The sequence below is a fragment of the Arvicanthis niloticus genome, chromosome 12 (genome assembly GCF_011762505.2).
Source record: "Arvicanthis niloticus isolate mArvNil1 chromosome 12, mArvNil1.pat.X, whole genome shotgun sequence".
In the NCBI taxonomy this organism is placed as follows: domain Eukaryota; kingdom Metazoa; phylum Chordata; class Mammalia; order Rodentia; family Muridae; genus Arvicanthis; species Arvicanthis niloticus.
In genome coordinates, this window is record NC_047669.1 from 53,326,648 (window position 1) to 53,903,363 (window position 576,716).

The window sequence follows — 576,716 nt, forward strand, 5'->3', positions numbered from 1 at the left end:
AAGTTCAGTAAACTCAATGCAAGTCACCACTCCCTGTTAGCTCACCTGTCATTCTCTACAAGCTCCCTGGTGTTTTCTTCACAGCCCTTATTATAGTCTGAAATCAGGCTCCTTAAACTTGCTAATTAACCCTCTCTACCCCCCAAGAAAAAGTAGATTGCAAGAGACAAGAAACAGCATGTTTCATATTTTTCTCAGAACTCAAGCACCCTCTCCAACAATGGAGATCATTAAGAATTTTTTAAATATTTGTTGAACAACAAGAACAAAAATCAACAAGTGGACAAATGTCGGCTTAGAAATATGCAACTTCTTAAAACACTAGCTGCTAAGTTTAGAGAACATTAATCACAGTTAGGTATCATCCTATAATTGGTATAATATCTTGGTTTCAATTATTTGCAAGTGTTTTTAAATAGAGGGAGGGAAAAGATGTCAGCTCATTCTTCATTCCCTTCAATAAAAACTGGTTGCCAGACCTGGCCTTTTTACCTAACTGGCTGAGTGAATTCACACCTTCTTTCAAACAATTCTACAACCTTAAGTATAAAACTGCTATTTGAATTCCCTTGCATGTTTTGTCTTCCCTAGTCTAAGCTTCATTTGTGTTTGTTGTCTATTTATTTGCTCTGTGGTACAGAGTGTCACTATGTTGCCAAGCCTGAATTTAAACTCAATAGCCTCTTGCCCCAGCCTCCTAAGTGCTGGTATTACAAGGCCACACCTACAAGCCTGTTAAGATGCTTGTCTGTCTCAACTATCGCTACTTGGCAGGTCACCTCACCCTCTCCAAGTTTCATCCAATTAAGTTTCTAATGCACCAATTATATGACCACATTTTGTACCATTTTAATCTATTTCAATTACTTTAAATACTATTTATAACCCCTAAATAAATTGTGTATTTTTCAAAAGGTTGCTGCCCTTTGCTGCTGTGTCAGCAGCTATAATACCTTACATCATTCCAGAGATAAAAATGGTTTCTGCTTTTACACGGCTGCTTACATCAGGAAGTCTGGCAAAAAAGAAAGAAAGAAAGAAAGAAAGAAAGAAAGAAAGAAAGAAAGAAAGAAAGAAAGAAAGAAAGGAAGGAAGGAGAAAAGAAAAGAAAAGAAAAGAAAAGAAAAGAAAAGAAAAGAAAAGAAAAGAAAAGAAAAGAAAAGAAAAGAAAAGGAGCATCATCATAGCAGCCTGGCAGTTGTCACAAGGTACTGAGAATTTGTAAAAAGAATGACAATGCTCTCCTTGATGGCATCACTGGAAGGCTGAATTTCTGCCACAGGTAAATAATTACATTGTCATCTCCACAGACCTCAAAAGATGGGTAACATCTTCCACTTGGAGCCTAGGCTCAACACCATATACCAGCTTTCTATTCAACCTGCTCCACTCCCTACTCTACTTTGTAGCACACATTTGTTCCACTCTGTCATCCTTGGCAATCCGCCCTGGACTCTGCAATAGCAAGTGGATTTTGAAAGCATTTTTAAATAACCATGCCATGTTGTTTGAATGAAATTCAGACGATAGTAAATTGAGATCTCAGAATACACTTGATTTCTAAATTTCACCCCTTTCCAATGGATAAGAGGATACTTGTAAAATATCTAGATTCATTTTAGGGATCATTTTGTATAAATTATTTTCAACACTGTAGAAATTATTCAACAATATTTCTGTCTTGCACACAATAATGTAGAAAGTACCTTAGATTTATAAGACCGCCTCCCTCCCCCACCACACACAGATGCTTGTGCTTCTTACAGACCCGTCCAACTTTCTTGCACTGTCACAAGACACTGCCATACGCAAAGTTCAGGCTTGATGAGTGTAGGTACCCAGAGGAAAAGAAAACTCATAAATGTTATCTCCAAAGTTTGTTTTCCTTGGGAGCATTAATGGCTATCATGGGGTACATGTGACCCACAGATCACGGCTTGAACTCTCTAGCAACTATGATGTGATTTTCTTTAATTCGGAAGTGTATGTGAATATGCGTGTGCACATCCGTGTGTGTGGTGTGTGCCCCCACCCACATATGCATGTGGAAATCAGAGGACAATTTGCAAGAGTTCTCTTCTTCCATAATGTGGAGTCATAGGGATTTAACAATTTCTATCTCACTCCCATTGGTAGGCTTTCTATTCACTAAGCCATCTTGCCTACCTAGGGAGCTTTAATATTGTTTTCATTATTATTTTATATCCTACTGGTATTTGTTCATTGAGAATTTCACTCATTACAGTGTTTTTTTCAATCATATTCACACACGACATATACCCATCACCCCTGATCCCCTTCAAATTTTATGATTATCTCTGTCTCTCTGTCTCTCTGTCTCTCTGTCTCTCTGTTCTCTCTCTCTATCTCTCTCTCTCTCACCTAATTAGTGCCACCCATAAATGCACAGAAGCATAATCAACCTACTATGTAACAAACACTTAAACAAAATGACTCTGCCCTTAGTAGTCATGACCCAACAGTTTTACCTCTAACCTTTAACGCATTTACTTTTAAATAAGCACTGATACCTAAGCATCATCTCCTACCACTATCTCCACCCGTGTCACTCACCACCTTAAGCCTTCCCACAGTGATCCCATAAAACCAACATTTCTAGCATTTTTTAAGGAGCTGAGTTTGGACCTCCACAGGCTTAAATGAATTCATAAGGGCCTGAGTGGAGACCTGGGAGACCGGACTTTATTCTGGCAGTGTCACAGAGCCTCTCATTCTCTTCAGCTCTCCTGTCATCCTCGTCTGCTTTCTCTGCCGCTTTCTGTACAGACTGTAAATCTGCAACTATTCTAATGAAAGGCTTCATTAAAGAAGGTGCTGACAAATTTAAAAAAAAAAAGAAAAAACACAAAAACTGTGCCAAGGAAAGACACAGAACATAAGAGGGAAGACCTGTAGGTGCGAGCAGTCCTCACTGCCCTTTTGCCAAGTTCGTTGCTCTCTGTTCAGTTTTGCCAAGCAATGCTCAATTCTCTGCTCTTCCAAAAGCCAAACTACATATGTTGTGTTTTAAATAATTTTCCCACAAAACAACAAAATGCCAATAAAATCAGGGGTTGTTGTTGGTGGTTTTTTTTTTCCTCATTAACTCGGTGCCTAATTGAGTCCCTTTTCATCCATTTAAATGTTTTACGTAAGGCTTGTCTGTCTAAAGCATATTTTGTGCTCTCTCAGACCGACTTGTCTTTACAACCACAAATGCCATTTTTGCTCCACTGAAGATTGCGTTTTGCTTGTGCATAAAGAGAAGACCAACAAACGAAACAACTGGTTCTAAAAACTAAATTGACCATCACATGTTGGAATGCAATGATATTATTTTCATGAGAAAAGGAAAGAAAAAAAGGAAAATATTTAACATGTAATGAACTATTTGGGGTTATAGAAAAGTCAATATACTACAGAAAAGAATATAATTTTCTATTTTTCTTTTCAATATTCAAAATGTGCTCTTCCTTATTTCATTTTTAATGTGGTTGCACAGACTAGAACTGACATTTCCCTTAAAGTTTATATTCATTTCACCTGAAAAGACTCTTGAACTTTAAAGTTGACGTCCAAATTCTGCAATATATAGCAATACTTTCCAATGTAAAAGCACAAGTAAAATTTTAAAACAGAAGTAAATGATATATGGCACAATCACATTGTATTTTTTTTTTTAATTTAACATACATAATATGGCCAGGTAGAGAGAAACACTGCTTGAAACATTAATTTATTACAAGTCATTAATTATCACAAGAGTGTTGCTGGCTATTGTCAAAAATCATCAGTATGGCAAAATTTTTCTCCCAGTAAAATTCAAGTAAATTTTCTAGTTTTTACTCTAAATAGTTATTAATATATTTCACGAGAGAATGGTGAACACACCAGTATGTATAAGAACAGGGACAGAGTGAACATCAAGCTCTCTCACGCTGATAAACAAATTGAAGCTTTGTTACCTGCAGAAAAGAATAGCCAGAAACAATTAAAAATTATTCTTCTCTGTGTGTGTTTTCATTCAGAAAGGAGACAGCTTATTTAAAGATCTAGACTCTGTTGCTAGCCATTATGGATAGCAATAAATGAAACTACCCAAGTTTCTACAGTATCAGAACCTTGTGTCTGGCAATGTACAGAAGAAAGCCAATGTCAGCTATTGCATTATGCACTAATCTCACAATCCTGGGTAAGGTTAGGTTTATACAAAATTAGATTTTCAATTGAACTGTAAACTGCACAATTCTTCTACTTACTACTTGGTCATTTGTGCCTCTGGTGTAGGCCAGTGGAATTTAGGCACAGTTCATGATTTTCAAAGCAGAGTGAAATTACCCAACATTAGCCTCTAGGGTGATAGGCGTTAGCTCTAGCTACCTTAAATGATAGAATTGAAAACAGGATTTACATATGAGGCTTAAGTACTTAAACATAGGAAAGAAAATACACAATGACCTTCTTCTCATCAGCATGAATGTATAGAAAACAGAGAACTAACAAACCGGATCATGAAGCTTCACTTACAGTTAAGTCTTTGATAGAACCCAACAAAGACAATATTTAAGTAATGGACTAAAAAGTATAGCATTAAAATAAGAGTAAAAAAACTGTAACTAATTACACTTTCAAAATAATGTCATGAACATAAAAATAATTAAATGTTATGATTTGATTTTTAGGACACAAATAGTAACATCACATTCACTGTTATGATTTATTATACTTGTAGTTAACAAAACATGCAAATAGGGCAGAGATTACTCATTCAGACAAAGGCTAATTATTTTCACCAATTAAAATATATAAAAGTAGACAGCAACTGTAATCTATTTCCAGCCATTATGACCAAAATGTGTTAGCTTCTCCTGAATGAGAAATCATCGTTCCACAATAGTCCACCTAGAGCCTCACTGGCTGAGCTGGTGACTACCGCACTGCTTTCTGGCTATGTGAGTTTGATCAAAGTTAATGGTGGGGCCAGGGATCCACAGGACCAGGAGAATCAAGCTTCAAGCAATAGCGGGGTCAGGATATGATAAAACTCTGGAAATATCCTCCTGAGATCATCAAGAGTGGAAGTGCTCCCCCACACGCTACAGCATCCCCTCCCCCAATCCCCATTTCTCCGCCCTGCCCCGGTCCTGTACTTCCTTGCTACTGTAGCCCTATACTCCCTGGTCTTGTACTTCCTGACTACCATAGCCCTAAGCTCCCCACGTTTGCCTCCTCGGAAGAGGACAAAATCAACCAACCAACCAAACAACCAACAAATGAAACCAAAAAAAAAAATCAAACAAAAAACACCCTAATTGGTAGTGCAATTGCCTCTGTGTGTGTGTGTGTGTGTGTGTGTGTGTAAATGCTCATTGTGGAGGGTACACATGTGCAACTGTATTGACTTGTGTGCCTCTGCGTGTGTGGATACTGGAGGACAAACTTGTGCCATTCTTCAGAAGCCATGCACTACGTCTTTGAGGCAGGGTCTCCCTAGCTGACTAAACAGTGAGTTCCAGCCATCCAGCTGTCTCCACCTCCCCAGTGCTTTGCTTACAAGCACACTGCATTTTGCACTAGATATGTGGACTCTGGAAGTCAAACTCAGATGCTTCCTGCTTGAAAGGGGCACTTTATCAACAGAACTGCTTATCCATCTTCAAAGAAAGAGTTTTAAACAGTGTACTTTTCTTCTACTGTTTAATATTTTTAAAGTCTGGGTTGAAAAACTAGCATACTGAGCTGCAGAGATGGATGGCTCCATGGATAAAATGTTTTCTGTGCAGGCACAAGAACCAGAATGAGATTCCCCAGAACTCATGCAACAACTGGAGCTGCAATCCCAGTACACCTATGGTGAGAGGAGAAAGAGAAATAGAGAAATCTCGAGAAGCTGATGGGCCAGTTAGTGTGGCATAGGAAGAGGTGATGAAAAAGTGACCCTACCTCAAACAAAGTAAAAAGTGAGGACTGAAAACTGAAATTGCTCTCTGTTCACCACTCATTCACAGTGGCATGTGCTTACACCTACACAGACACAGGTATACATGCACAAACACACATGTATCTTACACTAACATAAATGAAAATATTTATTTAAAAACAATATACTTTTGTAACTGTCCAGCTAAAGATACAGCTCTTTCTTTGGGGTTAATAGCATTTAACCTATCAACTTCTGAGGCATTAGATTGGAGAGGATACAAAGGCAGAAGACAAGTTCTAGACATCCCTTGCATCTTCTTGCAGATTACTAGATCTGGGGAAGCATTTTCTCTGTTTCAAACACAAACCTTACTACCAAAATTACACTCGGATTCCTTATACCCTAATGACTCAAGCCTCAATCCACCGTTGCAGTGTCATATTCCCAGTGCTTACTCTCCATTAGCGAACTGGATTTGATTGTACCCCAGGTTCTCCTCCCATTTTTCCCCCACTCATTTTCTGTTCATTTCAAGTGTGATCCTTTGCTGAACTCTGAACACAAAAGGTTTGACCACCCACTGTTTGAGGCCCACATCAAGGGTATGTGTTCCCTAATGGCTGCCCATATCTACTCAGCTCCTTGTTGCCATGATGTGGAGTATTTGCCCAACAATCAAGTCCTTGTTGCTAAGTTTCCTATTGTCTGTCATGCATTGAGAGTCACTGCACGTTGAATGCTATTGATATTGTTCAGAAGAATCAGAGGTTATGATGCTTTAAATGCAAGATATAGGAATAACTTGTGGGGAAAAGGCAGAAAACCCTCTAGGTCATGACAGAAAACCTGGAAAGAGTCCTGAGACAAGAGCATGTCAAAGTCACTGGGCATGCTCTGTAAGAACTTTGCAGAGGACTTCATGAGGACAGGGGCCATTTATGAGGGCATGAGGTATAACAGCCAGCTACCCTGAATGGGAGTAGTGGTTTTGTACCAGGGGAAGAAGAAGTCATGTGTTTAAATGAGAAAATGTGAACTTAACCAAATATCAAAATTGACAAATTCTTGATCTTGAGCTTTAAGCTTCAAGACCCCTGAGAAACAAGTTTCTCATTTTGTTTTTGTTTTGTTTAAAATAAGCCATGTAATTTTTCAGATTGTAAGAACATTGACTGTTGACCCTGCCACATGAAATCACCACACCCTTGAGAGATGTTCTTATCAAGCAGAAATAGAAGCTAGCCCAATTAATAATCCATGCTGCATACCTCTTACCGAACACTGCACTGGTTTTTTACCTCCTGAAAAAAAAAAGCTTGTGAAATTAAGATTGGACAGATGTAATCATTAAGATTCCAAAAATCCACTGTCCTTCATCAGAATCCATTTAACTTTGTATGATGAGTAGACAAGACTGATATAGCTTTCAAGTTTTTGATGCAGACACCAATACACAGAATCTTAATTAGGACAAGTGACTTATTTTGCTTGCTACCTTAGTAAAAATGCAAAGCCTGGGGTTTGGCACTACTCACGTCCTATTCGATACAATCGCCTTCATTGCAATTTGTTTCAGAGAATAACTGTGGTTATTTCACCAACACGTAGCAACTGAGCAAGGTTTAATATTGAAATCTCTTTTTCCTGTGTAGCCAAGAGCACTGAAGCACTAGCAGCTATGATGATTTTCATTCTCTCTCTGTTTGTGTATCTAGTTCTGCTGTGTAACAAACGTCCATATCCTAAACCATTCTCTTTCCAATTGTTATCCTAGCTGGGGATAATGACACAAGTCTGCAATCCTAGAATTTCGGAAGCTGAGGCCGAAGGATTATGAGTTTGAGGCCAGCCTGCACTATATATAATGACAAGACGTTGTTTTAAGTTACAATAAAATACAAATAAACCTGTCCACTAAAGACATGACATGTTTCTCTCTTTAAGTTGATGAAGAGTTGCCTGACTATATCATTCCTTATCCATCTGCGCATAAGTGTTTTGTTTGTTCTGACATAATTTGGTTTTTACTTTCTCAAAATATAGTATAGCTATCTTGAAATGGTGAGGGTGATTATTAATATTTTGACTGGTCCCAATAATATGAAGCATGCATTCTTCTAAGAATCTTATATACATTATCTTTTGATATGAGGCTACTAATAATAGTAACTAATACTTGCATAACATGTTTATATGCCAGGCAGTGTTGTGTATATCAACACACTTAATTTTCACAATAAATCTTTGAAGTACATGTGCACTATGGTTATTACATTTATAGATAAACAAAAAGTACACAATAAATACCTAATAAAAATATACAAGCAATTTGCCTAACCCACTAAATTACTGAATGGCTATGCTAAGATGCTGAGATCAAACAAATGCAGTATGAGCAGAGCAGCAGTACTCAAAGCCAATGCATTGAATTGACTCCCAACCCCACATCCAGTATTTTATATTCCTATTTATATGATCCTTTATTTACTTACCACAAATTTCCTTGCATAGTAGTTACGCTAAAAATGTACTTTAAAAGACAAGTTGTTGGAAATATGAAATATAATTTACCTTTAGATTTTTGTGATTAACAAAAAGACAAGTTGTTGGAAATATGAAATATAATTTACCTTTAGATTTTTGTGATTAACATGATATCACCATCATATTGAAAGCACTTGATTGCACTTGTTACTCTGATAAAACAATTATGTTCATGGGAAAGGCAGTGGGAATCATAGGGACTGTGTTGGGGCTGGTATTCTTGGCAGAAACGAACACATTAGGATAAAAGCAGCTCTGAAAGGTCCAGGGCTGTTAATGATCAACAAGAAAATCACAGCCTGCCATGCAGAGATTCCCACTTTCATAGTTTACAGGGTTACACGATGTGATGGCAACCACTCTTAAACCAGCAAATAAAAATATCTGTCTCTCTCATGATAACTGAGTCAGACTATTTGAGGATTCAAGGAAGTTTATTTATTACTGATACCACATAAAGAAGAAACCCTTATTTTAAGTGTATCTACCAAAAAGTATATTATATAATGAAGCGAAAGAAGAATGGATACAGATGAGATAGATGACATGGGGAAAAAAGCAAAAATGTAAATATAAGTTTGTTAAAACACAGTATAACACTCACATCCACATGTTTTCTATTTATTTAACCAATCATGAACCAAACATTTGGGAAAATGGGAGACATTAAAACAAACAAACAAACAAACAAACAAACAGCTGGGCAGTGGTGGCTCACGCCTTTAATCCCAGCACTTGAGAGGCAGAGGCAGGAGGATTTCTGAGTTCGAGGCCAGCCTGGTCTACAGAGTGAGTTCCAGGACAGCCAAGGCTACACAGAGAAACCCTGTCTTGAAAAACCAAAAACCAAAACAAAACCAACAACAACAACAACAAAAAACACCCAACACAATGAATTTGTTGAATGCTGATCACAAAGCTGAGTCCACAGGATGGAAGATCACATGGACAACACCTCTCTGCATCACAGCGTCGAGTGCATCCTAAGGTTCCTTTCATCTTACACATTGTCCACCTTGAGAATCCTTCTTGTCCTATGTGCTTAGGGCTCTGATCCATACTGAATGTATACAGCCTCCTTTCCTTTCCATCAGACCCTCAAATAGTACTGTATATCTACTATTTATACAGCACTGACATTATATTAGATCTTACATGTATTCCAAAGATTATGCAAAGCACACACAAGGATATATGCAGAGACGATCTGCAAATGCCACACCATTTTGCAAGAGGAATTTGCACAATTTTTTTCTATCTGTGGAGGTCATAGAAGCGGTCCTTTGAAAATATTTATGATGAACTTTATATTGCAAAATATGTTTAACCCCAAAGTTTCAAGAATATAACTCTTCATAAGTTTAGTTATAGTTTTTATTTCTTATCAGGTTGTTTATTACCAATGTTACAGTACACATTTGTTTCCAGATCTATTATATGAAGAGTCTCGAGTTCAATGATAAACTATTCAAAACAACTAAATTAAAGAATCATGTAGCATGCACAGAATGCCTTATAAAGATGACATATTCTGGTTACTATAAGGCTAAGAAATAAGTACTATACATCAGCATTTGCACTGATCCAAATGATATCTTGAATGGTAATACTTAACTTACAAACTGTCCTGCTTTTCAAAGTTCAAACTAAAGAACATACCCTTAGCACTGACATTAGCAATTCGTGACACCCAAAAAAATTAGACAGATTTCTACTTTAAGAGTCATTTAAGTGTAGGTTGCAGTCTGTGCTGAATGAAACTCCTACATACATTTTTAAATATCATCTCCAAGCAGAGGTGATGCCTTTTTAAGACATACAAATTTACTTCACAACTTTTCTAGATACTAATAGGTTAGCATAGCCAGTATCATTTTGATGAACATAAGAGAAAGAGAATTTATCAATGGACTACTTAATGAATTGGACAAAATCCTGAAGGTATAGGAGCTTTATGTGACTGTAGACAGAATTAGCAAAGCACAACATAGGTTGAAAGAACACACATGGCTGCTATTACTCATGATTTCCCATGCTAGTGTACTTATTACCACAGTCAAATGGTGTGACGTTGATCAGAGCATCAGTAAGCATGTGCCCCCTGTTGGGTTCCCATCTCATGAAATCAAGTAATTAATCATTGATCTTCTTACAATTACTGCTATTTAACTTTTCAAAAATTCCCTGAGTTTCTCCTTCTTTTCTTTCTGACACTTTGTCCCCAAGAAACCCTCAGTTGAAAATGAATAGTTTTGTAAAGTCACATTTTAAAAGTTCTACAATGTTAAAAAATTATATAAATTATCATTCACTTCCTAACATTTCACATTAACACCTACTACAGTTGTTGCTTCTTTTTCTGAGCTTGTCCCACAGTGTATCATAACCACTCATTTTAAACCTTTTATAAATAATTCTTTCAAATCTCTATATATCTGTAAATAGATTATAAATCCTTCAGGTATAAGCATAGCAAGGCTTTCATATCTAGGATTGTGCCTGCCACCAAACATCTGTAGGAATATTGAGTTACTTGAAGAAAGAAAGAGAGAGAGAGAGAGAGAGAGAGAGAGAGAGAGAGAGAGAGAGAGAGTTAGTTCATGAATTCCCTTCTCAAAACTAGTTTCCTTGAAACTAAATTTGCCTAAGTATTCACAAACCAATGTGCTATATACTAAGGAGAAGGAACAATGGGGTAAAAATGTCTTCCTAAAAGAGAAATGCAAAGCAAAATAACAACAAAAACACAATTCAGTTAGAAATACAGGAAGCTTTTAAGTAATTATTTTATTTATTTACATATCAAATGTTGCCCCCATCCCCCATCCCCCATCCCCATCTCTTCTTGAAGAGTTCTTCCCCCATGGCACCCCTTTTCTCCTCCAAGAGGGCGGCCCCTGTGGGCATTCCCGCTACCTGGGGCATCAAATCTCTACAGGAGTAGGCACATCCCCTCCCACTAAGACCAGACAAGATAGTCCTCTGCTACATATGTGCCAGGGCCTCCATGTATGCTCTTCAGTTGGTGGCTTAGACTCTGGGAGTTCTGAAAGGTATGGGTTAGTTGACACTGTTGGTCTTCCTATGTGATTATATCTTCTTCAGCTCCTTCAATCCTTCCCCTACCTCTTCCATAGGGGTTTCTGATCTCAGTCTAATGCTTGGTTTTAAGTTTATGAGTCTGTCTCAGTCAGCTACTAGTAGAGCCTCTCAGAGAATAACCACACTAGGCTCCAGTCTGCAAGCACAACATGGCATCAGTAATAACATCAGGATTTGGTACCTGCCCATGGGATGAATCCCAAGTTGGGCCAGTCTCTCCAGGTTCCATATCCCTACGTTTGGGCATTTTGGCTAAGGTCACCCACATTGAGTCCTGGGAGCCTCCACCATGCCAGTCTGTGGGACTTTTTAGAGGTCCCCCTTCCTCCTGCACCTTCATATTTCCATTCATTCTCTTGGCCCTCTAGGCTTCTCTCCTGTCTCCTCCCCCATACCTGATCCTGTGCCCCCATTTCCCCGTCCCATCTCCTCTCCCACTCATGTACCTCATTCCCTTGGCTTCCCATGATTATTTTGCTCCCGCTTCTAAGTGGGATTGAAAAATCCTCACTTGGGCCTTTCTTCTTGTTAAGCTTCTTAGGATCTTGAGGTACATCATGGGTATTCTGTACTTTTTGGATTATATTTACTTATCAGCAAGTATATACCATACCATGCATATCATTTTGGGTCTGGGTTACCTCACTTAGGATGATATTTCTAATTTCATGCATTTTGGACAGAAAACTTCTATAGAAAATCTATACTCTATACTCAAAATGAAGTCTAACTGTCAAACCCTAACCCTAACCCTAACCCTAACCCTAACCATAACCATAACCATAACCATAACCATAACCATAACCCTAGTTTCGGAAAGAATATTAAATTTAGAAAGGAAACTCTGTATCAAAAAGTTTATGTGGGATATAAGAATGGAGCCTTCTTTTATTGTAGCTTAGAATTTGCACATAGGAAATTCTATTTTTACAGAGAAAAACACTTTGCTATCGAAATGAGTAAAAATTCCTCTTCAGTATAGAACAGAGTGTTCAGATCCAATGTACTACTGTATATACAAATACAGTAACAAATTCTATGTAGAGCTCTTAATATTTATTAAAATTAATACATTAATACATTGCTCTAACGTAACTGAAATCATGTCATGTCACGTAATATCACATTAGCATAAAATGTACAAAGTTATAATATTTAAACTGAAATGGTCTGATCCTCTGAATTATTAACAAATTACGTCAATGATTGTATAATAGTTTCTAAAAGGTAAATCTTTTCTTTTATCAGAGTTTTAGATTGAAGGGCTGTAATTGGCAACAGTGACCAGTTACCTCATATTTGAATGTTCATGACATGTTCCATGGGTCCTGGTTGGCCTTAGGTTTTAAACATGATGATTAAAAGTCTAACTATGTGTTTGTATTTTTGACCTTTTATAGAAATTTCCACATCCAGTGTGATTTGTGTTACTGCTTTTGAGTGGAGAATATGAACAAGGAAAGAGCAAATATTGTTATTAGAGCTGTAGATATTAAATCAAGCCCAGAGACTTACTAAAAATAATGTCTTAATATAGTAGTATAGCAATAGGTTCCTTTCTAAAAAAAAAAAAAAAAAATACCAAAAACTGTTTAAGCAGCCTGTTTTATTGGTGTTCTATTACTACTAGCCAGAATTAAACAAAATTTAACACAATAATGTTAGTAATAATGCAAAAATTTCATAATTATAATAGTTAACTTACATGTTGTAGTTTTTTTTAAATAAAAGACTTCTTGTGTTCCTATCATTTCAAGTAGCCAATGCCACCAATATTACATGTATCCGTGTGGATTTGTCTTTCATGTGAACCTTATTTTCTGTGCTATCGCAGGGTGGAAAATACGGTAAAACTCTCCTTTGGAAAATAGGTCTGGATGTAGACTATTCAATTCAAACAGCAGATTTTACTTCAATATAATCTTTTAAGTGTAAGGTACAATAGAAGAGAATACCATGGTTGGAATATAGGTAACATTTGTTCCCCAATGATTCATGTGGTGAAACCTTGGTGTCCAGCATGGCAATGTAAATAGGTAGGAGAAAATTTAAAAAGTAAATTTATCTCCTGATCTCCTGCAAGCGTCAAATTACCTGCCATCAACAACCTCAGGCTTAGCATCTCCCTAGCTTCCCCTGCATTACCAACCAGGTAACACACAGAGCTTCCCTTACCAAGAAAGCACCAGGGCACAGCACAGTAGACTATGGTTAAGTCCCAAACTGATGATAAGATCATTTAAAAAAAAACCTCCATTCCAGTTTCCAGTATTGGGGATGTTGGTACCAGTGAACACCTGACAGCATCACAACTTAGTGACTTAGCAAAAAATAACAACAACAACAACAACAAAAAGAAAAGCAGGAAAATTATCCATGTGCATTGGTGGAAATCTCTCTATAAGTATTGGTAGACATTTGTTCATATGTGTTGTCATTGCTGGACCTACAGCATTAGAACAATGATGTGCAAGATGAACAAGATGCTTACAGCCTTTTGAATAAATAGGATGGGAGGATGAAAAACATGAGTCACAATTACCACCCATGTTTTGAGAAAATGCCACAAACAGACACTAGGCACCTGGTTGTGTTTGACATAGACAAGATGGGGTATGACGAACTTTCACTGTATCTAAACACTGAAAGTCTACACTTAAAGCATTTGGAAACATTGGCTTTCTTAGTGGTGAACTTAATTTTAGTGACTTTGCCTATACTTGGTGATCTCAGACATTTCCAAAAATTATACTAAAAAGGTACTGATTTTAAGAAGGGGATATGAAAAAAATAGTTTGAAGGTAGTAGACTAACAGAAACCCAAACTAGGCACTATGGTAGAAACTGACCAGATGATGGCTCATGGATGTGAAAAAAATACAAACTCTCCTGGCACGTCTCATAGACGAGTATATTCCAGTACTGAAGAAGTATGCTAAAGAAGAGATATAGTTTGATTACGTGATCAGTGGTTTGACAGCTGTCCCACTCATCACATCTCCAGAAGAAGATTCCATGGAGGAGTTTTCTCCCACTGATTCTAGACCTTTCGGTGAACACATTGAAACAGTATGGGAAATATTTTTGTACAGAAAATCTGTGTCACTTTGACAGAAGTCCTGTTACTCTACAAAAAGCTTTGATGCCTTCATTGTCCTGTGGCATTTTCAAAGGATATTGTCTATGTCCCTTCATACTTGGAATTGTGGGTATTTTGTACTGTTTCAAAGAAAGAAAGTTACATGTCAAAGATGAGCATCCCCCAGTCACTTAGGCTTCAGAAAGCCTACCTGAGTTTCATATGCTGTGCAGGAGATCAAACAAGTCAGGCAATTATGAATGCCTTCAAGTGTTTTTTGTTTTCTGTTTTTTAGCTTTTCTTCTCTTTTTTTTTTTTTTTTTTTTTGTCTTATTTTTAATTTAATGAAGTCAAGGGATTTTGTTGAGCATGGTTGTTAGTATGTATTTTGTTGAACATGGTTGTTAGCTAGTTTTTTTTTTTTAAGTCAACCTAAAAACAATTGGCACAGCAAAAGTTATGAAATGCACTGACCCCCTAAAACAAAATTTGCATTATTTTGTATTTCTTAGGGAGTTGTTTTGTGGGTTTTTGTGTCTTGGTTTATTTGAGTAGAATTTCAATTTAGACGAAGAACACACAGCTCTGCTTCGTTTTGGGGGAATGATCTGGTTGCCTTTCCCTTACTCCACCCCTCCCAAATTGACTTAGATAGTATAGTTTTGTGTTTATAAGAGAGTTTTAAAGCATGAGTTAACAATGCTTTGATTAAAAGAAAAGAATAAAGATAAACTCTTAGGAAATAGGGCCCTCTGGCACTGTACTTCTCTTGGGAAGAACCCAGGTAGATCCTGAAAGGTCTTATAACACACTAAATCTAATTAAGGAAGTATAATTCTTTAGTAACAAAACTTTGTGATTCTGAAGAAGGAAACAGGAGAAGACCCTTGAAGACAGGAAAACCTCTAGTGGTCATAGACTGATGATTAATATTCAGAAAATGAACATTTACTAAAACTAATCTATAGATTCAGATCATTTCTTATCAAAACTCCAACACAATTCTTCAAAAATATTGAAACAGTCTTAAATTTTAGGTTGAAACAGACACACACACAAAAACAGACAAACAAACAAATGAATAATAGCAAAGAAAACAGGACAACCAAAGCCATCCTGAATAAAAATATTTTTGGAGATATCACCACCCCTGATTTTAAGTCATATTACAGAGCTATAGTCTTTAACACAGAACAGTATTGAAATCAAAACAGATGTGTTGAATAATGGAATATAATTGAAGATATGAACATAATGTTTTACCTATAGCTACTTGAGTTTTGAGAAAGAGGAGGGGGAAGTACACTGGAGGAAAGATACCCTTTTCAACAAATGGTGCTGGTCACACTGGATAGCTATATGTAGAAGAATGAAATTAGATTAGAATGAAATTATCTCTTACTCTGCACAAAATTGAATTCCAAATAGATCCAGGGTCTCCATATAAGACCTGGTACCCTAAACCTGTCAGAGGACAAAATAGAAAAAAAAAAGAGGAAAAAGGTTTATACTTATGGACATAGGTAAAGGTTTTTACCTGGTGGCACACTTTGAGATTTAGTCTTAATGGTTAAGATAAAAGACAACAAACGAGGGTGTGGATGCAGGTTAAAGGGACTCATTCACTGCTGGCAGGAGTACAGACTGGTGTATACACTATGCAAATTAAATTGGAGGTTCCTCAAACTGATAGAAATAGGCTTGTCATAAAATTAAGTTGTAATACTCCAGAGGACATTCTCAAAGGGCTGTATACACTACTACAAAATTCCTTGCTCATCCATGTTAATTGCTGCTATATTCACAATAGCCAGAAGATGAAAACATCCTAGATGTCCATCAACTGATGACGAAATAATGGAAACCTGGTACATATAACAACAAACTATTCTGTGGCTGTAAATAAAAAAATAATTGTGAAATTCACAGGGAGAGAGAGAGAGAGATGCTTTCTAAGTAAGATAAGTGAGTCTAGGAACTATAAATATCACAAGTTGTATCTTGTACGTAAATGCTAACATACATGCATTTAAACTGAAGAGCCCAAATAAATCAAAAAACTAGTAAGAGGGCATGAAGAGTCTAACAAGAAAGGGAGGAGTGAATAAAAGTGGTGTAATGAAGAATAGGTAATAATGAAACAAGAAGTGTTAAGTTGGGTGGGAGATAGAAGGCAGGGTAGAAGTATGGAGAATAGTAATTAACACCAAAGACCTTGAACAAGCCATATTGGAACCTACTATAAGAGAAGCTTTCTACACTATATCTATATATTTTTAAAAGTTTAAATAGAATATCTATAATTAAGGGTACTATAGTGCCTATCACAAATGCAATAAGCTATAAATCAAAACATAGAACACACAGTACCTGGTCCTATAGATCTCTACAGATTATATGCTATTTCCACTGTTCTTAATTACCCTTCAAAATGTGTTTGGTAAGGTCCTATCTTTCAAGACAACAGACTCTTGCATCATGGAGCATAGAGAAATCTTTATTTCTACTGGCGAGATTTCATGGTTCTGAAAAGTGCTATGACTGCTAACCAACAGTCTTACCAAGCTGTGAAACCTACCAGTTATAGTGTTGAGTGTTCTGACAACATGTACCCACTGGTGCAATATTGATGTAAACATTATGCTAGTGATGAACCAGTTGCGTTTTATTCTAGGCAAGTTCCTTAAGACAGAACTTGTGTTTGATACCATTATTGAGAACAAGAACCCATGGCTGGGTACGTCATAGGCCTTGGGGCGAGCATATTACTATTACTCTGCTAGACGAATATAGTATTATGCCAACTCGTAAGTAATTTTCTCTGTCCCTAATGATTTAAGAGTTCCTCAACTCTCATCAGACAAGCTTCTTTTTGCAGTGGATGAAAGATTAACCCAGAGACCCAATCTGCTCAACGTGTAGAGAATAAGAGACTAAGTAGTGAATGTCAGGCAAGTGCTTTATCAGTGAGCTATATCAGAAGCCCTAATTCTTTCTATTAGAGATAGTTTAATGCTGATATTAGATAGATTTGAAGGTCTTGTGTTCTTTTTATCACTTTTAGATAACTGAGTCTTCTTTAGTGAGTTTATTTTACAAGTATGTTCTCATTTCAAAAATCATACTGTGGAATGCTAGGAAGATTTCTCCAAAAGGGGATTAAAAAGAAAGGCTAACATATGGTACATCAATCTCAATTTGAATATATATTCGAAGAAGTGAAATGAAGATGCCAAAAAGATATGTGAACACTAATGTTCATGAAAACATCATTCACAGTAACCAAAATGTGAAAACAACATATCTGTCTAAGATAGTTAATTTTGATTGTGAATTCATTGGACTAGAAAACCCTTAGGAGCTTAGTAATTTCACCTGTGGGAGTGTCTTTGAGGGTTTATCAATGCAGAGTAAGGCCTCTGAACTAATAAATAAATTACTTTTCTGATGGACTAATAATGTGATGACATTATCAGGAGGCAGTGGGAGGTAGTTGGTAGAATTTAGGTAGAGGAAGTAAGTCATTAGAAGAATGTCCTGGGTACTGTACTTTGCAATGGCCTTTTCCTGTATCACCTCTTCTGTGTCTCTTGATAACTGTGATATAAACTTCTCTATATCACCATTCTTTGTGATGGACTGTTTGTTGGCTTTGAAACTAAAAATAAATTGTTGCCTTCGTGTATTAAGTATTTGGTCAGAGCAGTGGGAAACATATGTAATCTGGTATCCACTAGCAAAGAAATAAATTTATAAACTATGTCATATATCTATCATAGGCATTTGTCATATTGCTCAAAAAAGAAGTTTCAAATAGATAAAAAGTATAGGTATTGAGATTTACTATGCAGCAAGATGATTACCATCAACCAGATTGTATTGCATATTTTGAAATCATAAAAAGTGAAAGTTAAGTAAGGTGATGAATATGTCAGTAGCTTGATTTATCGTGCCATGTATGGCTTTGCATGTCTTAAAAATCATCACCCCATGAATGCACACAATTACAATTTGTCAATCAAAACTAATATTAAAGGCTTGTGTGTGTTAGTTTGAGATAGCATCCCTCTCTGTTGGCCTTGAATGAATATCCTTCTGCCACAGACTCCAAAGCTTACCATTTAGGAGTCTGTCACCATGCCTAGATAGAGTTCTGTTTTTCTGTTGCCTGCTTGGTTTTTTGGAAGAAAAATTACAATGTTCTGTCTCCAATAGTCAAAAGTCAACCCTGGAACTTCATCATCTAATCCAAAGCCTGGCTGTAGATTGGCTATTTGGTAGTCGAACCATGGAGGGGCTGTATCTTTCTATTTCATGCTTATCTTTCCAAAATAACTTGTTCCTGATACTGTTCCCAAGTTAAGAGAGTGGAGGCCAAAGGCAATTAGAGAAGTTCTTATTCTGATAGGTACTATCACAAGACAAACTGAGAGAGAACTGGCCTAGGAGATAGTTAAACTTTTGTGATTCTTTGTAGATTAGCTTTCCCTAGGGATATTTGTTGTGTGTGTTCATCCAATAACTTAATTTCAGATGCTGCTTTCACCTCAGCAATGTCATCAGGGTCCACTCAGTTCATAGGCTCTAGACTTTCCGTTTACCTCTTCTGGAGTCCTGCCAACCAGAATGTAAAATGTCTCTGAAATCTCCCTCCTACCCTCATTATCTTTTCTTGCTCAGGAAAGTGTTTACTACATTTCCCCTACCGGGAATGCCATTTTTTATAAGCAAATTCCCTTCTTTCTCAGTCACTCCACTTCAGAGAATCCTGGATTTGTTGTGAAGAATGTCAGGGCATTTTTCAAATAGCAGACTATTGTGTTCCCCAAATTGCACCCCAAAGCTCTGTATATACTTTCAGTGAAGCCCTTCGTTTGTATCTGGGGAAAGAAGAATTCTCATGCCTTGCTTTTGGATGGATAATAAGCCCGAGAGTCCAACACAGCTCACTGCAAAACAAAACAAAACAAGACAAAAAAATCCCCCACATAGATTACCTCTTTCCATGGCTTTCATTCTCAATCCTTTCATTATGGGCATTAAAGACTTCCAACCAGTTGTTTTTGTAGATGATTTGTATTTCTGTCTGGCATCACACTTTGGGATTTTATATCTGTGGAATCATGGTGCCTCAGTCTAAACTTCCAATTTTCACATGCTGTTACATTAAAATTGGTCATTTCACTACTAATACCCACCATTGAAAGTTCCAAGTAGCAAATGAAAATAAAAACCTCTTGCCACATAGTTAATCTCTTTGCCACCAATTTTTGTGTGTTTTATAACACCTTTGTAGAGGAACGTGCTTACATTTATAAGCACACACATCGTACTTTTATTCAGATTTAAGAAAGATATATCTTTTACTTTCCCTTTCCTCTTCTTCCAAACCAACTAGGAATCAATATGCAGATGCTAGATTTACTGACTCTCTCAGAATGACAGATCAATAAAGAAACCTATTGAAAAAAAAATGCTTGCCTGGAGGAGAAGAATATAAACTGTTCCCTTAATCTCTGTAAGGCTTTGCTCCCAGGACCAAGAGCTTCTCATCCAGTGTCAATAGTACTGAATTTTCTTACTGCTTTTTCTTATGTCAAAGGCACTCTTCAAATATGTACTTAATTAAGCCTCTCTTTTAACAGAGGTGGCCCCATTCTCATCCCCTAGCCTCCCTTTCCTGTGTGGAAAGTTCTCTTTGAAGTCATGCAGGAGAGATGTGCAGGGATGAAGGAGATGAGAACAGAGCCAAGGGCACTTGTAACGAACTTTTGATGGGAAAGAAGTTTAGATTAATTCCAGTATTCTAGCTACCCTCTGTTCAGAATTTTTATAAGAGGAAATACAGGAAGATAATGAGTTAGATTTTATGTTAGCTCTGGAAACCCTGCCCTCTAAATATATTTGTGAACACCCTGTGGATTCCTGAAGATTTAGAACCCTGCACATTTCCAGTTTTGTAGGAGTTATTTATTGTATATTTTGCCTGGACTCTTTATCTCTTATGATTGCCTTCAAGTTCTCAGCAGGAACTTGACTTATTAAAAGGTGCCTATTTGTTTGAAGATTTCTCCTTGGATTGATTCCTGGAAGGAAAGTCCGTGATCATTTGTAACTCTGCGTATTATCCATACATGCAATTTTAGAAATAGATGTTGATCATTTGAGAAAGTGTTTTCTAGCTGCTTACAATACAGAGGCAATTTCATTTGCAGAACTGAATCCAATGTTACCATCCAGTTGCTGCCAAATAATTCATTTTAATTTCTTATCTCTGGTTATCTCAGTCATTTCCCAGAAAATTATTTTCTAAGATTGCTTATTTAAGAGTTTATAAAAAGAGGCAGCAAACATACACAACATAAATAACTTAATGGCTGTAAGTTTTATAATTACAGTAACTTTTTCTTCAGTGTATTCTTGTTCAGGCATGCTGAATCTTATTTGGGACATTAAATTTCATAGATTTGTTCATGTTGTGTTATTGCAAGCATCATTTTGACTTTCCATGCATTGAAAACAGGAAATAGAGGTAAAATCAGAGCCGTATTACATACTCGATTTCCAATTTACCTAAACTTACTAAAAGAACCACTGAGAGTCATTTCACTTCAAACACTTACATTGTTTCTCAGGTCACATATACACAAGTTATCAATAAAATTATTATCAGCTTCTATAAGATTATTGAATACTTTTCTTATATTAATAAACGTATGCTTAAAATATTAAGGTTTAGGTTTTCAGAGATTTTTACCAAAAAATCAGCTTCTGTTTTTTTCAGTACATTTCCAAGAATTCCTAATAATCATAGACTGAAAAGGATAGTCTTTTTAGTCTAGCTATCTAAAAAGATAGTCTTTTTAGTTTTGCTTTCTATGACAATTATATTTATATCTGCTAGGATATTCATCTATTTAACTTCACCAACATTTTATTATACAACATTTTGGTCCTTCTTTGTATGCATAATTAAATGTAAAGTCATAATTCATGAGCTTTTATTAACGGTTCTTAATGGTTCTTAAAAACCCACAGAAATGTTTATTTAACATCATGTGCATTTTTAATTTCATTGACTGTAACTTTTTGAAACTGTCATGTTAAACAGCACTCCTTATTTGAGTCCATTTTAGCTGAAAACATTGTTAGTAGCTATGGCATTTTTTTCCTTATTCACAGAGCATCTAAGTATAAGTCTGACTATTTTGATTTAGGCTCTTGAAGAAAATACCAGTTATTTTATATTTTCTTTACATCTAGTATGTTATTTATTATTAGATAATAATTATATATCTAGATACATGTGACATTCGAGATTAAATGGGAAGACTGTTCAGGATTTGGTTACTGTCTCTTTTACCTGAAACATTCTTCTTCCAAGTCTCCTAGGTCATATGCCTTAAAGTTACCACCCAAATCTCAGTTTCACATGACCTGGTCATGTAGAATTTGAGCTTGCATGGTGCATGCACCTCTTTTGTGTCCCCTTCGCCCGTGAAGAAGGACACGGAGGCAGTAATCGGGTATCACTACAGACGAGGCTTTACTTCTTGTAACAGCAAAAGCAGAAAAGACTCCAAGCCCAGGAAAGGCACTGCTATATATACCCTAGAGTGGCGTGTTCACTTCTGATTGGCTGTTCACTCATCACCCCATATTACGCCCCGGGATGGGCAGTGACTTTGGCGCGCTTTTGCCTTTTGCAACTGCGCAGTCAGTTGTTTACAAGTGGGAGGACAGTATGTCCATGCCATCTTGGAATGGCGAATCACTGCGGCTCCCAACACTTGCAAAGTTCAAGAATTCCTTCTTGATGCTCACTCGTTTTGTATCATTGGTTTTAACTTTTTATTCCCTTTATAGTACTTATCAATACCTTAATATTTCATAGCTGTTTCCTCCTCTATGCCCTTTGAGATTCAAGCACTACGAGACAATCTACTTATCTCTTTGATTCCTTGCATAACTTCTAGGAAACGAAACAGATACCTCTTCAGTCGCTTACCCACCACACAGTCACTGAATGAATGCATGGTAGCAAATGAACTGCACCCCTTCCATTTAAAGTCAGGAATATTATAAGCCATATTGTTGTTGAAAGTTTAATAAAATTAGTAGGTAAAGTCAAGAGTGTAATGACTGGCAGTTATCTAGAACTTCTAGGTTGATGGAGTAAAGACCCTTTAAAGCCTCAAGTCTTCTGGGCTTTTGCTTTCTAGTATCAGTACTAAAAAGCAACATTTTATAACATTTGAGCCCTCCATGGAATACAAGGTAGATTTTTTTTAATTTATAGGAATAAGCCATTATTAATTATCCTAAAGACCAAGTCTGAAATTCTATATAATAATTATTATCTACTCAATAATTGTTATAAACTAGGATATTTAAGAAATATTTTCAGTGCTTAAGTAAAAGCAACACTTGTGGTAGGGGTTTTAATCAAACATTTTTTTAAAAAACCTGAAAAATTTCTTTGAAAGCAAGTATTGCTGATGCCAGCTCTATATTTGGCATGTACTAATATTGAAATTGTAACTTATAAAGTGGAAAAGCCTTTTCTATAAATACATCTGAGAATTAAATGAGAATCCCTGTCACAATGTCATGTACAAAAGCATTTTTGTTTGTTCTATATAAAGGAGGTGTGAAGCAAAGCACAGAGAGCAAAAAGTCATGTCCCGTATGTGAAGTGTGTTCCTTAATAAATACCATGTCACGAACCATCATGTTTTAAGTCTACTTCTAAATATAACATTTAGTTCCTTTGTGAGTTCAGTGGCTTGTGATCTTTTCAAAGTGTAACTGTCTCACATCTTTTGAGGTTTGTAACCCTCTCTTTATTTCTATAAAATTTATTTACATAAAATTTTAAGAAAAACAAATTAGTGATTTGATTTTGATTTGATTGTGTATATTTAATTTGGTGTCATCATTGGATTGTAATTAGAGACCCATTGGGGAGGAGTAAATTGTGGTGCATGTGGTTTTTCCCACAAATATTTGTTCATCTGCCATCTGTAACACTGTGCTGCACACAGCAGGTGAGAAAGTGAATGGCAGGAGCCCTATTTTTAGTAAAGTTAGAATCACATCTTTTACTTATTTTATAAGGAAGGAAATTTTACATGTGACTGCTTGCCAACTAGAAAGAAAAAATTATTTAAGTGTAGTAAACAAACTTTATTTTGAAATAAACAATCTCTATGTAGAAAGTCTAAATATGTGTGACTTTAAAGATTGTAGAATAAAGTTCCTTGTTATCATGCCTTTTCGTTGTTTACTAGACAAAAATACATTTTGCAATAACTGTATGCCTCAGTTTCTACACAAGTAGTAAGTTTTAACAGTATACTAAGATATTTCTGTGAGGCAGATGGATGAGACATAAAGCAAAGAATCAAACTCCAGTAAAAGTTCATGGTATCATTGTGAAATCTAACAGCTCTCCACACTGAAAGTTATAGTCTGCCTTACACAGAAAGTTCACTTTGAAGCTTAAAAAGCCAATTTACTTATTCTTTTAATTTGAAGAACTAGAGGCAGTTCAAAACCTACCAAGAAGAATTAAATTAATATTTAGAAGTACTACAGAGATGTTCATTTTTAATCTTTAGACTCAAGACAACATTTATGTCTCATTTTGTCTACTATTAATTATACTTTTGGTTTTCTGGAGAGCTTGTTACATAAACCTTAATTTAAAGCTTATTCAGATTTAAGTCTGCATTTTCAAATGCATCTCTGTATCTTCCTTCAACTTCAGTGGACTAATTTTACATATTTCTGATAGGATCATTTTAAAGCCAGTCCAGAATCAACATATAAAAGAACCCTATGTATACCTAAGCTATTTCCAAAACATAATCAACATACCTAATATGAAAAACACTGATCTCTAAAGATGAGAGGAAAAGATGTCTCTAATTCTTTCAGTATGCTAAGTGAGGGTAAAAGAACTTTTAAAATGTGACTGTCATTCAGAAAGGACTGAAGAAAGAATAATAAATTTGTTGTGTCTAAATAAACCATAAAATCTGGGACAAAGACACCCAATGAGATATTTCTGAAAATACATGAAAATGACACTTTGAATGTTATGAACTTATGTTACTAGGGAAATTAAGGTTTCCTCTTTGGGGTCTCAGGCTCATAAATGAAAGAATTTAACAGTAGTCTCTGAAGGAAGCCTGAAGATACTTTTATTAAAGTTTAGGAGATAAACTTTAGGTAAGGCAAGCTGTAAATCTTAACAGTTGTCTGAAGAAAAGAGAGGAAGAAGAGACAGAGATTGAGAGTGACATAAGTACAGAGAGATAGAGATAGAGAGAGGGGCAGAGACAGAGAAAAAAATCTGACCATATGGCAAACGGTGTTAACATCAGAGAAGAAAAAGACCAAAATGACAGAGAAAGAATGGCCAGCATCGCCCCTTGCTTGGTCCTTGTGACTCAGGCAGACACCTAGCTGGTCTGCTCCCATGAAGGCACCATATCCTGAGACATCCTAGAGGAGCAAATGCACTCAGAACAATGGGTAAGAACCCTCTCCCACTACCCTACATCCTAGAAACTACAGCTGGGAGCAGGGGATGCTCAGAACCCATAGGCCACCCAAACCCCACCACTACGGAATATCATGCCTCTTCCAGCCCTCACTTGATCTTTTGGCCTAGGCAGACACCTAGCTTGTCTGCTGCTGTGAAGACACCATATCCTGAGCCATTCTAGATGAGCCACTGCACTCAGAGCAGCATAATTTCAGGATCCCAGAGGTGGCCTCAGTCTCAGGAGTTCTTCTAGCCAGGAGCTCAGGATCACAGAAACGTCTGATCTCTGCGGATTTCTGACACAAGCAAGATAACTAGAATGACAAGCTCCAGTCAGAGACAGTGAGTGCAGGTAGCACTAGAGTTAACCAAATGGCAAAAGGCAAGCGAAAGAACATAGGCAACAATAAACAAAGATACTTGGCATCATCAGAACCCAGTTCTTCCACCATAATAAGCCCTGGACAGCCCATCACACTGGCAAAGAAGGATTCAGAATAAAAATAACTTCTCATGATGATGATAGAAGACTTCAAGGACATAAATAACTCCCTTAAAGAAATACAGGAGAACACAGGTAAACTGGTTGAAGCCCTTAAAGAGGAAACACAAAAATTCCTTAAAGAACTACAAAAAAAAACCACAACCAAACAGGTGAAGGAATTAAATAAAACCATCCAGGAACTAAAAATGGAAGTAGAAACAATAAAGAAATCTCAAAGGGAGACTACCCAGTAGATAGAAAACCTAGGAAAGAGGTCAGAAATCATACATGCAAGCATCACCAACAGAATACAAGACATAAAAGAGAGAATCTCATGTGCAGAAGATACCATAGAAAACATTGACACAACTGTCAAAGAAAATGAAAAATGCAAAAAGCTCCTAACCCAAAACATTCAGGAAATTCAGGACACAATGAGAAGACAAAATTTAAGGGTAATAGGTATAGATGAGAGTGAATATTCCCAACCCTTAGGGCCAGTAAATATCTTCAACAAAATTATAGAGGAAAACTTGCCTAACATAAAGAAAGAGATGTCCATGAACATACAAGAAGCTTAAAGAACTCCAAATAGAGTAGACCAGAAAAGAAATACCTCTCATCACATAATAATCAAAATATCAAATGCACAAAACAAAGAAGAAATACTAAAATCAGTAAGGGAAAAAGGTAAAGTAACATATAAAAGAAGACCTATAAGAATTATACCACACTTCTGACCAGAGACTATAAAAGCCAGAAGATCCTGGACTAATATCATACAGACCCTAAATGAACACAAATGCCAGCCCAGACTACTATACCCAGCAAAACTCTCAATCACTATAGATGGAGAAACCAAGATATTCCATGACAAAACCAATTGACACAACATCTTACCACAAATCCAGCACATCAAAGGATAACTGATAGAAAACTCCAACACAAACAGGAAAACTACAACCTAGAAAAAGAAGAAAGCAATCTTCCAAAAACCTTAGAAGAAGATAGCTACACAAACATAATTGCACCTCTAATAATAAAAATAACAAGAAGCAGCAATCATTTTTCCTTAAAATCTCTTAACATAAATGGACTCAATTCTCCAATAAAAAGATGTAGACTATCAGACTGGCTACATAAACAGGACCCAGAATTTTGCTGCATACAGGAAACACATGTCAGTGACAAAGACAGACACTACCTCAGAGTAAAAGGATGGAAAACAATTTTCCAAACAAATAATTTTTTCCAAGCAAATTAATTTTATTAATATCAAATAAAATTGACTTTCAACCAAAAGTAATCAAAAAAGATAAGGAAGGATACTTCATACTCATCAAAGGAAAAAAATCTACCAAGATGAACTCTCAATTCTGAACATTTATGCTCCAAATGCAAGGGCACCTACATACATTTAAAAAAAAACTTAACTAAAGCTCAAAGCACACATTGCACCTCACACAATAATAGTGGGGCATTTCAACACCCCACTATCAGCAATGGACATATCATGGAAACAGAACGTAAACAGAGACACAAAGAGATTAACAGAAGTCATTAACCAAATGGATTTAACAGATATCTATAGAACATTTCATCCTAACACAAAAGAACATACATTTTCTCAGCACCTCATGGTACCTTCTCCAAAATAGACCACATAATTGGTCACAAAACAGTGCTCAACAGATACAAAAAGATTGAAATAATCCCTTGCATCCTATCAGATCACTATGGATTAAGGCTGGTCTTTAATAATGAAACAAACAATGGAAACCCACAGACAGAAGGAAACTGAACAATGTTCTACTCAATGATGACTTGGTCAAGAAAGAAATAAAGAAAGAAATTAAAGACTTTTTAGAATTTAATGAAAATGAGGACACATCATACCAAAACTTGTGGGACTCCATGAACACAATGCTAAGAGAAAAACTTATAGCTCTAAGTGCCTACAAAAGGTAACTGGAGAGAGCACACACTAACAACTTGACAGTACACATGAAAGACCTAGAAGAAAAAGAAGCAAATACACCCAAGAGGAGTAGACTGCAGGAAATAATTAAACTCCTGGCTGAAATTAACTAAGTAGAAACAGAAAGCACTATACAAATATCAACAAAACTAGGAGCTGGTTCTTTGAGAAAATCAACAAGATAGATAATTCCTTAGCCAGAATAACCAGAGGCCACAGAGACAGTATCCAAATTAATAAAATCAGAACTGAAAAAGGAGACATAATAACAGAAACTGAGGAAATTCAAAATATCATCAGATCCTACTACAAAGGCCTATACTCAACAAAACTGAAAAATCTGGAAATGGATAGTTTTCTAGACAGATATCAGGTACCACAGTTAAATCAGGAGCAAATAAACCATCTAAGTGGTCCTATAACCCCCAAAGAAATAGCAGCAGTATTTAAAAGTCTTCCCACCAAAAAAAGCCCAGGACCAGTTTTAGTGCAGAATTCTATCAGACTTTCAAGGAAGACCTAATACCAATTCTCTTCAAACTATTCCACAAAATAGAAACAGAAGGAACACTACCCAATTTGTTCTATGAAGCTACAATCACACTCATACCTAAACCTCACAAAGACCCAACAAAGAAAGAAAGCTTCAGACCAATCTCCCTTATGAATATCGACATAAAAATACTTAATAAAATTCTCGCAAAGCAAATCCAAGAACACATCAAAGCAATCATCCATCATGATCACGTAGGCTTTATTTCAGGAATGCAGGGATGGTTCAATATTTGGAAATCCATCAATGTAATCCACTATATAAACAAACTCGAAGAAAAAAAAATATGATCTTCTCACTAGATGCTGGGAAAGCATTTGACATAATTCAACATCCCTTCATGGTAAAAGTCTTAGAAAGATCAGGAACTCAAGGCCCATACCTAAACATAGTAAAAGCAATATACAGCAATCCAGTAGCTAACATCAAACTGAATGGAGAGAAACTTCAAGCAGTCTCACTAAGATCAGGGACTAGACAAGACTGCCTACTCTCACCCTACCTATTCAATATAGTACTGGAAGTCCTAGCCAGAGCAATTAGACAGCAAAAGGAAGTCAAAGGGATACAAATAGGGAAAGGAAGAAGTCAAAATATCACTAATTCCAGATGATTTGATAGTATACTTAAGTGACCCTAAAACTTCCACCAAAGAACTCCTAAACCTGATAAACAACTTCAGCAAAATGGCTGGATATAAAGTCAACTCAAACAAATCAGTAGCCTTCCTCTAATCAAAGGATAAACAGTCTGAGAAAGAAATTAGGGAAATGACACCCTTCACAATAGTCACAAATAATATAAAATACCTTGGTGTGACTCTACCCAAACAAGTGAAAGATCTGTATGACAAGAACTTCAAGTCTCTGAAGAAAGAAATTGAAAAATGTCTCAGAAGATGGAAAGATCTCCCATGCTCGTGGATTGAAAGGATAAATATAGTAAAAATGGCCATCTTGCCAAAAGCAATCTACAGATTCCAATCAATCCCCATCAAAATTCCAAATCAATTCTTCATAGAGATAGAAAGAGCAATTTGCAAATTCATTTGGAGTAGAAAAAAACCAGGATAGCAAGAACTCTTCTCAACAATAAAAGAACTTCTGGGGAAATCACCATCCCTGACCTCAAACTGTACTACAGAGCAATAGTAATAAAAACAGCATGGTATTTGTACAGAGACAGGCAAGATCAGTGGAATAGAATTGAAGATCCAGAAATGAACCCACACACCTATGGTCACTTGATCTTTGACAAAGGAGCTAAAACCGTCCAGTTGAAAAAGGACAGCATTTTCAACAAATGGTGCTGGCTCAACTGGAGGTCAACATGTAGAAGAATGCAAATTAATCCATTCCTATCTCCTTGTACAAAGTTCAAGTCCAAGTAGATAAAGAACCTTCACATTAAAGTAGAGACAGTGAAACTAATAGAAGAGAAAGTGGAGAAGACCCTCAAATACCTAGGCACAAGGGAAAATTGCCTGAACAGAACACCAATGGCTTATTCTCTAAGAGCAAGAATTGACAAATGGGACGTCATAAAATGGTAAAGCTTCTGTAATGCAAAGAGCACTGTCAGTAGGATCAAACAGCAACTAACAGATTGGGAAAAGATCTTTACCAATCCTACATCTGATAGAGGGCTAAATCCAATATATATACAAAGAACTCAAGAAATTAGAATCCAGACAAACAAATAACCCTATTAAAAAATGGGGTACAGAGTTAAACAAAGGATTCTCAACTGAGGAAACTCTAATGGCAGAAAAGCACCTAAAGAAATGTTCAACATCCTTAGTCATCAGGGAAATGCAAATCAAAACAACCCTGAGATTCCACCTCACACCAGTCAGAATGGCTATGAACAAAAACTCTGGTGATAGTAGATACTGGCTAGAATGTGGTGAAAGAGGAACACTCCTCCATTGTTGGTGGGATTGCAAGCTTGTACAACCACTCTGGAAATCAGTCTGGCAGTTCCTCAGAAAACTGGACATAGCATTAACTGATGACCACTCCTGAGCATATATCAGAAGATGCTCCAACATAACAGAGACATATGCTTCACTATGTTCATAGCAGCCTTATTTATAACAGCCAAAAGCTGGAAACAACCCAGATATCCTTCAACAGAGGAATGGATACAAAAAAAAAAATATGGTACATTTACACAATGGAGTATTACTCAGCTATTAAAAACAATGAATTTGAAAAATTCTTAGGTAAATGGATGGAACTAGAAAATATCCTGAGTGAGGTAACCCAAACACAAAAGAACACACATGGTATTCACTCACTGATAATTGGATATTAGCCCAGAAGCTTGAAATACCCAAGATTCATATCACAGACCACATGAAGCTCATGAAGAAGGAAGACTAAGTGTGGGTGCTTCGGTCCTTTTTAGAAGGAGTAACAAAATACTCAAGGGAGCAAATATGGCAACAAAGTATGGGACAAAAACTGAAGGTGGGACTGTCTGGAGACCATTCCACCTGGGTATCCATCCCAATGTCAGGAAGTGCATGCTGACAGGAACCTGATATAGCTGTCTCCTTAGAGGTTTGCCAAAGTCTAACATATTCAGAGGTGGATGCTCACAGCTAACCATTGAACTGATAATGGGGTCTCCAATGGAGGAGTTAGAGAGAAGGAGCTGAAGGAGCTGATAGGGCTTATGGCCCCATGAGGAGAGCAACAATCTCAATCAACCAGAGCTCCCAGGGTCTAAACCACCAGCCTGAAATCACATAGGGAGGGAACCATCCTCCATCTGTATATGTACGGGAGGATGGCCGTGTTGAGCATAGGTGAGAGATGAGATCCTTGGTCCCATGAAGGCTGGACACCAAGTGTAGGGAAATTCGAGGGTGGGGAGGTGGGAGTGTAGGGGTAAGTGGGGGCACATTTTCACAGAAGCAGGAAGAGAAGTGATGAGATAGGGGGTTCCTTGGTAGGGGGGAATGTGGTAAGGGGATAAAATCTGAAATGTAAATATAATATTCAATAAAAAATTAATTAAAATTAAAAAAAAGAATGGCCACCATCTGAAAGAGACATAAGAAGAAAAGTTATGCCTTCCTGAGTTAGAACACCAAAAAGTGACTAACCTCACAGGGTTAGAGGTAGAACCACAGTGACTACACAGAGGGCAGGGTCCTGTAGTGGTGGGGAATGCATTGTCTCACAAAAGGAGTAAGTATTGTTCCTATCCCTTTACTGTGGTTTTCAGTGAATCAAGAGCAGAAGTAAGTTCCATTCCTCTGATCAGGGGGAAATAATTTTTCTTTAACATGCTTCAATAGAGCCCTTATGAAAGCAACTGATACTTCCTCTCCACTTCTAATGTAGTAACCCTAATTTCATTTATGAGATGGGCAAGTGGACTAAATATAATTCAATTCTAAAGGAAAAATCCAGAGATCGAGTCCCAAAGCTTTTTAGAAGAAGGGAGTGGTGCCCACACTGGATTGTGGGGACAACTTCCTGTCTAGCCTATAAGCAAAGAGACTTTTTTCAAAAACGATGAGGAAGTATAGTTTCCTTCTAATATTCTCAGCAGAGAACCAAGTACATTCCTAGAACTGCTATTTTCCAAGTCCCACTCTTAGCTGCTTAGTTTCTATATTCTCTTCTTATCACTTACTCTATGAAAGATAACTAATATAAAATAAATATTTGCATAGGTATAAATCCACATGTCAAAAGATGTCTACGTTCATTGTTCCAGCCCAAATTAGCCATATACACGTAAGTATATAGTATAAACTTCTCATGGTTTACAGAACAGTGGTTCTCAACCTTCCTAATGCTGCAAGCCTTTAATACAGTTCCTGGACTTGTGATGACCATTCACCATAAAATTAATTTTGTTGCTACTTTACACCTGTAATTTTGCTGCTGTTATGAATAGTAATATCAATAGTTTTGGAGATATGGATTTATCAAAAAGGTGGCAACTTCACAAGTTGGAAACCACTGTTCTAAGTATATAATATTTTCAATGGAGAGAAGTTCTCCTCACAATTTGAGACACCTTTATTTTTATATAAGATATTAAAATGTATCCCACTCAATGAATTAACACATTGATTTTTTTGTTACCCAGACCAACACACTGAAATTGTGGAGAAAACATCAATGGTGGATTTGGTTTTTGGGTCATGGTCTCAGAGGTTTCTGTCCTTGGTGACTTGGTTTTGTATTTCTGAGATATACTGAATGTGAACTCCATGTGTAGAAGAGATGGTTTACAGAAATGAAAACCTCAGGGCAGATAAGTAGCAAAGAAGGGAAGGAGCGCACTATAAGAGCCTTCTTTCTGTCACCTAGTAGTACCTTCAAATAAGTCCCTTCTTCTAAAATTTCCAGAGCATTCCCAAACCAAAGACAGTGGGGACATGTTTTATTCACACTATAACATACACTTATAGTAATGTTTCATCTCATAGGGAAATTGAATCTCCTGCTGTCATGACTGAGGATCTCATATTCCATGAAGTATATATTTTATGTTTTCTCAGTATTTTTGGTATTCTTTTGTCTTATTTTCCTCCCCCTTCAAAACAAGAATGAATTCTTGAAATGTTTCTTTATTTTGGTCTTTATCTAAAAAGATTGTTTCTTTGAACTAAGCTGATACTTTAAAGTTTCCAAATATTTCCTGGCTAGCATGCTGGGTGATTGGTCCATTGAAATGAGTTTCTACCGCCTTCTCTTGAAGTTCTCCATTGCTTCACATCATTTTAAATGTTTGTCTGAATTGAACTATATTTGCCATCTGTTGTTCCAGGCTTTCAAATGATCTGAAACCTTTGAATTTTGTTAAATCATTCCTCATTATTGCTTTTTTAGTAGTTTCTATAAAGTCTATCCTTCTCCCTTCTCCCCATTTCCTTCTGTCTGCCATTTACATATGTTCTTGTCCCCGAGGAAGGAAGTTAACAAGCAATCAGCTTCAAATGCACACTCCCTAGCCAAACAGTAGCTGATCTATTTTGAAATCAACTTTATTACTTTGCATCTATTTCATGGCCGTTGTTTTCTTAAGTGTATTCATTTAGTGCTGACGTACAACCAATCGATGACATCTCAGGACCTTTCGTGTATTTAGATCTTTTGATGTTGTTGTGTAAGTCCTTTCTTCCACAGTACTAAAGATTTATTTTCCACCTCACTTGTTTTATTACTTTAAGTTTTTCTACTTAGTTTCAAAAAGATACTTCAATATTTAGAGTATGTACAGTGATCAAAAGAAACAAACAGAGGCTGGAGAGGTGGCTAAGCAGTTAAGGGTGCATTCTGCTTTTGGAAAGGACCTAGGTTCGGTTCCTACCACACATGTCAGGTAGATAATATCACTCTAAATGTAAAACAATAAAAATAAAATCTTTTCTTACTTAAACATTGGAGGGGGATCCAAGAATTATTTAATCATCCCTCACTTTTCATATGTAGTACCGATGCCTTTTCATAACTCTTAGCATCTGTAGGTGGGAACACATTTAAAGTCTCACATAGGTGGGAGCAGTTTAAGGAAAGAAAGGGCAGCATACCAGTCATGTCCTATATAATATAATATTCTTGCTTTTATGCTAAATTTTATATTGATTAGTTGTTTGATTCTACATTCATGTATTTATTTCTATGTCAGTTATCAGTTATGTATAATGAAGAAGCACAGGGTTATTGGCTTAAACAAAACCAATTTGTTTCATCTTGTAATTCTATAGGTTGGATGAGAACAGACAAGTTGCTTTGCTCTTTCAAGGCAGCATTAATTGGAATCACTCATGAAGTTGCATTCCTCCACAGGGCTGGAGCCACACTCTACAAGGAGATCCCATTCATAGATCTTACTGGGTTGAGAAAATTGATAGGAGTGATGAGTTTATTCTCCAGAAAAGTAGTTGTTAAAGAGAAAATTATGCCAGTGGTCTAACAAAGTGAAAAGAAAACCTTCCTGGTCCATCAGGATATAGGTCAGAAACTGGAACAATATAGTTTGTTCTACATCTAAAGATTAAAGGAAGGTTCACAAAAGATCATAGCTGTATCCCATCCCTCCATGAAAGGTACATGCATGTCTAGACTTGGGAAGAATTAATTGCTTGATAACTATATATAATTAATATCCCCTCCATATGTTAAGTGTATTAATTTCTCCATGAGACCCCTCAAAAATGTTTTCACTCATAGAAGGATTTAGCTCTAAATCAGAATGCAAGCTCTCATTTAAATTAGGTTTTCTGTCAGGGTGGCTCATCAGATTCTACATGCTTTACCCTAAAGGCTTTTGAATTTAAACACACAAGGTATATGTCCCACTACTAACCAACACTGATCAACATTAAAGAAATATATTGACAATAGATAAGCACAAATAATGGGAATGAGATTCAATAAGAGATAGTAGTAATTTTATAACTGTAGCCATGAAACAAAATGTTTTTTAAATAAAGAGGAAAGGAAAGGTAAATATAAAACAAAATATAGCTAACAACATGTGTTTATATTTCCCAACATCTCTTGTAATGTAGAATGTTTCCAATTTAATAATCCTTGGTCGTCTCTGGCAGTGTTTCCGTAGTCCATGGTTTTCAACACTATGTATTGTCTAGGCTCTTGGTACCACTCTTTGATAAATATTCCATGTCCTGAGAGCATGCTCTGCATTTTTATTTTATTCAACATATCATCTTAGTTTATTCCTATAGAAAGCTGAGACTCAGTGTCTCCTCTTCAGTCTGAACTATCTCTCTCTCTCTCTCTCTCTCTCTCTCTCTCTCTCTCTCTCTCTCTCTCTCTCTTGGATTCAAATGCATGATACATCTTCTAATAAAGTTCTCTTTAAAACTTTATGGGCTTTCTACAAACATTATGAGGCTCATTCCTTGATTCTGATTCTTGATTCCTTGATACTGTAGCATCCTTCTCCAAGCACTGATGTCTGTATCAGTTAGAATTCACTAACCAAAACAGAACCATTGTAAACATAAGATAAAGGCTTTATTTTAGGTATTGAACTTTTCATAATTGTAAGATAATAAAGACCAAAAAAAAAAAAAGAGAGAAGAAAAGATGGAAAATTAGAAGACCAACTAGTCAACCTGAATGGCTAGACACAGGAATCTGACACAATGAGAAACAGAACTGTGAGAAAGTAGCTAGTAAAGACATTTACCAGAAACTTGATTCACTGCATATTCATCCAAAACCAGGAGGTGAAATGTTGGCTACTGATGTTCAGGTGTCAACACTCAGGAAGAAATCTCAAGATACAGTGTGGAGGAGAGAAAGGTAGGACCTAAATTCCTCTATGACTAACTTGGATTTATTATCACAATCTACAGAGAATAATGGTTACCATATCACTTCTAGCTCACAAATTTCACACATTTTTAGCCAACTTCATCCCAGTAAAGGAAAGAATTCTAAGCAATAGTGGTTCCAGTTTTGAGAAGTTGATTGAAGATATTAAAGCTCCATCTAACATAGCCAAAAACAAGAAGCGTTTGTGGTAGACAATCTTAACTGTAAACCTGATGAGAGAGAGAGATGCTTTGGAGATTAGTGTGTTGAGTTTCTGCATATATTGGTCATTGCATTTATATAGACCATTAGATCATTATGGCTCAGTATCATAAATGAATTAACTCCTTGGTGAAAGAAACTATGATAGCAACACTGAGAATCTGTGAAAATTACAAGGTAGAATCTAGTTGGAGAAAATCAGTCACTGGAGGCTTGTCCTGGAAGGCTGTTTTTGCCCTAATACTTTCTTAGACACATCCTTTCTTTGTTCGCTAGCCCATGCAATATGAAAAGTTCATTTCTACCCTCCTATCCTGAATGGACTGGAACCTAGTAAAGGAAACTAACCTTTCCTTTTACTTGTTTCTGACAGGTTTTGGTCACAATCAAACTAAAGGAACACTGTTTCCAAAAGCTATAGTGACTTTAAAACAACATAATGGATGTTTCCGTAATCAATTATGAGATAATTATAGTCCTCTAATTTGTATGTTTCAGAAAGATCGTTCAATCATGGCTCAAGCTTTTGGGTAATAATAGAGCCTCTATTTAAAGTCTAAATATGTTATTCTGGGAACATGGTCTTGGAAATGTTGTTTAAATAATTTTCCAAGAGTATAAGAGTAATAATAGCAAATAGGTGTCCATTTTTTAACTATCAAAAATAAATAACAAAATAGTTGGCAAATGTTATGGAGACAAATCTTCTCAGCAACGTTATTATTGTTGTTAAATCCTAAATGTCTTGAGTATGTTGGGTTTTTTTATATGTCTAACATCAGATACAAAACTACATAGAGGCCTGAATGAATGTTTTTCCAAGATGTAACTAGGTTCTCACAAGTGAACACTTGCCTAAATATTGATTGTTGATTTTTGCTTAGTCATATATTCAGTCTAGATTTTATACCTGCCTTCAATCCAAATCATTCTTCCAAAAGGTGTAAGAAATATGGGCCAGCAATTGTACAAAAAAAGAAAGTTTGCCTGTAAACCTGCTATATTAACATTGATTTCTAAAAAGCACTTAATTGATATTGACTGATATATAGATCTTTACTCTAGAGATGTTCTGGGTTCTTATGGCCCTGAAAAAAGATGAGCAGAGAGAGGTACACATGAAGCAGAAACAATTTATCAGCCTGGTGTCAGGTCAGGGGGTGGGTTTGAGCAGATGAGAATTAAACTGTTCAACCACCTACAGCACAGAGAGTAAGGGTCTTTACATTACTTAGCCCAGGCACAGGTTTTGTAGCTCATTTGCATAATACCAACTTTTCTGGACGTGCTCTGTTGCATGTAGTTTTACACACAGCTTTGTGATGAAGCCTATATGCTTCATCAGCATCTTAAATATCTATCTAAGGTGTGTGCTGTAGCATTAGGAGCCATAAGTTTAAATGGAGACACTCTGGATTACTTCTGCACCTATCTAACCCTGTGCCAAGTCCAGGGAAAGGGAGCACCTTTTTCTATGTCGACTTTTATATAATTTTGTAAGGCTTTGTGAAATGCCTTCCAGACATCCTCCTCTGTTCCATGCTGCTTCAAGATGGCATTTCTATAGTGCATATGTAAATGGCCTTGCTGCCCATCACAGAAAAACAAAAGACAGAAACTGAATTTTTAAACTGAGTTTCACTCAGAGAGCCAGCAATCTGAGAAAACTATGAATTAGCATCCTAATATTCTGTTTTAGGTCACATCATCAGCCAATAGATTTTATAGAGAGGGAACATAAAGGTCGTCATCATTCCAAAGCTTGATCTTGCCCTTCTAGGCAGTTCAGTCCTGTCTCTGAGAGTTATTGTGCCCCTGTCTTTCTCTGTGTCATCTCAAATCACAAACGTGACATCATATTCCAGCTTCTATTTCAATGACCACAGAAACCTAAACACTAAATCCTCAGGTTCCAAAGCAAAACAATGATTAGTCTCCCATTTCCTAGTACAACAGGGCTTAAATGGAATCCCAATCTCATGGCTTCCATAAATTCTGAGATGTCATTTTCTGCCCAATCTTGCTTTATTCACCCCCAACACCCATTTATCTAGAAAACATTCTCAGAATGTTCTTTACAGAATTCTCTGATAACAGCCTGTTCCCCCAGAAAAACATGGTTTGGCGCTGTTACTTTATAAAAGAAGGGGATGAGGAGAAGAAGAAATGGGGAAACATTTATGGTCAAATATTTTAAACAGGTTTCTATCGAAATTCTAAGAATATACTCAAAAATGTAGTATACAGCACTTTCAGCAGATGCATTTTGATACACTATTTAGATGTGATTACCCTACTACATAAGTAGATGCTATTAATAAAAGACTGAGGAGCAGATTGATATGTTCAACAATGGCTTCTTTTCTACCGCTATGCATAAGTATGGATGACTGCAGTTGTCTTTCATTTCTGCTTCATTTGGTACAAGATTCATAACTGGCAATGATATGTTAAGGTAGTAATACCAGCCTTAAGCATGTGATTACATTGACAGTAGTTCCAAATGGTGCTCACTTTTAGCCTCACTCCAACAGAAAATAAGATTTCAAATACTTTTTTTTTAATGTACAACAGACTATTTAAAAGCAAAGAGAGCCTGCTAGTGTAGTGATGTGAGTGCCTAGCCAAGAACAAAGGCTTTTGAGCTGTATTTCTCTTTACAGAAAGAGAATAGTATTAGTTTCTGAAACTATCTTCCCAGGTGTTTCATTATTAGGGTCTTTAAACAGCAACCCTATAATACTATTGAAAGCATAGTCAGAAGAGATTGAAGGCGTTTCTATTTGAACTGAGGGCCAGTGCTGTTATTACTGCAGAATATCTAAAAAAAAAAAATAAATAAATAAAAAAAAATAAAAGAGGAAAATATTTTTGCTATCTCAAGAGGTATCACTACCCTTGGCTCATTCTTGTTTTGTTATTTATTTCATGTTGAGAAGTGGTGTGACTCAAATATTAGGGAGTTACTGCTGTGACTCACATAGGAATATCCTAAAAAAGTCACAGGCAGAAATACATATTTAAGCAATTTTTAAAACTAGTATGTTTATATTTTTCAAATGACTCATCATATTCTATTGTGTAAATACATATTTAGACTACTAAATGGCTTTATAAAGCTATGAATTAAAGCCAAATGTAAGTATTGGAGTTAATCTCTCCTGCCTGCTTTAAGCGCCATTTTGAATGAGTGGGGTGAAATTAGACATTGTGAGTGTATAATGATAAAAAATGAAGGGCTACAATAAGAAATAATTCTTTTGATTTCCAGAGCAGAATGGCCTATGAATTATGTTTTAAATTAATGAATGAGAAGATAGAGAATGATTTGAATCTCATCAGTAGCTATTTTTCTCTTTCTAGGAGACAGCAATGAGCCATTTTCTAAGGGATTTGAACTTCTCTGAGCAAGTCCCTCTAAGCTTCTAAAAGGTCTTAATTTGAAGCTGAACCTTTTAATGATGATTTGTTTCACTTGAAAGAACAAACAAATAAGCACTTGGACTTCCTGGGAGGTTTTCATTGTGTGAAGACAATTTCTTTCTAAAACTAAATGAGTTTTTAGCATTTGGAAGGAGATGCACATTATTGTGCATCCTCTTGCCATGAATGATCCCTCTTCCTTCAACTTCACAAGGAGCCATGAAATGAGAGGTTATGTTCCACAGAAAGCAACTTGGATTTATAAAGAGAGATATGTTGATTTGAGGAAATGTCCTTCTCTGACTATACTCTCGAATACTACATAAAGAAAACAAATGTCAGGATAATTCTGTTCAATCTCGGACTACAGCTTGATGGAATAGATTTACTTGTTCCATCTTCTACTGAAACACTCTTTTTGCTATTGTGCATATAAATGTATTCTGCAGAGAGATAAAATTTCCAGTGTTGGAAGAATCATACTCTAAGACCTATAATATATGGGCATTAATGTTCCTTTAGCTTGAAAATGAAAAAGTATAATATTTTAGGTGTCTACTGCTGTGCTATGGACCATGACCAAAAGCTATGTGAGAAAGAAAGGGTTTATTTTCTCTTATTCTTCCAGATAACCATCTATCATGGAGGGAAGTTAAGTCAGGAACTCAAGGCAGAAATCTAAAATAAAGAACTAAGACAGAGACCATGGAGAAATGCTGTTCAGTTGCTTGCTTCTCATGGATTGTTCAGCCTGTTTGCTTACACAACTCAGGACATCCTGTTTATGGTGGCACTATTTGCAGTGATCGAGTCTGACTATATTAATCAAGAAGTGCCCCCATAGACTTGCTGATAGAACTGTCTCTTGAATGCATTGTTAAAATTTAATTTCCTTCTTTCCAAAAGACTCTAGTCTGTGTCATGTTGATGACAAAACAAAAACAGACAAAAAGAAAACATGGCATATGCTGACTCAATAGCACAGCTTTCATCTCCAAAGGGGATAAGTGATTGTTTACTCTTCAGCCAAATATTAATAATCATGTCACATGAACACAGGTTAAGGCTACCTAACATTCATTGTTCAAATGAGGCAACAATTTCATGGAATTCTTATAGTAAAAGAAAAGAGAAAGTAATAAAATTAAGGCATTCCAAAAGAGCCAGAGCATAAGAAGGAACCAGAAGATTAGAACATATTGCCAAGTTTAGTAGGCATCTAAGCAAAGCAATCTAGTTGACGGTTGAGAGAAAACTCAGTTGGAATCAGTTTGAAGGGGAGTTTGGGCTAGAAAAACTTATTTGTACCAACCAACCAGAGTTCAGAAAGAACAAGAAAGGATGAGCTTCTTTAGGGGCCAGTCTCAGAGGCTGAAAATCTTCTATATCTAGATTCGACTGTACAGAGGTTAGAAGCTACCAGGAGTAGGCCTGGGTTAGCAGATTGAGACAGTAAAATGAAGACAAGAATTACTATAGGAGAATAGAAATTACATTTACACATCCATTTTTGCTTGTCTCAGGCCTACAATGTTGTTCAAAGTGAAGACAATACAGTTAGCCATCTCATAACTAATTTGTTCCCATCCCATAAAAAAATCCTGTAGGTTTTTCATGCACCAAACGTAACTCTTCCCACTCTTACGTTTCCCAGACTGCAGTGCCTGCATTACACATAGTTACACACAGGGTCAATCTTCAGTGACATGTCAATTTTGGAATCAGAATTTTATTTAAACCATTGCTAGCTCCTGTTTCCAATCGCTCTACCCCACGTTTGGGGGCCAAAATGGCGGGGACCTCTCTGTCAAGGTTTGAATCCGCACTGCCAAAAGCCTTGGGGGCTAAATTGTTAGAGCCTGCACTGCCCCAAGCTGCTCTGGTCTGCGGGTAAGGGTTCAGCAAGAAGGAGAGTGAGGATGGACACAAGGAATGGAGACCAGACAGAGTGTGATTCAATCTGTTTATTCTTCAGTCTCTCTTCCTAGTTCAAGTCCCAAGTCTTGAGTTCCTAGTCCCTAGTTCCTAGTCCCTAGTGCCTCCAAGTTCCAAGTTACTTCTTCCAAGTGCTAAGTGCCTAATACCTAATAATCTGCTGCAAGTTGTACTGTAAATTGTACAACTAATTCCTAGTTCCAAGTTGTACTGAACTCTTCTGTCTGCCTCTTGCCTTTTATATGTCTCACTTCTAAGCCACGCCTCCAAGTCACACCTTTAATCATGGGTCTTGTCTCTAAATCTGATCTCTAAGTCACGCCCTTAAGTCACACACCTTTAAGTCTCACACACCCAAGGGAAAATCCTGAGTATCTAAAGCAAGATGTTATCAGAGTGTGCTCAGCTGTTGTAGGCTGATGTAATCAAGTCTCTTATCAGGGTATATGGCTCAAGATGGCAAGGATGATAGCCACCTTCTGTCGGCTCCCCACAAGCTCCTATGATTTTTTTTATTCACATGCGTGCTTTAAGTAAAATTTAAGAAAATGGTAAATTAAAAAATAAAATTAAAAATTATGTTGATTAAGATGTTCAGAACACTATTCAAATTATACGTACACAGTAGGGCAGTGGGCTGTGAGAAGCAACTGGGTGTTTGGTTGAGCATGAGTTTCGAACCCCAGAACCTTTATCGGACAGCAGGAGTTCAGCTCTGCTCCCAGGCCCTGGTTCTTTTCACTTAGCTTCAGCCCTCCAACAAGCCTTCCCACAGAGAGGTTTATGACCATCAGTCATGAGGAACGGTCCCTCAGGCTCTTCTGCATGCAGATGAGGTATCTCCAAGCTCTCAGGTCAAGCCAATAAACATTATCTGCTGTCAGACCCTAACCCACCCCAAAACTGTATATAAGGGTTCTACTTAGGGGAAGGCTCATGTATCATGAGGTCAATGCTCTACAAGCCCTTATTGAAAGATTGTATGAACTAAATGTGAATGATGCTGATGAAATAATTTGGGAAGATTTTCCTGGTGCCATAGGAGATGTCTCTCCACCTTTTGTTCAGGCAAAATTGTGTAAGCTGATAGCTGCCTGTGTTCCCTTTTGGCAGAAAAAGACTTTTCTGGAAATCATTGACTAAATATATGAGAACATATTTTATATGAGAACTTTTGCTGAAGGAAAAATTACATAAAAAAAATGGAGGAAAAAATTCAGTCATATTCAAAAGACCTCAGCTCCCAAACAAGATTTCCTGTTCAAAGGCATCTTCCATTGTGATGATGACAGCGATGAAAGGGGCTCAGAGGAGCCCAGTGCCTATGATGTGCAGTGACTGGGTCTCCTCTTCCCTCAAACTGGTCTCTGTTCCCTTGGACCTCTGTTGTGCACTGGTCACAGATCCTGCTTGCATATGATGCCTCTCTCACGCTGGGCACCGAATTCACATGGTGTTTTGCTGGAGCACTTGTGTTCTTCCTAGAAGCCCAGCTGTTAGTCGTGGAAGAGTCCATTAGCTGGAGCACAACCCCCACTGGATTCTCAGGACTCGGTGAAAGGGGAGCTCTTTGGTCAGTCAGGAGAGTTAAACCAACTGTAGGTGTTTCAAATAGCTTTGGGTTTAGAAAACAAAAAGTTTTCCACCAGATCTATACATGGCAGTGCACACTATACACTGTGGGGATAGGCAGAGGGATTACAGGATTAAGGCCAACCTGTGCTACATAGTTCCTCAAGCATACACGCATAAAATGGGATGCTGGAGCATCTCCAAAAGGAGAAGTGCATTGTCCAGAGAGTGGGCAAGCACCACAGAAAAGCTCTAGCTCTGCAGCCCACAACTTCCCTGTGTTCTTTCCAGCTGTATCCTATACCCAGCCTGACTGCTGTTGTCCTGCAGAGAAATGTGTCCATGTGCAGAACTCTGCTGCAAGGGAGTCTGGGATGCCAAGTGTTCAGACTTCTGTCCCATCTGTGCTGGGAAGACAGGGAAAGGAAAGTGTGACTAATGATACAGTATACTACTATCCCCATTGGTGCCATGTGGTAATCCACTGTCCGTCCCCCAAGAACTCTCAGACGTAATTTCTGTGGCACCATTAAAAGGTGGGCTAAACCAGCCACTGTGAGAAGGAAGCACTCTAACAAGGGCTTCTGCTTGCCATGCACCAAGATGTGCATATAATGGAGTTATCAGGTGGAGCACACTAATGCACCCAGTATTCACATGTGGCAGTGTTAAGACTCTAGCAAGCAGAGCCTTAGTTTACTGGAGAGCCACTGAGTGAACCACACAGAGATGAGAGATTGTTGCAAAATGCAAGAGGAATTTTTAATGTTCCAGAATACTGGGGCTATCCTGCATCCCAAAAGGAGAGGTGAGGTGACCCAGGGCTGCTCGTTCAGTGAGCTTTTATATAGTCCTTAGGGCAGCAGTCATTAGGCACAATGTGATGGGCTGAACACTGTGACTTTTTAAACTGATTGGTCTCTAGGGAAATGAGGTGGCAAAGACCTCCCCTGTTTATAGTTAGCAAGGGTTGGTCCCTCCTGTGGAATGTGTCTACCTAATCTGGGCCTTCCCCACCTACAAGTGGGTTCCTTTCCCTGTGGTCTGAGGAATGTTAATTAACCTCTCCTTTCCTCCTTTGACTGTTAATCCAGCAAAGAATGTTAATTAACTTCTCCCATCCAGTGGGACAAGTGTTCCAAAGTTCCTCTTTAGCAGGAGGATTAGGAGTTCAGAGTGGTCCTTTCAAATAACAGATTCTAGGCCAGCCTGGGCTATAGATGACTGTGTCTCAAACAAACACAGGAATAAAACATTGTGTGAATGATGGTATTTTAGTACTGTGAAAATAAGTCCAAACAAGCCCAAGTGAGTAATGGGCTCTCTGGTGTTTACTTCTCTCTCCCTCCCTTTTCTGGGAGGTCCGAGGTTCTGCAAGTTCTGCCAGTTTTGCAAGTTGCTGATGTTTGAAATATCCAATCATGTGTAGCCACTCGAAAGTGCAACCAATCATATGTAACCATGCCAAATTTTCCCGATCTCCCCAACCCCTACCGATAAATATCCCAAGTTTCCTGGGTCCTGGGTCGGAATCTCTATCTCCTGCATGAGATATGTTCTGGCCCGAGGGCCCTCGTCATTAAACCTCCTCTGCAATTGCATCAAGATGGTTTCTTGTGTATCCTTGGGTTCGTGCAGGTCCAGACTTGGGTGAGGGTCCCCTTTTGGGGTCTTTCAGTACATGGTTTTCTACCCAGCCCCTTCTGTTCTCCAGGCATTCTAGTCTCTGTGCTGACAAGACTAACCTACTCCTACAAAAATAATAGTACTAATGTTTGTAATGTTTGTAATAGAGGAAAAAATGAGAAAAAAGTATTCTTTAACAGAAATTGAGGTCCTAGAATGGAATATTATATGATAAATTAAAGTAAAGACAATAGATCTGGTTGACATGAAAGTATATTTTTGTGAAGTATTTCAAAAGAATATATTGTAAGACTCTGATGAGCCTTAGCTTACTGGGGATCCCCTGAGTGAACAATGGAGGGCCAGAGATCAATGCAAAAGCAAGAAGAATTTTATTGTTCCAGCATACTGGGGTCATCCTGCATCCAAAAGGAGAAGCCACCCAGACAGCTCATTCGTTGAACCTCTATACAGTTTCTAGGGGCCAGAATAGAGAAACAACAACTAGGCACAATATGATTGGCAGAACAGTGTGACTTTAAACCGCTTGGTCCTTAGGGAATGAAGTGGCAAGGACTTTCTTTGTCTGTGGGTAGCCAATGGTCCTTCCTGTGGAATATGTCCCCACCCACAGGTAGGTTCTCTTCCCTGTGGTCTGAGGAATGTTAATTAGCCTCTCCTTTTAGGAAGGGCAAGTGTCCCATGACTGAGGAATGTTAATTAGCCACTCCATTTTACTTTTTTTTTTTTTCATTTTTTATTGGATATTTTATTTACATTTCAGATGCCATTCCCTTTCCCCATTACCCCCCACCCAGAAAACCCCTATCCCATGCCCCCTTTTCCTTTTTGCTATTATACACTTAGTTAAAATGTTTAAAGGCTTTATAAGTTTGGTAATGCTCAATCAGAAGTGTAACCCAATACCCAACCTAGATATATCAACTATCTTTGACTGGTGGAGACACGTGAACATCTGCCTCCATGTCCCCCACAACTCTCTCTCTCTCTCTCTCTCTCTCTCTCTCTCTCTCTCTCTCTCTCTCTCTCTCTCATCACCTAGCTTCTCCTCTCCTTCTCCTCCTCTCCTTACTCCTTCTCTTCCTCTCAGTACTCCTCCCACCTTAGCTCCTCCTACATATCACCCTTCCTGTTAAAATAAAACTTTTCTCTCAAAATACAATTAGAGCATAATTATGCCAATTTGTACCAATGAGGTACAAATACTTAGGTACAATGAGTCCTAATACTCAGTCCATCATTTTGTTGACTAACCAGAACCTCTGTCATCTCTCCTAACTAAAACACTTAGTTCTGGACCTTAGCCACTCCATTCTGGAAGGGCAAGTGCCCTATGACCTTTCCAAAGTTCCTAAGCTGACCTCTTCAATATATTTTATGTTTTATAAAAATGAAAAATAAAAGAAATTGGTTGTTTAAAAAATATAATAAAACAATAAATTTATATCCATTCATTAATAAAAACACATCACAGTTTTGTCTAATACTGAAAGGGTTTTCTCTTATTTTAAAATATGTATGAGTATTTGTGGCCTCGTCTTCCACCTCCTTTGCTCTGAATTTTATTTCTCCTGAGAGTCTGTGTCTTTATTTTGTCTTCTGATGACTTTGTTCATCTTAATTACTTATGATTGCATCCATTTAATGCTGAGTCCTGCTTGGCCATGTGAAAGGGACAGTGTGACATGGTTTCCTGTCCCTGGAATGAGCCAGCAAGGCATAGGCCCCTATGATGGTTGCTAGGCAGAAGGCTTGTTTGTATATTCTACTTTATGTTCCTCCTTCAAGGGAATGTTCTCTCTGCCAACGTTAATGACTCCATGATAATCAGAGATAGCAGGAATTCAGAAGGTGAGGGTATGTCCATGTCCTTAGCAAAAATGACCTTCAGAACAATGTTTAAGGCTATGAGAAAGAACTCTGAAAACATGAGTTTAAAAATATGTAATTTCTCAATTATGTAAAATATAAACATGCAATATAAATTGTATAAGAAGTTTCATGGATTTAAAAGAGCACAGGCAGCTGCACTGTGAACCACCTTGTCAGAAAAAAAAAAAAATACAAAGGCAGGCAGATACAAAGGCAGACAGATACAAAGGCAGGCAGATTTCTGAGTTCAAAGTTAGCCTGGGACTGAGCTAGGTTGAGCCCAGGTGTGACAGAAATGGTAATCTCAGGGTGGGGCTCCACCTGCTAGTTTAGTTTGTGCTTAACAAAGGCAGGTAGATCTCTGAAGTCCTTTGTGATTTTTTTTTTTTTTAAATGTGTGCTTGCTGTCTCTTTCTAAAAATCAAGAGGTTAGGGTCATGGGATGCTGATTCCATGAGATAATCAAAAGGAAACTTGGGATAATACCTGAGATCTTATGTAAATAAAAGACTGGACTTTTGATCTGCAAGAAATGAGCTATCCATAGAGGCTTTGGAATACCAAGAGAAAGCTATCTCAAGCAGAGAGCTGTTTGGAAAGCTGTCTCCAGCAGTCTTCAACGGAATATAGTTCATTGGCTTGTAACCTACTATTTCACTTTGACTCATTAGTTTTGCTGCTCCCTGACACCCTTTCCTCAGAAACCCTCTTCAAGTCAAGGCTGATCCTTAGCACATTAAATATATTAATACATTAAAGAATAGTGCTTGGTTTGTTTGTGTGTGTGTGCGTGATGCCTATGAATATGTGTGTGCATGATATGTGAGTGTGCCAGTGTGCCCACTAAAACTCAGGATGGCCTCAAGTGTCTAAGTTTGAAAAAAAAAATAGTCAAGTAAATAAAGAGAATAGAATCTCAGGTCTTGGTGCATACAAAACATTCCAGTTGTGCCATTCACTTCAACAAAAGATCACCTCTAAAAAGACAGACTTATCTTGAGCCATGCTAAAGAAATAGGAAAAATAATTCATTCTCTTCTATCCTGTAATCACACCTTAGATTCAATGGCTTGTAGATTCATAGGTCTGGAATGGGCAAGCCATGTATTGCTGTAAATATGCCGGTTTTTTGTTTGTTTGTTTGTTTGTTTGAATTATATAGAAAAGCATAATCTATCCCTTTCTCTTTTTTCTTGTTTCTAAACATGCTTTCCTTAATACTTTGAACATACTTCCCCAACATACACACACAAATGCACACATAACATTTTGTCATGTGCCACTGGCCATGCCCCAGCTGTTTTTCATGTTTCTCTCTTGGTGGTAAACAGGGAACGTCATCACTGAGGACAAGATATTAAGGGCTGCTGTTTGGTAATAAAATTTTACCTATCATAAGTATAAGTCACTATACTATGGTAGCTGACCTACCTGAGTTCCTTTTGGGACAGAAACTGCATTCTCTGGATTTTAGCACCTCATAGTAAAACATCAGAGAATTAAGTAAAGGATTAATTTCTAGACCTTTTTCCTCTAGTTCTCTTTAGTAAGACTAAGCCTGCCTTGCTATTAAGAAAAGACCTTTTAGGGCTGCTTGGCAGGAATCTGACATTGGCCAAGGATAAGGAAATGGGCTTCAGGCAGAAATCTAACATTAGGCTAGAACAAAGAAGTAATTTCAGGCAGGAATCTAAATCTTAAGCTAGAACAAAGAAGTAGGCTTCAGGCATGAAAATGACTTTGGGCTAGGACAGGGAAGTAGGCTCAGATATTTTGGTCATCCTGATAAGCCCTTAGATACAATGATCACAGGAGTGATCACAGGACTTTGTTTTTTGTCTTGCTTGTTCCTTGACTATTTGCATATATCTTATAGCTAGTTCCTCAACCTAGAACTGACCTTAATACTTGCATGTAATTAAAATGGTATAAAAGCAAAAGGGGAGGAGGGGGAAGAGGAGAGGGGGTTTCTGGGGAGGGATGGGAAAAGAGGATAACATCTAAAATGTAAATAAATAAAATATCCAAAATAAGAAAGTGTAAGACCCCCCCCCCCCAATGAAGGGAGGACCTCCCTCAGGCCTCAGAAATTCTTGGCCACCCCAATAACTCACAAGACATCATTCTTGATGTAACCAAGGTATATTTCAGGATCAGTTGACTGATGGTCAATTCATAACCCACGCAGGGGCACAGGAACTGACAAAGAATGGCTGGAAGTGGAGGGCTTATATAGGAGAAAACCACAAACCAAGTGGGGTGAGGGGGTTACCAAGAAAACATAACATAAAAACAGTAGAAAGTCTTAAAAAGTCACAACCCAAATTGAGTCAGGGTCATGTGGAAAACATCTTATACACTTAATCTTTTGTAAGGATGTAACTTTGCCCAACCATTCATCTTGTGGTCAGCCAGTTCCTGGAACCACCCAGATGACTTGCATCTTTCTTTGTAGTCAGGAATGTATCTTCCTGCTTTGGACCTTCCCCACCCACAGGTGGGTTCTCTTCCCTGAGGCTTGAGGAATGTTAACCCAGCAAGTGTCCTCTGACTCAGGGATAATGTGCTCCTCCCGGAATGTATCTCGGGGCAGTGAAGGCCTGAAATCTTACATTCAGTTCTGCTTTCTTGGAACTAGTGAACCTGCATTCTTTTGCTCAGGTCTAGGGGTCATAAAAACTTTCTATATTTTTCATAAGTTTTCTATATCTTTCAAAAGAAAATTAAAAAAAAAAAGATTTATTCTGTCCCATAGTAAGAAGCCTGCCTGCTCCTTCAGCTTCTTTTTTCCTCTTTCCCTCTGCATTCTGCATATTGCTCTTTTAACAACAACAACAAAAAAATGTTTTCTTATAATTTCTAAGTTATTCTACTCATCATTCTCCTTCTAATCTTGTTCTCTCCTCTCACTCTGATTTAACAATGCCTTTGTCCTCAGGACTTACACATCTTTCAAAATACATGATCACATTATAAAAAGTTTATACAGAAAATCATAAATTAAATAAGAAGTTTAGAACAGAGAATGTTTAATGCATATCCATTAAAAGTAATTATATGGTTAAACATCACCTCGACAGCTCTACAGGTTCAAGGAGAGTTAAAAACCATATCTTTGTGACTAAGTTTTGTATAGATAAGCCCAGTCAATATTTTATCTTCTGAAGTTTTGTATAGATAAACCCAGTCAATATTTTATCTTCTGTCCTTGTGCCTCTAGTAAGTCATTAGTTCCCTTTTTATAAATTTTAGATAATAATTTTACAACTTCTTGGAATGTACTCTAAGTTGCAGATACTTTCTTGCTATCTCAGCAGCAATTAACTCTGACACTTGAAGACTGGCAAAGTTCTCAGTGCAGTTTTGATTATCAGAGAGGACTTAATGGAAGTCCTACTATGAAAGAGCTTAAAAATTATTTGTATACTTTAGAAATTTGTGTAGGATCATCATTAAGAATTAAGAAATCATCTATTTGTCTATATAGCATCAGTATAAGATAGTGCATCTTCATTGGTCTGTAGAGATCTGCTCAAAAGGGTGATTTGTTTTATATATATTTAATAACAACAGAAAAAGCATATTAATGCAGGAATCTTTTCTAAAATGAAATTCTCATCAGCCTTGCCTAAAGGAGCAAATCTGTTGCAGATTTTGATCCATGGAAGAACCATCTCGGAAAGATCACCTGCTAGCTTTTAGCTTCTCCTTGATGGCTCCTGGCAGTCATGTGGATGTTTGTCTGTCTTGTGTCTGATCTTTATGTCAGTTTAAAATATCACAACTTTTATTTTCTTTTCTCCAGAAAGCTGAGGGTTTTGAGGTTTTGCAGCTTTCCTAGACTAGAATTTTTCTCTTGAAATCTAATTTAATGCATCCCTAAGCTTTAGTTTGAGTCTCATCTTCAATTTCTGCTGTATCACTTGCATTTCACCTTAGATAAGACAAAGTCTCTTTGTACTTCGACACTGTGTGTGGCAGGTTAGCTGGCCAATGAGTTTCCAGGATTCTCCTGTTTCTGCCCCCCATTTCTCCTTAGGAGCTCTGGGATTACAGAAGTACACCGAGGAGCCTACTTTTAAGTGTACTCTAAGAATTTGGACTCAAGTTCTCACAGTTGTACATCAAGGTCTTTATCCACTGAGCCAGTAAGCCATTTCAGTTTTGTTTTATTCTGCAGAACTCAGTACGTAAGTTTCTTGCAATTTTGGGGTGTTTGTTGTTGTTTTGTTTTCTAGAGATAGAACTTTTTCCATATACCCTTAGAACTGTACCCTGTAGATGAGTCTGGCCTCCATCTCACAGAGATCAACCTGCCTCTGCCTCTGAGTCTCTACATTATAAAAGCTTGAAAATACTTGTCTAGTTTCAGACCCTGGGATAAAGAGACTGGGGTGCATATTTTACATATCAAAGACAACCTGGCCTCCAGCAATCTTCAGTCCCTACCTAGAATGCCCTGACCCCAACCTCTGCTCTTCCTAGATCTGGGGGCTGCCATTCCCTAGAGGTTCCGAGGTTCCTCCCTTTATAATCTTTGCATGCTCTCTCTCTCTCTCTCTCTCTCTCTCTCTCTCTCTCTCTCTCTCTCTCTTTCTCTCTCTCTTTCTCTTTCTCTTTCTCTTTCTCTCCTTCCCTTAACACTCCCTCTTCCCTATGGGAACTTCCCTGGACACAGTCTTTGGGACAGTCTTGTCCACCTGATGGCAGCTTCTCAATAAACCTGCCTTTAATATAATCTAACATGGCTTGAATTGGCTCTTTTCATCAATGAAAAAATAGCCTATCAATAGTTTTTATCTTGAAAACCTGAAGAATTATTTTAATGTATGAAAACACAAATTAACCTATTTTCTATAATGTTTTTCCTACCTATTATTTTTTAACAACTGGAAAAATAGATGCACTAGAGACTGTGCCTACAATTATTAATGTGTATTATCTAATTATACAATAATCTATAATAATTTTTGTGAATAACTTGTAAATAGAAGCAAATGTTTTCAATTTTACCAGAAATCTACGCCTGTTACAAAATAACGAATATCAAAGTCAATCACTGTACCATTCTTAGACTCTTTAAGACTTGCTCAAATTTATCCAGGCTATTATTAAAATGAGGAAGTCAGGCTGAGAGCATTATTAGGCATTTGCTTTGACCACCGATGAACATAATGAGAGTAAGACTTTTTAAATCTTCAGTTCTTGTTATAATAAAATCTGATAATTATATATATTTAAAGTAACATATTTCTATTTGCCATTATTTGTTGCAGTCCTGGAGAATGAGAGAAGTAGGCTTTATGTGTGCCAGACAAATGCTACCTATGGCCCACATTTTATGATTTTATGGTGCATTTTAAACTGATAATATTGTCCACTTTCAAAAGTACTGATGATAGTTTAGGTAAATAGGTAGTTTCTTTATTGTTAAATTTTTATGAAATTGTTATGTATACCAAAACAAGTATTTAAAACAGTAACTATCTCTGTATGCAACAACAACAAAACAATGTATAAGTCATCAACTGAAATTCTCCATTGAGCATTAAAACCTTTGTGTTAAGTTCTAAATAGAATTGTGTAGGAACATGCAGTTGTTTGAAAAAAAAACAATCATGTGTTAAAGGTGCTATGAACGAAGAAATGGAAAGACAGGTCTTTGCAAAAGAAACTGATTCTAATTACTCTTGGAAATGTAAATTATTAAGAAAGAGAATTTGATGTCTATGAAAGGTCATGACTAGGCCTTGAGGTAGAAGAACATTATCAATATTATAAGAATTTTAGGAGAGACATTTTAAGTAAGAGTGTATAAAAATGACCATCATATATCTCAGGATGCAGAGATTGAAGAAAAAATAATATTCAGAAAATGTCTGACCAAAATATATAGTTTATAAATATAATAACCGGATTGTGCGTTTTTATATAGGCTTATTGGGATTGGAAATTACTACAACATATACATTTTAGGGTGTGCTCAGGAAACATCATTCCACATGATTTATGTGTGAAGAATGGCGAAGATCTTTGATTTACCTGTAAGGAAAAATGGGGCTAGGCTTGCATTCTGTACCTTCAGATCAGAGGCTTGTTCGTTGTGGGAAAACAAGGCTTGATATTGGAGAGACAGAGGTAGCAGCTCAAGGGTGTATTCTAACAACAGAGTCAAATGAACTACTTGAGTGATCTTAAGCTCTCTTTTGAGAAATTCATCCTGGTTATCTAGCGGCCAATGACCTACCTCCAAATCTGGTTATATTGATTAGTTCTTCTGTAATTCATGAACTTTGGGAGGGGGTACAAGCCTCAGTCTATAAGTATATAATAACACATAATTATTTACACAATGCATATGGTATAAATAATGTTAATTATGGATAATAGTAATGTGTACTAAAATAATAAAGAAGGAAAAAACTCTCTACTGCTTTTTTATATACTTTTAACTGAAATTTGTATTATTTTATTTTTAATAATGGCTAGTTTAATAACCAACTTGGAGATTTCTTGAACTTTTGAAAACTAGCTTTTGTGATCTGATGTAAACTAAGTTCAGCAAATTATTGGATAAGTGTAAGATATCATTTCTTCAAGTATTTGAAGATACGCCATGGGAAAGAAAAGTTTGGTCTTTAATACCTGAAACTATAAGCATTAGATTGAAACATAATATGACAGATTTTAGATCAATTTAAGAGAAGACTTCTTGTGTTCTTATGTATTCATGTAAGTACAAATATGCCTATATAAGGTGCTAAAGATTGAATCCAGGTCTTAAGTGTCCTAAAACAGGCTCCACCACTGAGTCTCACCCCAAGCCACATCCTGTACTACAGACTTTTTAATGGTGAGCTTTTCTAATATGAACACAAAATTTTTGTTGCTATCCAAAGGAACACTTTTTTACTGAAATGCCCAATATTCTGAATGAGCTTAGACTCAGAAACAGGGAAAGGATTATATTTGTACTTTGCTTTCCAACTTCAAGTACTGAATCATAGTATTGATTATTTAATATCTTCTTTGATAGATCTTAGCTTCATGATTTCAAGTCAAATATTATATAACACACTTTTAAAAGTATTTTTTGTTGGGTCTAATGGATATAACACTGCTTAAAAACAAACTGGGTAGAAAGTACATATCTTAGAATTTTTGCTATTGGCAAAAAGCTTACAGATAGAAAGACAAGCATAGATCTTAGCAAAAATCCTCAGAGGAACGGAAAGGACGCCAGTAGAAATGTCAACATTTCATAAACTATCAATCTTTTGAGAAAGTGAAAAAAAGAGAAGAGAAAAAAAAGCAAGAAAAACAGTGTGTCCACATTTTCTCTCAAAATCTGCTGCCTTGGCTCCTGACTAACTATGTTTGGTAGGGGGAAACGTGTGAAGTTAACAAAGTAAGCCATGTTTATAGAACAAGGGAAACCATGTTTAGAGATTTGTCTCCATGCAAGCATCTTTGCAATAAATGCCCAAAGTAGAAAAATCTCACCAGAATTCATTGTCCCATCTGTCTATGTAAGGTAGAAAATTGAGAGGCCTCCATAAATATAAGCTAGCTAAAAATAAAGCTGTCATTTCAGAAATTTGAATATGCAAGTATTTTTTGTCTGAAATTTCATTACAACTTTCAGAATACTTTAGTTCCTTGTAGAGATTCAGCTTAAAGAATGTGGAGATCAGAAACTGAAGAGTACATAGACAGTCACAGTAAGAGTAGAAAGAGAGTCTTAGCAATGGGATAAAGGCAACTCTTCATAAAGGTGCGAGACCATTTCCCATGACTGAAGTCCTGACTGTTAAGCTTCTTCAAGCAGCTATCCATATGTAATTAGTCAAATGAGTTAGCAATGTAGCCCTGAGGCTGGCTGACATTTCCACTCCATCTAACTTTTGAAACATCAAGTTTTAATATGCTTAATGTCAAAGTAAAACCTTTCTTTGGATAATCTGATAAACTAACCAATAACATTAAAACTTGGTGTCACAGAAGCTGTGTTGATCGTATAGGTAGTTAAATCTGTACTTTAAGACCATGAAATTTCATCTATAGAGGAGTCTGGCAACCATTTCCACCACTATGTAGTAAGTATAGCAACACAGAGTGCTCCTGGGGAGCTACTTTGAAATTGTAGTTTAAAGTGGTCCAAATTACTTAAAGTCAGATGTCTAGATGTCTTTCCTTATTACTGCAAAATGCTCATGGTTTTTATAGCATACATATTTTTATAACAAAAGTTAAAATTAAAAAATGGGGTTTTTTTGTTTATTTAGATTATTGACATGGTTAAAAAAAAAATCCATGCATACAACTTCCTACGTACCCACTCTGCCTATCTCTGAGCTTATTGATGTTCTTGTAATAAGCATCATGCTAGTAGAGTGTCATATGCTGTTTAAGGTAGTTCAAGAGGACTCTGCTAGTAAGAGTGCCCTCATTGTTTTTTCTAAAACTCCTTCTCTTGGGTCAGGATGGCCTTCTGGATCTGTAATGAGGATAGAGAAAAACAGCAAGGAGCTTGGGGTATTAAAAGCACTGTATCCTTCATACAGGCTAGAAGGTAAACCATTTCAAAAGACCTTGCTCTTGTTGTGTACGTCATGCTCTAAAACTGCAGTAAGAATAGGAAGCTAGAAAGTTACTGGTTTAAAGACTGCTCTACTCTTTTCTTTCATCGGGAACTGGAGTGTCATCGTTGCTTCCCCAGTGGATTGCTGCTGAAAGGTTTAAGCCCTGGCTTGATGATGTTACCTTTGTTTCCTCTTTCAATCAAGGTACCTCAGTCCTTTCTGTTGAATGCTGGTAAGTGCTTTAATGGTGAATTTTGCCATCTGGTAATCTATCTGTATTCTCTCTCTCTCTCTCTCTCTCTCTCTCTCTCTCTCTCTCTCTCTCTCTCTCTCTCTTTCTCTCTCTCTCTCTCTCCTTTACTTTTGCTTGCTATGCTCTTATGAAACTCACTTATTAATAACTGGAAGCATGACTTTTCTAGATCGTTCTCCAGATCCTGCAGAGCAGTTTTGCTTTGAAAAGGACAGAGTGGATCTAATAAAAGTACTCGGGAAATGTGTGCATCCTTGACATTCTTTGACAGTCATCTTTCAATCAGTCATTAATGTTTAATTGCTCAAAACAAATTAACAATGTGTAAGAATGAGACAAGTGCTATTCATTTATTTCTCAAATATCTAGTCTTGAAAAGCCATCTCAGAGCCTATGCCATGTGGCCAGTTATGTGCATGTTCAGAAATTTTCATAAGAACTCACTTACTGGAAATGACTATATTGAATTACCTATTGGACAGAGAATTAAAAGGTATCCTTTAGAAGTTCTCTGATTCGGTCACTACCTTTCAAGAATAGTCATATTTAAATTCCTATAGACATATAAGACTGCAACTTGGTCCATAATACTACAGAACTGGAGTACCAGAAATTATCTTGAAATGCCATTCTTCTTTAATATGAAGGAATTCCTTCTTTAAAACAACAAAATGCATTTTAACACTGGTTATCATAGAAGACTGGTGAAAAGCAAATCCAGAGAATTTAATCTAGCAACAAGTATCAATAAAAGCTACTGGTTCTGTCCTAATTAATGAAAACATTTTTGACAATCTGTTTCTAGAACATACATGATAGGACAGTGAAATTAAAATGATGATTTCATTTTAATCTTCTTCTTGTTAACAAATTAAAAAAAAAATTGTATCTTCAAAGCTTTAAGCAGTTTTTGACAAGAAGCAACCATAGGCTGTGCTAGTAAATTGAATTAGCAAAGAGAACAAAGCAATCTACTCCAATTCTGGGAAAGTATAAAGAAAGGCTGAATTCATTTGCTTATCTGTTGATAGTAACTCATTTCTTAACAGAAGAAAATATAGCTTTGTGCCAGCAAGATTGTCTCTGTTCCTCCTTAATTTGGTATCTGAGAGGGTTGGGTTTTTTTTTTTTTTTTTTAAAGAAATACTTTTAAAAGGGATGAATGAGTGAATGGGTAATACATTATCATTTCTGAAGACAAATTCATTCTGCTGAGGAACTACAGAAACTCAGTACCTGAAAAATAAGTGTTTAGTGGCTGCTGTAGTCAAATACTGAGGTACGCATCGGTTACTTTTCTCATTGTTAGTACAAAATACTTGACAAAAGCAAGGTAAAGGAGGAAGGGTTTAATTTGGAGCAGAGTTTGAGATTACCGTCTGTTGTGGAAGACAGGGTAGTGAATCCAGATCTAGCCATGGGGGCAGACGTGTCAGGCAGTTGGCCACACTGCATCCACAGACAGGAAGTGGAGAGGGGTGAATCCTGGTATTCAGTAAACATTCTTGTCTCCCTTTTTATGGAGCTCAGAACCCAGTGAATAGAATGATGCTCCCATACAAGGTAAGTCTTTCTTCCCTAGTATGAGTTATCTGCAAATGGAGCTGGAGAGATGAATCAGTGATAAGAAGTATCAGTGGTCCAGAGGTCCTGGTTCAATTCACAGTACTCACATAGTGTCTCGAAACCATCTGAAGATCCAGTCCCAGGTGATGTACCAACTTCAAGCATACATAGGCACATAGGCATACATGCAGGCAAAACACCCATACACCAAAAAAAATGTAAATAAAAATATGTGATGAGCAACACAAACTCACATAGTTTATCTCAGGACTTGGAATGAAACTTTTACAACCAAGACTTGTTGGGGGCCGACTTTTAGGAGAAAGCGGCTATCAGTTTTGCAGCCATCTTGAGCCATGTACCCTGACATGTGATTTGGATTACAATAGCCTACAACAGTTGAGCACACTCCGATAATCTTTGTTTAGATACCTTTTGAGATTTAAGGTGTGTGAGATTAAAGGTGTGTGACTTAAGAGTATGACTTAGAAGTATAGAGATCAGATTTAGAGACAAGACCTAAGGGCATGATTAAAGGTGTAACTTAGAGGCGTGGCTTAGAAGTAAGACACATAAAAGGCAGAGGCAGACAGTAGACACAGCAGACATTAGGGAGACACAGAGGAGAGAACCAGACACAGCAGGGAGAAGACAGGTAGCAAGCACTTGGAAGAGAACTTGGAAGAAGTAACTTGGAACTTGGAGGGACTAGGAGCTAGGGACTAGGCACTAGGAACTCAAGACTTAGGACTTAGACTGAAGAATAAACGGGATTGAATTACACTTTGTCTGGTCTGCATTCTTCGAGTCCATCCTCACTCTCGCTCTTGCTGAACCCCGACCCGCTGACCCCCTGGCAGCTTGGGCCAGGATACAGTGGCTGCCCAAACGTGGGTCGGCCCGGGCCTCAACATTTTGCTTGGGCCACGACATTTTTTGGCTGCCCCAACATGGGGCTAGCTTGGACTCCAACATTTTTTGGCCGCCCCAACATGGGGCTAGCTTGGACCCCAACATTTTTTTGGTGCCCGAACGTGGGGCTAGTGCGGTTCTCAACAAAGACTCACACCACATCATCCATGACAAAAGACATGCTTCATGACTACCCCAGTAAGTCTTAACAACAACTAATCCCTAAGACTGTATTTGGATCTTGGTCTTCGAAGGTACTATGTAGGAAACATTTCTAACATTAGGCACCTCAAGTCCAAGAAGACATCTATTTTCCCTATCAATAGAAGTGTTAATTTATAATGTTCAAATGCTCATACAAAACCTAAGACATTAAAATAGTTGTTATTACTAAGTTCACCACAAATATCAAATACAAAGTGCAATATGAGAGTCTGGAATTTGTTTTTTAATATTTATTTTATTGGATATTTTCTTTATTTACATTTCAAATGGTATCCTTTTTCCAGGTCCCTCCTCCACTGGAAACTCCCTATCCCATCCTCCCTTCCCCGCTTCTATGAAGATGTTCCCCCACCCTCCCATACACTCCCACCTCCCCACCCTTGAATTCTCCTACATTGGGGCATCGAGCCTTCAGAGAACCGAGGGTCTCTCCTCCCACTGATACCTGACAAGGCCATCCTCAGCTACATATGTTGTTGGAGCCATGGGTTTCTCCATGTTTACTCCTTGGTTGGTGGTTCGGTTCCTGGGAGCTCTGGGGGATCTGGTTGGTTGATATTATTGTTCTCCCTATGGGGTTGCAAACCCCTTCAGCTCCTTCAGGCCTTTCTCTAACTCCTCCATTGGGGACCTCACTAGGGACCCTTTGCACAGTCCAAAGGTTGGCCTCAAGCATCCATGGCTGTATTTGTCAGGCTCTGACAGTCTCTCAGGAGATAGCTATATAAGGCTCCTGTCAGCATGCACTTCTTGGAATCCACAATAGTGTCTCAACTTGGTGACTGTATATGGGATGATTCCCAGGTGGGGCAGTCTTTGGATGTCCTTTGCTTCAGTCTCTGCTCCACACTTTGTCTATGTATTTGATCCCTTAAGTATTTTGTTCCCCTTTCTAAGGACAGAAGCACCCACACTTTGGTCTTCCTTCTTGAACTTCATGTGGTCTATACATTGTATCCTAGGTATTGTGAGCTTTTGGAATTATTAGTGAGTGCATACCATGTGTGCTCTTTTGTGATTGGGTTACCTCACTTAGGATGATATTTTCTAGCTCCATTCATGTGCCTAAGAATTTCATGAATTCATTGTTTTCAATAGCTGAGTAATACTCCATTGTGTAAGTGTACTGCATTTTCTGTATCCATTCCTCTGTTGAAGGACATTGGGTTCTTTCCAGCTTCTGGCTATTATAAATAAGGTTGCTATGAACATAGTGGAGCTTGTGTCCTTGTAATATGTTGGAGAATCTTTTGGGTATATGACGAGTAGTGGTATAGCTGGGTCCTCAGGTAATACTATGTTCAATTTTCTGAGGAACTTCCAGATGAATTTTTAGAGTGGTTTTACCAGCTTGCAGTCTCACCAACAATAAAGGAATGTTCCTCTTTCTCCACATCCTCACCAGCATCTGCTGTCATCTGAGTGTTTGATCTTAGCCATTCTGACTGGTGTGAGGTGGAATCTCAGGGTTGTTTTGATTTGCATTTCCCTGATGACTAGGAATGCTGAATATTTCTTTAGGTGCTTTTCAGCCATTTGATATTTCTAAGTTGGAAAATTTTTGTTGGGCTCTGTACCCCATTTTTAATAGGGTTACATGATTGTCTGGAGTCTAATTTCTTGAGTTCTTTTTATATTTTGGATATTAGCCCTTTATTGGATGATTGGTAAAGATCTTTTCCCAATTTGTTGGTTGCTGTTTTGTCCTATTGACAGTGTCCTTTCCCTTACAGAAGCTTTGCAATTTGATGAGGTCCCATTTGTCAATTCTTGATCTTAGAGCATGAGCCATTGGTTTTCTGTTCAGGAATTTTTCACCTGTGCCCATGTGTTCGAGGCTCTTCCTCAATTTCTCCTCTATTAGTTTCAGCGTATCTGGTTTTATGTGGAGGCCCTTTATCTGCTTAGACTTGAGCTTTTTACAAGGAGATAAGAATACTCCTTGATTGATTTGCATTCTTATACATGCTGACCTCCAGTTAAACCATTTGTTAAAAATGCTGTCCTTTTTTTCCACTGGATGGTTTCAGCACCTTTGTGAAAGCACAAGTGACCATACACGTGTGGGTTCATTTCTGGGTCTTCAATTCTATTCCATTGATCTTCCTGCCTGTCTCTGCAACCAATACCATGCAGTTTTTATCACTGTTGCTCTGTAATAGAGCATGAGGTCAGAGATGGTGATTCCCCCCAGAAGTTCTTGTATTGTTGAGAATAATTTTCACTATCCTAGGTTTTTTTGTTATTCCAAATGTATTTTCAAATTGTGTAATTCATCTCTGTGAAGAATTGAGTTGGAATTTTGATAGGGATTACGTTGAATCTGTAGATTGCTTTTGACAAGATGGCCATTTTTACATTAATCCTGTCACTCCATGATCATAAGGGATCTTTCCATCTTTTGAGATCATCTTTGATTTCTTCCTTCAGATACTTGAAGTTCTTATCATACAGATCTTACACTTACTTGGTTAGAGTCACACCAAGGTATTTTATATTATTTGTGACTCTGGTGAATGGTGTCATTTCCTTAATTTCTTTCTCAGCCTGTTTATCCTTCGAGTAGAGAAAGGCTACCCATTTATTTGAGTTAATTTTATATCCAGCCATTTTGCTGAAGTTGTTTGTCAGGTTTAGTAGTTCTCTGGTGGAATTTTTGGGGTCACTTAAGTATACTATCATATTATCTGCAAATAGAGATATTTTGACTTTCTCCTTTCCAAATTGTATCCCTTTGACTTCCTTTTGTTGTCTAATTGCTATAGCTAGAAGTTCAAGCACTATAGCGGATAGGCAGAGAGTGGGCAGCCTTGTCTAGTCCTTGATTTTAATGGGATTGCTTCAACCAGCCTTAGTCCGTTGTGATATGATAGGGTATATTGGGTTATTTCAATCTTCTTATATCTATTAAAGCCGTTTTATGACCAGTATATGGTCAGTTTTGGAGAAAGTACCATGAGGTGCCGAGAAAAAGGTATGTTCTTTTGTTTTAGAATGGAGTGTTTGTTCTATAGATATCTGTTAAATACATTTGATTCATAACTTTTGTTAGTTTTATTGTGTCTCTGTTTCCAAGGTCTGTCCATTGCTGAGAGTGGGCTGTTGAAGTCTCCCACTATTATTAAGGTGCAATGTGTGCTTTGAGCTTTAGTAAAGTTTTTTTTTTTTTATGAATGTGGGTGCCCTTGCATTTTGGAGCATAGTTGTTCAGAATTGAGAGTTCATCTTGGAAGATTTTTCCTTTGACAAGTATGAAGTATCCTTTTTTATCTTTTTTGATAACTTTTAGTTGAAAGTCAATTTTATTCGATATTAAAGAAAATGAAGATTACTTTCTTGCTTTTTCTAGGATGTAGTTTCCCTTCTTGTGTTGGAGTTTTCCATCTATTACCCTTTGTAGAACTGGATTTGTGTAAAAGTATTGTGTAAATTTGTTTGTGTCATGGAATATCTGGGTTTCTCCATCTATAGTTATTGAGAGTTTTGCTGTGTATAGTAGCCTGGGTGGGTCTTTGTGTTCTCTTAGGGTCTGTATGACATCTGCCCAGGATCTTCTGGCTTTTATAGTCTCTGGTGAGAAGTCTGGTATAATTCTGATAGGTCTGCATTTGTATGTTATTTGACCTTTTCCCCTTATTTCATTTAATATTTCTTTGTTTTGTGTCTTGTTCAATTATTTCTCTGGTTTGGTTGTGTTTCCCTGTAATTCTGTAAGGGATTTTTGTGTTTCCTCTTTAAGGGCTTCTACCTGTTTACCTGTGTTCTCCTGTATTTTTTTAAGGGAGTTATTTATATCTTTCTTAAAGTCCTCTATCATCATCATGAGAAGTTATTTTAAATCTGATTCTTGCTTTTCCCATGGTATGGGAACAACTTGCTATGGTAAGAGAACTGGGTTCACATGATGCCAAATAGCTTGGTTTTGGGTGCTTATGTTCTTACACTTGCCTCTCATTATCTGGTTATCTGTATTGTTACCTGCCCTTGTTGTCTCTGACTGGAGCCTGTCCATCCTTGACCCTGGTTGTGTCAGAACTCCTCAGAGTCTAGCTGTCTCTGTGATCATGTGTTTCTGGGATCCTGTAATCCTAAGATCCTGGGTGTGTCAGAGCTCCTGGGAGTCAAGCTACCTCTGGTATCCAGAAATCCTGGTGTGACCAAGTTCTTGAGATTCTATGATCCTGGAAGTGTTAGAGTGCCTGGGAGTTTAGCTTCTTCTGGATATTGTGGACTTGGTGTGGAGCTACAGTCAAGCTTCTTCTGGATGTTGTGGGACTGGGTGCTAAGGTAGTGTCCAAGGTCAGCTCAGGGTATTGGCTCAGATTGGAAGGATTTTTTTTTTAATATTTTTAATGTTTTTATTCACTTTGCATCCCAATCACAATTCCCTTTCCCTGCTTTCCACTTGCTAGTCCCTGTTTCCATTTAGCCTACTAATTTACATTCAAATACAAAAATAAGAGCTACGTGATAACAAATATGTGAAAGAATTCAAAGGAGGAAACAGAAAAGAATTATTAGAGGAAAGATTTTTTAAGGCACACACAGCTTAAGTTAGCGATTTTGTATTCTCTGCAATATGAATTGGAGTACACATCATTACCATTTGCCTTAGCATTGTTTCCATAAACTGAGTCTGTTCCTAGTTTTTAAAAATTAAAAAATTTGTGGCCATATACTAATTTTCAATCTTATACTTATTTTCATCAAAATAGAGAGGTTCATGTATATGACTTTTGATTATGCTTCTAAACATAAGAAGATGCATGCTAATACCTTTTATTTAAAGGTTTCCATCTTTATATTTTTCAAGTATTGAAAAAAGATGCTATTAGTGTTCTCCCTTGATATATTAAAAAAAAAAAAAAAAAACAGAAGCCATGTAAAATGTCAAGGTCTTATAGCAGGTCAGAGGCTCATTGAATTGGAGTCAAGGATTTATCTAGCACTTCAGCTGTGTCTCTTTTTTATTTTAATGACATGTCTGGATGTCATTAAAATAATGCAGAAATAGTATTAAAATTACATATACTTCAGCTTAAACTGGGTTAATAAATGCTATAGTATAAGTCCCATCAAAGAGATAGGGCACTAGTATCCTCCATGCTTTTGAAATGGACACTTTTTAAAATTTTTTGTTTTGCTTTTCTTCACCAATGTACTAAATACTAATGAATTTATTTTGGAGCCTCTTCAAAATGAATTAATCTCCAAAAGTAAAATTAAATAGAATCTAGATACCCCTACCATTAACACTTAAAAAAAAAAAAGATATAACAGCAAAATTTAATTTTGGCTAGAATGCAAGGAATACAAATGCAGTTTTGAGGAAAAAATGTTGGAAAAACAAATTAAGATACATCTCTTAAAAGCCTTGAGTACCATGTGTATGAGATAGAGCTCTTTAGAAAAACAGAACAAATAAAATGTACACACACGTGCATGCATACATACATAAACATACATGCACACATACATACATGCACACATACATACACTGAGGAATCGGTTCACATGGCTGGATATAGGAGTCCCTTCATCTAGTGTTTACAACTGGGAAACCAAAGAACTCAGGTGATGGAGTTCAATATGATTAGCTTGATAGAATTTAGAGTAATAGTTCCCAATATATGCTCCATGTTCCATTTCCCAACAAGAATGAGTTTAGAATGTCAGTTGAGGTGACATCATGGAAGCTCACAAATGATAAAAACTGATTTCCTGGTTTCACTTAATGGGCTTATTGTTTTTGGGTGTGAGCCTAGCCTTTAACAGCTGAGCAATCTCTTAGACCCACACTTAATGTGCTTTAAGTAAATCCAGATACAGAAAGCTTTTTTTTTTTTTTTTTTTTTTTTTCTGGTAGTATATACTCACAGCAGAAATAGTGTTAGAGTATATTAATTATTTAGTCCTGAAGAAAATCCTGTGAAAAGGATGGTGATTTCTGTTTCCATTGTTTTGATTTGGTGTGTGTGTGTGTGTGTGTGTGTGTGTGTGTGTGTGTCTGTGTGTCTGTGTGTCTGTGTGTCTTGCTAGGATCACAAACTATCAACTAGTCAGCAAATAGTCAACAAGGACTGGCAGTCAGCCCTCCATTGACATCTGAGAAGCTTTTTCCCCCTTCGACTGAGATTCCTTTTATTCTTGTGTATTGTCAGGCTCCATTTACTTTTAACCCGAGTGTCCCATGCTGAAGGAAATTGTGTTGCCACTTCATGCAGCACTTCGGGATTTTGTTCAATTTTGAGAACGAATTCTTGATAACAGAATTGCTGTGTTAAGTATTTGTTTAAAACGAAAGCAGAAAACCACTCATGAGTAACTCAGGCAGCTAAATGGTACCATCTGGAGCAAGAGGCATCTGTAAGTGTCCTTATTTAAGAACCAGTTTACAAATAATAACAGACCCCTGGAATTTAGCAGTTAGCTTCTTTGTCATGGATAACAGCATTCAAGGGAAATAGCTTTCTCCCTTGCTTTTGAATCTTCATAAACAGAGCTACCCTGGTACACTGGCTCCTTCCTTAGACTCACAGACATGGGGATCTCTTACATCAATAATATAGAGTAACAGGTAACTCACTTGTGTACCAATTTCACTAGACAGGGGACAAAAATAAAATTCCATATTTAGAGGAGGAAGCAAATTAAGGTGAATGAGATTACAGCTCAAAGAACAAAGGGTAAGTTTGAGAGAAAAAAAATGAAAACAAACCTCACATTATAATAAATGGAAAAGTCGTAAAAACAGGGCAACTTTTCTAGCCATTACCCACCATAAATTACATAATCAGTTTGTTTGGTTTATTTGGCTAGAAGTCAACCAAACATTTTTTAAATTAGTTTGTATATACATGACATATTTTATGTGTTTAAGAAGTACTTCTACACTAGGTATAGATAAGAATAGAGACAGAAATGTAGTAATAGATACAACAAGAAAAAAATCAGTCAATGACTGTTCTTCAGCAACTTAATTCTGAGACCCAGGATGCCAGGGCTCCTCACTGCAATGTTTTTCTTTCTTGAGATGGCATTTGTAGGCCACTGCTCCAAGCAAAACACACAGATGTCGATCACAGTGAAAACTGTCATGGCTTCTAGCTAGCCAAGGATTTACAAAACTGAATCCAGGTCTGTGGGGGTTAACATCTCTGCACGCTCTGCCAACAATGATTAAAATATTCTTTCCCTTGCTTTTCCCTGTCAATTCAGTCTGCCCCTACCTCTGTGTTGGCCTCACCAAAAGTAGCTTTTTTGGTGTGAGTTTTCTCTTCATCCTCCCTTAACATACTACTGAAGATAAATATTAGTATAATGGATATCGAGTCCACTTTCAGAACACTCAAGCAGTACAACTGCTATGGTTTCATTTAAGATGGTTGATGCTTTTCTGTGAACAGAAATGGCCTTTATGCCAAATAGATTAAAATATTCATAAAATACCATTATACTCTACCAAAGTATCTTTCATAAACACACACATAAGTGAAGTCAGTACATTAAAAACCTGTGCAGACACTAGAGTTAGCTCTAATAATTTGATGTGGATTTATATATTTGACTGTCTTGATGTCCTCATGTGGAATATAATCTCCATATTCTGGGCTTAAGCATTAACCCCCTCATGGAGTTCTTAAAAGAGGCCTCGCAAGTGTCTCTTAAGAATTCTCAGTGAAGTAATGAATTCTAACTGGTGTATGAACTCCAAGAGAGTATGCAGATGTAATTGCCAGATAGCAAATAATCAGACCACTCAGGAAAATCAATTTTATATGCATGTGTACACTGGACAAGTGAGGGCTAAATTGTTTAGCAGTAATTTCACCAAATATCTTTTTTTAAAAACATATGTATATTACTTCAACCTAAAAGTGTTATGAAAACTATTTATCTACATGCAATATTATAATTCATATTACTTAGATATTAAATATTATAATACATAAACCAAGATAGAGATCCCACACCTAGATTAGGCCATGTGACTTGCTAAAATATTTTGTTTGTCCTAGATAACCTCTGTCAATATGAAATTCCTCCAGTTGCTTTTGAAAGCCATTGCTGGGACAATTACCCAAATCTTTGTTCCATCAGACAATATATTCAGTCCAACAGTTGTGTTTCAATGTTGAGTTTCCCTGGGTAGTTTTTCCATCACTTAATAGCTTCTTCAGAAAAGAATTTTTCTTTGTTTTCTCCCATTTCTATATATCCTTGCACACCTGAAGTAACTGTATCATCTATTGTGCCTTTGTAGCTGACACAAAGCTTTCTATTTTGGTAACATTTAAGATGTTCTTTGTGTGTTATGACACAGTTTGGCAATTTTGGCAATGCAAAAGAAAGCATTCACTAATATATTATCTTTGCAAATAGGTACAATATGCTAGCTTTGCATAATGCTACCCAGAATCAAAAGGCTTAATTTACAGAATGAATGACTACATAATGCAGTCTTTAAATATAGAGAAAGAAAAAGCCTTCTAAAAATGAAAAGCAACTTAGGCGTTATTTTTTCTTTTCTTTTCTTTTTTTTTTTGCATAAATTTCTTAGACACTTTCTTAGACTCATCCTTCTTCCTCAGTATAATTGTGTCTGTAGACTGCCGCTTGCATTTCTTGTGCCCTGAGCACCAACCTCTCCTGATCTGAGAGAATGATTGGGAGTGGAGGCTGGAATGCTAGTCTATATTGAAGATAAGAGAAAGTATGGCGGGACCCCAAAGGTCTCAGGAAGGGAGCTGGACACTGCTAGCTCACTCTGCAAACTAAACTGGTACCAGGACATGGACATCTGTTGTAGTCCTTGGGGTGGCTTCTTCTGCTGTTGAACAGTTTCTGTGCTGGGAACACAAGAATCTCTTTGGTCAGGCCATCTCTGCTCTCCACTTTTGCAAAATAATTAATACTTGTTCATCAAGGTGTGGGGGTACAATAAATACATAAATATGATTGAAGCAGTTGGTAAAAAGTGGAAGGTTGCTGTTAATGAGGAAACTTCATGATGTTCATGAGATTTCATTTGTGGAACAATATGAGTGAAATTATTCAATATTTGATTGTTGGGGTTAATTTTGATTTAACATTTTTAGTTCTACCAGCTCAAAGTTTACTGTTAAAGTACAAAATGAGACCCTACACACACACGCACGCACACACACACTCAAACATGTTTTAGGAATATTTATAAAGACTTTAAGTAGGAAAGGGGAAAGTCATAATATTTAATTTTAAAATTATGTTTGACCTCAAAACAGGTATAGTTAAAGCAATAAGTAAAATTTATTTGAAATTTATTAGAATAAGATGAGTTCTTCCTCATTATGTGAAAAAAAAGGTATATTTGTGTTGACTAGTTGTAATTATTTTATATTTATTATATGTCTGACTGAATGATAAAATTTTTTATGTAATGACTCAGTTATTTCAAGAATTAAATGAAATGTGTTCTGAACTATCCACATTTTATAGGTGACAAAACCAATGATTGAATAGTCTGAAATATTAGAACGTTGTTGGGCTTAAGAACATACTATGAACATCACACTATACCAATGGCTAGGGTTATATAGGATGGTAGACACCTTTTATTAAACTGATTTTAGAAAGCATGTCAGGTCATCTACATAGTAAATGCAATGTGAAGTAGGCAGAAGTACTAAAATCCTGTATACTTTATTCACTCATCATATTTCTTTCATACTGTCAATACCTTCAAGAGTACATTAAGCAATGTAGATACTTGGGCAAGCAAGATATTCAATAGGCAAATGTGCTTGCCACCAAGCTTTGTGACCTGATTTTGATTCACAAGATGCGCATGACAGAAGCAGAAAAGAAACACCTACCAGTGGTCCTCTGGTCGTCCTCTGTGCACTAACTTTCCTGCCCTCACATCCCTGCGTACACAAAATAAATAAAAGCAATAAAAAAATAAAGCAGCACACCCAAAGTACGCTATCCCTTGAGTGGATCGATGGTGGTGAGCAAGGACCCCAGCAGAGCCTCCTCCTCAGCGCCTCCTGTTGGAGAGATAGTCTTACTCTTCAGGCCCCACCTCTTAGTTCCACAGATGATTAAAAACAAAATAAATGAGTGCATTCTACAAACATGAATCCCTGTACCAAACAGCAGCAGCACCAACAGCAGCAAAGGATACAAAGGACATACAAAATCCGCAAAGAGTTTGTTTCTGTCTAAATGTACTGATCTCTCCAAGTCTAAAATACTAGGTCTCTAGGGGGAAAAAAATAAGATCAGTTTCTCCGTGGTTCACCCTCTTCACCCTTTGATCCTCCCTTGCTGCCAGCCAGGGTTTTGTATTTTCCTTTTCTTTTTATTTATTTATTTACTTTTGTGCTAAATACTTCATATCAACTTGGTTTTCTCTTTGTGCTGGTGTTTGTTTTCCCTAGAGAAGAAAACAACAGAAATTCCAACTGAGCGTTCAATTTTTTTTTCAGGCATGCAACAAATAGCTATTTCATTTTTTTTCCTCGAGCCTCCTACATCTTCACCTTAGATCATAATCGAACTGAACATTTCATTGAGAGAACAGAAGCAACTAGACAAAGTTGCCCTGTTTGTGCAGGTCGGACAGTTGGCAGGTCAGTGTTCGAAAGTGCTTGGTGTCTTGTCTGTCTTTGCTGCTACTACAGAACAGCTGCTATGGAGATAAAAATTCACCCTCTTGCATAGTTAAAGACAGTCTTCATTATCTCTCTGATTTCTGGAACCATTTATTTCTCCCGCATTCAGACTCTTCCTTTCAGTCCATCTCTAAACAAAGCGGCACTAGATATACAATTTCAAAATGAGGGCAAGAAGGAGGGGGGAGGGAGAGAAAGAAGAAGTAAGGAGAAAAGAAAAGGAAGGCAAGACACATGACCCTCTGGTTCTGTTCTCTTGGAAGAAAAAAAAAAGAATGTGCCACTCCTAGTTCTTCATATACTTTTGCCACACTCCCTGATATTCTTTCAATTAATATTTCAAAATCCCCACTGCTGCCTCAGCATCCATTGATACCCATGCTGAACACTTGACTTCTGAAATGTCAAAAGCCGGTTTGCTCTTATTCTGTTCACATCAGCTTGTCATCTCCTTGAAGAAGCTTTTAAGACTTCTTTAGATGAGACCTTGTAGTGATCATCTTACAAGTTATCATACCACTGAATGAAGTGGTTCAGAATATCAACTGGCATGCATTTTCTTTGAGAGATTCAGGAAGAGTTTGGTTGTACATTATAGGTTGGAATCTTTCTGTCCTCGCTGTAGTCATAAGAGTCTCTACTGCAGCCAATGAATCAATTCCAAGATGAATAACTCATGAGGCTGTCTCTTAATGGATGTGTACAACAGACTGTGTATCTTCAGCAAATGGAGGACAGTCTCCCCCGGAGCAAACAATATAAACAATCAAAACAGAGACACAATTCAGGAAGTCAACTAACTGTTCTCCATATTTTACCAAAGAGTCGTTAAGAATGGAAGAAGTACACAAAAGGAAGAGAATATTGGGAGGAGATGGGACTTGGCCATCACTAGCTCTGACACCAGCCTCAGCCTCTCTCTATCTCCAGTGTTTATATTAATAATATAACATATTATTAATGTTAAATTAATTATTAATGTTAAATACTATATTAATGTTAAATTAATTAACATTTTGTAATATTCATTTCTCACATTTTATTTATGTCTTTGTTATTTCATTGTTTGTCATCTCACATAAATGTAACCCATTTTACTTCATACTCTACCAAGTACTGAGATAACACGTGGAATAAAACAGGACTGTCTCCAAAGAGGACATAGCATGTATATTAGAGAAAATGATAAATTAAAATCACAATAAAATCACAATATTATAAATACTATTTTAAAAGATATTCTCCAGACATGAGGAAATAGTGTGTTATTTGCACAGAATATTAAGAAAGACTTCTGGGAAAAGGGTATGTGTTTAACAAAGTTCAGGAGCAAACTCAGTTACAACAGCTAATTATTGTACCCTTCCAAGCATGGAGCACATATGGAGGGATTGTTGAGAAATAAGGCTGGGGATAGCCTGGAAAAGATTCCAGATGAGTTTGCATCCATGCCAACATGATTGCTGTGCTTAGATTACAGGGGACAGAATAAGAACAGCAAGCCTGACACAAAGACTATCAGTGAAGAATGTTGTCTTAGTTAGGATCATGCTAGGTATTATAACAGGTAATTTTAGAATTCACTGGCCCACCAAATAGGAATTGTTTTTTTTTTTTCTCATATAAAGTAAAATATGTGTTTATGTTTTGGTGAATTAGTTTTCATAATGACTCAGCAATTCAAGATAAGACCAAATATTCTCTCTCTCTCTCTCTCTCTCTCTTACACACACACACACACACACATGCATACACACACACAAATAACACATGTCTGTGTGTGTTTTGTGTCTGTATGAATGTGTGGTGTACAGATGTCTGCACACTTACGTATGTGCATGTGGAAGCTAGAGGTTTGTTTTAGTGTAACATAGTTGATTTTTATTTAAACATCATGACCCAGAACAGCCTGGGGAAGAAAGGTTTTATATGGTTTACACTTTGCAACAGGGCCCAATAGGGATGTAGCAGCATTCACTGAGTCCAAGACCAAGAAGTCTCACTTTTTATGTCTTGCTCCCATGGCTTGCTCTGCTACTTTTTCTACAACCCAGAACAAGTTGCTTTGGGATGGCATCACCTTCAATGGGCTGGACATTTTCAAATCAATCACTAGCCAAGAAAATGTCCCACAGAAATGCCTGCAGGCCAAGAGGACACAAGTGGTTTCTCAATTCAAGTTCTCTTTCCTCAGAGGACTCCAATTTCTGTCGAGTTGACAGAAACCTTACCAACAAAGATGTTTTCTACGATCCTTAATGTTTTCTTATTTGTGTTTCTTCCTTTTTTTGAGAGGAAATATCTCACTGAAACTGGACCTCAAATGACTGGGTAGATGGGCTAGCTTATAAACTTCAGGGATATTCCTGTCTTGGCCTCCCAAGTGCCAGAATTGCAAGCACAGGCTACCTTTCCCAGTTTTTATTCAGGAAATGAGAATTCAAATGAAGGTCTTCATGTTTGCCAGCAAGCACTTTACCCATCGAGCCAATTCTCCAGCCTACTCCCTGGGGCGTGTTTCATTTATTGCATGTTAAGTTTTGTTAAAATTTTCTCCATTTTGAAATGTTTTGGGGGAAGTCTGCTTCATTTAGCAGTGTAGTACAACAGAGTAATGAGTCTTGATTGACAGTTATTCCAACTCTTGGTGGGATTAAAAACTTGTGGAATAAGGGGGAGGGGGGGAATTCCTAGATTCCCTTGAAGCCCCAATCAGTTACAATTTAGTTTTCCTATTCAGGCATGCTAATATAAGGATATAATTTGCAACTTCATCAAATGGCAAACATAAAATACAAAATTTATTTTACTAATAAATCATTTTACTGATATGTTGCTGGCAGAAGTGGCTGTTGTGAACCAAACAGTTTTCTTATTTTAGTAGAGGAAATAACTTCTGGGTGCTGCAATTTTATTATGTGGTTTGGATGTTGTTTTAAGATCTAGTCATTATTGTCTTTTCTCAGGTCTCTCAGTGGCTGATGATCTCTGATATGTTTTCAAAGATTAAGCGTTCTTAACTTTTTCTGCTTCCAACATTTTTCACTACTGAAATAGTTTATCGATTTATTTTTATATATGTATCTGGGTGTATATACACCATTTGTATGTAGAGGCCATAAAGACTAGAAGAGTGTGTTGGCGTCTCAGAGCTATAGTGACAGACAATTTTGAACCACCCAAAATAAGTGTTGGGAAAAGAACTTGGGATTCTTTGGAAGAGCATCAAGTGTTCTTTAATGCTGAGCCATGTCTTCAGGTCCCCATTCAAAGAATTTGATGTGATTGAAGGTGTTCAGGTATATAAAAAAATGTATAAAAGTTTACTGATCAAAAGTCATAAAGAAAACTGTTTTAGACCAATTTTTGATGTACATATAATTTATTGTATGTTAAAGGTGAAGGAAAATCAACATGTTACTGAGTTGGATATGCTTGTTTACTTATATACAAAGAATTGAATCTTGACTGATTATTTGATACTGTAGCACACAGTGCATCTTCAGTAATTTTTAGAGTTGATTGATATTTTTATTTTAAAAACAGTCAATGCTATGAGCACTACTTTATATAAATACCCAGTGTCAAAGAGGTAAATGTGTAGGGCTGTTTCAGAAATTATTTTTAATTTTGCCTAGTGCTCAAAGTCAAAATCCATTGAGTACTTTCTTTTCATTCTCTTGCTCTCCTTACTTAATGATTTCTTTAATGAAACCCATTAGTAACTCAAGGAACAATTTCTTAAAATCAAGCATTCTAAAACAGTACAGTCAAAAGCTACAATAGTATGCACTTACAAGCTAAGAAATAAGCAGAAAAATTCTCAGTGTCCTTTTCTATAATTCAACCACAAAGTTTCTGTAAGAGCAGACACATTTACATATGATAAAACGTTGTAATTCATAACACACAATCATGTGGCATATGAGTTGCGATCCTTCAGCTGCACCATGGTGATGTATGCGCTGTGATAACACATATTGTGGACAGCATGCATGTCGTATACTGAGAAGCAAGGGTGGAAGGAAGATAGAAAGAGTAACATAAACCAACACTGTCAGACATGTGTTAGAGTCAGTCCAAGTTTAATTTTCAATTGTGGTCATTGAGCATTCAGAAACCATTTACTGTTCCCCTATTTTGGAGCTCCTGCACTCAGTTATCAGACCTCCTGTGGGGTCCCAGCTCACACGTTAAGAACATGCCTAATAGATCTCCTTCTGCCATCCTTAGCTAGAGTAAACATTGTTGGTTGTGTCTTTAAATGTGTATTAGTTAAAACAGCCAAAACAATACCCCAGAGGCCTTGAGTGAATTAATATTTGCACCTTGTTAATAAATTGCTCTAGACAAATGTCTCCCTTAAGTTTGATAATCGTGTCAACACCAGACAAGAGCTTTCATCTCCTTCATTCTCTGTGATGTGAAATTTTGAGATTTCCTGGAACTCATTTATTCCTGATATTCTTCACTCTAGCAGGGTCAACATCAGCAGGGAAGGACATGACTGACGAAGGCAATCCTTCCAGCTCTGCTCAATAGTCCCTATTAGGGCAAGGTGATCTCAAATGCTAACCCTTTTGCCATTCTTTCTTGTTGCTGGTCTTTCTCTTCCTCACCTCAAGGTACTAAGTCTTTTTTTTTTTTTTTTTTTAATGCATTAATAAAATCTAAAGGAAAGTTGCAGTAAAGTTTTGTTCTGAAATCTCAGGACATCTAACCTCAGTGACTCCAAGCCATCAGGAGAATCTATATGGTCACAGAGTAATCAAAATGGGGAACGACCATCTGAATTTTAGATGTTATTGCATTTTCAAGGGGACAGATGGGATTGAAATGCTCTGAAAAGCTATATATACCTTGAAGATTCTTCAGACTGATTGACTGACTGGGGCTTCCTGAATGTGGACAGTGTGTTATAGACCAAGAGACAAAATCACATTGGGCTATATTTTCAGTCCTTTTATTAGGAATTCACCACAGACCTTTGTATCTTACCTAACATCTCTGAGAGTATTGAGAAGATTTCTTTATTACTGTATTATTGAGCAGATCGCTGACTTCTATTGACTCTAAATCCAAAAGTGTTATATTGTACCATGGTACCTGAAACCCATAAAAGAGATTTCTCTCTGCTGTAACCCAATATACGCACCGACATATTTGGTGCACGCACTGATATTTGGCTTTCTTTTTTTCTATGACAATAAACATTCTTGTAACAGTCAATCATGTCATTCGAAGTAACATGGATGTGTGTTGCTTGGCAAGCCCTGAGTAGAGAGTAAAATACAAGAAACAAAGCAGTGCTATTTTTAAATCCAATTTTCAATCCCTACGTCTTTCTCTTTCCTATTCGTTAACGAAGTGCTCTAGAAATATCTGAGAAGTCCCACGTGCGCATGTGCCTGCAGGAGACCAGGCTATGTGAAAGAGTTAAGCAGTAACACCTGGCGCACTGCTTCCCCGAATGACTGTTTAATGTACCATGCAGAAAAGGACATGCCTCCTTGTTTCTGCCCAGTGGGATAGCTGTTTCTAGTTTGGGTTCCGTCTACCAAAGAGACCTTAAACCCCTGCTCCCATAGCCACAGCATGCATGAGGAAGGCAGACAAAGACTTTCAGAGATGAAATGACAGAGAATAGTAGCATCACGCAGCTCTAGCCAGCATTTGGTAGAGCATGAGAGAGGAGAGTAAAATCACGCACAGAATGCAATTGATAAAGACCCTGCACTTAAAGACTGCTTTGAAGCTGCACATCATAAAACACCAGTGCAATGAGGGAGGGGGTAAAATGACTGGCGAGGCAGGGCTTTAATTCCTTTTACTGAGCAGAATACCAGCTGCTTGCCTGTTTAGGCAGAGGTAAAAAAGCCATCTTTGAGGTGATCTTCTCTACTCTGCAGTCACACAGTTATGCAAATGTTGGGAAGAAAGTCTCTCTTAACTGAACAGGTCTCTAGTTAGACTTACAGGCTGGACCTAACTCTTAGTAACTAGAGTTCTAGAAATAGGTGCCCTGATTTGCATAAGGAACTCTTGGCAAATGAAGGAAGCAAAACCTCTGTAGGTAACTGTGGCTAGAAAACCACAGGGTTCCTCACACCAGGCTGTGGGTAGTTGGCTACAAACAATCTGGGTTCCTCCAGGCTGGAAGTTAGGGCCCGATGCTGTGGCTCCACTGTTCCTCACGGTGCTGCCCCTAACACGAGAAAGTCCAAAAGCGGTTTATTGACATGACGGATGGTGGCTGGATCTGGATGCACACTTCCAGCCCCCCCCCCACCCCGAGGGGGGAGGGCCTGGGGAGAAATATTTAATTGACTCCACACTCTGGCCTTCAGGTACTTCATTAGTATGTAAATCTCTCTAGGGCCTTATGGCCTATTAATCACGCCCTCTACTTGTGCCTTACTGAAGGGTGTAGGTTGAATGGAGATTAGACCTCATGTCCACCGCCCCCGACAAACCTCTGCAACTTTTCCTTTAGATTAGAAATTAACAGAAGCCATTTAGTGGAAAGTAGCAGCCCTGACTGAATTCTGCTGACATTCAAGACTGCTAAGAAGACTTCATGGGGAATGAAGAAAGTAAATGAGTGAACTGTACTGAATGGTATTTACTAAAGAGGGAAGGTATACATAAGTATAGCTTATGGCTCTAGGAAAGGGACAGTAAGCTATAATCTTGAGTTCATTCAGAGAATGACAGTACAGTAGATATAAAGATTGAACCATTTAACGTACAATCACTACAGAACCAATACTACTCAACAAAAGCTCCTTTGGTAGAGAAGATTTGTGGTTCACCCTTCTTCCTTGGGACTGTTGGCCACTGGCCCATGAGGATACGCAAGCAGAGTCAAAAGACAGGGTTGGTTCGAAGATTGGCAGACTTCCCGGACCAATTTCAGAGAGGAAACTCAATTTCATCTGGGGTGAATCAAGGGCTATACATATTTTTGGAAAGGAGACAGAGATTTCCAGGGTGGGTAAATATCATTGACTAGAGTTTAGGGTATGGAAGAATGCCTCATTTGCATGGGGAGCCATTTCTGGAATTCCAGGTGCTTGCTTGGCAGGTTTCTATTGGGAGAAAGGAAGCTGAACCTGTGATCTCACCAAGGCTACAGGTCATCTTTCAGATAGAGGGCACGGGGGATCAGGCTCCCCAGATAAGGTCAGAAAGGAGAAGCCCTGCTGGTAAAGACTCTTCCATTTTATGACAGCTCAGGGGAGCTGATGTAAAGTGAAAAATTATAGAGATCATTTTATAAAATATATATAGGCTTTTTCTTTACCCCTAGACCTGAGGGGGAAAAAAAAATGCAGGTTCACTAGTTCTAGAATGTAAGATTTCAGGTCTTTACTGCCCCAGGATACATTCCAGGAAGAGTACATTATCCCTGAGTCAGAGGACACTTGCTGGATTAACATTCCTCAAGCCTCAGGGAAGAGAACCCACCTGTGGGTGGGGATGGCCCAAAGCAGGAAGACACATTCCTGACCACAAAGAAAAATGAAAGTCATCTAGGTGAGACTGAGAAATAGTTGGGCAAGTGACAGGGCACCAACTGAGAAATAGTTGAGCAAATGACATGACAAGACCACATTTTTGAGAGGAATGGGTATACAAAGTGTTTTCCACATGACCCTGATTCACTTAGATTGCGTTCTTCTGGAATTCACCACTATTTTTATTGTTATATTTCCTTAGCAGCCTTTCACCCCCTCCTCACTCTCCAGGTTTGTGGTTTCCCCCTTTAAAAACCCTTCTCAGACTGACTTGCTTTGTCAATTCAGCTTCTTCGTGGGCAAACGAATTGACCTTGGTTGGCCAACTCTCCCTAATAAACCTCTGCTGATTGCATCCAGGTATGGCGTCTTCCAATTTTTGGGTGGTTGTGACTTCCCGAGACTTGAGTAAGGGTCTCCCAAGTGTGGGGGTCTTCACTATTGGGACATGATAAACTGTGACCTTAATTAGCAGGGTTTCCCCAAAAAGATTCAGTGATGGGGAAATAACTCACTGAATAAATTGCTTCCTATGGAAGAGTGAGGACTCGAGTTTAAATTCCTGAAAACAATGTTACAAAGGCAGACACAGTAGTATGTATCTGTAATCCCAAAATTCCCACTGTAAGATGGAAGGATGAGACAAAGGAATCTTAAGAGCCAGCCATTGTGGCATAAAGCACAAAACAAACAAACAAACAAAAACAACAGAGAGATCCTGCCTCCAAAACCTTGGGAGTGAGGACTGATACCTAGTGTTGTCCTTAGAACTTTATATACACAGGGCAGCAAGCACACACACATCATACACAGAAAACATGTTTAAACAAATAAACCCTTTAAAGGATAAAGAAAAAAATTAAATCAAATAACTATATTCCTCTGATAATCTTTCCCTACTTGTCTCTCAGAAGCAACACTGAGCTGTGGTGACCCCAGCTGAGCCATGCTTGTTCAATGTCTTCTCAGCATAGTGTGTACTTGTATATAGACTCCTCAGGCTTATGTTATTAAAATGCAATAGGGAAAGAAGATACTGATGAAGAAGTAATAATTATAATCTAGATTCCAGACCCAGAGGAAATACTAAAGCTATTTGTTATAGTCACTAGTCACCTGTCCATCATTTTGTATTTTAATAATGTGGTCAGAGTTTAGGACACATGCTATGATGCCCAGCTATGATGATGACATAGCTCCTAATGGCTCTTTTAAACCATGCTTTTATGTAACCCCTCTCTATTGTCTCAGTGTGAGACCTTGATTTCTTTAAACCATGGGACATAGCAAAGGTTTTAAAATGTCACTCCTATGATGATACTATGTTACATAAGACTTGGTCTTCACAGATAAGAGAGTTTTTCCTTGCTAGCTGATGAAGGAAGCAGTCCGTTGTTGAAGTCTACATTGTAAGGAACTGAAGGTTTCCACAATGACAGTGAGTGTCCTCTCAGATTTGAAAGCATTTTCCAGACAACAGCCAGAGAAGATCATATATGGCCTACAGCACAAGAAATCCTGCATATGTGTTCAATTATCTGCCAAGTGAATCCTTCCCCACTCATGCCTCAACATGAAAGCACTGTCAAGCAGATGTCTTGACTGTAATATCCTGAAATCCAGTACACAGACCTCAGTTACGCCTTGTCCAGACACTTGACTTACAGAAAACTATAAAGATATTACCACAAGATATTAAAGCCTTGATTTACAAGTATGATCGTGCACATAAGTAAATCGAAAAGACGGAGGCAATTCTTGATGGAATCAAAAAATGTAGCTCTATAACATGTGATGTGTTTAAGTATTCTTCCTTTAGTGGCAGAGAAAACACAGCTCCATGAGTTATAAAGGACAGAATGAATGTCTACATAAAGGAATAGCAGTATAGGATCTGGTTAAGTAATTTTCAGAAGAAAAAAAAAAATACAATAAACCTGAAGTGGGTGCTATGCCTACATACCTACACATGAGTTGGGCATGATAGACTATTATATGAATAACATTAGCTGATTAATGTGAAATAATCAGCCTATCACTGAGGAAACCTACAAGGTACATGACTGGAGCTAAACTCTAGGGACTTTAAGTATTCTCTAGGACCTATGAGTAGTTTACAGACAATATCCAGAAATGTCATCATTGTCCATAGAACTTCAAGGAAGGAAAAATTAGCCTGACATACTAGACACACACATTTATATGCACTTTCTCTGTGGCCAAGCATATATAGTTTCATTATATTGTTTTAGTAATCTGTCACTGTCTGTTACAATAATTTACTTTGTGCTCCACATTCCTAAACTTGCCATTCCATCTTCCAAGGTCATCTCCAGGACTGTTTGAGAACAAGCTTGAGATTTCTGTCACTACGAACACCCTCATTCTTAGTTACTTCTGAGATTTAACAAATCCCTAGCAAAATGACTTCTCCCCAACTGTTTTTTTTTCCCTCCTACAGGTTTTTCCTTTAAAGAACAAACAAACTAGTGTTCTGAGGAACACTAGAATGGGAAGCAGAAGGAGTGGGCTTGCACACTTTAGCGTTTGTCCCTATTAATGTAGGCAAGAATCTCACAGCACAAGGCAAACTAAGAACATAAAATGCTGAGGCCTTGTACAGTGTAGAGGGGAAATGAGCGAATAACGTTCATCCAAGTAGACTGTCTTCCCACTTGATTTCTGAAGTTATTATATCATTTTATAATCTGAAACTTCATGCAATGGCTAAGATCTTACCACTAACACCCAGAGTCTTGTTCTCACAATGACAAAAGCAGGTATGAAGCAACATTCACACAAATTATAGTAGTTCTGTCTAAATGTACTACAGGTTGATGCTGTGGGGAGAGCAAGAAAGGGGGGCGTTACATTAACAAAAGCAGCAGTGCTAAAGATAGAGAGAGGAGATGGAAAGTTGTGGAACTGAAGAGTGGAGGACAAAGTCAGCAGCTAACCTCCCTCCTCCCCCTCCCCCCAAATGTCTACCTTGTTGCCAGGTTTCTACCTAGCCTTTGACCTCTTAGGCTGACTCTCATAAACAGATGCTGCATATCGTTGGTGGAAAAGAAGATGTCTTTCATTTTATGGCTTTTAGGTTGATTTCGTTTTAAGTTTTATCAAGCTAGATCTTTGATAATTTTTTTTTCTGAATTTATTTTCTCCCCCAAGGAAACATTGTCTTTCAAGGCAATTCGGTTCTACTAGGCTGTACAGATTTTGTAGCATTATTGGCTTAAATGGGTTTTATGGGCTTACCCTGGGAACCTGGACACCATTTGTAACATTTCTGTAGGGAAAATGCAGTTCAGATTCTAAGCTACCAGATGTAGAAAAGCTCATTAGTAAACCAGTAATGCTCTTGGTTTTCTTTGCCTCTTCCCTGTCTGTGAAAGAAGCAACCACACTGGTATGAACTGCATTTTTAAACTACCTTCTTTTATCAGTTGGACTGCTTTTGTCTGTAAGATACAGAAGACTCTGCTAAATGCATCTTAAACAATAAGGACATTTATTATGACATTCAAGAAGTCCAGAGAGAAGCAGATCTAAGAACTGTCTCGGCTGCTTAATAATGGTTTAAAGTACCTGAGCTCTTGCTAACCTTAGGCTTCGCCGTGCTCGAATGTCACCGGTCCTCCTCATCCTGAGCCCCTCAGCAGCAGCACCTGGATGCATAAAATCTTCATAACATCCAAAGACAGAAAGGGACTGAGGTGTTTTCTCCTCGAGCATATTTCTTTTATAAGAAAGAGACTTTTCCCAGAGGTCCTTGGCCAGAACTCAGTCAAATCCAGACTCTGTAGGAATCCCTAATGACAGCAGGATGAGGTTATAACTGAAACATTTCATGTTTAATTCCTCAGGCTAGGAGGGACTCATCTATGCAGAGCACACTTTCCCCAGACATGAAGAAAATTAGGTTTCAATTAGGAAGCAAGAAGAAGAGAAGCCTGTTTGCTGGGATGTAACCAATAGCATATGTCACACTGTAATTTTACCTGGTTTTTATTTCCTCTTGCTTGGGAGGTGTGCTCTAGCCCGGTAACATATGGCACTGGGAGACAAAGATGAGAATCTAATGGGACTCAAAATACATAAACCAAGCATGCACTGTATTACAAAGCTACAGTTGTGCTGCAAGTGTGAGTCTGTGACATTATATTCCTGACTAGACAGGATAAATAGTGTGATGCCCATTTGGATGGTAGACTGATTTATTGAGCTTAAAGAAGTAAGCACAGAAAGCTCCCTGAAAGCTGCCTTGTGCTAACGATACTCACTTTTCATTGACTTATGTCCAATGAGTCAACAGATATATCATCCATGTGTGTCCAATGAGTCAACAGATAACCCATGTGGAGTTCTCATAAAAACACGAATGTTACTTAATACGCATTCACTATACATTAAAATTTTAGAAACTGTTAAAAAATTAGTGACTCAGAAAATCTTTGTCCAGAGACTGCTAACGATAGTTTCCTCAAAGCAATATCCTCTGAGTTAAAGCCAAGCATGATGGGAAAAAAAAAATCCCACTAAGGGTACCTTTTATTTTTCAGTAATATTCTCAGATGTTATTTTAAAAAGAAATCATTATTCCTTTTGTGTAACTCATACTTTATCATAAGATTGTGTAAAATTAGCTTACAACCTTGGAAACATAACTTAAATCACCTTCTTTGTCTCAACAGAATATAACAACCCCTGCTAAAGACCCATTAAAGGAAACTTGTGTTCCAGAACCAATTCAACTGGAGTCATCAGACTTAAGCAGGGCCACAGCTAAACTCAATTATCCATCTCTAAAACAAAGCCATGCCATTTAAATGCATAGAACTAACAGCTGAACGGATTTCTAGAATGGGACTGAGGCAAAGGACCAGTTAGGGAAGCACTTGTCATGCAAACATTAGTACTTGAGTTCGGAGCCTTAGTCCTCACATAAAAACCAGGTAGGTCAATACATGCCTGGAATCTCTGTACTGGGAAGGTGGACACAAGAAGATCTTGGGCCTCGCTAGCCAACCAATCTGTTCAGACTGTTTAGCTGCAAATCCAATGAGATAGACTGTCTCAAAAAGTAAGGTGGTAAATATCCATTGTCAGCTGACAGGGGAGAGACACCCAGGAAACGAGCCTCTATGACTAGATTAGGTTAGCCTCAGGACATGCCTGTGAGGTGTTGTCTAGATTACATGTGCCTCAGGATAGTCCTAAGTGAGGTTAATTGAGAAGGAAGATACACTTTCTCTGAAGGCATCACTATTCTATGGGCTGAATAGAAATGAGGAAGCCAGCTGCGCACTAGCACCCAAGGGTTTTTGCTTCTGGTTGGTAGACACCATGACCAGCTGCCTCAAGTCTCTGTAGCCTCAGATTCTCTACCATCACGGACAGGACCCTGGGAATGTGAGCCAGACAAACCTTATTGTTCCTTCCTTTTCTTCCTCTTCTTCTTTTTCTTCCCTTCCCTCCCTTACCCTCCCCTCTCTTTCTTTCCTTTTCTTTTATTTTTTTCTTCTTTTCTTTTCTTTTCTTTTCTTTTCTTTTCTTTTCTTTTCTTTTCTTTTCTTTTCCTTTCTGTTCTTTTCTAGGCAGGGTCTCTGGCTGTCCTGGAACTCACTATGAAGACCAGACTAGCATCAAACTCTCAGAGATCTGCTTGCCTCAGTGGGTGACAACATGTCTCGCTCTTTCCTTTTGTGTCTGTCTGTCTGTCTGTCTGTCTGTCTGTCTGACTTTCATCCTACTTTTCTTAAGTTGTTTTGGTCAGAGCTGTTTTTGTTTTTAATTTTTTTTTTCAACAATGACAAAACTAACTAATGTAATACCCAATATTTGATCTGTACACACAAGTGGACACAATGACCCGTGTATTCTAGAATGCATGAACACACACACCAATCTTCTAGAAAGTTTCCTGGGATGTGTTCCTATCTATAGGAAAAAGGACAGGCATTCTGTAGCTACTCTCTGCTTAGAATTTAGCAACAAGATCCTTGTCTAAGGCAGATTGCATCCCTGGTATCACTTTCCTTTCCTCTGAATGCAATGGAGACATGTTTACTGTGTGTTATTCTGTCTTTTTTTGACTTAGCCATCTTCCTGTACAAAGTCAGGACAACGAGGGGTATCACAATACTGTGTTTTCCCAAAACATCAGTAGAGTGGATGGAAAAATATTGTTGGAGAATGGGTATTCACACTTGACCGGCTAGACATGTGTTTCTGAAAATGAAGGACACAGCTACAAAATGTATACAATATTTCATTTTCTTTTTTACAACGCCAAAGGGGGAAAAAAAGCAATAAAGAGCAGAAAACAGATCACACTTGCACTGGAAAGAAACATTTTTAACTACATTTAATGTTGACCTATTAATTTGCCTTGCTTTGTTACAGAGAGTAAAGTAACCTTAAAATTAGAAATTAATAATGTTGACCTATACATATTTATGTCGTATCAGTTGGGACCCCTAATCACTGTATTCTTTAATGGAATACTATTACATTGCATTGGCCTAAAAACTTAAATTATGACTAAAGAATCAATAATTACTTAATAAGTGTTCAGCTCTAGGCTTGGATCTGTTTGTGAAATGAAGTTCTTGAAAAAATACAAGGCTTGTTTCAAGGAGTTTGTAACAGAGTTGAGGAGATGATTATTATCTTTGAACAGTAGGGCACAGTATAGATGGCATGCAAATTAAATGCTAAACTCACATGCAACCTTAAGTGTCTACAATGCATACATTTTTAATATGTTATTTCTCATCTGCTTTCCTCTTATGACACTCTGTATGTGCAGTTTCTCTCCATTACCTTGGCAATTGATCTTTTTAATGTGGGGCAAAGCACCAGGCCTAATGCAGTGTAGATTTTGTCTAAAGCTGGTATTTGTGACAGGTCCTGCCTGTCATTACAAAGCCCCAAATAAAATTACACTAAAGCCCTCCTAAGCTTTCTATAATGTGGAGAACATTCTGCTTGGTGCAATATTGCTTAGAATTACTTCTCAAAAAAGAATAGGCACCGGTAAAGTTGACGAGCTAATTGGGCTTTCCACAGGTCTGTGACTATGTTGGAAAGCTTGTGCATACCCAGAGGCTTCCCGGGAAATAATAAAAGGTTTTCCATAATGTGCAACGCAAGAGTTGAAGCAAGTTTATGGCATGCTTTGTACATTAATTGAATTTATCTTTATTGTCTCGAATTGTCTTGTTTTATGTGAAACTTTACTTTCAAAATTGTATCTGTTTAATTATAAATTAAATAAATACTTGTGCTTAATTGGAGAATAGTTAAGGTAGAAGTGACTTATAATCTTATAAAAAGAAAAAGTAAACCATAACATTTAGAATCTGAGAAAACAAGTATATTTCAATCTATATATTTTTATCATGATTTCATTTTTTAGTCATGAATTAGAGTTATCGAAAAATACACATTATTGACTCACTTTTCTGTCAGATGTAAACTGTAATGCAAAACCTTAACAAGTGTTCTACAAAACCGAAATTGAAAATATTTTCAAAAAAAGTTTCTCACCCCCCCCAAAACCCAGGAAATTATAGATGCATAACACACACGCTGACTTAACCGCTCTTTTATGCCATTGATTGACTTAGGGATGTGGGAAATGTTTTGAGTTTCAGTTTTCTTAGTTACTAACCTTAGTAGATTGTTGGTTTTCTTTTTGTTGTTTTGCTTTTGTTTAGTTTACTTTTATTTTTTGGTATCTAATTGGGAAATAACATTGTATTGTTTAGTAATTGCTATATAACCTATAAAAAGAAATTGCTGTTTTGGAAAAGTAGGCCAAATAAAATAGGGCACCTTGTTTATGAACAAAAGTATTTTCATCCACTTACTCATAGTTCCTGGCTTTTGACAAGATGTGTCTGACATCTGAAGTGGAAATATTCACCACATAATTATACAACAAATATATATATATATATGCTAAAAAATCATATGAGCCTATTTAAATAGTATAGGGCATCATTAAATTGGGAACTTCATTCTATTGACTCCAATCCCAAAGCATATCTCTGTATGACATTAGAACTTTCCCCTGAGAAACTTTTGTACTCAGTATTAAAGTTATGAGACTTATGCAGATACTTATCTCTTTGGGCCATTTAAGCTAAGCAAGTCCTCAGTAGAATAAAGTTAATTTGTACACTGCTCCACAGGCCTTAACAACTAAATTATAAAGTGATTACAATGGACAGAGTGATGAATTAGCTAAATAGGGAAGCCATTTTTAAATTCTGTCCTAAAAAATAACAAAAAGAAAATTTTAAAAGTGTTATTTTAAGAAGTAGAAACTGATGTAAAACTTTCCTGTAATTAAAAAAAAAAAAAAAAAAAAAAAACCCAAAACCTGTGTGTCCTAATGCTTTTTCATTTGAGCTTGGTTATAGTTCTTGCAGGATTTCCGAGTTTCCAGAGAATGTTGTACATTTGCTCATCAAAATGTAATCATTGCTAATGAGATGTTCTTTTGATAAAGAATCTTATTAACTAGCTTATCCCTTGAACTCATGATCTTTCCACACCACCACACCAAACTCGCTTAGACATCTTTATATCAAAATATTTAATTAATTGATTTTTTAATAAAAACCCCTTAAATATGTCATCCTTTTGTTACTATTATTTCAGAAACATAAACTAATGTATCTTTTATTAGTCCAGGGCACTCTGAAATGTGATCGATAATAGGCAACACCAAAAGAAGTAAATGGTTTACAGAAATTAGCATCCTTCCCACTCACCAGGTCAGCTTCTAGGCTATAGAATCTCAGTGGGTCTCACCTGAGCTTAAACTGTGCTCAACTGTGCTTAGGCATGGGAGTTGTCTTACTCTTTCCATGTGTGTTCATCACCCTACTTCCACATGTTCTTCTCATGGTAGATGCTAAAACAAGTGTTCAACTGTACATTTAGAGCCATGAATGCGTTCTGGCTGCATGTATACCATGACTGATGTGGGTACAGTGGCCAAGTTCAACATAAATGCAGTAGGAAAATACAGTCCACTTACCCTGCAGGAAAGCAAATGTACAAAGGACCTTGTCGGAGAGCCCTGGTGTACAATTTACAGCCAAGAAGGAACAAAGAATCAGTAATGTTCTGAATTTCCTCAATAGTTTATAATAGATACTATTTTCAAGTTACAAGTATATTTTCGTAACAAATAATTCTCACCTGATCATTATGATACAATCAATGATCTATATGTAATAATAGCTAAAACCTTAAAATATAGATAAAATTTGCATCCTTTAATATTAGGAGTATATGTTAAGCAAACATTTAGCATTTACTTCTATTACTAACATAGGTGAGCACTTGCACTGTATCTCCCAGAACAAGCAAATGAAGAGAATGCCAGGTAAAATATTAAGTAGTTTAATGATTATATTGTTTGAAAAAGGACATTATATTCATGCTGATTAGAAGTATTTTTTTTTCTGGCATGACTTTAGTGAAAGTCATAGCCAGTAGCAGAAATGTAACATTTTTCTTACATGTCAAGGAAAAATACTTTCCTAATGTGATTTAGATAATGCTCTGCCGAAAACTGTGGTACATCACCTCCTGTTTTGTAATGATAGTAAATCTAATACCAAGAAGATGTCAAGTATACTAAAATGTGAGGTCTACTCTTTCAGCACCATCACCAACTCCTTCCTTGGGTACCCCCTCCAAAGTTGACTGAGTATTTCAATAATCAATCCATTTGACTCTTGACATCACTATCCAAGGTGATGGGAAATGAAAGCCTGCTATATTGGTTTTTTTTAATGTGGATTTTTAGTGCATGACTGTCTAAGCATTGATGAATAATACAATCTCTAAGTCATATAAAGTAAAATGACTAAAATGAAAAGCATATATATATATATATATATATATATACATACATATTATAATATGTATATTACAATAGTTTCTACTTAAAGCCCTTAGTGAAGCTGGGTATGGTGCCATATGCCAATAGCTTCTGTAAACTTAGGAGCCTGAGGCAAAAGTAATGCAACAAGTTTAAGGAGTGTCTTATCTAAAATAGAGATACTAGAATAGCCAAGAATAAATTTAACAAGACTGGACACAACTGAACAAAACAATATATTCAATAATTCCTAGTTTATCTACGTAATAAAACCGGGTTTTAGACATTCATTTACCTGTCTACCTTTCTCTATTAGTCCTTAACTTTCTGGCAAATTAGTCTTTTCCTCATGTCAAGTGTGCCTGGGTTTGCTCAGCTTTTAAAATCTGTAGTTTCTTTGCAAGGCACCTTATCTTCTGTTATTCATAACTCAGACGATCTCCCAGCATTTTCTCCAATTATTAACTTAATTTTACTGCCTAAACACAATTTCCTTCACAGACTTTTCCTGAAAACCCTAAGATAATATGTATCCTGTCCTCTGTCATTAATTTTTGAGTTCCCATCATACCTCAGGTTCTGTTCTGAAGATCATTTTTGGCTTCAGCTATAGACCAGTAGTAGAGTTCTTACTAACTATGGGTAAGACATTGGGTTTGCTCTACAGTAGCTCCAAATAAACTTGGTTTATTTTAGATATTTTTTTTTTTGGTAAACTCTCTGAGATTCAAGGATATCTTATTCATCTCTGTGTATCTTCCTTATTATATTTTTCACAGTATAAACTACAGAATACTAGAAAGTGTATTGCGACAGAAAGTCTACTAATTTTTTTTTTCATTTGCCAATGAGTTCTCACAAAATGCTATAAAATCCAAGATTAGACTTAAGCAAATGCACCTGCATCACAGATATTCAATAAAATGTAACAGGGTCATTAGAGGTAATTGGATCTATTTGAGCCAGGAAAAGACTGTGCTATTTGCCTTGAGGTATTTAAAAATCAAAGATACAACCTCATTTGTATGGGTTGGTTTGAGTGTGGGTCTGCATAACACTCCTGACCTCCTCAATGACAATGATGGCACTTTAGTAGTAATTTTAACGTTCATACAGCAAATGATTGACTGATGAAAATCAATACTACTGTTTTATTGATATGATTACAGATCTCTTTTAAAATTAACTATTTTCAATTATATAAAATAGTAAAGCTTCTAAAGTTTTATATTTTCAGTAATTTTTTTCAATCTTTTGATTTCTTCTTTATCGTCCCTAAGTACAGGGATTTTTTTTTTTTTTTTTAATGGCACTAATTGCTCAAAACCAGAGAGGAACCCATTATTTCTTTATAGGCACAGAATTTTAATGCTAGAAAAGACTAGCAGTCAATGAGTCTTAAGTGCTAATTGTGTGTAATATCAACAGAAGCCCATAAAAAATCATTATAAAAACCTCAACCTATGAGAGGTTAAGACAAGGCTAGCAGGTAGGTCTCCTGACCTGCAACAGAATCCTACATCCTTCATTTCTCTATACTTTCTTAAGCTCCCATTTTTCTAGATCTCTGCAGTGCAACTTCTTTATAATCACTTGGACTTTTTTCCTGTCAAAGAAAACCTTCACTCAGGGAAATTGCCTTCTATAATGCATGATATTTCATGATTTTTTTAAAAAGCCCTCCTATCCATATGCAAGATCTGATTCTCTTGTCTGAAATCTATTCTGCTGTGACATCATGTAATGTTTTGTGTTTACCAAGAATTATTACACATGTATCAGCTTCTATAGGAGTGGTTTTTGATGGTGGTCCAAAGGAGGTCTAGAATACATTTGAGGAGCGTAAACATGCCCATGTATACAGAGCAAAGGAAGTGTGGTAATGTGGATACAATGTGACACAATGAAGATACAATGAAGACACAATGAAGAGAGAGATGAATTTTAGCTAAGAATATCAAAGAATATCTCAGTGCATGGGTGTCATGAAATTTGTGTATTTTAAGGAAAATTCTAGAAAACAGTAAGTTCAGTCAAAGACAAAATTTGTACATCATACAACGACAAGAATTGACAAATAAACAGGAGCAGTAAATAGTGTCCAGTGCCACAGGGCCTTGGTTTCCTTAAATGCAGTAATAAGGTGTAAGACTAAGAACGTTGGGATGACTCTTAGTCATAGACAATATTAATTCTCTAAAAAGATGCCTAAGCTTCATCTTCTGAGAATTGAGACTGTCCGAGAGAGAGGTAATTTCCTGATCAGAGCTCTGCTTAGGAAGATTAAGCCAGAGAGTCTATGGTATGAAGATGGATACAACCCATGACAGTTCCTAGGGAGCGTAGCATTATATTGCAAAGAACAACTAATGTACTTTAACCAGCACAGAAAATGGACGCGAAATTAGAGAATCCAGAGTGCTACAACACCAAGCCAGCTTCAGAAGGAGCTGCTGGATGTGAAGGAGAGTGGGGAGTAGAGACTGTTGGGTTTAGGGAAGATGGGAGCATGCTTGTAAGTATGAGTGGACTTAGAGCCAGAAGTTCATTAACTGTGTGGTAGGATCAAAAGCAAAACATTAAGCACACCTAAGGAGAGCACAGTGAGTTATTTAAAGTATCTTGTGAGTAGGAAGAGTGAGGTAGTGACAGGAGAAACCTGATTAGAGATTGGTTGACAATATCACATTAGAATAAGAGACACTGAACATTTTTAGCTTGTGATGAAGTAGGCCTTTCAAAGGTCTCAACGACATTTCTGGATAAGTAACACCTGGAAGAAAAATGGGCTCAGTTAATACTGGGCTTGTATGATGGTTGCTAAGCCTCTTTCTTGTTCATGGGCTGGGTAGATGCAATATTCCCCCTTTGCCACCAGCCTTCTCCATTTTAGGGCTTCGCTACCTTGAATCTGTTTTTAAGGGAGAAATATACTTTCTGTTTTTGTGACATGACAGATAACAAGAAAAGACACACACACACACACACACACACACACACACACGGGGGGGGGGAACAGAGAGACAAAAACAGAGAGACACAGAGAGACACAAATAGAGAGACAGAGGGCCATGGAAATATTGCACCGGAAATTACTGCAATGTTATGTCCTGTTTGGAGATGTGGATAGTGCTATGTAGCCCATGCCGAGCTCCAGTACTGATGCTTCAACCCAAGCTACACAAGGAGCAGGGATCACAAGTGTATAACATAGCATCCAAATACAGTAGTTTGCTTTGTTTTTGATTTTTACTGATCTCTTTATTTTTATGTGCATGGGTATTTTTCCTCCAAGGATATCTGTGCAGTACCATAGATCCCCCAGGACTGGAGTTACAGAACACTGTGAAATCTCATGTAAGTGCTTGGAATCTAACCTGTGCCCTCTCAAAGAGCAGCCGTGGCTTTTAACTTCTGAGCAATCTCTCCAGGCCCAGGTACTCAGCTTTTAAAATATGTTTAAAATAAAATTGTAGTGCATATCATGTACTAAAAGTAGTGTGTGCATATATGTGTGTGTGTATCCTAGATGCAGTAGAGATTTAATGTTTAGTTAATAATTAATATTTTTATTAATTTTTAAGTTAATACCATTGTATCCTTTCAATAAGATCAGATAATTATCAGCAGATGAACATTTTAAAAAGGGAGACAAGGAAATGAATTAACGTGTACAAAACTTACAGTGCACAGTGAGTCACAAAACAATTGTATTTTTCAGTTCTACAGAAAAGAAAAATAAAACTATTGAATAATAGTTTTTAATGGTTCATGCAAATAATCTAAGCATTTGAAAGGCTGAGGTAAAAAGGTATTGAGTTTGAGGGCAGCTCAGGAAATATACTGAGAATGATCAATTTCAACTTAACGAGAACTAATTTCAAAATAAAAGGAAATGGAAAAAAGAAAGAAAAGAAAACTCTTAAATAGCTTGTCTACATTTGTGGAGATGACACATTTTGCCAACTCCTAAACTTGGGAAGTTTCTTCTCATTTGTCTTTCTTCCTTTTATATCACTAGGTGAAAATTGAAAGAAGCAGATCTTAGCTTTGAAAAAGACTTCAACAGTTACATATGTGGGTGAGTAAGAAAACTGATGGCTACAGGAAAGGTCGAATATGTTTATGAAGGCATGGGAGGAAAAGAAATCACCAGTTCCCCCTCCAACTGTCTCAAGACAACAACTCTTACACAAGGTAACAGAAATAAACAAAATATAACCTATTTGCTTTGTACTAGGCTACAGAATTTTAAAACAACTTTCTTAAAGAAAGATATTTTTTTTCATCTAACTGGTAGATATTTTTCCTTTTATTTTGATAGGTTTAAATTACATTTGTGAAAGTATCTGTTTGTAGTTAAACTATGTTTTTACTTAAACCTTAAAGGCAATAATCAAGTTCAAAAAAAAGAGTTCTAATTAAGATTTTTAAAAAATATTTTTGGATGAAAATAATATTTTGATACATTTACATTGTATGTATATAAAACATCAACACTTTGAACTACTAAGAGAATGGATACATGTCACTATAACCCATTAACAAAATATGAAAAGCAGAAGTTTTTTGATATTAGGGGGCCAATCATCATTCAATTGTCACAGATAAATTGTACTTAATCAAGTTACAACACTTTTAACAACGATTTAACTTTAAAACTGAATTACAAACCCAACCTTTGTCTCTTTAAATAACAGATTCTGCTTATGAGGAATCCTATCTCACAAGCAGATAGAACAACTGGGTCCACATAGTGAATTGAATAATCTTAATAAAATGTGGACATAACTACAAAACAAAGGGGGGAAAAAGATCACAGTAGATTGCCAAAAAAAAAACTTATTATCCTCTATCCTCTCATGATTATATAGAATAATTTTATATGAACATTCATTAAGGAAAAAAAGAATGTTTTCTAAAGGTTAATGCACATTACCATTAATGTTACATTTATTATTCTCTGGGGAAACATATTATGTTAACTATATATGCCATTTCACATGGAACCTGTGTGCACTAGATCAGGTCCAAGTTGTTATATGATGATGCATGTAGAAGCAGCTTAGTCTAATATAGAAATAGTATCTAGTATAAAATGTAGGAAAACATCTTTGTTAATATCTTGGTGTATTTCAATAGATAACTCTTTGCCCAAATCTCACAACAAAGTAGAATGATATAGTAGAAATTTAAGGATGCAAAGAAAAGAAGAAGAAGATGAGGAGGAGGAGGAGGAGGAGGAGGAGGAGGAGGAGGAGGAGGAGGAGGAGGAGGGAGAGGAGGAGGAAAAGGAGAGAGAGAGAGAGATCTCCATAGGAGAAATAGTGAGAATATTCCATTCAAGATTTAGTCAAGGGGTATATCTATGGGCTGGAGATGCAGGTCAGTGGTAGAACACTCAATTAACATGATAATATACTAACCTCTATTGCCAGCACTACAAACACACACACACACAACACACGCAATATCAATTAAAACCCTATTAAGATTGATTGTATTGATTTTTTTTTCCAGAAATGTTTTTTTTTCTAAAATAGAAGTTCTGTGGCTCCTGAAATTCATCACTACAAAAACTTAACCTGGACAGACTGGAGACAGAGAGGTCTGGATCCTGTATCTTCACATGTTCTCACACCTCATATCAGCATTCCTGAAAAATGGAGTAAAAGCTGAAAGCTTTTGCAGACTGAATCTGCTGTTGACAGATGGGAGGAAATAGGAATCCAGGCAGTGATTTTCCATGCAGGCTTGTTAGAGTCCTGCATCAGTAAACACTGATATGTCTATGGGTGTGATTAATTTTGTCAAGAACATAGTCTAAACTTTGCAGAGGTGGAAAACTGAATTAGATGAAACCATTCCCACTGTTAACATGGAGTGTGGCACTGAACTTGAGAACACTGTCTTACTGTCAACATAGCCTAATTGGGTCAAAGTTTAAAAGCAAAAGAAAACAGTATACCGCTTTCACATTTGTATTTATCTCTCCTCTTTCAATTCAGTACACTATTTACATAATTTGTTTGGGACAATCTGGTCATATTTTTAAGACCCTGTCTATTATATTATGACTTAACAATGACCTTTCTTTGCTTCCGCTTTGAATTAGTTCCTCATGTAAAATATTCTCTAACTGCAACATGCAGCTTTCACCTGACTGATTATTTTTCATTACATCTCAGAAATAGTTCAGCTCATACATGTTCTAGCCCTTGACAAAATTATCAACTAAAAATGAAGAAATCAGTCATTTTAGGAATGCCAATTACCAATAGAAACACACAAAGAAACAGATATACTATAGCAAAAAAGAAAGAATCCTTTCTTATTTAGTGAAAAAAAACCCTACATATTAAAGAGATCAAAATAACAAAAGCATTTTTAAACTGCTTTTCAAAAAACAAAGGTTGAATGTTGCAAGATAAGCAAACAACCATCTGTAAAGGAGATTGGATCTGGACAGCTTTCTTCTGATTATTTCAAAATACACAGCATTCGGAGGGTTCCTTTGCACTGAGACAGTCTAGTCAAGTGTAGTTCCAGTATGCTGTCTAGAAAAGCCCTGCTTGTGCCCTTACACATACACAGATACCTACTAATCCACCCATAAACGTCAATGATGAGTTATCTTCTTAACATGAAAAGAGCTGCCCAGACTGATCTGGGTATGTGATTGAACACATTTCTCTGACTTATAGACCACCGTGCCAGTAATGGACAGACAATCTCAGCTGGAGTTTACTGTTTATTTCCAGGTGACTGGAAATTTCATAATGTCTCTATATGTCATTTTTTTTTAAATCTGGGAAATGAGGAGTTGGGCTGGATTATTTCTAAACTCATTTTCAGCTGTATGACTCTAGACAAGTGGAATGATGAAAAAAAATCCATGTGGTTTTATTGAGTTGCCTTTGTCCTTGGTCCTTAACAGCTTTGGACCTTAGGGTTGATTCATTATGACCAGAAAAGAACATTTCCATTTCAATTTCCAAGATAATCATGGCAAACTTTAACCCTTTCAGATTAAATGTTAATTTTCTTATTTTTCTTAGACCTCTATATTTGTTAGCCCAGGACTTCCCTGTAATTAGATGTCATTCTTTTGATTAATTCTGTATTTGCTTCAGGAAAGTGCCTATTTTTAGCCCTGAGATTATTTCTAATGTGTGCACTTCCTGCCCTGTCTATGCTTGCTCTTGTGTTTTTATGCCCTTTTCCTTGTACCTAAGTAGTACTTTACTTTAGATGATAATTCTCTTTAAGGTTCTGATTTTGCCCTTTAATAAAAATTCACCAATTCTATCCTAATAATATACATAGTGACGTATGTACCTTTTCCTGTTTCTACTTTAACTTGAAACATTTTATGTTAAGTATAGCAAATCATCTTGCTTTTCCTCAAACATCTATAATTTTTCTTAAAATAATGTGGATTGTATTTCTTATCATAAAATATATTCCAAAGTTTGAATTGTTTTATGGGTAAAAATAGATATGTTCTACTAGGTAACTTAAAAAAAATTGTGGTGTTTGCTACAAGTAAAAATGTTTTTAAAGTATAGTCAACAAACTGATACCCTCATAGAAAATATTTGGACAAGATATAAATTCAGTTGTAGGGTAATTAAATTCAAAGCCTCAAATGGCTATCTGAGATTATAAATTACAATGTGTTTTTATCATTCAAGAAGCTATATTATATTGCTTTAATGATCAAAATATACAAATGAAAAAGAATATTTTATGTCTGCTTTTTGTTCTTTTAACATATCATCTATAGGTTTTCTTCCACTCTAAAGGAAGAAGAAAGAACAGTGAATCCTTAAAACATAAAAACTCAGGTAGGAAATAATTATGCTAACTAAAGGTCTGTGAATTTCTCCATTGATTCATTCTAAGTGGCCCAAATAGCACTGTCATTAATTTACTCCATAATAGTTAAAGCAAAGTCTCAAGCTGCTGACAATAGGCAAGGAGTCAGGTGGCTAACGAGGATAAGAAACTGGCTCTTTCAGCCAATGTACACAAAACCATACAACAAGCATATAAACACCAATTATTGTAAGGACGGAAGAATATGACTGTGTCATTATATTTCTGCTTCCTCCACACACCTCAGAAGAGGTAGCCTTGGTTTTTTTTCTGAGTCTTTTACCCTTCAAAGCTTTTTATAGGAACTCTTCAAGCACAGACAAAAACAATATTAACATTGTCAAAAAAAAAAATGTCTCAAGCTTCTTGCTTGGAGACTTTGATTAAAATTCTAAATGTTAAGCTCCTCAAATGGCAATTCATTAAAAAGTTGTCCAGTATTTCAATGTTTCTATAGCATTCAATGAGTATTTAAATGTTTTCAACTGTTATAGAAGAAAGTGAAGGCATATGATATACGGGAAGTTTCTTAAAGTAAGTAAACTATTCAAATCTATTTTCATACCCGTAATAATTTATACATATTGTTGAATGCATTTTTAATTGCTGTTCACTAATACTTAGTTTGCAATATATTAAGTGTAAAGAATTCTGGTTTTGTTGGGTGCATTCAATTTATTTCACATTGTATATTCTTTAATAATTACTGTGTTTATTAGTATATTTATACTCATTTTAGACATTATTTTATTATTTGGTGTTTATGAGCGCTTTGCTACTTGTATATCTGTGCACCATAAGCATGCAGTACCATCAAAGGCTAGACAAGGGCCTGAGATCCCCTGGGACTGGAGTTACAAACACTTGGGAGTCATTATGTGGGTGCTGGGGTGGAGGTTGAATCCAGGTGCTCTGAAAGAGCAGTCAGTGCTTTTAACTTACAAGCCATTCTATTGTGCTCTTCAGAAAGAAGATAATACTTTGAAACTTTCTAGAGTTTCAAAGCATGTTATGTGTGATTTGTTTTTTTCATTAAAAATTATTTACTGAGTAGGAGCTGGAGAGATGTCTCAACTCTTTTATAGGACCTGCGTTTAAGTTCTAGGACCTACGTGGTAGCCCACAACTCTCTGTAAATTCAGTCTCAGGGAATATGATTCCTCTCTGCTTGTCTCTGTCACTCCTGCACACACATGTAGCATAGACATACATGCAGGCCAAACACGTACACACACACATACATAAATAATTTTTACAAAGCAATTTCTGAGACTGGTGTGTGTCAATGCTAGTGATTGAGCCATGAATACATTCTAATTCTGATGCTATTGTTAGGAAGAAATACCCTACTCTATTTCAAATGGTTATGTTTTCCTTAATACGACACACAGTAATGTGCTGTAATAAAACAATGATTTTCCGTAATTTAATTATGGCAAAGCATTTTTTAAAAATAGACAATGAACTGCTAATGCTATACATTCTCATGACCAATTACCTTCAGATCATCTCAGCAATTAGTTGCATTGAAAATCCAGTTTCCTCATTACTAATAATGCTTTGACTTTATTGCTCTAATTTTATGCATGATGGCAATGGAAAATTCTACACATGTTATCGAATCTTACATTTTATATTTCTACTCTACTCTCGTGCAAAATTTTTCCATATGCAATATGCTTGATCTTTTAGCTCATCTTTGTTTTACTGTCCTTTCCTCCTTACTATCTACCCCATGGCAATTTGTTTCCTGTACAGTCTCATTTCAGAATCTTTTGTGTCATCCTGAAGTAAGAACAAGAAGAAAACCACTAGTTTTCTAACATTTTTAATAGTTTTCTAGCGTTTTAAAATGCTTTACTAACATGTTCTTGCTATTTGTATCAACATTGTGTGTGAATTAACAGTCAATTTTCTGTGTCATATTGTTCCACTGTTAACATTTTTCTGTGGCATATTGATGTATTGTTATCAATTACCAAATGTTGCTATTTTGTTACATTATACAGTGTTTCCCATATAGAACACCTACTCATAATTGTTCTATAATACTATTAATCGAAAATATTATTATTTTTGATGAATTACAAAGTCCCAAGAGTCATAGGATCAAGTACATCTTTGTCTTGACTCTCAAGAAACAGACAATGAAGGCAATCCAAGCCTACTGCATCTCAGCTTCATAAAGTTTTTTTTTACTCTTTGTTTTAGAAAATATAATTTAAAATTTTGATTACCAAATTACGTTGATATGGAATAGCACGATCCAGTGTTCAAAATCTGAAACTTAAGCTTAATTAGGTACTTCTACTGGGTACTGAATTTAATGCTCAGGTATTAACATATTCCTCCTCCATTATTTTGTCAAGCATTAGATAAATTCTTTTCTCACAATTTGGATCTGTGAGTAATTTAGATTTCAAAGAATAATAAAGAATAATTTAGATTTCTAGAAAATATTATATACACATAAACCAGCATTGCCATCCAGCTAATCACCTGTGATTTTGTTTTTATTGATACTGACATTTTTTCCCTTTATTCGATGATTAGGTAGAAAGTAATTTAATTTTTCCTTTAAGACTTTTTTAGCTAACATAATAGTAATATATAGTATATATAGCATAGTGTCTGTATACATGAGAGGATAGTAGAGTGTGATGGTTTTATGTCTGCATATTCTAAAAAAATCAAGCTAGCCCTTTAAGTATAGTCACTACCTCATATGCTACCATTTCTTCCTTGTGAGAACATTTAAACTGCTCCCTTCTAACTATTTTGAAAACTCACTATGAAATTAACCACCATAATCCTACAGTGACATAGAACATCTGAACTTATTCTTCTTATCTTAACATAAATCTTAATAGCTCTTTAAATGTAACTTTTAAAGGGTAATTGATTAGTTTGGCTGTTCTTATCTTTTATAATTTAATTTTTACTTCTTTGCTTTGGATTAATTAATGCTTTTGCATTTTCCACACTGATAATTTCATTATAAACTATTTAAAACTTGTTCCAATGTCAGCAAATTGAAGTTATTACTTATAATCAGATTCTCAACTTTGTAGATCATATAAGAGTAACACATGGCTAAAAGCCTTGGTCCTTTCTCATTGCTTTATTTTGTCATAGTTGATATATTGCAAAAAAAAATAAAAATTAGGCTATATTTTACTGAAATTAGGCTATATTTTACTGAAAACAGTAAAGTTTTTATTTTCCATATATTTTATTATCTCTATTTATTAGTATATTTCCACAATCCTAGATAATTGATAACAATATATTAAAGTATCATATAAGCTACAGATTAAACTTAACATATGTTTTTAAATTTTCATAGAAACAAATTACAGAAATAGTACTACTGCAATTTTGTTTTGTCTGTTCAGCTAGGTATGGTATTTTAATTTGACTTTGTGGTGTAGAGTTTTAAGAGCCTGCCTTAAGGTTAGATAAAGAGAGTTCAGTGGGCCACAAAGAACTTGGCATGCAAGCTGAAACCCCGAGTTCAGCTCATCAGAGCCAACATCAAAGCAGACAAGGTATCATAAAGCACCTATAATCCTGGTATACTAGAAGAAAAACTGACCCAGAGACTAAAGCAGCTCTTCAGCTGGCTGACTTTGTTTATGCTGTGGGGAATAGGCCTTGTCTTACACAAGGTGGTAAGGGAAGAACTGATAATTGAAAGTTGTCTTCTAACCTCTACATATGTGTCGTGGCATGGGACTTGCATGTCATCACTCATACACATATTACTCCTACACACGTATACACACACACACACACACACACACACACACACACACACACACAGGAACTTACATTAGAAAATAGTTGATTGACCGCCTTTTGTTGTCTAATTGCTCTCGCTAGAATTTCAAGTACTGTATTGAATAGAAAGGGAGAAAGGGGGCAACCTTGTCTATTCCCTGATTTTAATGGGATTGCTTCAAGTTTTTCTTTATTTAGTTTGATGTTGGCTACTGGTTTGCTGTATATTGCTTTTACTATGTTTAGGTATAGGCCTTGAACTCCTGATCTTTCCAAGACTTTTAACATGAAGAGATGTTGAATTTTGTCAAATTCTTTCTCAGTATCTAATGAAATGATCATGTGTTTTCTTTCTTTCAGTTTGTTTATATAGTGGATTACATTGATGGATTTCCATAGGAGTACACATGGAGGGACCCATGCCTCCAGCTTCATATGTAGCAGAGAATGGGCTTGTTGGACATCAATGGAGGAGAAGCCCTTGGTCCTGTGAAGGCTAGATGCTCCAGTGTAGGGAATTGGAGGGTAGGGAGGTGGGAGTGGTTGGGGGGGGATGCCCTCATAGAAGCAGGGGAGGGAAGATGGGATAGGGAGTTTCTAGGGGTTCGGAACCAGGAAAGGGGATAACATTTAAAATGTAAATAAGGAAAATATTCAATAAAAAAGAAACTAGTTGAATAGCATCTTTAGATATTTGCAACCAATTTTCTAGCTTTCAGTTTATAATTCAAAGTTACTGTTTGAAAAGAATAGTTTTCACTCTGGAAATCAGTCTGTGGGTTTCGCACAAAAATGGGAATAGTTCAACCTGAAGATCTAGCTATACCACTCCTGGATATATACCCAGAAGCTATTCCACCATACCACAAGGACACATGCACTACTATGTTCATAGCTTTATTCATAATAGCCAGAAACTGGAAACAACCCAGATGTTTCTCAACTGAAGAATGTATAAAGAAAATGTATAAAGAAAATAGAATACTAGTCAGCTATTAAAAACAAGGACATCATGAACTTTGCAGGCAAGTGGATGCAACTAGAGTGAGGTAACCCAGACTCAAAAGGACTTGCATGGTATGTATTCACTGGTAGGTGGATATTAGCCATCAGGTACAGAATGTCTATGATACACCCAACAAACCCAAAGAAGTTAAATAAGAAGGAAGGCCCAAGCAAGGATGCTTGAATCTGACTTAGAAGAAAAAAAAATTTCATAAGAGGCAAAGGGAGAGAAGTAATGGGAAGAAGATAGGGAGGGGGATGGGGAAGCAGGAATAGGTAGAGACAGGGGAGAGGACCAGTGAGCCAGGAGAATAAACAGAAATCTGCAGCTGTTTAGGGTGAAGAAGAGGGGCAAATCTCTAGGAAGACGCAGAAACCTGGGATGGGGTAGGCTCCCAGGAATCAATGCAAGTGACACTAGCTGAGATGCCTAACAATAAAGACAGGAAACCTGTAGAGGCCACCTCCTGTAGTCAGGCAGGACCCTTCATCCCCAAATTTGTCCCATTTAATAGAAATGGATAGAACAAACATGGAAAAAAAGGCCACTCACCTGGGCAATCAAATTGCCCAATTTGAAAGCAATCCCATGGGCAAACACCAATCCTCGACATCCTTAATGATACAGTTATGCTTGCAGACAGGAGCCTAGCATAACTGTTTTCTGAGTGACTATACCCAGGAGTGGATGGAAACAGAAGCAGGTCCTCACAGCCAAACATTAGACCCAAAGGTCGCAGGTACCCATGGAAGAGTTGGAAAGATGGAAGGCCCAGAAGTAGATGGAAAACTCCACAGGAAGACCAACAGAATCAACAAACCTAGACCCCTGGGAGCTCTCAGAATCTGAGCCACCAATCAAAGAACATAAAAAGGCTGGAACAGACGCCTCAGCACATCTGTAGCAGAGGGGCTGCTCAGTCTTCAAGGCTGCCCTCTCTGGCCTCAGTGGGAGAGGATTCACAGATGCTGGCAGAGAATTGATGTGCCAGGGTTAGGGGATACTCTGAGGGGGAGTAGTGTAACAAATAATTAATTATAAATAAATAAATAGGCAAATAAAAACCACCAAAAATAATTTTTCTTTAATCAGTATATCAAAGCATCAGACTAAAGCAAAGTTGGGTGCATATTCTGAAATAAATCACTATCCATCCATTTTATCCAATAACCTTTGGTACCTTATTTTGAATTTCATGAAGTTCACGTTGACCTAGGCCTAATTACTCAAGATGGAATAAACTCATTTCCTCACAGCTGAAGAAACGTTTGTTTCATCGTATATTCTCTTATGATTTAGTATAATTCATGAAACCCATTACAGTGTAGTGATGGAATGAGAAATGTCCTCTATAGGCTCAGACAGTTGAGCACTTGGTCTCAAGTCAGTGCACTGTTTAGGAAAGGTATGGAACTTGTAGGAGGCTTGCTGGTGGAATTATGTCTGGAGTGGGGTGGGCTTTGAGAGTGTATAGCATTGACCCACTTCCGGTTCAATCTTTCCTGTTTCCCAGAGACAGCATGATCAGCCAGCTTTCTAATCGGGCCAACTGCTGCCATCCTGTTTGAACATTCTGTATTACAGATTTTGAATTAGTCACTATTCTGTTGCTATAATAACCATGCTGTTACCAGAAACAACTTATAGAGGATATAATGAATTTTTGCTTCCAGTTGCAGAGGTATAAAAGTCCATTATGGTGGGTTCTCAATGGAGCTTTGTGTTTTATTTTTTTTTAATTATAATCTCTTTTTTTAATTTTATATTTTATTTACATTTCAGTTGCCATCCCCTTTCCCCATTTCCCCTCCCTAGAAAACTCCTATCCCATGCCCCCTTTTCCTTTTTGCTTTTTACAATTTTTTTTTTAATGTTAGTCAAAGGCTTTATAAGTTTGGTAAGGCTCAATCAGAAGTGTAACCCAATACCCAACCTAGAAATATTAACTATCTTTGACTGGTGGAGTTACATGAACATCTGCCTCCATGCCACCCCCCTCTTTCTCTCTCTTTCTCTCTCTCATCACCTTGCTTCTCCTCTCCTTCATTTTCTCCTCTCCTTACTCCATCTCTTCCTCTCGGTACTCCTTCCCCCTTAGTTCCTCCTACATATCACCCTTCCTATTAAAATAACACTTTTCTCTCAACATAAAATTAGAGCATAATTACTCCTATTTGTACCAGTGAGGTACAAGAGAGTCCTAATACCCAGTCCATCATTTTGTTGACTAACCAGAACCTCTGTCGTCTCTCCTTACTAAAACACTTAGTTTTGAACCTGGCTTTTTTCTTGGCTTAGAATGAATGTCAGCTGAAAACCAGCCACTCAGATCTTTTCTCTCAAAGTAAATAGCTAGGATTGGCTATGAGACTATAGGTCTTCAACCCCATCAGAAATCCAGAATGACTGAGTTAACTGAAATTATGGAAAGCACAAAGCATAGCTTCTAAAACTTAGCCAATTTATAGAGACCGCTGTATACCTGGACATCCCCTATATTACAGAACGTTGGAGCATCACATCTTCAGCCTTCTGGCCCAGAATCATCTGACAGACCTTAGTGATGCAGAGTTATTAAGGGCTGATTACTCTGTCTAGGCAGATATAATCGGTCGACTATTCTGCAAGTGTGTCCTTTTCTCGACAGTAATTTGTCTGTAGATGGAAAGAGGCAATTCTTGCCTTGTGGCTGTCTCTGACTGGAGTAACTCCAAGGATGCTCAATTTCTTCTTAGAATCCACGACAGGAAGCTATCAGGAGCAGACAGGTCTCTAATCAAAATGAACCTTAATATAGAAATGTTAGTAATGTCAATTCTGTGGACTTCTGACATTTTGAAAACTAACTATCCATGTAAGGTAACCTGGACTGTTGTCTGTTAACTCCTCTCAGCTATTTCTAAATAAAACATAGAAAACACCCAAACAATAAACTCTAAGCCATGAATTTGCTATAGTCCCTTAACTCATAGGCTAACTGTCCCAAATCAGTTAAAAAAGTTAAAGAAGGACTGGGTCTAAACCTTGTATTCCTAAATGTGTTATACAGGCACAATGCCCATGAGAGTATCAATATTCATCTCATTTTTACATCAATAAGAAGCTCGTACCAATGAAAACCTTAAATTTGAAATCAAAGTAAATTTTGTACCATTTAAGAAATTATAACTTCATCTTGATACTAATTATACAGATTTCTATCAATAGGTTATGGCTATGCAATAAATCCTAGCTAATCCTCCCTGTTCCAACAAAACCACTACTTTTCCCTAGAAAGACAGCCCAATATTAACCACCTTAGTCCCCAAGCCCAGGGAATAGGGGCGTTGACTCTTCATTAGATATTAGAAGAGGGGTGGGGGGAAGAGTAAATTGATAGGCCTCTGACACTGGGTCTTCACTGCATCCGGATGGAATTCCAGGGCATCGGAGGTTTGAGCAGGTCTGCTCAGTTTGCTTGATGAGTAGATACACCAAGGCTGTGTATTCTGCAATATACAATTCTCAGAACAAGTTTTAGTATCAAGAAAAAAAAAAACTTTTTTTTTCCTAGAGGTCTGATATTTTTTTTTTAAAAGATGTTGGTTCTGACAACTTTTCTTTTTTTTCCCATTTTAAAATTGGTTATAATATTTACATTTCAAATTCTATCCCCTTATCCCATTCCCCCCACCACCCAGGAACCCCTTATCCCATCCCCGCTCCTTGTGCTTCTATGGGGGTGTGATTTTCCAGTTTCTATGATGCTGTTTCCATTAGCATAAACTGCCTCCTAAATTTCTAAATCCTTCCATTTGTGTTATTAAATTTCCTATTTTTCTTTTTTCTCTTTTTTCTACTTTTTTTCCTTTTTTTTCATCTCTTTTTTTAAAAATTGGGCATTATATTTACCTTTCAGATTTTATCTCCTTACCCTACTTCCTCCCACCATCCAGAAACCTCCTATCCCATTCCCCCTCCTCATGCTTCTATGAGGCAGTGCCTGCATCTACACCCCCACTACCCACTCCTCACCCTCACATTCCCCCCCAACACTCTGTGTTCTTTTTTATGGGACAAAAAAACCCCTGTCCCACCTATTCCTGACAAGTCCATCCTCCCCTATATATACCGCTGGAGACATGGGTCCCTCCCTATGTGCTCCCAGGCTGGTGGTTTAGACCCTGGGGGGTTCTGGTTGTTTGGTATTGTTGCTTTCCTCCTGGGGTCACAAACCCTTTCTGCTCCTTCAGTCTTCTCTCTAACTTCTCCATTGGGAAACCCTTGATCATATCAGTGGTTAACTGTGAGCATTGTCCTCTGAATGTGTTAGTATTTGGCAGACCTCTAAGGAGACAGCTATATCATGTTCTTGACAGCATATACTTCCAGCTATCCACATCAGTGTCTAGCTTAGGTGACTGTACATGGGATAGATACCCAGGTGGAATGGTCTCCTGATGGCCCCTCCTTCAGATTCTGTCCCATGTTTTGTTTCCATATTTGCTCCCTTGAGTATTATTGTTACTAGTTCTAAGTAGAACTGAGGCATCCCCTCTTGGTCTTCCTTCTTCATGTGCTTCATGTGGTCTGTGGGTTGAGTCTTCACTATTCCAAGCTTTTGGGCTAACATGTGCTTAACAGTGAGTAAATACCATGTGTGTTCTTTTGTGATTGGGTTAACTCACTCAGGATGATATTTTCTAGATCCATCCATTTGCCTAAAAATTTCTTGAATTCATTATTTTTTAATAGCTGAGTAATACTCCATTGTGTAGATGTACCACATTTTTTGCATCCATTCCTCTGTTGAGGGACATCTTGGTTCTTTCCAGCTTCTGGCTATTATAAATAAGGCTACTATGAACATAGTGGAGCATATGTCCTTATTATATGTTGGAGCATCTTCTGGGTATAAGCCCAGGAGTGGTATAGCTGCATCCTCAGGAAATGCTATGTCCAGTTTTCTGAGGAACCACCAGACTAATTTCAAGAGTGGATGTACCAGCTTACAATCCCACTAACAATGGAGGAGTGTTCCTCTATCTCCACATCCTCGCCAGCATCTATTATCACCTGAGTTTTTGATCTTAGCCATTCTGATTGGTGTGAGATGGTATCTCAGGGATGTTTTCATTTGCATTTCCCTGATGACTAAGGATGTTGAGCATTTCTTAAAGTGCTTCTCAGCCATTCGAGTTTCCTCTGTTGAGAATTCTTTGTTTAGCTCTGTTCCCCATTTTTAATAGGGTTATATGGTTGTCTAGAGTATAATTTCTTAAGTTCTTTGTATATCTTGGATATTCGCCCTCTATTGGATGTAGGATTGGTTAAGATCTTTTCCCAATCTGTTGGTTGCTGTTTTGTCTTATTGACAATGTCCTTTGCCTTACAGAAGCTTTGCAATTTTATGAGGTCTCATTTGTCAATTCTTGATCTTAAAGCATAAGCCATTGGTGTTCTGTTCAGGAACTTTTCCCCTGTGCCTAGGTATTCGAGGGTCTTCCCCAGCTTCTCTTCTATTAGTTTCAGTGTATCTGGTTTTAAGTGAAGGTCCTTTATCCACTTGGATTTGAGCTTTGTACAAGGAGATATAAATGGATTGATTTGCATCCTTCTACATGTTGACCTCCAGTTGAACCAGCACCATTTGCTGAAAATGCTGTCCTTCTTCCACTGGATGGTTTTAGCTCCTTTGTCAAAGATCAAGTAACCATAGGTATGTGGGCTCATTCTGGATCTTCAATTCTATTCCATTGATCTTCCTGCCTGTTTCTGTACAAATACCATGCAGTTTTTATTACTATTGCCCTGTAGTATAGTTTGAGGTCAGGGATGGTGATTCCCCCAGAAGTCCTTTTGTTGTTGAGAATAGTTCTCACTATCCTGGGTTTTTTGTTGTTCCAAATAAATTTGCAAATTGCTCTTTCTCTTTCTATGAAGAATTGATTTGGAATTTTGATGGGGATTGCATTGAATCTGTAGATTGCTTTTGGCAAGATGGCCATTTTTACTATATTAATCCTGCAAATCCATGAGCATGGGAGATCTTTCCATCTTCTGAGATCTTCTTCTATTTCTTTCTTCAGAGACTTGAAGTTCTTGTCATACAGATCTTTCACTTGCTTGGTTAGATTCACTCCAAGATATTTTACATTATTTGTAACTATTGTGAAGGGTGTCATTTCCCTAATTTCTTTCTCAGCTTGTTTATCTGCCAGTTTTGCTTGTAAGGCCTAGGGCAGTGTGCAGGTTCTCCTACCTGCTGCTCTGCAATCTGTGACCTCCCCAGGGTGCCTCTGGACTCAGTTTCTAGAGGGGAGCAGATTGTCTGGGAGACTCCAGCTTTGTGTTTTAGAAAGTATGTTTTTTTTTTTTTTGTTTTGTTTTGTTTTGTTTTGTTTTGTTTTGTTTTTTTCCAGAGTCTCTTGGCTATGCTCATCTTTCTTTTCAGGCCCCAAATTGCTTCCTATAGTTTCTTTACATGTAGTTGGTTTGATATCATATTTTAAAGCCTTTTTTTCTCCTTCAACTACGGTGGATAGTTTTCCTAAGTTTATAAATCTAGGTGGGACTTCATGGTTTTGAAAGAATCGGAATGCTCTAGGCTCTTCTGACTTTCAAAGTTTACACTGAGAAATAATCTGTTATTCTGGTGGGTTTTTCTTATTATGACTTGTATTTTTTTTTTTTTTGCAGTATTCAATATACTTTCTTTGATAAATGTAACATGCCGTGAGGATTTTCTTTTCTGGTCTTATCTATTTGGTGTTCTGTGTGCTTACTCTCTGGATGGATGTGTATTTCTTTACACTGGGTAAGTTTTCTTCTATAATTTTATTAAAGATCTGGTCTACTCCAGTAAACATGGTTCTTCTCCCTCATCTATGCATATAAGTTGAAGGCTTGGTTTTTTTTTTTTTTTTTCATGGTATCTCACATTTCCATTATGTTCCTTTTCTATATATTTTTATATTTCTTGTTTATTCAATCTAGATACTTCATCTTTGAGTCCTATAATCTGTCTTCTTCCCTCTTCACTCTACCTGTTGAGCTTCTCTTTGATTTCCTAGTTGGGTTATTTGTTGCTTTTATATTTTTATATTTTTCAATTTCATCTTCATTTCAGATTAAGTTGTTTTTCATGTTTCCATTCCTTTGTTAAGTTCCATTTCCAAGTCCTGCCTTATCTTTGTCATTTGTTTATGTTTTTATTCTCCCTAATTTTTTCCTTAATTTTATTGAGCTGTTTTATGTCCTTGAATTCTGTGATGAAGATGATAATTATTCTCTAAAATTCTATATCCTGGGGTTTGTCTAAGTCAGTGGTTCTCAACTTTCCTACTGCCATGACCATTCCTGATGTTTTGGTGAACCCCAACCATAAAATTATTTTGTTTTTACTTCATAAATGTTTTCTTACTATTATGAATTGTAATATAAATATCTGATATGCAGGACATCTGATATGTGACCACCTAAGTGGATACAACTCCCAGCTTGAACACTATTGAACGAATTCTCATTAGCAGCCAGAAAGATTTTTTTTGTTTTGTTTTGTTTTTTGGGTTTTTTTTTTTTTTTTTTTTTTTGCTTGTTTGTTTTTTGAGACAGAGTTTCTCTGTGTAGCCCTGGCTGTCCTGGAACTCACTCTGTAGACCAGGCTGGCCTCAAACTCAGAACTCTGCCTCCCTCTGCCTCCCTCTGCCTCCCTCTGCCTCCCTCTACCTCCCTCTGCCTTCCTCTGCCTCCCTCTGCCTCCCTCTGCCTCCCTCTGCCTCCCTCTGCCTCCCAAGTGCTGGAATTAAAGGTGTGTGCCACCACTGCCAAGCCCCACTTGTTTTCATAGTCTTCAGTAAGATACAGCAGGACTTCTAATGATTAACCTAGGTTCTTGGATTCTTAGCTTCCTAAACTCATTTGCATATTATTTCTTTCTATAAACTTAGTTAGACTGATACTATCATTACAAAATAAGCAGGAAATGTCCCCAATTTTATTTATGAGTTTCTTACAAGTCTACAGCCTTGGCCTCTGTTCCATCCTCCAAGGGCAAGGTAAAGACATCCTGCATGATGAATTTGAGTTTATTTTTGATACAGGTAATGCTTCCTTTTCTATTTATCTCCCCCAGACTATCTCAAAACACAAATGCTTTTATTATTAACATAGGGAAAATGCAAATAGGGAACACCAGAAACAGCTGCATAGATGATTTTATCCAAAACCAGGACAGGCCAGACATCTCTCTGCTGAGAGCTGGAACTTTGTCACACAGCCTCATGGAATTGGCACTTTGTGTCATTAACATGTTGGTCAATGGCTCTGCCATTGAAGTAGCAACAAGAATAATTTTATGGTTAGAGGTTACCACAACATGAGGAACTGTGTTAAAGGGTTACAGTATTAGGAAGGTTGAGAACCACTGCTCTAATTAGAAAAATTGTATTAGTTACAATCATATCATAAAATTTAAGACATTAGACATTCATTATAAGTACTGGCTTCATAGTGGCCAAATACTAAATTCATAAGCATGATCCAATTCAATATCCAAATTTCTATGAAACAGTGTCTCACTTAACTACACGTGTAAGTTTCAGAGTTTGATCTTCAGCACTGGGATTCCAGCAAACAATTTTTGGAAATGTCATCTAACCCTTACCTGTTTTCTCGTTGAAAATCAGCCATTTTCATGTGTAATTCTATTTTTTTGTTTATTCATGTTACTGCCTGTGTGAGGTCTGGAGACAGCTTGCTAGAGTTTGTTCTTGTCTTTTACCGAATGGTTGCTATGAATAACTGGAGGTATCCACGAGTTGACATAGGATTGTTTGTGTTCCGGTAATAAGCAAGCCTGGCACTATTAAGTCTAACATAATGTTTGCTATTTTGCTTGTTCTGTATGTTCAGGTCAGACCAGTGGAGGATTTTGCTTTTATCTGACTTTCAGACAGGAGTCTGGTAAGACAGTGCAGCCACATCCTGGAAAACTGTCAATCACTGTGGCATCAGGAAAGACAGTTCATAAAGGTCTAACTCTGACAGTTATATGCTCTGGCCCCACAGGGACTCGTGTTACTTTTATTCACAATCTCATAGACCAAAGCCAGTCATATGGACTTCACAAAAGGAAAAAGAAACCAGACAATAAAATTTGAATAGGTAGCCAGAGTTTAGATGCATTTCTATGAATAGCACTAGAGAGTTCTACAGTACAATTATGCATAGCACCAACTACATTTTGAAAGTAAATATTACTGACTGAACAGATCATTTAATGTTGTCTTATATGACAATCATCACTAAAATGTAATTCTAGCAGGTCACAGTTTCTTGCAGTTCAGAGTGAAAGAAGCTGACTTAAGAGCCACCTCCCGACAGAATGCTTTGGTGACCTTTCTTTCCATTTTCAAAGCCTTCTTCTAATAGTAAGGTGGTGTTGGAAATGGCATTTCAAAAGACTAGGTGATGTCCTTACAAATACGTTCTGCAAATTGGTCAGATACTGGCAAGTGGCATAGGCAGCTGAGGGACAGAGGCTGAACAAAGGAAAAGTACACAAAGGTATAAGTATCTCAAAATGAGAAGAAGGTCAGCCTTAAAAAGATATTTTCTAAAGAGTTGTTGGAGCCCAGCCATTTGAACTCAGGCCTTTTAAAGACAGAGAGGTATCCTGATAAAGTATGTTTTGTATGGTTTCTACGAAACATTTATCAAGTAAGATGTTTTTATCAAATCCCTTCCTCAAGACTCTGAGACATATGAAGAAGAGAGGCAAAGGAGACTAAAAGACTGGAAAAGCCAGATGTGGTGGTTGCCTTCAAAAAACCAACATCTGAGAGACACAACTGGGCTGAACATGTATGAACTCACAGATACTGTGACCACACACACAAGACCTGGGTCAGTTCAAGAATAAGACCAAATTCAGGCACAGAGAAGAGGAAGTGAATACAAAGTCACACCCCTGACTAAGAAGTTATTTTTAATTGTTACTTGCTTATAAAGGAAAAAAATCTGTTTTGTTTTGTTTACAATTATTTCCATTGTAGTGAAACTAGCTATTTCAGTCACATTGCAAGGCAAGTCTTATGGCCAAAAACAGTTGACCCACATAAATAAAATCTGTGATTTTTGAGGGTGTTTTGTTTCATTTTAGTATCTTGTATCTTATTGGTGTTTTGTTTGTTTGTTTTGATTTTTCTGTTTTTGTTTTGTTTTGTTTTGGGGAAAAGAGAGAGAACAAGATCTGAAGTTGAGTAGATAAGGAGATGGATAGGATGTGGTAGGAGTTGAGGCATGGAAATAATATGACCAAAGTATGTTATATGAAAACAATTTTAATAAAAATAAAAATTTAAAATGCTAAATATAAACAATAAACTTAGGAAGCATGCCCTGCCTGCTGGGTCCCCCCAGGGGATGCCCAGCCATGGTGAACTGAGCCCTGTCCTCTGCATCCTATTTTTGAGCCAGAATTCTACCTGCTTTCTTTGCAGACCTGTGGGCACCAGTGGCAATCAAATGTCAAAAGGCTAGCATGAAAACACAATCAACAAGAGCCAGTGTGGTACCACCATGGCTCAGCTATCCTATCAAAGCAATCCCTGGAAACCCTAACACAGCTGGATCACAAGAAGATGACTTTAAATCTAGCCTTATGAGGAAAGAATATTAAAGTCTAAGGGGAAAGGCTAAGCAAAATAAAGAGCAAACCTATTAGAATGACAAGACTTTAAAAGCCACAGGGGTCTGGGCAGATGATTTGGAGGTCTAAGAGACCAGAGATGCAAGCCCAGACTACTAGTGCCAGCAAAACTTTCAATCATTGAAGTGAACAAGATATTTCATGTTAAAATGTAAGCAGTTATTTATCTTCAAATTTAGCCCCACCCAAGATACTACAAGGAAACTCCAATTCAAGGAGGTTAACTACACCCAAAACACCACAGCAAATAAAGTCACACCAGTAAATCCAAAAGAAAGGAAACACACACACACACACACACACACACACACACACACACACACTCATACACACACACACACACACAGTACTACCACCGATATTCATAACAGGAATTAACAATTATTAGTCTTTAATATATCTCAGTATCAATGAACTTAATTCCTCAATAAAAAGACACATACTATTAGAATGGATGTAAAAACAGGATCGATTATTGTGCTGCATATAAGAAACACATCTCTGTGGCATGCCTGTTAGGGTCTGAGTGTGACTCTGCATCCTTCATTTCCTCCATCTCAGGGTGTCCAGGTGCCACTTCACACACAGCTGGAAAAATGAAACCGAGTCTAGAAGAATGAAGCAGAATCCAGGATCCATAATAGTCAGAGGAAAAAAATCCCCTGAGAGGACATCTCAATCCTGAACAGCTATGCTCCAAATGCAAGGGCACCCACATTTGTAAAAGAAACATTACTAAAGCTTAAGTTATACGTTGAATCCCACACATCAATTGTGAGAGACTTTAACACCCCACTCTCACCAATGCACAGGTCATCCATACAGAAACTAAACAAAAAAATAATGAAACTAACAGATGGTATGACTCTAAGAGACCTGCCAGGATATTTCACTCAAATACAAAATAATATACCTTCTTTTTAGTACCTCACAGTAAGTCCCAACAGCTACAAGTCCCAACAGATAGATACAAGAAAATTGAAGTGACCTCCTGTAATTTATCAAACAACCATGGAATAAAACTGGACTTCAACAAGAGGAACAACAGAAATCCTACAAACTCAGGGAAAGTGAACAACTCTCTACTCATTGACCACTTTGTCAGGGAAAAATCAAAGAAAGAAATTAAAGACTTTCTAGAATTCAATGAAAATGAATATACAATATACCCAAACTTATGGGACACAATGAAAGCAATGCTAAGAGGAAAGTTCATAGCACTAAAATCCTTCATAAAAAAATTGAAGAGATCTCATATTAACAACTTAACAGCATATCTCAAAGCTCTAGAACAAAAAGAAGCAATCACACCCAAGAGGAATAGATGGCAGGAAATAATTAAATTTAGGGCTGAAATCAATAAAATAGAAACAAAGAGAATGTTATAACAAATCAATGAAACTAAGAGCTGGTTCTCTGAGAAAATTAACAAAATAAACAAACCCTTAGCCAAACTAACTAAAAAAGAAAGAAAGAGTATCCAAACTAATAAAATTAGAAATTAAAAGGGGGCATATAACAACAGACACTGAGGAAATCCATAGAATCATTCATTCTTACTTCAAAATTTGTATGCCACAAAATTGGAAAATCTAAACAAAATGCATCATTTTCTTGAAAGACATCACTTACCAAGATAAATCAAGATCAGGCAGACAATCTAAATAGACCCATTGCCCCCTAATGAAATAGAAGCAGTAATTTAAAGTCTCCCAACCACAAGAGGTCCAGGGTCAAAATGTTTTAGTGCAGAATTCTATAAGACATTTAAAGAAGAGCTCATGTCAATAATTCTCAAATTATTACACAAAATGGAAACAGAAGGAATATTTCTAAATTTATTTTATAAAGCCATATTCAACTTGATATCTAAATCACACAACAGTCACCTTCATAATTTCTTTGTTGAGTCTTTGTGTGGTTAAGATATGAAGGTGACTATTGTGTCTTATACTGTAAAAGAACTTCTGAAGGTATCACCATCCCTGATTTCAAATTGTGCTACAGAGCAATAATAACAAAAAACCACATGGTACCGGCATAAAAACAGACATGTTGACCAAGTGAATCAAATTGAAAAACAGATATAAACCTACACACTGATGGACAATTGACTTTTGACAAAGAAGCCAAAACTATATAATAGGAAAAAGCATCTTCCTCAAATGATATTGGTCTAACTTCAGGTCTGTATATAGAAGAATTCAAATAGATTTATATCTATCACCCTGCACTCAAGTCCAAGTGGATCAAAGACCTCGACATAAAACTGACTACACTAAATGTGACAGAAGAGAAGTTTCCACAAGGACACTTACACACCTATATCCATAGCAGCAGAAACTAGAAACAACACAGATGTCTCTCAGTCTAAGAATGGATAAAGAAAATGTGGTACATTTACACAATAGAGTATTACTCAGCCACTAAAAAAATGACATCACATGATCAGATTGATCTAAGATGGTGACTGGTACCTGGAACCGGAACCACCCCTACCACTAATACCCTGCAGAAGAGGAAAAAACAGAGTCTAATCAGGAGGTTGCTATCCCAGAGCACTATATTAAAACCCTCTACAGAGCAGGAGGGCACTCTGGTTTTTTTTTTTTTTTAAATAAAAAAAATCAAAACTTGGCAAATAAACTTTCAAATGATTTCTAAGTTTGATACTGTTGAAGACTTTTGGACTTTACACAACCATATCCAGTTGTCTAGTAATTTAATGCCTGGCTGTGACTACTCACTTCTTAATGATGGTATTGAGCCTATGTAGGAAGATGAGAAAAACAAACAGGGAGGACAATGGCTAAAATTACATTGAACAAGCAGCAGAGAGGAAGTGACCTAGATCGCATTTGACTAGAGACACCGCTATGCCTTATTGCAGAATCTTTTGATGACTACAGGGATGATGTGTGTGGAGCTGTTGTTAATGTTAGAGCTAAAGATGAAAAGATAGTAATATGGACTACAGAATGTGAAGGCAGAGATGCAGTTACACACATAGGGTGGGTATATAAGAAAAGGTTGGGACTTCCTCTGAAGATAGCGATTGGTTATCAGTCCCACGCAGACACAGGTACAAAGAGCGATCCACCACTAAAACTAGGTTTGTTGTCTAAGAAGACACCACCTGAATATTCTCACAGGAGACTGTGTCATACAATTGAGACTGGGAGCTGAGCCAAAGCCTCATCAAAGAGTGGACTGCACTGAAGTTGATTCCACCCAGGTGTTGCTAAGATATAAGAGAAGTCTTGTTCGCCTTTGTCTTGTACTTCTGTGTTCATTCTCCTCCACAGACCCCCCAATTTTTGCTAGCGTGCCCATGATCCCCATCAGAGATTTACAGTATACATCACCTCAGAACCCGCAGATGTGTTCCTGGCCCACTCTGTAACAGCTGGTTAGAATTACCATGCCACACACTTTTGCCTTTCCACAGTATTCAAAAACAAACTTGCATTTCTATTACCTTAGCAGGAAAAGATCTAGTTTTGTTCCACTCTTCGCAGGAGCAGACTTGGCTGGTATGAGAGTCTACAGCTTCCTAGCAACCTTCTGTTTCCTGTCACAGCGTTGTCCTCATTGTCTACTTGCTGATGGCTGCTAGATTTTAATTTATTTGCTTTCCTCCTTGATAACATTAGTGATTCTGATTTCTGTTATTCATTCGTTTTGCTTTTGATTTTTTTCTTCATGTAACCCTGGTGAAGGATCCAGGAATATGACAGAAAGGTGGAATAAACATTACATTTACACATGCTTTGGTAGCTTTTTTTTTTTGTAAATTTCCTACAAATTTATGCATTTCATTCAAATCAGTGATCTATGTGTATGAACAAAACTGTAAATAAAATGTGTACAGTAAATTGTCGTTAAACACAAAATAATGACATCACAAAATTTTCAGACAAATAGATGGAACTAGAAAACATCATCCTTAGTGAGATTACCCACACTCAGAAAGACAAACATGGTATTTACTCACTTATAAGTGGATATTAGTCATAAAGTACAGGATAGCCATGCTACAATCCACAGACCCAAAGAGGCTAAGTAACAAGGGAGTGTGAAAAAAAATAGATTAGACACGGGTGGGGGTGTTGAAGGGAGGATATTGGGGGGAGGGGAAACAAGAGGAATGAGGTGGGCCAGCAGATGGAGGAAGAGAGTATTGGAAGAGACAACTAGGCTTGCATGTGGGCATCTCTGGGATTAGCTAGAAATCTAGGACAATGAAAACTCCTAGGAATATATTAGGGTAACCTCAGCCAAGACTCCTATCACTGGAGGATATGGAGCCTCATACAGCTATCTCCTCATGTAAGACTTCCATTCAAGGGATCGGGATACCAATCCAGCCACACAACCTTAGACCCAAAATTTGTCTCAGCTATAAGATGCACAGAGGTAAAGATGGAGCAGAATTTGAAGGAAGGACTAATCAATGACTGGCCTGACTTGAGACCATTGCCATGAGAGGGAGCCCACCCCTGACACTATTAATGACATTCTACTATACTTGCAGACATTCTACTATATACTTTTTTCTTTTTCTTCTTTTTTTTAATTGGATATTTTATTTACATTTCAGATGCCATCTCCTTTCCCTATTTCCCCTCCCTAGGAAACCCCTATCTCATACCCCCTTCTCCTTTTTGCTTTTATACAATTTTTTTTTAATGTCAACCAAAGGCTTTATAAGTTTGGTAATGCTCAATATCAATCAGAAGTGTAACCTAATACCCAATATAGATATATTAACTATCTTTGACTGGCAGAGACATGTGAGCATCCGCCTCCATGTCTGGCCCCCCTCTCTTTCTCTCTCATCACCTAACTTCTCCTCTCCTTCTCCTCCTCCTCTCCTTACTCCTCCTCTCTGTACTTCTCCCACCTTAGCTCCTCCTACATATTACTCTTCCTGTTAAAATAAAACTTTTCTCTCAAAATACAGTTAGAGCATAACTATACTATTTTATGTCCGTAAGGTGCAAGATAGACCTAATACCCAGTCCATCATTTTGTTGACTAAGCAGAACCTCTGTCATCTCTCCTAAATAAAAGACTTAGTTCTGAACCTGGCTTTTTTTTTTTTTTTTTTTTTTTTTTTTTTTTTTTTTTTTTTTTTTTTTTTTTTTTTGCTTTAGAATGAATGTCAGCTGAAAACCATCCTCTCAAATCTTTTCTCTGACAGTAAATAGCAAGGATTGGCTATGGGACTATAAATTTTCAACCCCATCAGAAATCCAGAATGACTGAGTTAACTGAGATTATGGGAAGCATACAGCATAGGTTCTAAAACATAGCCAATTTATAGAGACCGCTGAACACCTGGACAGTCCCTATACTACAGAATGTTGGAGCATCCGATTTTCAGCCTTCTGGCCCAGGATCATCTGATAGACCTAGTGATGCAGTGATAACTATTAAGGGCTAATTACTCTGTCTTGGCAGATATAATCAGTCGACTATTCTGCAAGTGTGTCCTTTTCTGGACAGTATTTTGTAGATGGAAAGAGGCAATTCTTGCTTAGTGGCTGTCTCAACACAATTGGAGTAACTCCAAAGATGCTCAATTTCCTCTTAGAATCCAAGACAGGAAGCTATCAGGAACAGACAGGTCTCTAATCAAAATGAACATTACTACAGAAATGTTTGTAACATCAATTCTGTGGACTTCTGATCTTTTGAAAACCAACTATCCATGTAAGTCTATCTGGACTGTTGTCTGTTAACTCCTCTAAGCTATTTTTAAAGAAAATATAGAAAACTCCCTAACAATAGACTCAAAGCCATGAATTTGCTATAGGCCCTTAACTCACAGTCTAACCATCTCAGATAAGTTAAAAAAGTTAAAGAAGGACTGGGTCTAAGCCTTGTATTCCTAAATGTGTTATACAGGTGCAATGCCTATAGTAGTAACACTATTCATCTCACTTTTATATTAATAAGAAGCTCATACCAATAAAAACCTTAAATTTGAAATCAAAGTAAATTTTGTACCATTTAAGAAACTATAACTTCATCTTAATAACAATTATACATAATTCTACCACTAAGTTATGGCTATGCAATAAATCCTTGCTAATCCTCCCTGATCCACCAAAATCACTACTTTTCCCTAGAAAGACAGCCCAATATTAACCACCTCAGTCCCCAAGTCCAGGGAATAGGGGCACTGACTCTTCATTAACTTCTTCAAGCTGATTATGGGTGTTGAGATATTAGAAGAGGGGTTGGAGGAAGAGTAAATTGATAAGCCTGTGACACTGTATCTTCACTGCATCTGGCTGGAATTCCAGGACATCAGAGGTTTGAGCAGGTGTGCTCAGCTTGCCTGATGAGTAGATACACCAAGGCTATGTATTCTGCAAAATACAATTCTCAAAACAAATTTTAGTATCAAGATAATTGTTTGTTTCAATTCTGGAATCTAGTCTTCTGGCTGCCTGCCTCTATCATGTCTAATACACATCTGGGAATTTCTATGAAGGTGTGGTCCCACCATCCTCCCATTTTCGCCTTTCCGCTCTCAAATTCCTCAACACTAGGGAATCCAAACGTTCAGGCACCAAGGCCCTCCACTTCCACTGATGCCTAACCCCTTACCCCCCTCCAATTACTACGAGGGTGTGCTCCCACCATCCTCTCATTCCCGCCTCCCTGCTCTCGAAATTCCCTAACACTTGGGAATCCACACTTTCAGGCACCAAGGTCCTCTACTTCCACTGATGCCTAACCCCTTACCCCATCTTTCCTGCTCCAATTACTATGAGGGTGTGCTCCCACCATCCTCTCATTCCCACCTCCTTGCTCTTACAATTCCTAAACACTAGGGAATCCAAAGTTTCAGGTACCAAGGCGGTCCACTTCCACTGATGCCTGGCAAGGCCACCCTCAACTACCTATACAGGTGGAGCCATGAGTCCCTCCTTTTGTATTCTCGGGCTGGAGATTTCAGAATGGCTACTCCAGCTTGTTTCTTAGGACCATTTGCTTGAAAAATTGTTTTCCAGCCTTTTACTCTAAGGTAGAGTCTGTCTTTGTACTGAGGTGGGTTTCCTGTATGCAGCAAAATAAGGAACAGTGATTGTTGTCGCCTGTTATTTTTGTTATTAGAGGTGAAGTTATCTTTGTGTGGCTATCTTCTTTTGGATTTGTTGAAAGAGGATTACTTTCTTGCTCTTTCTAGGGTATCATTTGCCTCCTTGTATTGGAGCTTTCCTGCTATTATCCTTTGTAATGATAGGTTTCTGGAAAGATATTGTGTAAATTTGGTTTTGTCGTGGAATATCTTGGTTTCTCCATCTATGGTAATTGAGAGTTTTGTTGGGTATAGTAGCCTAGGCTGTCATTTGTGTTCTCTTAGGGTTTGTATGACAGCTGTCCAGCATCTTCTAGCTTTTATAGTATCTGGTGAGAAGTCTGGTGTAATTCTGATAGGTCTGCCTTTATATGTTACTTGGCCTTTCTCCCTTACTGCATTTAATATTCTTTCTTTGTTTTGTGCACTTGGTGTTTTGATTATTATGTGACAGGAGGTATTTCTTTCTGGTCTAGTCTATTTGGCCTTCTATAGGCTTCTTGTATGTTTATGAGCATCTTATTCTTTAGATTAGGGAAGTTTTCTTCTATAATTTTGTTGAAGATATTTATTGGCCCTTTAAGTTGTGAATCTTCACTCTCATCTATACCTATTATCCTTAGGTTTGTTCTTCTCATTGTGTCCTGAATTTCCTGGATGTTTTGTGTTAAGAACTTTTTGCATTTTGCATTTTCTTTGACAGTTGTGTCAAGATTTTCTATGATATCGTCTGCACCTGAGATTCTCTTTTCTATCTCTTGTATTCTGTTGGTGATGCTTGTGTCTATGACACCTGATTTCTTTCCTAGGTTTTCTATCTCCAGGGTAGTCTCCCTTTGTGATTTCTTGATTGTCTCTACTTCCATTTTTATGTCCTGGATGGTTTTGTTCAATTCCTTCACTGGTTTGGTTGTGTTCTCTTGTAATTCTTTAAGAGATTTTTGTGTTTCCTCTTTAAGGGCTTCTACCTGTTTACACCTGTGTTCTCAAATTCTTTGAGAGTGTTATTTATGTCCTTCTTGAAGTCCTCTATCATCATCATTAGAAGTGATTTTAAATCTGAATCTTGCTTTCCTAGTGATATGGGAAATTCAGGACTTTCTTGGGTGGGTGAACTAGGTTCTAATGATGCCAAGTACCCTGGGTTACTGATGCTTATGTTCTTGTGCTTGCCTTTTGCCATCTGTATCGCTTTAGTGCTATCTGCCCTGTCTCTGACTGGAACCTGTCTTTCCTATTATCTTGGTTGTATCAGAACTTTGTGGGGTGGGTGTAAATACTGGGGCAAGTGCTGGGGCCCAAAATCTGCTCAGTGCTCAAGCTAAGACAGGATACTGCCCGAGTTAGAGCACCTGGGATCCCCACTTCCTCTGGGTTCTTAGAGATTGGGGGCAGAGCTGCCACCCAAGATCTGCTCAGTGCTCTGGCCCAGACTAGAAGGAACCAGTGTTCTGGGCAGGGAGTGACTTCCTGGGTCCTTGTGGGTCCCAGTTACTCCTTGTTTGGGGCGGGCCTTGCTGTCTGCTTACCTAAGATACTGCCTGAGTTAGAGCACCTGGGATCCCCGCTTCCTCTGGGTTCTTTGAGATTGGGGGCAGAGCTGCCACCCAAGATCTGCTCAGTGCTCTGGCCCAGACGGGAAAGCAACATTCTACTATACTAACCTAGCATATCTGTCATCAGAGAGAGGCATCAGACAGACACAAATGCAGAGACCCACAGCCAAACCTTAAGAGGAACCTGGGGGATCCTGTGGAAGATGGTGAGCAAGAATTGGAGTCAGAGTGGCCAAAGACACCAAAAGTAAATCTACAGAATCAACTATCCTGGGCCCATAGGGGTTCGTATAAACTGAACTGCCACCCAGAGGGAGTGCATGGGATGGACCTAGACCCTCTGCACATATGTAACAGTTGTACAGTTGGCTCTTCAAGTAGAAATGCTAAAGCAGGAGCAAGGATTGTCTCTGACTAATTTACTTGATTTTGGATTCCTTTCCCCTAAGTGCCTTGTCTATCCACGATAGATGTGTCTAGTCTTACTGTAACTTGGTCTGCCAAGGCTGGATGATATTCATGGGAGGCCTCCTCTCTTCAGAGAAGAGGAGAAGAAGGGGAGGGGAGAAGGAAAAACTGGAAGGAGAGGAAGGAGGGGAAGAAGCAACTGGGATATAAAGCAAATAAATAACTTGATCAAAATCAAAATAAAAGAAAAAAGACTACAGTCTCAAGCACTGGAACATCTTTCCCAGCACATTACAAATGTAAAATAGAGGAACAGATTTTAGTGATAGTGGGTCAGTACTTCTGAATATCCCCAGTGAGTGGAACCAGGAGCAAAATGGCTTCTCATGTAACTTCTTACATTCACTGGAATGATGAACATCCTGAAATCAGACTAAACTCCAAAGTGCATCACATGGGTGCTGCTTGATATATATATATATATATATATATATATATATATATATATACATATATATATATATTTGTGTGTGTGTGTGTATATATATGTATATATATATGTGTGTACACTAAAGATGTGGAATTCAGCAATATTTTGCATTAATATTTCAAATTTTCCCTATTTTGAACTATTTAATAGGGAGGGGAAAGTAATATAGTTGTAGTAATTTTTAAATGTTGAGGAAACTAAAAATAAAATTATGATGTAAAGAAATGATCCTTATATTTATTCTGTAATGCAGAATCCTATATATTTGTTAAGATAGGCTCTTGCTACATAGTCCAGTCTATGTTTGAATATAGGATACTCCTGATCCTAGTTATGGAACTTCTCTAGTTCTGGAATTACAAGTGTGTCCCATCACACCAGCCTTAAAATTTGCTGTAATTATACAATAATATAGCTAATTTTTCTTGATTGTGTGTCAGATGCTTGCGCACCAAAATTATCACTATAAAAATTTATTTTATACACATTATCATATTTTATTCTTATGTTGGAACTGATGCTGGCACTGTCATTATCTGAATTTACAAACAAGGCCACTGATACAAGGTCTGAGAGCGAGTGAGATGGCACAATAATTAAAAGCAATTGTTTCTCTTACTGAGGACAGATTTCAATATCCTGCACCCACATAGAGGTTCACAAACATCCGTAACTCCAGTTGTATGAAATCTGAAGACTTCTTCCAACTTCCAAGAGAGCAGGCATTTACACGGTGCAAACATTCATACGCATTAAATAAATCTAAAAAAATTTAAAAGCAAAGCTTGGTTCCAAAACTTTTGTACATACTACTTTAAGAATATTGTCTTTGGAAAAACCAACAAGCCAAGCAAAGAAAACCCTGAACTAGGAATCTCATCCTTCCATTTAGTAAGGGAGCAGCTAAGTTTGATGAGTTGCTGAAGTTCTGTAAGCACTGGTTTCTTCGTTGCTAAACTCAAAAGCAAACCAAGGAATTGAGATTGCTTAGCACACCAGTTTCCCTGGTACCTATCTGAGTATTAACCAACATTATAATTTATGATGTCATTGTTTTCACCAGATACAGAGGAAAGCATCTAGCACAATTTCAAAAATATAGAAAGTACTTAATAAAAGGTCTCTTGTATATCTTCAAAAGTCTTCATAAGCTAAATTGATTAGGGATTACTTCATATGTAAATAGCGTATCACTGGAATGGAATCCCATGGGAGTTTGAGCATGTGTCTGTGAATGACCTTGGAATGAAAAGCTGGGCACTCCTTTTAATCCCATTTCTAAATTTAACTGTGTCATAGTCTCATATTATTCTTCTTATGCCAGAGAGTCTGGTGTTCACTTAACATACACTGGGAACATTTTTCAGTGGATCAGCTTTCAAATCCTGGCAGAGAAACCATTTCAATGACTATTCATATTTCCTCTGGAGTGGAATTTAATAAAAGATCTGTGGATTGAGAGGGGGGATAGGGTGCCAGGGTATGAAAGATTTGTGACAGCTCTGATATATTTCTTTCCTCATTTCAATAGCAAAAATCACAAAGCTCTTTTAAATTACTGAGAAAATTGCAACTGAATTGTTAGCAGTCTTTAAATCCAAGCACCATCAATGTATGTTAAAATGAATATAGTACTAAAATGTGTTTGAAATTCAGTCCTTGAAGCAAGAGTTATGTGAGCACCAAAGGAACTTTTTGTACTGTCCAGTTATGGACATTTGTCTATAAAACTCATCCCAAGTAAACACTGCAAGCTGAGGTCAGTTTAATTGACATATATATGTATATATACACACATATATGTGTATATATGTATATATAATTATTCTGTTATGCTTTTGTTTTCCCTTGGAAAAGGCAGAATTTTCCAATTAAAAGCTGTGCCACAGACAGAGAAATCAGTGATGAGTCATTAGTCTTATCATCTAGTGCTGTTCAAAGACAACGTTCTTCCAAACTCCAAAGTCACAAGTTAAGGAAAAGATCTGTTGACAAATTAGCTCAACAAATCCAAGAGGCTTGGATAAAGATGCTGCAATACTCATATTTCTAATTGGATTTTAGAAATGTCAAGCATAAGTTACAAAAATTGACCAAAGGTAAACCTGTTTCATTTCAGTTATCCCACCAAGTCAAGAAGGAACTTGCTCCAAATATCACTGTGCACTCAGGAAGAATTTGGGGTAACAATTGTCATAAGCACCAGTTCGAAAATAATTTGAAAGTATGTGAGTGCTTGATTAGTTTTAACAATAATTAGCAATGCATATTAAATTTGTTTGTTTTAATATTCATAACGTGTTTTGTTATATTAAAACAGACTGTAACATTTGCTAATCATATTTAATACATTTCGGATGATAACTTACCTGGAGTTGAAAGTTTCCTTTTGTATTTGGGGACTTTAGAATGTCCCATTTAGTGTTATGTCATTGATAAAGACAGGGAAAGGCAAAGCATAAATCAAACAATTATTGATAACAAGCACTTTGGTTTTACAAATCTTACACTGGCTGGTCAAAACAATGCTTTTTCTTAGTATTCCTAGAAAACTGAAACTTTGTTTTTCTGTGCAGGAGAAACTGGTTGAGGCAATAAATAAAATGAAAAGCTTCATCTTCTCCAAATGCTACTTAGGAATGAGAAAAACAAATTGAAATCCCCTTCTCTAGTTTCTACTTCCAATATAAAACTTTCTAGATCAATAGAGAAACTAGGTTTACCACCATATGCAAAATCCCAACTAAGTGACTTGATAATGAAGTGATATCTGTACACACTGAGTCTCTTCTTTTATAAACTAGAAAATGAACTGTGGCCAGGGATCTGATTCATCATCTCTGAGGAATCGTGGCTAACAGACCAACTGCCAGTTACTTGCACCCTGAGATTAAGCACTGTATCTTGGTACAGTTATGCACTAGACCCAACGAGGGGATGTTTGAATGAACAAAGTGTCCTACTATACTCTTCTTGATAAGGCCTTGCAACCTAAACAGAGTTTTTTTGTAAGATATATAATCGATCAGTGATGAATCTCATAAATTGCAGTTGCTCTGAATAGCTTTGAAGTTTTCTGCATCATCCAAGAAGAAATGTTAATAATCTTGCTAATTGGGGCTGTGGAAATATAAACAAGTAATCAAGGGCTTGTTGTGGTAAATCATTTCTCAGTTATAGCATAACGTACTAAAAGTGACTTTTCATTAATAGTGATTTATAAAATAATGTGCTGCATTCTAAAAATCATTTGTGAAAAGATGAAGTAGAGGTGTCTTTATGATTAGTTCTTGGTTTCTGCTCATTAAAAGATTAGGGGCTTTGTGTGTCATAGTTAAATTAATATAAGGCTCTTCTGTCTTCCTCTTCAATTCATGAGCACCAAACATCATTTTTTTCTTTTTGGTTGTTCCAGGTTGATGGTCTTCTTTATTCAGGAGGAAATACTCTGACATATGCTCTTTGACAGGAAGAATCCAGAAGAATTCCCTGAGAAGACATTCATATCCAGCATGTGTTAGGTTTTTCATTTTTATTTGGCATCTTCTGACTCAACTAGTTATGTTATCAGTCAATGTAAACTTTAAAAAAGAAAGTGCTAAGTTAAGAAAGAAACAAAAATTCCCTAAATCCTTAAGGTTTTTTAGCCTGAATTCATAGATATTCTTGCCATCTTTACACAGAACAAATTATGTTCGTATTTTTATACATTGGCATCATTTTCACCCCCTCTCTCTTTTTCCTCTATCTCCTTTTTTTGAATTCTTTCTAACTTACCAACACACATTACTATGTGTGTGTATGTATGTATGTATGTATGTATACATGTATGCACATAAATATGTATGTGAAATGATCACATAAAGATAAAACTGTATTTGTATTTTTCATAGTGTTTTATCTCCTCTACCTCTCTTCTTCCCAGACTTTCATCATTTATGTGTCTATTACTCTGGAATGACTTTCTTTCCCCTCTGGAACACATAGTCTTTATTAATCTAAGCAGAATTTGTTGTCCCTTTCTCAATTGCTACTGTGCCTAGAGACTTGTTATAAACCTTCCATCAAATATATCTTTTTCATCTGTTTCTCAGGCTGTAAGTTACACTGAAATTTTACCAAATGTAAAAATTAAGTGGTCAAATTTAACATGCATTGAAAAATGTGGCAGTGAGCACAGCTTCAAGGACCTATTTATAATCTCTATAGTACAACCTAATATAAGAAGTGCCACTATAAGTGTGGGGGCTATTCTTTGTTGTTAACTTGACTACAACTGGAATTTACTAAAAGTCCCAAAATGGCTGGGCACGCCTGTGAGGGAGTTTTTGCTTAATTGGATCATTAGAAGTAGGAAGACACACTTTTAATCCAGATCTTTTAAGGTGAGGGAAGAGAGTCACCTCCAATTTGGGCCACACCTTCTGCTAGAAGCCTATAAAAAGGACATGGAAGAGGGAAACATTTTTGCCTGCTTCCTCCCTCCCTAACTTGAATGCAAGTGTTTTCCTTCACTGGCCTTAGAGCCTACTTCTTTGGGATTCTAATGTATACTGAAAATAATCTAAGACATCTAGCCTCATAGACTGAACCATTATTGAATTATTGGGCCTTCTATATATAGGTAGCCATTTTTGGATTATTGGGACCACAACTTGTAAGTTATTATAATAAATCCCATATATTAATTTATATATAGAACATATTCATAATGAATATATATGCATTCTTTAAGTTCTGTTACTCTAGACAATTCTAATATGAATCAACAAAAAAACTAATTGCCCTTAAACTAAGATGTAAAATATATTCCTTGTTTATAGATCAAGAATATGTATAAAGAGGGCAGCATAGTCCTAGTGAAGTGTGGTGGATTTATGATGTTGACACACTTTCCCCCTTCATATAATTTGTAGTTTTTAAAATATCTAAGGTATCAGAGGATGGCTGAAGAGGATATTGGATACCCTGGCACTGTAATTATGAGTCACTAGGTGTGTGCTGAGAATCAAACTTGGGTCCTCAGCAAGAGCAATGTTGCTCTTAATCATTGGGCCTTCTCCCAATCTCCCACTCCTACTTCCTGTGTAGGGGATTATTTTAACTTCCCTCTATCTTCCTCTTCATTGGAAACGAATCTATCTGGAAGTATTTCCTGATTCTGTGATTTTAGGATACAGTTTTTCCCTGTATTTGAGCTCCTTCTAATCTATGTCAACGAATTTGGCCTCTCTCACTATTGTGGAGTTTATTTCATTTATTCGGCCTTCAGTTACTCAGGGACAATCAATCACAGATATATGAAAGCTGGCACAGAATTCTCATGACCTAGTACTATTATATTATCCCAGACTAAATGAGCTATTTCAAAGGTACATAACAATCTTAAAGACATTTGATAACTTCTTTTTTAAAATGTGAGAGAGAAGTTAGTTTCCTGTGCTATTCATCCTTCCTAATACTAATTTACTTAGTTTTCCAAAATATAAAGGAAAGAGGGTATCCAATTATTCTGGTTTAAGCTCACAGTCCTTATTAGTGCTGTGGATTCTCTCTCACCTCCTAAGGGAAAGTGGTTTAATAATTAAAAAGTTGGTACCATAATCCACCCAGCTGGTCAAAGAATGAAAATTGGGATTCTTCCTCATGAGATAAATGATCTACATTCACCACTGGTTTTTAAAGAGAAATTAATACTTTCATCATGTTTTTGTGGGAAAATTCAAGTGAGTATAAATAGAAAAGAAGCAGGTGTGAAAAATGAGAATTATGAGAGATGCTATTTAGATGGTTGATTTTCTACATATTCACAGTGTATTAGAACTCTAGTATTAAAATCAAGAATAAGCTTGGGTTTAGGGAAACATTTGCTTAACCTCAGAGAGAATTTTTTATAGCCACATAGCAAATGATAGGAAGTTATTCTCCTTCTTTCCTACTTTCTTCCCTTTCTTTCTTCCCTCCTTCCTCTGTTTCCTTTTCTTCCTTTCCATCCTTCTTTTTTGTTTATTTGCTTGTTTGTTTCTTCTTCTTTTCTCTTGCCTCCCTTTTCTTCTGCAGTTTTCGAAAACCTGAGCCTGGCCAAGCATTAGGAATAAAACAATGAAAGTGACTTCATCTCACCCTTTGTGGCATTTATAATGTATCAGAGAAAATAGACATATAAAACAAATATTATAAAAGGCAATTATAGTGGATGTGATCTACTCTGGTGTTTGGCAGATCTGTCTTTTTATTAGAATATTAAAATATGCTTATATATTAATTTAGAAATGATTTTGAATTTCTAGCTAAGGAAAAATTTAGTCTCCTTGAGGCTTCACAGGTCAGACAACTAACAACATTCTACTATAACAAAGTAAAAAATAAGAATCAAAAGAGTGTGAAGTAGGTGAAAAATTATGTTGATGATAAAGATAGAATCACTCATACCCAGGGAAGACATTTATTTTTAAGTCATTTAAAAAAAAATCTTAGACTTTAGTCTAAGAAAAATGGGACAATACTAGAGGGTCTTAAGAAATTATTGTATCGATTTTATTTTTCTATTTTTAACATCACTGGGAGTTAAAATGAAACCAAGACAGGATAGATTGAATGAATGATGGAATTAATAGAAAGCTATTGCAGTATTCTGGATAAAGCCACAGTGGTGGAAATGAGAGCTGGATAATTGGCAGCACAGTTGGAGAAAAGTGGATAAACTGAAGAGCAGTTGAGAGATAAAACTGTTAGTCACTTCTTGTTATTATGACAAAATGCCTAAAGCAAATGGCTTGAAATACAGCGTAGGTCTAAATAAAGTGGGACTAAAGATCACATCTGAGGGCCCTTCCAAGAGCAAAAGTGGTCATCTCCTAAGGGAAAGCAGTTTAATAATTAAAAGGTTGATACCATAATCCACCCAGCTGCTCAGACAATGAAAATTGTGATTCTTCCTCATGAGATAAATGATCTACACTCACCACTGGTTCTTAAAGAGGAATTAATACTTTCATCCTTTTGTGAGAAAATTCCACGTGATTTTTTTTTTTTCCGTAGGCAGGGAGCAGAATGAGAAAGAGGTAGTGGCCTGTGATAAGATACGTATCCAAGGGCTTGGAATAACATTCAGTAGAAGACTACTTGGTTACTCTGCACACAACATCCTGGACTTGAATCCTTTGCACCATATGTGCAAACCTGTTTGACATGACCTCAAAGATACATACAGAGTTTTGTATTAGAGGTGATGTTTGTTGATAGTCAATATTAACCATAACAATGCAGAATAAAATATCAAACCATGGTCCCAAACTATTTCCTCCTTTTATTTGTTTATGTCAGATATCTTGCTATTGTAACCTATACCATATGAATTTAAAACTACAATCTGGTTTCTCTATTTCATTATTCTTTAATATTCTGTAGTATAGAAGTAGAGTAAGCCCAGAACTATGGAATTTTGACAGTTTTTTTAAATTTATAAATGGTAGGTATATTAATGTTTCTACAACTATGATAAAATATCACCAAAATGAACTTGAGGATGAAGGGGTTTACTTTATCCTACAGTTTGTATTCCATCAAGGGAAGTCAGGGAAGAAAATCAAAATAGGAACTTGGAGTCAGGAACTGATGCAGAGGCTATGTAAGAGGGATGCTTACTGGCTTACTATTACTGGCTTGCTCACGCTTCTTTCTCATAAAACCCCAGGACACCCAGGCAGTATCATCACCACCCACCATGATCTTCCCATAGCAATCATCAATTAAGAAATGTCTAACAGGCTTGCCCACAGGCTGATTTGGCTGGATGTTTTCATGGTTGAGGTTTCTTCTTCCCAAATGTCCCTAGTTTGTGGTAAATCGACAGAAATCTAGGTCTAGTCCTGAATATCTGACACACACACACACACACACACACACACACACACACTGTATATATATATAGTGTGTGTATGTATATATATGTATATGGATATATATGTATATGTATATATATATAATGTAATAATATGGATGTGTGTGTGTGTGTGTGTATACTGAAATTGCTCCCAGCCCTTCTTACCATTTTATTCTTTTAAAAGTATCTTTCAAATAACACAAACCCTTATGAAGTTACATGTAGTAGTCTGCTTAAATTTATTCATTGCGCTTTGGGTTTATTTTTCTTAAGTTTCGGATATTTGTGTTGTTTTGTCCATACCCTAATTTTTCATTTCAGACACTATTGCAGCTTTCACCTCTATAAATATGACATGTTTTTTTTTCTTCTTCAGTATTTCTACTTAACTCTTGAGACATATGGAATTCAGGTATACTAACTGCCTTGCTGTCCTTGAGTCTCCTAATTCTTACACCTGTGTCAGTTTTAAGTCAATTTTGATTGATAGCCTCTTCGATTGTGTCTTCTTGCTTCAGAGCATGATTGAGTAGTAGACCTCATGTATTTTCCTGGTTGAGTAACTATTTTCATATTTCCATAAATACTTCTAACTTGTATGCACTTAACTTACAAAGAGAAAGATAGTTTTGGGTCTTCAAGTTGTAACTTTTTATGTAGTTCCAGGAAAATAGCTATTCTAAGCCTAACTATTCCTGGGTGTAGAGAAAAGACTTTTCTGAAATTGACACCCTATGGTATTACTATGGCTTTTCCTATCTAGCCATAAAGAACAGGTCCTTTTTACTGGTTCTGTATAAATATTAAAAAAAAAAAATCCCTTTAATTTTTTAGGATGGTTCTTTCAAAGGTTGTGGCAGTTTTTCCAATGCACACATTGAACAGTATTACAATGAATGCTCAGTAGGGTACTTAGGCATACATGAGAGTCTTTCTCTGTGTAGTTATCTTCTTTGTGGTATTGTGTTATGAACTCTAGGCTGTCTGTTCTGCACTCAAGCTTCCGTCTGATGAAGCATCTTTCAGATCCTCTTCACTGAGCTGTGACCAGAATGTTGACAGGGCTTCCTTAATTTCCTTTCCATCTATTTGTAATAACCATCTTTGCACAATGCCCAGTGTCTACTTTTTCACACTGGACATTAAGTCCTCCCATTGTCCTCCCATCTCAGCTGGAAACTAACTCTTAGTGGTTGTTCATAATCAAGAGAGCCTTTAGAAAGATTTAAAAACTAAACACAATTATATAGAAAATTCACCTATAAGTCTGGTATCATGCTACATGCCTATAATCCAATATTTAGAAGATTGGGGACACAGGATCACTTCAAGTTCAAAACCAGCCTCAGTTATAGAAATCCTATTGCAAAACAAAACAAAATTCACAGTTTGAATATTAAATCGATTTCTTACTACTGACACACCTATATATATGCCCACATATATGTGTATATATTAAAATTAAGTAATTAAAATATATCCTTCTATGTTGGTCAAGTGTTTATTTTAATGAATAAGAAATGTATTTCCAATTATGTGGACAAACAAAAGTAAGGAAAAATATAAACTTGAACACTGCAGAAGTGTCTGCCATTTAATAAGTACTGATAACTTCACAGCAGTGTGTACCTCAGTTCCATCCCCCAGAATCCCTTTATATTAGAACTATTCTTAGATCTTAAAGACTCTTTTTTTTTCTACCTCATTCCACTGAGGAGAAATTTTGAGCTGTGTCTGTCAAATAACTTTTTTTTTTATTTTAGATCAAAAGCACAATGAAACTAATAGAATATTGAGCTATGTGGAATGATAAACCTTGTGAAATAATTCATTTTTTTTAAAGGAAATGCTACCTTCCCAAACGAGTGTTAATTTATTGCAAATTTGTGAATGGAGGTATGCAGAAATACTTGGCAAGATTACTTATCTTTGACAAGTTTTCAACAGAAGTTTTGATATGGGTAAGCTTACAGTCACATTATTAATTTTATGTAGAAGAAATAACCTTCCAGAAAAAGAAAACCTTTAGCATTCAATACGAAGAGCAGCATCCTAGATTTCACTACATGCTCTTTAAATTATAAACTACTAAAAAAAATAAATAGTAAACTATTTAGTGGCTTACATGTTCTAATACAAATAATGAAAATAAGCAGCATCTAGCTAGAATAAAGATTATGTAGAAGGCTTTATTCTTATATTTTAAAAAAATCAGTTTTAAGTTGTTCATTGGCTTAAACAATTCACTGTTATAGAACCCTGTATTCCATTGCAAAACCTCAGTGTTACATAGATAAAATGGGGAGCTCTTATTGAAACTCTTTTCAGAATCAGTAATCTTGGAAATATGATCTCAAATGTCAAAAAGTAATTCTTACAGTCTAGGACATTTATCTGTTATTCTCTATATTTCATTTAAGTCTCTGTTTTAAAGTTTTCGGCATGTAGCCTAGAGACAGTCACTTTTCTTCCATGTTTTTCCCCCACTGAAGATCAAGTTATCGGTAAAGTACAAAATGGTAATTAAAAATTTCTAGTTCAGTGCCAGGCACACATTGTTCTTTTAATGAATCAGATTATCTCAACTTTGTAAGGATTAATTAGGTACTTGTAGCAGTTCTTTTAAATTTCTCTGAACACTCTGCCACCAGATAACTAAGTGGCAGCCTCATAAACTCAAAGAGTTAATAGAAGCTCAGAAAATCCATTACACTTAATTCCACAAGAAGAGACAGGAAGTTTTGATTAACTACAGCATTAAAATATTATTATAGTTTTTCATTTAAACATTAACTACCTATGGAGTAAGGGCTGAATGAATATTATTGGGGGAAATAGATAGCACATACTATCCTTTTTTTCTTCTAGAAAAAAAAAGAAAGACAAATACAATATTTGTAATACATGATTATAATTTCTCTTCAAAAATCAGTAAACAGTAAGATTTTAACAGAGATGAAAGTAAAATTAAAAGGCATTTTGCAGTAATTTTTCATAGAGAAAGGTTTTCATTAGAATACAGAGTTCTCGTATGCCTTTTATCCAACTTCTTATGCTAGCAATTGCTACATGCATATTTAAAAAAATAAAGAACCTAACATTTGTATATACCACTGATATTCTTCTGTCTTCTGAACTACATCCCAGGATATTGTTTCATAGTCTTCCTCTGTGCCTAGTGTTTGGTCAATGGCATCCTCCCAATCTCTCTTTGCTTTCTGTGCATATTCTTGGTTGGTTTTTAGCATAGTGTATGGGGATTTCACAGAATCTTCCTTAATTACCTTTGTATATTATCACATGATTAGAAACTCCGTTTAATAATGAGTATCTTAAAGGAAAAATGCATGTCTTCATCATATCATATGAAGGGTGTATAAACTCCAAGCATGATGGTGTTATAACTGTGATTGGCTAATGTATATTCTGAAAGATTTCTCTACAGTTTCTCTTTTCACATTCTATAATTTGAAAGTATGTAACTAAGTCTAGCCCACATTCAAGCAGAAGAAGTTAATCACTATTTCCTAGAGAAAAGGAGAATATAAGTTATCTGGAAAATTTTAAGAAAGCAAGATTTTCCCCTTATCTCCTGTTTTATTTAACAGTCATTTCTATAAGTATGTGTATGTGGGGAATGATTAGCTCACTCGTGGGTGTGGGTTCTTGAATCCTGTTGGGCTAAATTGTGGGTCCTGGGTATCTTTCACGCTGGCTGGGCAGCTCAGGGAGGCAGGCCTCTGGAGAGAAGCAGAAGCTCAGGATTATTGACTGGTCCCCTTCCACGCAGTGCCTGGAAGGAGCTGGGCTGTGAGAAGCTGCTGTGGTGCCCCAGGGCGGGGAGAGAACTCAGTTTGAAGTTCTGTGGTGGTGGTGGTAGTGGTGGTGGTGGTGGGGGGGGGGGGGGGGCAGAGGCTCTTGAGCTAGGGATCCCCGGGCCAGGAGGCAGCTTGACTGCTCTCAAGTCAGAAGTGTATTTAAATAGCTTAACCTCCCTTCTAGCCCACCACCCACCAGAGGTTGTGGAAAGGAAATGTTAATAGGGTAAAGAAGGGTGTGAACCTGTTTAGAAAGAGTTCTTTAGGGTGGATCAAATCTGTGTTGTTAGGATATCAACAGTTTGGTTCACATGTATCAGCAGCAGTAGCTTGATCTAGTTGCAAACAGCATTCATGAATCAGCAAGGGCAATTTGAAGAAACTGTAAGGCTTTGTTAATCAGCCTGAGTCCGTAGAAGCCACAAGAAATTGCTGGAACACCCCATCAGAAATTCTTTGGTGTGTTTCTCATGACAAATGATGACCAGCAAAGAATGGCAAGGTGAACCAATGTCACACAGCCAATGTCATTCACTGTCTGTTGTGCTTTATTTATAATCTTTTCAAACATCTAGTGTTCTCTCAAGCAACTGCTTTAACAAAAACATCGCATACCCCTTTTCCAGGCAGCTTCCAGAAGAATACCGTGTCTGTTCTCAACAAAACATCCTCCCATATGTCTGCTTCAGCAAAACCATCCTTTCATAAGACAGTTTTCAGAAAAGTATTACATGATACAACTGAGTCTCCAAAGAAACCACCAATTTCTACTTCAAGGATGTGCTTACAAATGTTTTATCAGTGTTGCCTACTTGGTTACTTTTATCATAGAGGTCATGTATTCATTAGCATATGTCCCAATATACTTGTTAAAAAAATTAAAGGCTGTACAGGTGGTTCAGCAGTTAAGATTGCATATTAGTCTTCCAGAGGACTCAAGTTAGGGTCCTAGTACCCATGTCCAGCAGCTCATGATGGTCTACATCTTCAGTGCCAGGGAATCATGCTCTCTTTTGGCCTGGTGAGTACCTGGATACATGTTCTCATGCATTCATGCAGAAACACACACATATACATAAGTTTTAAAACTTAGACCCTCAAGGAGAAACTTCTACTGTCATTTTCTTAAACTAGTTTAATTTCTAACTTCATTCTAAAAAATGTAACCTTATACCCATGGACAAATGGATTTTCATCCCTCATCAAAGAAACTTATTTCTTGCAGTAGATGGAAACCTAAAACTGGTCAAAATGCAGAAAATAATGAACTGTGGCATGCCCAAACCCAACTGATGCATATATAATAGAACTCCTGCAATCAATACTATAAGAACATCACAGATAGGTGGACAGAAAAGTTGAAAGAGCCAGAGGTCCAGAACATGCTGTGAGATAGATAGTATTTTCTATATATGATGGGGAAGCTATACCTAAAAAGCTTAAAAAATATATGGTCACTTAAAGAAGACCCAAATGACAATATCAATGAAGATAGAATAAATCCCACAGGAACCACCCTTAGGTACATAATTACAAGCAATTAATAACTTCTAAGAGCGGGATAATCAGCTTTTTCTAGGGTTACATCCTCTGATGGTTATTCAAATGGTCTACCCTTAATGCATATACATACAAGCAACAACAAATGGACTCAGCAGGTTGTGTGTGTGTGTGTGTGTGTTTATCGTACAATAATAAAAAAAGCTATAAATTTGAGAGGAAGTTGAGGCATGGGGAGGGGTTTGATGGTAGAAGGGTTCAGAATGACTTAAATATAATATCATATATGAAATTCACTATAAATTAAGTTAAAAATAAAAACATTTTGTTTCTTAAAAAACAAAACCAAATCAACTAGCCAAAATGTACACACACACACACACACACACACACACACACACACACACACACAGAGAGAGAGAGAGAGAGAGAGAGAGAGAGAGAGAGAGAGAAACCTAAACCTAGGTTTATCTTATAACTATTTTTACCTAACCTCAGAATCAGCTATTTTTTGACTAAAAAATTATGTTTAGAAACAAAGATGAGTATATTTCCTATTGTCTTATTTCCTTTTCTATTGATGTAAAGAGACAGCATGACCAGGGCAACTTATAAAAGGCATTTAATTAGGGACTTGCTTGGAGTCTTAGAGGCTGAGTCCATGACTATCATAGCAGGGAACATCTCAGAAGGCAGGCAAGCCTGGTACTGGAGCAGTAGCTGAGACTGATATCTGTTCCATAGGCATGTGATGGGGCAAGGGGAGGGAGGAGTATCTGAGTGGCATCAGAGATGCCAGAAATGTATGGGCCGTTGACACCCAAAGCCCACCCCGAGTTACATAGCTTCTCCAATAAGGTCACACTTCCTAATTCCTCTCAAATAACTTCATCAATTGGGGACTAAATATTCAAATATATGAGCTTAAGGAAGTCATTCTCCTTCAGAACTTGCCACTGGGATACTAGGAATATCTCTGATTCTCTCTCTCTCTCTCTCTCTCTCTCTCTCTCTCTCTCTCTCTCTCTCTCTTTCCACTGGGATACTAGCTAGGAGTATCTCTGGTCCTTCCTTCCCTTCCTTCCTTCCTTCCTTCCTTCCTTCCTTCCTTCCTTCCTTCCTTCCTTCCTTCCTTCCTTTTTTTTTTTTTTTAACTTTTTGGAAGACTGATCAAGGATCTATGCATTATGCAAACTGACATTTGCACACACAAACACATATGCACCTGGTTTTCAGTATTTGTGTTTCACATGCACACATTTGTAGTTCATTGATTGTTATAGTTATGTCTGTTTAATTCAGCATACATTGCTACCCTCCTCCTACTGTGCATTTGTTACTTCTGCCTTCGTTGAAGAAACCTGGTGTTGATTGTTTACAATTTATTCACTTATTTGTTCAACCATGATATACCAGCAAAGTGGCTTCAGTGCTCCCAGCCAACTTGGGAAAGAATAAATTTTGGTAAATTCAGTCAGCCCAGAACAGTTTTCTCTATAGTTCTTTCTGTTTTTTTATCTAGTATCCAGTCAAAACGTTGCTTTCTAAAGTTAATTCAGGCCTTCTTCTTTTTCTTGTATTAAATAATGTAGTATGAAATACAATTTTTTGCCAAAGTATGGCTTAGTGAGCGACTCTTTGCCTAGCATATGTGAGGCTTGGATTGATTCTTTTTTTTTATTGGATATTATATTTACATTTCAGATTTTATCCCCTTATTCCATTCCCCCCACCACCCAGGAACCCCCTATCCCATCCCTCCTTCTCCTGCTTCTATGAGGATGTGCCCCCACATACCCCCCACTCCCACCTCCCCACCCTCAACCCCCCACCCACACCCCCACTCGGTGTTCAGCCTTCATGGGACCAAGGATCTCCTTTTCCACCTATGCCTGACAAGGCCATCTTCCCCTAGATATACAGATGGAGTCATGGGTCCTCCCTATGTGCTCCCACGGTGGTGGTTTAGACCCTGGGGAGCTCTGGTTGGTTGGTATTGTTACTCTCCTTATGGGGCCACAAACCATTTCAGCTCCTTCAGTCTTCTCTCTAACTCCTCCATTGGGAACCCCTTGATCAGCAATTGTTAGCTGTGAGCATCTGCCTCTGAATATGTCAGAATCTGGTAGACCTCTAAGGAGAAACCTCTATCAGGCTCCTATCAGCATGTTCTTCCTGACATCCACATCAGCATCTACCTTTGGTGACTGCACACGGGATGGATACCCAGGTGGAATGGTCTCCAGATGGTCCCTCCTTCAGTTTCTGTCCCACACTTTGTCTCCATATTTGCTCTCTTGAGTATTTTGTTACTCCTTCTAAGTAGGACCAAGACATCCACACTTGGTCTTCCTTTTTCAGGAGCTTCATGTGGTCAACCAATTCAAAAAACAGAAAAGAACTTGATAGTTCTTTTGTATAAAATACACCCACGTTTGACATCTCTGGCTCTCCTAAATTAGTGAGTTATTTTGGGTTAGTTCTCTCCCAGTGATGATCTTACAAACATCATAAACTCATTTGAAAGTCTAATGTAAAAAGATGTGTTAGTTTGCAGTTTACCAAAACAAATTGCCATAACTTAGGTGGCTTAAAACAAACAAACAAACAAACAAACAAACAACCCAGAAAGTTATTCATTCACAGTTCTGGTCCAAAGTTTGAAGTCAAAATGTTGACAATGCTGTTCTTCCTCTGAAAGCTTCAGAGGAGAAGTTACTTTGCTTCATTGGCCTTATGACCTTTCAATCACTAGTTTCAGTCACTGTTCTCTATGCTGTTCTATATGGGTAAGTAATACTTCTTGTCATCATTATCTGGGATACTATCTCCTTAATGACACACACACACACACACACACACACACACACACACACACACACACACACTATATATATATATATATATATATATATATATATATATATATATATATATATATATATTTGCCACAGGCTCTGAGAATTAGGATATGTTTGGACCTCTTGGAGAATGATCAAGGTCAAGTTGATTTTTGTCAAATTGTTACAAATTCAGGTGTAATTAGGGAGAAGGAATATCAATTGAGAAAATGCTTTTAGCACAGCAGTTTTCAACCTGTGGGTTGTAACCCCTCTGGCAAACATCTATATCCAAAAGTACAATTATGAAATGAAATAATTGTATGGTTGTGGATCACCAGACCATGAGGAGCTACATTAAAGGGCTGCAGCATTAGAAAGCTTGAGAACCATTTTCTAGGAGATTACCTTCAGGTAAGTCTGTAGGGCATTTTCTTGATTAATTACTGATGCAGGAGGACCCAGCCTACTGTGAGAAGTACCATTATGGAGCAGGTGGTCTTGGGGTTTAAAAGAAAGCAAAATGAGAAGCCTATGGAGAACAATCCAGTAAGCAATATTCCCCTATGATCTCTGCTTCAGCTTGTGCCTCCAGATTCCTTCCTTGAGTTCCAGCTTCAACTTTCCTTCTTGAGAGACTACAACTGTATGAAGATATAAACCCTTTCCCTCTCAAGTTGCTTTTAGGCAGTGTTTTATGACACAAAACTAAACTAACAAAGAAAATCATTTGAGCTGCCATAGTGGAAGTCAACAGTTGCAGGGTGTATTTTTATACTTTGTGCCAAGTTCCCTACACGAGGCTTTCATCTTTTTTGCTCTGTGCCTTAACTTTTACCTGATAAATTCTCTTCATTGACCTGAGCCCATTTTTTTTTTAGGTGTCTGATGTCTTCTAAATTGATTTTCCAGAAATCTGAGCTTCACCTAAATGTTACTAGTTACTAGTACTATTTAAAATTTATGCATAAATCCAAACTGTGCTCTGTCTACAAGATGTTCAGGGACAAAGATAGAGCAGAGATGAAGGGAATGGCCAACTAATGGTTGCCTGACACTATTAATGATGCCCTGTTAGGATTGCCTAGCTAAAGTTCCTTTGCGAGGCTCCATCCAGCAGTCAACACAAAGAGCTGCGGAAATCCACAGCCACACATTAGAATGAGCTCATGGAGTCTTATGGAAGAGTTGGGGGAAAAGATTTGGGGACCTGAAGAGGATAGGGACTCTGCAGAAAGATCAATAGAGGCAACAAATCTGGACTTTTGGGGTCTCCCAGATACTGAACCACCAAAGTGCAAGCATGCTCTGGACCTAGGCCCCCTGCACATACGTAGCATATGAGCCTCCTGGTCTTCATGTGGGTCCCCCAACAACAGAAATAACAGGAGTGGGGCCTGTCCCTGAATCTGTTGTCTGCTCTCCTGTGGGTTCCATTCCCCTAACTGGGCTGCCTTGTCTTGCCTCAGTGAGAGAGGATACTCCTAGTCATGCAGTGACTTGGTGTGCAGTGTGTGTGTGTGTGTGTGTGTGTGGGATACCTAGAGGGTGGGCTCCCCCTTCTCAAAGGAGAATGGGAGAGATGAATGGGCAGAGGAGCTGCATGAGCAGGTGGTACTTGAAGGAGAGGGGGCCTGATATTTAGATGTAAAGAGAATACATAAATAATTTTAATATAAATATATAAAATACATAAAATAAAAATTATGCGTAATATTTTTACTTTTAAATGATTATAAAATACTCCATTTTGCCATTCAAATTTCTTTATTTTTTTTTTCTTAAAAGCCATTATAAAACAGTTCTGAAGACTAGCAGCTCTGCTTGCATTCAAACACTTAGACCTTTCTTGAGCACACTGTCATATTCGGTGCTTTCTATACCTGAGCTTTTCCCATACGCTCACTGAAGACCTTGCACAACCACAAGAAGACACTGGCTGGAGCAGTGTCTACAATGGAGGAGGACTGCATTAACAGCTAGCAGTCTGAGCAATCAATGCGCTCCTCTCTCAGGATAACACCTTAGTGATAAGCTCAACCATCCATCCATTCTCATATTAGCCTGTGCCTGAAATGTTTGCAGAAATTTCAAGGGAAAATCTAGAAGTACTGAAAATTTCAGGTACAAAACACTCACCACAGATAATATACAGGCATAAGGAAAAGTGTAACATAGTGAACTAAAAATTGCCATTTTAGAATCAGGAAAATTGGTTCAGTTCTAAGGGAGAAACCCTGCTGTTCAGAGGATTTGTTCACCTTTAGGTCACTGCTTCTCATTCAACTTGTGACAAAAGTAATTGAAAATCACTGTCGTTTAAAAACTCTTCCAGGCCAACTTAGGAAAAAGTTGTTTGCCTCAGTCTCCTTTCAGGTGGCAAAATTCACATCACAGTGAACATTCATTACATGGCATTTAAATATTTTAAGCATTAACTTTCTTCCCAGTTTTCTGAGAGGCATGGAAGCTGATAGAGGAGGGAGTGTGTAGTAAACTTGCCTCTGTTAAATTTAATATGGATATAAGCAATCATACCTCATAAGTCCCACTAAAAAGTTGATACAGTGAAAGACTGGGCAACCACATTTAAGTGTCAACGTAAAATTATTTTATACCCTAAATACCTTTAATGGATCATATCCAAGGACCATACACTATCATAAAACTTTGATAAGTTTTATGCATAAGTTATATGCATAGTAGGCACTTCAAAATTTAAATTTCATATTAAATTCTTAATAATAAATATAATTGTCATCTAATTTCTTTTGTGTGTGTGTGCGTCTGCTAACTAGAAGAACTATAAGTATTAACATTTTATTTTATGGATATAGTGCTGAAAATTATGGATTTTTAAAAACAGGCATTATTTACCACTAAAAGCGTAGTTAAGCCCCATATAGCGTCTACTGTGTGCTAGATATTATCCTACTAATGTATTAAGTTACTAAATAACCTTATATAAGAAACACATTTTGGAAAGCCAAGGGACACAGAGATAGAGCGATTTTCTAATGTTTTAAGTGGCAGAAATGATAAATAAGGCAGTTGGATCACAGTTTTTTTTTTTTTAACTACCAATTTTTCTTATCCTCTTGAAGTCCGTGTTCAGTTTTAACACAGATAAAAACCAAACAATCAAATAAAAAAATGGGGTGTGGAACTAAACAGAGAGTTCACAACAGAGAAATCTTGAATGGTTAAGAAGCACTGAAAGAAATGTTTAAGGTCCTTAGTCATCAGGGAAATGCAAAGCAAAACAACCCTAAGATTCCATCTTACACCAATCAGAATGGCTAAGATCAAAAACTCAGGTGACAACATATGTTGTCAAGGAAGTGGAGAACGAGGAACACTCCTTCATTGCTGGTGGGATTGCAAACTGACACAACCATTCTGGAAATGAATCTGGAGGTTCCTCAGAAAATTAGAAATAGATCTACCTGAAGACCCAGCTATACCACTCTTGGGTATATACCCAAAAGATATCCCATTATGCCACATGGGTATGTGTTCCACTATGCTTATAGTAGCCTTGTTTGTGATATCCAGAAGCTGGAAACAGCCCAAATGTCTCACAACAGAAGAATGGATACAGAAAATGTGGTTCATTTACACAATGGAATACAGCTATTAAGAACAAGGACATCATGAGTTCTCCAGGCAAAAATGGATGCAACTAGATCTCAAACTTCCTAACCATCTCACTAACCAAATTCCACAGGTAAGAATCTGTGTGGTATCCTCAGCAACATGTTTCTCAGTATTGCTGACCTTTTGTTTTATTTACACTGTGAATATAAAATTTTAGCTTAATTCAAATATTTAGACTCAGCATAGACAATTAGGAGACAGCAAACAAAAACTAGTGACAAGGACACCAAGGCAGTATCTCATGGTTTTTATGCCCTGCTTCTGTGATGCTCCACTACTCATCTTTTCTTTGCTTACTTTGTCTTACCCAGAATGGAGACACACCTACAATACATTAAGCAGTGGTAAGTCTCTGCCTAGTAGAATAACACTTGACTTCTCAATGGAGATTTTAAAACTCAGAAGGATTTGGACAGATCTATAATTACCAACTCTAAGAGACCACATATGCCAACTTCGAACATTATAGGCAGCAAAATGACCTATCATAATAGATGGAAAAAATAAGATGTTCCATGATAAAACCAAATTTAAGCACTATCTATCTATAAATCCAGGTGTACAAAAGGTGCTAGAAGGAAAACTCAGGTATAAAGAGGTTAACAGTACACTATTGGGTGCAATTATTTCATTCAGCTTGTCATCAGTTTGCCTCCTTGGGTAAAGAGACATTTCTCCAATCTCCCTAAATCAAGTCAAGAAAAACAACTGTTGCACAAACAGGCTAGGACAGAACCAAAGATGAGTTCTGTAGTTTCTGGTAAGTCGTGCCACTAAGGTTGATCTGTTTGACTGTAGATAATCCACAAAGGAAACACATGAGGCCCCTTGCCCCATGTTGTATGTATTGGTGTGTCTACTTGCTGTAATGGGAGTTGCATGCTTTCTGTGAGTGGTAAGATGTGTAAATCATCCCTGTGGTGAAATCCTGAGGTCATCATATTCCACTACACCATGTTGGGTAGCACTTTTATTTTATGCATTGGATCGGCTACATGATTGAGTAGCTGTCCCCTTCTCCCAAATGGCCAATGGCCTAGAGGAGATATTACAAATTTTGAAGGTATTACCTTTGCCATAAGAATATAAACAGGCTGTGTTGTCAGTTGTATGCATTGCTGTAGGTCACATACGCACAGAAGGATCTTGCCTATACAAAGAAATAATTACAATGGGAAAAAGACAGACAGCTGTTCCCTCTCATATTAACCTCTGGTTTGATTGGGAAAATGGAGGTCGGGGAGAGAAAGGAGGGGATGAAGGTGTTACTACAAATTATATCTGTACTAGACTCTTTCTGGAGATCCAAAAATTTGCAACCCATGGGAATAACAGAATAAGGAGGAGGAAGAGAGAAGGTGGAAATGATAGAAGATATTCTTCAGGTCCAATTTCTAATACAGTAGAGGAAAAAAATCCCCAATACTGCATGCAGATGGTGTTCTCAAGAAAATCTAACAACCAGGGAATTTTGTACATCTGAATTGCTCGAATTGGGGCTTCTCTATGAGTGCATATGTGTGGTTGTGTAGGCACATGTGAAGGACAGACATTGATACAGTGTCTTTTTCAATTGCTTTTCTACTTTATTCAAGTTATGTGTATGGGTACTTTTTTTTTCATGTATAAGTGTGCTCACATGTGTGCAGAAATCAGAAGAGAGCATCAGATCCCCTGGAACTGGATGGTTATGAGATACTGTGTTGGTGCAGGGAAGTGACTCATGGCCTCTGTAAAAGAAACAAGTACCCTTAATTACTGGCCATCCCTCTAGCCTACTTTGTCTTAAAAAAGATTTACTTTTATCTCTTAAAAATATGTTTATGTGCATGTGTATGTGTGTTTGTGGGCATGATGTGCTTGTAAATGCAGGCACCTAGAGTCCAGAGGTGCTACCTCCCCCTAACAGCTGGAGATAGGAGGTTGTGTGCAGCCAGATGTGGGTGTTTGGAACTGAACTCAGGTCCTAGGTAAGAACAGTATTTGCTTTTAACTGCTGAGACATCTTTCTAGCCCCTCTACTTTATTTTCAGAGACAGGAGCTTTCACTGAAAATGGAGCTCTGCATATCTGTAAGGCAGGCTGGACAGTAGGCCCGGGATTCCTTCTTTCCACCCACCTAGTGCTGGGTTTACAGGCACATGTATGCCATCACACCTGGCTTTTATGTCTGCTGGAGATCTATCTCCCCACTCTGAGTTTTAAACAAAGCTTAAATTACTTCTTGCAATGTGACCACCTGTCACCGTGGGACACAGGAACACGTGATTGGTGTAGATGCCCTGGAAGCAGAGAAATCTGAGCAATGCCACTAGCAGTCCTCCTTGAAATGAAGACTGTATAAACCAAGGCAGTACAAAGTCAGCCATTCTCTGATGAACTGGGTCGTGGGAGCGATTACAGACAGGAGCTATTGCTGACAGCTGAGCTTCCCATGAATGCCAAGTACTGGGAGATTACTGGGGATGGGCAAGGATTACTCGGAGAAATGGGCAGTGAGAGGAAAGTTTGCTGCTTACTTCTCAAGGTCTGATAGGGCTTTGCTTACAGGACAGTTAAGGAGTTATCTGAGTAGGGATTTTAGGACTGAGATGAGGCTTTAGTGGCTTTGCTGAACCCTCATGATGGAAACGATCTTTAAGGGGCAAGAGAGGTTAGGACAGATAAGAATGATTTAGACTAGCAAGTAAATCAGGTTCTTAAACTGCTAACGAATCAAGAAGAAAGAAAAGAAGGGGAAAGCAGACAAAAAAGGGTCTACTTAGGTCACCCAATGACAAACAAGATGTTTTTCTAGCTGCAGTACTTAAGGGGGAAAACTAGTAGAAGTTTAAACAATAAGAAAACAGTGCAGGAGAAAGTACTTTTTGTCCTATGGTGTACAATCATTTCCCAAGCATATTCTGTACACAGTTTTATTTTGCAAGGAAGTTTATTGGGAGTAAAGCCTTTTCACCCACACCTGAACCTTTTTCAGCAGCCAAACATGGCTGACGGAGAGGTAAAGGCCATGGTTTTGCCCAGAGCCTGCTCGATCTAGGAATCTGGCTTGAACTGCAGGTCTAGCAGGTAAGAACACAACCCTGCTTCCCCCTTTCCCTCCAGGCAGTTTCACAGAATGCAAACCTGCCCTATCTGGCTTTCCTGGGGTGGAGAAGTATATACATCAGCACTAAGGCAGTGCCCTAGGATGAGAAAGCAAGGCAGCTCCTGGAGCATGATTGTAGATTATAGTATTAAATAAGGTAGAACTATCCAAGCTGCTGTCTCCAACATAGCTTTATGTATTTATATATTGTCTTTTTTTTTTTCAGGAATGAATTAATATGTGTTGTCATGCTGTATTGGACATGCCTCATGCTTTATTTTAGTTGTTAAATTCTAAGGCCAATTTTCATTTTCTAGAAATGGATGGAACGTCGGAGATAAAGTTCACCCTTTGTGAAAACATTCTATTATATAATGCTAGCCTTTGGGTGTCATACAGATTTGGAGAAGCATCTGGGAGGATAATAAAAGGTGAAGAGCACGAACAATGGCAACGTGTGCAAGCGGAAAAAGAACCTCCCAGCCATAAAGTTATTAAGTAAAATCAGAGTGCCAGAGATTGGCTATCTCTTGGCCCGCTGTTGGCTAGAGACATCTCAGGATTGGCAAATCATAAGGGTCATTGCCACAGCGGTTGGCTGCATGTTGGAACTAGACACGAAGTTCTTATTGCTGAAGACACCACATACTTGTTGTATGACATGGAGAAATCAGCTTGAGGCTAAGCTATAGTCCCTCCCATCCCCCAGTCATTTGTAGTGCCAGAAGGCAGGAGGTAGTTACTGGGGAAAAAAAGCTGTCATTAATATTCTTCTTAGGCTGGACCTTGCATGCCATGCTACCAGCATACAAGTTACACACACTGGTGTCATAAGGGCGGGATTAATGGATGCAAGTGCCTGCTTTCCTATTGCATTTAAGACTTACTTCCCAGGAAGGGAATGATCTGGTAATATAAGCAAGGGAAAAGCCAATGGCTGGAAGGTTACAAAGCTTAGGTTGGGTAGTAAACGAAATGGTATCTGTTGAACTATGTCATCAAGTTTATAGTACTCTACCGTAGGACCCCTTGGAAGCTTAAAAAAAAAACTAAATTACTTCTGCATTCCTCGGGCATTTATCATAAATTCCTCATCTTCATTCCATCATCCTCTTAATCTTAGTCCATTATCTTTTCCCCTCGTATCATTGTTGTCTTCTAATTCTCTACTTTCTGTTCTGATGAACCATTTGCCGGAGAGGATATTTTATTTTTTTTATTAAAAGTAGTTTAAATGTTTTCTATTTATTTGCTTTATATCTCAGCCCCCATTTCTCTCAGTACCCCCTCATAAAGAGCCTACTCTCTTTCCCTCTCCTTCTCTTCCTGGGTATTACCCTCCACCCTGGCTCATCAAGTCACTGCATGATCAGGTGCATCCTCAGGGAGGGTATTTTCAATATAAATTCGACCCTCAGTTTTCTCCTCAAATCCTTCTAACTGCAAGACCAAACAAGTACCCAGCACTAGCTCACTTCCTGGCACTCCCTGGATACCACTGAGGCTCCTTTCCTCTCCTTTCTTTTCCTCCTGTCCTGAATACCTCAATTCCCCAATTCCTCCATTGCTGTCTCTTATTGCAGTACAAACTAAATGTCAACAGCAAATGGTATTCCTTGGACACCAGAACTAAAAGAGCTGTATTTGAACAATATTAACTCTGGTGCTCCAGCTCCACCAGAAAGGGACTTAGCACAGTAGAACTTAAAACGCCACTTAGCTGTGCTATGTGGGCAAGAGGCTGGTGTATGAAACTTGAGGTAAACGAGGTTCTTGCTCTTATAAAGCTTGCCTTTTAAAGATTAACCCAGAGCTTACATTGTGTTTACTGTAGCATAGAAGAGAATGGGCTTAAGTAGTCTATTAAAAAAGAATCATGGGCTTCTAAGTCCGGCTATCTTAATGATGGCTGGAAAGAAAGTAGCTAAGGAAGAGAATTCCCAAGAAAGTAGCAATCTCAGTGATCACAGAATTCTGTCGGGTCCTGGAAGGTCCATGCCACTACAGTACAAGGAAAGTAGATAATAAAGGTAGTGACTAGAGGTCATGTAAATGATTTAAGGAAAGCCAAGTTTATATTTCACTGTAAGTGAAATGGCACACCATTTAAATTGTTAAGGACACTATTTGATGTATACTGTAGAGATTAGCCATCCTAATTATGTAAAACTGGCAGTATCAGTATCCCCTGAAAGTAGTTAAAAATACATTCTGGTACATGGATCCCAAACTCAGAATGCACATTTTCACCAAGATACATAGGTGACTCATATCAAGGTCACATTGAGAAATACTGGTACAGAGAGTGGGTAAAAATGGGAATATATGAGTGGTATCAGTCTGTATAAAAGTGATAAAAGCTGATTTTTGGCAGTGTTTCCTCAAGAAAGCTTTAATTTTCCTTTCTTACCCCTCCTTCCCCTTGCCCCTGCAATCAAGTGCTTTGGTTTTACACTAACAGGTGAATGCTTACACTATGGAAAAGATAGTTGGTTTAGGTCTTTTAGCTAAATGAGAATTTCAGTGTGAAGTGGTGAGAATTTGGCTTTATGAAAGAAAAAATGGTTTGGAGTTACAGACTTGGGTGTCTCTAGGTACTTTATTTCTCGGTTCAAGTCCTCCCCCATTTGCAGGTACTTTGTTTTATCCCTTTATCTAAGAACTTTAGCTAATCTACTGAAGTCACTTAATATTCCTCATTTCTTAAATTCATCACGAAACCCTGTTTTAAATGTTTAAATCCCAAGGCCCATCAATACTGTTCCTTCTTCAAAGATTCTATGATTTTACATTTCCAGATTTCAAATGAGAAAGTTATACTCAAACCCGTCCAGTTTTGAGGTGCAAAGTAACTTGCAACCTCCTGAGTAGCAGGGTCCATTTCTCCTGGTGTCTAAATCTGTATTTTTTTTTTTTTAAAATTATTGTATAAAAAATAAAGGGTTTATTGTCATGGCAAAACATTACTGTATGTATGTGTGCCTGTGAATCAGTATACATGTAGCAGGGTGGAAAATATTCGAAAGTTGATTCCCTTCTTCCACAACGTGGGTTCTGGGGCTATAATTCCGGTTGTAGGCTGTGTCAAGCACCTCTTAACTAGTGAGCCATTATATCACCAGGCCCCCATTCTTAAAAAGGAACCCCTGCACTGAAAGGACACAGGGTCGTTATACTTGGGAGCTTGGCCAGAAGTTTTCTTGCTTTATCACTGTGATTAAGCAGGAGAGTGCAGTACAGCTTAATGACGTTCTCTCGTGTTATCAAAGACAGTTTTGTTGGTGAGGAGCATGTGGAAACACAAATGCCTGATTTCTGCATAGGGAACCAGGAAAGTTCTCGTTCTTGCCATGACTTCAGGGACCTGGCTATCCATACATATCTATGCAAACTCTTTTAAAGACTCTTTTGGTTAAACTCCTGAGACACATTGATTCTAAATAGTTTCATGTTATCTACATTTTGCCGTTGTCCTGGCGAATGCTTTTTGAAAATCATCACCCCTAGAAAAGACTCAGAAATGAGTGCAGGTGTTTGAGGAGAGGTGACCACCAGGCAGGAAGGGGAAGGGAGAGGGAATGGTGAGACCCGCCTCCCGGTGGCCAGCCAGCACTGTTCAGCGCTCCAGGGGCCGGCCCCGTGAGTGGGCGGGGGCCTGCGATGAGGACGTGTGGCCCGGGCTCACCCTGGCCCGTTGTGCCTCTATAAAGGGCAAGTTCCCGGCGGCTCGCCTAGGCTCGCCCGGCTCCGCCCTGCCGCTCGCACTCCACTAGGGCCACTCGACCCTCTCGGGCCTCGGCTACTCGGGCTGCGGCGAAGATGGCGGCGCCGGCGGCTCCTGCGGCAGCGGAAATCGGCAACGAAGCTCAACTGGAGGCCGCCTTGGCCGACGTGCCCGAGCTGGCCCGACTCCTCGAGATTGACCCGTACCTGAAGCCCTACGCCACGGACTTCCAGCGCAGGTACCAGGGGGGGACCCCTCCGCTGCCCTCTGCCTGCGGCCCGCCTTCCCGCGCGCGCGTCACCCTTGCCCCCCCACCACCTCCGCGCGGTCCCGCCCCCTCGCGCGCCAATCATGCGGTGGGCGTGGCTCCGGCTTCCCGGCGGGCTCCTGTTGCCTTGAGTGTATGTAAACTTCTTGCTGCACGTCCTTCCCGTTCGCGCGCAGTCCCCGGCCGCGCGCCCTCCGCTACGTGCTGGGACAGGCAGAGCTGGAGCCACGCAGCCTCTTCCGGGACTCACAGGCCACTCTCTGGTCCTGGGAGTTGCAGTGGACGTGACTCAAGGCCGTGTGTCATTGTGCCATTCAAACTTTGTAGTCTACTTCCGAGCAGCGTTTGGGCAGTCTTTCAACACCTTGCACCCTAGTGTTTGCTCTTGTGAGTGCATTAATCTTCCGGTTCACTTTAATAGTGGATCAGATCTCTGGTCTCGCTTAAACCAACATCGAAGAGCAACCTTGCGACTGTTTGACCTTACCTCCCAGGAGAGGGAAGAGGGCATGGTTAGCTAACTTGTAGACCCTTTAAGTTTAGCTCCTCTCCCACTAGGCTTCCCACTCATTAGACTTTTATAATTACAGTCTGCTCAGGTTTAGTTTGAAGATTGAAAATAGCTAGTTTATATATCAGAGTAGTTATGAGTCTATTTCAAGTGTTTTGTTGTGGTCACATTTGTGATACTAGTTTCTTCTTTAAACCCGAGATACTGCAAAAAAAAAAAAAAAAAAAAAAAAAATCAAAGCTACCTTGGCTACAGAGTATAGACTGTTTTTTAATCATAGAAAAAAAATCGAACTAGTTAGTGGGATAGGTGATTATGAACATGGGGCGATGTGATTTGAAAACACAAAGACCCTTAAGGCTCACATCCTAGCTTTGTCATGTTAAACGTATTCGCTTAAGTAACTTTCTAGAAAACCAATATTCTTGAGCTTCTCAAACGGTAGGCATCATATACAGTTCATTCCAGAGTTTACATATTTTAATACCTGAGCCCTCCTTAAGGCTGGGCTGCTGCTCACTTGCAGCACGTGGTTATGACCTTTGATTAATTAAGTATTGGGGAGGGGTCTGGCAACATTTCCTTCAGAATATGCACATAATTAGCATGCACTCCTTAAAGTTAAAAGACTTGATCAGACTTTGAAATAAGTGATTTTTAGAACAAAAGCAAATATTTTATCCTTTCTTTTCTATTTTTGTACGAAATGTATTTACATGGACCGAAACGAAAACAATATAAAAAAAAGGAATGTGGTAAAGACTTTCTCGCACCTCTGTCCCCGTGTGCCTTATACCTTCATCTATTTTCACCATAGATTTTTAAAATATAAATATCACTTTGTTATAATGAGCATACAAATTAAAACAGGAGGTGATTAAAGTTAATGTCCAGCTTTGTTGGAGGTGCTTATTTTTATTATGACTCTACTTGAGTGATTTGTAAAATGGCCTGTAAGAAATTTCTAAAGCGAGAGTTGTGGAAATATTTTGCCTGTGTTCTGTTTTCAATATCCACTGGCCACAAGCAGACAAACACCATTAATTCACTTCTTTTGTCTGTGTGTGTGTACTTCATATTCAACTCCACTGGGATTGAAGCAATTATAGTCATCTTTCATGGTTTGTCAAAATTAATGAGAGGAACAAAGGCCAGAATAAAGGAGTGAGAGAATCCAGTGTTCTTGGTGAAAAGTCTGGCCCAGTGGGTCCTTATGTGTTTCTCTGTGACCTGGATTCTACTTATGTCCTTGGTTCTGGGTAATTGCCATTTTCCAGCACACATGTTCCATTTAGGCATGTCAGACAGTAATTTGGCATTTGATAGTGGTGACTTGTATTGTTAACGGGTGGAGAATGAAAACTTTTTCATAGTGTCATCATGGTCATTCATTGCTGTGGTTTGAATGTGTCCTTTGCGAATTTTAGGTGCTACATACAGAGCTGTGCTGTGTACGGAGCCAGGGCCTTTAAGACATGACTAGGCCATGAGGGTTCCTCCCTCATGAATGAGTTAGAGCCCTTATTCCCATAGACAGTTTGAAGCCTTGGTCAAGGGAGCATTTTTTTTGGCAGTGGACAATGGTCTAATCAAAATACAGGGACTTTTGGGGACACCCATGACACCCATTCCAATGCCCAGGGACCATTACAGAAGAGGGGGATAGGGCTGTCAGAGTGAGAAGATGGGGAGCCATACTGTAAAAAGTCTGTCTTTGGAAATGACTTTTCTCTGGCTACCATGAACACACAGCATCTGGGACCACTTGCACAGGATAGGTATATATTCACTCACCCCAAAGGACATTAAAGTAAGAGGGAGGTAAGTTGGGAATAGTAAGGGGAAAGAGGTCACCGGGGACGGCAGGAGGATGGAGAAGGCCATGGAAAGGAAATGTCCTAGCCATACACTATATTCAAGTAAGAAACTTTCAGACAATTAAAAACCTATTAAAAATTGAACAATAAAAATTTGCAGTTTAGGCTGCTTTCCCCTTTTGCCCTTCTGCTCTGTGAGAATGTTGTTCCATTTGGAATTCTGTTGTCAGGGTTCTTTTTGTCTTCTGTGAGAATTCCAAATCTAGAATTTTATTCTTTGCGAATTGTAGGTGCCACAAGTGTGCTGTGTAGAGAGCCAGGGAGGCAGATATTCATGTATCTCCACCAGTCAAAGATAGTTGTTATATCTAGGTTGGTCAGTGTGTTACACCTCTGATTGAACAATTCCAAACTTATAAAGCCTATGATTAACATTATTTTAATAAAATGTATAAATGCAAAAAGGAAAAGGGGGCATGGGATAGGGGTTTTCTAAGGGGGGGGAATGGGGAAAGGGGATGGCATCTGTAGTGTAAATAAAATATCTAATAAAAAAAAAAAGCAAAAAAAAAAAAAAAAAAGACATGACTAGTCCTTGAGGGTTCCTCCCTCACGATTGAGTTAAAGCCTTATACCCATAGACATCTTGAAGCCTTGGCCAAGGGAGCATCTTTTGGCAACTCAGCTACAGAGAGTGAGTTACTTTGCATCATAAAAGTAAAAAGTAAGTACGTTATTGTGTGATCACAGTCTTATTGATTAGCTCTCATAGTGATAGGTCTCCTACTTGGCTCTTTCTAATTTCCTTAAAGCTGTTGATGTTCTCCAGGTAGGTCCCCCTGATGATCACATTTGTTTGCGCACATCTTACATGATCTTGTGAGTTGGCCACAGGGGCTGTCCTCACAGCCATCTTTCACTGATGAAGGATAAGGAAGAATTTGTTTTGAATTTTTTTTTTTTTCAGTTCTTGGAACCTGGAAAGGAGAAAGTGAAATTATGATTTTATTTTATTTTATTTTTTTCCTAGCAGTGAGCACTTCCTGTTGAGATGTTGGTCCAAGCAAGAGGTTATCCTTGTGGTCACAACCCTCAGAAAACACATATTTCTGATGGTCTTAGGAGACCCCAATCATACATTTATTTTCATTGCTACTTCATAACTTTTATTTTGTTACTGAGTGGTATCTCAGTTCCTAAGACACTGAGAACCACTGGTTTGGCTTATCTCCTTATCGAAACAGACGGCTAACATTTTGCACACTGCTCAGAGATATACAGTGTTCTGTCACTAGTGAGTATCCTTTGTTTAAACCTTGCATACTATTTAAGAGTTTACTATAGTATTTCATCTTCTGAACATCATCTACTTAAACAGGATACGTATTTTTTCTGGCTTGCCTATGTAAATAGGCATAGTGCTGGGCAGAGCACTCTGCAGTGCCAGCCCAAGATTAATCTTTCTTTACTAAAACTGTACTTTATTCAGTTCTTACTCTCTCTCTCTCTCTCTCTCTCTGTATGTGGTGTGTCTTTGTGAGTGAATGCTGTGTGTGTGGGAATCTGTGGAGGCCAGATTTTTGAAGATGAAGCTATAGACAGTTGTTTCCCTGTGTGGGATGTTGTGAACTGAACCTGGACCCCCTGCTGGTGCTAGTAAATTTTCTCATCCACTTAGCCATTTCTTTAACTCCTACTAAAACTGTTCTTAAGAAGTTCATAAACATTGAGGGGAAACTGTAGTCACAATGTATCTAAATCAAAAAAATACTTAAAAAAGGAATTCAGAAACATTGTCTTGATAGTTTATTTGTGTATGTTTCTTCTTGTTGGCGTTGCATGTTACTGACTCTTTCTTAGCTCCTCCGAGCCATGGTCTGGCTTTTTCTCCATTACTATTGTAGGTTTTACTTCAGTATCCTTCAGACCATATAGTATAAGAGATTCCAGACTGCTTCCCTAGTTCCCGTGTATCTTTATCTTCCTTCATGTGCCGTTCCATTTCTGCATAATATTCTTTCCTTAGACATTTATATCTTTCTTTTAGTTTCCACCTCTTGAAGATACTAAAAATCTATCTTCATTTCAGATTTCTGTGCTGGTCTACAACATTGTTCGAATGGTCAAGGGTCAAAGGCATATGAAGCCTACCATACATAATCTGAATATATAGATTTTCATCTCAAAGCTTTTTTTCTTTTCGTACCCCATCCATCTTGTAGCAACTTCATTTATGAGTGACTCAGAATTGAAACCTAGCATTTTTTTCATGCATGTGTGTTCATGTGTTGGGGTGAATGGGTGTGTATTTACCAACTTTTAGTTTGGTAAATGAATCTCTCATTCCTGGAATTCACCAAATAGGCTAGCCTGGCTAGTCAGGGAGCTCCTGGGATTTGCCTGTCTGTGATTCCAGGCTAGCATAACAAGTACAATGGATGCCATACTATCTGGCTTTTTACGCCTGGATTCTGGGTATTGAACTTAGACCCCATGCTTACAAGGAAAGCACCCTAACAACTCAGCCATCTTCTATCCCTGATAAGTTCTCAAGTGTTCTTTCCTTCATCTCTCAGATTAGGCAGTTACATCATTTGACTCTTAGAATATGCACTAGTCTGCATGGCTATTGTTACCTTATTTCAAGCTGCTGGTGCATCTAGACAGGTGTGCGAACAGGTTCAGAGCTGTTACTTCTTTTTCAGATGTTCGCCCCACTCCATCTGTTCTTGCCTCTTCATTCCCAAATGACGTGAGGACATTGAAATAGGTGTATGTGATTGTTTTAGTGGTTTAAATGAGAATGTCATTATAAGCACCAGCATCTGAATACTTGGTCCCTAGCTGATGGTGCCATTTGAGGAGGTGCAGTAGATACAACCCAGCAATCATGATTCCATCATGAACTCGTAGCCCTCTGGAACTATAAGCTCAAGTAAACTTTTGTTTATAAGTTGCCTTGGTTATAATATTCTCTTACAGTGGCAGAAAAGTAACTAAGACAATTATGATGCTACTTTACTTGCATCCTTTCAATAATTCCCCATTTCTGTTGAGATAAAGTACAAGCTCTTTCTCTTAGCGTATGTCAATCTTCACTAACTGGTTCCTGTTCTTCTTTCTAATCTAATCTCTATGTGTATCTCATACTATATCTTTCATCAAATTCCAGTTTGTTCCCTCTAACAAGACATGGTGAGGCGGGGGAAGGGTGAGGGGTGTTCTGTAAGGGATAATGAAAAATCTTTAAAATAATTGGAAATCTGGTCTGTTTTTTTTTTTTCTATGTTGCTTTACCATTGAATATTGAATATTTCCTTTTTAAAAACCTGTATATACAGAAGAAGCTGGGCTGGATGTTTAGGAATGTCATTGGATGAAAAGCAAGATGTCAAGAACAGAGATGAATTATGTTAATTATTGTAAGAGTGAGTCCTTTAATTTAGTACAAGAAAATTATTATGCAGACCTTTTCTTGTATCTTTGATAAAATAACAGATAATAAATTATATCAGGTAGACATTTAATACACTTATGGATACTAGCTTGAAGGTGTGCCAACACATCCTGCTTTACTGCGTAGTGTGTGTTTGATGGAGTCCCAGATCAGGCTGTGGTTTTACATGTGCTGTGACTTCTGCTTTGTGCATTTTTTGCTTCTGGCTTCTGTCTCATGACAAAATCCTGTACATGTGTTGGGACGCAGCTTAGAATGTTTGGATTTGAAGTGTCAGGGATATCATACCCCTGGTTGTTTCTCACAGCACAAGAATTTTAAATGTGATTTACTGATGTACTTTTTCCCCTCACCCCCAGCCCTCACCCCCAGCCACTCTGTGGATTCTGAGGAAAATCAAATGTCAGTGGTTTTATTTATTTATTTATTTATTTACTTTTTTTGTTTTGTTTTGTTTTGTTTTGAGACAGGGTTTCTCTGTGTAGCCCTGGCTGTCCTGGAACTCACTCTGTAGACCAGGCTGGCCTCGAACTCAGAAATCTGCCTGCCTCTGCCTCCCAAGTGCTGGGATCAAAGGCGTGCGCCACCACCGCCCTGTGAGTGGTTTTAGAAGCAAGGGAAAAGCCAGAGTTCTGAGATGCAGGTGACCCGCTTGCTTTCCTGTACTAAGACACTCATTTGCAACAGAGATCTGTCCTAATTCCAGAGTCACTCTTGGATTATCTGTAGCAGTGGCCAAGAGTCCCTGACCTCTTCTCATTTTCAAAGTGTCTTGAAATGACATGATAGGACATTCGCTCCTGTGCCAGCTGCACCACCTTGGAATAAATCTCACTTTACATGATAGCTTCTTGGTTTCCTTTCAACTAGCACTATGCTGGGCCGTAAGTATGTGATTACACAGGCCTTATGAAGCTTAGGCTAGAGTTAGAATAATTGTGCTCACTTTATTTATTTATTTATTTATTTATTTATCTATTTTTAAATTGGATATTTTTTAAATTTACATTTCAAATGTTATCCCCTTTCCCGGTTGCCCCCACCTTGGAAATCCCCTATTACATCCACCTTCCCCGTGATTCTATGAAGGTGCTCCCCCCTACTCCTGCCTCAAATTCCCTACACTGGGGCATCTAGTCTTCTCAGGAAGGCTCCCATTGATGCCCCACAAGGTCATCCTTTGCTATATATGTAGTTTGAGCCATAGGAAGAACAACAATATCAACTAACCAGATCCCCCAGAGCTCCCAGGGACTAAACCACCAACCAAGGAATACACATGCAATTTTGCTCTTATCTGGAAGCATAGAATAGGCTTCTCTTAATAGATATTAAATGGATGGAAGCCTGTTTATCTGAAGGAATTGGGGCTACTGGGTACCCTTCACCTAAAGTTAGGATGTGTGTGCTCACGAGTGAACACACACACACACACACACACACACACACACACACACACACGAACAGAATTCTTTTCTCATGGTGATACCTGTTCACCAGTATTTGTTCACTGCTGTTGTGAATCCAGGCTGCTTTTATATTTAATAAATAAAGCCCAACTCCATTTTGTGTTGAGGGTAATAGGAACCGGGAACTTCAACAAAAAGAAAACATGAAACATGTAGTTTTATAATTTACATTTATTGATTTACTTAATAAGTTCATTGTATATTCTCTGTAACTGTGTAGCTATGGCAACTAACTTGTAAAACTTGATTTTATTTTTATGTGAGTGATTAATGGTTTCATCTAAACCTTATTTTTTTCCCTAGGTAAAAAATTAATTAAACTATATTGCTCTCTCCCTCTCCCTCTTCTACCCTCCCCTGTCCTTCATTCCTTCTTGAATTCATGGCCTCTCATATTAAAATTATCATTGTTTTGCGCGCGCGCGCGCACACACACACACACACACACACACACACACACACACACATATAAATACAACCCACTGAGTTCATTACGTGTACTTGTTTGTATATGTTTTTCGTACAAATTATTTAGTATTGTATAACCAGTTAAAGGCTCATCCCTGGGGAAGACTAGTTATCTGTCCCTTAGTAGTCCCCAGTTGCCTGTAGCTCTTCATCTATGACTGGAGTATTGTGAGATTTCCCTCGTCTTTGGTGCCATGCCAGTTGGTGGTGTTATACTTCAGGTCCTGTTTAGGCATTGATACTATTGAGTGTGGTTTCCTCATGTGTTTATAAGTTACACTCTTTTAGTAGGCTTTCTGGACCTTTCACTGTTGGACTCTTTCTGCCCCTGTTGGACTCTTTCTGCCCCTCTTCTCTAATGTTCCCTTAGCCTGAGGTATAGGATCTGTGCTACAGACATACCTAGTGGATTTGGACACTCCCTGTTCAGTGGTTCAACATTTTAGTGGTTGAGGCTTTTTATATACAAATAATCCAGATAATTTTGGCTCTAACCTTAGATCCATTACATGCTGTGATGATTTGTGTATGCTTGGATCAGGGAGTGGCACTATTAGGAGGCGTGGCCTTGTTGGAGTAGGTGTGTCATAGTGGGTGAGGCCTATAATACCTTAGTCCTAGCTGCCTGGAAGTCAGTATTCTGCTAGCAGCCTTCAAATGAAGACATAGAACTCTCAACTCTGACTGTACCATGTCTGCCTGAATGTTGCCATGCTCCCCCCACCTTGATGATAATGGACCAACCCTCTCAACCTGTAAGTCAGCCCCAACTAAAAGTTGTTTTTATAAGAGTTGTCTTGGTCATGGTGTCTGTTCACAGCAATAAAACCCTAACTAAGACACATGCTAAATATAAAAATACTGGGAAGTGGTTGTGTTACCAACTTTAGGAATAACACAAGACTCACAGCTTTTATACTTGTCAAATAGATTTGAGTTCAAGGATGCCACTTCCTGTCTCAGTGGATGAAACACAGAAAGGTGCTTTTTGGAGTCTCTTGAGGATAAACGATATACACAAAGATGCTTAGTATGCCATGATTTGATGATATTACATAACTGCCCAGCTTAAATATTATTTTCACTGCATTTTATTTTGTTACATTCTTTAGTGCAATTTTTAAAAACTTAAGCTCAGACCCTCAATTCACCACTACTCTTTGTTTTTCTAATTAACTGTGTTGCTCTTTCTGGAGGGACTCCTTCTTTGTCCTGGAGAGGTGATGGATGAATGATGTGAGGCAGGTGGCGGTTTTAATCACAAATCTAGTAGAGAAGGAAGAGAGCGTGTTTAAACTTTGATCCTTAATTTGGAGTGGAAATGAGGAGGTAATTGCCAGTTCACTGTGAGATGAAGGCAACATGAGTCCCGGGACATAAGAAGCATAAAGCTGCTTTCGCTGAAAGAGGTAAATGCTAGCCCGCAGAAACTCAAACTCCCGTTCTCTTGATCTCCCCTCCTGTCTTCTCTCTTCTCTCCTCTTTCATCTGACTGGTAAGTGTTCATATTCTTGAGCATCAAACAGCTGCAGGGATTTTCTTCCCCCCTGAACTCGAGATGCTTCAACGGATGATCACACTGAGTTTACTAATAGCCGGGATAACTGAAAATAAGACTGATGTGCAAGAAGAAAGAAAGAAAGAAAAAGTCACTTAAACGTTCAAAGCTGAAAGTGTGGTCTGAGCATGTTATTCATGACTGTAAGAAGAAAGTTAAAAGTTGGTGGCCTTGGCTTTTCTTTGTTTTTTGATATTTGGTGATGCCAAGGTAGTTTTTAATAAATCTGATTTTTTTTTAACATAAAGGAAAGAAAAGAATGTAATAGTCATATGTATTTAGTGAAGCCACTGAACAGTTAGCTTCATTAGACACAATCTCTGGGCAGATAGATATTCTAGTACTGTAATGAAGTTTCTAAGTTTATATTTTACATGGGTACAATTGAGGTTTCCTCAATATTCAGCAACTATTTGCTTTACCAATGCTATGTATTACTTATATCATTTAATTAATTTTCTTTAGTAAGCTCCTATCCACAGGTTACATTTAGGTGTGTGGATCTGCACAGTGTAGACAGGCACACTGTTAAGGAAACATGGGAATAACACGTAGTTCCACTTAATAGAAAAGCCAATGTTATAGCAGCAGGGGGTTAAATTTCTCCCTGAAATTAAAGGTGAAGAAGTTCTGGCTTCCACAAGGATCAGTTTATAGCTTTTTGCTCCCTGGCATTTAACTTTAGGATTTGATTTCTATCTTCCTAAGATTAACAGGCAAATCCACATCCATGGTCTTCCTGTGTAGACATGTAGATTTACTTTGTTTATTTAGTCAGACATAGGCTAGCTCTCTCGATGATCTTTCTGAGTATCAGTTGCCAGTCAGGAGTGTGCTGTGGTCATCAGGACCTGGAAGTGAGCCAGAGCCATCAAGGCTTTAAGTTGCATGGCATCTTCCTGAGAGATGCCCCTTTCCAACTCACATCCCTTTCCAGAGCCTTTTCCCTTTTGCAAAGAGGAGGAATCAGGCTAAAGCAGAAGAGCCCAGCAAGGAGACCATGGTCCGTCACCTCCGTGGTAGATAAATACTCCTGAGCAACATCCAGCCCCAAACCCCTCTTTGCCCCCACTTCTTGAGAAGGCTGTAGCCATCTACTTTAATGTCACTGCCCTCTGGCCCATCACTGTGAGACCTGATCTGGGTTTATTTTAGATTCCTTTCTTGGAGAACTATAGAGTCATTTGGCTGCCTGGCCTCAACTATGCTGAACTCATTTGTTAGCTTAATTGACACCATGTCTTGGGGAGCTCTATTGTTTTTCCTTTTGAATTTCCTAGACAGTGTATTCTTTAGAAATATGAAAACATTTAAAGATTGCTTCACTCATTATTAATTTTTAGTTTGGCTTATCTTTCAGTTATTTGGAAAACATAATATTTGTGAGAGAAAAAGAATAGATTTAAAATGTCAGTGGTTTATGCTCTCTGCTTTTAGTTGTGTGTTTGTACGTGATGTACGTGTGTGAGTGCACACATGCACATTTGTGCATGTTCTTGTGTGTAAATAGGGGTATAAATATATGCCACACTGTTCATGTGGAGGTCAGAGGACACCTCACTTTTGAATCAGGATCTTTTTGTTGTTGTCTACTGTGTATGCTACATGATTCGACCTGTTAAACTTCTGGGGATCCTCCTGTCTCAGCTTCTAATCAGCACAGAAGCTCAGAGGTAACAGGCACCTGTGCTACTGTGACTGGCTTTATGTAGGTCTTTGGATTCAGACCGAGGTCCTCATGTTTGGATGATGAACACTTTACCCCTTGGGTGATCTCAGCTGCTGGGCTCAATCTTTAAGGAATTGTTTTGTTATCTAACCATGGGTGTACAGCCTTAGGGGACTTTGCTGGTCTGTCATTCTGTTTTGCTTTTATAGAACTCCTAGTGTATAATTAGAACTGTCTTGTCAGAATGTACATTTCAAATAGATATAGGCTTATGTCATCATAGGCAAGTGCAGTGATTTTCATCTTTGATGAAAAGAATAAAGGACAGTTTGTGCAAGAATGAGATTCCCTTTTGGTGTCAGAGGAGTAGGGATTTCTGGAATCATACCAGTGTTTTCTTCCTAAGAGCCAGGGGTCTGTTTTCCATGATCCTTCTATATTGTTAGAGACTATAGATTAATTAGTCAGTATTACCTGAGATGCCATTGCTTTAATTAATTCGTTTTTGCAATTTGTTGCTCAAGTGGACTCATTATTCCAGGATTCTGAAGGTTTAAAAATTAGTTCATGGCTGACATTTCTGTAGTCCCTTTCCCCAGCCGTTGTCATCCCATATCAAGAACAAGCAAGCTCTCCACATTTTGATCTGTCTGCTACTTCTGTTCTTTTGTGTTTTTTTTTTTTTTTACCTGTGAGAGCTGTCCATCCTCTGGACCATTTCCGGTGGCAGGCTTGGTTTTGGTTTTGAAACTTTGTTCCCCACTGCTAGAAATGTAGCCATTGGAGGCCTCTTTTTGTTTTACTTCCTCCTTGTGGCTTTCAGGAAAAGCTGTACTGTTTCTGCTGTTTGTAGCAAAAGACACTGGACAACACATCACAGAAGTAGAAAGACATGGCTAGAAATAACTGTTAGCAAAATACAGTATTGAATGTAGCAGGTTAGCAGGGCTTTTAAACACCTAAGACATTTAATGGAAGAATTGCAAATTGTGTTTAAAACCATTGCATTTTGAAGCAAATAAAGACTCACAGGAAGTTTCAGAAACTGCACAAAGGAGGCTTCCTTACTCTTCACCAGGCTTGCACCCGTGGTATGGTATTCTGTTGAATAACTACGGTGTGGTACCAATGGCAGGAAGTTGAGGTCGGTGCAATCCACAGCCCTTATTCACGTTTCTTCAGTTTTACAAATGCATATTCTTGTGTGTGTCTACTTCCTCATGGTTTTATTGATGTATATATTAATGAAACTGGCACCGCAGTGGAGATAGAGAATTGCTCTGTGACCACAAAGAAATCCCTCATGCGTAAAATTCACATTACTACTGTTCCACCATTCCAAAATTTGACAATCACTGACCTAGTTTCTAGCTCCATAACTTTTTTCATTTTGAGAATACTATATATATTATATTATATGCAATCTTTTGAGACTGACATTTCTTCCACCCTCCTCAGCACAGTGCCTTTGAGGTATAGCCTAATGGCATTTAACAATGGCTTGTTTCTTCTTGTTACTGAGTACTATTTCATTGTGTGGCTGTACCCATCGTCCTTGTTTGTTTATCACTTACCTGTTGAAGGTCATTTGGTCATTTGAATTATTTCCACGTTTTTGAACTATTTCACTAAAATGCTGTGAACCTTCATGTATAGATGTGATTTTTCTGAGATGAATCAAGGCTGGTTATGTGGTAAACATATGTTTATATGCTTAGTATCATAAGAAGTTGTCAAGCCACTTTCTAGAGTGTCTGTTTTTCTGTCTTACATCTATGAGCAGCCCAATTTGTCTGCATCCTTTTCTGTATTGACACTAAATTTTATTCCCCCCCCCATTAGTTATGGGTAGAAAGTATGTATAGAGTTCTAAATTGGCGTTTTTCTCATAGCTCATTAAAATTATCATGAGTTATTTGCTATCTGTATGCTTTGTTTGCTGAATTGCCTGTTTGTGTATTTTGTTTAGTTTTTAAACTACTTTAATTTTCCTTCCTTTAAACAAGTCCTTAAAATTGAGAATTTTTTTATATATCTCATATTGTCATTAAGAAATTTTTTTCTCTCAGCATATAGCTTGTCGTTTCACACAGAAAACTAACAACAACAACAAAAATCCAACAACAACAATAACAACAATTTCTAGAACCCATTTTTTTTTAATTTTGAAGCACAGTTTCTTGATCTCTCTCTCTCTCACTCTCTCTCTCTCTCTGGGTTATATCTATTTTTGTTCTTATGAAAACACTTTCTAGCTTTAAAGATCTGAAGTTATTTTCTAAAGGTACTGTTGTTTTACATAGTCCATTTAAGTTTGTTTTTCAGTTTGAGTTATTTTTGTTGTAAGGGTTGGGTTAAGCTTATTTTATTGGTTGTGAATCTTGGATTCTCATTTTATGTTATAATATGCGGTCTTTATTCAACTCTTTAATTGAAGTATATAAGCAAGTATAATTGTTATATATATTACAGTTTATTTAGTGTAGGGATGAAGTAGTCTATCAATTTTTGTATTTGTAATGACATCTTAAGAAATTTTTGATTGGTATCTTAACACAGCTAAAAACTTTAGGATGTAGGGGAAAATCTGAGAAATACATAATTTAATCTCAAATAGGTAATTTTATTGTTTTCAATGTTTAATTTTCTTTTCTGTCATTTCAGAAATTGATTTATATTCTAGTTGTTAAGATTTTATGTAGACTTCAGTTTATTTAGACTTCAATTTATAGTCTTCATTTGTTTTAAAATGTTATTAGATTTTAAGTGATATGCTTAGAATGGTTTTATTTCGCTTTATTATGTACTCATTGGATAAATATTATAAGAAATACAAATTTTTAAAATCTTTTACTCAGTTTAGTTTTTCACTAGATCAATGACAGGTTAATCCTTTAAAACTTTTTCTGATGTTTGAAATTGTAGGAGTGAATTTGTTAATTCTTAACTAATGTAATATCAATATTTTCCAAAATTAGCTTCTTTTTATCTAACTGAAATTGGCCTTTGGTTTATTTCAGTTTTACTATTTACTTTGATGTTTATCAGGGTTGATTGTTCTAGAAATACTGCTAGCAATCAGAGCACATCCATTTCCAAAGAACTTGGTTCGATGTTGAAATATAACTGTTGTTAGTACATTTATTTGACAAAGGTTGCAAAACATTATGTACCTTTACATATGGTGGAAGAGGGTGACTTTTGAAAAGTTCTACAATTATAACTCATTATAATGTAGATAGGCAGTCCATGTATTAACTCAGTTTACTAAATTACCAGATTGGTTCAAAAGGCATAGTGATTTTTTTAAATCCCGACTGAAAGGAAAGGGGATTCCATCATTGGCATGATCCAAGTTGCTTTTTCTTGCCTCTGCACTATGACTTTCCTGGTTGTACTTGGAGTTTTAGGGTGACATATAAAAGGTGACTTGCATAGAAGACATATTCCCCAGACATTGTGTTCCAGGCATCTGAGTTGTGGTCTGCTCATTAATTTGGTTTAGAAACCTATTCCCAGCATTCTCTTTGTCTCGGGCATTTTTCTACAGGACATAACAAGTGCAAGTAGAACAGGCTCCCTGCCTGACAGCAGCTCAATTAGAGAAGAGAACTTAGGCGGTAGAATAAACCCAGCAGTGTAATACTGACGAAAGCATAGCCTTCCTGTTAAAAAAGGGGGCAAGTACCGCCAAGAACTGAAGTTTAAATTTTTAAAATAATTTTTCTCTAAAAGGAAGGATGGATCTTACAGGAAGTGGACAATTCAATGAGACTTGAGATTCAAAGCAGTAGATAAGTCATTAATCTTCATTAAAATAATTAGTCAGGGTATCATGTGATCTTATGCAGGATTTCGTTAATTTGAAAGATTCCTTGCAAAAAAGGGGTTCAGTTGCAAAATGTGCTTGTCTAAGAGCTGCCACATTGTGTAAGCACTGAAGCTTGTAAAATACATTGTAAATCATATCTGATGACAAACCTGCATGCTTCTAGCAGACAAGCACATTTGGAAGTAAGGGTGGACTATTTTTAGAGGCAGTGAGCAATTTATAAGTAAGCTAAGGTACTCCATTTTTGAATGAGTCAAGGGGATATTAAGACTAGTGTCACTTGGCTAGGTGGATTTCAGGGACACAAACAAGTGTCCAGTGCTTTGTCCTTAGCTTCCCTTAAGTTTCTTGCTTACACCAGACTTGTCTAATGGTAATATAATATGAATCATGTGTATAATTCAGAATTTTCTAGTAGTCACATACAAAGACAAAATAGATGAAGTCTTTTAAATGTCTATAATTTAATTCACTGGATTCAAAATGTCACCCCAACATGTCACTAAAAAGCTCCTGGTCATATACTTCATATTTTACAAACAAGGTCTTCAGAAATCTGTTTGTTTTCTCCATAAAGCACTTTCGGGCTCTGTAGCAGTGTGTTGCTAGTGACTACTGTGTTCCACAGGGAAGGTTTAGATTATGTGTTCAAAGAAGGAGCTTTTAGAGAGAGTGAGCATGACCCCCCATAAGGAAAATAAAGATGAAGATTAAGTAAGTAGCAAGATTCAGTCAGCTTTGTGTTTGCAATAGAGGTAATTAGACCCACAGAGATTACAGTTTTACCTAAGAGACTCCTCAGTTATTGAACCCTGGTTTTTTAATACTCAAAAACTTAAAGGAATGGTATCGGAAATATAAACATGGAACTATTCCAAACAATTAGCTGGAGGTAAGTAGGTAGCCATGTTTCCCCTCCATCCTTTGAGCCAACTAATCTGCACTGGCTCTTAATTAATTAAGGTGATTTTTATGCCAGATTCTTTCCATATTAAATGCATTATATCTGTCCCATAAAGCAAAAATCACAAACAATATACTGCAAAAATACGGCCAAAGTAAATCTGGTAAGGATTTACTTCTTGATGAGGTTACTAAGAATGTGCCCCAGCCGATGAACTGAAGACCTTTCTGGACATGCCAGGTTCACTTAGCCTTAGCCCAAATAACAGCTGTTCATAATTCTGCCGGCCCAAGAATTTTGCTTCGGAGCAGTGGTGACTCATTATGACTTGCATTATTCCAGAGCAGATCTCTTTAAAGGACAGGAAGGTTGGAAAGATTGTTTCCCTGTCACTCTTAAAATAGTGACCACGTTGTAGTAGGTTCATGCATGCTGGACACGTGGGTGTCATGTATTTTATGACCTTGTCTTCATGATGTGTGTTTGTTTCCTATAGATCAAAAATTTATCAGTGTTCAAACTTGTACTTTATTCTGAATACCTGATCATTCCCTATGTAATGTTATGGGAAACATTGCTGTTAATGGGTGTTTGACCTGTAGCTGTCATTCTGGCTCTTCCTGGAAGACTTTTTTGCCTCTTCAATGTTATGTTTGCCTTAGTCAGCGTGGCAGTATGTGCTGATTCACCTAGCATCCCGGGATGCTACATGTGTGTCTTGAGGTTAAGGATAGAAGAATATGGTTAGAGAACACATTATTGTCTTTTGGTGTTTTCTTTGGAACTTAGAATAGAGGTTTAAACTCTAGGGGTCTTTTGTAAATATCCATTGACTAGAGGTCTGGTCCAGCTTGTTCTGTAATATTAAAAACCTAGAAATAGTTATTACTGTAGTTGTTTGCATGTCCCTAGGAACATTTGAGAATAAATTCTTCAATCACGTTGTGTCCTGTAGTGGGCAAAACCGTGCACACACACAGCTTAACCTTTCTCCTGTCTAATACAACTGCGAAGATTGTAATTTGTGCATTGTGCTTTTATCGGGTTGCTATTCCCAATGCAGTTAGTGTAATTTTTCATTTCCTACAGTCCTCGGGCAATTCTGTTTAACATGCTTTCTATTTCAGAACATTCTTCTATTTAAAAAACTTTTTTTTTTCTCCCTTGCCTCAGGGCCAACATGGTTTTCTAGCTAGGCCAGTAATTTCTTCCCTTGCTGGCTTTACTCACCTTCACTGTTAAAATTCTAAGTAGATCTACTTTGGATGCCTTTCCTGATTGTTTTATGACAAAGTTAATGCTGGGATGGGGCTGACTTGCTCACATTATGTCTTTTGGCAATAATGTTATTTATTACTAAAGGGAAGAGATGCTTAATTTTTATTTTTATTCTTGTGGTGGTATATGCCATATTTATTTTAGTTAATAAATGGAATTTGGACTTTCTATTTATTGAAAAATAGAATTTTCCAAAACAACACTAGCTACACTAGAAAAGGAAACTGATTCATTGATAGTTACCCTACCCCACCTCATTTATTTTTTCAGTTTCATTCACTAGGTAGTCAGTTGTCTTCTTAAGGCTACAAGTTAATCAAACAAGTTGTTTGCGTTACTATCTCTGAGTTCATGGATTAGGTTTGATTTCTGTTTAAGATGAGATAAAATTCTAAGAGAGATTTTAAAGCCATTCTTTGAGATTGACTCTGGCAATAAATAATCTAGAGAGAATTAAATTTTCAGTAGACAATAAGGAAGAGGATCCCCAACCAAACCTGTGTTCTTATACAGTAAGCCCTGCTGAGGGAGATGTTGAAGCAGCTGTTGATGTAATCAAGGGACTTTAGGAAATGCTTATATAGAGAACTGAGGTTATACTAAAATCAGAGTATGGTATAAATCCATGATTCTGCGTATCTTAAATGTGTATTGTCTGAGTAGCTTTGATATCACGCTTTGTTGGTTGGAATCTGTGCCCTTATCCACTGTGCTTATTTCTGTGTGTAGACATGGGAGGAAAAGGATAACGATCCTAGGGAGGAAAGGGATTTTCTCATTTAGGATAGTGATCCTAGTGTTAAGGAGGAGCAAGGAAGAGCCCTTCTCGTGTCCATGTAGTTTCCTTTGAAATTTAATGGCTGTTCCTCTCAGCTTTCATCTGGGTTGACATGTAGGAATATTGTCATAGGAATATTGATCTACCTCAGATAGAATATGCAGCTTGTTTTGTCCAGTGGAATGCCATTGGACATACCAACCACACTTCATGGCAGGCCCCATGCCTAGGTGGATTTGGCCAGTACAAAACAGATTCCATTTCTTTTGGTAAACTTTTATTTTGTATTGATATTTTTGCATTATTATTATTATTTATTATTATTATTATTGATTTGCTTTCTTTTGAGAGAGTTGGTGAGAAGGAACATGGAGTTCTTAAGTATGTGGGTAGGAAGGTGGGGAAGAGCTCAGAAGAAAGGAAAAAATATGATAAATATATTATGATTTGGGAGGGGAAATAATATGGTAAGTATATTGTATTATATAGGAGGGGAAAGAATATGATAGATATATTTAATTATATGGGAGGGGAAGAGTATGATATATTATATGAAAAATTTAAGATACAAAATAAATTAACAAGCAATTTACACTTATTATTTTTCTTAAAAATATGGTGTCACTATGTAGCCCCGAGTAGCCTGGAGTTCATTTTGTAGACTAAGCTGGCCCCAAACTTACCACTCTACCTCTTCGTCCTTGAATGCTTGGGTTCAAGGTGTATGCCATTATGTTTTGTTCAAATTTACACTTTTAACTGTGGCTGAGGCTCTATATTTTATGGCAATGCAAGGTCTGAATAGGTTTTTCTTTGGCTTTAAAAATCATCAAACATCTTGTTGAAGTAAATATTTCTCAAGCTTTTAGTGCTTCTAACTATTATTTATTATTAACCATTTTCGAAGTAGTGGAAAACTTTTGACATAAATTCAGAGACAGTTTTAAAATTTGAAACAATATTTTATAATCTCAAAGAGATATTTGTAGAAAGATGTTATTGGTTATTGGTATTTTCTGGTATTGTGGATTTATCTTATTTTTTTTTTTTTTTTTTTTTTTTGGAAATTTAAGTATAATTATTTACCTGTTAAATATATCTGAGTAAACAGAAACCAGGTTTGGGGTTATGTGACCTGTGTGTTTCTCTCTCTCTCTCTCTCTCTCTCTCTCTCTCTCTCTCTCTCTCTCTCTCTCTTATAAATAATTTGTGTCTTGACCTTTGTTTAGTAACTAAGCAGCCCAGCCACTTGACTACCTTATGGTATTCTGGAATTCTTCAGTAATAGTTGTGATGGACTTTCTTTTTCAATAAAACAAAGTTTTATGTTTTAAACAATTTGTGTGCATGTGTGTGCACACGTGCATGTGTGTGTTGAGTTTTATGATACGTTTAAGCAACTTAGAAGTTTGTTCTAATTTCCTGATGTATTTTCAAGACTAGTGATTACTTGATGGAATAGTCACCTTTACTACTAAAGGCTGTGTAACAGAAATTAGGGAGTTGGGTTATTCAGGGACAATGAATTTGAGTAGTGTAAAAGGATAAAAAACCAAGTGGTATAAACCTCAAACTTAGTCACTTTCAGAATGAAAAGCCCAGGACCAAGGGATGTTTTTGTGTTGCTAGGCAACAAGGCTAAGCAGTACTTATATTATACCAGGAGGATATACTTCATTCATTGGGAAGCTTGGGGAGGAATAATGAAGCTATTTGTTTCTTTAAGTGGAAGGAATTACAATGAAATTCTTTTGAAGGAGGGGAATGTATGTGATGTTTAATTAAGAACTAAGGAAAAAGAAAAAGATATTTTAAGAGCATGTTAGGTTTTTTACATAACATGATAATAAACACAAGGCTTTCTAAACTGAACAGACACAAAGGGTGTTAATAATTAAGTAGTCATTTCAATAATGTTAAGGATAAGACTGTTTTTAAGTTTCTTCTCATGGAGTCACCAGAAATAGCTGGGGCTTTTATTAGGTTTCATTGGGATTATTCTGGTGTTTCTGTTCCATGCGCTGTCAGGATTGGTGTAGGCTACTGTGGGGCCTTGAAAGGTTGTCTTGGTTCTTGGCTGGGCACGGGCCTGCCTCGAACCTCAACCAGAATGGGGCAATGGCAGGTGTTCGGCCACGCCCCAGAACCCAGAATACTGAAACATGGTGTAGATCTCCATTGACCCACGCTTTTCAGACACGTAGGACAATGCAGCCCCTCCCAGAGACGTTTTCACCACCATTCACAGGTAGAGGGCGTGACTACAGGCATTGAGAGAATTCCATATTAATGAGTTACCTAAAGGCCAGAGGTGTAGCTAATTAAGTGACCCTCCTTCCTTCTCCCTCCCTATTTAAGTCAAGTTGCCCCTGAGTTTGGGGGGGGGGGGGAGGGATGCACATCCAGATTCCACTACCATCCGCCATGCCAATAAAACTCTTGGAACCGGACTTTCTTGTGTTATTGGGGCCTGCCGTAGTGTTGCCCGTTGTGGAGGACGTCCCTACACTCCAGCAACAGGGACCCCCAGGCTATGGAATGTATTAGCTCAGTTAATAATTCTTTCCATCCTTACAGTGTATTTCTGTATAACATTGTAGAAGCAAACTGGTAATTTCTTAGCCAAATATATATCATTGTATCTTACCAATTATTTTGTGGTCACTGGCTGTGTGTCAGGGCCTTTCCTTCTGTTGACTTTCTTCTGGTTTCATTTCTGTCCTCTGACCCTTAAGGTTGATTTTTCTGCTAGCTAACCAATGGGAGATTAAGACGATATAACTGGAGATGACTTAATAAGTGTGTATTTGAGTGCTGGTGTATGCTGATGGTCCTGTTCAGAGTCTATGAGAGCTTCAGCTGCATCTGCTCTCCACTCATTTGGACAAGAAAAACAAAACAAAGCGATTAAAAACAAAGCAATAAAAAAGAAAGCAAAAACCCACAAACAACTAGTCATACCCTATTTGGTTTCATGTTTCTTTTAAATGCCTGTTTTTATTTGTTTGTTTGGTTTTGATTTTTTCCTTTTCTGTAAATGCACTAGGCAGAAGAAGATTGAAATGGAAAGAAATTGCTGTAATAACCAGCCAAAGCCTCCTAATCAGTCCTGACCTCAAACTGAGACTTGTAAGCTAACTAAAGTTATGACAAGTTTCAGTCTATTCTGTTTACTTCCAAGTAGTTACCAAATCACCTGCTGTACATGGCTCATGAAGCCAGGGTCTGTGCCTGTGAATTTGCACTCTTAGTCAGTAGTTCCTGCTGCTGCTAGACCTGTTTAAGTTGTAAAGGCAAAAATTTGTGTAGTTGATTATATGGAATGCACACATTTCTCCTCAGATTATCTTTTTCTTTGCTTGCCAGGGAAGGCTGGGCCTTAGTTACTACATTTACCTATGCTTTTGTGAATGTGTGTGCGTGTGAGTGCATGTGTGTGTGTGTGTGTGTGTGTGTGTGTGTGTGTATAGGCCAGATGTTGATCTCTGGTATTGTGTTCTATTGCTTTCTACCTTATTTGTTGAGAAAGAGTCTCTCAATGAATCTGGCAATCAACTGTGTGTCAGCTAGACTGGCTGACCAGCAAGCCTGTGGGATCTGGCTGTCTCTGTCTGGATAGCACTGGGGTTACAGAAAAGCACTGCCCTGCTCAGCTTTTACCCGGGTGCTGGGTATCCAAACTCAGTCATGCTTGTGAAGCAAGCAGTTAACTCGTTGAGCCATCTTCCCACACCATATCTTTGCTTTTATATTTTCTTTAATAAAACCCTGGAATGGTAGGCCCATTTGTATTTCCAACACTTGAGAAGTTGTGGTTGTTTGAATATGCTTGGTCTAGGGAAGGGCACTATTAAGAGGTGTGGCTTTGATGGAGGAGGTATGGCTTTGTTGGAAGAAGTGTGTTACTGTGGGGGTGGGCTCTGAAACCTTCCTCCTAGCTGCCTGAGGACAGTCTTTACCTGTCTGTCTTTGGATCAAGATGAAGAAATTTTAGCTCCTACAGCCCAATGTCTGCCTGGATGCTGCCCAAACTCCCACCTTGATGATAATGGACTGAACCTCTAAGCCAGCCCCAATTAAATGTTGTCCTTTGTAAGAGTAGCCTTGGTTATGGTTTCTCTTCAAAGCAATGGAAACCCTAACTAAGACAGAGGTAGAGATACCAGCAGATTCATGGTTTTGAGGCCAGACTGAACAATATAGTTAGACTGTCAGCAAAGAAACAAAGCAAAATCTCATAAGCAAACAAACCACAACACTATGTCTTTAAAAATGAGATCCCTAAAACTTATTAGGTAATGTTAATTTCTTAGCTTTATCCTAATTTTAAAACTAAGGAGACTTTGCTTCTTCTGCTTTGAGAGGCTGTCAAAGATGGAGGGCTTCTATAAAAGGGTAACTCATTCTGCTTATCTTCATGATGGGCTGAAAATAAAACAGCCCATCTTCAAATGTAGTCTAGTGATCGCGTAATCTTTCCTCCTGCATTGCCCTGCTTGCCTCTGTGTCTCAGCATTTGTATTTTGATTGTGGAATATAGTTTTCAAGTCCATATTTCAGCTCCAGTAAATCATAGATTTGTATATCAGCTAAGATCATTTTACGCTTGATTATGATGGTTAGTCTTCCTTGTTGAACTTAGTGGATTGATACTGGGGATTAATACAAACAACTCACCTATGAGTTTGTCTGTTTGCACATTGCCAGCATAGGTGAACTGAGGGTGGAAGTCTGACCCTGAATGCAGGGAACACCATCCAGTGAGCTGTGAATTTGGATGAATTTAAGTGGGAATGTGGAAGAAAGGCAGATGGTGTAATGATTATCTGTTTTGTTACCTGGTCTTTTATTTGTTTTCCATTCTCAGGGTTCAGGGCCCCGAAGTGGAAGTCAGGCACCCAGTTAGCTGTAGGCTGAGACCTGGAAACGGTGAGGTAAATTACATCTTTCCCCGCTTAAATTGTTTAGATAGTAGTTTTCACAGTGGTGAAAAGTCTAACTACCATGCTTCTGATCCTTGAACTGTGTGAAATTGTGCAACATCTAATATTTTAATGCCCACAAATCCAGAGAAGGGTATCTGGAGAAAATTAATCAAGAAAATTTTAATACACTATTCTGAGGAAGTGATTTCTGCAAAAGGAGTCGAATGCACAGATGATAGCTCATACCTTTTATACCTCAGAGCTGAGGTAAATGATTAATGAAGTCTTTTAGTTAGCTTGGGCTCTACAATGAGAGACCCTATCAAAAAATAGTTTTGTATAAAGTGGAAAAAGTACCAAAAATTGTATTTAATGATTAAACTGTGGAGCTTGGCTTTGGGACAAGGTTTGAATTTTGGCTTTGCCTTGGGAAGGTTTTGTTTAAAAATGCTACAGTTTTTCATATCTGACAAAGGTACAAAACGTCATTTGGTGTTAGGACTGTTCTGAAAACTAACTTTAGTGTAACATGTATTTAAGCAATTCACTGTGTTTCCTGGCAGGCACTAAACACTGAAACGAGGAGTATACATTGTTGATTTTATTGCTTTTAAATTTTCTTGGTGCTGAGACAAACTTAAGGTATGAATTATACAAGATGGAAAAGTATACTTGAAATAAAAAAAACTATAATATAATATATAGTATGCTTAATATAAACTGAGACAGAAATGTCTGAGTGTTCTATACATTAAACTCAGACTCCATAAGGACACTATGGAGTCTGAGTTTAATGTATTTTAGTATGCTGAAGTGGCATATATGGTTTGCTGTATTACTTGAGCCTTGATTCAACAATGCTATTGTTTAATCTCTTTGAGACTCCCAAGTGTCGCTAGTTATAAAGGAAGGAAGGTGACATGGGTAGACTGGTAGCGTGTGTCTTGCATGTTCTGGGCTCTCTTCTACCACACTCCAAACCTTGTAAGCTACTAGGAGACCCATCATTGATTATGAATTGAGAAATACGTTAGTGAGAGGGAGACAGACCTTGGTGGCAGCTGTAGTCTGGGGAATGTCACTAGGATACTCTGCCATCAAACTCATATGCTCCTTGATTTCAGTGGCCACCATGGCTTTTCTGGAGTGTAAAGGCTTTGGCAGTGCTTAGGTTTCAATAGTAAAATAGCTATGCTTTTCATGATGTGCTCCCAGTGTGGAGTAGCAGTTTACGGATGCAAATGGAGCCTTCTGTGCTGGTAGCTGATGAGTCACAATGTCTCTAAAGACACTAAGAATTCCTAAAGAATTCCTAAAGAATTCTAAATTCCTAAGAATGCAATAGATTGGCAGCATTACTGGGACTTTACTTACTTTTTATGGTGGAAATTCTAGATAGGTTCGACAAAAACTTGTATTACTGATATAGGAGCTCTGTAATAATGGAAGACTGATTTTTTATTTTTCATGAGATAAGACATGGAATACCTACCATAAATAAATACTTTAAATCCTGTTGTTTAACTGGGAAAATGCCCATGCATATAAAAATGAATAAAATATGTCCTCAGTTAGTTCTTGGGATCAACTGTGATGAGTAAGTGAAATTGGACCTTGACTTATTTATTTATTTAGAGTTGTTTGAGTCAGGGTTTTGCTTATGGATATGGAGCTGATCTCAACTTCACAGTCTTCTACCTCAGCCTCCTGAGTCCTGGAATCACTGATATGTGTTCCTATGGGCTGACCATTTAAATTTAACTCTTGGTTGAGTTTGTGTCACTGTGAGCCCAGTGGATCAATTATCAAATCCCCAATCTTTCTTTTGATGGCTACAAAATGTGTATAATTTTTAGATGTTTTCCATAATGATTTATTATGGAATGTGAACTATTTAGGGGGAATCAAATGGGAGACCTAAACTGCCATTCACTAACAGAAGACTAAAACGATAGCTAGTACTACATGCCTGGCTAATTCAGAATATCAGATTCCTTTTCAAGGAAGCAACAATAGAGGTTACCAAAACAACCCCTTGATTTATTAATTTTTGAATTTTTACTTCGTGAGAATTTTATTATGTGCATAGATTGAATACGATTATATACAGTTCTCTTCCCCTTGTCTCCTTCCAACTTATTCTAACTCCTCCCAATAGCTTCCCTCATAAGTTCATTTCCTTCTCCTTCTCTTCTATGACCTCCACTTCCTACTTCTCTTCTTCCTTCTCCTCTTTCTTTTTCTTCTTTGATAGCTCACTCTTATTGGTCCTGTTTATATGTAGGTAGGCATGGGACCAACCATTAGAACACTGGAAAACTACTACTGACCACATCTTTAAGGGAAAGTAATTCTCTCTCCTGTAGTTATATAAACTGTCATTAGTTCCTAAGTGAGGCATGAGGTGTGGGGGTAACCTTCCCCATGTATATGAGAATTTGGGCTGTCTTATCTGTTGTAGTTTTTGTGCAGGTGGCCATAGCTAGTGACAGAGCTACTTCTTTTTGTGCAGTGCTCAATGGCCACTGCCATGATGCTGCTTTGGTGAAAGCACAGAAGAGGCTAAGTTGTCATTCTTAAATAGTATATCTATCTCCCTACTCCACCACAGTGTAGGGGTTATAGGACAGGGGAGAGCTATGAATTCCCGTCATATAGACTTGACACAGTTGTTGCACTCATGGCTTGCTCGTTTTATGGATAGATCTTAGAGGGCAATCATAGTAGGCCCATCAGTGTAGTCCTTTGTATGGCATATAGCAATTAACTGAAAAATTAAAAATACAAATGAGTAAGAGCCCTGAGAACTTTCATGATTTAATGGCAACTTGACTATTTTCTTTATCTCAATCAAGACATGGTACATTGGGATGGTAATCATCTGAATATCTTGAACTTGTCATTCAGGGCCAGCATCTTCATAGACATAATGATACCTTTGGACCTGCTGGACCACATGCAGTAGTGAGTAGCCTAGACAGAGGTCCTAGCCAGACTCACAAATGCGAGATGGTGGTTGCTAAGCTCTGAGCTAGGAAGCTGCTGGTTATTTTGCAAGCCATGATTTAGAAACATAACAAAGTACTGGTTCAACATCTTAGGGTCTGTAGGTTTTATTTTCCTCTATTGTCTGGTCTGTATGTAAGAAAAAAAACATACACCCACTTTAAACAAGTCAGTATTAAACTTCTGTTATATGAATTTCTTTATTGCTCTTTGACTTGAGTTTTATGTTTAAATTGTGATTTCTCTTGATAGAAGATCTTTAATGAGACAGTAGATGTATGAAAGTAAATATATATTGTATACATGTATACTCACAAAAATTAAGATAGCACTTAAAATACATGTCTAGCTTAATCAATTTTATGTAAAACCAAAAAAAAAAAAATTAAGAAAAAATGTGACACTGCCAATCTTCAGTTGTTTCTCATTAATTGTATATAATGACATTGCACATGTAGAATCAGGTTTGTAAAATAATAGATAATGCTAGATAATGAGTTTTATAGGAAAATTCCCAATATTCATTTATTCTTTGTTCCAGAGAAGAAACCAGCCATGGTTGAGATCTGGAAAATTCCTGAGATTCCATCAAGGAATTTTTGTTCCTGTCTGGGAAAACCTTTGGCTTCCATTTAATGTTCCTCTTCTCTTCAGCATCCAGAACTTCATTGGCCCCAACTTAAAAGTCTCTTTTCAGTGCAAACTACCTTTTTAAAAGATCTTTTGTTTCCAAGTCTCACAGTTTGTGTTTTAAAAAATAGCTAACAATACTCAAGAGAAAGTCTGAATGTCATGCTGCCTTGGAATTCCCTCTGCTAGGCTGTCACCTTTGAACTTATTTTTGCACAGACCTCAGGGTCACTGGCTAACTGCAGAAGTGTTTATTTCCAAAACTTAACATGATGGCTTCTAATCCTGTTTCTAACAGTGTTCATGCTTAGCACATTTTTTTCTGTTTGCATTCTGAGCTCCAACTAGAACCACCCTTTAAGCTTGGCTGATTTAAGCATTCTAAGCTTTTTCTAGCTTGCTTCAAATGTCCCCAAATTCCTCCCACACATCACCTTTAAAGGTTTTCTGAAGTGCTTGGTCAGGTATGGCAACAGAGACAGCTGCACTGCTCAGTACCAGTTTTGTATATTAAGCACATTTCATCACTGCAATAAAATATCTGGATTATACCACCTAAAGGAAGGAAGGTTCTTTTTGTCCATTGCTTCAACCAATCCTGCTTTGGTCTGTTACTTTCAGGCCTGTGATTAATGAGTTTAACAATTATGGTGAGGTGTATGTGGTGAACCAAACCACTTTCCCTTTTGACAAACGACAATAGACATAATGAGAAGAGATTGAGGGAAAGATCTACTTTTCCAAGGCACAGCCCAAGTGACTTACATGCTATAGCAAGGTCTTACCTATTGATGAAGTTTTTTGGGGATACTGCGTAGCCAACAGTCCTAGGGGCTGCTTCTCCAGTTGTGTTACTTGTTTTTGTTCTCACAGGCATTTCTACAGAAATTAGGAACACAAAAACATCTTTAAGGATAAAGGATCTTAGACTTCAGGATATTAATAGGAAACAGATGACACATCGAAACAGTATTTAGAAAATTTACTTAGGAGAATAATCTTAGAGTGGTACAGTAGGTCATTTCAAATGCTTAGCTTTTGAGCTATCATTTCAGTGCTGAAAGATTGGAGGAAGAGTTGTCCATATAATTCTGGAAGTCAACTGCAGGAAGAGTGTGTGGAGAACAAATGTTCCTCTCCCTTCCCAGGCCCTAGGAAAGCTGGAAATCTGTTGATGTTATCTGTTCAGGCTTGTGTTCCTAGGGCAGAGGGACATGTGAAAGATGCCTGCCACAGTCTGCTCACTTTGCCTCTATTTATTTTCCAAGTTAAACATGTATAATCTCAACTTTGATGATAGATAAGAGTCCCATAAGTCACCTTGTAATTGAGTGTTGTCAGAGACCTGGAATCCTACCCAAAACATAACGCTAGCTACCCCAGTCTTTATACAAGGTAGCCCGAGACAAAAAAGAGAGAGAGATGGATTGAACAGCACACAGTTGGAACAGGCCCATCACTGTGGATGAGCCTGAGACTCTGTTTATAATTACTAGTGTTTCTATATTGGCTTTCTGAGGTGTTCTGAGGCTGTTTGTGAAGAGATCTTTAATGAGGGAACTGCATGGCTTGATCTCTGTTTTGTTTTTGTCATGTTTCTATGTATTTCTTAGGGATAACGGACCCCCACATTTCTCTTTGAGGAGTTAGAATGTATGTATGTATGCTTCATGTTCCTTTCCTATATGTTGGTAGTTTTAACACTACACTAGACTGCTTACTTAGAGTTTGCCACATTGTCTCTGTCTAGTTTCTTTGGTTATTTCTTTGCCTGTTTTTATATTTAGGAGAAATTTGGATGACACGATTTTGTGTTATCCCATTATCCATCTTTGTTAGGATCGATGTATGGCCAGGATAATTAGGATGCTTATGAATATAATTAGAATAAATCAGTTTTTCTTGTATTGTTGTAGTTCTGCTGCGTGCCTACCCATACAGTTCCTACAGCAGAAATTACTATTTTTTTTTACAAACTTTAAATTACTTTTGATACATTTAATTATGTTTAAGATGACAGTTGCTTTTGTTTCTATAATATGCATGTCGACCAGATTATTGTTCGAAGAGACATTTTAAAATTCAGACAGTTTGACATTGTCTTTCCTCTTTAGTATTGCTGAGTCCCTTGGTTCATTTGCAATGCTTTATACTACTTATGATGCTAAATATATATACAAGTAAAGTAGATACCATCAGGAAATGATTATTTATTATAAAGGCAGTAATTGGGAGAGTAATTGCTAATTGGACAGAACTGGATGATAAGATTCTAAACAGTGACTATGTCAGCATCTTTGAAAATCATCTTCTTCCTGGCTGGGTGTCAGAGTTAGTGAAAGAAGGCTACATAAGAATTTGTTACTTTGGAGGCCATCAGGATAGGCTGGAGTTATGAGAAACCAAATGTCACTTCAATTTATTTAGCATGAATTCATCATCCAAAAAGAGCTTTGAAGTACACTGTCTACATTTTTCTTATTTTTTCTGCAAGTTTAATTTTATGTTGACAGTCATACTCTTCTTTGTACTTTAGCTTGAAATTTGTTAAAAGTCTCCCCCCCCCCCCCCCCCAAATGAGACAGATTCTATTGAAGACCTTTGTCTTCATGTTACTTGTTGCTTGCTGCCTGGTAGCCAGTTAAAATTCTTTATCTGTAAACATTCCAATGTAAACATTTAAGTTAAGCATTTACATTTAGCAAGACTTCATTGATACTACTGAAGCAGTTTGTCACTTGGTAAATCACCATCTGTTGGCTTACAGATCCTCCAGCATTCATCTGATAATGAGGGATCACCTCATGATACATCAGTCTACTTTAACTGTTTAGTTTGTTCTCAAATAATGGTTCAGACCTGTGGTCATTTTAGGGTGCTTTGGCATGCATTGTTTGAAGGGTTTGAGCATGTGCTGCTTGTAAAACTTCTATGAGGATGTTTTGCCTAGGAATTAATTGTGTTTGCATTTTTGTTACAGGAATCAAACATCCTGACCATTAATTTCCTCAGTCATGTTAAATGCTACTGTAGCCATATTTCTTATTTATGGAAGAGAAGACAATTTGCAGCCCTCCCCATCATAGCTATAAATTTATTTCTCCATTCTTCATTATTACAGGGCCTAGCTAGGCAGGACTATTTAGGTGCTCAATAGCTAAGTAAGAATCTTCAGCTATGAACAGTGAAGACTGTGACATTTGGAATAATGGCTTTGTTGGTACAGGCTGGCAACACAGCTTGTAAGCTTGTACAGTGTGTTCCAGTGTTGCCTAGTACTTTCCTTATATAGCTCTTCTATGTATAACCTCTTGAATGGTCTCTCATTCTGCTTGTTCTGATAAAAACATCTTGAAAAGAAAACAAAGGCTTAATCTAGAGATGGGACACTTTCATATATAATCTGAATGTGTCTCAGAGTGTCCTGAGGTCACTTTTAGTAAAGCAAGAAAGCAAGCAAGCACTGAGTCGAAATAACATCAGTGGCATAACTGGGTCCTCAGGCGTAACTATGTCCAATTTTCTGAGGAACCGCCAGACTGATTTCCAGAGAGGTTGTACCAGCTTGCAATCCTACCAGCAATGGAGGAGTGTTCCTTTTTCTCCACATCCTTGCCAGCATCTGCTATCCCTTGAGTTTTTTATCTTAGCCATTCTGATTGGTGTGAGGTCGAATCTCAGGGTTGTTTTAATTTGCAGTTTTCTGCTGATCAAGGATGTTGAATATTTCTTTAGGTGCTTTTTGAACATTCGAGTTTCCTCAGATGAGAATTCTTTGTTTAGCTCTGTACCCCATTTTTAAATAGGGTTATTTGATTGTTTGGAGTCTAATCTCTTGAGTTCTTTTTATATGTTGGATATTAGCCCTCTATCAGATCAAAAAGATGCTCCAACATATAACAAGGACATATGCTCCACTATGTTCATAGTAGCCTTATTTATAATAGCCAGAAGCTGGAAAGAACCCAGATGTCCTTCAGGGTATATCTCAGAGGAATGGATACAGAAAATGTGGTACATTTACACAATGGAGTATTACTCAGCTATTAAAAACAATGACTTTATGACATTCTAAGGCAAGTAGATGGAACTAGAAAATATCATCCTGAGTGAGGTAACCAGATCACAAAAGAACACACATGGTTTGTATTCCCTGATAAATGGATATTAGCCCAAAAGCTTGCAGTATCCTATATACAACTCACAGACCACATGAAGCTCAAGAAGAAGGAAGACCAAAGTATAAGTGCTTCTGTCCTTCTTAGAAGGAGTAAGAAAATACTTAATGGAGCAAATACAGAGAAAGTGTAGAGCAGAGACTGGAGGAGAGACTGTCTGGAGACTGCCCTACCTGGGGATCCATCCCATGTGCAGTCACCAAAGGCAGACACTGTTGTGGATGCCAGGAAGTACATGCTGACAGGAGCCTGATATACCGGTCTCCTGAGAGGCTCTGCCAGAATCTGACATATACAGAGGTGGATACTCGAAGCTAACCATTGAACTGGTAATGGGGTCCCCAATGGAGGAGGTAGAGAGAAGACTGAAGGAGCTGAAGGTGCTTGAGGCCCCATGGAAAGAGCAACAATACCAACCAACCAGAGCTCCCAGGGTCTAAACCACCAGCCTGGGAACACGCATGGAGAGATCCATGGCTACAGCTGTAGCCATGTAGGGGAGGATGGCCTTGTCAGACATTGGTGGGGGAGGAGGTCCTTGGTATCTTGAAGGCAGGATGCACCAGTGTGGGGCAATTTGAAGGTGGGTAGGTGGGAGTGTGCAGATGGGTGGGGGCACGCCCTCATAGAAGCAGCAGGGTGGGGGATGGAATAAGGGGCTCCTGGGGGGGATGGGGAAAGGGGATCACATCTGAAATGTAAATAAATAAAACGTCTAATAAAGCAAAAAAAAAAAAAAAAAAAAAAAAAAAAAAAAAAAAGGAATAACATCAATGTTAATACAATAGCCCTCACCAAACAAAAACAAAAACTCTAGAGGAGATGTATTGACAGAGGTTGTAACCGTGAAAGGAGGACTATGATTGTATTAGAAATAAACACACTTAAAATTTACCAAATGTAGAATATGAGATAAAATTGAGCTTTTGATGCAATTCATTGTATTTCCTGAAAAAGACCAAATAAATAAAAAGGAAAGAAAAAAAAAAGAAGAAGAACAAATTCCTCTTGATAAGTTTAAGTAATGTCCATTAAGAAGGAATATATCCAGGGGCAAACATTTAAACCAGTTTGGGGTATGTATAGGAAAATGTATGTATTTATATGCCTGTTCATGACCACTGTCAACAGAAACTGACCCCAGTAACATATATTTTAGCATCTCACATGCTATGATCTTGGCTAACATTCCTGTCGAGTCAAATGCAGAGAGGGTCTTTGGAGGGTAGTTTTAAATGGTGATCCTTGCACATGAGGATGTACACGACATTTGTCTAGGGTTAGTGGCAGCATTTGGCTTTTGAACATTTATGCGTGAAGACATATTTTCCCCCAGAACTTAGATTTGCTTTATTTTAAGAAATTTAATTTTTGCTGTCAGTGTAAACTGAATATTTTTATGTATTCAATGAAGTCATTAAATAAGTGTTTGCTCCCTTTCGGTATTATGGTTCCACAGGGATTTTGGAACTGTTACAGGGACCAAGGATGCCAAACAAGGAAAATTTGCAATTTTTTTTTCTGGAGAAAAGTTTATTTATTTATTTATTTATTTATTATTCTGATAAAACTCATGGCTCTCTTTTTTGTTTACAAGGGTGTTAGGTGGGGGACTGTCAAAATAATCTATTTGTAATATACATCCTGATACCACAGAGCTGTGGGAAATAAGTGGGAAAGAGTATGTTAATGAATGTAATGTAGCTGAGAGCATTTTCATCTTCCAGGTTAAGAAAATTAATAAGGAAATGGTGGTAAGCACCCTTTACTGTGGTTTTAGATCTATTTCTTCCTGAAATGCCCTGTATAACATATTCTAAGGGAATGCATTTATATTTCCTGCAGAATAAATCTTTTGTTGCGTTCAGGCCTCTCTCAATTACAGCCATGCTCACTGAACCAGTGCAGCAACTTAGGATGGAGTCTGTTGGAGAAAAATATCAAGCATCCTTTTTTTTCTGCAGTCCTTAAACTGCCCAGTTCTTGATGGATACAATTATTACTCAAGGGTTGACTCTGGTAACAAGTTAAAAAGGAGGGAGGCTGAACTCCAGTGTTTCCCAAGGATTAGAAATACAAACAACAACACAGGAAGGAGAAATGGGGGAGCACACAACTATATCTCCAGCTTTGATGCTGAAGTTGATTTGTGAGGCAGGGAATGTCAAATGCCTTTCCTAGCAGGTGAGCAAGAGGTGAGCAGATAGATTGGCTGCCCTATGCATAATTACACAGCTGCCTCCCTTTTCTCTGGGAATTTTTACAGAGAAATAATGTTACTCTTGAGGGTGCAGAGCCTGCCTGTGTGCTCTGGTGGGAGCCAGCCTTGGAGGAGAATGAGCTCACCATGCTTCAGTGCCCCTGATCTCTTAGTATTTATTGTTTGTAAGGATGTTTTCGAGAATGTTGCTGAAGTCAGAAGAAGAAGGGGAAAGTAGGCATTGAAGCAAACAATAATAAAATAGATCTGTCACGGGGATTTTATGTGCAACAGGCGGTGAAGTCATTTAAGATACACTTCACTCTTTGTTTGTTTGTTCAAAGAAAACCTGGAAGGTGGATAAAACAGTCTGTTCACTTGTCCTGTCGCCATTGCAGCCTCGTTTCCGTTGTTTTCCCTGATTCAGAGCTGAGACTATGCATGTCTGTGGTGAAGTGGAGTTCACATTTTGAGAGTAGCTCAGGAAATCCATGGGGGTTTTTTACAACACGTTATATACTGGAGGGAAGGATGATGCAAGAGAAAAGTTCAAGGGATATTTTACTCCTGGTTTTCTATTAATATTCAGGTACCACATTAGATTTAAGTTTTAAGTAGAGTATGCATATTTAACATTAGGAATATATACACACCTAGGTGGTATGTGTGTACATCAGCTTATACTCAGGTGCTGGAAATAAAGCTTTGAGCGAAAATAAATGGGTGAAAAGCTTGGGGAAAGTGAACACCAGCAGAATCAGGCAGAGTTCAGTTTTCACAGGCCTTCTTTCATTGGTGTGATCCATGCTAGTGAGTCATACTCCTAAACTAGGACTTTAAAAAATTACTGCATTTTATTTGTATCTTTGTGAGTTAAGGTCCCAGTCTACCACGGCCAGATAACTCTCCTGAGCTTGGCTCAAAATGGAGGACTCCCTTTACCATCAGTGCTTCCCTTTCTTTGACCTTGTCTGAGGATCCCGACCCCAAAATCGACCCCTTCTACCTGGGAGAGGTCAAGTAGTCCTTAGACAAGACTTACAAGTTCAACTTCTTTCCAGATAAGAATCCTCCTTTTAAATACCTGGGATTCCTGGAATGGCTATCCATACAAATGAGGTATTCTCAGAATTTTAAACTCTAGCTAATGATTTTCATTTACTCTGAAAACTCCTTCCAACTCTCCAAAGTTCATATGTGAGCCTTTTTCACCCGAATCATGTGTATGCTTACAAGCCCATCCCAATAAAGATACGTGCACAAGTTAAGATGGTCTAAGAGAGCTGTTTCACTGAAGATGGTAAGAGAAGACTATCTCTGCCTTCCCCCTCCCAGCCAGACTGAGATACTCACCAGTTGCGGACTCCGGACTCTACTTCATCCTTCGAGCCCGGTGTTCAGAGTGTGCAGCCATGTCTGCACATCCCGAGACTGAGGAAGCCAAGAGTCCAGAACCGAAGCTGGTCCCCAGACCCATCCCACGTGTGTGGCTGAGCACATGGATGGGCATCATGTGCATGCCTAATAAACTCTTAGACATCAGAAAAGGGCATTGAATTTTCTGGAACTTGAGTTGTAGGGGGTTGGGAGCTTTCATGTGGGTGCTATGACCTGAACCAGGATCCTTTTCGAGAATAGTTAAGTGTTCTTAACGTCTGAGCCATCTCTTCACTCCACAATCAGGATTCTATTACAATTCTTTGAACAGCTACTTGTTCAAGTAGCCAATGGAAAGAAAATACGCTCAGCCTAGACACTTTAAAAATTTTAAAATAAACATTACAAGTAATATGAATATTTTAAAATTTATTTCATGCTCCTATTTTTGCATGCTTATGCCAGAAAAATAGGGAATAGAGATAAAAGTAAAGAAAAACTTGCTGTTATATTCTGTCATAAAATATTCAGCTAACTTTGTTTCCATAGGACGTATCGATATCTAAATACACAACAGCCTTTGAATTTAATTCACCTTTCATGTTACAGTATAGATGAACCTTGTATGTTACTAAATATAGATCTAACACTTCCTGATATTTCATGTATGAATGTCACATACATATTCAATAAAATCATATCTGTGCTATGCATGGACAGTGCTCAGTAACTAGAACTTATTATGCAGAAGTATTAATTTTAGCTGCTAAATTTTCCCATAAGAACTTGGAGAATTATTAAAATTGATTTGAAGTTGAGATGAATTAATCACTGTTACAAGTCATTTTTATGAGAACTACTATTTTTAAAGATTCTTTAACATAAAGTTCAAGAGATTCTTTTAAAGTTCCGTTGCTGCCAATGATTTTCTGAGGGATCTTGGTCAAGTAAGTTAACTTTTTTTGATCCCTGGCTTTCTCTCTAATTTCAGTAAGGCAGAATTTATTCCCATATAACAGTAAGAGAATTAAGTAACATATTGCCTACAGAGTACTTAGCATCTTGTTGGATACATAGTAAATGCTCAATAATAGTTAGCAACTCTCAGCATGTTGACTTTTAAGACAATTTCTCCTCTTTCCAGCAATCCATGATCAAACTTGCTGTCAGGACCTTTTGTTTGTACTCACTACCTTAATGAATTTTGTACAAAAGAGTGAAAATATAAAATTGAAAACAAATAAGAAAACAAAATCCTGTTGGCTTTAGTACACATATAGCTGTTTGTGCTGGTTAGCTTTTGTCATCTTGACAACGAACCTCCATGTTTTGGGGAAGGAGACTCTCAACTGTGGAATCAGCTCTTAAAAGTTGGTCTGTGGCATGTCAATGGGGTATTTTTTTTTTTTTTTTTGATTGCCAATGATTGTAGGAGGACCCAGCCCACTGTTCAGTGCCACCCCTGAGCATGTGGTCTGGGTTGTAGCAGAAAGTAATATTAACATGTCATGGAGAAGAAGGCAGTACCTGGCACTCCTCCAGTCTTTAGTTCCTGCTTCTAGCTTCCTGTCTTGTGCTGTTGTCACGGCTTCCCTGGATGATGATTTGTAACTTCTCAGATGACTGAACCTTTTACTCCTCCAATTGGTTTTTGGTCACAGTGTTTATCTCTACCACAGAAAACATTAAGAAATTCATAATATTGAGTGATTGTACTGTTTTGGAAGATTGGCCTTAGCATTTTGTGAACCTAACTTGGGGAAAGTTGACATTGATCTATGTATGGGTAGGCTATAGGAATTCTAGTTTTGTTATTAATAGGGCATAGTGTGAATTATCAGTATTACTCTGTTTTGTCAGTATACTTTGGAAACACAATGGTAGGAAATTGTTGCCCACGAGTAACAACTATTCTTGGTGGATTTCTAATTCTATCTTACTGATGTTGAAAAGACTATTGAATTATTAATCATGGTTTTGCTAAGAAGCAAATTTGGTACTACATGAATGGAATTTAATTCTGAGTTTTTACCAAATCTGTTTCTAGCATATGGTTTTTGTTATAGTTGTTAATTTACTATAGGTACTCTTGGCGATATGGTAAATCAAATTTATAAACATTATTCTCTATTCACGTTGTGTTGTTCAACTGTATAAGAATGTTTCCTGTCAGCATTGCAGTATGTATTCTTAATCCCAACTTGAGTATAAATTAGAAATGCAGTATGTATTTTGGGAGACATACAGGCCACTGTGCCTGCCACCCTGTATCTATGCTTTCAAGGCTATTATGTATTAGGTCATTAGTTGTATAATGAAATTTATGGAGGTGTATATTTAAGACATATGAATTGGTGATACAATGTGATTTTCATAAATATATGTGTAAAGCTTGAAATTTTATCTCTTGAAAAAATTCTTGGTGTATATAGTGAGTGAATGAATATAAAAGCTGTTCAATATATGTATAGTTTTGCAGCTAACAGCATTTCAAAACATTCATCTCCCATTGCAAAGGTAAAAAAATAGATTTTTTGATAGAACTTTGATATTTCACAGTATTTTCTAAAAGATGTGTTTTCCCATTGGATGCCAATGCATCTGTATTAAAATATATCTTCTTGATATTTTTGATGTATATTATAATAATAAGGTATATCCGGGCCATTATCAAAGTGAAAATTGGCACACTGATATTATTTCTAATAGAAAAATATCCCCAAAGTTCAATGGCTGACTGACTATAGCTTAGTAAATTCTTGAGCATGGTTGGATAAGTACCAATATGTACTAATGATCCAATGAGACGTGAAAAAGTTAGAATTTGTTGGTTTTAATCTTCTGAACAATAGGCTGAAAAACTATCAGAGTGCTGCATAGTGTTAAGTATAGCTCTGGGTTTGTTGACTGTTAAAGCAGTATTCTAGCTGTATGCCAAATGGTTACAAAAGTAGTGTCCCTCTTTTACAGGGTTATTCGGACTTATTATATTATATTATATTATATTATATTATATTATATTAGAAAGAATAGACATTCTTGAGGTAAAAATCCCATATTTATTCCAGTTTCACCAACCTACTGACTACTTCAGGAGCTTGGCTCAAACTGCTTACTTTCCTTCTTTTCCCCAGTATCCCTTCCCTATCCTGATTCATCCTGAAGCTTAATCAATGGACATGGGTGGTTCCTGCCAACGATGCCTGAATTACAGTAAAGGGTCTGAACAATGCCCATTCATAAAACATTGTGCTGATTAATTTTCCATTCATAGAATATTTTTATTGTTTTATTTACTATTACTTTTATATTCTCTGGATGCTTGATGTGCTACATTTTATTTTAAGGGAAACAGTATTTATAAAATTTTGCACACGTGCATGCCTCTCTCTCTCTCTCTCTCTCTCTCTCTCTCTGTGTGTGTGTGTGTGTTATACTCCAGGTGCCTTGGAATGCATGTTTTCTTTACTTTCTTGGTTGGATCAATGTACTATACAACTACTATTCAACTAAGAATTAAAGAAGCTTGGACTGCAGATTATGCGTTGTTACACATGCATGTGGCATTTCAAGTTTAAGAAAGAGAAGCTCCAACCTCCATGCTCATTTTCCTTAAGGTCGTGTGGCTGGTGTTAGGTCTAGGCTATATGTTGTTTAACTCATTAAAATCTCTCTGCTTTTGTCTTCTATGATGAGCATAAAGTTTTTTGACAGCATTTAAGAAATGTATCATTCCTGTCAAAAGACAGAAAAGTATGCACAATAGTTTATAATCTGTTATTGGTCCAGTTACATTCAATACAAGACCAAGATTTGAGCAAGGTTACCGGTGCTTGGAATTGCTTCTCACCAAGTTGGATGGCCACTAACGCTCAGGCGCACCACAGACTGTGGTCTACTGGATAGAAGACCCAGGGCTTCTTCAGTCTCCAGTGCATACAAGCTGGTGTTCCTTTAGGATTTCCAAACAAGGAAACCCGAACACAGGCGAGCAGACTGCTGTTTGAGCAGAGACTGTTGAAACATGAAGTCAGAATTCTTTGTAGAAATCAGTAGCCTCAGACTGTGTTAGCTCGTGTTTCAGATTACACAAGAGAAAATAAACTGAAAGGTCAGTCGGACAGTTACAGCTCTGCCCTTTTCCGTGGTAATCAGCTGAGCATGTAGCAGAGACGTGAACAGGAGCGTGACTCGAAAGAGGGGCTGGGAAAGCGGCTGGCAGCTTCTGCTTGTGACAATTCCTGGTGCTCCCAGGACTGACCAGATGGGCCATCTCCTAGGGTTTACCTTCAGTAATTCTGATTTATTGCAGTAGAGGACTTTTTTTTCTAGCTAGGCAATCATGTTTTCACTTTGCCAGAAGACCCCAAGAATTTTAATACTGACCATTAATCATACCTTAGTAAACTGCAAGGACAATACATTATTAATTTGCTCACGACCAGGAGACAAAGCACAGTGATTAAAATTAATTTCTACCAACCTTTTGTTAATTTATTATAATTAATTAATCTGTTTAGAAGTCAAAATATGTTTACATTAATGGCTATATAGTAGGTGTTTCCCTGTGTTTCCTCAACCATATAGCATTTACATTCAATAAGTAGAATTCTAACAATAAATATTTGATAGTGAAAAGAAGTGAGTTCTGTACGACTTTTTAAGTAATATGAAGTGGACCTTATTTAGTAATTATGAATTGACTATGAATATTTCACTAAAAAGTGGAGGTTTTAGACCTGGAAGGATTTCTGCAGTAGCCTTTCCTCATGGATGGCTCTGTGCCAGAATTAGGAGAGAACGTTTAACCAACAGCAGCCACTATTTACTCTCAGGACACTAAGTACAACCAGTTCTACCTGTTAAAGGACAACAGTTTTCAATGGACTTCCCTTTTCTTCCTCCTAAAACTTTTAAATAGTTTTGGTATAAGCAAGAGACCATTTTAAAAATTTAAGTTTGACTGTATGGTAACTATCAAAAACTTGCTATTTAAATAGCATTTGTTTCATAATATCAGAAAATAGGAAGTTAACTCTTTGTTGTGTTCTTGTGCCTTTTATTCATTTGTGTGTGTGTGTTTGTGTGTGTGAGCATGTGTGAGACAGACAGAGAGAGAGAGAGAGAGAGAGAGAGAGAGAGAGAGAGAGAGAGAGAAGAAGGAAAAGGAAGAAGAGGAGGAGGAAGAGGAGAAAGAGGACGGCCGGACACAGAGAGGGACAGAGACAGGGAGAGAACTCACGTGCCACAGGAGTGTGCATCTGTGTCAGCATACAGAACATGAGGTCAGAGGCCAACCCTTAGGAACCTGTTCTCTCCTGCCACCCCGTGGGATCCTGAAATCAAACATAGCTCAAGGTTGGCCAGTGACTGTTATCACTGACTCAGCCATATCACTGCCCTGAATAGGAGTTTTTAGAAGTTATATTTTGGAATATAACATTGTTCTGTAATTGAATTAATGTTTAGACTAAGCTAAAATCAATATCATTGAATTGTTGCAGTTTTATAATTTCACGTTTTCTGCTGCTTTTTAATTTTTTAAAAAAATATTTTATATTGGTTTTTAATGCAGGGTCTCTCTACATATCTACATAGCCTCTTGAATGCTGGGATTAAGGGATGCACTGTCACACCTGGCTTTCTGCTTCTTTTAAGTCAATCTCTCTCTCTCTCTCTCTCTCTCTCTCTCTCTCTCTCTCTCTTTCTTTCTCTCTCTCCCTTTCTCCCTCCCTTTCTCCCTCCCTTTCTCTCTCTCTCTCTCTCTTTCTTTCTTTCTTTCTTTCTTTCTTTCTTTCTCTCTTTTTGCCTTTTTTTTTTTTTTTGAAAGAAAATAGAAAATACCATAGAGGAATCTGCAGGTGATCTTGTATAGTCAGTAAATTTTATCTTAAATCTTAATAGAGTATTGGTTTTTCTATGTTAACCTCAAATGTAGCAATCATCTTGAATACAATTATCACTGTGCTTATTAGTTATTTCATGGAAAAGGTTATTTAGGTATATTACCATTGTGTATTTAATAAATAGGTTTTCATACCACCGTTTCAAATTATTTATGATGTGAAACTGTTTACATTAGAATTTGGGCACATTCCTAGTCTAGATTCTAATGTTATTCTATCAACATTGCTTATACACATCCTGGCAAAGAATAGGTACTCACTAAAAGCTCCAAATTGAGTCTTTACTATGTCTCAATATTTTAGGTGTTTGTAATACATTAGATTTTAGAACAGATATTTGTTTCCTGTCTTTGTAAAATTTACGTTCTGACCACTTTTCTTCCTTTTTTTTAAAAAGAATTTTTTCAAATATGTATATGTATGCTATATTTAAGTATATGTATTTGTGTACCTGTGATTGTGACACATACATGTCGCAGTTCACATGTGAGCATAACTTAGGGAATCTTTTTTTACCTTGCTTTTGTTTGAAATAGGATCTCTCACTTGTCCCTAAGTATTTGAGGCTCACTGTCAAGTGAGCTGCCTGGAATTACTCTGTCATCATTTTTCATTTCTCCTTCTGACCTCGTTGGTTTACATAAACACACTATGTGACTAGCCCTTATGTTTGCTATAGAGATGCAAACGCAGGCCCTTAAATGTGAACTGCAATCCCTTCCCCCACCCCTGCCTCTGTTAGCTCCTTACCTAGCGCATTCCTATGCCTTGCTTTCTCCTTCACTGTCTTTACACATCCATAGTCTTTTCTCTGCCCAGAGTGGCTGTTGCATGCCTGACATAAAAAAGATGCTCACCAAGTGTGTGAGCAGTGGGTGACTCTACTTGCTTGTCACCTCTGCTGACATGGTTCCAATTCTGCCATTTCTGGGTATCAGTCAAGAGTGTATCATATGGCTGAAGATTGGAAACATCTCTGACATGAAAATAGAATTAAAAATTCATGCATTTATCTCGATGAGAGACACTTAAAAATAATGAATCCCATTTAAAAATAAGGAACCACATTGGTCAGGTTTGGATGTTGAAGGTCCTTATAAAGGTAATATGGACAGATAGAGTGTAGAGCCCTGTGAGCAATGTTCTTGTCCTTGTGAGCACGACTTTGTAATTGTGGGACTCTGTTATCTCCCGCCATTTGAAATATTCCCATTTTGTACATATACTCTATGACAATATGCCAGTTTTACCAGAGGATGAACTAACAGGACTTTCTAGCTTAAACTCTAAAACTGTGAGCTGCATACATTTTCCCTTTGCTGACATTTTGATTTAATTTAGTTAAAAGTAATTTTTGTTTACATGTATCAACATGTAAAGAATGTTTTATGATCATATTTATCCCCCTTCCCCCAACTCCCCCTTATTCTCCTTCTCCTTCTGGTGACTTCTTTTCTTCACAGCTATTCCCCTTCCTATTTTTACTTTGATTTTTGTCTGTGCAAGTGATGCATAGATCTAAACCTTGCTATGTGCTCATGGTTGCAATAGGAAGTCACATCCAGAAGGCAGTGTTTTATAGTCCTCTTCTCAGTCATCTGACTTTTACAGTCTTTTCACCTGCTCTGTTTCGATACCGCCTGGCTTTGTAGGGTATAGTATAGATATCCCAACTATATTCAGTCAAAGACATGCACTTATAGCTCTCTCTTTATAAAGTTAGTTGCCCCAGGTCTTTTGTTATAGTAACATGAAGCTAATTCATGCCAACATGCACTATGAAGTCAAAGTTTAAATTATTTTCAATGATCACTTTTATAAAATAGAATTCCAGTGCTTTCAACAATTTTTGTTTCATAAAGATTTCATTAATTTATAGAGCCATAGTAACAAAAATCACCCTTCTAATTATTACCCTTAAACATTTCTCTGCTAATTGTGGTGGCGTATCCCTATAATTTCAGCGCTGTAGAAGCTGAAGTATTGGGGCTTTATTATTGATAAATATTTGCATCTGCTTGAGGAACATAAAATACTCATTCTAAGGTCTTAAGTGCCTAACCATCATTTGGTAAGCTCAGCATGTGGAGACATCTGTGTATTGTGGATATTTTCCCCATAAAAAGAAAAATTCTGCTAAACATCTATATTATTTTTTTTTAACATTGCTGTGAGAAGACACTATGACCAAGGCAATTTATAAAAGAGTTATTTTGTGCTTACAGTTTTAGAGGGGTAGAGCACATGACAGCAGAACTGACATAGTACATGTCAGGCAGCTGGAGCAGCAGCAGACAGAGGGAGCCCTAGGATGTTCCAGAGGCCTTAGAAGCCTCACAGCCTGCTCCCAAGACACATCTCCAACAAGGCCACACCTCCTAGTCCTTCCCAAACAGTTCTGCCAACTGAGGTCATTCAAACATAAGAGTTTGTGGAGGCCATTTTCATTCAAATCAACACAACACCTGAATCAATTTAATGGTTGACTCAATGCTCTTTTGTCTTCTAAGCAGATTCTACTGGACTTCTCTTCAGTCTGTTCCCTTTACCTTTTAGAAACCCTCCTTGAGCTTCTTACCTGGAGAGATAATTTCCTCATGGAAGCAGGAAACAAAATAAAATCTCATAATCTGAGCTACTGAGCAAGGAACTTCCCCTAAGACTTTCTTTTATTTTTATGCTCATTCAGAAGGACTTGAGCATGGGTTCTACATTTTCAGTTAGGTCATGAACTCCTCTATAAGATATATCTGTGGTATTCAGAACTCTCTTTGAAACTGGGGCATCAATACCTAGCATCACTACATATGATCTGGTATAAGTCATCTTCCAGGAGAACAAATTTTAGCCTGTTCCTCCCCCGGCCCCGTTTCTTTTGATTTCCTTAGAGTAGCCTCTCTATGCATTTAATTCATTCAATCAATTTTGTTTTTTAACTCCGATTTTACCCCAAACCTGTGTATTACAGTCAGTATAGAATACTGAGAACATGTTATATGCTCCTGTGTCTATATTTTTATGGCATGGATTCTCAGAGACTGTTGGAAATGGGAGCAAACCATAAATGTTCCCTAATTAACATGGGCATTAAAGTTTAAACACGTGTTACAAATGAAAGGAAACTGTAATGTTTCAGAGAGGAGTGATGCACCACCATTTCCATTCAGAGGAGAGCTACAGCCAGGACCTCCTGAGTACATGCTGTCTGCTGTGGGAAGGACCCCACTGTGCCTTCATTGATCCCCCATGACCTATGAGGTTTCTTTGTATTGAACAGGGGCAGGGAGAGAAGAGAAGAGAACTTTAAGTGACTTATTCAAGGTCACATACAGAGCCTAACATAATAAACCTGGACTGATTATTTCTAAAGACAAAGCTGCTATTATCCTGTGCTGTTACTTCTAATTGTAAGATGAATAACCATAGGAGTAAAACATAGCCACTGCCTTCTTAAGGACAGATGATTTTAGTTTGAGATGTTATTGAAGATACCTTTTGGGACCAGTAGTGATACATCTTATTGGCTTTATTTCCCTGACCTTGAAGAATGCATGCTTATGTGCCTCTTATTTTTTTCCTTTTTTTTTTTTTAAAGTTAATTGATACAAGTAGCATCTGATAGTATTTACAATAATTTTTCATGCCTGTTCAAAATGTTTGGTCCTGTATTAACATCATAAGATAGGTTTGGTTACCAAAATTTGACCTAGTTTTTAAGTATCCTATAAATTCATAGAAAAGATATTAAGGGAGCCGACTGTAGCCTGAGAGGGCATAGGCGTGATGAGCTTGCTGTACCTCCAGGCACTTCCTTTTCTGAGCCATAGTGATTTCAAAGTGGAATGTGCATTCCTGTATCTGAAGCTAAGGGGCTGACCTTGAGGGGAGGCAAACTATCTGGTGAAAGTAATAGAGTGCTATAATCCTGTTTCCATTGAAACTTCACCAAATGAAGCACTGGAACGGAATTTTAGCAAATTTATAAGAATGATTAAACAAAGCAAACAAACAACTCCTTAAAACTAAGACTGTTTTTAATCATTCATATGTAGATTGACAATAAAATAATTATATGTACTTAACATCTGGAAGTGTGTGTCTTTAAAAAATAAGTTAGTATTTTTCTTTATATTATGATAATTGTTTTTTTCTAAATTCTGATTTCTTTTGTTAGTGGTTTCATATCATTTAGTCAGTTTATTGTCTGATAATTCCTTAATGGTATTTGCTCTGAATTAGAGCTTCCTTAAAAACAAATTGTATCTAAAAAGGGTCCCCATGAAATAAAATACATATGAAGAAGTGGATCTTAGTAGTATATGAATCTAGTTTTTAAAAAGAAACTTTTTCAGTTTTTAAACGGGGTTTGTTTTTGTTTGTTCTGTTTTTTTCTTGTATCCTGTCAGATCTGTAACCTGGTTTGTTTGCCTAGATCATCACTTTAACTATCTGGAAACCTTTGCCACTGATTAAATTCTCAGGAAACTGAGATTATGCTTCGGTCTTGAATAAAGTTCTTGAAGTAGAGGCCATGGCTGTCAGTGGAGCCTGTGCTGTCCTTCTCCGTGAAGCTTCCATGTGCTTGTGGCTTCCAACACTGTAGGGAAAGCTCAGTAGCAATCTTTGTCATCTTGTGTTTCTTAAGTGTGTTCAGTGCCTCATCCTTATTCACAGAACCCACACAACTTAACTAAGGGGCCCGTCGTGTGTCATGGGGTAAGGACTGCAGTGGATCTTTGATTCTCTTTACATTGTCCCTTGTTTGATTTTATTCTTCCTAGAGATGAATTGTATTTTTTTCCCCCAAATCCAGATTTCTTTTGCTAGTTGTTTCATATCATTTAGTCATTTTATTATCTGATTATTACATAATGGGACTCCCTCTGAATTAGAGCAATTCTTGCAATTTACTGTGTGAATATTTTGTAAGTTTATTCAACTAGTTTCCCATTGTAAACTAGATACATCATTCCCCATCGTTTGGTGATAAAACAGTGCCTTAATTGATACTTAGGTGGAACATATCTAAAGAATACATTTCTAAAATGGGAGTTACTTGAACAAAGCAGTTTTGAAATTGTAGTAAAGGTTACAAGATTATTCTTTTTTATTCTAGTAAAGAACTTTGAGAATCGTTGTTCCCACTCCAGCTACATCCTGTCCATACTCCCTGGTCTTGTAGTAGGGAATGGAACTCAAGGTTTATATTTTGACCTACTTGGTTTTATTTATTTTCATTTTCTGTAATTTATATTTTAATGTTTATATTTTTGATCTTAGTAGAAATAACTGGTGTTAAAGATGACATTTTAATGGCAGGCTTACAGGTTACAATGTGTTATTAGACATGCAATTTTTTTCTTGCTAATTTGCAATGCTGTCTTATCACTCTATCACTCGTTAGTGTGATCTCAGCCCATGATTATGTCAGAAACCCAGGTTTGTTCCAAAGCTAACAGTTCTAGTTCCATAAATCTAGCTTTATAAACATAGTTTTACATACCCAGTGAAATTCCTATGAATGTTATAGAAGAATGTTTAGCTCACTTATTAATATAAAAATCATCAGCAGTATGGAAAACTGATATTTTAGGAAAGCACTACTCACGTTTTATAAAAGAAAAAGAGAGCAGAGTAAGAGAGAGTGAGTAGACTGAGTAAAGGAACTGCTAAGGACTAGCCTCAGCTTAGAGCGGGGGGGCCTTGAGGAAGGGGTGTTTGGGAGTGGCAAAAGAACAACTAGGAATTAATATCCAAGCTGACAGCTTTGTGTTCTGCTTGACCTGGCTCTCCAGACAACTGTGTAGATGGCTTAGCTCTTGCAGGCCAGTCTTTTATTTATATATCAATTCAATCATTACCCCAGGTTCCCCTTTGATTATCCCTTGAATTGGCATTTTATAACCTTAGCCCCTTGATTTTTAGAAAAAAAAAACATTGAGTACATTTTTTTTTTTAATGTAGAAAATGAATTCAGAGATCTGCCTACCTTTGTAAGTGTAGACCATAACCTAGGTTGGTAGCATCTGGCTTTGAGATCACCATTCCCACCACCCCTGAACCTAAATTAGTTGTATCACTGGCTGACCTTGAACTCAGAATTCTGCCTGCCTTTGTATCTTTCTGACAAGCTGGCTCATTAGTGCAGCTGCCTTTGTTATTTCTGGTCCATGAAGCCCTTCATACAATTCATATTGTATCCTTATATTTCGTATAGTTGAGAAACTATACATTTTTGAACTCAGGTTTTCAGAGTTCTTTCGCACAGCCTTAATGGCTGTTCTGAAGGTCACATTGTTCACCACCTTGCTAAGGAATACCAGGCACACCCTTGCCTCCCAGACATTTGCTGTTTCTAATTATCATGGTTTTATTAACCTTGGCTGGAGGGAATATTTCCAAAGGAGGAACATAAAGCCAAATATATATATTGTACAAACAAGGCTTACACTTAGCAACTGTCAACACTTGTAGAGGTCCATGCCTTGATAACTCTTCTCCAGGGGCAGGAATGTGTCATGCTGTCATTTTTGCATGGCAAGATTTGACATGGAACCTTACAATGGAAAACCAACCACTCCCCTAAAAACACACAGAAATCCAGTGTTTCTCTTTTTAAAATTTTAATTTTTGGCTATTGTGATACATCAGTTATTTTAAAATTACATTTCTCTTGCCTCTTTTTCTTTTAGTTTTCTACATTTATTTAGTCTGCATACGTGTACAGGCCTTAAACATTTGACAATAGTTGAATCTCTTTTTTCTTCACATAAGTTCCAGGCATCAAACTTAGGGCAGTTGGTTTGGTAGCAAGCACATTTTTCTCACTGAGCCATTTATCTGTCCCCATTTCATTCTTTAGGTCTTTAGTTATATTTGAATTCTGTTATTGTTATATAGTATTGGGCTCGGTTTTAAATTCACGTGAACATGAAATTTGTACAGATTCTGTCTGTTAAACTATGTTCACTTTTTGTTTGTTCATTGTTAGTCAGCTCAGATTTTGTATATTCCCTGTGTATTTCCATGTAGTTTCATACTATCTTTCTGGGAATTATTATCTCTTTATGCCCTATATTTAAAGGAGATACTGAGGAGAAATTCATCTTGTAGTTCTGGCACCTGTACTTTTAAAATGAAAGACGAGTGTGCTGGCTAGGTTTATGTCAACTGGAAGGAGCCATAGTTGAGTCAATGACTTTGTAGGATGAGCTGTAGGCAAGTCTACAGGACATTTTCTTAGTGATTGATGTGGGGAAGAATCAGCCCATTGTGGGTAGGGTCTTCCTGGGATGGCGTTCTTGGTTTCTGTGAGGCTGAGCAAGCTCTTCCATGGCTTCTGCATCAGCTCCTGTATCCAGGTTCCTGCTGTTTGAGTGGCTGACTGACTTCTCTCAGTGATGAACAGTGATTTGGAAGTCAAATAAACCCTTCTCTTCCTGTGTTGCTTTTGGTCATGGGTTTCATGCCAACATTTGCAACCCTAACATAAGACAGTCTACTTCCTGGTTTGTTCCTTTGTTTTTACTGGTTTCTTTTTTTCAAGTTTGCATCAGATGTAAAGATGAATTAGTGAAAAGAAGTTGAGTTTTGTTACTGTTGTTGTTGTTTTTATCTATTTTTAAATGCATCAGGAATGATCCTGGAATCCTGAGGAACTAGAGGAGGGTCAGGAGCAGCCATATGCTTGCTGTGCCTATCTTAGTTTGGGGATCATCAGTTTCACTTTATGCCAACTGGCTTCTGTAATTTGACATGGTATTGTTCTCTCAGTGGTCAGAAGATTTAGAGTAAGGATAGACAAACTACAGCCCACAGGTCAAATTCAACCTGCCATCTCCCATATTTGTAAGTACACAGTTATTGGAAACAGACAAGCATTTCATTAACATTTTATTTGTGGACTCTTTCATGCTTCAGAGACACAGTTGAGTAGCTGTGATAAAGAGACCAGATGTCTGCCAAAGCTTCTGCCCTATTGCAGGAAAATTTTGTGAAGCTCTGCTGGAGAGTAATTTTGTTTTATTGCTGATTTGACTATGTTACTTTCTTTTGTTTGGAAGGCAAAATTTCTAACTTTTTTTCTTTCTTTTCTACTTTTTCAAAGGTATAAGAAATTTAACCAGGTTTTGAGTGACATTGGAAAGAATGAAGGTGGTATCGATAAGTTCTCCAGAGGCTATGAATCATTTGGCATACACAGATGTTCTGATGGTGGCATATACTGCAAAGAATGGGCCCCAGGAGCAGAAGGAGTTTTTCTTACTGGAGAATTCAGTAAGTATTTTTGAAAGCATTGAGGATATTAATATTTTATTTTTCTGTCATGAAGACTTAATTTGCATGTTTAATTATATTAATATTAATGATTCAAATAGTTATCTGACTTTCCAGCTAATGTCATAGTATTCACTAAATATTTTACTTCATGTGGTCTAATTGCTTCTGCTATCTTATAATTCGTGTATTCATGAATCTTCCCTTTCTAGAATACAGTGCACAAAAAAAAAATAACAGGATGTGAGAAAAATAGTGTTAGAAAGAGGACTGCAAATTACTCAATATTGCTGCCATGTTTTGAAAAAAAGGACACAATATTGCTAAAAATATTGGCATAGATAACTCATGAGCTTTTGCAGTCACCAGCTGGTATCAGAGTTCTTGGATCCTTTGTAGTCTTATATTGCTTTGAGTCTTCAGTAAAAGTAAACTAGACATTCAGCCTACTACATAGGGACCTCGACCACTCAGATGCTGTTTGTCTTTGTCTGCTTCATCTTTCCTTTCTTTAGTCATCTGTATTATTACCTACACTGGACAGAGTTAAGTCTACAAACAAGTACAATATCAAGAAAAAGACTTCTTAGCTTGTAGTCTAGTGGTTGAAAGGAGAAGCCCACCCCCCAAAAAAAAAACCTCAAGAAAAAAGCTCCCCCAACAAAACACATACCAAGAAAAGCCACCTCCCCATCCCCCCAAAAAGCACCCTGTAAGACAGCCTGCCATGTCTTATGCTTAGAGAATAAGGAAATACTATAATAAAACAAGGAAGAAAGCTGTCTTTTGAAAGTGAAATAACTGCATAAAACAGACATTGTCAAAAAGTCTTTGATATCAGCAAAAGAAACATGAAAATGATTATAATCTTTAGTACCATAGAGGAGTATAATACTTCAGGTTTGATATTGTCAGACTAAAATGTTTTGCATGATGTATTAATCTATTTCTAGACATTCTGGAAATGCCAAATGTATAGGGATAGAAAATAGACTATTGTTGTCAGGGGAATGAGGGCATGAGGGTATATCTGGAATGAGAAAAGTGATTTAAACCACAGTCACTATGCTGGTTAGTATTAGTTACTTTTTGTTGCTGTGTTAAAGACCGTCATCAAACATGACTTACAGCATAAAGAGTTTATTTGGTGGTTTGTAGTGGTCTTGAGTAGGTTTGCTCTCCATAGACTCATGTGTTTGAATGCTTAGTCCACAGGAAATAGAACTATTAAGGTGTGGGCTTGTTGGAGTATTGTGTGGTCTTGTTGGAGGAAATATGTCACTGTGGAGGGTGGGCTTTGAAGTCTCCTATGCCTAAGCTTCACCAGCCAGTGTGGAATCAGTCTCCTCCTGGCTGCCTTTAAATGAAGATGTAGAACTCTCAGCTTCCTCTCCAGCATCATATCTGCCTGGACACTGCCATGCTTCCCATCAGGATGATAATGGACTGAACCTCTGAAACTGTAAGCCAGCACCAATTACATGTTTCTCTTTATAACAGTTGCCTTGGTCAAGGTGTTTCTTCACAGCAGTGGAACCCTAACTAAGATACAATTCTAGATGGAGAGTCCATATTGTAGGGGAAGTGCTGCATCAGATGTCTAGAATAGGAAGGTGGGAGATTGCATCTTCAGCCACAGGCAGAGAGCAGAGCAGAGCAAAAAATAAGATCAAGAGCCAGAGGGGGAGGAGAATGAATTAGAATGTGCTTCCTATGTCCTTAATGCATGATAATTCCTCAGATAGCACTGCTAACTGTGGTCCCATGTGTTCAAATATGTGAGCCTATTGGGGACATTTCTCATTCAAACTACCATTGATGATTATGTGACTGTATGTATTAATCAAAGTATATAGAACTATAAATAGAAAGTAGGTTTTTTTTTTTAACAAACATTATAGCTTAAAACATGAACAAAGCCAAATGTGGTCATCCAGGCTGCCTGGATCTAGGGATGCTTGCATCTGAAAATCTGACTGGAGTGGGGTGGCAAGGGATGAAGGAAAGATAGACACATAGATCCATGCACAGAAAGGCTGGGGTCAGGTGTGTTATATCTCTGATGGAGTGGTGTCACCTACAGCAGCAGCTTGGAACTTCAGCGTGTTTGTGCTGTATAACCCAAGGTCAGGCTGCTCTCATGCAGCAGGAGGAAGCTGCAGTTGCTAGGTTTTCCACACATTGGTCTATTGCTGGATAGCATCTATACTAGCCTTCAACATTTACACTCAGACCAGAGGAAGTCTGTGCCAGTTGCTCTGAGCCTTGCCCAAATGGGGAAGACCTGGCCAGTTTCACAGGGATCTGAGGCATTCATTTTTGACATGACTGGCTCATTCCATACAACACACAGTCACTCAAGACTTCACTAGCTCAAGACTTTACTCATTCCCTCCAGCATGCCTTTAATTCCAGCATTTAGGAGACAGAGGTTGCAGTTCTTTATGAATTTGAGGCCAATCTGGGCTATATAGTAAGCTCCTGATCAGGGATATAGAATGAGACCTTGTATTGAAAATTAAAAAGAAAAAAAGACTTTTAAACTAAAAGTGATTAAAAATTCATTGCCCTTACATAACTCAAGATTTTTAGTAGTAGTGTGAAGCACAAGAACACTTTAATGAGTTTTTATAATATTTTATTTAGCCTAATCTATTAAGGTATTATCAAATTAAGATATATTAGATTTAAAATTCATTAACAGATATTTTTTATTCTCTTTTTGTACTATGTCTTTGAAACCTGATTATGGAAAATTTGATCTCAGATGCTGACAGTTCATGAGAAATCCTTAGCACCTATTTTGATTTAACGAAATCGCCAGTTTAACAGTAGATTCACAAACCTGGAAATTTTTTTTTTCCACTTAGTTAAAATTTTCACAGTAAATGACTTGAATAACAGTTTAAAATATTAAATTTAATAAAACAATAAAATTAATAGAAATGAAATTAGTGTAAAATTCAGTGTCTCCGTAGTATTAACTGACCTCATTTCTAATTCTCAATAGCCATATTTGGTACTGGATCTCTTATTAACATTTACTTTTTTTTTTTTTAATTCAGTGCTGATTCTTAAGCTCTAGGTCTCATCCATGCTGGGCTCAAAAGCTATCCTTCCCAGCTGCTCTGCTTACCATGCACTCAATTGTATGTGTTCTTTCTGTTTCCGTTTATTACATTGTGAGGATTCATTGAGAGTATTCAAAGTTTCGAGCCCACTCCACCAGTTTTTATTTTGCATGTGTGTTGGTCTGTGTGTGCATGCTTGTGAAGGTTAGGTGTCTTGCAGGAATCCAATATCTCCTTCTACCATTGGGTCCTGGGACTTCTACCACGTAGGTCCAAGGCTTGGAGGCAAGCTCCCTTACCTACTGTTCCATTTTACTGGCCCTCAAGTTAAATTTTATATAACATTCCTACTCCCAAAAGTAAGGTAAACATTTCAACTAAAATTTCAACTAGTATTTTATTCTCTGTTATATTTACAAATAGAATAGTTTTAAAATAAATCTCAATATATAAATAAGAGTCTGAGCGATATATTCTGAAATTATAGTTATTACAAATGTTGATTTATTAAAACTACCAGAGGTGTTTGAATAATTAAATTAAAGATGTTTAAGTACTGTGTTTAAGTTAAGTACATTTAACTATTAAAAGTATAATGGTTGCCTGGCAGTGGTGGTACACGCCTTTAATCCCAGCACTTGGGAGGCAGAGGCAGGCGGATTTCTGAGTTGGAGACCAGCCTGGTCTACAGAGTGAGTTCCAGGACACCAGGACTACACAGAGAAACCCTGTCTCGAAAAAACAAACAAACAAAAAAAGTACAATGATTTAAAAGTTTTTTTGTAAAGTGAAATTAAAATTATGTGATTCATATTTCAAAAAATACTTTTTTTTGTTAATGTGTGTGTGTGTGTGTGTGTGTGTGTGTGTGTGTGTGTGTAGTGTATGTATGTTTCTCAGAGGACAAGTTGTAGGAGTCTGTTCTTTTCATCCACTATGTAAGTTCTAGGGATCTAACTCAGGTTGTCAGGTTTGGTGACAGGAACCTTTACTGGCTGAGCCATGTTGTTCTGTAGGCATCTGTATTTTAATGTGAAGAAGTCCTGTGTTAACGTTTTCCTTTTGTGTTGAATTGAGTTTTAAAATTCTACCTTTCTTGAAGTTGTATTGTCTAATTTTAATGCTGTCCATATCCTGGAGACAGCATTTATCCAAATGATTTTTGATCAACCAGAATTTACTTATCAGTTAAGGTAGCGAAGACCACTGCATTTAATAATAAACCTCATTTTTTTAAACTGTAGTAGGATATCAATACAAATGAAACTGTGATTAAAAGCTGTTAAGACTAGACACTATTTTAGAGGTATTCAGAACTCTAAAATTTCTATACTTAAGAAAAAACAAGTAAGGAAGGGCTACGCTACTCAGGATAGTATAGCCTAGAATCCTAGGGAAGCAAGGCCTACGCAGGGGCATCACAAATTCAACCATCAAAATAAATTAATGAATAGCTAAATAAATAAAGGCTGGAATCTGACTTAGGGGTAGAGTGCCAGCCAAGGATATATAAGACTCAACTTCAGAGCTCAGAATTGCAAGTAAAGAGTATGCCATCTTTAGTTCTGTTTTGTGGAACATTATTCCTGTTTTGTTTTATTGGATATTTTCTCTATTTAGATTTCAAATGTTATCCCCTTTCTTGGTTTCTCACCCGGAAACCCCCTATCCCATTCCCCCACCCTCTGCTTCTATGAGGGTGTTCCTCCACTCATTCACTCACTCACTCACTCACTCACTCACTCACTCACTCACTCACTCACTCATGCCTATCATCCTGGTTTTTAAAATACTTTAATACAGTGCTTTCTAATCACTGTCTTGTCTTTTAATCTATGTAGAAACCAACAACTCTAGACTTTTGTTTTTTTCAGGGCATATATATATATATATATATATATATGACTAAGCCCATATATATATGTATGTATATATACATACATATATATGTGTATATATATATATGTATATATATATATATATATATATATATATATATATATATATATATATATATATATTGTCTGACCTGAGAGTATTTTAGGTAGAACTGCTTTGAGAAAATGAACATAAATGCTTTTTAAGAAAGAAGTTGTAATGAGTTGGTGTTTAAAAGGTAGGACTTGGGTTTGAAAATACTGCTGAGTTCCATAACCTGGTCCCTTCACATGGTTCAGTGAGAGAAAAAGATGCTATGTTGATGTTTCCTGTCTGGTTTGCTTTGGGTCCTTCTTTACAAATGTGAAGCGTCTATCTCATGTTCATTGCTACATTCATGAAGAGAAGATGCATTTTCAAATGCTAAGAAATTACTGTATTCATTTCAGAAGGAATTAGCTCTCATAAAAAATAATATAGTTGATTTTGTCCAAACTGAAGGAGACCTAACTATTTTCATTTATTATTTTTAAAAACAATTTATTATTTCTGTGTGTATTTTTGTTTTAATGTATAAGGAGTATGTGGTGTGCATGTGTGTGTGTGTGCATGTGTGTGTGTGTGTGTGTGTGTGTGTGTGTGTGTGAAGCTGGACTACAGTCATCTGGAATCTGTTTTTTCCTTCTACTCTAGGATCTGGGGAATCAAATTTAGGTACTCAGACTTGTATAATACTCATTTCTACCTGTAGATCCATCCTGCTGGCCTGCCATCTGTGTTTTAAAAACTTCTTGACAAAAGAAGTTCACATTTTACAAAGTACATTTATTTTCTTTATTTGAGGGAAAGTGAGACAAGTTTTTCATTTTCTTTCAGTCACTTTAAAGGGGCACCCGTGCAGGGAGCTAGAGGGTGTGGGACCAACTTGAAATGGTACCTGCAATGCTATTTAGCACTGGAGCATTGCCAAGGAATTGAAATCCCCTTCAACTTTGAAAGTGTTTTGTTTGGATTTCACATTATCTTCCTAGTTTATGTGAGATCTAAAATAGATTTCTAATTCTGCAGAAGTATAATTGATTTACCATCACAGTTTGAGAGGCACTGACCTGAAATGTAGTGATTATGTTGATTGGTTTATAAGTATTTTATAAATCGAACACTGCAATTCTGATATCACTTGTTTTTGTATTACCTTCCATCCTCTAATCTAAGATGGTGACAGTCAGCTTTCACTGCAGTGTCTTACAAACAGCTCCAACATTTGAACAGCTTGTAAAGACAAAAGTCTTCTTTATCCACTCACGTTGGCTTCAGTAGTCAGCTGTGGCTCTGCCCAGTGTGTTTTATTCCATGTAGAATTCAGGATAATGGAAAAACATTTCCTTGGGACACTGCTAATCTCCTGAAAGATGGGTGGTGGGGGAGAGGAAGATCAGTGGAAACATCCTGGGGTGTTTTTAAAGGCTTTGACTTAGGAGTCACATGTGACTTGTACTTTTCCTTCATTACATAATCCAGACCAGCCTTATGCCAGTGAGGCATGCTTAGAGGATGCATGCTGTTTCATGGAGATGTTCAATAGATTAGGGTCAGTAATACAGTCACCTGTCCCTTAAGGATAAGGATACAGCCTACACTTTGTTAGAATCATTTCTTGTTTCTTGTTATCTTGTTTCCATGGGAATACCATAGAATGTACCTATCCAGATGGAGACTATGAAATCACTATACTGTATTATCTCAAGGAACACAGGTGCATGTATATTTTAGCTGCTGACCAAAATGTCATTGTATAGCACATACGATGTATATGGTCCAAGAAAATAATCACACTTTTGTATATCATACATAAATTTTGCAGACTTCATTATGCTCTCTGATTTTAATTTTTTTTCTGAGGGAAAAGAGTCAGATGGGCAGAAGAATGCTCTACTTAGATTGTTTAGAAGTTTCTTGGTTTCTGACTTCTGGAATCCAAAGGAGCTTCAAAGCAATTCTTTGCCTGTTAGATACTGTCAATTCCCCATGAGTTTTCTGTGCATTGTCGCATGGCTTACCTTCAGTTTGCTTACTGGAGTTTTGATGTTTCTGTAAAGCGAGGTTTTAGGACTATTCTGGGAACTGCTTGGCAAAGGGGTGGCAAATTGCAAGCTAGGTCAGGAAAGGTTTAGAGTGCTGCTTACCAAAACAGTGTCCCTGCTGAGAAATGTCCTCTGTAATGAGTCTGACTCTAAAAGAAGCAATCAGCAAAAAGACATTCTGTAGAAAGTTTCGGTGCCTCCTCTTACTTTCCAACTTAATACTGGTTGGTTCTTCAGCCCCTCTTCTGTTTATTGGATCTAGTGTGTTTGCATCTGTTTATAGACACACTGTAAGTAGTGTCCAGAGCCTCCCACAGAACACTGAGCACTAGGGTGAGTTTCTTTTTTTCCTGTTACATGCATGCAGTCTGCGTCCACCTCTTGCATCTCGTGCATATTGTAAAGTGAACATTTCCTCCCACCCACCATCCTGTGAATGATAATTCTTCTCATTACAATTCTGTGCCACAATATTATATGAAATGATGAACTGTGAGTATGGCAGAGAATAAACTCGCATGGTATTAGCAAAGTCTGAACAAGGATAACTTGGAGGAAATAAATTATGTGCAGGTGAGATGAGAGAAGATATACATTTAAATGAATTTTAAGTGCTTTCCCCCCACCCCGAACCCCCGCCATACATCTTATACCTTTCATTCCACTGTAATTGAAATGGAGCTGGAAGCTGTGGAATTTGTACTGTCTTTATTGTTTCTGTAAAGCAAGGCACCTCACAATCCTTATAGAAGATCCAACTGAAAAACATGGTTTGAACGTTCCATCAGAAGATAGGTGGATATATGCTTATGCTTACATTTTCCCTTAAAAAGGTTTATTTGGATAATTCGTACATGTATAGATATATGTCTGTGTATTTTCCTTGTCCTGTTTTAACTAATATTTTCCTTGCATGGACAGATTCAGACTCCAGTTGTGTGAGATCACAGAGTCTTGTTGGAATGCTTAATAGGATTATATTTGTGGAGATGCATCCTTCCTAGGATTTTAGAAGATTGCTGTTAGAGACCTTAATGCTTGGAGGGGGATTTTGAACTGCATGACATAAGTAGTAATTTTCTATCACCATATTGCTTTTTCTTTTTTTTATATATATATATATAAATCCTCTTAAAATTTTATGCTCTGTGGATAAGATGGCAGTTCCTGTTAGTTTTAAAGTTTTGATATTTCACTTGTATGTAAAGTCTGTAAACTTTTAAAATGAACTTTTAGCAGTTGCTTTGTGAAATTTTAACAATTTTTGTCTATCAGAATAGTTTTATTAAACTTACCATTTACTTACACAAAGATATATCATTCTTCTATTATATCAGAAGCTTTCTTAGAGGAGCAATGTTCCATGTGATAACAGTCACATCGAGCCAGGACTGTGACAGATTTTAACATAGATCAACAGTCTATTGATCACAATGCAGCTATTCATTTCACTTTGAACAAAGAAACTGTCATTTATGATAGACACTTAAGAAGACTATTTTAGCTTAATTTGTTGGTATTTTGCTTCTTATGCCACAGATACCAAATGTTTTAATATCATTTTGCATTGTGGAAGGGTTTGTAGAAATGTGGCTTACCTATCAAAGGTGGACAGCATTCACCTCCCGCCCTCCACCCCCAAACCTTCAGATCACATGCCTGTCATTTTCTGTGGAGCCTTGAGGATTGCTGCTGTAGCTGGCTTCTCATCTCATTCTTGTCTCAAATCTACCTTCTTTTTCTCTATCAGTTTGAATTCTTTACTTTTTAATTTTTTATTGAAAATAGATTTTTAATACAATATGTTTTGATTATGATTTCCTTTCCCCTAATCCCTTCCAATTCTTCCTTACCTCCACACCCACCCAAATCCACAAAAACAAACAAACCTAGGTTTCTAACTAGGGTCTAAATCTGTACAAAACCAAACAAACAGAAAAAATGCCCCCCCCAACCCCCAAACATACAAAACACACACACATGCTGAGCCTTGCACATTAGCACACATAGAAAATGCATAAAAACAAATCAGAAACCATACTATATTAGCAAATGATCTGTGAGCAAAGAAAAATGCCCAGGAAAAGAACTGTGAAACAAAGTCTTCCCAAAAATCCCATTGAGTTGCTTTTGTGTTGGCCATTTCCTGTTGAGCATGGGGCTGTCATTAAGTGTGGTTTGTACACTAGCCTGCACAATGTATACTATTATGTGAATGTTATTACAGTCTGATGACAGAGCACTTGATTATTTCCTCCAGAGACCCCATAGCTCTTCTCCATGTGACTTCTTGTGGTACTTTTATGTTTGGCTACTACTTTCTCTTAGCCTTAAGTGTTACAATCCATTTTTGTGGTATGTACTAATCCCCTGACATCCTGTTTCCTTCCTTCCTTCCTTCCTTCCTTCCTTCCTTCCTTCCTTCCTTCCTTCCTTCCTTCCTTTGGTCAGTTGATGTGTTTATGTATTTACTTGACTGAATCAACATTTGGATGGTTTCTACTTTTATCTATTGTGAATACTACTGCATTAAAATTAGCTACTGTGTGTGCACTCTGGAGCCAATTCTAATTTCCTATGCCCCCCTACTTTTTTCCTTTTCAAAGCATATGTTTGAAATTCTCTTGTATTGTCTTGGATATTGTCATTTCCTCACCTTTCTCTGCTCTAATTTTTTTTGCCAGCTCCCTTGGTCTCTACATATATGGAGCTCCTTTTGTGGGGACACTAGTGGCAGAATGCAACACCAGAGAAGTGCTGGCTCACTGTAGATTTTGTACAAAGCATTCTCCTTCCTTGGCAGCAGTAGACAATAGATCTCACTTTTCCTCTGTAAGCAGGTACATTTTGTCTCAAACCGCCTTGAGTAGGGGTTTCAATCAGACAGAACATGACTCAATAAATATATCAAATAATTTATTTTGTTCCTGAAGTAGATGCCAAGATAATGACTTTATGAAACAGTAACATGCATGCTCCAGGGTTCTGAGTTAGTCTAAAAAACTTAGATGACTTTCTAAGTTGTTCATTGCATGGGGAGTTTGAGATTAGCCGGATTTTACTGAGATTTCCCTGAATGTGATTTAAAGGGACAGACCATAAAGACATTATTTTAAAAGATTTTATAAGTGACCTCACAGTTAAATAGTATTACATTGTATATTTAGAGGAAGAAAGATTCTGTTTTTGTGGGTTGATTCCTTTGTAACCAGACAGTTTGGTAGGATAGAGTATAGTCTGATGAGACACTTCTGCTTCTCCCTGTAGATATCACAACATTTGAAAAATGGCCACAGGAAGTTAGAATTTCCTCCAGAGTACCTGCTGAGAAGGAAGGGCTGAAGCCCGGGGCATCCATGGCAGTAGCTTGCTTTCTGTAGAAAGATTTTACAGCTTATTTGATGACCTTGCCTGACTTGGAGAAAGATGTGGAGTTAAGACATTGTTTTCTAAGTAAAGTCTCCTTCCTGTCAGGATCACCGGGTAGATAGAGCTGGACAGCGGGACAGGGAGTGGAATCACTGGACCTCTTTGTCCCTCTTGCTAATGTGATCATATCCTGTAAACCTGTCTTTTCTGTCTTTCACTATTAACTTGTCCCATTTAATTGGCTTATTGGAGACAGATTCCAAACCCTGCTTCTTGAGGTGGAGGCTGTGTGTTTGATGTGTTACACCCTTCTTTCTTTCTTCCTCACTTTCCTCTTACTTCTTCCTCATTTCCTGTATGTTATTACTACAGCTAAGCTAGTGTCTGATACTGACGAGTGAATCAGTTTTCGGCTTCCACAAAAGCAAACTGCTAGCTTTGTAATAATCTATCAGAGGCTTCTAGAATATCATCAGGCAATTGACATAAGATTATTTATGCATCTAAACACTATATAAATTCTATAAATTCATTTTGTCTTACATTTTCCTTAGCTTAGAAACATATGAAAAAATTTTTAAGTTTCATAAAGTTATTGTGTCAGTTAAATGCTTGTCGCAAGCAGATAGCTGTGAGGTTGTAGTATCCTTGTGGGGAGAGGAGCGACAGATCCTTTTCCGCTCAGGGATCGTATGTTGGATTGACCTTGAGATTACCAGCTCCACGAGAGGGAAGAGAGGACACCAGAGACGGAGGGCTTGACATTCAATTGCTCTTTAATGAAGCTATTGCCAAAACAAGGTATTGCCACATTTCTTATTCATTCCACGTATTGTCTCTATCAAACACAAATAATAAATTGCTAGTTGCCAAAGAAATAAGCATAGCAACAAGTACATCATTCATTCATGGGTTATACAACCTGAGTTCTTATGATGGTTTTGGGTTCAAGTCCCGAGTCTGAGAAGGTGGTTGTGGGCTGCAGCTTCCAGCTATTTTGACCTCACAGGATGCTTGACTTTGAAGCAGGGGGCGTGGTTGATGCTGTTGGTCTCTTGGTTGTCTTAGAATCTCAATGAGGAGGTATGGTTGGGGATCACATCAGGCAGGCATGGCTACCAGTGTGTGATGTTGTGTGTGATGCTCCTGCCGGGCTCCTCTTCCTATGCATGATTTGACTTCACTGCTGATAGCCATTTGCATCTGGTTATCGCAAAACAACTTGGTTTTGTGCACAAATATTTTGATTCATAAGGTTTCAAAACAACTTCTGGTTATCACAGCACTTCAAAACAACTTCATTTCAAACTTGTTTTTTTTTTTTTTCCTATTATAATATGGAGTTGGTCTTGTTAAGGGCTTGCTCCTTACAATGCTTTAACTACTCTCTATCTAAAAATACCGTAGCATGTGTATGGTATTTTTATTGGAATATTTATTGGAAATTCTATAAGGTAAATGAGAATAAAAATGTTCTTATCTAGTAAGTGTGCGAATGAATGGTGACCACATAAAATAATAACATTATATTGAACATCTGTTCCTATTCTAACTATTTGTTGGCATTTGTATGTGATGTTTTAGTTAAAAATACATTTGTAAAAGCAATCTTCATTAAGATATTTTAGTAAATAATTTAGAAAGTGTGGAGGTTTAAATTAGAATGGCTCCTTTTGATTTCTATATTTGAATGCTTGGGCTGCAGTTAGTGGAATTGTTTGGGAAGGATTAGGAGGTCTGACCTTATTGAAGGAGGTGTGTTACTGGGCTTTGTGATTTCAAAAGCCTAGTTTGTTTTGTTTTCAGTTGGCTCTTTGTCCTCCCTCTGGTTCTCTCTCACACCCCCCCCCACACTTTCTCCCCTTTCTCTTTCTTTCTCTGCACACACACACCTCTTCTGTCTTCCCACCTCTCTTTCTTTCCCTTCCTCCCATCTTCCCTCCCTTCTCTCTGGGTTACTGTCTCATCATATAAGCTATCAGCTGTTGCTTCAGTGCTCTGCTTGCCTGCTGTTGCTGTGCTCCCCACCATTGTGCCATTGTGTTCATGGACTCATCTTCTGAGACTGTAAGCAAGTCCCCAATTCAACACGTTCTTTTATAAGTTGCTTTGGTCATGGTGCCTCTTCACAGCAATAGAAAAGTAACTGAAACTGGAAGACATTTTCAAAACCATGCTCTAAATTAAGAACAAATGCTAAGATTAATTTTCTGACATGTGTAAATAGTATATTCTTCATATTACCTTTTAAGTGTTTTGATTATTTAGTTTGCTGGTAAGTTGCACATTTATTATTGAGCCAAAAGATTTGGAAATAAGCTTTTGTGGTATATTTCTAGGGAATCTATAATTGATTTAAATGATACATGAGACTTTTTTTTTTCCAAACTGAACTGAGCTAGAAAAAAGAATCTCTTAGTATAGCTGTATTTAGATTTTAATGAAACTAGGCAGACAGGAGACTAAAGTGAATTTCCTTTTTAGTCTTTCAAATGAAAAAGTGCATCATTTGTCCTATATATCTTATTCTTATTCATCATCCGTCACAGCAATGTATTCATGCCCAGAAGAGAGATAATGGATTCAGCAAACCTAAGGAATGCAAGAGTGCCATTCAATGCAGATGAGTTTCAGTAATATTCTTCTCACACACACACACGCAAAAATGGGTTCCAAAACCCTAAGATTTAGAATTAAGTTGCTATAGATGTATTTAATTAAAAGTAGATTGTGTTAACATTTCTTAAGTTAGAAATAGGTTTAAAATCTTAAATTAAATTTATCATTAGTTTGTATTTAACTGGTACTCAGGACTTGTCTTTAATATGAATTCTTTATAAAATTTAGTCACCAAAAGGTATATTTTAATTGAAATACTATAGTGATCAGACGAAGAAAGTTTTTGAGAGAATTTTATTACGTACGTATTGTATAGATATAATTTATATTTCTCTTCTGGAGAAAGTTACCAGACTTGCCAATTCTGAATAAAAAAGTAAAGAGGGACTTTCTTACTTCCCTTCACGTTTCCGCGGCACAGCTGCTGATCTTTACTAATATTTTAATATTTAACTGGTAGACTAGCTTCTTGTTTTAGCACTCTCCAGTGAATATTATTCTTCTTAAGTTATAGTGAGTGACAGAGTAAGTTATTAAAGCATAAAAACACATATATGAGACTGTATATTGTTCAGATATATTGGCCAGATTACAAACTGTCCCTTACCAACTTGGTTTAAGGCTTCCCAGAAAAAAGTCAGAACACCTGACACATACTCTATGGTTCAGTCTCAGTGTTACTTCTAGAACAAGTAGAAAAGGAGCTATGGTGCCTAAAGAAGTGGATATAGGGAAGCACTGTTCCTCCTCATGCCTTCCTCCATCCTGGGTCTGCTTCTTCTCATTTCAGGATACAGAGCTGTTTTCTTTGTTCTGACCAGGTGTTGAGACCATACCAATTTGCCTGCCAGAGAGAGCAGGAGGAATAGAGATGGGATAAGCCACCATCTGATCATACTTGTGGTTCCTGCCAATCAACTCATACCTGAGTATTACCCCTGCAGTCTGAGATTCTGAAGTCAGAAGATGTCATTTTATCCGTTACTCCTTTCCTGTTTTGCCTACTTTTCCTTTCGGTGCTTTATCAAACATGAGTTAAAACTTTATTATTATTATTATTATTATTATTATTATTATTATTATTATTATTATTATTTATGGTTAGGCCATGCTGAATAGCACAAAAGTATCTCAGATTAATTGTACATATTAAATCAAAACAAACTCTGTCAAAAGCTAAGCCTATTCGCCACAATTTTCATTTCATTTTGAAAGGAGTGACTTCTATAGAAAATAGTCTGTATTTGTTCTCCTTTTTCCTCATCTCCACAGGATGAGGAATCACAAGCTGAAATCTCCTGTAAATATACCATCATTACCTTGAAGGTAATTGCAACATTATAGAGTTGTTAATCTTTTCTCAATGAAGATTGAGATTCATTCACTCTTGGAGGCTTAGTAAGAAAGCACGCTCATGTGAGGCATACAGAAAATTGGAAATCATTGTTGTAAGCAGATGGATTATCCTCATCTGCACTATATTTTGTTGCAGACTTCCATCATTAGCCTTGCAGGAAGAACTTGCTTTGTACAGATTGCTGGTAAGATCAAACGGAAGTTTGCTTCTGAGTGCTTTTAGCTTGGTGCCTTCCAAGAAGCACCTTCAGAGTAAAAATTTTTTTTTTTATGCCTTAAATTTGAATTGCTTTATGGAATCTTCAAAAAGTTTAAATGAATTCTATGAATAGTACAGTCTATATTGCAAAGAATATTCCTTTTGAATTCCTTGAATGAAAAGGTAAGGTTTCCAGTTGAAATTGTATCAGTGTTACTAACTTTTTCCTGTTGTAATCCGGGGATTGAACATGGTTCTTTTAATTAGTTTTCCACAGCTGTAGTTATACGTCCCGAGGGAGGAATTTGAAGGGAAGAAGTACTTATTTTGGATCATGGTTTCAGGGGTTTTTATTTATCAGAGCAAAGCATGTCAGGTATGGCAGAACAACTGCTTTTGATGTGGCAACAAGACAAGGGAGCCATTGCACCTGCAGGTTTCCTCTCCTTCCTCTCTCACTCAGATGTGTTCCAGTCTATGAATTGGTTACACTGGCTATTAGTGTGGACGTTTCCACACTTGTTATTATTCCTGCTTATTACCCTAACAGGGATATAGTGTGAGTCACTGTTCTACTGCTGTGAAGAGACACAATGACCATGGCAGCTCTCATAAAAGAAAACATTTCATTGGGGCTGGTTTACAGTTTCATAGGTATAGTTAGTCCATGGCAGGTAGCATGGTGACAGCAGGCAGACATGGTATTGGAGAAGAAGCTGAGAGTTCTACAGATGAATCTGTATTTCAGAGGGCAGAGTCCACGATCATCATGTCAGCAAACATGCAGGGATGGCATATATATATATATATATATATATATATATATATATATATATTCAAATGAATAAAGGCAGGAGGCAAGAGGCAGGGGGCAGGTGGCAGAGGAACAGAGGGAGGATGCAGGAGTAAGGAGTTGGGGCAGAGGCAGAGGCAGAGACAGAGTCAGAGGCAGACTGGATTTGGCACAGGCACTTGAAACCTCAAAGCCCATCTCCAGTGACATTCTTTCTCCCATAAGGTCACACTTCCTATTCCCTCCAAACAGTTTCACCATTTGGGGGCCATGTATGGAAATATCTAAGCTTGTGGGAACCATTCTCATTCAAACCACTATGGTTATTCTGTAGCTTCAGAGCTCTCAAGTCTACAGAGTTCTAGAGAGAATGTCATCCTATTGGTCTAGAGGTTCCACTGTGCTCTGTAGACAGGGGTTGGCCCAGGGAGAAGTGATGTTAATGGTTCTATCACTAGAGTATTAAAGTTCTGGAATGCAGACTCCTAATCCCCAAACCTGTAGTATGAAGTACTCTATTATTGAAAATTTCAGCACCAACGTCTATAAGTAGAAAATTTCACACCAGGAAACCTTCAACCATGAAATTACTAAAATTTGTATTAAGTGAATAAAACACTTGTAAAAGCTAAATGAATTTTATATTTAGTCTTCAGTCCCATTACCAACATTATTTCTTCTTCTTCTTTTCTTCTTCTTCTTCTTCTTCTTCTTCTTCTTCTTCTTCTTCTTCTTCTTCTTCTTCTTCTTCTTCTTCTTCTTCTTCTTCTTCTTCTTCTCCTTCTCCTTCTCCTTCTCCTTCTCCTTCTCCTTCTCCTCCTCCTCCTCCTCCTCCTCCTCCTCCTCCTCCTCCTCCTCCTCCTCCTCCTCCTTCTCCTTTTCTTCTCCTCCTCCTTCCTTCTCCTTCTCCTCCTCCTCCTCCTCCTCCTCCTCCTCCTCCTCCTCCTCCTCCTCCTCCTTCCTTCTCCTCCTCCTCCTCCTTCTTCTTTTTTTAATGTATGTACTTCACAATATAAAACGAATAGAAATATAATACTCAAGCATTTTAGGGATAATGAATACAACGTGATTATGTCTGTATGGTAGTCTTCAGTGCTCCAGAAAAGCTGAAAAGCTAAAGGAAGCTTAGTTTTACAGTCTGGTCAAAGAGTCGTGGTGTAGTAAAACCGAGCCCTCAGTCCTGGGAAATTAATAGTATGGTGATGAGACAACAGAGCCAGGCAGCATTAGCACGTAGCTGTAATTAGAACAAGAGGTTAATGATTTTGTTTCAAATTTGAAAGTTTTATGAATTTGATCTGTAGTTCAGTTTACATGACTATTTGCCTCATTGTATATTAAATGTAGTTTTCTTAAATTTAAAACTAAAAAAAGTCATAATTGTAAATAGTTGAAATGTTTCTTTAATGGAATTACCTTTAATGGCAGTTGGCTTTATTCTTGAACACGTTAAGCCTCCACATAACTTTACAGTATTTTCCTGAAATTGAGTCTCTGATTTCTGAAATGGGAGTGGGAAAAGATGTGAAAAATGATGGCCTCGAGCTTTTTAAAATCCAAATTGAAACTTGTACTACAAAGAGAGGAGTTTAACCTGAGAGTTTCTGCCTCTATCAGCATGACACAGAGCAGCAATTGAAGTTTTCTTACACCCCACGGTTCTAATAAACACATTGGTTCATTTAAAAGGGATTCATCTTTTTCTTGGATTTTTGGAATTCAGAAAAGAAGGAACATAGTCTAATGCATTACATACTATACATGCTGTAGATGTACCAATCACGTTTAGAAGTCTGTGTTAGATGCCAGTAGTGTTTATATATAGACAATTAAGCATTTTATAAATGTCTGAACAGGTTGTTGAACATTATAGAAGATTGTTTTGTTGAGTAGAACTAATCTACTGAAAGGTAACTTATGTGCATACATAATATATATCTAATATTTCAAATTATATAACTTCTATATATTATGCATGTTATTTTGGAATTTATAACATAAAGCATATTAAGAATCTATCTTAGACGATGAATAAATACACTTGAGCCATGTAGTTTTTAATTTATTATGCTCTTGCTACTTTTAGCTATAGATTTGATATGGATCCTGATTACTTGGAAAAATTAACAGAATTAACCACCTACATTTTATGTTTGTAAATAATTCATCACATTTGATAAAACACAAATAATTTATACATTATTAAGGTATAAGAAGAATACCAATATCAAACAAAGTTGAGGTTTTTATTAGTTCTGCTTTTTATTAAATTTTCAACTACCCAATTAGGTTATATTGTCATGATTTGGCATAAAAAGTTGAAATATTATTTCAGTTATTACTTAGTAACTTCTTAATTATTTATGAAGTTCTGTGTTAGGTTATTGAATATTGAATAATTATAATTTATGTACATACATGATATATGCTTAATTTATGCAGATTTTAGAAGTTATATTTATTAATGATGTTATTTTGGAATTTATAACAAAGAATATTAAGAATCTATCTTAAAAGAGAAACTTTGTCTAAAATCTAGACCATATTAACCTAATTGGATAGTTGGAAATTTAATAAAATATATAATAAACAAATTCCTCTGCTTTGTTTTATGGGTTATTATAACTTATGGATCTCAGAATGCATATACCTAGATCTCTGAATTTAGATACCTTACAGTAAGAAGAGCTAAAAATATTTTCTCTGATCACTTAGGCTGTGTGTGGGGAGTTCAGCTGGTCACTCCTAATGATGCACAAGTTGTCTATAGCCATAGTTTTACAGCAGTGCATTGTATGACACAATTTTATAACATTCAGCCTATAGCAGTGATGGCATTCACTTGTCACACATGAATCTGTGGATCAGTGAGAGTGATTGTGTTTTAAACATCTAATAAAAGGACAGTACGGAAAGAGAATAGCACTGGAGAGACATTGACAAGAGACAAGGCTGCTAGTGAACAACTGAAGAAAATGGTTGGAAATCCTTTTCTCTTTTAAAAGTTGTTATTTTCTTCTCTAGAGTTCATACATCTTACACAATGAAATATGATCACATTTAGCCCCCATTTTCCTTCCAGAACTCCATCATCATCCCCAATAAGTTTTCTTCCCAACTTCATCTTTGTTATTTTGTTTTCTTTCTCTTTCCTTTTTTACAAAGACATCTACTAACATCAGTTAGTGCTTTCCGAGTCTGGGAACCATCTGCAGGAGCATGAGAAACTGACCAGTGTGAGTATTATCATAGAAAGAATGGTCTTCCTGTCCCTCAGTATCTATCAGTGCCACTAGCCCTCAGTAAGGAGCAGGGCTTCACTTCTTCTCCAAGTTATGGTAAAATTTTGGCCAGTTTGACATTATGCAGGTCTAGTGTAGGCAACCCCAGCTACTATTAGTTAATGGAAATCACCATCCAAATTTATTTTGTAAACTAGAACTATCATTAGGCAGGCATTTTTTTAAGTGCTCTAATTCCATTTAATCCCATCTTCTGAGATCTCTAGGTCCATGACATTCTGAGCCGTGACTACTGACTCCTTTCCTTTGATCCTATATAGACTTCTTACTTTGCTCTCGAGCATTTCATGTCTTTTCAACCTTGACTTTCTACCATGCCTGCTCTATAGATCTGTAGCTTTGCAGACATCAAACTGTCTAATTTTTCTTCTGGGACTATGGGGAAAAAATCATATGGCTTTCTGCGGTACTGCTTGTCTAGTATAGATTCACGGTTGCCAACTGCACAGAAATCGATTGCACTCTTCTGACTCCACTCTCTCCACTCTCTCCCTATCTATTTATTTTTCTCACACTCTCTGGAAGCATTCTCTTATTTTACCATGCCACCATTCTCTTTTTTCATAGCACTTTGTCTGACTTGTCTGAGAGAACAAAAACCAGGCAAAAGGCAACATTCTGGCTACCAAGTGTCCTCCCTCAGTGCTATTTGTATTTATATGTGTTTATAAAAGTTAGTATAAAAAATGATGTTACAGATCAGTGCCTTCACTTATTCTTCCCCTTGCCTCTTCAACAGTGTAAACCTGTGTTCATTTTCTCTTTCTGTGCGGCTACCACTTCTGTATACAGAATCGCCACATCTCTACTGCCCGAAGTATATTTATAAAGAACAGGCTTCATTCACTTCTGTCATAATTTTATTTCATTACTTATTCATGTGTATCTCTGTGTGTCCAAGTACATGTGAGGAACTGTCTGCCAGGCGACAACAGGGTATCTCCTGTCAATAGCTTTACCAGCTAACACTGCTTCTTATCCATACTAACTGAACTAGCTTTCAAATACCTGTAATCTTTCTTACTCCTGACACCACTGTGGTTTCAGAGTGGTGACAGGAGCGGGTTACTGGAGCCTAAGGAGGCTTGGCCAAGTGCTTCACTGAAAACTTGTGTAAGATGACATCTGAGAATAACAACCGGGGTTGGGAATTTGGAAATCACTATGAATTCAGCCAGGAACATTTTAGACACTGGCCTGATCTGAAGAAACGGAGGAAGAATTCAAGAAACTGGGCTGTCAGTGCCGAAGACCTGGATGTGAAGAAAAGGTTGCTTTACTCTACCAATTTATTGTGTTTGAATGTTGGAAACAAAAAGACCAAGATGGGATGTTCAGAATCCTCAGAACATCAAAAGATAATTGAAGTAACATTTTGAAAGAGCTATGAGGAACAAATTCAGGCAGAAATTATTCTGAAGGAAAAGACAGAAGGAAATAAAATCAAAATCAGAGGCTAGGGAGATGGCTGAGTGGGCAAAGTGCTTTCTGGGCCAGCATGAGAACCCGGGTTCAGATCCCCAGTACCCACATCAAATGTCAGGCATCATGTATACCTGTCACCCCAACCTGGGAAGTAAAGACCAGTAGGTTATGGGGCTTCCCTGTCCAGTCTTTCAAAAAAGGTATCTTCAATAATCAGTGTGAACTTCTGTTTCAAAGTCAAGACAGAAATAACTGCAAAAGCAAACAATCAAATAGAGATGTGGCGGAAGTGAGTGAAGAACACAGTCACCCGTGTCCTCTGCAGTAAACAGAAGCAGGAAGTCATGTGTGTAGAGGTCTGTCCAACTGAGGGGCCTTTTCTCTTACAGCCCCAGTTTTCTCTGAAATAATGAACTCCTGTCGTCTGCAGGCATTTGTACTTATTACTGAGATAGACAGAAATCTGCCCAACAGGATCAAATGAGCTATTTCTGTGTGCTTCTCTCCTCTGTCTGTCTTTGAATCTATTTCTGTCTATCTCTACATCAGTCCTCCTGTCCTTTCTCCCATTTTCCTCCTCTTCTTTCTTATCCTGCTCTTTTTTTATTTTATTGATACCTCCCATAAGTCCATATGCTAAGATTGCTGCTAGGTTCATTGTAAATAACAAAACTTGTTGAAACTTGTTTCAACAAAAATGTTGAAAATGGGCATGATGACTCGGGCAGGCCTGTATTCTTAGCACTCACAAAATAGTTGTTGGAAGAAAAGGAGTTCAAATCCACCCTCTGCAACATAGACCTCAATGTTGGCCTGGGTGAGATCATCTCATACAAAATAAATCATCCCAGGAAGAATTCAAGTTGGACATTACAGGGAGAAGCCTAAATAACCAATGTGTCACTTACTTAGAAGCCAGGAGTGGTGACTCATCCTGGAAGTATGACCCCTCATCTGGGATTTGAACTTGAACTCTTCTTCTTGTGGTGCAGAAGTCATGGACTGACTGACAGCAAACAGACATATAGGATTAGGCCTTCCTACTAAAGCAAAAACAAACAGAAGACAAAGCCAAAACAAAACAAAACAGACAAACCAACAAAGAAAACAAACAAACAAACAAACAACACATATGCAAAAAACCAAAAAAAAAAAAAACTACATGCAAAATGTGTTTCCTAGAGTGTAAGTTTCTAAGACAAGAAACTGCAAAAGCAAAATGCAGGTATGAGCCTGCCATGAGTTGCGTTATGAGTGTTGCAGTATTGCTACCCTGCCTATGTTTATATATGTCCAAAGCGAGAGCATTGGGAGGTGGAATCTTTGGAATGTAATTAGACCTTGAGGGGAGAGCTTCTAGGAATGGAAGGAGTATCTTCTAAATCATAGACTTACAAGAGAAGACTTCCCACTCCCTAAACAGACTGAAACATAAAGATAGCACTCCTCTGCAGGAAGCAGGAAATCCTTATTAACAACCTGGCATGCTAGCTCCCTGATCTACTTGCCTGGCTTCTAGGACCCCTGATCTAATTGCCTGGCTTCTAGGAGTATGAGGGGAAACAGTTTAAGTATCTGTTGTTACAGCCCAAGCTGACTAAGACAGATGTTTTCTGTGTTTCTACTAGAGACAGATGCTGCCTGGATCTAGATAGTTTATGTATGTCAGAGAGTAAGAAGAGGGACTGAAACAAGAGTCAGGCTAACATGAGTCTGAACCCGGCCTTGTCAGAAGCTCCGAAACTTGTGCCTTGCCACCCTCGCTCTTTGATCTTGCTTCATTATTCATCAAGTGAAAAGTCTAATGCTGTATAGGATTCTTGGGATAATCAGATCAGATATTGCAAGTCCAGCAAAAGGAGAATCCATAACTATTGCTGCTTTCACCAAGCTACCTACTTACTGCTATTGTAATAGTTTCTATTTTCATTATTATTTTAATCATAATAAAACTCTATTCCAGTATTGTTAGGTATAAGACAGACTCTGGGCCTCTGCTTTTGTCATTATAAAGAAAGAAAGTGTATAGTATTTTTTATATTTGCCAATTCCACTCCCCTGACCTGGTCAGTAATCTTTATTCGCATGGGAGACATCAGCATACAACGTCTTCTCTTACTGGACCATCCTGAATTGACAGCTTTAGGTGTTACCTCTTTTTTGGATAGTTAACTTTGTTTCTTCGCTTCCAGTGCATTTTTGAAGGTTTCGACTTTCTAGGATGCAAGATTTTTGTTGTTTTGTTGGTTTTATTGTCTTTTTGCTTTTTCTTTTCTCCCCTTCCCCTTTTAATTTTGAGATAAGGCTTATTTATTTATTTATTTATTTATTTATTTATTTTATTTTATTTTTTTAATGTGTCTGTGTATACTGTCTCTTTAGATACACCAGAAGAAGGCATCAGATCCTGTTACAGATGGTTGTGAGCCACCAGATGGTTGCTGGGAATTGAACTCAGGATCTTTGGAAGAATAGTCAGTGCTCTTAAGCCCTGAGCCATCTCTCCAGTCGCCCCCCCCCCTTTTTTTTTTCCTTGATAGTGTAGGTTGGCTGGCTTAAACCTCATCTGTAGCCCAGTCTTTCCTCAAATTCTCACCATTTCTCTCTTATGTGTGGGTCTCCAGGTTTTACCTCCATACCAGCTCAAGATAAATTGTTAGGTCATTGTCAATAGCTTTGTATGCATTTGTTGGTAACCATCTGTATAGATGTAGCTAGCTTGGCCTCTAGATGGAAAGATGTTTATATATATATTTATTTTCGATTCAAACTGTTTTGTCTGTTCCCTCCAGCCCTAAATCCTCAAATTGCTCTACCTAGGCAAGCCTTTAAACTTTTAGTCATTTTCTCTTCAAAGACATCTTTGTCCATCAAACTTGGCTTTTCATTCTACCTATTGACCAGGCTATCTTCTTAGTGTTAAATTTTTATATGTCTCCCTGTGTGGCCTTTTCCTTGACAATATCTCTGACAGAACTTGATTTGAGTCCAAGGCAAAGATCAATGAACACAAACAAATAAAGGAAGGCTACCTGAGCTTTGTTTCTGAGTCATTTTTAACAGTTTCATTCAGATATTCCTCAATATGAGATAATTCTTACAGCATGCGTTTTACCCATCTAAAGTATACAATTTCCATACTTTTTGTAGAATTAAAAACTAGCTTGTGTAACACCATTCTCAGTTTTAAAATATTTTTTTAAATTCAAAAGAATCCTGGTATGTATTCTAAGTGGCCTTTTATAATTGTCACAGTACCTAGGCAACAATATACATTTTGCCTATAAATTTGCCTATTGTCAATATTTTGTACACTGTATAACACTCCTTTCAAACTTTACCCACATACCCTGCCCACCCCTCCACTCCCAGCTTTCAAATTCAACACCTCTTCTTTATCATGAATTGATGTTACATCCAACATATTCTGCTAAATACAGAAGTACAACCTGCTCAGTCGTGCTACCTGTATGTTTTCTGAACTGACCATTTGGTATTAGATAACCAATTGGGTTGCTGTTCCTTGGGCCATTTCTTAGTTACCCATAGTTGTCTGAGGGTCAGGGAGTTTGCTGTGACATTGTGACTTTTGGGACTATGAGAAGCTGTACCCACAATGCCTCACCAGCATGGATTGGGGAAGCCCTGGAGTTCTTATTCCTACACAAGCAGCTCTCGGCTTTTAAGAACTGAATTCTGGGCTGTGGAGATGGCTTAGTGACTAAGAGACCTTCCTGTGTAAGCATGAGGATTACAGTTCAAATCCTCAGTACCCACATCAAACTCAGGCACCACCAAACATGCCTATCACCTCAGTGTTGAGGGTGGACACAGGAAGAACCCAAAAGCTTCCTTGGAATTCAGATTAGCAGAAGAGCTCAACTTCTTTTGCAATGAGAGGCCATGGCTTAAGCAACCAAGGCAAAAGACAATAGAGGCATATACTTGATGTCCTACTCTGGCTTGTGCTTATGTGTGTAGGTATCCACACACATCTGCAGACATAGGCACACACCACACACTTACGTCATACTCCAGAGCTGAGTCCTGTCTGCTCAGATAGGAAGGAGGAAGGTTAAAGGGGCACAGGCATGTCGGGATATGGTGAGCAGAACACTTCTGCTTTGATTTGTTTTATATAGTTTCCATGTTGGAATCCTCTACAAAATTTATTGTAAAAAAAAATTGAATGGCTTCAGCTGCTAAAAGTAAATAGGGTGGTAAATAAATAAATGCTTTGATTGCCACTGTATTAAACCTCAAAGCAAGCCACGTTATTATCTTCATTTCAGTGAAAGTAGAAATTAATGAAAGAAATTTAAGAGGCAATGTACTACAACTCAATTTATCCCAAATAACAATAAGGTTAAAGAGAACAATCAGTGTCCCAATTACAGCCTGTTTTTGAAAAGAAATGAAAACAGTGTATATCAAATGTTATTGTTACAGCCAGAAAAATAATGAGAGAAAACTTCTCTCATGCTGGTTGTGCATCTGATCCACAGAACACAGAAAATGATGTGTCTGTTTTCTCATCCCTCTCAAAGATGGTACAAGTTCTCTTCTTGAGGCATTGAAGAGGAGTTTGTTTATTGCATGCTGGGAATCCTTAGGGTACTAGAGCTTAATTCTTTCCGTGAACCCTGGCTGAGCAACACAGGCATGGCTTGTTATTAAAATGATAACCCCTGGTACTGCAGGGGATACCGGTAGTTGAACATTCCCCTGTGCAGCTGGTAGGAGTGTGAATTGAAACTACCAACTCAGAAAGTAGTTCGCTAATCTGTATTTGCAATCATCAGTATGTTAAGATCTGATGTCCTTTGCCTGATAGCATCACTTTATAATTGATAGAAAAGAAAGCTATTTAGTCTGGTGTTTCTGCACAGAGACCTGACATCATGAGTGTTCATTATAGCACTTTAGGAAAGGTAGAGAAGTCCTATATTTGTTCAGTTGGTTTCAGTGGGATAAATATTTTGCTTGTCTTATTTCATTTGTTTCTCTGCCCAGTGTCTATATAATTTTTTTCCGATCTTAGAGAAAAATCACTGTAGATGTTATTTTACATTCTCATTTCAGTCTTAATAGTTTTACAAGATGCACATTTCTATCCATTACTTTCTGTATATTTCTTGAGGTTGGCATAAGAGGTATTTTTCACCTACAAAATGAGCTTTGTAGTTTCATATTTGTCAGCTCTGATGCATCCCTGTAACTTCTTTGAATGACACCCTATTGTTTGTCTTGCCTATCTACATAGGTTTTACACATTCTGTAGATTATTTAAAAATTGCTTGCTTATTATTTCTTTGCTTTTGCAATTAATTCTTTAATGAACAGTTCTAAATAGACTCTCAGTTTTACTTCGGGGAATTTGTCTAGGGTATTGCCTGGGAAGAGACTTGTTGGGTTATTGAGTTAGTATCACTTGAGTGCCAAGTTGTTACCAGTCATTTATACCATCTGTAGTACTGTTGTTTATGTCCTTTAAACTTCTTCCTATGGATATTTTCTTTGCCTGCTTCTTTTCTGTTGGGTTGGTTCCTTTGCTCCCACTGTTATGGTTTTCAAAGGGTTCTCTCCTGTTCCCTAAATGATTCAATATAGGTGTTAGATGGCATTGTTAGTCTCTCTGTTAGGGAGATAAACTTATGTTTTAGTGATCCGATTTAGCAGTCTTTTCTTTAAGATTTTAACTAATTAATCAATTAATTATGTTTTTGTATATGCTTCTTTTGAGAAACAGAAATCTTTTCTATCCTTTCTAAGGTTGTCAACACCTTTTTCAGTTAGTTTTCTTCTTGCATATTCTACAGTTTTGTCAGATTTGGCATACTGGTGTGAATGAATTAGGGGTGTGTGAGAAGGTCTTGATCCGTTTCTCTTATTGTAGTAAGCATAACCAGTTGTTTTTGTGCTGTCTTAAGCCTTGTAACTATGTTCCTTCTCTGTGTGCAAGGGTTGACTGTTGTTTACAGGGGATTTTCTCCCTCATATGAAGCAGAGTGGCCCATTACTCCATGTTTGAGGTTAACATTCTACCTTTTTGATTGAGGCATTTCTCTATATTTTATTTGAGCTAATTCATCTTCTTATGAATTTGTGTACACAAAAATATTTCAATAAACTTTTATGAACATGCATTCATCTTATCTAATAGCCTAGAATGTTCCTTCCTTTTCATATAATTTTTCTTTATTGGTATTTATTTAAAATGACATTTTTTTTTACTTTATATTTACTAATAAATGGATTAAAATTTGAAAGTGCATTTGAAAATGGTAAAATTTATGTTTAATTTGAGTAAACTGAAAGCAAATTTTTAGAAGCATTTTAATATTATTTTTACTTACATTTAAAATTTATATTTAGGTGTGTGTATGCAGGCATGCCTCTGTGTATGTCTACATCTTTATTAAGGCATGTGTAATGAAGTCCTGGAACAAGCTGTGGGAATTGGTTTGTTCTTTCTACTGTGCATGCCCCAGGGATTGAGGTCATGTCATTAAACTTGGAGGCAAACACCTTTACCCTCAAACCATTTTGCTACCTCAGAAAAGCATTTCTTACGAATTTCGAACTATCCTATGTTTTTCTAAGTGGCTCATAGAATACTTTAATTATTATTAGAAAACATTTTTTTTTTTTTTTTTTAAAAAAAACAACTTTAGACAACAGGTCAGCACTGTGTTATGTTTTACTTTAAATTCATAGTCCTTGCAAATCATTGGTTACATGATCTTTATGTTTGTAGGTGGTTGGAATCCGTTTTCTCACCCCTATAAAAGGCTGGAGTACGGAAAATGGGAGCTGTATATACCACCCAAGCAGAATAAATCTCCCCCGATACCTCATGGGTCCAAACTGAAGGTACGTTCCCTTCTCTCTTTTTGTTTGCTTGTTTCTTTCTTTTTCTTGATGAAGTATTTGCATATAGCCAAACCTGCCCCAAACTCAATCTTAAGTGTGCACCACAGTACCACAGAGGCCCATTTAAGGCCAGTTTTGAAGGTCTGTATTGAGTAGCTGGGCTCTTTCTTTGTTCCATAGGGTTTCCTGTTTTGAGCACTGTGTGGATTTACTATCTTTCAGAAATATTATATTATTTTTTCCTTTATTTATTTAGACAATTTTATGAGCCCAGATAGTTCCCTGACTATTAAAATTAAGTGTTAAGTAAATGAATTTCAAAATGTGGTTTCTATGTAAGTGGTACAATAATTAAATCTATTTGGGAGCTTTCCAAATCCAAACTTTTAAATCTGAAATCTTCAGAATCAGAAGTCTTTTGAGAGCTGACATGATGACACAGTGGAAAAATTCCATAGCATGAAATTTTGTTTCTTACATAAATTGTCAAGAATCTCTAATGCTTATCTTCAGGCTATGTGTGTAAAGCAGAGTTGAAATATGCATGAATTTTGTATTTAGATTTAGATTTTCTCTCCAAGATGCCTCATCTTATATGCAAGTATTAAAAAGCTGTTGCTATGTATTTTGATAAGGATTACTTAGCCTGTCCCAGGGATGAATGATTTATGGTAATGCTACCTTGGGTATCCCCCTCTTTACTCTAATTTAAGTCCTTTATAAAGTTCTGTCTGTTCTTTTTCAAAAGTGGTCTACCTTAATCACATTAAGTAATGTTTTAAATTATTTTAACAGATACTATTTAATGGTTAAAAATACTTTTACATTCTCATCCGGGTTCTTAAAAATTATTGCTTTAGTGTCAGAAAGATGGTTCAGAGGTTAAGAGCACTGGCTGGTCTTACAGAGGGTCTGAGTTTAATTCCCAGTATCCTCATGGTGGCTCATAACTATTTATAATGAGCTCTGGCGCCCTCTTCTGGCATGCAGGCATATATACGGGCAGAACACTACATACATAATAAATAAATCTTTTAAAAAACAAAGCCAATTACTGGTTTACAGCCGGGAGAGATTAAATAAATATTAGGTAAATTGTTCTTTGTTCAGTACAAAACTCTAAAATTTATGGTGAGGGTAATTGACTAGAAACTCTGATACAAGATATTATTACTAGTGTTTAGACATTTCAAACGATAAGGGTGCACTTAGCTGCTACTATAATACTAAACCGTGACATATTTATTTATTCATGTGTGGAAACTGATGTACCTTTTGGGGGAAGCTATTAAAATCTCTGTAAAAGACAACTGATAGGAACTTTTTGGCACCTTACCCTGATGTTATCCCTGGGTATGCTCTCTTGGTAATTAAGAGATGTAGTTCAAGCAGGACATGAAAATTTATTTCAGTCCACAAAGGGATTGGCCTTTTTTTATTGTGGAAATCTCATATGGATTATCCTGTAACCAGTAACAAAATAAGCATTCTCTACTGCTGACGTGGTTCTCTGCAAAACATTTTCAGCTGAACTATTGAAAAAAGACTTTAACTATTTATACCATGTTATAAATAAAACTTTAATTTTTTAATTCAATAATAAAGATGAAATGGTGTTAAATAAATTAAACATTCATGCCCTTACAGATACAAGGAAGACCACTTACCTGAAGGATAATTAAACTCACATTATTCATGCTCTTTATACTTCAATGTACATTATTTAAAACACTTTATTCACTACTTAGAAATGTATACTGATAGTATCATTATTAAACCTAAATAAAGGAAATTAGCAATTTTCATAGTTACTAAGTATTCTTTTTTGTTTATGTACTATTCTTACCTGTCTCTTCTTGAAGTGTATGTGAACACACACACACACACACACACACACACACACACACTTACACACACACACACACCAACACACACACATACACATACCCCAACACTTACATATAGCATTCATGTATTTAAAATAGAAAGTACGATTGGATTAAAAAATTAATAAACAATATATTCATGATGTGTAGGACAGCCACAGAAACTTACAAGGGGTAGTGACACTCAAGCATTTAGAAGTAGATCAGAGAGCTCTCAGGAAGAAAGTCATTCTAACCCAAGTGTGAAGAATGAATAAAGGTGTGTACTTATCCAGCTCCCAAGGGGGAAGCAAGTAGCACACTCAAACAGTACACTTGAAATTGGTATTCTTTTCAAGAAAGCTATTTTCATATATGAGCATGCAAGGAAAAAACTGGGCATTCACAAGACTGCTGGGTTAGAAGTCTTAAGAATGTAACCCCCTCTTTGCCACTAGAAAAAGTCCTCCCACTGGAAACCCTGTGGGAGGACTACCCGTCTTGATAGGAGCACTGGACTTCAGTAGAGAACTAAAGGAAGTTTGTAACAGCCTTCCAGTGAAGGAGCCAGAGGAACCAAGGAGACACTGACTGATCTGTTCCCTCATTCCCCAGAGCCTGACACTGGCCAAAGCTCTTAGAAATCGGTATCCCAGGACAGAGGGTTCACGCACACAGGCCAGTGTGTGATGCACAGCCTGTGCATCAGAGACATAGGTAAAGAGATCAGGAAGGTAAACTGAACAGATTCACTGAGGCGCAAACTGAAAATTGTCATCCCATATACTACCCCTCCCCTGGCCTTGCCTTGCCCAGCCTTGTCTCCTGCCTCCACTCCCACCTCACCTACCCCTCCCTTCTTCTCTCTCTCCCCTCCCCACCCTTCTCCCTCCTCTACCCTCTCCTTGCCTTCCATGCTCTTCTCCTTTCCATTTCCTCCCTTCCCCTCTCCTCCCCTTCCTTCCCCCTCCTCCTCTCCTTTCATCTCCCCTCCCCTCTTTTCCGTCTCGATTTTTACTATTCTAATTAAAACTAAAAGACTAGCAATGACATTTAGATTTAACTTATTTTCAATGTCTATTATATTTATGCACCTGAACTATTACTTACCAATCAGGAAAAGAAAATGCACTAGAGGCTTCTTGGCACCAGGCCTTTAACATTTACAAAGGCTTATCTGTTTTATTAGTAAAAGCTGCTATAACCAAACGCCATGGAATGGATAGCTTAAGCAACAGAGATGTACTTGCTCCTAGTTTGAGATGCTGGAAGTCCTAGAGGCCATGATGATTATGTTCTAACCCATCCCTCCCTGCTAATCTCAGAAGGTGAGCTTCTTTGTTTTGTTACATGGCAGAGAGAAAGAAGGGTAGGGTATCAGAGAGTACTTGTATGTAAACTCTACTGAGTCTTACAAGGGCACTGAACCCATAATAACTTTGTTTCTCCAAATAGACTTAATTATTTCCCATGGTCCCATCTCTAAGTAACATCATCTTAGGAGTTCGTTTGCTTATAAATTTTATAAATTTGGACAGATGTTGTCTCATAGCAGGATGATCCTGCTTTTCAGTTGCAAAATGTATTTAGATGTTACAGAATTGATTGTTAGAAAAGAAGCATGAAACCTAATAGCTGCATTTGCAATTTTGACAGTTGAAAAAAAAAATTAGCAGTTACATTCACTTGTTTTCATCCTCCATTGTATTACTAGGAAAAAAAAAGAGTGTTCTTTTTAAAGGTAAATTTACAAGACTACAAAGTTAATGCGTTAATGCTCGTATCTTCATTGGCGCCTAACTTCATGGGTCATGTTCTGTAATGTGCTACACTGCAGGTCCGATAAGGGTTCAGAAGGAAAACGAGAGTGGAGAGACTGGCCCAAATGAAGTAGAATGGGAAACATGTCGGGGATCTCAAATCTCATGTTGTACCATGTTCTATAGATCATTGTCTGGAAACTGGCCTCCATTTTTTTTTTTTTTTTTTTTTTTTTTTTGGAAGACGGAATATTAACTCTTTCCTGACAGCCAGCAGGAGAAATAAAATAGTTTGTGGAAAGAGTCTGGGAGATAAGATGAAGTAGATTAAAAGCAGTGACTGAGACTGGAATGAGCTTAATACGCTTAAAGATGCAATGAAGAGGTCTGTGCTAGGGTTGTAGCACAGAAGAATTTCCTGTCACAGTCATTGCCTAAGAAGATTGATCTGATAAGTTGTGATCCTTCATCTCTAGAACATTTTCTGTACTCTGTCATTGTCAATTTTCCTCTCTTTCTGCCGTTTCGTGCTTTTAAGGATACCTAATATTTGTATATCGAATCGCCGAGACTTTGTCTTTTTCTCTTAACCTATGCATCATTTTGACTTTCTGCTACACTTGAAAGATGATCTTGTCTTTCAGCTGCTTTGATTTACTGGGTATCTTTTCAAAGTCTCTAAGGATTTGCTTTTGGCATCTACTTTTAAGTTAGGTTATATTATTAAGTGCTTCTCTTTCTGGTCTTATTTTCCTGTGTTTGTTTTTAACTTTTATATGTCCTATCACAGGTTGTACTCACTACACGATGATTCGTGATTATGGAGTTATATTTTAAATTTAGTTTGGAAAGGCCTTTAATTTCTACCTAGTGAGTTTCATTGTTAAATAGTCTAAGAACAGCCTGGTTATGAACTGATGGGAGGGAGTGAAGGTTCTATTTCATTTGGTTGTGTTTTTTTCTCCCCTCTGGTAATGTTTTCCTTTTCTTGAGCTGAAATTTGCAGTGTATTATAATGAGGGGGCAGAGCGGGCCCGGAACAGAGAGAGGGCTGTATACTTGTTTATTGGTGGGGAGCTAAGAGCATGAAATATTGAGGAATGGTCTACTTACTTTGATTCAAATTATTCTCAGCCATCTTCTGGGCTCACCGTTCAAGAGTCTGGAGATTCCTCATGCAGTAGTTTTCAAAGAAAAAACTGGGGATTTCTGGTTTGAGGGGTGCAGAGGGCTATATAGAGACCTGATTGGCTACCAGGAAGGCAACACCCAGCATCCGTGTGTTCTTATTTAAACCCAATCTTCTTTCTTGTTCCAAGGGCTCCTGGATGCTGAGTCCTTCAGAGGGCCTCTGCTGGTGTGGTTGGAGAACTGGTCCTTTAGGCTTCTTCCTCTGTAAAGTCATATTATAGATTTGCCTTTCTTTCTCACATTATTTTTCTTCTTTTTTTTTAACTGTATGTTTATGACTGTTTGCCTTCAAGTGTATGTAGGTACCATATCATATGCTTGCCTGGCACCCGTGGAGGTCAGAGGATGACAAAGCATTTGTTGGCTGTAAACTATCATGTGGTTTCTGGGAATCAAACCCAGGTCCTCTGCAGGATCAACAAGTGCTATAAACCACTGAGCCATTTCTCCAGCCCATTTTTGCCTTTCTGTTTAGTTTCTTATCCTTTTAACTGCTTTTCATTTTTATAAAATTTCATTGCAATTTATGATTTTTTTTTATCTTTCTCTGTTACTTTTTATTTTCGCTATTACTTATTTATTTGGGTGAGAAAAGAAACCGTGGTGAATTTGTCCTTTTTAATTCCAACTTCAAAATCACCCCTTTAAGGTGTGAGAAGCTGACAGCACATCTGCTTAGTAGAATGCTTAATGATTTGAGGCTTCCACTGGTTCATTGCATTCCAGTAGTGTATGGTGATCACAAGATTCTGGTCATTATTATTATTTGTCGCATGCAATGTCCTTTCTTATTATTATATGTGATATTTTTTCTTCTGTGACCCACAGAAAATCCTCATTCACTTCATTTCTTACCCAGTTCAACTTAATCAACCTTAAGACCCTCAAACATCTAATCTTTGAGAGAGTGCACAGGTAGAATTAGATGCTTTCCTTTACTGCAGAGATGATGATTCTTTGTGTTTGCAAATACAATGAATGTTAATGAACCTAAATAAAGGAGCAGAGAAGGGCCTGTTTCCTGTAGATGAGAGTAAAGCCCTGTTAAGGACTGACTCTTTCTTGTTTTCTTTCATATGTGTGTGTGCACGTGCTTGTGCATACGTATGTGTGCGTGTGCACGCATGCCCATATAAATTCCTTAGCATATTGATATGAAACAAAAATTTATAAATATATAAAGTAATATTTTTATCTGTTTTATATGTTTATCTTTGTGGCTGCAAAGAAAAGTGGGAAAGTAGATGTATCCCTTTTTGTATTTTATACTTATACCTATAACTTAAAAGCAATCTTATTTTGATTTTTCTTTCCTAACAAGGATTGAATTTTATGTTTTTTTATACTGGGGATATCACACTGTTAGTTCTGGACAAGGAAGGGATGGACAATGGTAGTGCTTCGCCTGAATTTGTAGTGCAATACAAGAACAAACAAAACAAAACAAAACAAAACATTTATTACTATGTGCTCTAAACACAGTTTCTATTTCATATATTTTTTTTTTCTAAAAAATGGCTTTATCTTTATAAAACTTCACACTTCCTGTCTTAATTTTCATACACTATTCAGAGTGGCTATCATATTAAGACATGGGATTCTCTTCATGTCGTTCTCTTGCTTTGAACTCGTTATGATGAAATTCCCTGACCTATTTGCTTCGGTGTGAGATTTTTGAATTAGTTAAGAAGCTTATGGGTCAGTTTTCATATTCCCTGGTATATTTCCCTTTGATAGTCACAATCCCATGTGTGACTCTAAGTGAGCACTTACATATCTTCATGTCATTGTGCTTTTCACTTCCATTGTGAATGCCACACCTCTTGGCTTTGTCCAGGCTCCCCTTCCTGTCTTGTGCTTTTCACTTCAGTTTTATCTTTATTCTTTTATGGACCATACTTGTCTACTTGTTTGTTTGTTTATTTATTTTTTATCTAGTTTTGATTAGTTTGGGTCTTGTCTCAGAGAAGTTCAGACAATATTCATTTTATGCAGAATGGCTTTTCCCCAGTTTTATAGCCTTAGAAAGAAACAGTATTTATGTGGAGATGCTTTCTGTATTCTCAAACTCCAGGTTCCCATCACTGAGTGTCCCTTTCCCTTCTAACCTTGAGTCTGTTCCTTCTCATGCTGTGACCAATATCTACTTGAGTCATAGACTAATCCATAATCCTGTCTGTAATTGATCAGGAAACTTCACTTTTTACACAGTGAAGTTTTGGAGGCTTGGTAATGTCTGATTTGTAGGAACTACCCTATGATTACTGTATTCATAAATGGATAGAATATTCACCATTAATAAATGGACTTCACATTGGGAAATGCTTATGTATTTTTATTTTTTATTTTATTTTTATTTATTTATTTTTTTATTAGATATTTTATTTACACTTCAGATGGCATCCCCTATCCCCATTCCCCCCCCACCCCCCTTAGGAAACCCCTATCCCATGCCCCCTTTTCCTTTTTGCATTTATACATTTTTTTTAAATAATGTTAATCATAGGCTTTATAAGTTTGGAATTGTTCAATCAGAGGTGTAACCCACTGACCAACCTAGATATAACAACTATCTTTGACTGGTGGAGATACATGAATATCTGCCTCCCTGTCTCCCCCCTCTTTCTCTCTTTCATCACCTAGCTTCTCCTCTCCTTCTTCTTCTCCTCTTCTTACTCCTTTTCTTCCTCTCAGTACTCTTCCTACCTTAGCTCCTCCTACACATCACCCTTTGTGTTAAAATGAAACTTTTCTCTCAAAATACAATTAGAGCATAATTATGCCAATTTGTACCAGTGAGGTACAAGATAGTCCTAATACCCAGTCCATCCTTTTGTTGACGAACCAGCTCCTCTGTCATCTATCCTAACTAAAACATTTAGTTCTGAACCTGGCTTTGGGATGAATGTCAGCTGACAACCATCCACTCAAATCTTTTCTCTTAAGGTAAATAGCTATAAGTTTCAACCCCGTCAGAAATCCAGAATGACTGAGTTAACTATAATTGTGGGAAGCACAAAGCATAGCTTCTAAAACTTAGCCAATTTATAGAGACTTCTGAACACCTGGACACTCGCTCTACTTCAAAACGTTGGAGCATCTGTTCTTCTGCCTTCTGGCCCAGAATCATCTGACAGACCTTAGTGCTGCAGAATTATTAAGGGCTGTTTACTCTGTCTAGGCAGATATAATCAGTCGACTATTCTGCAAGTGTGTCCTTTTCTGGACATTAATTTGAATGTAAAAGGAAAGTGGCAATTCTTGCCTAGTGGCTGTCTCACCACAACTGGAGTAACTCCAAGGATGCTCAATTTCTTCTTAGAATTCAATATAGGAAGCTGTCCGGAGCAGACAGGTCTCTAATGAAAATGAACATTAATACTGAAATGTTTGTCATGTCAATTCTAAGGATTTCTGATGTTTTGAAAACCAGCTATCCATGTAAGGTAATCTGGACTGTTGCCTGTTAACTCCACTCAGCTATTTCTAAATAAAACATAGAGAACACCCTTATAATAAACTCCAAGTCATGAATTTGCTATAGTCCCTTAACTCACAGGCTGACCATCTCAAGTCAGTTAAAAAAAAGTTAAAGAAGCACTGGGTCTAAGCTTTGTATTCCTAAATGTGTTATACTGGTACAATGCCTATGAGAGTAACAATATTCATTTCACTCTTATATCACTAAGAAGCTCATGCCAATGAAAACCTTAAAATTTGTAAACAAAGTAAATTGGTGCCATTTAAGAATTTATATCTTCATCTTGATATTAATTATACAGATTTCTACTAATAGGTTATGGCTATGCAATAAACCCTAGCTAATCCTCTCTATTCTAACAAAACCACTACTTTTCCCTAGAGAGACAACCCAACATTTACCACCTTAGTTCCCAAGCCCAGGGACTAGGGGCGCTGACTCATCATTAGCTTCTTCAAGCTGATTATGGGCGTTGAGATATTAGAAGAGGAGTGGGGGGGAGGGGGAGCAAATTGACAATCCTCTGATGCTGTGTCTTCTCTGCCTCCAGATGGAATTCCTGGACCTTAGAGGTTTGAGCAGGTCTGCCCAGCTTGCTTGTTGAGTAGATACACCAAGGCTGATCATTCTGCAATATACAATTCTCAAAACAAATTTTAGTATCAAGATAGTTTTTTTTTTTTTTAAAGAGGGCTGACATTTTATTATCAATCTAAAAGTGAAAGAAATGTATATATTTCTTAGGGAAATGTTAATATCCCAGGAACAATGCATTTACTAGTATAATATCCTAAACAATATTTTATAAGTAGCATTTCTGTGTATTAGAAGAGTCCTGTTCACACCAGTTAGAAAAAGAAAAATCCTCAAATAAATATTAGTTTAAGTTTGTTTTAATGAAGCTTAACCATCTCTGTGGTTCTTATTATTTAAAAAAATCATTGGTTTTATTTAGGTAGTTAGTGTTTTGATGTAGATTATGTGTATGCATATGTGTGTGTGTGTGTGTGTGTGTGTGTGTGTCTGAGATTAAATGCAAGTTGTCATGCACATTGGTTAAGAGTTTAACCACTGAGTTGTATCCTCAGCCTCAGTTTGTCTTCTTAATTCTGGAAAAGTCTTTATTTCTACTAGGCTGCCTTGCTTGAATGGGAAATGTCCCCTCTAGGCTTGGCATTGGAATTCTGGTCCTCAGTTGGTGATGCTCTTTGGAAAGGTTTAGGAGGTCCAGCTTTACAGCAGGAAGTAAGTCACTCATCACTTGAGACTTTAAAGCCTTTATCTCCATCTAGTTCGCTCTCTCTCCTTCATGACTCTACTTTAGGATGTGAGGTTTCAGCTTCCTGTGCCTGTCAGCCAGCATGCATGCTGATTGATTGGTGCCACGGGGTGGTATTCACTCTCTACAACTGTAAATCCAAATAAACTTTCTTTTGTAAAGGTCACCATGGTCATTTTGTTTTATCACAACAACAGAAAAGTGACTAAAATTCTCAAAGATTTGAAACATTTTTTTTATTAGTGGATTCTTTTCCTCTTTCTTTCGTTATCCAGAATAAATTTCCAAGGACCTGTAGCACTCAACCTCCACTGATTTTTGTCTGAACAACTGCCATTTTTCATTCGGTTTTCAAGTATTACTGTACAACTTTTTTTTTTTTTTTGTAAGTAAAAGAGATTATATCAAAATAAATTTGAACAAATTTAGGAATAATGGTCCTAAGTATTTATTATTTCAAATCAAGACTAAAGGTGGCTTTAATACTATTGCAAGTCACCTGTTCATAAATGGACAAGGCCCAGTATTTTAGCTTTGTAGTTAGATACCTGTTAGATACCAAAATATATTTATTCTGGATATGTTAGAAATCAGAATGTTCAGTGGCTTATGCTTTTAATGAGAGAGAAGTTCCAGTCAGGAGATGATGAGATGCTTACCTCAAATTAATAATTTAATATTATTTCTAGGTATAACACATTGAATATCTTCTCAATCCTTGAAGAATAGGCATTTTGACATAGAAAATTTTTGGCCTGTATTTTGTACACCCCTGTCTACATAAGGGAGAGTAAATGACAGCAAAAAGATGAAAAATGTTTGCCTGTCTCTTTTCAATGTCTAGACCCAATCTTATTTCAGCTTCTTTGCGTTTAAACTGATCCCTGTGTGCCAGAGCATCCATGTCAGGGTCACAGGGGGAGCAGCTCTGTAGTTCTGCTTTTCTTTTTGATTTTTAGCTGAAGACCCGGAGAGCCATTTCCAGTGAGTCACCAATGGTAGCAGAAGTCATTATAAATTAACCGCTAATGGGCAGCTTTCTGTGATAGCTCATTTCTAATTGAGTGCAGATAGATGAAAATCAAACACAAAGAGAACTCAATTTTATCATTAACTTTGACTTTGTTTAGTGGATGATTGTTGTGCACCACAGCAACCTTCCTAATTTGTCTCTGTGTGATGAAGAAACTAATCATGTTCAGCTCAGGGAACAAATAACATGTGTGTTTTCCCAAAAGGGTCACCTTTGAAGACGATACCAGGGACACTGCCCACTGATGCTTCCCTTTCTTGCTTTTCTTTCTGTAAACACTGGTTAAGAAAACAATAGGTACATAGTTACAAATGTGTAATGGTTGGCTAGTCAGAATCTATTTCCTAATAAACATTTGATAAGGTTTAAAATTTGCTCCTTGTAAAACATCTCCCCCTTTTCCTTTCTTTTTTTCCCTTCCCCTTCCCCTTCCCCTTCCCCTTCCCCTTCCCCTTCCCCTTCCCCTTCCCCTTCCCCTTCCCCTTCCCCTCCCCCTCCCCCCCCTCCCCCTCCCCCTCCCCCTCCCCCTCCCCCTCCCCTCCCCTCCCCTCTTTTTTTCTCTTCTCTTTTTTTTTTCTTCTCTTTATTTTTAACCCTTGAGTGAATACTTACTATGGATCGGATACTATTTAAACACTTTCTGAAGATCAGCTGTATTAGTGCTAATATGAACAGCTACCTAGAAGTCTCATTATCATTTAAGGTGGAAATTAAGGCACAAAGTGTTAGATGTTCCTTTAAATGATAATTCTTAGCAATTTGGAATGTGCTTTTATAGTAAAGGGTTTCCAGTGGATCCATTACAACAGTCACAAATGTGAGATCTTTCTGGTATCTTTCTCTTAGGAATGCTCAGTAGAACAGCAGTTGAAAATAAAGTCCCTAAAAAAGCCCATACACATAAATTGGCATGGCTTGATCTAATGGTATTGCTAGTCTCTACACGTGTATGTGTTTAATTAGTTTTATGGCTATTTAAACTAGAACACTAAAGGGAAAACAGAACTTTTAATAGCTAAATGTAAGGCTGTGTAGAAACATATTCATGTTTTATTCCTGTCAAGTTTATTCTTTGTCAAGTTGACTTGTCAGTTAGTGGCCTCCTAAAAATGAAGAATCAGGGGAGAAGAAAACAGTAGTGGTCTTAGCGTGTAGTTGAGATTGCATTTTGTTTTTTAGCAGGTTATCAGTGAACTCAAGGAATCAAAGCCTATAACAGCCATAAAACAAAAATGAGGATAGTGTCAGAAACTAATTGTTTATAAATTGTTACAGATACACTGACTATAGATGAAGTTAAGCTGACTGTGATTCACACACACACACACACACACACACACACACACACACACATACAGAATATAAGAACTAGAAATTCTGTCTCCTGGGTTTATTGCATAATTCTTTCAACAGCAGCTGTGGTTATCTGGATATGACCTTCACAATATTAAGCCAGTCATAATACCAGAATAAGTGGAGAAGTGCTGGAGGCTTTACCTTATTCTTAGTTATTGGCAGTTGAGAGCTGCTAGGGCAATAATAGCATTTCTTTTTTAGGGTGTGATTACTGGGGATGGGCCAATCCTTGGTTCAGTGGATGATCGATCCCACAGCCAGAACCAAATGGATGTCATGGGTTATAGAAACAGAAAGAAGGTGATGTCAAGAGGAAAATGTGTGGAGGGATGTGGGGCAGATGGAGGGGATCAGGAAGGGCCAATATGATCATATTCACCTCCTCATGGGCCTCATGGAACAGCAAATAGAGCCTGTCATTTGAGAATAAAAGTTTGCTTAATATAGTGAATACTATAAATTAAGTGTTCTAAGTAATAAAGCATATTTCAAGGATATTCTCAAAAAACAGTGAATGTGATATATGATTAAGGAAATGAAGTGATTGAGACAAGGCTGAATGCTGAACTTCCACCATATTGTGTCTTATATTGTGATCCTAATGTGCTATGCTGTCCCACAAGGATATAGACTGAAAGATTTATTGTTCTTGTGTAATCTGTATAAATATACAAGGGATGATTATAAAGCATCAGAAATGGAGATAACAACTGACAGCAATCTGGCTCTGTATCTGTTTTTTGTGTGTTTGTTTCTTTCATTTTTGTTTTTAGGACAGGGTTTTTCTGTGTAGGTCTGGCTGTCTTGAAACTTGCTTTGTAGACCAGAGTGGCCTCAAACCCAGAGATCTGGCTGCTTTTGCCTCCGGAGTGCTGGAATTAAAGATATGTGCCCCAATACCAATATATATGATATATAACATAGAGCATATAACATGTAACATATATATATGTATGTAAATATATGTATTTATGTATGTATATGTGTATGTGTATATGTATGCCTGCATGTATGTATATAAAATAAGCCAACAACATTTAAAACTGAATTTAGAGGAAAACTTAGTGGGAACATTTGAGATAAAAATAAAGGTTAAGAGTTTGGAAAATCGAAGCTGGTGCAGTGAGTCAGATTGTAAAGACACATGTCTCCCTCAAAAGCGGATGACTTGAGTTCTGTCCCAGAGTACCACATGTTAGAAGGAGAGAACTAACTGCTTTGATCTACATACACATACACCACACACACACACACACACACACACACACACACACACACACCCCACAGAGGAATCTACACAGACACATATGGGTATATGCATAACAAATAAATATGCTTGAATGAGGAGAAAAAAATGAGTTTGGAAGAATGTTCCCATTTCTTAAACTAAATTTGCAATTATTCAAATAACTTTTGTATTGCTCACAAACTTCATGTTGAAACAATTTTTGGTGTTTTGTTTTTATACTTATTGGCATTGTTTTTGTTGATATTTTGTTGAATATTGAAGCAAAAGCCCTGTGTATGGAATGTCAGTGCTTTGGGACTGAGGAACATTCTCAACAACAGATTTGGCACTTCTCACTTTCCTTGAACAAATACTGTGGAACATACCATATTAGGGGAAGGGTGTAGGACCACATTTGTCTGTTTTCATAAGAATTCATGAAAAAGTTTTTAAGTATTTCACACAGTACTAGATGCACTTTATAAAGAAATCTGTTGTTCAAGTAGGGAAGTTGGCCCACCATTTCAAAGGCAAGCCTTAGTTAACTGAACCTTCCCAAAATAAGAACATTCCTGAAATCTGCCTTTTGTAGGATATTTGAAAGTTAAAAATATAAATATCAGCCAAGGCAATTCTTCAGCTTGCTGTTTCTAGTGTCCCTTGCCACGTCTCTAGTGATATTGACCCTCTCTCCTGCTCAGCTCCTTTCTGTGGTGACTACAGCTTATCTATCAGCTTTTCTAAACTCATCTCTTGCCCTTTTACCTCCCAGCCATGCTGATGGGAAGGTAAATCTTTTCCTGTCCAAGATTTTCAACTAGGCATCCTTAACCAAACAACAAATAGCTAGACAAATGACAAAAGACCAACCAACAAACAAAGACACTGTTTATGTGTTAAAACTGTGTTAATGAGTGCAGGTGGGCATTACACATGGGAAACCTGGAAGATAGGCATTCAGAGTGGTTGCTTAGATTTCTAGGTTATGTAGCACCCTCCACAATGAACAATAATTTCTAAAGTAAGGTCAGAATAATAGAAACAGTTTTAGGCATCTTCAGGAGAGAGGCACCCTGGGAGTTACTCTTGGGATGACACTAATGGGGTGAGGTTTATTTGCAGGTTCCCATATCTCCTTTGGGATTTCTCTACTTTGAGAAATATCTGGATTCTGCAGAAAAGGAGTAGTGCAGAGAGAACTGTTCCTTTATTTGATATCAGCTAAAAATTCATATGTCAAAGAGGAACTAGTCACATTGTGATTTTGCTTCCACCTCAGCCATCCACCCAGGTCTGTGTAACAGTATGCCAAAGTGTAAGCTCTCAAACTTTAGTATGTGTCTCCATCACCTGAGAGTGTTACCACATTGGTTCAATAGGTCAGGATGGCTTGAGATTTTGCATTTAACAATAATCCATGTGATTGAACTTGTTACCTGAGACCCAGTGCTGCCAATTCATAGTCATAATCTAATAACTGTTCAAAGGGTTCTGTTTTTTAAGGCACATAATCATTTGATTGGAATATAGGACTCTGAAAAACGGAATCGTTCTCTTATATATATATTATTTCTTTTTTTTTTTATTTTTTAACTTTTTTTGTAAATATCGGGTGCCTAGCAAAAATGTGAAGAATATTTTGATTAGTTGTAGTATTATAACTGTGCTAATTTTAATGAGGAAGTATATAGATCAGATGAGGAGAGCGAATATTGGTTTACTTTGTTTAACAGAGAAATCATCATCATCATCATCATCATCATCATCATCATCATCATCATCATCAACAACATAAAGGAATAGAATCCCAGAAATTTTCTGTAGTCCTTTTCCAACAAAAGAATAGGATACAAGAATTCATACAGTTGTGTTAAGCCAATAAATCATGCCCCTGACTAACTTATCTGAAAGGGATGGCAATAGAGAAGTCACAGTAAACTAAAGCAGCGGTTTCTAGGACTCATGTCCATTTACTGTCTTATTGGCCAGATGTCATGACATTATATTGCACAACTGGGTTGAATTAAAATCCTTGGAATGTACGGTTTCATTATTTCCTAGTTTTAAGTTGGTTTTCTTTGAGCAGGTTATATATATCTAATCCCTTTTCTTTTCCTAGACATCTAACATGTTTCCTAGAACCATCAGGGTATTTTTCAAGAAAAAAAAAACAACAAGTGATTTTCAACTTTTTGACTTATATTTGCAATAAATAAGAGCTGTAGTAATGACTTTTATTCTACTTGGGTATATTTTTCATTCTTTAAGGTTTGGTTATTTCTGTAACACGTTTGATAGTGCATCCTAGCTCCTTGGAGTTTCCTGTTTAAAGCACTTGAGAAACTCATACTGTCTCAACGGGCTCTCTTATATGTTTACAACACAGGTTACTATAATCTATCTCCCTCCCAGGCACTTTGCATCACAGAGGTCTTGCTTTATGGTTGTACATGTGTTATGACCTTTCAGGGCTACCTGGCCCAGTAGTCTCTTCCACTGTGGTGGTAGCATAATGTATAGAAATGTGAACTGCATCCAGCTTTCATCTGTAGCACTAGATAACAGCATGACTTTTGACAAGGTACTTTTTTTGCTTTGTTTATTCAATATAATGAAATGTAGGACAGAGATAAAGTAATTTCCTTTAAAAAATACATTCCTTCATTATTACTTCATAAATACGTAGCTTTTTCCATGTACAGGCCAAGAGACTATGCTGCATTAAGCCCTCAGTGTTTGCATTATTGTATACATTATGATTGCAGAGCTGATATGTTATGAATTTATACTAAGGTCTTATTTGATGGTTGTATATAGTTCAACACTTGCTCTGTCTGTCATAAAGTCCAGATTCTGTTGCTATGGTGTTCACAAAATCATTCCTAACAATAACCAAGTCAGTATAATGATATAATAGTAACTATTTTGTCACTTATATCTTGAATACTGTTTATCTATCTCACTACAACCTCAGATGAAATCTCAATGAAATATGTCAGGGAAATCGAAGAGACTATGATACTAAACTGAAGTTAGCACACTGAAGGCAAATAGAATAGATTTAGTGAAGTGAGAGCTATTGGAAAATAGATAAACAAGTTGTGTTGAGAATAATCAAATTGGAGGACTATGTGAGTGACCACAAAGTTGCAATCAACATGGTAAAGCATGCAGTGGGGATGATTTGCAAGGATGAGTGTTGGATAGCAATAGTGTTCTACTCATGTCCTGCTGTCCCATTTGAGTCCACATAAGAGCCAAGTACCCTTTCTCATTGGAAACAAGAAAACTCTTGTTCTCTTTTACATGACCTCTCCCAATCCCAGGATCGTTATCTTGCTGTCTCTACTTATAACTCCTGAAGGCTGTCAATCATGTATTGATTTACCAATTATTCTGTGGCTTGTATGACTGCTCAAACATACTGTGCTGAAATTCTCTTTAAACTAAATCACTGTCACTGCTAGCTACTTTAATTTATGATTATTTATAGTATATTATATATATACAGCTATAATGTACAAATGTATTCTGAATGCAAGATGCCCTTGTAAAAGGAGCCATGCCTGTAATATGTCTCAGTGTTGTTAAAGATCATTTCACATGTCTAAGTTGTGTGTCAGTCAGCAAAGGTTCTTTTACTTACAATAGATGCAAGGTAGTGTTTGCAAACAATCCTTATTTGCAAAAAGCACAATTTCACTAGAATTATGTAAGTATAGTAGTTTAAATCAGATTAATGTTGAAAGTAATTTATATTTGAAAATATAATTGTAAGTAGGATGCACTTAAATTTGTTGCTCTTAAGATTTTTAAAAAAAAATATTTCTGGAAGAGTAAAATCAATATTGGTTAGCTTGTCATCTGTAAGTTTCAATAATGCATATATGGACTTGGCAGGTACAAAATGGTAAGTGGATATAAAAGCAGAGAGTATATCCATTCCTGTATGTCGACACATTATCTATCTATCTTTCTAAAACATATATATTATATATATTATTGATGATGCCTAACTGAGAATAATTGGAACTTATTTTAAACATCAATGCACTTTTAGTCCAATGTACACATCAAAATGTCCCAGGAATGAAGTCCATCCAATCAAAAGCAGCCTTTTACCTGACATACTGTGTGAAGAAGCACAGTTATTATTACTTTTTACTTGTAAATCCACATAACCTTTTAAATTCCTTATTGCTCTTAAAGAGTCAAGTTTCCTCTTAGTTTCTTCAAAGTATAAACTTACAGTTCTTTTTACCTTTTGTCTTTTTGTTGTTGTTGTCACCTTTAATCAGTCAGGAAATTTAGCAGATTCTACCTCAGCAGGATTTCTAGAATATTGTTCTTTTCATCTTTAGCACTGGCCTTTATTGTCTCCTCTCTGAATTACTCCTGTGGCTTCCTCTTTCCACTGCAGAAGAACTTGGTGATACATGCCTGTTTTGAGCACCGTGCTCCTCTGGAGACGGCTGTCGGTTCTAATCACATACAAGTTTCCGGAGATAACTTTGTACCACCAGAAAACAGGGAACGGTCTTTGTTTTGAAAGAGCTTCTTCTCATTGTGCTGCATTACTGTGTTTGGAGCTATTGGCATGCACACAAAGTGGTGAGATGATTTGAGTTAGTGTTTGACCCTTGGAGCATTGATTTATTTGCTCTGACCATTTATTCATTGAATATCATGCCTAGTGGTGATGTAAAGATGACTTTCAAAGCTCAAAATGACCTGTTATTGTTTGAATGTGAAATGACCTCCATAAGCTCACGTGCTCTCCAGTTCCCCGAGTTATTTCTCTAGATTGTACAGCCCCTTAGGAGGCGGGGCCTGCTGGAGGAAGTGGTTTGTTAGGGGTGGGCCTTGAGGTTTTATAGCCTGCCAGCTTCCTGCTCTTCGTCCTCTTCCTGATTAAGCGTGAAATGTTAGCAACTGCTTCGTGGTGCCCATGCTTTCCGCATCAAAATGAGATGTAGCCCCTCCAACTATAAGCCTAGATGATGCTTTCACCCTTAAGTTGCTTCTAGTCAGCTTCTGCAGAACTCAGGAATGTTGTAGATAGGTGGTCTATGAAATATGATCTTTTTTACCTTGTACAGTTGCTTGGGAACTAAGTTCTGGACAGTTCTTTCATTGTTAGTAATCCTGGAGTCAGTGCGACATTTCTGTTTTCTTTAATTTTAAACTTGTGTTAAGATTGCTAAATTTCTTATGTCTGTAGTTCATTTTCTGTGTTCTTCTTGGATTTATGTGTTGGTATTTTATCTCGCTCCAACCCTTAATACTATTTTATTCCATTTTTATTTTCTCTTGATAAATCTATTTCCATCTTCAAAATAGCTTGAAATTTTTTGTTATTGAAAAATTTCTAATATAATTAAAAAGATAGCACATGTGTTTGTACACATGTACAAACAGAATTTGTATATGTTTTAAAATTAGTCTGTTATCCTTTCTTCTCCACCATCTTTGTCTTCATTTCTCTGTGTTCATTTATAAACACACACTCTCTCTCAGACACACGCACACGCACACACACACGTGCACACAGAGTCTTAGGGTTTTCATTGCTGTGAAGAGACACCATGACCAAGGCGACTCTTATAAAGAGAAACATTTAATTGGGGCTGGCCTACAGTTTCAGAGGTTCAGTCCATTATCATCATGGTAAAAGGAATGGTAGCAGACAGGCAGACAAAGTGCCAGAGGAGCTGAGAGTTCTACAGAAGACGTCCTGGAGACTGTCTTCCACAGGCAGCCATCAGGAGGGTCTCTTTTGCGCTGGGTGGAGGCAGAGCATAGGATGAGATCTAAAATCCTATCCCCACAGTGAAACACTTCCTCCAACATGGCCACACTTCATAATAGTGTCACTCCCTAAAGCCCAGGCATTCAAAAATATGAGTCTATTCAAATCCAAACACATGCACACACACACATACACACACACACACTCATATACATATGCACATGTATATATATATATTATTTTCATAATAAAGATCCCAGAGTTTGCAAGCCAGGAATTACTATGAGGTCATTTCTGACAAAAAATTTAATTTTACAGTTAATAAATTTGAATTTTGATGAATGATATAGCTTGTCAATATACAGCATCTTCTCATGATTTTGAAGTAGGACCTTTAAAATATTACCTGATGCTTATTTTGAAATATATTAATAGTTGTTGTTTATTATATGAATATAAAGGTATCAGTAGAGATGTTTTTATCTGCACTATCATTCAAGATTATAAATAGTACTCTATAGATAATCCATTTTTATGTACAGATTGTATATTATTTTATATACATATAAACACATACTCTATATAACATTATATATAGTACTATTATATACAATAATATAATATACATATTATTTATAGCATTAACATATATAGTATATAACATAATATAATATATAGTGTATATATGGTATATAATATGTATACAGGATGAGTGTGGTGGTTTATGCCTCAGAAGATTGAAGCAGGTTAATCTCTGGGAGATCAAGGCCAGCCTGGTTTCCATATTGATTTCTAGAATGATTTCTACATACCTCTGTTGGAGGTATGTAGAGAGACAGAAAACCTCCATTTTAAGTATTGTGTATACTGAATTTTCAATATTTGCTTAATAGCTTGTTAGATCTTTGACTCTAGATAGCAGTCCTATAAAGCATATATAATTATTTATAGCTTATTAAATGAAAAATCTGCTCATAAGAAGTATGACAAATTTCATCTAAGGACACATGTGGCTTAAATATTTAAACTGTATCCTCTGCCATGTACTGACTTCATGTATGTATGAGTGGTTTGTCTGCATGTATGTCTGTGTACCACATATGTGCTACGTGTCTTTGGAGAACAAAGGAGGGCATTGGATCTCCTGGAACAGAAGTTACTCACAATTATGAGCTACCATGTTGATGCTGGGAATTAAACCTGTGTCTTCTATAAGAGCAACAAGTTCTCTAAATCACACAACTATCTTTCCAGCCCTTTAAGTCCTGTTTTTAATGTATGTTGTTTTTCTACATTCTGATTAAGAAAAGCAAACTATCTATTTTCAACTACATTCACATGGCAAGAAATTAAATAATTGTTCAATAGTGTGCTGTATTCACTGATGTTCTGTTTTAAGCTGATATTGTGTATTTGAACTTAATATTTGTGTGTATGTGTGTGTGTGTGTGTGTGTGTTTTCTGTCTGTCAATATTTAACCTACAGGTTTCTTCTTAGAATGAGTTTCCCAGAGTGATGATATTGTTCTTATCAGGCTGAACCTGGGATCGGCTGCTAATATCCTTTATTTCATGGTTAATGTTTATTCTCTTAGTTATAGACATTTTCTTTACTTTGAGTCTTTCAATACATTGGATTTCTTTTAAAGTTAGCTTAAAAGGTTTATTTTATTCTGAAGTCCAAAACTGCATTTTAATGGTATGAAGTTTAGTTTGTGAAGTGCTGTGATATCATTTTCAGCAAAGAGAAGCTGTATACAAGCTTTAATCTTGAGTATTTTTGTTATTGTTGCCAGATATTGCCAGTTTTGTCATATTTCTTCTGAATATTAAGAAACCTGAATTTCCAAGTAATAATTGGAACCCATTCATACTTTGCATGTTTTTATTTTAGAATTCCCTACAGAGAAACTGAAGCAGCTTTTCGTTTATTATTGTGGATAATGATATCTTCCATTGATTCACCTATACTCTTTATGCAATTCAACTTAAAAGGCCTAAATAAGCACAGAATTTGGTGTTTCCTTTAATCTGCTTTCAGACCCTTACCAGGTTGTGTGGAGAATGTGTCATGTAAGTGCTACTTTGTTACTGTCCTGGCAGTGGTGTTCCAGCTCCCTCTTTTGGGAAGCCAAAGCATGCCATTTAGATCAAGACTAAATAGTTCTCTGACTCACTTACTCTTTCTTTCTTTCCTGATTATAAAGAAGTAAAATCCCATTTTCCCCTCTCTGAGGTGCCCACCCCGCCCCCATTCTTTGAGAGATCCTGATACTGTTGTACAGTGAAAGCCTGAGCTCATGAATGGACATGTCCATTTCTTCAGACATGGCGAACTCCATCCACTTGGTGGGGTTTGATCCCAGGAAACTTTTTATTATTTCAAATACTCTCATTTTTATCATTTTTGTTTTAAGAGAAGAAATTTTCCTTACTTTGTGGACATGAAGAAAAATTCATAATGTTGATTAAAAAAAAAAAAAAACTAAACAAAACTAGTAACAAAGAAGGAGATGAAAGTGACCACCAAGGGCCCAGCCTTCTGCCTTTTGTCTACTTTTGATACATTGTGGGTGTTCTTACTACTTCTTTTTTGTCAAGCGTTTATAAATCTGTTTTTCTCTGGCTTTACTTCCTGTATATATATGCTATCTATTATCATAAAAATATCATTAGACTACTCCCCATCCCAGTTAGTGTATCCAGCATTCCTTAAAGATTGAATTACTATTTTGCTCACTTGAATCAAATATACACCTACTGAACTCATACCCACATCAAGAGGGATGTTTCCGATATTAGGGGCTTCTGTTTCCTCTGGTAAGGACTTTATATTGGTGTGAATATTATAAAATTATAAATGTTTATTTTCATATTAGTATATTTTGCACACACCTCTTTTATTAAGTAGGTAAATATCTCACAATAATCCTGTGCTTTCTTGTTATTTAAAATGGAAGGTTACCTATGCACTGCAGTAGATTACATGAACTCATTCATTTTCTACCTTCCTTTTCTTTTCTTAGTCCTTTGCATATCTGGATATTAAAACTATCCTCTAAATAGTTTTTGTCCTCCAAATTGTTCAACAATGTTGTGGTTTTTTTTTTTTTTTTTTTTCTGAATGAGGTTTAGATAAAAAGAATGAGTATAAGATAATTCAGATTTTAAAAAGAAAAAAAATTAAAATCACCCAACAGAAGGCTGCTATAAATATAATGTAAAAAGAATATTTATATTTACAAAATATTTATAAGAGTCAGGAGTTGGTTATTTTATTTGTATCTAATTTTACTTTGGCAATTCTCATTTATTTCCTTAATCTTAATAAATTACTTTAAGAATCTACTCAAAAGTAAGCCTTCTTATGACATTGCAAATACTATGTCTGTTTAGGGAAACGAATTACAATGTAAAAATAACAAGACTGCGTGTAACTATTCTGAAACATGGCTATGAATTTTTTCTGAATTCTAAGATATCTTCTTAGTATATATGCTATAATGTTATGCAGTAATTCAGATTGAAGACTATATAGTATAATTTTTTTTTGCCCTTTGTCAATGTCATTTCCATATTTGTATCACAGTAGATTTACTGCATCATCATGCTAAATATGGTTAGTTTGTGATGGCCAATTAATTCTGTGTCACTGACTGACGTCCCATTTGCAAGCAGTCAAGGGGACTAGATTGAAGGGATCACAATAATGAAATGATGATTTGCAATGTTTTGCACTGATGACTACAGACAGTACTTCTTATACTTCTCCGTTCTTATGAATGCCTGCACTAGTCCTTTAAGCAAGCATTTGATACATGGAAAAGTAAGGCCACAGTCACCATTAACTCACAGAACATTATAAACTCACAGAACTCTGTAATTGGGAAGTAGATAATTTTACATTGGATGGTTTACATGAGTATTTGATTGATAGTAAAAGCAGTTAGAAACCAAGTTATAACTTTTGTCATTTGTCTTATAGGAGCATCTGCAGTCCTACTAACCTCATTTCTCAGCCGGACCCACCACGTTCTATTAGTTTCTGAGACAGGGACACATGCTTAAAGTAATAATTACTACAACAGTAGGGGTAGCTTCTAAAGAATATGTTTTCTGTTTCCAAAGACTTTTGACTATTGCAGGCCCATGTAGGTAGGTTTGGCTGTACAAAAACACTTTTGGCCTCTGCAGCCTCCCGTTCTCAGCACTTGAGTTTTCTATTCTTGCCTACCAAATTGCCAACATGAGTTTATTCTCTTTCTATACTTTGGTTCTGTAGTCCATATTGCTTTCAGCAGTTCTTCCTGTGAGCCTGCATACTGTGCCACTCCTCTTGGACTTGTTTTGATCATGAGCTCTGAGTGTGGAAGCTGGGTTTGTTCTTTGGTAGGGTGGTCCTTTTCTGAGGTTTACAGTCTCCATTCTCCATTCTCCATTCCTTCTGCTGACCGAGTGCTTGTGTTTCTTTCCAACGTCTGTCATACTTTTTACACAATAGTCTTTCAAAGTATGCTGATAGAATATACATGTATTTCTAAACTTGAACTTTGAAGACACATGCTTGGAAGGAGTTTAGTGGGGTTTTTTTTTTTTTTTTTTTTTGGCAAAATAGCTGATTCTGAATGTGTATGTACTCAAGTATAGGGGAGTGTATGGACACTATGGATACTGTCAGCTACTTCATTTCCACAGACTGCTTAGTTTTTTGTTTCGCCATTTTGTGCCTAAGAAGATGGCATTTTGTCAGATTAAGCACCATTCAAGAAGATGGCATTTTGTCAGATTAAGCACCATTCAAATTTACTGGGTTAAAACTATTGAGTTTTGTATGATGTACTTAATTTCCTCACTCCCTTCGTCTGGATTTTTCTTAAGACCTACTACTAGGCCTACATTCCAGGGAGTGGGAAAGCAGGATTCCAAGCTTTATATTCTCTCAGCTACAGTATTGTCCCTTCAGAGGTGCTGGGCATTTGCTTGTTGAAGAGGCATTACTTGCTATTACTTAATAAAAATTGTGAATCAGTTGATAGCTAAAATACCAAAAAAATAATTTTGTTTTAGTAATAGTAATAATTTGAATTTGAATTTATTGTTTTAGTTCTTATGTAAGTAATTCACAGGCATCTAGACAGTTGGATGCTATAAAGAATTTCTGTTTCCTAACTGCATTTTCTAGAAATACTTTCAGTTTATGACTTTGGGTCTTTGTATTCATGTATGCCAAATATCTTAAATATATTTTATGATCTTTTCTTCTTTCATCTGACAGCGTGTTCATAATATATTAAATGTGATTCTAAGTCTGAGGAACTTCTCCTGTTGTACCCTAGAAATATACAATTTTGAAGAATATAAGTCATGTTTTAGTGGGTTTTTTTGCTGTAAGTTATATAGGCATCTATTTTTTCTTTTCTTTTAAAAAGATTTATCTTTTGATTATGTGTATGTGTGTGTGGTTTTGTGTGTCACCATGTACACACGATGCTATTGTCTGTGAAGGGCACAAGAGAGGGCTTATGGCTCCTTGGAGCTAGGTAACTCCATGGGCACTAAGAGCCAAAATCTGGTCCTCTGAGCAGAATCCATAACCACTGAGCAACCTCTCTAGACCATCCTCTATATTTATCAAGCTTGTTTTTATGTACTAGTTGATCATTTAACAATATGTTAGAATAAAACAGAAAGAAGTTACATTTTATGACTTAGTTATTATTTTTTGCTCATGTTTAATAAAAATCTTTGCACTTTCACCAAGTATGGTCTCAACTAATAATAAATAATAAATAAAGGTTTGTGTATAGGATGTAAACTTTTGCTTATGGAATAATATATATTGTTCTACCTTTTTAATGTTTTAGGCCTTTATATTTAAATTGAAGCTTTATTGAATATCACAGCTAAGTGTATATTAAATGTTAAAATTATTGCTTAACCTCTTCAAATTTAAAGGCATTTCTTCCTCTCATTCTTTTTCCTCTCTTTCTTTCTCTCTTCTCTGTCTCTCTTCTGTTTCTTTCTCTCACTCTCCCTCTCTCTTGTCCCTCCCTTCCACTTCTCTCTCTCTTACTAATCATGCTGTTTGCTTGAACAAATTTTAATATAATAATAATAATAATAATAATAATAATAATAATAATAATAAATTCCTCTGCTGTGAATCAGTTATCTGAATACATAAATAAAAAGTGATACATTATTTTGGAGAAAACACTCAAATTGCTGTTACGTATCTTTCCTACCTATCTCAGCATCACAGGGGGATTTATGTTTGGTAATTTGAGCATAGCTGGGTGAGAAAGGTTTCAACTGAATAACTGTATAGTGATCATCCTAGTATTGATCACTGCTTCTTCTCATCTTTATTGTTACAGCCACCAATGGCTGAGTCCATTATTAAAGGGTCACTTCAGTTCTCCATGATACTTTATAGTCACAAGGAAATGTAGACAGAAATCAATTGACAAGAGGGGATCAGGTGTCCTCAAGTCACATCTTAAACCATATAGTCATTGTCTCCTGCTATATGAAATATTTCTTCTCATTCACCTTTTATGTCTGTAATAATTTCTCTATCTTTGTTTATATAAACCTACTTACAGATACTACTTGTATCTGACAAAATACCACTTGTATCTGACACAAAATATAGATTTTCTTCTATAGAGGATAAGAGAATAGTAGCACTGTCAAAAAACAATATTTTGAGACTTTCATCTGTAAGGAATTTATGAGTGCCCAGAATACAGAATTCCTATCATTAGCTAATTTCTTTATGGTCATTAACTACTCTTCAGGAATATATCTTAGTGTATATGAAAGATATATAATTAAATGGTTTCTTAGTTTATAAATCTTACAATTCCTGATCAGTAGATGGTATTGTGCTCTCTCATTCTCTCTCTCTCTCTCTCTCTCTCTCTCTCTCTCTCTCTCTCTCTCTCTCTCTCTCTCTCTCTTCCCCCCCAGAGGTTGAATCATTTCCTTTTTTTTCATCTACATTTGAATTTTATTTTAATGAAATAGTACTTAGAGTGATTGCTTAAGAATCATAGTCATTCTTCAATTGAGTCAATTTATCACCAAATAGCCTTTTATAATGACACTTAATAAAACGTTTTCCGAAAACTTTAACTGGTTCATGGTATGGCACCCTCTCTCCTATTCCTTCTGAGTGTCTGACTTAGGTTTTGTATTGGCATCATACCAGATTAAAACTGTGTTTACTTAATAGAATTGCAGCCTTCACTGCACAAGGATGAACCTCTTTGAAACTCACTTTTTCAATAATGAAAACTCACTGATTTTTTTTTATACCCCCAACTCATGGCTTTTTTCTTTTATTACTATATTGATCCTTCAATATCTTGCACATTTAAATCCTTTGTTTTTATATCATAGGTAATTTATTTGTTTTGTGGCATAAGACACCTGATCAATCTTCACCCGATGACAGCAGCTCGACATTGTTCCTTTCCTTTTGACGTAGGAGTAGCTATCCTCACTTGCTCAGGGATATCACTTTCAATACCTGCTTCTCAAATCTCTAATAATCCATTTGGATTTTCTCTTTCTGTAGTGGCCTTCCTTTATAAGGTTTTTGTTCAGGTAATGTACTTGAAATGAAGCAAGCATTTTATCAGTTCTGCTCAGTTGTCTCTATTTCTTAAATATTTGTCTCAGTGGAAAAGCAGAGGTAGGGAAAAGTGCAGTTCTAATACTTACTATCTGGGTTAAAAGATTTGGGAACTGGGTGTAAGCCTTAGGAGAGAGTAATTATTTTTATGAGATGAAAACATCTGTCTTTCTAAGCCATTGTAAGCAAGAACCTGCTTTTAGAAGAAACAACCTCTGCTATCCATTCACTCCCCTTTGTCAGTGTAGTGCTCTTTCTTTTCTCCTATATTAGAGAGATGAGTCTTTAGGTATAATTCTATAATTTGTGTTAAGCCAAAGGCAAAGTAGCTGAATATTTTGTCTCTGAAAATAGTCTGTTTTTGTCCTTTATGGGGGTGTTCTTTATCCCAACATTCGGTATAATTTTTTGATCTTACAGTGATAGTCTCACGGTACAGTTTTGTTTTGTGACTAATATGTTCACTCTACGAAGTTCTTTTTAAAATCACTTTAATTTGGTTAGTGAAGTCTTTTAACTGTTTGCACACAAATTCTTATGCATTCAAGTTGGGCAACAAATCTTTCTTTTCTTTTAAATTTTTCATCAAAGAAAGAAAGGTAAATCATTATAGTTTGTTTCAAAATGAGCAATTCCTTCTCTATATTCCCTTGGTATTTTATAAATGCCATACAAAGCTTAATCAATGAGCTAAATCATAATTATAAAATAATAAGAAAAATAATTTTATGAAAAATTATTCCTTTTGTAGCTAAGCCTCTGGCCAAGCTATCTTTGCTTCTTCTGTGCAGTACCTACTGTTGCATAACACGAGACACAGGGGACTTAGTCTAATCATTTAATCTTTTAGCCATTTCTCTCAATCTTTTTTGTCATTGTAGCCATAAGGGATATGATGAGGATGTTTTTATCTGAATATGTTTTATCTGTATATCTGTATATGTTACATAAGTTATTTGACTGAAATTTATAAACTTAAGTGTGAAAATATATGAACCTTGGTATCAGGATAAAACTTTGAAAAAAAAATTTTTTTTTTAAGAACAGCTATGTTTATTTAGTATTCAAAGAAGCACAGTATACAAATAGCAGCCATATCATTTATTGCTCAAATATAACCCAAGTTCATATAAATCACCAATGAGTTTTTGAAAGTTTTAAAAATATTGATTTGAGAAGTGTTCACTTGTCAAGATTTTCTAGGTGTATAAAAACAGTAAAATAAAAAAAAATACATTAAGGGTTTTATGAGATGGCTTACCCAATAAGAGCTGACTAGTAAGATGATGGCTATCTTCATGCTGGTGAATTTGAGGCCCTGGTAACTGCTCAGTCTATGAAGCCAGATGGCTCAGCAGTTCCAATCTAGTGCTGAAGGCGTGGATGTTTGCTGGTGCAGGCACTGATTTTGAATCCATTCGTGGAACTGGAAGAAGCTGGATACTATCAGTAAATGTTGATGGTAACAGCATCCACAGCAATAATAAGATAATGATAATAATGAGATAACTACGTTCATTAGCAAAAAAAAAAAAAAAAAAAAATGAAGGCAGGCAAGTCAGCCACTTTGCCTTCCTCAGTACCATCTTTAGCTCTTGGTGGCCAGTAGAAGATGCTACTACCTCTAGGAGAAACTCTTCCCTCAGTTAAATCTTTCTAGAGATGGTGTCACAGAGCTCTCCAGATTGTAATTCTTAGTTGATGCCAGCTCTAGTCAAGCAGAGAACGTTATTCATCACAAGTACCTTGGTAATTTGTGACCATCTTTATAGTCCTCCCTCACTAACAGAGATGCAAAGTTAAAGTTCACAATGAAATACATTTAAATATTAGAAAATAGTTCTAATTTTCTTCCATTTAATTAGAAAATTCTGGATGTGATGGCTTGGTGAATGTGGTGTCAGAAACTTGGAAACAGAACAGCCTAACAACAGCCTGTGTTACAAAGAGAACTTGTCTGGAATAAAGGAGAAATTAATGTATTTTCTTCAGTAAATACTATTTTTGTGTGTTCTGGGCTTGGTGGTTGTAATGGTTTGAGTAGGTTTGTCACCCTTAGTCTCATGCCTTTGAGTGCTTGGTCCTCAGGGAATGGCACTATTAGGAGGTTTTGTCCTGTTTGAGAAGGTGTGGCCTTATTGGAGAAAATGTGTCACTGTAGGAGTGGGCTTTGAGGTCTCCTAGCTGAAGCTCTACTTAGAATCAGAGCCTCCTCATGGTTGCCTGAGGACTATCGTCTCCTTCTGTCTGTCTCCAGCCCCCTGTCTACCTGCATGCTGCCATGCTTCTGGCCATCATGATAATGGACTGAACCTCTGAAGCTGTAAGCCAGCCCTAATTAAGTGTCTGTCCTTATAAGAGTTGCCTTGGTCATGATGTCTTTTCACAGCAGAAAAACCTTAAGATAGAAGTTGGTATCAGCAACTGGCATACTGCTATGATATGCAGACTATGCTGTTGTTCAGAGGAATGTGGATTTTTGGGACTTTGGAGTCCAGTGGAATGCTTTAAGTGGGGCTTATTGGACCATACTAGTAGCAAGATGGAAGATGGTGGTGCTGAGGTGCTCCATGGTGCTTGATCCATGGAGTCCTGGATCAAGAGGTTTCAGAGAAGAGTTTTAGTATGTTTCCTGGAGATTGTTCTTGGGGTATTTGCTGAAGAATGTGGCTGCTTTTTGCTTATTTCTGAAGAGTCTGCCTAAGGCTAAAGTGAAGAGATTCAGTTTAATTGTATTGACAAAGGAATCTGAAAAAAGCCTAGCATAGACTGAGTCCTATAGTTCACTCTTCTGAAGAGTGTTTTGGTCAGCTATATGAAACTGAGAAAGGAGAAATACAAAGTCTACAGTTCAAGAATTTAAAAAGTATCAGGAAGTAGAATGGAGCTAAATCCTGTTTTTAAGCATATTAAATAGAATTAAGGGAGTGGTAACCTCAGGGCAAGATAATAGCTTAGAGGAGGGGGCAGTAGCAGGTGCATCTCTGAGTTTTAGACTAGCCTGTTTACAAAGCAAGTTGCAGTCCAGCCAGGGTTAGGTAGGAAGACCCTGTATCAAAAACAAAACAAACAAAACAAAATTAAACAGAAACAATGACAAAACTAAAACCAAAAACTAAACATGTTTTTCATATTTTTACATGATTTTTTCTTTCTTCCTCTTTCTGTGTTTCTCTCTTTCTCTGTCTCTCTGTCTGTCTCTCTGTCTCTGTCTGTGTGTGTGTGTGTGTGTGTGTGTGTGTGTGTGTGTGAGAGAGAGAGAGAGAGAGAGAGAGAGAGAGAGAGAGAGAGAGAGAGAAAGACTGTTTAGAGTGTCAGCTTGAGAAGGCAAATCTCTTTCCGCCTATGGAGGAGTGCATTAGAACTTGGTATATTGGTTCTAATATTGGTATATTAGAACTCTTGGTATATTGGTCATTCAGATATGTAGACACATGTATGAGAAATGGTCATAACAAGTATTGTACACAGTCTTGGCTGTACTCACTGAGATAAGAGCATTTTTATATTACTGAGTACTTTGTAGGACAAAACTTAGTCACTACTGTGATCCTCCCGAGTTTTCTATAACTCACCATAACTCAGCTACTAATTAGTTAACAGCTCACAATTTACAAGCCTGTCCTCTGTGGCCTGTCTCATATGATTGGAAGGCATGTATGTTACTTTTATGTGTATATATATGATAACATCATTTTCTGTGATGTTTGCTATTTTAGTCAATTTTCTCACAAGAGGTGGAGTAAAGGAGGAAATAAAGAAGAGTTAGCTTTGTCTCACAACTTAGAAATGACTTTGGTTGTATCCTTTGTGACTTGAATCTCTTAAATAGTTTCTTTAATCAGTATCTTTTTTTTTTTTTTTTTTTTATTCTCAACAGGTTTTTTTTTTTGTTGTTTTTTATTTTGTTTTTGTCTCTTTTGGTAAATGACTGCACCTTCTTCTAACATGAGATTTTGAGATTTTGGTGGACTTACTTGGGCAAACTGAATATTATATATATCTGCATCTTTTCTGCATGTCTGCTATATATTCAGCCATGAAAGTGAAGTTACTTTCAGCACTGTCTTCCAGAATATGATAACGCTTGGCTTGTTATAACCAGCTGAGCACGTCCCTGTTTTTATACAGAATTTCTGGCCACCTGAAGAGAATTCTTATTTCAGCAATTTTCCAGTGCATCGAAGACATTCTTTTGCAAGAAAGATTTCAAAAGATATTCATTCCATGACAGATCACTGATTTATTTATTTATTTTTAGATATTGGCCATTCATTAAATTGTTTTATATTGTACACTTGAGTTCCAGATGACATTCTGTATATAGAATTTGTCTTCACACAGTTCATTTACGTTGATTGGATTTTTGTATATCTAGAGGATTCTTTTATTGAGTCCTTTATTTATTTTGATAATTACTTTTAATATAACCTTTACATACGTTATATAAGTAGTTTGATATATTAAATAAAAGGATCCTCTAAAATAATTAGCATTTATATCAGTGTTACATTATAATTTCACAAATTATTGGCCATATAAATGTTATTATGCTATTCTACCTATTACTGTACTGATACATTTTGTTGAGTAAATGGGTACCAGTAAGGTAATGTATAAAAAATGTAAAACTAAAGTAGAAGGAACTCCGGGAATTGTTTGATTATACAGGTCACATATTTATAATCTTTAGTAGTGTTTTCACATTTAGAAGCTATACAAGGGATAAAGTGGTAATTGAACTACAAATGGACAAGAAAATCTTCCATCACCCTATTCTGTGCATTTACATTAATGAAACTTAATACATATTTTTTTTGTTATTTGAAAGAACATTTCTTGTTTAAGGATTAGTAGTTTTTTTAACATTTAGATATTATTCATTATTATTTTTTTTATTAATAAAAACATTAAGTGATTATTAGACAGGGACATCATTTTTATAGATATACCATGATTGCTTCCATGGAACTAATTACATAATTAAAATTGACGAGACCTTGAGATTATTATTTATTAGACTTCTACTCTGATAAATTATATTTAGAGATTTTATACTCAAAGCTGTGAATAAGATCTTTCGTATGAAAGCATCAAGTGGAATTTTGTACCCACCCTTTAGTAAATTTTAAAAGGTCTTACTATAGCATGCAAGAGTACTAACATCTGAAATGTGCTAAATGGAATCAGAAGTTACTAGAATATAGAAAATATTCAGGAAGCCAGGTCCTCCCTCCAAAAAGTATCTACAAACAGAAGTACATACAAAAATAGATCTTTTCCTTTATTAGTCTGTCTCTTGGTTGGATTTATCATGGTGCTACTCATTGGTTACTGAGAATAAGGACATCGTGACGAGGCACTGAACATGAAGTGTTTATCCTGGACAAGGTGTGTTAGTGAGGAGCACACAACAGCAGAGCCATTAGAAAGCAGTTGCGTAACAACCATAGACTTTTCCCGTTTTGTGGAAAGATTGCTTTAAACATCACTTGGACTTTTTATGAAAGGAGAATGAAAATGAATGTTGACATTCTTTATAATAAGATGTGTCCCTAGGTATATATGTTAGAGTAAGGAGAAGCAGAACAGTTGGACAAATGATGCATTCAGTGACTCTTTGTCTGCTATGTCCTTTGATTATATCTTCATGACGAGCTTGTGAGTTTTTCTGTTACCACTTCATAAGTTCTGGCAGAAAGTTTGGGACTTCCAGATTGAAGACATATTATTACTCAGAGCTCTAAAGAAGGAATCCAAAACTATGTTTTCTCTGCTTCTTAATTTTCAAGCCCCACACAACGTGAAACTGTAGGCTCACTTGGCTGAAGCTCATTCAGTGGTTTTGCTTCATTGTAGTGGGCTGGTGAGTTTGGAAAGACACATTTTTATGTAGTATTCAGTAAGTCTGTCTGCTTTGTAGTTTTCACAAAGCTGTTTCTAGCATGACCTTAAGAAATGGTATTAGCATCCCTAGCAAGAACATCAGATTCGTTCTGAAACTGAACACAAGGTATAAGAGTTTGGTTGCTAATAGTGGGTCTGTTTCTTCTGGCACTTATAACTAAGTGGCTTCTAGTAATATCAGAATGTACAAGACAGTCAGCAAAAATAAAAATGTTTCATCATGATGCTTTGTTCTGTTCACAAAACAGAAAGGATAGCTAGATATATTAGAAATGGTTCTCAAATTGTGGGTCATGACCCCATTGAGGGTCAAAGGGTTACATATCAGATATACTACATTTAAAATATTTACATTATGATTCATCAGAGTAGCAAAGTTACAATTATGGAGTAGTGTGGAAATAATTTTCTATTTGGAAGGTAACCACAACATGAGGAAATATATTAAAGTAATGCAGCATTGGGGTATCGAGAATGACTGTATTAAAAGAATAGTATTTACTGGTTATAGTATTTTATTTCCACTTAATGACATTTTTTTAAAATTGTGTTTGTATGTGTATGCGTTTCAAGGATTAAACAATTCTACTCATTCAGCATCTGAATATGTTACAACTTATTCCCACAAAGGAGTAAAGAAGGCGATGACTGTATAACTCTTTTTTTCTCAGTCCCAAAGAAGAGGAATCTTTCCTCTGGATGATTGACTTACTGATAGCAATTTCCAAACAATCGTGTCTTTTTAGCGTATGAAATATGTTTAATTTACTACTCTAATAGTTGGTTTGCAAACATGGAAATTGAGAGAAGGTCATGTCATGTAATATACAATCTATAAATATCTTTAATGATCCTATGGTAATAGCAAATGAGCCAAGAATTTAAATATATTGTGTGGTTCTATACCTGGGAACTCACCTAAATTCTTAGCTCATTCTGCTCCTGCATAGAGTAATGCTCGTTAACTGTTGTGGACTCGGTGAGACTTGCGGGCCTATTCTGAATCAGTACTGTCTCGTTTTCTTTTTAGGTAGTTATTACTAGTAAGAGTGGTGAGATACTGTATCGCATTTCCCCATGGGCAAAGTATGTGGTTCGGGAGAACAACAATGTGAACTATGATTGGATACACTGGGATCCAGAAGAACCCTATAAAGTGAGAGCAACAGATTTTAAATAACTGCTTACTTCAATATTTCTAAAGAAATGAATTTTTGCTTGTATAGCTCTTATGACAATGCTCAAATTCTTTCTTCACTCCTTGTTTAGTGTTTTGCATGATAATGTTTCTATATTATACTTCTTATATCAGTCTGTCATATTTTGCCAATGAATTATAGAAGTAAATTTTTCTTTCTGCCTGTTTTGAAGTCAGTCAAACCAGTAGATTTCTATAAACATATCAAGAAAGAAATATTAATATTTGAATTATAATTTCCAATGTACAATGATTTAAATAATGTAATATCTTTACTACCAGACTTGTGGGGATGGATTAGTGAAGCTATGACAGGGGCATTGGGATGGCAGGCTTATATAGTACTCAATCTTGCTAATGAATGATTTGTATTAGATAATTAAATTACATGCACCTATCAAGACTCTATATTATTTTCCTAAAGCGTAAACTAAAAAAAAAAAAAAAAAGGAAAAGAAAAAGAATTCTCTCCAGTCAGTGATGCTGCATGAGCCATTACATTATTTTTTTTTAATAAATGGGTTTGTTAATACAATCCTGTCGATGATTAAGAAACACAGTGCATGCAGCCATTGCGTTTGATGTGGAAGGATAGTCACAAGTGTTTTGCTGAGTTTATCCACTGTTTAATTTCCCATGCTCAACTAGGTAGTGTTACAACTGAACTCTCTTTTTAATTCCATATGTAACTTCTTCTTCTGTAGTTCAAGCATTCCAGACCTAAGAAACCAAGAAGCCTAAGAATTTATGAATGTCATGTGGGAATTTCTTCCCATGAAGGAAAAATAGCTTCTTACAAACATTTTACCAGCAATGTTCTACCAAGAATCAAAGACCTTGGTAAGTAATAACTGTGATTTTTTTTTCAGTCAGATAAAATTTTAATAAGACTGTTCTCTTACTAGAAAAGCTAATTACAAGTGTCTCTTTTTTGAGTTATGAGATTAAATATGTAATAGAAATGCATTTTATTTTAGGTTTCTCCAATTGCTCTGTAATAGTGATAGCATAGAAGAGAGAAATGGAATAAGATAGAACAGAAGCATTCAAGATATTATTCCAATTTCAATTTAAAGTAATGTGAACTGATGGCTTCCAAATTGTAGATAAATATGCAAGTGTAATTACTTTCCTACAGAAGATAACCTTTATCATTTGTCGTGGCCATTGATTATAGACTGTCCATTTTAGTTTTTTATGGAGAAAAAAAATCTTGTATTTCTCAGGTGTCTTGAATTTGTTTTGGGTTCATTGTAATACAGTGCCAATGCCTGGATGATTTTTTTCACAAACATTTCGGACCACATTTACAACACGTTGAGACGTGCATGTATCAGACCACCATGACATAGACTGTCTTCAGAGAAGCAGCATAACCGATAGTATTTGGCCGACTACTTTCTTCAATAGATATTTTATCTATTATTTTCTTTTTTATAGATAATGCTGTTCATGAAAAAAAAATTTCAGTGTATTTGTTACCTGCTGCACTAGCTAGACAGGAAGACAAAGCACATTTAATTCTGTCACTTCTGCCGGGGAGTTTAGTTTTTAGCTACAGGAAAGATTTAAATGCAAGTCAGGGTTAAAGGTTTCACTTATGTATAGGTCCTAATTATCTGTGATTTTGAAGTATAATTTCAGAAACCAAAATTAATTAAATTTATTGTTAGCATTGGTGGATGTGCACAATGTTATAAACACTTATTGAAGAAGGTCTTTCCCTATTATAGAATAATAAATTATTTATACCCGGCTTTTACTATAGGCTCAGCAGCACAAGATGCTCCTTCTGCAACGTTGTTTAGGTTGCCTAGCACTGTACATAGGGAAGACAGGAAGCAAGGCATGATTAGTGCGATTTAGATAAACAACGGGAATCTGAGGTGGCACTCTAGAAGAATAATACCTATTATATAATGGAGAATTAACTGAAAACTCGGAGTTTCAGTCTAAGGTGCATGATCATTGTGCCCATCATCTGAGCAAGAATCAATACCTCTGTTTCGGTCAATTTTAATAGAAGTAAATCATTTTCCTTTTTCAACAACATGCCAATGATAAGACCATGGAAAAATGCTTCAAATATATAAATTCCTAATCCTGCATTTGGGTGTATAAGTGATAGAGAATCCATAATGTGGGAAAATAGTCACGAGAAGCTGCAAAACAGCAACTAAAGAGAAAGAAATGAATTTGAATTTGATTTTTGCAGAAGTTTAGTTATATTTTTAAGTGACTTGTTAGTGAATCTGCTTTTATGTTCTCCTTAGGAGAATTATGAAGCTCCAATGAATTGGACACTAGGAAAATAATAATACTATTTAGTACATGTGTTGCAGGAATAAAACTTTCTAAGCAACCAGATTGTATGTGAAAAATGGTCAAATTGTTTTTAGAAAATTTAAAAAAACCCTGATTTTTAAAAAGCTTTTGTTTTGTGTTTTCATTATAAGATCAAGAGATTCTATCTTTTCTCTAATTATTTACTTATGTCCAATTCTACTTCTGCTATGAATATTTGGAGGACAATCTCTACTTTTTGAGTAACTTCATTTACCAATAGAGAAAAACATAGTCAGCTGGACAAAGAAGGGCTGTGGGTTTGGCCAGTGTTTGTATGTGCACATGATACACACTGTTGCTTTAGTTTAATCCCACAGGGACCTTACTCCTGGCTTCAAAAGAGCTACTTTGTCAAAAGAAATGAGTTTGGTAATATTTCTCAAGCTATATATATGTTAAAGTGTCTGAATCCTAATCCAAAGAGGCAAAGGAAAAAGCTTATATCATGCAATCAGTCACTTTTATTTCACCCCATAATCTTCAGTATGGATATTCCAAGTAAAACTGAAGTTTAGCATATGCAGATTTCCATGTTTAATATTCTGAAGCAAAATTATGTGTACATTTGCATATCATTTGTTTTATTAAAATGAAGACATTTCAAATAAGTAGGCAGACTGTGACTCTCAGAGACAAATGTCCGATTGTGTTAGGAGGTCAGACAAGTAAATTGTGTCAAAGTGGTAGGACTTTGCATGATGATTAGAGCTTCCAGCGTCTTTGTAAACGTGATGTGTTCAGAAAAAGAATTTTTTTTTTTGTTCTTTTTAAACGGTAGTCTTGACTTCCTTTGGGTTTCGTGCATATAGGGTACAACTGCATTCAGCTGATGGCAATCATGGAGCATGCATACTATGCCAGTTTTGGGTACCAAATCACCAGCTTTTTTGCAGCTTCAAGGTAAAAATGGATGTTTCATCTCCATGTTTATTTAGAGAATATAATCAAATTGAATTTTAACATTCAACCTAGTTTTGTTTTGTTACCTCATGGAGGATTAGTGGTTAGAAGAAGTTGAATGTTTTCTTGTACTGAGGTCATTGACTTTCTTCAGATGTATGGTCTACATTTAACGTCACATTCTATGGAATGACGTCCACTGGTGAATATCTTCCTACTCACTGAGACTTATACTTTTGGATGCACTTACTTTGTCTGAATTTGTGTTCTGTCCAAGCCAGCAAAGAACTCACACCTTTCTGTAGGACGACATTGATATAAGGTAAAAGCCTATAAATAGACTCTACACTGCACAGACAGACTGATCTCTCACTCTTAAGTCTCCCAGAATATGGATCTATAGGGAGAAAGACTACACTAAATGGTCCCATGTGCCACCAATTTGAATCCTACTAATTGTCTAAACCCACCATTAATTCATGCAGCTTACAGTGTGGGGAAATAGACATGCATTTTGTACTCAAACATAGAATGTTTCTACTGTTAATAGCTAACAATAAATTGTTGTTCTAATACCCCCAGATTGACTGTAGATTCAGTCTGATGTGATATTGGAAGTGGACTTAAACTGTATTAATCGTATAGTTGAGGATATAATGTTAGAAGTAAGCTTAAGTATTTAAGAGTCTAGAAGGAGATACTAACCAGTTTCCCTACATCTTCCTGTAGTTCTCTTTGCATGAGCTACGCACGCAGGCACACACACATGCAAGTGAATATAGTCTCTAAGTGCTTTATAACTGTTATTTTCTGAACTCATTCAGTAAGTTGTCTCTCTCTACTAAACAGTGTGTTTGTTAAAGCCGCTGGTGACCTTCACATCTGACACGCAGTGGCTTGTCTTGGTTAACTCTACCTGTCAGAATCATTTGTCTCACCTACTTCCTTACACCTCCTTGGAAGACTTTCTTTTCTCTAATTCCTGAACACTGTATCCTGATGTGTCCTCTCCCCTCACTGTTTGCCTATGTTCCTTTGCTCCTTCCTTCTGCTCGTCCACCTGCATCTCTGTACTGAACAGGAAACATTTTACTTCTGTTCCATTCCATTTCTATCCCTTCCCTAGGCTTTAATGCACCTTTTGTGCAAACTCCCAAGTTGACGTTTCTAGTTCATGTAGGTTATGTTCCTCAGTACTCTGTATACATGTCTTTAATGTTGCAAATTAAATGCCTCACCATGTCCTCCGTGGTCCTTCTCCCTCATTTTTCTTATTCAGTAAGTGACATTTTTATTTTCTAATTGCTCAAGCCTGTATCTTTGTTCACATTATACTCTCTATTCTATTTATGTCTGTCTCTGTACGCTACTTACTATAAACCTTAGCCGTCTGCCACTCCATATTGTAGCCTAAATCTGGCTGCTCACCTGCCCCTGTGCATCTCCTCTGGTCCACGTTGCCAGTCCTTTACTTGGTTTATTTCAGTCGTTCTTCACTGGCCATTTGAATTTTATTCATCTTCATTAAATTTATCTTGATTCAAATATCTGTTTTCTACATGATAGCCCAAGTAAAGCATTTAAAGATGAATGTTAAATCTTATGAATCCCCCGCTGATTCCTTTTTGGTGATTTACCTCTCCAGAAAACCACAGATTTTCTATTGGTCATATGACAGCATTTATCAGACAGGCTTATTTCTCTTTCTCTCTCTCTCTCTCTCTCTCTCTCTCTCTCTCTCTCTCTCTCTCTCTCTCTCTCTCTCTCTTTCTTTCCCCTTCCTTGCTCCCTCCCTTCTCCCTCCCTCCCTTCCTCTCTTCCCTTTCTTGTCTCCCTCCTTCCCTCTCTCACTGGACAATGTTATTTCATGTCTAGTTTTGTCTTATATGCTTTTGACTCCCTGCATCCTGTCTGCTCCTGTACCCATACTCACTTTGCTGAATACTCTCCTTGGAGATGTGCTGTGTCTTTTCCCTCTCTTCTTTCTTGCTCAGTATCACCTATGTGAACCATTCACAGAAGACGGTTTTTAGAATAATGGTTGTTTTTTTGTTTTTTTTTTTTTTTCATTTTGCCTTGGAAAAATTGTTTGCTATGTTACCCTTCATATCCTGTTTATGTTTTTCTCTCCTCATTTTAATGTAAATCCCAGAACAGTGATGTTAATAATATTCACTATGCCATCTCTAGAATATAGAGAATCACATGGCTCATGGTAGATATCTTAATACATATCTGATGAACAAAAACAGAGTGCAAGATATAGGTGAATGAAATGTGCAGCTGCACATTATTGAGAATGAGTAACACCAGGCTCAATGGTGCCTATTGTAAGAAAAGCAATGGGTACCGTGCTGCAGGCGAACCCTAATGTTGTGTGAGAAATGTCCTTCTTATGACCTCAGTCTTCTCATGACACAGTCACAGTGTTTTTGTAGAGGAGAACAGGATTTGTTTTACCTTTTGAACTGACAGCTCTTAATTGGCCAGTTGAGTTGTTCATTAGGAGGATTGCTACAAGCTAAGCACTGTACTGTGTCAGGAAAAGACACATGTCCACAGCCTCTGTTATTTAGGGACATGTCATCTGATGGGGAAGAGACAGCATAACAATTTCAAGGGCACTTATGTGTCTAGAAGGCAACATTGATGCATGGGAAATAGTCCTGCAAAGATTGGCCTGAGGAGCCAGCATTCTGGAAGAGATTTTTTGTCTACTACAGGCAGACTAGGAGACTACTTACAAAATACCCATTTCTCCTGCATGTGTGACCTATTGGTCAAAAATGGCTCATTCTCTTAGACCTCTAATTCTGTGGATTTTTGGTTTAGGAACAAGTACAGAATGGACATACCTCTTTGAAGAAAGAGGTACTCTACGGGCCCTTTCTTAGCAGTTCAGTTGTATGCAGTCAGAGGGATAAGCAGCCGGAAAACATCAGTGACCATGATTGGCTAGGTTTGGTTACAGATATCACAAGCCAAGAAGATAAAAACATAGAGTTTTATTATTTTATTAATTCAAAATGTAAATTTTGGTTTGCATATCAGTTCCATTTAATAGTTTTAGTTAATTAATGTTTTTATTTAATTCTTTTAATTTACTTTATAGCAAGTAGCACCTTTGAGTATATATAAGTAGCATCTAACTGCATTTGTGTGCTGAAAATATTTAATATTGTGCTTGTCATAGGCATTGGTGTATAATTACTGTTTGTCTTCAATGTTATATAATGATTCTTTGTACCCTTTGCCTTCAGTCGTTATGGAACTCCGGAAGAGCTGAAAGAACTTGTTGACACAGCACATTCAATGGGCATTGTAGTCCTCCTAGATGTGGTTCATAGCCACGCTTCAAAAAATTCAGAAGATGGGTTAAACATGTTTGATGGGACCGATTCCTGCTATTTTCATTCAGGACCCAGAGGGACCCATGATCTTTGGGACAGTAGATTATTTATCTATTCCAGGTAAGTAACATGAAATTTATTGTTGTTGTTTTAAATTAATTCCTAACAAGAAATTTATTGTTGTTGTTTTAAATTAATTTTGATTATTTTCAATAATCAATTTTGTGTGTGTGCTCTGTTGCTGTTAGTTAATGCTTTCACTTTGACTGCTATCACTTTGATTATGTGAGGAATTGTAGCGATTGCATAGTGCTCCTATTTATGGAGTTATCCTGTTAATGTTCCAGTTTATGTTTTTAAAATACTTTGATGATATTGACACTTAAAATTTTAATGTAAGTCATTTATTATTAACATTTAACTGGTAGCTTTATCTTGCTGGATCAATCATAGAAAATCTATTATTAAAGAAATATTTATTGTTTTAATTAGGCCTCTTAAAAACTCATACTTCCTGTCATTAGATGTCCGCAGTATTTCAATGGTTCTTTTTATAGCTAAATTACTAAAAAAAAAAAAAAAAAAAATGAGACTGTTTTGTACATGTCCCATGTCCCATTTCAGGAATAAATCGACTAAGTTTTAGTGCTTAAAAAATTAATTTTTTTGCTAGCATATATATGTGTATATATATATATATATATACATATACATGTACATATACATATATACATATGCATGTATACACTATATTCTATCTGATTATGGATTTTGATTCCTTATAGAGTATTTTAACATGCGTGTATGTTGATCTTAACCCATCTCAGGAGACTAGGTGTGTAATTTTCAATTTGTAGCATCAAAATACAAAGGATTTCTGATTGAGGGATATCAAATACATAGACTAGGGACACTCAACCTGAATATTTGGTACTAGAATCTTTGCTACTTTCAAAATGAATGACATCATGTATTTATAGTTTCACTTATGCTAAGTTATGAATATCAATTGAAAACATTGTGAGTTTTCTATTTTTATCCAATTATGCTTTTTAAATGTAATCAGCTGCAATGTTCACAGCATTGGAGAGCATCATTTCCTGGCAGCTCTTGTGTTCTTTGTTTCTCTGGGTGGTTTAGGTTTTCCCTGCTCTAAAGGAGGCTCCTTGTTTTAAGCCTCTTATAAGTAGCCCACCTTGTCTGACAGTATTTCTCAACTTATATATTCTTTGGTAGGGAAAGAACCTTGTGAATCTTGTCAGTTTCAGCAACTTCCTGAAGCTATTTTGAGTTGTGTATTTCTTGATTTACCAGCTTCTCTGTTGGATGGAGTCTTTTACTTCTACTTAGTACATCCTGTAGTTTCACTTCTTTGTAGATATTCTGTCCAAAAATATCCATTTGATCCACTTTTCTTTTATGTCCTGTATATCTTAAGATGTTTCCTTCCATAAGAAAGGAAATTGCTAGACAAACATTTATTGCCTTCTATTACTTCTTGCTTGGATAATTTATCATTACTCTAAAGCCATGTGTATAAATTTAACATTCACAAGTCTACTCTGCCTTTTTTTTTTTTAGTTTTACTTTTTTCACATTGATGAACCATCCTCAAATTTGTGACTTCACGTGTTTACTCTGCTCTTAATCTGAACACACTTTTCCTGTTGTATTTTTATGCAACATTGTCATTAAAAATAGGACATCTATGTTCAGTATGATTTTCTCCCATAATGCACAGTTGCTGATAAGCATCAGCCATGACCACAAGGCCCCCCACCCCCACCCCATGTACTCCTTGTGCTTTTTCCTAAGAGACAGAATGTTCATCACGGGGTTTCATATAGTTTGGCTTTGGTAGTTAGTACGAGATCACTTCTGCTGTGAACGATTGGTCAATCAGATTCATGAGGTGAGGTAGTAGTCTCCTCATTCAGTGGGAAAACACCAGGGAGTTTTAAAACCCATGTTATGAAATCTCCACATATAACAAGATTTGATCACAATTAATAGACTTCTTCACAAATTCAAAAGAGGTAATTAAGATACCTGCCCATGTGGAAAATTGTTTATCTCTACCATGTTTCTGGAGTATAGATAATTATATCTAAAAAAGGCAATGTAATAATGCACTTCTACATTAGAAAATGCAAAAGGCATACAAATCCAAAATAAAAAGTATCTTTTATAAATATGAATAACTTGCTTTTTAAAGGCTATAAGTGCATATCCCTCTCATGCATATAGCTGTGTAAAAACTCAGTACTTCACATTTGCTCTCTTCATATGATAACTAGCCTGTCTATGATTTTGAGTTTGTGCCTTATTCAGAGGAAATCAGAAATGACAATTTCCATTCCATATTTTAAATATAATTTATTTTCTACTCTTTTCCTCTGATCAGTTGATTAATGTTACAATCTATTGACAAATAGATATATAAGTGGTGTGTGGTTCAATTAAAGTGTAGGCTTGTTCTTTAAAGTCTTTAAAATGAATTTTAAAATAATTATATGACTGCTCAAGAAATTCATCTATATTGAATCACTTCTGCAGAGTGATGTTGCTCATTTTCATCTTATCTATATGTCACAACCTGTCACCATTTATAATCTCTGATTCAAGTGCCATCATCTAACTTATCAGAATTAAATCTCTCTCTGAGTAATGCCAGAGATCCTGACTGTACTATTACCTGCCATGAATAAATTTCCAATCAGGAGCTGCCCATGTTTTAATTTACTGTCTACTCCACGGATCTGCCTTCTAACTCTGCTAAATTACAAATGACAGTTAATAGCAAGCAAAGAGTTGTCCTTTTTTGGTTGGTAAAGAGAGCTCTTTTGATAAATCGGTCACCCATAAGTTCCAAGAGTACCCAGAAATGAAAAATAGTAACTATAACGAGGGGACTTTAATTTTGCATTCTGCTTATATATTCCTCGGGAATTCTAGAAATTGACTGGATTCATCCAGATTGCTTTAGCAATCTAAGATTTGTTGAAGTTAAGTACCTACTGTGCCTTAACTACCATTATCAAGTTGTCAAATGGCTGCCCTTCTTGTTAAATATCACTTTAACAGATAAGATTCTGCATCTCACAGTCAAGCTAATGAATCATTTTCCTCTTAAAATTTCTTTTGGATGTGAAATTAGTATAACTACATTCTATTATAAGGGGTTCATAGTGTGACAATTACTAAAGATATTCTAACTTTATTTTGAGTTATTGGGCATCCTTGAGAAAAAGAAGCAAATAGAAGTTAATTTTATTCTTCTATAATCATAATTATGTGTAATAAAATGCCCCTTAAATTAGACAGCATAATATTTAGGTTTTGTTAACCCAATGATTCCTTTTCTACAAGAGTGGTGTGGAAGAAAATGAAGGAGGCCCTTTGTTTAAAGTATATTTCAATATTCATAGTTGGTTAATGATAATGTAATATATGATTTTTCTTCTTATTCATTAATATGATGAATTACATTGATTATCTTTGATGTCAAACCAATCTTGCATTCCAAACATAAGCCCATTTTCTCAACACAATTTTAGCATATCTGAACATGTACAATAAGATCATTACTAAAACAGTCCTTAATGATAAATCTTAAATGGTTATTATACATTGATGTATTACTTAATGAGCATATGACACAACCATAATTAGCAATAAGTTTAAAAACTAAGCATCCAGGACATGAATAAAAATGCCTAATATTATAATTAAAATACAGGTGAACCCATAGTTTGTGTTTAAGTAAACTATTTTTTCTTGGGAAATATGAATATTTTTTATGTACGGAATTTAGGACTTCTGGGTTTCTTAGTTCAAGGTTTAAAATTTTAAAATATCTATAAATATTTTATGAGCTATATTTGGAATGTAACCAAATTTTTCCATCAATTTATTTATTTATTTTGTTTGTATCCTGATTGTACCCCCTCTTGCCTGTTCCCACTTAAACAGCCCCTCCCTCTCCTCTATCCCCTTCTTTTATCTAAATTCATAGTTTTAAACATATTGTTAATTGTGGTTGTTTCTTATGTCACATGTCAACATTTCCACTCATGACAACACATTGACACCTTCAACATTTTACATTAGGTGTATACTTCCATTATGAAAGTTCAGATGAGGACTCTTCACTTCCTAATGTGAATGGCAGAGTAAACTTATATACTCAGTGTCTTTTCCTCTTTTTTTTCCTTCTGCCATCTGCCAATCAAGCCATAGAACTCTAAGCTACCTCTCCAGCACCATGTCTGCCTGAGTGCTGCCCTGCCTCCTGCCATAATGACGATGTACTAAACATAGGAGCTGTAAGCCATCTCCAGTTAAATGCTTTCTTATATGAGAGTTGTCCTGGTCATTATGTCTCTTCACGGGAATAGAAACCCTAACTATGACAGGGAATGCAAGGTAGGAGATGTGGGTTCAGCTAACTGAATCAGTTTTCTGTGAAGGTGTGAAAAATGATAGCTTCTAGGTTGGGAATGGGGACTATGTGACCTGAGAAACTAAACAATAAAAATAAATAAATAAATAAATAAATAAATAAATAAATAAAACACCACAGAGCCAGAATCTGATAACCTCTTGATATGCGTCATGGCCTTTAACCATGATGCACTTACCTACTGTAGATCAGTTCAGGTCCAGGAGTGCATTGGACAGAGAGGTTGAGGTGACTGGAGAAGTTCATATGTCAAGCAACAGGAATCTTGCTTTTGTCCCATTTCTTCATCCCATCTCCAAAGGATCTTTCACTATTATGGTTATCAAAGGCCTAGTTTTTGGCCTTGCTGAAGCTAAATGAAAATGTTCCTTTGTTTCTAATGTGGGTAATATACTACTAACGTGGCACATAATTAATACTCTGTTGAAGAATGTGCTAAGGAGCTGACTGATATAGCACATATTGAGACCTTTTATAGACTAAATAAGGAATAACCACAAAAATATACATTTTTTAAAATTAGGTGTCTTCTGATTATTTTCTCATTTGTTTACTTGACGGACTTATGTGGCATCTGTCCTAACCTGTGCACTTTAGAGGTTGTAATATTAAGGACGTTTAGAATTTGTCACAAAAATTCTAAAATATTTGTTTTTAATTTCTTGGGACAAACCAGAACTTTAATATTTTTAATTGATGGGGTACGGCATAATTTTAGACAGACAAATTCTGTTCCATTTGCTGGTCATAAAAATAATGTGTTAAGAATCAGTTAGCTTTGAGTGTAGTTTTAGCAAATAAACTACCCAAAAAAAAGTACTAACACACTTATGGACATACAGCCATAACTCAGTTTATTCTTCATTAAAATTCATTAAAGGGCTGGTTAAATTCATTTTAGGAGACTATTTGGTATCCAATAAAAATAAGCTTAAACCATAAATAATTTACATCTAGTGTTTCCCCCCACACCTTTCCTTTCGTATTTATTCCTGTTGAAGTCTGAACCTTTCTTGAGCTTGATTAAGGAAAACAGTTAAGTCTACTCCTTCAAAGAAAGTCAAGTTACCTTCAAAACTCAGACAGACTAATTCTCTTCTGTAGAAAAGATTAAGAAAGTTTCTATATTAACCTAACCTGTCTGAAATTGAGTTTGAATAGTAGAAGTGTAGCCTCGCTCACAGGCCGGGTGAGATTATTCAGCCTAGCTGAAAGGTTTCTTTCTATTGATGCAAAGCCAGCAAAGGGGTGAGGCTTTACTGTCTTTGTCTAAACTTTGTTCCTGGTATTATCTGACTCATTTATTCCTCACACGTCTACGGCACAGATGCACAGAGATATCATGGGAGCATCCTGAGTATTTCGGTCTCACTCACCTGTAATATCTCCTTCCTAAATTGAAACTCTCTTGAAAGTAGGACAGTGTCTTAAAACTAAAGCTCTTCCCACTGTCCTAAAAGCAACTTTCAGCTTCAGACAAGGCACATGCTTGTGAAAATAGTTCTAAGGTCTGTATTCAAGCGATTATCCATTATAGTCAGGGAATTTTGTGGAGTATATAATAATAATGATATCTAGGGTTTTTTATGACCTTTTTTTTTTTTTTTTTTAAACAAGCAGGTAAAAAGTAAAAAAGAAAAAAATCAATTTTTCCCTGTTTTTATCTGCGTGTAACAGAACAACTTGTTTAAGCATGTCTATTTTCTAGAGTCTGGATTGCAGCTTTGAAGCTCTAAAGAGATATTTCATGGTTTTCTAGCTGAATGATTCCCTTACTGTTCGAGGCAGATAAATAAACCGTGTTGTACCAAGCCGCTTATGTTCAGAAAATATAGGTTTCTCATACATTTGAAAAGGTTCATAAATAATATGAAATTGTTCATTTTGAGGGCTTTCTCCTCCATTAATTTAGGTTAGTGACCAGAAATATTTTTTTTTCTCTGACATCTGACTTCCCTAGATATATTTTATATTTTGTAAGGCTGAAGCATCCCTATTTGTGCACCTCTGGACTTTAGCATTTTTCTTTTCTCATTCATCCGTGTATTTGTTTTTACATTTGTTTTAATTTTATTTATTTTTGCTCGTGGGTACACACACGTGAACATGTGGGCCCAGGTGCCATAGCATGTGTGGAGGACAGAGAACAGTTCTGTCCTTTTACTATGTGTTTTCTGGGCATCAGACTCAGGTCAACAGGCTTCTTTGCAGTACCTCTTCCCCACCCTCGTGCCCGCCAATGCACTAGCACTAGGCATCTTTATTGCCCTATCTTGACTCATTCCCGGTGCTTGTTGTTGTTAGAGAAACTAATAGCCTCCAATTGGTTTTATTGCCTCTTTGTATATTAAAATGCATCTTCCTCCAAGTGCCTGTCAAAAGTAGGCTTTTGCTTAAGAAATCCTTTCAAAAAGTTTGCATCTAAAAGCACTAGTAAAATGTGGGATCTCTTGTAGCTAGCTAGCAGTCTCTCTCAGTGCTTCAGGTGACAAAACACTAAGGCCTTGTTTTTAGCATTGTGTTAGGGCTAGCTGTCCAGGTGGGCTCATCTTGAACATGATGAGTCTTTTAAACTTTGAATTATTGGGTGTTTTATATATCCCTGACCATCTGATATAAGCTTGCTTCTCCAGACCTCTATTGTTTCCTGTTGTTTCCTATCCCTTCCTGATTCTTTATCATTGTGATAAACACTGTATTAGATAGTGAACATACAATTATTTGTATTTTTGTTTGTATTTTCAGTAGCACGTTTGCTTCTATAAACAATGAACATGAAGGTTAAGGGTTTGCCCATGATGCTTATGTTTCATTTAGGCTGGACATAATATTTTGTTGACTCTCTTTTTCTATTTCTCTTGCATAATTTTTTTACTAGCATGAGTTGTGGTGGTATTACAAAATAACTTTGTAAGGATATCTTTTGTGTGTATGCATTTCACATGTGTGAATATGTGCGGGAGTGGGCCCAGGCACGCACACGCTGAAGACAAAGGAGGATGCCACATATTTTCCTTTGTTTCTCCTCATTGCTTTGGGACAAGTCTGTCACTGAGATGGGATCTTGTTGTTTCAGCTTGGTTACCTGGCTATCGAGCTGTCAGGATTCACGTGTCTCTACCTGCAGGTGCGGGGATCAAGTGTACATGCAGCTGTGCTCAGTTTTTGACTTGGCTGCTGGGGACTCAACTTTAGGTCCTTCTCCTTACACAGCTGTGTTCTTCCCCCACGAGGTCATATCACCATCCTTTCTTTGGTTAATTTATTCTTTATAGCTGGATGTAATGAAAAGAAGAAAAAAAGGCCTTTTATTCCAAATAGTAATAGCAGCACAATAATAATATGTATCAGAGGAATTCATTTGGTAAGGATCTGCCATAATGTAATGTTATGGCTGCTGGTTTGGTTATTTTTATCTCGCATCTTGCACCAAGCATGGTATACCTGAATCTTGGTTTCATGCATGAAGAGGCCATAAGAATAATATTTTTATGTGCCATGGGACACTAGTCCAAACTTCATAAAATAATGTATCTTAAGATGTCTAACACAAAGGATATAGAATACTATGGTGGAGTTGTGCTTTCAGACACTTGATAAACAAGGCCGATTACTTGGGGGAGCATGGCTAGGTCTTACCTTTTGGTAATCTGGAACAAACAGGCCTTGTTTGAGTCTCCTGCTGCTAGCGAGTGCCAGTCAGTTTTTTTTCCATGAGAACACATGGTCTCACTCAGCCTCATTTTTTTTTTTTTACTTAAGAAAATTAGAAACACACTTTAAATGAGCTGTCTCCTTTTTTTTTTAAATGTCACACAGTTAGAATTTTGAAATCATTATTTAATACAAAGGAATTTTTATGTAAAACTGATAAAATTCCCAGCACAATAGGCCTATCTTTGGACTCCAGTGTATACTTTTGGGTCACAAGATTCTCTGATTCTCCCAGACTTCCAGTTATATTATAAGGAGTCAAATGTGGTGAAGCTGATAATAATTTATGGCTTAAATGTAGTATTCTAGCTCAATTTTATTATGTTAGCAAGGAGAATATTATAAACCTAAACTAGCAGAACCTCATCACTGAGCCGACTCTCAAATACTACTTGACTTTAGTAAATGAGTAAACGAGCCGTCTCTTTATTTACAACAACCTGAAACCAGGTAGGAGCCTGTCCAAGACAGCTACAGTTAACATTCATTCACTGTGAAACTCTTAATACTGTACATCTAAGTTGGAAAATTTTATTTTATTTTAAATGTGGATACTGACTTGAAGACAGTGTTTACAGTTAGCATCAGCCCCAGGTCGACATTCCAAGTTTCAGTTAGGATATCACTGTAGAAATCATCTTGTTGTCAGACTAATAAGCTTAGTCCTGGGATGAATTATTAAAGTTATAGATGCAAGTAATAGCATGTTTTCATAGCATCAAAGCATGCGACACAATGACACTGGGCCTTTGTCCATTGAGGTCTGAGACTAGCTTTTAAGGTATGAGAAGTTCTTCTAGGTGGAGACTCAAAGTGAGAGTAAGTTGTTGAAATGACCGATTGTGATCCACAGCTAATAGTATTGAGTCGTCGCCTCTGAGAGCACTGGGAAAGGGAAAAACCTATCAAGGTGAGAAAGCAGAACTGAAAGCACAGCATTGCTGGGCCACTTAGGTGCTGCAGCAAACAGTTCTGCAGGTTGCAATTGTCCCTCTGGGCATCATTAGACCACAGTGTTGTATAATAATTGATCATAACGAACCTGAGTCATTATAAAACTCAAAATTGTTTTCAAAATTTGTACGTAAGGTGCCAAGAAAAGATTAAATGCAGTTTAAAATCACCTGTAGTTAGATTGTTTAATGTTTTAAGCGTGATGTTAATGATCTAAAGTCAGCTTTTGCTTGCTTGTTTTTTCTATTCCGGTACCCAGGGCATGCTAGGCCAGCATGCTGCCACCCATGCTTGATCTTCAGCTCTGTTGTCCAGTTTTAGTGAGGATTTCTATAAAGGTTTTATTTCTCTGGACTAATTTATTGTGAGCTATGAAATAAATGAAGCATCCTTGTGCTATATTTAAATATTTTCAGGTCTTGAAGTCATTTTATTAATTAGTTTTGAGTTAGTTCCTTACTTTGCACTGTAAGTCAGATGTCTTTTTAGGACCCTGCTTTCTCTGAATTAAGGTCTTGCTATATATGCCAGCGTAGCTCTGAATTTCCTATGCAGCTCTAATGCCCTAACTCATACTGGATTTCTTCATCAGCCTTCTAAACACTGAGATTATAAGAATGTATCACTGTGGTTGGATTTAGGATGCTATACTATGGTTCTCTGTTCTAGTGAAAAGCATGTTTAGTATTGTCAAAGCATTTAGTATAAATAAAAAAAAATGTTTTCCCAATACTGAGATTGGGTGATAACATTAAAATGGGATTCTTAGCGACAAACAAACAAACAAACAAACAAATGTCTGCTTTATTCTCATGGGTCTTCTTTCAGATTGCTCTGATCACTGCTGTCATCCACACTGTGAAGTGTTTCTGTTATTGTACAGTTTTTTTAACCTGGAAAAGCATTCATTTCTGAGCTGTGTGTTGTTACTTGATAAAATGTTATTAGCAGTTACCTTATAATTACTTACCATTGACTTGATAGATCAGTAGTTTCTCCTTTCTATCTGCTGCTCTGGGTTGTTTCCCTAATTTGTGTGGTTTTTGTATCTGAAGGATTTTTAGAAATAACCCTTTCCAGGAGTAAATCTTACGGAAAGAGAATTCAGGGGCTTCCAGGAAAGCTTGTAGCACACCGAGAAATCAATGAGTTCATGCAGCAAACACCTCCGTGTCATAAAGATGGGGAGAGAAGCTCACAGGGCCCCCAGCATGGAACACGGTTCTGTTGCTCCACTGCTGGGCTGCAGGCTCAGGAAAATTATTTGTGAGGCCCACATGAAATAAGTGTAAAATGGAAATCCAGTAATCCTGCTGAAGCAGGGGTGTGACACTGCTTAAGATAAATATAACACAGGTGACATGAAAAAATTAATTATTAACAGTGTAAAAGAATAAGATGAAATAAGCAGAACAGCTATATTTTGCTTCACTAACTATGGATAGAAAAAATTCTTTTCAATATTTAAGCTACAGATATATATGTATATACATATATCTTACTTTTTCATATTTACAGATATATGTGTACACACATGTAAATATGTCTATTTAAAAGTAAATTATTTACATTGGAAGTGTGAATTCATACATCTTTGTTGTTCCAAGCATTCTTAAGTTTTGCAGTTAGTGAAATTGGGTGTCAGTCTTTGAATTTCAATTGATAGTAATATAAAAAATCATTTCTGAATCCATTTTAGTAGTCACCCTAACCTACTGTTAAGGGCTTAGTAGCCCTGGGTGCATTGTGTTATATGACACATTAGTACGTTTGAGCAAGTACCCTGAAGGCTTTTGCGGTAATGGCTTTGTAATTGATTAGATTGGGTAAATACACATCAATTTATTGAGCTAGTTGAATGAAATGCCATTTTATTTTTCAATAAATTTAGTAGCAGTGGACTCAGAGCATGAAAGTACGTGCTTTATAAAACACTAAATTTCAATTTCTCAGGAAATTGATGATAAACGTATAATGTGAACAAAATGTCCACTGACATTTATTAACCCTTAGCCTGCAGAAGTTTTATAGTACAGCCAGCATAATAAACACCAATTTGTCAGTCAGCAAACATATAAATTTAATTGTTTTGGCATTCTATTTTTTCCCTGGCAAATGACCCAGACATCTGTGATTTAGAAAGAATGATTGAGTCATTCTGGTTAAACATGAAATAAATAATTTAAAAACATACTCTGCTTCAAGTAATATAATGGCACTTGTTCTTGGTCATACATATTTTAAAAGTTCGGGATTTCATTGAGAGGATGTGTAGCCTAGATAAATAATGAGAAATGATGTTTATGAATTTTAAAGTCCTATAATTTATTTACGTTTTATAAATATGATAGACTCATAGGGAAACTATGGTAGCAGTTATGGAGAAAACATTACTAATGTGGCATGTAATTTGTTCAGCATTTCTTCTTTCCTCAGTTTCAATTTCTTCCCAAATAGTGATATGACATAAGAAGTTTTCAGATTTTCCAGAATTCTTGCGTTTGCGATGAATTCCACAAAGTTCTATGTGGCATCATCGTCTCCACATCTCCTATCCTCTGTGTCTTACTGGAATCACCTCTTCCTTATAGATGAATTCATTTATACAAAAGGTAGAACCCTCCATGATAGACCCTGTTACTTAGACATGTAGGAAAGGCATGGCTCTCATCTTCAGGGAATCAAAATCTCATGAGTTTGATGCTCAGAATGCAGGATAACATAGCACATGTTGGCTTATTGGTAGCTGAAGACACAAATAATTCACTGTCTGAGCTGAATGCATAGGATTTTCATAGATATCTCTGGAAGAATAATCACTGCCTATCTGTGATTTAAGGTGGGAAAGTGACTTAAATTCTTGGGCACTTGTATGTTTTCATACCTGGACTTTTATCTTCATTCCCTGACATGTATAATTGTTGCAACCGGCTCCACTTTACCTGCCTTGAGACAAAAGACTTAACAATGCCTGAATTGTTACTATGTTGCTGCCTGCTCTGCTCTGCCTGGCCTTTCAAAGGCTGGGATTAAAGGCATAAACCACCACTGCCCGGCCTCAAACTGCGGCTCTGGTCTTCCGGTCAGGGTCTAGAGAGAGAGAGAGAGAAAGTGGGGATAAGGGGAAGAGACGCAAGGAATGGAGACAAGACAGAGGTTCTGATCAAGTTTCTTTTATTGAAGGGAAATCTGGGGTATTTATACACTTTTGCCATGCCCCTTGTAGGCACGTGGATATGATGTAAGCCTTGGAGGCGTGGCTAACATGTGGATAGCTGCTTTCTAGCCACTTTCTGCTAAAAGTCAGCTCCCAACATATAATGACTGTCACAGCTGTCCCCACTCTCTGCTTTCTTACATCCAAATATGTATTTAGTCAACAGTTGAATTGCATTACTTTGAATTGAAGTCCTTTACTATTTTTATGTACACCAAACAAGAGTGTTGCCTTCAGTAAGAAAAATGGCATATTTATCTTGTTTCCTACTTTATCTCTTAGACTCGAATGGGGCTTAGCTTGTTCATATCCAGCTTTGAGGAATGAATACATATGTAGGTACTTTTACACTCTCCAGTTCTCACAAATTAGAATATAGACAGACATCTTACCGTGTTATTTTTAGGGAGCATCGCAGTGCCTGTCAGAAAGTACCTCTCAAATGTGTGTTCAGTTGAGTGTAAATGAAGCTTATTACTTCCATGAAATGATACTTCTTGAGTAGTTGGTATGCTTTCATTCCAGTGAGAGAAAATGGGTTTCAGCTCATTTGTGTAATAACAATAGCTTCTGGGTTTAATACAGCTCCTTGTTCTGTGTTACTGCTAAAAAATGGCTTACCCAAGAAGAAAAGTATAGTGAGTATCATCCTGTCCCCGGGAAGAATATTCAGTGCCCTGGGAAATCTACTAATCTTGAAATCATGGACGTTTTTACTCTTTTCAGTTGAAATAGTTTTTAGAATATTTAGTTAATGTGCGTTTAAAATTTTCATGACTTGTTGAGGTTTTTTTTGACAGTTTTATACATGTATGAAGTGCATTCACATTACTGTATGGACCCTCTGTGTGTGTGTGTGTGTGTGTGTGTGTGTGTGTGTACATGTACATGTTTTTAGGGGTGTAGACACTGAGTTTGGTGTGGATCATCTGCCTTACTATGGGGAGAAAATGATCTTGGAGTCAGCTAGGTTCTTCACTGAGTACACAACTAAAACAATGACTGTCCCATTTAAGAATCCACCAGTACACAGAACTTTAGCAAGGAAGGGAAGGGAGAGCCCCTTGGGCCATTCCACTATCAATTTTGACTATATAATGGCTCAGTCCTTTATAGACCCATTGTAGGCAGTCACAGTGGCTAAGCTCATGAGTCCCTTGGCTCTGTCATTCCTCAAAATCAGTAGTCATGGTCTCTATCCTTTCCTAATGCTCTATATGTTCTTTATGTCTTTTCTTCAGCAGTGATTCCCAAACACTAGAGAGGATGATGTAAAATGCCCTATTTTGGATTTAGCACTCAGCTATTACTCAAACTCAGTTACTCAAACAAAGAAATATAAAAGCCATATTATATATATATATATATATATATATATATACATATATATATGTATATATATGTGTGTGTATGCATATATATGCATATATATATATATATATATATATATATATATATATATATATATTTCACATGCACATCCTTGATTCAAACCATTAGATTCGTGTGTTTAATCTGCAGTACCTTTGTAAGTAAGGAAACTACAAAGAAGCCGTTGTGGGGTAGAAGATAGTAGAACATAGGCTATATGAAAACAGTAGAATTGACAGAATTGGAAAGTCTAAGAAAGAATATGTGTATAAAACTTCTCTGTGGTCAGCCTTTTGAAGGTGCATCTTAGAATAAAGGTTTTATGAACAAACAAAAGATGTTTACTTGTGGTAATAATATATTAAAGATACATATGGTACAGCAGATGCACTAGTGAACAAAATTTGAATCTTTATTGTCTTCTTAAAGTTCCTAGAAACTGAAGTTTATAACAAAACAAAATATATAAGGCACCCACCCTTAGAACGCTGTGCTCAAGTGAGAAAAATAGAGAATCCAAAACCAAATTTCACATGAGGATGAATATCAGGAAGAGAGAAGAACAGCCTGTGTTAGCCGGGCATGGTGGTGCATGTCCATAGTTTCAGGACTTGGGCGGCAGAAACAGGACTTCAGAGGCTAAGAATGTCTTGGTAGCAGTAATGACCTTGTTATCAAGCAGAGAGAATGTTATCCAGAGAAAATGTAGTGTGTGTTTGTGTTTGTGTGTGTGTGTGTGTGTGTGTTGTGTGTGTGTGTGTTTATAAAAGGCCAGGGAGATGTGGACAAGGAAGGAATTTCTCTTTGCCAAAGTACTTGTCAGTTGTCAGATCATAAAGCCCCAGAGGCCCTTGGAAGGAGTTTGTGTAATTTTCTGTTTTACTGTTTATCTATTTGATAGCAAACTGGTTCAGCAGCTTTTTTAATGCTTGAAAGTTGTTGAGTTCTTGAAAAGATATTGCTGCTTACTACGTAAAAAATTAAGAGGCAGAGGGATGTTGTGTAAATATAGAAAAATGAGCATATTAAAGAGACATCATCCATTTGCCTGTTTCATTGCGGTGTCTTAGGTCTGTGAATTAACATCAATTGCTACAAGAATTCGATTAAAAACTACAAAACCTTTCAAAGATAGACTTGAAAATCCTGCAGAATAATTGTTTATATATGAGAAGAGGGGAAAATGACACCGGGTAGTAAATTAATGCTGTGGTTTGAGTGTGATTCGTATGTGTCCTGTGCATCTCATCTGATTAAAGGTCTGATCCCTTGGATGTCAGGGTAGGGAGATCAGAGTTTCTGGGGTTAACTCTAGCTGATAGTGTTCTCTAATTTTTCCCGTTGTTGTTGTTTGTTTGTTTGATAAATAAAATGTACAAAAGCAAGCACTTCAGTTGGAAAATCTAAGTCCAATGTATCTCACCCAGTTAAGGGGGACTGAAGAATTATCCTCCAAGAGAGTGGAAATTTGCTTCAGTGAAGGAATGAGGTGACATTCTTAAGTGATTTTGAGGAAGTAGTACCAAGAAAATTGCATTTAATGGCGTGTGAATGGCATTTCTGCAGGAGTAGAATGTATCATGGACCAAAACTGCAGTGGACTGTTGGTATTGTTGGCATCTGGGTTTTGGAGCAGTCTTACATAAAGAGACACAAAGCTGGTACGTTGCATAAATCACACCATGGCTTTTTGAAAGCCAGGAGAAGGATAATTCTTGGAGTCATTTAGTAAATGTTTCAACGGCCATCTGCTTCCTCATTTCCCTCAAAGTTTCAGAAAGTACATTTGCCACAATACCAATAAATAGTAACAAAAGCAATCATAGGTTTTCAGGTCAAATCTGTTAAATAATATTAATTAATAAGACACAGCAAGAAGTATAATTAACTAAAACCTGAGGTTGGAATACAATTGGTTCAGACATACTCACTTTGTCAAATTCTCCATTGCATTGCCAGATTAAGCTAATGTAAAATGTAAATTTGATGTGTCTCTCACAAATGTAAATCATTCAGTGGTAAACTATAGCCTGTGGCAGTTGTTTTCCAAGCAGAGTGATACTTGTAGCTCTGAGAAAAATGACCTGACATCTGTTGTGGGTCCTCTTATCTTTCAGGTTATCTTTCCTCTATATACTCTGTCAAACTTTGATAGCTTTTTTAGGTTTTGGTTTGGCTTTTACAAATGTAGGTCCTAAAGGCATGCAAATAGGGTTTTTTTATGGCAATTACTCCATGTCAATGACAGTATCAGATGTCTCTAAAATGCTGTTCTTAGTATTTGTAGACCAAGACCATGGGATGCTTCAGTTGCCTGAATGGTGTAGAGAACAAGATTGTATACTTCTCTGATTGTTTAGCAACAGGCTGTTGGCAACAGAAAGTGGAAAAGCCTGGAGATGTGTGAGTTGTATGAGTGTTGTACATTACCATGAAATGAATGAGTGTGTGTTTGTGCATATGCCCTATGTGATACTTTGTATATGCTTGACCCAGGGTGTGTCACTATTATGATGTGTGGCCTTGTTGGGGTAAGTGTGTCACTATGGGTCCAGGCTTTAAGACCCTCATCCATGAAAACTAGTCCTCAGGGAAGAGGTATTCACGTCAGTTCTAGACTTGGGGCCTCTAAATCTGCATGAAATGCATGGTATCTTCAGGAATAGGAACTAACTTTACATCTCTTGTGGAAACCAAGAGCAACAACAATAGTCTGTACAATTTTTGGAAGTTTCTTGGACAACCCTGATCAATAACTCAAAAGTGAGCTTCTTATGCCTGGTATTTACGTGTTTATTAGATGGTCTTTTGGCTCTTGGAAGAACATGGTCATGGCAGATGAGAAAAGCTTACGTAAATTCTATATGTGTATTTATACACAAATTTATATGCATTCTAATTTTTAGGTAGATAGTTAATAGTGCGATTCTTTATGACTTTGACACACCTTTCTTATTTATCCTTCTGTATTTTTCTTTCTGTGTTCCGTAATTAAAACTCCTCCACGTTTTTTTTTTCTGATCAGATCCCTTGTACTCTGTTACCATAAATATTATAACCTCTTAAATCACTGCTACATATCCAGTTTTACTTTTATTCAAGTCCTGAGTTACTTATTTTGTTAGTTCTATGTTTGATATGGACAAAAAAGATTGGAAAAAGGAGAGTGTATGTGCAAATTGTGTATGATGTTGGAATTGGCTGGGATAGAAGTTAGATGGATAGATGGGACTGGGCTGGCATTCATGATAAATTTTGAATATTTGTGATTAATTTAAGTGTAAGAACTATTTATTTTTAATAACCAACTGTAGAATACAGTATTGTTTGTCCAAAGTATGAAGACCTCTAGTTCATAAATTAAAGAGCATTTCATGGTGATGCCATTTTAATATTATGCCTTCTTACTCACCATGAAAATTTTTTTCCTAAGAGACCTCTTTAAAGGAGTATAACAAAAAACTTTATTTTGAATACAATGTGCTGTTTTCTTTTCTCACATTAAAATGAATTTTAAAATGTCAAAATAAACAGACAAAGCCAAATTTACTTCTCTTGATCATGTTTGAGAAGTGATAATTCTATTTTAATTAGTCTCTAAAGAGTTTTTAAATGTGACTGTCTCTAACCTAGAGGATAATTTTTGAAATAAGTATGTTTATAGCTATCTCTTTTTAAATTTTATTTAGTCTCATATACTGACCTAAGTTTATTGACTTATCTTACCCATACCCCTTGAAATGATGAATTTGGTGATTTGTAAATTTTATTTTGTCATTATATTTTTAATTGACCAATATATAAAAGTATCACAATTTAATTTATAATTTATGTTAATATGAAAATATCACAGGATACACTTAAGTTCTAAAATAAACAATGTGATTATTTACTTCAATTTATTAGGATAACCATAGCATTACGGAACCATCTGCACATGGTAATTTTAATCTCTCTATTCTGTTTTTAGTATAAGTCGATTTAGCAGAAGGCCTGGTACCAATGTTTTTGTTTTAACTGGAAAATAATGGATCAGTCTCCTAGAATTTATGTGTATATAGATATAGTTTCAAGACCATGTTGCGTCCAGTTCATTTAGACTGAGATAATATGACAAATGAAACTTTTCTGATCCTTGTACTAGATGACAAAATGATAAATGTAAGTTTTTTAAATTCGTGTTACATCAAAATAGCATTTGTAAATGGTGCCTTAGTTACTTGTGTTTCTGCCACCCTCATTTCTGATCCGTGTAACTTCTTTCGGTGAGACACAGTCTTTACTAGAGTCAGTGATGTCTCATTCTAGGAAATCAAGATTCAAGACTTCAAAAGGCCCTCAGTGACATAGCTGAGTTTATTCTTTTGTTGATAATCTCTATTTCACCTTATCTGTTAACATTTTCAGGAGATGGAAACTAATCTCAGGAGTTAGTCCTTTCCCATATGCATGCAAGCCCCTCCACAATAAAATTCAATGTTATATTCAATGTCCCTCAATGTCCCTCAGCTTGTTACCTGTGGATATTTGTAGTGTGGATCTAACTCCCTCCACAAGTGGGTTTATTCAGAATTATTCTCCAGCATTTCTTCTACTTCCACTGAAAAGAAAGAATCTCATACACGGCCACTACCATCAGGGGTATTATCAGCAAGCCACAGAGATTTGGAAACATAGTGACTCCTGCTCTTAGACACCATTGCAATGTGACAATGTTTCAGAGTTCTCTGGGACACAACCAAATATTTGTCTCTCAAAAGTCATATTGAAAAAGAAAGACATAAAATCTTCAGTTTATCAAAATCATTTTTTCTTGCTTTAATAAGATCATGAAGCTTCAAAGAATTATTTTTTCTTGTGAAGTATTTATGAATTATTAAAAACAAATGTAGGCCTTTTATATATAAGTATTTTTTTCCACAAGAGCACATTTGTCATTAGATAGATACTCTTCTCTTTCATCTTTAAAATAGGCAAACTTTGGTTTATTTTTTTCAAAACTAACTACCAAAGACTAACAAGTTCTACAAAAGAAAGAATATTAAAATAAGTTTTAGATTAGCATGCTAAATGAACGTTGAAAGGTCAATATGTTGTATGGTTGGGTGGTGTTTGCGGGAAGAGCAAGCTTGATCCTGCTGGGGTTAGACTGTTCTTACTCCAGGGACAGAGAAGATAAATTTAAAATAAATAGGTCTGCATTCCACCTGGGTGTCCATCCCATGTGCAGTCACCAAAGGTAGAGGTTGATGTGGATGTCAGGAAGTGCATGCAAGAGCCTAATATAGCTGTCTCCTTAGAGGTCTGCCAGAGCCTGACATATACACAGGCAGATGTTCACAGCTAACCATTTATTTGATTAAGGGGTTCCCAATGGAGAAATTAGAGAGAAGACTGAAGAAGCTGAAAGGGTTGTTGGCCCCATGAGGAGAGCAACAATACCAACCAACCAGAGCTCCCCAGGGTCTAAACCACCAGCTTTGGAGCACATAGGGTGGGACCCATGGTTCCAGCTATATGTATATGTAGGGGAGGATGGCCTTGTGGGGCATAGGTAGGAGAGGAGATCCTTGGTCCAGTGAAGACTGGACTCCTAGTGTGGGGGAAATGGAGGGTGGGGAGGTGAGAGTCAGGGGAATGGGTGGGGTCACATCCTCATAGAAGCAGGAGGAGGGGAGATGGGATAAGGGGTTCCTGTGGAGGGGAGAGAATGGGATAAGGGGATAACATCTGAAATGTAAATAAAATATCCAATAAACAAAGACATTAAAAAAAGGAATAGAAAAAATAGGTCTGAAGTGCAGTATATGTCATTGTAACATCTGGAGACATCAGGCAACTTTGGGAGGAGTTTATATCTATCACAATCCTAATTATTGTATATGGTATGATTATATGCTAAAATATACTAATTCAAATATTTCTACTTATGAGCCTGTTTGCATATGTTCTAACCTTCACATCATGAACAGTATTTTAATATCCTCTTTCTCTCACTTTCTCCTCCTTGACTCCTGTTATAATTGACTGGGGATGAACTGGGATCACATTTAAATGAGAGCGACAAGAGGAGTGCCCATTATGATCTATTTGATGCTGTTCTGTGTTCAGTGTGCATATCTACAGCCTCTGATACTTCTATTAGTCCATCCAGGAGCTTTAATTCATTCTAAGTAGGCCTAACCTTGTCCTAGTTATGACTATCCAACAGTAGCAACGGATGCATTGGAAAGATAATTTACAAATTGAAATCAAACATTTGCAAGCATGATGGTTCCAGAAAATACAAAATTAAGATCCAGGAGTTTCCTGTGGTACAGAGCTTCACTGACTACAATAAAGTACAGGTAATCAGCAAAATAGTGGCCAAATAGGAAAGAAAAAAATATGTAAAGCATTAGGAAGTCAATTGAAAACATATGATTCCAGGGATATAGGGACTTGTGGTTTCTAATCTGTCAGAGGCTGACCAGCGTTTTAAAGTGGGAGTCAGATAGAACTAGACCATTGTCCCAAACTCCTCATTATCTGTCCAGGCGATTTGGGGTAAACATAATTTTTTATTTACCTAAAATCTCTTGTTTTAGCTCTTTTATTATTATTATTTTTTTATCTAAAATTAGGTGATGTGGCTGTGTTAAAGGCATCCAGGTCTTACCGACTCATAGTATTCCATCTCCACATTCAGTGGCTTCACACGTAAACACTTGGAAGATAGCAGATGCATGTAAGGCCCTCTGATTTTTCACAACTTGAGAGCTCCAAGCAAGCATTGCTCTCCATATTCTAGACGCAAATTTGTTCTTAGTATCAGAGAGGGGGAGCTAGAGAATTGTATAAAATGTACTAGGCTAAAAATAACTTAAAAGTTTTGTGAAAAAGCACTTGCCATACAAATATAAGGACCTAAGTCTGAATTTAAGAAACCATGTAAAGGCTGGGTTTTCTGGCACAAATCTAAGCCCATCCATAGTGGAGGGTGACAGAGACAGGTGGATCCAGGTTCTTACTGGGTTGTCAGCCATCCTAGCTTCATCATGGTCAGGTCTAGTAAGAACTGCTGTTTCAAACAACTAAGTGAAAGAATAATAAGACACCATGCCAACAACCTCTGGCATCTACATGCCTGTGTGCATGCAGGTGTATTGTGCTACACATGTGTATACACACAGACATACATAGACATACACACACATCTCCCCCCCCAGACACCCCCCTACACACACACACATGAATAGTGCCTAAGGGATAACCTTTAAGTTTGAACCCTTGCCTTCACACATACTTGGATGCAACCATAAATAACTTTCACTTTCCATTGCTTTCTCTGTTGCTCGAATATGCTGCTTGATAGCCAGTATTCTTTTCAAGCCCAACTCATGGTAATGTTTGGATGTTGCTGCTTTGAATTTTTAGTCTATTGGGAATACTTTTGTTTCGGGCCAAATTTAAATGTGTGTGATTGTCTACTATGTCATATTTTAAATTAATTTTCTGGCTCAACTAGACCTTAAAGGGGTGAGAACAAGCTTGTGATCACCTACTTCCAGTAAGCAAATGAAGCATAACTTCATGGAAAAAGCATGCAATATGTTCTGGAACTTCTGAAAATGGTGGCTTTCTCTTTTTTCTTCATTCAGTGTTCATCGTCAATGAAAGAGCTGAGTCACATTAACAAGTTAAGAAATATTGTGACTGACAGTTATTTCATGCTGTGTGTTGTTTGGACTTCATGCTGCGAAAGAGTCTGAAATGTTCACGGCGATAGTTCAGCATGTCAGTTAAAACCAGAAAAATATTACAAAACTGACCGCTGACCTTTAGAGAAGCTTGGAAAAAAAATGTATTGAAGGTATAGTTTCAGGAAACAAGTCTGAAAAGGAGAAAGACACTGTTTTTTCCATAAGTAGTTTTCCTTTTCAAAATCGTTTTATTGATTTATTTTATGTGTGTGGATGGCTGAGGCACACGGGTACCATCTATGCATGTGGAGGTCAGAGGACCACTTGTAGGGATGTGTTTTTTCCATCCTCCTTGTGGGTTACAGGGTTGAACTCTTGTCTACACACTGGGCTGCCTGTTTCTTGACCTACTGAGTCTTTTCACTACACTAAATAGTCAGCTTCCTTAAATGCATTTAAAATTTAGATTATTCGTATAGTATCCCATAATGTGAGGTTAAGTTAAAGAGGAAGTGGTGGACTTTAGGCTGTAACACCTTCCTATGCTTTCCCTTGGCAAACATGCCTCAGCTTAAGCAGTGCTTATGGGACCAGAGGCCAAATAGTTTGGACAGTATCTCCCTTAGTGGAAACAGCGGTTTCACCCAAGAATGTTGAAGACTGAACCAGAAAACCCTGTGGATGCTTATATGTGTAGAGACATGCTGATATCTAACAGTCACTGTAGAATTTGCTGAATTTTTAGGAACAAGACTTAACACTGGTAAAATTAGCAGATTTCGTTCTAAGGGGATTGCCGAGCCAATAAAAAATTAATTAGATGGATATGATTTTTAAGCTGAGCACACACTTTGAAAAACAAACTTTTGTGAACATACGTTCACTTATTAAGTAAGCTAAAGACAAAATACTTAAGTTTAAATAATTAAAGTTAGAATATGAAAATTAAGAAAAAGTGAATAAAATTCTAGTGTGCATTACAATATTGTTTAAATGGCATCTTCCTCAGAAGCAAATAACATTTTTCCACATTTAGATAACCAGAGATGATAATGATCTAAATACAAAAAAAAAAACCCCTTGTCTTTCTTTTCTTTTCTTTTGAATAAAATAAAAAGAACCTATGAAATACAAATTTCAGTGAGTGAGGTGTGAGTAGCTTTTATATTTTCTCCCTCTCTCTCTCTCTCTCTCTCTCTCTCTGTCTCTCTCTCTGTCTCTCGTCTTTCTCTGCCCCCTCTCTCTCTTATATTTTTCCCTTTTCTTTCCCATCCCCCCTCTCTCTCTTTGTGTGTATGTGTGTGTTTGTACATGCACATAATTATCCAAATTATAATGTACAATCTGAAAATGCTGGTGTTGCATAGACTTTTATAATGGAATGTGAAGGTTTTATTTCTAGTTTTGTGCCTCTGGTCATTTCTTCATTTTGCAAGTATTTATTGGGTTGTCTCAGTAACAGTTGTTCTGCTCACTCTGGGAATAAAGCCATGGACAAAATACAATAGTTCTTTGGTTAACAGAATTTTTTTTTCTTGAAAGAAGACTGTAATGAATCAGTTTGTAAAACAGGTTATAGGATGGTATATAATTGCTGTATAGAAGGAAAGAGGTTGATAAACAAAATATAACCATAATGTACATAAGTGAGAGAATAGGGTTGGTAGAAAACTAGGTATATATAGATACAGTTGGCATTAAACGTTGTTGTCATTAAAGTGGGACCCTGCTAGAAGGACAGAATTCTAGCCTGAGTAAAACCTGGTAAGTATTGGTTACTGAGAGGAACTTAGTTATGCTTCAGGCACAGAAAGGAGACCACTGTTACTAGTGCTTAGTGGGTAAGGTACTCTCAAAGTACTCTGTGGGAACCAGATCAGCATGGATCCTGTTAGAGCGTCTGTTAACTGAGTCTACTGCAAATAATAAGTGGCTTTGTTTAGCACGATAGGCATCCTCTAGCAGAGCCTGTCACGAGGTCAGAGCACGCCGAGTAGAGATCATTATTCTCAGCCAAGACATGTACTGCACATTTGTGAGAGCCAGGGCATAGATGGCATGGGGATTTGATGAGAGGTTTCTCATATATTCCCAGACATCTTAATACTTGGTCTGTAGCTGGTGACACTGTATGGGTAGGTTTAGGAGGCATAGTCTGTCTGGAGTAGTATGCCACTAGGGGTTGGCTTGGAGGCTTCAAATCTGTGCACTTTTCCCAGTGTGAGTTCTCTGTTTCTTGTTTCTTGTTCCAAAGCTGACCTGTCAGCTGTTCTTGCTACTCATCCTGATGCTCGCTGTTAGACTTCCATGTTGTTAGAGAGATGGACTCTGACCCTCTGGATCTATGAGTTCAAAGTAAACCATCCCTTCTCTTTGTTGTCTTTGTTATGGCACTACAAAGGTGACTGATATAGATTACAATATGTACCCTCTGGGTAGCTTTGGTAATTTATGTTATAAATTAAATTATATATATACATATATATATCATATATTATTTATATAATATACAACATGCACGCATATATACATGCAAAGATATACACATAAAGATATATCTTAAACATACCATGGAACTCTAACAAACAAGATCCTTACAGAAAGTTTATTTCAGAAGTTACCTTCTATATTTTACCATATGACTCAGTATAGTGAAGAACATAAACTTCTATTATTAGTTCTGTATGTCTAATACTAAAGTCCTGCTTGTTTCTAATGTATTGATTTCTTTATCGCAAATAGTTTATTTTTTTTATTCCAGAATACATCTGCACATCTTTTATTATTTGGTTCCTTTAAATTGTCTTTCATGGTAGACTTTATTTTAGTCAGCTGTTTTCCGTATCATAAAATATCTGCGTTCAAATTCTGTTTTTTATTACATTCTAGGTATGTAGCCATGTGAGAACTAAACACTGATATTGGTAAAATTCATAAGCTGGTATTGCCTGGAGAACAAATTTTATGAGCCCTGTGCCAAGTCTGGCATGTGGCTTGCATTTGTAAACACTTGCTATTTTACATTTGACCCTGACTTCCTTTACTTGAAATCACCAGAGCTGAGTCGTTGTATCCTAAGTCAAGACCTCCATCCATGCCTAGGATGTTTACTTACTGCTTGTACAAGAGAAGGTTACTAACCCTTGTCGTGATTTGTGCTTCTGAGAGTCATTGTGGGAATTGCATAATTACTCATGCAAAACACTTAGTACAAAGCATATCCTTTAGTAAGCATGTATTAGATATCACTATTTTAACTTTACATAATCAGATCAAAATAATTTTTAAAGCTACACTATTGTTTCTATATATTTTCACATATTGATGGAATAAGGAACCCAAGCTTCTTGGCTATATTTTTAGCTGTAGTATCTATTCTGTTGACATTTGTCTATTTCCACATTAATAAAATTCCAGGATGTTGGAAGTTCCATTTTTGCCCATGAAAATCCTTGATATAGAAATCATATGTATGTAAAAGTTCTTGATTATATTTGAGCTCTATGGATGATTTTTAAAAAATTAATCATTGCAGAGCTCTTTGAAAAATCTAGGCAGCAATGTGCAAATGCAAAATTTATAAATGGAACAAACAAAAAGGAGCCGAAGATTCCTCCAGGACCCTGAACGTTCACGGCTCTGTCCTTCTGTTCTCCTCACCAGAGACTTAAGGAGACATTTGGGGAAATGTTCAATATTTAATCATAAGCATTCCCATCCAGTGTAGGCTATACATGCAGGCCAGTATGAACTTTAACTGTGGCCTGCACATACGACTGTGTTTTTTAGTTGCAAGATATATTTGCACGAATGTCCATGTGTGTTAAAACTTCTAATAGAAAGATGTGTTGGTTAGCAAAAAAAAAAAAAAATTAAATTATTGAAGAGTTTAATGATTTTCCTTTTGCTAGTGATATACATGTTCTGAAGGTCCTGATTTAGAATTTACCTTTTCTAAATTTGCCTTCATGAGAATATATAAAGTTATAGAGAAAACAAACTCCATACTTTCTGTCAAAAATCAATTTTCTGAGCTTTAGCCAGATTCTTTGTTCCTGTGAACTTTGGCAAAAAATGCTACAATATAGTTGTTACTCTTAATTCACTATATTATATAAAGAATATATGTTTTACTCGAATTTTCTAACTAATTTCTTACTCAGTTTTCTTCCTGAGGTTAGCGCTCTACATTCTACATAGACTGATAAGGGATGTTCTCATAGCTTACCCTCATATGATGCTTACTGTTCATGTTTGATTTAGTTCAGGAGTCAAGGAGGTTTTGTTGATTGAAATTTTCGTTTCTTCTCTGTATGTGTCTGTTAAGTAATTAATGTAATTTTAGTTTTTTACCCTGTTTCTCAGTTAAGGCTGTGTTTTCAAAAAGCCTTTATTTGGCATCTATTTTTAAAACCACATGTGCATTATTAATTTATGGCGATTATTTAGGCTTAAATTAACACAAAAGTGGCACAAAAGCTGGTCCCCATCACACAGAATTCATGCGGAAGGAAACAGGAACTTGCTCACATAAAGGATGCCTTCAAGTGCAGCATGCCCAAAATTGTGGGAACACTTTATGAAGGTGTTCTGGGATGGGTAGATGTACAGTAGGAGAACGACAGAAGAGGAATCTGATATTTGTCTCTTATATGATAATATTTTTGTTTTCAATTCTATGGGTATATGTTAGGTCAAATTATTTAGTCCATGCTCTGGAACAAAGTGTTCCTGAGTTTGAATTCAGTTTAAATTTAACTTCATGAGATTATAAGAAGATTAAAGAAACCAATCTCTATACTTTCTGTCAAAAATCATGTCTCTGAAGTTTAGACAGGTAATTTGTTCCTGTGGACTTCTTTAAAATTGTTAGAATATGATTTTTACTCTTAATTCAATGTATTTTCTTTGTGTATTTGAACTACTAAGATTATTTTCATAAGGCTAAGTAAGGCATAACTCTGTTGAAAACATCTATCTAGGGTCCCGAATAGCTTTATTTTTACAGTTCCATACTAACAAACCCAGTCCTGTATAGATAAGTGCACACACCTAAGAATACAAGTACACACACAAGCACACACATTCATACACAAACACCTGTACCTTTACACACACACACACACACACACACACACTTTCTCCTCCATACACACTCACCTACTCACTGTATGGAATAAAAAATAAAAGTAAAGCAAATAAAAAAAAAAAAAGAGGAAAGGAAAATAGCTTAGAAACAGGCAAGACCAATGAAAGAGTAAGAGATCTGCAGAAAAATCTTATGGGTGGATGCTGTTTTGATCCACATACCTCTCTGCCAATCCATCTTTGGAAATGGAATTGTTTAACTATAAGTAAATAATCATTTTGTACCTAATTATACCATAATAACATAATAAGGAATTAACAAGTTAAGAAATTCTAAAATGAAAATATTGTAAAAGCTCATTTAAATATATTATTCTTATTAGAAGTAATGTAGAATGAAAAGTGAAAATGTATATTTCATTTCCTCCAAGCTTTACCTTTAACTTGAGCCTGTACAAGCTAATTACTAGATAAAATGTATGTCTTTCTGCATATATCATTAAGTTACTGTCCCTTATTTTTATATGAAGTGCTAGTCTGCTCCATTTTATAACTAAGTTGAAGATTTTAATAATGATTGGAAAGACACATGATTTCATGCTGCCTAGATGTACCTAAAAAAATCTACAGTATTCATTCCAAGAACAACGATATTTTGTTAGCCCTACCTCTTTAAAGGTCCATAGAATACCTCAGCTGTGTCTGATTAAGTATTATGACTTTAATGAAACATAGCAGCTTAGCTTGGCTAGTTTTGGAAAAGATGCTGACAGTTTTTCTAAAATGTTAAAGTGTGTGTGTGTGTGTGCGCTTGTGTGCTTGTGTGCACAGGTGTTTGTGTATGAATGTGTGTGCATGTGTGTGTACTTGTGTTTTTAGTGTGTGTACTTATCTATACAGTACTGTAGAGGCCAGAGGATGATGCTATAGTTGCCTTTTGGTGTCTTTCTCAATTGCCCCTTTCCTTATTTTTTAAGACAGGTTCTCTCACAGAACTTGAAGATTATTTCTGTTAGACTGGCTGTTCAGTAAGCCCCAGAGATGCTCCTGTCTCTGCCACTCAAGGGTTCATATCTTACCTCTGTGTCTTTGTGCCAGGCCCTCTACACAGGTGCTAAGTATCTGAACTTAGAACCCCATGTTTACTCTGCAAGCACTTACCAACTAAGCTGTCTACCTAGTTTCTTAAGTCTATTGTATAAAGTGTATTGTATAAAGATGTGTTGAAAAATTACATTTGGCAACAAACTTTGTTCAGATTATAAATGACAGAAATCATTTAAATGCATGTGTTTAAAAATATTAATGACTTAAACACCCTGGGCATTCATTAGTAGTGTGGATGGTTTGTTAATTCACAGTGCCTGTTTCTATAAGGACATTAACTTTCTCTTACCCTGCCTTATTGATCTATTGTTACTTCTGCCATATGTACATAGGGGTATGCAACATTGCATGTATATACAAACATGCTCACACTTATGTGTGCACAACATACACATGTACACACAGAAGCAGCCTCCTACATGTTTGCTTTTTTGTAAATCTTCCTTAGGCAGATAATATATGGTATATGAGCGAAAAATAAAACTTGAGTATTTTTAGGATAGGTTTTAATGGAAGCATTTAGGAAACAAAGTGAACAGTGTCTTATTCTATATTGTTTATTTATTTGTTAAAGTAGACCTGCATTCCTGTTGTGGTGGTACACATAATTTCAGGAGTATGGAGGCAAAGACAGGCAGATCTCTGTGAGCTCAAGTCCAGAATGGTTTACATACCAAGTTTCAGGTCAGCCAGGTATATATAGTGGAGTCCTGTCTCAGTAACTGGCAAACAAAAAGGGAATACTTTTTTTGACTTCAGGTCACTTAGAAACAATTTTGATGATACTTATTATAAGCTAAGTATAACCTAGGTCAAAGGAGAAAGCTATTATTTTAGAATAATTAACTTGCATTATCAGGTCACTGGATATAATCTTACAAAACACTTTGGTAGTTTATGTCATCCAGATGATAAATACAAAAGAGAAATGTCCAATCATCATTTAGTATATTTTTTCTCTTCTGAAGTATGTGATATACATTTTTAGTATTACATGTATATCAATTCTTTATGGTCATGTCAATTTTTTCTCTTATTTGCTGAATTCATAGTTCAAAGCATAAGTAAAATACATCACTGTATTCACCTAATTTTAAAACGTGCTATGTTTTTAGATACAGTTTTCAAGGGTGGTATAATAAGAGTATTATTACAGTAATATTTTAGTATAATTTGGCTGTTTGGGGGTTATTACCTCTAATATGAATAAAAAATGTTTTTTCCACCCCTACTTGAGGAGCTGTGCCATTTATGACCTCTGTGGATGGAACAGTCAGTTTTCATTAAGGACTTGGTCCCTGGTAGATCAACCATGCTCCAATGGTGGCCCATAGCCATGAGTATATGAGTGGCTCAAATTAGACTCACCCAATTATAAAATTATAAAATAGGATAGGAAGTTGAGTGGGGTTGGATGGTGGCAATTGGATCTGGGAAAAATTATGTGGGTGGATATTGGGTAAATACTGTTAAACTACTCTGTGTGGATGTATCAGATTTCCAAATAATAAAATATTATACTAGAAAGAAAAAAAAGAAAGAAAGAAAGAAAGAAAGAAAGAAAGCAAGCAAGCAAGCAAGCAAGCTCAGAGAACCTGGTTTCCTCAAGTCTACTCAGTTGCCTCAGCTTTGATTTTTAAATACTGATCAGAACATCAAGGATTTTGCTTCATGGTATTATGATTTATTCTTTAATACCTGTGCATCAACATGGCCAGAAGAACAGCTAAGACCAGTCTGCTACTTTTCTTTGTTTTTGCGTGATTCAGCCACCATTTAATAATATTTTATATTTATATCACATTAATACATTTAGTAACATCTGTTGACCCAAGTTGCTTATTTTGAAAATTTTATACATTATTCTGGGCCACAAATAAGTAGGACATTAGGCAAATAGATTTGAGTTACAAAATGTGATTTAATTAAATAAATGTCATTATGTCTGATTACACTTGCTTGCCAAGAAAATTTGGCTGTGTTTTATTTCATTAGAAAGTTTATTGGCAGACTGTAAGACAATCAACAATTTTGAGATCACAGATATTTTGTAAAAATCTTAATATTGGAATTATCTGTGCATGACAAAATTTCCTTAATAATTCTCCTTCCTTGATTAGAGACTGACTGTTGCAGCCGTCTAAACCAATTGGAATCCTGATTACTTTGATTGCTATCTATTCTTAAATTTATATATCATCATCTATGCATTCTGTTCAAATATGAGATATCTATGATTTAAACAGTTTGGTAGCTGACGATTAACAAGAATGTCAGCTTTTGTCTCTATATTTTTCTCTGTATTTTTAAGCTAAATATTTAAAATAAATGTCTAAAACCACATGTGTAACCAAATGTTTAGGCTTCATTTAAGTAAAATAGTGGTGAGTTACTCAAATGAGAGAAGGTGTGATTAGTTTCTAGCTCACAATGAACTGTTTAGTGTATGAAAGCCATAACTAAATTTTGATCCCGCTCTAGTGCTTTAATGCTGGCCGCTGATGTACTTTTGGTGCAGACTAAAGAGCACTATCTAGTTCTTGCAATGGTGAAGACATTATGTTTCATCGTCATGGTTTATCAGGGAAGGGTTAAAAGCCTTACGTCATGAGAATACTCTGAGAATCAAAGCCCAACCTTGTATGTGGAAACACTCCAAAACAATAGTGGCCTGAGAAATTCTGCTTTATATTTTTATGGATTCTAGTCAACTGGATATATCAACTGAGTTATGAGCTGTCTGATGACATTTTGAGGTAGAAAAAGCTCATTGAATTTTTTTACTCATACCTTTTGCCAGATACTTTTTATACTTTGACACATGGTAACCATTCAATTGAGAAGACTTGAGTTCATTTAGGTAGCCAGAGAGCACATGAAGAAGCACTTGTCATTTGGCAAGAATTTGGAATACATCATGACCCCTTCCTCTCTACTCTAGAAAGATGGAAAAATAGAAATTCTCATTACTAAATGTGAAATTTCTAGACACATAGTATAAGTCATTCTTCATAAATCTATATTGTCATTCATGACATATTCATTTAAACTTGTCTTAGTGGTCTACTGCGAATACAGATTTTAGATTTCACAAACTAGTCCATTCCTGTTTGATATTAATGTTTTCACTGTCCATATGAATGCTGGAAAGTTTAGGTCATGACCCCACCTGGATACTTAAACTTCCTTTGGTTGATCTTGACATCTCTCCAGCTTTAAAATGATATTAAATTATGCTTGCTTTTCCACCCCAGAGTAGTAACCCTAATTTTTAATACTTATCTAGACAAAGTTAGGTTCTGGTCTTGTAAGTAAAAAAAAAAAAATACATAATACATAATTAAGATGGTTGTCTGGAGAAACACCTGCTGGCAAACTAGCCCTGGGTTAGTGACTAGAAATTCAGATTTTAGGAAGGCTTTTACTATTTCTAGGACTGGTAACAGAGTCTGTCTTTATATTCTTTTTTACAATGTGCTTATGTTGAACACCTGCTTTTTTTTAAGTTGTAGAAGTCTAAACTTGGTATGTACTGTGATAGTAAGTCCTTGGACACAACCTGTCTATATTTGGTATAGATTTAGCTTGAATGATGCCATGCAAACCATTTCCCTTGCTGAGACTTTCTTATACTTTTATGCTACAAAAATCTTGGCTATCCATAGGTATACCTCTATTCCAAATCTTCTATGGAATTCATTTTTTAGTCTCTGAACTTTGCAAGTGGTCCTGAGAACTGAATCACTTCTATTGTAATTTGGGCTCAGTGAACAGAAATAAATGTATTTATGTAATAAACAAATGTATTGTCCACATCAAATTGAATGTTTACATATTAAAACATAAAAAAGCTACATCTTCATCCTGGTACCATGGTGACACTCCATGACCTGACTGTTTTTCCACATGGGGTTCTACATTCTGTATTTGCAAATACATGCGCTTGTGTACTTGCTCTGTGGACTTATTATTCTCCCTGATTCTCTCTGTGAACTTCTCTAATTCCCCGATTTACTGACCTGAGCATAATCAATATATTTCAAATTAGTTTCTCCAGGTCAGTGAGTTTATAGTCAACTACATCGTCTAGATTTGTCATGGTAAGATTATATACACATCTAGACCACAGTAATGAGACATTCTTTATAAGTATGCATTTATTTTATATCTAATTGTCTTTTCTCATGTAACAATGGCCAGCTATTTGTAAAATGTTAGTCATAGAAAGCTAATTATTTTTGATTAACTGCTCCTTATAATATAGTGTCAATAATTAACAATCTAGGCTTAGTAATCTAGTATTTGTAATATAATAATCTAGTTGAACATGTTTTACAGAAATGTAACAGAGCTTTGTCTTTGTCTACTGTCTGTCTGTCTCTATCTCTATCTCTCTCTGTCTTTCTCTCTGTCTCTCTCTCTCTGTGTCTCTCTTTCTCTGTCTCTCTCTCATGTGTATGTGTGTGTGTGTATGTTCACTAGTATGTTAATCACACATATGTATGTTCATGTACTTTGAAGGTAGAAGAAAACCTCAGGCATGCTTCCTCAGATGTCTTTGGTTTTGAGACAGGCTATTCCTCTGGCCTGTGGCTCCTGATATAGAGGGAAGTTGAGGCATAGGAATCCTGTGTCTGCCCCTGTCCTCTAGGATGATAATCACATGCCATAGCTCATGTCTATTTTACATTGGTTCTGGAACTGAAGCCAGCTTCTCTTTCTTGTACCAGAAGCACTTTACCAACTAAGCTATCTAGTTCTCCCGGGAGCCTTACTTTCTTGACCTTTGCTTTCTGCATGCTCTTCTTCACTTTAAATTTTTGTGTCTGAAATTTTTCTTTTGAGCTTATTTTTTGTGTCTGTCATTTTGTAGGGGTCACAAAGTTTTATTTATCAATGACTCTTAAAGTATAATGACATTATTTTGAAGCCAATATAAATTATTCTTTTCAGATAGATAATGATTCCTTTGCTTTGGGTTAGTAGTACTTTAGAAATCTAAAGAATAGAATTTACTCTTTGGAAGATTCTAATTTGATACTCAGTTGTCATTTGCTTAGTTTTGGAATATCACAATACAGGGTTTTTTTTTCTTTTTCTTTCTTTTTTTTTTTTTTTTAGATCCAGTGTCTATGCACATTGTCACACTCAGACATAGCTGTTCCTTTTCATATGTTAAAGCATGTTATAGTTCTTTTTGGTCAAGAGCTGAATAGGTGAACTACTATAGCAATTGGAATCAGGAGGCCTTTTCTTACTTCCGCCCTTAGTTTTAAAAACCTGAGCTAGAGAGAAGCCTTCTTTTCAGTGATTGAATTTATATCTCTTCCCTCTTCTGTTTGTCTCTTAAATACATATCACATGACCAGGTTTTCATTTTCTTTTATCTTCCCAGATAATATAAAGCAGCTTATTTTGGAGGAATCTATTTAACCTTAGAATTTACTCAGTTCATGATTGTTTTTTCTGTTTTATGAAACTAATGTCCATTAGTGTAAGCCAGTCTTGTAAATAAGTAGATGTCTTTAGCATAAGGAATGTGGAGTGACAAAAGCTAAGAAGACCTAGAAGGCATTTGCTGTATCTGCATAAATTACACTTTTGTAAAAAACATAAAATACTTGTTACCCAACCTCATATAAAGAATAGTGACCGTCAGATAAGGCCTAGGGAGGGACAGTTAGTATTGTCTTTTTATGATTTTATATCTTTGTACATCTGTCAAGATATCTATCATTTAAATAAATATTTACCCTGAGGTGTCTTTTAATAAAAAAAAAAAATGTGTTTAGTTTCACACAAAAAAATGTGGGCTGGAGACATGTGTCAGTGTCTAACAGTTCTTGCTCTACAGGTACTAGGACCACTGTGTGGCTCCCACATTGCAACCTGACACTGTACAATAATAAATCTGAAGTTATTACTAGCCTCTGTGTGTGGGACAGGGACAGTAGACACAGGCACAGGCTCTCTCTATCTTTCTCTCTCTCTGTCTCTCTCTCTCTGTCTCTGTCTGTTTGTCTGTCTCTCTCTCTCCTTCTTTCCCTCTCTCCCTTTCCCCTTTCCCTTCCCCATCCCCTTCCCTTCCCCTCTCCCTCTCCATCCCCCTCCCTCTCATTCTCCTTCCCCCCTTTCCCTCCCCCTTCCTTCTTTCTCCCCCTCCACTCTTCCCCTTTCCCCCTCCCCATACTCCCTCCCTTTCATCACCCTCTCCCTCCCCGCTTCCTCTCCCTCTCTCTTTTTCTCTCTCTCAGACACACAGAATCATGTATAAATACATCTTTAAAAAATAAAAGTATGTAAAAGTAATGACATTATTTTAAATGTATCTATGCTTTGAAAACCATGTTTTCAAACTTATTAACATATAAAGCTGTAACCTATTCAAATCTTTTGAAATTTTTATACAGCACTGAACTTTCTTTTAAAACAACTACAGACATATATGAGGGTAAAAAGGTATATAGGAAGTGTCTCCAAAACACTTTTGCTGTAATTCTAAAACCTAGAAAATTAAAGCTTACTAAATTAACTAAAACATCAAAAAAGTAGATCTTGATATTACTACACAAAATAATTTGATCATTGTACAATTGTAACATCTCTTTGTGTTGAGTTCTGCCTTTTTTTTTTTTTTTTTTTTTTTTTTTTTTTTTTTTTTTTTTAGCTATGAGGATCTTAAACAATAGGGGCTAGAGAGATAACTTAGAGAGGACCTGAATTAATAGCCAGCACTCATGTAAATATTGATAAAGTACATCTGTAATTCTAGCCCCAGTGAGGTACAGTTTGGAGGACTGTCTTGGCTTGTTTGCTAAGTAGTCTAGCTAGTCAGGAAATTCCATGTTCAGTGACATATCTTACATGTCTTTTTTTCTTTTATTGGATATTTTCTTTATTTACATTTTTGTATTTAATTTTTTATTTGACATTTTATTTACATTTCAGATATTATCTTCTTACCCCATCCCCCCACAGTCCAGGAACCCCTTGTCCCATCCCCTCCTCCTCCTGTTTCTATGAGGATGTGCCCCCATCTACCCCCTCCCACTTCCACTTCCCCACCCTCGAATTCCCCCACACTCGGTGTCCAGTCTTCATGGGACCAAGTATCTCCTCTCCCACCTATGCCAGACAAGGCCATCCTCCCCTATATATACAGATGGAGCCATGGGTCCCTTCCTATGTGCTCCCAGGGTGGTAGTTTAGACTTTGTGGAGCTGTGGATGGTTGGTATTGTTGCGCTCCTCATGGGGCCACAAACCCTTTCAGCTCCTTCAGTTTTCTCTCTAACTCCTCCATTGGGGACCCCTTGAACAGTTTAATAGTTAGCTGTGAGCATCCACTTCTGAATATGTCAGACTCAGACTTCTAAGGAGATAGCTATATCAGGCTCCTGTCAGCATGCACTTCCTGACATCCACATCAGTGTCTACCTTTGGTGACTGCACATGGGATGGATACCCAGGTTTAATGGTCTCCAGACGGTCCTTCCTTCAGTCTCCCCTCAGGAAGCCCTGATCCCATCTCCCCTCCCCCTGCCTCTATGAGGGTGCTACCCTACCCACCTACTCCCACCTCCCCACCCTGGCATTCTCCTACACTGGGGCATCACACCCCCACAGGAGCAAGGACTGTTCCTCCCACTGATGTCTAACAAGGCCATCCTTTGCTACCTAAGTGGCCACAGCCATGGGTCTCTCAATGTGTACTCTTTGTCTGTTGTCCATTCCCTGGGAACTCTTGGGGGGGGGGTGTTGTCTAGCTGGTTGACACTCTTGCTCCCCCTATGGGGTTGCAACCCCCCTCAGCTCCTTTAGTTCCTTCTTCAGATCCTCCATCTGGGACCCAGTGCTCAGGACAATGGTTGGCTGCGAACATCTGCCTCTGTGTGTGTCAGGCCTTGCATAGTCTCTCAGGAGACAGCTATGTCAGGCTCCAGTCAGCAAGCACTTCCTGGCATCCACAATAGCCTCTGGGTTTGGTGTCTGTATATGAGATGGATCCCCAGGGGGAGCAGTCTCTGTATAAATTGCTATAATGAAGTAACAGGGCCAAGGCAACTTGTTAAAAAAAATTATTTAATCTGGGTCTTTTTGGTCTAGAGTGTTAGAGTCCATGACCTACACAGCAAAGAGAATGACAGCAGGTAGATAGGCATGGCACTGAAGTCACCGCTGGAACTTGATGTCTTTTCTATAAGCAGGCAGCAGACAAAGCTAACTGGAATGTTGAGTGCTTTTAAAGTCACTAAGCCTGCTTCCAGTGACACTCCTCCTATCAAGAAGACTACACATTCCTAGTCTGCCTCAAACCATTTCAGGGACTGGAGACTAAATATTCAATTATATGAGCCTATGGAGGCCATTGTCACTCAAATCAAAACATGGTCTAAAAAATTAAGATGGAACATCAATTGAAAATTACACATGATGTCCATATGTGAATTCCACTTGAATTTACATACACCGAGCCCACATGTGTATGGGTTAATAAAACATAATTGAAGTTTACCTTTATACACATTTGACCTAAGCTTCTTGAACCTCCAGGTTTTCCTTCATGCAGTCAGCATTGCTTATATTCTGGGTTTTCCTTTCCAAATAGTTTTCAAGCGTACAGTAAGTTTTTAAAGTTCAAGGTAACTTATTTCAAGTAGGTATGCACATCAGTATTCACCTTTTTCTGAAGATTATATTTCTACTTTTGAAGTTGATTGCGATGGCTTAATCTCTGCTTTTGTCGGATTGTGCTTTAATATGAAGAAGGTTTAAAAAATACATAAATTTGAGCTGTGTTAAAGACTTGTATACACAATTACAGCTTTGTCATTAAGCTAAATGAGGTATTAAAGTCTTAAAACTACAGTTGTAATAAGATAGAGAACTCAGCCATGGCTGAGCATCTGAAGGAACACTAATTGACGTTGCCCTCCCTTTAGTTGTCCAAAATAGATTTGCTTCATGTGGTGTTTTTAATTGAGTAATTCAGTTCTTTTTCCTCTACTTTGATGGTTGTATAGCTCTCTGTTGTATACTTTATTGAACATGTGAATATTTTTATGATTACGTCTTCAGTTTTACTTTTATAAAAGCACAGTCTAGTAAATGTAACATTATTTATCATGTGATTAAGACTTTTTTTTTATCATTTATTTCTTCTTTGGAATTAAAGCTGCTTGAAGTTTCAGCCAAGGATTTTAGAAAGATAGGCACTGAAGCCATTTCTCTGACCTATACTTAAAAAAAAAAATTGAGTAGAAAAAAAACCTTCTAATTCTTATGATATAATCCACAAAAAAAAAAAAATCTTGATTAAAATTGAGTTATAAGTAACATTTTCTTTTTAGCTACATCATTTCTAGTAATCTTTCTGGTTGCCAAGAGTACCTCACTGAACAAGACTTCACAGGCACCTGCCTTGTGGTTCTTTTTTTTTTTTTTTTTTTTCAATGTACTTTTCCTCAGATTTTGAAAGATTTTGTGGCTAAGGGGAATTTAACATGTTTTCATTTTACAATGACTTCTGTTATATAAAGGGTATTGGATGATTTCTCGTGTTTATAGTATATTTTTCTTGAATATAGGGCTTCTTGAGATAGATAAGTAAATGTAACCTATAATCCAAACAAGTGATGTGTAACAATTAAGGAAAACCTTGGTTGCAATATCCTTAAGTATCTTTTTCTCTAATGTTTTAGCTGGGAAGTTTTAAGGTTCCTTCTGTCGAACATAAGATGGTGGTTGGAGGAATACTGCTTCGATGGCTTCCGTTTTGATGGTGTCACCTCTATGCTGTATCATCACCATGGCATGGGTAGGTACCTGAGTCAAATGTGAAGGATGGGTTTATTTTTCATTCTTAAATCGTAGCCTGGCTTGAGGTTCTCCTTTAGAAAGTGCTGTGGCTGTTTTTGGCAGCTTCATTTTTAGTTGTCTATTGTTCGTATATTTTGGGTAGTCATTTCTGCTATTATTTTGGTAAGAAGGAAAACAAGCATGGATTTCCATTTGTATCTGTCTTTTAGGAATAAAGGATTAGTAATACATGACTTTTAAAAATAAATGTAGAAAAACCATTTACCATAGCACATTCGGATGTATTAAGACACATTTTTATCATTTATATTAAAACAGATACAGAAATGATAAGTGAGAATATATTTATTGTACATTATACATGTAGAAAACATGTATATCATTTATTTGATTTTAATTAAATTGAAGTATTGATCAGGCCATCATTTTGAATGTTGCACAAAATGAAACTCAGAATCATAATTCCCCAAATAGGTGATCTGGAAACAGTTGATTTTCTTTTATATTGTTTTTGTTGTTGTTGTTGTTGTTGTTGTTGTTATTGTTGTTCTTGTTGTTCTTGTTTTTAAGACTGGATTTTGCTTGATACACTAGACTGACCTCAAACTACTAATCTCTCTCACCTTTTTTCCAGAATGATAGATTTTCAGCTATGGGCTCCCACACCCAGCATGACTGTATTCTTTTTAAAAATACATTTGGTCATCTACTTGTGGCCATGGGGACTGCCTTTTTGAGGGGTTTGTATTCCCAGTAGGACTGCCTTGGAGGAAACTAATTTTTTCTTTCATTTTCAGGTAGATACGAGTTATATGTTAAAGATAGATGCCCAACACAGTTCTTTGGCATCATTAAAAATTCTTTGTCATATAGTGTATTCTCATGACATTTTTTTTAACTTTACAGTTTCTTTGTGTATTTATGACTTCTGATTTTTGTGTTTTTGTGGACTTTCTCCGTGTATGAATGTGTGTCTCTGTATATATGAGTTTCTTGTGCTTCTTCTTTGGCTCTCTTTCTGTTGTTGTTTGTATGCTTTGTCCTATCCTAATTTGGCTTTGTTTTATCTTATTACAATTCCTTAGATGCCTGTTTGTTTTCTAAGCTGTGACAGAAAGGGTGTGGATCTGGTTGGGAGGGGAAGGTAGGAGTAAATTCTGAGGACTTGGGAGAGTAGATGCCTTATCAAAATATAGTGTATTAGCAAAATTATGTTTTTAGTAAAATAAAATAGTAAAAAAAATCAACTGAGGATATATACGACCAAGAAGAAGATAAAGATGCAGAAAAAATGGATAAACAATCAATCCTGACAGGTGTCTTCTAGGAAGGGAAGCTGAAGCTAGGGACCACTGCTCTTTCCTCTTAGTCATGACAGTGCTTGTAGGAAAAAATTTACAACTGTCACAGTCCAGGCTTCCCCTTTGTCTTCCCCAACTTTAGAGAGAAGCTGTGTTTGAGGAGACAAAAACAAACATGGTGAGAGGCAGAGATCCTTTCAGAGTATAAAATTGTCTCTGTTGAAGGCTGGGGGGGGGTGAGATATTGAGGAAATTAACTCAAATTTATGGGTTATGTAAAATATGTTACATGAGTAGGGAGACTCAGGAATCATAAAGAAAAGAATTCTGAGTGACCTTATCTTTTTTTCCTTTAGAATGTCAAAACCAAAACTTAAAAATACAAAGCCAAGTTGACAGGTAGATGCTAAAAAGATGTGATTAAGTAATTAGTATAAAGATGAAGTATTTAATCTATAAACTCGGTGAGAAATTCATCAGGTCATCTAGGAAGAAAAAGTTAGTGGCTTCTTCGTGAATTAAAAAAAAAAAAAATGTCTGAATTCATGCTAGCCTGTTACCCAAAGCAAAAAGCAGTATGTTCAGAACTCTTTGGTAAACAAAATGAAGCTTATGACTGTGATTGCTAAATGGTAGGGAGTGAAGAAAATAGGGAATTTTAGCTGAAAGATACATACTTTGCATTTTAAGACATATATATTTGAGGCCTATAACTTAGATGTGGTTATCTGTACTATATTGCTGGTATATAATTTAATTGAAACTCATGGCTTTCAAGTCAGGTATTATTTTTAAAATGCAACCACCTCGTGCACCTCTAACTCACAGGTATGTTCTAGTAATTATTCATAGAATAAATGTGATTGATTCGGCTGAGATAATGAGCAACACAACACACCTATATTAGGCTCCCCAGGTAAACAGTGTTTCCTATGCACGTCTGATGGACCTGTATTGGTAAAGATAGAAGAACTTACTACATGAACTTGTCCTCTGCTCCTTCTGTCCGTCTTAGTGATCCCCTTGAAAATAATAATAATAATAATAATAATAATAATAATAAATTTTTAATAGATGCATTTTTTGTCTATTCCACACTGTAAAGGGAGGAATGATGGCGTCAGCAGTTGGGAAATTTGACAGTGAATGATTATTGAGATATGTATGTTGAAGAGCTTGTGGCTTGACCTTTCACAGTTACACATTAACTTATCCTTAAATGTCACAGCCCAGCAGATGGACAGGACTAAACAAGGATCAAAATAAAGTGCTTAGGTAAATTGAACCAGGGGCGGAGGTAGGGAAGCGAAGCTGGGGGTTGGGGGAAGACAGGTATTAAGTTTTCATTTTATTTAGTATAAAGATTAGAGTAATTGTGAATACACAGTGAATGGTATAATCAAGCTAACCAAAATAAAAAATATGTCAGAGGAGGCAGTAGAGAATTTAGGCCTAATTTATTCACCTTTGTAGCAAATCTGTAGTAGACAAATCAGAGCCATTTTAATGTAAATAATAGTTCTTAAGTTTTCAAGGTGTTTTTCACATTTGTTCTGGTTCATCCCCAAGGGACTGCCTAGAACCTAACATTGGCATTTTATTAAAATAATATTAGTATTAACTAAATGTGTTCTTTGGTGTGTCTAGAGTGCATCTGACCCAGCTCCGCTGCTGCTCCCTCGCTTCCTTCCCATGCTACCAGCCAGCCCTCTTTGCCCCTAGACCCTTTCCCAGATTCATAGCTTGGCTTTGTAAGCCATTTGGTTAACCAGAACCATCAGTGTGACCACAGGATTGAGACTGTCTGTTTGTGCCTGTTGGGGCAGGTACAGACTTACAGGCAATGAATCCATCCTGGATTGCCCATAGCAAGTAGTTCAATAGTGATTGGTAGGCCTGCTGAGACCCTCCTCTATCCGTGCCTGGCTGTTTCAGGGCCCATTATTTTTCTGTGTCCTGATAGGGTAGAAATGCATTGTAAATTTGATGTATACCATTCAATTTCAGTGTTGCATTACTTATTTCACCACTATGAAATTTAGTTACAATTAAATTACATCTTTGATGTGTTCTTCATTTTGTTTCTTTCAAACAGAAACTGGTTTGCAGGATTTTCTGGTCTCTGTGTATTGACAAGAAATACTGACTTCTTTACTGAATTATATTCTTAGGTGGTAACTTCATTACACTTCCTTAGAGTAACACATCCCTCACTATTTGAAGTATGTTTTCATAGATTAAGGTTTACATATTTATATAATATATTTCATTTTTTTCTGTTCATCAGGTCAAGGTTTTTCGGGTGACTATGATGAATATTTTGGACTACAAGTAGATGAAGATGCTTTGATTTATCTCATGTTGGCAAATCATTTGGCTCACACAATGTACCCAGACTCGATAACAATAGCAGAGGTAAGTCTACAATGAAGTCGTCCCATCTGACTCCCTTTAATACAGAATATTTTGTTAGCATACAGTATTTGAATAGCTAAACTCATGTCATCAATAATTGCGAAAATGGACTTATGCCCTGACGATGGTCCAGCTAGCTTGTAAGGATGACACATTATTTGGAATTCACTGTTGTCCTAATAAGGGATAATTTACACTAATTGCTTGTCACTATTCCATTGTTAGAAAGAACATGCCAGTGGTTAGAAAGTAAAATGTCCTAATCAGTGGACAGGTCCTTCTGCCCCGAGACCTTCTGTGGTGAAAAGAATTGAATATTAATGTGCATCTGTCAATTTATTTATTTATTTATTTATTTTCAAGTTTAATCATTAGACATGGCACTGCACACTTTCCTGAGCGTTTCGTGTTCTGATGCGATTACCTCTCTTGTTTATATTATTGCTCTCTGGGTGCCAAATGTTCACTAGTTATTCATGATGACTAAAAGTTCATGATTAACTGTCCCAAAGCTGTGCAGTAATGATATCATTCGGTATAGGCATAATTGGCAATCCCCTTCTTGGTGATAAATGTGATAAATTAAGAAGTTTGTTAAATGCTTCTGCTAATTTAGATTTAATATTAAAATCCCCCTTGGTTTTCAGAGTCCTCTAATTTGAAATTACTATTAAAATTGAATTTAGCATGTGGATAATTTTTATATAAAGTCTAGTGGTGGACATGCAGGATAATAATCCTAGGTTGAAGAAGAGTCAGCACTTTAAGATCTATACTTGTCCTGCTGGCTTTCCATCTACAGGAATGAGTTTTCTTTTAATAGCATTTATTATTTCTAGAGGCCTTTTCCTGTCTGTCATTTCTCAGATCCAGTAGTATCCAGCTAGTTCGTGTAACTCTGTTGTTAGACTGTAGATAGTAAACAGTTTTATTTCTGTCAGGCCTTTTGCCTTTTAAATGTCATTTGGTAATATTTTCAAAAGATGTTTCTGAATAATATAGAATTAATTCCCAAGTCCAACACTACAAATCACCCAGTTCTATTCACAGTATCTACTTCACTGGCTCCTCTCAGAGCTGAGAGTTCTATTTTGTTCTGAATTCCTTTTAACAGCAGGGTATTTTTAAATTTCATTTTACTTCTTAAAAACAGTATTTTAATTTATCTGTCAAACATCAAAAAATATTATGTCAATTATATTTGTGACAATCCAAATCAGAGATAATATGTGTGACAAATTACTACAAACAATTAATGACAGAACAAATCAAAAGTGAATCCTGAAGAAAGAGAAGCAATTATTCAATACATAAAAGTTAAAATTGTTACATTGATCTCTCCACTCATTTCAAGTAAAACAGTTTCATCATCTAGGGAGCTCTTGTCTGATTATCAGTGTTTCTACCAACGAAACTCTGAGCCTTTAGCCTACTTTATATTACTTGGTTTTAGATTTTTTTTAAAACAAGATGTGCTTTCAATTTATTCTACTCAAATTGAAAACTGCTTCAATTTCAATACATGACTTTTCTGTCTAGTTGGAGGCTCATCACAATGTAGAATTGATCTTCATGAGCTTTTTTCTTTTTTAAAGAAATGTAGAACAATGAATAAATGATGGAATTTTATATTAATTTATATAATAGTAATATGAATTTATTACTAACAACAAGTATAGTAAAAACTTTTAAAGAAAATATATACCAGAGTACAAATATTTTATGAATGAAAATATTTTATATGAGTTACTACCATCCTGGTCAGTAGTCAAAAGTACGTTTTAGATTTTTAAAGAATTAAATTTATTTTAATTTAAAACACATAATCTTTTTATATACTGTAACAGTAGACATGTATCATTTAGAGTTGGAATATATATATATATATATATATATATATATATATATATATATATATTCACATTCATTTAAAGGAGTGGCTACTAGCACATCACTTTCCAAAGAAAACTTGGATGAACTCATGAGCTTACAGGCTAGGTTTCTAGAAGTCTGACTTAGGGATTGTGACAAACTTGATATTCATGTTTTTCTTATACTTTATTTTTTTCAAAAGGTATATCCAACACAGACTTTACAACTGTTTTCAAGCTAAGTTACCTTGAACTTAAAACCTAGATGCTAGCCATCTTTCCAGATCATTCGATCACAACAATTTGCAAGTTATTTTGTCTGTAATACCAGCATCTAATAAGGAGCTTGATATTTAATAGATTTTCAGTCCATTTTTAACAGCAAATTGAACTGGATACCTACAATATCTGTAAAACCATCACTTCTGTTTTGATAAGTATGACTTCTACAATGTCTGCCCTGTTGATCTTTATTTATCCTGCTTCTATCACGAGCTTTAAACAACTATAAAAACATACAGTGTTTTGGTTAAGCATTTTAGTTCCCCATGGCTATATCTCAACATATAACACATTTATTTATATTGGTCTATCATAACATTAGTTAAGAGTCTGGAGAAGTCAAATATTTCTTTGCCTAAATTTTTCTGTGGGTAGATTATTAAAATAGCATTTCAGCTATCTGAGATTTCAGACTATGATGTCATTTTTTAAAAATTGGAGAATTTGAACAGTGACACAGCTTGTCACAAGACTAGAGAATATGTATTTCAAAGGAGACACAAAATTTAGAGCTTAAAGATTTAGGGAGCACTGGTGGGAAGGTGTAAGTCTCTCTCTCCACTGCCTTTGTCAATTGGCAATTGGCAATATGGGCTGGTAAGTACTGTGATTTTATGGTAAGTGTAGTTATGTTTATTTATGTCCTCATTTATGCATATAGATAAGTCAGGTAAAGACACCTTGTTTATCTTGTACCACCCAGCACCATTGAGTCTTTCACTCAGCAAATCTTTATTGAGTACTTTCTTTGTGCTATCTGCTAAACAAGATTCTTAGCTCGCTAAAGCAGCTTCTTCCACTATGGATCTTACATAAAGCTACTAGGGAATCCCAGGTAGCAAGGTGTATAATAAATGCTTAATGTTTGATGATGCTATTGAATTAGAATCATAATAGCTAATATTAGAAACATATGTCTACTATTATATTTTGAAGTTTATTACAGGACAAAATGCAAACAAAACTATCACGTAGGATGTTGTTTGTTACTGTAAAGAGACATTGAAGATAGAGAAACTCCATTTGAAAACATGCAGTCTCAGGAAGAGGTAATTAAGAGTAAGTTAGACTGGCCACAGAAATTGAACAGATGAAAAGGATTTGTTTGAAATCTAGCTTGAAGTTAGAATGGTAGTATTTAGCTTGGATTTTGCTGCTGTTATCACAAAAATAAAATCTGGTACATTTGTATCCATATACCCAATTTTTCAGCTCAGTTGTCTATTTGATTAATATTTACTTATCAGTAGTCTAGGGGTATCATGACAGGTGACAACTCTCTGTCGACAGCCTTGATGCCTGAACCATGACTCCACCATTAATAAGTCCCTACCTTTTTCGATTTCTTCACCTCTGTGTGCCTTTGCTTCTATATCTGCTAATGAAAACATCCAGGAGCTGATCTCAGTGACCCTTTCTGGTACAACCCACTAATGTGAAGTCACTGTCCTGCTTTATTCTGTATTTGCTGTGTTTTCTGTTTCCTCCGGAGCTCATACCCACAAGCCTGTGGATAGAGAGAGAGATTTGTAGCAAATATATTGTACATGGATTTTGGTTCGTGGTAAACCTTGTAGGAAAGAAAAACACATTTATTTCAAGCTTCAAACAGTAACCTGTTTTTGAAAAGACTTTTGCTATTTTTCTGTTCTCAGGATGATGCTAATGAAAGGGAGGAAATCTTTTAGATTGAAAGTTGTACTAGAGTGTAAGCATTAGACAAAAGTCTTATTGGGAACTAAGATATAAATTTTCCACTCTATCTGGTTTTATAATTATATTTATTAAAATACTCAGAAATCTATGCCTCTGTTTCTTAAATTTAATTATTTGCCCTAGGCTTTTCTGTTGTGAAAGTTGTTTCAATACTGATCATTCTAAATGTACCTTATTTTAGGATGTATCAGGGATGCCGGCTCTCTGTTCTCCAACTTCCCAGGGAGGAGGTGGATTTGATTACAGATTAGCGATGGCAATTCCAGATAAATGGATCCAAGTAAGATTTCTTGTCTCCATGTATCATATATGAATGTATTTGTGTTCAGTTTATAAATTTATTAATCATTTATCATTAATTCATTTATTAATCATGATCATTAATTACAGATATAGGTGACCTATTATATCTCCTACAAATGCATCATTCTTTTTTTTAATTAGGTAGTTCTCAAAACTTTGAAGGAATATTCCTAAGCGTTCACATGTTTATTATTCAGGCCAGATAAATTAATATTAATAAAATGTTGAGTGGAATTTTGGTTTATTAATATAGATCTGTGAAACTGCAGTAGTCTGTACTTAAAACACATTGAAAACTTTATCAAAACACTTATGCCTATCAATAAACATCTTTTGATGTAGAAATTACTTAATTTCTTGTACTTTTTACAGAATGTGGTCTTTCAGTTACCAAATCTGGGACACGTATACCTTTATTCAGTAATTCTTACCAAATCTCAAACAGTAAAATGATGTAATCTAGATGGTAGCTACATTTTCTTCTCAGTGTACTTTTATTTATTTATTTATTTATTTTTCAAAACACTATCAATATTTGTATAAACATATATACTCATACATGTATACATATATAAACAATACTTAAATAATAAGATGTATTTAAAAAGTATGGGGGGTTGGGAAAAGTGGGAGGAAGGAGAGAAAGGGGAAAATTATGCAAATACAGTGTTCATATATGAAGTAAAATGATGTAATCTAGATGGTAGCTACATATTCTTCTCAGTGTACTTTTATTTATTTTAATAATTGCAGTAATTTATGTTCCCTCTATCCTTCTCTTTGTCTCTCTGTATCAGTCTCATTTTCTCTCTGTATGTTTCTCTCTCTCTCTCTCTCTCTCTCTCTCCCTCTCCCTCTCCCTCTCCCTCTCCCTCTCCCTCTCCCTCTCTCTCTCTCTCTCTCTCTCTCTCTCTCTCCCTCTCCCACTCCCTCTCACACTCCCTCTCTCTCTCTCTCTCTCTCTCTCTCTCTCTCTCTCTCTCTGTGTGTGTGTGTGCATTTATTGGAGTCTTTCTAAAGGACCAAAGGTATCTTATAAGCTTAGGTTTGATAAGCATACTTTGAGAACAAATGCCTATAGTCATGATCTGATTAAATATAAGGAGTAAGACATATGTATAAGTGACCATAACTTCCAGATACGCTCTTATATGCACACGAATTACTTCCAAGAGACCACAGTGATAGAAGTATATGGTGATGCAGATGAATTTGTTGTCCTTTCTGTTCTTCTAGGCAGGTTCTGCAAAGCTGTGCTCTAATACTGAGGTTGTACCAACTTGACTCCACGTAATGACTCATTAAACTCTAGAAGGTCCACACACAAGTGTTTTACAGAGTCTCTTAGGCAGCATGATTGTTGTGGTTTAGGACATTAAAAGATGAATTAACTTTGTTGCTATACAAATAATGTCTTTTCACATTTTTTTCCTTTGCCACAAGTTTGTCAGCCCAAATTTCTTAAGCCTTCCAGTCTTTTGTATAGAATTCTTTCTTTCCTACGTGCCAAATCCTACTTTTTAACCTATTATTAAATTCTTCACCATCCTTTGTCTAGGCTCAAGAATATATCAAAAATATTGATCAACCTAGAATTATTTTCCAGTCAATCATAGCTCACAGCAGGTTATAATCATCTTACAATGTTGACAGTGTTTTCTTCCTCGAAATCTTTAAAATTAGTCTATTAAACCTTTTAGAACCTTCTGTACAATAGTAGGCAGTGTGTCATGCAAATAGAACTATTAGCATCTAACACTTAAGATATGGTCATCTTGAATCCAAGAATCCTTTGAAGACAAATTTCATTTCCTATTTTATGCAGCTACTTAAATGTGTTTCTGCATCACCAAATTTGTGGCCTTAGTTCATAAATCTAGAGAGTTAAGATATCGTTAAATCTTTGACTACGGTGACTTTTCTCGGTTTTTATGAGCTGCCTTGTTAAAAACCTAATTAGGGCCTGGAGAAAAAGCTAAGGCTAAGATCTTAGGAGCATTTCTTGGTCTCCCAGAGGACTGGATATAACTCCCTATACCCAAGTGGCAACTCATGTGACAATATCTCCAGTCCCAAGAGACTCAACAGCCTCTTCTGGCTTCTTCAGACAGTGTATTCATTACTACATAGGCATGTGTTACACACAAAACACCAAACACATACAAAAATAGTTTACATTTCTTTTTAAATACACAGATGACAGTCCTTGTCCCCAAATATCAGTGAAACAGAAGACTATATTAAACCAGTTGGAAAGTCTGCCACACATGTGGCTTTTACCATCATCTGCTCAAGTGATATGAACGAGACTGATAGAGCGCCATCATGATTTTGTTGCATACACATATGTGTAATATTCCATTTATGTTCCTTAATAGTCAGTTTATTAGAAAATCATTATATTTTAACCATTCTCTTAAGTATTTACAAATATTTGGAATACTCACTATGTCTGGTTTGGTTTTGTCTGGTCAGATTTAAATAACCAAAGCGCTCATATTAAAGATGACATCTGTATTTGCTGGAACTTATTCTCTGCTCATCGTACCAGAAACCCTTTGAGTAACCAGTGAGATGTTTGAGATATAAACATAGATTTTTACTTATGCTTTTTTGTGTTGATAAAGTTATATATTCGTGGGTACTTGGTAATAAGTTCTTCCAAATTTCCTAATTTGTAAATATGCAATGCCATAATGTAGGCACCTACATTGGACCAGGGAAGCTGTGGAAGACTCCCTTGCTGTCTCTGTAGACGTCCATTTTATTCTGACTACCAAGCACTTTGTAATCTCTAGCAATGACTATGGTGGTCCTCACTTCTATGGTGTATTTTACAGAATGTGCTATACATGGAACAAATTTAATTTCTAATTTCATGTGTTCGCATTTTCTTGTAGCAAAATTCTCTAGAAATTTTGCTATATTTTTCTGCTACCAAATTTTTTCATTAGTTTTTCTATTTCTATGCCAATTGGCCACAGTTTTGAAAACTGGCTGCCTTGCTCAATTATGATCTCCTCTTCAGACTGCATTCATCATAGCATTCTGTTCTGAGATAATCCAAGCACTCATGATGTGGAGATACACAAAGACGTGAATATGAGACAACTGGAAGCATGCAGCCTCCTTGCAGTTTTGCCTAGAAGCAAGTTTCCTTGATGCTTTGAACAGAGAGTTGGCCTGAGCAGAAAGAATGTATTGAATAATGGAGAAGGTGCATTTAGAACAGAAATTCAAGCAGCTTCCCCGTGAGGAAGCTGGGCAGGGAAACATTTCCATGATATGATATCCATGGCTGTTGGAAAAGATAAAACATCAAGTACCCAGTGGTAGACTCCAGTAGGGAGCAATTCATATGAAGGAAGAAGGTCAGCAGTGTCATGTACAGGAAGTATTTATCTAAGAAAGAGCAATTACTGACCCAAGAGCTGGCCATCTGAGGTCTGAGGTAGGTCAGTGGCTTCACAGTAGGGTTAAAGGGCAGAAGCCCTACTGAAGAAAATGAAGTGGAAAGAAAATCAGTGTAGTCTCTATTAAGATAATAATTATTTTGTAATAATTAGCATTTCCACTCTGAAATAATTGTTTTAATTATCATTGTTTATGAGTGGAACAAAATGCTGTCCCTGGTAAGGTACTTTTATTCAAATCTAAAAATGTAGCAAATGCATCTCCAGTGTCTTAAAGGTACAGGAAAACCTAGTGTGAAATAATAGTAAAGTGGTGCAAAATTGACTGCCAATCACAATCTTGCAGTTATTACAGGCAATAAAAAAGTGGTAGCAATGTCAAAGTATAATTTAAAACATACGCAAAGTAACTTATATCACCTGTACACATGCATCCATGGTATATTCTTCCATTTACATGTGCAGAATCTAACGTATAGACTGGTAGGTAGCAAACATGAATGAACCCTTGCACTTTAGCCTTTTTCATACCTTATGGATAGATAACTACCTGGCCCAGTTGCCAGTTGCTTTAATTCTCTTGAGTACTATGAAATTTGAAGATTAAGTTTTACTTTCAGTAAAACTACAAACATCATCACTCACTCTATCTATATGTCATATGGTTTAGAATAATATATATGCCTGCTTATGAGGCTTATGTGTATGGATATCTGTGTTACTTAGAAGTTGCTTTTCTCTCTTGTTTGTAGTTACTTAAGGAATTTAAAGATGAAGACTGGAATATGGGCAATATAGTCTATACTCTCACCAATCGACGCTACCTTGAAAAATGTGTGGCTTATGCAGAGAGCCATGATCAGGTAAATGAATATGGATAAAGTCATTATTCTTCTATGTGAATATTTATTTTATTCTTTGTACTCTGTTGCATCTCTGACTATAAACAGTTATAGTTATAAACAGGTATTGGAACATCAATGTATATGCATACACATACATAAATCCACATTTGACAAACACCGTAAACTCACTTTGTAGGTCCATAGTTATACTTTTGAGTTGTAGTACAGCTGGCCACCTTGAAGTTCAAGTATTAGCTATTTGTTTGTTCATAAGTAGTGGTTTTAATCTACAGTGATAGGTTTCTACATACACTTTTTCTTCTTTTACACTTTTCCTTCAAACACAGAAGTCTCCTCTCATCAATGACCACCAGACGGTACTTGTACCACTTTAGACTATCCTCTGAGTTGCAGCATGAGCTGTTTCCAAAGAGCAGACATCAACTTGTCAACCTAGTTTTCTTGGCTGAGACTTGCCACTCAAAGTCAATCATGCAGGACCCGTTCCATCCCTTACCCAGCTCTATGCCTTCTATTCAATACTATAGAACTTCTGACTTCTTTCAGTCTTACACTTTGCCCCTCCCCTACTTTGCCTGGGAGGCTCCCACTCAAGTATCACGTTCTGTATGCAGCTAAAATTCAGCATGAAAAAGTCAGTTGCCTATGCTCAATATTCCTGACAAACATTAGGCCAAACAGAGAGTATGTTCCCATTCATTTTGCACCATTACACTGGAATATTCTCTCTATTCGTCCAACTCTTAATAAATATAGGAAGTGTGGATGGGAGGCATCATTTAGCAGTTTAAAGCTATTTTAATTTCTTTTATGTTTGTGTGACAGGTTTCTCTATGTAGGTCTGGTTGTCTTGTAACTTACTTTGTAGACCAAGCTGGCTTGAAATTCACAATGTTCTGTCTTTCTCTGTCTCCCAAGAATTAGAATTCAAGGTGTTCATCACTGTTCCTGGATCACTTTTACCATTTTATCAAAAATATAGAAATTCTATTTTATGGGTGATAAATGAAGGCAATAAATATCTTGAAATTTTTGCAAATATTAAGAAAGTTATGACAATCAGTGTATTTGTTATTGTAGTATAAGTAGGCATGTTTTATAAATAATAGCTTCTCAGTTTTCTCCTCTTGTTAAGAATGTGTAAGTATACCACTGTCTGACAGGCAAAGTCTGTCTCACACTCCACCTGTTTTTGTTGCCTGTGAATATAGTAAACTTGAATTTGCTGTCCTTGCTAAATTTCATATTTTATCCCCGAGGTCACATATTTAAGTACTTCTGATAATGTATTATTTACTTCAAAATATTTACTGTTTGAAACCCTAAATAGAAATTCGTTGAAGTACAAAGTAGGCCTACAGTAAATTTGCAACTTATTGATTGGCCATTACTTTCTTACCATCTTAAGTTGTAAGGTCTGTGATGGATGTAACAGATCAAATGCATACCTAGGAGAGCACAGACTAGGAAAGAGCCACAGCATGAAGAACAGAGGGTGAGAAGCAGGGAGTGCGAGCTTCTCACTCACTGTAAAACAGTAAAAATTAAAGTGGATGTATATATTCTTACTATTCTACTGCAGACATGTAGAAATCTCAGCACATTTTAAATTACCAACATGTAACGTGTCTGTTTGTTTGAATAATTGAAACAAAACAATATGAGTAGAATTTAAAAAAGTGAAAATGAAAGTTTATCAATTTATTTCTCAGCTTTTTGGCCTATCTAGAAAAAAAAATGTGGATTTCCTGAGAATTATTTCATTCTTTTAAGGACTACAAATGGTTAGGCTTGTCAAAAGTGGCCCAAAAATGTACCATCCTTACAAAGGGAAGTGTGCTCTGAATAAGTGACATGCTACAAAATCATTTAAGCACATTTATACAATGGACAAGTATAAATACATATAGTACATGGTAAAAGGTTTTAGATAATTTTTACATAAAGTCTTAACTATGAAGTATCTAAAAACATCTAAGTAATCTAAGATTAACATATATATTAAGGTATGTATGTATAAATAAATAAGATTCCTAATATTCAGTGTATAAGATTATCCCAGTGGTATGTATTTTAACATGGTCCCTTGACTTGAAAATAATCTTCCCCTATGAAAAACTACAGTCATCAAAGCACTTTCACAGATTACAAAAGCAAGCAGGTATACAGAAAACACAAGGAGGAAAGGCAGGCACATTGCTTTGGAATCTGTGCTGTACACCTTGTATTCATCTTTCAGAAAAACCATTCTAATTAAAATAGCTTAGTGGCGTAATAGGTTTGGACATTTAAGTAATTCCAACGTGAAACTTGTAATAACATACTGGGAATGAGACTCCATACTTCACATTTCCCTGTTATTGCCCTGTTACTGATGAGTGCATTCATAAGTTAACCATCTTTAGTCTTGAGTAGTCCATGTTGTCAGAGCCCTCTTTTCTGCTACCTAGTGCATTAATGAGTCCCAGTCATCCTGTGTAACCCCATGCTATGCTCCTCCAAGTTATGACTGCTTAGTCTTACTACCCATGGCCTGCATTTACCTCAATGAGTTGGTTTTGTAGGCACTGGTTGGTGACAAGACACTGGCATTTTGGTTGATGGATGCTGAGATGTACACGAACATGAGCGTTCTGGCTCCTTTCACTCCAGTAATTGATCGAGGAATTCAGCTTCACAAGATGATTCGACTCATTACTCACGGGCTTGGTGGAGAAGGCTATCTCAATTTCATGGGTAAGTGTGACTTACATACAAAAGAAATCTGTGCTTAAAATGTTAAGTAATATCAATGATGAAGAATATTTTGAATTAGTCTATCAGATTAAAAGAATATAACCTTCAATGTCATTAAATATTTTTGTCAATCAGAATGCTAAAAAAAATATGTTTAAACCCTAAAATTATTACCTTGAATTTCTTCATTCTGGTTTCATTGTGGTATTTTAATATTAAGCATACTAAAGTTGTAGTTGTCAAATATCAATATGTTAGCAAGTGGTCTGGATTTTCTCTGAGGTAGTTGCTCACAAAGTTCTTTGTCACAAGAGTGAAAGTCATGGCCAAGGGACATTGTGATGAGGAAAATACTTACTTTTGAAAGCAACAAAATGTAAGAAGGTCATTACCTGGAGAATGTTGAATAATAAAACAAGAATATTAACTAATATGCTTCCATATCATTTGCTCTACAGCAAACATCTGTATGTTTGGAGTTTGGATTTTAGGAGAGTCAGGCTTCTTGGTTGGAGAGCAACTGATGAAACTACAAAACATATCTAAGAGCCTGATTTCTTTTTTCCATAAAAAATATGCGTCTGCATGTTAGAGTTATTCAGTCTCTCTGAGAATGTTACATGAAATCTCAGGACTTTCAATATCCTCTCTTATATGCAAGCTGCAAGTTCGAAGATAAGCTCCAGACAGTTTCTAAGGTGAATCATTTCCTCTTAGTGTTTCTCAGAGTAGAGCAATTTCTTCAGAGACGCGGCATAGAGTAACCAGTGGGTTACTCTACCTAGATTATTAATCATAATATTTCCAAAACATTTGTTTTAACATATTAATTGTGTTGAACCTAAGACAGACAAGTGCTTATTCCTCTGGGGGAATTCTGTATATGAAATGGAGAATTGTAACAAAATAAACAACTGTAATTGCTTCTAACATCCATTTTTCTATAAGGTTGATTAATTGACCACATGTGTGATTGGAAATGTAACTTTGAAATTATTCTTTTATATAGGGTCAAGAGCTCTTCTCTAATTTTAATCAATTCTAATTTTTTTCTGGAAAACAGATAGCTTCGACTTTAAATGAATTCTTTAAAAGAATCACTGTATCTAGAACATTATCTAATCGTGGGATTCCTCTGCTTTTAAATCATAGTCTCATTACTTTTAAATTTTATTAGTAAAAAGGTTTATAAAATTTAATATTTCTCTACTAGCTGCTATAATTTAAATACCTTATTTTTCAAAATTTTGCCATTATGTCCCTATACTGCTTAAAAGTCTTCAGTATCTCTGTGTCCTCTAGGGGACCTGTTAGCCTTGAATGACAGAGCAGACACCCCATTGCCACCCCTGGTCTCCTGCCCAATTGTTCTGCTTTGCCACTTTGTTTCAGTTTATTGAATGCCACACACAGGCTCTTTCTCATCTGTACCCTGAGACATTCGTTCTTTCTCTGCTTGGGATTACTGCACTGTTAGACGCTCCTTCCTTTGTGTCTTTTCTGCTTGGTAACTGTGTTTATTAAGTGCCCCATTGTGCGTGTGCTCTGGTGTTCTCAGCACACTTGCATGTGACTGTACAGCAGTGCATTTTCAACTCTCTCGACCATGTTGCATCTTTGATGAACTTAGTACTCAGAAACCATCCAGATTGTCCACATTCCACTTTCCTTGTGCAGCTGACAGAGCTCTCATCCTTGTCCTCAGACAGTACTCTGTATGGGTATTTAGTCATGCTTTGTTTTTTGTTCAGCATTAGTTCTTGGCTTCAGTGAGAGAAGATGCCCCTAAACCTTGAGAGACTTGAGGCCCCAGGGTTTAGGGAGGCTTGGTGAGGTGTGGGGGTGTGGAGGTATGAGGACATCCTCTTGGAGATAGGGTGGGGGAAATGGGATGAGGAACTATCAGAAGGCAGAACTGGAGGGGGATAATGACTGGACAGTTGAAAAAGATTAAAGATAATTTGAAAAAACCACAAAATTTGTTCTCACAAACATAGGAATTTCTGAAACATTTAAGAAATTAATATTTAATTGGAGCAGTAATAGAAAATCTGTCAGATTTGGAAGTAATGTAATTGTTTATTCATGTTTTAGTCACTTGCATATTATCTTATAGAATTTTGTTTTTATTTTTCCACTGGTAAAGTTAGAAAACAGGAAATTTATTGCAAAGATTCCATGGCGTTTGCATGTTGTTGTCTCTTTTTGGTTTGGTAATTTTTTTCTTTCATTGGTGTTGTTTTGATGTTTGATTTTATTTTGTTTTAGCAAAACAATGTACATACCATTGGCTGGGTAGGGATATGGGAGGGATCTGGGAGGAGTTGTGGCAGAGGAATGAGTATGATCAAAATACATTCTTATAAAAAACTTAAAGCCAATGAACACAAAAATATAAAATAATTCCCCAAACTTTGAACATGTGGATATGTGCTCTGCTTTCCATACCAGTCAGCTCTGTCTGCAGAATCCGGGAAAAATAAATACCACTTTGGCTGATTAGCTTTTCATTTGTTTCTGGATACAGTGTTGCTAGATTAGGGTTTCAAAACAATATCATGTCCTCACTTATGAAAGAATTACCCTTAACTGTTAATTAAATGAAGTGTGTCACTTTTTCTGTCAGTTTTTGTTTTTCATTTTTTTCTTTTTCCGCCAAATCTTAGTTCACAAGCAATCTGGGAACAGAGGTTAGGTGAATACTAAATTAGGCTTCTTCCCAATTGCAGCTGCTCTTATCCCTGCTCTGAGCAGTAAAGGGACATGTTTAATGGTGTATAACTAGGAAGTGGCCGCAGCTGGGCCCTTCTTCATTCTCATGGTATTCAACTTGGGAATATTATAACATAATTATACTTAGCTCAATTTGTAAATTAACCACAAATGTGTGGCAAATGACTGAATAGCATAGAGGGTAAAAAGATCTGCTTTGTATCAAGTCTTCTAGGTGTTTGTAAGTATGAATGGGGACAAGAAATCTTTATTCTGTGCAATCAGTTCTTCAGGATAGTGGTGTGCCTGACTCAGGGTTTTTCTGGGGTGGACTGGGGTGAAATGATGTAATGCATATCTTTCTAAACATGCAAACACATTCCACTTACCTATTATTACTTATTTTGGTAAATGTATGGGTCCCAAATAATGTTTTAATTCCATTTTGGGGTATTTTTTTTAAAGAATCTTTTTCAAAGTTCCATTGATTAATATGAGTAGCTTTAAGGTATCCTGGAACTCACTCTGTAGATCAGGCTGGCCTCAAACTCAGAAATCCGCCTGCCTCTGCCTCCCAAGTGCTGGGATTAAAGGTGTGTGCTACCACTGCCCAGCTCCATTTATTTTTAAGATATCAGATTGTAAGTGAGAACCGGGACTCTTACCAGTTCCTAGTCTCGGATAAATTTGAAAATAGACTTAGAACAAACATAAGGACAATTTGGAGTTTAGAGACCAGTGCAAGGGAACAGAAGAACTGGAGATCTTAGCCTCAGCAAGTGGAGAGGGATGGGTCAGAGAAAGAGGAAAGGGTATGACTTCATCATGGATGCAGGCAGGCTCAGCCAGTCCATATGTAGCTGCATGGGAGGCAAGTATATGCAAAGAGAGCAAAAATGCTTGGGATTTCAAGCAAAAGAGCATACTATGTTAGCCAATATCAGGAGCAAAAGCCTGATACATTCTTTGAGTTCACGCTTAGTGAGAAGGATCTGCAGGCTGCTGAATCCTGGCAGTGGATCATGGGGCTATATATTCATATCTTGCAAAAGAGAAAGTTTTCTGCCAGTCTTTTAGCATGTATTCAGGTATATCATGTTTCTTGAAGTCACCATAATAGACAGCTTTCCTGAGCAATATTTTTCTGTCAAGGTGACTGGCAGGCTCATTTGGGGTAGAAGATCTGTGATCATATCATCTCTGAGGCAGGTAAGAATGTCTCCTATCTATCCAGAGCCAGAGAGGGGATGCAGGCCATATTCCTGTAATGAAGAAAAATATCATACAACTGACTAGATTTTTAAAAAATATTAACACTAGAGAGAGCTGGGAAGATGGCCTACCATTAAGAACAGTTCCTGGGACCTCTTGCAGAGGATTCGTTGCTGTGCTCAGAAACCAAATCACAGGTCGAAACCGCCTGGAACTGTGGTCGTGTTCCCTTCTAGTCTCTTTTATGCAACTATGTACATGTGGTACACATGTATGCACCCTTCCCCCACATACATACACATACAGTACCAATCAATCAATCAATCAATACATCTAATTTAAGTGAATAAATCTATAAAATAGCCACACATTACCAAAAGGAGATAAGCTTCCTTAATGGGCTTCGACCAACCCCTCTATTTCCTCCTCTCATGTGCTATTTTAAATCTTCAGGCGGGGCAGGGATGCTAGGTTTTTTTCTTTAAACTTAGTTTGTTATCATACATAGGAGGGTGAGCCCAAAGTTCGTCATGAAAGATATACTTATTTTCAGTGGTCTCTAAGCCTGCTAATTTCTGACAATCTACATAGAAAGAAACAATAATTATTTGTTAAAAAGACCATTTATCTTTTCCAGTTTGTATTGTGTAATATATTTGGACATTTTTGTAGTCAGTAATATCAAGTATAAATATTCTTTATATATTTCTTATAGACAATGGGTAATGAATATTTTTACTAAGACAACCTTAGATATACATATAAGGAGGTCAGAGTTTGCCTTTCTTGTTTAAATTTATTGACAAAGCCAGATTGTGCTGACCTGTTAACATGTCTTATGTATCTTTTGGGTGATATCTATGTGTCTATAGTATACAATCATATAGAGCACCAAAACAATGTGTTGTTATAGTGTATCTATCCATACCATTTTGTTCTCTCTCTCTCTCTCTCTCTCTCTCTCTCTCTCTCTCTCTCTCTCTCTCACTCACACACACACACACACACACAAACTCAAATGTACACACATGAGAAGACAAATGTTGCAGGGTCACCTTTCAAAGTATCTTCATATGTGGATATGCACTACAGGCACTGATGAGGTAAACAGAGGATACTGTGTTCAGCAGGCAGTGAGCATCAGGCTGTGTTAGGAGACTTTCGTTTTTGAGCTTCGTCTACCAAAACCATTTAGACTAGGAGGATTCAGGAAAGCCATGTTAAAATCAGAGTAAATGTATGCTTGATGCAGCTGAGGGCTCTTTTGAAATTAGAGTTCATTGGTAGCAATAAATGTAAAGCAAAGAAACAGGAACCAAAAACGCTTAGACAATGGTGTTTTGTTTTTGTATTTGTTTGTTTTTCTTTTTGCTTTTTTTAGCCAAATTTAATGGTAAAGGGGAAAAAAAGGGTATGGATTGGAGATCAGTCAGTAGTCTAGAAAACTGAGTTTTGATCTCCAGAATCTATTCAAAATCTGGAGAAGACACTAGAAGAAGTTAGAAATATTTAATCATTAATTGGAAAATAATAATGAAAATGTATTGTGTTTTAACTCAATTTTACAGTAAAAAAAATGTTACCATTGAGTCGGTGATTTATCATATAAAAACACTTTCTAATTTAAAATGTGTTTGTAATACCAAATTGTTGTATTAGCAAACATTTTCTTCATTTAAACAAACATGTCTCATAGCTTTTTGAAAGCCTGTTTTATTTTTTTTTTTCAACAAAATGTGGGGGTTTTGTTTTTTGTTTTTGTTTTTTGCTTGTTTGTTTTGGTGGAAACTACACTTTTGCTTTTGGATCAGTTTATCTTTTTAAAGAGTCTTGCCTTCTTTGGCTCTGGTTTGACTTCATCCCTAGTTTCACCATCTATAGAAACAGAGATGCAGGGTGACAGAGACTGTCCTGTTTGCCTAGTTTTGAACCCTTTTATCTGAGGAAGTGCTGCTCTTGTCACAGAGCTGGCTCTCTTCTTGCTCATTTCTTCTTCCTTCCTGGGAATCCAGCTTTACAGAAGACTGATTGTTAAATGAGTAAGCCTTCATTTGGTTTGAAATTTTAATGGGGTATGTGATCTCTGGATCTACCTCAAAGCATAAATAATTCAAATTTTTCATAAAACAAACCCACCACCACCAGCAACTACAAACCACATGATCTGGCAAAGTAAATTCAACAGAGCCAACAGGATTTTCTACTGTAATATATCAAGGTGATTTGGGAAGCTCAAAATTTGTGCTGTCCACGTAAAACACGGATTTCTCAGGCTATTGAATAGCTCATGTATAATTGGAATACCCAACAAAATCTGGGATCAAGTAGGCTTACTGACTTGTTCCTTCTCATATAATTAATTCATAAATGTTACATTTGTTGATTCTTTGTTCAGTCTCTGCCTTCTTTAATATAGAAAAGGAAAGCAAGAAATAAACTCAGTTAAAAATATAAACAAGGGGCACTATGGGCAAAGACTTTTGAAAAATTAAAAAAAACAAAAAAAAAAACAAAAAAAAAAAACAAAAAAAACCTCAGCCATTTGTCAACTCCAAAATGTCTGTTTTGTTTCCATGACTGAGATCTCTTGTATATGCTTGGCCCAGGGATTGGCACCATTAGGTTTAGCCTTCTTGGAGTAGGTATGACCCTGTGAGTGTAGGCCTCAATATTGTCCTAGCTGCTTAAGTCTTCCGGTAGCTGCCTTCTTCAGAACAAGAGGTGGAACTCTCAGCTTCTCTGGACCTACATCTTCCAGGACATTGCCATGCCCCCACCTTGATAATGGACTGAACCTCTGAACCTATAAGCCAGTTCCAATCAAATGTCATCCATATAAGAGTTGCCTTGGTCATGGGTTTCTGTTCTCAGCAGTAAAACCCTAACTAAGACAATGACGCTACCCTGTAATTTACTATGTCTTTCGTCTGTTTTACCTTGTATCAAATTACTGGACTGCTTTTCTGTTAAATAATTGATTTACTGATTATATACTGTCTTGAATATAAAAGTCTAATACCTACCCTTAAAAACATTTTTTTCCCACAGAGCATTCTGAAAAATAAGAATGGTGGGCTTTCTTCTTCCTTCATATTTACTCATAGATAGACAAGTTGACATATCCAACTTTAATTTTTTATTGGTTATATTTATAGTGTTTTAGAAACCCCTACTGTTGTCATCCTAACTGAAGTTTGAAGTTAAATCTAGTGTTGGTCCAGTTATAAGTCTCCTATACTCAGGATTTAGGTGCTTTGGAAAAACTTTGCCCCCAACATTCTTTTTATGTCTAGTTGCTTTTCTGCTGCTGTAATAGAATACTCTGACACAAGGCAACTCAGAGGAGAAAGTGTTTATTTTGGCTTATAGTCTCAGAAGGATAGTCCTAAAGATGGCAAAGTCTTGGCAACAGTCAAGCAAAGCATGGGGTTAAGAACCAGAACTTGGGTGATCACATTTTCATACATACACAAAGCAGAGAGGGATTGTGCATAGTGCATGGAAGGGGGGAGAGAGAGAGAGAGAGAGAGAGAGAGAGAGAGAGAGAGAGAGAGAGAGAGAGAGAGGAGGAGGAGGAAGAGGACAAGGAAGAGGAGAAGGAGGAGGAGGAATAGGAATAGGAATAGGAATAGGAATAGGAATAGGAATAGGAATAGGAATATAGGAATAGGAATATAGGAATAGGAATATAGGAATAGGAATATAGGAACAGGAATAGGAATAGGAGGAAGAGGAGAAAGAGAAAGTAGGGTGATCTAGAAAATCCCAAAGCTCAAGACTCCCCCTCCTATAGGCTCTATAACCTTCATGACCAGCATCGTGACCAGCATGGTGACCACCTGGAGACCAAGTGCTCAAATACATACACCCATGGGAAACAGTTTAGATTCAAACCACAAAAGAGAATTATAACACTTGGCTCCAAATTTTGTGTTGAATGGTTATTGTTTGAACAGAAGCGAATGTTTGCCATGGGCTCCAAATTTGCTGGTCATAGGAGTGTGTTGAACAAGAAGAACAAATCTTCCACATGGTAGATTTTGTAGGCTTTATTCCTGAATTTAATTAGAATTTATTGCTGTAAGGTAGTCCCTAGTAACATTTGAATTTTAGTGTTGAAAATTTACTTTTCGCCTAATAAAAAATAAATAATGAACAGAAATACGCATTGTTTTCTAGATAAGAAGTGAGTTCTTGAAACAGCTTTTCTCATGCTCTGGGAGCTGGGAGCTGTGGCCAGGAGTGACTTCTCCATTTAAACTCCAGCACCTTAAGTGGGTACAAAGTGCGTTTCTCCAGATCTTTGGAATTATGGCTGCTGAGGCAAGATCCTGTCGTTCCACTTGAAGGCTTCCCTGCGAATACAGGAGAATCTTCTCTGAAAACCACAAAACAGTACTGAAAGAACTTAGAAACTTTCAGAATCATGCTTATATCACTCTTTCATCTGCAATGCTGAGTAACTCGGTCTGCCAGAGTTATTTTAGATCCAATACTAAATTCTTTCATTCATTCTATGTTTATGTAATTATTTATTTTAGTTTTTTTGTTCTGTTTTTTATTTTGAGATAGAGATTTTTAAGTACTCCTGGCTATGTTAGAACTCAACTTATAGACCTGACTGATCTCACAGAGATATTACTGCCTGTGCCTCCAGAGGGATATATTTTAAGGTGTGAGCCAGTATGCCCAGCTAAATTTTTGAGAGAGAGAGAGAGAGAGAGAGAGAGAGAGAGAGAGAGAGAGAGAGAGAGAGAGAACAAGAAAAAAAACAACAAGAAAAAGAACAACAAGAAGAAGAATAAGAAGAAAAAGAACAACAGGAAGGGGAGGAAGAGGAGAAAGAGAAACAAGGATGATCTAGAAAACCCCAAAGCCCAAGGCTCCCCCTACTATATATCTCTTGGAAATTTGTCAGAAATCTCAGTATTAATTTCTTTTAGGAATGACAGACTTAAATTTGATCACTAATGCAAAACATGAAAATGCAAATGAATATTATCACACACACACATGCACGCACCTGTGCTCGTGTGCATGCGTGTGCACACACACACACACACACACACACACAAAGTTGTTAAAATATAAGCTGGTTCAGCAACTAAAGGTGTTTGCCACAAGCCCTATTACCTGGCTTCTAACCCCCAACAATCCACATAATGAAAGAAGAGAAAGTGCCCTCTGCAAGTCCTTCTGATGGTCATAAGCCTGACCTATACTGCACATGCCCACAAAAACCACACATAACACACACACACACTCACATGCACACATACACACACAAACACAGATATTTATAAGTTTAAAATGCATCAAACATTGTTAAAATTAGACAAAGTTAAACTGATCGGAAGACCGTCTTTCTGGTTTTGACCTGCTTTGTGAAATAAATGAAAAAAGAGCTTTTTTAAACATTTATTTTTATTGGATATTATATTTACATTTCAGATTTTATCCCCTTACCCCCATTCCCCCCACCACCCAGGAATCTCCTATCCCATCCTTTTTCCTCATGCTTCTATGAGGATGTGCCCCCACCTATCCCCCCCACTCCCACCTCCCCACCCTCGAAATCTCACCCACTCGGTGTTCAGCCTTCATGGGATCAAGGATCTCCTCTCCCACCTATGCCAGACAAGGCCATCCTCCCCTACATGTACAGATGAAGTCATGGGTCCCTCCCTATGTGCTCCCAGGCTGGTGGTTTAGACCCTGGGGAGCTCTGGTTGATTGGTATTGTTGCTCTCCTCATGGGGTCACAAACCCTTTCTGCTCCTTCAGTCTTCTCTCTAACTTCTCTATTAGGAAACCCTTGATCAAGATCAGTGGTTAACTGTGAGCATCTGCCTCTGAATGTGTCAGACTTTGGCAGACCTCTAAGGAGACAGCTATATCAGGCTCTTGTCAGCATGCATTTCCTGCCATCCACATCAGTGTCTAGCTTTGGTGACTGTACATGGGATGGATACCCAGGTAGAATGGTCTCCAGATGGCCCCTCCTTTAGTTTCTGTCCCACACTTTGTCTCCATATTTGCTCCCTTGAGTATTTCTGTTACTCCTTCTAAGTAGGCATCCACATTTGGTCTTCCTTCTTCATGAGCTTCATGTGGTCTGTGGGTTGAGTCTTGGCTATTCCAAGCTTTTGGGCTAATTTCCACTTATCAGTGAGTAAATACCATGTGTGTTCTTTTGTGATTGGGTTAACTCACTCTCTGGAAACCAGTCTGGTGGTTCCTCAGAAAATTGGACATAGCATTACCTGAGGATCCAGCTATACCACTCCTGGGCATATACCCAGAAGATGTCTCAACATATAACAAGGACATATGCTCTACATATGTTCATAGCAGCCTTATTTATAATAGCCAGAAGCTGGAAAGAACCCAGATGTCCTTCAACAGAGGAATGGATACAAAAAATGTGGTATATTTACACAATGGAGCTATTAAAAATAATGAATTTGAGGACTTCTTAGGTAAATGGATGGAAAAATAGCTTTCTGATTTTTCCTCTCAGCCCCTTCTTTCTAAGAGCTGCTAGCCTCATGGTTCATAGGTCTCCTTGGAGCCACTTTCACAGTCACCTGCCAGGACCCCATCCCCCACAGACAGCTGTCCTCTGGCATCGATAAAGTCAAGAGATTTCATATAGCCTGTACCTCAAGGTGAAGGGCAAGATGGCTAGCAGGCCTGAGAGAGGCACTGATGACTGGGTTGTTGGTAGTAACTCCTCTAGAGGACCAGATACTGAAAGTGCACTAACCATTGGCATGAATATGGCCATTTGCCATTACATATAGGAAGCCAGACTTACAGAGAGGTATACAAGAATAATATCAAAGATGTCAAGAAATTACTCAAATCAATTTGATGAGCAGCAGCCACAAAGGATAAACAAACTCAGATCTGCAGCTAGAGAATGCATCCTTGCCAATTTCATTAAGGACACTAGTTATCTTTGTAAAAATTTAAAATCCAATGGCAAGTTTCCTTTTGTGAATTACTATTATCATGAAGGGACTCCACATATGATTTTATTTAGGGATTTTTAGGAATGGAAAACGTGAACAAAGTTGACAGTTCTTTTGGATCTCTCAGCTGCCATGGTACTTGCACATGCATGTCACCCACAGAACATCAGGACTTGAGACAAATAGAAATAGTATTGGGAGCTTTTCTCGTAACAGTGATTTATTTGGAGTGGAGACATTTTTTTTTTTTAAATACCACATATGTTTTCCAAAAGTCAAGTGTCATAGATTCACCAGAGAGAATGCCCTTTATTTTAACATGTTTAAGTGGTCCCTTCTGTATTGTTCCTGGTGGTAGATCAGTATGACGAAGCAGAGATGGTTCAGGTAACTGCTGCAGAAGGAAGTGCCCATGAGACCAAAATATAAAAAGCAAGAGTCAAAGTTTTATTGTGAGTTGCAGGAATGGGTGTGAATAGACCATATTAGTAACACAGGCATCATCTGAAACAGCAACTCACACACTTCATCACTTTCCATGGTAGCAGGTACTGTGGAAAGAGCTGATGAAAAAGGGAACAACTCAGTGGAAGCAAGAAACAGAGAATACCTCTTTTCAGATAGATAGACAGCCTAATTATGATGGATGGGTTGTACTCTTGGGAGGTTCATAGACATAAAAAGAAACTAATATAATTTAAAGCTTGGGTTTAATAAATATATGATCAAAGCATTTTGTTAGGAAAGTAACTAGATGTTTACTTGAAAGATGATGCAAGTCCTACTATAGAAGTAGGCATTATATTTAAAATTAAATTCTAATGAGACAACTATTTGGGGTTTGGTGAAGATGACTTGAATGAGGCCAGAAAGAACACTGGTGGTGCTGAGGAGGTTGTAGGAGGTTATTGGAGCAGTGATGGGATCCGAGGAGACAGGGGAGCAAAGATAGAACTGAGTCATGAGGAACCATGAATCAGTCAGCCTAGCTACTGGCTTGGAAATATGACTAACAGTAATTACGGTTTGGGCTGAGGCAACCAGGAATTGGTAGTACCACCTACTACCAGGGGAAAATTCTTGAGGAGTCAGATTATTGTGTAAGCAAGGGCTCTTAATTCTAGACACACAACCATCAATCCCTATACAAACACAAGTGGCAAATAGTTGAATTCAGAGAATATCGAGGCCAAGAAACAGCTAGAACCATGATAGCCATGAGGCAAGATCAAAGATGAAGAGCCATTGCTCTAGAATAAATGAAAGCACAGAGCAAGGCCCAGAGGAGCAACCATGCCTAAACAGGAGGAAGCCATTGGGGAAAACAGAAGGAATTTTGGAAGAAGGAAGAAAAGACACTTAAATTGAGGTGTCACAGTCACCAATGACCAGATTTCAAATGAGCCATCAGTCAAAACAGCTGTTTTTGCCCAGGTAAACCAGGGCAATGTGATTCTGAGAGGTAAGGAGCAAAGAGGTCCACTGGAATTGGCTTAAGGGTGAAAGTCAGTTGCTTCAAAACACATTCTAGCAAGTGGTAAAATAAGACCATGTAGTAATGGGATGTAACGATGTAATGGGAATCAAGAAGGTTTGTTTTCCTGCTGGAGAGAAAAGCAAATGTTTTTTCCAAATAGGGTTCTTTAGAAGACTTTTTTTTTTTTTTTTTTTTTTTTTTTTTTTTTTGAGTGAGAGAACGATGAACATAGAAGAAACATGAGGCTACAATTACTAGTGTACACATGCATGTATGAATATTAGTATTTGTATAGAGGTACTACTTTGCCCTGAAGCAATGAAGAAAAGGGGTTAAAATGCAGTTATTTAAGGTGGGGAGTTTCATGGAGGTGAAAGTCATGTTCATAGCAAAGGGAAATCATCATTTGGGTGGTGATAGAGAAGAACAAAGATGTCTGAAAAAGGACAGAGACATTAAAAAGTCATCTATAAAAGTGAAGATAGCAGAAGATGGTGGGCAGGGAGGAATCTGTATACAATGCATACTCCCTTGATGGCTGATTCAGATAACCCATAGAGTCAGCCTTTGTTTCTTTCCCACTAGAAGGCTTCAGTTGATCATCGGAGATTAGAGTTGCCTGGAACCTGACAAATAGGAAGACTTTCTGTGAGGAGGAGGGAACCTGAGATAGACTTAGAGACATAAAGACTTCAGTTACTAGTAAATGTCCAAGTCAGTGGGCGGGGTTTTGACATCCTGTGGCAAGCAAGCCATCGTGGGATGGACTGCTCCTGAGTAGTATTGAGACTTTTTGTACAGTATACCTTTATTGTTATATAAATTTGTTGCCCAAGCTTTGCATTTCCCTTATATTTGTTCACAAAACATTTCTTATGTTTCTATATACAGAGTATATATAATTGGTTGGTTTAGAAGGTAAAATAATATTGACAGAGAACCACTTTGTTTATAATGTGGGTCATCCGATATGTGTCCCTATGTTTCTTGTTTAGGAATTTCATTATCGTGATGTTATTCTTATTCCTGTAATGAGTGATACCTGTGGAGAAAGAGGCACAATTACAAACTGGCAATTTTCTCTCTCAGCAGTCTTATGAAATTTCCATTACTAAATTTGAAGGATTTTCTCCATATGATTATATTGTATTTTGACATTTGAAAATTCTGTGGGACATTTTTTAATGAGCATGTTATATTCTCCCAAAGCCACAGGGAAAGTAGATGGGTTTCGTCCTAAGTGTCAGGCTGCATTTAATGATGGCTGCATTAGACATCAGTATATATAAAATGTGAGACCTGGCTTCACATCTTCCCTCTGTGATTGTTTAGTGTCAAACTTGTAAATTCTTCTCTTTTTTTCTGACAGAAGGGAATACAATAAAAATTTAAATGTCTCCCTGCTAAGTGCTGGAATTGAAGCAGTTATAGGAAGAGAAAATACACTCTCCTGAACAGTAGGAGTGCTAATTTCTGGCATTTTCTCTTAGCTTGTTGAGGCAAGATTACTAAACGTAACATGACTCCTAGAAGTCTATAAAACTGAACTGTGAAAAATGGCAAACTTCTCAGTGTGAGCAATTGCAAATGACTTGAAGCTCCATTAAAAGGCTCAGGGACACAAATAACACATATTCTACATAGCGGAGGCCTGAAAGAAATGGGCCAGATTTGATTCACAGCACACCAAAAACTCATTTCAGGGGGCGGTTAATGAGAACCTACCACGATTGTTGCACTGTTAAGACTGAGGCAGTAGAGCTTGAAGCCACTGAAATTCAGGGTCCACGTGAGTGGGGGCCCTGACGTCTCAGAACTCTCAAAGCACACCAAGTGATTTTCTTTTGTGGAGGTGCTGACCAAGGGAAAAAGAAACGCGAAGGTTGGTCTAGAGACTAGACACCTGCTCATGAGATTTTGTCGTCTTCCTCCTCTTTCTCAGTACTGAAAAGTCTCCAGCTGCCAGGTGCACATTCCAAATAGGATTCCATTTCCAACTCCTTGCTGATGAGAACCACTTTCGAAAAATTTACCGTAAGCTATTAGGGAAGTGTGATGTACATACATTTTCTTTACCTCATCCCTAAAAACGAAAGTAGCGCGCATCAAACACATTACCAGTATGTTAATGTTATAATCTAGATTTTGAGAGAGGACATTCTACTCCATGGTCCCTAGTCCCAGGAACACAATCCTCCTGTTCTTATTACTAAAGAAACCCAGTCAGGAGCAAAGGAATATTATTACTTTTGGCTCAGTAGTTTATTTTCAGTGCAGAATTTGTTAAAAACCAAAATTGCTTTTCCTTACAGAATGCTAAGCAATGTATTATTATTCTTTGTATGCTGTAGATTTATAACCAAAACCTACTGTGTTGAATATTTGTATCTATCCTTGAGAAAGCATATGATCTTATCACCATTTAGATTTCAGGAAGGGAAAGTCCCAAGCACAGGAGAGTCTCACCCACCGGCTGGCTTCACCTCCCCTCCTTAAAGTGAGATCTGCGCATGCTGGAGTTTAACACTGGAGGTGGTACAGCTCATGTCCTGATGTAACAAAGTAGTAAAACAGGTGTGGATCTCAGCATAAGTTCCAAAGAAAAAAGGCTGCTTGCTTCTCAGTTGAAATCCGTGTTGTTTTCCCCTGGTCTGGTTATTTGACCTTGAGACGTGGAATAAAACCTTTATCATGTCCTTTTATACATGCCTGTGCGCATGGATACTGGCTATCCCTGATGTACAGGATAGACTGTACATTTTCCTGTACCATTTGCATCTCTAATGCAGATGGTAATTATTAGATATGCCCATGAATGGGGGTACACTATCCTTGCAGCCCTAGATTAAAAGAATAGACATACTATCTTTCCATCTCTCTCTGTCAGTTGAGTTTGCCAAATAGAGGCTTTCTTTGTCAACATTCTGTAACTATATCAAAATGTATAAATTTTGCACTTTATAAATAGCAACATTTTATTCTGTCTCCTGTGTTCAAAGTTTTGGTTAACGATCAATGGGAGCCCATGTCTTTGTTTTGTACAGAGAAAGAAACATTGTTGAAGCTGCATAGAAAAGTAAAACGAGTCACCTCACTGCCAAAAATAAATAATGTAGTCATGGATCAAAGTTCCCATTCTCCACGGACGACATGCCTACAGAGCATTGCCTAGGGTCTGCTCACCATTCTCCACCTCTTAATGGTCGAATCATCTCTCAAGAGACATATTCTAGGGCCCAAACAATTAAGAGGAGGACCTTTGTGATTGTTGTAAACTGTCAGAGGCATTATGTATTTTATTGTTATATAAAAATGTCTACAGCATTCTATTACTTATTAATATTTTAGAAGAGCCATAAAGCCTTGCTACCAAACCCTGAACTTCAGAATCCTATAAAAGATTCTTGTAAATGCAGAGTCTCTGCTCCTTGTGTGGTCTTCATTATGTCTTACTCTTCTGAAGGTTTGCGTGTTGAGGACAGTTGAAAATGCTGCTGCCCTCAGAGATGCGAATAGAGATAAATTACTCCATTGTGTGATCGTCATTAGAGCTGAATCCTTACATCTGTGTTGTGGTGTCAGTCACACTTGATCAAACACGAAGAACCCACTTCAGTAAGAGCGCATCCCACCGGTAGAGCATGCGCTCTGCCTCCACCACCTCCAGGTCGTTCCACTGCCTGAGTTTCTGTGTGTCTGGTGTGCAATGGACTTTGCAATCTCTCACTTAGTACTCATTCTCCCCTCTCAGTGTTACTCTGTGGAAGTCATCTTTCTTTCCCCGCCCTAAGGGCCTCAGCACTTTCTGTGGATTTCAAGAAGTTTCAAGAGAAACAAATAACATAGATCTCCTTCTGAAGAGAATTGATTAAGGTGTCTGAGTTTTAACTGAAAGGTCATGCCCGGCTCTTTTAGTACTAGCCCGTCAGGTTGTAATGATCCTCAGGCTTCTAAGTGTGACTGATTGCATGTTGCCCGTGCAGCTGGGTTGTAGGTCTGTCATCTCATAGAATGCTATGATGCGTGCCCTGAACACAGATATTATGTTCTAGAAGCCTTTCTACTGAATAAATCGCCAACAGCAAGCAAGGAATTTAGAAGGTGACTCTCTCTGCATCTAAAATCCTGGATAGTTACACTATATCTTTGCCTCTTTTCTCCAACCTTCCACACCAATAAAGAAAAGCAGGTTAAGGTGAGCTGGTATAGGTCTCATCTAAGACTAGTGAAGGATTATCTGGGCTCCTTGGGAGACAGGGTGATCATTCTTTTCCATTCCTAACAAAGTGTTAAGAAGAGAGAAAAGAGTGAAGTACTCCTTGCCTTAGAATGGGACCAGTGATAAACAACTTTGAACTTGAGCATAGAAGCAAAGGCTAGCTCCTAGGGAGTTAGGAAATGGTTGTCCAATACGTCAGCATAGACAAATGAACTGGTTAGATAAGTTACTTAATTGAAACCATGCAAGATGAATTCAAAAGGAGCAGTCAACTCAAACCAGGCAGTGCTGCAAGATATTTTGTCATTAATATTATTTTAAATTCGATTAAAACTGTATATGTCCTTATTCTTTCCTTACTAGTTATGTCAATAACTAGGACATGTCCTACCACCCAAGATGAGTTATATACTTACAGCATTTTAGACATCCATGAATATTATGAAGAAAAGATTCTGTTCTTCAGGACTATGCAGTTACCAGCAACTACCTACTTGTTGACTCAGTTAAGAGGGATATTTATATTTTTATGCTATGTAAGATCTCTTGTACAAGCAGGAGTGCATTGCAAGAGAATTCCATTGCACGTTTATATCCATAATAATCAGATAGTGGAGTACTTCTTGGCTATACATGCAAGAGTTCTGTTTCTGAATGCACAAGAAATGCCGGAGAAGTTCTTTGCATGTTTGTATTTTATTTCATAATTGACCACAGCCTAGCTAATTAGCATATCCAGCTGTACTTTCCAGTGTAAGTTTTGTGGTTACCTAGCTAAAACATAAATTGTATATAGTAGCTGTTGCTGCAAAGCTTTGCTATGTGGTTTGCATATGAAATGTCCCCCATAGACAAATGTGTTGTACTACCTGACCCCTTAGCTGGTAGTGCTGGCTTCCATAGCTTTTAGGAAACCATTAGAAGATAGGGCCAGAGTGGAGGAAGTAGGTTTCTGTGGATACTCTCATGGGAATAGCCTGGCTGAGTTCCTTTTTTTTTCCTTGAAAATATACAAGCTATCCCTAGCTCCCAGTACCATAGAGAACAGCTGGGCCTACCACAGTCAACAGCATCAAGATATTCAGACTCTGATTTGCTTCCAGTAGGTACTTTCTTAGGTTGTTGAGAAAACTATTACATTGTCTTTAGTTTGAATTGTAAAATGTATTGTCCTTTAACAGTAGTAAAGTGAAAATCATAACTTGTTTGTCTTTTGTAAAAAAAATAATTTATATAAGTCAAGCTGCTTAAAGTAAGTTGTACCCTTAGAACCATATATACAAAATCCAAAAGGGAAATAATGCTGAGTTTTAAAAGTATGAGCAGCATTATCATAATGCCTACAATACAGTTATCTCCTGTCCTTCAAAATGCATTTAGCAGATTACAGCTACAATTAACTTAAAAACTTATACGTGTAATCTTAAAATATTAGTCCACTTCAAGTTTTCATAGGCAAATGTATTGACTTAGACAAGTAACCCATGAATATCTTTTCAAGTTTATTTGTGTGTCATTACCTAGCAGCTATTTTGAAGTCACTTTTAATAAAGCCAAATGCAGTGGCTCAGTGGGTAAACGTGCGTGCCCACATGCTTGACAACCTGAACCCCTTACAAGGAACCCACAGTGGTCAGAGAGAACCGGCAAGCAAAGTTGTCCTCTGACCTGCACAAGAGAGCTCTGAGAAACCATTCCTGCATTCATGTACACAGAGACAGTACTAATATTATTAAATTTTGTTTGTTTGTGCTTTGAGACAGGGTTTCTCTGTGTAGCCCTGGCTGTCCTGGAACTCACTCTGTAGACCAGGCTGGCCTTGAACTCAGAAATCCGCCAGCCTCTGTCTCCCAAGTGCTGGGATTAAAGGCGTGCGCCACCACTGCCCGGCTTATTAAATTTTTAAAGCATCCACATGATAAGCTTTATAAACAACTTTATAAACAACTTTATAAACATATTGGAAATCACTGTCATTCATTGGACTTGACTGAACTTTATTTTCATGATCAGGTTGAAAATTCAAGATGAAATAATGATGTTTAAGATATATATATATGGGGGCTGGAGAGATGGCTCAGCTGTTAAGAGCACTGACTGCTCTTCCAGAGGTCCTGAGTTCAATTCCCAGCAACCACATGGTGGCTCAAAACCATCTGTAATGGGATCTGATGCACTCTTCTGGTGTGTCTGAAGACAGCTACAGTGTACTTGTTTAAATAAATAAATAAATCTTTAAAAAAAATATATGTGTGTGTGTATATATATATATATATATCCCCTTTTTTTTTCAAAAAATGTTCATAGTCTGTACAAAGATTTTAAAAAGAAGTTTAAAGGTCATAGGTTAACATGTCATAATGTATTTAGAAGATACACAGGTGACTAATTGGGAAATTACCTCACTGAGTTACTTTGTTTGACTTAGTCTATGTGACAGTTCCTCCAATCAACAGACCCTATAGAATCCTTGATTTACTCTAAAATATTTCTATCACTTAAAAGATAGTTTATGGCAATTAACTTTATATTTTGTATTTTTACCATTTTACTTTTCTTCATTATATTGCAGAATCGCTGTATACTTAATGAGTAAGGATCAGCTGGTTTTATGACTAACTATAGACTTTAAAATTATGATGTCGTAGATAAACAATGGTTATCTACTAAAAAAATCAACATTTATCCCTAGAGCATCTTAAAAAACATGTATGAACTTTTTAAAAGTTATTAGAATTGATAATCAGGAGTTTTCATGACGTTTATGATGTAAGAGAGTAAGTTGGGCTCCTCTCTCTTCCCCAAACCCCGTGAGTGTCCTGTCTTTCCCTCCTAAGTATGGGCTCACCTACAGGTGAATGTCAAAAAGATAAATAAGAATAGTTGAATCTATTCTTCTTGTCTGCATAGTCAGAAAGTCCCAATGATGGTTGCTGACAGTCCAGGTACTCTCAGACAAGGATTTCCTGGGAGCTACTTCGGAGAGCTGGATGTTGTGTTCCTATATATACTTTCTGAAGAGATATAAGCAGTGACCCTTCTATAAATGCTATAGAATGTGCATACCTAATTCTAGCACTTGAATATCCTTATGGTTTTCTAAATATGCCATAATGATTCAGGCTCGGTAGAACTAACAGTACTCTCCTTGAAGATAGTATTTTATTCTTGGGTAGAGGAAGGCAATTCTTTCAGACATTCAAAGCATATAGACATATGTAATTTATATGTAATAGTACCATTTCATGGACTGGAAATAATGAGCTAAAAATGTCTGGAAAAACATGGATTTGGGGGATTAGGAAAGGCTGTGTAATGCATAAGAAAGTATAAAAGCACTGCATAGCTTGTACTTAGCATCTTCTCATACATTGCGAGTTAGATTCTGTGTGGAAGAGTGCTATAAGAATAACTGTTTTAGCTTCCGAGCTTGGTCGGTGGGTAGCTTTCTCTCTTAGGATGTTCTAGGATTTTGTCTTTGTCTACCTATTTCATGTGCAGAAATGAACTATTAGATGAAATAAGAACATTATTCTCGTGTTTTGCATTGTTTGCTTTTAGTTTCTAAGCATAGAGTTGGTTTTCTATGATACTGCAAGTTGGGGTATACCAGGTCAGAGGAACTGTCAAGATAAAACCCTGCTGGTGGTAGATCCAGTGGTCAACAGAGTAAGGCCAAGAGAGAATATCTGCCAATGGTGGAGAAGAAAGCCACTGTGAGAAACCCACTCCAAATATAATGTTGTTGCCCTGATCACCTCATGAAGGCCCACTTTCCCACTTGAGAACATTTCTAAAGAATGAACATGACTCTGTGTCATTCTTTTTTTATTGAAAGTATTTTGAAAATAGCTAAAAGTTAGATGATACAGATTTTAATACTTTTAAAGTTTAAAGCAAGTTTCTATGACTACGAGTCCACTTCCAACTTCATTATTTTTATTCTGCTTGCTTTCTTCTTTTTCTCTTGTCAATAGAAGCTACCTCTGACTAAATGAGGCACGGGGTTGCCTGAGGAAATATAACATCAAAGGGAACACACTGAAGATAAAGAATTTTAATTCTAGTTTAGAAGGGACTATTGCATAGAAAGAAAAATTTTGTAGTGTACCACACTTGGAAATGTTGATTTTTTTTTTAAACATTTCTTACCTGTACCACCATTTATTTTTAAATACCATGCAGCCTTTTCTTTCAATTTGATGGTGAACCAAAGCTGATTTTGTTTTCAAAGAATAATTTAATGAAACAGCAAATATATTCACTCCCAAGCCATTAAAGGAGGCAGCATGAGCAGTAAGCTAGAATTGATTCTTTTCACTCTGCTTGATAATCATGTGTTTTAATTATTCTGAAAATTATAAGCAATAACTGGGAAATTAATCTTAGAAACTACCAAAGATATTAAAATCTCTTTTGAGAATGCACCCTTTCCCCATCCCTAGAGCTTGTTAATATTCATCTGTGTCTCCTCCTCTCGATTCTTCTTTATCATATAGTTAAAGGTGTCAGAGCCACCTGCCTATTCTCTATTTGCCTCCCTAACTTTTGAAAGGCTCCTTCTGCTCACCTACAGGTGGCACCTTCTACTTCCTAAAGTTGTACTGCTTGCTGATCTAGGTAGCCTGTCCACAAACCGCCCCCCACCCCACCCCCTGGCCTAGCTGACTGAGTCTTACACCCCATCTTCTTCCTTTGACTTAGTTTATTAGTCATGGATGCCTGGTCTCCTTTTCCTCCTTTTCTGGCCTTTCCCACTTTGTACCTGTTGCATCAGAACCTTCAGCCTCTCTTGTTACTTCCTTATTCTCCCCTTTTGAGGGAGTCCACTTATTTTACAGTTTGGTCATTTCTTTAGAGTACTTTCCAAGTCAATATTTCAGAGTCTAACCTTGAATTATAAACTGTCAATATAAACTTTGTAACTTCCTACTTAACCTTCTTGCCTGGATAGTGAAGTGGCTAAAGAGTGATTAGTTCCTGAAACTGACGTCTTTTCCTTTAAAAACTTTGGTGCTCCTTTGTGATCCTTAGTATCCTGCTTTCAAAGATGAAGTGCCATAGCAGGCATTTGACCTCAGTTGTTCACTCCGACCTCTCCTTTGTAAGACTGAAGAGAGAAGACCTCACTCTGTACCTAAGTCTGACATTCATCCTAACCTCATTTTTTAGCCCAAACTGGCTGCAAACCACAATCCCCTTGCCCAGGGTCCTGGATTATGCACACTCCTTACCTTCCTAGATATATCAGCTCTGACAGACTAACTCGTATTCATCACTGGTAAGGAGTGGATCACAGTGTCTGCTGTACTAGAAGGCAGTTATATGAATTACAATATTCAATAAGTGATAAATTTGGGATGACTCTTTGTGCTTAAAAAAAAAAAAAGTTGCCCAGTGCTGGTGGCTCATGCCTTTAATCCCAGCACTCATGAAGCAGAGTTAGGTGAATCTCATTCGTTTGAGGCCAGCCTGGTGTACTGAGTGACTTCCAGGCCAGGCAGGGCTTTACAGAGAATTCATGTCTTAAAACACCAGCCAACCAACACACAAAACCTTCAATTTGTTGTAGTACCTGTACTACTTACAACAAAAAAAAAAAAAAAAAAAAAAAAAAAAAAAAAAAAATCATGCAGCCAGAACTTATTAGGATTTTACTGAGTATGAAAATTATTATCTTTTATATCTATATCTAATTTCCCATACTGTATACTTGATTTTTTTCCTTTTTTAAATTTGTAGACAAATTTTTGAGACTATACCAGTAATGTTAGAAACATATTAAACAGCATGGAATTATAATGTAGAACCGTAGTAAAATTAGTTATTTCTTAGTGTCTTGTCACTCTATTAACGATATGATAAAACACTGTGTTCAAAACAAATTACAGAAGGAAGGGTTTATATGGGACTCACAGGTCCAAAAGGTTAGGACCACAGTGGGTGTGTGGTGGGGGTGGGTAGCTCATGGTGAGAGCTAGCAGCAAGAGTTAGCAAGGGACAAAATCTAAGAGTTCATATCTTGAACTGTAAGCAGAAAATAGAAAGAACATTGGGAATAACATGACTCTTTTGAAACCTAAATGCCAACCTTTTGTGACAAACTTTCTTCAGCAGTGCTGTACCTTCTAATCCTTCCCAAGCAGCTAAGAACTAGGGACCAAATACTCAAACGTCTGAAACTTATGGGGGACATCCCACTCAAAACATCACACTTAGTGTCCTACCCGTTCATCCTGCTATTCACATAGGGGTTCTATTTTAATGGATCTCAGAAATAATATTAAGTTATATATGTATATATTACTGAATGATAGTCTAGAATGTCTGCCAATTTATGAATATTTAGATATTCATGAGTCTTGACATCTGTCACTTGGAATGTTAAAAGTTCCTTTTTACTTCCAAATACCTGACACATTTAATGATCCTTTGTAAAGTTTTGAGAAGTTTTGAAGAAACTTTGATAAAATGTTCATTTTTTTTTCAGAAATGCATTCATATTTCAGTCTCTGAAGGACTCAGATAGCTACTGTAATGTGCTGCGATTCTGGAGGCTGATTTCTTCTTTTTAGTTCAATTAATTAGTCTCTTGGATATTTCCTTACCCTTTAAGCATACTATTACACTTATTTCTGAATATATTTCATTATGTAGTTTAAATTTTAACGTTCATTTTACATAAAATAAATGTTAGTTATATTTAATATTAACTTTGATCCATGATTTTTATCATATTTTACTTCAAGTTTTCCATTTACTACTCAGAAGAATAAGAGTATATTTAGATGTATCTCCTAGCAGTTATGTGGTCAGTTTAATGACATGAGTTCACATGAATGGACATTCACATGAGTGGCCACAGAATACAAATCTGAAATGCAGCCCTGCTTATATAATCAAGTTTAAGTTTCAAAACATCCATGTGCACAGGGAGAAAGAAAAGGAACAGAGAGTTCTCTTTAGAAGATTCAATTCCACATACCCATCATTAGACAAAACATGGAGAGACCACAGTTCAGGCTAGGAAAAAAAAATCTCTTTGTCAAGAAAGTAATTTTTCAAACTAGAAAAAGGAAATTAAGTTTCTCTGAGAAAAAATAAAGAACTGTATCTCAGTCACAGGAGATAGTATCTAACCTGAGTGATAACGATTGAACAAAATCCAGGCAGTATGATTAGGAATTGCAAGTGAAAGAACGGAGGTGGGGGGGTGAGGGGGGAGACACAGAAGCAGGTTGCTGGGTCATAATCAGGTTGGTGAATGGGCGCTGGTCCTGTGGACCAGGAGTTAAAGAAGAAACGATAGCAAAGAAATCCCAGGTTTTCAAATAGAAATGAGAAGTATGTTTGAAGGTCATGGCTGGACATTGGCAACGCCAAACCGAGCACCAAGCAAAGTACTGGTGATAGGAGTTGACTATTTTCTCATTGCCAAACCTTTTCTCTCTTTTATAATGTCCTTTGTGGAAATACATTATTGGAGCTTTTATGAACAGTGCTCTTTCTTTCTGTTCATGCAGTGTTCACCTCTCAGGGAGACTTACATATGATTTATGTATGATGTTTTCAATGTAATTATCTTGACAATATTAAGGTTGTTGATGTGATTTTCAGTCTTGCATCTTAATAGCCTTCAAACCTGGTTGATACACCAATTCATAAAATTATACTCTGTTAAAAACCTCACAAGAGTTTTGTAAAGGGCAGTGTCTGAAGGAAGGACCTTCATTAAGGGAAGAAGAGTTATGTTGCTCACAGCTGTCCCATTGCTTTTGAACTTTCTTATTTCGGTTGGCATTGTTAAGCCAAAATGAGGCAAGAACTAATATGCAAACAAGCATCCAACTAGCTGTGGTCAGGAACATGAAACAGTAGAATGTCAAAGGATGGCAAACTGGTGCAAGTCAATCGATTATATCCTGAGATATGTAAGTATTATATATGACAGGTAGTTAAGTCTGTAATAGAATTACTGTCCACTGATGAAAGGTCATAGAAGAGGGAAGCCCAGCCAAGCCTGAGCAGGAAAGTTCCTGAGATTCTGAGAGAAGCACTCATTTACTTTGAAGTGAAACCAGTGCTAATTGAAACCAAAACTCACAGTGTTGGTTTTTTGAAGAAATATTTTCTTTCCAGCCTAACCCACCCATTCTGGTTTTTTATTGCTTCCTATTGTATGGCATTACTTCACATTAATAGATTAGTTGGCTAGGGAGATTGGTAATCTTCATTACTGTATATGATGATGTGTTCACAAAGATGTAATGGTGACATAGTGGTAGCATTTCATCCTGGATATGTACAGTATAACTCCACTAATAATCCTTTGAATCTAAACCTGAAGTGGTAATAGCCACAAAACATACTGTCTTCCCACATCCCTGAGCATGTGTGAGAGCGTGTATATCTTTCAATCAAGCAGTTTTGTCTTTGTTTTTATGAGTCCCTTTTTCCTACCAATCCATGGCACCTAAAAATAAGTAGAATCATTTGGTAGATTGTAGGGGTTTGGGTTCTTTGTCCTCCACAGGGCTCCTGGCGAGGCAGGACATGGGGAGAGTTTGACTACTGCGCTTACCATATGCCCTCTCAGTACCAGTGTTGGACCGTAGGGAAGCCCCAGCACAATGCTCAGGGATGGAGAAGCACAGTTTGAGGTGTGGGACTGGGAAGACGTCATGGCCGTGGGGTTCTCAGGCTCTTGGACACCCAGGTGCTGCGGGAAGTCTCCAAAGATCTGAGAATGGAATCTGGGCCCTCAGGCTGGACCAAGCTCAGGGCCAGCGGAAAAGGAGAAGGCTACAGCTGGTCCCATGGATGACTGTCCTGGGCTTGTCCAGCAGGAGTCTTGAGCTTAGTGGTGACTGTGGCTGGGAGCAGAGAGGCCTTCTATGGAGATCAGATGGCAGCTCTACAGGGGAAGGCCTTCTCCATGGCTCTCTGTGGGTCTCTGTGGTGGATCCCAGTGAAAAGAGGCCTCCCGTCCATAGTTTTAAGGAATTTATTGTCATGGCAGAAAGTGGATGAGTGAAACCATACCGCACTTCTCAGGGAGAGCCTGAGATTAAATACCTTTTGCAGGGAGAAATGTCTGGGAAGGAAAGTTTATTGGCTAGGCCCTCCCGGCCTCTAGGTACCTCCTTAAAATGGAGACCTCTGTCTTAAGTCTATGTGACCTGTAGTCAGGTCTCTTTTCCTCATCTCTATGTGGACTGTTTGGGGCGTTGCCCTTGTGTGACTGATGGTCACAAATCTTTGGGGGACTGAGGCTAGTGACAGGAGCCTGGTGTCTGGGAGCAGACAAAGCTCCTACCGTCCCTTCAGGGTCTTTCGGGATTCTAACATTAGCTTAACTGGGGACCAGGTTACCTTTCAGGGCCCAGTGCCCCACAGGACAAGCCTTATTCAAATGCAAGTTATTGAAAGCCCCTTCTACCAAGATGGGCATTTGGGAATGCTTTCCTGAGGTGCTTTCTGCTTACCTGCAAGTGTTCTGAATTCAGGAAAGAGTTTCCTAGTGGCCTCTTATTTCCCTCCATTTTGTTTTTCTTTGCATGGCTTATTGTTTTCCAGTAGTATTATGTTTCATACACTATAAAATATACCGAAAAGATGTCAGAGAATTTCTTTCTAATCACTGCCAATCTTTGTGTTAAAGAAAAACAGTGTTAATTTAAATGATTGTTTTTGTAAAAGGGAAAAAAAAAAAAAAAACAAAGACAAACCAAACCCAAATAAATGATAAATCAAATGGCAGTGTGAACCCACGGGAAGCAATGAGGCCTTGTGCAGGATTTTGACAAAGACATACTAGACGTGAGTGAGGGGCCCTGTGTATATGCTTGTGTTCACGAGGTACAGTCCCCAGCACTACCAGAACCAAAACAAATGGAAGTTTTTCGGAGCCTAACCAGCCGTAACATAGAATATTAACAGAAACAATCCTACAGCATACAAAGCACAAGGGAAGGACCGGTGAGTAATAAGTATGCTTTGTTTACAGCTCCCATCCCCTATCTTTCCCAGCACTTGCACATTCATAGAAGCTATATATGTATATTGTTTGAAACAAGTCCTGGGGCCAGAATACAATGGATGGAACACAGACATCAAATTTGAATGCTAGCCAACATGCGTTATGCCTGAATGGCTCCAGAAAGTCCCATTAATTACTTTTCTGAAATATTTGTAAATGGGAATGATTTTTTTTGTATTGAATAACTTTTGTTAGATTTAAAGTGACTGCTGTTGTGGCACATACATATGTCGGAGACACTTGGGAAGTTTTAACTGCATTTATTTAATATTTTAAAATGATCTAGCTTGTGTATTAGAATTGTTTTCCATTTGGTAAAGAAAAGGACATTAGATATTGTATAATAACCCTTCACTATTAATAGTTCTGGAATGTAGCATTTCAAAAACTACTTGTTTGTAGGCAGGTCTATGTTCATTCTATTGCAGCTATACATAATATATAGTTAATCTGATTTTGTTCTTATGGGCACAAGTGATGATGAGGTGTTTTTATTCTAGTTGTTAGTTCATTTTGTTTTGACAAGCTTCATACCCAGACACTTAACCTAAGCATTTACTTTGTCTATTGGCATGTGCCTAACTCATAGATTTGACCAAATCCAAAACTAGTTTTGAGCTGATAATAGTCAACCAAATGCCTACAGCTCATTTTACAATCCCTTCTGGACTTTTTATGCATAATTGATGAGGGGCACAACAGCATCCGCTAGCACAAAAGAACAGAATGAAACTGCCTTGCTACCATGTACATGGTGTTCAGCACTGCACCACAGGCTCTTGAGCCTGCTCTACTAATGGAAATTAGTGAGCACTCCCTTATTAGACATTGTAAGAGGAATGACACAACATTTGCTCTGGATTCCCATCCCTCTCATTTAGGAGGACACAGAACTAGAATTTGTCACCTGTTCTGCATATCATTTTAGTTTTATATTCACCATTATAATTGTTGAGGATACTAAATAGGGCACTAGGCTCTTCTTATTTTTATAACGTAAAATAGAAAGCATGTAACTTACGAGTGCCGTTGACAATCACCCTTCTCTGTCAGGTATTTATTTAAAGTCTTCTTGTGGGAGTATCTTGAAGAAAAAAGTATAAAATTCAGCATGGATCTGTTTCCTGATTCACTCTTTGGTAATGTGGGATGCCTTCTCAGATATGTCCATGTCTTTGTCGTTCATTGGTATCTTCTGTCGCTAGTAACGTGTTCTCATACGTGAGACTTAACTTGTATGCCCACTGTAGTGCTTGCATGGCTGCATCCTTTCAGGCGGGATTTACTCTTTCCCTGAGCTCAGCTTTTCATTTCCCAATTCCACTGGCTTTCCTTCTGTCCCTCTGGACTTTAAATTCCTATTTCAAGTCTTTGTCTTCTCTACAGGAAGTCACGTTCATTAATTTCTGTCTTATTATATCCCCTTTCTGCCACTGATTTATGTATCCTTCCCTACGTTTCTCTGTGCTGTTCCTGGGCCTACTGCACAGAGACGTGGGCCCCTTTATAACAATGGTAATTTCTTATAATTCTGAGATTACCTCTGAGGACTGCTGTCCTCCACTTGTGTAAGATGTAATGTTGAAATAATCTTCCTTTACCTCCTAAGAATGCCATCCATCCCCTTTACATCTGATCCTGAGGTATTAGATGCTGAGGCTGGGGCGTCTGGTATTCTTTCCCTCCTCTTCCACTGTTTTTGTTATCATAGTTTTCATTGATCCTTTACGTCTTTTTGGCCAGCCTCTTCGTCTTTGTCCCCATTAGCTTATAGGTTTTATAATAGAAACATGGTATTGGTACATGCTACATGTGCTTACAAGCAGTATTGAATATGTAATCACCAGTTAGAGTTGTTCACATGACCAGTACAGGGCTAAAAGGGACCGTTGGATGGAGGCAGCACACGTAAGCATACAGATCTGTGTCAAGGAGGTAGTGTACTGATTGCAGATCTATTTCTCTAGAAAAGAAACTATCAGAGCCCAGTTTGGAAAATTGTTTTATCCTGTATTCTTCCCCTTTGTTAAGAACACACTCATTACAAGCCTGAAATATAAAGTCATTTAAAATAGAAGACTCCTGTAAAAGATAGTTTTCAGTACAGCTAAACAAAAAAGTAGAAGGGATTTTCCCCTTCATTAGGATTGTGGATTATTTTCATATATAAATAAACTGGGGAAACAACAAAGAAATTATATATATATATATATATATATATATATATATATATATTCTCCACAGCACTGAGGCCACTGTAGACTTTAATTAATTTGTAGGTAAAATTAGTATGCATTGCAGTTTAGAGAAACAAAATACACAAGCCTGCTAATCAAATGTTCAGCTAACAGAGCTGAAGCTTTTCATTAGTTATATTGTCTTGAATTTCATCACTCTACCAGCTGGCTTCTTGTCAATTTATAGCCTGGACCTTTACATCAAACAGAAAAAAAAAATAATTACAGGGAAAGGAATCCCAATAGGAATTTCGTGCTTAGAGGTTTTTCACAATTAACCAGACATGAATGGGAATGTGTACTGAGGAAATAGAAAGGAAGAGAAAGAACTTTGTTGAATTTTCTCGAATCATTAACTGTAGCAGTGTTAGTCACCTGCTTGTGTATTCTGTTCTAAAATTGTTTCACCAAATATGCGAGCCATCTCTTTTCTGAAAGCACTCAAGTCTGGTGTTCCATTGAACTCAGTGAATCGTGACATGAACTGCAAAATTTCTTACAAGTTGTCCCCAGCGAGAGCTCAAAACTTGTTCTCTTGCCTTCATTTTGAATTTGGTAATATCCTGTATGTTATACTCCTGATCATAATCATAACATAACGAGCTGAAAGATGCTTTGACGGTGACTGCCTGGTTATTTGTAGCACATGTTTGAACTAAAAGTACTGTTCTCAAGTGTCACAGTCATTGCCTCTAGGTCCCACAGTAATTTCAAATGTGACTTTCCTAAGCCTCTTATCTGTTGAAGAAACCAGCCAGCAGTTTTAAAAACGCTTCTGTCTTATTTTCTTGTTTTATATTGCTTAAAAATTCTTTTCCATGTGATCCATATTCTTAATTCCCAAGATTCAAATAGAGTCTTTCTTTTTCAAGTACATTGAAGGTTACAATGCCAAGAAAATATAAAGAAAGCATTTCCACTTAAGAAATGTATATATAGGACTAGGAGGTGTTGCTTAGGATACCTGGCGATCACCCAGAACCTGATGAACCCAGGTTCTGACTACCTATGGAATTAAACAAGGAGTATGCACACACCATGTAATATGCATACATAGCATTCACGCATGATTTAGAATAGTATTTTCCATTTAGTTAATTTCAAATGCTTATTAAGACCATGCAGTTCCTAGCCCATAGAGTTGTCTACTCTAAAATAAACTCACCACCTTCTTGACCATCCCAAGAATGCATTTATGTTCCTGCTCATTCTTAATAAAGAGCAGCCACTAGTTATCAGCTCATTTCAATGTTCATATTTCACTGTACTGTCGCTAGCAGTGGCATATTTCCTAAATAATTTGTAGGCCACAACAGAGAACATTTTTTAAAACTTTTTGTAATGATAGTATTTTTCTTCATTAAGGGTGTGAGCTGGGAGCTACTAACAGGCACTTTGCAGGTCTGGCGGTTCAGCCTGAGATGCTCTGCTGCTCTTCCAAGGTCACCTTCAGAGCCTTCATGTGACTTACTTCCACTTACTTTGCACTTGTTTCTATGGCTTTGAACCAAAAATAAAATAAAATGAAACAAAGTAAAATAAAATTGCATGTTGGGTTTGTCTGCATCAAACTTAACTTGCTGCAGGTCGGCTCATTTACAACTTATAACGTCAAGACCCAGCCTGTAGAATGTGTTCCCTGTGAAGTCACTGATACAGGTTTCTCTACTTTTTGTCGTGGTTGTTGTTGTATAGCTTTCTGATGGTTTCAGAAAAAAAAAAAAAAAAAAAAAAAAAAGCCTCTTCAGAAGATCTGAGTCAGTAGGTCTCCAACTGTGGATCAAGACCCTTTAGTTGTTGAAGGACTGTTTCTCAGAGGTCACATATCAGATATCTTGCATATTAGATATTTCCACTTTGATTCATAACAGTAGCAGAATTACAGGGGTGAAATAGCAACAAAAATAAGTTTATGTTTAGGGATCACCATGACATGAGGAACTATATTAAAGGGTCTCAACCATAGGAAGGTTGACATCACTGATGTGAGTCTAATAGAGATCAATGTGATTATCATATTATCACTTTTTAAGGAGAGAGCTCCATTTTTCTACCTTTGAAATTTGATTCTATGTTCTGTATTATATAAGTATGCTTATTAGTTTATTGTTTTATATTTTAAATAAGTCAATTTATGTTGATAACATACAATAAATAGAAGTTTCAATGGATACAAAAATCTTAATTTGGGTCCTGATACTAAATATTTGTCTGGGATTTTAATTTACATAAATTAGAGTCTAATTGGACCTCTTATGTACTCCTGGCTATGGGGCTATTTGCTGCAGCTTGAGTCCACGCCCTTAAAGAAGAACCAGTTCTCCCTCACTGAGAGTCATCACCTTTCTGTAGCTCCACCGAGGGTTGAAGGCCCCTCCAGGCCAGCTTACTAGTTTGATCTTGAACAGGTTTTGACTTTGAGTGCAGTATCCTAGCCCTGTCTATAATATAGTGATTCTCCCCAATTCTTCCTGACCCCTAGCTGTTTCAATTTTTCTCTCCTGTCTTCTGAGATGGTTCTTGAGCCTTGGTAGGAAGTGTGGTATGGATGTCCCCTTGTGTCTGTGTACTGATACTCATTCTTCCCGAAGAAGGATTCTGCATACCAAAAAGAAGTCTCTTGTCTAAGTGAGCATCTTAGAGTCATTGTAGGCTTATAGGGACAGAAACCTGTCCTTCCCCTGGTATTCTATAAACATATCATGTGAAGTATTTTCATTTAGAGGAAAATAATAAAATTTTGCAGAATTATTACTTTTATGGCTCTAAACCCATGATGTTACATGTAACTGCACAATTTCTTAACAAAGTTTACTACTTAAAGCAATTCCATGGTAGATCATTTTAAACTGTGTTTGGCTTCTGATTCTCATCATAAATGAAGCAAGAAATGCTATTTAAATTGATTGTTATTCAAGTGTCACAGTTGTACACACTTACACATGAACCAAATTATAGATACATGTCTAAAGTCACCAGGAAATTTAGAAAAGAATATCAACAAAAACTTACAACCTGTATGCTGACTGTAGTGTGGTGGAACAGTCTTCATATTTTAATCAGCTGAAGCTGAATCATGGGGTTTCAGAGTTGAAATGTGATACTTCTTGGTTTTGTTGCTGTTGGTGAGGGTGGTGATGGTGGTGGTGTTGGTGGCGGCGATGTTATGGTGTGTAAGTGTGTGATGCATGTGAATATATAGGTGTAGGTGCCTATGTGCATACAACTGGAGGCAGGAGAAGGAAAACATCAGATATCTTCCTTACTGTTCTCTACCTTACTGCCTTGAGTCATGGTTTATCACTCAACTGATAGCATTCTGAGTTGGCTACATTGGCTGGCCAGTGTATTTATTTTTAAATAAATTTGGAAATACAGAATTATAGAGTTCTCTTACTAAGAGTTGCTACTGTTTCTACCTGATTTTTTAAATTTGAGAACTGTTTTCTTTGTTTTAATACAGGGAATGAGTTTGGGCATCCTGAATGGTTGGACTTCCCAAGGAAAGGGAATAATGAGAGTTACCATTATGCCAGAAGGCAGTTTAATTTAACTGATGATGACCTTCTTCGCTACAAGTTTCTAAATAACTTTGACAGGGATATGAATAGACTGGAAGAAAGATTTGGTTGGCTTTCAGCTCCACAGGTAAGCTCTTCGCTCTGAATTGTGATGTTTTAGCCATACATAGAATGGCAATCGGTTTCAATCTGCATGCAGACCTTCTGAACAGCACTTCATTATTCAAGTGTGTAGTGCCCTGTAATGTACTGTAGGTTGTCAAAACATGTCACAGGATTCTCTCCAATAGATAATGGAAATCTTAGGCGTACAGCTGGCCCCGCTTAGTTTCCTGTTTAGTTGGTTGTTGTTTAAATTTAGTAATTTTCATTTCAATTGGTTAAAAATAAATGGCAGACGCTCTGCATGAAACCCATTTTGGAAATTGCTGTGGAAACATCTTAATTGTTTTGACTGGTTTTCCTTTGTGTAAATAATTATGCTGTCATAAAGGAACCGCATTGACAACATGTAGGGTTTTTTGGTTTTTTTTTATCCCGGTTTCCCCTTCTTTACTGGTCCCTAACTTGTCATTTCAATAGATGCCATTATAACCGCATGCTGCTTTGTATTTTGCATATGTCTGAACTCTCCTCTGGAATTAAAGTCTCAGTTTTCATTAATTTGAGAGAAATGTAATTAACAGGTACAAATTTTACACAGGCTTTTTTCCCCTCTCCTTGCAAAAATTTGCATATAGTATGTGCTAGTTAAAATCCATTTACTTTCTATGGATACTGTTTGAAATTACTGTCAATATGTTTTTACTTCGGCATCTAGGGTTTGCTTGTTTAGCAACTGAACAAAGATATTTGGATATTCGCCAAGACTGGCTACATGATTTGTATGCCTTCATCATATTATTAGGCCCACCATTTCCAGATACAAAGAGCCAAATGATGCTCCTTTTCAGTAGGAACAAAGTTGAAATCCAGAAGGCATAGTGTTTGCTCTGCAGCCGTAGTTCTCAGTGCTAAATCTCTAAGAGATGCTGCCGAGCAACATGGCGGTAACTCTACAGCACTAGAGTTAGGTAAGAATGGGCTGAAGATGCTTCAAAGTCAGCTACTAACAGGATCCGGGAGTGTGCAAATGTAACTTATTGTTTAGACCTTTTCATGTTATTAAGAAATATTCCCAGCAAATTGCAATGGACTTTAGCTTGCCATTGGTTGTCTACAGAGTTATTAAAAATAAAAAGTATGATTTTTAGAATAACTACAATTTCAAAACTGGATATAATGTTATAGCAACTTTGAAAAAATAATTGTACTTACCTTACCTCGTTAGTCTGGTTAATAAAATAAAGTCTTCTGAAAAAAAAGCACTTTATCCTAATGTGTAATATACACAAATACTCTGTGCTCCAAATGCTATGGTTTATACTCCAAAGTTACCCACAACACTGACTGATCCTCTGTTTGTGCTCTCAGGGTAGAACATGGACCGTGGACTTTTATATTCTTTAAGCTACTTTTGACATTGTTTACCAAAACTGCAACATCCAAAAAAAAAAAAAATCAAAAACAAAACCATAGAGCTCAGGGATTTCCACTTGGTGTAATAATGAACAATGTGTATTAAGAATGACAAGACAAACCTGTAGGAAATCGTTTGCTTGCAGCATTGTCACCAAGTGATGTAAATGTGATGTGCTGTCTTTGCAGGCCTACGTGAGTGAAAAGCATGAAGGCAATAAGACAATCACCTTTGAGAGAGCAGGACTTCTCTTTATTTTCAACTTCCACCCAAGCAAGAGCTATACGGACTACCGAGTCGGGACAGCAATGCCAGGGAAATATCCTTTTCTCTGCCAGTGAATATGCCTATTAAGATGTAATATTTCATAGTATAAGCATATAGAGAAAAGACAAACAACGATCTTGAACTCAATCTCATCTGAAAAGTGAGGGACTTGAGGTAGCTAACTTTGCCTAGCTCGTTTGGACTGAATGACTCATGATCTAAGGACTCCGAAAATTATGATTCTGAAAAATTTTGAAAAAGTATTTTGTTTTAATAAGCAATTAATCCTCACTTCATTTTTTAATATGAACTCTCTCATTGTTGAGTCAAATAATTATTTATTATCCCATTTCTCTGTCTAGTGAGGAAGACTATATAATTCAATGGTACATTTTCTTTTAATGTCTCTTCAAAATTTAGGGCATGATTCACTTTTTAGATTAGAACTGTCAACAAAGAAGGGAGGGGTGGGATACTCAAGAGAAGGAGCAAGGAGACTGTTTCCAGTGCTGTCACATTCTTTATATTCACAGATACAAAAAGGACTGTTTCAGTCCTTTCTGATACCTTACATAATAAATATTTAACATATTTGTTCCCCTCTTTCAATTCATCCCAGGTCTTCCTACCACTTAACTTGATATTCTCTCTCTCTCATCTCCTCTTTCTCTTAAAAAAGTAAAAATACGAACCCCACATAAAACAGCCTAGAGAACCTATAAATGAGAAAACTGATAAGACAAAAATAATAAAACAAGCAAACAAACAACCCCCCCCCCAAAAAAAATAACATCAAGTCCACTTTATTTGTTGTCCAGCTTTCCTGGGCATGAGACCTGCCCTGGACTGCAGATTATGGAGCTGATGACAGTGCACTGGGGGAAACTGGTTTTTCCTTGCCTAGCAGGTAACAACTGCAGATGCCTCTTTGGCTAAGGGTAGGACTTTGTGTCTAGTTTACCTTCTCGATGCAGAGTGGTGGTGGTGGTCTTTTGTGAACTTGTGCAGGACTTTTGTGTTCCATTACAGCCTCTGTGAGTTTTCAGTCCTGCTTGATTAGAAGATATTATTTCCTTGGAGTTGTCCGCCATTTCTGGGACTTAGAATCTTCTGTGTTTTGAGAGGAGAGGTTTGATAAAAGACATCTCATTTAGGGCTCCATGAGCATTTGGGGCTAGTGCTCCAAAGTATCCCACTCTATGCACATTGTTCATTATGCATCTCTGTATTAATTTCCATCTACTGCAATAAGCTTTTCCGATGATGCTTGAACAATCCTCTAGTCTATTGGTATAGCAATATCTCAGTACAAGTCATTTTATCACTATGATCCTTTAGCAGAATAAGAGTAACAGATTTCCTTTAGTCCTATTGGCTATCTAGTCTCAGGTGATTGGCTACTATAGAAGTGTCAGGTAAGGGTTTTACCTCATTGGGTGAGCTTTAAATTCAATCAAAAAGTGCTTGTTTACCTCATAACATTTGTGCCACAGTTGCACAGGCATAGTTTTCAGGCAGAATGCTATGGCAGTCACGTGGTTTGTAGCTAGCTGATACTGATGGTTACTTTTCTCCTCTAGTAACATACAAAGTATTCTCCTGCAACATGAACCTTAGTCAGTAGGGGTAAAACTTCTAGTTGGACACCAGCTTCGTTTCTCTGTATTTGGTGACATAGATAAATGTGTCTTCAGCAATAGAGACTTACCATCAGGTTATAGAGAGGAACTAATAGCTTTGGTGATTTTTCCTGGTGCCTGTGGGACCTCTTTGACCAATGTCTCAACATGATGTAACTCATCCCTACCATTGGTTAATTTACTTGCTGGTATAAGATGTCCAGTTGAGGCATTGTCTCCCCCATTATATGGTGAGTCAACTTAAATTTCTTTCATATATGTTTATATTTTAGGAATCAAAAATTTCAGTAATAAACTTCAAAAAGCCTTTAGTGTGAATTATCACTCTCCATATTTTCTATATTCTCCATATATTCCATGCCATCCTATGCTTTTCCCAGCTAACCCTATTATTCTTGTTTTTCTATCAATAACTCCATAATACTCCTGGCCTCTTTTCCGTATCACATAGATTTGTGCCCCGTGAATCCTTGTTTATTTCAATCTCTGCCTAATTCATGCGTTTCAACCAATAATCAAGAGCTAATTTAGGTATGTTATTGCTTATCCTAAAGACATTTGCATTTTAATATCTCTTTGAGTATACAAAAAATTTAAGACCTATTGGTTTAGAGGAATTTTGTTAGAATGGCAATTCTGTTCTTAGAGGAAGAAGCAGAGGAACACTTTGAAAATAAGCTTGTATAGCTCCTCAGGATTACCCACATAAAACAATAGCTTATCCTAACTCCAAGACTAAAACCGTACTGTCATCTTGGTTTTGAGAAGTTGCATTCTCCCCATCCAGTCTAGTCCCACCCTCACTGATAATTAACTGACTGCTAATAAAAACAGTTTCTTATTCTAAGGATCTGCTTCAAAAGATAAACATGGTAGCCTTGATTACTAAAAACATACGCTTCCCTATACCACTTCTCCCCAGTCTTCCCTCACTCAGACCGAATGCCTAGAGTTCTTTCCATCTTTTTTTTACCCTTCTATTTTTCCTCCTTTTCTTTCTTCTTTATCTTTTACGAAGTACATTCTATCTCCAATCCAAAGTAAGGCATCATTCTGACTTCAGATCATCTGAACCTGTCAGATCTAGCAGCACGGTTTTCCAGATGTGGACAGGCAAGTGGGAGGTCAGGTGCCATATCTGCTGTGTTACCACAGTGATGATGTTTGATGAATTATTGTGTCATCATCTTTACCAACAGCATCCACGTCATACACTCTGCTCCAAAGTACTCTGTCATTCAATGAGAGAACTTTTCTTGGGAATGCCCTAGTGACTTTTAATACTTATTCAGTAAATAATTTTAACTCAAAATTCTAAATGTAACATGAATTCTAAAAGAGCATGATTACGTACAATGGGTATTAGTGTTTGCCTTCTAACCTTTCGAAAGAGGCAGTAAAGTAATTCTTCAGTGGGTGGTTCTCTGTAGTTGTAACTTTTATTTACCTGATGTACTTGTTGTCTCAGGGGCTTGCTTCTGATTAGGATCATTCTTTCTAGCTCTTTCTGAACTCTAGCTGGCTGGCTCAATGCACCTATTCTGGCCGAAACTTTTCTCCAAGCTGACTTATGCAAACTGGCTTCTCTTGGATTCTGGCTGCATTGCTCTGCTTGGCCTCAAACTAACTCGGACAATATCTTCTAATCTTCTGGCTCCTTCTAATATGGCTTCAATTGGAGGCAATTGAACTCCTCATGTTGAACTCATGAACAAGCTCAACTCCACTGCACTGCACTCACTGGACTGACTCCCAGTTGACTCACCAGAACTCAGAGATCTGCAATGCTCTGTTGCCTTGGTGCTGGGATTAAAGGCATGCACCACAACCCCTGGGCCTAAGCTTTCCTTTTCCTGAAACTTGCTCTATACCAGAGCAAGTTTGAACTTGAACTCAGAGATATGCTTGCCTCTGTCTCTTGGAATTAAAGGCCTGTCTGTGTTCCAGCCAGATCACACAGACCTAGAAGGTCTTTGGGTATGATGCCTTATCAGAGAAGCCACATTCCTGGATTAAAATTCTGCCAGAGAGTTCTCCACTGCTAATCTTTTAAGATTCTGCCAAATTCCTTAGGCACAGAGAGATTTCTTCTTGCAATTTCTTATTGTTCCAAGCTTAATGTTCTCTTTAAAATCCATAACATTTTGCAAGTCTCATTTGATTTTGGCCTTTCTTCACTTTTACTTACATATTCACCTTTAAACTATTACAGCATGCTTTTAGATAGAAAAAATATGAATAAATTAAGATCCTGTTATTACATTTCTGACTTTACCAAAATGGTCTATGATAATTGGTTCTTCTACATGTAAATTGCATGCAGATAGTTGCTGTAAAGATTCTTCAGTGTCAAGACTAGATGTGCTCAACAAGTAAAGCAACTTCAGATTCTGAACTCCTAGGAAAACAGACCTGATCCCAATGAAATTTTATGTTTCTGGAAAAGTCATTTGAGTTTCTTCTGTCAGTACAAAGTATCAATACGTTATAGATAACGTATTTGAATCCTTCAGCACTGTCAATGTTTAAACCTGTATATCTTGCATATTATGAAGCAAGGCATCAATCTCATTCAGATCTTTGGAGAATTCATTGTGGCTTCTTCCCAGGAACTTGTAAATGGAGCTATTTGAGAGATAATGCCAGGCAAAGGAGGAGAAAACTTTAAGTATGCTCTTAAGTATCCTTCACAATAATACATAATTTGGAAAATTGAGAGGTAAGACTTATTTGTATCAATAAGGTTTTGAATATGGTCTGTATGGTTACTGTCGAAGGATAAACACTGTTTCTTCTATCTAGGAGAATAACAAAAACATCAGCAAAAGCCTTTGCCTATGCATGCCTGTCATTTTCACTCTTAATGTCCAGGGTACCAATAACCAGGGCTTCTCAATAGTGTGGATAGCAATATCCTGACACACAGCCGAAACCTCAGTGCTCTAGGTAAACAGTCAGGTTTCACATTTCATGTTCAGAAAGGTAGGATACAGTTTTTTCTTAGTGTGTTCTATTTTTCTTGCGATTTCACATTGTTCATCTGCAAAGAGGAAAAATCAATACCCTTTGTATTTTATGTATCGCTGTTTCATCTCTTCACCTAGAATATTATCAAGCGAGTATTGAATCAAAATTAAAACTTGAGAGCCCTGAAGGAAAACCTGTTCTTTCTAATCCATAACACAAATGATGGTGCCACTTTTTAAGTAATATAAGAGAAAGTTGTATATTGTGCTACATCTTCTAAAAGCCCACTGATTTCATAAGTATTTTAGTCATAGATCCCTGTGCACCACATGAAAGAACTGCATTGGCTTCAGGTAACAGACCAGTAAACAAGCCTGTGAGAGGACCTGAAGCTTTTCCTCCAGCATGTGCTGGTAAAATCAAGCAATGTGTTTACCACAGGGGCCATGCTTGTCTCATGGTGCATTTATCTTCATTTTTTATGTTTTCCACATGTGTTTGGATATGATAGCAATGTTAAGATTGGTGATGATTATTGATTTCTATAATATTAAAAAATGATTTTAATATATTTTTGGAGAAAACAAGTTGCATTAGGAAATTGAACCAATAAATTGTGGCATACTGTTTGCTTTCCTAGTCTCTCCCTTCCCACCTCACAGTCAAGTCCTGCATATTCTTTTTGTTTCGTGTTGTGTTGTTTTGGGTTTTTTTTTTTTTTTTAATCTTTTTTTACAGTCTAGATTTTATTGACCTCCCCAGGCCACCCTTTCACTCTTACACATACAATATCTCCTACCCCCATCTCCAGGAGGAAGTCCCCACTTCCCCACCCCCCACTCCACCAAACCTCCTGACTCCCTGGGCCTCCAGTCTCTTGAAGGTTAGGTGCATCTTCTCTGACTGAACCCAGACCTGGCAGCCCTCTGCTGTCTATGTGTTGGGGGCATCATATCAGCTGGTGTACACTGCTTTGTTGGTGGCCCAGTGTTTGAGAGATCTCAGGGGTCCAGGTTAGTTGAGACTGCTAGTCCTCCTACAGGGTCACCCTCTTCCTCAGCTTTTTCAGCTTTTCCCTAATTCAACCACAGGGGTCAGGCTTCTGTCCATTGGCTGGGTACAAACTTCTGTATCTGACTCTTTCAGCTGGTTGTTGAGTCTTTCAAAGGGCTGTCATGATAGGCCCCTTTTTGTGAGCACACTGTAGCTTTAGTAATAGTGTCAGGCCTTGGGGCCTCCCCTGGAGCTGAATCCTACTTTGGGCCGTCGCTGGACCTCCTTTTCCTCAGGCTTTTCTCCATTTTTGTCCCTGTAGTTCTTTCAGACAAGAACAATTATGGATCAGAGTTTTTGACTGTGGGATGGCAACCCCATCCCTCACTTGATGCCTGTTTTTATACTGGAGATGGATTCTACAAGTTCCCTTTCCCCACTCTAGGGCGTTTCATCTAAGGTCCCTCTCTTTGAGTCCTGAGAGTCTCTCATCTCCCAGGTCTCTGGTGCATTCTGGAGGGGTCCCCAACTCCTACCTCCCGAAGATGCCTGTTTCCATTCTCTCTGCTGGCCCTCGCGACTTCAGTCCTATTCCCCCGACCTAATACCTGACCATGTTCCCCTCTTCTCCTCCCTATTATTACCAATGAACTCTTCCTTGTTTTCTTTGTTACCACTGTTTACAGAAAGGAATAAAACATTTTCTTAAAGTAAAATATAGGTGTTCAGGTCATCTTCTATTGTTGTTCTGTACTCTGGAGTGGAATAGATGCAGCATGGTTGTATATTTCAACCCCTCTTCTATGTCCAACTTTACTGTATAATAGTCCATGCCAACTTTGAACCTCAAAGACTGTTTTAAGTCATATGACTTGCTCTGTGCAAATGAGTATCACACTGAAAGCATAAGCAACAGAACAGTCACAGGTTCTTAAGTCATCTGTCAGTATGCTGCTGGGGTGGAGGTAGGCATGATCCTGACATAGCATTCCCCTATCCAAGAGGCATTTCAACTATTCAAGGTCAGATGCTAAAAGGAGCCATCACAACTGTGCCTCCTGAGGAGTTCGTGATCACAGGCCAAAATATTTACAGCTAAGAGAACAGATGAGTAAATACTTGGATTTGTCCTGAGATCTTAAAAAAAAATATATTTTTATTAAACTGCTGCAAGATGTGCCTTTTAAAATGTAAATTCAGAGTATGACGTTCCCTAATGAGCAAATAAGGTCACTTGGATGACTCACTGGAATGTGATTGCTGAAGGCGGAATGGCGGCTGTGTCGCTTGATTTAGAGAAGCTTTTGAAGTGTGGTTTTGTAACACTGTTCTCTAGAACCAGGCCATCATAAAACAAGTAAAAGCAAAGGAATTAATTTAGGATTAACTACGTGTTGTGTTGTGTTAAGAGGATACAGTGCACGTAAAGGATGATTTCTAAGGAAATAGAGTTTAGATTTTTTTTTTTTTTTTTTTTTTACAGGTTATCAATGTTTGGGTAAAATGCAAAACATCCAGACAAGGATTCCTGCTGAAAATGCATGACAGTGACAGGGAACATATGCACACATCTTTCCTCTCCTGTCGTGTGGCTGTATATAACCTGATTTTGCTGTTTATCTAGCAGAGGAACATAAGCAAATAGTAAGCCTATATTTATTGCAGTTCTTTCTCATCGTTAGTTTTAAAGAATACACGCACACACCTATTTGCACACATGAGTTGACTACTTTCCCTTATTCACTCTTTCGCTAACAATATTACTTTTAAGTTTCTCTTAGGGATCTAATTGATTATTTTTCTGTGCTAAACACTTTTGAGTAGTCCTGGCATGAACTAGCACAGCACTTTTAGGTTGGCTTAATATATATTCATATGACTATAGGCAGTAATGAATGAGCATGACTTAATGGGGAAACACAACTTTTTTGTTGTGGTGTGAGGAGAGGGGACAGAACGGTTGCTTTGTTCTGAATACTTATTGTAGTGCTGTGAAAAGCTCAAGAGCACCTCTGTGGTGGGTCTCTAATGCATTGAACACCGCCTGACCCTGGAAATCCACACACAACAGCTCTCTCTAGATTCCTCTCCTCACTTTCATGCTTTTCTGCATGAAAGTGAGTTTAGAAATATTATAACCTTTTAAAAACAATATATATTTGCTTCATGTTAGACTATCAGTAATTTAGGGAGGTGCTTGTCACCAACTTCTAAAAGGGAGTCTGGCAGAGGAAAGAAACTACTCTTCGGGGTTGCCTACCTGCCAAGCGGTAGATGGCCAACAGAAAATAAACCCTGGGGTTTTTATCTCCCCAAGGTGCATAGAATGGTTATAGCCTCCAGATGTGTGATTTGTTAACTTTGTTATTCATAAATCTAATCTCTGTGCCAGACTAGTGTCTCAGACATGACTAACTGAGGGTTATGCTCTGTCTCTGCCATGTTTGGATCAAGAAAGTAGATGGTTTTCTTGTCAGTGTTTTCATTATTAAAGCAGGTACTCGTTGTCCTGGTGTGCTGCTGGAAGCTGACTTATGTAGAAGCCCTGAGGAGTGCTGTACTTATTATATTATATTGTATTTATTAGAATATTTGGAATCACCAGGCAGTCTTCCTCACTATGGCCTGAGCTCTTTTTTTTATTTTCCTCATTTTTTTCCATGTCTAATTCCCCGGTTTATTAACACATAACAATTCTTCTGCATCCCTTTACCGCACTATAACTGAATCCTGTCTGCTCTCTTCTAAGTCCCTTCTTTAGCCTTATGCTATTTTTCTAGTTTTGCTTCCCATCACGTGACTTCCTCTATACTGTGGCAACATATTGTGTTCTATCTCTCCCTTCCCCAACTTCTTTATGAAATAGCGCCTTATATTGGCTCTTCTCATTAATTCTCTTCTTTGCCATCCTTGCCCTGAAGAAATCATAGATCCTCATAGATTCAACAGTTCACACTACGATGGGATTCCCTATTCACCAGCATACTTTGGCCTCTGCTCCACTAACCAACGTCTGTACAGGTGGCTGGTGATGAATGAATGTTAAGGAATACTGGGGAAGCATGGACTCTGATTTTGAGACATAGAACTCAAACATGACCTTTGCAGCTTATTCAAATTAAATAGAACTACCCTGGTGAAAAAGTCTCTGTGCTTATTTTAAATTAGTGTCAGAAGTTAAATTTCCATAACACCTCATAGAGTTCCATTTACATTGGCCCACCCAAACCTCATATTATGTCAGTGAGGCTGGTCAGACCCGGTGTTCTTATCCTTAATCTACATATGAGGATCAGAAAGATTCATAACTTTCTAAAGGTCAAAGTCTTGGTAAGTGAATACATGAAATTTAATCGAGTTTCTCTGTTTCAGCACAGTTTTATATTTGGATAACAAATCATATTTTTGTTACCCTATAGAAATGCTGTTACTGTACATAAAGCACGGATCACTAATTAAAATGATAATATTACTTGTATTCTCTTTCCCTCTTTGCAAAGTTAATGGTTCCTCTAAGTTCTGTTTTGGCGTGGGGATGTGGTGGAAAGCTGGCTGTCTTAAGCTCTCCTGGTTTGCAGTGTTTAGAAGGACAGATCAATATGAATGGGAAATGTTTCCCAATCTATTGGCACATAACTAATAAGTTAATGTTGTATATATTTAAAATATACAAGATGTTATTTTAATACACAGAGATATTGTAAATAGTTGCTTCATTCAGCTTACATAGACTTGACCTTGCACAGATACCTGCTGTATGTACATGTGCATATGTGGGGAAAGAACCTCTAATGAAGGTCCACGGTTGGTTTTACTCTCAACTCTGTCTGTTATTAACCAAAGTCGTCATGTTGTGCATTGGGCCTCTGGAGTTTATTGACCAAAGCCTTCCATTTTTTTCCTGGTTCCTTGCCCTGCAGCCCACAGCAATCGCTGTTTGTCTCTCTTAAGGTTTCAGCTCTTTAGATTGTCTTTGTAAGTGATATCATTTAGTATTTGCTTTGCTATGGCTGGCTCATTTCCCATACTGTGATATCTCCTGGCTATATTGTTATTGCAAATAATTTCTTTATTATGTCAAATATTCCATTACAGATAAACACCATATCTTTTATCCATTCCATTTTGGAAACTGTAGTTCTTCCATTTTCTTAGCTATTGTGGACAGCTCTGCATGGGTTGTTGGCATCTACATATTCTTTAAACTGTTGGTTTAATTTATTTTGTCTATATACCTAAAAGTGGGGTTGTGAATTTGTGGTTATGTGTCAAATGGACAGAGTATATTTCTATAGGGGACGTAGGCTAGAAGTGTGGGCACTTGTGGTTGTGGTTGTGGTTGTGGTTCTTGTTGCATTTCTCTTTTCTTGGAGCTACTGGAAAGCAATGACCTTATTTACTTTGATTTACATAATCTTCCATGACAATAAAACATTGGTAAATAGATTAGCCAATATTTAGAATATTTTTCCTATTTGTATACAGAGTTATGTATCCCTTTGTCTTTTGTATTGTTTTTCAATCTGCTATTTACTGATGTGTTTCCTTAAGCATACTCAAGAATAAGCTAAGAGTTTGCATGAAAATGCATTTCACAAAGCATACTCATCCGTTAATTAACATGGAAGATAATGACATTTGAGCAAGACGTCCTCTGAGCTTGCTTTATTGATATTCACACTGCAAGGTATCTAGAGATGTATAAGACATCGATCTTACAGGGACTGGAGTTTATTTTGTAGTCTAAAACCAGAAAGCTTTTGCTGATGAAACAAGTACATCCCAGCTTAGACTAGGAATATGCTTCAGTTGGGCACATATTAACTCTGGTTGTCAGTTGTCATTTAAACGTTTGATGAAGACTTTGTTCTCAATCATGACTGTTTATGTGGCTCATGCATGGAGGTTTTTTTCTCTTCCCATAATTAGTTTGAGCTAATAAGACTAAGAAAGTATTCCCCCCAAAAAAAAGGTGCAGTTTAGGTTTATTATATTTTAAAATATTGAGCATAGTCAGAAGTAAATTTCCAATTTAGTTTTCACATTCTTACTCTACAGTCATTTTAGAAATTATACAGCAATTGGAGGATTTTTCATTGAGGCCTAAGAGAGAGAATAGTAAATGCTCACTTTATAGAAAGAAATGAAATCATATCTGTCAGTTGTCATCAATGGTCTCAAAAGTAATTAAAATATCAGAACACTGTTTCAAAAGTTAATATTTAAAAGGGAAAGATGGAAATGCCAAAATGCATCATCACCCTACACAGACACATGTATGACACATTCCAATAACACATCACAAACTTTTACTGTCTCTCAGAGACCAGACAAATCAAGTAACATCTACAACTTTTTAAATACAATTCATACAAATTTTATTTTACACAAATTGTAATATAACTCATTATAAAATGAAAGGACAGATGTGGTTCAGATGGGATATCATGTCACTAATACCTCATATTTTATGGGTTGTACGTCTCAACAGATAAAATTCAATTCGTGAAATGTAAAGCGGGAGAGTGTATTTGAACATTATAGCAAATACTGGGTAGTCATCTTCAGACTGTTGAAATCACAAACCTTCCTTGCTTCCCAACAGCTGTTAATATTCTACCAAAAACACATTTGGTTACTCAGGGTTACGTCAATTAGAGTGCATCTTAGAGTCTTGACACTGTTTTTCTCTCTTGGGTATAGAATCTCTTTCCTGACAACATTCACCTCACTTGAGTAATTATAATGGTCATCAAATGAGTGTGTTCCTTAATGAATTAGATATGAGACAAATGATTTCAAATTAATGTCCTATTATATGTTTTTTACATGTTATCATGTCTTCATTTGGGATGTGTCTTACAAGAAATAGCACAGTGATGTTTTTCTCTTTACCAGAGATACATAACATTTTTGTCTTAAATTGATATGATTTCTTACAGTTGAAGGTATGTACTAAATTATTGGCTCTGCCATCTTTATGCCCACACCCCCCTCCTTTCTGTCACTCAATTGAAAATCACAGAGGCAGTACCTTACAAATAAATTTCTCAGCTTTATCAGTGGGAGGGAAGTGAGTTTGGCACTGAATGATGTAAATGATAGCTCTTCTTACATCAAAATGCTCACACTTTGAACAGACACTTTATCAAGTGCCTGAGCAAACACAGCAGCTTTTGAAGTGTTTGAAGAGCCATTCAGTTTGAGAGTCTTCATGCCTTCACTGTTCCTTAATCTTATTAATGTAGGCCTCTTTCAGAATAGGCTCTTCCTTGGTTTAAATTTAAGGACATAGATTATAAAATAATGCTTAAAACTTCTTATCTACTTCAACCTGTTGATAGATATATCAAATACTTAGGAAGCTCTTGAATTTAAAATAAGAAGTCATAATATTTTAAAATGCTATCCAAATTGGCAGAAACCTATTTCATCTCCCTTTTTCATAGAAAAGAGAAATCTCTGTTTAAAAATTCTATTATTCTTTTCTTATTGCATTTTCCAAAATTAAGCAAGGAAAAGAAATAGTTCATAAATGATGGGTTAAGTGAATGCGAATGGATCTAAACTAACACAGTAAACTGTTCCCAGTGTTGGAAGCATCCATCTTTGACGTTTAAGTGTACTAAGTTCGAGGGCCACCACTTATGACCTTTCCTATTTCCTCATACTATATTTACACTGGCTCATTTGTGCTCAGAATCTCAACTTTATAATTGAGCAAGAAACTGCATTCACCAGCATTTTGCTTGGATCTCCGATAAACTGGATAACCAGCTGCAGCAAATGGGGTCATCAGAGCCATCTTTGATTCTGCTTGACACCCAGTTGTGTACCACTCACTGAGTTGTTGCAGGGCAGGACTACCCCTCCCCTGCCACTTTCTTTTCCCAAATTGTGCACCAGTCTCCTTTCCCTTGGACACTGTTAACTTCCCTAGTATTTTGGCCTGGCCTTCATACTTGAGTCCTTAATCCTAGGTTGAAGTCCGTGATAGTCAAACCGTGCTTGGGTTAAAATGTTTATCAGTGTCAGACCTAATCAACAAATTACATATTAACACCTAAGTACAGTTTTACTTCACCTTTCTGTACAGACTAGCAATTCTCCCTTGTCTCTTTCTCTCCCAGTCTCTCTCATTGCATGTCTTTTATCTCTAGTCACAGACAGGTGCATTCATGATCAGTCTCCCCACTACAGGGTTTGAATTAGGTATAAACTAAGACCATTTAGTGATCGTTGCCTCTTTCATGCTATCTTGTAGATTTTATATAAACAGATACTGAATGAGATAGTAAAAATAATTTACTCCCTGTTTTTCTGATATAAACACTTGCTATTTGCATTTTAACACATGATAGTGAATTGGGATTGTCTTGAATATCAGTTTAAAAGCTTTATTTAAAACATCTTAGAAGAGGGGTGGTAGCTATGGACAGTTGCAGCCTGTGGATACGTCCTAATGAATTAGGTATATATTTGTGTAATTTAAAAGCACATTAAGAAGATAGTTTTAACTAAGTTAATAGTATCTGAGTTGTATTTTTAAAAATATACTCCTTATATATTTTGAAGGAGGTTTTTAGATTAGGGGACTTCCTGACTGAGAGAATATTTAAAATAAGCAAATGAAGTCAGTTGCTCCAATAAGGTTCTCCTAAGGTCTTTGGCCAACTTTTAAGCAAAGCCTGGTACAGGGAAAGTACTTGATGATTGAATAATGTGCCACAGCAAATAAGAACTAGAAAATGACTTCCACACCATCATCTTTAGTATGTCATTTTGTAGAAGCTTCTGAATTTAAGCACCATAGTTCCTTAAGGAAGCTGTTATGTTCTGCAGGTGATAAAGATAAAGCTGGGTAGTTCCCAATGTAGGTAAGAAGTTTTTCCTCAAAAATTGTAGAACAGAAAAAAAGAAAAAAATGCCAGCTGATATTTAGAAACTTCCGTCTTTTTACAGACTTTGACACTATGGCTCAAGTTACACACATCTAAAGTGGACTCTACCTATGTTTAATATACTGGTCCCTTTCACTGTGAAAAAGAAAAATGCCTAGTGTTCTTTATGTATCGCTGATTATGAAAATATAAAGACAAAGAGGCACTGTTGAATTTTTCAGTGGATTAGCATTACAAGTGAAAATAAATATTCTGTACTCAGACAGTAACTAATGAATATGGATCCTCTGTCTCTTAAAATAATACATCTGTCCACTCAGTGAAACCCTTACAGTGCAGCAACCATTTGGCGCCACAGTGGAAAAAGCTTGTAAGAAAAGACATAAATTCATGGGGTGAGAGGTATTCGTGTTGAAGACATGCTTGCTTTTTATAGCCTTTACCAAAATTCCTGTTGCTAACCAGTAATCTGTTAGTAATTTAATTCAGTAGCTATGAAAAACATATTCTGGGGCAGTTTTCTCAAAATTGTGACTTCTTTAAGATATCAGTCCTTGTATTTGGTGTACTAAAATGAAGAACAGAACTGTCACTCGTTACAGCACATCTCCTGTGGTGTGTCCATCTGCATCTCTGGCCTAGACCAAGGTTTCAAAAGGGTGAAAATGATGGGCCATTGACCATCCTTCACACACACACACACGCGATTATTAGGATCTTTTTACAGTATGAAAAATGCACAAGCATTCGTGGTACTGAAGATTTATAGACCAGTAGAAGAAAACTAAAATGTCTTAGTACTGTCTGTATTCAGCATAAGACTAGATAAAACAGCAAACTCCCTAAGTAACAATAAGTATTTACTTGTGGATTTTAATGCCAAGTATTATTTCTAGACATTTCGGTTAATAAAATAGCCTTTAGTTGTCTATTTTAAGTGTAGTCATGCTGATAACTATGAAATAATACATGCTAGTCTGAGAGAACACTGGGATAGTATGTTGGAGAACCTATTTAACTTTCAGTAGTGCAATGGCTATTAAGTTATATTAGACACCATGACTGCCACCCAAATCCACCTGTGACAGCGACAGTGGCCTTACCTGCCTGTGCTGTCTAGAACCAGAAAGTTGGGGTAAGGCTGCACTGGGAGAACTTCCAGACATACTTTGTTTATGTCATTGTTCATCCATCTGATATTCAGATTCTTAAAAAAAAAAAAAAAAAAAAAAAAAAAAAAAAAAAAGCGAATTAAAAAATGAGGAAGGAAGGGATAAAAAGTTCTTCCAAATGAGGATCAATTGTATGTGCATGCATGTATGTCTTTCAAAATACATCTAATGCATTGTAAAAACAGATGTAACTAACAAAGTGATCAAGTATCACATATGAGTGTGTGTGTGTTTGTGTACTCCTTGTGTTTTCTAGGTAGAAATACAAGCAATGAGCCCCATTTCTCTTCAGTGAGGAACAAAATGTCAGACAGAGAGAGGATGGGTTGTTTCCATAGCAAAGTAGACCCTCAGCAGTGGGGATACGCACTGCCAGACTGCATGATCTCCCAATGGAGTGTACATGCAACCTTGGGGGAGGTGCTAAATCTTGGTACTGTTTCAAACAGGAGAACGTCCATAGAGTTTGAGAAGGAACAACTTCACAGCAAAAAATCATGATTTAACAATGCCCAGAGTTTGTTTATGATGTCTCCTTCCACATCTGTACACTTGTGAATTCCTTAACCAGCTATACATTCAGAATTGTACTAGATTCGGATGCTGCAGAATATGGAGGGCATCAGAGACTGGACCACAGTACCGACTACTTTGCTGAGGCTTTTGAACATAATGGACGCCCCTATTCTCTTCTGGTAAGTAAGAGTCCTTAGATTATTCTCATTCTATTTTAATTTAATTCTTTAATTTTGTATTTATGGCTTTGTTCAAAGAAACAACTCTTTAAATAGTAACAGGGCAGGAGTGAGAAGATAAGCCAAACAGGAAAATGTGGTGAGAGACCCTGGCTCTTAGGACTAATAAGACTGAAGGATATTTGGGTGTATTTGGAAGAAGTATTGATAGAATTTAAAGTTATTTCTCTGGGCTTGAGGGTACAGGTTTTCCTTTATTTTTTTTATTACAACCATGTGTATTCTTTATGCAACAATTTAATTATTGCTTTCTCTGCAGTATGTTTCATTAACTGGTTTTGTACATTATTGTCTATGTAATGAAGTCTAATTTAAAACATCTTGAAGAAATACATGATTTACATCTTTTCTGTCAACTAGTAAATTGAGAGCCAGATTCTTTGTAGTTATAAATTCTCTCAATTATTCATGCACCTGAGAAAAGCTTTTTATCATATGAGTTTTGTTACACTGCAAGTGTCGATGATAAGATGCTGACTTCAAATACAAAGTTTCAGTTCTTAGAAGATGTAGAGTTTAGCAACATGTTAGACTGGGGGAGATTTTGCATTTAATTTATGGCCATATGGTAGGCTTACGTTACATATAAATCACATTTTCTTTCCTTTTGCTTTTCTTGGCTAATCATGTGGCTGCCTTTCCATCTCCCAACCACCCCCCCAGAACTCCTTTGTCCTCTTGCACTATGAGAGGTATTCTCTTACATTCCTACCATCAGGAAATAGCTAACCAACATGTGGATATATCTTAGCAAATTTTATAAATTTTTATAAATTATTCATTTTTCAAAAAGTTTATAAGCTAACCCCTAAAATATGTATGGTACCTCTGGGTGCCATATTCCTACTCTACTCTACCACGTGAAGTTGCACAAGTCCCCCATTTAGTAAACTACTTTATCTCAGGCAGAGCAGATCAGCCAGAAAATACATGAAAAGACTGCAGTGTTGACAGTCAAGGAGTGATGGAAGCACAGTAGCCAGGCAGACCCGGCTGCTCTCCTTGTGTGTACCTGTGAGTGTGTTGATAGCCCTGATGTAGGTTTAGGTGGGGACAGAGGGACCGTGTCTGTATGTAGTCAAGAGAGAGGTCTCTTGGGTACTATCAGATTGCACCTCTAAAGAAATACTGCTGTAACCTGTCAGGGCATTCAATTTTGACATGAGCAATAAGATCGATCGATAAAAATAGCTCCATAAGTGAGTGAGGAAATTACCTAAAAGATGTGGAATAACCAAAAAGGTAAAAGACTCCTGAGGGGGTTGGAGAGATGATTCAGCTCACGGGGAGGAACGCGAGAAGTGGTAGCCTGTCTCAGTAAAATGGAACTTTTATCGACTGGAGTTTGACAGGAGGAGTTTGAAAGATTTAGCAAACTTCTTTTATAGGTAGACTTACCAAACATTCCTGTACTCGAACAGAATTTTGCTAGGGAAAGGCTCTGTTGCTATGCTGAAATGATGAGAAGAAAAGTACCATGGAAGAGGCCTGGGGTCCAATGCTCTGGCTGCTGCTTGCGAGCTCCAGGCTCTTGAGTAATTTCCCATGTCCACAGCTGTTTTCCTCATCTGGAAATGAGGGCACACAGTGCTGCTCACTCTGTGGCAAGAGATCCTTAGGAAGCACAAACCCACTAACATGGCAAAGCTTTCTAAAACCTGCCAAAGGTTCTCCTCCATGTCTTTAAGTCCTCATGGCCATGTGCTGACACATGTTATTTTAATATCTTGAACATATCAAGACTGTAAGAGCCTTGAGAATGCTTAGATACAAGTACCGTCTCCCAAGTTGGAAGAAATTATTTTCGGTGATAAACATTCACAGTTCTTGGTGTAGGTAGAAAACACTTTGACATCTGTTCCATTATTCAGGAGAAAAAAATATCCCTGACATAATTAAAACCAGCCAAGGAGCCAGTGTCGGTGGTGACCAGATTACTTTCCAAGCACTATTTGAAGTGGTCATGCAGACATGTCACAGCTTCTGAGTTAGCAGGGTGAGTGGAAATGCTCCCTTCCCGCTAAGTTTTAGTAATACAACCACATGCACAGAAGAAATACCCAAGGTTGTAAGGACCAGGTACAATACACCTGTGATCCACTTCAGTCAGCAAGGGGATGGAGAGCCTGGTGCTCTGAGATGAGAGATGCTTGAGAAAGTATCTGTCTAAAAGATAAGGTTCTAGATAAAATGATCACTGGAAGGAGCCCAAATGAACCATATATATATATATATATATATATATATATATATATATATATATATATATATATATATGAAATCAAGTTCCTTCTTGCCAATTATCCGTTAAGCAATGAGGGCAAAGGGCAGGGGACAGGAAATTACGTAAACAGAAGCATCTGTTACAAGAATGCCTCATTAGAGTCAGAAATTCTTCTTAACTTGATTTGTGAGTGCAGGAATCCAATTAACTGCTTGAAAGTGACCCTCGGTGCACTGTGGCTCATACCAATAAGATCAGCTCTGTGTACAGCAGTCCCGGAATAATGAAAGGAAAAGTAACTATAAGTTTTTCCCTCATCCCATGAAATTTCTGCCCATCATAACCGGTTCACAGCATTTGCTGAAGCTTAATGTGCAAACTCAGTAATCCACGGGATCTGCTGAGTAGGTGTCAAATCTGCTTTCAAAGACAGCGACAAACAGAGCTCAGAGGCATCTTAAAATACACCTGCGTCCTGCAGCATCAGCAGGTACTGCCTGGGCTCTGCCTGCGATTCCTCACTGAAAACCAGAAAAGCAGATGTAACCGGATTCACACCACCGCTGAAAAGCTTTTGGAGACTCTGGATACCGAATAGCTGCTGAAGTCTTGGGGGCCCAACTCCTCTAGCCTGCTGTACTGATGGTTTGGGGGAAGCTCCATTTTTTTTAGCGATTATTTAGCATAATCACTTCTCTATATTCTAGTTTCTGGCATAGGAGCTGGTATGTTAACCTGTGTGTGAACTGTCCCATGTTGGGTGAACAGACTTTCTTTCCCTTCTCTGGCTCCTAAGTTCAAATTCCACAGTGAAAAGCACAGGGACTCAAGGCCTCCCTTTACAGCCACAGAGAGGATGGTCATGGGGAGGATGTAGCTAATGTAGGAGGCTCGCCATTAATTACTTTGTCAGCTTGGCTTTTTTCCCAACATGGAATTTGTTTGCACGTATTCTAAATCTGGGGATTCATAAGGGTTTGAATTAAATGGAGGATCTGGCATAGATATGTTTTCTCCATTGTCACTGTTCCATAAATATTAAAAATACAATTTAAAGAGGCAGGTAGATTTCTGAGTTCGAGGCCAGCCTGGACTACAGAGTGAGTTCCAGGACAGCCAGGGCTACACAGAGAAACCCTGTCTCAGAAAAACCAATTTTAAAAAATACAATTTAATACAGGTGGAGCATGTCTTTGGCACAATCTATGGAAATGTTTACTTATTTTAGAAAAAAGACACTTAATTCTTAGAGTTTCGTTTCCTTGATATTTCTAAATTAGTGTGTCCTATATAGAATCCTGTATAGAGTATGTAATATATAGAATTTAAATTGATAAATATGGATTAATTATAACACACACACATAAACTACTAAGAGGTCTGGCCTATATTTCAGTGAAGAATATTTTCATTCCACCAATATTATATCTAAATAACCTGTCACTAAATTCAACATTTTCTAATATATTTTCAAAGTGCCCTGTGTAACATTATGTCTTTTCATTTTAAAATGTTGTCATTGTAACTTTTAGACACCTTGTTTTCAAAAATTATGTAACTAATTTTGGAACTCATTGATGATCCTAAAGAAAACTAAGGCAGCCACACTGACAAACGACTCACGATATGGTCACGTGGCGTTGAGCCACACGAGGGGTTACTGTAATAATGAAGACTTTTTGAGCTAGCCACAAAAGTTGGTAGAGTTGCTTGTGTTTGATGCTTAGTAAATGATTTGAATGCCACTTACTTTGGACCAGGTCACGATGACTGGATGACAGTGAAGTTTGTAGACATGTATTCCATTGTCTGTCTGCTCTTCTTTGTCCTTTGATGTAACATGTATAAGGCTGAAAGCCTAATCAGATATGTTTTACAGCACATATGGGCTATAACATATATACTAAATATTTTCTGTATATGTATACCGAGATGTAAGTTATATTTAAACGTACTTAAACATTTATGTTTAAATCTACTTCTGTCTGTGTCTGTCCTCTTGCCATATGAATCAAAGACATTTGGGGATTTAAATAGTGAGACGAGAGCTACAGAGACATACTGATGCATTAAGTTTTAGCAAGGGGCCCAGATTTGTTCACGTTTCTAATGATCTCATCATCAGGATCAACACTGATTATCTTCAGACTTTAGTGTAATTGACAGTCATTTCCAAATGACTAAGAAACTTGGTTTACATACAAAGAAACCCAATAAAGAATAAAACTCAAAAACTTCATAAATAGCCAGAGTAGGGAAAAAATTGCTTGCTTATAGATTTTTTTATGCTGTTTATAACGCAAAGGCTCAAGAACAATATAAACACACTGTGGTAATTAACAGTGCAACAAGTAGTGTAATTATATATTATTCCTGTTAAAGATATTATATGATTACCAACCAAAGGGTTTTGAACAGGTAGTATGGTTGTCTCTAAGTGTGACTGGAATTGAGGCCATAAAGTTCCTTTCACACAATGTCCAGCGTCATTTAAAGAGAATTCTCAGAACACTTTTAATCATTTCATGCCGAAGTGGAAAAGTCAGTGCATATATTGCAATCTTGAGATTCGCGTCTCCTCTTGTTTTCAATTCTTAAATTTGAACTAGCTAAAATATTAAAGGATCCAAAGAAAAGAAGCCTCCTTACAAATGATACTTATTATTTATATTCCATTAATAAATCACCATGAACATGTGAGTCAAACATAGATACCATAATTGCCTAGAATCCAAATAAGAGATTGAGTGGAACTCTTCTGATGTATCACTGTGCTGCACACCGAGAAGAAATGATCATTATTCGTCGCCAGCCTGATTAATGTGTCTCATTGCAATTTCTCCAGACTGAATTGCCAGGTCCCTGTTGCCTGTATTATGGGACAAATCTTCTCAGGATGATTTTAATGGAGAGAAATGTAAACTCTGTACTTTCAGGTGCTGCTAGGTTGAAATCTACATTGCTTTTTGACATGAGATTGTGGCAGAGCCTCATATCCCTCCCTACTAGTCAAACTCAATAACCACGATCTTAACACATGACTACACATAATCCCTTAGATGCTTACATTTTTTTTTTTTTTTTTTTTTTTTTTGGTAAAGATATTTTTTTAATTTAATCTTTTTTTTACAATCCAGATTTTATCCCCCTCCAGGTCCACCTCTGATTGTTCCACATCCCATACCTCCTCCCCTCCCCTCTCCACAAGGACGTGCCCACCCCTCACCCTCCACCCCACCAGACCTCCCCACTCCCTGGGGCCTCCAATCTCTTGAAATTTTCTCTCACTGAGTCCAAATCTGGCAGTTCTCCGCTGTATATGTGTTTGGAGCCTCATATCAGCTGGTGTATGCTGCCTGGTTGGTGATCCAGTGTCTGAGAGATCTTGGGGGTCCAGGTTACTTAAGACTGCTGGTCATCCTGTGGGGTGACCCTCCTCCTCAGCTTCTTCTAGATTTTCCCTCATTCAAAAACAGGGGACACAACAGCTTCTATCCATTGGTTGGCTCTTCTCCACTTTTGTCCCTGCTGTTCTTTCAGACAGGAACAATTATGGGTCAGAGTTTGCCCTTTAGAGGGACAGAGTACTTTAAATTTGTACCAAGGGTGCTTAGAGTAGGACATGAACTTACCTGACTGTTGGTCCCTTTGTTTCTTCTCCTTTGCTTTGGTGGGTTTCCTTTGTCTGTGGCTTCATGGTAGACGTTTACAATCCCTTGGATTAGAATTTTTCTCAATCCCTGAAGTACGCTGTAGCAAGATATTTTTTGCTACATTGTATTTGCAGTGGAGCTGAGTGATTGGGCAGTAGAAGAGGAAGTGAAGCTGTGAGAAGGAAAGAGTGGGGAGGAGAGGAAGAAGAGGAAGGAGGATAGAGCTAGCAACCATGGAGGAAGACCGATGGGTCCTGGGTAACAATTTATACCTAAAGGTTAGATACTGGGTAACAATTCTAATTGTGTAGGCATCTTGTTAATTGAGCCTTTCCATATATATACATATGGAAATATATATATATATATATGTGTGTATATATATATATATATATATATATATATATATATATATGATAATCTTTAAATTTTAAGAGACTTCATTCTACCAGGAACTGCAAGAATGGCAGATATTATCAGGGGCTCAACCAAGCTTTGTGGGGCAGCAGCGTGGTGAATTGGCAGACCCAGCCTCAGAGCTGGTGTCTCGTGGGTGCCAGGGCCTGCCCTTCTAGCTGGCTGGAGACTCGTTCAGAGCCAGAGCAGCAGGAACATGGCAGCTGCCTGGGAACAAGCAGGACCGAGGGCCATTTTTTAGTACATTTCAGTACATCTACCTTATGTATTCACAGCTTCCCTTTGTTGGAAGAATTTTCAACATCTTACTTTAATCCACTGGATGGAATGAATTGCAGGAGCAGTTAAATGCTAATATGGTTTAAAAGTTAATAGACATTAATTCAATGTGTACATTATAGGTAAAAAGATTTTGGCATTGAAATGCTTGATTCCCCCACCTGTAATAACTAGAGATGTCATATTTACCTTTTCAAAATACTTGATTGCAAATCAGATTGTGATACTGGACTAAGTAGTGACGATTGGAGTTTGTTAAGTTTTTAACAGATGGATATTATTTTCCAAATGACTGTTACATTTAAGGAAGGATGGGAATAATTACCTCTAGCCATTGTATTCATAGCATAATTTTGTTTTATTTCTTATTAATAATTCCATTCGTTTACATCTCAAATTATATCCCCCTTTCTGGTGCATAATTTTATTTAAACGACATCTTTTAACATGGACTCTCTTTTAATGATTAAAACTACCCAGTTCCATTGGTCTGTCTGACTTCTTTTGTAAGCATAATTGGAATTCTTTACTGTAGATATCTTAGACAAAAAAACTAGTGAGGTCATTTGCAAAGTTAAAGTGCAAATGAGATTATTTTTCTTTTTCTTCATAAAGCTGTGTTTCTTGTATCTTTTAATTTGGTTGTAAACTATAAGAGACATTTTTAAACTGTCAAATGTTTGTGTGGAGGTAAAATAACTGAATATGGTAAAACATTAACAAAGAAGTGGAGAGAGGTCTCATAAGGACATCAGTAATCTATACAATATTATTTTATTATTTACATTGCTATTTCTTAAGTGTGTTATATGGAAAATAAATCAGGTCACGCAGTTCATTAGTTTTAAATTTTATAAAGATTATGAGTAGTGATATTAGAGGAGTTTGGGGAAGTATGTTCCTCTGCTAGTTACAATTTTTTTAATGCAGCCATAATTTAGATCCAACTTTCTTCATAGCGCCTGGACGCTGTGAAAAATCAAGAGATAGTCAATCCTCACTTCCTTAAAGCTCCTAGTCAGGTAGAAGATATCCGGAAAGAGAGAAAAAGAGAAAGAAACAGAGGTGGGGAGGATAGAGGGAGGGAGACAAAGAGGAAGTGGAAGGAGGGAGGGAGGGAGGGAGGGAGGGAGGGAAGGAAGGAAGGAGTAAAACTAAGTACACAGATTGTGTGAAAGGATCCCAAGGAGCCAAATGGCTGCTGTTGTTTGAACGGAGCAGAGAACATGCAGTATGTGGGATTGTCCTGGGAAAACCTGGCCATGGGGCTAGTGATGGCTAAGACCCGAAAACTATAGGAACCAGGGAACCAGGGAAGAGTTCAGAGCATAAGCTACCTTCCGGACAGGATTCAGAGGAGCGTAGACTCCTGTGGCTGTAGCAGGAGGCTGTGATAGAGACCATAAGAACAGATCACAGTAAGGCTGGAGCGTGGTAAGGGCATGTCCGGTCTCAGAGAAAGGGTCCCTTATTTTGTTTGTTTCTTGTTTTTGTTTTTGTTTTTGTTTTTGTTTTTGTTTTTCTTTAATTGGCTTAACTCTATGGAGTACCTAAATGTTGTATTTATTCTTCCAAACACAACAACCATGTGAACTGCACGCAAACCCTCGTGCTACACCTAGTAGTGAAATTTAAGTTTAAGAGAGCCATTTACCTGATTCCCATAAGGAATTTTATCTTTTGTAAATGGTTTGGAGCCCTCTAGTGGTTACTGCTGTAATAGCCTTCGCTGCAAAAAAAAAAAAAAAAAACGGTTGAAACTGAACTTGAGTCTTCTGATGGCTGGTAGAATTAGATGAATCACTGTGACCCTAGTCGTCTGAAAGACTGCGTGGTATATATGTCACTTTGACGTTATGACAGCGTGTTCAACATTTCTTTTAATTACACCGTTGTGATTGTGTTGACAGGTGTACATTCCAAGCCGAGTGGCTCTCATCCTTCAGAATGTGGATCTGCCAAACTGAAGACACCTGAACTCACCCCATCTCACGCAGATGTGTTGACGCCGATCCTCGGCACAGTTCTGATCATTTTTACGCTTTGCAAAACACTGCTGTCTAGCCAAAACATCAGGCTGAAATTTAACGTTGGAATATGCAAACATATAAGTTGTTTCTGAAGTAGAAGGGAGGATGTGCTTAAAATATTAGCAACGTCTATTTCGAAGCCATCCAAGAAATTAGGATTTGCAAATGAAGTGTAACACACGATAATTTTTAAATATTACTTTACTGGCAAAGTATTTGATTCTTTAATTTTAAATTTGAATTATTCATCAGGCATGATTATTTTAGCTGTAGTAAAAATATTTTTTTTGAGATAGATATTTGGTGGCCTTATTTGTTCTATTATATCTACTGGTCTGAATGACGGGGTACTGAGTTTGTTTCTCTGCTGTGTTTTTGTTAATTGTCTTTAGAAAGACTGTATTAAATATGTAGCACTAATATAAAAATAAGAATCTTATAAAAGATAATATAAAACTCTTATCTCTGCCTCACTTTGCATTAAGTTTTATCTTGTAATCTCCTGTCCGTATACTGTTTCAATAGATGCTGATACTTCAGTTTTCTGCAGACTTGAAGTGGTCATTGTAGCATTTCCAATAATGTCTTTCATTTCAATCAATAAAAAAAATGCCAAATTACATTGGATAATATGCTTTTTATTGTGCTATTATAAGGAATGATTTGCAACAAATATTAGTGAGCTTTATTTCAATTCTGATGTGTTCTCCACGTAGATTCACATATGTATAATGTACCAGGCAGCTAATAACTTTGCTGTCTGGTGGAAGCATCGTGTAACTTAAAATCAGAGTAACCAGGGTACTGGGAGATCACTCAGTGGCCTAGAGCACTTGTAAAAGTGGGAAGACCTGTGCTCAGAGGTTGGGAAAATTATTCAATGGTTATTCAATTATTTAAAGTGGACTGTATCTGTGGATGACCTAAGTTAAGTTCCCAGCACCTATATCGGGTAGCTTACAACTACTTATGACTCCAGCTACACTGTCTCCAATATAACTTTCTGGCCTCCAAGATTAATCAAATTCACATATATATCCACATGTAGGCACATATACATAATAAAAAATAAAAAAATTTTAACAAGAGAGGATACAGGTTCAAATCCCTAGCACTAGGAGTGACTGTGTACACTGATAACCCAAGCTTCACACAAAGACGACAGGCAAATCTTTTCGCCACCCTTGGCAAAAGAGTTGGCTTCATAAATGGGATGCCCTGTCTTAAAAGATAAGGTGAAGGGGGACAGAGGAAGGCTCCTATCATCTTCTTCTGGCTTCTATGTGCATGATAACAGGCTGTTGCATACACTAAAAAGCCCTGCACAGTGTACAAACATATGCAATTTATTAACTATAAAGAGAAAACTATATTAATGAATTTGGATACCTAAGCTATTCTGCTTTAAATCACCACCTTTCAAAGCTGCATGGGCTACCTCAGTCCAGACTCTTCTAAAACCTGCTTGTTGAGTCTCCAATAATTGGTGTGTAATTTATGCACCACAAATAATGATGCATTCCTGAGAAATGCGTTGTCCTTTTCATTTTTATTAATATCAATTCTTGGCTTCTATTTTGTTTTAGCCTGATTATTCATAATTAGGAAGAAGTGCTTGGAAATGGGGGGAGGGGAGGGAAGGGAAGTAAACAGGATCAAAATATACTGTGCATGGATGAAATTCACAAAAACTAGCATTATTAGATTGAAGAATTTTTTTTAAACTTAGCGATGAATCAGTAATAGAATTGCTATTGCATCTGAACCTGTACATTAGCCATTATTTTTGAAGAGACAACTTTGAGTCAAGCCTTGGAGATCTAGATCTCAAACTTGTTACTTGTCTTCAGTCGTAATAGTATAATAGCTTGGTTTCCTAAGACTTGACCTGGCCAGTTAGTAGTGATGAACACAGGGAATCTTGACTGTAGCTGTCTGGTGATTTTTCCATTATATAAACACATTAGTGTCTGTGTTGCCATGGTTTGGGTTCTGTACTCATTAGGGATAATAGCCTACTGTGCAATTATGACATCCCCTGTACTACTATAAAATTCATTACTATTGTCTTACTTGTATATAAGGAAAGATGACTTCTCTTGCATCAGGAATTATGTGTGTGTGTGGATGCACATTCCTGTGTATGTATGCAAAGTCTAGACTACGACCTGGGGTATATTTCATCAATAGACACCCTTTTCAGGATCTGTCACAGCTTAGCCTGTCATTAAGTAGTCTAGAAAGGTTGATCAGTGAATCCCAGGGAATTACGCGTCTGTCTGCCTTCCCAAAGCACAGGCCACCATACCCATAAATTCCAGGGACTGAAATCAGGTCCTCCTGCTTGCAAAGCAGGGACATTAACAACTGAGTCCTGTCTGCAGGCCTTGGATTTGCAGGGAGTGTTGTTTATTTGTTTCGTTTTGTTTGTTTTTAATGCAAGAAGTTGCTTATCATTAAAACCTTATTCTTTCACCACCAGTTTGTGGATAAATTTAAATGACCAGAGTAGTTAAAGTTAAGGTTCCTCTATATTCAGTATGGCTCACTGTGTGAAGCCAGATTTTATCAGCCTAAGTCATTTGTCCCTTCATCATTGTCCACTGCCCCAACATACCAAGATTAGCTGCAAATATGTTGCTAGGTGAGAATTATTAAAAATAAAAAACTAGACAAAATATTAAACTTTCAAGCTAAATATAATTTCCTTTTCTCTGTTTTGCTTTACTAGTTTTAGAGACCCAGTAACTGTCTAGAATATTTCTTTGTACGTCTTTCATATTGATCTGCTGGTGCATTCCTATCTTTCTTTCTATTGGCTAAATGTTTCCAGAATTCACGACAGACAGGTATAGAATTTCACACTTTGTGCCATGTAATGTTTTTTTTTATGGTGTGCTTATTACGAACATCAAAGATGAGAATAGGCTGTCTTCGTTAACTTCCAGAATGCATCTTCTTGTTCCTTTAACTTCATATATCCTAGAAAAATAGAGATAACCTCCTATTTCTTTGTGCCTTGCGCTAATGGCAGCAAATAACCACTAGCAACTGCATAACTATCCAAAACAAAATGTATCCCTGATTCTACTAATACTTAATGTTTTAGGTTGACATTTTCCTGCTCGGGAAAAGCCACAGTTTTAATAGACAAGAATAAAACTGTAAACATTTTGCACAGGGTTTCCAAGTCTGTACCACTTGATCTCTGACGGGCGATACCGATCATTTTTTTTTTTTTTTACATAAATGCGTTGTCTCTCGTTCTGCCCTCTCTTAGCCTATGCGTTGCGTTAATCTCTAACAAAATGAGGGATTTAGTCACCATGTTCCTCCAGTTCAGAAAGGAACCAGTGGCAACAAATTGACTTTTCAAGGCAACTGTAAAAAAATGCAAGCCTCCCCTCACCGCACCCCCCCCCCCCATCTGACTCAAGCAATTCCTTAGCAGTATCAATCAACATGTGTCACCCACCAGGGCTGTAGGCATTGCTACACGGATCATACAGGAGGTGGTCTGAATAGGAAACCTATTCTTCAGACAGTACACAGGCTGGTGCAGACAGATCAGGAAGGAAACAGTGACGAGTAATGTGTTTTTCTCTCCTTCTGCTCTCGGCTTCCAGGCAGACCTTTTCACTGTTTCTGCTCCTACAGCCGTTGAATCTGGCCATCAAAGCAAGGTAAAACAGCTTTGCTATTGCTCTTCCTGTGTACAATGAGCCAGAGCCGATAAACTTGATAGGAAGAAAAACAGCAAAGCAGCCTTCTGGCTGGCCTTGCGCCTCGCACATCATTGCCTTTCCTTGCCTACTTTGAGGCATGCCCTGAACTTGAGTTCTTTCGACTGTTGGGGTTCATTCATCTATTCCTTATGAGGGAACAGGCACTGAGCTATGAACTTTGTGAGGCAGAATATTCTGATGAAAGAAAATAGAAATCTGAGGCACAGCCAATGTCGTGTCCTTTATTCGGTGCAGTTCATTTATCATTCACTGTGCATTAAAATTGAAATGTAGATAAATTTTCCTACTAAAGCCAGCCTTTAAGGAGGAAAAAAAATACAGTGAACTCCCTATTAATTTTTTCTGCTCTATTATCTTATTAATGATGATTTGTAGAGAATTGCAGAAAAAAACATTAACACTTTAGGGCAAAAAATTTTAATTGGTAGTGTAGGAATTAAGACACAGTACCTTTAAAGGGGTCTTTTTTCCTCTATAATTTAAAACTTTACATTAGACTTAACTTGGCACAAACTATGCAATGGAGATAGTGGTTATGTATATGAAGAAAAAGGCACTTTTTGATGCACATGTTCTTGCTACAGAGTATGCAATTCTGGGTGATTGCTTATAATAGGTAATGTTCCTTGTCATTTCTGATGGACCATAGAGAAGGCTAGCCATCACGTCAGTTTCTCATACAGAGAAGCATGCACTGTATTTTACTATAACAGTGTGACAGAATGATCAAAAGACCTGAATTCAAGACACAACCATTAATTGCATGTTCCTCCTTCAATAGACTTCTTGTATGCCCAGAGATTTAGAACAAATGCCTGGCCTAGCAGACCTGACAGGCTAGTATCAGTGATTCACCCTGACATGGAACCAAAGAAATGGCAAATGCTGTTGATAAGCAGAGAGAAGAAATGTAATCAATTTGGACACACTGGGCAGAGTGGATGGAGGTCTCCAGTGACCCCAAGTCTATTTTTGGCATACTGACCTGAGTTTTAGGTTTAAATAGAGAAAGGATCGAACCAAGGGCCAAGAGATATGTATAGGCAAGCATCCCAGGCTGGCCTGTTTATGGAAATCAATAGTCAGTGTAAACGGAAATAGCTTGTCTCCTCCAGAGGGATACGGCATCCAGTTGTTGAGTCTAACCTCTGCCCTTTCCCTGCCTGCTCACAGCCTAGAATAGACCCCGAAAGAGGAATGCAGCTTCAGAAAGCTATAGAACCCACACTCAGAAGGCTTGTTCTGTCATGCTTTAGATTGGAAGGTCATACTTTCTTCAGAAACATTTAACCTTAAATACTTATATACTAATATTAAATTCTTAAAGGTAGGGAGAAGCATAATGCTTTGCTCTCCAATCTTGTCACAGATAATGGTATTTACAGTAAGACTTAAAGCAAACTTCAGCAAGAGGAATCATACCAAATTACTTTGCCATAAAACAATATAATTCAATTAATAAGGGTTCAAATTATTTGTGCAGACTTGTCCTACATACATAGAAAACTCTGAATGTGTACAAACTATATAGTCTCTCCCAACATGTGCCTTCATGTCATATCTACAAATATTTTAATATACATAGGGTGAAATGCAGAATCGGGAAATCAGCCAAACATACACAAGTTCTTTGGTTCCAGCATTTGTGTTGAACTAACAAATCATTTGATTTCGTGTATAAAAGTCATATTCCACTTTATGTATCTTTGGATTAATTGCAACTACCAAATCCCACTGAGGCATTTTATTGATTTGTTTTTGGTTTTTTTCTGTTGTTCTTTTGTTGTTTTTTTAATTTAATTATATTTTTATTGGATATTATATTTACATTTCAGATTTTATCCCCTTACCCCATTGCCCCCACTACCCAGGAACCTCCTATCCCATCCACCCTCCTCCTGCTTCAATGAGGATGTGCCTCCACCTACCCCCCAACTCCCATCTCCCCACCCTTGAATTTCTCCCCATTCGGTGTTCAGCCTTCATGGGACCAAGGATCTCCTCTCCCACCTATGCCCGACAAGGCCATTGTCCCCTACATATACAGATGGGGTCATGGGCCCCTCACTATATTCTCCCAGGCTGGTGGTTTAGATCCTGGGGAGCTGTGGTTGGTTGGTATTTTTGCTCTCCTCATGGGGCCACAAACCCTTTCAGCTCCTTCAGTCTTCTCTCTAACTTCTCCATTGGGAAACCCTTGATCAGATCAGTGATTAGCTGTGAGCATCGGCCTCTGAATGTGTCAGACTCTGGCAGACCTCTAAGGAGACTGCTATATCAGGCTCTTGTCAGCATGCACTTCCTGACTTCCTGACATCCACATCAGCAACTACCTTTGGTGACTGCACATGGGATGGATACCCAGGTGGAAGGGTCTCCAAATGGCCCCATCCTTCATTTTCTGCCCCACACTTTGTCTCCATATTTTCTCCCTTGAGTATACTGTTACTCCTTCTAAGTAGGACCGAGGCATGAGCTTGATGTGGTCTGAGTTGAATCTTGGCTATTTCAAGCTTTGGGCTAATATCCACTTATCAGTGAGTAAATACCTTATGTGATCTTTTGTGATTGGGTTACCTCACTGAGGATGATATTTTCTAGTTCCATCCATTTACCTAAGAATTTCATGAATTCATTATTTTTCATAGCTGAGTAATACTCCATTCTGTAAATATACCACATTTTTTGTCCATTCCTCTGTTGAAGAACATCTGGGTTCTTTCCAGCTTCTGGCTATTATAAATAAGGCTGCTATGAACATAGTGTAGCATATGTCCTTGTTATACGTTGGAGCATCTTCTGGGTATATGCCCAGGAATAGTATAGCTCGGTCCTCAGGTAATGCTATGTCCAATTTTCTGAGGAACCTCAGACTGATTTTCAGAGTGTTTGTACCAGCTGGCAATCCCACCAATCCACACCCTCACCAGCATCTACTATGACCTGAGTTTTTGATGTTAGCCATTCTGACTGGTGTGAGGTGGAATCTCAGGGTTGTTTTGATTTGCATTTCCCTGATGAATAAGGATGTTGAACATTTCTCTAGGTGTTTTTCAGTCATTACAGTTTCCTCAGTTGAGAATTATTTGTTTAGCTCTGTACCCCATTTTAAATAGGGTTATTTGTTTGTCTGGATTCTAATTTCTTAAGTTCTTTGTATATATTGGACATTAGCCCTCTATCAGATGTAGGATTGGTAAAGATCCTTTGCCAATCTGTTAGTTGCCTTTTGGTCCTATTGACAGTGCCCTTTGCCTTACAAAAGCTTTGCCATTTTATGAGGTCCCATTTGTCAATTCTTGCTCTTAGAGCATAAGCCATTGGGTTCTGTTCAGGCACTTTTCTCCTGTGCCTAGGTATTTGAAGGTCTTCTCCAATTTCTCTTCTATTAGTTTCAGTGTTTAATGTGAAGGTTCTTTATCTACTTGGACTTGAGCTTTGTACAACGAGATAAGAATGGATCAATTTGCATTCTTCTACATGCTGACCTCCTGTTGAACCAGCACCATTTGTTGAAAATGCTGTTCTTTTCCAACTGGATGATTTTAGCTCCTTTGTCAAAGATCAAGTGACCATAGGTATGTGGGTTCATTTCTGGATCTTCAATTCTATCCATTGATGTTCCTGCCTGTCTCTGTACCAATACCATGCTGTTTTTATTACTATTGCTCTTTAGTACAGTTTGAGGTCAGGGATGGTGATTCCCCCAGAAGTTCTTTTATTGTTGAGAATAGATCTCGCTATCCTGGGTATTTTGTTACTCCAAATGAATTTGCAAATTGCTCTCTCTATCTCTATGAAGAATTGATTTAGAATTTTAATGGGGATTGCATTGAATCTGTAGATTACTTTTGGCAAGATAGCCATTTTTTACTATATTTATCCTTCCAATCCACGAGCATGGGAGATCTTTCCATCTTCTGAGATCTTTTTCGATTTCTTTCTTCAGGGACTTGAAGTTCTTGTCATACAGATCTTTCACTTGCTTGGTTAGATTCACACCAAGATATTTTATGTTATTTGTGACTATTATGATGGGTATCATTTCCCTAATTTCTTTCTCAGCCTATTTATCCTTTGAGTAGAGGAAGGCTACATATTTGTTTGAGTTGATTTTATATCCAGCCACTTTGCTGAAGTTGTTTATCAGGTTTAGGAGTTCTCTGCTGGAAGTTTTAGGGTCACTTAAGTATACTATCATATCATCTGCAAATAGTGATATTTTGACATCTTCCTTTCCATATTTGTATCCCTTTGACTTCTTTTTGTTATCTAATTGCTCTGTCTAGGACGTCCAGTACTATATTGAATAGGTAGGGTGAGAGTGGGCAGCCTTGTTTAGTCCCTGATGTTAGTGGGATTGCTTCAAGTTTCTTCTTCAAGTTTGATGTTGGCTACTGTCTTGCTGTATGTTGCTTTTTGCTATGTTTAGGTATGGGCCTTGAATTCCTGATCTTTCCAAGACCTTTAACATGAAGGGATGTTGAATTTTGTCAAAGGCTTTCTCACCTTCTATTGAGATGATCATGTGGGTTTTTATTTTAGTTTGTTTATGTCGTGGATTACATTGATGGATTTCCAAATATTGAACCATCCCTGCATTCCTGGGATAAAGCCTACTTGATCATGATGGATAATTGTTTTGATGTGTTGTTGGATTCAGTTTGTGAGAATTTTATTGAGTATTTTTGCATCAATATTCATAAGAGAGATTGGTCTGTAATTCTCTTTATTTATTGGGTCTTTGTGAGGTTTAGGTATGAGCGTCATTGTAGCTTCATAAAAAAAGGGGGGGGTAGTGTTCCTTCTGTTTCTATTCTGTGAATAATTTGAAGCGAATTGGTATTAGGTTTTCCTGGAAGGTCTGATAGAATTCTACACTAAAACCATCTGGTCTGGGACTATATTTGGTGGGGAGACTTTTAACCACTGCTTCTATTTCTTTAGGGGTTATGGGACTGTTTAGATGATTTATCTGCTCCTGATTTAATTTTGGTACCTGGTATTTGTCTAGAAAATTGTCCATTTCATCCAGATTTTCCAATCTTGTTGAGTATAGGCCTTTGCAGTAGGATCTGATGATTTTTTTTTTAATTTCCTCAATTTCTGTTATGTCTCCCTTTTCAGTTCTGATTTTATTAATTTGGATACTCTCTCTCTGCCCTTTGCTTAGTCTGGCTAAGGGTTTGTCTATCTTGTTGATTTTCTCAAAGAACCAGCTCCTGGTTTTGTTGATATTTTGTATAGTTCTTTCTGTTTCTACTTGGTTGATTTTAGCCCTGAGCTTGATTATTTCCTGCCATCTACTCCTCTTGGGAATATTAGCTTCTTTTTGTTCTAACGCTTTCAGGTGTGCTGTTACATTGTTAGTGTATCCTCTTTCCAGTTCCTTTTTGTAGGCACTTAGAACTATGAGTTTTCCTCTTAGTACTGCTTTCATGGAGTCCCACAAATTTTGGTATGATGTGTCCTCATTTTCATTAAATTCTAAAAAGTGTTTAATTTCTTTCTTTATTTCTTCATTGACCAAGTCATCATTGAGTAGAGCAGTGTTCAGTTTCCAAGTGTATGTTGGCTTTCCATTGTTTTTTTTTTTTTTCATTATTAAAGACCAGCCTTAGTCCATGGTGATCTGATAGACTGCAAAGGATTATTTCAATCTTTTTGTATCTGTTGAGGTCTGTTTTGTGACCAATTATATGGTCTATTTTGGAGAAGGTACCATGAGGTGCTGAGAAAAAGGTATAATCTCTTGTTTTAGGATGAAATGTTCTATAGATATCAGTTAAATCCATTTGGTTCAGAGCTTTTGTTAGTTTCATTGTGTCTCCATTTAGTTTCTGTTTCCATGATCTGTCCATTGATGAGAGTGGGGTGTTGAAATCCCCCACTATTATTGTGTGAGTTGCAATGTATCCTCTGAGCTTTAGTAAAGTTTCTTTTATGTATGTGGGTGCCCTTCCATTTGGGGCATAGATGTTCAGAATTGAGTACATTTTTCCTTTGATGAGTATGAAGTGTCCTTCCTTATCTTTTTTGATTACTTTTGGTTGAAAATCTATTTAATTTGATATTAGAATTGCTACTCCAGATTGTTTCTTGAGACCATTTGCTTGGAAGATTGTTTTTCATCTTTTTACTCTGAGGTAGTGTCTGTCTTTTTTCACAGCAGTGCATTTCCTGTATGCAGCAAAATTCTTGGTCTTGTTTATATATCCAGTTTGATAGTCTATGTTTTTTTATTGGAGAATTGAGTCCATTGATATTAAGAGATATTAAGGAAAATGATTGTTGCTTCCTTTTATTTTTGTTATTAGAGGTGGAATTATGTTTGTGTAGCTATCTTCTTTTGGGGTTGTTGGAAGATTACTTTCTTGCTTTTTCTAGATTGTAGTTTCCCTCCTTATGTTGGAATTTTCCACCAATTATCCTTTGAAGTGTTGGATTTGTGGGAAGATATTGTGTAAATTTGGTTTTGTCATGGAATATCTTGGTTTCTCCATCAATAATGATTGAGAGTTTTGCTGGTTGTAGTAGTCTGGGCTGGCATTTGTGTTCTCTTAGGCTCTGTATGATATCAGTCGAGGATCTTCTGGCTTTTATAGTGTCTGGTGAGAAGTTTGCTGTAATTCTTATAGGTCTGCCTTTATATGTTACTTTACCTTTTTCCCTTACTGCTTTTAGTATTTTTCCTTTGTTTTGTACATTTGATGTTTTTGATTATTATGTTGTGGGGGGTATTTCTTTTCTGGTCTAGTCTATTTGGAATTCTGTAGACTTTTTGTATATTTATGGATATCTCTTTCTTTAGGTTAGGTAAGTTTTCCTCTATAATTTTTGTTGAAGATATTTCTGGCCCTTTAAGTTGAGAGTCTTCACCTTCATCTATACCTATTATCCTTAGGTTTGGCCTTCTCATTGTGTCCTGTATTTCCTGGATTTTTTGGGTTAGGAGTTTTTTGCATTTTTCATTTTCTTTGACAGTTGTGTCAATGTTTTCCATGGTATCTTCTGCACATGAAATTCTTCTAATTCTTGTATTCTGTTGGTGATGCTTGTATCTATGACTCCTGATCTTTTTCCTAGGTTTTCTATCTCCAGGGTAGTCTCCCTTTGAGATTTCTTTATTGTTTCTACTTCCATTTTTAGTTCCTAGATGGTTTTGTTTAATTCCTTCACCTATTTGGTTGTGTTTTCTTACAATTCTTTAAGGGATTTTTGTGTTTTCTCTTTAAAGGCTTCTACCTGTTTACCTGTGTTCTTGTCAAACTCTTTGAGAGTGTTATTTATGTCCTTCTTAAAGTTCTTTATCATCATCATGAGAAGATTTTTTAATTCTTAATCCTGATTTTCTGGTGTGATGTGGTGTTCAGGGCTTGCTATGGTGGGAGAACTGGGTTCTGATGATGCCAAGTAACTTTTGTTACTGTTGCTTATGTTCTTGTGCTTGCCTTTTGCCATCTGATTAACTCTAGTGCTACCTGCACTCACTGTCTTTGACTGGAGCCTACCTTTCCAGTTATCTTCCATGTGTCAGAACTCCTCAGGGTCCAGATATCTCTGTGATCCTGGATCCTGAGCTCCAGCTACTCTGAGTACAGTGGCTCCTCTAGGATGTCTCAGGATATGGTGTCTTTACAGGAGCAGACCAGCTAGGTGTCCACTGCTCTGAGTGTAGTGGCTCCTCTAGGATGTCTCGGCATATGGATGCCCACTGCTCTGAGTTTACTGGCTCCTCTAAGATGTTTCAGGATATGGTGTCCACTGCCCTTAGTGCAGTGGCTCCTCTAGGATGTCTGGGGATATGGTATCTTCACAGGAGCAGATCAGCTGGGTGTCTGCCCTAGCCACAAGGACCAGGCAAGGGGCAGAAGGGGAGTGGTATTCTGCAAGGGTGGGTTTGGGTGCCTGGTAGGTCCTGAGCACCCCTTGTTCCCAGTTGTAGCTCTGGGGCATAGGGCAGTGGGCGACTGTTCTTACTGGCTGCTCTGAGTTCAGTTGCTCCTCTAGGATGTCTTGGGAAATGGTGTCTTTACAGGAGCAGACCAGCTGGGTGTCTGCCCCAACGACAAGGACCAGGCAGGGGCTTACTGATGTTTTAAGTTGCCAATTGTGTAGGATATGTTTCAAACTGTTTATGCCCTAGAGAATTTCACCTCCAAATGTTTGCTTCTTTTTCCTTTACAATGAGAATGGAAATTGAAATATACTACTTCCTCTTCCCATCCATTAGGAATTCCTTTTACTGAGTCCTTTCTATTATATCTTATCTATTCTAATGATATGCATGATTAAACAGTGCATGAACATTATTACATATATAATAAAAAGCTATATCGTGAGTATCTGGCTAAAACTGACCAGCTGAGATGTGGTTCTTACATATGTACAGAGTGACATTCAGTCCCTTTTTTTCTTAATATCAGTGGGCATCACTTTTCAATACAAAAAAGCTCATGAGAATATCTAGTATTTTTATACATATATGGATCCTTAAAGCCTTAATGTGCACTGCCCATGTATTGATTCTTATCACTCCCTATAGTAAGATGTTTTGTGTGTGTTTTCAATCTGAGTGCTTCCATGTACAGCAAAATGGTGATTATTGTCCTCTTACCCAAGGCTGGTGCTCATTTTAGCTCTGTAGTCTTCCATGTTATTTCTCCATTAGATTAGACAGATTTTATCAGAAGTGACAAGCTCTACTAGTGTTGTTTCACTGCATCTGTATTCAGATTATAAAGCAGCAATGAACACTACCTTGAACAGGGTTTCCAGGGCCCAAGGTGGAGTCTACCTCAATTCCATCTTGTAACAGACCCACACACAATCTAGGTTTTCTCAATACACCTTGTAGAAATCTCCAACCCCAGTAAGCCTATGTATAGAACACACAACTCAGTTACAATATTTATAAGTTGCATGCCTAGATTGGGCAGATTTACCACTACACTACTCTATTTCCCACATATGAGATCCCTTGCTACTTGTGGCTTCTGGCTATGTGGTTCTGTTCCATCTTCCTTTCACCTCTGCTTCCGCCATCTTTCTCTCTCTTCTCCATCTCCTTTCTAAGACTTCCAGCCCCACCTTTCCCTTCCACTGCACAATCATAAGCTCTAGCCTTTATTTGACCACTTACAATGGGAAGAGGGTTCATATGAAATCACCTGAGTAGGTAATCTACTCCTCTACCCCTGTACTTAAGAGGAGCAGCACCACTTGAGGAAGCAGAATTAACATCAAAATACAAACAACACCAGAGCAATCCACAACAAATGTGCTTAACTTGCAGCCCCACCCCATCCCCATATTCTTCATCTTATCCTTTGCTCTGTTGCCTCATTTGAGGTTACTCTCTAATGGACTCAGCCTGTCACTCTCATGACTATTATTATGGTCTCTGTGGTGAGGAGAACTTTGGGACATTGTTTATGCTTCTAATTTACATTTGTCATTTAAAGACGTGTACATCTGGCTTCTATTTTATCTTTATTTCTTTACTTGAACTCTTAATCTTACTCATTTAGGAAGCTTTTCAGTTACCTTTGTATTTTCTGAAGTCTAAATTTTGGCAGTAAATGTTTGCACTCATTTAAAATTTGTTCATCTTCAAATGGAGGTGGAGAACCTTTCAGTAGAAAAATTGAACACTTCTCTCCTGTTCTGAGCATAACTAACAGGACAGAAATATTGCCTCTTTTGATGTGAGGCAAATTGGAGAAAAGCTACAGAAACTATGATGGATTTCCTCTCCCAAAGTTGAGCTGGAAGCTTTATAAATGCTCTTCATGTTAAACATATATAAGAAAGTTAGGGACAGTTTCAACTTTATTATGAGAAAACAGACACATGAATAGGTAATGCAAAATCTGTAGTGAGTTGACCTAAGTTGACAGCAAGTAAATGACAGGAAAATGAGTGAGATGTCACCTATTAAAAGCTACATGAGAGGCATTCCAATATATCATATTTAGACCTAAATGTAAAACAATATCCTACAATATCCTATGAAAGAGATTTTTCAAAGATTCAAAAATATGAATATTGATTAGAAGGTATTACAATGAAATTAGTGTTAGTGTTGTGATGTTATATGGAACTAGAATTAATGATGTGATAAGTATATTATAGTTAAGATGCTTATGTATGGCCTAGATTTGAATACTCATAAATGGATGGTATAGTATCTCAGAATTTATAAATGAAAGGAAAAATGAGGAAAGGTAAGTTGTTATTGTTGGAAATAATTGGTACATCTATAGGCATTTGTCATACTTTTCTGTATAGGAAAGCATTGTAAGAATTTTTTCTCTAAAAAAAAAAGTAGTCCTTTTTTATTAGTTCCTTAGTTCTGATAATTCCTTTATTGCACAGCCTATTTTGTTTTAATCTACTTTTAGTATCATGCTTCATATTTAATTGCTGCTTGACATTTTTGTTTTAATCACTGCCTCATTTAGAGAGCAAGAGAAACAGTATATATCTTGTTCAATGTTTATTTCATGTACAATTTATTTTGTCATTTAAATGTCAGGCTAGCAGCATGGCCACAGGCATAGCAGTGGTAAGGAAAAAGGAGACAATTGGGAACTGTAGCCCTTGCTTCCTCATGCCCAGGTATGGCTGTCTTTTAGAATAACATGGAAGCTCACGGAAGACCGTGAGAACTGTGATTCACACATTCCAAGATGAGACTCAGGGAAGTATCCTGAGAGCAAGTCATTGAAAATGTGAAGTGTTTCTCAACATAAAATCCCACTAGCTAAAAACTGTGTTAACTCACTCTAGAGGTTTCCTTTAAGAACTTAAGAGCAGCCCATGAATTCTGCCATTCCCACTCCTACCTTGCTTTCAGCTTTCACATTGTTGTTTTTTTTTTTTTTTTTTTTTTTTTTTTGTGATTGTTTGGTTGTTGTACATGTGTCCATAGAAATGAAAATGTTAGAGGTAGCACCTAGTTTGTTGACTCTGACATCACAGGCTTTTTTTTTTTTTTAATTTTTTAAAAATGACACAGCATCCAACATCCCCTTGGAGAGCTGGCTAGTTTCAGAGCCGGGGTGAGAGTATACAAGGTGAGTCTTCTGCTTCCACAGGAGCAGAAAACAAAGTCCTAGAGACAAGAGAATGAATTATTTGTAATGAGCACAGATGGCAATCTAATGGCCACACTAGGGAAAATGGGAGCAATGAACAGAAGGATACGTTTTTTCATGAATTTTCAAATAAATACACATTACTACTTTCTAGTGCTATTAACTTAGTAAGTATATTCAGGAGAAAAAAATCACACATTCATGTGCCTCTCATGAACATGAATGATAAGTGAGATTTTTCCCTGTTCCTTAGAAGGAAGAAGCACTTTCATCCCTAAGGGCCAAACACATATCTGCTCCTTCTCCCAGGGCTCAAGAATCTTCATAGAAGAGAAAGAATAAATACTGGAAGAGCAAGTAGTAAAAAAAAAAAAAATACCCAGAAACAACACTTTTCAGCTTTTCTAACACCAAAGTTAAATTACCTGGGTAGTTAAACATAGGAACTTCCGACAAATATGAGAGCATGTGTAAGACCTAGGCATGTTCCAAACAGACAAAAGTCAGGATGGAGTAGGGAATGTAGGCATAGAATCTCACCACTAGCTGAGGCGCTATTGGTGTTTCATAGGGGAGACTCAGTTTCTCAGTAATATGAACCCCTGGTATGTATGTTTACCACACACAGCAGGATAAACCTCACTCCCCAGGTAAGCTGAGCAATGCAGACTGAGAAATCAGTATGAAAAGAAAAGGGTGGGAGAAGGAGGCTGTGTTAATGAAAAGAATGAGAGGAAGGAGAAAGAGAAGAACAAAGTAGCATGTTGCCCACTTCCTCTGCAAGCAGGAATATAGGATATACTTTCTGACTGAGTGACACCCTCAGTGCATGCATTCATAGTAGAAAACACTCACCTGGCTTTCTGAATATGGATACTGCCATCATGGTAAGTCATGTTGTTGTTAAGATGTCCTTTTGACAAGTGATGAGGCTGTTGACAGGGTGTTCCAACCCCCCGTGCCCTATACCATTGGCCTGACTTGAGAAAACCATCTGTAAAATTGAGAAGTCATGTCTATTATAAGATAATGTATGGATGTATTCATGTGGGTGTTTATGTTGCTGGCAAACCCACAGAGCAGGGCAGTATACTGAAAACTTAGCAACCATGAAAGTGACTTTCAAGCAGAATTCCTTCTATTCAGAAATGTATTTTTGCACTTATGATGTTAAATTGATTGGATAAATCCCCACAATATTATTCAAGGCAACTTTAAAGTTTACTTTTTATAAAGGATAACTACTACATATTCAAAATTCCTTCACAATATGTACTTCCTTGTATTCAAAACTTAAGTATTAAAATCCAGGTAGTGGTACCAAAGAGTAATTACTACAGAGATATTCAATAAAATACAAGATATACTGGTATCTATCCTACATGCAATTCAGGAAGAGAGAGCAGACATCCGACATGCACTAGTGGCAAACGAGTAAAAGTGCACAGTTCAGGGAGAGGATTATATCTTTAAAATATGAAACAGAAATCCAGACACCCGAATGTCCAGTTCTTCACAGTGCAAATACATGTAAAATAAATTACTTCTGTTGTTCCAGGGAAACAAGCCAGCCCTAAAATACAATGGTTTGAAAGTGTGAGAGCCTAATAGGAATCGTTTGAAATGACAAATTATTTGTAGGTATTTTCTAAAACTGAACTCAGGTAGCAGTAAAGATTAAATTATGGAACAACAATTTAAAAATGCATTTTGATTCACATTGCTACCTGGAGCAGGATCCCCTCTCCATCTTGGAGCCTGCTGTGCTATCTGAAATATACAGAATCAAGCATATAAATGAATAAAAATAATTTGAAGACAAGCTTTGGGCTTGAAGTTGGTTTATGTACTTTAAGGTCTCCCTTGTGTCCCACCAGACAAATCAAAGCTCCATCATACTATCATGACATTAAGAGTAGGAGAGTATGAGCCTTCCTGCATCAGAGAAGTCATAAAAGTAATAAAGTAATAAAGGTGTAATTAAAACATAGCATGCTGTCATCCAAAATTGTCAGCTAAGTTCAAGAGATCTCATGCACTGTACTCCCTTCACTGACTCAAGATACAAGTTAAAGACGCTGTTAATGCCAATAATAACGTCATTTAAAATGGTGTTTGCCAAGCTTCTGAAGTATTATTTAGCTTAATCCTGATCCACTGAAAACACTAATAACTCCTTGACAAACATTGTATTTGACTAAAAGATTTGGACACATAAAGTTGAAGCTACACTGATCGCATCCTATCTTTTAGAGACTTGTAATTCCTTTTCAAGTTTGTGTGTGTGTGTAGTTGGTGTGTGTGTGTGTGTGTGTGTGTATGTCTATGATTTCATTGTATCTTTAAGTCACCTTATCTGGTAGTCAACATTTACAGTCATTGTGACAAATTTTTATTTCCCTAAGCACGGAATTATCCTGATTGCGATGTAATTACATCTTTACAAGGAATGATTTTTCCTGCCTTATATGAAAATTTATAATGAAACTAATAGTGTATCTCTAAAAAGAAAGTGAGATGTCATGGTGGATTTTCATTTAGTTACCTATCACCTAGATTGATCTATTTATTCATATTTCTTATTAGATTAGTCTTCCCTCGCCTTGTTGCCATTGTCTATACTTATATATTTTATTTTAATATGAATCAGTACAGTACATTTGGAAGTCAGAAAAATAAATTTGGACTAAAGTAGTAAATGCATGATGGATGGATCCATAACTAGATAGATATGGATAATAAATAAATGTTTTACAGAAGGCTTTGGTTGTAATTGTAGAGTTTGCAGCTAGGTGTTTTCTGTTTTGTGACTGGTTGCTGAGGAACCACTTAGAACTAATGAGGACTCCTGGAGCATCCCTTGATATTTCATTAGTTTACAGCAAGGGTTTGCAAGATTCATGAAATTTTGTTTTGTTTTGCACACCATTATAAAAGCAGGATGTTGAATCTCATTATAATGTGTAAAACATTAAGCATGTCAGAAACAATGATGAATTTTCTGTGCATGACAAAAGCAAGTACTTATCTGAGCTTTATTAGATTTCAATTCATTTCTATATCCATATAATTAAAGGGAACAAGAATGGTTACTTATTGATAAGGAGCCATAAAAATGAAGTTAGGAATAATCTATGCTTTTCTTTTGTTTCCACATTAAAATAAGTCCCATTTCACCTGTTCAATCCCAATTCTTCTGACAGCACCAGTCCTTGTAGAATGTTAGGACCTATCCTAATATTCTAGTAACCTGGTCACATGTCACTTATAAAATATTACGCTATAATGAGTCATTCATCTGTTATCTGCTAATGTATTGAGACTTCATTAATAGTATCAGTAACAGAAACATAAAAGAGGGTACTGACCTGACCTCAGTTTATATGGAACAGACAAGTTTATGCCCATGGAAGAATCTACAAATTATATGCCTAATATCCATTTTTCTGTCATTTTAGAAGAGAACCATTATTCATGTGACAGAACATGTTGGCGGCCACACAATGAAATTTCATGTAAAGAGGAAGTTAGCTCTTACTTTTAGACAGGACCCTTACAGGGAGGATGCTGGGCATTTACTCACATCACCCAATTCCTTCCCCATCTGCTGCTTTGTACATAGACAAAATGTCTGGAGATCCCTGTCTTTACCATAGGATGATTTTATATAGTAAGGCTTAGAAGGGGGAAAATGGGCTACTCAACTTCTGACAATGTTAGCCCAGTCACTCATCTATAAACTATCTCTGTTCTGTATTTATTTGATATCAGAAAGTTCTGGTACTCATGCACTTATTAATGTATGGAGATGTTTTGGTTATGAATTGTCAGTCCAACACTACACATATCATTCACTTACTGATAAAACCGAATAACTTCAAGTGAAAAATATAAGGAAGTCCTTGCTGTGTAAGACTAAAGTAAGAGTGAAGGAGTTAGATAGAAAGCAAGCACACTAGCATAAAAGAAGTAAGAAATTATATAGAATACTCTCTAAATACACACTGATTCAGCCAACATGAATCAGTGTTCCAGAGAAGTTGAGCTAGGGTCTACAAAGAAAAAGATAGGAATAGTGTACGATTTTTAGATAGTAGCCTATGAAATGGCCTTAAAGGCTAATCTCAGAATACTAGATTCTATTTCTGACAGATTACACAATACAATGTACTTAAATATGAATATATATATATATATTATTTATATATGAAAGTAAAGTAAATAGTTGCATGCAAGAGAAAATTTTTTAAACTGGACTGTCCTTAAAATCACACTTGAAGTGATCATACTCACATGACTTGAGGGATTCTCATAAGAGCTACAGAGTGAGCAGTATGAGTCAAGAGATTGGGGCCAGGTTCAAATGTTGCTCCCCCTCCCAGTCACCCCTCTCAGAGTTCTCCCATCCATCCTTTCCTTTGCCTCTGAGTGGGTGCCTCCTGTATTCTCCCACCCTGGGGCATCAAGTCTATACAGGATAGGCATATACTCTTCCCCTGAGGCCAGACAAGGTAGCCAGGGGCCTCAGACCAGCCTGTTTGTGCTCTTTGGTTGGTAGCTGAGTCTCTGGAAGCTCCTAGGGGTCCAGGTTAGTTGAGACTGTTGGTGTTCCTAGAGATTTGCCATCTCCTTCAGTTCCTTCAATTCTTCCCCTAAGTTTCCTTACAAAGGGATGTTCAACCTCCATCCAATGCTTGGCTGATAGTATCTGCATTTGTCTCAGTCAGCTTCTGGGTAGAGCCTCACAGGGGATAGCCATGCTAGGCTCATGTCTGCAAGCACAACATAGCATCAGTAATAATGTCAGGGATTGGTGCCTGCCCAGGGGATGGATCACAAATTGGGCCTGCCACTGGTCGGCAATTCCTTTAGACTCTGTTCCATTTTTGTCCCTGTATTTCTTTTAGACAGGAGAAATTTTGGGTTAAAAATTTGGTAGGCAGGTTGGTGTCCCCATCTCTCCATTGGAGGTCTTGTCTGAGTACTGGAGGGGGACTCTTCAGATTCCAAATCCTCACTGTTGGGTATTTCAGCTAAGGTCACCCACATTTATTCCTGGGAGCCTCCCCATCTCAGGACTCTGAAACTTTCTAGAGGTTCCCCCACACACAGGCTACCCCCAGCAGCTGCCTATTTCCATGTATTCTCCTGGCCCTCCGGGCCTCTCTCCTGTCTCCCTCCATACCTCTTCCTGTCCCTGCTATTCCCTTCTCCCTCCTCTCTCCATTCATGTCCCTCCCTCCCTCTGCCTCCCAAGATTATTTTGTTCCCCATTCTAAAGTGTGATTTAAGCATCCTTACTTGGGCCTACCTTCTTGTTTAACTTCTTAAGGTCTGTGTGGTATTTCATGGGTATTCTGAACATTTTGATGTCAGTGAGTACATAACTATGCATGTATGTCATTTTGGATCTGAGTTACCTCACTCAGAATATTTTCTAGCTCCATCCATTTGCCTGCAACGTTCATGATGTCCTTGTATTTAATAGTGGAATAGTATTCCTTTGTGTAAATGAACCACATTTTCTGTATCCATTCTTCAGTTGAGGGACATCTGGGTTGTTTCCAGTTTTGAGCTCTTATGAATAAGGCTGCTATGAATGTAGAGCATATGTCCTTATGGTGTGGTGGAGCATCTTTTGGATATATGCCCAGAAGTAGTATATCTGAGTCTTCAGGTAGAACTATTCCCAATTTTCTGAAAAACTGTCCGATCCTCCTTCAAAACATTTCAACACTCACCCTCTTCACCTGTTTATCTATCCAATCGCACTTCCTTTACCCAATATTGTAAGGCTAATTTTTCTATGCATTTTTTTGGGGTGGGAAAGTTGAGATTGAGGAGTACTTTGACAATGATCCAATCTTGAATTAAGACTTGACACTTCAAAGATATGGTCCAGCTTTATCCATTATGTAATGGTGCACACATGAGTGGTGCTTCTAAAACCTCTTCTTACATTTAAGTGTTCTTCAAAGGGGAACCATTTCAAAGTCTTAACAACTAGCTATGCAGTGTGATTCTGAAGATGCCGGTACCCTGAAGCCATACGTGTTTTAGCAGAATTACATTGGTGTGGATATGAATTAGTCACCCCTAAAGGATCCACAGTTCCTTTTGTCAATAGGATAATTAAACATTTCTTTAGTCCTTGTTCGCATAATTAAATGTCTTCTCTTAGGGCTTTTTTTTTTAAATCCTCAGACCACTTTTTTTGAATATATGTATAACATTTATCTTGAATACATACATGATCAATACTCTGTAACTTTTTACTGAATTTAAGTTGCAACATATAAACTCAAGTTTGGGGCCTGAAGTTTGGATATATCAACCCAAAGGTTATACAAGATAACTTCTTGTTTCCATCTAAATGTAGACATTGCAGCCTTTGGATCACTCTTTGAATGAAGAAAGTTCATTCGTTAATCCCAATGTAGCATCTTTCTCCACTGTTCTTCTTATCACCTCTTTGTTATTCATGTAAGATCAATTTGGTTTTCCACATTTACTTTAGTAGGCTTTATGTAAATGGTGACTACTAATGATAATGCAAATAAATATTAGTTATTCTGTCTTAGGGTCTAACAGTTCATTTGCCACTGAGGCTGCTCCTGACTTCAAATCCATCCAGGTGATATAAACAACACAAAGATTTATGCCTATGTGGTTCTTCATCCATGAAGTACTTCTGTCCCCAAATACTCTAGGACAGGGGCAATCAGGAAACAGGTATCACAAAAAATATTCCAAGCATAGGGTACCTGATAGGGACCTAGAGACAAATGTTAAAAAATTGTCAAATCAAAGGTCAAAAGATTATTTGTGGCTTCGCAGAGTTCCAGAAATGTCAGAATTAGAGATATCTCCAGGTCATGAACTCATTCCTCCGAGCACCAAAGTCAGTGGTTCTCAGGCGGATGCCCAAGCACTGCTGGAAGTGGCTCTTGATTATCACAGCTGCTGGCAGCACTGAAATGGGTAATTCTCAGGAGGATGTTTGAAAGCCACTGGCATGATTCCCTCTCTGCTATCTGCCGATGCCCTTTCTCTAAGCAGAGTAAGAAAGTTGCTGAGAAAGAACAACCAGTGTACTGCACAAGACACGTGCAAAGATTGCAGGGACAGAGTTGATACTACACCCACTTTCCACTTGGCAGAGTAATAAAGAAATGTAGGGATGACTCGGTGAGACAAAATCCATGCAAGGCAGTTTTAGCAAACAAGAAAAAAAAAACTTAGAGTTGTTTTACAACCTTTAAGATAGTTCTTAAAATATGAAAACTCCTGGTCACTTACAGTCATATGGGAAAATGAAAACTAGCACCACTGATATCTATTTGCTGTATAGCACAGTGATTTGAAACATTAGAAGTACTGATAACCTATTTACCTCTTTGTATAAAACCTGTTTCCTGATAATGAGTTTACCTCTTTGTACGAAATATGCCAGAAGTAGTTTGAACAGTGTTTGCCTTCACATCATATAGCTTATTCAGATGAAAGAACATCTTGTCTGTATCATTGTGAATTACATTACATTATTTCTAAGTTGGAAACAACGTTCAGTGTTTTGTATCATAAAGTTGCAGTGCAGTGTGATATCACTGAGAATTCCTTTATTGGAGCATTTTGTACTAGCATTACGTCCTCTCTAGGGCATTCCACATAGCTTTCTTCACTAATCACTTTCTTCATGTGTATCAGTTAGCTCACATGGGGTGCAAGTCTCTTAAATATGGGGCATAGCACTATTTTCATGGTAAGTTTTTTTCTACAATACCATTTGCATTGGATTTGAATTGCCATTCCATCATTATCTCATTGCATTTTTCACTACTATACTCTCATGGTTCTAGACTTTCACTGTTGACATTCTTGTTATTTACTTTTTGTAAAATGTCACATAGGAGACAAGTCAAAATAATTACTACATGCCTTATGTTCTGTGCATAAAATGAAATCAGACATCCTCAACAGTCACCAGTACATTTTGAAGGAAGTTTTGGTATTGGCTGCTAGTCATGATACCCGTTTTTCATTTGTATAACAAATTGTCAACTAAATAGCTAGTGGCTAATCTCATGTTCGTACTTACTACCTATCTAATACATGATGGTAACTAAAATATGAATAGAATGCTGTTTGGAATTTGTATTATTTAACTAAAATATGAAAACTAAAGCTCATGTATTAGGCCTTGTTTTGGAGGGATAATCTCATTGATCAATTAACTAGGGTGGGACAGAAAGGTTGAGGAAATGAAAAAGAATTGATGCCTTAAATATTGAAGATTAAAAAGTGAGGATGCTAACAGTTTTCCTAAGTAGAAATAGTAGAAAAAATTAGAAGCAAAGATGGAATTAATGAAAGCTCTATGGAATTTAAAGGTACAATAATTCAGAAGGTTGTAAGCCTTCAAATAGGTATCTCAGGATTTGTAAATTTGTAAATTTGGATTCTATCCTCAAAAAAGTGCTAAGTAAAACTAACAGTAGAAATTACTGCACTCAGACTCTTCCAAATACTTCCATGATCAAGTAAGAGAAGTCTTCATGGTAGAACACAGAAGCATATAAATTATCTAATATGCAGTTTGGTAACAAGGTAATGAGATTTTAGAACAAAATCTGGGAGAGCTATAATACAATCATAAGAAATGTTCCTGAGAGGTAAGAGAAATCCTAAGTAAAGACAAACTGCAGGTAAAGTATGGCAGTATACACCTTTAATCCCAGCTTTTGGGTGAATGAGTCTACAGGATAACATGTTTGTAGAAATCTTAAGTTGCACAGGAAGACCCTGTCTCAAAAAGCAATGTCGCTATATTTTCCATTTAGAGCACTAAGTAAGTCTTTGGGGGAAAAGTATCACTTAAGTGCTGGGATATAAGAAGACTGATAATCTTTAGAATAGGTAGAACCTTGGAAGGTGATGGATAGCAAATGTGGAGTATAGTATTGAGGTTCATTAAAAAAGATTAAACTCTTTGAGGAAAAAAATCATACCCCTTCTTCTTAAGGGAAAAATGTGCATATTTTGTGGAAGAGAAGATGTTAGCAAGTAGTTAAAGTGGGAGGTGGTATATGTTCAGAAAAAGCAGAGAAGGAAGCTAGAAAGGGGGAGAGAACTGACTAAGTATGACTCAGGCACTAGTACAAAGCAGAGAGCAGAGGTAAGTGCTAAAACAGAAACTTTCTCTCTTGACCACGAAATGAAGTGAAGAGGCCACTCCACAGAGAAGAATATGGAAGGTCAAGATTCACTCATGGAGGGCTGGGAGTGACTTATAACAGTCTCTACAGGAGCTGAGGGAACATGCCTGAAAGAATTGTTTAGAAGTTGTTTTGCCTCATCTAATAGATTAGAGCATATGATTTTGACTTATGGATAAAGCAAATTCTATGAAGTTTTAGAAAAAGAAATCATAGTATTTAGCTACCAGAGAATTAAAATGAAGAGAAGAAATTTTCCTGGGGAGATAATAGGGTTACATCAGACATAAATCAAGAAAGTGACCTTTTCTTGGTAGAAAAAAGCATTGTTAAAGAAGATGTCTGAGTCAAGATAGTAAAATGAATTTCAGAGAATTGAAAATAGTTACTATGGGCAGGGTGATGGAAAATAAGTTTACTAAGGGTAGCAACAATTCTTTGCATGAAAAGAAAGAATTTTTCTGTATCTGTATTCAACAAACGTTCATCAATGTCAAATACTTTATCTTTCAATTCAAATATGTAATTAAATTCGCACAACTGTAGTGTGCCTCTTCAGTTTTGCATGTATTTATAATCTTTTTTCAAAGAATTATGTCAGGCTGCAGAATCTTCTAGTCTTTGTGTGTGGAAAGCCACACACCCCCCAAACACACAGTGCAGCATTATTTCTGATTTTTTTCAGTCACTATTATCACACTTTTTTCTTCTCTATCAAATAAAAAATATTCTTACCTAGGTATTGGGAAAATACAGCTTGCCTCTTAACAGGTGGAAAAAAAAAAGAAAAAAACACAAAAACACCAGAGAAAAGACAGACAGTGAGGCCTAATAGGTTGCGGACTTTGGCTGGGTGATCTAAAACACATTGCAGATATGTTTACTGTCCTATAACTTGAACTTAATCAAGATGGTTCTTACTAAACCACAACTGGGAGTTGATCATATCTCCAGATTTTCTTACTTTTGCAGGACTATACACATTTCATTTCTATCTTATCTGCGATTCTTCTGAAACCACCGAAAGGAGAGAGAGAGAGAGAGAGAGAGAGAGAGAGAGAGAGAGAGAGAGAAAGAGAGAAAGAGAGAAAGAGAGAGGTGATTGAATCCAAGTACTAAAACTTACTAGGCAACCCTTGTGAGACTAAGCTACATTCAAAGCACTATGACCTGCTGACCTGCTTGCCATTCTCCAACTTAGATGTTGAGACCTGCTGCTATGCTAGAAATCTCTGTGCTCACAGCCCACGTTAAATTAGGCTGGAGGGGAAGGTTATGGAAAGCATCTTGCGTATTTGCGTAGGTTGGATTTAATGCAGTTGTGAAACACATCTCAAGTCTTGTGTCTAGATTTCCCTTCCTCTGATTTCCAAGCTTGTGATATGTTGCAGAAAGATCTTTATTTAAAACTATTTCATAATTAGAAAACTATATCATAACATATATATACATATTGTAATCCCCTACTATATAGTTATACAAAGTTGAATCTTAATGAATTATGTGCCATACCTTGCCTTTTGTTTTACATGATGAAGTTTATAACAATTATACCTAGAACAGTTTCAAGTGATTTGGCTAAAAATATGACATTTCAAGTAGAAGCTTTCTTACACATATCATTTACCTCTTGATATTTTGCCTTCTCCATTTCTAAAATAGCCTTCCCGTTAAGCCCACTGGCGCTAAAATACTGAGATCAAAGTGTGGTTTAGTTGTGTAGTGCCTTCAACTCAGAGACATGGACAGATTTGGATATTTTCTATTGCAGGTGAAGAAAGAGAGTGTTTCCTCTAAAGACTTTCACCTACTGAAGACAATGGGAGTAAAACATAGCAATAGTCAGCAGGGTAGTAGGACTGTCGTGCATCCTAAAATAGGTTGTTGCTTCCACAGTTTGTCCTGCTTTTCCACAATACAAGTTGGAAGCATAGGAATAATTGCATTACTTTTGAACCCAAGTCACTTTCACACCTAATTTTTCATAAAAGTGTTTTTCTGGCTATGAACAGAATTAAAATATCTTATGTTTGGACTGTCTTAGAGTAAAGAGGTGGAAAATAAAATTAACTGCAACGAAACGGTGTGTTACGCATCACTTTAAAAATTATTCATTTTTAAAATTTCTTTCATTGAGCTGCAGTTTTTTCTCATGACTGACCTTCAGATGATGGTTAGGAATATTGCCTTCTACCATAAACTTGAATAGACTAGTTTCTGGTCTTTCTTGAATATAAAATTATAAATTAAATCAGCTTTCCTAAGGCTTAAGGCTGAGGTCACTGGGATATCATTTAATAGAGATATATGAATTGAAACATTAAAACTTACTACATGGATATTAATGTCCACCAGTAATCATTGTCCATTTATTCTTTGGCCTCGATGGTACTAGTGATGTCATTATTATAAGTTACTTTATCAAATAACAGAGTTGAGGACAATGCAGTATGACAAATACTGAGAAAGAAAGTAATTGAGTAATGTAAAAAATATCATAGGGCATGGTCAGCATTTAATAAAACTTCTTGATAAATAGAGTGTCAATTTCTAAGGAAATGGGTTATATTTTAATGGCATGAAATTATTATTCAAATAGCCTAAATTTAAAAGACAAAACAATAAAATAGTTACAGATATAAAACTGAAAAGGCAGCATCAAAAGCAACAGAAATATTTCCGTATGTTGAGAGATGGCTATAATTTGGCTCAAACACGGAAGAGAACTTATATTCATGCATGTAAAAATCGGGATAAATGAAAGCAGATGAATTAACATCAGGAAAGACACAGATACAGAGATAAACACCGCCTGGTAGAGGACAAAAAATTAGACATATCAAAGATGACCATATGTAGGAGAATGTGATGAAGATGTGGTTTAGTTACTCCTCCACTACTGTGAGAGAATACTATGACTTTCTTAGGGTTTCCATTGCTGTGAAGAGACACTGTGACCAAGACAACACTTATAAAGGTTAACACTGAATTGGGGGTGACATTTATACTATACCCTCCTATCTAGCTTCTTTGTTCTCTGCTATAGTTCTGTTAGAAATCTCTAGCTATTTTCTCCAGCTAGAATCTCTTACTTCAATCAATTGAAAGCATCAATATAAGCAATCTTTTCAGAAATCAAATTTCATTATCAAATTCCATAGCTCATGAACATACTGAACATACTGAACATACTGAAAGTTGATTTTCCAGTTCTGGCAAGTCCTTGAAAGAATCTATAGCTTCTTCACTGTCCCCTGAGGTGGTTTGAATGAAAAAAAGAGTCCCTCTAAGATCATGTATTTGCAATCCCACAAACAACAGAGAAGTGTTCCCCTTTCTCCACTCATCACTAGCATGTGCTCTTGCTTGAGTTTTGAACTTAGCCATTCTGACTGGTGTAAAATAGAATCTAGGGTCATTTTGATTTGCGTTTCTCTAATGACTAAGGACGTTGAACATTTTTTAAGTGTGTCTCTGCAACTCAAGATTCCTCTGTTGAGAATTCTCTGTTTAGCTCTATACCCTATTTTTTATTGTGATATTTGGTTTGCTGGAATCTTACATCTTGAATTCTTTACATATTTTGGTTATTAGCCTTCTGTCAGATAAAAAGTTAGTGAAGATTTATTCCCAATCTAGAGACTGCTATTTTGTCCTATTGACAGTGTCTTTTGCTCTACAGAAGCTTTCATGAAGCTTACAGTTTCATGAGGTCCTATTTATCAATTGTTATTACGGCCTGAGACATTGGTGTCCTATTCAGGAAATTATCTCCTGTATTAATGTGTTCAAGACTATTTCCCACTTTCTCTTCTATGAGATTTAGTATATCCAGTTTTATGTTGAGGTCCTTGATCCACTTGGACTTAAGTTTTGTGCAGGGTGATAGATATGGATAGATTTGTATTCTTCTATATGTAGAAATCCAGTTAGATGTCTGGCTTGACCAACACCATTTGTTGAAGATGCTTTCTATCTTTCATGGTATGGTTTTCACTCCTTTATCAAAAATCAAGTGTCCATAGGTGTGTGTGTTTATGTCTGGGTATTCAATTCTATTCCAGAAAACTGTTTCTATACCAACACCATGCAATGTTTATCTCTCTTGTTCTATAGTACAGCTTGAGAAGAGAGATGGTGATTCACCCAAAAGTTCTTTTCCTGTTCTTAATTGTCTTAGCTATCATGAGTTATTTGTTTTTCCATATTAAACATAGAACAGCTCTTTCAAAGTCTGTAAAAGATTGTGTTGGAGTTTTGATGGGAGTTGCTTGAATTTGTAAATTGCTTTTGGTAAAAGGGCTGTTTTCACTATGTTAATCCTATGATCCATGAACATGAGAGATTTCTATCTTCTGATATCTTCTACAATTTCTTCCTTCAGGGACTTGAAGTTATTATTATACATGTCTTTCACTTGTTTGTTTAAAGTTACACCAAGATATTTTATATTATTTGCTGCTATTATGAAGGGTGCTGTTTCCTTAATTTCTTTCTCATCCCAGTTATCATTTGTATAAAGGAGGGCTAATGATTTATTTGAGTTAAATTTGTATCCAGCAACTTTGCTGAAGTTGATTATCAGCTGTAGAATTCTCTGGTTGAATTTTAGGGATCACTTCTGTGTACTATAATATCATCCGCAAATAGTGATACCTTGAATTCTTCTTTTCAAATGTGTATCCCCTTGATCTCCTTTAGTTGTCTTATTGCTCTGGCTAGAACTTCAAGTACTATATTTAATAGAATCAGAAAGAGTGGGCATCCTTTTCTTGTTCCTGATTTTATTGAGATTGCTTTAAGTTTCTCTCCACTTAATTTCTCTCCACTATTGGCTTGCTGTATATTGCTTTTATTATGTTTAGATATATTCCTTATATCCTTGCTTTCTCCAAGACATTTACATGAAAAGGTGTTGAAATTTGTCAAAGGCTTTTACAGCATTCAATGAGATGACCATGTGATTTTTTCTCTGTTTGTTTATATAGTGGATTATATGGGTAGATTTTTATATATTGAACCATCCCTGCATCCCTAAGATGAAGCCTATTTAATCATGGCGAATAATGTTTTTATTGTGGTCTTGGATTCAGTTTGTGAAAATTTTATTGAGTATTTTTGTGCCGGGAGCCAAGACTTTATTGCCCTCTGCCTGAGGGAAAATACCAGTTAGGTAAAAGCTTGAGTTAAGGAATGCTTTACTGCCTTCCTGCCTAAGAGAAAATATTAGTCAGATAAGCAACTTGAGCTGAGAAATGTTTTATTGCCTTCTTGCTTGTGAGAAAATATTTAGATAAGTGGTTTGGGTTAAGGAATGCTTGTGGGTGTAGAGAACTTTACAATTACTGGATGGCCCTGGACCCTGACTCTTAGATGACCTTCCCACCTGCTTGTGTTTATAACTGTGGCCTGAACAATAAAGTTTGAGTGCTCGATCAGACATTCAGACCTATGCTCCTTCTTCAGATCTCATTTGTCCTCTCCCTCCCGCTAGATGCTCGTCGAATTCCCCGGGGGCCGGGGCATTTTTGTATTGATGCTTACAAGCAAAATTCTCTCTTTGTTGAGTCTTTGTGTGGTTTAGGAATCAGGGTGAAATGGATATTGGCCATAAAGTGCAGAATACCATGATACACCCCATAGACCCAAAGAAGCTAAACTAGAAGGATGCCGGAATCTTACTTAGAAGGAGGAATAAAAGACATAAAAGGCAGAGGAAGGGAAATGAGTAGGGTAGGGGAGGCATAGGGGAGTATGTAGGGGTCTGGATCAGGTATGGGGAGAGAAACGGGAGATGGCCAGAGGGTCAGGCAAATGAATGGACATCTGAAACTGCCAGCAGATGGGGAAGATCCAGGAATCTCTAGGAAGTCTCAGAGATTAGGGATGCAGGAGGCTCTTAGAAGTCAATGTAGGTGACCTTAGCTGAGACAATTAACAGTGGGCATATGGAACCTGAAGAGGCTACTTCCTTTAGCTAGGCTGAACCCCCAGTGGAGGGATAAGGGCACTAACCTACCCATAAAACTTTCAACCCAAAAATTTATCCTGTCTAATAAAAAATGCAGGACAAAGACGGAGCAGAGACTGAAGGAATGGCCAACTAATAACAAGCTCAACTCGAGACCCATCTCATGGGCAAGGAACAATCGCTGACACTGTTAATGATACTCTCTTATGCTTTCAGAGAGGAGCCTAGCATAACTGTCCTCTGAGGGGCTCTACCCAGTAGCTGAATCAGACTGAATCAGACATAGATATCCACAGCCAAACACTGGACTCTTATGAAAGAGTTGGAGGAAGAATTGAAGGTCCTGAAGGGGATAGGAACTCTACAGGATGACTAACAGAGCCAACTAACTGGACCCCTGGAACCTCTCTCAGAAACTGAGCCACCAACATAAGAGCATACACAGGCTGGATTGAGGCCCCCCTGCATATACATAGTAGACATGCAGCTCAGTTTCCATATTGGTCCCTAAACCTGTTGTATGACTGTGGAATCCATTCCCCAACAAGGATGTCTTCTCTGGCCTTAGTGGGAGAGGATGGCTGTAACTCTATTTGTTGTGCCAGGGAGGAAGGATATCTGCAGGGGAAAGACAGCCTCTCAGAGGAAAAGGGGAGGAGGATGGAGGAAGGGATTCTGTGAAGGGCATTGGGAGGTATTTGGAATGTAAATAAATAAATAAATAAATACCCTGTATTTGAACACCATGTGCAAATCAGTTGGTAGAGCAATTTGGGAAGATAATGAACCTTTACAATGTTCAGCTTTGCTGGAGGAAGAATGGTATAGAGAAAGACTTGAGGTTTTCTAAACTTGCCCAAATTGTTTGTCTCTCTGTCTGCTTCCTGTTTGCAGATGAGATGTGGTCAGCAAGCTCTTTGTTCCTTTCTTTTCCCAACATGGTGGATTTTTTTCTTCTGGAATGATTAAGTAAAATAAACTCTTCCTCACTAAGTTGCTTTTGGTCATTGTGGTGATTTGAATATGCTTGGTCCATGAAAAGAGCTATTATTAAGAGGTGTGGCCTTCTTGAAGGAGGACTAGCCTTGATAGAGTAAATGTGTCACTATGGAGGTCTCATATATATGCTCAAGTCTGGTCAAGGCAGCCACAAACTCTTTAATCTACAATGGTGTTCTGCCTGCAAGATATAGTAGAGCAATAGGGGCACAAACTTGTGGGAGTAACCAACCAATAATGAATATGACTTAAACCTACTTCCTGAGATGAAAAGCAAACATAGCACTGCTTCATTAAAGAACCTGAGACTAAATGAACCATGGATCTAGGGTAAAAGCAAATACTACTGTTCATTAAAAAAGAAAGAAAAAAAAAGTCTAATCAAATGACTCCTAATGGCATTCTGCTACACCCACAGATCAGTGCCTCCCTCAGCCATTATCAAAGAAGCTTAATTCTACAGCATATGTGAGAAAATACAGAGACCCACAGTAAGGCATCATGCAAACAGTGAGGGACTTTGGAACACTCAAACCTGAACAGGATGTGTTCATAAACTCCTTCCCCACAGGGATGAGGGAACTTTGTGAAAGATGAAGCAGAAAGAGTAACAGAGGAGATGAAGGTCACCAAGAAAACAAAGACCTCTAAATCAAGAGGATCAACGCACGTATGGACTCCCAGAGAACAAGGTACCATGCACTAGGCCTGCATATGTCTGCTCCAAATCTTAAGGGAAGACTTCATAGGTAGCAGTAGGTAGCCAGCAAGAAATGAAGCACTTAAATTTGTTTTGATATCAATAACTTCTTGGTGATGACTAGAGGCCTTTTTTTTCACTCAAAACACTTAGCAATCAGAGTTCCTTCACAAGGATATTTGAAGGTTCCCTGTCTCATCATGTCCTGTCAGGGCTTTTAGTTTCTTTTTCTTTTTAAAAAGTCTATCTTAATTTTTATATTTTATATTTATATTTATATTTATATTTATATTATATACTTTCTCATTTTTTCATACAGGTCTTCGGCATATGGAGTATGGGTTCCAGCTTAGTGTTTTTATGGGATCTCTGAGCACGTAAATGAGTGGCTCTCTGCATCTCTGTTTTTTGTGCTCTTTCTTGAGCTCTTTTCATTCTGTTTGTTTTGTCCTATTCCAATGTGTTAGCTTTTGTCTTATTAAATTTTGTTTTATTATCATCAATTTGACAGATATTTCTTAATGAGAAGTAGAAAGGGGGTTGAGCTGTATGGGAAAAGAGGTGGGGAGGAACTAGGGAGAGTGGAGGGAGAGAAAACCAGGAAGAAATCTGTTTTCAATAAAAGGAAAAAATATCCTGTGAAGAATTGATACTACAATTGTTGCTTCCTCTACATTAGCCCTTCTGAAAGGAAATGTTAGAATCCTTCTCTGAAGTTTTCAAATCCATTATTGCTCTCTCACACTTAAATTTGTTTTGATATCAATAACTTGTTGGTGACTACTAGAGGCTTTTTCCTTCACTCAAAACACTTAGAAATGACTTCAGCACTCATACCAATAAAGCAGACCTGCATTCTTAAAGGCATGCTATCATTTACTGCCTTCTTATATGTAGCAGGAATGGTGGGGCCACATCTATGTAAATGCATAGGACCATGCAGCCACAAAAGCATGTTCTGCTGGAGGACCTAATTGAGGACTGCCTGAGAGACCAAGGATTGCTGGTGCAGACAATGCCAGCCAATAGGGAACTGCTCTTTCGAAGAGATGCTTTCTTAGGACCAATGGTGGTGTGGGTGGAGGGTATGAAAGGAGCTTGCAGCAGTGTTCAAAGACTGTGTCACTGACTCTGTGGCAACTCACTTTCAACCACCAAGGGTAAGTAGGGTCGGGCAGTGAGTAGTCCAGGGCACAGGCAACATCTCCACCTATTTGACATGCAGTATGATAGTTTTGTAAAACACACCTGGCAACCTCGTTGTTTTGTGCAAATCATCACTAAGTGTTTCTACCCAATGGCTGCAGAAAAAGTTTACATCCTCATGGATAGGATTCCACTTACAGAGATACCAATGTGTGTGTGCCTTTTACAGTTAAGAATAAGATTTTAATGCAAAGATATCTATACATTTTTCCATATAAAATTATCATTACCTTTAATTTTTGACAATATATTTTATATATTTTTTGATATCATGCATTTATAAAGTATGTTGATCATATTCATCTATCACTTCCTTCTTCTAACCACACTGTCCTTCTCAGCCTGTTTTCCTCTCAGCTTTATCTATTGTATCCGGTTTTTGTTGTACTTAATAACTCCTAAATTCAATTAGTGCTACCTATATGCACATGATTACAGGGCCATTCACAAATCATGGGCAGCTTATCAGTGGCTGTGTTCTGAAAGGAGGATTAATGGTTTCCATCACTAGTCATTGACTACCTATAGCTCCTCAGCTAGAGGTGGACCTCAGCACCTTTCCCCATTTTTGACTGACTTTATTGTGTGCATGATTAGACAGTTAAACATAGCTGTTGTGAGTTCACATATCCAACAGATATGTCATATCCAGAATTCAGCACTAAGCTCCTCTGACCAAAGTTGATAACATAAATTTATGAGGATGAGCATAAATATTTAAATTTAGTTTAACAGTATCACTATTTAGCTGATCAACAGCAGTAGTCCCCCCTAAAGCCTGTGGTCTCCTCAGTCATGGGCTTTTGATCAGGTTTACAGTACCAGGTATGAAATCTCTCCTATAGAACAGACCTTATACTCAGCTGAAAAGTCCCTGATTTCCAAATAACTATCATGTCACTGTTGCATCGATGGCTCATCATGATAGGAAGATCAGTATTGTAATATCCAGGGTTCGTGATATAGCTGTCTTTGTCATACATCTGTTGTAACTTCTCACTCATATTTCTATAAGTAACCCAAATAGGCCACTAGTTCTCCAAGTGAGACTGTGGTGGAAACATAATTTTCATTGGTCATTGGTTCCCTTTCTGAAGTTAAAAAAAAACATTTATTTGTGTCTCCCCAGAACAAGTGTCACACACACAGTCCTAATATTCCTTTCAATTTCCTATATATCATTTACTTCTTTGTTCCCAATATATTTCTAGTTTTATGCAGAATGTGATACTTTTTTTTTCTCCTAGAATAAGTGTTTACAGCATTGAATATTGTGGACAAATTACAAAGGGATTTAGGATGTAGGAATTCTGCTCTCCTACTTTACAAAATATTAGATAAGTGAGAAAACTAAAGATAACTGTTAAATTTTTGTGTAGACAATTTAAATTTGTGGGTTATCTGTGTTGGATAATGAAGAAACTCCAAATCGAATATAGCATCATATTTACATAGGCCACCAGCATTCTGAGCACTGCAATATTCTCTTTCTTACAAAAGGCTAAGTCTCACCATGATTCTTTGATTCCCTCATCAGAAGGGATTAGCATATAAGTTTCCTTGACCAGAAAAGTAACCTTTAGCTGACAAATGCATGGAAGAAAATGAAAAACAGCAGTGATTCCACTCTTATCCCTTTATTCTAGTCTCTTCTGATTTATAAAATGTTTCTGCCTTCAAAACTCTATTGTTTTATATCTGCATATGTTAAGGGAAGCCTTAAATAATTAAGGTACTTTCCTGATGTGAGCATACATATAAATTTAAAATTTAAGGAAAGCAATCAAGTATTCACTTTGAATTAAAGTGAACTTGCTGAAATGATTCATTAAGCCCTTAAAATAATTCAAACCACAAGAATATATACTAATGAATATTTTCTATATAACTTGCAAATTAAATGGAGAAACCTTTAAAGCCATATCTATCAATACAGGAATTCTGATGTCTTATAGATTCATGATTATACTATAAAAATTCATTAATGCATAAAATTGGAACGATTGTATACATCGCAATACATATATAATTGAGAAACTCACAAAGTAATTTGATGGCATTTTTTTTTTTCTAACTATACTCTTAAATTCCTCCAGATAGACATTTATTGCAGCAAAGAGTTACCAAAGGAAGTAGAGGGAATATAAAATCTAGATTAGGTTTCTTGGAATACTAAAGTCCCATGAGGGTCTGTTTGTACATGTATTAGTGATATCACCAAAGTAAAGTTAGAGTCAATAGAATTATATCACTATTACTACTTATCTTGTGTCTGTTTATGTATTTTACATTTGAATTTTAAAATTAAGAGCTACTCATTTTTCATATGTCAAAATAAGTTTTCACATTTTTGTCTTTTCTTTATTTTTTTTACACGCCAGATTTTATTACACTCTGGTTCACCTGCCATCTGTCCCTCATCCCATACCTCCTCCCCAGCCCCTGTCTCCACAAGGATGTCCCCACCCCATCCCCCACTCAACCAGACCTCTAAACTCCCTAAGACCTTCAGTCTCTGGAAGATTAGGTGCATCTTCTCCGACTGAGGCCAGACCAGGCAGTCCTCTGCTGTATATATATTGGAAGCCCCATATCAGCTGGTGTATGCTGCCTGTTTGGTAGACCAGCGTTTGAGAGATCTTGGGGGTCCAGGTTAACTAAGACTGCTGATCCTCCTAGGGCAACCCTGTAGAAAGTTGTCACTTTTAAATGGATTAAAAGACAATGATGCAAGCCGGGCTGCCGTGGTGCACACCTTTAATCCCATTGCCTGGGAAGGCGGGTTTCTGAGTTCAAGGCCAGCCTGGTCTACACAGTGACTTCCAGGATAGCCAGGGCTACACAGAGAAACCCTGTCTCGAAAAACAAACAAACAAAAAAGCCAAAGGTAATGATGCTTACAATGCTTGACCTCATAAACATTATCAGAAAGTTAAATGTTAAAGAGATATTTAAAATCATTTATGTACAAACTGAGGTTTTTTTTAAGGGAAAAATAGGAATACGGGTTACCTAACTATCACAATTTGTGTTCAAATTGTAAGTAAATAAAGCAGATCTCTTTATCTAGAAGGATGTTAATTAAATGCTGTTTTTTTTTTTCCCAAGACACTAGCTTGGTGTTAATATGCCTTATTGTATAATAGATGTGATTGGTTTTTAGGCAGCTGTCCAAAATTGAAATGACTAGTTAGCAAGAAAGACTTTTTTTTTTTAATTCAGTTGTACCTGACCCCAGAGACTATATTTCTTCCACAGGATGAGATTTTGTTACAAGTAGTACTTTTCTGTGTTTCTATATGCATTTTATAGTTATCCATCATGTAGTTTTCAACCAAAAAGTGCTTGCTGATATTTGATGAAATATGGCAGTAATATAAATTAGGATGTCATTTTGAAAAAGGAAGTTGGCGGTACCTAGCCCATATCTGTAAAAGTAACTACACAGATTTTTTTTTTCCTGGAAATTTCATATGCAAGTAAACGGAAAGGACTATAATGTTTGCAGGAAAAACCAAAATCAGATTCAAGTGTTAAAATACTCTCTCTCTCTCTCTCTCTCTCTCTCTCTCTCTCTCTCTCTCTCTCTCTGTGTGTGTGTGTGTGTGTGTGTGTGTGTGTGTGTGTGTGTGTGTGTGTGTGTTATGTCTTTCTGTTCTTTTTGTTCTGGCTTTATTGTTTTGAACATTTTTTTTTCTACACAAGATGAAACCATGGGCAAACACAGTATTTTTTTTTTAAAAAGAAGTTAAACCAGCTTTCAACCACCCACCATGGTTTCCCAAAATTCTTCATGAAACTTTTTGGAAAGTAGCAAGCTCTGTCTTTGGCCACGTGCCCACTCAAGCTGCACCAGTCGTTACTTAGGGAAGGATGGTGGGAGCTATGATTGACAGCGTGTGAGTCACGTTCTTATCATTAAGTCACTTCTCGCTGTCAGGAAAGTAAGTTTCTGAGAAAAGAGCAAACAAAGAAGAAAAACAAATGTGGGGACTCTCATTAAAAAAATGTTCTGGGAAATAGAATATGATGAAGAATATGAATCAAATAGAATTAAGTGGAAGTTTGAGCGATGTTACAGAAAGTGGAAAGTGATGTTAAGGAAGGGTAGAGGAGAAAATATGGAGAGGGATAATTGACACTAAAGTCTTTGTGAAAAAGCCATATGGGAATCGAATTCTTTTAAAAGAAATATTCTAAAATATATACTTATACAAAAGGAGTTCAGATAGACCTACCATATAATGAGGAGTGCAATATCCCATTTAGATAATGGTCTACCAAATGAAATCCCAGATACCAGGAATGAATTACATCTTTTTTGAGTTGTTGGAAAATATTGTCAATGCTATTGATTTCTCTCTATAACTTGACAGTAAGACCCTATTGGTGAAAATACCAATATTATCAAACACGAAAAAACATGAAACTTATGTCATCAAACATGAATAAAATCTACCTAGTATTCAGTTGGAAGCTTCATCTCTATTGGTCAATATTAATTGTGCTGAAATGTGCTGTATGTGCTACCTGAGCAAGAAGGTAATCATCTGTCTTACCCAGCTATGAACTTTGCAAATCACAATAACAACCAGCCTGTAAAATCTACTTACAGTGCAGTAGTGGCACAGATATTACAGAAGTAAACATCTGCTTTTAAAAGTTTGACTTAAGGCCTCTTTCTGCAATGAGATGGAACTCTTCTGACATTGTCAGTGAGGCAAAAGACCTGATACTAGGTAGGTCATAGGTCCTAGGATAAACTTCTATCATTATGCTAAATGAAACTAAAAATTAAGTTCCTCCTAATAACATATTGCTACACCAAAAGATCAGTACAATATTCAACCTTATCAAAGAAGTCTCTTGCAGTAGATATTAATTAAGAAAAAAATCAACAACTGATTAGTTAGCTGACAATAAGCCACTCTGGAATGTTCAGCACTAAATAGGATGTTTACAGCATACTCCTCTTCTTAAGGCTCACGAATATATGCAGAAAAAAAAGACAAAACTATTTAAGAGCCAGAGGTAGTAGATGATTTCAAAGAAAATGCACCCTTCTAAACTCAAAAGGGCAGATACATATATGAACTCTCAGAGACTGTGATAGTATATATAAGACTTGCACAAGCTCAGACAGAAAATATCCCAGAATGGAGGACAGTCCTATGCTCAGGAGTAGCCAGCCAACACAAATGGGACACCATTGTTGTTAATGTTTTGTTTGCTTCACTTTTTCAGAGTCAAAAAGAACATGATGTTTGATGGGTAGGGAAGCTGGGAGAAGGTATGGGGTGGATAACATAATCAAACACAAACTACTTTAAGAATAAATAAAAATATTTAAAAATACACTTCCCTGGAGAATTGGGGCACAGTGTATCATCTTGGAAAATGAGATAGTATATATTTAGTGAATATTCTAATACTCATCTTTTAGTTGTTTTGGATTTCAGCTGTCGAGATCAAAGAAGTTTAAATTATTAAATACAGTGAATGTTATGTCTGAAAGACTATAGTGATGGAGGAATCTGAAGAAATCAGAAACTTTTATGAATAGATGTCAATCTTCATACATAAATAAACATTTGTTGCTGTTTAACATTTCCTTTGCTGTGCATTCTCCTAATATAACCTGATTATTTTTACATCTGTTGATTCCCCCACAAGCATTCCCTGCACACTTTTCAGTATTGGCTCTATTGTCTCAGGGTCATCCTCTGTTACTAAACAATGATTGATACAACTCTCCAAACATAAGCCAAGAACTGAATGGCATTTCGTGAGATTCTGGTTAGTTATAGCAGGATTACAGTATTTGGAAGGGCCAAGAGTAGAACTCAAGGCAAGAATCAAGCAAAATAAAGGCTCTTTTCCCTCTCACTGTCACCCACCTTCATTTGTAGACACAGAAAATCTGGAACAGCTTAAAATCACAAAGGAAGTCAATTTGGGAGGAAGGCATTCTGCTGAAGACCACAGCTGATGAGCTACAAAGGAATTGTGTTTTTGTCTGTGTCTGTATATACTACCATTTAAAGAATTACGTGTCTTTCCCAAGTCATTTGTTGCCTTTTTCTTTCTACTACCAAATGTTTTGAGACATGGAATTTTAATATTCTTTTTTCTACTACCAAATATTTTCATGCATAGGATTTCAATTAGACTGCCACCATACATGAACAACCAAAGAGGAGTGGCAAATATCCAGGAAATGCTTTTTTAGACATTAAGTAGTGTGAGCATGAGCAGTTTGAGGAAGTGTGATACTTTTAGGTTTACAAATAAATGATCTGGTTTGCCTTCTGATTACTGAGTCATCCATCAGTAGCTAGCAGTCATACTGAGTCTCATATTTTGTTGCAAGTGTAGCTGTGTTTCAGTGCTCTGGCATGACTGAGAATACGATAGTCTATGAAATGAATTACCTGGATTGCTAATGCTCTAAATAATGAATTTTGGTGGTGATATTTATCTGAAGTGTTTTAAATACTTCTGGCCTGATTGGCACCAGGTCGATAATTTAACTCTTATTGGATAGTGGAGGGTCATATCATTGTTCCTATCAGTTGTCCTGTGTTTACTAGCATAATTATTTGGGCAGACAGTTGCCTCAAGTGGCTACACATTTCAAAGCTTTGGGTCGGTGTGTTGTGTTTACTTCTCACAAGTACATTGTCTATTTTATGGTTCTTCCTGCCCTTCTTGTCAGGCTGTCAGCTGTCATTTCTTGCTGCTCTTTGATGGCCTGCCAATACAGTCATGCTTCCTTCTAATTTTCTGCTTCTACATTGGTCTAGATTACAAAGTCAAATCTGCACACTATATCTTTTTTCGTGTCCATTGAGGTTCTGGAATAAGGACATAGAATTAGTTCATTTGAACTGATCACTTAAGACAGTGAATCTTCTACTCTTTTTTTTATTACCTAATATAGATGCCACTTGTACATGAAACATTTTTTTCAGTAAAGTATCCAAAAATTAAGGATTGGTTGTTCTGAGCAACAACTGTATGAATTTCAATTGAATTTTGCTCTGACGTAAGCATGTTTCAAGTTATATGTAAATTTTAGATCTATAATGAGTCCTAAAACTAGGATCACCAATATCTGGGTTCTGAGGTCAGAGTAAAAGCAATTGCCTAGAATAAACCAGGCCCTGAGTTTGAACCCAATATCTACAAGATAAACTAGAAAGCGTATTAGGTAAGGCCCGGTGTAAGTATCCTGTTCCAGTGGCTTTCCTGAGTTGTCCCAGCCTACTGATCTACTAATAGTCCAACACCCCACAGTGCCCTGTTCTGTTGATTGAAAACATCTGCAGAAAACTACTTTTCTTTCACTGAAATTACACATTGTTCAGCTGATGAGTGTTTTGAAAGAACAGTCAGTGAAAGAACTCTTTAAATCTGTAGCACCTAGCCTTTGAATTCTTGGAGTGAGATTATTTTAAGTGTCAAAGGATAGTGCATAAATATCAATTTGAGACTCCCAAAACAGGACCATATGGAAATTATGCCTTCAATGTTTATTTGATGCTTTCAATACAATTATTTTTATTGTCATCTTTAATGTGTCTGCTTGCTTAATAGCAGCCTTTAGTCACTGTTCTTTGCTGGCTAAGGCATATAAAGTGCTGCCTGGTGTTGCAAAGTGTCATTAGAAGCAAAATCTTCAAGATCCAATTTGCTAAGTCAAGCTTCTTGGTTTTCTGTTCTAAATGGAGATTATCCGTAAACTGGGTCATAGATGAGACCTTTCACTTGGAGAAAGTTTCTAAGAATTGTTTCCTTATTTTGCTTTTCTCCTTTTTCCAAGAAGGATGAAACCGATGTTTACATAAAGTTCTCTAGTGTTTGAGTCCCCACAAAAATAGCAAGGAAGAATTCTAGAGCTCTCAAGTGTACAAGGAAGGAATTGGCTTCATGGGAAATCTGCCCCAGATTTCCTTATGGATTATCTGGAAATAGTTTCCATCTCTTGTCACCTTGCTGCCTTCAACTGCAATGAACCTATCCCTTGGATGTCGCTAGATTTATAGCTCTGTAAAACAAAGTCTTCAGGCATTTCCTACATTCACTTGTGTCTCTTAGCTGCTACATAGACTTGAGCTACAGTAGTTTGCTTCATTATTAAAGACGCACAAAGTCTGTTGTACAGATTTTCCCTTGGGCATCAGAACTGATGAAAGAATAAAGAATGCCAAGAATCTCTGTCTCGAAAATAAGTCCCAAGGTATCTTTTTAACTTTTTTTTTTTTAAGTTGGAGGGAATCTCACAAAATAATTTCTATTTCTATTTAGCTTTGTACTTATTGTATTGCTGTAGGCAAGCACAGCTTTAACCAGTTAAAAGTGTGATGTATGAAATAGGCATACATTATTTAAACTATTTGGTTCACAGTTAGTAATGCTAATGTAGCTGTCCTAAATATGAGACTCGCAAGTCAGTGTTGGTGACAGGTGCGTGATTCCAGAGGGTGTAAGGACACTTTGTCTCTTAATGTTTCCTATTGTTTCCTTGAAGAGTTTTTAATCTCACTTAAATGTTTTGTATGGTCAATTGTGAAGTGCTGCTATGGTGACATCCCGTATCTGAAGTAAAGTCCTAATGTCATTCCTGTGGCTCTGTGACCTAAATGCCATGCTACCGAATCTGTCAAAGTAACTGGTCCTTTGCACCCATCTGGGAAACATTTTGCAATCTGAGGTGAGGAGCTATGGTTTTATATGTCAGTGGGAAAATATAATGTTAAGCTAGGTATATTTTCATTTCTTGGATATTCTGGCTTCACACAGCCTCACTGATTCTTTTTGGTAGTAGAAAAGACAAGAGTTGAGGAGTAGAAATTCACAAAGGTAGGCCATCTGTTAGAAACCAGCCCAGAAGCAGGAGCTGGCAGGGTACCCAAGGAAGTTTTCCAGCTGCTGCAGAGTTGGCCATTGGATTTGGATCTCAGCATCATAGGGAAGATGCTCCTTCTAACATTCAGTGTCACTTTCTTGAGAAGTTTAAATGGCAGGAATTACAGCTACACCAGGAAAGGGCTGTAGAGGAACAGACATTCAGTGTAACTTTCTTGAGAAGTTTAAATGGCAGGAATTAAAGCTACACCAGGAAAGGGATGTAGAGGAACAGATAACTGGTAGTAGCTCTAGCTTTACAGGGAAACTGTAACACAATTCTTATTTGAGATGTAACTCACACAAATCTACAGAAATCCCCCTGTGTTCCAGCATTGAGCCTACTCATTTAAATAGCACTGGTGGTAATACACATTGAACAGCTGTTTGGTAATGGTGACTGCTCCCAACTATTTTCAACTTGTCCCTTTTCTCAGTGTCCATGAAAACATTTCTTTCTTAACCTGAGGTGGTGCCTCTAAATTGTCTTCTCAGTTGGTTAAAAAAGCCTTATGCATGTCCTTTGGTTAGAAACGAATTTAAGAAAAATAAACTCATGGAAGTTTAAAATGAAAGGAGGTTTGAGTAAAACAGCATAAGTCAGAGCTTTACTTCTGTGGTTAGAAAACGGTAGCCTGCAGATTTTGTTCAGAGCCACAAAGTTAACTGATTTTAGAAGGCAGACTTATTGGCAGGAATATGACATTGGCCGAGGCCAAGGAAGTGGGCTTCAGGCAGGAAGCTGACATTAGGCTAGAACAAAGAAGTAATTTTAGACAGTAATCTAAATTTTAGGCTAGAACAAGGAAGTAGGCTTCAGACATGAAAATGACTTTGGGCGAGGACAGGGAAGTTGGCTCAGATATTTTGGTCATTCTGATGAGCCCTTAGAAACAGTGATCACAGGAGTGTTCATGGAGTTTTGTTTATTGCCTTGCTTGTTCCTTGACTATTTGTGTTTATTGTCTTGCATGTTCCTTGACTATTTGCATCTATTTTATTGCTAGTTCCTCAACCTAGAACTAACCTTAATACTTGTATGTAATTAAAATGGTATAAAAGCGAAAAGGAAGGGGGGGAATGAGATAGGGGATTTCTAAGGAGGGGAAATGGGGAAAGGGGAAGGCATCTGAAATGTAAATAAATAAAATATCCAATTAAAAAAGAAGGCAGACTAAAATTTAGGCTTTCTATTCCCTAATAATAATTCTGCTTTTAAAATAGGAAAAAACAGTGGACCTTTTTTTTTTCTGAAAATAATAAACAATGGCTATTAAGCAGCTATTTAATAGGCAATATATAATAAATTATTTAAATAAATCTTCATAATAAAGATATGAATTGCTTACTATCAGTGTTGTGTGACTTATATTGAATATGGAAAGCTTTTGTGCATAGTACTGAACTTGTTTATTTATACCTACTAATAACTCATCCATCCATCTGCTTTTGTGGTAAGGAATAGTATTGAATTTAGATATATTCTATGGACTAAGAGTTATTTTATTTGTTGCAATTATCCAAGCATAAACATGCAGAACTTAAACAAGAAGGTAAAATTCAGCATCCTCAAAATGAGCAGTGTTTTAACTTCAAAACCAAATAAAAAATGATAAAAATAAATGCACGCAGTTTAATCTGTACCAAAGAACTTTAGCATATGTGCACATACTTCTTTCTTATACTAATAATATGTCACAACCAGACACCCCAGAACTCCCAAGGATTAAACCACCAACCAAAGAGTACACATGGAAGAACCCATGGCTCCAGTCACATATATAGCAGAGGATGGCTTTATCTGGCATCAATAAGAGGGGAGGCCCTTGGTTCTGTGATGTCCTAGTGTAGGGGAATGCCAGGGAGGAGAGGCAGGAGTGGGTGTGTGTGTGGGGGGGGAGCACTCTCATAGAAGCAGGGGGAGCAGATGGGACAGGGGTTTCTGGAGGGAAAACCGGGAACGGGGTATCATTTGAAATGTAATTAAAGAAAATATCCAATAAAACAAAAGAAAAAAAAAAGAAAAGCCATATGAAGCCATATCATGTTTATATTGTCAAAATCTTTGGCAAGGGTGGTAGGATATGAAGCCCTGAGTATGTTTTGACTTCTTAATAATGTTTGTAAGTCACAAATCATCATGATGCAAATGCATTTTCCTGTTATCAGTTCTACACCGGGTTTTGCTAGTTTGTGATGTAGTTTCTTTGGTAGAATTGTGAGATCAAATAATTGGTATTCTGATCTCTATTAGTATGCTTCATTTTTATAGTGATTAAAAAAGTCCATTTAGCTGATTTGTAAGCCTTGTAAGAACTTGCTGTTAGAATCTCATCAGCCCTCTTTGGAGAAGAGCCATGGTATATATGGTCAAGGGCAAGGAGAGTTTAAATCTTGTTGAATTTATTTTTATTATCTGATGCAAATCATCTAATGTCTACATATAAATCAACTCCAGCATTACCTCAAGGTTAAACAAGCTTGCTTTTTGATCATCTCTTCATCTCTGGATATAGAGTTTTGACATTTCTATGGACCAGTTTGACTATCACAGTATATCACTGTTCTCCTAACAGTCTAAAGCCTGTGTTCTACTATCGTAGCAGTGTGGCATCAGACTGGAAATGGAGCATTGCTGTACTTCAGCCGCTAACTCAGCTCAATTTTAAGAATTCTCCTTCCTAATTTGACAGTAAGGGTCTGAAGGTCACAGAACAAATTGGATACCAATTTCCAGAAGGTACTTTAAATAATCAGTTGTTTTGACCAGCATTTAACTGAGAAACTAGAATGTGCCATTAATTATCCTCTGCTAACACATGGTTACTTTAGCCTCTTCCCACTGTGGAATACATCATGACAAAACTCATTTGATATTAGTACCAATCTAGTTTTTGTTTTTATTTTTATTCTTGATATATTCCTGTGCTTTGGCCTCTGTAATATTTCAGCTTTTTTCTTAGTAACACATCACGGTTCAAAACTGATCTTTGCTTCTCTCATATCACTGAAAAATATGTCTCACTTTCCCTCTGTTTTCTTTCTGTCTTAAGTATATTTGTAATTCTTATAAACCATTCATGTGCATATTTTCAATACATGTTATCAAGCTTAGAGGATAGTTAGCAACAAGCTTTCTTCCTTTCCCCCCTCTCTGTCTTCCATTCTGTTTTTCTCTCTCTTCCCTTGTCATTTCTGTCTCTTCCTCATGCTCTCTTCCAATGGCTTCTGTTAAGACATTTACACGTTCTGACACTTATATTCAGAGAATAATGACCATTCCACATTAATAATAGTCTTATCAAAATTGTGATAGGATGCTCCAGGGTAGCTCTCCAGGATTAAGAGCTTCTGGTGGGGGTTATGGGTAAGGAAGGATTCAATTTTCTTTAAGGGGCTGGTTACTGCAAGTTTGAGAATGCTCCAGTGAGTATATGGGCAGCACAAATTGTTCTTTTAATCCTTCTTCTATGGGGTGGGACTTCACAAGGGTGGGAGTGGACCTGGGAGGACTGGGAAGTGAGTGTGATTAGGGTGCATAACATGACATTCCCCAAAATAATCAATAATGATATTACTTAGATTAAAAAGAAAAACAATAATACTCTTTAACTCCAAATCTATGTTCCAGCCAGAAAAAAAAATGTAAAATGAAAGGAACACCAGCAACCAATTAGATATGTCTGTCAACATAAGGGCATTTTCAAGGTAAAAGACTGAGGAAACAGATTCTCACTTACCTTTGAGATCCACAAGAACTCTAGCTCTCTCTACTTCTATGCCAAAGTTTCTGCCACAGTGGATCTGACAGAAGATTTCAAAGACACCTTCCTGACAGTGTTTCTTTTAATGTACTTAATATATCTTATTGCTTCTTTTATTTTTTGGAGACTATAATACAGTAACTTCATTTCATCCTTTCCACTCCCCACTCAAAGCCTGACAGTCTCTAACTCATGGGTCACCAACCCATTATATACTTACATTATGACTTAAGACAGTAGCCAAGTCACAATTATAAAGTAGCAAAAAAATAATTTTATGGATGAGCATCAGCACAACATGAGGAACTTTAATAAACCGTCACAGCATTAGGAAGGTTGAGAACCACTGCTCGAAGCCTTCCCACATATTCCTCCTCATTCTTCAAATTTATAGCTTCTTTCTCCAAATGTTGTTATATGCATGTGTATACACATATATTCCTAACTACAATCTTTTTGGTTTGTATAGTGTTACTGGTGTATGTATTTTCAGTGTTTCTTTTGTCACAGGCTATATATCCTCTACAACAGACAACCAGTTCTTGCTTCATTCCTTTTCTATCCAGAATAGTTTCCTGTGCTTATAGTTCTTAGTCAATATATTAGAGTGGTCAATATATAACAGGCTGTGGGTTTGCTTTCCATAATGTTATATATTCTCATTTTTACATATAGTTGTTTTTAATATGTTAGTGGTAAACTTGATCATTTATCTATACTTTTTCATTGTCTATACAAGAAGCAGTTCGTTGTGGTATAATTAAATTTATATTCATATATAGCCATATTTGTTTTTCTAGGTCTGTGGGGTAGAAGCTTCAAGCTTAATTGTAAATGGCTATGAGTGGTGGCATGATTCCTCACTCCATCCCAAGGCCTCCTCAGAAAAATATGACTTATAATCCATCAATACCTCCAGTACTTCTGGTCTCTGTGACTGCCCTTCCAGTCAGTTCTGTTCTTGTGGTGATATGGGCAATATAGACATCTAATTAGAGAATTTGTACTCTCCTATTTGCGCCATGGAGATGAGGGCATCCTAAACCTTGTTCTGGCTTTTCCATACTAGTAAGTGTGCAAGACATTTTATGACATTAAGACACTCTAGCACATGGCTTGCTCTTACTTGTTTTCTTGACATTACCATTATGTCATTACTTTTCCAGAGACAAAGCCAAATGAAGACAAGATGGTCTTTAGACTTAATGGCTGTTTATCTAACCTTTAGATTCTCGAGTAAAAATTAACTGGAATTGCACTCTGGTTTCATATGTCTTAAACACAAATTTATAAATATTACCCTGCCTAAATATAGAGGATGTCATAATCTTTTGAGGGTAGATAAAACCTGCATTTTATGTTTATTCATTGGCGATTTCATGCTAAATTAAATGTTTTAGTTGTTTAAGGATGTCAGTGTTAATTTCTCACTGCTTATTGTTAAAAATATAACTGATCAAATATATAAAATATATAGTTGCATATTCCTATATCTCAGACATACTATAATTTGAAAATGTTTATAAATACACAGAGGTGCAGTTATTTTCTATAAGTAGCCTTTTAAAGCCGTCTTCCTTCGGATTTTCCTTAGGATCCCTCTCACCTAGGTACTCAGGGAAAGGTGAAACTCACTCAGGAGGCCACTTGATTTCCAGTCTAAAATTCCTCTCTCCTGAACACTTGCAATGATGCCCTGTAGGATCATTGTCCATTGAACTTAAATTCTGTGGCCATTACTCTGCAGAGTACATCAGGCTGGGAAACAATCTCTTAAAGGAAAGCCGTTTTTCTAGCCACATTATGGTGCTTTTAAAGGGAATAAAATCCTTAATGAGAAAATGAGTCTCTTGAAGCTTTGGGCTCCAAGGTCAGATGTGCACACTTGCCCTCTCGGTTGGCAGAAAATCTGTTAAGGGACATTTCTGGGAGCCCATTCTCTAAAAGGCTCACGATGAAATAGGATGGCAGGTGATTCTCTAGAGCTTCAGCTGGGCAACTTTATAATTCTCTGACAGATTTGCTCCAGAGCTCCTTCTGTATAGCAATACCCCAGGAAGTCAGACTCTCCCTCAGCTACATACGGGAACATGGGAGGAGGAACTGGGTTGCTAAGGAACCTGCTATAATAACACCTCATGGCGCTAACACTTGTCAACTAATAACAGTTCAGTGTGAATAAACTTATGAGAGTCTTCTCGAGTGGATTAATACATTGTCAGTGTTGGGAGGCCTCGGGCTCTATTTTTATTTATTTTTATTTTTATTTGCATCTAGCCTGGTGCTAAATAAATGTTTGGAGAGTGTCAGCTGAGGTCAGCCTGCTCCACCAGATTGTGCTCAGCTGACTCTCCAGGTTTGGAAGTGAGGAGGAGGAGAAAGAACATTTGTTCAGTTGTTACTTGCTTATCTATGCTGCAGGTGGCACGGAGAGGTGTCTGCTTTTAGAGGAGACCTGACGGAGGACAGAGCTTATTGGATCTTCAAGAATGATGCTACATGGGATGAGAGAAAATGATGCTTCTGACTCAGAACTATCCAGCCAAGGTTAGAATGGACATCGTGGATATTGTTGAATAAAGGATAATGGAAAAGTTCGAAAAATCACTGGGCATGAGCCTTTTGGTATCCCTGTGGTGTCTCCAATAGCTGGTGGTGCAACTTATGCATAACTGTCCCCTCGCTAAGACTATATGTTTAAATGGAACCTTGATGATGACATCTAGAAGTCCCGATATATTTTGTTCACTCCCTCTTCCCATGCACCTATGCAGGCTTCTTGGTAAACTGTGATTCTTACTTCAACATTCTGAGAAATAGATATGAAACTAAAATGTAATTACATTTAATTTACGGAATGGAAAATAATAGCATTCAGCAAATGAGGACAAGGAAGAAGAAAGGCAAAAGTAATCTGGTTTGCAGAGCCTCTTTTCTCCGTACACTTTAGCATTAACCAAGGCTCACTGTAACACTGGAAGATGATGAATTCACTGCTGCGGTTCTTTGTTATTTTTACCTTTGCCCAGAAATGTAATTAAGAAACAAATCATATTACCTTGATGACAGAGACAAAGTATGTCAGAAATGACACTATTACTGCAAAATTACAGAAGACACAGACTCGATTCCACTCCTAATTTATCACAGTGGTGATAAAAGGTCTCACTCTCCCTAAACAGTGAAATTGAATGAGAGTTATCAGCACTGTATTGCTTAGGACCAGAACCATTTTCTTCTCAACCATACAAAATTAATTATGTAATTTATAATGTATTTTTTTCCGTATTTGATAGTAGTGTTCTATAATAGGAATAATGCATGCTGTTCTGTCTTGAATGGCTATTTTCTTGAGTTCTTATTGGCTTATTAATTCACAGGATACACTTACAAGTTATCAAAATAGTGCTTTTTGACTGTGTGTGCGTGTGTGTGTGTGTGTGTGTGTGTGTGTGTGTGTGTGTGTGTCTGTGTGTGTGTCTGTGTTGCATGCCTACATGTCCACGTATGTTTGTGTGTTTGCCCAAGGTTTGTATGTCTGGATACCAGATTTTTAAGGTCAGCTGGTTTGCTCTATTGTTGTTCACATGATTGTAAAGCAAGTGTTTCTTCCTGAATCTGGAGCTGACCAATTCAACTTCAGGTGACAGAATCACATGCCCATACTCATCATTTAGATGGTGCCAGGGATCAGAACTCACATTCTTAAGTTTGAGCACTAAGCTCTTTTCCCACTGAGCCATCTCCCCAGCCATAACATGGTTAAGTGGTGCTCTTGATTAAGACAATGAGCCACAAGGAATTCAAAGGTTTATACAGTTTAAATTTATGGAGCATTTCCCAGGAGGGAAAAGTCACCACCCACTTAATTTAGCATGCCTCTTCATCCTAAGCAGCTGAGACATAATAAAACTCACTGGTGTGTGCTCCCTCATTGTGATGTCAGATGTGCCTTTTTTTGTTCTTATTCAGGCCAGAGAAGCTCAGTGCACACCTGCTGTAAAAAGGCTTCAAACATACACTTAACAGCTTGTATTTTTTCTTCCCCTACCAGACGAATTGCTGCCAGGGTGTCTCCCATGTTCAGAGTTTTAAAAACCAGTTGGGCTGTAGAAATAATATTCTGCTCCACTGAGAGAAAGTCACGGTCAGAGACAGAGACATAGAGACAGAGAGAGAGAGACAGAGACAGAGAGAGCGTGCATGTGTGTATACTACTGTCTTCCACCAGGCAGCATGAGAGACTAGGAGTCAATGTCTACTATCTGGCTTTCTCTATCACTTCAAACTTTCTATTTGTGAGACCAACTCTCCCATTAAACCCACAACTTTCTCTCTGCTAATCTAGTCAGCAAGTTCTTGAGCTGGGCCTATCCCCTGACTCAGCCTTGGAGTAACAGCCATAAGCCTGTTTTTTTTTTTTTTTTTTTGGTTTGTTTGGTTTTTTTTGTTTTGTTTTTTTTGTTTTTTTGTTTTTTGTTTGTTTTGGTTTTTTTTTGGGTTTTTTTTGCACCTGCATTTTGATGTGGCTGTTAGGGATTCACACTCAGTTTTTCTCTTGCTTGAAAAGAACACATTTTACCTTCTGAAACATATCATCGGCCCCTGACACAATTTCAAATGTTCCTTCTCAGCTCATATTCTGTTGTCCCAAGTGAGGCTTCTTGAAGGCTTTCCAATGCCATTCTTCCTTTCCTACTGAGTCTGTCTTCCACTTTTTATAGTAGATCTGACTCTTCTGGCATCTTTGCTGGAGAGACAGAAATGGCCAACAGCAGAAGAAAGATGGGGAGGTGGTGTCATGACTGATGTTGAATCTTACTTTTGCCCTGTAATCTTGGGGTGGGGGGGAAATTGTGTTCTGGAAGTAGTATCTTATAAAGAACCACCTTTTCCTATTTGCCCCATTTATTTATTTATTTATTTATTTATTTGTTTATTTATTTATTTATGAAAACCAAATACTGCCCTTTTAGGGATTTTGCATTATTGTTATATTTACAAGTTTTCTTTTTACAAAGCTAAACATTTACCTGGGTAATTGTATCCAAAGCAACAGACATAACCATATTAGTCAAAATGCATTTTGTTATCATTGAAACAGAACAACCACCTTAGTAAAATCACCAAAAAAAAAAAAAAAACCCTCAATTAATTATCCTCAGTTCCATTCTTTTACTCTGAATATCAGTTTTCTTTTGAGTGCCTACATATTGTGCTCGTAGGATTTGCTGAAGGAGGCAGAGGCAGGAGGATCATGAGTTCAAGGCCAGCCTGGGACCCTTGTTATTTACCCATGAGGCATAGCCACTCCAGATTTTCATCTGTTACTTCACAGGTACTAAGCTATACACTCTATCCCTACTTATTAATCAGAGAAAATTACCCATTAACCAATTTCTCTTATCTTCACCTCTCCAACTTTGACTCATCCTCAACCTGAGCTACAAGAAAACCTGTCCTTAAGGATCTTGCAGAAAATAGGTTGGCCTCTGGGTAAAACTTCCTGTGATATCCATTACCAGATAACTCATCATCTTACTTGCCGAAACAAAATGGTTCCCAGCCCTCTCTTGCCTAAGTTTTGAGGCACTGACAGAGGTTAAACCTGGGAGATTCATGCTATTGCTATAGTACTTTGTACCACCTGTAGGAAGCTTACAATACATTAAATAGCTAGACATTCCTTCTGCAAAAAATCAGCCTTTTCATAACTGTCTGCCACACACATTATACTTATGCCCAATCTCTCTCTTCCTGGAGATTATAACATGGGTGTTTATACTTCTCTACTGAAAAGCAGATACTATGGTTGGACAGTTATAATGTAAGTATTCTTTTATGCTTAAATTTCTATCTTCCTTTAATCTTTCCTTAAATTCCTTAGCAGATAAGTCTGTTAAAAACAGATTGGTATTTCCATGTGGTTTGGCCCAAGGATTGCATAGGAAACACAAGCAATCTTTTTTTTTTTTTTAATTGTTTGATTCCACTCTCCATAAACAAAGGATTCTTCAAAAACCAAACAGAGACATCAAACTGCCATATTTAGCTAAATAAATACTAAGAACTGCAGATAGAATTAATATAACATAGTTGTATTTTTCCTGTAGAGGGAAAATTCATTCATGTCCTAAGTTAAAATAATATTTATTTTTCTTAGCACTCATTATTATCCAGGTCTGCATAGACTTTCAAAGTTTATGTCTTTTCAAATTAAATTTGAGGTGCCCACTTCTTTTCCTATCAGAGTGAAACACATTCTAAATCCTAACAAATCCATTTCTTTAATATGCCATTTGAAGGATAATAGTGCAAACAAAAACACATAATGGACTCCTCTTGAAAGAAAGGCAAATGTGTTCTCTCCTGAAGAAAGACCGTTTGATAACTTGCTCCTGGTTTTGCCACTTGATTTATATCATCGCCCCACATTAATTTGTTTTTAATTTTTTTCTTGCCTTCTAAGGCTTTTCTCATTTCAGTGACACATACGTGACAGATGATGTTGACAAACTACAAAAGTAGAGGTTTAAAATTATTCTCGAGCTCCCGACTCTGTGCAAGAAACCCAGATGTTTGGATTTCCAAAGGGCTTCATTGCAGTTTTCAAAAATAGCAATAACATAATAGCAATAAAGCATTAAGGCACAATTGAATTTTGTTTGTTTGTTTGTTTGTTTGTTTGTTTAAGCAATCCCTGAATGGTTTCCTGGAGTGTATTATTTCCACGTCTTCAACAAACATAATTGAATACTCAACATAATGTTAAGGACATAGAAGCACTATAAAATTAATTTAAATTTTAGAGCTTATTTTTTGTACATGTTTTATTTTAATTTAGAAAAAATAAATAATTTGGTTAATTATTTTGAGAATTACTGTCAGTGTCTTAAGGTGAAACTCAATATTTGTGAAAATACTTTCAGCTTGACATGCACATCTCATGTAAATGTGTATAAACTGCAAGTCTGTGGATGTCGTTGCTTTCTACCAGGCAAGTTAGAAAAGGCTCCCTGGATCAGCTTTCTATACATATTTGTACACCTCATTATGAATGTTTTTAGTTATCACTTCATTGAAACCTATTATAGACTAAAAGCCAATTGACTTAAAGAGCTAATTGAGGCTGGAATCACGGCATCTCAGCTATGCTTTCTGTAAAGGGGCCACTTCATCCATTTTCCTTGCCATAAAATGGAATTTGGATGAAAAGGAAAAAAAAAAATCACATTTAATCCATTGGATGATAGAGAATCATCTATTCATTTATTCATTCATAGTTGAAGCGAATGTAGTCTATTTATTCAACCTCTACTTGTGTGTGTTTTTGTGTTCTTCTTGCAAGTACGTGTGTGTGTGTGTGTGTGTGTGTATGTGTGTGTCTACTGTGCATATATGTGTGTGGAGGTGCATGTGGATGACAAACAACAGTCTTGCCTCCCTCCTTTTGTAGTTGTCACCTTGTTTCTTTAAGACCAAGTCTCTGATTGACCTGGAAGTCATCAAGCAGGGCTGGCTGGCAGGCTGGTGAGTCCCAGGGACCCATCTAACTTGACCTCCCTGGAGCTGGCATTACAAGTAAATGCCACCACTTCTGGCATTTGTCTTATTGTGGGCTCTGGGGATGGAACTCAGTTCTTTGTGCTTTGAAGTCAAGCCCTTCATTGACCAAACTGTCATTCCCAACACCCCAAAATTCTAATTATTTTTATCCAAACTGGACTTCCCAATACCTCATCACATGTTTAGAGTATGTTCAAAATGGGCAGTTGTGAAACTATTTCTATTTTCCCAGGCATACACTAAAAGAGAACCTCATTATATATTAATATTTTGGAGAAAATAAATTTACAAGGAAGAGTAGAAATTGAAATACTTAGCAAAGTGATCACAAATAATTGTGTTTAGTTGATTTATCACTTAACATCCCTGAAATGGTTGTGGTGCTCAGAGCCCCGTATTGGAAGCATTCTGCTTTTTTGCTTAAACTAAAGGATCTTTAAAATACAACTAGATCAAGGGATAGCAATGAATATTCTTCTTGAATGAAAAAAAAATCTTTCTGACTTTATTATGATCAGCTTAAATACAGCCCACGTGGTTATTGAAAGTTTATTAGTGCATTATTCTATACAACTACATTTTGCAGTGTCTTAAAATGTAAACTTATGGCTAGGTTTGTCCATTTAAATTTTATAATTTACTTTCTAGATGGATCCAAGTTTTCTGAGCTATCACATATGCACTTTAAACTGCAGTATTTCCTAGCAACCCACCCACGCTACTGACTTATTTAGATGTGTTCTATGAAAGTGTAGGTGAGAATTCTTGAGAAGCATTTGTTTTGTCACTGTGAAGTGATATTTTTCCCACTGACAAATGGCCTAATAATGATTTCCATGTAGATTTTGGAAGGAAGTATTTAGAAATACCTTTTCAATTTCTTTTGTTCAGTATTTTAAAGATGGTTTGAACAAAAGACCTCTCCCAGCTTTTTCTTAACAGCTTTTAAAAATCAGGCCCTAACATTATGATAACTTGTTTCTTAATTCTTCTTTTGAATTAACGACTCATTTATATGTCTCCATTATCATACTTTCTCTTCAAATAAAAGTGTAGTAATATATTGACCAATGTAATTTCTACAGTTGTAATATTAACAATATTAAGAGTTATATTAATCTCCATGGCAACCTTGCAAACAAATCTGTTTTAAGAAATAAAAAAATATGAAATATGTGTTGCTCCAGACATACCAGTGGGACAAAGAGCTGAATGTAGGTTCTTTTGCTCCTTAAAAATACAAGGAGAACCACATGAAGCTCATGAAGAAGGAAGACCAAGAAGGGATGCCTCAGTTCTACTTAGAACGAGAAATAAAAATGCTCAAGGGAGCAAATAGGGAAACAAAACATGGAACAGAAACTGAAGGAGGGGCCATCAAGAGACCTTTCCACCTGGGTATTCACCCCATGTACAGCCACCTAATCTAAACACTGTTGTGGATGGCTGGAAGTGCATAATGTGAGGAACATAATATAGCTGTCTCCTTAGAGGTCAGCCAAAGACTAAAACACTCAGAGGACAATGTTCACAATTAACCACTGATATGATCAGGGGTTTCCCAATGGAGAACTTAGTGAGAGGACTGAAGGAGCAGAAAGGGTTATTGACCCCCAGGTGGAAAGCAACAATACCAAACAACCAGAGCCCCCCAGGGTCTAAACCACCAGCCTGGGAACACATAGGGAGGGACCCAAGACTCCAGAGGTATATGTAAGGGAGGATGGCCCTGTCAGACATAGGTGGGAGAGGAGTTTCTTGGTCCCATAAAAAAAATGAATGAAAAATGAATGAATGAACACACAGTGGGGGGGGGGACATGAGGGCGGGGAGGGGATAGTGAGGGGGTAGGTGTGGTCACTGCCTCATAGAAGCATGAGGAGGGGGATGGGATAGGTTTCTGGGTGGTGGGAGGATAAAATCTGAAACGTAAATACTACAACCAATTTTAAGAAGCGGGGGGAAAAAAAAGTCCTCAGAACCATCTTTAAAAAAAAATGTCAGCCCCCTGGGGGTGGGAATTTTTTTTTTTTCTTGATACTAAAACTTGTTCTGAGAATTGTATATTCCAGAATACACAGCCTTGGTGTATCTACTCATCAAGCATACTGAGCAGACCTGCCCAAACCTCTGATGTCTTGGAATTCCATCTGGATTCAGTGAAGACACAGCATCAGAGGCTTATCAACTTACTCTCCCCCCACCCCTCTTCTAAAATCTCAACGCCCTTAATCAGCTTGAAGAAGTTAAAGAAGAGTCAGCGCCCCTATTCCCTGAGCTTGGGGACTAATGTGGTTAATAATGGTCTGTCTTTCTAGGGACAAGTAGTGGTTTTGTTGGAACAGGGGGGATTAGCTAGGACTTACTGCATAGCCATAACCTACTGGTAGAAATCTGTATAATTATGATCAAGATGAAGTTATAAATTCTTAAATGGTACAAAATTTACTTTGATCTCAAATTTAAGGTTTTCATTGGTACGAGCCTCTTATTAATATAAAAATGAGGTGAATATTGATACACTCATGGGCATTGTGCCTGTATAACACATTTAGGAATACAATGCCTAGACCCAGCCCTTTTTTAACTTTTTTAACTGATTTGGGACGGTTAACCTATGAGTTAAGGGACTATAGCAAATTCATATTTTTGAGTTTATTGTTAGGGTGTTTTTCATATTTTACTTAGAAATAGCTGAGAGGAGTTAACAGAAAACAGTCCAGGTTACCTTACATGGATAGTTGGTTTTCAAAACATCAGAAGTCCATAGAACTGATGCTACAAATATTTATATATTAATGTTCATATTGATTAGAGACCTGTCTGCTCCTGACAGCTTCCTGTCGTGGATTCTAAGAAGAAATTGAGCATCCTTGGAGTTACTCCAGTTGTGTGGTAACAGCCACTAGGCAAGAATTGCCTCTCTCCATCTACATCTCCATCTACTGTCCAGAAAAGGACACACATGCAGAATAGTCGACTGATTATATCTGCCTAGACAGAGTAATCAGTCCTTGATTATTTCCTGCATCACCAAGGTCTGTCAGATGATTCTGGGCCAGAAGGCTGAAGATTTGATGCTCCAACGTTCGGTAGTATAGGGGCTTTTCAGGTGTTCAGAGGTCTCTATAAATTGGCTAAGTTTTAGAAGCTATGCTTTGTGCTTTCCACAATTATAGTTAACCCAGTCATTCTGGATTTCTGACGGGGTTGAAAACTTAGAGCTATTTACCGTAAGAGAAAAGATTTGAGTGGATGGTCGTCAGCTGACATTCATCCTAAAGCCAGGTTCAGAACTAAATGTTTTAGTTAGGATAGATGACAGAGGTGCTGGTTCGTCAACAAAAGGATGGACTGGGTATTAGGACTATCTTGTACCTCACTGGTACAAATTGGCATAATTATGCTCTAATTGTATTTTGAGAGAAAGGTTTCATTTTAACAGGAAGGGTGATGTGTAGGAGGAGCTAAGGTAGGAGGAGTACTGAGAGGAAGAAAAGGAGTAAGAAGAGGAGGAGAAGAAGGATAGGAGAAGCTAGGTGATGAAAGAGAGAAAGAGGGGGGAGACAGGGAGGCAGATATTCATGTATCTCCACCAGTCAAAGATAGTTGTTATATCTAGGTCGGTCAGTGGGTTACACCTCTGATTGAACAATTCCAAACTTATAACGCTTACGATTAACATTATTTAAAAAAAATGTATAAATGCAAAAAGGAAAAGGGGGCATGGGATAGGGGTTTTCTAAGGGGGGGAGAATGGGGAAAGGGGATGGCATCTGAAGTGTAAATAAAATATCTAATAAAAAAATTTTATAAAAAAAAATACAAGGAGAAACTTCCATGGGCTCTGACATTTATGGACTGATTTTCAATGTGTGTGGAGCAGAAAGAGTCTTGATGAATATATGTGTTTTGTTGACAAGGATCTTAAGGACATAGACCCGATCCATGGGAACTGACAAATCTGGTCCATGTGCTGGTGTTAACAGTGTATATAAAAGCTAGCAATAGCAGCTTCCTTCTCCTGGATCAGCAAAACCTAAGACTGCAGCCCCCTAACAGAGAGCTTAGACTACCCAAACCCTCTCCCTCTACTGCATGATAAACTGATTGAGCTTCTGGATTATTACATTGTAGTGGGTGATGCTCCATCAGAGAAAACACACCCTACCAGAGCATCCCAGCTTTTCTCCTTTTTGTGCCTGTGTGCTTGTGCTTTCCTCACTCCATTGTTGTCCCAGTCAGCTTTGCAGAAACAAGCTGTGCATGTGACACTTGGTGTTAATACTGCCCTTAAGGTTAATATCTGCAGGTCCTAGAATCAGAGACTCTCAGTTCCAAGTGCACAGAAACAGCCATTTAGAATCTAGGCATTGAGAACTAAGGGTGCATTATGCCAGGTTTAGTTGCTTCTGTTAGCATTTTATTGCTCTAGGATGTAAATGCCAAAGACCCAGGACTTTGCTGACTAGCAGTATAGTTCCAGGCTTTGAATGCTAATACCCTTCAATGTTACCTTTGGTAGATTTCTGGAACTCTTCCAGTGAGTAGGATCTGCAATTCTGACCCTCTCTTTACAGCCTCTTGCCTTCTGTAGACTTAGCTTCTCACTGCTTCTAGCATATTGTCCATCAATTCTTCATTCCTTCTCAGTCTCTGAAGCCTTTCTTAAACTGCTTTCTGAAACTCTTCAGCTTTTTGAACCAAGTACATGAGCTGCTCTGTGGACCAGAGGCTTGTATGACTTCCAGATTAACTCTGCAGCCAACTTCTGGTTGTTCAAATCCAATGTCTACAGGGGCAAGTAAGGGTTTTGTTTGCTCTTAGAATTACCAGCTTAATCCTCTCTGCCTAGGTAAAGGCCATCCATAGGTGTTAAAAGATCATTTAGAGACATAGGGTAGGGAGGTATGTTCAGCAAAGGGGGAAATAAAGTGTGCTGAACTAACTACCAAAAGAAAACTTAGCTTGCTTACACAGGTAGAGTGGATACCATTCTTCTATACTTCCTGTTTCACCTCCCACACACTAGTTTGTGAGTTTCTCCTCATTACGTCAATGACGAGAGCATACATACATTAAGCAGAAACTTTTTTATTGAGCCTCAAAAGAATTGGTCCTGATTGAGAATTGATGCAGGGCGGTCAACCGAGGCTTGTCATATACAAAGTGAAGTCTCAAGGAGATGGTGCAAGTTGTCATAAAGGTTAGGCCTTGAATGTAGTTTAATAAAGCAGAGGTTGTGGCTTTAGAGACAGTCATGGTTATAGCATTTCTTGCAATTGATTTGGAATTTCCTGGGAAACTATAGAATATTCAGAACAGCCAGGCTGTCAGGATGGTAAATAGTTGGACTGGTTGTCAAAGAAGAGACTGCCTAATTGACAGCTTCATGCTCAGGGCAACAAGTGAGAAGAGCTAGTTTGTTAGCTGTCAGTCAATAGCTTGCTGGCCCAGTAGAAGTGTTGTTCATTCAAAACATCAAATGGTACTTACTGCAGGCCTCACATGAAATTAACAGTCTCAACCACTAGGCAAATATTCTTAGAGAGACCTGGATTCTTGTATCCTCTCTCAAACAGATGGAGCACTTACCACCTCAGACATTCTATCAGAATGACTTGCTATAAGCATTGTGAGTAGACATGGAATTTTGCAGTAGATCCAAAATGCTAATAGTCCATTTCAACAACCCTCCCCCTATCTTTTGTGAACTGTGTTAGCCAGAGATGGTCATTTCTATGGCACAGCACCTGACATATGTCTCCAAAAAAAAAAAAAAAGTCATGTTTATTTTGGCTTCTAGTTTCAGTCCACCTCAGTGAGCTATGAGTCCATGATGAGGCAAAGTATCACTATGAGCAACATGTTGCTGAAACAAGCAGCATCTTTGTGGCAGCAGGAGGGATAAAGAGAAAGACAACGAGGGTGTATCCTAATAGCAAACAACATACAGCCTTCTAGAGGCATGGCCCATTGGTATACTTCTTTGGACCATACTCTGTCTTCTACCTTTTGCCACCTCCCAATATTGTTATCCTCTAATGAGTCTGTCAAGAGATTAATCCATTGAATAAGTCAGAGCCTATAGAATCCAAGCATTTCTCAAAAGCCCAGCAGCTAGAAACCATACTCTATATATGGGTAGAGACACTTCCTATTCAAATCATAGCACATAATTTGTTGTCCATATAATTATTTCATTTTCATATTTATAAATAAAATGGCCTTGGTTCATTCATATGTAACATATACATGTTTACTATTCTTTCTTCCTTCCTTCTTACCTGTGTTTCTTCCCTGTTTTCTTTGAATGGTAATATTCAAATTTCCAAGTAATTAAATGGCAGTTTTGGTGCTTACAATGGTAAGAATTAAGATTGGAATTGCCTTGACTTAATGTAGTTTTGCAAAGTAAGGGCTCAAATGTCTTTAAGAGAATAAATGGAGTAGATCGTCACAAGGCTCTATTGATGGAACTATATTGGGGGAATGACTTCTGAAAGCTTCCGTTCATTTTCTATTGAATACGTTTGCAAACTCCTAAAGTAAAAGGATGTTCTGTTTAATTAATGGCTTAAAATGACAGTTCTCTTGGGAGGGCTCACTCTGAGCATGATCAAACTCTTTTGTGTAAGAGAATTTCTGAACAGTTAATAAGAAAAGAAACTTAGAAGGGCCAGTGGCAGAAATCCAGAGTACAGTTACTGTATATGTATACTACTATGTATACTACTAGTACACAGTAGTGGTTTGTGACCAATAATGAGAGTCAGTGTGATTAAATAACTCTACAAAGACATTTCTTTTGCCGCTGCTAGCCTAACCTCTGACTCATTGAGTGTCAGTCACTAATTTTATTTTTAAAGTTCATTTTACATATATTCAACATCTGTATAATTATAGTAAAATCTAATCAGACGCTCAGTGTATGTGAATATTTGGAAATAAATGGCTAATCAGCTGTTGTTCTTTTAATCTCCCTTCCAGATGGAGATAATCATAGTCTCAAAGATATTCCAAGATTACTCTCATCACTTTAACTTTATCTACTAACAAAATAATAAACATGGAAATTATTTTAATGAACTTTTTTGTATATTGAATATTATGCATAAAACTATGATACCATACCATTCTGCTAAGATTACCCAGAATTTTAAGACAATCATCTACATAAAAGATACAAAAGAAGCACATGTGTTGACTCACATTCTACTGATTATTTTCATTCAGTGAAGTCATTAAGTTACAATGACTACAACAAGTAATAAGTGATGTGGAATAACCTGTGACTAAGAATTTGTTGCATTTTTTCCCTTGGTGTGCCAGGAAATCAAGCTGAGTTTTACATCCAGGGAGTGTATGAATCATTCTGATAAACCATTAAAAGACTTATAATTTCTTAGGACAGAAGACAAGAGAGAGCGCTTGAGTTATACTGGTCAGTCCCATTCTATTTCTCACACACATCCTCCAGTCATTTTGAAATCTACAAGGAGAAAAGAGGGGAGAACCGGATAAATCTAAGAAAGAGTACTGTTTTGCAGTTACTTCATTGTGAAGACACGCTTCACAATTTCGCCTGAGCAGGCTCCTTCATGACTGCAGCAAATAGGACTTACTTTTACACAGCATGAAGAACACATCACAGATTGCATAATAAATATTTTATAGCTTAATGTTTCCTCTTAGATTATGAAGCCAGTTTTGATAAGATGGCAAGAATTCTATTTTGTTCAAGTTTGAGTCTGTAACATATGTTTAGCCAAGGAGCAAACATGTTATGCATACAGTAAATGTTTTCATTTTTGATAACAGAAAACAATAGCACAATGGCTGAGGAACAATGGAACCCTCAGTCAAGTGGGGTTTATTTAGTTCTTATTTGCACATTTAGATAGGACCATAGTTTAGAATATTTTAACCCTTGTTAATATTTTCTTTTTCTATATTTTGAAAAACTGTAAGATCTTTTTTAATATAGGAAAATACAAGGAACACTAGTTTAATAAATTTGAATGAGAAGACAGTTTTTGTGACTTCGTGACATTGACAAGTGGCACAGATCAATCTACTATCATCTTTGGACTAAAGAGAAATGAGGAGTTAAATACTTAGTTTCAAAAATATTAGCATATAATCACATTGTTTTTGACCCAAGCTTCTTATGATAACCTATGCTATATTTTTAGCAATCACCTTCTAATCCTCTTAAGTTAAAATGACAGGTCATAATATTTTAATGGAGAGTGAGTGGAAAATGAATGGCAGAATAGTGTCATATATTAAGTAAAATAAGTTTGTAATTAAATATAAAGGCCATTTCAGCTGAACAAAAGCTTTCTTTGTACCTATTGTTATCCATTCCTGGCACACATCAAAAGATTTAGGACTGGTCTCCTTATCCTCCTACCAATATCTCTGGTTTCTTTGGAAGTGTACACTCTTAGTTTGCTTCTTTCTTGGCAACATCTTGGAAGTATACATCTTTTGTCTATATTTAGACCTTGGTTGTTGTACATGTTCCATATTCTGTAGAGTATATGAATGACATCTTGCTGCATTGAGAAATTTCTGGGGATTGTGCTGTAATTTTTAATACAAGATACACAATATTACTGTGATACCAACATTTCTGTCTTAGAGCTATGAGACCTGCACCTGCTCAACTATAATATTTAAGTATTTGGATTTATTTATCCCACTTTCTCTGGCTTTGGAGAATGAAGAGATCTTTACCCATGGAACTGTCTAACAGTATCGTTAATTCTTCTTGGTGGCCACCTGTACCCTCAGGCTGCTTCACCAAAGGATTTTAAAGTTTTATAAACTGGGTCTAGTCAGGAAGTTGAGTGAGAAATGAAAATATTCTTTGATTCTCTAGTGCTTATGAATGCTCTTATGAATGGTTTTGTGGGGAAGAGAGATATGGAAAGGTGAAGAGAAATTCTATAGATAGAATTAACAGGATTTGGTATCAATGAGATTTAAATAATGAGAAAAAGTACAATGCGGAAGATGGCTTTGTCATCTGGTGTATATAGCCATCCAATAAACTGGCCATCTTCTCTGAATATGCCAGGATATAAAGCAGGGCTAGGGAAAAATACAGAATATTTTAGTGCAGAGACCAAGAGAGAAACCTCATAGATAATCTTCTTGAACTGTTGAAAAATGTGAAAGACTCACTGGGAGCAGGATATTAGGATTCTTTGCACCTTTTCTTCTTTTAGCATTTAGCAGGCAAAAGAAAGAAACTTTATTCATCTAGTTTGGGGATAATGCAAATGAGGAGACACAAGTTTGAATGGCACTTGAGAAATTCTGGGAATTTCTGGGAATTAATATGTGAAGTAGATATGCTTAGGGAATCAATAGTTTCTTGTAGCACCCACAGGATACAGGGGATAAATATAGCATGGTAAAAAGGAATTGTTGAAATTCGATATGGTGAAAGCAAACTTTTCAGTGAACCCTACTAAGAAAGGTGAAGCTGAACTGGCCCAATAGATTTCTCTCTTTCAGATAAGAAGATGTTGATTTTATATACTGTGGAGATCTAGACGATTTCCAGCATTAAAGATGGGTCCTTTGATGAGATCTTACCAATGGTTCTTCAAATAAGAGCAGCAGAATCTCCTGAGTACAAAGGCAAAACGCTGAGTACACTGAAGACATATGAAACACACTGTGGACCTACTGAGCATTGTGAAGACTCACTGAGTTACAAACTCAAAGTACTGCCATCTCTGTAGTTCTTCTAGTGGCTCTAGAATAGATAAAACTAGAGGTCCATTAACTTCAGTAAATTTTGAATTAGGTCCACTGGCTGTAATGTTACCAGGGGTGCCTCAGTACCATGAGGGAACAATGGACCACACCACTGCATCAATGAACAAAAGCAAAATACCTAGATCAAATGAATGGACTTCTACTGTGAGTTAATAGGAGTAAGGACAGTTTAATAGGAAGGACCCAAATAAGATTAATATTAATTATAAAAGTGTACTATGGACTGTTCTTACCCATTACTGCCTTGTTCTTTAACTTAAATATTCAACCCCTCACAAAATTTAATGTTCTTTAATATCAACAACTCTTCTGAAATCAACCATACTTAACAATAAATATTCTCAGAGAGCAGTTTTATATTGTGATTAAGCAATGGAGTATTTCACTGTTCAAACAGGTAACACTAACTCACATTATATTTTTCACTTTTATTAGGTACAAACTGGTAATAACTAAAGGAGTAGTTCTGAAGGTAAATTAAATTCCATAATATAAAATATTAATCTAAAGCCAGTACATCTTTTTTTAGCTGTTTAGCATAGATTCCAGGTTTCTGTTAGATTAAAATGCCTAATAATTCATTAAAACGTTCAACAGATTGTGTAAAACTTTTCTAAGACTATTGGTTATATATATATATTTTATTGCTGAGCTTCTGTATTTTATGTCATTATAATATCAAACTGGGCTAGAGAAAAAGATAGTGTTGATGCAAGACATACTTAATGTGCAGAACAGTTTGATTGTTTTGCTTGTTGAAGTCTGTATTCTACGAGGTAGACATTTAAAAAACAAGTTCAGCTCAGGGCTGCTTATATTTGGAAAATGGCAGTCCATCTTGAAAAAGGGATAAAGAGGAGACGTCTCTCATGTTATCTAATGTACAGGTGACATTGGAAACAAAAGTGAAAACACTTCAAAAGCCTGTAAGTTTTATGTGCTACTTAGAATGAAATAAATGCCTCCTTGAAAATGCAAACAAATGAAAACATGCCAAGGCCATTTGAATGTCTCGAAGAGGGGCATCTAGACTTTCACTTTAGTCACTACTAGAGGGTCAGCAGCAGCTCCTTAAGAACAAAACCAAAGTGTCAGTCTCTCAATAGAGCCAGTTCAAAATGAAATAAAATGTGGGTCAGACAACAAACAGCAGAACACTACAATGTAGAAGCACATAAACATTTACCTGTGATACTTACTTTCTAGTTCTGGTCCTGCTCTTCAAGCTGGATAACATCCTCAGTTCTGTCAGTTAGGCCAACCAACCATTTGTTTTTTGTTAGTGAAGAGCCGCAGTCCCTCCAGGATACTATTATTTAATATTTTACTGCTGCAGAGAAGAGTGTTGACAGAATATGTTAAGTAGTATTAGACAGTGGATGGAGACTCCTTAGGAGATAAAAGAGGAAGATGGCCTTAGTTGAATGCTGTGACATTTGGAATAGTAAGGGTAGCACAGGACTTCCTAATGGCGATATAAAGTGCTATGGAATTTTATTTGGTGATATCTACCATATATATTAGCTGACTGTATCTAGATAGTGTTCTTATACTGAAGAATCCCAAAGAAATAACTTTCTTAGAGTGCCCTACATATATATATATATACATACATATATATATATATATATATATATATATATATATATATATATACCAAATATATTGCTGCAAATAGAAGTTAAAACATACTGATAATTAAGAATTGTATATATTTATTTTTAATGCAATAGTTTGAAATATCTATGCTGCAGTTTATAGCTCAGTACTATAATTAACATAAACACTGCTTCATATACTTCTAATTTTTGATGGCGAGAATGATGAAAATTCACAAGTGTTTTTCAAAATGTAGTATTAACTATAGTAACATGCTATTAAGTAGATGCTTGAATGTATTCCTCATATTTCTTTAAAATTATATTTTAATTATTATCTACCAAACATTTGCCTTTGTTACTCATTCTGGTTTGTACTGTGAACTTAAATTTTATAGATTCTTCATATGAGGAAAAGGAGAATTTGCCTTTATGTATCTTCCATCATTTCATCTTTCATAATTTTCTCTTGGATTATACACCACAGACTGACTCTGTGTGTGTGTGTGTGTGTGTGTGTGTGTGTGTGTGTGTGTGAGTGTGCCTTTGTGTGATATCCCTTATACATCTATCCACTGATGAACATTTAGGTTGATTCCATATAATGGTTATTACAAATAGTGTTTCAAAGAACACAGGCGTGCATCAGATCAGTTGGTGCAAATAATTTATTTCACTTTTGGATACATGCCCATAAACAGAATTCCTGGATCATATCATAGTTCTATTTTTACTTTTTGAGAAATGTCTATATTGTTTGCCATAATGATCACACTAATTTGCATTCCCACCAGCAGTGTTCAAAGCTTCCTGTTCTCTAAATCCTTACCAGTGCTTTTTATCTTTCCTCATTTGGATAATAGCCATTCTAATGGGCTAGCACATTGTGGATTTAATTTGCAGTTCCCTCATAATTAATCATAATGAGCAAATTTTCATGTATGTATTGACTATTTGTATATCTTCTTTTGCGAAGTGTCTGTCCAAGTCTTCAATATTAAAATAAGATTAGCTCATTTTTTGATCATTCTTTCATTCAGTTTTCTTTCTTTTTCCTATTGAGTCAGTGGCATACCTTTTATATATATTGAATATTAACCTTCTGTTAGAGTCATAATTTTCAAACATTTCATCTTATTATTGCTTTCTGTGTTGTATAGCTTTTCTATTAATTGTAATAATCCTGTTCATCCTTTTTTTGTTGTTTTTTCTTCTATGTTTTTGGTACAATATGTCATATAAATTTTCCTTTATATCTTTCTTTACTAGTTTGTCAGGTTGGAGTTATACCTTGAAATTTTTAATGCATTTTGAAATGACTTTTGTATACGAAGTGAAGTAAATGACTAAGTTCAATTTCTGAGACAGCTATCCAATTTTTTCAAAACTATTTTTTTTTAGATAGCATCATTTCTTTTTTGTATTTTCTTGGTGCCTTTGACAATTAACCATGAATATGTGAGCTTACTTCGGGCAGATGTTTGGTATATACATATGCCAGAATGCTTGAAGCTCATAATGTAAATTCCCTTGAATTCTAAATTTCTTCATTCCTGTTGGCACATTATCCTACTTTAATGAACACTCTGTGATGTATCTGTGTCTATTTGTCATGTGTTGTAGAAAAGTGACACACTTCGAGATACAAAGATAACATGTAATCAACCTATAGGGTACTGTAGTTTACAGAAATCAACTAGTGATTAAACTAATCCTATCAGAATTCGTGTCTCAGAACCTATATCTATTTGGAGGCAGTAGTAGAAGTATTTCTCTATGTTGAATAGGATTGTGAATGTAAGATTTTTTGTGAGCCATTGGGCTACAGTGTAGATCATGAGGTGAGATGCTATTGCAAAGGAAGACAGTTGAGAAACACATTTTGAGTTGTAGTTGACTCTCAGAAAGACTTCTCAGTCCCCTCAAAAAACTGGAATTATGTTGATTAGCCAAGCTTGTTTGAGTTGTGTTTTCTATTATCCCTAAATAAAATCATAATAACAAACACAGTATCATAGACTTCTAATCTCTTTGATGTAAAACCACAAAAGCCCAAACCAAAACAAATATGCATGATAAAAACTTTTATTCTAATTTTGTATACAATTTGCACATCATGGGTGCATGAAATATTTTATTTTATGATCTTATTTCAGGATAGTTGGAGTCACATGAATTTAACACCAGTGTATAATTTGATTGCTGCTTTGTTTTTCTCCTTTTCCATCATTTGCTGTCAGGAAAGAATATGTAATATAATCAAGGTATTATCAAGAAGTCAAGATCATTCTCACCATTAAGAGAAGAGAATATCTTAGCAAAAATCCTGTCTCCTTTAACTATTTTCCTCATGGTAATAAAATACATAAGAAAGATGAATGAAAGATTAGAGAACAAACAAATTGTTTCTTCTTCTATTTCAAAGATTACCTGGAGGTATCTGTTGACCTTTGCTACATAATTAGAAAGATACATTATTTGAAGTTGAAATTTCCAGTGAATAAAAGTATGTTTTTATAAATATGTTGATTTAATAAGAACACCTGCATGTTTTTTATCAAGATCAAAACTAACCTGAGAAGCCCTATTATTAAAAACTTTAAACACTATTTTCTTTTTTACTTAACTATAAGTATACATGCCTGTTGACTTCACATTCTAGAGGACAGGTTTTAATGTATTAAAGGTCTGTATGAGGCACTTACTGCGAATACTGGTAAATATGGAAATCCTTGGTTCTGAGAGATAAAAAATTAGACAACTGATCAACAGCTTCTTCATGCCATATTAGACAATACTAATGAAAGACTTTCAAGAACCATGCATTTCTAGGTATAAGTCATCTCTCTCTCCTCCTGCTTCCTGTCTTTCTTTCTTTCTCCATTTACCCTTCACCTCTTTCATCATCTCATGGGTGTCATCTGTATTATTCTCTTTTCACTGGCCTGAAATTAAAACCTATGCTAGAGAGATGGCTCAAAGGTTGAGAGCTCTATTGGTCTTTTTGAGGACTTGCATTCATTTCCATAAACTCACATAAGGTGGCTTCAACTACCTATAACTCTAGCTCTATAAGATATGATCCCATATTCTTGTCTCTGTAGGTACCCATACACAATGTGGCATCCACAAAAACAGGTATACATACATACTCATAAATTAAATGAACAACAAAAATCTATCAACCAACCAACTAACCACCTATTCAGCCAACTGGCTAACCAACCAACCAACCAACCAACCAACCCCCCTTCCAAAAAAAAAAAAAAAAGCATTTAAAAAAAAAAACTACTTTGGAGATCTTTCAAAATATTTTTTAAAATAACATGGTATTCTAGTTTCGTTTTCGTTGATGTGATGAATATTCTGACAAAAAGGAAAAATTACAGGAGAGAAGGTTTAGTCACACCCCAACACTGAGACAAGCCAACATAAGAACTCAAGCAGCTAGTCACATCAGATCTGCAGTCAAGAGCAGAAAGAGAGAAAAAATATTTGCACCCTTTGCTTGATGCTGTCAGCTATTTTCTTCTTTCAGTAGCCAGGACAATATTATAGAGGGGATGGTGACACCCTCAATGGGTTGAGTCTTCCCAATCCAATTCATATTCACAACAAGCTCACCCAGGCAGCCATTGGTCAATCTGATCTCTTAAGTTGTTTAGGAAGACTGTTCCCAGGTGATTCTAGAAGCTGTCAAGTTAACAATTAAAATTAGTCATCATAAATAATTACTGACATTTTAAAAACAGAAACTGAACTTTGCCTTGATTTGTCTTAAACATAAGGCCTGTGTAAAAGTGCTTACGTAACAGGTCAATGGCTCACTTACGACAACACAACAGAATTTAGTTTTGAACATAATACACTTCCCTTATAGTGCAACTTGTTTATTTTTCTCTTAGTTCATATGCCATGCCACATATCTTAAGGGGGCCTTTGAACTCTGATTCTTGGAGTCTATCTAACCATGTATTTCAAAAGAAAAAAAAAGATGCAAGGATGGATGGATGGTGACACTTAGGAAACAAAATGATTCTGCAGAATGAATGAGCACATCCATGTGCCAGATAAACCTTTCCCAGGTCAGGTGAATCATTGTTTATTCAAACAGCTCATGTTCATTGCTTGATAACAGGAAGTTTTGGATGAGACATTATGGTCCTAGTACATATGTGATATACCAATGATCATGCGTGATCTTATTCTAGCCATAATCCCGAATAAACAAGGCACATATCAATGTTGACCATATATGACATAGAACACTGCTTAGGTAGCATGGTCTAAAGAAAAACTCGTTGATTTTAACCTTATGCTCATTATTTATTGGCATTTCAATGTTGAATAATAGAATATGTGCTATGTAAATGCAGGTATTGATCTTATTGTGCATTGTACATTGTTTAATGGACTTTCTTGCTAGACTTTGCTAAGCATTTTGCTTATCTTAGGCCAACAGTTTGCCATTATTGTTATCTAACATAGTTCTTTTCAAACAGGGTAGAATCCCAAATTGTAAAGCACACTTGAATAACTAAAGAAGTGGTGATAATAGTGATTTTCTGAGATAATCATAGTGTATATTCCAATACAATATAAAAAAATGAGATGAGAAGGTAAATTTCACTCTTTGCAAAAGGCATATTCTAATTTTCAGCCTAGCTGTTGATATCTTTCTTGCCTACACTCACTTCCTTTCAAAGTTACCGACTAAACATTTCCCCAAGGCATTTCAACCTGACAGACTGTAAGTGCTTCAGACTTTGGACTAAGCTAAGCCCTGCTTCATTTTTGTAAATTCTTTCTCTTGCCTAAGTCCATTCACCTCTTTCCATTTATTATATAACAGCATTGAATAAGTGTTCAGAATAGTTGTACATCCTGTAAACAGTTATCTGCTGATAGTAGAAGACTATAGAAACAGTATGAATAGTCTCAACTCTGTTACAATCCAGATCAAAGAGCAGCTCAGGTCTCTTTCTTAGAACTACAGCCACTGTAAGACAATGACAAGCCTCCTACTGCAAATCTGCCCATAAGTTCCCCAATGCACAATGCTCAGATTCCAAGAGAATATAATGTGTCCTTCTCAAAGCTTCAAGTGGGGAACATTAGATGGTGACTGGCAGTTGCTTGTAGCTACATGTTTCTAGCTCCTAATGGTTGGTACATTAACTGTATTTGTCATCCTCCCTCCACAGTTCCAGAACTATACATTCCTACTCTGTAATACTCCCTAAATTCTGGCTGAGGATTCTGGATATCTTGACTACTTCAAGCCCTCATTCTTCCTTACAGGTTTATAAAAACATACCTCCGCTATGCCTTGTGTCCCTGAACTCTCATCAGGACCTTGACCATGATGACTGTTTATCTGTAATTTTGATACCTGAATTCCCTTCATAGCCTCACCAGCCTGAAGTCTGTCCATCTGCCTATGTTATTAATATCTCTTTTAATACATGCCTTAGTCCTATAGACTATATGTCTTAGTGCTCGTCTTCAACCTCAGACATGAGACTTTTCAGATACAGCTCTCAGGTCCTTCTATTGCTATGACTTCAGTAATTAGTAGGTCAAAATTAATGGGTATAAACAGAATTAGTTATGACCTCTAAGTATTAGTGGATTTGGCCATATGTGTGACAACTGAGGAGATGTGTTAGAGACATTTCTCACGACTAATAGTGCTAAGGTATGAATAGATTATAGGTTAGTCTTAAAGGTAATCTTTTCCTGAGGGTGCCTTAGGGAGATGAAAAAATGAAGAATCCGCTCTTAGAATATAAATTCGGCCTCCGGGGAAGCTGCTCTAGCTCAAAAGATTACAGAGATCTTTCCAACTTTTGGAAGACATTCTGCATACACAATAACTCAGGGAAATAAGAACCCAGCAGAACACCAGAAGTTCTTGATGAATGGCTTTTTCTGGAGCAGAACTGCCCACTGCACACTGCAGTAGTCACTTACGTTGTTATGGGTGATCCCTAGAGAAGTGGGAGTAAAAGCTGCCTATATAAAATATATTCTAAGACCTTGTGGGCTTTTAAGAACCTATTGATAATAATAGTAATAGCTGAGAAATGAGACTCTGCTTGTAATTTCATTTTTAAAATTGTGTGTGTGTGCCTGTGTGTGTGCATATGTGTGTGTGTGTGTGTGTGTGTGCACAAAGGCATCTATGCTATGACATGCCTATGAAGGACATTCTTTGGAAATTGATTCTTTCCCTCCATCATGAGACTCAGAGATCAGACTCAGGTTATCAGGCCTAATGGAGCAGATGTGTTTATTCACTGAGCCCTTCTTCTTGCCCTAAAATAGTTTGTAAAGATTTGAAAGGTGATTAACTGTGGTCCCCTTTCCCAGGACCACCCTTCAAAATGATAAAAAATGAGGCAATAGAGAAGGTCACCGATGTCAACTTTTCACTCTGGGTCCACTTGGGGAAGAGTTCCTTGGCAGGATTAGTTCATTAATCTCCTTTGAGCCTTCTCCTGTTACTCACAAGGCTTTGCATGGAATTCTCCCCTTTTTGGCTGGAATTTTACAGAGCTCTATTTATATCAAAGGGGACATCAAGAACCATAACACTCACTAAAAATGAAATCCTACAGCTCAGCCTGCCAACCAGCATAGGAAGCTTGCAACTCTAAGTGAATCTCTTAAGGCAAGTCACGCAGAGGAGAGAAGACAGGAAGATACCCAAGCAGCTTATGATAGAATGAGAGAGGGGGCAGACTGTGAGCGGCAGGCAACAAAACCTCAAAAGACTCACAAAAAGAAATCTTTGGCTTAGCTCTCTAGAAGCCAAGAGACAGGAAAAAAAAACATACAGTGGAGGCTGCTTTAGGTGTGCAAGGACACTGCCAAGCCCAGAGACTGGTACTGCCCAGAATGTCTGCAGCTATGAGCAGCAGGGTGAGCGTCCCACGAACCCTGTGTTTGCAAAGCCTCTGGGTTATGCATCACACTTGGCAGCTGTGTTTGATGCTCTCCTTGTCAACTGTGTCATTGTTCAATATAAAGGGCAAGGAAGTAAAGAGCAGCAGAGACATCTTAAATATTAAGGTTATACAAATGACACCCTCAACATGAGATCACAGCCATAAACATTTCAGAAAAGGTTGTTTAAATGCTCTATGTATCTGCTATTTTTATATAAGCTGACACCTCCATGGCAGCCTTGGGAAAATGGAAAAACATTTAAAGTAGCCACCCTCTTTCTTCTGAGCTTTTATTATCTTGAGGCTGCTATTCCCACACAACAGAGAGACAGAACACAGAGGCAGGTCATGTATGATGGGTACAGAAAGGCACTTAGAGGCAGCAAACATGTGTATCTTCATTTTCTAAATCAGATTCCACTTAAATATTCAGGGAATTATTCTTTCTTCTCTTCCAGTGTTTAATCTCTATCCTGTGAAACAAGAAATGGTGTCCTTATTTTACTCTGAATCTACTTTAATGGCAGAGATGAATCTCTCGATATGGAAGAAGGTGACAGGAACCCAGAATTGTTATTCAATCACAGTTCTATTTTCTCCATATGATGATTTCATTTGTCAGAGTCGTTTTAATGCAAAGCCTGTGATCAGGATTCTTTTCCCCCCTTAAACAATTGGTACTACCATCTGTGTCACCTGAGGCTTCTTTTTTCCAATTATTATGCATTGTAGCTTCGTGTAATGTGACACAATGAAAACATAAATAATTCCAGTCTTGTTTTGCCGGGAGAGAAATCTCCAGACAGTTACATGGTGCCAGCATACCGATTCCAGAGCAGGTGAGGTGATGTAATAGTCTTCGAACAGAACATGCTACTTTAAAACAAAACAAAAAAACAAAACAAAAAAAAAAAAAACCCAAAAAACAAAAAAACACTTCATCTGCTCTTTAAAATTCTTTGTTTAGTCTGATTAGCAATAGACTTCAGAGGCATTTTCTAAGGCAGGGACCTGCGTGCCTGCAAACTTCCCACTGAACTGATGAAGCATCATCCTTCACCTATGCTGAGCCGCTGGAGTTCAGAACAACCCTAGGGCATTTTTGTGTTTTTTTGTTTTATATCTCGTTTGTTCTTTCTCTTTGTTCTCTTCCATTCAGAGGAAGGTGTGTGTGCTAGTGCCAAGTCGTTAGAAGTGAACCCAGCAGGAGGAGACTATGAGCTGTTTAGATTCTCTGAAACACATCTTGCTTATTTACCTAGTGTGTTATATTACAATTAGAGAGTGGCCTCATCGTAAACACGAAGGTCCACTTTGCAAGCAGTTTGTCTTAGTTAGAAATGATTCAGCTCTTTTAGAAGTGTACAGACTTTGAGGGTTCGTTCCAATCCTCTATTATTAGCTACTAGTCTCCTCCTTGAAAGGCCAGGAGGGATGAATGTTGTCTATATTTTCTGGAATAAAGCTGTCTACCAGAAAATCATACACCTTGGTAAATAATTGAAATGTTATGTCTGGAAAATGCTGGACTTCAATAGTAACATTCTCTTCTCTGGTGTTTTTCTAGGTCAGACAGAGCATGCCCTTTGGCCCCTCTGATATCCTAGAAGAGAATGCTAAAAACTAAATACCAATGGTTACGTTTACTGGCTAAATTTTCAGAATATATCAGAGTGATAATCAAAAGCATTGTAAAAGTTCTTAAGAACTTGCATTGGAGATCCAGGCTTACATTTAGCTTGTAGGTTCATACAACATTCAAGCTGGATGCTTTTGATCCATTATTTTTGTTTCTACATGTTTTGCTCTCACTGGGCACAGCATTCTGAGACGGTGATAAGAAGGTGATCCCTTTCAGAGTTTTTCTGTACCTAAGGTAACATCCCTGCAATCCATTCCCCTCAGAACATTTTTTTTTCTTTCAGGTTTACTGAACCGTGTAAGCAAGGAGACTGACGAGAAAGTATCAGAGAACAACAGGGATTTGGGGTTTCTATATACTTATTGCTCTGAAGGTTACTTGGTTATCTTTTTCTCAATTAACGACTGCTGTTCCTCGGTGCTCTGCTGTTCTGTAATTGCTCTAGTTGATTGTGAGGCAAGCTACCAACTCAGACGTATGCCAGATTTAGGTTTTGGGAGGCATTTAGTTGGGATGACCCCCACTCCCAAAGTTTCCTTTGTCTGATTTGGATGTGAGCAATCCAAGACTCCTGCTTGAAAAGTCCCTTTCCGATTACATTTTACCGACTGACTTCTAAGCAGGACAGGCTGTATTTTATCTTGAAGAGGTTGCACAGGCTTGTAGGCCAAGAAATGACTCCGCTCATTATCTTCTATCCCAGAAACTCGATGTACATTGTGGTTCTCAAACATGCTGTTGGAAAACTATTCCTTTCTCGCCGCCCTCCGTTCTTCACGTTATTCATGCATTATAAGCTGAATTCACTGGTCTGCAATATGATCGCCAATGCTGCTGCTGAATGTCTCAACATTGTTGATGCACCCTACTAACTCCCCAAGTCTATCCAAAATGGCAGTATTTGGGTGAAAGGAGTCCATTGATAGATGATTGGGCTAAGATAAAAGGAAATCTGAGTAACTCGGAATTAGCAGTTAAGCTTTGTCACCTTATTCATAATGGGTAGTAGAAAAGTTCACCTCAAATTTATTTTATTATTGATATTATTTTAAGTATCTATCTATCTATCTATCTATCTATCTATCTATCTATCTATCTATCATCTATCTATATCTATTTTCAAGTATTAGATGAGGTGCACACGCCAATCTGTTTGTATGGGGACCCAAGGACAACACTCTGGAATCAATTTTCTCCTTCTACCCTTATGCAGAACACAGGTTGGCCAGTTTTCTCAGCAAACACTTTTACCCTGACGCCATCTCTGTAGCCCTTCTTTTGAAAATTAGTTTTATCTTACACAGAAAATGTAATACTAGGATAAGACTGAGGGTAAAGAAAAGTATAGGAAATGTTTATTAGAAAAACAAGTGAGGACTGGAGATAGAAAATCAATTACGTGACGGAAGAAGATAGTTTTGTTGTTTTCATACGTAGGTAGGTGAAGTATGACAGGCACATAGCTCTACTTACGTGTGTAAATAGAAATAAATGTCAGAATAGGATAACATTTAGTAAGGAGACCAAGAAAGGGTAAGGGTAAGTGATAAGGAAGGGCAGAAGACAGGGAAGATGACTCCTGAAGCAGCAAAGAGGATATATGGCTAATTATTTTCTTTTCTTTTTTATTTTTTAACAAAGCTATCCTTTATAATTCTTTATTATATATTTTAATAGATATATTGGTTAAGGGTTCTTGAGGTTTACCTTGACTGGTAGATGTGAATTTCCAACTGACAGAATTGGCTTAAGGGAGAAATGGAATTAGTAGTTCATTGACATGCATAGAGTTGGGGACTGGAGAAGTGAGTGGTCCCTTAATCTAGCTGTATGGTATTTTTATTTGTTAATTAATTATTATAAAGTGATTTTTATCTTTAAAAATGGAGAGGGACTCAAAACAAGAAAAAATAGAGCTGAAAGTATGATGTGCTTACAGGAGGGCGCCTGGCATGGCCGTCCTCAGAGAAGCCCTACCAGCAGCTGACTGAGACAGAAGCAGATACTTACAGTCATTGGACTGAAGTTGAGGACTCCTATGGTTGAATTGGGGAAAGGATTGATGATACTGAAGGGGGAAGCTATACCAACTAACTTAGACTCCAGGGAGCTCCCAGAGACTTAGTCACATCAACTAGGAGCATACATGGCTGGTCCAAAGCCTCTGGCACAATATAGCAGAGGTCTACCTCATCTGACCGCAGTGGGAGAAGATGCTCTTAATCCCCAAGAACCTTGAGGCCCCAGGGAAGGGGGAGGGCTGATGAGGGGAAGCACCCTCTTGCAGGCAAGGGAGAAGAGGAATAGGATGAGGAACTGTGGGAGGCAGGACCGAGGGGAACAACGACTAGAATGTAAATAAATAAAATAATTTAAATTTAAAAAATAGAACCGAAAGCTATATAGTCACAAACTAGATAATATTCACTGTTAAGCTTCCTTTTTAATGCTCATCTAGAATCTCCCTTCTTTGAGTTTCATGAAACCTCTGACCTGCCCCTGACATAGAAAATACAAATTCATTCTTTTACATTGTGTTCTACAACAATTGAAGTTGGTTGAAGACAATAATAACCATGATGCAACTGTAAACTGTCTTCTATTTGAAATCATGGTATAGGACTTATGATTGGACAGTGATTTAAAGGTTTCAAAACTTTACTACATTGAATTTATTGCTAACAGTTATATGAGACAAGAGAATCTGATTAGAAATGTTCTTGCTAGTGAGCAATCTGTGCTAGATTCAAAGGAGAGGTAAAAAGATGAATGCCCTGGTTAGTTCTAGTGGGAGAGGGAGTCTCCAAATATCACGTAATGCAGAGCACAGCTGAATAGTAATGACTCTCGAGTTAGAACAGTAGGCCTATTTTGAATTATATTTATTGTTTTTTTCTTTGCTTCAGACTGCCATTGTTAATGACACATTATCATAAACAAAAACTTCCTACCTGTCATATATCAGCTTTGGCAATTTCAGAACATTTGAGTTCTTTCTAGTTTATTAATCCTTGTCGGGCATAGGTGGGTGAGGAGATCCTTGGTCCCATGAAGGCTGAACACCGAGTGGGGCGGGGGGGGGAATTCGAGGGTGGGGAGGTGGGAGTTGGGGGGGGTAGGTGGGGGCACATCCTCATAGAAGCATGAGGAGGAGGGATGGAATAGGAGGTTCCTGGGTGGTGGGGGGAATGGTGTAAGGGGATAAAATCTGAAATGTAAATACAATATCCAATAAAAAAAAAATTAAAAAGAAAAAGGTGGCCAGCTCTGAATTCAGTCCCTGCAGCTGCCAGAGACAGAGTTGTGGCAAGATGCTGTTACCATGTTCCCATGTTCATACAAGATGACTTTCAGGAAAGGCAATCAGACAACACCCACACAGTATGTACTGTCAGTATAATCTTATGGCTGAGGAAGCTGTAATTCTGATAATCAGGTAATGTTTCCCAGCTGATTTCTTGCAAGTGACAGTCCAAGAACTACACATAAGACCCAAGAACTGCACATTAGATCTGTGATGTGTGCTTTTTGTTTTCTTCCCATGGTTTTTACTCTTTCAGCCTGTGTTTCTCCAGCTGTTAGCTAAGTGCCTCCATACAGTGGTTTAGTGACACATTTCTGCAAATATTTATTTTATGAATGTTTTGCCACCCAGAAAATGGCCTATGAAAGAGCAATAAAAATCAGAGAGAAAAATAGAAAAGTTAGTACTGTTAATGCTGTTAGTGTATACTTCAGTTAAATCATATAAATTATTCCGGACATCTCTGCTGTAATGGGAAAACTGTCTACCTTTTCCATTGGAAAAGCATTAGGCAGTAATCTTATGTTTTAAAGATTAATCTCTTTGATAGTTCACACCTTAAACTTTGACCCACTTTCTTTAAGGTTCTAAAAGTTCCTAAAGATCTGTCAATCACGCTATATCTACAGCGTATTTCTGAACAAAAACACCTAGATACATACACGATATGTTGAAAATTTAATATGTATCTACATATGCAATTCTCCCATACAGCACCTGGGTAAGGATTATTTATACATCTAAAGTGATTGAAAAGTACAAATAGTTCCCTAGTGGTGTTTGGTACCATGAAGAACAAGAGAATATCCGAAAATCATGAGTGAGAAGAATTGACTTGATGTTTTTAAAGACTTCTTTAGATTTTAGTAAAACACATGCCACCTGGTTTGGAAGAAAATGGGGAATAGTAGTAGATCATGCACATATAAAGTATAAGGGCAGGACAGATTTCAGATATGACTGGACCCAACTGTTAGATGAATCTCCCTGTCCTCCAAGATCCACCTCTCACTTTACCAGCTAGGGACTCGAATGAGCTGTCTGAATGCTCATGCAGGTTCTCCATGCAGAAGGCTTTTAGGAGCCTCTAGTGGAAACCATCTGCATTTTGGATCAGACAAAATTAAGAGAAGTTCTGTGGCCAGCTTAAAAGCATTTATGGAGAAAGTTTTCACATTTTTGTGTTGACAAAAGGAAGTGTATTGCTTAGAAAGAACGTGGTAGTAAGTACAGCATTTTCTGAAAGGTCAAGCAACCGAGTGAGAAGAGCAGAGCCCCAGGCAGGGCTTCACCTTTCTTTTCCATTTCACTTTAATATGCATGACTTAATCAAAATATCTTTTAAAGAACTACAAAAGTAATCTCCATGTTAGTGTGGTTTATGAGAATATGTACACATATACTTCCCAAAATAAATTGCTTATGCCTATAACTCTAAGTGAGAGAAAATCTTACGTTTACTTTATGAGCACAGTTCTTTGTATTAAAGTCACTTGAGTTAAACTTGCCATTTTATTATTCTACATAGAAATGAATGTGCTTGGATAATGTAAGAAGATTTTTATATATATACATATATATATAAAATACTTATATACATATTATATTTTGTCACACTTTAAAGATTATATAAACACTTGGCTAACATTTAAAGAATAATTAAAAACTAACAACTTATTTTAACTCTAAAATATATTATTTTATGTGTTTTGTACTTATACTAATCCCAAGATCTAATGGCAAGAACAAGTATTATTAGTTAAGATTCTTTTGATTTGGGTTTCAAAACACTGTGAATAAGCTTATATCAGTTGGCAATTAAATGATTTGCTTTGAGAATATCTTACATACAGAAAGAAAAGAATGTTCAACTTAAAACAACAAAACTTGAAGCTCAGTGGTTGATGGAGGGTAGAATATCAGATACTGAAATCAAACCAAAACAAAATTGGGGAAAAGAGGTCCAGTTCTCTGACAACAATACTGACCGCTAAGGTCATCTCTCCTCCTTTCTCCCATCTAGCGTTTCCTTTCCTCCCCTCTTCACCCCTATACTTTCCCAGTCCTCTGATATGATGGGGGCAGCGACTCATCAGGAGGAAGCAAACAGCAACGGCAGGCAGGGAAAAGCAGAAGTATTTTCCAAGACCCATGTATCCAGATCCCCACTAAGTTGAAGTTACCACTAACACTGGAGATACTCTTCCTTTCTTAGTCAATCTTTCCTGTAAATGCCTTTACATATCCTCCCAGAGGCACATCTCTGACTTCATGACACTCCCAGTCAAGCTGGCCACTAAGAATAAATACCATGGGGACCCAGGCTAGTAATCAGAAGTTGTAATCTGAATAAAACCTTGTTGCGACATTTGAGTCAGATGCCCAACTGTGATCACTATCCATCCCATAAATATCATTCTCATAACTATAATACATAACTATAATGTATAGGGGAGAAAAATAGTATTCTGTAGGAGAAGCTAAGTTAGAAGGAGTAAGGAGAGGAAGAGGAAGTCCACAGGGGAGGAAGGCGACAGGAGGAAGACAATGGAGGAGCAGGAGGTGGAAAGACAATGGAGGAGAAACACCTGGCCTGGAAAAACAGCAAGTTATAAGGGATCTCATAGCTGGGGAATAGAGTAGTGCAGTAGTAAATCTGCCCAATCTAGGCTTGTAGTTTATATCCATAAATATTGAGTTGTGTTTTCCTTGACCAGTCTTATTTGGGTTGAAGATTTACCACTACAGTGTTCTCCTCTATTTGATACATCAAGGAGTCAATCACAGAGCCAGTGCTAGTTTTAGGTTATCATTCAAATATTCATTGAAAATATAGTATATTTATGTTATCTCTATCTGCATTTCTTATTTTGACATTATTGTCAATGTGAACGACAAATGGTCAAATTCAATAACACTTGCTTATGTAATACTAAAAGCAAATTTAATCTAAGGAACGTTTATGACTATGGAATTAGACATGAAAGAATCTTTTTGTGGGGCTGGAGAGGTGGCTCAGTAGTTAAGAGAACTGACTGCTCTTCCAGAAGTCCTAAGATAAATTCCTAGCAACCATGGTGACGCACAACCACATGTAATGGGATCTAATGCCCTCTTTTGGTGTGTCTGAAGACGGCAAGAGTGTACTCACATACATAAAATAAATAAAATCTTTTTAAAAAAAAAGTTTTGTTTGTTTTATTTTGGTTTTTTGAGATAGTATGTCTTTGTGTAGCCCTGGCAATCCTGGAACTAATTCTGAAGACCAGAGACTCTTCTGCCCTGACTGCTGGTGTTAAAGGCATGCACCACCACTGCCCAAAGACATGGGAGACTCTTATAAACATACATTTAGGATGGCAGGATGGCTCAGTGGATAAAAGCACTTTACACACATGTCTCAGTGTCAGAGTTCAGTCCACAAAACCCACATAAAGGTAAAAGGAAAGATATGATTCCTGAAAGCTGTCCTTTGAACGGTAGGAGCTCTGTTGCACACCTATCTATACATATATCATACACTTTAAATGATAAATGAATTTTAAAAAGTTAATAAGTGTGAAGTTTAAATTTATTAGCATTTTAGATAGATTTTTAATTAAAAATAGATTCAGATCCCCGTAGTCCCTCCCCAGTACTCTCCCAACCCTTCCCATGTCCTCCTATCTCTCAAGATGATAGTCAATTTTTCTTTGATTCTTATTGTAACATATATATATATTATATATATATATATATATATATATATAATGTAATATATATTATATAAGCTATCATTACAGAATATACAATAATAATATATGCACAAATATATAAGTACAACCTGCTGAGTCTTCTTTTGTTGCTTGTGTGTATGTAGTATCAAGGCTGACTACTTTGGACAATAAGGAGTCTCATGCCTGGTAGAGTCTAATTCCTTCCCCAACAGATATTAATTGCCTATGGTTTTTAATTTAATGGTAGGTTCAAATAATAATTTGCCTTTCCCAGGTTATATGTACATTGATAAATTCCAGTCATTTAATGTTGTTTATATAGCTATTTTCTAGCAAACTCTGTTTCATCATAGACACACTGGGCTTCCGGCTTGGCTCATACAACCTTTCTGCCTCCTTTTATGCAATGTGTCCTGAGTCATAGATGTAGGACCTGTGGTGCAGGTGTATATCATGGGGCTGGGCTTCTACCATCTTCTGATATCTACATAGTTGTGGTTCCCTCTGATGGTCTCCATTCACTGTGATGAAAGCTCTTTTTTAACTGAGAAAGATTTCATACAATATTATTCTGATAACCAACAGTTTCCCCTCCCCAAACGCCTCCAGATCTTTCTGCCTACCCACCCACCCACCTCCAAGCCTGCCTCTTCTTTCCTTATATTGTTAGAAAGTAAGCATTCCATTCTGGTTCCTCTAATTCTGCAGTTCCTCCTATTCTGCAGTTCCCTAAGCCCAGAGGGAAGGGGATTGATGAAGACATCCCTACTAAGTCTGAGTGTTTCAAAACCAAGACAGTTTTTTTTTTTTTTTTTTTTGAAGAGGCATAGTAGCTACATTCATCTGTGAGGATAATGATAATATTTAGAAGGTAACAAGGAGTTGTGCTGAATTAGCAAAGTGGTGGTAGTACATTCTTTTCTAATCTCCATGACTTCAAAACTCCTAGGAAAAATGACTAAGTCGTTCAATGCCCGGCATGGTTTCTTTCTAGTGAATAGGTCTTAAGTCCAGGAGACAGTTATTCACTACTCCCCAGATGTGAATGTCACTGATTGTACTTTACAGATAGGATATCTTGCCATACCAGTCATTGTTGGCCTTCACAGAGGTACAGCTGGGTGAGACTGCTCAATTGCTTCTCTCCCTTGGCAGCCTGAATAGCATTTTCTAGAACCATGGAGGAAGCCCCCACCCCAGCCCCCTAAAAAAAAGGCACTTGCCACAATATTCTCCCTCATCTGAGGTGCTAACTCCAAATACTCAAATGTGAGTATACAGCGTGGACTAACCATGGGACAAGAACAGTATAAAGGGCCACGACAGAGGTGGGGGCGTGGCTTTGCCTTGAGAGGGGAATTGCAGAATTCAGGTGATAGGAAGTGAGAAACAGAGAAACAGAAACTTGGATCCAACAGCGAGAAGAAAGAAAAAGTCAGTATGGGTGGAAAGGAGGGAGAAGAGGCAAATAACAGAAAGGTTGTTTGATAAAGCTTTAAGAAGCCATTATATTAATATTAATTATTTAATATTAATTATTAATATCAATTATTTAATAATTAAAACATTATTTTATAATTACCTGAAATTTATAACAGCATACACACACACACACACACACGCACACGCACACGCACACGCATGCACATATCCACGCATGCGCAGGCATGCACGCACGCACGCATCCTAAAGGAAGTTAAGTCACTGGGCTGAGAAAGATTCCCACAAGAACCATAGATTAATAAAATACACAGAACAAGCACAAGGAACCACCTCCTTTCTAATGGTAGTTCAGAATAGTCCGAAGGAGTCTCAAAATATAATATCGACTGTGGCTACAGTCCTTCATTGGTTCCTGTGGCCGAAGACACCATTCATTTAGGACACAGGACTCAGATGATTTTAGTTGGATCTGAGCTGAAGAAAACAAATTTATATCTGTATGTTCTTTAGATTTTTTTTTCATGTTGACTATTGCTTTGTGAAAGGCATCTAAAGAAAATTCTGGGCACATGTGCACATATACACACACCTACTTTTTTAAGTATCTCAAAGGATTTCTTTTCTTTTCTTTCTTTTTTTTTTGTGATTATCCTTGGAGATCGCTAAAATCCTTTAACAAAAGCTGGAACTAATCTTTATAATTAAAGGGAATAGCTGATTTTAAGAAGTCAGTTGAAATCACCTTTCATGTAAAACTTTTCCAGGCCATCTAGCACACCAAAGAGCCACGGATGGAGAACACGGGGGCACCATCTTGTCACAATTAGGCAAACACAAAGAAAAAGATTAAATTTTAGAAAAAAAAATACAATTCTTTTTTTTAATGCGTTGTTCCATAAGCACACAGATACAATTGAGTTGCTTATTAAACCGGAAATCATTTCACTAGGTGGATTACACAGCATCTGTGAGAAACTGAGAATTCAGGCCAGCTTTAAAATTTGCTAAAGTTCGCCATCTAGAGGTCTATGGGAGTATATTTTGGGAAGTACTTTCAGATTGATTTTTCTCTAAAGTACAGATTATTTTTGTTTATTAAATAAAATGGAGGCTCAGGAAAAAGGGATATTCCACTTATTACTGCCTGCACACATGGCACTTTACAATTTTGAGTATTTAATTCTAAGTGCAGGCAAGGCTGCTTCGAATTTTATGTGGACAGCCATTTTGGCTGCAACATCCTCAGAGGTCTTTTAGGCAGGCTGGTTTACAATTTCTCCACACTGTATGAGAGACAGAAAAACAATATATTAGAGACTGGTAAATGTACCATGGTGCTTTTAATGATTAACAATTTTTTGACTATCAAGACTGACAGTCAGGGTTATTTGTATTCCTGGTGAGTACTGCAGATGTTCATGTTAAACAACAGTAGGGCTATGGGGAAAAAAACTATCCTGGTGAAGAAAGTAAAAGACATCAATCTAAAATGAGTACTGAGGCCCCCATTTCATAATTTGGACAAACACGAAGGTGAGCACATGTGCATGCATGCACACGCACACGCGTGCGCACACACACAGTTGTGTGCTTATGGAAAACACAGAGATTTGTCCTTTTAATATTTTATTAAGGAGTTGTAATATACATCTCTGTCATGATCCTTGCTACAGCTGATGACACAGTACAAGTATTTATCCAGAACACAATTGTGTTTTCATGAGTGTTTCACACTTGTCTGCTCACTGATGCTAAAACAGAGGATAATGAGCTTTGAAATGTAGATTATGGGATCACAGGAGAAGCTGCAAGTGAGGAAAATTTCCCAAGCAGCTGAGTTGAAGGTTATGCATCTTATGTGCTCACTAAGTCACAGTGTGCTGGGCGTGGCAGCGGGATAGGTATACTGGTAGACTGCTGGCATTCTGAGGGAATGTATTCATTTGTCAGGAAGCTGTGGTAGGCATCTCAAACGACCTGGGAAAATGTGCTTCATGTTAACAGCAGTGGAAAATATAGAAAAGGTTTATTGTTATTTTATTATTATCATTCTTACTGTAGCCCCTCCAAGCCATGGTAAAAATCAACCGATTTTTTTTCCTTTAAAAGGAGCCTCATGTTTACATCGTATCTTAGCATTAAGAGCAATATTTAAGGGAGAGCATCACCTTGTTAAATGGACACATTTACATAAGATTTTAGGTCTCAGAATTCTGATGCAAGGCAAAGTGTTTCTTAGAGATGAGAAATTGCTGTAATATAAAAATGACCCCATTGAGTAGAGATAATATGCGCCTCTGTAATTAAGAGCCCCGTGATATGGTGTAATTACTTGCTGTCCTTACACTGACCTCCAAGAAAAGAGTGTCTAAACATTACAATGTAATTCTAGCATTTGTCTTTTGAAGTGTGTTCCTTCTGTGAACGGCAGTGCATCTGTGGGTAATATATCCACAGCGGGTCACTGACAAATGTCGTGCCAGCAGCAATGAAGTTTCTTCTCTTCATTCCACAGACCTCATATCTTGAAATCGACTTAAAGACAGTAATAAGGTTGAAGAGATAGCTCAATCTCTGCGTTCATCAGTGTTTGGGGACTACATGAACCAAGGCTACCAGAGGCTATTTGTTCATTAAACACCATTCGCAGCAGACAAACTATAGCACACCTTTGATGTTAGCAGTACCAAGTCTGTGGGTCCACAAAGATGGATGTTGCCCAGGGAGGGACACTTCATGAACTTCAAGCTACTCTTCTATGCTTAGAGCAGGAAACTGATCACAGGTCTTACTTACTTACTGGGAACTTAAGAAGCCTCCATGGGACCTTAGTGACTACAAAATCGCTTCTTACTATCTTGACTGTGAGTGTGTAGTCATGCACATACATACACCTGTGTGCTTCTTAAGCAGGATGGTATACTGCTTTGTCTTTGAGAATCAAATTTATATTTTAATCACCTATCATATATGCAAACTATTGTCATAACAAGGAAAAATAATTCATTTTCTTTTCAGAACGGGTTACTCATACATTCCTGTGATAATTTATCTCACATTAAGATGCTCAAAGATTTTGTCAGCCTAACAAAGAAGTTAACAGAATGGATGTAGAATTGCACCATTTTGTTTATGTTCTGGAACCCCTGCTTGCTTCAGGCTGTAACTTGGGTCATTACTTAAAACATGTCTATACTTCAGTTATTTATGATAGAAATAAGGATGCTACCTATACCTTTACTATAGTGTCATGCTGAAGAAAGAACCAAAACTGATCTAATAATAAGTCTGGACACCATCACTATTAGATTAATGTTTAATTATGATATGCAGCCTTTATAAATGCCAGCAAAGTATATTTCCCCATGCCAGCAGACTCTTTCCTACCCTTACTGACGAGAAAATCCTCTATATAGATCAACACCTACACTTTATAAGAAGCTTTTGATGCCTTTAAGAGGTGAGCTGCATTCTGATGTGACATTATTACACAGTAACTTTAAAAGCACATGGCTTCCTAAGGCCCCAAAGAGATTTTTTTGAATGCAGTGCACACAATTGAAAAACAATGGCAGGCAGTGTGGCCTGCACACTATGGGCTTCAGAATCATGCTTCTTACCAATGGCAGGTTTGTTCCTTAGACAATTTTTTTTTGGTTTGGTCTTTTCTCAATTGTAACTTAGGAGAATTTTATTGCTTTAATTAGAGGTGGTGTGAAGATTCTCTGATAGTATAATTAAGTCACACAGGTAAGAGGTAATAATTAACATTTTTGTTTCTTTTTAATGAGATCAAAGACAGCAGACAGAACATGGCTAGGCATGGCAATGGTCCCTCCCATACTTTCATATAGTGTCTGATTCTGTTTCCTTCTACCTATTTTTATAAAAATGATCCTTCACTGCCCCATCATATCCTTTTCTGCTAAGCTCTCTTTTGTTCCTGAGTTATACATCCCCACTTCATCTCTTCATATCTCCTTACTGTATCCCACTGAATCCAAAGCACTAACAGGTTCTAAAAGGTATTTTTATAAGTTTAATAAAACAATATTTATTTTTAATAATTAAGTATACTAAGACAAAATCACTCGTATCTATTACTCTGAATAACTAGGAAAAAACATGTATTTATTTATCATCTATGTATCATCTATCTATCATCTCTAGCTATCGATAATCTATGTATCATCTATCTTCACATCTATCTATTGATATATATATTTTTTTCTGAAGTATTCTTCTTTGCTGGCTTCTTCTGAGCATTCTATACTACTCCGGTACTCTAGTCTAGTACCAACACATGACCTCGGAGGTTGCTGACCACCAGCAGGAATTACACCACTAAACCCACTAGAAGTCCCACTCCTCAATGCACCATCTATCTTCTATCAATTTATGTGAATGTTTACCATTAATTGCTTTAATATATTTAAACCAAAAACAGTCAAAATTTCAGTAAAAGGCCAGATACTGTTACTTTAACACTGTAGGCTTTCTTATTTTTTTCTGAGGATATATGAGAAAATAATTATTTGCTTATAGATGGGACACCAACAGACAGATAAGAGATTTCTGCTCAACACCTTTGTTGCTGTTACTCACGTGGGCATGAATGGGTGACTTAAAGGCAGCTTTACCACCTATGAGTCCCTGAGGCAAGTTACCATAATTAAAGTGTTCCAACCACAGCACGGACAACTCACAAAAAGCTGTAGCATTAAAGAATTTTGTGGGTCAATTTTGGAAGCTACATCAACAGAGATCTAACTCACTAAGAGATGTTTTCTGTAATTTCAAGAACAGAATGGACTGGTAATCCATAGCCTGTTCCTCCCAAGAGAATTCTGACAGGTACTTTCCTGTATAGTATCCTATGGATTATCATAGCTGCTTTGATAAAAGACGATGAACGTAGTCAGAGCTCATGATCAAACTCAGAGCTGAGGAATATAACAATTAGGCTGCTTGGTTTTGTTTGTCATTGTGGTATTAAGTCAGCTATAGACCATCGATAATTAAGCAAGTATGGTTACAGTCAAATAAATCTTATTTATGGGTGTATAAAATTTAATTTTATATAACTTTGAATATTAAACATATTGTTATACTTTTCACCTTATCTTTAGCTCATAGTGTGTACTAAATTAGGCAATGGGACAGATTTGGTTCACAGGCCAGAATTTATAAGAACTGGTTAAACTCTGTGATTTGTGCTGAATTTGAAGATGCATGAATGAAAACCCCCAGTAACTTAGAAAAAAATTAGAAAGAATGACACAATCAGGTTAGGTATGTACACATTATGGAAGACTCGAGGTAATAGGAGAAGGCATTTTAATAAATGATGTTATCAGCAGATTGATTTGTTTCCTTTTAAGAGGAGAATTGAGTGATAGAAAAAATTAGGCAGATTTATGTAAAGTGCTGTAGAATGAGAATTTAAAAGGAAATAAGACCTGAATGCACAGTACACTCCCGTCCCCACCAAGTATCAGATAAAGAGGGCTCTGATTAGGTAACAGCTTTATAAAAAACAGAGAAGATAGAAATAAACACCAAAGAAAACTTGGCAAACAATGAAAATTAAGAACTAAAGTGGAAGACATAGTTAACTTGGATAGTCATCTACTTAACCCATATTTGAGACATGATATGGAGAAAACCAGAAACAAGAGTCAAGATTTGAATTCTGTATCTTTTCAAGGATGAATGTCTGAGTAGACTAGATACTCTAGAACTTGCAGGAGAAGTCTTGCATGGGCTTGGAGCCGTTGGTACATACCTTTGGTACTTTTCAGTCAAGTAATCCAGTGGAATAATGGGGTGCAGGAAGCATGTAAGGATGAAACTAACTGGGACCATTATATAACTTTCATGTAAATGTGATAAATAAGGATAGGTCATCAGAAAATCACAGACAATTAAAGGCCTGGTAGTTTAATAAGCCATGGAATACATGCATATGTATATTTTCTTTGTTGTTTTGGTATATAATGGGATAAAAATGGTTTAATACAAACCTCATCTTCTGGACATTTTTACATCAGAAAATTCAAGGATGTTTACAGTAAGTAAAATAATTTACTAGTCCACTGAAATACCAAGAGCTTAATAACTCAGTGTTTTCTACAGAAACCTCAAATTTATAACTATCTTATCAGTTCCTTCTGGGGCCATGCTACTCCACTTGGGCTTTTCTTTGTTGAGTTTTTATCCATCAATTAGAAGTGTTATGCCTCTAGCTAGCAGGCAGTACTGGAAGTACCTCAGGACTATGAAGTTATGACCTCTTTTTTTTTTTTTTTTTTTTTTTTTTTTTTTCTGTTTCTCAGTAAAAGCTGTTCTTTTAAAGAAAGTATTCCCTTAAGCAGAGGTGAAGTTTAAATAACCCATTTGTTGTTTGCCCAGAGGTTGAGAGGTATTATATAGTGTGTTAAATGTATGAGTTTTCATACAGTAGTTGACTTATGAATCCATGTGAAGGAGTTTGGATCCTTGTGGGCTCTTTTCTGTAATGTGAACTTCTTCCCAGTGCATTTCTTTAGACCAAGAAGCAAAAATGTTCCTGTCTGTTCATAGTAACAGGATGATAGCCATCTATACCATTTGGTATGCTACAACTTTAGGACCGATCCATGTGTCCCTGAAATCAGCCGGTGACCCGCATAACAAAGGCTGTGAGGCCTTGCTAGTGGGGTAGCTGGGAAGGTGGTTAGTATACAATGTTGGCTACAGTTAAAACTCCTTAAAAATGGCTTACATGTATACGTTAATGACTTTCTCTTAAAGGAAAGAGTGTGACTGTGAGTTATTTACATATAACAGACGATGTGAATTTGGTGAAACTTAGACGCTGTGTTGATATGGCACACCCATTGATTTAAAAAAGCACCCTGTTGATTTTCTTTGATAAAGTTGGAAATATCTAGGGAATGCTTAGGTTTTACTGCCATGAAGGAATGCACCTGACTTACTAGTGTATGACTAGTATCTAAATTGCCGGCATAGAAGGAACAGTCACTTGTTTTCTTGAGAGACTAAAGTAATAGATAGTTGAGTGAATCACTACATCAAATACAGAGGCAGATGCTCGAAGCCAACCACTGGACTGAGCACAGTGTCCCTGAAGGAGATCCTAGGGACTGGACCACCAACCAAAGAGTACACATGAGGCACCCATGGCTATGGCCGCATATGTGGCAGAGGATGGCCTTGTCTGGCATCAATGGGAGGAAAGGACCTTGGGCCTGAGGGTATTTGATGCTCCAGTGTAGGGGAGTGCCACGACAGGAAGAAAGGGGTGGGTGGGTGGGTGGGTGGAGGAGCACCCTCATAGAAGCAGGAGAAAGGGGAATGGAATGGGGCTTTCCATAAGGGAGACCTGGAAAGGGGAAAATAATTGAAATGTAAATAAAGAAAATATCCAATAAAAAAAGAAAATATAATAATAAAAAAGTAAGCACAGAGGCTATAAATGTAAAACATGTTCCCCAGTGTGTATGTGTGTGTTTATATGTATGTGTGTGTGTGTGTGTGTGAGAGAGAGAGAGAGAGAGAGAGAGAGAGAGAGAGAGAGAGGGAGTGAGGGTGAGGGGGAGGGGGAGGGGGAGGGGGAGAGGGAGAGGGCGAGAGGGAGAGGGGAGAGGGAGAGAGGGAGAGAGGGAGAGGGAGAGAGGGAGAGAGGGAGAGGGGAGAGGGAGAGAGGGAGAGAGGGAGAGGGGAGAGGGAGGAGGGAGAGGGAGGGAGAGGGAAAGAGAATTCTGGCTCATTAGCTTCAAGCATCTTTCTGTCTCTGTCCCCAGTACTAGTATTGCAGAATATTAACTTCATCTGAAGTTTTATGTGGGTTCAGAAGACTGAAACTCAGGTCCTTATGCATGTGCACTGAATGTTTCACAGAGTGTGCCATCTCCCCACTCCTCCGTTCTCTTCCATCACTTTTCTCTCTAGCTTGTTTCTGGAATCTTCTAACAAGTCATTCTATATCTCATCTATTTTTTCTCTGTTTTCTACTGTTATATTTTCTTTCTTTTGCCTACATTAGGTTGTTCCTTGGTTTCTTTTATTTTAAAAAAAAAGCCATATTTTTTTTTGTTTTAATTCACACCTGTCATGGCTCAAAATCTCTTTTAAATGCCTTGTCTTTTCAGTTTTAATCTTGTATATGCAAATATGGTCCGGAACCTACTCATCTTTGATGTTGTATTGATATTAGTACTAAATACTAAATTTATGCTGTGCACAAATTTATCCCCCAAATTTATGATGTGCACTTATTCAATGATTCTACATGTCTGTATGATTTCACTTAGTCATTGATCTGAAGTTTTAGAGATCCCCTCTATCTCTTAAATTTCCCTTACTTGCTATAGTCCAAAACAAACTAGTGACTGCTGATGCCAAATAGTACATGAAGTCCTAAGGTGTTAATTCTGCTGAGACTTTTTATAGTGAGCTGAAGAAACTCCTAATTTCTTAAGGTAAAAGAAAGGGCATAAGGACAAATAATTAAGGAGGTGAATATTTTCCTTATTATTTCTATTAGGCTTTAATAAAATGGTGGGGCTTTGTAGGACAAAACAAGAAGATATATCAGCTCTCTTGTCCTTATACTCTTGACATTTATTTATTTCTGTTTATTTTTACCCTACAATATCCTTTGTCATCATATCTACCTATCCACATCCACTTGACTTTATTCATTTTATTCAATATTTGTTTTCAATTGATTGTCAGTATATGTACTTGTTTGTGAATGTATGCATCAGTATAAGGTCTCTCATTAACTTTGTGATTACTAATTAGCATTGAATTTGCATATTGTCAGTGCTCGAGATACATCTGCTGAATCAATGAGTATGAGAACAATATGCTATTAAGGACAGCAGAAATTCAGTTTATACACTGACTTCAGTTTGATTCAGCTTTTCTTTCTACACACTTATAAAGCAAGGGATGATACTGGGCTCCTTTTTCTTCTCTTATTAATTATTTTAATTGTTCAAATTTACAGAGTATAATGCAATAATTTGAAAGATTTATACTGTGTGTAATGATCATATCAAAGTAGCAAGTCTTTTTATCTCCTTAAATTAAAACTTTTTGATTAATATACAATAATTACAGATATTAATGAAATGCATTGCACTATTTCACGACATGCATATAGTATGTGATGATTAAATTGGGATGAGTAATAGGTTCATCTCTTTATTGTTGCTTTTGTTTGAAGACTTTGATTGAGTTTTCCTACTTATTCCTAAAATATGTAAAAGATTATTATTAATAATGAGTCTCCCCATTGTTCTACAGAACACAAGTACCTATCACTTCTAGTTAACTGTTTTGATTGTCACTTAGGTAATCTCTATGTACCTTCCATGTCCCCATTCAAGTCTGTAGTTCTTTCTACTATAGATTTTGACCACCATTTTTAAAACAGCATGCACACTTGTGAGGGAAGATGCAGCTGTCTCATCCAGCATCCGACTTACTTCGCTGCACATACTATCTAATTGTGAAGCGAAATGCATGTAACTTGGTGCCTTGAAGACAGTAATAAGCAGCATCTTTACTAAGTGAGTTCCACAACAAATGTTATGGCCTGTTAGTCTAATGCTACCAGCCGTTATGAAAGTGAAGTTTATCACATAGGGTCATTCAATGGTAGTGAATAATAATTATCTGTATCTTAGATTTCTCCTAATCTTTTTGTTCTCCATTTTCCAAACTATGACTGGAGCTTGCTTCATACTTAAAACTATGGAAGAGTTTAATTTTTACTGATTCATTCTCTGAATTATTTTGTACCTGTGGAAATAAAATATACTGACATTTAATATTTATTGAGTGCTTGCAATGTACTAGCCACTTCACATATATTGCTTCGCTTAATCTTTATAGCTACCCTATGAATTATTCATCCCATTTTATGGATGGAAGCTAAGTATCAGAGTGATAAAGCAACAGCCTGAGTTTATAGGCCTAGAAAGTAGAAATGCTATGTGTGGCCACTTGGTCTAACATTAAACAGGCTCTAGTCACTATATATGCTGCCCTCAACAGCTAAAAAACAAATCTATCTATCTATCTATCTATCTATCTATCTATCTATCTATCTATCTTGGTGCTGGGGAGCCAGAGACAGTCATATATCCTAGATCTCTCTCTCTCTCTCTATATATATATATATATACATACATGTTATATGCAAAATATATAAAATTGGGCCCAAACTGGTGGTGCATATTTTTAATTGTCAAACTTGGGAAACAGAGGCAGGCAGACATTTGGGAGTTCAAGGCCATCCTGGTCTCATGTTCAAATTACAGAACAGAGGGCTATATCGTGAGACCCTGGTCAAAAAAGAAATTTAGAAAAACTAGCATACTGATTAATTCAAACTAATGCCTCTTGTGTTAGACTTAGAAAGAACCACTCATTTTTGTCTGCATTCGGAATGCTGTACTGTGGAGAGTGTTCCTGAACACAGCAAGGCTGGAAAACAAACTTTGCTGCTGGTAACTGGTAAGTTGGGTGCACATATCTTAGTAAGGGTTTCATTACTGTGAAAAGACACCATGACCAAGACAACTTTTAGAAAGTACTATATTTAATTGGGGTTGGATAACAGTTTCGAAGGTTCTGCTCATTGATGGGAAATATGGCAGCCTCCAAGCAGACATGGTGCTAGAGAAGGAGCTGAGAGTTCTACATCTATTCTTAACTCTAAAGCCAGAGCTACTCGGCCAAAGATGCCAAGTTCTGCTGCTTGCTGGGACTGGGACTGGAACATTATTCCCTTGCTCTATTACATCTTCGCCAGCTTTTGGTTTTCTTTAATTTCATTCACTGCCTAAGATTGGTTGTCCTGGAATTTCTTTTGCAGACTAACTTTGAATTCATGCTTATCTCCTGCGCTCTGGGATTAAAAGCTTATACCATCACACATGGACTTAAGCTTTTCTGTACTTAGAACTTGCTGTCCCAGGCTGCCCTTGAATTTAGAGATTTGCTTGCCTCTGTCTCCTGGGATTAAAGGTTTGTACCACTGATTGGAGGCTGCTTGTTCGGTGGCATTGGTAATGTTTGCACCTCCCTGTTTGTTATGGCCCTGCCTGTTGCTATAAAGACAGATGATGCTGAAAAATGACTTTAGTTTTCGTTGGAGTTGGAATTGGCATAGTGTTTAGCCAATCTAAATTACCTTAATTTTCTTGCCCAAAGAGGTTACTTCAAAGACAAAGCTTTTGTTAATTAAGTATTTGCTTTACTGGAAAGAACCAGAATATGCCAAATAAAATAAAGTGCCCTCAGTGTTTACATATGTTAGAATTGCTCCAACACTTTCGAAAGGAGCTGGTGAATGCTCAGTGTATAAAATTTATTGACAAACGGCAGATTCAACAGATTCTACACTGGCAGCACTATTCCTGCAAGCAGTTGCATCTTCAGCAAGCCCTGGCAGAGCAGCAACAGCAGAATAACACAGCAGGAAAATGAAGAGCTGGGGACAGACCAGGCTCTTAGGACATGTATATAATGTATAGTTATTGTACAGTACAGAGAAAAGAAGACTCTTGGCCCATTTATTGTGGTAGCATTCAGAAACTTTAGCAGCATTTTTGGTCAGTAAACTTTTTGTTAATAGATTATTTTTATTAAACTGAAACAAACACACAAACAAAACAAAAGGTGTATGCCACCAAACCTGGGTCTAACCTTTTCAGGGCCACTATGCTTCAAGATCCTGACCAAAAGCCTGTGTCTTCTAACTCACAGTCTGGATCACAGGTTCCTCCTCCATTTCCAGATTGTAGTTTATTCCAGATTAAATGTCCAAATGAAAACAATAACCAGGTCAAAATTAGGACTAACATGATATAACTATTCCTTGTTCAACAGCAAAAACATAAACAATAAGTTTAGCTGGGTGGAATTTTTGCCCCTAGGTCACCACTCCCTTAATTACATTTCATGTCCTTGAACAAAGGATTTAGCTCCATTCCATTTCCTTGTGCTCCTTTAATACTTACAGCATACATTTTGTAATTTTACTTTTTCAGCTTACTCCTTTTCGTCAAAGCACTACTATTCATAAGAGTTAACTTTAGTAACCTCAAACAAAATGCATACCAGGCTGTTTTGAGATTTCCGTTGCTAATGCAATTCATCTAAATTTCTTCACTTTGGCCTCAGGCAGACTTTTTGGACAAGGGCAAAAAGAAGTCACCTTCTTCACCAAAATCGCCAAATCAGTCTGTAGGCCACATACTAACATTCTTTTCCTCTGAAACCTCTTGAACCTCCACAGTTAAAACCACCCTTAGCATTAACGTTTTCCACTAAGATGGCCCATTATTCCCAACACAAAGCATTCCACCGCTTGCCAAAGTTCCAAAATTGACATTTCTCCAAACAAAAGCTTGGTCAGGGCTATCACAATAATATCCCAGTCTCTTGTATCAACTTCTATCTTAGTTTGGGTTTTATTGCTTTGAATAGACCAAGGCAACTTTTATAAAGGACAACATTTAATTGGGGCTGGCTTACAGTTTCAGAGGTTCAGTCCTTTGGCAGGAAGCATGGCAGCATCCATACAAGCTGACATGGAGCTACATCTACATCTTAATTTGAAGGCATTCAAAAAGGAGACTTTCTTCCACAGGGAGCCAGGAGGATGTTCTCTTTCCACACTGGGTGGAGCTTGAGCATAGAGATGTCAAAGCCCACCTCCACAGTGACACATCTTCTCCAAGGCCACACCTCCTAATTAGTGCCACTCCCTGGTCCACCACAGCACTGGATCTTAGTAAATGAACTCTGAAGTAATCCTTATTCTCACTAGAATTCTTCCGATTCTCATACCTAATATCTTTTAGCAGTATCCCTGGAATTTGCTATTCTAATCCAGCACCATGTTTGGGTAATTTCCTTGAGCTTCATTCTCTTATGAAGATCTCCATGCATAAGTAAATTAAGGAAACCTTTTATGCCTTTCTCTTTCAAAACAGCTCTCTTACTAATTGGTTCTCAACTTGTATGAGGACTATAAAAGTGAAGGGACTCTTCTTCCCTTTCAATCAGAACTCGAGGAAAGAATGTGATGCTGTTTTCTTGTGCAAGAAGGTATGCAGTGACTTACTCAGAAAGACTCATTTACTTGATGCATAGTGTACCATAGCTGAAGTCATATTTTTAAATTTAGAGCATATCTTAAAATGTTATATTAGCCTGTTGTCTTAATGTTAGATCCAGGTTTTTGGATGTTGGAAATGGATTAGATGACAGATTTCTCAGGTCTTTCAATCTCTAAAAATTCTAAATCTTCATTGTCAATAAATAAAATGACTGGATTTTGTAACACGTACAACAAATATATTTTAAGTCAATACTCAAAACAATTTAGCTATTTAAGAAAAGGTTGATATTCTCACATTTTTTTATTTTTGTTGGCTGTGATTAACATGATATTCACTCAACAGCCAGGTGAAAATTTGAGAAGAAAATAAGTACTCTGAGTTTGTATGTAAGCAGTCTAGAAATAAATAAGTTAAATATTCCTCTTTGTTCGTTGAATTATATTTGTACAAAAACATTCACTAGACCAACCATAAATGCACAAATTGGACAGTGTCACTCCCAGAACCCAAGGAATGAGGCACTTCAATTTAACCTTCCATTTTTACTCTTGTTTTTTGTCTTTTGAGGGCATCATATATCTATGCTGCATGAGATTTATAAGTATTTAGGAAGATAAACACTCTGCCTTTGTTTGGTACACCAGAAAAACTTATATATCATTCATGAATGCCGCTGTTTACTTGTCTGCTGCAGGGAAGGACTATAACCCTCAACAGGCTCAGTACATTACGGATGATTGCTGTTTGGTACATCATTATTGCTGGTCTCTTGTCATTGGTTTACAAATGTCACAGAAGATACCAGTCTAAGGATAAGATTTCTGTGGCAAGGCCAAGAATCATTATATGTTATTATTCTCTTGAAAGATGATGAGCACTGTGTTAAGATTCAAACCATATTCTGGAAATAATTTTCAAAGACATATATACTTAATCATTTTCTGCATGATTTCCACTTTCAGAAATTAGATGTGTTATCGCTGTTTTATAAATAATTCTTGGTATTTTAAGAACTTTTAATGGTCAACTTTCATACTTTTAATCAACTCTTCATTTTTAAAATAAATCTAGAAAAACTGAAGCCTGTAACACTTCTAATTAATGAAAGACATTGAGAGGCCAGTTGTCTCTAGTTTAATGAGAAATAAAATTGACTACCCTTTTGTCCTTTATCTACATGATTTGATCAAATTGGGATGAAATAGTTGCTTCATCATTGTATTCGTACCATTTATATTCTGTAGGGAGTGTCACTTATGGCTGACTGTAGGGAGCTGGAAGGACATGTGCTCTGGAGCCTGGTGTCATTTTATAGTGTCCCTCACATTTTCATATAGCATTAGGCTGCCATTTGTCAACTCCATCTACTTAAATGGAACTAGCTATGGAATTAAAAATGTTCATTAAACATCAGGAGTGAGCTTATGAGACCAGAATAGAGTCTAATCTACAGTATGTATATATCATCTTCCCAGACATCTCAACCTACTCTTTGTTCATTGTAGGTGTTTTACATGGAAGTATGCTAAACACATTACTATCTTTTAGTTTAAAGAATAGTCATGGCATAAATTATGATTTCTGCCTTTGCATTTTCTAGCTTGATGTGGGACTCAGAATATTTTCCTCTTGCTCCCCCAAAAGAAGCTTTTACCCATGCAGACCAGTGTATATTTGAGTAAATAATGATTACCTTCTATAAAATCTGGTCCTCTTCAAATGCATCCTTTATTAAAATCCTGCTTTACACAACCCTTGAATGGCTTTGCATATGAAATACTAAAACATCACCTGTTTTAATGAAATAGTCAACCTAGCACTTGAAAAAAATTATATTTATGGCCCATAGACTAGCTACCCTTCTACATGAGCTAGGTGATGCATTTCTAGGAACTTCAAATTAATCCTTTTCATTACAGGAGTAGGTACCCATGAAAATGAATAGAAATTGCTGATCTCATTAAAGGCTGAATTGAAACCAATTCTTATGGTGGCAGTAGCTACAACCCATGATAATTTTCCTAGCTGCTGTGTGAGTTAGGTCCTATAATTACTTTTAAAAATCTAAATAGCATAATTTTGGTTATGTTGTATTTTTATGTGTATATTTGTGTGCATATTGGAGGACTGGCTATAGAGATGTATTTAAATAAGCTTGTATGTTAATTGTGTTCATTTGGCTTTTTTTTTTTTACATGCATAGGGATTTATAGATGTCTTTTTACAGACATACATTCTTCCTTTTTGATCCTCATTCTCATTTTGAGAGACTGATCCTCAGATTATGACTCTCGTTATAAATGCGTACTATGCTAGAGGGCTATTTTTATGCTCACAGACTCAAATCATTCTGGGAGTTTAATTTCTCTTCTCTAGTTTGAAACAGACTTTTAAATTTAAAAAGATGAAGACATTTGTCCTTGCCCTGAGGCCTTGATTTAAGGTTTAGACAGAAGGTTAAATATCAAAGCTTTCGTATAAACATATAAACCAAGTGCATATATTTCTCAGTAAGAGCCTGGTACCATCTGCACAGGCAGGCATCTGTACTTTTAGTTAGATGGTTACAGAGTCTGTTTACAGAAGAACCCACAATTTATATAGGACAAGTGCCGTTCTATCAAATAGAAAAGATGAGGCATGTTCATTTGTCATTACAAGCACACCATTTCCCTTTTCGTAAGTTAATGCCCTTCCTTAAAAGGAGATTAGTCCTGTGAAGTAAAGAAATTGGAGTTGGCAGGCACCATCCAGGAACGGATATGGATTCGAAATTCTTAAAAAGCCGGTGAGTTCAGACTCATTTAGAATACCTTAAAGACATCACCAGAGGAGCCTGGTATATCCATCCACATTCACTAACTAGAATTATTTCAGAATCATGATCATGTAACTTTTCATAGCAGCAGTCTGCTGGCAAGTAGATATCCGTTCTGAGTATACATTGAGGGTCCTCATTGTTTAATGTCAGAAGGAAGCAATCACGAGGACCACCAAGCATAGAATTTAATCTTAAGATATGACAGGATAGGTCATATCTTGATTTTAGTTAACATCTATCCTGTACAAGAAAATGAACCTATCATTTAAAAAATTTACCATCAAAATTAGATGCAATAGGCAATTACAATTTAAATTCAGCCTCTGATTTCTTTCATAGATGAATCTCATACTATGAACACAAAGATAATAATAGGCCAGAGAGCATTTAAATATTTATGTAGATTTCCAGTTATTTTATAATGTGAAATCTGCAATGCTGGTTGAAAAAAAAGATTCTTGTCTTTCTGAAAGTAATTTCTAGGCCTTTGAATTTGAATGTTAAAAGAAAAAAACACAGAAAATCTTAGTGACATTATAGGTTTCAATAATGACTGTTCTATTAAACTTTCATTCCTACCTTACAATCAGGGGATTATGAATGTAAGAATATATTTATATAAGAATAAATTATGAAGATGTCAAATTGTTTAAGGTAATATAACACAAAAATATATATAATACTGATACCATGATAAATATACTTTAAATTTTCATTAATGATTTTGAAGCACTATAGGGAACTGATGTCAATTTAGAATCTTCCTGAAAGAAAGAAAAAACCACACATTTAAAATTTCTTTATCTGTCCTTACAATACTAGCTTATCACATTAATTTGTTCTTTCAGCAGAGGTGAGGTATGTTATTTCAACAACTGCTGCCTCATTCATATGGTGGTTTTAATAGAAAAACAAAGTCTAGGGAAATATATTTCTACAGATGAAAAAAACCATAAAAAACAGGAAGATAGACTGAAAATACGCAGTGTGCTATTAAGTTTCAAAAAGAAATGAAAAGAAAAAGAAAACACTGCACTGGATTAAGTTCAATCCTAGCTTTAAGACATACTTTTTGAGTGACTTGGAGCACAAAACATGAATATTTCAGCATTTTTATCCATAGCCTGTAAAGCTCAGTGCACCTAGCATTTGGTTGTTATAAGTGTTCAGGACGATGATAGAGGTGTAGTGATGTTGTTATAGGATAGCTATGGTCTATCTCTGTATACACTGCTCTGTTAGGTGGGAAAGAGGAGCAACTTTAATAGTCACCCTATCTCGTATCATAGAGTACCTCAAAGGACTCAAGATCAATCAGTTTTTCATTTCCTGTCTTTCCTATGACAGAGATGTTGGTGAGTAGAATTGGGAGAATTTCATAGATATACCACCTCATGATTTATTACTGGCAACCAATATCAATCAATCAATCAGCAAATAAATCAGTCAGCAAATAAAGTGCTACACAGTGCTCACCTCATTGGCAGATGAACTGTAGTGGCTTTCTTCTCAAATTATCTTTACCATCAGCTTTTAGTATTTTCTATAACAAAGCTCTATTAAACCTGTATGCAAACTTCATTCCTCCAGGTGGATATGATGGATCCTTTGCGATTCAGACTGTACAATCTACTATGAAGTGTGAAGCCATGAAAGAAGATCTTACCTCACAGATGGTTCTGCTGTCATGGAAAATAGGAGAGGTGTCTACACTGGACAGTATTTCCTGAAAAAATATTTCTGAATACGTTATACTTTAGAGGATTGATTCTAAGTCTTCCTAATGTGACTCGTCGGTACAATTCCTCATGTGTGGTGACCCCCAACCATAAAATTAATCTTGTTGCTATTTCATAACTGTAATGTTGTTACTGTTATGAATCATAATGTAAATATTTGTGTTTTCAAATGGTCTAAGGCAACCCTTGTGAAAGGGTCATTTGACGTACAGAAGGGTTATGAGAATCAGTGCTCTAGAGCAACTATGGCTCTCTTCATTTTGTGAGTGCAAAGATATAAATCCACCTGGTATTTTACTGCTTTTCTTTACCATTTGCTCCTTCTACATTTTTTATTATTATTTCTGACCTGTATAATTTCTCATGAATTCATGTATTTAAATTCAATGTTTTTTTTTTTCCTACACAATTTTGGTTCTTGTGATGGCTATTCTTGGATGTCCACTTGACTACATCTGGAATTAATTAAAACATATGTAAATGGGTAAAGTAGTAAGGGAATTTTAAAATTAGAACACTTGAAGTAGGAAGACTCACCTTTAATCCACATCTTTTGAGCTGGGTATATCCACCTTTTATCTGGGCTAAATCTTCTGGTGGCAGCCTATATACAGAAAATAGAAGATGGAAAGTTTTGCGCTTCGCCATGCTTGACCTCATTCTTGTTAGTAATTACATTTCTTCACTGGCATCAGAGCCTATTTCTTTGGGATTTAGGGTTAAACTGAAGACCAGCTGAGATACTAAGTCCTATAGACTAAACAATTACTGCATACTCAGACTTTGTATTGGTAGTCAGCCACTGTTGGACTAGCTGGACCATACGCTGTAACATAAATATAAATAAACAAATATATATGTATATATAAAGTATATATTCATAGATTATATGTACACACATAGGTGTGTAATATATGATATGATATATGATATATAGGATATGGCATATAGCAAATATATAATATATGATATATAATATATGATATGTGATAGTACAATATATACACACATATATATATGGGACTGTGAAAGGATAGCTTGGTTCCTGGTTGGGCACAGGCTTCGAATCTCAGACCCTAGGGGACAAAGGCAGGTGTTAGGCTACACCCCCCAGACTCCAGGCACCTGACATGCCATTGATCTGTGCTGTTCAGTCACCTACCAGCCCTTCCACAGGTAGAGGGCATGACTACAGGTCTCAGGGCCTTGAGAGATTTTCATATTAATGAGATACTTAAAGGCCAGAGGGCATAGCAAATTAAATATTCCTTCTTAGAATCTCCAACCTCCCTATTTAGCTCAAGTTTGCCCTGAGTTTTTTGGGGGGGGGGTTGGTGCAGCAAGATTCATCTATCATCCACCATGACATTAAACCCTTTCGGAACCATGGACTTACTCATGTCTTTGGGGCCTGCCGTGGAGAACCATGGAGGGGCCCTCCAAGTATTGAGCCACCTGCTAATCTCCCGTGGAGAGCTTCTCTGCCTTCCTGTTTCGGACCAAGCTTGCTGAGCCAGCAGTGCCCCAGCCAAGCGAGTGCCAGTAACTACCCCGTGGGGCATTGTGCTGGAGCTTCAGACCGAACACCCCCAGTCTCTACTCTTCCACAGCTTTCAGTGGTGCCTAGGAGTCCAGGAGTCTGAGACCAGTTGATCCCCACAAGCCTTCTTGTCCTCGGGTCCCATCCAAGAACTTTGCCCTTGTGGGACCTCAGACTGAGATCTCCCCCTGCACCTCTCCACACCTAGGCGGGGCCCCGCAGAACCTGCCTGGTGCTGCAGAGTGAACTCAGTCAAATTCAAGTGTGCTTTTGCCTATCTGATCTGTGGCAGACATGCGGGAACCACAACTCCGCTCAACAGGACCCACACACCCACGCCCATGTGCGAGCTAATCAACCCCGCACATGCACATACACATACGCATACGCATACGCATACATATATACATCATATACATATACATGTTCTATCTTTCTAGAGAAATATATATATATATATATATATATATATATATATATATATATATATTCTCTTTTGACTGCTGCTTCAATATAATAGGGTTTCAGTATGAATCTTCTTCAATAACTACTAAATCTAAAGTTTCTAGAAAGAAGCCTCTCACATCTACACTGAATATTCTCTAAAGACTGAGTGGCTGAGTAGAATTTCAGTGGTAGTGAGAGTCAGAGTGTTGTAGGTCTAGAGGCAACATTTACTTTTGCTGTCTTGGATGTGTGAAAAGACACTTACTATCCACCATAATGTGTGGCCCAGCATTCTGTGGACATCTGAACATACACTTTGCTTCCACTGTCTCAAAGCAAAGAATGTCATGAAATAACGTCTGAAGCTTACAGCAGAGGCTTTCCCGTTTTCTGTGGTGTGGTATATCCACTTAAATGTTTGAAGGAGTTTTGCTTCCTGTTTTTCTTCATTCATTTAGTAGAAAGAATCATTGGAGTATAGGATTTAGATTACTGTGTGTTCTTAGACCATCGTCACTCACATACGGCTTTAAAATGAACTGACTTACACCCTTTGAGTTCTATTTTTCTTAACATTCCTATAACTTGCACAATAGATACCTGACGCACTGGTAGCACGACTGGTTGGTAAGTAAGTGTGGTGGTCATGATTAAACCAAAGAGTTTTAAATACTTCTTCAGTCAAAGTAAAACTGCTACTATTGTATTGCTAGTTCCTCAACCTAGAACTGACCTTAATACTTGCATATAATTAAAATGCTATAAAAGAAAAAAAGTAAATAAAATAAAACATTAAAAAAAAAAAAAATCTCACCGGGCAGTGGTGGCATACGCCTTTAATCCCAGTAGAGGATTGGGAGGCAGAGGCAGGCAGATTTCTGAGTTCAAGGCCAGCCTGGTCTACAGAGTGAGTTCCAGGACTGCCAGGGCTACACAGAGAAACCCTGTCTCTAAAAACAAACAAACAAAAAATCAAACAAACAAACAAACAAAAATTTGCATAATTCCTTTTGATGTCTACAAGCCATGGTATAATGTAGGGTCCCACCCCATCCCAAATAAATTAATATAATAAAAATAATGCTTTATTTATAACAATATACACTCCAATTTATAGTTGTATACTTTTTTATGTTAATAATTATAACTTTATTTAAAAAGTTATCTCATTCAGTACTTACCTTGGCTCCATGAAAAATGTACTATTGATCTAAATATTGTTGATCTAATTTATTTTACCAATAAAAATCACATGTAAAGGCTGCTGAAATGGCTCAGTGGTAAAGAGCACTTGCTGCTCCTGCTGAGGACCTAGTTCATGTCCTAGAACCAACATAATGGATCTCACAATATTATAGATCTAGTTCCAAAGGATCTGACTCTTCTGGCCTCCTCAGGCCTTAGGCAGTCACTTGGTCCAAGGCATATGGGCAGGAAAAACCATCCATACACATAAAGTAAAACATTGAAAAACACATAACTAATAAATATTACAGCTGGCAGTCAAACCACTTAAATAGGATGCTGGAGTCCACGGATATTTCCTGTATATTATAGCAGCTCACTAATTTTGTTTTTATGTGCTGCATGGAAAATATACAGAATGTAATGATTTCTTCTCTCAGCACACATCTTGATAAACATCTTGTTCAGACTTAAAATCAGGAATTCTCAGTGTGCTCTTTCCCTAGCCTTCTGATTGAGCCAAGGATCCTCACTATAAGTGATACAAACATACATTGCTTTTTCTGAACACTTTTAATAGTGGATACCTACTTACCATTTATTAATTAATTATGTTGAGGCTGTTCTTATGTAGTTCTGGCTGGCCTCAAACCCTTTAGGAAGCCAAAGATGACAACTTCTTAACTCTACCTTGCAGGCGCTGTGATTACAGTGCTGTCAAGTTCAATATATTTTGTGCTAGTAGTATAACCAAGGGTAGCCCTCCACTAGCTGAGCAATATACCCTTATCATGAGTTCTTGATTATATACATATACACACACACACATAAAACATATATATGTAATGTATGTATGTATATGTGTGTATATGTGTGTGTATATGTATGTGTATGTATATGATGTCTGTATATATATGATCTGCTCCAATCAACAATCATTTTAATTTTTAAAATTTATGATTTATTTGTAATTCTTGATCAGAAATTTGTTTTCATTAGTCATGTCCATTGATTATAATTCTCCTACACATATAATAAAGTAAAAAAATTTGGTGTCTTTATGGGAGAGCGAAGTAAAAATAGGTAAAACTACACTTAGATGTGTAGGTATTCTAAACACAAATAACAGTAAATTCATGAAAAGATTAAATTTCAGAGTGGCAGAGAAAAATATTTTACTTTCTTACCTTAAAAAAGTTTTCAATCTTGAATCCTATATGGGTGTATTATTATTTTAATGCAATAGCACTGTAGCAAGAAAACCATGTAATACTATGGAAATCCCATCGAGAACGTGGAGAATCGCTCTGAGTCATGTGCAGCCAAGGAGATCCAGTGAGGAAATCATTTTGCATCAGATGCTGGGGTCCAAACAGCAAAAAACGAATATTTTCGAACATCTAATGTTACTTGGAGAAAATGAAACAATAAAGGAGATATTTCTGTCATTGACAATGTTTGATAAAAAGTTATTCTTTTGAAAGAACCAATAAATCAAAGGTATTATATAAAGGTCCACGTTATCTACATTCTTAGGCAGAATAGCCAGTGTGTATCTTGCAGTGTGTCTTGCTTGTGAATTGACTGATTTACTCCTGCCTTCTCCAAGTATAAAAGGACCATGGCGATTCCAATTTTGCAAAGGCAGAGATAGAGGCCTGACCTCCAGTAATTAAAGGGGACCTTGTAAAGGCTCCAGTCCTCCTGTCGTTGTTCAGTGAGGCTCGAGAGCCATACCCATCCCGATGCCTTTTTCCTGGAGAGGGGATATTTTTGACATCAACCCCTATGCAGTCAGGCTTGTCCCTCAGGGAACCCAGAGAGATATTTTTAATTTGTATATTCCCTTGCAGTGCTTAGCCTTGCCGCTTAAGCAAGAATTCAGATCGCCAGACAGAGGGGGTTCTGGGTGGCCTCTCTCTGCTTGGTCTAGGGGCTGATATTCCCTTTTTTAGGTTGAGTGGAGATGTGCTTTGGGAACACCCTGGATAGAGTAACAACCTTGTCTTGAGTCTCGTGGTCCTCCATAGCTAACTTATGATAATGTATCTGAATAGGTTTTCCTATCAAATCATCTATCTGTTGTTTCACAAAATTAGTAAGCTTATTTAAGGCCCAGGGACCAAAAGAAATAAACAAAAATAACCCAATTAATGATCTCAAAATGTAAAATAGGGTTGACAATCATGGAGAGGTTGAAAACCAATTCTTGTACCAGCTCTCATCTTTCTCTCTCTCTCTGTCTTTTTTAAAGGCTTTCTCTGACCCTTTTCATGTTCTCTTTAACCATCCCTGTCTTATCTATGTAAAAACAACATTCTTCTTAAGGGCTGTACACAGTCTAGAGCTGTACACAGTCTTTTCTATTGTAAGAGAGTAAATCAAGTCCAATAAAGTCCTTTGCAATTTTTGGAGATCACTTCAGACAGCCAAATGAGGGATTTCTCCAGATAGTGATGTCAGTCTCTAGCTGTTTGATGACTTTGTCATTGGCCCATCGAAGGTCTGAATAGTGTAAGTCTGGAGGCCAGCATCAGGATTAGAACTTCCAACTGCAAACACCACAGGTGATTCATTTTTATCTGGAAAGGAAAAATAAAGTAATTCTCAGGGAGATTTCTCTTCCCTGGATGTCAATTGTTATTCATCTTATTTATAATTGGGCCTTGTTTTGTGGGGGTATCTATTTATTTCATTAATCTTTCTGGCAGCCATTTAGCTGTGCCTTCTTTGGTATCAAACAGGCATACCAATCCTCAGCCCCATATGAGAACTGGGTCCAGGCATTTCATTTAAAGGTAAGAGCATCCTTCCACATAACTGTGGCATAGTTTTTATCGGTCTCAGCATGCCAAAGGCATTCATCAGCAGATTTGCCATGAGCATCCAGATTTAGAAAATTAAGAATGAACAAGGCATGATGGAAAGTATTTCTGGAAGACTCCTTCTGGGGGTGTAGCTCCCCTCTTTTGTTTGTAAAACCCAATCTTTTAGAGTTCTTAGTAAAACCAGGGCAGAAGCGCCAACAGCTGCTTCTCCCACACTCAGGGAGTCATGAAGACACTATTTTAAAGTTCTACAATATCTGTTTTATAATATCTTGTCCTTGAGGAATACAAGGAATTTTAGTAACATGGGTAATACCAAATTGTCAACAAAACATCTCAAATGTCTGACTGTAACAGTCTGTTTTGTTTATCTTAATCTGATATGGAACACCCAGCATAAAAGGATAATATAGGCAATAACTAATTACATTTTTAATTATTTTTGTTGTTAAAGTAATTGTAACTAGAACTTTAAAAAAAAGGTGTCAAATCCCATGTATATATTTTATTTTTTTAAATCAAAAATGAATAACATCTACTTGTCATAATTAAGTAGGTATAAGTCCTCAAGTATTACCACCATTATGAAAAAATTGAGGACACTAAAAACAAATTTTTATAATTTGACCTACACACTCTCTAAAAAAATCAAATTATTGTCTCAAGCTATTATTAGTAAATATAGATCCACAAAGATGTACTGTCTTGTGGTGATGTTATATAGACAAATAAATGACTTTTTAAATCTTAATGATGATATTATAAAAATTTTTTAAATTATATCCATGATTATTAAGCTTTTTTTTTTTTTATAACAAGACTGTTACTAGGCCTTTTTCTGATAGTCAAAACTGTAATAAAAATTTTGTCAGTCTCTCAAATAATATCAATGAATTGTTTTTAGATAATAACCAGATCTTTTTTCACTTAGGATACATTCTAGGAGGTTATAAAACAATTTGTCGAAGATCATTAAAAGGGAACCAACAATTTACTGTAGGTGTTAGGATAGAAAATAAAACATTGTCTGGGCTTATCTACACAAATCTTCACTGATAACCCAGTTATAGTTCTAAACCCTCAGTGAACCTGTGGAGCCACACAGGTAATAGATGCTTAGCCACACAGTCACTTTCAACAAATATGTATATAAACATTTTTTCATTATAAACCTTTATCTTAATTTAATTTTTGGTATAAACTTGTAACAAACTTTGTAATGTGTGATAATACACTCTAATATATATATTGAGGACAAAAGGATATGAGGGCAAATATAATGGAGAGATAAAACAGAACTCTTTGTCTTTTTCCAATTAGAATATAAAATAGAACATTTTCCTTTTCTCAAATAAAATAGAAGTTTTCTTTTTACTTTTTCTTTAGATAGCTTTTATAAAAAACCTTCTTTACACCTAAAAATAAACTCCTTAATAACTTTTAAGTGGCCTCAGACTAGCAGGCATAAGTTAGACCCCAGCAGTTTTTGCTGAGACAAAACAAAAGCTGTTTACTTAATCTTTGACTGTTTTTAGAATGAGGTGATAAGTGTCAAAAAACTGCAGCTTTTGGTCTCAAGGATCGCAAAAGGCAGATCTGCTACAGTGGCACAGTACTCTAGATAAACAAACAGCAGCCCCAATATAAAGAATAAAATTGTATGGCCAATTGTTTTTGTAGTGTTTGTAACCTATCTGATATACAAATTTGTTATGGCATCTTCTTGGGGTCTAGGCTATCTAGTATGAGCTCTTAAATGATACATGGTTTTTAAATTGAGCTGTATTTGTAAAATTTGAAAGTTAATAATATCTAAAAAAGGAACAATTTTAAGCCATTATAAATAAGCAAAGCTGCCCTTGACAATTTACTATGAAGAGAAGTAAAAAATGGATTTATTTGTATATTATTATTTACAATGAAATCTTCTTAAGAGGACTTTAGGTGTTTGAGATAGAATGGTTTTACTCTTCACTAAGAGGAGGCTGAAAAATTATTAATATTTTCAGGACAGTACATAAAAGAAGTCCTAGAACTGTGGGCATAAACAAGAAGATATAGGAAAGAGTTCTATGCTGCTTACACAGAGCAGCTATTGACATATGTTTATGGAAATAGTTCATTAGGAATTAAAGAGCTTCTACAACACAAAGACAGATAGACCTCTCTACAATGTGGAACATTCAGAACCTTTTACTTTCTTCCTATTTTCTAATGTTATGTTTTTTTCAGTTTACCTCTTGGTGTTTTGGGTTGAACAATCTTTTCCCACCTGTCCCTCTGTTCTCTTAAGTGTCACCAAATCACCTCTCTCTCTCTCTCTCTCTCTCTCTCTCTCTCTCTCTCTCTCTCTCTCTCTCTCTGTGTGTGTGTGTGTGTGTGTGTGTGTTTGTCTCTCTCTGTGTTTGTTTGTGTGTATGTTTATGTGTGTCTGTATACATGAAGAAACCCCTTGATAGATTATGCAATCTTAATCCAAAGTGACCAGCTTTTTCCTTTTTATTCAGCTCAAGACATAGTACAGATTATCAAAGAACATATTCAAGTTTGCATAGAGATAATGTGTTAGGGTTTCAATTATGTGGTGAGACACCATAACCAAAAGTAAGTTTGAGGGAAAGGGTATATCTGGCTTACACATCCATTCTGTCATGCATCACTGCAAGATGTCAGGACAGGAACTCAAACAAGGTGGGAACCTAGATTCAGGAGCTGATGCAGAGGCCATTAAGGAGTGCTGCTCACTACCTTGTGCTCATTTTATTTTCAGTCTGTTTTCTTATAGAACCTAGAGTCACCAGCCCAGGAATGGCACTGCCCAAAATGAATTGTGCCCTCTACTATTAATTATCAATTATTAAAATACCCTATACCCAATTGTTATGAAGACATTTTCTCAACTGTGGTTCCCTTTCAGATAACACTAATGTGTATCAACTTTATATAAAATTGGCCAGCACAATTGACCCTTTCTCTACTTAACACAAAAACACATTACTGTTAAGCCATAACCTTTCCTTTTTTGTTCTTCCCCAAGATCATCTATTGACATCAACATTACATTATAAACACTCAAAATTATTTATAATACAAAGTCTCTTCAAACTCCCAAAGTGTACATAACTCAAAGTTCAATTATGTGGGATCCACTCATGATCTTCTGAGATCTTTGTAACATGGGCTTGGGTTACATTTCTGGCTCCACTCTCTGAAGTACACACAGTTTATCTTCCAGGGTCCGGCTGACTCCATTCTACTGCTGCTTCTGATCTTGGTGGTCGTTTGACAGTACTGGCATCTGCAAGAGTTCTGGTGTCTCTGACTATACCTGTGCTGTATGTACCTTCACCAACAACCTCTCCCGATCTTTATTCAGTTACTCCATCCCTGTCACAAAGAGCCTCAGCTGCTCTCCATGACTCCTTCATGCCTTAAAAATCAGTACCACCCGGGTGGCACTTACACTATTAAGTTCAGCTTCCAGCTCAAGGAACAACCATGGCTGCCTCTAGAACACAGCTACTGTATTGCAATATTAAGGAAATACTTCCCAGCCTACAAGATTTGTTTGCAATGATGCTGTCTCTAGCCCCAGCTGACCATCATCCATTTTCCAAGAAAACCAAAGGTTTTACTTGTGTGCTTCTGGTCTCCTGTTGATAACAGCTGATTTTTTTTAAATCCAGCTGAATAGTCACCACAGAATATTCACACAAATGGCCTGCTGGAGTCTTTGCTTTCCTTTGAAACTTCACAAGCCAGGCCCCCTCGACTGTGTGCATTACTCTCAACATTCTCCTCCAAATTCCTGTAGAATAGCCAATTGAGCTTTAAATGCCCAGTGAATTCTCTAGTCCAGAGTCACAAACTCTTTTCATAATCCTCACCAAAACAACATAGTTCTGTCACAGCAATACCCCACTCCTGGTACTAACCTGTCTCAGTTAGGACTACTAGTGCTGTGGAAAACAAAAAAAAACAAAAAAAACCAAAAAAAACCAAAAAACCAAACAAACAAAAAAAAACAAACCAAAAGCAAGCTGGAGAGGAAAGGGTTTATTTGGCTTACACTTCCACATTATAGACCATCATTGAAGGAAGTCAGGGCAGGAACTCATACGAGATAGGAACCTGGAGGCAGAAGCTGATGCAGAGGGCATGGAAGGGTGCTGCTTACTGGCTTGTTCAGCCTGCTTTCTTATGGAACCTAGAACCATCAGCTCAGAGATGGGATAGCTTATAATGGACTGGATCCTCTCCTATCAAGAATTATATTAAAACATATCCATAGCTGTATCTTACAGAGACATAAAATTAGCTAAAATGGGTATATAGAAAAATTTTAAATTGCTCCTAGAAAATTTGTTTGCAGACTCCTGCAACTTTAACCACACTATGTTTAGTGTTTTGTCATGTACCAGGGGTAGTTTCTTTTTTGATCCAGTCTATTTGGTGTTCTGTATGCTTCTTGTACCTTCATAGGCACCACCTGTTGTGGGGTAGAGGCCCAAAGACCACTCAGCATGACCAAAGTCTGAATTGAGAGTCTATATTGAGCTGGCCAGCAACTGCCTGGAGAGAAGCAATTCTCACAGAGAAGCCTTGAATCCATTTTACAGGGAATTTTTAAAGGCAAAGAAAACAAAACAAAACAACAACAAAAAACTACATCCTGTTTGTTAGTTTCAGGGGGAAGTAAGGTGAGCAGTTTAACAAAAGTGCAGTTAGGTGGGATATTTTGACCCCCAAGTTTCCAGAAGAAGGTTGTTTCCCACAGTTTTTTCATGGTGGCTATAGAAAAGGGAGAGTTAGTTTCAGGTTAACCCAATGGTGGCTTCAGCTGAGACATGATCAAGGAAATGTCTTACTATCCTTAGGTTGAGGAAATCTTCATCTAGATTTTGCTGAAAATATGTTTTGTGCCTTTGGTCTGAATTTCTTCTCCTTTCTCAACATTTATTATTTGCAAAAATGATAATGTCCCAGATTCGCTGGATGTTTTGTTCCTGTGTATTTTTATTTTGTAGATTTAGCATTTTTTTTTGAACTAGTTATTCATTTCTTCTGTCTCGTCTTCAATACCTGAGATTGACATCTGCTTGGGTTTTCTTCATTGACTCAGTTTCCACTCTCAAGTCTTGAACTGTTTCTTTGTTTCATTCAGCTGTTTGTACATGTTTTCATAGATTTCATTAATGGGTTTATTCATTTCCTCTTAAGGACCTCTAGTAATCATACAGGCTACTTTGAAATCCTAGTCTCGAGTTTCAGCTCTATTGTATTTCTCACAGCCTACTGTAATAGAGTGGCCAGGCTCTCGAGAGAGAAATTGGCCTGGCTACTCTAATTTTTTTTTTTTTTCTATTTTCTGGGCTTGGAGAAGTTTTAATTCTAGGTGGTAATATCTGGTCTTATTTTGTTAGGCAGAGTTTCTGATTCTTGATTTCTGTTGGCATCTCTGTTTATTAGGAGAATGTGTTGGCCTTGTGTTGTTGGGTAAGAAATGTTTCTGACAACCTACCAGGTGTTGTAAAATTGGGGCTTCAGACTAGAATGCGTTTCTTAGTATTGGAAACTGACACTCAGATGGAGATGAGTGATGGGGCCCAGAGGAGTCCATAGAAGTCCATAGGGGTCCATAGGAGGGAAGATATCAGGGTGTGTTGTGAGGATATCCTTAGTCCTGTGAGAATGAGGTCAGAAAGAGAGGAGAGGCCACAGCAATTAGTCTGCTACATAGTGGGAATGAGACTAAGGATTGGATGAGAAGAGGGAGAATAAAGATCTGAAGAAGATTAGCTACCTGCTTCCTAGGCCCGTTTACAGGAAATGCTTGTGGGAGTTGGCAGCTGAAACACCCTATATCCCCCAACCTGACTCCTCAGCCTCCACCTTTGCAAGGGATGAGGTGGGGAGGGAAGTTAGGAGAACTAAGTGATCCTGGATATGGGGGCTGAGGGGAAAAGTGGGCTCTAACAGGTGGTCTGCTACAGAACTGGGTGTGAGACTGGGTTGTTAAGGTTAGTTAGGTGTGATAGTGAACATCTGAATATTGCTTACCTGTTTTCTCCCTTTCGCTTGGGTGGTGGATTCCCAGTAAATGTTGCATTTGAATTTTAGTACTTTGTGTTGAGGGGGAATGGAATTCTGCTTGTCTAAAGACAAGTTATAAGAAACGGCATGATCTAATTAGCAAAAGTATTTAACCTTGTGAGAACAGCTAAGAAAAATAACACTGCATACAAAACTTGTTATGATGAGTATCCTGCTTACAATATGTGTTTAACACTTTGAATTTTTTTTTATTTCTCTTCTGTTCAACAGTTGGAGCTATTCACTGACCTACATGGTGAACCCTGGTGAAATTATTCATGCTAGAAGAAAATTTTGTAGCTGTGGACTGAATAGACAATTTAGAAGACTATCCTGCCACCCAGCCATCTTTTCTATGTAAGAGGGTAACAGAATGCATATTAGTTTAGCCTCCTATTTTAACATACAACTCCACCATTTTAAAATATTAAATAATTAGGACTACAACTGATTTTCCTAACTCACTAGAGTTAGCTACATTCTAGGATAGCTTACTACATCTCTGGTGTCTTAGTTAGGGTTTTACTGCTGTGAACAGACATCATGACCAAGGAAAACTCTTGTAAGGACAACATTTAATTGGGGCTGGCTTATAGCTTCAGAGGTTCAGTCCATTATCATCAAGGCAAGGAGCACAGCAGCATCCAGGCCAACATGGTGAAGGAGGAGCTGAGAATTCTACATCTTGTTCTAAAGGCAAATAGAAAGCGTCTGGCTTCCAGGCAGCTAGGATGAAAAGTCTTAAAGTTCACACTCAAAGTGACATACCTACTCCAATAGAGCCACACCTTCTAATAGTGCCACTTCCTGGGCCAAGTTTATACAAACCATCACATCTGGTAAACATCAATCTATTTGGTTTTGTCAATGACTCTTTTGGTTTCTGAATACCTTCCATAAACTCAAGAGGTGTTTTTAGACTGACTTAGTAACTTTGATGGTAACACAGAGGAGCATGCAGCTGTTAGACAATACCTAAGGAATAAGCTTCTAGTAGATTTCAAACATAGCCTTCTTTTAAAGAAGGCAGACTTATTTTTATAGAGAATGGTGCCAGCTCCAGGAGGAAGAACACAGATAAAATGCTTACATGCTATTTAAACAGTTACTGAAAATAACCTTGACATGTCTCAAATTCTTGGACGGTGTTTCCAGCGCCCCCCCCCCCTTTTTTTGTTTACTTTTGTTCCAAGTATTTCTTTCAGCTATATTGTATAAACCTACCAGGGGCTTATTTCTGATTATGGCTGGTTTGAACGTTGTAGTGCTATCCAGGCTGCTGAAAGAGATGGTCTCATATCTGAAACATTGTCTAGCACTTACTGTGCTCTCGCTTCGAATGCCTTCATGAAAGCAAAGCTCTTTTTTTTTTTTTTTTTGATTCTCCAGTTCAGTTCCTAGACCTATTATTAGCATATTACAATTTACAGGAGAGTGGGATTTTTAATAACAACACCGAGAAAGCAAGATTGTTTATCCCAAAGGTTTTGAGAGTACATTATAAACACAGGGTGGTCATAATAAAAACTGATACTGACCATAACCCATAATCATCTTTAATTGAAGAAAACATCCAATTAGGAGTAAAAGGCTGAGAAACAAATGTTTGGCCACAGTACATCATTATCATAAATATAATTATTTAAAAATGTTTGAACTCTATTTAAGGATATAAACAGTGATGAGGGCTTCACAGGGAGCAGCAGACAGCTGGCTGACTTGAAACCTTTGGTAACCACATTGGAGGCTGCCAGGGCTTCTACGGTTCCATTTTAGCTGAAGGCAGGATTACCGAAGCAGCATTATACCCTCCATCTCATTTTCAGCTCTATTGCACCAATTATGCCGCATTGAGGCTTATAGGGGCTTACATTGAGTTTCAGATAGATGGAAGAAGCCAGTCTATATTCTTTGTGATAAAAATAGTCATTAATTACTGAGACTTGTAAACCGCTTAGCATCTTTCTTAATGTGGCCCATCAGGTGCTTCGCCTCATTCTATAGCTAATCAGCAAAAGAGGAGAAAAATCCTTAGGAAGAAGATGATCTTTTTTGGCTCAAACAGAAACCCAAGTTAAAAATAAATTTAAAATGCACCGAAAACCCAAGCCAATATGCACGCACTGGCAAAACAGTGCCTTTTCTTTTCACTCAAAGTTGATTGCAGAGAAAAATAATCTTAGGATATTTTCCTATAAGGAAATTAATTATCAGTATAATATTCCCTGCCTGAAAGAGAACAATAAGTTTGGATGGCAGTTAAAAAGTTGGACTTATGAGAACATATTGAAAAAATAGGGAATGGTATTAGATAATTATCAATTTACGAAAAGCGAAGTGTCATTGCCATCCATAAAGCATTTGCTTCAGAGGAAACGTACTAAAGAGTTTGTTGAAGGCAACAGTGGAGAGTTTCATCCTGAAACAAACAGCTTTGATTTGATTTGCTGATCGGGTTTCAGAGGAGGTTGCTTTGCAATTAAGTTACATATCCAGTGTTTGAATTTTTATGGATAACTTTACACTTAATTGATAGAAATGTCCATTTGGCCACTTCATTAAGGCAATCAGAATTATGGATATGAAATGTCACTGTGGGGAACTGTAATGGCCTTCTTTCTGTAGGCACAATACAGATGAATGACTTTCATTTGTAAATCTATCCACAGGTTGGAAAAGATAGAAAGCAGGCTTTGGTGGAGTATAAACTCACACCGAGGGCTTCTTTCCTTAACATGCATATTTCATAAGTTGCAAGCATGCTTTCGGGAATGCCGTGCAAACACATTTCATGCTTTTCGATATGACAAATATTCGTGAACTGGAGCACAGTTTTTCAAAGGAATGAGCAAAGAAAATTGGAGTGATGGTATATCGGTTAAGTTGATTTTTATAAAAGCCTTGTTGAGAGCTTTAAAAATGAACAGTATGTGTAGGGGAAAAGAGCTTACAAGAGAAATTACAAGTGGGTTTCAGTACATTAGAAGCTTGAGACTGTTTATTAAATACATGACTTGTTCTTCTGCTATGCCAGGCATTTTACATAAGTGTGTGATTTGGCTTCCATTTATAATGTGTAACTGTGGCATGCTTCAATGGCACTACAGGGGACATTTGTTATGGTTTGAATATTTGGTTAAGATACTTGGAAAAACTCTAAAAGCATTTACATACTCATGGATGCTTTGGGTAAGCAATTTCCTGTTTTGCTTTGTTTTGTTTTTGTTGTTGTTGTTTGCCCCCCCCCACACACACACACACAGTTTATTTCTCCTCTTGGTGAAATAGCAGCAGCCCTGAAGATCGAGTCCCTCTTGGGTTCTGCCATTCCCAGATTTTATGGATTGACAGAGTCTATTAGAACATATATTTTTTTATTGCTCATTGGAAAGAAGCTGGTTTTGAATATGTTTATTAAATGTTGAACTATTAATAGACATTGTAATTATGGCTGGTTTTTAATCCTTAGTAACTACTGAGGTTTAGCCCAATAATATACAATGAGTATCTTAGTACTTCTTTAAAATTAGATTATACAGACATGAAGACACGTCTGTATACAGAAGTCATACAGAAGGGCATGGAGTGGCAGAGGGAAAGTATTTTGAAAACTTCTGAATAAAAAGCAATTTGTCCAAAACAGCAAAGTAGTTCTTTTATATGCTGGATGAGGAAGGAATTGGTAGAGATTTGATCACAAACAACATAAAACATATGTTAAAAAAATTAGGATTTTCTTTCTATTTTAATATTTTTTGAAAATATATCTTTGAGATATAAATCTTTATTTCTTATTTTTAACAAGCAAAATAACCTTCAAAGGGAGTTAGAAGTAACAGTCAACATAAAAAAAAAATGTAGAGAAACATTTAGAGAGAATCCAGGACTATTTGTTTTCTAGATGCTTTGCAGAGTGTCTCACACAATTTAAAAGGTTTCACAGGATCAATCTGTTAACAGAGGAAAAACAATCATTTTTCACAAAGGGGATGGGTGTGGAGACTGGTAGATGATACCAAACATGCTTTCATTTGCACTGTCACTACTCACGGGAACTTTGTCCTTCTCAAATCACTTTCTTCTCCCCTGTCTCCTTTGCTAACCTTAAGTAAGGCCTCAGATTCTTCCACATTTTTTTCCTATGGTGGTGAATGATCTCTTCAGGATTTCAGAGTCTAGGCTCTACCCCACAAGGTATCTTCAAAATAAATGGTGTATAAAAACCTTGCATTGATTAAGTCACCACCTTAGAGCTGAGAGTAAAGTATAGGGATAGACCTAAATATTTCAAAATGTAATTCTTCATCAAAATAACCCCTCACCATCAGAGTTAAGGGATGATCACCTGTAGGGGAAGGCGGGTCATTCCTTTCTGATACTATCGCTCACTTGGTAATCTTTGAGTGCTTTGAGACACCATTACTGTCTTCCTTAGTAAAAATCTAATGGGTTTGTATTCCTGAAACTATAAGTAAGAGCTTTGTGATACCACATTTCATAAGTTACTCAACTGAAAATTATCTTCCTTGTCAGAGTAGGTAAATCACAGATCAGTGATCTACAGAGTTAAAACACCAGTCCAAATTGAAGAAAGTAAGAAAGAAGTACTTTTGGTTCACAGTATAACATAGATCTAAGCATAATTTGACCTACGGATTATGTGATCTTCCTAATTTAAACTTCTGTTGATTTTGGTCCCTTGTTCAGGGACTATCATCACTTTCAGAAATAATAATTTGTAACACTTCCAATTCCTGGAATCAATATTGTATGCCCTGATATAAAAACAATGAAGAAAAAAATCCAGATAATCTGGTAGAGAAGCCTTTGCCTCTGTATTGTTTCCTGCAACTGCAAACCATTTTCCTGAAGCTTTAATACATCCACTTTGCTTATAGTAACAAAGAGTAAAGTAACAAAGAGTAAGACAAATGTGGACCTATAAGATCACTGTTCTGTAGTTCACACCTGTGATTATCCCCAGGCTACCAAACCTAGACCTTTTCTTGTAGGAATGATTATCTCCTATATGTAAGAGAGGGATATAATTTATTTGTATATCCCTTATGCATGCCTTTGAAGTATATGCCAAGACAGTCTTATAGGAAGGTAGAATTTAATCATAATTAATTGAATAATCCTACATTATGGAGAAAAAATAAAATAAGTAGGTCTGCAAAATTCTAGCAGGCTTGGATGACTTGGGTTCTGGATATCATTTATCCTTGCCTGTATTGATTTATTGATTTATTTGTGTATATGTATGTGTGTGGGTACATATGTGGTGAGAGGACAGCTTATAGAAGTTCATTCTCTTTACCATGTCAGGATTGAACTCAGGTTAGCATCATTGGTGGGAGACACTTTTAACCACTGAGCCCTCTTGCTAGCCATCATTAGATTGTAACTGAAATATATAACATAAAAGATCAATGCCATGTGATATTCCAGTCGACTAATGCAATTATATTGATTAGTTTTCTATGATGTATTTATTTTTTCTTTTATTTATTAAAAATTGATTCGTCTCTCATACAATGTATCCTAATCACAGTTTTTTCTCTCTCTCCATTCCTCCAGCTTCCTCATATCTCCTCCTCTCTCAAATACCCTTCCTCCATTTTTCCTTCAGAAAATAGTAGACCTCCAAGAGACAAATTTGACAAAACAAGATCCAGTAAGACAAGGGAGAAGCCCTCATATTAAGGCTGAAAAAGGCAAACCAATAGGAAGAAAAGAGTTACAATAACAGGCAAAAGAGTCAGAACACAACAGCTGCCAGTGTTAGAAAATGCTTTTCGTACGTACATACATACATACATACATACATACATACATGCATGCATATATACATAATACAGAGCCCTTGACCACTAATTTGAATGCTTACATTTTTTTTGCAGTAGTCATTCTCCTTTCAGTTTTTATAAACTTTTGGGCTTTGTTTGTTTGTCTTACCACTACTGGAGTTTGAACATAAACTATCATGCACAAAGCAAGTGCTTTACCACTGAGTTAAATAAAGCCTTTTAAATTCTTTATTGCAAAGTTTTATGTACCTCAATTTTCTAAATACAATATAGGTTGACCAAACCAAATACAGTAGTGATAACTCTTAACTATAAAGCAGAAGCAGAAGCAACACAAGAGCTTTGGATGTCTGAGTACCCAAGCCTGTCTGTCATAGCTGAATCCCATCAGTTTTTATTGCTTTTATTTCCTGCTTGAGAAGGAGTATTTGATGGACATAGCTCAGATTTCTTCTTATCACATGAATATTGCAGCTTCCAACAAACCTGAGGAAAGTTTATTCACAAAAGTATGTAGAGATTCTGTTTGAAAAAAAAAAAAAAACACTCTAGAGATATAAAGCAAGTTTGCCAACCTTGACAAGCATTTGTCTTTCTTTGTTAAGTCCTCACTAAAGAAACTTTGAAGAGCAAAATTCCCTTTTCTCACAATACATGTGAACATAGGATTATCTTCTCTTAGTTGGTAGTGATAATGACAGTGTCAATGTAATTAAGCTTGGCTTTCTTCTTGTCCTCATTACCCTGTTCACCTCTCAAACTCTAGGGTTTATCAGGATGCTCAATCTATTAATCATGGGTTCTACAATGAAAGAATATACAGAATAAGAGTCTTCGAGGCACATATGACAATGCTGTAGGCAAAGGTGTTTGCCACTAAACATGACAACCTAAGTTTAATTTCTAGATCCTATATAGTGGAAGAGATACCCAGTCTCACAAGTTGTCTTCTGATATCCATAGGAGTGTTATGATGTGTGTGTGTGTGTGTGTGTGTGTGTGTGTATGTGTGTGCACGATGGAGATGGAGAGAGAGTGAGAGAAAGAGGGAGAGAGAGAGAGAGAGAGAGAGAGAGAGAGAGAGAGAGAGAGAAACAGACAGACAGAGACAGACAGAGGGAAAGAGAAACACAGATGATGCAGAAAATAACCAAAATGTAGTCTTTTAAAAGTGAGATATCAGTTTACAGTCAAGATAAGTTAAAGTTGCTAAAATGCAAGTACATGTTTGTTAAAATTTCAAACAATCTTCAATAAAAAATTTAGTTCAAGTTACTAAAAATCAAGTTGAGTTCTAAAGGTATTCTTTCATGTTTCAGTCGAAATATGACTTTTATGTACTTCAGTTTTTCTCCATTGAATAGTGTTATCCTAATATGTCAGTCCCAACTGTCTATAGTTATGTTATTATAAGAGAAAGCATTGATACCATTGTTGATTTACATATTTTAGCACACTTCCTCATCCCCTACAAAGACAATCGAGAAATAACTATCAGAACCCACACAGCTGCATATGGGATAATGTCTGTAAGTGTTTTGTTTGTGTCTATCACATTCCTGTCAGTACAATTCTCCTCACTCCTCTCAGGAAAACATGTCTCTCCTTCTGAACACAATTTTGGTTCCCAACTGTGTTAAGTAATTTATCTCCAGTTGTTGTCCCAAATCCTGCATCAAATTACCCAAGTTGTCAGTCAGGTTTTCACATATTGATTCAGCCATCTCAGTCTCGTGTGCTGCCCAGCTCCAGCAGAGGGTTGATTGCTTTAGCACAAAATCCTTTGAAAAGTTAAATTGTTAACAATACAAATTCATTGGAAATTGGGATAACTTTTCGCCTTAGCTTCAATCTCTTCACCTTGAGCCCTGGGTGTTTAGAACTCATCTCTGGGCAGCAGGGTGGGGAATTAGAAAGGTAAGTGGTAATGCAGTTGCTGTCAGGAGCCCAAGGCAGAAATAGATGTCCACTTACTCCAGCAGTGGGAGCAGTTCTTGTTCAGTGTCTTGTATGGACAGGTACCTGCCAGAAACCCAAGTACTGATGGGAAGAGCCAGGTAAATACAACATGCCTTCCAGAGACCTGCTTTTTCCTAGATTAATAAAAAAGACAAAAATGGTCCCAGAGGTTAAGGATCCTTTTACTTTAACTTGAACCTTTGCTTAGATTCAGTTCCTGACCTAAGAGAAATATTTTTCTTATACCAATTAGAAATACTGATCTGTAGTTATTTCCATAATAGCTAATAGAACCGTATCTGATTGCAAATAACATACCTTTATAAGAAGTCACTAAAGCCTTAAATAGCCTTGAGTGCTTTTTACTTAATGTTCAATTTGTAGCTAATATACTTTAGGAGTTAAGTGCCAGTGTTTAACCTGTTAAGAGAGTCTAAGTTAACTTGGGTGTTTAACAATGAGCTATTTTGAAGAGTATTACAAGTGAGCAGGTGTTTAAGAGAGCAGATCATAATTTAAAATACTTGACAGGAAAAAAAAAGGCACCCAGGAATATTTAAAAATGACATTTAGGTATTGAAGTCTTGGTGGAAATTCTGGATGGAAAAGCATTGCGAGACAGAATAGTTAGCTCCATTACTGCTCATACTCCATAACCCCCATGTGAAGGCAGAAAGCGATGTATAGTTCATTCAAGGAATCTTTTATGCATCAACTAAAGATGTTGTGGGATGTTCATCAACATTCCCACATATCCATCCTTTAGATTATTATTTTTTTTCACAAAAAACAATGCAGAATCTAGGTAACTTTTCTCACCCCTATTCCCTTTCAGTTCCCGTGTTGAACCTACGGCACTATAAAAAGGACCTCCACCTTGGGAAATCCAAATTTTCATCATAATTCATATCTGAGTCAACATGAAGAGTTCTCCTTTCTTCCTTGTGTTCATTCACAATCCTTAAGATCCACATATTTGTCTCATGCTCTTTCCTCATTGCCTACCAGTTCTCAACAGTCCCTTGTTTTCCATTAGTTTAGTGTTATTGTTTTATTGTTTTTGTTTTAGTGTTATTATTATTTAAAAAATATTTTAATTGAAATAAAATTATATCACTTCCTCTTTACTTTCTGCCCTCCAGTTGCCCTCTTGTCCCCTCCCTCTGATCCATCTGTAGTTGATAGCTTCTTTTGCTATGATAATTATTGATATGTGTTTGTGTGTGTGTGTGTGTGTGTGAATATAGACATGCAATTTTCTGAATCTGGTTTTATGTATGAGTGAGTATATGCTTTCAAGGCTGAAGACTTTGTATTGGTAAACTTGTGTGTATTTGTGTGTGTCTGTATACACGTGCATGTGGTGGCCCCCATGTGCAGGTCAGAGGACAATTCTTGGGAGGGAGTTCTTTCTTGGCACCTTGTGGAATCCCAGGGTCAGTCAGGTTTCACACCTGCATGGATGCTTCCACACTCAGAGCTTTGGTCATGAAGTTTTAATGTCAGGTTATTGTTATAGGGATGTGAAATGTTCCCATATACTCAGGTCTGAACTCTATCTAGGCTCTTAGCTGCCAACACTATTTTGGGTGTTTGTAATCCTGTTAGACACGGTTTTCTTCTGACAGACTTAGGATAGAAGTAGATCTTGAGGTTTTGTAGCAGCTCTCTTTCACATGAGAGCGGTCTGCTTCCTGGCTTCAGATGTAACCCACTGCATCAGGATCTCACTTTCACATCTGTGAGCCACACATCCCACCAATCTTTATTCTGCAACATCCACTCTAGTTCTCAAAACCCTAGGCAGAATAAACCATTTCTTTCAGAAGCTACATTCTCAGGTATTTTATAAGAAAAAAAAATAACCCGTATAGGAGTCCATACTGAAAATTTTTTTATCTACTCTCACTATTTCAGGAGATTTTTTCTGATCTTATAACTTTTTTCATTTAGATCCAAATAATATATAGTATTTAGTAGCTACTAAATAATATTCTAGCTATATTATGATATACAAATGTTATATCCTCATCAATTCATATACAATATCTATTTTAGAAACATGAATGTTATCCCTCTTAGCTAAAGTACTGCAGAGGTCATACACCTTGAAATGAGTGCAATGTCTAAACAATGAACAAATGATATAAAAAACTCCAGTGTTAATGGAAATGAACAGTGTTAGGATGTTGGGGATATAACTCAGCTGATACAGTGATTACTTCACAAACACAGAGATATGAGCTTGGATGCTTAGAACTCTTATACAAAGCCGAAAGAGGTGTGTGCCTATAACCTAACAGTGAAGAAGTGAATAAGGTGGTTCTTGGGGATTATTGTTATTCAGTCTAGCCAGTACACAATCTCCGGGTTCTGAGAGAGACCTTGTTCCAAAATATAAGATGGAGAGAAACCTGAGGAAGATGCCTGCTGTGAGCTCTGGCTCTACACCCATAAATCCACACAGACACAATGTGACCTCTACACACACAGACATTCATGTTATCTGCTACCTCCCCCAACACCATTTTGTCTTTACACTTGAATAGTTTGACAGATTTTATAGATGACAAAAAATGTCTTTCTAAGAAATGCAAAATAAATCACCCCCAAACTGTATTTCATTAACTGACCCCTTGACAAGAAAACATCACAAATACCTTCTTACTATGTGTTCCCGATTCAGAGAATGAAGGGAAGTGCTTGGTTAGCTATGCAGACTGATCTACTCATATGGCCAAGACTAAATGAGAACAAGGCCTAAAGGAAGAATAGCAGCAAGAATTAGGGAAGAATGGGACAAAAAGCAGACTTGAGTTCACTGTCTTTTACAGCAAAAGCAGGCAGCATCCAGCATCCAGAGGAGAGGATAGAGGGCAGAAAGTTGGATTCTTTAACCCTTTCCTATACACTTTGGTTTCTTATAAGAAAAAGAGTAGAAGGAGAAATGATAATGATGAGGGTAAGACTGAATAGTGAAATTTAATGAATTTATATAAGACTGTCAAGCAAACTAAGAAAGTCAGTCTTCCCATTGGCATGTACCAGGATAGAAACTTCAAGGCAATTTCAAAGCATATAAGAAAAAACATGCCCAGAGGTCCAGGAGAATGAATGGAAATATGCAGCTTCTGGGGATGAGAAGTGCAGGAACCCTCTAGAAAAGACTGAGAAATCTGGAAGATGAGAAACTCTCAGGACTCAGTTAGGAGTGACCTTAGCCAAAATGCCCAACAGTAGGGAGAGGGAACCCAAAGAGTCCACTTCTAGTAGAAAGACAGGGCCCCAAGTGGAGGGACGGGGTTACTAACCCACAGTCAAAATTTCTGACCCAGAATTGTTCATTTCTGAAAGAACTGCAGGGACAAATAGGTTGAGAAGTGACTGAAGGAAAGGTCGTTCAATGACTGACCCAAATTGGGATCTATCTCAAGGGGAGGTTCCAAGACCTGACTATTTCTGATAGAGATGAGTCTCCCCTTCCCAAACCCTCCTCCACAGACACATAGCAGAGGACTGCCTTGTTTGGCCTCAGTGGTAGGAGATACACCTAATCCTGGAGAAACATGAGGCCCCAGGGAAGGGGGATACCCGGGGTGAGGGGCACACTCTCTTGGAGGCAAGGTGAAGGGGGAATTGGGTGAGGAAATATGGGGGGAGGGGAAGGCAAGACCAGGAGGCAATGTCTAGAATGTAAATACAAAATTTAATTTAAAGAAAGAAAAAATGTTCTCCATTTTTTCCTTTTTCTTTCATAGTCTGATTTACTATCTAGATACCAGTTTTCTCTTTAAGAAAGTAGGAATTTTGGAACTAATAATTATACATACCAAGGAGAAAGGCTTAAAGGGATTGTGCTTAATAATTATTTATTTGGTCATTGTTCTGTGTTTCTGATACAGATCTTCTAAAAATCCTTAAAATTTCTTAAGTAGAACAGCTGACCTTTTTTCTTATCATAAATACAAAAATCATTATTGTATCTTGTGAGTTTTCTTGTACAGCTATGGCTGTTTTTAGATGTCTCTAGATTGACACCGTTACTCCTTATCTTTAACAAATAACAGCCTGGTATTTAAAAGTTCATAATTAACTTTTGTACCATCAGAGAAAGACTGTGTTCTACCTTTCTGTATTTTGTTCTGCTGCTAACAGCTGAGTTTTTCAAAGGTCATTTGGAAAATGTGCATTACATTTAATTAGATAACTTCATATCAGGTACAATTTTCTCTTCTATGTGCATATGGACCTAATATTTATGGAATATGAAATCTTAAAGTGTTTTGGGAAGCTTTAGAAATAATCTGTTCTCCATCATTTTTTTATTGCAAAATATTTGATTTGTTACTTTTCATTTCACCTAAAATATTCACTGGTTGTTACTTTTGTTATCTTCAGTGGTGCTAATTGATTTTTAGATTGCACATATACTTTTAAAAAGTCACTAAAGGCAGTCTGAGGCCTGCGGGTAAGTGCACCCAGGAGCCCCCCAGACACATTCTGGGGGATCCATAGACCCATAGCCAGCGCTAGCACGCCCCTTCCGCTGCACGCCCCTCCTGCAGTCTGAGGCCTGTGGGAAAGTGCACCCAGGAGCCCCCCAGACACATTCTGGGGGATCCATAGACCCATAGCCAGCGCTAGCACGCCCCTTCCGCCGCTCGCCCCTCCTGCAGTCTGAGGCCTGCGGGTAAGTGCACCCAGGAGCCCCCCAGACACATTCTGGGGGATCCATAGACCCATAGCCAGCACTAGCACGCCCCTTCCGCCGCTCGCCCCTCCTGCAGTCTGAGGCCTGCTGGTAAGTGCACCCAGGAGACCCCAGACACATTCTGGGGGATCCATAGAACCCATAGCCAGCGCTAGCACGCCCCTTCCGCCGCTCGCCCCTCCTGCAGTCTGAGGCCTGTGGGTGAGTGCACCCAGGAGTCCCCCAGACACATTCTGGGGGATCCATAGAACCCATAGCCGGTGCTAGCACGCTCCTTCTGCTGCTCGCCCCCCCTCCGGCCTGAGGCCTGCAGGGTCTGAGCCCCAGACCAGACCTCTACCAGGTCTGCAGTTGTGTGGACCCCGGATTCCACCTGAAACATACTGGAAGGTCCGCTCAACCCAGAGCCACAGAGGAACAACTGAACTCAGAGTGTCAGACAACATACCCTGAGATATCCAAGAAGAGACACTGCACCCAGAACAGCAGACATCTAGCTGGACTGCTACCTTGGAGGCACCATATCCTGAGACATCCTAGAGATACCACTGTAATCAGGGCAGCTGGAAAAAAATCACAAAGACATCTGGACTCCTAGAAGACCAAACAAAAGCGAGACAACTGGAAAGACAGGCTTCAATCAGAGACAGAAGTACAGGTAACACTAGAATTAACCAGATGGCAAAAGGCAGGCGCAAGAACGTGAGCAACAGAAACCAAAGTTACATGGCATCATCAGAACCCAGTTCCCCCATCATAGCAAGCCCTGAACACCCCATCACACCAGAAAGGCAGGATTCAGAATTAAAATCACTTCTCATGATGATGATAGAGGACTTTAAGAAAGACATAAATAACACTCTCAAAGAACAGATAGAAACCCTTAGAGAGGAAACACAAAAATCCCTTAAGGAATTGCAAGAAAATGCAACCAAACGGGAGAAGGAATTAAACAAAACCATGCAGGATCTAAAAACGGAAGTAGAAACAATAAAGAAATCACAAAGGGAGAACACCCTGGAGATAGAAAACTTAAAAAAACGATCAGGAGTCATAGATACAAGTATTACCAACAGAATACAAGAGATGGAAGAGAGAATCTCATGTGCAGAAGATACCATGGAAAACATTGACACAACTGTCAAAGAAAATGCAAAATACAAAAAGCTACTAACCCAAAATATACAAGAAATCCAAGACACAATGAGAAGGCCAAACCTAAGGATAATAGGAATAGATGAGGGGGAAGACTCCCAACTTAAAGGACCAGTAAATATTCTCAACAAAATTATAGAGGAAAACTTCCCTCACCTAAAGAAAGAGATGTCCATAAATATACAAGAAGCCTACAGAACTCCAAATAGTTTAGACCAGAAAAGAAATACTTCCTGCCACATAATAGTCAAAACATCAAATGTACAAAACAAAGAAAAAATACTAAAAGCAGTAAGGGAAAAAGGCAAAGTAACATATAAAGGCAGACCTATAAGAATTACACCAGACTTTTCACCAGAGACCATAAAAGCCAGAAGACCCTGGACTGATATCATACAGACCCTAAAAGAACATAAATGTCAGCCCAGACTACTATACCCAGCAAAACTCTCAATCATTATTGATGGAGAAACCAAAATATTCCATGACAAATCCAAATTTACACAGTATCTCAACACAAACCCAGCACTTCAACGGATAATTGGTGGAAAACTCCATCACAAGGAGGGAAACTACAACCTGGAAAAAGCAGGAAAGTAATCCTCCAAAAACCGTAAAAGAAGGTAGCTACACAAACATATCTCCATTGCCAATAACAAAAATAACAGGAAACAACACTCATTTTTCCTTAATATCTCTTAATATCAATGGACTCAATTCTCCAGTAAAAAGACATAGACTATCAGACTGGATACGTAAACAGGACCCAACATTTTGCTGCATTCAGGAAACGCACCTCTGTGGAAAAGACAGACACTACCTCAGAGTAAAAGGTTGGAAAACAATCTACCAAGCAAATGGTCCCAAGAAACAAGCTGGAGTAGCGATTCTAATATCAAATAAAATCAGTTTTCAACCAGAAGTAATCAAAAAAGATAAAGAAGGACACTTCATATTCATGAAAGGAAAAATGTACCAAGAGGAACTTGCAATTCTCAACATCTATGCCCCAAATGTAAGGGCACCCACATACATAAAAGACACATTACTAAAACTTAAAGCATACATTGCACCCTACACAATAATAGTGGGAGATTTCAACACCCCACTCTCAGCTATGGACAGATCATGGAAACAGAAACTAAATAGAGACACAATGAAACTAACAGAAGTTATGAACCAATTGGACTTAACTGACATCTATAGAACATTTCATCCTAAAACAAAAGAATACACCTTCTTCTCAGCACCTCATGGTACCTTCTCGAAAATAGACCATATAATTGGTCACAAAACAGGCCTCAACAGATACAAAAAGATTGAAATAATCCCCAGCACCTTATCAGACCACCATGGATTAAGACTTGTCTTTGACATGGACAAAAACATCAGAAAACCGACATACACTTGGCAACTGAACAATGCTCTACTCAATGATAACTTGGTCAAGGAAGAAATTAAGAAAGAAATTAAAGACTTTTTAGATTTAAATGAAAATGAGGACACATCATATCAAAACATGTGGGACTCATTGAAAGCAGTACTAAGAGGAAAAATCATAGCTCTAAGTGCTCACAAAAAGAAAGTGGAAAGAGCATACATCAACAACTTGACAGCAAACCTGAAAGCATTAGAACAAAAAGAAGCTAGTATACCCAAGAGGAGTAGACGGCAGGAAATAGTCAAACTCAGGGCTGAAATCAACCAAGTCGAAACAAAAAGAACTATACAAAATATCAACAAAACCAGGAGCTGGTTCTTTGAGAAAATCAACAAGATTGACAAACCCTTAGCCAGACTAACCAAAGGGCGCAGAGACAGCATTCAAATTAATAAAATCAGAACTGAAAAGGGAGACATAACAACAGAAACAGAGGAAATTAAAAAAATTATCAGATCCTACTACAAAGGCCTATACTCAACAAAATTGGAAAATCTGGAGGAAATGGACAATTTTCTAGATAGATACCAGGTACCAAAGTTAAACGAGGAGCAGATAAACCACCTAAACAGTCCCATAACGCCTAAAGAAATAGACACAGTCATTAAAAATCTTCCCACCAAAAAATGTCCGGGGCCAGATGGTTTCAGTGCAGAATTCTTTCAGACCTTCAAGGAAGACCTAATACCAATCCTCTTCAAGTTATTCCATCGAATAGAAACAGAAGGAACACTACCCAATTCATTCTATGAAGCTACCATTACACTCATACCTAAACCACAGAAAGACCCAACAAAGAAAGAGAACTACAGACCAATCTCTCTTATGAATATTGATGCAAAAATACTCAATAAAATTCTCGCAAACCGAATCCAACAACACATCAAAACAATTATCCATCAAGATCAAGTAGGCTTTATCCCAGGAATGCAGGGATGGTTCAATATTCGGAAATCCATCAATGTAATCCACTACATAAATAAACTCAAAGAGAAAAACCACATGGTCATATCACTAGATGCTGAGAAAGCATTTGAAAAAATTCAACATCCCTTCATGTTAAAAGTCTTGGAAAGATCAGGAATTCAAGGCCCATATCTAAACATAGTAAAAGCAATATACAGCAAGCCAGTAGCCAACATCAAACTAAATGGAGAGAAACTTGAAGCAATCCCACTAAGATCAGGGACTAGGCAAGGCTGCCCACTCTCACCTTACCTATTCAATATAGTACTGGAAGTCTTAGCTAGAGCAATTAGACAACAAAAGGAAGTCAAAGGTATACAGATAGGAAAGGAAGAAGTCAAAATTTCACTATTTGCAGATGATATGATAGTATACTTAAGTGAACCTAAAACTTCCACCAGAGAACTCCTAAACCTGATAAACAACTTTAACAATGTGGCTGGATATAAAATCAACTCAAACAAATCAGTAGCCTTCCTCTACTCAAAGGATAAACAGGCAGAGAAAGAAATCAGGGAAATGACACCCTTCACAATAGCCACGAATAAAATAAATTATCTTGGAGTGAATCTAACAAAGCAAGTGAAAGATCTGTATGACAAGAACTTCAAGTCTCTCAAGAAAGAAATTGAAGAACATCTCAGAAGATGGAAAGATCTCCCATGCTCCTGGATTGGCAGGATTAACTTAGTAAAAATGGCTATCCTGCCAAAAGCAATCTATAGATTCAATGCAATACCCATCAAAATTCCAAATCAATTCTTCATAGAGATAGAAAGAGCAATTTACAAATTCATTTGGAATAACAAAAAACCTAGGATAGCGAGAACTATTCTCAACAATAAAAGAACCTCTGGGGGAATCACCATTCCGGACCTCAAACTGTACTACAGAGCAGTAGTGATAAAAACTGCTTGGTATTGGTACAGAGACAGAAAGGACGATCAATGGAACAGAATTGAAGACCCAGAAATGAACCCGCATACCGATGGTCACTTGATATTTGACAAGGGAGCTAAATTCATCCAGTGGAAAAAGGACAGCATTTTCAACAAGTGGTGCTGGCTCAACTGGAGGTCAACATGTAGAAGAATCCAAATTAATCCATTCTTATCCCCTTGCACAAAGCTCAACTCCAAGTGGATAAAGGACCTTCACATAAAGCCAGGTACACTGAAAATATTAGAAGAGAAGTTGGGGAAGACCCTCGAATACCTAGGCACAGGGGAAAAGTTCCTGAACAGAACACCAATGGCTTATGCTCTAAGATCAAGAATCGACAAATGGGACCTCATCAAATTGCAAAGCTTCTGTAAGGCAAAGGACACTGTCAACAAGACAAAACGGCAACCAACAGATTGGGAAAAGATCATTACCAATCCTACATCTGATAGGGGGCTAATATCTAATATTTACAAAGAACTCAAGAAATTAGATGCCAAACAACAAAATAACCCCATTAAAAAATGGGGTACAGAGCTATACAAAGAATTCTCAACTGAGGAAACTCGAATGGCCGAGAAGCACCTTAAGAAATGCTCAACATCCTTAGTCATCAGGGAAATGCAAATCAAAACAACACTGAGATACCACCTCACACCAGTCAGAATGGCTAAGATCAAAAACTCAGGTGATAGTAGATGTTGGCGAGGATGTGAAGAAAGAGGATCACTCCTGCATTGTTGGTGGGGTTGCAAGCTGGTACAACCACTTTGGAAGTCAGTCTGGCGGTTCCTCAGAAAATTGGACATAGCACTACCTGAGGACCCAGCTATACCACTCCTGGGTATATACCCAGAAAATGCCTCAACAAATAATAAAGACATATGCTCCACTATGTTCATAGCAGCCCTATTTATAATAGCCAGAAGCTGGAAAGAACCCAGATGCCCTTCAACAGAGGAATGGATACAAAAAATGTGGTACATTTATACAATGGAATATTACTCAGCTATTAAAAATAATGAATTCGAGAAATTCTTAGGTAAATGGATGGATCTAGAAAATATCATCCTGAGTGAGGTAACCCAATCACAAAAGAACACACATGGTATTTACTCACTGATAAGCGGAGATTAGCCCAAAAGTTTGAAACAACAAAGATTCAACTACCAGACGACATGAAGCTCATGAAGAAGAAAGAACAAGTGAGGATGCCTAGGTCTTTCTTAGAAGGAGTAACTAAATAACCAAGGGAGCAAATATGGAGACAAAGTGTGGGTCAGAATCTGAAGGGGGGGTTGTAGGGAGACCATTGTGTCTGGGTATTCATTCCATAGGCAGTCATCAAAAATAGACGCTGATAGGGATGTCAGGATGGGAAAGCTGACAGCAGCCTGATAAGGCTGTCTCCTTAGAGGTCTCTCAGAGTCGGACATACCCAGAGACAGGTACCCACAGCTATCCATTAATATGATCAAAGTTCCCAATGGAGGAGTCAGAGAGTAAATTGAAGGAACCGTGAACCATAAGGGCTGGTGGCCCTGTGAGGAGAGCAAGAATACCAACCAGCCAGAGCTCCCCAGGGTCTAAACCACCAGCCCAGGAGCACATAGGGAGAGACACATGACTCCAGCTGTATATGTAGGGGAGGATGGCCCTGTTGGGCATAGGTGGGAGACAAGATCATTGGTACCCTGAAGGCTGAGCACTGAGGGGGGGGGGGAATCTGAGGGTGGGGAGGGAGGCTGGGGGTAGGTGGGTAAACACCTTCATAGAGGCAGGAGGAGGGAGGATGGGATAAGGGGTTCCTGGGTGGTGGGGGAAATATGGTAAGGGGATAAAATTTGAAATGTAAATATTATATCCAATAAAAGAGGGGAAAAATAGAAAAGCGGTTAGAACCAACATTCTTAATAAAATGTCAGCCCTCTTTAAAAAAAATAAAACCTATCTTGATACTAAAATTTGTTTTGAGAATTGTATATTGCAGAATGATCAACCTTGGTGTATCTACTCAACAAGCAAGCTGGGCAGACCTGCTCAAACCTCTGAGGTCCGTGAATTCTATCTGGAGGCAGCGAAGACACAGCATCAGAGGATTGTCAACTTGCACTCCCCCCCACCCCTCTTCTAATATCTCAACGCCCATAATCAGCTTGAAGAAGCTAATGATGAGTCAGCGCCCCTATTCCCTGGGCATGGGGACTAAGGTGGTAAATGTTGGGCTGTCTCCCTAGGAAAAAGTAGTGGTTTTGTCGGAATAGAGAGGATTAGCTAGGGTTTATTGCATAGCCATAACCTATTAGTAGAAATCTGTATAATTAATATCAAGATGAAGATATAAATTCTTAAATGGCACCAATTTACTTTGTTTACAAATTTTAAGGTTTTCAGTGGCATGAGCTTTTTAGTGATATAAGAGTGAGATGAATATTGTTACTCTCATAGGCATTGTACCAGTATAACACACTTAGGAATACAAAGCTTAGACCCAGTCCTTCTTTAACTTTTTTAACTGATTTGAGATGGTCAGCCTGTGAGTTAAGGGACTATAGCAAATTCATGACTTGGAGTTTATTATAAGGGTGTTCTCTATGTTTTATTTAGAAATAGCTGAGTGGAGTTAACAGGCAACACTCCAGATTACCTTACATGGATAGCTGGTTTTCAAAACATCAGAAATCCTTAGAATTGACATGACAAACATTTCAGTATTAATGTTCATTTTCATTAGAGACCTGTCTGCTCCGGACAGCTTCCTATGTTAAACTCTAAGAAGAAATTGAGCATCCTTGGAGTTACTCCAGTTGTGGTGAGACAGCCACTAGGCAAGAATTGCCACTTTCCTTCTACAGACAAATTACTGTCCAGAAAAGGACACACTTGCAGAATAGTCGACTGATTATATCTGCCTAGACAGAGTAATCAGCCCTTAATAATTCTGCAGCACTAAGGTCTGTCAGATGATCCTGGGCCAGAAGGCAGAAGAACAGATGCTCCAACGTTTCGAAGTAGAGCGAGTGTCCAGGTGTTCAGAGGTCTCTATAAATTGGCTAAGTTTTAGAAGCTATGCTTGGTGCTTCCCACAATTATAGTCAACTCAGTCATTCTGGATTTCTGATGGGGTTGAAAACTTATAGCTATTTACTTTGAGAGAAAAGATCTGAGTGTATGGTCATCAGCTGACATTCATCCTAAAGCCAAGGAAAAAGCCAGGTTCAGAACTAAGTGTTTTAATTAGGATAGATGACAGAGGTGCTGGTTAGTCAACAAAAGGATGGACTGGACATTAGGACTATCTTGTACCTCACTGGTACAAATAGGCATAATTATGCTCTAATTGTATTTTGAGAGAAAAGTTTCCTTTTAACAGGAAGGGTGATGTGTAGGAGGAGCTAAGGTGGGAGGAGTACTGAGAGGAAGAAAAGGAGTAAGAAGAGGAGAAGAAGAAGGAGAGGAGAAGCTAGGTGATGAAAGAGAGATAGAGGGGGGAAACAGGGAAGCAGATGTTTATGTATCTCCACCAGTCAAAGATAGTTGATATATCTAGGTTGGGTAGTGGGTTACACCTCTGATTGAACAATACCAAACTTATAAAGCCTATGATTAACATTTCTTAAAAAAATGTATAAATGCAAAAAGGAAAAGGGGGCATGGGATAGGGGTTTTCTAAGGGGGGGGGGAATGGGGAAACGGGATGGTATCTGAAGTGTAAATGAAAGATCTAATAAAAAAAAAAAAGAAACTATTTAGGTTTTGAAAAATGTCTTTAATAGCTGCAATTGTTTTTTTAATTTGAAGTTTATCAATTCTATCTCCTGTAAACATTTCAGGGCAGACTTCTATGATTAAAATGTATGTTCTAATTAATACTAAAAAAAAAAAAATAAAATAAATAAATCTCTGGAGGTGGAGACTTGTTAAAAAAAAAAGTCACTAAAACTGTAATAACAAAAATGTGCCTAATAAGAAGTATTTATCACTAATTCACTTAATATTTATCAGATTTAAAATATGAATGATACCATTTACTGGAACAGAAAAAAAATCGCATTAATTCCTTCTTTAATTCTTGCCAATTTGCTGCAACAATGTAATTGCATGGCCTACATTGTGGTTAACAGGAGAGATTAGATATGTAGCGTTTTATTGTCTTTGACAGTGTGATGGATTGTGACTTGAAGTGAGCAAGAGCCTTAGTTCTAATTGTCTCATTTTCATCTGAGCTGGGACCTATATTTGGATATTTTTGAAGTATTTTCTCTTGATGCTTTTCAGCTACAGCTGCTAGCACTGATGAATCTTCTCTACCTAAATATTACACAGCCAGTTTTTTTTAAATCTATGTATCACTTTTTTTATATCATTTCAAGGCTAAAACTGATGGAGATCAATCAATATTATAGGCTGAAAAAAATTATCAGGAAACAGAATGCCTTTATTTGGTTACTAAAATGTAAATGAATAAAATATGAGAATCTGTGATGTTGGGTCACTAACGTGCTTTTTGCTATCCAGTAGACTTGCTCAGGTTCATTTCTTCAGTGGTCCAGATGAGTTAATGTGGTTTAGCTTTGGTACTTTGACTCCTCAGAGGAAATATTTGTTTTGCTCTTTGCAGAATTTCAGGGAAATTAAGAGTTTTTCACAGTTCAAGCATACATCCATAGGGTAGACTTTCATTTATTTTGCACACACATTTTAGGGTCAATTCTGAACCAGTGTCGGCATTATATATAATTCTAATACAAATATGACATACAAGTCAGTATGCCTATTTCTTAAAGAGCATCCAATTTGTTTAAAAGGTAGATTAGATGCAAGACTTTGACCTGAGTAAATGAAAACTTGCTTTACCTTGTGGTAGTAAGTTTAATAAATGATCATAATCTTTCATGGAGTGTAAGAGAGCTTTTGCTGGAAAGATGTATTTAAGATAAACAACAACATAATGGTAAACCACACTTGCCATACTGCATAATAATATTTTTATGTTCATAAGTACATGGAATCCAAGTAGTATGGATTGGCAAAATATATTTGAGATATTATACTTTATATTTGAGATATTATATATTATATAATGAACTTTTCTAAAGGATAGAGTAACTATCTCATTATTTTGTTTTGGATAAGGCAAAATGAATGTTAATGTTATATACTGAACTTTCTCCTACCTTGAGAATAATATTGTAAATGTTCAGTCTTAAATTATGGTTGAAGATTTATAGTTTCCAAAGTTAATAGTGATAGGCCTTTGAAAGTTATGTCCACTCTGTGTTAAGTTTGTTCTCTCTACTCTTAGGTCTAGTAAGATATAAAAAAACAAGATATTGCCTTGTGCCTTAGCAACAGTGGAAACAACCCAGGTTTGCCCCAGGCCTTCTCCAACATGTATGGCTGAAATCTCTCTTAAATTGTGATCTAAATCTAGGGAGATAGATCAATTGACAAACTGTCATGCAAACATGAAGATGTGAGTCCCCTGCTCTCATGAGCACAATGGGATTAAACACAGCTCTGGGAAGACAGAAGTAGGAGGATAATAGGGGCTTGCTGGTCAACTATTCTAGTTTACTTATTAAAGCCTAGGTTCAGTGAGAGACCTTGCCTTCAAAAATGAGGTATGGAGTGATTGAAGGAGAAATCCAGTGACATTGACATCTCAGCTGAATATGTGCATACACATACATATATCCTTACCAGCACACCACCACCATCAGGACCACAGTGAGCCAAGGAAAATCTTCCCTTGAGTTGTCCTGATTGGGTATTTTAGACATAGTGACAAGATTACTTATATAACATAAAATAAATTTATGGGTCAGAGTATATCTCCTTTTATTCATGGCTTCTGGGTTAGAAATTCTTTGAGATTAATAATTCTTCTATTAGTCCCTTGTCATTAACTCTATTTTAGGCTTAATTTTGTCCTTTGGCTTCATTAGAAATGGTGAATATAAGGAAGAGGGAGAGGAGAGTGAAGGATAGCAAATGTCTCTTTTTTCACATCTTCTTAAAATTGTGTAAGCACCTACTACTATTTTTTCTACTTATTCTGATGACTTCATCCAAATGCCTTTTGACTTAGACTTGGCACTCTGGATCATGAAGGGGAATAAGTCCACCTCTATAACTTCATGCCTTATAAACATTTTATTGAGAGTCAGGGAATCTCAGATTTTTGGTCTTGTTCATTTTTTAAAAGAGTAATTTAATTTAGGAGTCTTATCAGAAAGAGGATTCCTTGTAGGCACCAACTGTTTATAATAAAGAAGCTATTATACTGACCAGAGAGCATCTATTAATGTGTACCAAAAGGTGCTTGGGAGACAAGGGACAGAAAATGGCACCTTTTCAATCTTTTGCTTCCTTTCTATGGTCTCTTTCAATAACACATTGCTAACAGTCTTTGAAAGACTATGACAAATTCTGCTATCTAATGACTAATGGCAGAAAGTAGTTAATTCAGTTTGGAGCAGTCACACTGATATTTGGCTTCCTTGTATGTCCTATATTTCAATTACTATACAAAGCAAGAATGTTTGATTCCCATACTTCTTGGTTACTTCTCTCCTTATCTACATTGTTTCTTAGAATGGTTCCAAATTTAGTGTCTCTCTTGGTCTGCATCAGAGTATATCTCCTTTTATTCATGGCTCCTGGGTTAGGAATTATTTGAGATTAATCATTCTTCGATAGTCATTAACGCTATTTTGGTAATCATCTTTCTAATTCTAGGCTCAAACAATAGTTTCCCATATCTTAGAGAATTTAAGCATTGACATTACTAACTTGAAAATTCATTCACTGTTGCTTTGGACTATAAATCTCTTAAAAACATCTCATCAGTTTTATAGACTAGCAATAGTTTGTTCAGGAGCTGTAAAGTAACATGTTAAACACAGTCCCAAAGAAAAGAGGACTTCCCATCTCAGTTTCTCTGGTAGAGTAGGAGTCTAATTTATACAGAATACACTGAAGTGGAAAAGCTGTCTTCTGTTATGAAGCATTGACTCATCTCTTGAATAAAGATAATTAAATACAGATGGCCTGTAAATATCTCATTTGGTTAATCTTTTTCCCTTCAAGTTTCATTAAGAAATACTATATGTATTTTTCTTAAATTCATAGTATTGGGTTAATTATTCTTCTATATAATAATACTCAACCAAGAATGAACACACAATACTCTATTTTGGGCTTTGGATCATTGGAAACAGAAAAATTCAGCTATAATCTCCTAGAATAAGGAAGAAAAAATGGGGGAGTCTGTGCATATTCTGTTGACTCAGATTGTGTCACTTAACTAGTGTTCCAAGACTTTATAGAATTGATGATTACTTTGAGACACTGTTCAGTTATATTCAGCCATTGCAGATGTAGTCATGATTAAAACCTCACAGTGATGGATTCCTTAAGAAAGAAATACCTTGTCAGTCACTGGTAGGAAGAAAATAGGACTAAGGAAATACTGAAAAATGGATGTGTACAGAAGGCAGGAGACTATGAAAATCTTACGCTGTATAAAAGGCTATGAAGCAGAGTGATGAATGGTGTGAGTGTAGGGAGGAAGTTTGCTCTCTGTAGTGACTGTGTTTGACGATCAGAAAACATAAAAGAGATTTAGAAATATCGCTCATGCTAGAAACATGTTAATGGGGGGAGGGAACACATAAAAAATTCTGATTATGAAAAAAACACTAACAGTAACAGGAGTTTCTCAGATGCAGCCCATCTTTTAATTTATTCATATAAATAATAAAATATTTTTGGCTTCGTCTGTAGTGAAAACAAAACAAAACAAAAAAGCAACGCTATAAACAAAATCCCAAACCAAACAAAACAAAAATAAAAATATGTCCATGTACAAATTGAGATGGTAGTATTTAAAGGGAATTTTAGTAATTCATGTTTTAACTGTCTAATTGTTGTAATGGGAAAAGTACAGCTATATAATAGGTTTGTTTTATGTTATCCCATTTCTTGATTAAAATGTCCTCATGTGCATGCACATGACACACTATCAGATGAATTAATTGTGAGTTGTTTTGTTCAATTTTTAGTAGCCCAATGCATGACTCAGAAAATAACTTATTAGCAGAAATAATAGCAAAATAATGTCACCTCCTTGTAATAGGGAAATTGTGTTTTCTACATCTAAGCATCTGGGGATGAAGGACACCATACAAGTTATCGTCCATTGAGACCAATGGTTTGCTAAAAAGTCATTAATCAATGGTATGGGAAGACACAGAGTAGACTACTAAAACATATACACGGGGGACTCTTGTTCATGTGATGTTGCATTTAATAAAATGACTAAACAAATGGATACTGCAAACATTTTTTCTATGTAATGTTTGGGTTTTCTAGCACATCTTTAATAATAATTTTAAAAATCAAGGAAGCCTTACTTAATAAACTACATGGTACATTTTTACTCTACAGAGCTCTGTGGAATTATCACCAAAATTCTGATAACTTGAGAATGACATAGAGTATAACAGATGGAGTCTTAACATTCCAGGATGTTAATGACTTTGGAGAGTGGTTGTCCTTGACAAACCTCTCCTCACTACAATACATGACATTTAAGCATAGGTGACTCAATAAGGCATTGCCACACAACCATCAATGGGAGCTAATAATGCAATATTGCCTTAGAGACATCCACAGTTCATTAAATACAAGTTTCCGATCTCCTGTTTCTATCTGAGAATAGGGGGTCCTATCAATTCTTTATTCTCTTGAAAATTTAAGAAAATATATTGTATACTTTTAAATTTAACAAAAATCTGAATACTACTGTCTCTACCTATCTATATATCTATATCTATATATCTCAATTTATCAAATTTGTTATTGAACACAACTGACAGGGTACCTTTTGGTATGAAAGCCATTGCGCAAGGAGGAGACTTTCAGATCAGTACCACCTCAAGATTCTCTAAACCCTAACATGTGTGATATATTCAGCTATAGAAATTACTCAGACTGAAGTCTGAGTTATTGTCCTTATACATACTGACAAGGAAATCTTGGACAACTGTGACTAATATTTCAAAGGTAGTTTCTCATGCTTAATGTTGGGTTTATTGTTAGATAGTCTATGGATCTAGGGGTAGAGCACTGTCAACCTAGAAGGTATTTTTTCATTTAAACTTTTACATAATACAAATTTTATTAAAAATATATGTTTACATGTATATTTATATACCAACTTACATGTATGATAGATATCTTAAGTAGCTAATAGTTTGATTCCTTATGATTTTTCAGATGTCTACACAGGTATTCTACCTTCCTTTCTTTTCTATATTTATCTCTCTCTGCATTTGCAAGCTTCCCATCTATTTCCCATTTAATCTTTCAGATTACTTACATAATTCAACTACACTCTGTTTTTCTTTCCACTCCAATCTTCTTCCTTCAAGAATGGTCTCTTCTGACTTTCCTAGTTTTTATAGTAACTTAAGATATATACATACATACTTCAGTATGTACTCACATACTAAGATTTGTAACTAGGAACCTCAGGTGAGAAACAACATGAGATATTTCTTTCCAAGTCTGGTTTACTTTACTTATATAATTTTTTTCAAGTTCACTTCACTAACCTGCAAATGTTATGATTAAAACTGTATTTATCACCTTCTACAACTACTAATTTCAAGTGAATCAAAGTAAATCAAAATATAAAACTGAAAACACTGAAACTTCCTGAAAAAGAAAAACAAAACAAAAGAAAAAAAGGCAGTATTCCACAGGATATCACTGTAGAAAGGGCTTTTTAAATTGGACTCTACTTATAGAAAATTCAAGGCCAAAATTGCCAAGTGGGACTTCATAAAACCAATATTACCCGTATAGCTAATGAAATCTGGACATTCTTGAAGATCTGTCTTTTCTCTTTTACATGAACATATAATTTATAAACAAAGAACAATGAAACACCTCATATTGACATATGTACCACACACCCCTAATGGTAAATTTTCAGTGGATTTTCTAATTTAGAAATGGATTAAAAACTCACCATATTCTCAAAACCATCTTAACGAGTGGCTTATTGGAAACCTCCTGGCATTTGTTCAAGAATCACCCTCACCCAAAATCCATAATTTTTCCTGGAAAGAATTATTAAATAACTTACCAAAGGTCAAGGGGTATACTGAAAAAATAAGGAATTGCAAAGGTCTGAAGCTTATTGCTTCATTGATTTTGGCCATTTAACACGCCATTGGCACTGCAGTTTTGAATCAGATCAGCAGGAAACCAATCCAATAGTAGAAACTAAGCACAGAGGAACCAGGCTGTGTTCTACCCATACATCCTTTCTAGTCAACACCAAGACAGAGGAGGAGGCATGTACCTGGATATATCTCTGCTTTTCAGTTTCCAATAAACCTTGTTTTATGTTACCTTTACAGATATAGTGCTATTATGAATGTGTGACCATGTGCAAAAATTCCCCATAAAGCTAGACATTGTTTCTACTCACACACTACTGTTTAGCCTGATTCTAGGGAGGAAGAAAATATATTAAGGTACTAAGAGGAACCATAAGATTTGTCCATATTATTTGAAGTGGATACAGATAATTTACAATCAATGAATATGTAATGCTTAACTTAAAAGGTTTCAAATGTAAGATGCAAATACATGGTAATAGGCAACTGCCTTAGGAGACAGAGAAAAATATTATGAGGCCCTTAGTGCATGGAGATAACTCTGGTTCTATTACCATTAGATTGTAATGGCAAAAGCCATGTATGAAATACAATAAATCACAGTGCACAAGAGCTTCGGCTTGCTGAACAATATTTCCTATGAAAACAATGTTAGGCACCAGAAAGGCATACACATGAGTTTTCTTCCCAGTGAGATTTCCATAAAGATAACAAACTTACTAGCGATCATCCAAGCTTATACCTACAACTACAAATCTTATTTTGCATGGTTATTGTGAGCCCAACGATGAAATTGATATTTCCATATGCCACTGAACAGAACATGTATGGTTTTAGAGAAATTCTGAGTTAGAAAACTTTGCCTGTGGTGTTCAGAGCTCAGAAATCATGGTAAGCAAGAATGGATATTTGTGGTTTGAACTTTTGCATTTACTGACATGTTTAATGAAACCAAGCACAAGGTGCACATTACAAAATTCTGCATAATAGTGAGAACAGTCAGGTTAAGTTAGAGGATTTGAAAGACAACTATAAAACAGTCTCTGAAAAAGGAACTGTCTTGAAAGTTGCTAGGAGCAGATTTCTAGTCAGTTAAAATTCTTGTGGTCTTAGAGGCAGTTTTGACAGGCATAGCTGCTACTCACGTTACATACTTTAAAGGAACTGAAATTGCAATGTTCCTCACTATTGGACTTATTAAAAATACATTGGGAGAAAAATGAATACTCTTAATATGGAAAATCAGAAATAGTCGCAGATAATGTGCCTCATGAATCTTTAGGAAGAAACAGAATAAAGACGATAGCTTCAGTTTTATCATTGTGAAAAAATAGAGCACTTCCTCAATTTTAGGAAAATTATTAAAAATTTTAGTGGCATAACTTCAGAAATGATTAATGACAAAATCCTGAGGACCAATGGCTATTGTCCTATAAGAGGAACAGAAGTGAACCCCAGACAAAGTGAGGGTTTATATATGATGGGCTCGGGATGCCACTTATTATGGCCTGAGTCAGTCCATTCTGCTAGAGAAATCACAAAATTACTTCAACTTGATGAAGTACTTAATCATATTCTTGTTTTATTTTTATATGCTATATGAGTGTACTTTCTGTAATTATGGTCATAAACTAAGTATCTATTCAAAGTATCCAGGCATGAAAAGTTTCCCCTTAAATCATTTGGAACTATTTTTAAATGATGGGTAGTCCACTCTGCCCACTTAAGTTTAAAAACAAACAAACCAACTTTTGACAGCTTGTATATAAATCTCTACCAAATTCCAGGTTACAAGGATTAACTTTTACGTTTTCTTAAAAGAATTTTATCACAGTACCTTTCAAATGTATAATGTTTTAATTTTTAGTTAATTTTTGTCTATATCCTGAAGTTACAATTAACATGCATTCTTTTATACATGGGAAACAGCATCTATTGAAGATGCTGCCATTTGCTTATTAAATAAAACCAGGTATTTTGTCAATAATTAATTTGGCATAAATAAATGGGATATTTTCCAGACTCATCATTCTATTCCATGAGTTCAGGTGTCTGCTCTTATGCTGTTGACACCATGGTATAATATTATTTTAGCTTTGAGGCAAGTTTGGAATTTAAGGTACTTGGGTCTTCTAGTTTTGTTCTTTATTGTGCTTTATGCAATAAATTACATGTAACAAAGCAATAAATGTATCTTTTCTAATTATAACAGAACTACCAGATAAATCAACGAAATAGAGAAAATTGGGAAATATGAAGAAATTGAAAACAGTCTTCTGTGACCTGTGGTTCTAAGAACTATAGAAAGAAATTGGAAAGCACGTAAGGATGAATAGAGAAGAAAACTATTTGTTTCTTTTTAAATTATCTTTTGATTTGGTTGCTTATGAATTGAGTATGCGGAGTAGAAACAGTAATCATAATATATTGTATATAAATCTATTTTAAGTAAAAAAGAGAAAAAAAGAAAGAGAGAGAAATAGAAAGCGAGAGAAAAAGGTCAGAAAACATATCTAGCCAAGTTTCTGCAATGAGCCAAATCATTGCTCAAAGAATAATTTGAAGTATTCATGTCAAGACAAGGTTTCCCTGAGTCTTTTTGTTGTGTGTTGGTGTTTACTTTGTTTGTATTTTGAGATGCATTCATACAGAGACACAAGAAATCATATGTAGGGATGTGCTAGCCTTCCTCACCTGTTACCCCTAATAACATCTTATATCATTAATTATACAATATTAAGGAACTCATAGATCTTTCTAAAACTATTGAGATTTTATTCCTTATATGCATTAATGTTTTTATTGAACTTTAACTGATTATTGACACACTTAGGTTTGTCAACTGCAACACTGAGAATATAGGTCAATTCTATTTGCAAGCACCTGTCCTTTACTACTTATGTACAGTAACTCTGTTTAAACTCCATTGCAGTATACTAACCTGTATCAAACCCTAATCTACTCTCCACTTCTGAAAGTTGTCAACACAATATAATTAGAAAATATGTAATATTTTAGGGTGGGCTTTTTCATTAAATATTAAATATTATGTAGGTTGTCATAGTTGTCATTCCTCTTTCCCCATTTTTAATAGAGTGGTGTGCTTAGTATATATTTATGAATGTTTATTTGTTATTAGAAGAACATTTTGGTTGCTCACAGTGTGGGACTACTAAGAAAAAAGGAGCAATGAATATTTGTATACACGTTGTGTGTGGACATATATTTTCATTATTGTGAGATGGCTACCCAAAAGTAGCAGTCTTGTGTGGGAAGTGACTGCTTAGTTTCAGAAGAATCTAATGTACGGTGTTCCAGAGAGATTGTAGTATTTTGCATTCCTACCAGCAATAAATGAATGATTGATTTTTCTAATGTTTTAAGTGTCTTTGTTTATGGAACTGTAAGGCTAAACTGTAGCTATTTAAGGAAAGAAGGAAAAGATAGATGGAGAAAAAACAAGTAACCTACATGCCTCCTCTTCCTGTAGCTGAAAAGATCCTATCTTCCAGTTTCTTTGCTTTAAAAATATATTTTCCGATGCCGGGTGGCAGCTCTGCACCCAATCTCACAGAACCCAGAGGAAACAGGGCTTCCAGGAGCTCTAACCCAGGCAGTATCTTAGGTAAAGAGACAGCAACACCCACCCCAAACAGGGAGAAACTGGGACCCACTAGGACACAGGAATTCACTCCTGGTTCCTTCACTTCTGGGCCTGAGCACTGAGTAGATCTTGGGCATCAGCTCTAACCCCAGTAGTAACACCCATCCCACATAGTTCTGACACAACCATGAAAGGAAAGACAGGCTCCAGTCAGAGACAGGGCAGGTAGCACTAAGGAGATCAAGATGGTGAAAGGCAAGTACAAGAGCATAAGCATCAGCAACCCAGGGTATTTGGCATCATTAGAACCTAGTTCTCCTACAATAGAGAGTCCTGAATTTCCCATCTCACTAGGAAAGCAAGATTCAGATTTAAAATCACTTCTACTGATGATGATAGAGGACTTTAAGAAGGACATAAATAACACTCTCAAAGAAATTAAGGAGAACACAGGTAAACAGGTAGAAACCCTTAAAGAGGAAACACAAAAATTCCTTAAAGAATTACAAGAAAATACAACCAAACGGGTGAAGAAATTGAACAAAACCATCCAGGACATAAAAATGGAAGTAGAAACAATCAAGAGAGAATCTCAGGTGCAGAAGATACCATAGAAAATATTGACACAACTGTCACAGAAAATGCAAAATGAAAAGAATTCTTAACAGAAAATATCCAGTAAATCCAGGACACAATGAGAAGACCAAACCTAAGGATAATAGGTATAAAAGAGAGTGAAGATTCCCAACTTAAAGGACCAATAAATATTTTCAACAAAATTTCAACAAAACTTCCCTAACCTAAAGAACAAGATGCCCATAAGCATACAAGAAGCCTACAGAACACCAAATAGACTAGAACAGAAAAAGAAACCCTCCCATCACATAATAATCAAAACACCAAATGCACAAAACAAAGAAAAATTGTTAAATGCAGTAAGGGAAAAAGACCAAGTAACATAAAAAGACAGACCTTGCATAATTACACCAGATTTCTCATCAGATACTATAAAAGTGAGAAGATCCTGGACAGATGTCATACAGACCCTAAGAGAATACAAATGCCAGCCCAGGCTACTATACCCAGCAAACCTCTCAATTACTATAGATGGAGAAAACAAGATATTCCACAACAAAACCAAATTTACACAACATCTTTCCACAAATCCAGCACTACAAAGGATAATAGAGGGAAAGCTCCAATACAAGAAGGGAAATTATACCCTAGAAAGAGCAAGAAAGTAATCCTCTTCCCATAAATCCAAAAAAAGATACCCACACAAACAATGCCACTGCTAATACCAAAACTAACAGGAAGCAGCAATCTTCTCTCCTTAATATCTCTTAACATCAATGGACTCAATTCCCCCAATAAAATGACATAGGTTAATGGACTGGTTGAATAAACAAGACCCAGCATTGTGCTGCATACAGGAAACCCACCTCAGTGACAGATACTACCTAGAGTAAAAGGCTAGAAAACATTTTTTCAAGCAAATTGTCCAAAGAAACAAGCTAGAATAACCATTCTAAAACCCCCAGCCCGAGAACACAAAGGCGGGGACTCATGGCTCTACCTGTATAGGTAGTTGAGGATGACCTTGCCAGGCATCAGTGAAAGTGGAGGGCCTTAGTGCCTGAAAGTTTGAATTCCCTAGTGTTGGAGAATTTTGAGAGCAGAAAGGTGGGAATGGGAGGATGGTGGCAGCATACCCTCATAGAAATAGGAGGAGGGGGAATGGGATAAGGGGTTTTGTGGGGTAATGGGAGAGGAGATAACATTGAAAGATAAATAAATAAAATATCCAATAAAAATCAGATAATGGGTCTCGCAACTGTAGTTGAGCAGTTGAGCCTTTTTGTCAACAATTTATTAGGGGGATTTTGTATATTCCTCAAGGACAAGGTACTGTAGAACTCTAAAAAAAATTGGTGAGACATACTGTTGCTGAAATAAAGAATGATGCTGACCTGTGAGCTTTCTGAGTGCCCTGACAAGGGTGACTGGGGAGCTGTATTGGACATATGTTCCTGGCCCACATTTGCTTGCCTATATCCCAGATGGGACAAGCTGTCTTGCCTCAAGTTTTTAGACCTTGTGGGATAAAGAATCGAAAAGAGAAATTATGTCTCTTGTATTCTTCTTAAATGTGCCCAGCTATTAGAACTCAATCATCTACTGGTCTAGAAATCAATCCAATATGGGAAACAACAGTCTACTTTTGAAGACTGGATTCTGGACTTTGACAGAGACATATTTGGAAGCTAGCTGTAGCTTGCTATGATGTTAGGATAACAAGAGATAATGTTAGGACAGGATTTGGATTTCAAACAAGGGTTAATGTAGGTTTTAAGGCTCTTTTAATTGTCAAGCTAAAAATTGGTTCTGTCTTTTCTACAGCATTTATTGTAAGTTGCATTGACCGTATTATTTCCAATTGTGTTAGTGTGTTGAAACCTGGCATGTATGTTATGGTGGTCTATCAACCAGCTTTCCTCTCACTGCCCTGAGTATTAGTAAACCTTGATTTACTGAAAAAAGCTTGAAATTGCTGGAAGATATGAGTTAGGCTTTAAGCAGAAGCAAGAGGGTAGTAAGCTTGATTATTGCTGGTATAACAGCTTTAATTCCATTAATTGCTAGCACCACTGCTTCTGCAATAGCATTGACACAAGGAGTTAAGACAACTATTTTTGTTAACTATCTAGCAAAAAAATGTTGCTAATGTATTGGGTATACAAAAGGATTTATACAGGTATTTGGAACAACGAATGATGCTCTATAACCCATTCAATTTATCTGAAGGAGGTTCAGAGTTCAAGAGTTAGAAGCTGTCTCAAGTGTCATGACAAATATCATTGGAGTAATATTACTTTTGAAATTGACAATGATTGTCATTATTATTAGAAGAAAGTTTAAAGATACCTGTAGGATATTTGGCATAATCCTAACACCTCTCTAGGTGTGTTAACTTTGCATAGTGAAATTATGAATTTAAAGAATGCTGCTCTGTTGACCTTTGTTGATGCTGCAGATAATTCCGATAAAATTATTCATGGCCTGAGCTCAGTATTTCCATTTTGGACAAATCTCAGGAATAGTATATATAGCTTGATCAGGCTAGCCCTTCTTGTCCTGGGAATACTTTCATTTCTGCCAATTGTTTTAAAGCTTATCTTTAACAACATCAACATGTTGGCAGCCAAAGTATATTGCTTAAACCTGAAAATGGACCCCTAGACAAAGTTATTAAATTAACTGGCTGGAAAGCCAAGGACAGGTAAGATTCTGCACAGTGTGTTACCAACGTAAGACATAATTGCATTGCCTTTGATAATGCATATTCCATGATGGGTAAGAAAGGCATTCTTGTCAGAATGACCTAAGATAGGCTCAGTCTTATTAATGAAATAAAAAAGGGGGAGAGGTGAAGAGCCCTTGGGGCTCCTTGGCAAGAAGCTGACATGGGCCAAGGACAAGGAAATGGGCTGCTTGACACGAATATGACATTGGCCAAGGATAAGGAAGTAGGCTTCAAGCAGAAATCTGACATTAGCCTAGAACAAAGAAGTGATTTCAGGCAGTAATCTAAATATTAGGCCAGAACAAAGAAGGAAAGAATCTGTCTTTAATTTCAGACAGGAATCTAAATCTTAGGTTAGAACAAGGAAGTATGCTTCAGACATGAAAATGACCCTGGACTAGAATAGGAAAGGAGGGTCAGATACTTTTGTCATGTTGATAAGCCTTTAGAAACAGTGATCACGGGAGTGTTCACATAATTGGGTTTAATGCCTTGCTTCTTTTTTGACTATCAGTGTTTATTGTATTGCTTGTTCCTTGACCATTTGCATCTATTTTATTGCTAGACCCTCAACCTAGAACTGACATGCATGTAATCAAAATGGTATAAAAGCATAAAGGAAGAGGGGGTCTAGGATAGGAGGTTCTAGGATGGGAAAATGGGAAAGGTGATGACATCTGTATTGTAAATAAATAAAATATCCAAAAAAAATATATATTTTCTTTGGGAGAATGTGCTATCTCTACCCTCTGCAGAATTCTGAATTCTGGGGGGCTCTGTCCCCAGATCACCTAAGAAAATTATACAATTCTGCTTCACATTATTAAGTTTTTACCCACTTAATATGCATCATATTCTGTGTGTAAAGGGGAGAAACCCCTTACATCACAAATATGCCAGATCTTGACTAACTGTTGACAGAATTCCCTGATCTCTGTGTTAATATTTCTCATATTACTCTGAAGCCCATGGTTTTGTGGTATTATCACTACAAGCTAAACACTTCATTTGAACATTACCAGAGTCCTTTTACACAATCTTATGAACTGTGAAACTGTTGGTACATTTTCCAATGCATTATTCTCAGCCTTTGTTTTTCCCTAAATGTACAGATTTCTTTTGTTTTGGCTAGTTGACAAAGATAATACATAGATGTGCTAAGGGGAGTTCTAGCTGAGGGGCAACTGATTTTGGAATGATTCATATCGCTCAACTCATGATCCAGAAGATAAGGGAACTTCTTTTGACAGAAAAGATGATGGGTGTTGTAAAATCCATTCAATGCTTTGAAACCAGCACGAGTTTGGAATTCATTGCCTAGGCCTCTCATGCAGCACTTCAGACCTTCATCTTAAGTGATGATTAAATAAAAGGCTTGCTGCATATATCCTTTCCCAAAACAAACAAACAATTAGAAAAATGTTTATAGTTTCTATTTTTCTTCTGATATCTTTTCTTTTAACTGATCTTTGGGTAATAAAGAAAATCACTGCAATTTAAGACATTATGAACCTACTTTGTGATATATTTGGGTGTCCAAATTCCTTCTGAAATTAGTGTCTATCCCCAGGAGAGGTAATTAACCTTTGAAACCACCTCCTTATGAAGTCTCATCCAGTAGTTTGTTTTAAGTTCTGATTTACCTCACTTTTCTTCTGTTTAATCACTTTAGGCTGCAGCTAATGCCACCGAGTCAGTAGAAAAAAGGTGACCCTTTCAGGTACATGTGAGCAATGGGAAGCCCTGAACTGCCTTTTAATGTTCATTACTTAGGCTCTAGGTGGGAATATTCTGTTTCTTCCTTGCATCTAATGTCTTTCTGAATGATAATTTTGAGACTGTTTTTTTTTTCTTCTTCTCTATCAGACTGCATGATCCATACAGGTTTTTCTCTGATGGATTATGTTTCCATGTAGGTCTACCATTTGCTGACTATGTTACTTAGGATAATATTACAACAGAATCTGAAGATGTCATTAATATTATGCTTTGAATTAGAATGGTCCTCATAGGCTCATACACTTGAATATTTGGTCCCTAGTTGGTGAAATTGTTTGGGAAATATTAAGAGTTGCAGTCTTATTGGAGGAGATGTGTTTTTGGGGGCAGACTTCAAGGTTTCAAAAGAATCCAACCACTCCTAGTTAGCTTTCTCTTTTTGTTTCCAACTTGTGGATCAAGATGTAAGCTCTCAGCTCTGTCACCATCCATGCCTTTCCTGTCCTACCTGGGTTCTGATGCTCTGAAAAGCATAAATTTGTAAGCCATAAATTAAACATCTCTCTTCCAAGTTTCCTTGATTATAGTCTTTTATTTAAGTAACAAAAGAGTTACTAAGAAAACATCAGTCACAAAGAATTTTGTCCCAGGTCTCAAATCTTATATAATGTTTGTGCATGTTTTAACATGTAAACTTATGCATAAGTGTAATATGTAAGTAATTAAATGACATTCAGCATGAAAGGTGCATTATTTTTGTAGCAATAATATATATTTACAAAGCAATTATTTATTCCATAATTTAAAAAATGAAGGTTTAAACTTTTAAGTGAGTGCCCCGGAGCAGTGGTTAGAGTATTTAATACATCCTATCCTTCATTCTAGTAACATCACCTTTTAAATTCTAAAACTCAAAATACTTTGTATTCCAGTTTAAAATTGTGGTTTCTTAGGCTTTCTTTTAGGTTTTGAGTCTCTATTCACTCTTTTGGAATCTACATATAAATTGCTATGCACTGTTGATTTTTATATAGTGAAATACATTTCAAGGCCAAACATCATGATTTTTAAAACAGACAGAGAACAATTATATTTGACAAACAATTTTCACATGACCTGAAAATGTCTTAGGATTAAAAAGTGATCCTTTTATACTCTGAGTTTTTTAGACATGTTTTTGTAGTGAAAACTTGTGGAATCCTTTCCCTTTACTTTATAGACTGATTGAACGAGTTAGAAAAGTCTCAATACAGATTTTGAACTTTACCTTTCTTTGCTCAGTAGAAGTAAGATTTCCCATGAGAATCACCAAGTTTCTGTTGTACATATTAGTGTGGCTACAACTAATACCACAATCATTTATGCAATTACAACGAAATCCCCAGAGATGTTAGTGCCTTCAGCTTTAGAAGGGAGTACAGATTTAGTGTTAAAAACACTTGACAGAACTGTAAAGATACATCTAGTGTTGAAAATAGAAGGCACTTAACTTTTGCTGAGTTTAGATATATAAACTCCCTCTCCTAACAAGGTCCATGGTGCTCTCAGTTTCACACTAAGCATGTGGAAACATTCAGAGGCCACACTAACAAGTAACTACCTCAAAATTTCAGAAATTTCTTTAAGTATGAGTTTGCCTACATATCGTTTATAAATCTTTTTAAAATTGAAAATAGATTCTTTTCTCATACAATGGGGAGCCAACTACAATTTCACCTCTATCCACTCCTTCTAGCTGCCCCTCCCCACACTCCTCTTTCCCCCAGATATACTCTCCTCCATTTTCTCTTTAGAAAAGAACAGATCTTCAAGAGACAAAAACCAAATACGACAAAACAAGATACAATAAGACAAGGAGAAATCCACCTTATTAAAGCTGGATAGAGCAACATACCCAACAGGGGAAAAGGAGTCTCAAGAGCAGGCAAAAGAGGCAGAGATATACCGACTCCTACTGTTAGAAGTCCCGCACAAACACCAAGCTAATAGCCAGACCATACACATAGAGGACCTGGTGCAGACCCATGCAAGCCCCACGGTCACCAGTTGAGTCTTTGTGAGCCCATTCGAACCCATTAACTGATTCAGTGGGCCATATTCTCTAGTGTCCTTGATTCCTTTGACTCCTATAATATTTCTTCCCCACTTTTTAAGCATCATACCTGAGTTTCTAGGAGAAGTACCTCATGGAGTCCTCCATGTGTAATGTCGGGCTGTGGGTCTATGTACCTGCTCCTATCTGCTGCCAGCAGAATCCTCTATGATGATGAATGGACAAGACACCAATCTATTCTGTAAGAATCATTTCACTGGTTTTTGTTTGGTTGGTTTTTTGTTTGTTTTTGTTTTTTATTTTTGTTTTTGTTTTGTGCCAGTCTCTGGGCTTTCCAGTCTCATGTTCCTATCCATCCAGGCAGTGTAGGGCACAGCATGGTGGGCCAATCACAGTAATACCGCAGTCCCTGGTACATGCTTCTGTCTTAGGGTTTCACTGCTGTGAATAAACATCATGACCAAGGCAAGACTTATAAAGAACAACATTTAATTGGTGCTAGCTTACAGGTTCAGAGGTTTAGTCCATTATCATCAGGGTGGGAGCATGGCAGCATTTAGACAGGCATGATGCAATCAGAGCTAACATCTTCATCTGAAGGCTGTTAGCAGATATTGATCTCCAACCAGCTAGGATGAGGGTCTTAAAGCCCACGACCACAGTGACACATCTACTCCAACAAGGCCACACCTTCTAATACTGACACTCCCTGGGTCAAGCATATATACACCATCACACCACATTAAAGAGACTAGAGTGTAGATAGGGGTAAAGGCTCCAAGCTCACTAGCTCTACCTTTCTATGTTCAATGAGCTGTGTGGGAGTTGTTTTCAGCAATGGGGCTCACTGCCAATCTTAATTGTACTAAAGTATTTTTTAGTAAAAAAATTATAAATAGATTAAAAATAAACACATTTACGAAGTCTGTAAGTTTCACTTGAACAGCAAGTTTCAATGTATTCTCTCATGTTTTTTAATTAGAACTTCCTTAATGGTTCATGTATTTCTACTATATCTTTAATTTTTTTTTTCTCCAAGACAGTGTTTTAAAATTTTAACCTCTATACATTTAAAAGAATAATATAGAAGAATAAAGTATTTTTTTGGCAAATTGGTTCTCCCACTAAAACACATGAAAGAGCACTTACAGAACCCCAGAAAAAAATTGAGCAGTTTTGATGTTCTCTTCCTGAGAATAAATAACTTGCTTGTGAAGAGAGGACAGGGCATTCGAAGCTCTGCTTCTTTAAAAGAGCTCCCAACACATAACACCCTCTGTTCTTTCAAGTGAAAAGGTTTTACTAGGTTTGAATTAATTCATAAGCGCTCTTGGAGATTAGTAAAAAGGCCACCTCTCACCCCTGTAAAGGAAAAAGAAAAAAATTTTTTCTAAGCTTAGAAAAAAATGAATAATAGGCTCTTAAATCCCTAAGTAGAGTTCAATGTTTGATTTTATAAATCCAGTATCTAAGGGTCAGGTCAGTTTTTAAATATCACACCAAATCACAACACACACACACACGCACACGCACACACACACAGAGAGAGAGAGAGAGACAGAAAGAGAGAGAGAGAGAGAGAGAGAGAGAGAGAGAGAGAGAGAGAGAGAGAGATTTTAAACTTGTTGATTTTCTCCTAGGAATTCATCTAACAGAAGATAAATGTATTTAAGTTGTCAATAATATGAATGGTAATATAAACTGATAGTTAAAGCTACAGATAAGTAAACATTCCTATTTAGCCCTTACACTGCTGTAAATATTACTGTGTTTTTGAACATAATATTCAATCTTATAAATTTCATATTATCTAGTTTTCTGTGGTAGACACATACACACACAGACACACACGCGCGCGCACACACACACACCACCTATGATAATTGCACTTTACTTGGATGGTTTTAGGTCATAACTATATTCTCAAGATCTATTTGACTCACAAAGAGGTAGTGGAACTCTTAGACTGTGGGGCAGTATGCAAGTAAGTAAGTTGTTCAGTATGAGATGTAGCTTAATGAGTCACTAGTCCCTTTTGTCTTCTCTTGCTTTGCATTACCCTCAGGAGAGCAGACCTCCTTTGTCACAAGTTACAGTATAGTTCCAAGCCCAAAGCAATAAGGTCGAGTGACCATGGGCAGAACCTCTGAATGAATGGAAAGCAATAAAACTTACTTTATTAAAACTTTACAACCTCAGACATGTCACAGTAACACAAAACTGACCAACAGAAGAACCTACAGGTATCTAGAGGAAATAAGTAAGAGAACATGCAAAATGCTGTACGTGCTTATTTCAAATTTTTTATATGTTTTATTATCATCATTTTGATAAATACCAGCTATTTTAATTATCATTATATTCAGTTATTACATCCTGAAGTTCTGATGTATTTCAATCTGCCATCTTTTTTAAAATTAAGTTGCATTTTTCTTTATTAAATAGAATATACTTCACATTTTTTATATATTGTCTTTGAATATTTAGTAATTTGTTTTAGGCATTGGACTAAAATTAATATAATATAAATGAATGTGTATATCATTCATCTTGATAAGAGTGCATGATTTTACATCCATTATTAAAATTCTGTGTTCTAGAAATCAGTAGAATATGTTAATTAACATTAAACAGTAAAAATGTAAACGCTAAAGTTTCATAACATGTTCTAGATTCTTTATGTATGTCTTTCACTCCAGCAGTCCAGCTTTTTACATGAAATTTAAAATATATTAACGTAACGTGTTTTCATCTAACCATATTATCGAAACATTATTCTGTCATTGGTGAGAAACAGCCTTAGAAATAAACAAAAGCTGTATTAGATACTTTTCTCTTTGGTGCATTAAAACATGACTAAGGCAACTTATGAAAGAATGCATCTAATTTGGCTTAAGTTTCAAGAGGGCTGTCATCCACAATGTCAGATTGAAAGCATTGCCATTGTAGCTGTAACAACTGAGAGCTCACATCTAAAATCGCAAGCAGGAGACAAAGAGCAAACTGGGATGGCTAGAGTTTGATGAGCCTTCAAAGCCCTTCCCCAGTGACATACCTCCTCCAATAAGGACACAACTCCTAATCCTTCTAAAAGAGCCCCACCAGTGATGAACCTACCATTTAAACACATGAGCGTATGATGTCATTCTCATTTAAACCACCATAGAAACTATAGATAGAACCAGCCACACTGAAAACCTGTCCCAGCAATTCCACTATGGGGCATTTTCTTTATTAAAATGAATCATACACCAGTAATGTCTCTGAAAATATTTATTACATTACTGTTTTAAACAGCTTCTTTCTTAGGAGAAGTAATCTATAGAATGAGCATTTAAGTAGTAGTAATTTTATGATGTAGGATACAGTAAAATCAAACATATAAAATGCTAATATATGTTATAACATAATCTGAAAATATGTAGTGAATAGGTGTATTGACCAGTAGTGAAACTGTGTAACTCTATGGTAATAGAAATTACAATGATTGTTGAATCTTGGAAAATTACCATCTCACATTTGAATGCTGAAAATGTGTATGTGAGTGTGTGTGTCTATGTGTGTGTGTGTATAAAACTCCAGGCACTGAGAATTATGCAAAAAGTTGTTCAGTTTATTATACTAGTTCATTCTTCACAGGAAATGAGTGGGATCAATACCTAGTGAAGACAGACAGAGGAAGAAAAAGTATGTGTTTCCCATGTATATAACTAGCACTTTTATTTGCTGTTCTTATCTCCTCTCTTTTCAAACTCTATCTTAGCTATTTGAAGAGTTTTAATTTTATGTTTGTGAATCTGAGTGAGTTTTTCTGATTAATTTGTCTTAACTGATCAATCTTGCTATGCCTTCAACTCATTGGAAAAGAGTGAAATCCAATTTATGTTTTTCATCCTTTGCTTTATGTATGGTAAAATCTGCCAGAAGCAAAACATTTGATACCACAGCCTACACTTCTTGGCATTCATTGTATATCGTGCATTCCTGGAATGTCATTTTAAGCTGAGCTTTGTTTCAGACAAATATATACTTTCTGTAAATGAATGAGTTTCATTACCTGGAACAAACATAGACACTGCCGCTCCTTTATCTTTGGTTCTCTCTTAATCTAACAGATCTCATAATAAACTATAGCAAAGCCACCCTGATTATCCTTACATTTCTTTTATGAAACAGTGGACTGCAGATTTTTCATATCATAATTTCCTCAGCTGCCAAATTTCCTTTGAGTTGCAGCCTTTTATTTTTCTCATGTTTCCTACATGCTTCATATTAGTGGATCTTTGATGCGCACTCCTTTATTTTCATTGTTCACATGTTTGTCAGAAGATGTGTATGATTGACATTCAGATTGCATTGAATCAAAGTGAAAAAATCCAATCCAACTGAAAAGCATACCTGTGTCTCAGGTGAATACATAAGTTGACATTGTAATAAAGCAGCAGACAGCATTTTTTTGAAGAATGTTTCCACATGTATAGTAATAGAAATTATTACAGTGAAATAAAGCTTCTTTTTTACTTTAAGTTCTAAATGGTTTACTCCATTTCCACAAACAAGTTTATTTTTACAAGAGAAGACTTGCCTTGTAGAGTGCCATGAATTGTTAAACCATCTCTGATAATCATCTCCTTATGCCATACCTGAGTTGGTTTTTTTTTCCTTTGATTCCATAGCTTTCCTTCTTTGCATGTGGTTTGGATAGTTGTGTCAATTATGCGAGTAAAAGCATTAAGAAGGGTAGACCAGTTGGTCCTTCTCCTGAGCACCACTCATGGATTTTCCTGCTCATATTTCTAGCCATTCTCAACCTCATTCACACCCGTATTTCTTCTCTTCTTGACTGTGATTTTTATTTGGACATCCAACCTTAATTTATTGCAGCTGCTATGTTCATATGGGCAGAAAGTCTAAAGTTCTTGGAAGGAACCTTTCTCATATCATGGTTCCTAGTCAATGATTTAGTCTATGTGATTCATCTCTTCATAATTAATATGACTGAGCTGTGAAGTATCAGGCTGAAGACACATGTCTATAAATACTGTCTGCAATTGAACGTCTTGTTAGCTTTTTCTTCTCTGCCATGTATCCCTTTTCTCCCTTTAGTGATTTCTCCTATAAATGCATCCTTAGTCACTACCAAAGAACCCTTGTATGCATCTTGTAACCCACATGGTTATACTTATAATCAATTTCTAGAGGGAATTTACTTTAGTAAAACTCTGTAGCAATTTCAGTACTGATGGTACTGACAGTAGCTTGACATTTTCTAACATTATTAACATTAACTTCTCCCTATTACTGAGGAAATTTAACTCTCCTGAAAAGATGATGGCCTGAGTGTAACTGTCTTAATTTGTTTATTACTTGATAGTGGTTCTGTTGTTCCCTTGAAATAAGTGGAAACAATATTTTTGAATTGTCAAAAACAATGCTTGGGTTAGAACTTCTGTGCATGTTTTTAATGATTATAGGAATAAAGTTGACTTTGGGTCAAATAGAGTCAATGTGAAATTACAATACTGTATGTCAGGGCACCTTCATCACACTGGGCACTTAGAGGTGATGTCCATCCACAGAAAGCACCCTGCTGTCTAAAGAAGCTCTCAGTGTTGTGACAGTAGACTGCTCTGGCCCATAGGAGTGGTGCATGTGGCCTAGTAACTAACCCGGTTGTGACTACATATGGGTTATTTGGTCTATGTGGCACAGAGACTAGCCAGGAGATGACTACACCTGGGTTAGCAGCCTATCAGAATCTTCTGAAGCAGGATAGGAGGTCCTTTTTTGTTTTGTTTTGTTTTAGTCTTTTAGTATTCCTCCTGCACCCTCTATTGACCAAACTCGACATGTGCCTGCTGACATGGAAAAATGTCAGAGTCTAGCTTCAGTGTGACAAAACAAGAGTCGAAGGTTGTATTTGGAACCAAGAAGCATGAATTCGTAAACACAGACACACACAGACACACACACAGACACACACACACAGACACACACACACACACACACGCACACACACACAAATTGCAGTTTGTCTTACATTTAAAAGAAATCAAATACTCCATTTTGTTGTAGTGAGTTCTGTTTCAGAAAATATAGGGCCACTTCCTAGGGTTTTTCAATTCAAAAGTATACTTGCAATATGTGCTGTATGGAAGCAGAGAATACTGCTGTTTTCTAATTAAAGATTGGTGTTAGGGCCTGAAGTTTTATGATTCAGCTAGTCATTTCTTTCTGCCCTTTACAGTGGATCATGACTTTTGTGGTATTGATGTTGTGAGGGTGTATAAAAAGGAAATGTAGGTGAGAGGTAAATGCATAGACTTAACCTTGATCTTAATTAGAGGGGTTGTTGAACTTTTGGTCTCCAAGTTAAATACATGTTAATATTTGGTACAAACTGTTTTTGTTTGTGGATTTGTTCTAATGAAAGAAATATTTTAAAAGTTCTGTCCTCTTTTTATCCTGAAATATACAGCATTAATTGTGTGATTATATATGACAACATAATGCCTTTTATTATTTTAGATAAAAACATTTGAAAATTAAATAATTTGATAATTTTATTTCATTTTTTATGACAGAATAATGCAAGAAAAATATCTAAGAATACAAATATACAGTGTACACGTTCTTTTTCTTTGGTTGGATGATGGTAGCGCGGCACTTATGTTGACTAATGATTGCTGTGTAACCAGATACCCAGCAGTGACTCACACAAATACTTAGTTATATCTTGTTTTTGCAGTTTGATCATTTAGACAAGGCTTGGCTGAGCAAATCTTCTGAATTGTATAGGAACTTGTCACTCATCTTTGTGTCTCTGCATTGGTTATCAGCTTTATTGATTAGGTGCTTTCAAATGTAAGGTCCATCTTAACAATTAAGTTGACTTGAAACTGTTCTCTGACTGTGACTCAAAAGTTCACTATCCTCCAATATGTTGATATTAGTTTTCAACTTCCCTATTCTTTATACAGAGTAAATATATTCCATATATTGACTTGGTTAGCTTCATGGGAGAAAAGGTTTTGAAAGGTGCAAATAATATGAATGAAAGAGCCCACTGGAACTGGAAGTGCTAGTGAGTGAGGATGAAGCAATGCCATTCTGTTTGGTTGACTTCAAATTTATCTGAGAATTGAATAAAGAAGAAACAAAGACCAATTTTCAGTTGAGGGTAGCCTATAAACGAATATATCAGTTGAAATACATGCCTTTCCAGGAGAATGTCCATTTAGAAAAAGAACTGGAACCAGTTTGAAGGATTGAGTTCGGTGTTCATAAAATTGGTTTCTGTGTTTGTATTATGTAGAGGCTAGCTAAATCTTAAGGAAGTATGGGTATTAGAGGAGAAACAGAGTCATGGTAATGCATGTACCACTGTTAGTGCTTCCCTGCATGATGGAGAAACAACCCCTCCAGAATTTAAATCTGAGATTGTGAATATGGAAGACTGAAGATTCCAAATGCAGGTATAGTTAATGTAGCCAAAGCTCACCCATTGAAACCTTGCTACAGATTAGTACATGATGGTGACTGCTGCCTTAATTCACTGATGTCTTTTCTTTGAGAGAAGGTTCTGTATACCCTATGTTAGCATCCAATTTCCTATGTAGTAATGAAATAGCTAGTCTGGAATTACTGAACCACTTGTCTCTCTACCCCAGAAGAGCTTGCATATCAGGCATGCACCATCATATTTGGTTCATAATGTTTTGATTTGTATTCACACAACATTTTTGGATAATAATCTGTGCTTTTCTTACTGATGGGAATCAATAGCTTTCTTCACACTGCATTGATAATGCATACATATTGTCTCATTGCCAACTATGATTTAACCCCTGGTTTGTTAGTATTCGAGTGAGAGACTTTCTTTCTGCCAACTTATGAATGGAAAGATGTGTCTTGCAAGAAGAAGGTTGAGGTTAAAAGCTTTAAAAGTTAATGGCTGAATTTTTACCTTCTGTATATTTACCTATGGATATGTTTTAATTTTTCTCATGCTGGTATAAAAACATTACATAACGGTAATACGAAAGCCAAGATTATTTGACAGCATCATTTGAGCATAAATGAAATAAAAATATTGGAGAGAAGAAAACTTGAAATTTGATTAAGAAATGGAGGGCTGAAGTGTCACTCCAGTGCCTTGGGCTGGAGTTTCAAAAAGTTGGCAAGGGAATTGAATCCCCAGTGCTCAAGCTTATGATGGCAAGAATAAAGCTATTTTTATTCTCTAGGCAACAGCTTCCCTCTGCCAAATTTCCCAAGACTCATACAATGAGAGCATCCATCCCCAAACGATTAATGCAAATTTAGTAATTGTGCACGTGGATCACTTCTTCTGTCACCCATTTTATCCATAAAATGTGGCTTTTTCTCCATGCACACATTGCTCATGTTTTGTGCCATTCACCTGTTGCCGGGGGGCATGGAACAAATTACCTCTTTGTGTGAGGCTGCAGGAAAAAGAAATTATCACATTTGTGACTGGCACCCACTACTAAACCAAGCATGTAATTATGTGAATCAGAATGATTGTATGTCCAAAGTCAGATTCATCTTAGATATCAGAAAGCGAGCCTATGAGGTCTGATCCACAGCTGGAGAGTTTCCCAAAAGGAGCAAGGGTGGGCAGACACAGGCTTCTGTTAAAAACGATAAATTTTTGGCAGAAAAGACAAATTTCAGCCAAAGCCAATGAGACCTCAGGGGTTCTGGCTTTTGTAAAATTTTAAGTGAAGTGAGTGCTAGTGTGCAGTTTTGAGTTGAGAGCCCTGGGGAAGTTAATCACAAAAAGAAGCATTGTGTTGCCAACCTCACAGTGTGGACTCCCCTAAAGCACTTCATACAAGAACCTCAGACTTAATCAACCAACAAGGCTCAGAGGAGTAAGCGAGAAAGCCCCTCGGGCTTGTGATATCCCTTTTAAGCTTCCAGGAAGCATTGATGCCTGCCTAATAAGGCCTTTCTGGAAAGGACCAACTCCTATTCAGAGGTTACCAATCAGCCCGAAACTGTTCACTCGGAGCTTTAAATTGACAGCGTAAGGCAGAGTAGCCGCAGTAAGGTATGGGCTTCCTCTGAGGAAGCCATTTGCTGGTTAAACATCCCACTGCTTGCTGACACTCCCATTTACTAACTTGAGAGGCTATGTGCTCTCTCTGCACTCTGCAGTTAGAGTGGAATAGTGTCTATGGGAATTTTTCTTCTACACCACAGGCTGTCAAATAGACTTCCTGAGACAAACACACTTTTTCTAAGTGCCTGTAAATGGTGCTGGATTAAAAACACATACATTTTCTTCACAGGCAATGGGAAGCAACTTTTAGACACAGCATATAGTTACTTATAAGTGTTCGCCAATGGTGTGAGGCACAAGAAGTTAGGTGAACTCAAGTATTCTCTCCCCAAATGTCTTGCAGCAGAGCTTTGTGAAGTGCCACTTTCAGAGAAGCTTGGCTATTTCTTTCTTCTTCTTACTTTGGGATTACCTGAAAAGAAGTAACAACATGAAGTGACTTAGAGCATGCAATAAAGTTAGATGGTTCTACTTGGTAGCATCATATAGAAAACTTGTGAAGGGAATTAGGGTGGACCAAAATCAAAGTTACTGAGCATTTTACATGGCAGACCTTTCCTTCCGAGCAGATTGTGTCTGGTTCAGCATCTTCCATCCCTTTTGCATCGTTTAATAATGCAAATGGTTCTTATCCATATAAATGAAAATTAACTTTGTCTGGTAGAATGCAACTTCTTATTGCCATGTGAATATTCATCAGATTGATATCCATTTGCAAACTGATTTCAGTGTCTTTGATTGCCTTATGCATGTGTGAATAGTTTGAATTTTCCTTTGAACCAATTGTTCAGTCTTATTGGTTTTATCCCTAATGAATGAGTTAAAATATTTGGCACATGTTCATTTTATATGTTTACATAAATGATGTCATTTCTGTGATTTGTGTGTATGCCTGCGTGGGTACAAATATATGTGTGAATGTGTGTGTATGAATGTGTGTATGTGTGAATGTGTGTGTGTGTGTGTGTGTGTGTGTGAATATGTGTGTGTGTGTGTGTGTGAATGTGTGGGTTTATGAATGTGTGTGAATGCATGCATATGCGTATGTGTGAGTGTGTATGAATGTGTGTATGCATGTGTGTGTATGAATGTATGCATGCTTATGTGTGTGTTTGTTTGTGTGTGTGTGTGTGTGTGTGTGTGTGTGTCTGTGTATCTGTGTGTTTGTGGGTGTGGGTGTGAAGATGTGGAGGCTGGAAGCCAGCCTTGGCATTCATACTCAGGGTGCCTTCTACTTTATTTCTTTTGAGATAAGGTTTCTTAGAACAGTAAGAAACTCACAATTTAGGGCATGCTGGGTGACTGGTGATCTGCAGGAATCTGCATGTATCTACCTTGCCATCAATGGAACTACAAGCTTGCACCAACATCCCAGCTTTTACGTGGCTTCTAGCAATAGAACTCATGTGTTCATGTTTGCATTGTAAGCATTTCTTAAGTTAACTACCTCACCCCTGTAATGGTATTACCTTTTGAAAAGTGTGTTCTTTTAAAATATCAAATCACATCTGGATCTGTTTTGTTCTGTTTGCTCAAAATACTGTGTTCAACCTTTTTAAAATACATATTCCATTCAGGACATCATTCTTCACATGAAGGTTAAAATGAATTGTTATCAAAGAAGCTGGATGAAACTTTTTCCATTTGTCCCTCTGGATTTTAGGATCAAGTTATGGGAAACTCCATGGTGGCTTCTAATCAAGTCTTCTATTTTGTATTTTGACATGCTTTTGACTTAGTGAATATTACTGAAGTACAAATAAAAAGAAAATAAAATTAAGATATCATTAAATCAATTTTCCTGGATAGATCTGCTTTTTTCTATCTTACATATCCTGTAGTAGAAGATATTTTTCTTCTAAAAGCCAAGGAAAAAATACATAAGAAGATCCCATGTCTGAAGTTTCACATTATATCCAAGGATGGTGATGGCTTCAATTTAGAGGTTATGAGTATTTAGGTGTCCACTCAGCCTCCAAAAGACTTTATCTTTCTACCCTTTTTGTAGGTTTTCTTGTTTTGTTTTATCACCAATAAAAAAACAGAATAAACCTTCTATGAAAATAACTGGAAGAAAAGAACAGGAACATAAAAAACGTTGTGAAATTTAAATTTATATTCATTTTCTTGGTGGGTGATACTTTTTGAACTCAAATTTTCTGAGCACCTGATTAAACTTAGATTTGAAGGTAAGACCAATGTTGTTATTGCCTTGTCCTTCAACTCTTTTGCTATTGAAGGATATATACCAGAATATGACTAGCAGGTCATTTGATAATGCTTATTTCTCCTGTATTAATATTAGATCCTCATCAGAAAGTGAGAGGAGAGTAAAGAAGACACTAATTAGATTTTTTTTTTCTGTAAAGAATTTTAAAAGCAGAAACACCAACTGTTCACATACAATGTCACTTTTGAATTTAAAATTTCCATGATAAAATAACAGTAAAGTTCTCTCTATAAGGCTCTTTGCAATGAACCCGAAGTGCTCAAGGCTTCCTAACCTAGGGAGAATTTACAGCCTTCTATCTCTTTCAACTGTTATAAGTGTACCTCAACGGGTAGACTGCTATGGAAAACATATTGCTTCTCATTAAGTAACCATTGAATGTTCTGAGTATTTATGTCATCATTTTCTTCACCCTTTAACACCGTGCTTTAAAAACTTCTCTGTGTCAAAGGACAAGTTTCAGTTGTAATTTGAAACTCCAAAGTCCATCCTAAGTGACACACTTCCTCCAACAAAGCCACATCCTATGCTGCCACTCCCTAAGCATTCTAATATGACTCTATGGGGGCCATTCTTTTTTTCCTTTTTATTGATTCTTTGTGAATTTCACATATGCATTCCAATACCACTCGTCTCTCAGGCCCTTCGTGGCTGGCTTCTACCCTCACAACAGCCTCCATTTCCACTCATGCCAAAGAGAATAAAATAAGATACAATTTTTGAAAAAGATCTTGGGAGCTGTAGGGTGTCACAGAGTATATCCTTTTGTCCATACGTCTTTACTTACAAATGTTCATTGCAAAGAGTCATTGTTCTGTTTTGGGGCCTCGGACTTCTGCTACACTAGCTATACTGAATCTTCACAGAGACTCCTTTCATATATCCTGTTGATTCCCCTATGTCCTAGAGATCCTGTCACTTTGGATCTGCAGGACTAGCTCTTTCATGTACACCAGCAGATCATAGATGGGGTATATGTAGGGATGGGCCTACATATATAAAGCTGGGACTCAGAGATAGCTGAGTCAGTCAGCTCTCCTGAGTCTGCACCATGAAGGCCAGCATGATAACATTGCCCCAGCTAGCTCCCCCAGTGCTGCAGCTGGCAAGGGACAGGGTCAACCCTCCTGCTCTTATGTCCTTGCACTGGTTCACTCACACATTTGTGACCAGGACCAGCTCTGCTGTGTTACCCAGGCACAGTGCAGACGGGAGTCATTCTTTATTCAAACTACCACAGCATGATTTCTGGATGAATCTCTTGAAGTAAAAGACCGTGTAACAATTAGAAAACAATAGAAAACATAAATACCAACTTTATGTATTCATAAGTTTTCGATGACAGTGAAACTGCAGGAAGTGAAGATGCAGAGTTGACAGTCATGCTGAAATAGAACTAGATTCGAAATGAAGGATCTAAAAGAAATGAGCTGGGGTTTTAGCTGGGCTTGTATATGGAGATTGTTCTTGAGTTCTCTGTGGTTTTAGTCTGAGAATGTCATTTCCTGTATGTGCAGTGAGGACTTCTCTTGGATGAAGATATTTTTTCAGATTGTGATCGGAGGACTTTCCTTGAGCTGCGTCAAAAAAGAAAAGTGGTCAGTCCTCCCAATTTTGCTCCTGCCTCAAATATTAAGGAGCCATATATTAGGGTAACATGTCTTCAGTGCTGTTATGAGTAGCAATGAATTTGCTTAAAGGCTATCAAATGTATAAAAAGAACACAAATCCATGAAATCATCTATCTATTAATTAATGCAAATGATAAGACTCTCTGAAACAATTTCAGACAGTAAGCATCAAAGTAAAAATATTGCTTTTTCAGAAGAGCTGAGTAGAGAAAAGCCAGCAGAGCATTTCTGAGGCAGCAGTACTGTCTATAAGAGCCAGTTCATGAAAATGATTGATAAGTGAAGAAGGGTTTTGTTGTTGTTGTTGGCAATTTTTTTTACAAGTTGTGGATCTGATATATTTGTGAACTGTGCTTATTGGAAACTGTTTTCAAATTACGCATGTCACTTCTTGAATGAAGCTGGCTTTGTTTGCAGTATGCTTTGTGCAAGTTTTTAGAATAGTTCTGAGAAGGCATTAAAGGATATTTCGAGACAGCTCTCAGTAAGATATGTTAGCCGGAGGATGACATTTTTCTTTCAAGAATAAAGTTAATCAGATCTCAAAGTCCATTATCTGATGAGAAGCAAACAACTGACAATATCAGAGCTGTCAAAATGAAATATAACCAGTGAGAAAGTTGTGGAGGAAAATGAAGAAAAAATGTTGTTTTAAATATCTTGGAAGCATAGGAAGAGCTAGTCTTTTCCTTTGCATATTAAATGTAACAATAATTTTATACAGGTATGTTAGTAAAGAAATGTTACTTTACTTGAGTTAGAAGCAAGCACTGGCCATTGACTACACCATTTTAAATAGAAGACCTAATTACTTTAAGACTGACACATTGGGTGGTTAAGTAAAAGAATTTATACTTAATTGAACTTAATTTAAATTGTTTCTCTTTTTTGAACCTCTTAGCTGAAACTGTGTTTAAAACAAAGTAGGCCACCCTTGTTAAGGTATAGGATAAAGTGGTAAAATACAGCAAAAGATATCGTTCACAAAAGACATATATTCATGTCGCCTTCATATAAGAGTGCCAAGGGCAGAAGAAAATAAAGAGCAGATAGCTCAGCTGTGGGGTGCTTTTCAAACAGTTTTGTATGGTCATATACTTATTCATGTGTGTGGTTGAGTTTCGAGTGAACATAGTGACCCCGTTCTTGAGCGTTTCCATTGCCACTGCCTTCATAGATAACATCCGTTTTCATCCAGACTCAGAAAATGAATCATTTGCTATTGTAATAGGTATCTACACTTTTAGAAAATTTATATAATGGAATTTTATATTGTGTGTGTCAGTATGTGCTTGTGTGTGTGTGTGCATGTGTGTGTGTGTATGTGTGTATCTATGTGTGTTTTTGAATATTGAACTCACAACTCTGAGTATGTGAGACAAATGTCCTACCGCTTACATTCTCAAATCAATTAAGCCTTTATTTGTCAAGTTCTCTCATATGGAAAGATTATTATTTTTAAAGCTTTATTTATTTTTGTGAGCATGGGTGTTTTGTCTTACAGAAGCCCCAGGAAGCCTTGGATCACCTGGAGCTGAATTTAGAGAAAGTGGTGAATTATTATGCAGGTGCTAGGAATTGCATCTGAGTTCTGAACAAGAGCTTGTAGCTTTTAGCTACATCTCTCCAGACACAAACACCTATTTTAAAACATTTATATAGACCAATTTTAGACTTAAAATAAAAAAAAATGTTGAATTTGCACTGACTTCTCTAATATTAATAATTTCATACCACTGTAAAATTGATACCTCAAAAATATTAGTAATAATTTGACTTACAACAACCAAAACAGTGCCATATTCAAATAAATGTAAAAGTATAATTCTTAAACAGTTTTTTTTTATAAAATTAATAAATTTTTAACAATAAAGAAACAGAGGATGATTTATTTGTGAATTCTTTGATGCTCCATTCAACATGTTGCTTAGTCTTGTGCTGTATGTATTACTTCAAGGAATCTTAGGCAGCCCTCAGGTAATGTAGCATTTGTGTTGTCTGGGAACAAAATCTTAAATTTGTGTCATATTCTCTAAGTTTGGCTAAAGAACACTTGGCATTCTATTATCAAAAGAAAGAACTTGGGTTTTCTTACCTTATTTTTAGAGGTGTAGAAAATGGACATTTTCCAAATACACTAATGATTCCAAACAAAGTGTTCTGTGGTCACATGTTCGAATAGTAAATTAGGCTGCCTAGCATATGTTTCATGATATTTGAGAGGCATGCATCTCCCTAAGTTATTCATTCTAGTATTGTTGCTGAGTAAGGAGTATTTCACAGTGTGGATTTGCCATTGTTTCTTCAAGGTAGCCTAATCCTCAACATTGAAGAAACAAAGTTTTAACTGAAACTCTTTTTACAGTGACTGATAATGGGAGTATGAAAATCTTTCATTTTTAAATATTCACTTGTGATAGATTTAAACCCTACCTCCTAATAAATATGGCATTATATGCAGTTCTAGAAAAATGCTTTTTCATCAATCAATATAATTCTTGATTTTTCTAATTAAATGAACTGAAGTCTTTCTTACATTTTAAGTAATTAAAAGGTTCTTAATAGTCGTTTTCAATTCATTACTCCAAAAATTGGAGTCAGTGTCTTTGTAAACATAGTATGACAGTGTTCTCAGGCTATTTTTGTTATATGCTAATTTTTGTTATGTTCAATAAAAGTAAGAAAATGAGTGCAAGGCTTATCACTAACCTTTTGAGGATTAAGGTCTTATGATCATGCTGAAATGCCTGTAAAAATATTTTAAAAGATTGAGCAAGTCAACGACAGGTGTTTGGCAATGCATACACACACGTGAAAACACGCCTGTCCTTACACCTGAAAAACTTTTGTGAATAATTGTTAGTTCAATTTTTACCCATTTCCATTTTAGAAAACATATTCAGACTGTTTTAGTCTACCACTAGTTAACCACAGCTAATAGAACATGACATGAGTGGAGCCTGGGACAAGTCCCTTGGGCAAGAAGTTACAGATACGTGGAACACCAAGAAACCAAGTCAATCCTCAGTCAGGGGCAATTACACTGACACCTCAGAGGAACAGCACCGCAGTTCCTTGACAGTTGGAATCCAGTAAAGAATTATCAAAAATGCTGGATACTAAGTTCATGCCTAAGGCAGATGACCTGGTTGACAAGCTTGCCCAAGCTAACTATATTAATGCTTCAGATCAATGTAAGAGGAACTAGCAGCCGTTCGCCTTAACTAATCATGTTAAAACTGTTGGCAGGTTTTGTGCCTGCCTTTCAGTGGCATAACTGTTCTTCAGCAGGGTGAAGGGAGAAGTGGCTGCAAATTGCTCAGAATTCAGGCGTGCATCTCCCTTATTTGGTACTTGAAGAATATATGAACTTCATTTTGCTGCTTTTTTTTTTCCATGTACAGGGTGTTTCTCCAGTAAGCAAAGCTTTCCAACAACAGTTAGTATCTTTCCATTTAAAAGAAAAAATATGAAACTGCAAGATGGATCTGTCAGTTTTAAGGATTATGCTATGCAGTGTTTAAGCTACCTATCTGGGTCACAAGCTTTTGTGAAGAAAGTGTAAGCTTGGTCCAAGTTCAGAGAAACAGGTTATTAAAATAGGGTTCAATAGGAAGATAAGTATTTAACCAGCAGTTAAATCTTGGTCCTTATGACTGTGATTGTGAAGTTCATGTTTAAAATTGATTAGCCATGTTTTTATGTCTTATGGCCAATAATTTTATTCACCTTTGTTTCAGGGAGTAATTGGATTTTTGAATAATCTCCAAACTGCCTAACAAGCTTTTTTTTTCCCCCTAGAACTCCCAAAACACATGTTTGTACATGACTTTGTTATATTAAGCTTTGGTCTTACCTTCTCATTTCCTAAGGAAATAATAAATCTTACCTATCAAAAATAAGAAATGACGTTCTTATCAATAATATCAACTTACATTGAGATTAAAAACCAGAAGTGGTTTTATGGTTACTTCTGTATATCTTTACATTTCTCTTTAGATAGGTCTTAGATTAGCTTCTGTGTAAATGGTTTTTATTTTATTCTAATGATTTGACTCTCAGCTATTATCTGTATTACTTCTGGAGAGAACTCTGTTTAAATTATGACCCAGTTCTCATGAGAACAAGAAACTATGACATTCATTATCCACAGGCTTCTATACTGTCTCTCGTCGGGGACAGAATGCAAGAAAATGAGTTGACTTCACTGCCCCATGTCCATAACTTATACTCTTGTCATTTTCTGTTTATATACTACGTGAAGTAATAGATACTTCAGCATCTACGAAGGTGTAGGTTTATTTTTAAACAACTGTGACTGTACCAATAACATGTGGTTTTCATCACTATTGCTGTGTAGTATAGCATGAGGTCAGGGATGGTGATTTCTCCAGAAGTTCATTTATTGTTGAGAATTCTTTTGACTATCCTGGGTTATTTGTTTTTCCATATGAAGTCAAGAATTTCTCTTTCCATGTTAGCGAGAACTGTGTTGAAATTTTGATAGGATTTGCATTGAATCTATAGATTGCTTTTGGTAAGGTGACCATTGTCATTATGTTAATCCTACTGATCCATGAGTGTCCTGGCCAGCAGGGCATTAAACAGCGGTCAGAGGAGGTCACCTGAAAGAGAAAGTGGGGGAAACAGGCAGATGCAAAGAATGACAATTTGCCTGTAGTCTGATCAAATCATAATTTTTACTTTTTCACACAGGGGTTATATACACAAAACGGCAGGATGTGGGGAAGGGGATGACGCAGAAGTGTAGGTGTTCAGGGGGAGTACAGATATCTTCCAGAACAGAGTATCAGCTGGGTGAAAGTTTAGGGAACATGTCACTATGACTCTGATTGTTATTCACTTGTCTTTAAGTTGGTACTATCCACTAAGGTTACCTATCTCCAAGGTCTATGACTACTCAGACTGGTAAATTTCCACCAAAGCTGCCTGTTTACAATAGCTTATAGCCTTCTGTTTCCGTGGTTTTCCACGGAGACCCAAGACTTTGTGTTAGCAGACATGTATGTCAGGCCTATTGCTGTTTTTTGGCCTACGGCTCATTTTAGGCCTTCAGTGTATAAGCAGGGCTTCCCCTGACACATGAGCATGGAAGATCTCCAAACCCTGACACTTTTACTGATGCTGTTTTTCTATCAGACAAGAGCCTAGCATGGCTGTCCTGTGAGAGTCTCTACAATCGGCTTACTGAGACAGATGCTGATATTTACACCCAGCCATTGGACTGAGGTCTGGGACCCCTATGGAAGAGTTAGGGGAAGGATTGAAGGAACTGAAGGGGATGGCAACCACATAGGATGATCAACAGTGTCAACTAACCCAGACCCCTGGCAGCTCCCAGAGTCTAAAATGCTGACTGAAGAACATACACAGGTTGGTCTATGGTCCAAGCACATGTGTAGCAGAGGGATATCTTGTCTGGCCTCAATGGGAGAGGATGAGCCTAGTCATATAGAGACTTGATGTTCCAGGAAGGGGGATCCCCGAGGGTGGGGAAAAAAGATATGGGGAGAAACTCTATGGGGGTAATGAAAGGGGGTAACATTTGGGATATAAATATATAAAATAATTAATTACAAAATATAAAACAAAGAAAAAGAAAGAGAGAGAGAGAGAGAGAGAGAGAGAAAGAAAGAAAGAAAGAAAGAAAGAAAGAAAGAAAGAAAAGAAGAAAGGAAGGCAGTCAGGCAGGCAGGCGGGCAGGCGGGCAGGCAGGCAGGAAGGAAGGAAGGAAGAACTTCGACATTGAATACTTTCAGCTTATTGAATTTTAAGAGCAGGCAAACTGAGAGTGATGCCCTGGGAGGCTTTATTTAGGACTGTACTCTTCAGTATTTATATCTGGCATCTTTCACGTTGTATAGAAACATAATGATTGATGAAGAAAATACTAATTTTTATTTTGCTCTGTGAGTCTACAGTGACTCAAATGTGAAACCTGAGAAAAACCTCTGATATCAACTTGAAACATGTTCTTGAATATGAACAGTCCACTTTGCCAAACTCAGTGGATCAAAACAAAGTATAAAAAAACCAGAAAATATTGTAGATTCTATCAGGGTTTCCTTATGGGTGGGGCTTACATCAATTTTATTCCCTTGCTGCTCTAAAATTATATGTGTTAAAATCAGTGGAACATGATTGTTGAAACACTTGTTACTTTTTAATACCTCCCTTTAATTTTAATTATAGTTCAATCACTTTATGATTTAAAACAATGTAACAAAGACTGAATTTTTGAATCACTAGAAAATGCTTAAATGTTCTTGTCCTTTCTAATTAAGAATGTTGCTTAAATAAGAAACACATACAAGGCAGGAGAGAAAGCTCAGCAGTTTAGAGCAGTTGTTGCCCTTGCAATGCTTCTAAGATAGATTTACAACATCTACATGGTGGCTCACAACTGTATTTAAGTCCAGTTACAGGGGATCAGATGCATTATTTTGACCTTGTGGGTACCAGGCATAAAGTTGGTGCACAATTAAGTAAGTACATACAATAAAAAGAAAGAAGCATACACACAGAGAGACAAAAAGTATCCCAATACACGTTCTATAATTTCCAAGTCCTTGAAACTCAATTCCTATCTAGCATAGCTCATTTGTTCTGAACTTGACTATGAATAGAATTATTTTTTATCACTGTCTTGTTAGTGCTTGCCTTGCATCCCATTGCTGCATATGATGCTTTTTATTTCCATTTGTTTTCTGTATCCCTTGTAATCTATAACAGAAAACCTTGATCACAAGTGTATTAAGATAGCTTGATGAGAACTGACGCCACAGTTTCTGGTAGTCAGTAACTATATGGTAATTATGAATAAAAAGTAGTTACACATAGGGCAAGATGCAAAATAATAGTGGCAGCTACCATTTGTTAGAGGTGTAACTGTGTTATGTCCAGTGTAAATGTCTCAGACTGTTCTCATTAGCAATATACTTAGGTATGGATACAGGAGACTACCTTCCTACTCTCATCCACAATCATGACTTTAAATATGGTGATTTCCAAATGTAAGTTTCTAAACATTATTTTCTAGGTCCTAGTGTTTTACATTTATCCTCACCTTGAAATAGCTTTGATTCCTAATACTCCCTTGAACTTTCTTCATCCTAAGATGATGATGATGATGATGATGATGATGATGATGATGATGATTTGCTCAGGTAATCATCATCCTGATTTAGGCAACCTTGATTTTTCTGTTTCTGGAATTTCAGATTTAATAAACAACAAATCTTATAGATTGTACCTTCAAACTATAAGTATCATTCACCTGTATTGTTAATGGTCCTTCTATAATAATACCAAAGGACTCACTTGTATCTCCCACTCACCAGGCATCATAGCCTAACTGGACCTCATATGGTTCCCACTCTACTACACCCTATCATTTTAGCTCAAATCTGCCTAGTGGGCTCCTTGGGCTTAAGAGAGTCTAGAAGGATTGGGACAAACCAGTCTATCATTGCGCTCTAATTTTTTACTAGATAAAAGTCATACAAATACTTTCTGGTAAATTTGAAGTAATCACATGAAATTCACATCAAACATTTGAAAATAATGTAACAATATTTGAATCTCATCAATGATGCCATGAAATGTGACCTTTGAGAAGCCATTACCCAACAGACATCGTCCATGTTTTTTTTTTATGTAATTAGTATACAGCAGATGACATATGAGAGGTCTCCTTTTATGTAGCTATTTGATGCAGAGGACTTATAATTTACAAGAAAAGAAAAAAACAAGACAATTTTACCTCTTTATTCTAGATTTCTAGTGAAAAATATATTTGATTCTCTTAGTCATTGAGTATCCAAGGCTATGTGGTTTGTTAAACATGGTAGCTGTGATTAAATATTAGAATTTGAACTAAAAATACTTGAATTTTCCTAAATCATTCCTGCTTAATTTCTCAGAAAGAAATGACACATGAATAACAGTATAGTAGCAATATCTAAGAACCATTTCTTTATATAAAGTATCTTAAATATTTATATTGAATATTCCCAGTGATGATGATAACATATTTTTGTACATGGCCAATATGAAGACTGGCAAGTATATGAGGTTCAAGCTACTGGAAATGTGGGAAGGCAGTGACTTAAGGATGTGAGATTTATCCACTGGGAAGTGGATATAGATCACTGAATTCAATGGTTTGCTCAGTACTAAAATTTGTATAATGAATTATATTTTATTTTTCAGTAATGATGACATTTCCTATGAATAAAAGTGAAATAAGTGACATTAATTTGTAGTGTGTGTGTGTGTTGTGTATACAACCTAAGAACTCTGCAAATATTTCTTATTGGTGGGTTATATATTTTCCATAAACTTAATTCATTATGATTAATTTTTATAGTTCCTTGAATATATATATATATATATATATATATATATATATATATATATATGATGGCACCTATCTATGTATAAGTGAAAAATTAAATACTGTTATCAACTTATTTTTACACAAAGTAAATTAAGCTGCTTCAACATCAATGTTTAAAATAAAGAACTCAATCTTTAGTTATTATGAAACTTTAAGGTAATATATTTTCAATACATTTAACATTACAAACAATGATGACAAGTTGGCTTTAATTTAAGGTTATGACCTTAAATTAAAGCTCATTTTTTGAAGGAAAAAGGTTTTTCCTTCTAACTGTCTAGATTGATTTTATCATTTCAAAACCTCTCTATATTTTTACATAACAATACATAACAAGAAAAATGATTTGTTAAAATAATGATGAGCAACTAGGAACCTGATAATGAAAGGAATTATGCCTCATTTTTCCAAATTTGTGAGACTCCACAAACATTGCATTCAGGGGTCTGTGTGTGGAAGCAATTCTCCAGGTATCATGGCTGTTCTTATGACTCACATGTGCTATCAGTATTTATGCAAGAATGTTAGATGTATAAACAAGAATATGCATATTTTGTGTACTAACACATTTGCATGCTTAATCATTCTAAACAGATGACTCTAAAGCAAGTCAATCAATAAATAATTATAATTAGTTTTCGAACACTTATAGCTTCATAAAAACTTAAAGGAGCAAAAAGAAAATCATGAATGCAGAGTGATGATTAATGCACATTTTAATTGTAGAAGTCACTCAGATACATTTCCATAACTGTTGAAATCAAGTATATGAGGATTATTTGATATATATCATTATTTTGTTGGAAAGAATAAGTTAAATATGAAAAGAAAAAATATTTAAATTTTGATTGATGTGTTCAAGTAACAAGTGTGTACAACCTTAACTTTGATGATTATGGACATTTTTGTTACATTTTCCATTATAATTGTTTTTAATATATTTTGATTCCATATTGCCAGTGGCTTTTAGAGTTACAACTTATTCCTGTTAGTTCAAGTAAAATGTAATTTTTATATGTGCAGTAATTCATTTTCAAAGCAATTAACTTGCATTAGTCCATTTGTGGTTTTGTTGTTGCCAGAGGAATAATATTTGGCAGAATGTCATCCAATTTACTGTAGTATTCATAATTTTCTTGAAAATGTGAGTTATAGATATGAGTGTACCTAAATGAATATATAGTGTTTCATGATAGCTGCACGGTATCTACAATAGAAACTGTGTTTACTAAGAAAGCTGTTACTTGAAATAACATTTTCTAGTTATCTCAGGATAGCACTGTTCATTATATGTATTATTTAGAATACTAAACAAGTATTTCCAGAAGCTCATCAAGCCCTTGACTTGCAGCTCTGAAGCTGGGCAATGTGACTCAGTACAAATCCTATTTGGTACATATTATAGAATTAGACTACACCAAGCCCAGAAGGCAGATACAATCATTCTTTGAACTGTACAATAAATCCTGCTGTTCTGAAAAGCTTGAAAGCCTATTTGCATTTGGCAGAAGTAATGAAATGCATCTTAATAGATTTAAATATGCAGCATTCATAAATATCAGGCAAATATAGCAATTTCCTTAGTGTGATCAGGTGCGCTCCTCACATTAAGCCATGCTTCTCTAGTTAGCTCTGGTGTATTTTTCCCATTTGCAGATCAGCAAATATGAACCATTAGCAGCCTTGAGAATGAGTTGAACTTTGAAATTGTTGTGTGGAAATAAAGAGGAATTACTTCATTTTCAGCAAACAAACACTTAATGAAAAGCCTTACACAGTGCTAAAGATTCCAGATCTACTTTTAGCTTCATCAAAAACAAAATTTAAAAAAATCCCTTTCTCATGTGTCTACAATATCAAGAGGAAAGTGAGGAGGGAAATCTGTTCTCCAAGGTGGATTTACATGTTTACCTATAATTACAGAACGCTTCTCCTACCATGACAACTCCATCTATGGACAGATATCTGGCTTAACAAGTTTTTCTTTTCATAGATCTTAATATTGGGAAATACAGGCTTTTGCTTTTTTTTTTTTTTTAATGGGTTGTGAATTTCAGATGGAGCTACCACTCGGAAAAATCTTCCCCTGCACCAGAACAGACCGAGAGCAATGTCAGAATTAGCATTCCTGCTTCATGCACTATTCCAAATGGAGATCTTTATTCAAGCAGGGAGAAATCTTTCCCCTATCCCAATATGCAGAGAGCAGAAGGTTTAAGTGGGAAGTGCTATATGTCTATTTGTTCTAAATCACGCTCGAAGGACCTCAACACAGTGGCATCAATAAAAAAAAAAATGCCCTTCAGAAAAAACAACGGCCTCGTGTTCATCACACCTGGCTTCAATTCTCGTCACAGCTGATGTGTACAGGAATGATTAGAAATCATATAGATACTGATGAGGAGTGAAAAGAGGGGTACTTAAAATTCTGCTGCACCTTGTGCTCAAAATATCTCCAGCAGCTTAGAGTCACTCTTAGAAACAATTTAGGAAATCCAGCTTTTTAGCCTGAAAAAGCTTAATTTTATGAATATTCTAGATACACGAACCAGATTGAAATTTTTAAAACTGCAAACATAGCACTTCCTTCTATATTATGTAACAGGTGTAACTAGAGAAATATAAAAAAAAATGTAAGTTGAACACATATTTCCTGGAAAGTACAGCTTTCCCTCTGGGAAGATAACTGTTATATTGGTTTATGTTTGTTTGACTTTTCATAATAATAATTAAAATGTGGATCTAGCTTTTGAATATAGTAGGCAGTTTTCCTTCTGCATTTACCCATGAATGCAAAAGTCAGCATAAAGATGCCAGCTAGAAAATAATTCACAGGCTAATTTTATTGGAAATGAATCAGTGGCATCAACTGTCTGAGGGCACAGCATGAAACATAAACACTTGGCAACGTAGAAATCACCTATAGAGTGGCTTCTTGGTAAATTATTATTTAAACACAAAGTTTATAGTCAAGCAATAGAATCATGACATTAATTTTAACCAATTTTCAAATATATTCATTTGAATTTAACCCTAAATAAGAATTATATCAAAATTACATGTTACCAGTCAAGCAATGCAAGAAGAAGATTATTCTATGGATCTCCCTGGTAAAGAGAAATATAATAGTTTTTGTGGGTGGACTTGGGAAGGTATGGATCGGAGTGAGAGTGATCTTGTAAGGAGGATGGAGGAAAAGATAGTTGGAATGTGGAGCATTCGAGATCGCTCAGGAAAACTAGTGCAGTGGATACTTCCTGGAATCTATAAGGGTGACTCTAGTGAAGGCTATTAGTATTGGCAGATGTAGAGTCTAAACTAGCCATCTTTTGTGGCCAGGCAATGCTTCCAGTGGTAGAACTGGGCTGCATTCAGTTGGGTTGTTGGCATCCTGTGGAGATCCCTATACAACACAGACCGCTGTTAGGACAGAGGGTCACTCTCCAAAAGATGATAGGTCTGTTGTCAAGGACAACACCCACAAACTCATTGATCATAGAGAGGTTGAGCTGATTTCTACATGGAGCTCTTACTCCTCTGTTCTAATCTCTTTGGCAGAGGAAGGTGCTTTGAAGAATATAGAAAGAAAAGGGACACCAAGATGTAACTTGCCATTTACAATTTACATTTAAATTTGTCCTGAATGTAAGATGTGCTGGGGCAATGGTGACAGGACTTGTGGGAATCCAAACATTGTCTGGTTTAAAAATGAGGGCTATGTGACAAATGAGACACTAAGCCCTACACTGCCTGGATGGCCAGAAATGGTATACTAGATAGCTTAAAGACCTAGGGTAGAATCAAACATGGCTGTCACACACACACACACACACACACACACACACTATTTCTAATAATCATTTTCTATACTCATAGATTAGTGCTTTGTTCTATTCATCCTCAGAGAGGCTTTCATTTCCAGTAGTAAAATGAAAGCATTTTCAGAGACACATAGCCTGTGAAGAAGATAAACCCTGTGGAAAAGGATAAAACCTTGTAAAAGTCAGAGGGCACAGAAGACACCAGTAGATCATTGGCCATTGAATCAACTGGTAGCATTCCTAAGTGCTCACAGAGTCTGTTGCAGCAAGAATGGAGCATGCATATGTCTGTACCAGGTCCCCTGCATATATGTTATGGTTATTAGCTTGATGTTTTTGTGAGATACCTAATGGTGGGAATGGTTATGTCTCTGAACCTTTTGACTGTTCTTGGGGATTTCCTCCTCCTATTTGGGTTGCCTGTCCCAGACTCAATATGAGGGCTTTTGTCTTGTCATACTATATCTTGTGTTCTCATGTTTGATTGTTGACTTTTGGAGACCTGCTTTTTTTCTGAAGGAAAAAAGGAGGGGACGGATCTGAGGGAAAAAGCTGAGCAGAATAGAGAGAGGGTAAACTGTGGTCTGGATATATTGTATAAGAGAAGAATTTATTTTCAATAAAAATAAAGAAGTTATAAACTGAATCTATCTTACCCTGTTTATAGTGTAGTTGATGAACTAACAATATTATTAGAGTAACAATATTAGAAGATAAAATATGGGTTTTGTGCACTAGCACTAGCCATGTGGTAATTTATCAATATGATAATGAATATCTATTCTAATATGCACTATGCTAAAGAGTTTATGATGATGTGGGGAAATATTTTTGTAACATTGTATTATGAAGCCCATGAAAAGGGTATATGTAGAGTGATCACAAGCATAACAGAAACAGATTATATACTCATGTGCTTTAAAAATACAAGTGATAGCTCATAAAACTAATTCAAAATAATTTGACTCAGGATGTCATCTCACAATACAGATCATATTAATAGATATATTTTAACATAGTGAATGTTTCATGTGTCTTAATACTATTGGCTAACACAAGACTAGATTAACTGCTACTTTGAATCATAAAATGTCTCATGGTCTTCATAATCAACTTTTGTGAAAATCTAGAAACTTGTACGAAAAGCATCCTACACTTTACAAAACAAACTTGGAGAAATATTTGTGTCATTTTGCCTTCACATGCTCCATTCTGACATAACACAGAGGACTTAAGTGAAGCTTTTTCTAGTCAGCTTGTTCCTCTATCCCTAGATTAGATGGGATGTTCTAGTAATAAGACAAGATGGAAAAGTAATCCCATAAAATATCACCATTACATTCTGGGTTGGAACTTGGGTCTCATGCTGTGTTTGTCAGTTATCATGCATTCCTTTATATCTGTCTGTCTTTTATCATTTCTTCATATCACTTGTGTAGAGCTGTGTTATCTAAACAGAGCAAATATAGCTTTGTAAACACATCTCTTTATCTTTCTTTTGTTACATGTAAAACAAATGCTGATGTTAAAAACCCAATATTAAATATCACTAGATGCAATGACTGAACCTGTTATGTAATAGTTTCCTCTAAGGTTAAAACCTTTTGCCCTAAAGAAAAACTTATTACCACATAGGATTTTAAAATGGATGTCAAACAATAGGATTTTCTAAGAGGAGGTGACATATTGCATCCTACAAGAGAGCTCTTTAAATTAAAACAACAAGAACAACAACAACACATAGATTTATAAAGTCATTGGAATTGACCAGATTCACTAGGCCCCTCCATCTTTAAGCATGCATAATCAGTAAAGACTACAAAAAGATGCTGAAACAATCAGAGCTATCTAGAAAAAGCAGACCATCCAAGAGAGCAGTTGAACTCTCTAGAAGAGGTCAGATTAGTTTATCTGCCTAGAATGGACACTCTATTACTTGTTGAGCTACCTGCAGGTGTAATAGTGTACTCCATGTTCCCAGCATTCTCAAGCTTTTACCTGGAGTGGGTTTTAGTTATTCAGCAGTCTTTGAGTCATTTCTGCTCTTTTAAGTAACTTCTAATCCATACTCTTGCAGATAACTCCATTAAAACACATTACTTCATCAAGTAATACTTTGGTATTGTCTAATGTGTCTATTGGTGTGAGAAAACACCATGACCAAAAGTAACAAGGAATATAAAGGGTTTATGTCACTTACACACCATAGTCCACTGTAGAAGCAAGTAAGGACAGGAACTCAAGGCAGGAATTTGAAGAAAGAAGCCATGTAGAAATGATGCCTTCTGGCTTTTTTATTTATTTATTTATTTATTTATTTATTTATTTGGCATTTTGTAACCTACTTTCTTATAGCACTCAAGACACCAGCTTAGAGGTGTGAACACCACAGTGACCTGAGCCCTCTTGTATGAATCATTAATAAATTAAATGCCCCACTGGTTTGCTCACAGATCAGTCTAGTATAGGCATTTTCTCTTACCATTTCTTATACCCAATGACTCTACAATTTATCAATTTAATTTAAAACTAGCCAGCACAAGTCATATCTATTCTTTGATCTTTCACTGAGAAGGCAATCTGTCTATGTCTCCAAAGAAATACTTTCATTGACACAGTCACAGTTTTCTTTGTATATAACTTCTTTCTTTTGTTTAAAAACTGTATTCACATAGATAATGTGAACTACTATGGAAGGAAATTGATCTGTACCTTAAAATTATATGATTTAGAATTCTTAAAAATATTTCTTAATATATTTATACTCTGCTATAATGGGGAGAATAAAAAATTATATAGTGTTTTGTGCATTGAAAACCCCCCAGCATGTGTTTTTGATTCGTCAGAGAAAGGGAACTCAGAAAATAGGGTCACATTCACCGTATCTTTTAATGTAGAATCACTTTTCAAGCTTTGTTGCAGAGGATAGAGCCTAACAAAAGATATCACCCTCTCTATATAAAGAAGACACAGTGGGAGCTAATCCAGGTGTGATTTTTAGGGAATACTATGATAGAGAATAGTCAAGAAACCTCCAGATAATGAGCTGCCCTCAGTGGCTTTAGTTGACTCCAAGTTGTCTCATACTTCAAGATTATAATAGTTCTTGAAGTGAACAGCTACTGGAGCAGAATATTCTTAACTATTCTGGAATGGACATGGAGAGAGTAGGAATTTATGAATGCATAGTGGGCCAAACTAAGTAGAGATGTTAACTTTTCAGTAAAACGTCCGGAGAGGATACATCTTTTACTTGTTCTTCATTGAGCTTTATGTAGACTATTTTCAAGCTCCTAGTTGGCATACCAAAGAAAGCATCCAATTAGCATCTAAAGTCATTTTCCATGATGTGAGTGCCCACATTAATTATATAGTCTATGAAAAATAACAACAAATCACTTACTTGTCAATCATCAATCATAAATAACAAACAAACAGACATCACAGTCTTTAATGTGGAAAGCCATAACTAGCCAAAATGCTGACAGTAAGTGAATGAGGAACACTATGCTATAAATGGGATATCAGCCCTTCCAAGGCCCAGGGAACATAGCAGAGAAGGGTTTGGAAGGAATGTAAAAGCTAGAGGATCAAATATAAAGGACACAGCTTTTGTACTCTTGAACTCGTGTTTCATGTCATCTGTATGGTTATCTGCCCACGACCCACACAAGATTGGGTCTGTCAACATTTTATCATGAACAATTCAGCTGTCCTCTGGAAAGAACTGGTGGCAGTTAAACTTTGCAGGGAGGAGGGTGCATAATTTTCTGTGGTGCAAGCATTAATAAGTTGCCCACACTTCAGTGAATAACCACCCACCCACACTCATCTATGTAACTCCAACCCAACTCAACTGGTCGTATAGCAAATAAAGACATGGGTGTATGAAGGACACTCTTTGGAAAGAAAGATTTTAGTGGGAGAGGGAGGTAGGGAAATAAATGACAAAAAGAGAGGGTAAAAATGTCCGTGATTCATTAAAGGCATGTAAATAGTAGGAAAAATAGACAGTCAAATAATTGAAAAAAGAAAGTAGAGCCACATAAGCCCTGAAGTAGTTGGCAAATGATTTCTTAATCCCCTGTCATTTCCTGATTGCTTTTCTTTCCTCTCCCCTTCCATTGTCTCTTTTCCTCCATTTCTCATTCTTTTCATAGTTTTGAACCCAAGGCTTAACACATGCTGGAAAAGATTCTATCTCTGAGAAAAACCCCTAGCTCCCTTTAATAGTTATAAACTGTATCTTGCCCTTGAAACAGAACCGTAATTGCTCCCAAATTTGCTAAAATATTTGTCATTTTAATAACTTTATTTGATATATCTTTTCCCCTTTGAAGCTTATTCTCCCTTAAGCTTTCTTTTTGTCTCTCTGTTCCCTTCCACCAATCTTAGCTTTTCTTTCTTATTTATCTATATTCCCAGGGGTTACTCAGTCTCATAATGTCTTTTATTTACTTTAGGTTGTATATTGAAGACAATGGTTTTAATCTAAATTTAATAGGTCAGCTTGTTCTCTTCCTCCTCTTTTAGGTGATCACCTCTACCTTGATGTATCAACAACACAAGTATGTAAATCTCACATCTATGCAGACCCAATTTGTGTCCTGCTCTGTTATTTACAGAAAGGTCATCTCAACCCAAACCTTGCTTAAAGTTCTTAGAGGTATTTTCCCAAATATTTGAAGAATTTAATTTTTGTAAAGCATAGTCTTGGTGACACTCTATGACAAAGATCAAGTTTTAACTCTGGTCCTTCTCAGTTACTTCACCTTAACCTAGGTGTTCCAATAAAATTTCCAGCAATTCAATCTGTTATACGTTCCATTGCTTCCTTCCCCTGCTGTGTACAAAGGACCAGCCAAAGTTTTATCTATGAGGAAAGACATCCTTGTGTCTCAACCATTTGTTGGTCTCACCCCTGCTTGTTTTTTAACTTTTATTTTCCTTTTATATGAAATATATTTTTTGGATTACAAATGACAAGTTGCATTACATAAATCTACTAAAACTTTTGCTTCTTCATTTTTTTCCATACAAAAATTCCCATACAAAAATGACAATGACAAGGCTTAGTAATGAATTAAAGTTATAGGACTTGTGCCCAGAGTAGAAATCTTTATCTAATGCCAATAATAATTTCATATGTTGAAAATAGTCATAAACTTCCTTTGAGTTTCATTTATAAAAATGAAACAGAACACTGCTAATTTAACAAGAATGTCAACTAGGCACAGGTTGAAAATTTAATTAAAATAATTGGTTTAATATCAATTTTTTTCAGGATCTAGTAGACATAAAATATGATTGTTTTACTTTAAGAATTAAGTAAAATGCTTTTTGTTATTATAATAATTATGAATTTGCATCTCTATTTTTTTTCTATTTTTTTAAACCAGTTTCTAGACTAGCAACTATCTTTTTTTAATTAAATGTTCGATTATGAAACAATTTGGGCAGCATATTTTTCTTTTTCTTTAACAATTTTCTCTAGCTCTGTACCTTCCACAAGAATCTTTTTTCTTTTCTTTTCTTTTCTTTTTTTCTTTTCTTTTCTTTTCTTTTTTTTTTTTTTTTGACAGTTTGAATTTCTTTCAAAGGATTAGCTATGGTATCTGCATTTAATACTGCTAGCACTGGGACCATCTTTTTTGTGTTTTCAAGGGTGAACATGTATTGTTGTTACAAATTAAATAATGGTAAATCTTTGTCTTATTGAGTGCAATTTATGTAATCTGTTTTAATAGATGTCAGGGATTATATGGTCAAATAAACTCTTGATTTTTAACCCTCACCTTGGCTTCTTTCAGAACTATAAATTTGAGACACATTTTAAGTAATGAAACTTTCCTTTCAAAATAATTCCATTGACTATATAAAATTAGCAAACCCTTTGAGTTTAAATAAAATAAATAGCTTCAGCTCTTCCTGTCAGTTATGGAAAGAGATTATGCCTGAGTTTTATTTTTGTTTGTTTTGTTTTGTTGTTTGTTGTTATGGTGAAAAGGCACTGCTTATCTTTTTGTGTTAAATGTGATAGGGATTTATGATCTTTGCTAAGTTAGCATACACCCTTTCTGTCACAGTCAAGGCAACTTTGATAAAAGAAAACTGCTAATTGGGGGCTGGCTTACAATCCAGAGATTTAGTCTCTTATTATCATGGTGGGAACCATGGCAACAGTCATTGCAGGTATGGTGTTAGAGAACTATTTGAGAGCTACAGCTTTATTCTGAGGCAGAGAGGAAGACATTGGGTTTGGCATGGGCTTTAAAACCTCAAAGCTCTCTCCAATGACACACTTCCTCTAAGGTCATACCTATTGATTCTTTCAAACAATGCCACTCTCATAAATATATGAGCACATGAAGTCCATTTTTATTCAAACTACCACAAGCACATAATAACTACCAGTAGTTATTTGTACTTTATTAATTTTACTGCTGTTGTAGTAAACTACTCCGACAAAAGCAACTTAAGTTAGAAAGAGTTTATTATTTTAGTTCATAGTTCAAAGTACATCCATTTGTGTCAGTGGAATCAAGACAGCAGAAGCTTGAAGAAGCAAGTCCAGTTTTATTACATCAATCAGAAGGAAAAAATTATTCACTTCTATATCACCAATCTTTATAAATAGAATGATGAATAGATTGTTTAAGCCAGCTAGCACGTGGTCCTGGAGATTTTATGCTCCAGCAGATGAGGTGCAACACAAGAATGAGCATAGGCACCATTATGGATATTTGATTTGGAGGTAATTATAAATAAAGAAGGAGCTGTCTCTATCCCATATCTATGCTTTGTTTTGGAAATTCTCATCTTCCACTCATTTAGTTTAACACAAGTACTGACAGTAGGAAAGTACACACTTTCATAGGAAGCATAAATTCTGGTAGGCCATTCTTCCTGTTCCTAACCATATGCTAAAGTCAGTATCCAGAGCCAGAGTGATGGCTCAGGCTCCATGGGTAAAAAGCCCTCAACCACATATAAACCTCTCCAATACATAGTGTGGAAAGAATGTCAACTCCACAAAGTCTTATGACTACAACCAGACATCCAGAGCAAACACTAGTAATAATAACAACAATAATAAATAATAATAACAATAACAATAATTAGCATTACTATAAGTAATATATATTATATATGTTATATATATATATTATAAAATTAAAGTAGCATCCATCCATGGACAGGATGTTTAAAACTTGGTTTTGCTAATTACATTTATCTCTTAGGAGTCCTTTTATAGAAATCATAACAGCAAAGCAACTCTGACTAGATGATGATCCAGTATATAATTTTATTGAAGTTTTATGCCATATCAATTATTGAGCCATTTTCAATAGAAGCAACCAGTGCTTGAAAATATGAAGACTGAGAATTGTCACCTTTCATCCGATGTGGTATGTCTACAAAGGTGCCATATGCAATATCACAAGAGTGCAAAAGGAAGTCTCATTCGGCTGTATTTACAATAAGCCAATAGGTTTAAAAAAAAAATCTGAAACCAGCCACATGGCTATGTCTAGAGTGAGACAGATGCTCTAGTAAATTCTTAATTGACTATAAGTCAGGCTTTGGGTGACAGTGTTTCAGATGCCACTGACTGGAAGTAACGAGCCTGAAAGCACTAAAAGTTTAAGCAACTCCTAAACTTTATACAACCTGTTAGTGGCAGAGCAGATTTTAAAATTCACCCCTTGATTCCATTAAGTCCTGGAGCTTAGCCCATTAAGTCATGCTGCCTCCATTTAAAATCTATTACCAGCTCTTTCCTATGCCTAGAATTCAGTGTTTAGAGGAATCTATTCACTACAATTGAAGTAGCATCTTCTTGGATAGGTGAATATATGTAGTTGATATTGGTCTCCTATTCTATATCTTGCCATACGTTTTAAATTTATGAATTAATAATCATCTAGTATGATTAATAATTTTGGTCTGTGTTACAAGCCCTTTTAGAAAAAATCTCTGCGATTATTTGCAGAGTGACTGATGTTAATTTTGCAGGCTGTGTAGGCTGAACTGATATCTCTTAAATCACTGTGGCTGCTAAAGGAAGGAGGGTAATAAGGCATGGGTCATTACAATTGTAGGCCTATCCTAATTTATACTAATGACTAACAGCAAATAAGAGGCCATGAATTGGAAAGTGAAATGGCTTGATTAAAAACAATGAATTTTGTGAGCTTTAGTAAGACACAAAGAGAATAATAATTTCAGTCATCTATTCCTGATAGAAAACCCATCAATATTGAAAACAGGTAATTACTTATGAATAGGTTTTATGAATAAGGATATTCATAAGCAATTCAGGTCCTAGCACAATGAACTCTGAGGAGTCTGACTTTGTGCTTATATTTTGGTGAAATATTTTCAGAATTAAAGATGAATCTGATGGAGTATTTCTGTTTCATGGGAACTTTCATTGAACTTGCTTCTGTCATGACAGGATTTGACCTCAATTAGAAATTAGTTTGGCTGATTTCATTGAAAACCATCATATAAATTTTCTTCTTAGGATTTTTCTCTTTATTTAGAAATATTCATAAATGATAAAAATCATGTAATAAAAAAATAGGATCTAGAGTGATGACTCTGGACTGAGGTTGCAAGTACTTGTATTTTTCAGAGGACCTGAGTTTTGTTCCCAGCACCCACTTTGGGTGTTTTACAACCACCTATAACTCTGCTCTAAGGGATACAGCACTTTCTTTTGGCCCCCACACAGGTGCTGGGTGCACACACACACACACACACACACACACACACACACACACACACGTATGGTTATATAAAAGTGAGACTTCAGAGACTTTCCTGAGAACTCTGCTGCTGCTGCTTCAGACACTAATGATGCTGAGTTGGTGGCAGGAATGTCATCATAGAACTACATAGAAAGGTGGAGAAACCTGGTGCTTCTGCATCTAGAAAACAAGTAGGTACATTTATGCTTATTTTTACGGACTCCAGGTAGAAATTTATTTATGTAGTGATACATCTTCTAGTTGTATGCCTGTGTACATATGCATCTGTGTTTTCACTTTGGGCTGTGGATTTTTGAGAAGTAGATTTTGAGTAAATTATATTATTCATGAATATGTTTCACTTTTTTTCAGGTAAACAATAGCACACTTAAAAAGGTTTTCCTTCTAATATTTGTAAGGTATGATAACAGTATGGGAGTGAAAGACAGTTTTAGATCAGGAGGGTACAACCATTTATTTTCATTCTGACAGAGTTAGTTTGGCCTCCGTAGAGCTGTGCAGAGACTGGCTCTTGCATGGTGACTCTAATTACAATATTTATCATTATCTTTGGTTTACCACAAGGTATCAAAATTATATTGTTTGGATACTCATTTCATACAATTGTCATTATTTAGTAAGTTTTAATTTTGTGAATTAACAATAGCCCTGTATGAATAAGAATAGTTATTGGAAATGTTAAAGAAGGATATTAAAAGCTTCTTAAAAGTACTCTTCCAAGAGCAATTCTAAGACTGTTAATTTGGCAGCATCTGATGTTTCTTTGGAGAGGAAAATGTCTGAGGTCTTGGATAGTGATGTGAACAGCTGTGAATTAGTTAATCCCAAGGCCTTTTCAACTGCCACACTTGGAAGAAGACCCATAGTGGGAAAATTCAGAACTGTAAACCATATTGTTGATAACTGACCCCTTTAAAAATGTTGATAGAAGCCTTTTTTCCAAATGGTGAGTTACCTGTTATAAGTGGGAGGGCAACACAATCACTAGTTAATGAAATAGGTATAGTTGCAGATATATATTCAGAGAGGGGTCAAGGGCAGGAAGCGAGCATGAGATCCCATGACGGTTATGTAGCACTAGTTTACATTAATTTCTTATTCATCCCTGTGGGACCTTGAAAAGATAGCTTGGTTTCTGGTGGAACACTGACTAGAGATGGCCAGAAACCCTGCAAGGGATGGCATATATTTCACCACACTCCCAGCCTCCAGGCTAAAGATCTCCATTGATCAGTGCCCTTCAGTCATGTAGGGCAATACCCCTACCAGCCCTTCCACAGGTAGAGGGCATGACTACAGGCCTCAGGGCCTCAAGAGATCTCCATAATAATGAGATACTTAAAAACCAGAGGGCATAGACAATTAAGCATTTCTTTCCAGACCCTCCTTCTTCCCTATTTAACTCAGATCTGCCCTGGGGTCCGGAGGGGGGGATGCAGCCACATTCATTTTTCACCATAACAATAAACCTTTTGAAACCATGGACTTCCTCATGTCTTTGTCCCCCCCCCCCAAGGGGAACCATGGAGAAGGCCTTTGACTAATGAGCCCCCCAGGCCCCCCCCCCCCAATCTCCTGCTAGAAGACTTCTCTACTTTTCCACCATGGAGGCTGCCAATTCAAGCAAGCTAGCTGACCCAGCCAAGCGAGTCTCAGTAACCAAGAGTCTCTACCCACACCCTTGGCATGCTGTTGGGGCTTCTCTCCCCCTCTTTCCTCTCAGCTACTGGCTGGTCCAGCCCGTTTGCCTCACGTCTCAGTTCTTCTGTGGCTCCCAGCAGCATCTGAGAGTCCAAGAACAGAGAGCACCCTCCGGGTCAGCCTCCTCAGTCTGGAGACTTCCACTCAGGAGCCCTGCCCCTGTGGGACTTCAGACTGAGATCTCTCCTTGCCTGGGTGGAGCCCAGGTGGCTTCTCACAGCCCACAGTCTGCCACACAACTCTGTCCAACAAGACCCACACCCACGTATGAGCTAACAGCCCTGTACATCCTCATTGCATGAAGATGGTGCATAATAACTGCAGGAAATACAGATGAATAAGCTGGCCTGTGCAAGCCCTGTGCATGCTGCCACAGACTCTGTAAGTTTGTATGTAGGTCAGTCATGATGTGTCTAGAAGGCCTTGGTTCATTGGTGTTCTCCATCTTCCCAGACTCTTACACTCTTTCCACCTTCTTTCCTGAATATATCGATGAACCCTGGGTGGAGAGATTTGATGGGGCCCATGCCCGGCAATAGTTGCCCAATGCAAAACCAACTCAACAGTAGCTTTGGAGGTCTCATAAATTTGAGTCAACCATGGCTATGGTTTTATATTTTTATTTTTCCTGTTCACAGATCCTTTGAGTATAGATTATGAATTCTGGTTTTGCATTTTATGGGATTCCTGTGCATGTCTCTTCATCTATATGTGCTTCTAGAGCTTTTTATTAGGCTCGTTATCTTCTGCTTGTTTGTTTTGTCTTGTTCTGATTTGTTTGCTTTTGTCTTATCGGCATTTTATTATTCTTTAGGTGCATGTTTATTTTCTAAGGGAAGACAGAAAGGGCAATGGCTACTCTTGGAAAGGTCATCAGTTGTCTTCAGGAATATAACTCCTGAAAGGTGACCCATAATCTAGTAGATGGTCCAGCACTCATGCATAGGACACACAGGCAGCATTAAGTGAACTCACTGAGACTCTAAAAAATAAGCACAAGAAGCAAGGAGGAAAAATGGCAGGGAGCATTTTGGAACGTGGGAATCCATGCATATTAAATATATGCATGAAATTCTCAAACAATAAAATCTTAAGAAAGGTAATTATAGATGCCAGAATGGTTTAGAATATGAAAAACAAACAAACAAACAAACAAACAACAACAAAAACCACATCATAAAGAAAGGAAAGAGATGAAAAGCAAGAATGTCTTTGCTCTTGTCTGGAGAGGGGATAAGTAGGGGTTGTCTCCAGAATGAAGAAAACCTCACTCGTTATATAAAAAAAAAAAAAATTGAATAAAATTTACTGCTTTACCATGGTACGTGAGTGGGAGATGATGAGGATGGTTTTCAAGGCTTTGTGCATGCTAGGCAAGTGATTGGGCTCTGCTGTCTCCTAACCTTTGATTATTATATAAAAGGGATATGTATTTATTATAATGTATCCTATTTGACCATATATAATCTTTATTATAGAATGTACTTTATCTTCTTTTTCTATAAACATATAATGTGGAAGTGGTGTTAACAAGAACTCCTACATTTTTGATCCTTTAAAATATAAAAAAACGCCATATGGATGTTTGAGACAATACTATAACTAATATATTAAATCCATTGTGATATTACCTATTTGAAACCCTGCTTTAAATTTTATTGCTTCTATTATGGAATTGTGTTATTTCTGCAATAAATTTGTTGAACAATACCACCGTATTGAACAAAATACCATCCCACGGGATTTCATAAAATTTCAGTTGTTTGAAAGTATGTGACAGTGTAAGTGGAGTTATCAAGGTGACTTCCATTATTCCTGTTATTTTTGTCTGCAGTAACTAATGAAAACCTGTTCCTATAGAACTGAACATAAATTAAATGAAAGCAGTGCCACTGGCTTCCAGTAATAAATAGCAAGCAGACAGCTAAGGGGACTTCCCACTGTTTTTCTTTGCAAGTGTGTCCTAGGAAGAGAGGAAAGAATATCTAGTTCATATCTCAATTTTTTATGAAGTGTACTTCTGTTTTCATACTTCTCCAGAGAGAGAATATTGGTGTAATTTCAAAATGAGCTATCTTGGCTCTTAATGTGACAATTCACCGCATAAAACATAAGAGGAGAAATCTGCATTTTTTTGTACGACATTCATTCTGCTGAAAGAATATCAGCTGTGTTGCTTTAATGAATGAAATACATCTTCATCAGCTTTGTGCATATCTGAATTTTGGAGGTGAATTCTTCAGTTTGGTTTACTGTTGTTGAGGGGAGGACAATTATCAGCTTCATCAGGTGGTAAGAGTTTGAACGCAGCATCAGAAGCAATTGTTTTGATTCTAGTTAGTAGCCGTGTGTACTTGCAGAAATCAGTTTCTCTTACTGAAACACATAGAGACAATAATAGCCCTGACATCTCTGGTCTGCTCTGAGGACATTATAGACACCCGCTGAGAGGACACCACCTATGGTGTACACTTAGTCATTCCCAGCCCTTATCTGGTGTCTCTATCCCACATACTTGTCTAATGCTCTCCTTCCTTCTTTTACCTTCTTCCTTTCTTTGATTTAAGCTTCTTGGCCAATGTCACTCTTCCTAAAATACTTTTAATACATCCTAATGGATTCAATATCAATATAGATAGTCATTTCATAAATGTGTCTATCTATTTAACTTTGTTTTCAATATTCACTTCCAATAGTCTTGGCCCGTCTTATCTCCCACCAGTTTTAATGACACCACCCCAGTCATACCATGCCCTTCACAAACTGTGAACTATGTGAACTGTATCTGATTTATAAGACAAATTTTCCATTTAAATTTGTTATCTATTCCTGTACCTCTGACATTTTGATTGTGAGCATTTAGCAGAAGAACCACCTCTCCAGCCCTGTTCCAACATTCTTGAAACTAAACAGATTTGTATGGAAACGCTCTACAATGTACACAACTTCATTTCAGTTCTCAGACAACCAAGCTGAAGCGAGTCCTCGAAGAACTTTGTAACAGCCATTTCATCTTCCATGTAACTAACCATCAGTGTGTTTTCTGAATCTGTGTCTAGTCTCCTCTCCCATTTTAAACAAATAGCATTACTTCCTGTTTCCCCAGGAAATGATCATGACTGTTAGAATATTGTCACAAGCCTTTCTTATATATTGAGCTATTAAGTATGTGCATAACTACTTTTCTTTCCTACTTTTGTGAAGAATCAGTTTTTTATGGTGTCATGTCCCCTCTTTCTCTCTCTTTCTCTATGAACTTACCTTTATTCCCTCTAACCTAATTTTACTACCCTAGAAATCTTTCCACATTGTTATCTTTTTCTCTGTCAGGTCTGTTCTATTAGCATTCTTATATGCTACAATTTACACTGTCATAAGATAATTTTGTGTCCTAGAAATGACAGGGAAGGTACAACCATAATACAGCAACAATACACATGTGTTATCAAGACCCAAACGATGCCAAAGTTAATGGGCATACTAATAAGGATGGGGGTTCCTCATCTAGACAAAGAATTGTGGGCAACTAATAACAGCTAAGAGAGGGAGAGATTTGTCTTATTTAGTGATGAGACCTCTAATTGGTTATCTAATACACATGGTCAGCCCTGAAATAATATATTTGTAAGCAAAGTTAAATGGACTCAGTAGGTTTTATTTATATATTTATGCAAACATATATGTCACAACAATAATCATGAATTTGAGAGGGAGTAAGAGTGAAGTCCATACATATGGGAAAGGCCAGAGGAAGAGGGCTTGGGAGGGCTTGGAAGGAGAAAGTGGGTGAAGAAGAAGAAGAAATTATATAATTAAAATGTTAAGATAAACGATTGTTAAGAAAAAATATTATCTTAATGTTAGATTTCCCACTATTTTCCAATGTTCCTATTAAAATTTTCAGTAAAAATCATCGAATGTGTTTTTTACAATCCTATTCTCTCATCCTCTCTTGAAACCATTCCCTTTTTTTTCCTAATCATGACTTTCAGTTGCCCTTGCATAACTACAAAGTAGAAAAATATGCAGGTAGGGTGTGTATCTATTTTAATTCACTGGATCTACAATGGTAAAGCACTATAAAGTATGTATCTAAAAAATAATAGGAATTCAATTCTCAAAGTTCTGAAAACCACACATCGTCCATACAGATGCCTGCAATTCAGGTGTCAGGGTGTTCCAGTTTTGGACAGCATCTGTCCTCTTCAAGTTTCAGATAGCTGTAGTCTTTTATTTTCATACTGTAAAAAAGAGCAATCATGTTCTCTGCCATTTCCTTAGATGGGCAATAACCCATCCTTGAAGGACCCACTCATGTAACCTTATTGCTTTCCCAAAACCCCTTATCCTTGACCCATCAGTTTGTAGAACAGAATTTCAATGTAATACTCTTGAGAGATAAAGCCACCCATCAATAAGAGTGCCATATCTATTTGTGATATCAGGCTCATTGTCTGAGGTGTATGTCATTGTAATTTGAGCTAATATTGATAAAACAAAACCTCGTAAAAAATAAAACATGGCCAGATCAATAAAGACTTCCCTCTTTATACTCAATTCCTGTAAAAAGAAGAATTTGTACTCTAAAGTAATAGGGTTTTACAAAGCAAATTGCATCACCAGAATAACATAACATTATGACCATAATGAACGGAATGGAAGACTAAGTAGCCAGACAGTCTCAAATCCAAAATAATCAGTTTGAAATGAGGGACATTTCTTAATCCCAAGACTTGTGTAACATTTAAGAAATAATGGAAGAGGGTTTTTTTCTTCTTCTTCTTCTTCTTCTTTTTTTTTGACCTGTCTTTTGAATAATTCTCTCTGTACCTTGTCCCTTGGTGATTGTAACTGCCTTTCATGTTTCCATGTTTGAATCTCTGCACTGCTGAAAGAGTCCAGTTTAGTCGGACTTATGCTTTAAGATCAAACTGTCCTTTTACGTATAAGACTCTGATGTTGATCCCCAGCTGTCATGTGCACACCCTCTCAGGAGAAATCTGGCACAAGTTCATTTATAGATCATAGGAGAGAATCACTCCATAAACTCAGCTATGTATAGCAGGCCTCCTCCCTCTTCCTATGAGACCAGCAGTCTTTAGACAGGGTCTCAGGGTGGTTTCAACATAAGATGTCATTTCAGAAGCAAATGGTTTTGAAATGTTGAACACTAACATTCCTATGTATTGCTTTTGGTCTTCAATGACCTAAAGAATGGGGAATGTTATCTAGATAGTTATTTAAAGAACTTTGTAGTGTTGTACAATCTTACTGCTGTTTTGCATCACAAGTAATTATTTTGTAGCCAATTGTATTTTATTTCTATAGAATATCACATGAGCTTCCTGTCTCTCTCCTTATTTGTAAACACATAGAAGTATTTTATTTTATTTATCAGCTACCATGGAGAATGTAATCAGGAGAAAGACATCATTTAACATTTTTTTAGGTTTCTTTTTTCATGTTAATATTTTAGGAATTATTACTATTACAAGGTTATTAGCTTTGGTAGCAGTTTTGTTATTTCTTATTCAATATGATTAATGATTTGTAGGGAATTTTAAAATACAGAAAGTAAAATCATTACAAATAAAACAATCATGCTTAATCTATACATGTTTGCACACCCATATAAACTCATATATATATATATATGTGACATATATATACATATGATTAATACCTTACTTTGAAACATGAGCTAAAAATATTCTAATTACCTTTTTCAATCTAAGGATGCATTTACTTTCTGCCAGAGAACCATGTATGTGTAATTAGAAATCCTGGCAATAAAATACTGTTATAAGTTATTTTAAATTGAAGGCTAGGTGCTAAGATTTAAATATTGTATAAAGATACCAGCCAGCCTAAACTTATAAGATGTTTCTCAAAATCTATGCTAACCACAATCGGAGAATATAGTAGTTTGGAGATTTTAAATGTATTTTGTATATTATTTATGGTCAAATGTGTTTGTAGACTGAGAGTTAGCTTAGCAAATAAAGTGCTTGTCACATGAGCCTGGAAACCTGATTTCATACCCCCAGAATACAGATAAAAGGCAGTTGCAGCAGTATTGACATCTGTAATGTCAGTGAGTTTCTACTAGGAGGCTGGAGGTAGAGACAAGTTCATCACCAGTAGCTTATGGGACCAGTAGTTTGGCTTGCATACTATTGAGCAACATTATAGACTATGTCTCAAGCAATTTGAACAGTGAGGACTCACATTTGAGATTGAAACCAATGTGTGTATGTGTGTGTGTGTGTGTGTGTGTGTGTGTGTGTGTTTAGGTTCATATACTACTTTTTGTCTTAGATATGTTATTGGTAAATTTGTAATAAATCTTAGTTTTAAAATTAGATCATGTGACAAATTATTGTTCAATCGTGAATGATCATGGGTTTAATGTCTTCTCTAAAACATGGTCATATGTGTGAGGTGTCATGGAAGATTTCCAAGAGGGGATTATGTCATTACACCATCATCTGCAAGAATGGGTTAAGGTTGTTATTGCAGTAAGTATTATGCCATTGAGTGGGAGAGTTTCAATATTCTTTGTTTATAGAATATTTGAGGGCAATGCAGAATAAAGTAGTTAGCTTTACAAAGGAGAGAGCAGAGCAGCATTATAGCTACCTGGTATATACCTTTCTGTACGATTGTCTTTATCTGTAGTATAAATGGAAGAACACCCTCATGATTCACTTGCTTTCTTTTGCTTCCAAATGAACTTCCAAGTGACCTAAATGTTCAGCTACATCCTTGAAAAGGATTTAAAAGGATTGTTCTCACTTAAGCCTGTTCATTTCCAAATGTAAGCAATACAAAAGATTGTATCTGCAGATAGTTGATGCATTATGAATATTACTTGCCTCAAAATGCAACCCAAACAGGAGGGCTGTTTAGGGATTTATGGTGTTTTGAAAAATTTGTCCTTTATGTGCAGTGTAGCACTTCTAAAAGTGAAAATGCTGCTGGAAATTTCCTCATATTGCTTAAATATATGGAACTTCAAAGCAGCTGGATATTGCAAATAGCATTGCATAAATTATATCAACTTGAATAGAGCAGATTTTAAATGACTAGGAAAAGCAACTATCATTGGCTTTTCAAAGAAAGTGTTGCTGTTTGACAAAATACCATGTACTTCCCACAAACATATGCTAATTTATAAAATTTGGATCTGTTCTTCATGGACTATGTTTCCATTGAAGAGTTAGGAATATTTAGTCAGTAAAATTGTAGTAACACCTTACCATCTTGTACAATTTGGCACTAGAGATATATAAATCAAAAGTGATGGTTGATATTTTAATAAGAGACAGAAGAATGAAATACAAATTTTAGGATAAATGAACATTCCCTTTTAAGTTTTATCCAAAGCCTTATCTACTGACAGAGAAATCAGTTTAGTTAAAGTTAAGTTAAAATCTCTGATGTACAGAAATTTATGATGATTAATCTGCCATTTTACTTTAACATGTAGTTTTGTTTCAACATTTAAAATTTTTTCATTTCAATTAAAATGATTATGAAATTTTTGTAATATTAAATTAGTAAATATGTTAATTCATTGATTTATCATATAGCTTATTTAATGAATGTATTACTTGTGATATATGTGATAATTTTGTTAGATGAAATAATTTATATATATACACACACACATATAAATGTACATATATATATATTTCATCCTTTGAAATTTTGACATCTTGCAAAAATATTCTCTTCAATGATTTTAATAGAGATAACCAGTAAATTCCAAGAATGGCAAAGTCATGTTTCAAATCTAATTGTCAGATGTACTTGTGACCTAAATTTAAAGTTTTCAGGTACCTTTATGTTCAATACTATTTTATCGAAATAATTATTTTCCTAACTATTAAACTATAGTTTTGCTAGGAAAGAGTAAATCAACTAAAAATGATATTTGATTATTGTTTTTACCAGTGGCAAAACTTCTGACTTAAACATGTCTATACATAGTTTAATTTATATTTACATATAATTATATTTATTTAGTCTATAAATCTTTACTAACATTCTGGGAGGAGGAAAAGTGCAAGTGAAAGTATTTGTATCCTTTGATAATTTCTCTCTCACATCTTTTTTTAGTTTTTTGTTTGTACTAGTATTGTTAGATATCATAATTTGAATATTTTTCTGTGATTATTTATTCAAATCAAGGCAAAGCAAAACAGCAGCACACTGAAACCATAGCCATTTCAATTGGCTGTCTAATTTTTAAGAACTTGACACAAATCTAGACAAAGCCTGGAAAGAAGGAATCTCAGTTGTGTGGCTGCTTCAATCAGGTTTCCTGTGGCAATGTTTGTGGGACACTTTTCTCGTTTAATAACTGATGTGGGACAACCCAGTCCACTGTGGCATACTTAGGCAAGTGGGCTTAGGCAGTATAAAAAAATAACTGGGAGAACCAGAAAGAAATACTTTGATCTCTGCTTCAGTTTCCTGCCTCCAAGGTTCCTTCCTTGACATCCCCAGGAGAATGAAAGCCTCATAAACCCTTCCTACCTTGAGTTGCTTTTGGATAGGGTTTCATCACAGTTACAGAGAAGCAAAGTAGGAGGGGAAAACTACTGAAACACAGTTCCTTTAAAAGCCCCTAATAGATGAAGATGGGATAAGTGCTAACACAGAAGCACATGCAAAAAGACTCATGAACATCAACTTGACTGTAAGCCTAAGGTGAATCAAGTGTGACACGCCTGCCGTTAAAAGCTAATCCCTTTGAAGGCTCTATTACCTCTGAAAGGTGACTGAGATCGGATGGATGTGGGGGTGGGAGAAAAGCAAGAGATACTTAGCTTAGAGAAGAAAAAACTCTTGAGGCAGGTATGACAGCTGTTTTAAAATAGTTGAAAAACTTGAACACACACACACACACACACACACACACACACAAATCAAGATTAAACTGCAGCAAATGGCTGAGAGTTTTGTATCAGCCTTTGACCTTTCAACTAACAGACTAGGTGACCAGCATTAACCTTTTCAGGTAAGCAATAATTGTGATCACTAAAACATAATTAATTTAATGTGTTATGGCCTCTATTTTGAAAATTCCCATCATTGGTGACCCTAATGTTATCTGTGTTCACCAGCAGTGGTGGAAATGCCTGAAAGGCAATGCCGAGGTAAAGAAATATAATTGGGCCTTAGGGAATTGGAAAGCTCAGCGGGGTTAGTTCATTTTAGAGACCGTGCTAAGCAGAAGCTTAGACTCTCCCCAAATCTTGGTGTACTTATATTTTCTTTTTGGCTAGAACCAAGATCTAAAGGATACTATCTTGGAGTTATATCATTTATTTGAAGGTTCTAAAGAGGTTACATTTCAAAGTTCTGAAGAGTAGATAACAATGCACCATTTAAGCCTATTTAGTGAAAATTATGGCACTACAGACTCCAGACTCTCAAAATATCAATAATTGCTACTGTGATTTAGATCACCTTCAAATGTAACATTGTGAACCTTGTTGCTACTGCCATCAGCAACAGTGTGGCATTTAAACAGAGCTATGAATTTCCCTCCATATTTTATTAATTAAATGATTGCTCAGCAACCCAAGGTTAGTTTTATTTTTATCCCTGGTGCTCGGAAACAGGTTACTTTTATAATAATATCTTTCTTTAAAAGCCTGTTGTTTATGAGGTATAGCAGAAGACTGAGTTGTTGAAAATTTCCAGCTAAGGATCAGCTAGACTTCCAAGTTCAGAAGAGCTGGATTGATAGAATGCTAAAAGTGAGAAGATAAAACAATGTCATTTGACATAAGAGACAAATTTCTGAAACAACAGTAAGGTTATACAGAAGTCACTAAGTTTACTTTGTGTAAACCACCTAGGAAAGATCACTGATTCTTCAGTTCAAAGAAATTACATTCCTTAGGGACTGGAACAATAGATATAAATGCTGCTTTCCTGAGCATCAAAACTCTTCTTTTCAAAGAGGACAGCTTAAGGAGATGAAACAATTTTGAGCCCCTGTCAAAAGACCTTTTGGCCTCTTAAGAAGTGGATTGAATTTGACATGGATTACAAAGATTTCTATTGCAGTTCCCTTGTGGCTCATTCTACAGGCAGTTTTGACTGATAGTAGTTACCCTAAGAAATTCATCTCCGTAAATCTGTAAGAGTATTTTTTATTTATTTAAAAAAGGGGGAAGGGAAAGGCTTAGTCTAGGGCAATAGTACTCATTTGCTTGATTTTTCTACAAGTAAATAAACTTAATGCAAATAACACAAATTAAAAAAGACTATGAAAACACAGTAAAAGCTGAGTCTAATTGAGAAATCTTTAAAGGAAAGCTATATAGAAAATTTGAAAACAAATAACTGTTTATGATAAAAATGAGAATTGAAGGTGATTCTAGCATAACTGCCTGTCCTGAACCTGCCTACTAAGCTCCATTTTGCTTTTAATCATGGAAAACTTACACTTACACGTCGACACAGTCACCTGTAAAGTAAAATCAATAATATTTTCCATTATTTTTTTTTCCATTTCAAAAAGTGAATCGACCTCACTGGGCTCTTTTTCTAGGCTGAAGTAAAAGGCTTCTCATGAAGATAGGATTGCTTTTCATTATGTGGACTGTGGAGGTGCTGAGCTGATCAGTGCTTGATTGATTCGTACTTGCTTGCTCTCTGGGTAGAGGGAAACGAACAGGCAGAGGATGTGTAAATTGGATTCATATTAGCTAACTATATGGACTCCTGCAGGAAGGAGACCCCCGTCAGTTTTAGGAAAGGCTCTCTGCTTGCTTCCCTGTAGAAAGGTTCAAGGACAGTTTTGGGAAACAAAATTCTAAGCTTTTCTTTCCTATATCCGGCACTATTTTAAAGGCAAGTAAATTTAGCACCAACAGATTGCTTTATGCCTACTCTCTATAAATCCAGGTGCAGTAGCCTATGGAAATTAAACACAAGCTATTGCCCCTGTTCCAAAGAGGCAACATTCAACTTTCTTTCTCTAGCTCTCTCTGCTTCAGTTTAACCAGGGACAAGGGGAGAGGGAGAGAGAGGGAGAAAGGCAGAGGGAGAGGGAGAAAGGCAGAGGGAGAAAGGCAGAGGGAGAGGGAGAAAGGCAGAGGGAGAGGGAGAGGGAGAGGGAGAGGGAGAGGGAGAGGGAGAGGGAGAGGGAGAGGGAGAGGGAGAGGGAGAGGGAGAGGGAGAGGGAGAGGGAGAGGGAGAGGGAGAGGGAGAGGGAGAGGGAGAGGGAGAGGGAGAGGGAGAGGGAGAGGGAGAGGGAGAAAGAGGAAGGGAGAGGGAGAGAGAGAGAGAGAGAGAGAGAGAGAGAGAGAGAGAGAGAGAGAGAGAGAGAGAGAGAGAGAGAGAGAGAGAGATCTGGTCTGGACACTTGAGGCCAATAGTCTCCTTGTTTTGCTAGGCTGTGTAACAGTGTGAGGGGAATGGTCTACACCAAGATACAGGCTCAGCCTTAAGATGTCTAACACAGCTGCTTGCCATGATTAAGCATGGCTATTTCAATATAAATTTCTTAAGATTGCAAACAACGGCTGATTCTATTTTAATTTAGTCATTCTAATCACATTTCAAATGTTTAGCAACTGCTTATGACTCATGGAACTTGGACCGCAAAGGTTAGAGACTAAATATGACCTTCACTAGAGACAGCCGAATGGGCAGCCCTAGGAATTTCCCTAGAAGATGCAAGGATAGTCATCTGAAAGTCTAGCATCCACGGCTAGAGTTAAGACTTACCGCTATTCGCTATTCTTTTTGCTATATAAACAGGCTCCTTGCTTTTTTGAATTTAACTTTCTTCTTCTTCAAATGAGATAAATTATGAAAATTCATGAAGTCTGTTCAAGAGTGGTGCATACATAGTAAGAAAGTTTTCTTACAACATACAGCTCTGAGTCACCTGGGGTCGTCTGAGCAGATACTTTTTTCTTTTTCTTTCTTTTCTTTTTTTCTTTTCTTTTTCTTTCTTTCTTTCTTTTTTTTTTTTTTAAGTTTCTGAATGCAGAACTGCAACCCAAATTTTAGTTTCTTGCAAGAAGCAGGCTCTCATAACAAATAAAGAAAACTCTTTAAAGTGTTGTTACTGATAGCAAGCACTGCCCAATACATAAAAATGCAGAGTTGAAAGATTGTTTTATATATAATCTGCATTATCAGCCTTATCAGCCAATCTACCGGGGTCATTTGAATTGTAAATATTAAGCTTGTTTTGGTAGCTATGACTGAAAGGAAAGTTTAACAGAGTACCATAGTTACATTTGTGATTTTATTGAGAGTTGTTTTCACTGGGGAGCTCTCAGCCTGTCGGATTAAAATGGTAAAGAGACCTTTTACTGTGAGAGCTTTGACAGTTATCCCCTTAGCAAAGTTTGCTTTTGTGATAATTACACCTACTCTTGTTTACCAAATGAATCACTGTTCAGTGCTGCTTTTAACCTTGACTGCTTTTCCCTTTGATGATTACTTTGTGCTATGATGAGATGTTCAGAAATACACCGCACGTTTTGCACTGCTCTTTTTCAAGCGATGTTTGCTCTTGGTTTTGTTAAAAGTAGATTTCCAAAGTTCAGTTTAGGGGGCAGATAACGGGGAGGGGGAAAGAGAAAAGCTGGCATATGTCTTTCATGCACAAGAGGAGAGATGTGTAGGGGCTTAGAGAGAATAATGACAGCTAATTTCGTGATGCCCTTGGACATATCTAGTTATCTCCAAACCCACTGAGCATTATGAGGAGAGGTGGATTGATTCAGAGAACAATGGATAAAGCAGACGCAGAAAGTTCCATGTGTTGGTGTCAGTGTGATGAGGTAGCAAGAAAGATCATCCTCAGGCAAAGAACATCAGGATGATAACTTTCAGGTCCTGTTTTCTAAGCACCCATGATTGAAATGCAGTGCTTATTAATGCAAATCTAATCTTTCAGGTTCCAAATAGGTCTTTTGATATATTGAGGTTCATCTATTCATACTTTGGGGGTGGGACTAGGGGACAAAATACTTTTTAAAATAATAGTAGTAGCAAGAATCAAAGTATCAAAAAGTGTAGGAGGAATCTATCAAAGGACAGGTACCCCCAATGCTAGCTACATTGACCAACCAAAGAAGAAGCTTCAAAAGCAGCAGCTTTTAATCTAACCAACTAACAATGAACACAGAAAATGACTGGTGAGATTGCTGGTATCCAGAGTCACAATTCAAAGGAAAGGAAGTGCTATTTATTGTAGCAGTAAGATCTTCCAAAACTGCAGAACTCACTTGGGAAGCAATATTCTGACAAGAGGAAGTCTGGTCCTCAGGACTTCTGTGAGTCTAATGAATAAACTTGCAAAGAGATCAGTGTAGTTCAATTCCTCTGACTGATCATAGTGTGCTGCTGAAATCTGGCAAGACAAATGCCAGGAATCCACTAGTACTTTTCCAAGTGAATCTTTAGAGTGCTTAGATTTGGCCAGTATTATTTCAAATTGGTGGAGTACTAAAGTGAGTTCATCTGCTTCTTAATATTGGAGATGCACTTGTTATTCTTTTCCAGAAATTAGGTTAAATGAAACTTCTGCTGGTGTTGCTGAAAATTCTCCATCTCTTCTTGAACCTGATTAGCACATTTGACAAATGACAAAAAGGCGAACTGTAGATTGTATGAAAAGTTGAAAGTATTTAACAATCATTCTGTATATGGATGTTTTTCAGATGTCACAATTGAGAATATAAGAAGCATGGTATTGTTTCTTAGACAAACATAGTTCCTTTTGTGGGTCTTTAGTCTCTTATATAAAAGAATTTAAAAGTAGAAAAAAAAAAAACCCTTGAAGACAAATTTATTGGAGTTTGATAGAGAATCAACAAGGCAGGTGCCTGAAGATCTTGGTAGCTTCTGAAGGACATGGGTAAGAGAAAAGATATGAAGTTACATTGTTGGAATTAGAGATGAATGAAGCAGACATATTCATCAATGGAAATTTTATACAGCCACGTGGTTTAGTATAGTTCTTCAGAAAGAGTAAGGTTGAGCAGAGCCTCAGGAGAATCAGACTTAAGGTTTAAGTTCATGTCCAAACAAGAGAAAAGAAAGAGAAAAACAAACAAACAAGCATGCATTATCACCAACAAAGGTATACTTTCTAAGTGAGAACACATGCAGCAAGGCATAGCTGGGAACCTTAGCAGGAAGGCAGCTGACTAGGGAAGTGGGGCTATAAGTATATAGCTTATTTAAAATGCTATTATTTCTTCTATCTTCTTAACATGTTTTCAGGCATACCAGTTTTTCTTGGAGGTTCTGAAACAACTGTTTTTTCTTTGAGGGTGACTAATAAACACATTTGGGTTAATTCTTATTGAAGGGACAAACAGCAAAGATTTATTATCTTACACTCATTCAGACAGGGCCATGGTACTACTAAGGTCTCATTCTTTCCATCAAAAAAATTGATTGAACATAATTTAAGAAAGGAAAGAAAGAAGGAAGGAAGAAAGAAAGGAAGGAAGGAAGAAAGGAAAAAGGAGGGAAGGAAGGAAAGAAGGAAGAACTGTACAAAAACCTAGCTTTGCCTTATAAAGTTCTACCATCACTGCTTTCCCTCTTTCATGAGATTTTTTTTATATGGAAAGGGAACTACTCCCATAGTGATTGATGTAAGTCTTTAGACCCAGTCCTCAGGATCTCTGTTAGTCTGAAGCCATCCTGATCTACAGAGAGTTCCACAACAGCCAGAGCTACACAAAGAGACCCTGTCTCAAGGAGAGGCGTGTGTGTGTGTGTGTGTGTGACAATTGTGACACTTTCTCCCTATTTTTATGTGGCATTTCAAATCTAAGGAGGCCAATTGTTTTACTTTCCCGTTCTTATAATTACTGAGTTAACAGATAGAGAGGCTGGCTCCTAAATTGATTATGAAGGATGGGCTCCATCCTTTAAGACCTCTAAGCCTGTTAGGGTCTGACGAACTGGCTGACAGTTTACTTAGATAACAGGGATTAGCTTCAGTGTTGAGTTGAAGGTTTTGTTTCTACTAACGCACTGAATGTAAGGTTGGGAAACACAAGAACATGTGAAACATTGAAAGAACATTTACCAACTGCAGATTTGGGAGGAGTCTTAAAGAAGACCGAGACTGTGTTTGAACATGATATCACCATAAAGTAACCTTATTACCTATGCTCCTTCCCATGGTCAGGAGGTTAACATTAGATGGAGTTTCTCAAAGGTACAGATTTCTTTTTGCACTGAACCCCACATGAACAGAGAAACAAACACCATTGGCCTGAATGCTAGGAGGAACTTAATTGCCAGCTCTAATGCCTGGAGTTCGACTTGCAAATCAACGTTAGGCAGTGAGGCCCTGTCCAAAAACTGATGAACATGAATACAAGTGCATTGTAATTGATGTAAATAAATATATAAAGTTGATTTCAGACTGGATTTTATGTGCTGGCATCTCTATGAAGTTTTGGGATGCATTCTTGTATTTGGTTGATAATTGTTTTTTGTTTTGTTTTGTTGTTTTTGTTTTGTTTTTTTTTTTAAGACTGAGGACAACTGTTATTCCGTTGCCTATTCTACATTCTTCTGTGTTGCAGAATATACCATTGGTTTTGCTGCTTTTCCTTCAGTATAAAGTCTAGTGCTGTAGCAATGGGCTGTCTATATTAAGGTACAGTCGTTTGACTCATCTCAGAGAGTTGCTTATGCATCGTTTATGAATGTGTGTGCATGAATGTGCTTGGTGTGTGGTGTGTGTGTGTAGGGGGGTGTTCTGGTGGTTCTGGTGATTTATGATTATGTTCTGATACTAAGGAAGTTCCATGATTCCCGGATAATCTTCACTGTTATGGTCATCAGTGGCAGGGTCCTAGGAATCGTTAAAGCAAAGCTTCCGCATCAGAGGTCAGTGAGTATATTCCTTACTGAGGTTTTTTGTTGTTGTTTTTTATTCTGTGAGTGTGTAAAATTTTATGATCAAAATGTGTATCAATGCTGCTGTCCTGTTTAATTATAGGGCCAAGAAATAGGCAGGCACACTGATGCAGCTTTCAAGTTAGCAGAAGAAAAAAAAGCTAGAGGGATTATTACAGACGTCTGGATGGTGTCCTCAGTTCCTCCGTAGCTATTGAGTCTCAGCTGTCTGCAATCAAGAACTGAGTCACAAAATGGCTTGTATTGTGTTGCTATTTCAGTTTGACAGACTGTCTTTCAGCCTGGAAATTTTGAACAATGCACCAGGTTTTTAAATTTCTATAAGAAAAAAAAAACCCACATTTAAATGCAGCTAGAACTTTAGTTATAATAGCACTAAGTATAATTCTACAAAATATTTTAATACTTCTATGAATATTCAGTAAACCTCATTAAGTTGAAAAGTAAGGTGGAAACTCCCCTACCACTAGCAGATTTTAAATTAACTGTATTCAGATAAACCAATAATTTTATCAAAGGAAAGTAGGCCAATTACTTTGCATAATATACAATTTGGAGAAAAGAGATACTCGATTAATTAGGCATTTCTGGAAACAGCAGATATTTTCAACCACTTATTTTACTAAAAAAAAAAAAAAAAAAAAAAAAAAAGTTTTACTGAGTTCTCGTTTTTCTGATGCAAAAATTCAAATTTGCAAATGTTTATGTTGCTTATATGTGTGTTTACATACAGTTTTATCTAAGTATTATATATTTGACTCATTGGCACGTATAGGTATTCCAAAGGAGGATGTGGTGCACATTGTTGGCATATATGTCTTGATTATTTTTATTAGCATTGAGAATGTCCTTTCCTCTGCCCGTGTAAGAACAGTTTTGGGGAAATCAATGAAAGGAAGTCTCAGTAATCTTGAAATGCTGCTTCCTTATGGTTCAGACAATCTGTTGACTTTACGTTTTCAAAAAATGTTCACAAATGCTCTTTTAAAGAACAGGGCATGCAATTCCTTGGGAAGGCAACGAGGTCTTGGGGCTTTCTGATTGGGACTGCCAACATAAAAAACCATTTTTCACCCTTGTAATCTCAGCCTAACTAGACTGCAGTGTTCTTCCTTTTTATTCCTGTTTTCCCGTCGAATCACTAAAAGGAAACCAAAATGGGCTCTTGGTTTTTAAGTGTGTGTGAGTGTGTGTGTGTGTATGTGCGCACACACACACAAATTCTTAAAATGTACAGTTTAAAATTTTGAGTTTTGTGTTTGCTGGTTTTCTTTTTACTTGTTCTCTTAAGTGGCAAACAAAAACAACAAGAACAAAAAATAAATAAAATAACAATGAAATAAAATAAGCTCTTACCTCCCTCCTGATTTAGTTTGTAGTTTTTTTTCTTTTTTCCCCACCTAGCCAAGGACAGTTGAAATAAATCAAAAGTTATCTCACTCAGGAATGATCTAAAGTAAATAAACAAACAAGCAAGGCTAATAATTAGGCAACTCACTGAGTAGGCTGGTGAACCTGCTAAAGTGGGAAAAAAATTATTCAAGTTCTAAACCTTTCTACTTGCAAATTAGCCAAAATCAATCGCAGTTTAAGCTTTGCATCACCTTGACTGATTTTAAAACAGAGCACTTTGCCTTCACATTTATGGTGTGTCGTGAAGGACTTAGCAATAGGTGTCTTCTCCACTGCTATCTGCATTTAACTTTCAAAATAGCTCTGCTCTTTAACACCAAGCAAACCTTACAGAAGAATATATTCTAATTTTCTTGTCTTCAGAAGACTCAGTGTGTAAAACACTTTCTGTACAAACAGAACAGGAATTCAGATCCTAGAACACATGTAAAAACTGGGCAGGCATGGCCACTGCTTTTAAGTCCAGTATTGGGGAGACAGAGGCAGGCGGTCTCCTGGCAGCTAACTGGTGGACACACTAGCTGGAATTTGCAAGCTCTAGATTCAGCAAATGACAATGCCTCAACAAATAAATTAAAGAACAATCGGGAAAAATACCTGATGTCTACTGCGTACCTGTACACAGGCACACACATGGATATACACCCCAACAAGGACTTCCACACTTATGCAAACATACACACACATATTCTCAGCATATACATAGTCTAAAGACAGAAAAAGAAATACAGGGTTTCGATTTCACTCTGCAAGTAACATAGTTATTTATCCATCTACACAAAACCATCTTAGCCCCTCCATAAAGGTAAGAAATGTTTCCCCCCTGGAGCCAAATATTTATGATTATGGCTAGTAAATTATTTGGGAGGTGTAGGTTAGTGCCAATTACAAATTCACACATGGTAATCATTTCATGAAGTTTTTATAGTAACAGAACTGAGAAAATCATGAATCAAGACACATTTCAAATACACTGGTGGGAAGACCAAGCAGACACTTAACCACAAAGCAGAGAAATGGCTGACACAGACTGCAGATGGGCACAGTATTCTTAGTGTTGGAGTTGGTGGATAGTAGTGGTTTGTTAGTACATTCCAAAGATTTTGCATGTTAATTATAAGGATGCTGGGTCAAAGGTAAAGGTGGGCAAAGAATGGGTATGAATGGCTGAATGTAGCTTCCAAATAAATCACAGTTAGGCTTGAGCCTGCCTTGATCCAACTTCCCCATCACTGGAGTTCCTACCAGTTAATCATTCTGGCAGCTGGAAAGTGTATATAACTGATTTTACCTGATCTCAAACCAGAGAAAACATTGTTTTTAACTTAAGAGTTAGAATTTAGAAAGGGTAAAAAAAAATATGTGTTGATACATATAATCAAGTGGTAAAGTTTATTAGAAATTATGTGTAAGATTGAAATCACTGGTTTTGTAATCAAAGGATGGATATTTGAACATCATCGGTATAGGGCTGGTAATTGTAATCTTGAAAAAATTAGCTTGCAGTGTCATGGTCCTGATTATATTGTTCATTTTTAGAGTAGATGATAGGTTAGGTTTTTCTCAGCTTGACAAAGATCTGGGAATAGGGAGCATCAGTTGAGAAAAATAGCTCTGCAGATAGCCTATAGCTTAATTTCTTGATTAATGTTTGATACTAGAGGAGCCAGGAAACTATAGATGGTACATGCTGTGGGCAGGTAGTCCTGGGTTGTATAAGGAAGTAAATTAAGGGAGCTAAAGGGAATGATCCAGTAAGCATCATATCTTTGTTGTCTCTGACTCAGTTCCTGCCTTCAGGTTCATAGCTTCAGCTCCTGCCTTGACTTTCCCTAATGACGGACTGTAAAATCTAAGATGAATCAAGCCTCTTCCTTCCCAACTTTGATTTGGCCACCTTATTTATCATAAAAACAGAAAGCAATCCAGAGTAGTTTGGTTTTTGAAAACTTTTAGCAAAATGTAAAGTAGGGACCGTACTGGGCATAAAAAAAAATTTATATTTATTCGTCCCTTAAAAACTAACCTCAGACACCACATAGTGAAGAATTAATGATGTTTTAGTATCTATACGTGCTATTGTCCCCTCTTCTGATTCCCTTTCCCTACACACCTTTTTTATCTTTAAAAGCATGGAGTTTATCTGCAGCTATCATACCCGAGACATCTACTGAAAATGAGAATGTTGAAATTGCACATGCATGATATGGACAGATAGAAGTGAGAATTGAGGTGACAACTGATAGAAATGGCAGGATGTCTTAACAAAAAAAGAGAATTTTTGTGTTTTGGTTTTGGAACATGTAGCACCAACACTGATTCACTAGCTATAAGCCCTCTTTTGTGAGCTAAGGTCATTTTTTTTTTCCGACTCTTCTAGTGGTTCGGGAAGAGTATATATTTTGTATACTGAACATGGGGCAAAAAAAAAATTAGCTGAGGAGAAGTTTAAGTGTGTTACATTAATTCTAATCATTATTCACTTATAAATATTGATAATTCGGCTTATTTTAAAAACACACGCTCTTGGCTGAACCAGAATTTTAATTTGTAAAAATTGGCTGGAAACAAACACTAGCAATTAGCTTCGAGTTTGCATAAGCCACCCTTGTCAAATGTTTGCTCTTCTGAATCATTATCAATGTGCGTTTGCCTGTGTACAAGGATTTGTAGGCAGCAACACTGAAACTGGTTCTGACTTCAGTAATTGTTTTGTGTTTTAGACCTGTTTTCCCACAGGATAAACCACTGTGCCTACCATTCTGTACATACAAATCCAAATCTGACATCTTTGAGACCAGGAAAATTTTCTCTCAAAAGAAATATTTTTAGCCGATCTCATATGCGCTGGAAAGCTCATTGATATCCTTTATAATAATAGCTGGTAAAAAAAAAAAAAAAAAAAAAAAAAAAAAAAAAAAAAA

General features: G+C 36.9%; 1 protein-coding gene, 1 long non-coding RNA gene and 2 pseudogenes across 3 annotated transcripts; 3 read left to right on the forward strand and 1 right to left on the reverse strand.

The window, feature by feature from the left end:
• Positions 1 to 111,892: 111,892 nt before the first annotated feature.
• Positions 111,893 to 112,292, forward strand: LOC117717632 (eukaryotic translation initiation factor 4E pseudogene; annotated as a pseudogene).
• A 7,158-nt stretch (positions 112,293 to 119,450) lies between these two features.
• On the reverse strand, positions 119,451 to 126,542 carry LOC143444075 (uncharacterized). The gene is made up of 3 exons (XR_013113617.1): positions 125,680 to 126,542; positions 121,084 to 122,203; positions 119,451 to 119,476 (listed from the first exon to the last, which is right to left on the reverse strand). It is a non-coding gene; the product is annotated as an uncharacterized LOC143444075 (long non-coding RNA).
• An 18,482-nt stretch (positions 126,543 to 145,024) lies between these two features.
• Gbe1 (1,4-alpha-glucan branching enzyme 1) lies at positions 145,025 to 372,129 on the forward strand. 2 transcript variants are annotated; one of them, XM_034515560.2, is made up of 16 exons: positions 145,025 to 145,464; positions 193,565 to 193,734; positions 220,588 to 220,703; positions 254,222 to 254,347; positions 255,094 to 255,229; positions 257,545 to 257,635; positions 260,896 to 261,105; positions 298,281 to 298,396; positions 301,987 to 302,114; positions 306,165 to 306,263; positions 310,452 to 310,562; positions 313,130 to 313,301; positions 345,635 to 345,819; positions 347,400 to 347,530; positions 362,729 to 362,846; positions 371,390 to 372,129. In XM_034515560.2, the coding sequence occupies exons 1-16, from the start codon at positions 145,322 to 145,324 to the stop codon at positions 371,444 to 371,446; spliced, it is 2,109 nt and encodes a 702-aa protein (XP_034371451.1). In that variant the 5' UTR covers positions 145,025 to 145,321; the 3' UTR covers positions 371,447 to 372,129. The 2 variants fall into 2 exon arrangements, with proteins under 2 accessions (XP_034371451.1, XP_076799185.1); XM_076943070.1 differs by lacking the exon at positions 145,025 to 145,464 and adding an exon at positions 184,816 to 184,836 and having other exon boundaries at positions 371,390 to 371,535.
• Positions 372,130 to 464,240: 92,111 nt separating this feature from the next.
• LOC117718298 (mediator of RNA polymerase II transcription subunit 31-A pseudogene) lies at positions 464,241 to 464,674 on the forward strand (annotated as a pseudogene).
• Positions 464,675 to 576,716: the final 112,042 nt, after the last annotated feature.

Bases quoted from the DNA above. Each gene is read 5' to 3' on its own strand.
- Gbe1 (XM_034515560.2), top strand. From the start codon at position 145,322: ATGGCGGCGCCGGCGGCTCCTGCGGCAGCGGAAATCGGCAACGAAGCT. The intron at 145,465-193,564 runs GTACCAGGGGGG...ACTTTTTCAAAG, and splicing joins GCCACGGACTTCCAGCGCAG to GTATAAGAAATTTAACCAGG. The intron at 254,348-255,093 runs GTGAGAGCAACA...CTTCTTCTGTAG, and splicing joins ATCCAGAAGAACCCTATAAA to TTCAAGCATTCCAGACCTAA.